The sequence below is a fragment of the Nomascus leucogenys genome, chromosome 17 (genome assembly GCF_006542625.1).
Source record: "Nomascus leucogenys isolate Asia chromosome 17, Asia_NLE_v1, whole genome shotgun sequence".
Taxonomy (NCBI): Eukaryota; Metazoa; Chordata; class Mammalia; order Primates; family Hylobatidae; genus Nomascus; species Nomascus leucogenys.
Window position 1 is genome coordinate 84667278 of NC_044397.1, and position 529032 is coordinate 85196309.

The 529032-nt window shown below is 52.9% G+C and overlaps 18 protein-coding genes, 1 long non-coding RNA gene and 2 pseudogenes across 49 annotated transcripts; 10 read left to right on the forward strand and 11 right to left on the reverse strand.

Annotated features, from left to right (window-relative positions):
• The first annotated feature begins 17605 nt into the window (after nucleotides 1-17605).
• LOC115830969 (carcinoembryonic antigen-related cell adhesion molecule 6) lies at nucleotides 17606-30599 on the forward strand. Of its 2 annotated transcripts, XM_030797143.1 has the most exons (6): nucleotides 17606-17778; nucleotides 18665-19024; nucleotides 23316-23594; nucleotides 24036-24290; nucleotides 28251-28367; nucleotides 29486-30599. In XM_030797143.1, exons 1-5 carry the CDS (start codon nucleotides 17715-17717, stop codon nucleotides 28325-28327), a joined length of 1035 nt encoding a protein of 344 aa, XP_030653003.1. In that variant the 5' UTR covers nucleotides 17606-17714; the 3' UTR covers nucleotides 28328-28367; nucleotides 29486-30599. The 2 variants fall into 2 exon arrangements, with proteins under 2 accessions (XP_030653003.1, XP_030653004.1); XM_030797144.1 differs by lacking the exon at nucleotides 29486-30599 and having other exon boundaries at nucleotides 17715-17778; nucleotides 24036-24302; nucleotides 28248-28327.
• A 13245-nt stretch (nucleotides 30600-43844) lies between these two features.
• Nucleotides 43845-48196, forward strand: LOC100582175 (annotated as a pseudogene).
• Nucleotides 48197-53930: 5734 nt separating this feature from the next.
• LYPD4 (LY6/PLAUR domain containing 4) lies at nucleotides 53931-61360 on the reverse strand. 2 transcript variants are annotated; one of them, XM_030797152.1, is made up of 5 exons: nucleotides 60308-60457; nucleotides 56132-56207; nucleotides 55804-56029; nucleotides 54795-55121; nucleotides 53931-54202 (listed from the first exon to the last, which is right to left on the reverse strand). In XM_030797152.1, the coding sequence occupies exons 3-5, from the start codon at nucleotides 55907-55909 to the stop codon at nucleotides 54000-54002; spliced, it is 636 nt and encodes a 211-aa protein (XP_030653012.1). In that variant the 5' UTR covers nucleotides 55910-56029; nucleotides 56132-56207; nucleotides 60308-60457; the 3' UTR covers nucleotides 53931-53999. The 2 variants fall into 2 exon arrangements, with proteins under 2 accessions (XP_030653012.1, XP_003270373.1); XM_003270325.4 differs by lacking the exon at nucleotides 56132-56207 and adding an exon at nucleotides 55505-55648 and having other exon boundaries at nucleotides 53933-54202; nucleotides 55843-56029; nucleotides 60308-61360.
• Nucleotides 61361-61718: 358 nt separating this feature from the next.
• DMRTC2 (DMRT like family C2) lies at nucleotides 61719-69302 on the forward strand. The gene is made up of 9 exons (XM_003270324.2): nucleotides 61719-61778; nucleotides 64407-64634; nucleotides 64718-64863; nucleotides 65438-65514; nucleotides 65781-65961; nucleotides 66116-66242; nucleotides 67295-67355; nucleotides 67509-67683; nucleotides 68568-69302. Exons 2-9 carry the CDS (start codon nucleotides 64411-64413, stop codon nucleotides 68678-68680), a joined length of 1104 nt encoding a protein of 367 aa, XP_003270372.1. The 5' UTR covers nucleotides 61719-61778; nucleotides 64407-64410; the 3' UTR covers nucleotides 68681-69302.
• A 7897-nt stretch (nucleotides 69303-77199) lies between these two features.
• Nucleotides 77200-88412, forward strand: RPS19 (ribosomal protein S19). The gene is made up of 6 exons (XM_030797158.1): nucleotides 77200-77571; nucleotides 78056-78126; nucleotides 78389-78489; nucleotides 86009-86192; nucleotides 86676-86730; nucleotides 88347-88412. The coding sequence occupies exons 2-6, from the start codon at nucleotides 78056-78058 to the stop codon at nucleotides 88371-88373; spliced, it is 438 nt and encodes a 145-aa protein (XP_030653018.1). The 5' UTR covers nucleotides 77200-77571; the 3' UTR covers nucleotides 88374-88412.
• Nucleotides 88413-94412: 6000 nt separating this feature from the next.
• CD79A (CD79a molecule) lies at nucleotides 94413-98725 on the forward strand. The gene is made up of 5 exons (XM_030797157.1): nucleotides 94413-94673; nucleotides 96365-96664; nucleotides 96901-97019; nucleotides 98027-98095; nucleotides 98224-98725. The coding sequence occupies exons 1-5, from the start codon at nucleotides 94595-94597 to the stop codon at nucleotides 98335-98337; spliced, it is 681 nt and encodes a 226-aa protein (XP_030653017.1). The 5' UTR covers nucleotides 94413-94594; the 3' UTR covers nucleotides 98338-98725.
• Nucleotides 98726-100463: 1738 nt separating this feature from the next.
• ARHGEF1 (Rho guanine nucleotide exchange factor 1) lies at nucleotides 100464-124292 on the forward strand. Of its 9 annotated transcripts, XM_030797074.1 has the most exons (30): nucleotides 101474-101752; nucleotides 105332-105374; nucleotides 105460-105546; nucleotides 106033-106146; nucleotides 109405-109503; nucleotides 109711-109753; nucleotides 109983-110229; nucleotides 110654-110683; nucleotides 111445-111544; nucleotides 111683-111779; nucleotides 111858-111893; nucleotides 112127-112264; nucleotides 113192-113297; nucleotides 114764-114931; nucleotides 115258-115403; nucleotides 118735-118881; nucleotides 119122-119204; nucleotides 119381-119506; nucleotides 119632-119746; nucleotides 120154-120254; nucleotides 120555-120632; nucleotides 120882-120957; nucleotides 121063-121230; nucleotides 121796-121883; nucleotides 122023-122109; nucleotides 122601-122668; nucleotides 122780-122866; nucleotides 123297-123460; nucleotides 123543-123643; nucleotides 123944-124292. In XM_030797074.1, exons 2-29 carry the CDS (start codon nucleotides 105351-105353, stop codon nucleotides 123624-123626), a joined length of 2907 nt encoding a protein of 968 aa, XP_030652934.1. In that variant the 5' UTR covers nucleotides 101474-101752; nucleotides 105332-105350; the 3' UTR covers nucleotides 123627-123643; nucleotides 123944-124292. The 9 variants fall into 9 exon arrangements, with proteins under 9 accessions (XP_030652929.1, XP_030652932.1, XP_030652935.1 ...); XM_030797069.1 differs by lacking the exons at nucleotides 101474-101752; nucleotides 123297-123460 and adding an exon at nucleotides 100464-100551; XM_030797075.1 differs by lacking the exons at nucleotides 101474-101752; nucleotides 114764-114931 and adding an exon at nucleotides 100470-100551.
• Nucleotides 124293-124320: 28 nt separating this feature from the next.
• On the reverse strand, nucleotides 124321-144939 carry ERFL (ETS repressor factor like). The gene is made up of 6 exons (XM_030797138.1): nucleotides 144259-144939; nucleotides 129747-129826; nucleotides 126729-126963; nucleotides 126142-126337; nucleotides 125926-126043; nucleotides 124321-125514 (listed from the first exon to the last, which is right to left on the reverse strand). Exons 2-6 carry the CDS (start codon nucleotides 129811-129813, stop codon nucleotides 125066-125068), a joined length of 1065 nt encoding a protein of 354 aa, XP_030652998.1. The 5' UTR covers nucleotides 129814-129826; nucleotides 144259-144939; the 3' UTR covers nucleotides 124321-125065.
• Nucleotides 144940-172224: 27285 nt separating this feature from the next.
• On the reverse strand, nucleotides 172225-174937 carry RABAC1 (Rab acceptor 1). Its single transcript, XM_003270320.4, has 5 exons — nucleotides 174782-174937; nucleotides 174287-174499; nucleotides 173821-173918; nucleotides 172560-172661; nucleotides 172225-172476 (listed from the first exon to the last, which is right to left on the reverse strand). Exons 1-5 carry the CDS (start codon nucleotides 174835-174837, stop codon nucleotides 172388-172390), a joined length of 558 nt encoding a protein of 185 aa, XP_003270368.1. The 5' UTR covers nucleotides 174838-174937; the 3' UTR covers nucleotides 172225-172387.
• Nucleotides 174938-182116: 7179 nt separating this feature from the next.
• ATP1A3 (ATPase Na+/K+ transporting subunit alpha 3) lies at nucleotides 182117-210746 on the reverse strand. 3 transcript variants are annotated; one of them, XM_030797080.1, is made up of 23 exons: nucleotides 210541-210746; nucleotides 205333-205419; nucleotides 205175-205234; nucleotides 204390-204593; nucleotides 202545-202658; nucleotides 202293-202427; nucleotides 201652-201769; nucleotides 201263-201531; nucleotides 197974-198172; nucleotides 197788-197897; nucleotides 197530-197664; nucleotides 194309-194501; nucleotides 193834-194009; nucleotides 193619-193755; nucleotides 192131-192281; nucleotides 191560-191728; nucleotides 186039-186193; nucleotides 185836-185959; nucleotides 185086-185231; nucleotides 184451-184581; nucleotides 183198-183299; nucleotides 182785-182876; nucleotides 182117-182501 (listed from the first exon to the last, which is right to left on the reverse strand). In XM_030797080.1, exons 1-23 carry the CDS (start codon nucleotides 210544-210546, stop codon nucleotides 182473-182475), a joined length of 3042 nt encoding a protein of 1013 aa, XP_030652940.1. In that variant the 5' UTR covers nucleotides 210547-210746; the 3' UTR covers nucleotides 182117-182472. The 3 variants fall into 3 exon arrangements, with proteins under 3 accessions (XP_030652940.1, XP_030652938.1, XP_030652939.1); XM_030797078.1 differs by having other exon boundaries at nucleotides 205333-205458; nucleotides 210541-210735; XM_030797079.1 differs by lacking the exon at nucleotides 210541-210746 and adding an exon at nucleotides 210368-210409.
• Nucleotides 210747-214787: 4041 nt separating this feature from the next.
• Nucleotides 214788-289026, reverse strand: GRIK5 (glutamate ionotropic receptor kainate type subunit 5). Of its 4 annotated transcripts, none has more exons than XM_030797083.1 (20): nucleotides 288050-289026; nucleotides 284572-284678; nucleotides 284066-284230; nucleotides 281294-281391; nucleotides 281024-281189; nucleotides 278194-278372; nucleotides 275811-275864; nucleotides 275547-275708; nucleotides 273200-273352; nucleotides 272705-272809; nucleotides 272483-272590; nucleotides 261440-261643; nucleotides 239860-239973; nucleotides 239566-239675; nucleotides 238912-239085; nucleotides 223150-223315; nucleotides 222231-222456; nucleotides 220046-220174; nucleotides 219824-219945; nucleotides 214788-215771 (listed from the first exon to the last, which is right to left on the reverse strand). In XM_030797083.1, coding segments are annotated over exons 3-20 (2700 nt in total). In that variant the 5' UTR covers nucleotides 284067-284230; nucleotides 284572-284678; nucleotides 288050-289026; the 3' UTR covers nucleotides 214788-215342. The 4 variants fall into 4 exon arrangements, with proteins under 4 accessions (XP_030652943.1, XP_030652942.1, XP_030652944.1 ...); XM_030797082.1 differs by having other exon boundaries at nucleotides 284550-284678; XM_030797084.1 differs by lacking the exons at nucleotides 281024-281189; nucleotides 281294-281391 and having other exon boundaries at nucleotides 284550-284678; nucleotides 288050-288610.
• A 141-nt stretch (nucleotides 289027-289167) lies between these two features.
• Nucleotides 289168-300211, forward strand: ZNF574 (zinc finger protein 574). 2 transcript variants are annotated; one of them, XM_030797086.1, is made up of 2 exons: nucleotides 289168-289850; nucleotides 297251-300211. In XM_030797086.1, exons 1-2 carry the CDS (start codon nucleotides 289844-289846, stop codon nucleotides 299959-299961), a joined length of 2718 nt encoding a protein of 905 aa, XP_030652946.1. In that variant the 5' UTR covers nucleotides 289168-289843; the 3' UTR covers nucleotides 299962-300211. The 2 variants fall into 2 exon arrangements, with proteins under 2 accessions (XP_030652946.1, XP_030652947.1); XM_030797087.1 differs by lacking the exon at nucleotides 289168-289850 and adding an exon at nucleotides 294779-294939.
• A 5559-nt stretch (nucleotides 300212-305770) lies between these two features.
• LOC115830970 lies at nucleotides 305771-309008 on the reverse strand (annotated as a pseudogene). The gene has a single exon (XR_004026515.1). The product of XR_004026515.1 is annotated as an uncharacterized LOC115830970 (transcript).
• A 390-nt stretch (nucleotides 309009-309398) lies between these two features.
• On the reverse strand, nucleotides 309399-397163 carry POU2F2 (POU class 2 homeobox 2). The gene is made up of 16 exons (XM_030797094.1): nucleotides 397098-397163; nucleotides 380415-380475; nucleotides 342035-342100; nucleotides 341869-341903; nucleotides 341652-341708; nucleotides 336772-336888; nucleotides 319652-319757; nucleotides 319463-319554; nucleotides 315709-315870; nucleotides 315415-315556; nucleotides 315172-315320; nucleotides 314913-315089; nucleotides 313451-313517; nucleotides 311693-311894; nucleotides 311491-311564; nucleotides 309399-311215 (listed from the first exon to the last, which is right to left on the reverse strand). Exons 3-16 carry the CDS (start codon nucleotides 342090-342092, stop codon nucleotides 310881-310883), a joined length of 1773 nt encoding a protein of 590 aa, XP_030652954.1. The 5' UTR covers nucleotides 342093-342100; nucleotides 380415-380475; nucleotides 397098-397163; the 3' UTR covers nucleotides 309399-310880.
• Nucleotides 352271-356708, forward strand: LOC100598320. Its single transcript, XR_179675.3, has 3 exons — nucleotides 352271-352403; nucleotides 352547-352670; nucleotides 356288-356708. It is a non-coding gene; the product is annotated as an uncharacterized LOC100598320 (long non-coding RNA).
• A 21961-nt stretch (nucleotides 397164-419124) lies between the features above and the next one.
• DEDD2 (death effector domain containing 2) lies at nucleotides 419125-440121 on the reverse strand. Its single transcript, XM_030797145.1, has 5 exons — nucleotides 439924-440121; nucleotides 438960-439325; nucleotides 437414-437533; nucleotides 430791-430931; nucleotides 419125-420355 (listed from the first exon to the last, which is right to left on the reverse strand). Exons 2-5 carry the CDS (start codon nucleotides 439285-439287, stop codon nucleotides 419964-419966), a joined length of 981 nt encoding a protein of 326 aa, XP_030653005.1. The 5' UTR covers nucleotides 439288-439325; nucleotides 439924-440121; the 3' UTR covers nucleotides 419125-419963.
• A 2429-nt stretch (nucleotides 440122-442550) lies between these two features.
• On the forward strand, nucleotides 442551-449023 carry ZNF526 (zinc finger protein 526). The gene is made up of 3 exons (XM_030797093.1): nucleotides 442551-442665; nucleotides 446180-446273; nucleotides 446355-449023. Exon 3 carries the CDS (start codon nucleotides 446372-446374, stop codon nucleotides 448382-448384), a length of 2013 nt encoding a protein of 670 aa, XP_030652953.1. The 5' UTR covers nucleotides 442551-442665; nucleotides 446180-446273; nucleotides 446355-446371; the 3' UTR covers nucleotides 448385-449023.
• A 3151-nt stretch (nucleotides 449024-452174) lies between these two features.
• Nucleotides 452175-465719, reverse strand: GSK3A (glycogen synthase kinase 3 alpha). The gene is made up of 11 exons (XM_030797121.1): nucleotides 464801-465719; nucleotides 462572-462759; nucleotides 459465-459548; nucleotides 459210-459320; nucleotides 456547-456677; nucleotides 456352-456458; nucleotides 455284-455381; nucleotides 455108-455203; nucleotides 454490-454676; nucleotides 454051-454143; nucleotides 452175-452856 (listed from the first exon to the last, which is right to left on the reverse strand). The coding sequence occupies exons 1-11, from the start codon at nucleotides 465081-465083 to the stop codon at nucleotides 452783-452785; spliced, it is 1452 nt and encodes a 483-aa protein (XP_030652981.1). The 5' UTR covers nucleotides 465084-465719; the 3' UTR covers nucleotides 452175-452782.
• Nucleotides 465720-470267: 4548 nt separating this feature from the next.
• On the reverse strand, nucleotides 470268-477870 carry ERF (ETS2 repressor factor). 3 transcript variants are annotated; one of them, XM_030797102.1, is made up of 4 exons: nucleotides 477670-477870; nucleotides 473010-473244; nucleotides 472508-472623; nucleotides 470268-472419 (listed from the first exon to the last, which is right to left on the reverse strand). In XM_030797102.1, exons 1-4 carry the CDS (start codon nucleotides 477689-477691, stop codon nucleotides 471146-471148), a joined length of 1647 nt encoding a protein of 548 aa, XP_030652962.1. In that variant the 5' UTR covers nucleotides 477692-477870; the 3' UTR covers nucleotides 470268-471145. The 3 variants fall into 3 exon arrangements, with proteins under 3 accessions (XP_030652962.1, XP_030652964.1, XP_030652963.1); XM_030797104.1 differs by having other exon boundaries at nucleotides 477796-477834; XM_030797103.1 differs by lacking the exon at nucleotides 477670-477870 and adding an exon at nucleotides 476542-476584.
• Nucleotides 477871-491865: 13995 nt separating this feature from the next.
• CIC (capicua transcriptional repressor) lies at nucleotides 491866-519149 on the forward strand. 8 transcript variants are annotated; one of them, XM_030797056.1, is made up of 21 exons: nucleotides 491866-491917; nucleotides 495117-497920; nucleotides 510124-510273; nucleotides 510359-510593; nucleotides 510673-510802; nucleotides 510898-511080; nucleotides 511163-511328; nucleotides 512252-512454; nucleotides 512543-512768; nucleotides 513202-513305; nucleotides 513587-514820; nucleotides 514912-515099; nucleotides 515439-515560; nucleotides 515654-515820; nucleotides 515920-516213; nucleotides 516310-516635; nucleotides 516946-517190; nucleotides 517288-517442; nucleotides 517526-517657; nucleotides 517957-518088; nucleotides 518177-519149. In XM_030797056.1, the coding sequence occupies exons 2-21, from the start codon at nucleotides 495127-495129 to the stop codon at nucleotides 518542-518544; spliced, it is 7554 nt and encodes a 2517-aa protein (XP_030652916.1). In that variant the 5' UTR covers nucleotides 491866-491917; nucleotides 495117-495126; the 3' UTR covers nucleotides 518545-519149. The 8 variants fall into 8 exon arrangements, with proteins under 8 accessions (XP_030652916.1, XP_030652915.1, XP_030652921.1 ...); XM_030797055.1 differs by lacking the exon at nucleotides 491866-491917 and adding an exon at nucleotides 492604-492704; XM_030797061.1 differs by lacking the exon at nucleotides 491866-491917 and adding an exon at nucleotides 492604-492704 and having other exon boundaries at nucleotides 517526-517651.
• A 1243-nt stretch (nucleotides 519150-520392) lies between these two features.
• Nucleotides 520393-526812, reverse strand: PAFAH1B3 (platelet activating factor acetylhydrolase 1b catalytic subunit 3). 5 transcript variants are annotated; one of them, XM_003280965.3, is made up of 6 exons: nucleotides 526711-526812; nucleotides 526244-526337; nucleotides 525952-526041; nucleotides 524175-524291; nucleotides 523974-524096; nucleotides 520393-520725 (listed from the first exon to the last, which is right to left on the reverse strand). In XM_003280965.3, exons 2-6 carry the CDS (start codon nucleotides 526319-526321, stop codon nucleotides 520438-520440), a joined length of 696 nt encoding a protein of 231 aa, XP_003281013.1. In that variant the 5' UTR covers nucleotides 526322-526337; nucleotides 526711-526812; the 3' UTR covers nucleotides 520393-520437. The 5 variants fall into 5 exon arrangements, with proteins under 5 accessions (XP_003281013.1, XP_012352169.1, XP_030653015.1 ...); XM_012496715.2 differs by having other exon boundaries at nucleotides 526449-526784; XM_030797155.1 differs by lacking the exon at nucleotides 526711-526812 and adding an exon at nucleotides 526534-526678.
• Between the last annotated feature and the right edge of the window lie 2220 nt (nucleotides 526813-529032).

The following is a 529032-nucleotide window of genomic DNA, read 5'->3' on the forward strand; positions in this document are numbered from 1 at the left end:
ATTGCAAGGATAGAAAACCAAACGCTGCATGTTCTCACTCATAGGTGGGAATTGAACAATGAGAACACTTGGACACAGGGTGGGGAACATCACACACTGGAGCCTGTCATGGGGTGGGGGTAGGAGGAAGGGATAGCATTAGGAGATATACCTAATGTAAATGACAAGTTAACGGGTGCAGCACACCAACATGGCACATGTATACATATGTAACAAACCTGCACGTTGTACACATGTACCCTAGAACTTAAAGAATAATTTTTAAAAAAGGAAAAAAAAAAGATGCCACCTGTGTTAATTAGCTTAGGAAAAAAATAGACACCAAGGTAACACAAAATGATAGATATTTACCTTAGGATTTTATGAGGAGATTTATTTTCTTTAGATAGGTCACCCTTGATTTAGGGTGTGTTTTCCAACTGGACCCCTGAGCTCAAGATGGAGCCCGGCAGGGCCAACAAAGTATTTGCAGTTTGCGGGGCCTAATAATTTAAATATGGGAAAAGCGGGCACAGTTGGAAAGCACAGCATTTAGATCTTTAAACATTAAGGATTCCACTGAACCCCAGGTTCCCCAAAAAAGGAAAATGCAAAAAGGACCATACTGTACAACCCTTCCACAGTGTACTTTGCTACAAAGGCATTTTTCTAATTGTTTAAACTGTGTCTTTCTTATCTGAACATGCAAAGAAATGAGTAGCCTTCTGAAGTAATAATTATTTATTGTAACCACTGTCAGTCATCTCCAAAACTGTAGCTCTCACCCCTGACACAGCAGCCATCACACACACAAGGCCGAGTATTTTTAGAGTACGGTGTAATCTCTGATGCCTCCAGAAGCCAAAAACATCAGATGACACAACAGAAAAGAGCAGAGTGTTAGACCTGAGAGAAATCTGGTCACTTAAAATTCCTGAGGCTTCGGCCGGGAGCGGTGGCTCACGCCTGTAATCCCAGCACTTTGGGAGGCCGAGGCGGGCGGATCACGAGGTCAGGAGATCGAGATCATCCTGGCTAACACGGTGAAACCCCGTGTCTACTAAAAAATACAAAAAAATTAGCCGGGCAAGGTGGCGGGCGCCTGTAGTCCCAGCTACGCGGGAGGCTGAGGCCGGAGAATGGCGTGAACCCCGGGGGACGGAGCCTGCAGTGAGCCGAGATCGCGCCACTGCACTCCAGCCTGGGTGAAAGAGCAAGACTCCTTCTAAAAAAAAAAAAAAAAAAAAAAAAAAAAATTCCTGAGGCTTCATGAGGGAAAACAGAAGTTTTTTTAAAAAAAAAAAATTCTTTTAGGTTTTTTTGTTTCTTTTTCTTGTTGTCAGATTTTAGCTGGGACAAACAACTGCTATTTCTGGTTTTTGAATTTTTTTTTAACCTAAGGTGCCCTCCCAATTAAAACTAATAAGGCTTAACCAGGGTTGTGACTTAACCAAGGATGTACAAGGCATATCCAAAGAGATGAATGAGCCAAGCGTGGTGGCTCACGCCTGTAATCCCAGCACTTTGGGAGGCCGAGGCAGGCAGATCACAAGGTCAGGAGATCAAGACCATCCTGACTAACACAGTGAAACCCCGTCTCTACTAAAAATACAAAAAATTAGCCAGGAGTGGTGGTGGGCACCTGTAGTCCCAGCTACTTGGGAGGCTGAGGTAGGAGAATGGCGTGAACCCGGGAAGCAGAGCTTGCAGTGAGCGGAGATCTTGCCACTGCACTCCAGCCTGGGCAACAGAGTGAGACTCCGCCTCAAAAAAAAAGAAAAAAAAAGAATGAGTACTCCCCCAAAAAAGTCAAAAATCACAGAAATATAAAACCAAAAGGGACTAGTTTCCTGACTAGAATTAAACCCAGGCTGCAGTAGTTAAAGCACAGAATCTTAACTATTAGAAGAGAAGGTGGAGTGCCTTTTATTCGTATTTTCTCAGGAAATCTATAGCAAGCAGTTTCAGCTTACAAAAGATTTTAACTTTGTTTTAGGTCAAATGTTTGTAATTTACTCTAGAGAATTTTTAAAGCTAGCCACAACACTATGATGTGTCTTTTTCTTTTAATTTTATCTTTCCATCACCTATTTAAAATAAAAGATCTCCAAAGTCTTTTTTTAATGTAGAAGTCCAATTTAAAGGATCCATCTTCTGGCCATTAGCAATTAGAAATTCCAATGGTGTACTGATCCCAATAATCACTCAATCCAGCAGTTTCTTCAGTGATGAAGCAATCCCAAAGATCTGTCCCCCCAACAAAATAAAATATTCACTCCCAGGAATAGAACAGGACAGCAAAAGACTTTTGTTTCCATAGCACTAACCAGGCAACAAGGGTTGGGACAACAAAAACCCCTTATAGATGGGACTTCTTATAACAAATCCTCCTGGGAGTTCAACTCATTCGGAACAAACAAAGCAAAACAAAAAAATCTCAGGTCCCAGTCATTCTCAGGCTGATCACCTGATGTGACTCAAAAATCACACCTCCCAGATGGTGGGGACCAAGAGCAAGTGCTCCCAGTTAGTCACAAATCAAGCCTTCAAGGACATAAAACAAGATGAGAGGGAATTTTATTTGGTACCCTTCTTTATAAACAACACAGAATGAAAGAGACAGAGGAAAAGACTATTTCTGGAAGGAAAGGGATTAAACAATATAAATATTCGTATGGAAAAATGCACCAAATACTACACCACAATCTCTGCACCCAGGCTAGTCATACACAAATCTTCTCCCATTAACCAAAATTTTGCAGAGAAAACTGATTTTTCCTGTCTGCTTGACCAGATTGCACAGGGAGAAGCCAGGAGCCTCGCTGATAATAAAGTCTACCCTTTTGGTGGTTGATCATTTTCCTGGATTCCTGCATGGCCAAAAACAGGTTATGGGGGTAAATCAGGTTTAAGTAGCAAGACAGGTTATGGGAGGGAGAAAGGAGGAAGTTTGGCTAACAAAGATGGTCTTGTTATATAGATGAAACCTCACAGCTAGCAGCCCTCAGAGAGAATAGATGGTAAATATTTCATTCAGGTCTTTAAGGTATCAGGCTCAGTTCATTTTTCCCAGATCCAGACAAGAGAAAGCCTCCCTATATTAATGGGGATTCTCTACAGATGCCAATTTTCCCATGGAAGACAGCTTTGCAGGGCCACTTCTGCCTGCTGGCCCTCTGACAGACATCTCAAAATATGTCAAAAAATATATTTTTGGGTACAATATTCTTATTTCCTTCAACTGACAGGTGATTCCTAGAGGTAGAACTTGATGTTCTGCAGTTGCAGGGGTTTTAGCCAATTTTGAGGCCAGCTAACCATAATGTAGAGCTCCTGCTGGATTTGACCAAGTTGGAAGGTGTTTTGGACACTAGACAGGGCCAAGAGTTGGACTAACTCAAAGGAAGAATGACAAAAACCAAAAACACAAAAACTGATTGCACTTTACATATTACATACTGTTGAACACTGTAAGCATGAGGAGAGATTAAAGCCAACTAGCAATAAACTTTAACCTGCAGCTACCACATTTTAAAACAAAACCACAACCCAGCTCTTTATCTGAGAGGGAACCAAGCTGAAGGCTGCTCTCCATTGTCACAGGAGAAGGAAACTCACCTTCCTTATAGGAAGTGAGCAAAGCTCCATGAGTAGCAAAGCTCCATGGAGTTCCATGGCAAAACAAAACTCGGATCTCAAACAAAAAATTGGGGGGGAGCAGGGACCTCAAGAGGGAGTAGGATCCAGTCCTTGGAAAGTCACACATTTGGTCAGAGCTAAAGCTCGATAGTTAGTACTTAGCGTAAACAGGAGAATTGCTGCAGGCCTAAGGGGCTAAGCTCCACTCAGAGGATCCCTTCACGGTCACCAAATGTTAACCAAAATGATTGACTGAGGCAAGCAAGTGTCTTAGTCCATTGAGGTTTACTGAGCCAGAGCTTGATGGTGCACTCTGGAAAAACATAAGTCATAGAAACCATCTGTGGCTTGTGTTGTCTTTGAAGAGGCTTTCAGGAGGCCTAGTACTTACACTTCTCCTTAAAGGGGGAAAGGCAGGTAGGAAGATACAAGTAGAGGAAAGAATGATTGGTCTCATCTTGTCTTTCTTCTTGGATAGACAAGCATTATCAGTGTGAAATCTTAGATTGCAAACCTAAAGTTACTATTGACATGTCCTTGTTTTGTGGAAGGATACACATCTTGAAAGGTTTCAAGGCCAGCAAAGAACAGTTTGTGAAGGCAGCCATCTAGGGATGCCTGAGGCCTTTTCACCTTCTTGTGGGGGTCTGGCTAACGTACAATGCTGTGACATAAGGTTGTGTAGTAACCGTTGTTCATCTGGAAAAAAGATGGTGGCATTATGTGACTCAGTCTCCAGACTGAGCTATCCCTTTGGTGTAATGAGTGTGACAGTCCCGAGATTTTTATTGTCCCTTACATAATTTTAGGAGCTGTACTTCCTTGATGCTGTCTGACTGAGGTCAAAGGGATGGGTGTGGAAGGCATCACACCTTTCTCCCATTTAGAAATCCATTGTCCCTTCCTTCTCCCCTATTGGGTTACATTCCTCTGTCCACAGATCATGTATTTACTGAGTTGTTTTCCAGGGGAAAAAAAATCTCAACTGACCTCTTTAAAGCCCCAAGCATTCAATTCAGTTCAAGAGTGTCTCTCGTTTTAGTGATGACCAGGCACAAATATTTTTAAAACGCTCTCCAAAAAATTGTGATAAGAGCCTCTGCACAACGCACAGTAGCTTTGGGGAGCACTGAGCTACAAAAGTGATGGGGAAGGAACCTGCTACGTGCTGGGACCTTTATATTTCCACCTTATCTAATGTCCCCAATGATGCTTTAAGTAGGTGCTATTATCCCCCTATCCCAAGACATCAATCTGAGTCCTTTACCTCAGAATTGGTCAAAGGTGGAATCAGGATTCCGACTCACATATTTCTGAATCTAAAGGTCATGTTTCACTGCAGGGCGATTGAGCCTACATGAATTCAAAGAAAGACAGATTCTTTTTTTTTTTTTTTTTTTGAGACGGAGTCTCGCTCTGTCGCCCAGGCTGGAGTGCAGTGGCACGCTCTCGGCTCACTGCAAGCTCCGCCTCCCGGGTTCATGCCATTCTCCTGCCTCAGCCTCTCCGAGTAGCTGGGACTACAGGCGCCCGCCACCATGCCCGGCTAATTTTTTTGTATTTTTAGTAGAGACGGGGTTTCACCGTGGTCTCGATCTCCTGACCTCGTGATCCGCCCGCCTCGGCCTCCCAAAGTGCTGGGATTACAAGCGTGAGCCACCGCGCCCAGCCGAAAGACAGATTCTAACAGAAATAACCACACAGGCTTCAATGAAGAGTCAGGGTCTGAAATGGGCCTTAGGACAAAGAACAGCTCGGGAGGCTGAGAAGACAGTTGAAGGTATTGTGGGAAGGAGTGAAAGAATTAGAATAAGTTCAGACATGAAAACATAAAATGTGGGTCAAGTCTTTCTACACAAACCAAGGGAGTAGACTGGGGCTGTGTTATGGGGCCTTTGAATGGCAGCCTAAGGAACTGGAACTTCATCCTATGGATGATAGGAGTCACTGGAAAGCTTTGAGAAGGTCAGAGGCATGACAAACAGCATTTCCAGGAAGATTACTCTGACAGTGTAACCAAAAAGCAGATTCGTTGCAGGCTGCATGTAGAGTCCCATTAACAAAAGCAAGGTCTGGGCTGGGCGAGGTGGCTCAGGCCTGTAATCCCAGCACTTTGGGAGGCCGAGGCGGGTGGATCATGAGGTCAGGAGATCGAGACCATCCTGGCTAACACGGTAAAAACCCGTCTCTACTAAAAAATACAAAAAATTAGCCAGGAGAGTTGGCGGGCACCTGTAGTCCCAGCTACTCGGGAGGCTGAGGCGGGAGAACGGCGTGAACCTAGGAGGTGGAGCTTGCAGTGAGCCGAGATCGCGCCACCGCACTCCAGCCTGGACGACAGAGCGAGGTTCCGTCTCAAAAAAAAAAAAAAAAAAAAAGCAAGGTCTGATACAAAAAAGTAACTTTATTCCAAAGCTAGCTTTGAGGAAGGGGCACAAAGCATTCTGCCTTTAAATGTGCTGCTTCACCTTTGAAGCAAAAAGCAGGTATTTTTATAAGGTAAGAGAGGAAATGAGCAAGAATGACCAACAAATGAGCAAAAGAGGAAATGAGAAGTAGATAACTGCCGGTCCTCCTGCTACCGGGCAGCTGTCTCCTGGGCAGCTGAGTTGGCACTTTCCTGGACAGAAGTAAGTTATAAAAACAGTCAACTGGATATGCTTCCGACGCGCCCTCCGAAAGTGTGTGAGTTCCGACGTGGCCCAGGATGGAAGTTCTAAGGCAATCCCCTAAAGATGAAAGGTCCATGGCAGGTATGCTATGGTCTGCTGATCAACTGTCAACTCTTGAGGAGAGGCCCGTCATGGGGCACCTATCTAGAAGAACTTGCCCCTTAGGGAGTGTCTGGTGATGGGGGAGGTGAAAGGTTATATGTACATTTCTGAAGGACTAAGTAGGAAATAGGGTGCTGGAAAAATGAGAAAAGAGACAGAGGGAAATAATTAAACCATCTCTAGGAAAATAGAGGTACTCAGTTACAATTTTCCACTGCCAAGCTTTATTTTATCTTTATGGGATATGGGTGGCACATATGTTCTGCCTACTTTTTGCTGAAAGGGGGCATAGTCATTGGACAGCAGAATGGAACCAATTTACTTGGAGTTAAAATATTTATAAGTATCCAGGCTTATAGATGATATGGGTTGGAGCATTATGATGTGAGGTCTAGAAGGTCTCTGGGAAAGCCTGCTTTATATTTTTATATAGAGGATGTAAAAGCAGGAAGCTCCAAAACAGAGGTATATGCCTATCCCTGCAAGCAGGGCCAATGTTCAAAGCAGCTTTTGCCACTAGGATGGTCCTGACCCAAATCAGGACACTACCCATTGGTGTAGCAGCAATGTGGGGCTATGAGAATTAAAACAATTATTTCTGTTAAAATAATTTTAAAAATTAGGCCACCTCTAGAAAAATAGGGGTACTCGGTTACAACAGTCTTAGGCAAGATAACGGAGAAGTGGTTCTGAACTCTGGCAACTTAGAATTATCTGGAAGCTTTCATCTTTTTTTTTCTTTTTTTAAATTTCTTATTTTGAAATAATTTCAGACTTTCAAAAATGTTCCAAAAATAGAGTCCCCATATATTTTTCACTCAACTTCCCCAAATACTGTTTTAGATAACCACAGTGCAAACATTAAAATCAATAAATAATCACTGACATTGTACAGTAAATAAATTGCAGACCTTATTCAAATCCCTTCTATCTTCCCAGTGATGTCCTCTTTCTAGACCAGGATCCAATCCAGGATCACACATTGCATCTCATTGTTCTGTCCTCTCAGTCTCCCTTAATCTGGGACTGTTCCTCAGAATTTCTTTTGCCTTCATGACCTTAACATTTATGGAAAGTATTGGAGTTATTTTGTAGCATGGCCCTCAGTTTGGGCTTTTCTAATATTTTCTCCTGATTAAACTCAGATTATGCACTTTAAGCAAGAATAGCATAGATGTGATGCTGCGCCTTCTCCATGCATCGTATTAAGATGCCCTAAGATGTCGATATCTCTGATTACTGGAGACGTTAAGTTTGAGCACTGGGCTAAAGTTCCTCCACAGTAAAATGGCTATTTTCTTTGGAAGCATTTTTAAGTGACCAATACCCCAGGCCACACTATGGACCAATCAAATCAGACACTCCTGGGAAAAGGCACAGGCATTGGTAGGTTTTAAATGCCCTACAGGTGACTCTAACCAGCATCCAGAATTGGAAACCCACAACTTAGACAGTGAAGATTAGAATCCTGGAAATCAGTCAGGAAGCCATTCCTTGGGCCTAACATCCAGTTCCGGACACAATATTTGGCATGAGCCCATGATAGGGGAATGGAAGGCCAAAAATCTCCTGATTGGGTAAATGATGGGTGAGTAGACTGCTGTCCGATAAAAAGAGAGGGCAGGGCCAGGTGTGGTGGTTTATGACTGTAATCCCAGCACTTTGAGAGATCAAGGCAGCCAGATAACTTGAGCTCAGGCATTCAAGACCAGCCTGGGCAACATGGTGAAACCCCATTTCTACAAAAAAAAAAAAAAATATATATATATATATATAGCCCAGGAATAGGTAGTACGTGCCTGTACTTTGGGAAGCTGGGGTGGGAAGATTGCTTGGGTCCAGGAGGTTGAGGCTGCAGTGAGCCATGATTGCACCACTGTGCTCCAGCCTGGGCAACAGAGCAAGACCCTGTCTCAAAAAAAAAAAAAAAAAAAAAGAGAGAGAGAGAGAGAAGGCAACATGCTAAGTAAGGTGTCCAGCCCTTCTGGAGTATTTTCTCTCCAGACTATAGAGAAACCTGTATTGTAGAGAAAGCACACACCATAAAATTTTACTATCATAAGCCTGATGTGAACTCCTAATTGCCACTAAGAAGAAGGAAATTATAAATCATATGATAGAAATATATGGCCACATATGCGGAGAGGCACACTTCCGGGTACAGTTGAATGAAAAATTCACAAAATCCACGTCAGAGGTACAAGACCTCCTCTAAACCACCCCGCCCTCCCCACTTGGTCCTTTGCTTAATCTCTTCTGAAGTAAGAGAACAAAGACTGTTGTAAATTTCACAAAATAGGAAAGTGTACAAATCTCCTGTCACCTGGCTGTTTAAGCAAGAGGACTCTGTGCTCAACTTCCCTAGAGTTATTATCTCGGGTTCTCCATAAAGGAATACCATCAATCCCCTCCTCAGAGGGACCGTCTAATAACATGCAAAAGGAAATGCCAATTTCACCAAAACCCAGAGGCAGGAAAGACCCTGACAAGTACAATCCCTAAGGTATTCACTTGCCTGCCAGGGTCTGGTGCAGCTGGTGCAGGAAGAACTGCTGCTGGCAATAGCTGAAAAAAAAAAAGGGACAGCAGCTCTAACACTCAGGGGGTAGTAAGAAAAGAACTCACTCAATTCACCTTCAATTCTCACACAGCCAACACCGTTCCAGCCTCCCTGTGGGGCCTCACTGGGAGGACTGGCACATAATTAAATGCCAATACATGGGTAAAATAATTTACAGAAGGGTGGGATCAACTGAGTCAGAAATGGTTGAAGATTTCACAAAACCAGAAGGATTTGGGTTAGGCCGTGAAAGACTCAGCCTTAAGAAAGCAGAGACAAAGAGAAACAGAAGCCTAAGAAAAGCATCTAGCCTTCCTGGCCAATTTTCTATTCAGACTTCAGAGAGGCCTTTATCATAGTGAAAGTAAATGTCATATAAATTTACTATCCTAAGCCTGAGATGAGCTCCTAATTGCACAGATGGGACAGAAATTATGAATCATATGATAGAAATACACAACGCATGCAAAGTTGCACACTTTGCACCACTCTAGATGCACAAAGATGCACACAGGCCCCACCAGAGATGCTAGTTTTGAAAAGGGTCCCAGGAAGAAGAGTGGGTTTACTCTTCTCAAACACCATATGGGGATATTTCACAAGGAAGATTCTCGTCTTCAGAAAGGGGAAGTAACTTCCCAAGGTTGTTGGTGGATGTGGGATTAGAACCTCAGTAAGTATAACACCGGAGCCCATGCCACCACCACTGCCACCGAGAGCCCTGAACAGGGTATGTGTAGGGAACAGGTAGGAGCAGAGAGAGTTAAAGCAGAAAGAAACCATTTTAAAACAGGGAAGTTAGGTAAGCTTGCTAAACGGGGATCATATGTTGCAGAGGCATGAACACTAGACAGACGGGTGAACTTGATCTTCTGATTACAGAAAAGACAAGACAAAAGAGGGTGTGAAAATGGGGCTCTGGGTTCCTAAGCTAAAGAGACGCTGCCAACAACAGTGAAGGAGCCATGAGATGCGTGGAGAAAGAATTGGATGGAGAAGCTGAAGCCCTGGGTTTAAATGCAAAAAGTCATAAAGTAAGGGCATGGCTATGGAGGGCAAGTTATATTCTCTCTCTGCAGTTTGGTCTCTCTTCATCTATAAATCACATGGAGTGAGAATTAATCTCTAAATGATCTTCAAGCCTTGCTACGCAAAGTGTGGCCCACCAACCAGCAGCAACAACATGTCCAAAAACTCCTTAGAAACGCAGAATCTCAGACCCCACCTGAAGGATCAGAAGCTGTATTTTAACAAGAACCTGGGGGGACCTGTGAGCACATTAAAGATTGTGAAGCAGTTCTCTGAAATGTCTTCCAGTTCTAAAATGCAATGATTTCACACCCATCTGAACTTTGTCACCTCACAGGAGAAAGAAGGAAAATGGCATTTACATTTTACCTCGTTCGTGACCTTTTCTTAATCCTAGCAGCCTCTTAGACTCGCCCACATCCGGGTAGCGGTTTTAGAAAACACCAGAGAGGCAGTGCTGCCACCTTGTGACTATCATCAGGAAATGCACTTAACTCTTAGCGGTCTCACCAGTTGTGGAGGGGATGGGGCTGGAGCCAGCAGAGTGTAGGAGGTGAAGTCCAAGTCACAGATGAGGTAAGAGAATCATAACGTCCTCTCTCCTATCGGAGCTCACCACGTCTGCACCTGCAGCAGCCAGGTGGCTGCACACTAATAGAAAATCCAGCAAGTCAGAAAACTTGATTTACTCCTGTAACTTTGAGGCCAGTGACCTTGTGACATTGAACTACTTCTATAACTTGCCTGCACTTTAATTTCCACGTCTGTAAAGTGGGGCAGGTGGATCCGGTCACCCTAGGTGCCACCGTATAGTGAGAGCTCCTCAGAGACAGCAGCACACCTGATCTCAGCATCCCCCATCTAGCAAATACCAGGCACACACTAGGCGCTCAAAGCCTCACTGAATGTGTGTGTGTGAATAAATGACTATATGAGAGCCATGTGGATCATGGACAAAGTCAACAAATATTTTTGAACGTCTACCAAGTACACTGTAGAATAGGGAAATAAGTAACCCAGGCAGGGTGGTGTTTTCTCCTAACTTCCCCTGACCTCCTTCCTGGGGGAGGGAGGGCCTCTGTACATCAGAGAGACTCTTGACACAAATAATGTTCTCGAGATGCGTTATAAGAAGTTGTCATGTTAACAAGAGGAAAGTCCATTTGTCTTGGGGATGTTTTAATCAATGGAACTGAGGGACCCGAAGCCCCCCCGATGAGACACAGGTTGCAACACCCACCCCAAGTGCATGGAGGGGAAACCAGATGGAGTGAACTGACAGGGAGCAGGACCTGGGAGAACAGGGGGGTAAAGAGACTGAGGCACCCAGAGGGAGGTCTGAGGAGGAGCTCCCGGCCCCTGCAGTGGCCTCGGTGTGGACTGATGCAGAACTCAGCAGCCTAAGTAAAGTGGCCGCACCAGGATCCATTTGTACATGGGATCATTTTTTCAGTAAGATTTTCTTTCTGCTAATGGGCTGCATTTTCGCACACTTTCTAATACATCAGGCCCAGTTAATGGGCTACAAAACCATCATTCCATTCAACAGTCATTTATAGAATACTCCCAAAGTGCCAGGCCCTGTGTGAATTCAGGCAATACAAAAATGAACACAAACAGCTCCTGTGCTCTAAGATCCCCATCCAATGAGCTCCAGGGGCACCTCTCCTACAACACGCTCCTGCTCTGCATGGCCCTCCTCTCTGCCCTCCACCAACCCAAATCCTCCTCCAACTCCAGCTCAAGTTCCACTCGATCAAGTCCCTCTCAGTCACCCTGCACTCCTGCCACTTTGAGAGATGACTGCACTCATACCTCTAGGCTTTATGAAGTGGATGTCATCTTCCTGGTTAGGCTTGAGCCTCCTGAAGGCAGAGACCATTTTTAGAATTTTCCAGAAAGAAGCCACATCAGTGATTTGCATCAGAACAATCTTAGGCCCACCCTGAGCCTTCAACTTGGACACAGGCTCCACTGCCTAGCACAGTCCCTGGCCCCTGCAGTGCTTTATAAATCCTGCAGTAGCAAAGTCCATAATCAGCTCTGCTTCAGTCGACAGGCTGGGATAAGTTGAAAACACAGAGAGAGAAGAACAGTCAAACAAAAATCAAAGGGCTTTGACTCATGCCTTGCCTCTTCCCTCTTTTCAGGGAAACAAAGTCACACTCCCTGCTCTCACTCCTGCCTGGAGGCTTCCAGGGAGGGCTCCCTTGTTAGCCTTCCCTTCAGCCGCCATGAATGTCACCCAGCATTCAAGTCCAGCCTCTCCTCTTCCTTCGAGCACATTTCCTAAAGTCTCAAATGAATGTCAAGTTTAATGAGTGCTGATATTCTATGCCCCTAATGTTAACTTCAAGTATTATTACCTTTCTTCTTTTGCCCGGGGCCATTTCCAAACAAGTGCTGGAGCCAGGCGCCCCAGCAGCTGGGCAAGCACACTTCAGGGCTCCTTCCCTCCTGTGGCTCCTGTTTCTCAAACCCTCTGAGACCTGCAGCTCTGGGGGTCTCTTCCCCCATCCCAGTTCCCTCCCCTTTAGACCAGAACAACTAAGCCATGGCCACCTTCCCGATGGACACACAAGGAGGCCTGGTGTCACCCACTGCTCCAGGGGCGGTGTTCTGGGCAGGGGAGCTGCCTCTTGTGCCTGGATCCTGCTCTGCTGCCACCTTACGTGGCTGCAGAATTGGAGGGAATTGTGAACAGAGAGAGGACAGGGCAACTTCCCAGGCAACAACACTACTATTGCCGATATTTTGCCAAGGATGGGAGCAGGAGCACAGAGGGGAAACAGACCTTGTCAACGTCTCCTCCACCAACACGTAACACCCATTTTCCTGCCAAATACTCAGATACAGAAGGTCACTGAAAGGTACAAGAAAATTCAAATGAGAAAAAAGACTTGAGGAAGAAACCATGAGGCATTAGGGTGTGGGAAGGCTGGAAGGAGTACAGGAGAGAACTGGCACGGCTGCCAAGTTATCAGTCACCTTCTTTTGTTCTTAAGAATGCTGAATTTCTTTTGTTTGACCAGTTTCACTTCCCAGATTCCAGTAAAGCACATGGTCTAATCTGTTACCTAACAGCAAGACAGCGTCACCTCACCTGTTCTTGCCCTCAGATAGGAACACTGCCCTGGGACTAAATCATAGACCGCCAGGCTGAGCCATCCCCAGAGGTCAGGAGCTTCCAACCGGGAACCTTTCATACACTCTTCAAGCGACGTACAGCTCCACCGACAGTCACAATAAAAATTCTAATCTCTTCCCTCCTCCTGTTGCTGCCACCAATGCTGATGTCCACGGTCTCTAGCAGCCCGAATCCAGGTAAAGAAGACGGTCTATGAAGGGGAAAACGGGGGGAGGAAATGGAGCAAAACAGGCCACAGGTGCATCAAAATGTAGCCCTTTCAGCTACAGGGATGGGGAGCAAGTGAGCCTTTTTCAGTGCCAGTTTCCTCATTTACTGAAAGGAGCAAACTGTACTTACACCCAGTGTTGTGAGGGTTAAATGAGATATTGTATGTGAAAGTGTCTGCAGCTACAGCTGGCAGATATATACATATGTACATACTGGTTTAACAAATATTTGCTCCCATGCCTTCACCCCTAAGCCTTTTCCAGAAGAGTAATGCATTTCCCCAGGATCAAACTTGGTGGCAGTAGTGGGAAGGTATTGAAGGCAACCATATATTCATAAAAGATAAGGAACTCTTTGCTTATATTCTTTTTTTTTTTTAAGACAGGATCTTACGCTGTCGCCCAAGCTTGGAGTACAATGGTGCAATCATAGCTCATTACAGCTCAAACTCCTGGGCTCAAGCAGTCTTCCTGCCTCAGTCTTCCAAGTAAGTAGGGCTAGAAGTGTGCACCAGTCTGCCTGCCTAGTTTTTCCTTTTTTTTTATTTTTTAGAGTCAAAGTCTCACTATGTTGCTTAGTCAGATCTCAAACTTTGCTTGTATTCTTTATATTCTTTAGAGTGCACCAAGCATGACATATTTTAATGCTATTCAGTGATAGCTAATAAACGCAAGAAAATCCTATCACCGGGTAGTGTCCATATTTGAAGCTTTAGCCACACCAAGCCCTGCTGCAACAGTGCACCATTTGGGTAGCAGACCTTTGGCTAAGGCTTTCTAATCTGCTCCAGTTTTCACTACAACCAAAGTGGCCAAGCCCTTTGCAAAGAAATCATGCAGAAGGCAGCTTAGCCCCGTGTATATTTCCACTTGGGAGCACCATCTCCCCAAGGGCCACTTCGAGGTGAAACAGCTTTGTTACATACTCAACATCAACTTGGTCCTAAAATCAGGAGATGTTCAGCCTTCTCCACTCCAATTTCCAATGTTCCTTGCTTTGTAGAGAGAGCACTCTGGAAGCTGCTGAGCCCCATAGCCCTGGGGCCTAAACCACCATTCAGGAAGGGAAGGTTTTTCCATCACTATGACAGACACCCAAGCTAGAGTCCTCAGCCTAGACTAAAAGCTCTAGCCCCAACCTCCGTTTCCAGTGCAACCCCCTCCACTCACTAAAAATTACTCTCTCTCCACCCAAACTAGACTGTTTGCCCTTCCCTGAACAGAGCTTGTGTTTTCCCACCAGTTCAACTTTGCTGATACACTCAACTCAAAAACCATCTTCCCACAGGCCAGGCAAGTGCTCAGCTCCTCCCACACCCAGACAATCGCTCTCCGTCCTGAGAGCTGGCTTAGCCCTACTGGACTCTGTCTTCTTGCACTTATCTGCTGCCTTATATTGAAGACCTTCCTGTGTCTCTCCTGCCTCCACCCACTGCCCTTCGAGGCTGCAGCCTCCTTGGCAGCACAGACTGGTGCACTGTTTCCATAACCCTCGTGCTATCCAGCTCAGCACTCAGCAAACATTAGCTAACCGCACGAATGCGTCCTCAGGTTTCTAAATCAAACCAGGGCTTCAGAGCAGCTCTACTGACATCTGGGCTGAACGATTCCTTGTGGTGGGGGCTGTTCTGTGCATTGTGAGATGTTCAGCGGCATCCACATGCCCTCTCTCCACTACATGCCAATAGCAGCCTTCCCCCTCCCCCAAGCACCCTCTTCCTTCATGAAAGCAAAAAATATTTCTAGATATTGCCAAATGTCTTCTTGAGGGAAAACACCCCCAGTCGACAACCATTGCTTTACACCAATAGTTCTCCACCTGGCCACACGTTTACACTCATCTAGGCATCTACCCTCAGCCTGGAAGTCAGGGGGGCCTAGATCCAAATCCTGGTTCTGTCACTCCCTTTGCAACTCTGGACAAGTTGCTTCACTTTTTTTAGCCTTTTTATCATCTTAAGATGAATAAATACCACTGTTCACACAGACTTGTTGTGAAGATTAGATGAACCGCAGTGTGTCCTAGAAAGGGTTCAATAAATGGACTAAGTGGAATTTCTCAAGTCGCTCCTAAAACACTAGGGTGAGGAACTGGGGGAAGCTCGCTGCGCCGCCAGGGGGCGCCATCACAAACCACCTCGGGGGTGGCGCTGGGCTCTAGCTTTGTTTCCCAGCCAAGTAAAGTTTGTAATGCGGGCCTGAGTCCGAGCTACTTAGTGGCTGGAAGAAATAACAGCTCCTCCCTTCCCAAAATAAATCTCAAAATCTAATCTTATTTTATATCCCTTTTTATTTTTTTTTTGAGATGGAGTCTTGCTCTGTTGCCCAGGCTAGAGTGCAGTGGCGCGATCTCGGCTCGCTGCAACCTCTGCCTCCTGGATTCAAGCTACTCTCCTGCCTCAGCCTCCCTAGTAGCTGGAACTATTGGTCCCTGCCACCACACCCAGCTAATTTTCATGTTTTTAATAGAGACGTAGTTTCGCCGTGTTGGCCAGGCTGGTCTCGATCTCCTGACCTCAAGTGATCCGCCCATCTCGGCCTGCCAAAGTGCCAAAGCGTAAACCACCGCCCCCAGTGGCTGGCACTATTTATTATGTCGCTGATATTGTCCAAAATTTGGCCATTGCGAGCTCCTTCTAGTTGGTTTCTGTGACTTTTGACACAACCCCATCATTTTTCAAGCAGTTCCTTACTTCTGGCCCCACAAAATGTTTACTTCTGGCCCCACAAGGCTCCTCTTGTGCTTTCTTGCCCAGCCCTGGATCAGCTATTTCTCCAGGGACCCCTGGTTCCTTTCATGGGAAAATGATGTTTGCAGACCGTGGGCGCCCATATGCCCATTGCTAGTAGGTGCCGGTGCTTCTATGCCCTCTAGTGGTCGGAGCTGGGAAATAACACACGCACACTAGTGTACTGTTACCCACATTTCACAAATTAGGTAAATGAGGCACAGAAAAGTTAGACAACTTGACCAATATCACAGAGAAAATAGGTAGTAGAACTGGGAAACAAAAACAGTGACAGATGCACAAGTCCTAAAAAGCGAAAGTAACTTCTTCACACATGCACGTCAGCAGAAAGCCACAAGCCCGATATTCCAGCAGACACTCTCTTTGGAAAATAACTAGAATTCCACAGCAATAACCACAATGATAACCATCATGTACTCAACACCTGCCTGGGCACTGGGCTCCCACAGCAGCTCACTTATTCCCAACAATTCTGGAGGGTGGATTTTACCATCCTCCTTTCACAAATCAGGGAATCAAGGATCATAGAAGCCAAGTGACTTGTCAAGTCAGCATAGTTAAGTGACAGAGCCAGTAGCTGAGCCCACGTCTATCTAGATATAAATTCCATGCTTATGCCACTATATATGTGTTTCCCAAGACTGATTTTAGGTGAAACATAAAGAAACTTTAAGTTTAACTGTGTTTATTTTAATGCATGATAGGAAAAAAATTAAGCACACATCAAATCTCTAATTTCATGGACAACATTGCATAAGACAAAAATATTTTGTCTTCAGCTGCTGGCCTCAAGCCATCCTCTCACCTCAACCTCTTGAGTAGCTGAGATCACAGGTGTGAGCCACCGAGCCCTGCTAAGACAAGGATGTTTTGTAAACTAAATTTAATTACAAAAAAGTATGAAGTAAATAATAATAAAGGTGGTAAAGCTGTAGAGAAAATCATGAAATTGGTCTAGAAGCGTCTGGGGCGTGGATGACATAACACTACAGCACCATGCAGCTTCATTCTCAGTTACTCCCAGGAAATTAGAGTCACACAGCGCTGCAGGAAGAACAACTCAGAATCTTAGACCCGGGCTTTAGCCCTAGATGTGTCCACTCCTAGGACCCCAAACATCTCTGTGACCTCCTTGCTAGGAGTAAATTCAACCTTCCCAGACATGTGAGAACACTAGAAACATCCTGCACACATAGAGGGGCTTCTCTGTCACGGAGAAAATAACACCAGGTTTGAGGACCCCAGGGACTCTCTGTGTGGTGCTGACAGACCCAAGGCCCAGACACAGCAGAGGTCCGTGCTGGGGAGGGCGGGTCATCCTGTTATGGAACGGGGGTCCAAACAAGCTTGCTTCTCAGAGTGTCTTCTGGGGAACTGAATATAAATGGAAGAGGAAGAAGAGGAGGGACAAAAGAGACAGAAAAGAGAGGGGAGGGGATAGAGGATTCCTGAACAGAGACCACACCCATGACCCATGTGACCCTGGGAAATGCTCCTGCCCTGAGAGGAGGCTCAGCACAGAAGGAGGAAGGACAGCGGAGCCAACAGTCACAGCAGCCCTGACTACAGCATTCCTGGAGCTCAAACTCCTCTACACAGAGGAAGACAGAGAAGACAGCAGAGACCATGGGGCTCCCCTCAGCCCCTCCCTGCAGAGTGCATATCCCCTGGAAGGAGGTCCTGCTCACAGGTGAGGGGAGGACTCCCTGGGAGTGGATGGGAGGAGGGAGCACAGAGACTGGCTAGGGTCTCCTGGGGAGAACAAGTCTCTGAGAGGGGACAGAGGGCTTCTGTTGAAGCCTGAGGAAACAGAACACCAGAGAGGGACAGGGGTCACAACAGGAAAGTCACACTAAACTATGATTGATAAAAGGGAGGAAAATCAATTGATCATGTTTTCCAAGTTAATCATCATTTGTCACTACAATTTGAAAAAAGAGAAAAATGATAGAAATCAGAACTGCATCAGGGTGACACTCCAAATAAAAATATAACGAGGGCACTAAACGCTGCCCTTACTCACCAATCAGAAGTTGAAAAATAACCACCAGGTACACTCATTAACTCATCCACAAGTATTTGCAATCAATTTTAGTCAATGGCATACAACAAGCATCAGACAAGTGTCAGTCATCACGGAGCTCATGCTGTCATGAAGAGGAAAACACACATGCAAAGAGATCTAGAATGTGAGGTCAGGTGTTGACAAGAGCCCTGGAAGGAACAGAGCAGGGAAAGGTCAGAAAGAAAAGACCCAGGGTCTCCAGAGGAGGTGTCAGGGGAGGGGTCTCCCTAAGGTGCCCTGATGTGAGCAGGACTTGAGGCCAGTGGGGAGGGAGCCATGCAGACCCCTGGGGAAGAGCATTCCACACAGGGGAATGCTAAGGTCGGAGGTGCTGAAGGAATGCGGGTGTCACATTGCTGACTTTGACCCAGTAGGACGGACACACACACACACACACACACACACGCTCCAAGGTGGAGGGGTGAAGAGACCTGCTCAGGACCCAGGGCCCCGTTTTTCCACCCTAATGCATAGGTCCCAATATTGACCGATACTCTCTCCTCTCTCCTAGCCTCACTTCTAACCTTCTGGAACCCGCCCACCACTGCCCAGCTCACTATTGAATCCACGCCGTTCAATGTTGCAGAGGGGAAGGAGGTTCTTCTACTCGCCCGCAATCTGCCCCAGAATCGTATTGGTTACAGCTGGTACAAAGGGGAAAGAGTGGATGGCAACCGTCTAATCGTAGCATATGCAATAGGAACTGCACAAGCTACCCCAGGGCCCGCATACAGTGGTCGAGAGACAATATACCCCAATGCATCCCTGCTGATCCAGAATGTCACCCAGAATGACACAGGATCCTACACCCTACAAGTCATAAAGTCAGATCTTGTGAATGAAGAAGCAACTGGACAGTTCCGTGTATACCGTGAGTACTTCCCCATGACCTCTGGGTGTTGGGGGTCAGTTGTACTTCCCACATATGGGATTGTCAGGCCTGGGCTGTACCTCTGGCCCTCTCTGCATTACACACTGTGCTAGGGTTTGGACATTTAGTGCAGGACACACATGGGGGAGACAAACTTCCACAGATCAGAATTCCTTTCCTGGATCCAGACCCTGTAGACACTCGCTGCAGAGGAAGGACAGTCTGATGGGGGGACTCAGCAGGCCGAGGTCAGTGTCAGACAAGCACCCCATTGTCTCCCCATGGACCTGACCCTGAGAAAGACCCTGGAGAACTGGGTCAGGGCCTGGCCTGTGAAGGGCCCCCTGGAATCCTCAGAGAGAAGCTCAACTCTTCCCAGAACTGAGCCCCTGTACAAAGCCCTGTCCCTGGTTCCTGATTCCAGGTGATCCTGGGGAGTCTGTGCCAGGGCTGTGTGGCGGCCTCTTGGGCAGGGCTGGCTGGGAGCAAGGATGTGAGCTATCCAAGGGCCGTGACTCCTGGAGTTGGTCACCAGCCAGGGCCGAGCACCCAGAGCGTCATCTAGCTGAGGATAGGGCCTCCTCCTTCACTTGAGGCTCAGCTTGGAAAGGACAGATGGAAAAAATTACTAGTGCGTGAGCCCACTGCCCTGGGAGACATAGGTTACTCCCTGGGAAGTTCAGAGTCCCCAAGGGGAGGAACAGAGAAGAGAGGATGCTCCTGGCAGCTCCATGTCCACCAGGGATCAGGCCCAGGACCCTCTGTCTTGGAAGCAAATAATCATAGATGCTGTTCATTTGAGCAGCTCCTCTGTGCAGAGTTGAGATCAAGTAATTGTAAATATTTTGAGGTTAACTCACAAACAACCTCACAGCCAAATAGCACTTATCCTACTTATTGAAAGGAAATTGAGGGACAGGGAGACAGTCACTAACAAGGGTCAAACAGGCCATAGGTGGCAGATTGAAGTCACATGAGGTCTGTCTGCAGCCACAGCCCCCTCCTCTCCTCAACTGGGGGTGGATGGGGCTGTTTGCTGTTAGGCCTCTGCAGACCTGAGACCAGTCATGGGTTCACTTCCTTTTGTCTTGTGCATCCGCAGCTCAGAAGTGGAGATTCTGGTCTGGAAAGTAAGAAGCAAACAGAGAATTAATCAGTTTTACTCTAGAACTAAATCACCTGCCTCAAATAACAGAGTCAGTGCTGGGATTGTCCAGGCCTCTCCCTTCGATCCACAGTCCCCTCACTGCACCTGAAATCCTGTGTTTCCCGATGTGTTGGTGTCACTCCCATGGGAGGATAAAGGAGAGGACTTTGCTTTCTCTCCCCACTCACACCCTGCACCAGCACAGGCGCAAAGTGAGACACACGCTCGCTCAGGAGTTCTCTCGTGAAGAAGGGAAGAAAGGAAGAAGGAATGAAAAAAGGATCCATAATCTCTTTAGAGACCAGCTCCTGGATGCAGAATCCTATGAGGTTTTGGCCACACCTGTTTCTTGTCCCTCAAGGACTGACACCCATGTTCCATCCCTCTCAACCCCTGTCCCTAAACCTACCCCATCTCATGTGACTCTGGGGTTCCTTGGTCATTAGAGGGTTTTCAGGTCTCCCTGGTCCTGGTCTGGGGCAGCCAAGAGGCTCCTGGGCCCTGAGGTCTCTGAGGTCACTGTAGCCCCCACTGCTCACTGCCATGGGTATCTCTGGCTCTTTCTGCTCCTCTATGTCCCTCATTTTCCTCCCCTTTCATTCTAGCTGGGATGCCCTGCCCTGCACAGCTTCCTCCACCCTTAGGGCTTCCCCAGAAAACCTCTCTAACAAGGCTGGCTGTCCTGTTCCCTTCCCGCTCACGCTGTGTACTGGCCCACCTCCCAGGTAACAGGGAAGGCACAGAAATCAGCCGAAGCAGCCGCCCCTGCCAGGCTCCATCACGAGCCAATGTCCCCAAGTCAACAGGAGAACGAGCTTCCACTGTGTCCCCATCCAGGGCTCTTTGTTCCAGTGAGGCCGACATGTGGAACAGGCCACGGGACAGGGACAAGCGACTCCTCCATACAGTTTCTACTGACTCACCAGGGAGTCAGAGGCAGGATGACAAGTCTGCTTTCCCCAAGGCCCAGAGGCTAATTTCACCCATTGACTTCCGTCCTCATCTTGGTGTGAGGCTCACATCCTCCAGTCATTCCCCAGGACCTTCCCCAGGTGGAGCTGGCCAGGCAGGTGCTGTCTGATGGGTTTGCTGCTCATTCCACATACACTACTGTGTCCTCATGATGATGCCATTGTCATAAGGTGGGGTCCCTTGGACTGAGAAGTGCACCAGCCACTGGAGTCTCACACAGACTCTGCCCAGTTTAGATGAACTTAAACTCTCACTGTGTTTTCTGAGGTTAACAGGAGAGGAAGAAAGCATTTCACATGACTGTTTTGGGCTCCTTCCCTATTTGCCTAACTGCACAGGAATTACGGGCAGGGAGCTCTTTCTAAATTTACTAACATAACACACGTTACTTCTAATTTGGCATCGTTCCTTCCTTTATGTAACTGACACACACCTAAGACTTCCTCTCCTACTGGTTCTATCCTCCTAAGAGGACTCATGTGCCTCTCTCTACTCAGGGAGCTGCTAATTTCAAACCAATTTCAGCATCTTCATTTGAGGACAATATGATCCTGCTGGAATTCACAGCACACCTAAACCTTAGTATGTTCTCAAGAAAAATACTACTTCCAGCCATTGATCTTCGATCTTTAGGCCATTAGTAACAATCTCCACTTACGGAAAAAATTAAATGTTTCCCCCAAATTTCTTTTATTTTGTACTATATTCAGAACATAACATGAGGTCTAAACTCCTGACAAATTTTTCAAAGCAAATTACAGCACTACAGGTCAAGCATCCCACATCCAATAATCCAAAATCTGAAATGCTCCCAAATCCAACACTTTTTGACCACTAAAGTGATGCTGAAAAGAAATGCTCACTGGAGCATTTTGGATTCTGGGTTTTCAGATTTAGGATGTTAAATGGGTAAGTCTACTGCAAATATTCAAAAATCCAAAAACAGTCAGAAATCCAAAACACTTTTGGTCCTAAGCCTTATGCGTAAGTAATACTCAATCCGTATGAACTATAGGTACTAAGCTGTACAGCAAATCTCTAGAACTTCATCCTGTGTAACTGAAAGTGCACACCCATTGACTAACTCCCCATTCTGCCTCTCCCAACCCCTGGCAACCATGGTTCTACTCTGATTCCATGAGTGTGACTACTCTAGGGACTTCATATAAGTGGAACCCTACAGTATCTGTCCTGTGAGTGACTTATTGCATTTAGCATAATGTCCAATGGGAGAAAATATTTGCAAAACTTCTTCTCAAATTTCTGTCTCATATCTGTCAAACACACGTGGTCCTTGAGAGTCAGATTTGCAGGATTTCATGCTCCCCTTTTCCACCACTCAGCTGTGCATTTGCAAACATCCACATGTATTTATAGAGAGAGCCACAGGGTCCTCACCTGCCCTCCGCAGAGGGAGAAGAAACAGTAAAGGCCAAAGAAAAGGAACATGGTTCCGCTGTTAAATTCAGGCAGCTTCTGCCTGTCCCCCTCACTGTCTTCTAGATCATTCTCTGAATTCTGCTCTATCTTTAGGGGTCACAGGCTCAAGTCAGTCATTATTAAACACCTGGGAAAAACTGCCCCACCTTGTGGTTCCACTGCCTGATGACTGGACTGACCTCCAGGCTTGCCCCTGGTGTCCCCTGTGTTATTTCTGCTGAAACATCCAATCCCAGGCCAGGCCGCACAGTATCCTTGGGGTTTAAGGACAATAAGAAGCCCCATCATCACCCATCTCTAGAATGTCCTCAGAAAAGGAAGCCACACAGAAAATACAGCCAGGGGGGCAAAGTAGGACTAAAGCTTGAAAAGACCCGGCACCTGAATGTTTCAGGTGAGGACCCCAAGGGAAGGCAGGCAGGCAGCTGGTCAGGGAGAAACCAGGAGAAGCACAAGGGGCTGTGACCCCGGGTTCTGTGTCTCTCCATGCCCCAATGCTGCTGCTCAGTTCACACTTGAGAAAGACTGTGCCTCTCCCACACAGAGCAGGTGGTCTCACACAATCTCAGCCCTCGGATCATCATGCATCTGTTGTGTGACACACACACCTGCCGTGGGCCTTTAAGGACTCAAGGGGGCTGAGAGATGAGAGATGCCAACTCTGATTGAAAGATTCCTGTGGAGGAATCAAAGGTGCCACACAGGGCAATCTTCTCTCTGTTTTCTGCACAGCGGAGCTGCCCAAGCCCTCCATCACCAGCAACAACTCCAAACCCGTGGAGGACAAGGATGTTGTAGCCTTCACCTGTGAACCTGAGGTTCAGGACACAACCTACCTGTGGTGGGTAAATGGTCAAAGCCTCCCGGTCAGTCCCAGGCTGCAGCTGTCCAATGGCAACAGGACCCTCACTCTACTCAGCGTCAAAAAGAATGATGCAGGATCCTATGAATGTGAAATACAGAACCCAGTGAGTGCCAACCGCAGTGACCCAGTCACCCTGAATGTCCTCTGTGAGTATCTTCTGTTCCTCTATGGCCCAGGCTGCCAGCCCAAATCCACACAGCCAGAGGCCAGGTCTCTCAGTCCCTCTCAGGTCTAAGGACTCAGACCCTCACCCAGGCTGGCCATGACTTCCTGCCCCAAGCAAACCTGGGCAGCCCAGGCCTTGACCAAGAATGGGAGGGGAGGGACTGTCTCCTGTGCTACTTCTGCTCAAACACCCATTCCCATCATCACTCATCTCCAGGATGTCCTTAAGGCTCGGGGTTCACATTTTCTGACGGGAGAAACAGGTGAATGTCTCAGACTTTGTCTCAGGGGACATAGCGGGGGTTTGGTTGAGACTTCAGGGTTGTGACATGGCTCAGGGGGACACTGTGGCCCTTCCACAGGCCAGGAACTTATGCTTCCCTCTGACAACATCACCTGTGGCTTTATTCTCTTTCCTCCAGATGGTCCGGATGCCCCCACCATTTCCCCCTCAAAGGCCAATTACCGTCCAGGGGAAAATCTGAACCTCTCCTGCCACGCAGCCTCTAACCCACCTGCACAGTACTCTTGGTTTATCAATGGGACGTTCCAGCAATCCACACAAGAGCTCTTTATCCCCAACATCACTGTGAATAATAGCGGATCCTATATATGCCAAGCCCATAACTCAGCCACTGGCCTCAATAGGACCACAGTCACGACGATCACAGTCTCTGGTAAGTGGATCCATGAAGCACTAGCATCACATTTTCAGGTGGAGTCTGGCTCTCAGAGAAGAGCCAGGAAGAAATTTTCTTTCCCAACCTGTGTCCAAGGGGCACAAGCAAATCTCAAATTCTCCCCTGAACCCTCCCAATTCACCTCTGCAGACTCTTTTCCCCTTGTTTTTTTGTTTTTTGTGTTTTTTGTTTTTTGATTTCTCATGTCTGACTTTGGGTCCATCCTGGAATGAGAGGAGGGGGCTCCCTCAGCCCTGAGCCCTGTGTAGTGAAAGGGGCTTCACAGAGAAAAAAGGAGGAAGGGTCCTCAGGGTCAAGTTGCTGCTCTCTGTCACCAACAATTCCCTTTCTGTCACTTCTTTGTGTTCTTTTACCTACTCCATAAGCTACAAGGGACAAGGAGGCTTTGAAATGAGCTCACACTTTTTCCTTAAATGAGAAGAGGAAGCCCCTTGGATGATGGAGGAGCAGCTCAGACTCTGCCCCCATCTCTGCTCCCAGCGCCCCCAGTGACTGACTGACCCTACCCTGAAGCCACCTAAGGTGGAACCGGGGCATATGGAGAAGGTGCCCAGGTGTCTGTCCTGAATCAGGCTAAATCAAGCTGCTAATTGACACCAAAGCCTCCCCTGGATCAGGCTGCAGGAAAATGGGAAGACGTGGAGCCTCAGGACAGACTGCTGAGCTGTGTCCTGGCTCTGAAGTCACTGACTATATAAGGCTGTGGGCACAGCACATGGGACACAAGACAGAGGACAGCAAGTGATGCACACTTGGAGACACAGGGAGATTCAGCCATGGGGACTCTGCATGGCAGGGAAGGGGCAGTGCCAAAAAGTGTGTATTTATAGAGAGGATAAGACTACCAGCCACTATATATCTAATATAGGACTTACCTTTTTAACCCTTCCACGTGTGCAAGTCCGTAGTATTAAACACATTCCCGTTGTTCTGCTACCATCACCGCCATCCACCCACAGAACTCTTTTCTTCCTCCCAAAATGAAACTCTGCTCCCATCAAACTCCTGGGCAGAGCTGCCCACCTGTGGCCCACAGCCTGACCCCTGAACTCACCTCTAGACTTGCTTCTGGTCTCCTGCTCAAACCCCCATCCCCATCGTCACCCATCTCCAGGATGTCCTTAAATAGCAAAGCCTCAGAAAAAAACACACCTTGGCTGGGTGGTGTGGGACTGTGCAGCTGAAAGAAATAGCACCTGCATGTTCCAGGTGAGTACCCCAAAAGACCAGGCAGTCAGCCAGTCAGGGAAGAAACAGGAGAGGTGCCAGAGGCTGTGGCTCTCAGTCCTGTATCTGCCCAAGACTCAATGCTTCTGTCTTATTCACATTTGAGAAAGTCCGTGCTTCCCCCACACAAAGCAGGTGGCCTCATGATCTCTGAGCCCTCAAATCCTCATGCATCCATCTTCTGACACACACACACCTGCCCTGGGATCTTAAGGACTTGGGTGGGCTGAGGGGTGGGAGATGCCAACTCTGATTGAACGATGCCTGCAGAGGAATCAAAAGTGCAACACAGGGCAATCTTCTCTCTGTTATCTGCACAGCGGAGCTGCCCAAGCCCTCCGTCACCAGCAACAACTCTAATCCTGTAGAGATTTCTACATATAAGTTTAAGTTATCTGTGAACAGAGATAATTTTACTTCTTTCCAATTTGGATGTTTGTTTGTTTGTTGCCTAATTTCTCCAGCTAGGACTTTAAATATTATGTTGAAAAGGAGTGGTGAAAGCAGGCATCCTTGTCTTATTCCTGGTCTTATGGGGAAAGCTTTCAGTCTTTCTCCATTGAGTATCCCTCTGTTATGTTGAGGTGGTTTCCTTCCATTCACAGAGTGTTTTTATTTATAAAAGAATGTTGAATTTTGTCAAATGCTTTTATTGGCTAAATCTGATTACTAATTATAGGTCTATTCAGATTTTTTTGTGTGTTCCAGGAATTTGTCCGTTTCATCTAGGTTGTCCAATTTGTTGGCATACAATTATTTACTGCACTCTTTTAATCTTTATTATTTCTGTAGAATTGGTAGCAATGTCATCAATTTTTTTGAGAGTAGGTCTCACTCTGTAACCCAACCCAAGCTGGAGTGCAGTGGCTTGATCATAGCTTACTTGCAGGCTCAACCCCCAGGGCTCATGTGATCCTCCTACCTCAGCCTCCTGAGTAGCTGGGACTACAGGCATGTGCCATCATGCCTGGCTAGCTTACAAAAAAAAAATTGTAGAGACTGTGTCGCCCTATGTTGCATAGGCTGGTCATGACCTTCTGACCTCAGGCAACCATCTTCCTTTGACCTACCAGGGTGCTGGAATTACAGGTGTGAGCCACCATGCCCCCATTTTCATTTCTGATTTTAGTAATTTGAATCTTCTCTTTTTTTCTTAGTCAACCTAGTAAATGATTGTCAATTTTGTTGATCCGTTTTGAAGAACCAACTTTTGGTTTCATTGACTCCCTTTATTGTTTTTCTAGCCTCCGTTTTACTTATTTCAATTATAACTCTTATTGTTTCCTTCATTCACTATATTTGGGTTGATTTTGTTCTTTTTCTATATCCTGAATTTGTAAAGTTAGGCTGTCGATTTGAGGTCTCTCTTTACTTTAATGTAAGTATTTACCACTATCAATTTCTTGTACAAGATTCTTAACTTCTCTGAGCCTTCAGTTCTTCAACTGAAAATTGCAATAATTCTCATCACTAAGAAATGGGTGGAAAAAATGAAAATTGAAATAACAGTGCCTGTTTCATAGTATTGTTTTGAAGATTTAATGTAACATTTGGTTAAGCCTTCAGCAAAATGCCACACACAAAGAAAAGCTTCACAAATATTAGCTATTATTATTACTACTGTTACCATTAACCCTGAAGTCAGGTAGTCCTAGGGTCCAATTCGAAATCCACTTGTCGCTAACCATGTGACTTTGGATAAGTTTTTTCATCACTCTACGCCTCTGTCTTTTCATCTGTAAAATGGAAATAATGTCTACCCAAGAGGGTTACTGTATAAACCAAATGAGATACAGGTAAAGTACGTAGCACAGGGCCTGGTAGCTAGGACGTGCCCCTCAACAGTAGCTAACATAGCATTAACCATCACACTGAGTTGACCGGTGAGGGCTAAGCACCAAATGGAAACCCACTAGGACATGGTTACTGGCTAAACATGGGAGAGAGGAAAAACAGTGCAAAGAATCAAGCCTGGTATGTTAGCTTTCATCCACCGAGATGCAGCCAAGATGGGATTAGAGGTGCAAGATAATTCACTGGGGAAAACAGCCATGAGGGAAAATGGAGCAGCAGTGAGAGGAGAGCCTAAGAGAGCCCTCAGACCACGATGCAGATCTGATTCCTGAGAAGGAGAAAGAGAAGGAGGGAAGTTTTAGATAGCAGTGCAGTTCTGAGTTTCCCCAAGACCGATGGGGAGTCCTTGAACCCCTCACCCATGAGAGTGAAGCAGGGTCTCACAGACCTGGGCTTGCTTTCTTTCCCGTGGTGGGAGCCCATGAGAAGTGAGTTCTCTGTGCAAAGAACATGGTAAATTCAGAATGCACTAGCCTGGGCCTTCTGTCAATCAAGTCCCCACCATAGAGATCCAACAGGCTCTTATTTATGGCTGCCACAACTGAGACACTGAGAAAAAGATGCAACCATAAAAGTATAGAAAGTTCTAATGACATGCAAAAATAGCAATCAGACTTTCTCAAATTTTCAAAGCCTTCAAAAATGTCTGAGTGCAGAAAGAACAGGATGAAATTGACAGAAGACTGATCACCAACCTACAAAGGTGGTAAGAGAGAAAAAAAATTGCAACTTTCCCACAAAACTAGTGTATTCCTTGAAGGAACAAGTCAAGACTGCTTCATATTGACAGCTAGTTCTTGGGGACCCCACTGTAGAATAACATCACCTTCATTCCTTCTCTTTTCTTCCCACAAGGAAGTGCCCCCGTCCTCTCAGCTGTGGCCACTGTCGGCATCATGATTGGAGTGCTGGCCAGGGTGGCTCTGATATAGCAGCCCTGGTGTATTTTTGGTATTTCAGGAAGACTGGCAGGTATGATGGCCTTTCCTCTTGTCATGTTTCCTGCAGGGCTGACCACCATGCTTGGGAGAGGGAAAAAACTTCTTCACTTATATCTGGGACTGGATCCCCTCCTTCTATCCCTAAACTCCTGCTTCTCAGCACTAATTCCTGCAGGTCTCTTTTTTCCTGGTCTTCATGCTCCCTGTACCCCACTGTCTCCTAGACATAATTATCCCCAGCCTCTGCTCATTTGTTTCCTAGAGTCAATACATTGTCAAAGCCTCTTAATCCTTTTTCAATATCTCTCACTTGTGTCAGTCTCTCCATTCCCATAAACCTCAATAATTGTTCAATATCCTGCTTGACTCCTTGTTGTAAGGTTGGAATCTTTCTGGCATATGACTGCCTCATTACCTTCCTAAAATCTAGTTCACTCACCTACTTAAGGAGCCAAAGAGGGCCAGGCACAGTGGCTCACGCCTGTAATCCCAGCCCTTTGGGAGGCCGAGGCGGGCGGATCACGAGGTCAAGAGATCGAGAATCGATCTCGGCTCACTGCAAGCTCCGCCTCCCGGGTTCACGCCATTCTCCTGCCTCAGCCTCCTGAGTAGCTGGGACTACAGGTGCCCGCCACCATGCCCGGCTAATTTTTTGTGTTTTTAGTAGAGACGGGGTTTCACTGTGTTAGCCAGGATGGTCTCGATCTCTTGACCCACCTGGGAGGTGGGTCTCTTCCACCTGGGAGGGGGAAGCTGCAGTGAGCTGCACTCCAGCCTGGGAGTGCATACATAGGCCTATATGTAGGCCTATACTCCTATTCAAGGAGAATCGCTTGAACCTGGGAGGCAGAGGTTGCAGTGAGCTGCACTCCAACCTGGGCAACAGGGCGAGACTCCGTCTCAAAAGGAAAAAAAAAAAAAAAAAGACTATGTGGTCAACTGCTACTCCTGTTGCACTTATATAAAGAATGAGGCCAAGTTTGATGAGACTAAACTTATTTGGAAAACAAATATGTCTTACCGGGATTATCTTTGGTAGAAATAGAAATGCCTATGAAGAGAAAAATTACGTTGAAAAAAACTATAGTACACCCGTTATGACACCACAGCTCTGCTTATTGTTTTTTAGTTTTCATTATCCACCTGTAGATTGGACCAGATCCTGAATTCTTCTAGCTCCTCCAATCCCATTTTATCCCATGGAACCACTAAAAACAAGGTCTGCTCTGTTCCAAGCCCTGTGTGCTGGAGATGGACAACTCAATGAAAATTTAAAGGGAAAACCCTCATGCCTGAGGTGTGTGCCACTCAGAGAATTCACCTAACTAGAGACAGTCAAACTGCAAACCATGGTGAGAAATTCACGGCTTCACACTATGGACAACTTTTCCCCAGATGTCAAAACAAGACTCCTCATCATGATAAGGCTCTTACCCGCTTTTAATTTGTCCTTGCTTATGCCTGACTCTTTCACTTGGCAGGATAATGCTGTCATTAGTATTTCACAAGAAGCAGCTTCAGAGGGTAACTTAACAGAGTGTCAGATCTATCTTGTCAATCCCAACATTTTACATAAAATAAGAGGACCTTTAGTCCACCCAATGGTTGACATTAGCAGCATCTTTAACACAACTGTGTTCAAATGTACAGTGGTCCTTTTCAGAGTTGGACTTCTAGACTCACCTGTTCTCACTACCTATTTTAATTTAACCCAGCCATGCAATGCCAAATAATAGAATTGCTCCCTACCAGCTGAACAGGGAGGAGTCCGTGCAGTTTCTGACACTTCTTGTTGAACATGGCTAAATACAATGGGTATCACTGAGACTAAGCTGTAGAAATTAACAAATGTGCTGCTTGGTTAAAATGGCTACACTCATCTGGCTCATTCTTTATTATATTTTAGTTGGTTTGCATCTTGCCTAAGGTGCATAGTCCAACTCTTGGTATTACCCTCCTAATAATCATACTAGTAGTCATACTCCCTGGTGTAGTGTATTCTCTAAAAGCTTTAAATGTTTGCATGCAGCCAGCCATCAAATAGTGCATGGTCTTTCTTTGGCTGGAATTACAAAACTCAGAGAAATGTGTCATCAGGAGAACATCATAACCTATGAAGGATAAAAGCCCCAAATGGTGGTAACTGATAATAGCACTAATGCTTTAAGATTTGGTCACACTCTCACCTAGGTGAGCGCATAGAGCCAGTGGTGCTAAATGCTACATACTCCAACTGAAATGTTAAGGAAGCAGATAGATCCAATTAAAAAAAAAATTAAAACCAATTAAAAAAAAAGAACACAAGAGATTCCAGTCTACTTGAGTTAGCATAATACAGAAGTCCCCTCTACTTTAACTTTTACAAAAAAGTAACCTGAAGTAATCTGATGTTAACCAAGGTATTTATTTCTGCGGTTCTGTTTCCTTGTTCCGATTTGACAAAACCCACTGTTCTTGTGTTGTATTGCCCAGGGGGAGCTATCACTGTACTTGTAGAGTGGAGCTGCTTTAATTCATAAATCACAAATAAAAGCCAATTAGATCTATGACTAAATTTGTTGTAATTCTGTCTCTTGATGTGGGTTCACAGCCAGCGACAGCCAGTGGAGTCTCTCAGGCTGCATCATTCTCACCCCGACCCTCCTGCCTTCCTCTTTCACTTACAAGGGCCCTTCTGATTACACTGAGCCTGCGCAGATTATCCAGAATAACCCCCCATCTCAAGATCCTTAACTTTATCTTATTTGCAAAGTCTTTTTGCCAAATAAAGTAACATGCGCATGTTCCAGGGATTAGGATGTGGACATTTTTAGGAGGTCATTATTCTGCCTAACACAAGTAACTTTCATAAATATCACCCACAACAAAAATTTGCTTTGCCTTCCTTCTGTCTGAATCACAGGCCAGAGCACAAACTTCAAGGTGAAACACACCAGCTCTGCTATGAACTGCCTGGATGATCCTGGACCACTCACTTCACCTCCCATGGTCTCTTCTCATTTGCAGCAAAAGGATGACACTTATTGCATCAGAAAATGACAGTGCAAGAGTAAATTAAGGTACTAGACACAGAGCCTGGTACCTGATGAGCCCTCAGTAAACATTCCTTTCAGTCTCTTCCTTTCAACATCCCGTTTCTTTCAAACTCACCCATCTGCCCTTTCATCTTCTTTCTCTTCAGCAACTTACACAGTCTACCCTACCAGTTAGCAAAGAAGCCAACTACCCATTCTCTCATGATTCTGCTGGAATGTTCTTGTGATGGAGTCTGCTATCTACTCAAGAAAGCCCACATTATTTATATGGAGAGGTCTGTTTAGAACAAGAGGTCCTTTTTATGTTCACATAAAATGTGTACATGTGGTTGGGCGCAATGGCTCACGCCTGTAATCCCAGCACTTTGGGAGGCCGAGGCGGGCAGACCACCTGAGGTCAGGAGTTCGAGAACAGCCTGGTCAACAGAGTAAAACCCCGTCTCTACTAAAAATACAAAAATTAGCCAGGCGTGGTGGCAGGTGCCTGTAATCCCAGCTACTTGGGAGGCTGAGACAGGAGAATTGCTTGAGCCCGGGAAGCAAAGGTTGCAGTGAGCCAAGATCACACCACTGCACTCCAGCCTGTGCAACAAAGAGTGAAATTCTGTCTCAAAAAAAAAAAAATTTATACATACGTCCCCTTAACTTACACATACCCGTCCCAATTCTGCCCTGTTAATTTATACGTGCACTTCCTTATTCATTCTTCTTTAGTCTTTCTCTTTATACCTTATAATCTAAGATAGCACAGAGACAAAACTAATGACCTAGGCCACAAGAAGGGATTTTTTTTTTAGCAAGATGAATGCTTTCCATTAAAAAATATCAATGCCTATTTTTGGCAAAAGGAATGCTAATTTGCAAGGCACCCCTGGAGCCTGTTTTTAGGCTTGGCTTTTGGAAAAACCATTTGAGCCTACAACACATTCTTAGATGCTCCCCAACCAGGAGACGATAATTACCACAGAAGCCACATTCACTCCGCATATTCCTGCTGTTGGATAAATGTATTTTCACAGAATGTTGAGCATGAGTTACTCCTCCCCAGTACTTTCACTCCTGGAAGTTAAACTTCCTCCTTAACCATCTTTATCACCAGATGGACTGCCAGGACTCTGGCTGGAAAATACCTCCCACGCTGGATGGCCAGGGTGGCACCTTTGCCTATTCCCATAATTATAATAGCTCACACTGATGCAGCACTCACTATGCACCAGGCACTATCCTAAGAGCTTTCCAGCTAGCTACAGTCCTCACAAAACATCCTGAGTGCCACCATCCCCATTTTTACAGATTTGTAAAACTGAGGCAGAGAAGTGAAGTAGTGTACCCAGTGTCACCCAACTCATTTAACCTCATCCTCCACTTTATCTGGGAAGAGGACACCCTAAGATTTCCAAGGTCTCCTGAATGACATCCACCTTCCAGAATGATTTTTGCCCCCTCTACTTTCAGGATTTGACAAACAGCCAGCATTTTGTTTTCTGCCTCACCCTTCACTTATGCACCTGTTCCCTAACACCACACTCACAACTGCTCAGACCTGCATAAAACCTGGCTTTTATGAAACTCAGTCTCTTTTGGAAGAAAACAGGGCCAGGTTCCCAATCACATAAAAAGTCATTTTTACTCAATTGTCAACTACTTACACAGCCATTCCCTGGCCACAAATGAGGTACGCTAGGGACAGAAAGTGTAATGAGAAGGAAGTAGGAGGAGGGTGACTTCCTGGAATGGTCCCAAAGAGGAGAAGATTTCAAATCCAGAAGCAGTCATGAAACACACCCAGAGTATGGCCTTTGAATAATGAGAGCCCCACCTGTCTCTTTCCATGCCTGGTGGCCTCTATCTTCCTTCTCAGCCTGCCCCTCCTGCCCTTGCTTTCTTAGATCAATACTAACCACCTGGGAGCTGGGGCCAGACCAGAGCACATAGCATTGAGTGGTCAGGGTGGAGGAGCTAAAAAGGGAGAAGAGTGTTTAACTTATGGGCGTCTGACTCACCTAGGTACACATCACCTGGGCAGAAAGTGGATTCGCGAAGACCTGTGCGGGACTCATGGTAATTAATCAAAATGAGTGACTGAGGCAAGGGTCTGAATCAATTGAGGTTTATTAAGCCAGAGCTTGAGGGCACTCCCTGGGAAAACATGAGTCCTAGAAAACCTCTGTGGCTTGCATTATCTCTGAAGTGGTTTTCAGGAGACCAGGTTTTTTTTTGTTTGGTTTTTTTTTTTTTGAGGTGGAGTCTCACTCTGTCTCTTAGGCTGGAGTGCAGTGGCATGATCTCGGCTCACTGCAAGCTCCAACTCCCAGGTTCAAGCAATTCTCCTGCCTCAGCCCCCCAAGTAGCTGGGATTACAGGCATGTGCCACAACACCTGACTAATTTTTGTATTTTTAGTAGAAACAGGGTTTCACCATGTCGGTCAGGCTGGTCTCGAACTCCTCACCTCAAGTGATCCACCCACTTTGGCCTCCCAAAGTGCTGGGATTACAAGCATGAGCCACTGTACCCGGCCGAGGCCAGGTGTTTATACATTTCCTTAAAGCGGGGAAGGCAGATAGGAAGAGGTGGGGTAGGCAGAAGAATGATTTATCTTGCCTTTGTTCTGTACCTGGAAAGATAAGCATTATCAGTCTGAAATATAACAGGCTTTATTCTTAGGAACTAGACTTAGATTGCAGAACTAAAGTTACAATCGACATTTTCTTGTTTTATGGGAGAATATACATCTTAAAAGGTTTTGAAGCTGGACGCGCTGGCTCACGCCTGTAATCCCAGCACTTTGGGAGGCTGAGGCATGCAGATCACAAGGTCAGGAGATCGAGACCATCCTGGCTAACATGGGAAACCCCATCTCTACTAAAAATACAAAAAAAAGGAAAAATAGCCAGGCATGGTGGCAGGGGCCTGTAGTCCCAGCTACTCAGGAGGCTGAGGCAGGAGAATGGTGTGAACCTGGGAGGCAGAGCTTGCAGTGAGCCAAGACCGCACCACTGCACTCCAGCCTGGACAACAGAGCGAGACTCCATCTCAAAAAAATAAAAAATAAAAAGGTTTTGAGGTCATCAAAGAACAATTTGTGAGGGCAGTTATCCACAGATGCCCGAGGCCTTTTCACCTTCCCATGGAGGTCTGACTAATGTACAATGCCTTGACACAAGGTCATGTAGTAATAGCTATTCATTTTAGGAAATGATCATGGTGTGGCATGACTCAGTCTCCAGGTTGAACTTCCCTTTGGCATAAAGAGTTTGGGAGTTCTGAGATTTTTTTTCCCTTTACATTTACCCCCCCCCCCCTTTTTTTTTTTTTGAGACAGAGTCTTGCTCTGTCACCCAGGCAGCTGAGCTGGAGTGCAGTGGCACAATCTCAGCTCACTGCAAACTCCACTTCCAAGGCTCAAGCAATCCTCCCACCTCAGCCTCCCAAGTAGCTGGGACTACAGGCACATGCCACCACACCTGGCTACATTTGTTGTTGTTGTTGTATTTTTTTGTGGAGACGAGGTTTCACCCTGTTGCCCAAGTTGGTCTTGAACTCCTGAGCTCAAGTAGTCAACCTGCCTTGGCATCCCAAAGTTCAAAGATTACAGGAATAAGCCACTGCACCTGGCCAGCACCTATTCTTCAAAATGAGTTTTTGGCTGTATGTTTCGTCTGATCCTACATCACTAGGAAGGTTCATTCTTAGGACATTGTGTTCCATAGAGAAGGGCATGAAGTTCATTAGAAAAAGACCAAAGTCAAGTTACAAGAACAAAGGGAAAGTAATCCTGGAACCCTACTGAAGCTACACAGCTGCCTCTTCAACTAACGCAATTCTTTAGGCAATCATCACTCTAACCCTTTCAGTTATATGTTGGCTCACTTGTAATATGTGGAGCAGACTATAGGCTAGTTTTTTGTTTGTTTGTTTTCTTTTTTTAGAGTCTCTGAAACATCTTCAAATTCCAGTGGCAGATTCCTCTGGATTGTAGTCTGAATCAGGTGTACAACGGAGCCTTTTCAGTAGTCCATACATCAGCAAGCATGAAGGTTGTTGATATATAATGCTGTGTTTTCTCCAGAAGTTTACTTAAATTGTCTAGCTTCAGGTTGCAGGGCTTTAGGAAAAAACACTGTTTTAATTTCTAATGATTCCAAGTCAGAAAAACGGAAGAAAATTTTGAAAATGTTAGTTTTGATACACAAAAATGTACCAAAAAGTACAGCGGAGTCACTACATCAAGACTAGTCCTACACAAATCTTCTCTGATTAACCAAAATTTTCCAGAGGAAATGGTGATTTTTATTGTCTACTTGACCAGATTGCACAGAGAAAGAGAAGCCAGGAGCCTCACTGGAAATAAATTCTTACGCTTTTGCTAGCTGATCATCTTCCTGGATTCCATCGTGGCCAAAAACAGGTTATGGTTTTACATCGGGTTTTAGTAGCAAGACAGGTTATGGGAGGGAGAAAGGAGGAGGCTCAGCTAACAAAGATGGTCTTGTTATGTAGATGAAACTTCACAGGTAGCAGCTCCCAGAGAGAGTAGATGGTAAATATTTATTTCGGATCCTTAAGGTATCAGGCTCAGTTCATTTTTCCTGGATCCAGACAAGAGAAAGGCTGCCTGTATTAATAGGGATTCTCTACAGATGCCAATTATCTCATGAAAGACAGCTTTGCAGGGCCACTTCTGCTTGCTGGCCCTCCGACAGACATCTCAAAATAGGTCAAAAAATATATTTTGGGTTAAACATCTTATTTCCTTCAGCTGACACATGTTTCTAGAGGTTTAACTTGGTGTTCTGCAGTTGCAGGGGTTTTAGACAATTTTGAGGACGGTTCACCATATGTAGAGCTTCTGCTGGATTTGACCAACTTGGAAGGTGTTTTGGACACTATGCAGGGTCAAGAGTTGGTCAAATCCAAAGGAAGAATGACAAAAATCAAAAACACAACAAGTGATTGCACAAATTACGTACTGTTGAAAACTCTAAGCATAAAGAGAGGTTAGAGCTGGCCGGGCACAGTGGCTCACGCCTGTAATCCCAGCACTTTGGGAGGCCGAGGCTGGCAGATCACGAGGTGAGGAGATCGAGACCATCCTGGCTAACACGGTGAAACTCCGTTTCTACTAAAAATACAAAAAATTAGCCAGGGGTGGTGGTGGGCGCCTGTAGTCCCAGCTACCCGGGAGGCTGAGGCAAGAGAATGGCATGAGCCCGGGAGGCAGAGGTTGCAGTGAGCCGAGATGGTGCCACTGCACTCCAACCTGGGCCACAGAGTGAGACTCCATCTCAAAGAAAAAAAGAAAAGAAAAAAAAATAGAGAGAAAGGTTAGAGCCAACTAGCAATAAACCTTAACCTGCAGCTATCAAATTCTAAAACAAAATCCCAACCCAGCTCCTTACCTGGGAGGGGACCGAGCTGAAGGCTGCTCTCCATTGGCACAGGAGAAGAAAACTCACCTTCCTTATGGGAAGTGAGCAAAGCTCCAAGTGTAAAGGAGTTTCATGGCAAAACAAAACTCAGATCTCAAACAATCAACTGGGGAGAGCAGGGACCTCAAGACGGAGTAGCATCTGATCCTCAGAAAGTCACAAAATCTCAAAGCTAAAGCTTGATAGTTGGTACCAAGCATAAACAGGAGTATCGCTGCAGGCCTAAAGGGCTAATTAGCTCCACTCAGAGGGTTCCTTCATGGTCACCAAAATGTTAACCAAAATGAGTGACTGGGGCAAGTGTCTGAGTCCATTTATTAAACCAGAGCTTGAGGGCACGCCCTGGAAAAACATAAGTCATAAAAACGCTCCATAGCTTGTCTCATCTTTGAAGAGGTTTTCAGGAGGCCTGATACTTATACATCTGCTTAAAGTGGAGAAGGGAGATAGGAAGAGACAAGTAGAGGGAAGAATAATTGGTCTCATCTAGTCTTTCTTCTGTACTTGGAAATATAAGCACTATCATTGTGAAATCTAACAGGCTTTAGTTTTAGAAGCTAGATTTAGCTTGCACACCTATTGTTACAATTGCTTTGTCCTTGTTGTTTTTTTTGTTTGTTTGTTTTTGTTCTTTGTTTTGAGACAGAGTCTCACTCAGTCGCCCAGGCTGGAGTGCAGTGCTGCGATCTCGGCTCACTGCAAGCTCCGTCTCCCAGGTTCACGCCATTCTCCTGCCTCAGCCTTCCGAGTAGCTGGGACTACAGGCGCCCACGACTATGCCCAGCTAATTTTTTTGTATTTTTTTAGTAGAGACGGGGTTTCACCATGTTAGCCAGGATGGTCTTGATCTTCTGACCTCGTGATACGCCCGTCTCAGCCTCCCAAAGTGCTGGGATTACAGGCATGAGCCACCGCATCCGGCCGCTTTGTCTTTGTTTTATGGAGGATATACATCTTGAAAAGTTCCAATGCCAGTAAAGAACAATTTGTGAGGATAGTCACCCAGAGATGTCCGAGGTCTTTTTGCCTTCCTGTGGGGGTTTGGCTAATGTACAATGCTTTGACACAGGTTGTGTAATAACAGTTGATCATCTGGGGAAAAGATGGTGGAGTCACATGACTCAGCCTCCAGACTGAGCTATCCCTTTGGTGTAATGAGTTTGACAGTCCTGAGATTTTTACTTTCCTTTACATAATTTTAAGAGTCAAGGGGCTGGGTGCGGTGGCTCACATCTGTAATCTCAGCACTTTGGGAGGCCAAGGCAGGTGGATCACGAGGTCAGGAGATCAAGACCATCCTGGCTAACACGGTGAAACCCCATCTCTATTAAAAATACAAAAAATTAGCCAGGCGTGGTGGCGGGTGCCTGTAGTCCCAGCTACTCGACAGGCTGAGGCAGGAGAATGGCGTGAACCCGAGAGGCAGAGCTTGCATGAGCCGAGATCACGCCACTGCACTCCAGCCTAGGCGACAGAGCGAGACTCCGTCTCAAAAAAAAAAGGGGCCATACTTCCTCGATGCTGTTCCACTGAGGTCAAAGGGATGGGTGTGGAAGGCATCACAGCTTTTTCCTATTTAGAAACCCACTGACCCTTCCTTCTCCCCTATTGGGTTACATTCCTCTGTCCATAGATCATGTATTTACAGAGTTGTTTTCCAGGGGAAAAAAAAATCTCACTTGAACTCCTTAAAGCCCCAAGCATTCAATTCAGTTCAAGAGTGTCTCTCATTTTAATGATAACCAGGAACAAATATTTTTTAAAGGCTCTCCAGAAAATTTTGATAAGAGCCTCTGCACAACCCACAGTAGCTTTGGGGAGCACTGAGCTACAAAAGTGATGGGGAAGGAACCTGCTACATGCTGGGACCTTTATATTTCCACCTTATCTAATGCCCCCAATGACGCTTTAAGTAGGCGCTATTATCCCCCTATCCCAAGACATCAATTAACTTGTCCTTTACCTCAGAATTGGTCAAAGGTGGAATCAGGATTCTGACTCACATATTTCTGAATCTAAAGGTCATGTTTCACTGCAGAGCGATTGAGCCTATATGAATTGAAAGAAAGACAGGATAACTGCTTCCAACAAAAAGAACCATACAGTCCTCAATGAAGAGTCAGGGTCTAAATAAGCCTTAGGACAAAGAACAGCTCAGGAGGCTGAGAAGACAGTTGAAGGTATTGTGGGAAGGAGTGAAAGAATTAGAATAAGTTCAGACATGAAAACATAAAATGGGGATCAAGTCTTTCTACACAAACCAAGGGAGTAGACTGGGGCTGTGTTATGGGGCCTTTGAATGGCAGCCTAAGGAATTGGAACTTCATCCTATGGATGATAGGAGTCACTGGAAAGCTTTGAGAAGCTCAGTAACATGACAAATAGCATTTCCAGGAAGATTACTCTGACAGTGTAACCAAAAACCAGTGTAACGAAAACCAGGTTAGTCGCATGCTGCATGTAGAGTCCCATCAACATGAGTGAGGTCCGATACAAAAAAAAAAAAGTGAATTTATTCTAAAGCTAGCTTGGAGGAAGGAGCACAAAGCATTCTGCCTTTAAATGTGCTGCTCCACCTTTGGAGCAGAAAGCAGGCATTTTTAGAAGGTAAAGGAGAAAATGAGCAAGAACAAGTGTCCCCCTGCTACTGGGCAGTTATCTACCGGGCAGTTGAGATGGTGCCTTCCTGGACAGAAGTAAGTTGTAAAAATGGCCAAGTGGGCATGCTTCTGACATGTCTCCCTAGTGGGTGTAAGTTCTGAGGTGACCCAGGATGGAAGCTCTGAGGCAACCCTCTGGAGGTGAAAGTTCCATGGCAGGTATTCTTTGGTCCACTAATGGACTGTCAACTCTTGAGAGATTCATCATGGAGCACATAGCTAGAGGAACTTGCCCTGTAGGGAATGTCTGGTGATGGGGGAGGTGGAAGGTTATATATGCATTTCTGAAGGGCTAAGTAGGAAACGGGTAGCCAGGGAAATGAGACAGCAGACAGAGGGAGGAAAAAAATAATTAAACCACCACTAGAAAAATGGGGGTAGTCAGTTACCATTTTCCACTGCCAAGCTTTATTTTTATCTTTATGGGATCTGGGTGCCATATTTGTTCTGAGTACTTTTTGCTGAAAGGGGGTATAGTCATTGAGCATCAGAACGAAACTGATCTACCTGGAGTTGGAAATATTTATGAGTACCCGGACTTATAGATTATATTGGTTGGAGCATTATGGTGTGAGGTCTAGAAGGTCTCTGGGAAAGCGTGCCTTGTATTTTTATACACAGGTTATAGTATCAGGAAGCTCCACACCAGAGGGACATACCTATCCCTGCAAGCAGGGCCAATGTTACAAGCAGCTTTTGCTCCTAGGATGGCCCTGACCCAAATCAGGACACTACCCATTGGTCAGTAACTGTGTGGGGTTAGGAGAAACGAAATCATTATTTCTGTTAAAACAATAAAAAATATTAAGCCACCTCTAGAAAAATAGGGGTACTTGGTTACAACAGTGTTAGGCAAGATAATTTAGACACACGGTTCTGAACTCTGATGACTTAACAGAATTATCTACAACCTTTTTTCTTTTTCTAAACTTTTCATTTTGAAACAATTTCACACTTCCAAAAATGTTCCAAAAGTGTTCCAAAAATGGAGTCCCCATATACTTTTCACTCAATTTCCCCAAATATTGTTTTAGATAACCACAGTGCAATCATTAAAATCAATAGATGGGCCGGGCACAGTAGTTCGCGTCTGTAATCTCGGCACTTTGGGAGGCCGAGGTGGGAAGATCACCTGAGGTGGGGAGTTCGAGACCAGCCTGACCAACATGGAGAAACCCCATGTCTACTAAAAATACAAAATTAGCCGGGTGTGGTGGCACATGCTTATAATCCCAGCTACTTGGGAGGTTGAGGCAGGAGAATCACTTGAACCCGGGAGGCAGAGGTTGTGATGAGCCGAGATCACGCCATTACACTCCAGCCTGGGCAACAAGATCAAAACTCTGTCTCAAAAAATAAATTAAATTGAATTAAAATTTAAAAAATAAAATAAATACATTAATCACTGACATTGTACAATGAATGAATCTGCAGACCTTATTGAAATCTCCTCTATCTCCCCACTAATGTCCTCTTTCTAGACCAGGATCCAATCCAAGATCACACATTGCATCTCATTTTTTATCCTCTCAGTCTCCTTTAAACTGGGACAGTTCCTCAGAATTTCTTTTGCCTTCATGACCTTAACATTTTTGAAGAGTATTGGAGTTATTTTGTAGAATGACCCTCAGTTTGGGCTCTTATTTTTTACTCATGATTAAACTTAGGTTGTACACGTTAGACAAGAACACCACAGAGGTGATGCTGCACCTTCTCCATCCATCATATTAGGATGTTCTAAGATGTCGGTATCTCTGATTACTGGAGACATTAACTTTGAGCACTGGGCTAAAGTTCCCCCACTGTAAAATGGCTATTTTCCTTGGAAGCATTTGTAAGTGACCAATACTTGGGCCACATGATGTACCAATCAGATCAGATTCTCTTAGGGGAACACACAGGCACTGGTAAGTTTTAAATGCCATATAGGTGACTCTAACCAGCATCTACAGCTTACACCATGAAGATTAGAATCCTGGAAATCAGCTAAGAAGCCATTCCTTGGGCCTAACATCCAGTTCCAGACACAATATTTGGCATGGACCCATGATAGGGGAATAGGAGGGCAAAAAAATCTCCTAACTGAGAAAATGATGGGTGAGTAGACTGCTATCCAATAAAAAGAGAAGGCAGGGCCAAGTGCGGTGGCTCATGCCTGTAATCCCCGCACTTTGGGAGGTCAAGGCAGGCAAATAACTTGAGCTCAGATGTTCAAGACCAGCCTGGGCAACATGGTGAAACCCCATCTTTACCAAAAAAAAAAAAAAAATTGGCCAAGCATGGTAGTACATGGCTGTAGTCCCAGTTACTTGGGAGGCTGGGGTGGGAGGATCATTCAAACCCAGGAGGTTGAGGCTGCAGTGAGCCAAGACTGCGCCACTGTGCTCCAGCCTGGGTGACAGAGAAAGACCCTGTCTCAAAAAAAAGAAAAGAGAGAGAGAGAGGCAGGACACCAAGAAAAGTGTCCAGCCCTTCTGGACTATTTTCTCTCCAGACCTCAGAGAAACCTGTATTGTAGTGAAAGCACACACCATATAATTTTTTTTTTTTTTTTGACACGGAGTCTCTCTGTGTCGCCCAGGCTGGAGTGCAGTGGTGCGATCTTGGCTCACTGCAAGCTCCGCCTACTGGGTTCACACCATTCTCCTGCCTCAGCCTCCCGAGTAGCTGGGACTACAGGCTCCAGCCACCATGCCTGGCCAATTTTTTGTATTTTTAGTAGAGACGGGGCTTCACCATGTTAGCCAGGATGGTCTCGATCTCCTGACCTCATGATCAGTGGGCCTCGGCCTCCCAAAGTGCTGGGATTACAGACATGAGCCAGGGCGCCTGGACCACACCATATAATTTTACTATCACAAGCCTGACATGAACTGATTGCCGCTGACGGGAAGGGAATTATGAATTATGTCATGGAAATATATGACCACATATGCCAAGATGCACACTTCCGGGTATAATTGAATGAAAAATTCACAAAATCCACATCGGAGATACATGACCTCCCCTAAACAACCCTGTCCTCCCCACTTGGTCCTTTGTCCTTAATTTCTTTTGAAGTAAGAGAATAAAGACTGTTATAAATTGCATAAAATAGGAAAATGTACACATCTCCTGTCACCCGGCTGTTTAAGCAAGAGGGTACTGTGCTTAACTTCCTTAGAGTTATCATCCTGAGGTTTTTATAAGGAGATATCACCAGTCCCCTCCTTAGAGGGGCCATCTGATAACATGCAAAAAAAAATGCCACTGTAACCAAAACCCAGAGGCAGGAAGGACCCTGACAAGAGCAATCCCTAAGGTATTCACATGCCTGCCATGGTCTGGTGCTGCTGGTGCAGGAGGAACTGCTGCTGGCAATAGCTGGAAAAAAAGAGAAGGCAGGGTCAAGTGCAGTGTCTCACGCCTATAATCCCAGCACTTTGGGAGGCTGAGGCAGGCGGATCATCTGAAGTCACAAGTTCAAGACCAGCCTGGTCAACATGGTGAAACCCCATCTCTACTAAAAATACAAAAATTAGCCGGGCGTGGTGGCAGGCACCTGTAATCCCAGCTACTTGGGAGGCTGAGGCAGGAGACTCACTTGAACCTGGGAGGCGGAGTTTGCAGTGAGCCAAGATCATGCCACTGCATTCCAGCCTGGGCAATAGAGTGAGACCCTGTCTCAAAAAAAAAAAAAAAAAAGAAAGCAGCTCTAACACTCAGGGAGTAGTAAGAAAAGAACTCACTCAACCTTCAATTCTCACACAGCCAGTACCCTTCCAGCCTCTCTATGGGGGTCTCACTGGGAGGGCTGGCACATAATTAAATGCCAATACATGGATGAAATAAGTTACAGAAGGGTGGAATCAACTGGGTCAAAAATGGTTGAAGATTTCACAAAACAGGAAGGATTTGGGTTAGGCCCTGAAAGATTCAGGCTTAGGAAAGCAGACACAAAGAGAAACAGAAGCCAAGGGAACCTAAGTAAAGCATTCAGCCCTCCTGGCCGATTTCCTCCTCAGACCTGAGAGGGACCTTTATTGTAGTGAAAACACATGCCATAGAATTTTACTATCCTAAGCCTGAGATGAGCTCCTAATTCCCACTGATGGGAAGGAAATTATGAATCATGTGATAGAAATACACAACACATGCAAAGATGCACACTTTGCACCACTCTAGATGCACAAAGATGCACACAGGCCCCAGTGGAGATGCTAGTTTTGAAGAGGGTCCCAGGAATAAGAGTGGGTTTGCAGATGTTATTTTATTTACTCTTCTCACACACGATATGGGGATATTTCACAAGGAGGATACTGATCCTCAGAAAGGGGAAGTAACTTGCCAAGGTTGTTGGTAGATATGGGATTAGAACCTCAGTGAGTCTAACACCGGAACCCATGCCACCACCACTACCACGGAGAGACCTGGACAGGGTATGTGTAGGGAACAGGAAGGAGCAGGGAGAGCTGAAGCAGAAAGAAACCATTTTAAAACAGGGAAGTTAGGTAAGCTTGCTAAACGGGGATCATATGTTGCAGAGAAATGAACACTAGACAGACGTTCAAACTTGATCTGATTACAGAAAAGCCACTGAAGGTTTTGAGAGGGCAGAAGCAGCCAAAGTGAAACCTTGAGCCAAGAACAAAGAAGGTGGTGAAAAGGGGAGTCTGGATTCCTAAGCTAGAGAGATGCTGCCAACAACAGTGACAGGACCACGCGATGCATGGAGCAAGAACTAGTCGGAGAGGCTAAAGCTGTGGGTTTAAATACAAGAAGTCATGCAGTAAGGGCATGGCAGGGTGAGGCAAGTTACATTCTTTCTGTGCAGTTCAGTCTCTCTTCATCTATAATCAGGTGCAGTGAGAATTAATGTCTAAATGACCCTCAACCCTTGCTACTCAAAGTGTGGCCCACCAACCAACAGCAACGACATGTCCAAAAGCTCCTTAGAAATGCAGAATCTCAGACCCCACCAGAAGGATCAGAATCTGTATTTAAACAAGATCTTTGGGGGATCTGTGAGCACATTAAAGGTTGTGAAGCAGTTTTCTGAAGTGTCTTCCAGTTCTAAAATGCAATGATTTCACAGTCATCCGAACTCCGTCACCTTACAGGAGAAAGAAGGAAAATAACATTTACCTTCGCCTCATTTGTGACCTTTTCTTAAAACAGCCTCTTAGACTCGCCCACATCCAGGTAGAGGATTTAGAAAACACCAGAAAGGCCGTGCTGCCACCTTGTGACCATCATCAGTAAATGCACTTAACTCTTAGCGGTCTCACCAGTCGTGGAGGGGATGGGGCTGGAGCGGGCAGGATGTAGGAGGTGAAGTCCAAGTCACAGATGAGGTAAGAGAACCATAACCTCCCACAAAGACTGGAAGTGACTGTCAGAGAGAGCTCAGCCTGCATCACAGAGCAATGACCCATTGCAAAAAACAGTTTTTATAACAATATGTGATCAGTGAGAAACGGTTCCAAGCCAAGTTCTGCCCTTGTAACCTTAAAAATCATTGTAATGGGTATTTTCTTTTCTTTCCTTTTCTCTTTTTTTTTTTTTTTTTCTGGAGACGGAGTCTCGTTCTGTCGCCCAGGCTGGAGTGCAGTGGCGCGATCTTGGCGTGATCTCGGCGTGATCTCTACTCACTGCAACTTCTGCCTCCTGGGTTTAAGCGATTCTCCTGCCTCAGCCACCCGAGTAGCTTGGATTACAGGCGCATTCCACCATGCCTGGCTAATTTTTGTAATTTTAGTAGAGACAGGGTTTCACCATGTTGGCCAGGCTGGTCTTGAACTCCTGACCTCAAATGATCCGCCGCCTCAGCCTTCCAAAATGCTGGGATTACAGGCGTGAGCCACCGCGCCAGGCCACTGTAATGGGTATTTTCAACATCAGCCTCAGCCTGAATTCTGCCAGTAAACGGGTAATCCCCCAAGGAAACTTACTTTACTGTGACAGTTCTTTCACATCCTGAGCCAAAATATGTGTGATTCGCACGCACCAATCCTTGTCCTGTGTCCTCCATAGGCTGAAATAAGTCTAACACTTCTTTGTACAACCCACCTTCAAATATTGGGTAAAAAAAAAAAAATATGTGCCGCCCATCCCAAATTCCCTTGGTGGTTTCCCACGTGGGGTCACGTGAAGTACCACACCCTCCGGTCCCTTTCCCACGGACGAGTGAAGTGCAGCAACCACAGCAGACTCTCCGAATCCTAGGGGTGTTCCCCAGAGCAACAGAGCCACAGGACCCCCATCCCCGTTCTGGCACCTCACCCCCATCTAGAAGCTGAACCTGCTATCAGCTGATCTGGGGACGCTGACTTTTCCTGCTTCTGCTGCTGCTCAGTCATCCCACACCTGTGCAGGTGTCTACTTTTTATTCAGTTTTATTTTGTAAGAAATATTTATCGGAGCCTGCTGTGTATTGTCACTGGAGAGACAAAGGTGAATCACACCCGGTCCCTGCCTCACAGAGCTCCAGGCTATGGATGAAACCCACTCAAAGTCAGACCATTACCATTCAGTGAGAAACACCGTGACAGATGTCAGCACAGGCTTCTCTGACCCATCTCACCAATGCCCTGTGAAAAATCTCCCACTCTTGGTTTTCTCACCAGGTTCCACGCATACATGGGATCATTTCTGAGCTGAGATTTCGTCATTTCAAGCTCAAAGTGAAAAAGACAATGCAAATGTCCCCCATGGTCCTTTGTGTGGTCACAGCTGAACCTGACATGTCCTCCTGGCTAATCCAGGGTGCTCAGGGCTCCCACTTCACTCTGAGCGTCCTCTCTCCTATCGGAGCTCACATGTCTGCACCTGCAGCAGCCAGGTGGCTGCACACTAACAGAAAATCCACGAAGTCAGGAAACTTGATTTATTCCGGTAACTTTGAGGCCAGTGACTTTGTGACATTGAACTAATCTTATAACTTCCCTGCACTTTAATTTCCATGTCTGTAAAGTGGAGCAGGTGGATTCGGTCACCCTAGGTGCCACCGTATATTGAGAGCTCCTGAGAGACAGCAGCACACCTGATCTCAGCATCCCCCATCTAGCAAATACCAGGCACACACTAGGCGCTCAAAGCCTCACTGAATGTGTGTGTGTGAATAAATGACTATATGAGAGCCATGTGGATCATGGACAAAGTCAACAAATATTTTTGAACGTCTACCAAGTACACTGTAGAATAGGGAAATAAGTAACCCAGGCAGGGTGGTGTTTTCTCCTAACTTCCTCTGACCTCCTTCCTGGGGGAGGGAGGGCCTCTGTACATCAGAGAGACTCTTGACACAGATAATGTTCTCAAGATGCATTATAAGAAGTTGTCATGTTAGCAAGAGGAAAGTCCATTTGTCTTGGGGATGTTTTAATCAATGGAACTGAGGGACCCGAAGCCCCCCCGATGAGACACAGGTTGCAACACCTACCCCAAGTGCATGGAGGGGAAACCAGATGGAGTGAACTGACAGGGAGCGGGACCTGAAAGAACAGGGGGTAAAGAGACCGAGGCACCCGGAGGGAGGTCTGAGGAGGAGCTCCCGGCCCCTGCGGTGGCCTCGGTGTGGACTGATGCAGAACTCAGCAGCCTAAGCACAGTGGCCGCACCAGGCTATATGCATACATGGGATCATTTTTCAGTAAGATTTTCTTTCTGCTAATGGGCTTCACTTTTGCACACTTTCTAACACATCAGGACAAGTTAACAGGTTACAAACCATCATTCCATTCAACAGTCATTTATAGAATACTCCCAAAGTGCCAGGCCCTGTGTGAGTTCAGGCAATACAAAAATGAACACAAACAGCTCCTGTCCTCTAAGATTCCCATCCAGTGAGCTCCAGGGGCACCTCTCCTACAACACACCCCTGCTCTGCATGGCCCTCCTCTCTGCCCTCCACCAACCCAAATCCTCCCCCACCTCCAGCTCAAGTTTCACCCGGCCAAGTCCCTCTCGGTCACCCTGCACTCCTGCCACTTCGAGAGATGACTGCACTCATATCTCTAGGTTTTACGAAGTGGATGTCATCTCCCTGGTTAGACTTGAGCCTCCTGAAGGCAGAGACCATTTTTAGAACAGTATGGAAAAATTGAAGTGACTGAAATCATGACTGACCGAGGCAGTGGCAAGAAAAGGGGCTTTGCCTTTGTAACCTTTGATCACCATGACTCCGTGGGTAAGATTATCATTCAGAAATACTATACAGTGAATGGCCAAAACTGTGAAATTAGGGAAGCCCTATCAAAGCAAGAGATGCCTAGTGCTTCATCCAGCCAAAGAGATCAAAGCAGTTCTGGAAATTTTGGTGGTGGTCATGGAGGTGGTTTTGGTGGGAATGACAACTTTGGTCATGGAGGAAACTTCAGTGGTGGTGGCTTTGGTGGCAGCCGTGTTGGTGGTGGATATGGTGGCATTGGGGATGGCTATAACGGATTTGGTAATGATGGAAGCAACTTTGGACGTAGTGGAAGCTACAATGATGTTGGCAATTACTACAATCAGTCTTCAAATTTTGGACCCATGAAGAAAGGAAACTTTGGAGGCAGAAGCTCTGGCCCCTATAGTGGTGGAGGCCAATATTTGCCAAACCACGAAATCAAGGTGGCTATGGCGGTTCCAGTAGCAGCAGTAGCTATGGCAGTGGCAGAAGATTTTAATTAGGAAACAAAGCTTAGCAGGAGAGGAGAGCCAGAGAAGTGACAGGGAAGCTACAAGTTACAACAGATTTGTGAACTCAGCCAAGCACAGTGGTGGCAGGGCCTAGCTGCTACAAAGAAGACACGTTTTAGACAAATACTCGTGTGTATGGGCAAAAAACTCGTGGACTGTATTTGCAACTAATTGTAAAACAGGTTATTTTAGTCTCTGTTCTATGGAAAATGTAAAGCATTCCAACAAAGAGTTTTAATGTAGATTTTTTTTTTGCATCAATGCTGTTGATTGCTAAATGTAATAGTCTGATCGTGATGCTGAATAAATGTCTTTTTAAAAAAAAAAAGAAAAAAGAAATCTATAAGTGGAAGGGGGTTTAAGGGAGCCTCTAGGGTGCTGGGAAGGTTTTGTTTCCTGATCTAGCTACTATTGAACATGGATGTGTTCAATTTTTGAAAAGGCATCAAACAATACGTTTATAATCTATGCACTTTTCTATATATAAGTAATGTATCAATTTTTTAAGTATTTTAAAGTATATATTACTTGCCATATTAAGAGAATAAAGGGAAAACTCATGACTATCTCAATAGATGCAGAAAAATCATGTAATAATATTTCCTGAGCTGGGTGTGGGGGCTAATGCCTGTAATTCCAGCATTTGGGGAGGCTGAGGCAGGAGGATTGCTTGAGGCCAAAAGTTTGAGACCAGCCTGGGCAACACAGCAAGACCCTGTCTCTACAAAAAAACTAATAATATTTGCCGTCCATTTCTTAAAAATATTACACTAGGATAGAAGAGAACTTCCTTACTCTGCTAAAGCACATCTATCCCCCAACCCCCAAAAGAGAAAGCAAAAAAACAGCAACCAAAAAAAAATCATTGTTAATAGGAAAATGGCAGCATTCCGCTGAAAATCAAGGGTAATCCAAGAGGGCCAAGCACAATGGTTCATGCCTGTAATCCCAACACTTTGGGAGGCTGAGGTGAGCGGATCACTTAAGGTCAGAAGTTCAAGACATGCCTGGCCAACATGGCGAAACCTCATCTCTACTAAAAATACAAAAGTTAAGGCTGGTTGTGATGGCTCACACCTGTAATCCCAGCACTTTGGGAGGCCAAGGTGGGCAGATCACTTGAGGTCAGGAGTTCAAGATCAGCCTGGCCAACATGGTGAAACCCCATCTTTACTAAAAACACAAAAATCAGCCAGGCATAGTGACACCTACCTGTAATCCCAGCTACTCGGGAGGCTGAGACACAAGAATTGCTAGAACCCAGGAGGCAGAGGCTGCAGTGAGCCAAGATTGTGCCACTGTGCTCCAGCCTGGGTGACTGAGTGAGACTCCATCTCAAATTAAAAAAAAAATAAACAAACAAACAGAAATTAGCCAGGTGTGGTGGCAGGTGCCTGTAGTCCCAGGTACTCAGGAGGCTGGGGCATGGGAATTGCTTGAACCCAGAAGGCAGAGGTTGCAGTGAGCTGAGATCACACCATTGCACTCCAGCCTGGGCAACAGAGAGACTGTCTCAAAAAAAAAGAAGAAGAATCCAAGGCGTGGGGCGGGGCAGGCACCTGTAATCTCAGTACTTTGGGAGGCGAAGGCAAGAGAATCACTTGAGGACAAGAGTTCAAGACCGGCCTGGGCAACATAGCAAGATACCAGCTCTACAAAATATATTTTTTAAAAAAGAATAATCCAAGGATGCCCAGCATTGTCAATATTGTACTGGGATGGCCTAGCCAACACAGATCAGCTGTCAGTATTTTTTTTTATTATTTTTAGAAACAGGGCCTTGCTCTGTCACCCATGCTGGAATGCACTGGCATGATCATAGCTCACTGTAGCCTTGAACTCCTAGGCTCATGTGATTCTCTCACCTCAGCCCCCCAAATAGCTGGGAGTACAGGCACACGCCACCACACTGAGTTAATTTTTATTTTTGTACAGGTGTAAGCCACCACCCCGGGCCAGCTGTTGTTATTAACAGGTTATTATTATCTGCCCAGAAAACCCAAAAAAGCCTACAAACAAATTATTGGAAGTTATAAAAGAGTCTAGAAAGATGCCTGGCTTTAAGATCAATATACTATACAAAAATCAATTGCGACCAGGCATGGTGGCTCACGCCTGTAATTCTAGCATTCTGGGAAGCCAAAGTGGGTGGATTACCTGAGCTCAGGAGTTCGAGACCAGCCTGGCCAACATGGTGAAACCCCGTCTCTACTAAAATGCAAAAAATTAGCCAGACATGGTGACTCGTGCCTGTAGTCCCAGCTACTCGGAAGGCTGAGGCACAAGAATCATTTGAAACCAGAAAGCAGAGGTTGCAGTGAGCCGAGATCACACCACTGCACTCCAGGCTAGGTGACAGAGTGAGACTCTGTCTAAAAATAAATAAATAAATAAATAAATAAATAAATAAATAAATAAATTTCATGTCTATAAGTTAGAAACAAATAGAAAATATAACTTTTAAGAGACACCATTTATAATAACAATAAATACTACAGATTATTTTAGACTAAATATAACAAAAGATGTGCCAAATCCTAATACAGAAAACTTTTTAACTTTATTGAAAAATATTAACGACCTTAAAAAATTGACAGGTCAGGCGCGGTGGCTCATGCCTGTAATCCCAGCACTTTGGGAGGCCGAGGTGGGCGGATCACCTGAGGTCGGGAGTTTGAGACCAGCCTGAACAACATGGAGAAACCCTGTGTCTACTAAAAATACAAAATTGCTGGGCGTGGTGGCGCATGCCTGTAATCCCAGCTACTCGGGAGGCTGAGGCAGGAGAATCACATGAACCCGGGAGGCAGAGGTTGCAGTGAGCCGAGACTGCGCCATTGCACTCCAGCCTGGGCAACAAGAGCGAAACTCTGTCTCAAAAAAAAAAAAATACCATAAGGAATGAAGACAAATAATCTAACAAAGAGTTAGTATATAATATATAAAATATAAAAGAAAGCTTACATATCAAGAAGAAAAAGATAACCCTATAGAACAACAGAACCCCCACCAAAGTGGTCATTTTACGAAAGCAGCACAGTCAATGCACATATGAAAAGAAGCTCAACCTACTTCGTAACCAGGAAAATACAAATTCACACCATAATGAGATATCATTTCATACCCAACAGAGTGGCAAAATTTTTTAAGAGTGAAAAGTTGAAGGGCATGTATATCAACAAAAATTCTTTACCTACTCACCAGTAATGTATAACTGCTACAACCATTTTGGAAAACAATTTGGCATTTACTCCCAAAGCTGAACAAACCCCACAGCCAGCAATTGTACCCCCGGGTGTATACCTATGAGAAATTCTTACACATATGTACAAGACATGTACAAGAGGACATGCATAAGAATATTCATAGCAGCAATAGCCAGAGTATCCAAAAACTGGGGAAGAAATCCACACATAATTGACAGAGAATAAACCAACTGTGATACAATAGCACAGTAGGATGTAGTACAACAGAGAAAATGGAAGAACAAAGTCCCACACGGGAACATGGGTGAATGTTAGAAACATAATGATGAGTTGTTTAAAAGCAAGTTCCAAGCCTGGGCAACATAGCAAGACCTTGTCTCTACTAAAAATTTAAAAAATTAGTGGAGTGTGGTGGCACATGCACGTAGTCCCAGCTACTCGGGAGGCTGAAATGAGAGGATCACTTGAGCCTGGGAGGTCAACGCTGCGGTGAGCCATGATCCTGTCACTAAGTTCCAGCCTGGGTGATACAGCAAGACCCTGTCTCTAAAAATAACAATAATAAAAATGAAAAGCAAGTTCCAGAAAACTACATATGATACCATTTTTACAGAGCTCAAAACCAGGCAAATCTAAACAATATTTATTGTTTAAATGTATAATACATACATGATCAAAGTATATAAAAATCCAATCCAAGCCAAACTAAATAAAATATTGCCTCCTCATGGGAGGAGGCAAAGGAGTGGATGGGGAAAAGAACACAGGTAAAAAGCAAGTTACTCCTGATGCTCCATTTCTTTGGCTAGGTGATGAGTCCATGGGGTTTGTTAAATCACACTCCACATCCAGTATTTTTGTTACATATAACCCTTTGTATGTAGTAAATATGTCCTGTCCCTGGTATCAGGATTAAGCCATCCATTTGCGACACCTAGGACACCATTTCCTTGTGACTTGTCAATTCCCTGTGAAGGTCATTGATGTCCTCAACCACCTTGGCTAGTGGGATGAAAACAATCTGTGGAAGTATGGCTTGGCCCACCCAGGCCTCAGCTCAGCCTTCTAAAACTAATAGCCCAGCTGGTCAGATGTTAGGAAGAGGTGGGTGAGGCCCACTGATAAAACTCATCTAATAAAACCTCCCTCTATGACCTAAAGCCTCTTGTCATAGGCTCGCTGGTCTCCACCCAGCCCTGTTCCACTTGCTGTGACTATTCTGGCTCCCCAACCACCCCTTCCAGAACCTAGATTGGTCATGGAGGTCACAGAGGTCCATGGTAACCGAAACCTCATGCCAGTCCCACTTCTGAAGCCAGGTGCAGGCACCTGTGCTTCAGACCCCACTTGCTCAAGCTACTAACAAAGGTGGGCTCCGTGGCCTTGAGGAGTTAAGCCTAGGTCCTCGCCTGTAAAATGCAAATACAGAAGTGACGACATCTATTTAATAAGGTTGTAGTAAGGATGAATGAGGTAACGCACAGAAAATACCTAACCCACAGTAAAGGTACCCTACGTTGCTGCCTCTAAACCTCACAAGATAGTGGAGAGAATTGAACTGACCTCCCACACATAAATGGCCTGACACAGAGACTCTCCATTCCCTACTTCCCACCCCTAAACACACAAACTCTCTGTCACACACACACACACACACACACACACTCACTCAACTTAAAAAGGCATGAAGTTACAAGGTGAGTATATCTGCTGCCCCCTTATGGCCAGAGAAAAGAATCACACTGTTCTCCTTTCCTAGGAACCCAGAACCAGAACTCCGGGTGAAAAACAACCACCCCAGCCCTGCTCTTTCCTCTCTCTTCCCTATTTGCCAACTTATCAAAAAAAAAAAAAAACTACTGAGCAGATAAAATAATCTCAGGTCTCCAAATCTCTCAATGAAATTCCCTCAGCAGGGACAGAAATCTGCAGGGGAGGTAAGGAAGACGCTACTTTGAGCAGGTTTTACCTCCTAGAGCTAGTTTCTTCTTTGCAAAATAGAGATAAAAGCTGCCTCACTAAGGTCTTGTGAGGATTAAGTGATACCCTGTATGTAAAACACTAGCACAGATACTAGCATAGTGTCTGGCATACATAGTAGATACTCAGTAAGTAATCCCAGATAATAATCACCCTGGTGGGCAAACGCAGTAGCTCCCACGTAAAATCCCAGCTACTGGGGAGGCTGAGGCAGGAGGATCACTTGAGGCCAAAGATTCGAGACCAGACCAGGCAACAAAGTGAGACAGACCCCCATCTCAAAAAAAGAAAAAAAAAAAAAAAAAGAATTGGCCTGAGGAGACTCTTCTCTAACTCATAAGACCCTTCCTTTTAAAGAGGAGAAAACTGAGGCCCATAAGAAGGGAGAGATTTGGCCAGGGTCTTGGAAATCAGACCCTGATCAGTAGCTGAACCCAGGCTGGAGCTCAAGCCTCCAGAGGAAGGGGAGGGAGAAAAGGAATATTTCAGCTCCCCCAGTTGCTGGACAGGACACTGTCACTTTGCCAGGCTCCTCTTCCTGGGTCCCCACTTCCCTGAACATGCTTGGCCTTCCTCACACCTTCCTCACCTCTGCACTCTCATGGACCACAGGACAACGCAGAAAGGGAACTCTGCTATTTTATTTGTTATGTGAAAGAGTCTGGGTGCTTGTCGGGTGCAGCTAGATGGTCAGTCCCTGAAGGCAAACAGGAGGCCTAAGAAGACACCCCAAGCAGGACCTTGCCTGGAGGATACTGCATCAACAATCTGAGACTTCTCTAAGATGTTGAGGACCTCAGTCACTTTGATGCTCCCAATATGATGAAAATCCGCTAAAAGCTGGTTATGTTCACGAGCACACCCCATGAGGAGGAAGGTGGTATTGAGAAACCCTGTAAGGAAGAGAGGGGGAAGTCAGGAACACTTTCAAGACTCAAGAGGCCTGCCTTCAGCCAGGCACAGTGGCTCACACCTGTAATCCCAGCACTTTGGGAGGCCGAGGCAGGTGGATCACTTGAGGACTTGAGGCCAGGAGTTCGAGACTAGCCTGGCCAACATGGCAAAACCCCATCTCCCTTAAAAATACAAAAATTAGCCAGGCATGGTGGCACATGCCTATAATCCCAGCTACTTAGGAGGCTGGGGTATGAGAATCACTTGAACCTGGGAGGCAGAGGTTGCAGTGAGCCGAGATCAGACCACTGCACTCCAGCCTGGGCAACAGAGCAAGACTCCATCTCAAAAAAAAAAAAAAAAAAGACCCCTGCCTTCTTCCCAGAGGCCCCTCACAAACCAGAACACCTGCTCTCCCATGAGAGACTTAGGCACCAGGCGCCTTCCCCTTCCTCCTTGGAATTCATGTGCCCTGTCCCTTGCAACCCCAATCCCATCTCTGGATCCCACCAGCTTCTCTGAGATGTGAAGGTGCTGGACAATGCCTGGCATAGAGTAGGCATTTGATAAACAAAATTCGTCTCTTCTCACCTGCCTGAAATTTTAAGGTGGAACTGTAACATGTAGAAGCAGCCAAGGGGCAAGAATTAGTGGTGACAAAATTTGGGAGGCAATCCTTCATGTGCTCGCCCACACAGGTCGGGCAGCTACGGGATGCAGATATGATAGACTTAGGAGCGCTGGCCTTGAGTTTCACAAAAGGCTCCAAATTGGTGAGGTTGTTGCAGAGATAAGACCGGCAGACGCGACTGTAGGAGGCAATGGACACTCCAGGTGGGGAGACAAGGTAGGAGATTTGCGCGGGGTAAGACGAAGATGAGCTGCAGCCTTTAAAGCCCACGACTCCCCTTGCAGTCCCTGAGGAACAGAGGATTGAGAGAGCTTGGATCAGTGTCACTGGCCTCACCCAGAGTCCTCCCTCCCCCCAGCTCTTTCTGCACCCACCCTGCCTGTCACAATCTTTGCCTCCCTCCCCAAGCCCTGTGTCCACTCAATGCAGCTGCACAGGGCTCAGATGCTGGGGTCTCCATCTGGATCTTCTCATTCTTCCACTGCAGGACACCCCCAGCCCCTTGCTCCTCTCTCCCTTGTGCCCTCCTCCAGGGATCTGTCCACCTCCATTCTACCCACTTATCCAGCCCACACCACAACCAGTGGGGCCCTGCCCCTCTACTGCCAGTGTCCTGACATTATCCAGAAGTGGAGGCAAAACGAAATGGATCAAACTTAGACTGCTTCACCTGTCTCAATGAACACTAGCGTCTCCTCGCAGCCCTCTTGCAGCTTACACACCATGTTCCTCATCAGAAGCCACTTCCAGTTATGGAAAGCAACAGCTCTGAATCTTGAGGCTGTTGCTTCATAGCATAAAAGAGCTCCAGCCCCTAAAAAGAGAATGCTCTCCCAGTCATTGACCCCTCACATCACCTTCTGAGCCCTTGAACTGCCAACCAAGATTTCAGCCCCCATAGGTCCTGTCCCCAGCGAAACCTAGATACCCAGTCCTTCTTCCACCAGTGACATGAATCCAGCCTCCCACCTTTCTGGGTCTTATAGCATCCAGCCCCACAGGACATACGAGGCAAAGTGGAGATGGCCCCTAGGAGGCAGAACAGCTGCACAAGTCTCAAATGCTGGGGTCCCATGGCCCTGTGTCTGGGTCCTGGGTGCTAGAGGTCAGTCTGGAATCAGTTTCAGTCTGGATCCCAAGCTCAGTTCCCGTCAGTCTCCAAATTCTTTGTCCACCTGTCTCTGGGTCACTGTTTCTGGAGCAGAAAGTTGATTGCGTCAGCTTCTAGGACATAGGCTCCCTCAGACCTTCTGGGTCACGGGTCTTCCCATCTCCACTCTCTGCCCTCCAGTCTAACCTGCACCACCCACCATGTTAGCTTCTCAAAGCAGGACTCTCTCTCTCCCACTTAGGTCCTCCCATTGGACAAGGTGCTGAGCAGAGAATCCTGACTTATTGATAGTGCAGGCTGTTCTCCAGCCAGAGGCAATGAGATCGGAGAAACAAATAGATGTTTCAAACTCGTGTGTGTGTGTCTGTGTGTGTGTGTGTGTGTGTGTGTTAACATATCACTAAATAACCCTTAGTTCAACATGGAAATTTAAAAGTATTTAAAACTGAGGTCAGGAGCAGTGGCTCACGCCTGTAATCCCATCAGTCTGGGAGGCTAAGGCAGGTGGATCACCTGAGGTCAGGAGTCCAAGACCAGCCTGCCAAAATAGTAAAACCCCATCTCTATTAAAAAATATAAATTAGCCAGGGGTGGTGGCACGAGCCTATAGTCCCAGCTACTCAGGAGGCTGAAGCACGAGAATCGCTTGAACCCAGGAGGCAGAGGTTGCAGTGAACTGAGATCGCGCCACTGCACTCCAGCCTGGGCAACAGTGTGAGACTCCATTTCAAAAAATAAAAGGTATTTAGAACTCAATAATAATAAACATACTACATAACACACACATTCACACACAGACATAGACACAGACAGACAGACACATACACACACACACACATATAAGTGCATGTAAAATCTGCTGAAAACTGAATAAGGTCTGAAGTCTAGGTAAGAGTACTGTACACCAGTCCAGGCATCACGACAAAATGCCATCTCTACAAAAAATACAAAAATTGGCCAGGCATGGTGGCATGCACCTGTGGTCCCAGCTACTTGGGAGGCTGAGGTGGGAGGACCATTTGAGCCCCAGGGATGGAGGTTGCAGTGAGCTATGACTGTACAAACAGTATTGTACAAATGTCAATTTCCTGCTCATATACTATGGTTATATAAGATGCCCCTACAGGGAAACTGGAGGAAGGATCCAAGGGACTCTATGTACCACTTTTGCAACTTCCTGTGAGCCAATAATCATTTCAAAATTATAGGGTTTTTAAAATATATACGGCCGGGCACAGTGGCTCACGCCTGTAATCCCAGCACTTTGGGAGGCCGAGGCAGGCGGATCATGAGGTCAGGAGATCAAGACCATCCTGGCTAACACGGTGAAACCCCATCTCTAAAAACACAAAAAATTAGCCAGGCATGGTCGCGGACGCCTGTAGTCCCAGCTACTCGGGAGGCTAAGGCAGGAGAATGGTGTGAACCCGGGAGGCGGAGCTTGCAGTGAGCCAAGATTGCAACACTGCACTCCAGCCTGGGCGACAGAGCGAAACTCCGTCTCAAAAAAATAAATAAATAAATAAAATAAAATATATACATCAAAATTTGAGACACAGTTAAAGCAGTATCTAGAAGTAAATGTATACTTTTAAATACATGTACCAGGAAATATGAAGCATTAAAAAATAAATATATTCATGAATTAGTTCAAGAAATCGTATAAGGAGCAACAAAGCAATTCTCTCTTACCCAAAAAAGAATGGAAATAAGGATGACAGCAGAAATCAATGAAATAATAAACAACAACAATTATTACAAAAAAGATCCATTCGGCCGGGCGCGGTGGCTCACGCCTGTAATCCCAGCTCTGAGGGAGGCAAGAGGCGGGAGGATAGCTTGAGCCCAGGAGTTCGAGACCTGCCTGGGCAATATAGCGAGACCCCGTTCTCCCGAAAAAGAAAAAAAAAAAAAAAGAGTAAAAGATCCATTCTATGAAAACATTTAGGTAGTTCGCTGGCAAATCTGATCAAAGGAGAAGATGCAGGCCGGCACAGTGGCTCATGCCTCTAATCCCAGTGCTTTGGGAGGCTGAGCCAGGAGGATCCCTTGAGGTCAGGAGTTCAAGACTAGCCTGGGCAACACAGTGGCTCATGCCGGTAATTCCAGTGCTTTGGGAGGCTGAGCCACAAGGACTGCTTGAGGTCAGCAATTTGAGACCAGCCTTGGCAACACCTTGTCTATACAAAAAAAAAAAAAGTTTAAAAATTAGCCAAGCATGGGAGTGCCTGTAGTCCCAGTTACTCAGGAGGCTAATGTTGAAGGATTGCTTTTGCCTCAAATCACAAGCTCAGGAGTTCGAGACCAGCCTGGCCAACAAGGTGAAACACTGTCTCTACTAAAAATACAAAAATTAGCCAGGCATGGTGGTGCATGCCTACAGTCCCAGCTACTAGGGAGCCTGAGGTGGGAGGATCGCTTGAACCCGGAAGCCAGAGGTTGCAGTGAGCCGAGATCACACCACTGCACTCCAGCCTGGGCAACAGAACAAGACCCTGTCTCAAATAAATAAATAAATAAATACAAACAGTGAAGAAATGCACAAACCCAGCAATAACCAGGGAAATACAATCTGTCAAATTGTACATCTATCAGACTGGTAAGGATCAGAAAGCTGGGAAAAGACAAGTGTTGGCGGGTATGTGGGGATAAAGTAACCCTTGGCCCCTGATGCTCATGGGGTTATTTGGAGGGTTGGGGAATAAAACACTATTTCTGGACTCTGAGAAACAGAGGAGTGGAGAGTTCTGACCAGGATCTCGGGCCCAAAGCAGCATTGCAGGGGTCTGACACTACATGGTCAAATTGGCTTTATGAATACCCATTTCTAGTATACCCTACATAGGTATAATAAAAATGTCCACCTTCATCTACAAAGGAACATGCACAATAATGCAGCATTTTTTTTTTCTGAGACAGGGTCTCGCTCTGTTGCCCAGGCTGGAGGGCATCTGTGCTTACTGCAGCCCCCACCTGCCAGGCTCAAGCAATCCTCTCACCTCGGCCACCCAAATAGCTGGGACTACAGGTGTGCGCCAACACACCCAGCTTTGTAGAGATGGGGTTTTTCCATGTTACCCCAGCTGTTATTAAACTCCTGGGCTCAAGCAATCCACCCACCTCAGCCTCCCAAAGTGCTGGGATTACAGGCATGAGCTCTCATGCCCAGCGAATGCAGCATTATTGTGGTGATGGTAGGTTGAGACAATGGGAGCTTCCCTCTCTGAGACCAAGTGAATGCAAAACATGCTGGGGATGTATGCTATGGAATGTCACGCAGGAGTTGGAAGCAGTTGATTAGATGCACACAGGATGTGAGGCAGGGTGCGGTGGCTCATGCCTGTAATCCCAGCACTTCGGGAGGCTGAGGCGGGCCAATCACCTGAGGTCAGGAGTTCAAGACCAAGCTGGTCAACATGGCAAAACCCTGACTCTACTAAAAATACAAAAATTAGTCGAGTGTGGTGGTGGGAGCCTGTAATTCCAGCTACTCAAGGTGCTGTGGCAGCAGGAGAATCGCTTGAACCCAGGAGGTGGAGGGTGCAGTACGCCAAGATCACACCATTGCACTCCAGCCTGGGCAATAAGAGTGAAACTCCGTCCAAACAACAACAACAACAACAAAATGTACACATGATGACAGAATGACAGAATGTGTACATGGATAGATTGTAAAATCACAGTGCTGATTATTGTAAATAGTATATAACATAATATCACTTGCATAAATTAAAAACTCAAACAGAGGTCAGGTGTGGTCACTCATGCCTGTGATCCCAGCACTTTGGGAGGCCAAGGCAGGCAGATCACTTCAGGCCAGGAGTTCCGGACCAGCCTGGCCAATATGGCAAAACCCCATCTCCAAAAAAAAAAAAAAAAAACTACACACATCCTGGGAGAACACATACACAAACCAAAAGATACGTATTAACCACCTTAGAATGAGAATTGCCTGTAAGAAGGTTAGGGAATGAAAGTGGGGAATTGGTGGAAAGTAACAGTGTAGGAGGGGGTACAAAGATCACTGACCTTGGCCTCAGAGACCCAGGTTGGAATCTTTACCCCTTCATTTACTAGCTGTCCAATTTGTTGAACTCAGAGCCTACTACCTTGTTTATAAAATGGAGTATAATACATCTCATAGGGTCATTGCGAAGATCAATGAAATTATTACCATAAGTATTAGGCAAATGCTAAGCTCTTTGTAATTGTTGGTTACCCCGTTCCTCCACCACCATCCCTCCCTCCCACACACACTTCCTCTCACTCTCTTTCCACTACCTAAAGGATCAAGTTCAACCTCTTTAGCTGGCCTTTAAGTCTCCCCCGACCACACCCCACCCCAGATAAGCGCCACCCAACCTTTCCAATTTTATCTAGGACAGCTCCCCTGCCCAGCAGTCCAGCTAGAGGTCACGTCGGCCACCCTTTTCTGCCTGCAATGCCTCAGACACACATGCTCTGTAACCCAGAAATCTGTGGCCAAGAAAGGTGCCAAGACCGGCAGAAAAGCTGGGACACAGGAAAGAGAAACGAAGGCTGACAACGGATCTCACGGGAGTGGAGGGGATTAGGCCAATCAAAGATGGCACACGCCAGCCTGAGATGCAGAACAACTGGACCCAACAAGCTGAGTACAAGTGGAGACGCAACCAGAAAAGATTGAAATGAAATCCTCAAGAAACCAAAAAAAAGGATGGAGCAGTAGTCAGAGGGGATGCCACCTCTACAAAAGACAAATTGATGGAATGGAACCTTGCAGGGAGACAGAGGACCAGCAGAGAGAGGCAGGCGTAGGAAAATGAGGAGTGGGGCACAAAGGCGGGGCTCTCAGGGAGAAGAGGAGTCGATTTTAGAGGGGGAAAGTAAAGGACACAGAGCTGGCTGCACAGAGAAAAGGGGCCAAGGCAGAGAAGACGGCGGGATGGCGTGAGACGGAGCTCATAGAGATACCCAGAGAAGGCGACGATTACACAGAGGAGCCCCCAGAGGGGTGAACTCTTGAGGAAGATGAACGCGGAGTGTGGAGCCAGCCGGAAATTCAGAAAAACTAGAGGCGTCCCGGATAGCGAAGGAAGCGGGGAAAGGGCCAGGCTATCGGCATGAAGCACGGGAGAAAATGGGTCCGAAGAGGGAGAGGGTCCGAGAGAAAGGGAAAATCAGAGATTAGGAAAATCACAACCGACACAAAGACAGGAAGAGACACAAGGAAAGGGGTACAATCTGAGGAAGGAGGGCCCGGTAAGCAACCCGGTAATCACAGGGCTGGGGGGGAACGCATAAAAGAAGGGTAGCTCAGGAGTTGTGGGGCACCGGAAGAGACATAATAGAAAACGCGGGCGTCCACGCAGCAAAAACAAGCCACTGGCGAAGTCGAGGTAAGGCCAGAAACCCGTGCGCAGACCGGGCTTGGTCAACGCCCCAGGGGCGGGGCCAGGAGGGCCGTTCCTGGAGGGCGGGGCCAGCCTCGGTCCAAGAAGGGGTACTCGACGCCCCATTGGCCACCTGCCTCGAAAGGGGAAAGACAGTCTGGGCAGGCAGGACACGCGGAGGGAGAGGCAGGGGTGGCGCGAGACTCAACTCGAAGCGCTATTGGCGGGACTGATAGTCTTGTGCGCCAAGAAGCTGGCAGAAGGGAAGGGGCGGGACATCAGTTCAGGATCTCAAACCGCATTGGTAGTCCGCCTCGACTGAGAGAGGCGATGCTTGAAGTTCATTGGTCCTTGTGAGACAGGGTAAGAAAAGCAGCGCGAGCTTGGCAGTTCCTCTGGCCACTTTCTCGCAGTGTCTTTGAACGTCTTCTTGACTGAATCTGACTCCATTGGAGGCTGTGGTAACCGTGAACTAGCTGCACGAACACAGCCCCTCCTGCCTTTCCGTCCTCCTCCCTCTTAGCCGGACTCCCTACCCCAGGCATCCCCTCGCCTCACCTTCGCACCCCTCCCGCCCTCGCGCCCCCTCTCCCCTTCCCTGCCTCGCGGGCCCCTTGGCGCGTTCCCGGTTCCCCACTCGCTCCCTGGGGCACGGGAAGGGGGGAGGGGGACCTGCATGAAATTAATTGTTGGTAGTGGGCACAGGAGCAGGAAGCGCTGGACACAGCGACTTCACGAGTTTACACAAAAACCTGAATAACGTGTGAGTGCAAGAGAGACATTAGTGCCCCGAGGAGGTTTTTGGCCCAGATCAGGACCTAGCACATGACAGGGGCTCAGTAACCATTTGTGGAATGAATGAAGGAGTGAAGGAAAGTAACTTGAAAGTGGGGCAGGTGGCGGGTGTGGTGGCTCATGCCTGTAATCCCAACACTTTGGGAGGCCGAAGCAGGCAGGTCACTTGAGGTCAGGAGTTCAAGACCAGCCTGGCCAACATGGTGAAACCCCATCTCTACTAAAAATACAAAAATTAGGTCGGGCACGGTGGCTCAAGCCTGTAATCCTAGCACTTTGGGAGGCCGAGGTGGGCGGATCACGAGGTCAGGAGTTCGAGACCATCCTGGCCAACATAGTGAAACCCTGTCTCTACTAAAAATACAAAAAAAAAAAATTAGCAGGGCGTGGTGGCGGGCGCCTGTAGTCCCAGCTACTCGGGAGGCTGAGGCAGGAGAATGGCGTGAACCCAGGAGGCGGAGCCTGCAGTGAGCCGAGATGGTGCCACTGCACTCCATCTTGGGGGACAGAGCCAGACTCTGTCTCAAAAAAAAAAAATACAAAAATTAGACGGGCGTGGTGGCACAGGCCTGTAATCCCAGATACTCGGGAGGCTGAGGCAGGAGAATTGCTTGAACCCAGGAGGTGGAGGTTGCAGTGAGCCGGGATTGCACCACTGCACTACAGCCTGGGCTACAGAGCGAGACTCCATCTCAAATCAAAAAAAAAGAAAGAAAGAAAGTGGGACAGGGGAGCCAAGCGCAGTGGCTCCAGCCTGTGGTCCCAGCTACTGGGGAGGCTGCAGCAGGAGGATTGCTTGAGCTCAGGAGGTGAAGGCTGCAGTGAGCCATGATCACGCCGCTGCACTCCAGCCTGGGCAACAGAGTGAGACCCTGTCAATAAAAAAAAAAAAGAAAGTGGAGCAGGGAATCCATGAGAATAAGGTAATTATTGGGAGTGCAAGAGAAGGTTCTGATTTAAAGGGGTACAAGAACAAAATAAGACTGAAGGAATGCAAGGAGGCAGTTGCTTTGCAGGGCATACATGAGACTAAGAATTGAAATTGAACTAAGAATTGAAAGGGGCATAAAACTACTGGTAGGCATTGGATAAATGTATGAGAGTGGGGTGAGCATTGTTGAAGAGGATGCCAGGAAACACTGTTGGGATGGAACAGGGTGCTTGTGAAAAGGGGGTGTAGGACTTGCTGAAGGGGTATGTGAGGACATGAGTAGGTTGGAACCTAGGATGTGTGTGTGGGTGGGAAGGTGTTTGGATTGAAAGAAAAGAATGTTTGAATTGAAAGAATACAGAATGCCAGGCTCAGCGGCTCATGCCTCTGATCCTAGCACTGTGGGAGGCCAAGGCAGGAGGATTTCTTGAGCCCAGGAGTTCGAGACCAGCCTGGGAAACATAATGAGACCTTGTCTCTATAAAAATAAAAATAAACAATTTAATTTTTTTTTTTTTTTTTGAGACAGAGTCTCGCTCTGTCACCCAGGCTAGAGTGCAGTGGTGCAATCACGGCTCACTGCCAGCTCCACCTCCCGGGTTCATGCCATCCTCCTGCCTCAGCCTCCCGAGTAGCTCGGACTACAGGCACCCGCCACCACACCCAGCTAATTTTTTGTATTTTTAGTAGAGACAGGGTTTCACCGTGTTAGCCAGGATGGTCTCGATCTCCTGACCTCGTGATCCACCCACCTTGGCCTCCCAAAGTGCTGGGATGATTACAGGCTTGAGCCACCGCGCCCAGCCTAAAAATTTTTAAATTTAAAAAAAGGGGGGATGGATGCAGTGGCTCATGGCTGTAATTCCAGCATTTTGGGAGGCCGAGACGGGCAGATCACTTGAGGCCAGGAGTTCGAGACCAGCCTGGCCAACATGGTGAAACCCCATCTCTCCTAAACATATATATAAAAAAAAAAAAAAGGCCAGGCATGGTGGCTCATGCCTGTAATCCCAGCTACTCAGGAGGCTGAGGTAGGGGAATCACTTGAACCCGGGAGGTAGAGGTTGCAGTGAGCCAAGATCATGCCACTGCACTCCAGCCTGGGAGACAGAGTGAGACTCTATCTCAAAAAAAAGAAAGAAAGAAAGAAAGAACACAGAAGAGGAAGAGGAGAGGGGTTTCTGAAGGAAGATACCTGAGAAAGGTGATGGGGTAAAAATGGGAGAAAGCTGGGGAAGAAGCCAGGATCAGGGTGGGGTCTAAAGAGGGGCAGGATGGAGACCTGCAGGTGTGGTCTCCAGGGTAGGAGAGTTGTTAGGGGTGGGCCCACCTGGCTATGCTCACCCTCCACTCCTGCCCCTAGATCCATGGAACTCAGTGACATGCCTGCTGGCTACAACTGCCCCTTAGACTCTGCCCCCCAGGATGAGACCAGAGACCCCCAGAGCACAGAGCTGATCCCCAGGAGAGCCATCAGCCGCTCTCCAACCTGCGCCCGCTGCCGCAACCACGGTGTCACCGCCCACGTCAAGGGCCACAAGCGCCTCTGCCTCTTCCAGGCTTGCGAGTGTCACAAATGTGTCCTCATCCTGTGAGTATGAGGTCTGGGAGGGGAGGGGGATGAGCCTCCTCCAAAGGGTGGCTGACCTTTGACTCGCAACTCCCCACTTTTAGGGAGCGCCGCAGGGTCATGGCTGCCCAGGTGGCCTTGCGTAGGCAGCAGGAGGCGCAGCTAAAGAAGGACCTGATGAGGAGAGGGGAAGCCTCTCCCAAAGCTCCCAACCACTTCAGAAAGGGAACCACTCAAGCACAGGTCCCCTGTGAGTGTCTGTGACCAGCGATGGGGCAGGAGTTTGGGTATAGGAGGCAGATATGGGAAAAAGAGGTCCATTCCTACTGCTGAATTGGTGTGCGACCTTGAACTAAGGGTTTCTACTCCCTCGGCCTCGGCTGTCCCAGTGTTGAGAGAATGCAGCAAGTTCTGTGGGTCAAAAATGGGCTAGAGGCTGGGCGCAGTGGCTCACACCTGTAATCCCAGCACTTTGGGAGGCTGAGGCAGGCAGACCATGAGGTCAAGAGATCGAAACCATCCTGGCCAACATGGTGAAACCCTGTCTCTACTAAAAATACAAAAATTAGCTGGGCTTGGTGGTGCGCGCCTGTAGTCCCAGCTACTCGGGAAGCTGAGACAGGAGAATCACTTGAACCCAGGAGGCAAAGGTTGTAGTGAGCCAAGATCGCGCCACTGCACTCCAGCCTGGGAGACAGAGGAAGACTCCATCTCGAAAAAAAAAAAAAAATGGGCTAGATAGGGGAGATGAGAACGGTCTGGGGTTGGGGTAGGATAGGAGTCAGGAGAAAGGGCTCATTAGAGCTCTCCCTGGTCCTTCACAGCTGGAAAGGAGAACATAGCACCCCGGCCTCAGACCCCCCGTGGGGCAGTCCTGCTGGCACCGACACCCCCTGGGAAGGTAAGGAGAGACTGGGGCCTGAGAAAGTGTCCCCCACCCTAGTTCCTACCCAGACCCTTTCTTCTGTGCCCTCAACACCTGGGTTCTGGCCCCAGCCCTGGTTTGCTATGTAATCTGGTCAAATCACTGCTCTTCTTTAGGCAAAATGAGGGGAAAACGAGGGCCTCCCGGCTCCAAAGTTTTGGGGTTCTGCTCGCATCCCAGAATACACTCAATCCTTCTCCAGCCTTGTGCCCAACTCCAGCCTGTGCCCTCTGCCCCTGCAGAACTCCTGTGGGCCTCTGCTGCTCAGCCGTCCCCCGGAAGCCTTGCCCTTGTCCTGGACTCCAGTGCCTCCTGGCCCTTGGGTCCCTGGACACTGGCTGCCTCCAGGCTTCTCCATGCCACCACCAGTGGTGTGCCGCCTGCTGTACCAAGAACCTGCTGTCTCTCTGCCTCCCTTCCCTGGTAAGATGATAATACAACATTCATTCAACAGATATTTAAGTGCCAATCTGCCACATATTGGAGAGGGAAGAGGAAGAAAGCACAGGTGGGGAGAGGGAGGAAAGAAACTATGACCTTGACCCCTATACATTTTGCATTCTTTTATTCTTATTAGGCTTTGACCCTAGCACCTCCCTCCAGCTGCCCACTCATGTGCCCTTCACCACCTGCCCGGGATCTCACCAAGTACTGACAGCTCCTCTTTCTGGAGAGCCCCAAGGGCCCCCTAGCCAGCCCCGCACGTGAGTAGGGAGAGAAGGATGTGTATCATGAGCCTAAGCCTGTGCTGTGTCCAACCACAGTGGATAATGAAGATGAAAAGGTCTCTGACTAATAGGCAAGGCAGAGCTCTCCTAGTACTGCCATTTCCTAGCTGTGACGCTTTGGACAATTATCTTTACCTCTCTGAGCCTGTTTTTCTATCAGTAAATTGGAGACACTATTACTTACCTCTCTGGTTGTTGTAAGAATTAACAATAATGTGTGGAATAGACCTAGCACAGACTCTTTAATGGTAGCTGTTATATCTGCTTAGACAGATTTGATGGGGTGAGATTGCCTGCTGATATGGGGGTGAGGCAGTGGTGGCGAGAGCCTCAGAGACCCAGGAGAGGGGCCAGAGACCATTAGGGAAAGCTTCCCAAAGGTGAGCCAAGCTCTCCTTCAAGTTCTATGGGGACTGGGGGACTGGGGGAATGGGACCCAAACTCTGATAGGGCAGGGACAGTAATCCCAGTCTTCTAGGTGTTTTTTTAAAAACTGACATCAGGTGGGGCCTGGTGGCTCACACCTGTAATTCCAACACTTTGGGAGGCTGAGGTGGGAGGATTGCTTGAGGCCAAGAGTTTGAGACCACCTGAGTAACTGAGCGAGACCTCGTCTCTACAAAAAAATTAAAACAGCCAGGAATGGTGGTGCACACCTGTTTTCCTGGTGACTTAGGAGGCTGAGGTGGGAAGATGGTGTAGGCCGAGGAGTTCAAGCTTATGGTGAGCTATGATCACACCACCACTGCACTCCAGCCTAGGTGACAGAGCAAGACCCTGTCTCAAAAAAAAAAAAAAAAAAAAAAAAAGAAGACACTAGTGATTTCCCATAATCCTCACAGTAGCCCTGGGAGGAAAAAGCTGGCAAGGATTTTTACTTTACTGAAAACAAAATAAGACACAGCTTAATGGCCCAGCAGGCTCTCAGATTCCCAGATCAAAACACGGCAAAATCCTGCCCCTCTTTCAATGTGTGCATGTCTGTTCATCTGTTTAACCACCCTGGCATCTTCTCTCCTTGTTTCTAGACACTCAACTCTGATACTTCAGCCCTGTGGCACCCCAGACCCTCTTCAACTACAGCCACAGGTCCTGGGAAAGAAGTGGGATCTAGGGCCCTGGGAGGAGGTTGAGCCTGGGGAAGGGAAAAGCAGGAAACTGAAGGAAGCAGGGGCTGAGGAACACTTAGAGGGTGGGCAGAAGCGGGGGTTCCCAGTCTGCTTGTCTCCCTTTCCCTTGCAGGCCTCTGGAGCCTCTCGCCTGGCCCAGACATCTGGCCCCTCAGAGCAGCAGCTGCAGCAAGAGGCAGCTGAAGCCCTCGTGGGGCTGAAAGATTCATCCCAGGCTCCTCGTGTGACCCCTTCTGTGCCCCCCAACCCTGCCTGGATCTCCCTGCTTCACCCTTGTGGCCCACCAGGTGGGCCATGAAAGGAGAGGTTGGGATAGGGATGGCTGGGAAATGGAGGTCACTGAAGTACACAGGGACTAACCAAGGAGATGAGGGGGTCGACAGGTTGAACATCTTCAGGCCCAGGACCCCAAGCTCCTCAGCCTGGTCCCTGGGATTGCAGTTGAGAGTTATTCAGTGAATCCATTTTATCAGTTTGGCACTCGACAGAAAATTTCTTGATATCAAGGAAAGTGGGGCACTGAGAAAGACAGGGACTTGCCCAAGGGTATATAGTGAGACAATGGCAGGGAACCCAATGCTCTATTTCTGGACCCAGGCTGCCTGCTGAAGTCTGAAGTGGGGTCTGGCCTGGGAGGAGGTCTGATAAGTGCCTTCAAGGAGCTTCCATTCTAGTTGGGGAACCTGGATGCCTTCACAAGGCTCAGTGACAAACCTGGAGAAGACTGGAGGAACCTTGAAGAGTGAGAAACACCTAGGGGGACAGACAGGGAAAGCTGCGAATTCTCTTGTCCAAACAGTGGATCGGGCAAACTGGCCTGGAGGAACTGCTAGAACAGAGGGAGAGGAGGCTAGAGAGGCTTCTGATGCTGGAGATCCGGCATGCCAGGCTTAGGTGTCTAGACCAGCAACTGTACGTGAAGGGAAGCCAGGGAACGTTTCTGAACTAAGCAAGGAAAAATTCAGAGACCCTGAGCTTTAGAAAGACAAATGGATGGCTTTGATGGAGGGTTTGGAGGAGGCAAGACTGGAGGTGGGAAAATTAACAAGGAGGTCTGTGAAATAATCCAGGAGAACAATGATGAGGCCTGGATTGGATTTGGTAAAAAGAGGGGGTTGCTAGAAGGAAAAACGGGTGTGACCTGATCCCATCCCTTCTTTCTTGCCTGTAGCTCCTGCTGGAGGAAGAGGATTCCAGCCTGTTGGCCCCTGTCTTCGACCCAGCCCAGCCCCCTCCGTTGCTCTGCATATTGGCCGTCTGGGGTCCATCTCCCTCCTGAGCTAGAAACCTGGAGATGGAGGCTGTCTTGCTGTGGCAGGGAGGTGACAGCCTGCTGACACTGTATGTTTAGTGTCTTACTTAGGGATTTATGCATGGAATTTAATGTAGTACAAGCTTCGGGCTTTTTTGTTTGTTTTTTTAAGCTTTCAGGGGCTTCATTAGCTTTCAGTTCCTTTGGTAGTGTGGGCATTTCCTTGGCTGACGGTGGATATTCTTGCACCCTTCTTGGGTCCTGGGATCTCTTGAAATCCCCAGTAAAGACAGAGTTGTGCTATTTAAGCTGACCGGTATCTATAAACGTGTTTGCATGAGTTTACATCCCAGGATTCCATGATTCTGTACATACCTATGCACTCATGTCTGTCTCCATGCATGTGAAAACAGGAGAGTGTTTTCATTTTGTGTCTAGGTTTGTGTGAGTAAGCAAGAAATAAACCTTTGTTGTTTTAAGCCACTGAGATTTGGGGATTGTTACCACAGCCTAACCTAGTCTATCCTACTGACAGAAAGGACTTGTTCAATTCACTTCTCAAAGTGAAAAATCAGTTATCCAATAGCTACCATAGATAAACACAAACTTGGATTTTTTTCTTTGTCCAAATAAGAAAAGAATGATGTAAAGAAATAGTGGGGGATTCACTGATTAATTGCCCGCTCTGTGCCAGGCATACAGTTTCCAGCTGTCTAGAGGGGCTACAAATCGAAATGCCTACAGGGCTGAGCAGATCAAATAAATGAGTAAAGAAGGCCAGATGGACCCTGGCAAACTGAGAATGGACGCCTTGCCTAAGGAGCAGCCTCCTTTTGGCCCTAGCAGATTACTGCCAGGCAGGAATGTGGACTCAGTGTTGCTCCATCTTCTGATTTTTTTGAGAGAAACTGGAAAACTAGATTTCCATGTAAAACATCTTAATTTTCAAAGGTTGGCTCACTTTTCTTCTTTAAATTCTATACGTGCCAAATAAAACATATTTTCAGGCTAGCTTTGGCCAATGGAATACCAATTTGATACATTTTCCAGATGGGGAAATTGAGGCTAACCAGAATAGAAAGAATCAAGTTAGTCTTTATCACAAGTTTTTCCTCAACTAGGGAGGTTCATGTGTCCAAGTTTCAAAGGATCCATTAAAGGTTAAGAAACAATTTGTTACCATTTATTGAGTGCCCACTCTATTTGATTCACATATCCTCACAGCAACCCTGGAAGTTATGCATGATGGTTCCCATTTTACAAGTGAAGAAATAAACTTAAAGAGGTAAAGTGACTTGTCCAAGTGTTTTAGGGGAAATTTCTAGGCAGATATCAGAGGAGGGTTTCTTCTCTTTGCCAGGCTCCAAATTAGTTAATAATGTTTATAAAGCACTGGGCCGGGTGTGGTAGCTCATACCTGTAATCCCAGCACTTTGGGAGGCCAAGGCAGGAGGATCGCTTGAGCCCAGGAGTTTGAGACCAGCCTGAGTAACACGGGGAGAACCTGTCTCTATAAAAATAAATAAATAAAAGCATAGAATGAAAGATGCACCACTCCTTTCCCCAATCAGGACTCCAGAAGACAGATACAAATAAAGAGTTTTTCAAACAAGTATTTTATTTTTCTCCTCAAGATATCATTAAGAATAAGATCTTACCTGCATTTGTTTCTCAGTCCTCTGGTGTCAAGTCCTTCTCCTTGAACCATTCGGTACATAGGAAAACCTGCTGAGCTATTCCAAAGACGTGAAGATCTGGAGACCCCCTTCCCATTCCCACCCTTAGAAGGGGCTCAAGGGATGTGCTTGATCACTCATTCTTTTTCCTGATGTTACCTACACTCCTTGTTTTACTCAAGATGATTGATGGTGATGACATCCAATTACAACTTGTTCTTTCTTGTTTGGGATTTTGAGAGGGTGGGTTTCTTCTCCTCCCTAACAGATTACAGAATAAGAAACCTGCAGCGCTTCTCAGGAGGTACTGAGATATCAGGAGACCAAAGTCGGCTTCACACTCTTCTTCCCTCCCCTTAGCTATAACTTAGATATATGATTGCTCCTTAATAGACCTGCCTAAGACTTGGTGTGCCATGCTTTCCTAATGACAGATGACCAAGGCCACAAAGTCACAGAGAAAGGAAGCACTGCAACATGCAACGTGGCTGAGACTGCTACTCAGCACTGACCAAGGGTCCTCTGTACACCAAGGTCACAGAGCTGAGAAGGGTAAAAGAGAAAGTATAATTTGGGGTTAAAGGATGGCATGAAAAGGGGAGGAAAAGAGGAAGTGATGGAGATTGGGGGAAGGAGTAGACTAGAAAGCAGACCCCTCTTTACAGGCCCTTCTCATTTCTCTGCAGCCCACCTCTCCTTCAGGACCCAGCCTGGGCAAGGCTTTTCACACCACTGGCCAGGCCAACTTTATCTTTCAACTCATTAGGGTCCCCTATTAATGCCTGAGGGAAAGGGCCAGAGCTTCTGCAGATGTCAGTCTTAGGGAAAAGCGCAGATTTAAGAGTTGCTCATGCTCCTAAGTTGTTGCCTGTTCAAGTGCAGCACTCTTCACCTGTGATTGTGGGGAGCCAGTAGGCTCCTGGCCTCTTCTCGGCTCTGAGAGATTACAGATAATAGATTGTGAGCACTGTTTCCTACACTGCCCCCTTTCCCACTTGCCAGTGACAGGTAGGGAAAGGTATTGCCATGATCCAATAAAGTACTAAGTAAATCATCTCCCTTCTAAACCTTCTTTGTGTACCCTCTTGGCAATCTGCAGACTTAACCAATGAAGTCCCAAATATGAAGCACCATCCCTGTTCCTCTCTCTCCTCACAAGACTCCTTCCCACAGCCACCCAGGTTTTATTTCAGGAGATTATTTCACGTTCTGCCCTTTGGGAATCCATGCTCCTTTCACTTCAGCCCTACGTTAACTTGCTCCCCTCCTGACCTCAATTCTAGTCCAACGTAGAACTGACGTCATACACTTATCCCCATCCAGCCTATACGCAGACCCTCATTGCTTGGTCCACATAGGCCTCATTCTGCACCCCTGTTCCATTGTGTAGCTGGCTTTGCAGCCCTAACACATTTGCATAAATACAGTCCTTTAACCCCTACCCTGCATGGGCCTTCACAAGATCCTGAACTCTTCACAAAAGCAAGGTTCATCCTTTTCATCCAACTCAAAATAATATGTTAAGCCTCTCAGGCAGAGTTCCCTATGTTCCCAAGGGGCCACTGGTCCCTACTTCATAGTCCCGATCACCCTGAGCTGTGCCTATCTATGTCCACCTATGTCTCCACCTCAGAGAATAAGCACTCTCAGAGCACAGGGCCTGCCTGCAGCTCCTCCCTGGGAGCTCAGAATAAATGACTGAGTAAAATACATTCTGATTCCTTAGGAATTATATTTTCCTACTGAGTTAACACACTACAATGCTGCCCCTCTCCTCATCAAAACATGAACTTTCTGACCTCAAACCATTTTTTCTAAGACAGTCTCTGTCACCCAAGCTGGAGTACAGTGGCACAGTCATGGCTCACTGCAGCCTCAACCTCCCAGGCTCAAGTGACCCTCCAGCCTCAGCCTCCTGAGTAGCTGGGACTACAGGCATACATCTCCATGTGAGGCTAATTTTTATTTTTTGTAGAGACAGTGTCTCACTATGTTGCCCAGGCTGGACTTGAATGTCTGAGCTCAAGCGATCCTCCTGCCTCAGCCTCCCAAAGTGCTGGGATTAGAGTTGTTTTGTTTGTGTGTGTGTATTTTTTTTATTATTATTATTTTGGGATTAGAGTTGTGAGCCACCGTACCCAGCAAAAAAAAAACTTCAGGGGCCAGATGCAGTGGCTTACACCTCTAATCCCAGAACTTTGGGAGGCCAAGGTGGGAGGATTGCTTGAGCTCAGAAGTTCGAGACCAGCCTGGGCAATGTGGCAAAACCCCCTTTCTGCAAAAAATACAAAATTTAGCCGGGCATGGTGGCGTGCACCTGTAGTCCCAGCTACTCAGGAGGCTGAGGTGGGAGAATAGCTTGAGCCCAGGAGGTCGAGGCTGCAGTGAGCCATGATTACACCACTGCACTCCAGCCTGGGTGACAGAGCAAGACTGTCTCATATATCTGTGTGTGTGTATGTATATATGCAACACACATATATACACACATATACATATACATATGAATACATATATATATTATATATGTTCATAGCAAAATTTAGTGGAAAGTACAGAATTCCCATATTCCCCATGCCGACACACAGGGATGGCCTGCCTTTCTATCAACATTCCACACCAGAGTGGTACCTTTGTTACAATCAAGGAACACAATATTATCACCCAAAGTCCGCAGTTTACATCAGTGTTCACTCTTGTTGTATGTTCTGCAAGTTTTGGCAAATGTGTAATGACACGTATCCACCATTACAGTTTCATAGAGAATAGTTTCATTGCCCTAAACAACACACGTTCATCCCTCCATCCTTCCAACCTGACAACCAATTATCATTTTATCATTTTATTGTCATCACAATTTTGCCCTTTTCCAGAATGTCATATAGTTGGAATCATACATTTGGATTGGCTTCTTTCAGTTAGTAAGGCATTTAAGGTTCCACCATATCTTTTTTTTGGCGGGGTGGAGGGGAGGGGGAGGCAGACAGGGTCCTGCTCTGGAGTGCAGTGGCGCTGGAGTGCAGTGCACTTGGCTCACTGCAACCTCCGCCTCCCAGGTTCAAGCGATTCTCGTGCCTCATCTTCCTGAGTAGCTGGGATTACAGGCATGCACCACCACACCCAGCTAATTTTTGTATTTTTTTAGTACAGATGGGATTTCATCATGTTGGCCAGGCTGGTCTCTAACTCCTGACCTCAAGTGATCCACCCACCTCGGCCTCCCAAATCCACCATAGTTTTCATGGCTTGATAGCTTCTTTTTTTTGAAACGGAGTCTCGCTCTGTCACCCAGGCTGGAGTGCCGTGGCGAGATCTCAGCTCACTGCAACTTCCACCTCCCGGGTTCAAGCGATTCTTCTGCCTCAGTTTCCGGAGTAGCTGGGACTACAGGCACACGCCGCCACTCTTGGCTAATTTTTTGTATTTTAGTAGAGAGGGGGTTTCACCGTGTTGCCCAGGCTGGTCAAGAACTCCTAAGCTCAGGCAATCCGCCCATCTCAGCCTCCCAAAGTGCTGAGATTACAGGCGTGAGCCACTGCTCCCAGCCAGCTCATTTCTTCTTAGTGATGAGTACTATCCCACTGTTTGTAGGTACTACAGCCTCAACCCATTGTTAAAACTGTGTTTAGGCCGGGCGCGGTGGCTCACGCCTGTAATCCCAGCACTTTGGGAGGCCGAGGCGGGTGGATCACGAGGTCAGGAGATCGAGACCATCCTGGCTGATACTGTGAAACCCCGTCTCTACTAAAAATACAAAAAAATAGCCGGGCGAGGTGGCGGGCGCCTGTAGTCCCAGCTACGCAGGAGGCTGAGGCAGGAGAATGGCGTGAACCCCGGGGGGCGGAGCCTGCAGTGAGCCGAGATCGCACCACTGCACTCCAGCCTGGGTGAAAGGGCGAGACTCCTTCTCAAAAAAAAAAAAAAAAAAAAAAAAAAAAAACTGTGTTTAAAGAGTTTATTGAGGCTGGGCACGGTGACTCACGCCTGTAATCCCAGCACTCCAGCGCCACTGCACTCCAGAGCAGGACCCTGTCTGCCTCCCCTTCCCCTCCACCCCGCCAAAAAAAAGATATGGTGGAACCTTAAATGCCTTACTAACTGAAAGAAGCCAATCCAAATGTATGATTCCAATTATATGACATTCTGGAAAAAGGCAAAATTGTGATAACAATAAAATGATAAAATGATAATTGGTTGTCGGGTTGGAGGGATGGAGGGATGAACGTGTGTTGTTTAGGGCAATGAAATTATTCTCCATGAAACTGTAATGGTGGATACGTGTCATTACACATTTGCCAAAACTTGCAGAACATACAACAAGAGTGAACACTGATGTAAACTGCGGACTTTGGGTGATAATATTGTGTTCCTTGATTGTAGCAAAGGTACCACTCTGGTGTGGAATGTTGATAGAAAGGGAGGCCATCTCCGTGTGTCGGCATGGGGAATATGGGAATTCTGTACTTTCCACTAAATTTACAGGCGTGAGCCTGTAATCCCAGCACTTTGGGAGTCCGAGGCGGGTGGATCACGAGGTCAGGAGATCAAGACCATCCTGGCTAACACGATGAAACCCCATCTCTACTAAAAATACAAAAAATTAGCCGGGCGTGGTGGTGGGCACCTGTAGTCCCAGCTACTCGACAGGCTGAGGTAGGAGAATGGCGTGAACCCGGGAGGCGGAGCTTGCATGAGCCGAGATCACACCACTGCACTCCAGCCTGGGTGACAGAACGAGACTCCGTCTCAAAAAAAAAAAAAAAAAAAAAAAAGTTTATTGCAAGAGCTTGAGTATCTTCAGTTGTGGCTTCAAATCCGAGCTCAGGCTTTAACCTTATGTGACCCTGGACAAATGACTTGACTCTAAGGCTCAGCTGACTGGTCTATAACCACCTCACAGAGTTGTCAATTATGAATCTGTAAAAACTAACATGTACAAAAATTAACAGCAGGGACACAGTGCTGAGAAACTGTGTTCTCTAAAATCACAGACTGCCAGAATTTTAAAAAATCTTTAAAATCGTAAGAATAGTGAAAATGGGACATCTCGTTCTTACCTGGAAAGTCTAAGTCACTTTGACACAGAGAAGCAGTCATGATCTCCAACTCAGGTGAGAGCTTCAGAGACGCAGTTTTTAGAGACAACATTGTACATTTATCTAAACTTTCTAATGTCCAAGGAAACAGAATCCTGCGTCTGCTCCTAGCCCAGGAATGATGTTAGCTCCATTGCATAAATACATGCCTGCTTTGCCTTATGTCCATCAAAACTCTGCTTTATATAAATTTCACCTAAGCTTCACTCTTCCCAAAATCCTATATTCACCCTGTCTCTTCCTTTGGTCAGGCACTCCAGAGTTCCTCTGGAGAGCTTTAAAAAAAAAAATTTAATTTAATGAAATGACTCAAATGAATTACGTGTAAATGATTCAGAACTGGTATTAGAAATTATTAAAAGTAGGGGCCAGGCACAGTGGCTCACACCTGTAATCCCAGCACTTTGGGAGGCCGACGCAGGTGGATCACCTGAGGTCAGGAGTTCAAGACCAGCCTGGCCAACATGGTGAAAACCCGTCACTATAAAAATACAAAAATTAGCCAGGTGTGGTGGCAGGCGCCTGTAATCCCAGCTACTTGGGAGCCTGAGGCCAGAGAATCGCTTGAACCCGGGAGGCGGAGGTTGCAGTGAACCAAGATCACATCATTGCACTCCAGCCTGGGCGACAGAGCGAGGCTCCAACTCAAAAAAAAAATTAAATAATAATTAATTAATTAAATTATAAAAAGTGAATATAAATTACCCAAGTACATGGAGATTTCCAGTTAGACATGCATATATTACCCACTTTGAGTACATATGGAAATATGTATGTGTTGGTTCTGGAAAAATAATTGAGATAATGAAAATATTTTCTCAAGTTTTAGAAACAGTATGAGATAGGTTTCAACAACATTCTACATGAATGTAAAACCTTGATTTAAATATATGATCTTATGCTAGAAGCATGGTTGGTTTTAACTTTTCTCACAGATACGAGTCTTGACTTATTAATAATTAACACATTTTGCAGCCACAGTATCAGTGTGGGGTAAAATTCTAATATTTGCTCTGATGTTTTAGATTCTCAGTCTTTCCAACATAAGAAAATAGCTACACACATTTCAGTGTTTCCTTTTTGCAACAAGTTAACATAATTTTATTGGACCACATGTTATTTAGTTGTTGGGCCTTGTAAGGATTAAATGAGATCATGCATGTAACACTACAGTAACAGCCACGATAAATGTCCAAATAATATTTACCTGTGCCTGGCACAAAGCAGGCACTCAAAAAATATTTTTTAGAGCATGTGACGCGCCATGAACCAGAGCAGCCACTTTAAATGGGCAACGGGGATCTCATTTTTTTTTTTTTTTTAATGGTGAGACAAGCCCTGAGAGGGCAAATGGACTGCCTAAACCTACACAGGTCAGCAGGGCAGGTAAATCTAAACTGGCAAAGTAAGGGCTGAGCGAACAGACTCCGACACTAGAACGCAGAGCTGAACTAACTTCTGCTAAGGTCCCGCCTCTGCCGTTTTGTCCCGCCTTCATCTCCTCCCCTCCTCCAGCGCCTCATTCCCTTTTCGCTGGCCCCGGCTGTGCTGAAGCAACTTCCGCCCTGAGAAGGGTGGGGCTTCCGTCTCCCGCTCTCGCGACTCCTGGCGGTGAAGGACGGAAGATGATAGCCACATTTCTTCCTCGCCCTTCCCCTAGGTTCCCTGTCACAGTTCCGCCCTTACTACTCCCACTTCCGGCCAGAAAACAGCCACTTCCACCCGGAAAAGGGGTTGTTTGGCCGGAGGGCGCCAGCTGTGGCCCACCCAACCTGCCCCGTACTTTCGCCATCATAGTCTTCTCCACCACTGTTCCTTCCAGCCACGAACGACGCAAACGAAGCCAAGTTCCCCCAGCTCCGAACAGGAGCTCTCTATCCTCTATTACACTCCGGGAGAAGGAAAGGCGGGAGGAAACCCAGGCCTCCACGCCCGACACCTTGGCCCTCCCCTTTACCTTTCCACCCCTCACTAGACATCCTCCCATCTAGGCGGGGACGAAGCCACTTTCGCCCTGAGAGAGGCGGAGCCTCAGCTTCTACCCTCGTTCTCGCGAGCTTTCGGAACTCTCGCGAGACCCGAAGCCCGACTTGTGCGCCCGGGAAACCCCGTCGCTCCCTTTCCCCTGGCTGGCAGCGCGGAGGCCGCACGGTAAGCGAGGGCTCCGAGTTGGACTGGGCGCGAGGCGGCAGGGCCGGACGCCGAAGCCTCAGAGCGCTTGCCTGAGGGCTCCGAGGCGCCCGGCGCGGGCCCGTCCCGCCCCCTGGAGCCGCGGCCACGTGCGAGCGGCAGGCCCGGACATGCCCGGTCAGCGCCGTCCGGGAAGCGAGCGTGGGCCCTGGGGGGCAGCGGTGGGGTGCGTGGGGCGTCCGGAGTCCCGGGGCTGGGGAGTGGGGTCGCGCAGGATCCTCACACGCGGGGGCCAGGCTGTATTAGTGCGATCCAGAGAGGCCGTGGGCGTCGGTGAGCTCCTTCGAACCCGCAGGAGCCGGAGCCCGGCGTTGAAGGGGCCGTGGGAAGTAACGGGTGTACCCCGGTTTAGGATGCGTTGGAGCGAAAGGATTGGGATGGGGTCCGTGCCCTTGGCAGTCGTCTCCGCCAGGCCTGTGTTCACTTGCTTGACTTTTTCCCGCAGATGCCTGGAGTTACTGTAAAAGACGTGAACCAGCAGGAGTTCGTCAGAGCTCTGGCAGCCTTCCTCAAAAAGTGAGTTTGGGGACTGAGGTTCAAAACGGGTGGAGGCTGTCGCCTTGGCCTGCCCGTCTGAGCCCCAGTGTTTGCCGGTCCCGGCAGGGGAGACTTGTTTGGGACCTCCGTGGCTCCTTTCAGCGTGAGGCCTGGCTTGTGTTCCGGTTCCAGCCTCTCTGTACTCTGGGCACATCATAGTTATGTTGAGGGGAGGGCATTTGGGATGTGGGGTAGTTTGTGGAGATGACTGGATCGTGCTTTTCCCATGTTTCGGTCTTAGGTCCGGGAAGCTGAAAGTCCCCGAATGGGTGGACACCGTCAAGCTGGCCAAGCACAAAGAGCTTGCTCCCTACGATGAGAACTGGTTCTACACGCGAGCTGGTGAGGAACTTAGGTCTTTGGCTGGAGAGTGGGGAGCTGGGTGACCCCGGCACAAACCATATTTCCGTGTCTCCTCTGAGCTTTTTCCTGCCCCAAGAGGGAGAGAAACCCTTGGTTGTGTCACAACTTGCCGTGTGTGATGTGACATTCAATAACTTGATACTCCAAGTTTTTATTACATTCTAAGAGCTTTGTGAGAGGAGGACCTGTGGCTTTGAGCTTCAGGGGAAACCAGAGACAGGTGAATGTTCATATTTTGCTTACAGATGGTTTAATCCTTTCTATATACATGGAGGCAGACTCCCTGGGTTTGGATCCATCTTTTACGTCTGGCTGTGTGACCTTTGGCAAGTTGGTTAACCTGCCTGTGCCTCCACTTTCTCATCCCCAAAATGGGACTAATTATTGTACCAGTACGAGAGTATTGCGAGGATTGAATGAATTTAAAGCAGAGTGTTTAGAACGTGTCTGTTGCGTAGTAGTTACTCAGGAAAAAGTCAGTTATTTTTACTATTGCTCAGATTATCAAGTTAGCCTTCTCCATGTCTCTGACAGGTTGTTTCTAACTAAATGGTTGGAGATCTAGCCAGGTCAGTCCCTGCTTTAAATCTCAATTTCCGACCTTATGGACACCTTGCAGTCTCGTGCCAGTCCCGTCTCTTTTCGATCTTCCAATGATAATTTAGGTACAGTCCCTGACTAGTGTTAGTTCTCATGTGTCTTGACATTTCAGTACTCACTAAATCTTCACTCTCAGGAAAACCTAACAGGGTGGGCGGTGGCAGTGCCGTGTTATGTCAAGGTGGCAGCTTTAGCACGGACCTTCACTAAGGGGCCTCGGCCTCTCCAATCTTAAACCTTATCTCTCTGTGAAGTGGGGGCTCCATCCTGACCACAGCTTGTCCCCAGATAAGAGGTAGGTGGGAAGCAGGGTTTGGAAATTGGCAAAACTCCTCAATGACCCTGAAAAGAGTTGGCCTTGGTACAGGTTGCTTGGCCCTTCAGAATATGAAGCATTTTGTAGATCTGTGGTACACTTGTGCCTCAAATGTCTATTGGGGCCCACTCTTTCAGGCCATGGAGTGAGCACAGAGGACCAGCATAATACTCAGCCACGGCCTCTGAGGACTGAAAGATGAACTTGCTGAGGTGGGTAGGGTTGCTGGCGTATCACCTACCCACCGTCTGTTTTAGACAGAAAATGGGGCGGATGAAGAGAAGCTGACTTCCCTGGGCACACATCAATGACAAGGCCTAGAATTTACATATCCTCTCCACCTGTCCCCCCATCTTGCTTTGGCAGTGCCTCAAGGGTCAGTAGGTCAGAGCAGCTTTGGATCTAGGATTAGGAAAAATAATCTTTCTCATTTGCTGGGGTGAAGACACATTCTGCACATACCAAATACCTCCAAAGTAGGAGTGTATGTGTCTTGTACTTTTTTTTTTTTTTTTTTGCATGGGGAGGGATTAACGAGATGGGATTAAGACCTTGGGTAATAAACCTAGTTGCATCTGCTGGTCATGGTAGAGTTGCTGTGGTCCCTTGCAGCTGACAGTGGCCCTGCCTGGAAACCTCAAGCAGGATGTGCATCTTCTGCCTGCCTACTGGTCTCTGTCACTTGGAGTACCCCAAAGGCCTCTTTTACACCTCACTTGCCCAGCTGCCCTAGCAGCCTAGGATGGTTGTGTGGTAGACCAGCGGCCTGTTGTGTATACTTTCGTTGGGATATAGCCACCCCCATGTATCTACATATACAAGGGCAGAGTTGTAGTTGTGGCAGAAGCTGTAGACTGCAAAGCCTGAAATATTTCCTACCTGACCCTTTATTATTTATTTTCACAGACAGGGTCTAGCCCTGTCACCCAGGTTGGAGTGCAGTGGCACAGTTATAGCTCACTGTAGCCTCCTGGGCTCAAGTGATCCTCCTGCCCCACCCTACTAAGTAGCTGGGACTACAGGTGCCTGTCAGCCACCATGCCTAGCTAATTTTTTTTATTTGTAGAGATGGAGTCTCACTATGTTGAACTCCCAAGCTCAAGCGGTCCTCCCGCCTCAGCCTCCCAAAGCACTGGGATTACAGGCAAAGTTTACCAGCCTCTATTCTAGAGTTTAACATGTTCCGCCCAGTTTCGCAGCCAGCTTATACTAGTCATGGGAGTGATCTGTTTTACCAAAGAGAAAGCTGTGGTGCAGACAGGCGAAGTGACTTGCTGCAAGTCACCCTGGGAGGGCTTTGGCAGGGTGGCTCTGTCCAAAACTAGGTTCCCTGCTATATTTCCTTTTTTTCTACTCATAAGAGTCTGGCCTATTTTGCCCCCTCAGATTTGAGGCTAAAGTGTGCTAAAGCTGAGGCCCTGCTGAGCAGGGCCAAATTGTGGAGACCTGTAGGAATGAGTGTGAAGTAGACAGGTCTTAATCCTGGGGTTTGGGGGTAAAGAGGCCCATGGCAGAAGATGGGGCCCTCCTGAGGGTGGTCTGGAAATGGAGCAGAGCTGTAGGAGTAACAGTCCCAAGGCAGTGGTGTAGGGGCAGGGCAAGGTAGAGGAAGAACCCGCAAAGACTTGCTCTCACTGGATGTTCAAGGGATGGCCGCCAGGGGTCTTTATGAAGGGGGTGGTGCAGGGTAGACCTAGACAGGCTTTTTTTTTTTTTTTTTTTTTTTTTTGAAGACAGAGTCTTGCTCTGTCACCAGGCTGGAGTACAGTGGTGCTGTCTCAGCTAACTGCAACCTCTGCCTCCCGGGTCAAGCAATTCTCCTGCCTCAGCCTCCCAAGTAGCTGGGACTACAGGCGCCTGCCACCACACCCAGCTAATTTTTGTATTTTTAGTAGAGACGGTTTCACCATGTTGGCTGGGATGCTCTTGATCTCTTGACCTCATGATCCGCCCGCCTCGGCCTCCCAAAGTCCTGGGATTACAGGCGTGAGCTCCCGCACCCGGCTGGACAAGCGTCTTGCTGTCTTAATTCTCTAAAGGACCTGCTGAAGATAGAGATGTGGGAGTCTAGTTTGGTGTCCTGGTGTGCGTCTGAAAGCAGCTGCTGAATTGGGATGTCTGGAAACACTTCTTGTAGGTTGGAGGCTGCTCCATCTCTGGCTCCTGCGTGGGGCTGGGCACCCACTTGTGCTGTGACAGTAGAAAGAATGAGACTGGGAGGTGTCACAGAAATGAGTTAAGGGATGAATCAAGGTCAGGAAAGTGGTTTCTTAACAAGTTTGGCAGAGAAGGGTCAGCTAGAGTGTGCTGGGGGAGTTCTTCCCTGCCTTTGACTCTAGGTCGGGATGGGACCACCAGTCTGGACTTCGCTGAGCTGCGATGACTCCTAAGAAGCCGTGCTTGGTTGGTCTGCCCCGTGCTCAAGTCCAGAGGGACCCTTCCTCTCGGTCTAGCAGGAACACAGCTGCTCTCCCTTGACCGTGAACTCACAGTAGAGTGGAGAGGGGTGGCCTCCTTTACAGTTCCAGGTAGGGGGTGATTCCTGGACAGGGGTTCCTGAGAGGAGTGGGTTGCCATCCCAAGAATGCACACAGCAGAGGAGCAGGCCTCTAGCATGGAAGAACTGGAGGAGAACCCATTTGTGACAGCAGCTTGCTCGCAATTGGCCTCATGAGGGCCAGATAGGGTGGCCTGGATTTGTGCAGCTCCACATCAAAAGCTGGGGCTGGAACCTGGGTCTCTAGGGGGTAAGGAAAAAGGTCAGTGTTTTAATAGAATAGAACGCGGTATTTCAACTCTTACATTTGTGAAGTTAATAACCCTTCCTTTCCCTTCTAGTGGGTCAGAAAAAAATAATTAGCATGAACTGGGATAGCAAGGGAGGAGCTTGTAGTGTCTGACCAAGGTTCTCCATGCCAAAAGGTTTTTATACAGCCTTAAGAAAAATGTAAGCCTCCGTTAAAGAACCGAATAGGCCTTTGGGAGGCAGAGGCAGGCAGATCACCTGAGGTCAGGAGTTTGAGACCATCCTGACCAATGTGGTGAAACCCTGTCTCTACTAAAAATACAAAAATTAGCTGGGCGTGGTGGCAGGCGCCTGTAGTCCCAGCTACTCGGGAGGCTGAGATAGAATTGCTTGAACCCCAGAGGCAGAGGTTGCAGTGAGCCTGAGATCGCACCACTGTACTCCAGCCTGTGCAACAGAGCGAGACTCTGTCTCAAAAAAAAAAAAAAAAAAAAAACCTAATAGGCTTTATGAGAGCTTGTTCTCTACCAGTCACTGTGCTCAAGGTTTAAGTAAAGTGTCTCCTTAAGTACCACAGCACAAACCACCTGGAGGATAGGTGGGTCCTGTGTCCCTTCTGAGGAGGAACGGTGTCGGGATTCAAGCCCCTGTCTGACCGCTCTGGGCGCTGGTCCCAACCCAACAAGACTGAGGCTGAGTGTCCCATTTCTGGTGCACAGCTGCTTTGGGCATTTCTGCGCTTAGGAGTGTGTGCCTTACTCTTAAAAAGCAAGATAACGGGCCGGGTGTGGTGGCTCATGCCTGTAATCCCAGCACTTTGGGAGGCCGAGGCAGGCGGATCACGAGGTCAGGAGATCGAGACCATCCTGGCTAACACGGTGAAACCCCGTCTCTACTAAAAATAAAAAAAAAATTAACCGGGCATGGTGGCGGGCGCCTGTAGTCCCACCTACTCGGGAGGCTGAGGTAGGAGAATGGCGTGAACCCGGGAGGCGAAGCTTGCAGTGAGCCCAGATGGTGCCACTGCACTCCAGCCTGGGCGACAGAGCAAGACTCCGTCTCAAAAAAAAATAAAGCAAGATAACAGGAAAAGCTGTCCTGCTTTCCCCAGTCCTGGGTACTGTAGTTCAAATGGGAGAGCAGGTCTCCACCCAGATCCCCAGGGCACAGCCAGCTACAGGGCCCAGAGGGATGGCAGCAGCTGCTGGGCATTTGAGCTGGTCTGAAAGGGTGGAGGTTTCCAGTGATGTCACTCTCTGGCAGAAAGATTGTGGGGGGGTGGCTTATACCAAGTGACTCTGTCTATTGGTCCTGGTTATGGGCACTTATTACCAGGCAGTGGCGTAGGGGGTAGGGCCTGGAGTGAGGTGGGGATTTTAAAGTGAGCAGATGCCAGAGGTAGTGAGACAACAGCGGGGCTGTGCTCTTGGCCCCCAGCGGAGCATGGTTGTACAGTATCAGCTGGGCATTGGTTCCAGGATGAACTCCAATACCCAAGTCCACAGATGCTCACCCTTATTATAAAATGGTGTAATGTCAGGGCCAGAGGCCGGGCACGGTGGCTCACGCCTGTAATCCCAGCACTTTGGGAGGCTGAGGCGGGCAGATCACGAGGTCAGGAGTTCGAGACCGTCCTGGCTAACACAGTGAAACCCCATCTCTACTAAAAATACAAAAAAATTAGACAGGCGTGGTGGCAGGCACCTGTAGTCCCAGCTACTTGGGAGGCTGAGGCAGGAGAATGGCATGAAGCCGGGAGGCAGAGCTTGCAGTGAGCCGAGATTGCGCCACTGCACTCCAGCCTGGGCAACAGAGCGAGACTCCGTCTCAAAAAAAAAAACATCGGGGCTGGCACAGTGGCACACACCTGTAATCCTAGCACTTTGGGAGGCCAGATGGGTGGATCACTTCACTCCAGGAGTTCAGCCAGAGCAACATGGCAAAACTGGGTCTCTTCAAAAATTAGCTGGGCATGGTGGCCTGCAATAGTAGTCCCAACTATTCAGGAGGTCAAAGCTGCAGTGAGCTGTTATCACTGCACTCCAGCCTGGGTGACAGAATGATGCCCTGTCTCAAAAAAAAAAAAAAAAAGGTATAATATTCGCATATATCCTATGTAGATGTTTTACTTTAGAGACAGAGTCTCACTCTGTCACACAGGCTGGAGTGCAGTGGTATGATCTTGGCGAACTGCATCCTCTGCCTCCCAGGCTCAAGTGATTCTCCTGCTTCAGCCTCCCAAGTAGCTGGGGTTACAGGGGTTGTGCCAACCACACCTGGCTGATTGTCTTGTAATTTCAGTAGAGATGGGGTTTCACCATGTTGGCCAGGCTGGTCTTGAACTCCTGACCTCAGGTGGTTCTCCCGCCTCAGCCTCCCAAAGTGCTGGGATTACAGGCATGAGCCACTGTGCCCGGCCTGATCCCATATATTTTAAATCATCTGTAGATTACTTATAGATTAATACAGGCCAGATATGGCACATACTTATAGTCCCAGCTGCTTAAGAGGCTGAGGCAAGAGGATTGCTTAAGCCCAGGAGTTAGAGGCTGCAGTGAGCTATGATCACACCACAGCACTCCAGCCTGGGTGACAGAATGAGGCCTTTTTTTGTTTTTTAAGAAAAAAAAAAGCACTAATACGGTGTAAGTAATTGTTACACTGTTTTGAATCGTCGTTTTTTTTCACCTGAATATTTTTGATCCACCCTTGGTTGAGTCTGTGGATATGGAGGGCTGGCTGTATCTGGACCTGATCTCAGGGCAGGAGGGGGCTGGGAACAAGCGGTATACAAGAACTGTTTCTGGGCAGAAGCAGCCCACCCCACACAGAATACTGCCTGGCACTTGGCAATTATGGAAGAACCCCCAATTTCCCCACTTGATCTTTAGAACTAGAGGAAAGAAGTCACTTGAGCAGACTCAGACCAACTTGCTGATCTCTGGGTCCCAGGAACAAACCAGACTCTGCTCTGAGCTCCAGAGCTAGGCGGGACCATGTGATGGCTGAAATCTGGGTGCTTCCTGCATGTGGGCCCCAGTGCCATCACAGTGCCAGGACAGGGCAGTGCCTTCAGAGCTGTGTGACATGGAGCCAGTGAGTACCTTCTGGCGCCTCGATTTCACTCTTTAAAGGAGAGCAGCACCTGACACACCCATTGAGTCCTCACAGTAACCTCCGGGCCCTCAGGTGAAGCGGGGTGGAGAGATTGAAAAGCACTTGGCACGGGGCCTGGCAGATGTGTTCTCCAGTTAATAGAAGCGTGCAAGCGTTTCTGGGGAGGCTGGTGTCTCGACTGAATTTTACGGACCTTTTTTTGCAGGCAAGGAGGCTGGCTGGGGTGGACCAGAGATTTGCCCAACCCAGCCTTCCCTGTGTCCGCAGAGGGGCTGGTACACATTCCAAGCGGGGGGCATCCACTGCACAGAGTGTCTGCCCTGCCCTTGCTATCCTGAGCTCTCCAGACTGAAGTGGCCCAGAGAGTGGCGATAGGTCTCTTCACTCCTGCTTCTCTGGGGCCCGTGGAGATGGTCACAGCTAGGCTCTACCCCTACATAACCTCAGGTTCAATTCAACAGCAGTGCTGCTGGGACAGTAACCACTAAATAAGTTGGCCCTGGATGGTGGGAGTGCCCACCCAGGGTGCACGGCTGCTTGTCGAGGAAGAGGTAGCCGGGGGGTGGGTGAGGAGAGGGGGCTGTCAGTTTCTGGGTGTTAGTGTGTGTTTTCAGTTTCCCTTCTGATAAAACAGTGAGAATTAGCTGTTTACACACAAGGAATTATTTACTTGAGACCTTGATCAAGACCCTTAAATCTCCCTCTCACACTACCCCCAGCTTCCACAGCGCGGCACCTGTACCTCCGGGGTGGCGCTGGGGTTGGCTCCATGACCAAGATCTATGGGGGACGTCAGAGAAACGGCGTCATGCCCAGCCACTTCAGCCGAGGCTCCAAGAGTGTGGCCCGCCGGGTCCTCCAAGCCCTGGAGGGGCTGAAAATGGTGGAAAAGGACCAAGATGGGTAAGCAGGGTAGGGAGGGCTGCATTGATGGAGCAGCCTTGGGGCCCGGTCATCACTTCCCCAACAAATGGTCCTGCATAGTCTGCCCAGCCCCTCAGGCCTCTCCTATCAGAGGCAGGCAGGAGGGGATTCTGCAGAAAAGCGAACAGCAAGGGGCCTCACCCCGACCTCTCTGGCTGACTAGCCCAGGCTCCAGGAAGGTAATTTAGCGACTGTCTGCTTTCATTAGCCTGCTTGTTAACTTTTCCCAATTGATTTTTCGGGGCTTTTGATCTAATGCTTGCACAAACGACACCCCGTCAGCTCCCAGGGGGGCTCCCACTACTGCCCCCAGCTCATTAGAATGCACCTGACTAGGGCCCTCACTGGGACTTGGCTGGCAGCAGGTGGCTTCTTGAGAAGCCTGGCTCACAACCGGGAGGGAAGGGGCTGAGAACAGGACCTGTGCTCACTGGGGCCTACACGACCCTTCCCTCCCCACAGGGGCCGCAAACTGACACCTCAGGGACAGAGAGATCTGGACAGAATCGCCGGACAGGTGAGGCCTGCGTTTGGGGCGGGGCTGGGTCGCTTAGTCACTGCCCAAGCATTTCCAAAGCCCATGCTTTGTCAGATTTTAGTCACTGCCCAAGCATTTCCAAAGCCCATGCTTTGTCAGATAGACTTCTTTCCTTCTCTGAAGGGCACAGCCCAGGGTGCTGGCGGGGTCAGAGGAGGGCTGCCCAGGGACAGGAGAAAGAACAGTTCTGACTGACTTTTCCTGCTGGGGCTGCTTAGAAATTTGGAGGCAGGCCGGCTGTGCTGTCTCACCCCTGTAATCCCAGCACTTTGGGAGGCCGAGGCAGGCGAATTATCTGAGGTCAGGAGTTCAAGACCATTCTGACCAACATGGAGAAACCCTGTCTCTACTAAAAATACAAAATTAGCTGGGCATGGTGGCGCATGCCTGTAATCACAGCTACTCGGGAGGCTGAGGCACAAGAATTGCTTGAACCCGGGAGGCGGAGGTTGCAGTGAGCCGAGATCACGCCATTGCACCCCAGCCTGGGCAACAAGAGCGAAACTCCGTCTCAAAAAAAAGAAAAAATTTGGAGGGAACTCCAGCCCAGGTGCCACTGGGCATCTATCCGTGGAGCACATAGCTGTACCCACAGATGACTCCCCCTCCCCAGGTCAGCCTGCGATATTTCCCCTTAGTCCTCATGCGTACTGAGCATCACATGGGCTGCTTGGGAGAGTTGGAGATAAGGGAGGGGGGCTGGTTCAGAACCCAGGTCTCCATTCAGATCCTGGCTGGCCGACAACCGGGGCAGAGTGGCCACAGCCCTGGTGCAACAGTCTCCTGTCTTGGCCTCCCTGTGGCCAAAATCTACCCTTGGCCACCTCAAGCATGGTAGTGAGGTGAGCTGTAGTACAGCAGGACCACCCAGGGCCTGGCATGAGCTCAATTCTGTATCACTGACTCAGGCCTCCTAGGAGCCTTGGAGCATTTAGTCAGTCTAGTGTCACAAAAGAATGGAAGGTGTCAGCCCTCTAGGAGTTGGGGGTGGCCTGGAAGGAGAAAGCTCTTCCAGGCAGAGTGGGGCCTGGCGCACACATCATTGCTGGTGGTTGGATGTTGGCCTTCTTACACGGCAGTGGGCGGAATTTGGACTCCACTCTGCCACTCCCTTCTCTTTTCTTTTTGAGACAGAGTCTTGCTGTCTCCCAGGCTGGAGTGCAGTGGCGCAATCTCGGCTCACTGCAACCTCTGCCACCCGGGTTCAAGCAATTCTCCTGTCTTCAGCCTCCCGAGTAGCTGGGACTACAGGCATACACCACCACACCTGGCTAGTTTTTATATTTTTAGTAGAGACAGGGTTTCGCCATATTGGTCAGGCTGGTCTCGAACTCTTGACCTCAGGTGATCCACCTGCCTCGGCTTTCCAGAGTGCTGGGATTAAAGGTGTGAGCCACTGTGCCGGGCCACTCCCTTGAGACCCAGTTTCCACGTCTATAAAATGGGAGAATACCCACAGTGAGAGTTAGATGAGATAGACGCATTTGAAACCACAAATCAGGGTGCCCACCTCTGGTGGGTAGTAGGTAGCTGTTAGAAAGTGCCCCAGCAGAGACCCCCTTGACCAACTTTTATTCTTCCATCTTTTCCCACAGGTGGCAGCTGCCAACAAGAAGCATTAGAACAAACCATGCTGGGTTAATAAATTGCCTCATTCGTAATCCTGGTCTGGGTCTCTTTTTTGAGTCTCGCTGTGTCACCCAGGCTGGAGTGCAGTGGCGCCATCTCGGCTCACTGCAATCTCCGCCTTCTGGGTTCAAGTGATTCTCCTGCCTCAGCCTCCCAAAGTGCTAGGATTGCGGGTGTGAGCCACTGCGCCTGGTCTGGTTTGGGTCTCTTGATTTTTCTTCAGGGGCATAAGGAAGAGGCGCTTCCTCCCTTCCCTTGGGTGAGGGGGCCCAGAGTGATTGGGTGGCTGTGTACCCAGCAGCCAGTAGGGCCTTCCCAGTTCAAACAGTTCCCATCTGGGTTTGGAGGAAGGACCCAGGGGCCCTTGTGTCTCACTCCCCCACATCCTGTCTTTGCAATTGTCAGAAAGTGAGAAACGAAAGGGTGGCTGTGTGAGCTGTGACCTCAGCTGGGCCTGGGCTGCAGAGGTGGCTTCCGCTGGAGTAAAGCAAGAGGGCCCAGGGTTCATGCTCTTCCCCGGAAGGTAGAAAAGGACAGACCACCAGGGAGCCTTCACAGCAAACTGACCTGTGCTGACTGCACACTAACTTTCCTGGGCCTGCACGTCCTGGATGGTCCTTGAGCCTTCACTCCGCATCTGAGCGGTCTTGGGCCCACAGAGTGGCAGTGGCAGGAAGCCAGTGGAAGCAGATCCCTGTGCAGAAGTTCAGTTGCCAGGGCGGGCACACAAGGGCTGTGTAACCTTGGCAGTCCTGCACGGTAAGTGGGATGTGGCCTCTGCCCATGATTGGGCACCTGGTCAGGCTGGGAGATCCAAATGGTGCCCAGTGGGCAGCTGTCTGACCCCTGGAGGGGCAAGCCAGGAAAGAACCTCTTAGAGCCCACTGTGACCAGATGTCCCTCCCAGTTGGGAAGACTAAACTGGTTTGGCCAATATCTCCCAGGATGCCCCTATCCAAATTATTCCTGGGATCTGACCCATTTCCTGGAAAGGGGCGAGCCTGGGTTTTGAAGTTCAAACTACTTGAGTTTAAGTCACAACTCTGCCCCTAATCCCATGTAACCCTGTGCACCTTACCCTCTGAGCCGTCGTCTCCTCGTGTGTAACCCTGCTAACTCCTGAGAGACTGGACAAGATGCCATGGAGAGCCTTGGCTCTGAGTAGCTCCGCTGCCGGACAGTTGGCAGTCCCCAAATGTAAGGCATAAGAGTTTAAGAAGTATCGGCCAGGCACAGTGGCTCACACCTGTAATCTCAGCACTTTGGGAGGCCGAGACAGGCTGATCACCTGAGGTTGGGAGCTTGAGAACAGCCTGACCAACATGGAGAAACCCCATCTCTACTAACAATACAAAATTAGTTGGGCGTGGTGCTACTCGGGAGGCTGAGGCAGGAGAATCGCTTGAACCCAGGAGGTGGAGGTTGCAGTGGGCTGAGATCAAGCAATTGCAATCCAGCCTGGGCGACAGGAGTGAAACTCCATCTCTAAATAAATAAATACAAAAAATAAGTTAGCTGGGCATAGATGCACGCCTGTAGTCCCGGCTACTCAAGAGGCTGAGGCAGGAGAATCGATTGAATCCGGGAGGTGGAAGTTGCAGTGAGCAGAGACCGCACCACTGCACTCCAGCCTGGGCAACAGAGCAAGACTCCATTTCAAAAAAAGAAACTAAATAAAAATGTTAAAAGCACCGTTGTTTACACTCAGCAACTCTTTGAAGTAAGTGCCGAAAAAGGCTTTGGAGGTAGTTAAAGTTAAGCCATAGGCTGGGTAGCTTGCCAGATGTCCCTCAGCTGGAGCCATCATTTGAACCCAAGCAACCCAGCTGCATCCTGGACCTAGCCACTCCAAGGGCTCTGTGCCTCAGAAAAGAGGCCCAAAGGGTTGCACTCTAGCTGCAGGCCAGTCACTCCCCATTCTGGGCTCTAGTTTCCTCTTTTGACCATTAAAGATGAAAACATTTCCCAGAGTTGACATGAGAACTCAATGCCAAGCGTCCGGTTTGCGCAGCAGCAGGCACTGTGCGTCCCAGGTAGGAAGCAAGGTGGAGGTGTACGGAGCAGGCCTGCAATCCCGCAGCCACGCCGCTCCAGCCACTGGGGGGCAGTAGAGGGCCGAGAAAGAGGCTCAGCCACCGAAGGCTCTTGAAGGTGAATTCCCAGGGCTTCCAGGTCTGGAGTCAGGCTTATTCCTGGGAGGGGGTCGTAACGGGGAGTTGAAGTGCAGAGGGGCTAGTGACCCCAGCAGAACACCTGGGGTCCTGGTCCCCAGGGCTACAGAACTGTCCTAGATACTGTGTCAAATGCACTGCAGAGTATTCTTACAGTCTTACCAAGTGGGGGGTTTGTACCCATGTTACAGGAGAAGAAACAGTTTCAGATGACCAGTCAGTTGGAAGGGCTGAGATGTAAAAGAATCCTGGGCTCTTGAGGCCCAGGCTCTTCTGCGTGGATGGCAATTGCACTTTTTTTTTTTTTGAGATGGAGTCTCGCTCTGTCACCCAGGCTGGAGTGCAGTGGCATGATCTTACTGCAAGCTCCGCCTCCCAGGTTCACGCCATTCTCCTGCCTCAGCCTCCCCAGCAGCTGGGACTACAGGCGCCCGCCACCACACCCAGCTAATTTTTGTATTTTTAGTAGAGACGGGGTTTCACTGTGTTAGCCAGGATGGTCTCAATCTCCTGACCTTGTGATCCTCCTGCCTCAGCCTCCCAAAGTGCTGGGATTACAGGCGTGAGCCACCACGCCAGGCTGGCAATTGCACTTTTTTAAAATTCTGCACTCTAGGAGGCAGAGATGGGCAGATCACTTGAGGTCAAGAGTTCGAGACCTTGGCCTGGAGCGGTGGCTCACACCTGTAATACCAACACTGGGAGAGGCCGAGGCAGGTGGATCGCCTGAGGTCAGAAGTTCAAGACCAGCCTGGCCAATATGGTGGAACCCTGTCTCTACTAAAAAATACAAAAATTAGCTGGACGTGGTGGCAGGTGCCTGTAATACCAGCTACTCAGGAGGCTGAGGCAGGAGAATCGCTTGAATGCAGGAGGTGGAGGTCACAGTGAGCCGAGATTGCACCATTGTACCCCAGTCTGGGCAACAAGAGTGAAACACCGTCTGAAAAAAAAAAAGTTCGAGACCAGCCTGGCCAACATGGTGAAACCCTGTGTCTATTAAAAATACAAAAAAAAAAAATTGGCTGGGCATGGTGGTGCACACCTGTAATTCCAGCTACTTGGGAGGCTGAGACAGGAGAGCAGCTTGAACCCAGGAGGCGGAGGTTGCAGTGAGCCAAGATTGTGCCACCACTGCACTTCAGCCTGGGCAAGAGAGCAAGACTCCATCTCAAAAAAAAAAAATCTGAAATACTTCAGGCATGCAAGTATTTAGCATTCAGTATTCATAATGTAAGAAAAACCTATGAAGCACAACCTAGTTTAAGTAACACAGGCAGGGCAGGGTGCAGTGCCTATAATCCCAGCACTTCAGGAGGCCAAGCCGGGAGAATCACTTGAGGTCAGGAGTTCCAGACCAGCCTGGGCAACACAGTGAGACCCCATCTTTATAAAAAATTTAAAAAATAGGCCGGGCGCAGTGGCTCATGCCTGTAATTCCAGCACTTTGGGAGGCCGAGGCGAGTGGATCATGAGGTCAGGAGATCGAGACCATCCTGGTTAACACGGTGAAACCCCGTCTCTACTAAAAAAATACAAAAAATTAGCCGGGCATGTTGGCATGTGCCTGTAGTCCCAGCTACTCGGGAGGCTGAGGCAGGAGAATCACTTGAACCTGGGAGGCTGAGGCAGGAGAATCACTTGAACCCGGGAGGCAGAGGTTGCAGTGAGCCGAGATCACACCATCGCACTCCAGCCTGGGCTACACAGTGAGACTCTCTCAAAAGAAAAAAAGAAATTAAAAATAGCCAGGCATGGTGGTGTGCACCTGTAATCCCAGCTACTTGGGAAGCTGAGGCAAGAGAATCACTTGAGTCCAGGAGTTTGAGGTTATGATCGTGCCACTGCACAGCAGCCTTGGCGACAGAGAGAGGCCCTATCTCAAAAGAAAAAAAGGCTGGGGGGAGGGGTGGGGGGCAGCCACGGTGGCTCCCGCCTGTAATCCCAGCACTTTGGGAGGCTGAGGTGGGTGGATTACCTGAGGTCAGGAGTGCGAGACCAGCCTGCCCAACATGGTGAAACCAGGTCTCTACTAAAAATACAAAAATATAGCCAGGCATGGTGGTGGCTGCCTGTAATCCCAGCTACTCGGGAGGCTGAGGCAGGAGAATCGCTTGAACCTGGGAGACGGAGGTTGCAATGAGCCAAGATCACACCACTGCACTTCAGCCTGGATAACAAAGCGAGACTCTGTCTCAAAAAAAAAAAGTAACACAGGAAATAAAACCAAGACAAGATGAACTCTCTGTGTGTTTGTGTGTCCCTCCCCAGACCCAACCCTGGCGTCCCCCAGAGGTAACCCCTCCCAGGAACTGGGCGTTTGCCACTCCCCTGCACGGGTCTACACCTCTGCTATAAACGTGTGTCCCTAAGCAGCGGATGCCTTTTGAAAACAAGTCAACTGTATCATGCTACGATATTTTTTCTGATGTTTGTGCTGTTTCTGAGATAGCCTTATGACACCTTCCCCTATTCTGTAGCATTCTGTCGGCTCACTTTGCCACAGTGTATGCACCCATTCTTCCATGAAGGGACTTTTCATTTGCTTCTCAATGTTTGCTACCAAAAATCTCCCTGCAATAAATTTATTTTATAGATCCCCTTGTATATGTGTGTGAGGGTCCCCTAACTGCTCACAAATATCTCAGCAACTCCACCCTCCCCACTCAGACTTCATTTCCCTCCTACCAGACATGCTCAAAGGAAACTGGGAGCAACACAAAGACGACTTTGAATCTCTGTCCACCACCCCTAGACTGTATGACACCAGCAAGTGACAACCTCCCCTCTCTGGCCTTGGTCTCCCCCTCTGTAAAATGGGGGATGGCCTACCTTGCTAGTCATGGCAGGTCAATATAAAACAACTTCTGGCTGTGCGCAGTGGCACATGCCTGTAATCCCAGCACTTTGGGAAGCCGAGGCAGGAAGATTGCTTGAGGCCAGGAGTTCAAGACCAGCCTGGGCAATATAGCAAGATCCCATCCCTCTAAAAAAAAAAAGAAGAAGAAAAATATATGTTATTATTATTATTATTATTAGAGACAGAGTTTCGCTCTTGTCACCCAGGCTGGAGTATAATGGTGTGATCTCGGCTCACTGCAACCTCCACCTCCTGGATTCAACTGATTGTCCTGCCTCAGCCTCCTGAGTAGCTGGGATAATAGGCATGTGCCACAACATCTGGCTAATTTTGTATTTTTAGTAGAGATGCGGTTTCACCATGTTGGCCAGGCTGGTCTCAAACTCTTGACCTCAGGTGATTCTCCTGCCTCAGCCTCCCAAAGTGCTGGGATTACAGGCGTAAGCCACCATAGCTGGCCTGTTTTTTTAAAAAAGTATTCCAATAAAGAGCTGATCGTGGCTCTAACTCCTTGAATACCAGGAAGACCATCTCGTGTCACATAATGAGACAGGGAGACATTCTGGTCCTCATCTCACAGATGAAAAATGTCAAGCTTCAAAGGATCAAAGTGCCCATCTAGTCACACGGGTAGTCAGCCACAGGTCAGCCTGCCTTATTTATTCTTCATGAGCATTTATAGTGACTAACATTTACTGAGCGCCTACTAGGGGCCATTTCTGTGCATGCAACAACCCCTTTAAGTCCTTGTTTCTAATCTCAAGAAGCAAGGAAATGGGGTCAGGGAAGGGACAAGGTTTGCCCAAGTCCAGGCAGGGGGAGAGGTCACGCTCAGAACCATCACCTGCCCATGACACATGCCCAGGACTCAGGTTCCCTAGGCTTCCTTCCGAAGGCTCAGCAGTGACGAGCCAGCCCTTGAACCAGCCTCTTCCCCCACCCGAGCAGCCACCTCTCAGGGGAATTGCGGCTACCACAGGTGCAGGGAGCAGTTCCTCTCCACTCACAGCCTGAAGCGTACCCGGCAGGGGCTGTCCCCAGACCCAACAAGCAAAGGGCCCAGTATCGAGGGCCACTGGAGCCCATCTCCGGGGGGCTGGGCAGGAAGTAGGGTGGGGTTTGGGGTAGGGATCTGGTACCCTGGGACTGCTGCAACTCAAACTAACCAACCCACTGGGAGAAGATGCCTGGGGGTCCAGGAGTCCTCCAAGCTCTGCCTGCCACCATCTTCCTCCTCTTTCTGCTGTCTGCTGCCTACCTGGGTATGTGGCCAAAGGGCAGGAACTGGCGGGAGGTGGGGAAAGCTGTGGAGGCTGCAGAGAGGGCACAGGCAGAGGGAAGACGGCTCAGGGAAAGGGGAATAGGAGGCGAGGATAGGGGAGCCAGGGAAGATGCCTATAGAAATCATATCTGTGTCAAGATGGGTCAAGGTGGGGCTGGAGGGAGCCCAGCGAAGGAGAAGGGGTGTCCACAGCCTCACGGAGGGAGGCAGGAGCAAGAGTCACCTCCCCCACCTCCTGCTCCCCTCAGGCCAAAATAAGGAACTAAAGTTGCTCTTGACTGAGCACCAGGAAGGGGACTTAGGGGTAGCAGCATTCAGCGTCTGTCAAGGGGAGAAAAAGCTTTCTCTGCCTTAAACCTCAGGTGCCTCTCTGTGTTGGGAGTCCCTTCTCAGCACTGGGGGAATGGGTGTCTCATGGACTCCCCCTCACCTGCTCAAGGACAGCTGGCCGGGGCTGTGGTCATGATAACCCAGGAGTTCAGAGAAAAAGGTTCCCCACCCAAGGGGACACGGGGAGCAAGGATTGGAGTTCACGTTTGAGTCTTAAGCCCGTGACGATGAGGGTGCTTGGCCCCTCTCCCCACCTCTTCCTCCTTCTCTCTTCCTCACTTCCCTCCTCTGCCTACCTCCAGAAGAGGGGGCGGGCCATGTGGGAGGCCTGGCTGAGAGCTGGGGCTTCCCAGAGGAGCCCGGATTGGACACTGCAGCCAGCCTGAGCCGCCTAGTCGCACTCAGAGACACCCCTAGTCTCCACCCCGCTCTGAGCCCCTTCGCTCACCAGCAGCCCAGCCCAAGGACTGAACTCACCCCTGACCCCTAGGTTGACACATACAACTTACAGAGAATGAGGGCCGGGCACAGGGTCACAGGCCAGGGCAGGCCACAGACTGGCTCCTCAGCCCAGGCAGGGAGAGGCCAGGGAGCCAAGAGTTTCAACCCAGTGCCACTCCTGACTGCCTGGTGATGCTGGCAACCCACCTGCCCTCCCAGGGCCTCAGCCATCCGTCCTGTAAAATGGGGCTAAGGAGAGAACCTACTTCTAGGGTTCTTGAATGATTACACAAGAAAAAGCGCCAGGTGCAGGGCCTGGCTGAGGCTGGGGTGCAAAAATGGACCGGGAAGGCTGCGGGAGGAGGGGACGCCTGCACTGCCTCTGGAAGGAGCTGTCTGGACAGCGGTCCTCCAGTGCCTGGAACAAACATCCAAAATCCAGAGAGTTCACAGGGCCAGAGTACAAAGTGGGTATGCAGGAGGGGGGCAAGAGATGGCACTGCGGAGGTGAGAAGGGCCTCCCAGGGGTCTTACCATCCCAGGGAGTCTCATTCTCCTCCCCCAGGGTGTCCTCACCCACCCCAACCAAGTATGTCCTTTCTCCTTCCCAGGGGCTTCTTCACTTTCGCGCATCCCCCCTCTCCCCAGGATGCATCAGCCCCTGTCAGGGGCTCTCCCTCTCCCTCCCCACCCAGGAGAGTCCTCACCCTCCTCCCCTCCCCACCCACGTGTGTCCTCACCCTCTTCCCCTCCCCACCCAGGTGTGTCCTCACCCTCTTCCCCTCCCCACCCAGGTGTGTCCTCACCCTTTTCCCAGGAGTGCTGGAGCTGCAGGGGCCAGGGCTGGGGGAATGTGTCGCCATCCCCAGTCCCTGACCCACCCACCCTGTCTCTCCACAGGCCCTGGGTGCCAGGCCCTGTGGGTGCACGGGGGCCCAACATCATTGATGGTGAGCCTGGGGGAAGACGCCCACTTCCAATGCTTGCACAATGGCAGCAAGAACGCCAACGTCACCTGGTGGCGCGTCCTCCATGGCAACTACACGTGGCCCCCTGAGTTCTTGGGCCCGGGCGAGGACCTCAATGGTACGCTGATCATCCAGAATGTGAACAAGAGCCATGGGGGCATATACGTGTGCCGGGTCCAGGAGGGCAACAAGACATACCGGCAGTCCTGCGGCACCTACCTCCGCGTGCGCCGTGAGTGGCCCAGCCCTGGCCCCTACTCCCACTCTCCCGCTGGGGGCACTCGGTTTATCTTTGAAGTGGGGATAGAGCCAGTACCTTCATTGTGGGTTTCAAACCGGCTTGGACAGAGGGACGGACATTCTCCTCTGCAGAGTGGGGGGTCTGGGGCCTTGCAGGAGGTGGGCGGGGCCAGGAGGCTAGGGAGGGCAAGAGGGGCCAGGGCTCTGAGCCATACCACCTCCTTGCAGAGCCGCCCCCCAGGCCCTTCCTGGACATGGGGGAGGGCACCAAGAACCGAATCATCACAGCCGAGGGGATCATCCTCCTGTTCTGCGCGGTGGTGCCTGGGACGCTGCTGCTGTTCAGGGTGAGCCCCATCAGACCCCCGAGTCAGCTGGGCGAGGGCCTGGGCCGAGGGACCCCCAATGCCTAGGTAGCCCTCTAGAGCCTGAGGTTCCCCATCCAAAACCTGGGAGAATGAAAGCACCCACCACATAGGGGCTGTGGAAGTTAAATGAATGAATATAAAGAAGGGACTTGAACTGGCACTGGGCCCAGGGGGTGTCTTCAATTTAGTTTCCCCTTCTGGGCTGTCCTCACATCCACCTCCCCCTAAAAAGAGTCTCATTCTTCTCCCTAAGAGTGTCCTCACTCCCTTTCTGCCCTCACCCAGGAGTGTGGTTACCCTCCAGGTGTAGCCAAGACCAGGGAAGGTGGGGCCTGGGGTCCTCCCAGAATCTCTGATCTGTACCAGCCTCTCCTTAGGCACTACAGAAAGTGTGACTGTTATTGTTACTATTCATGGAGAATAGTAAGGGAGTGGAGAGTCAAGAAGACGCTAGCTTGGGAGGCCGAGGCAAGAGGATCACTTGAGGCCACAAGTTTGAGACCAGCCTGGGCAACACAGCAAGACCCTATTTCTACACACACACACACAAAAACAGTCTTAAAAAAAAATTAGCCAGGCATGGTGGTGCACACCTAGTCCCAGCTACTCAGGAGGCTGAGGTGGGAGGATTGCTTGAGCCCAGGAGTTCAAGGCTGCAGTGAAATATGATGTTGCCACAGCATGCCAGCCTGGGCAACTGAGGGAGAAGAAAGAAAGAGAGAGAGAGGGAGAAGGAGAGAGGGAGAGAAGGAGGGAGGGAAGGAAGGGAAGGAAGGGAAGGAAGGAAGGAAGGAAGGAAGGAAGGAAGGAAGGAAGGAAGGAAGGACGGACACTGGTTGTAGACTCAGAACTGCTATGTAACCAGTATGTGGCCTTGGGGACATCTCCTACCCTTCCTGGAAAAGTACTTCCTGGCATCCAGGAGGGTCTGAAAGATATTCACCTCCCCCTGCTCACTGAGGCACCCACCCCACCCACCCCTACAGAAACGATGGCAGAACGAGAAGCTCGGGTTGGATGCCGGGGATGAATATGAAGATGAAAACCTCTATGAAGTGAGTGAAGGGTGGGGATGGGGTAGGGGCAGTTGTATTAGGGGTGGGGGTGTTCCCTCTGGGGGTGGCTGGGGACAGGGATCCCAGGTGTCAGGGTGCTGATGTTCGCTGCCTCATTTCCACCCCAGGGCCTGAACCTGGACGACTGTTCCATGTATGAGGACATCTCCCGGGGCCTCCAGGGCACCTACCAGGATGTGGGCAGCCTCAACATAGGAGATGTCCAGCTGGAGAAGCCGTGACACCCCTACTCCTGCCAGGCTGCCCCCGCCTGCTGTGCACCCGGCTCCAGTGTCTCAGCTCACTTCCCTGGGACATTCTCCCTTCAGCCCTCCTGGCGGCTTCCTTAGTCATATTCCCCAGTGGGGGGTGGGAGGGTAACCTCACTCTTCTCCAGGCCAGGCCTCCTTGGACTCCCCCAGGGCTGTCCCACTCTTCTTCCCTCTAAACTGCCCGACCTCCTAACCTAATCCCCCCCTGCTGCCTTTCCCAGGCTCCCCTCACCCCAGCGGGTAATGAGCCCTTAATCGCTGCCTCTAGGGGAGCTGATTGTAGCAGCCTCATTAGTGTCACCCCCTCCTCCCTGATCTGTCAGGGCCACTTAGTGATAATAAATTCTTCCCAACTGCAGACCTTGGCAGGAGTCGTGGATCTTATGGGAACCGCCTCTCCCACATGTCCCTCAGACCCAGGTGTCCCAGCCCAAGCCACTCCCTGCTCACTCCCCACACCTGGGACCAGGTAGCCAGTCTGGGCTGCCCTCCTGGGAGAACAAGATGTCTCTTGGGAAGGTCACCAGACCAACTGAAGGACTGGTTTGGCCCTCTTTGCACGGCCTCACCTCTGCCTCCTCAGTTCAAGCAATTCTCCTGCCCTAGCCTCCCAAGTAGCTGGGATTACAGGCGCCTGCCACCACGCCCAGCTAATTTTTGTATTTTTAGTAGAGGCAGGGTTTCACCATGTTGGCCAGGCTGGTCTTGAACCCCTGACCTCAGGTGATCCACCCGCCTTGGCCTCCCAAAGTGCTGGGATTGCAGGCGCCTGCCACCATGCCTGGCCGCTTTTTTTTTTTTTTTTTTAGGCAGGATCTGACTCTGTCTCCCAGGCTGGAGTGCAGTGGCGCAATCTCAGCCCACTTCAACCTCCACCTCAAGCGATTCTTGTACCTCAGGCTCCTGAGTAGCTGGGATGACAGGCATGTGCCACCACGCCCAGCTAATTTTTGTTTTAGTAGAGACAGGGTTTCGCCATGTTGGCCGGGCTGGTCTCGAACTCCTGACCTCAAGTGATCCACCATGCTTCGGCCTCCCAAAGTGCTGGGATTACAGGCGTGAGCCACTTTATGCATATTTGAGCCTTGGAAACACAGGGACTATCTTGTGGGTTGGGGCTAGTACAGAATTCAGACTGCAGCCTTTTCCCGATGGGTTGACTTACAGAAGGGGCATTTTGGAGGGTCTGTGGTCCTAACCTGGGGATAGCAGGGAGATCCAGGGGCAATGACAGAGAGGCACAGAGACACGGATATCCTGAGAAAGGGAGAGAGGCTGAGACCCAAGGATCATGACTGGGACGAGCAAGTTAAGGAAGAGATGATGAGTCCCTGGGAATCCGGGAGAGAGACAGGGACGTGGAGAGAAAGAGGGACAGAGACAGAGCGAGAAGGAAAGGAAGAGACAGAAGGGAGAAGGGGCAACTGAAAATGGGCACGAAGAGGCCCAGGCACAGCAACAGCTGGGGAAATGACAGAGACTGAGACGGAGATGCAGAAAGATACAGAGAGAGCTGGAGAGGGTAGAGAAGGGCTTTCGGGGAGAAAGTGATGGAGGGACAGAGAGGAGAGGTGGAGGCCAAGGAGGGAAAGACCCCAGTAGAGAAAGACAGAGGGACAGAGAAGGGGACGCAGACGCAGGCGGGAGCACACCCACAGAGGCGAAGGAAGGGCGCAAGACCAAGAGAACCACAGACGCGGAAAGCCGGGGAGGTCGTGGCTCGGTCTAGGGCGCAAGGGGAGCAGGGCTTGCCCCCAGAACCTCCGAGGAGGTGACCCCAACCGGGAGATGCGAGCCCCGCGGGGCCCGCGCCCCCAGAACCTCCGAGGAGGTGACCCCAACCGGGAGATGCGAGCCCCGCGGGGCCCGCGCCCGGCGGACGGACCGATGGACAAAGCCGGGGAGAGCTCTGGCGCGGCCGGGGCGGGGCCGGTGCCCGCTGGGACCCGGGCGCAGCGGGGAAACGAGGGGCGGGCAAGCGGCGAGAAGGGGAAGGAAGCGGAGGTGCCGGGCGGGCGCGGGGCGCGGGCAGGAAGCGGGGAGGGGCGGCGGGGCGGGGGCCTCCGGAAAAACGCCCCGACTTCCTGCCCCGCCAGAGCCAGGAAGCGGGAGCCGGGACCCAGGGCCCGGGATCGCCGAGCCCGACCTCGGGCGCCCCGCCGGTCACCTCCGCGCGGACACCAGGTACTCGGTCCCCGGCCCCGCCCGGCCTCCTCCCCTCGGCTGCTGGGGGAAGTGGGGAGGAGGAGGGAGGGGCTGGGGCGCTGCCGGCAGCGGAGGGGCGCTCTTCGGACCCCACGGAACCAGCGGCCGCCCCTCCTCGGGCCTCAGTTTTCCCATCTGTCAAAGGGCGCAAAGAGGGGAGAACTCACACTTGACGAGTGCCCCATAGGTGGGGACGAACGGTGTGAGGCCGGGGCCGAGGCCTCCCACCTGCTCAGTGGAGGACGGACGATCACTCCCATTGTACGGGTGGGGAAACTGAGGCCCGGGGAGCCAAACCGACTCGTCCCCGGGAAAGCACATCGTGAGACAATGTGGAGTTGGGATTTGAACTCGCACGTGCTTTCCGCAAAGCGCCATCCTCCAACCCCCGCATGCTTTAGGGCCACCTAAAGAAGGAAAACAACAATAACAACAACGACGAGGGCCGCTGTGAAGCTGAAAGTTGCAGAGTGCATTTGAGTTTTCGGAAAGCTCTTTTCTAGGTCATTAATTATACCGTGGGAGACAGGTGTAGGGAGAGAGCTGGAGGCCTTCTCCCATTGTACAGATGGGAAGACTGAGGCCTGCAGACAAGTCATTACTTTTTGCAGATTACACTGCATGTCAGACGGAAAGTTGTGCTGGAACTCAAGACTATTGCTTTTCCAGTTCCAAAGGAAGGGGGGTGGGGGTGGGGGACGGAGGGGATTGATGTACGAGCGTTGGAAATTCAGCGGGTCCCCTAAGTGGGGAGACTAATAGGACGGGGAGACCCAGTCCGCGGTCCGAGTGCTCAGCGCCGGGGTGACTAGGAGATATCGGATCGAACTCGGGAGGAGTGGGACCCATCTGCACCTCCGGGCGCGGGGCGGGGCCCGGGGAGTGACGGGGGCAGTCGAGATACGGAAACGCCGGCCCTCCAAGACAGGCCAGAGCGGCCCTGTCTGGCTTGCGTGGCGCAGTGCAGCGCTAGAGCGGCCGGCGGGAGGAGTAGAGTCGTCGGGGCCGGAGCCCGGCAGGAGCCGGGCTAGAGCGGCTGGCAGGAGGAGTGGAGCTGGCCGCAAAGGTGGACTCAGGGCGGCTAGAGCGACGCGGCGGCAGGGGTGGGGAGAGTGCGGAGCCAGCGCGCGGAGGCTTCGGTTCCGGTAGCGGCGGTGGCTTCTCTTTCCACCTGGAGCAGGTGAGGGACGCGGTCCCCAGTGGGTATCAGACCCTGACTCTGCACGTCCTCCCTGGCATCCCTGGCCGTGCACACTGCCACGTCCCCCGTAGGATTTAGGGCCCGCGTAAGACCCGCCACGTCCATGTAAGATTTGGGTCTCGTGTAGACCCGCCACATTCCGTATAGATTATAAAGTCTTACAGACGCTCCAGGTTCCTGCCAGCCCCCCATGGAGAACTGGCTTCTTATAGACGTGGGGTCCTCATAGATCAGTGGCATCCCCTAGAAACCGGGGCTCTATAGACCATGGGTCTCGGGATCCACCACGCACCCCTATGGAATTCTGAGCCCCTTTTAGGTCTCCAGAGGTTCCACAGACTGGCAGCTGTCCCTATAGAATCATGATCCTGTGTGATCCCTGGATTCTTTAGACCCACTGTGTGTCAAATAGAATCTGGGGAGTTACACATTACAAGGACTCTTTTAGGTTCTTTAAGGCTCCCAGAAGTTCTTGGAGACCCTGAGTCACCTGCTGAACACCTTATAGACCCTGAGCCCTCCATAGAACTCAACACCCATGTAGCCCCCCAACCCATGGACCTTCTAAACCAGCCGTAACCCCCCAGCGCCCCATGCACGCAGTGCTCCCTCTGCTGGACCCCCCAGGCCTTGTCAGTTGCCTATAGATTCATCTATTCTCTGACAGCTTCACCTATAATTCTCCAGCCTTTGTGGGACTCGCCCAAACCCCTCCTCCTAAACAGGCGACACTCCTCGCCTCCATCATCTCCAACCCCCAGGCATCTGTGGAGCAGCCGTATCCAACATGCACTCCTGCCTAGGCCATAGTGACCACATCCCCGTGACTTTTCCAGGCATCCATAAGAAGACGTGATGTGTCTCAGAGCTTTGGTTCAGATTTTAGTTTCCGAAGGGTAGGGTGGGGGCTCCCCATGCTCTGAAAGCAATGCTCTCTGTTTTATTTTGTCTTATTTATTTATTTATTTATTTTTGAGGCGAAGTTTCACTTCTGTCACCAGGCTGGAGTGCAGTGGCGCGATCTCAGCTCACTGCAACCTCCACCTCTCGGATTCAAGGGATTCTCCTGCCTCAGCCTCCCGAGTAGCTGGGACTACAGGCTCGTGCCACCACGTCCAGCTAATTTTGGTATTTTTAGTACAGACAGGTTTTCACTATGTTGGCCAGGATGGTGTCGATCTCTTGACTTCGTGATCCGCCCGCCTTGGTCTCCCAAAGTGCTGGGATTACAGGCGAGAGCCACCGCGCCTGACCTATTTTATTTTAAGACAAGGTCTCACTCTGTCGCCCAGGCTGGAGGGCAGTGGCACAATCTTGGCTCACCGCAACCTCTGCCTCCTGGGCTCAAGCGATCCTCTCATCTTAGCCTCCCAAGTAGCTGGGACTACAGGCATGAACCACCACACCTGGCTATCTTTTGTAGAGATGGGGGTTTCACCATGTTAGCCAGGCTGGTCTCGAACTCCTGAGCTCAAGTGATCCACCTGCCTTGGTCTCCCAAGGTGCTGGGATTACAGGTGTGAGCCACTGCATCCACCAAATGCAGTTTATTTTAAATGCATAAACTCTGTAGCCCGACTGCCTAGGTCCGAGTCCTGGTTCTGCCTCTTCTGAGCTGTGCCTCAGTTTCCTTCTTTGTTAAATGGAGATGAGAATAATAATGATCTCTTGGAGTCACCGAGAGGATTAAATGAGTTATTACCTGTAAACCAGCGATGCCATGCCTGGCACATACTAAGTGTCTCTTATGTGTCAGCTGTTATTTCACTATTATTGTGATAAGGAATAAGGAGATAAGAACTTGGCAAGTGCACAGTTCCAGACCTGGCACCAAGCACTTGCAGAGATAATGAGTATCCTCTCTTTGCCTTTTTAAAATCTCCCTGCCTCAGTTGAGCATTTCCACCTCTGAGTGGGATGAGCATGGACCCTCCACATCCGTGGTCATGTTTCATAGTGAGACAGGGTCTCACTGTGTTGCCCAGGCTGGTCTCAAACTCCTGAGCTCAAGCGATCTTCCCACCTTGGCCTCCCAAAGTGCTGGGATTATAGGCATGAACCACCTCGCCTGGCCAGTTTGCAAATTTATTAAAGTGAATGTTTAACAGTACTTGAATCTTGAATTGCCCAAGCTTAGATATTGGACAAATACACTTTGTGGGAAATAATAAAAATGATGCCTTCCCCAGGTGGGCCCACAGGGTGGCATTTGGACACTCCAGAAAGCATCATTGTTTAATCATCAAAATCCTGGTTACCATCTACTGGGGAGCTAGGGAGGAGGCCCATAAAGCAGGAGAAGGGCGGGTCTCTGCTGGCTTGGGTTATAAATAGCTTTGGGCTGTGGGGAGCCCCGCCACTGGTCCACCCCACCCCTCTTTCCACAGCTCCTTCCCGCCTGACACGGGCTCCGTGGCATTAGTCAGACTAATTAAGGACACAGAAGATGTCGGTGGAAAGACTCAGAGAGAAGTGGAGACTCAAGGAGAGACAAAGATGGGAAAGACAGCAAGAGATGGGGGAGAAAAAGGGATGGAGAGAGATGAGAGACAGCACATGAGATCGTGATTCAGAGAGGTGTGAGGATGGTGGCTGCAGAAACCAGATGTGGGAGGACAGACACACAGAGACAGGGACAGGACAGACGGAGCTACAGAGGCAGAAAGGGGGTGTCACCGCTGAGAGGGAGAGATGGAGGGAGGGGAGGCAGGGATAGTGGGGAAAATGAGACAGTTCTGGAGGAAGGGAAAGAGAAAAATCAGGAAACGGTGAAAAGAGACCAAGACATGAGACAGATTCAAGGGACAGACAGCCAAGGAGAGCTGGCTGCGGACAGACCAAGCCGCATGTAGGGTGGAGGGGACAGACACACCTTGGAGATGGGCTGTCTGAGGCCCCATCACTTGTTTTCCGGGACTGGAAGCCTGGGAAGAGATGAGGTCCCTGGGGGAAAGAAGAACTTGCTGGGTTTGGGGACTCCCGGTCCCTGAGGGAGGAGGGTTCTGAGTTTTGTTTTCTTATGTAGAGAGTTGGGGGTTGGGGGTTTGCCATTGTGACTTCCTGTCACAGGAAGTGGGGCTGGTGGGTTCCAAGGCCACATCCTGCCCCAGGCCTGTCACAGACCAGAGGAGACCCCTGCACCCCACTTCTCTCCCACCTCTCCTCTAACCCTCCCATCCCCGCTTGCCTCTAGGCTGTGCCCTCAGGAATTAGCCCCCAGGCCCCTAGTCCCTCCAACCTGGGAGTCCAGGCCCCCAGCCCCCTCTTCCATTAGGGCATTAGGGACCCCAGATTGCAGGCTGTCAGACTCAGCCTTCCCATGGACCCAGGCTCCTGAGCCTCCAATGCCTGCCCCCGCAGGCTCCCGTCCCTGGGCTCCCGCCCCCTGGCGGGTCTCTGAAGGGCTCTTTGTGGCCACACAGAGGCCCCATTGAGCTGCGGAGGCTGGGATGGGGGAGGCTGTTTACTCACCTTCACACCTGGGCCAGGAATCTGTGAGTAACCACCCTGGGCTGCCTCCTCCCACCCTCCTAACCGCGGCCCCTCCTCTTCCCCCAGCCCTGCAGAGCCCAGGGAGATGGAAGACGTGGCCCGAGGGGCGGTGAGTGGACAGAGCAAGGGGTGAGGGGACTCTGGGGCTGTGGGTAGGGAGTCCTGTGGACTGAAGCCGCCCTCCCCTTCCACAGGCCTCCCCCGGGCCCTCCCGGCCTGGCCTGGTTCCCGTCAGCATCATCGGGGCTGAGGATGAGGATTTTGAGAACGAGCTGGAGACGGTGAGTGGGAGATAAGGTGGAAAAGCTCTGTCCCAGGCTCAGTGTCCTGCCCCGGGTCCCCTCCCACCCGCAGATGCTGTCTTCTTGGCCTCTTCCAACGGTCTGTCTCATCCTCTCATCTCTCTGATACCTCCTTCCTCACCTCGCCGACCCCATACTCAGAGCCCACACAGCAGCATAGATGCCCACCCTTCTTACTCTTAACCCCATTTCTTATCGTTGCTCTCTCCTCCCCCAGCATGGACCCCAATTTCTTCTCTCCTAATTTCTGTCCTCATCATCTACCATTATAATATTAAGTCTCATCCATTCTCCCTGACCACCTGCCCTTGCTGTCAGCATTATTTTGTGGACACTGTCACCACTCCCCACTTCCCAGGAGCTAACCCTGGCTTGGATCCCTTGTGAAGTGCCAGGAATGGGTAGGGTCAACCCTAAGGCCCCTCCTCTTCTCCCCATTGTACTCACCCCTGCCTGCACCCCCAGAACTCAGAAGAGCAAAACAGCCAGTTCCAGAGCCTGGAGCAGGTGAAGCGGCGCCCAGCCCACCTCATGGCCCTCCTGCAGCACGTGGCCCTGCAGTTTGAGCCAGGACCCCTGGTGAGGGCAGGGCTGGGTGGGCACAGGGAGGGGTGGGGCTGGGACAGGCACAGCTTTTGGCGAATTAAACCAGCGAGCAAGGCCGGGCGCGGTGGCTCACGCTTGTAATCCCAGCACTTTGGGAGGCCGAGGCGGGCGGATCATGAGGTCAGGAGATCGAGACCACGGTGAAACCCCGTCTCTAATAAAAATACAAAAAATTAGCCGGACGTGGTGGCGGGCACCTGTAGTCCCAGCTACTCGGAGAGGCTGAGGCAGGAGAATGGCGTGAACCCGGGAGGCGAAGCTTGCAGTGAGCCGAGATTGCGCCACTGCACTCCAGCCTGGGCGACAGAGCGAGACTCCGTCTCAAAAAATAAAAATAAAAAAATAAAAAAATAAACCAGCGAGCTAGTGCCAGGAGGGTCTGGAAAAGCAGATCTAGACCACAGAGTGCTAGATCTAGAAAGAGAGAATGCCTTAGACAAGAGCCAGAAAGCACGCCACGTGACCTCAACAGGCTTACAGGTACCCAGGGTAGATCTCAGTGTGCAGCGGGCAGGGTACACACGGCAGGACCCCGCAGAGCCACAGAGTCCAGCAGCCTGGCAGAAACCACATCCCATCCCACTCTGTGCCTGTATCAGCGCTCCCCATCAGCCTGTGGCAGCGCCCTTCTGTGGACTCTAGGGGACCGAATCCTTCTCTCTAAAGCCTTCTCGGCAGATGCCAGCACGCAGTCATTCAGGGTTGATGCTTGGGAGAAAGAAGCTGTTAGCCATCCCAGGTCTAGGGTGCACAGCAGGCGCTGATCTGGAAACAAGAAAACCACCACACACAGCTCACAAGGGAGACCAAACGGTTGTGGATCCAGAAGCCTCCGGATGAGGCAGAAGATACCTGGGAGATGTGGATGGACAACCATGCCATCCAGACACACCCGCAGAGTCTAGAAAACCCAGCAGGTGATTTAGAAAGGGAGAGGCCACAGTGCTGGCTGGCAGGGGATCTGTAGACAAGGGTCTCATCCCAAGAAGACCCAGTCCAGCCCAGCACAGGATAGGAGTTGGGGACAGCCAGGGCCCTGTACCATATGGACATGCATAGTGGATCCCTCCAGAAAACGAGGAAATCCGTAGAAAGAGTGGGGAGAAGTGCCCAAGGCATGCGGAAAGAAGAACATGTCAGCTGCAAGACCAGAGGCTGGTCATCCTGACGCCAAAGCATCAGATATGCAGAAAATTAGGAAATTTCAGTCTTTCCCCCATCTACATTCTCTTTCCGGAAGAGTGGCTCCCCCCACAAGCACGTGCATGGAGACTCTGGCCCTCTGAGCAAGGGGGTCCCCCATTCAAGCCTTGGGGTTTCTAGAACACCAGATCGTGGACAATCAGCCCAGGGATCGTGCTGACTACCATGGTCTTTTACAGATGTGGCAACTGAGGCCTAGAGAGGGTCAGGGACTTGCCTGAGGTGACCCCAGCGGCCTCTGGGCATTTTGAAGTTTATCCTCGCATAGCTCCCTCACCTCATCAGCTTGTGGGGAGCCGATCAGAGATAGCTGTGGTCCCCTGGGCTGCTTCCTGTTGGCCTCTCTTAGAATTTTGCTGTATTTGGGGGGTGTGGAGAGTCGATATAGATTTGTTAAAACTGTTGAAAGTGGAGAAGGAGGACCGGGCCTGGTGGTTCATGACTGTAGTCCCAACGCTTTGGGAGGCTGACGCAGGAGGATAGCTTGAGCCCAGGAGGTCGAGGCTACAGTGATTGCACCACTGCACTCCAGCCTGGGCGACAGAGTGAGACCCTGTCTTGGAAAAAAAAAAAAAAGGTGGGGCTGGGCACAGTGGCTCACACCTATAATCCCAGAACTTTGGGAGGCTGAGGTGGGTAGATCACTTGAGATCAGGAGTTCGAGACCAGCCTGGCCAACATGGTAAAACCCCGTCTCTACTGAAAATATGAAAATTGGCCAGGCGCGGTGGCTCATGCCTATAATCCCAGCACTTTGGGAGGCTAAGGCAGGTGGATCACCTGACGTCAGGAGTTCAAGACCAGCCTGGCCAACATGGTGAAATCCCATCTCTACTACAATACGACAATTAGCCGGGCACAGTGGTACACGCCTGTGATCCCAGCTACTCGGGAGGCTGAAGCAGGAGAATCACTTGAACTTGGGAAGTGGAGGTTGCAATGAGCCGAGATTGCACCACTGCACTCCAGCCTAGGCGAAAAAAAAAAAAATTAGCCAGGCATGGTGATAGGCACCTGTAATCCAAGCTACTCCAGAGGCTGAGGCAGGAGAATCGCTTGAACCCAGGAGGAGGTTGCAGTGAGCTGAGATCGCGCCACTGCACTCCAGCCTGGGTGACAGAGCGAGACTCCATCTCAAAAAAGAAAAAGGAGAAAAAGTCCCACTCCCATTGGAGTGAGTTCATTTCCCAGATGAGAGCCCCCAGGAGCCAGGACAGGTTGGAGTCCCCACTGTCACCCAGCACAGGGGCTGGCACTCAGGAAATGCTTGACGGATGACAGAGTTAGCCCCACTTGTCCATCTGTTCTTTCCAAGCCCTCAGTATGCACAAGGCACCATCTGGGACACAGATGGATCAACCTACAACACCCCTCAACACACATAAACCCTTAAGCTGCTCACAGTCTTTCCAGGAAGTGGAGTGTAGTGGAGACAGGCTGCCTGGATTCGAATCCTAACTTTGCCACTTAGTAGCTGTGTGATTTTGGGTTTTATTTATTTATGAAACAGTCTCACTCTATGTCAACCAGATTGGAGTGCAGTGGCACAGTCTCCACTCACTGCAGCCTCCATCTCCTGGGTTCAAGCAGTTCTCCCTGCCTCAACCTCCCAAGTAGCTGGGATTACAGGTGCCCACCACCACACTCGGCTAATTTTTTTTTTTTTTTGAAACAGAGTCTGGCTCTGTTGCCCAGGCTGGAGTGCAGTGGCGCGATCTCGGCTCACTGCAAGCTCCGCCTCCCGGGTTCACGCCATTCTCCTGCCTCAGCCTCCCGAGTAGCTGGGATTACAGGCACCTGCCAACACGCCCGGCTAATTTTTTGTATTTTTAGTAGAGACGGGGTTTCACTGTGTTAGCCAGGATGGTCTCGATCTCCTGACCTCGTGATCCGCCCGCCTCGGCCTCCCAAAGTGCTGGGATTACAGGTGTGAGCCACCGCGCCCGGCCGGAAAGGCCCTTTTCAAAGGGAGAGTGTGGTTTGAGGCAGGGTGAGGGAGCGGAGAGTCATGCTGTGTGTCTCCCCCAGCTTTGCTGTCTGCATGCTGACATGCTGGGCTCACTGGGCCCCAAGGAGGCCAAGAAGGCCTTCCTGGACTTCTACCACAGCTTCCTGGAGAAGACAGCGGTGAGAGACCTTCAAGCTGCCCCAACCCCGCAATCCCTGTTTGGGCCTGCAGAGTCACCATGCGGTCCCCAACCTCTGCCCTGAGGGCAGCTGCTGACTCAGGCCTTCCCCAGCACCCTCGCTTAGACCAGGGTTCCTGGCAGTCCTCCCGGCCTGCATCTCAGCACACCAAGTCCTCCTCTTCACCCCATTCTCTCTCTTGAGCAGGTTCTGCGGGTGCCGGTCCCTTCCAACGTCGCCTTTGAACTTGGTAAGGAGAAGGATGGGATGAGGAAGAGTTGTCTAGCGGGGACCACACCTCCCAGGAGGCCAAGGGGAGGGAGGCCGCACTCCCATGCTCTGCTCGGACAGCCGAGATTCATTCATTCCTTCTTGGCAGCGGCCTCAGGAAGTGTGGCTATCGGAGTCCGAGGGTGGGTGGGGACCGTGATCCAAATCACCAGGGAGCTGGACCCTGGCCCCCATGTGTGTCCCTACAGACCGCACTAGGGCTGACCTCATCTCCGAGGATGTCCAGCGGCGGTTCGTGCAGGAGGTGGTGCAAAGCCAGCAGGCAGCCGTGGGCCGGCAGCTGGAGGACTTCCGCTCCAAGCGGCTCATGGGCATGACGCCCTGGGAGCAGGAGCTGGCCCAGCTGGAGGCTTGGGTTGGGCGGGACCGAGCCAGCTACGAGGCCCGGGAGCGGCACGTGGCGGAGCGGCTGCTCATGCACCTGGAGGAGATGCAGTGAGTGGGCCAGCCCTGGGGGGAGCGTCGCCCCTCCCCAGCCCCAGGGCACCCGTGCTACCTCTGGCATGTTCCATCCTGTTTGCAGGTTCCCTCTTCAGGGTCAGAGTTCATTTCTTGGCACTGGGGGTCTTCCTCTGCCCTAGCGTTTTAACTCACCTTGAATCCAAGTCTTCCCTTTCCAGCTTTGGGGTTCCCTTGTCATTTCTGGGTCTTGTCCATGATCGGGCACTTGGATCCCGTCCTCCTGGATGAGAGACCTCCCTCCCTCTTGTGACGGTCCTTCCCCATCCCTTCTGCAGTGTCCCCTCTCTGTCTCTCTTCCCCCTGCCTATCCCAAGACAGCAACCCTGAGATGTATCCTGGGTAGGTGGGGACCCCAGGCCTAGCAAATATGTCACAAACATCTCTCTTCCTCCTACAGACATACCATCTCTACCGACGAAGAAAAGAGGTGAGGGGGGCAGGGAGGGCGGCAGGGAGAGGCGTGCAGCCTCCTGAGTTTGAGGGAGGAGGGGCCTGGGGGCCTGGATTCCTGGGTCTGAGGGAGGAGGAGGCTGGGGCCCTGGACGCCTGGGTCTGAGGGAGGAAGAGGCTGGGGCCCTGGACACCTGGGTCTGAGGGAGGAGGAGGCTGGGGGCCTGGACACCTGGGTCTGAGGGAGGAGGAGGCTGGGGCCCTGGACACCTGGGTCTGAGGGAGGAGGAGGCTGGGGGCCTGGACACCTGGGTCTGAGGGAGGAGGAGGCTGGGGCCCTGGACACCTGGGTCTGAGGGGGGAGGAGGCTGAGGGCCTGGACTCCTGAGTCTCAGGGAGGAGGAGGCTGGGGACCTGGACGCCTGGGTCTGAGGGAGGAGGAGGCTGGGGCCTGGACGCCTGGGTCTGAGGGAGGAGGAGGCTGGGGGCCTGGACGCCTGGGTCTGAGGGAGGAGGAGGCTGGGGACCTGGACGCCTGGGTCTGAGGGAGGAGGAGGCTGGGGGCCTGGACGCCTGGGTCTGAGGGAGGAGGAGGCTGGGGGCCTGGACACCTGGGTCCTGGGCATTGGGTAACAGCCCTTGTCCCTGTCCTTTTGAACCCTCTCATCTCTCCTCAGAGTCTCACAGGAAGTAGTTGTGGGGTCAGGATGGGAAGGCCGGGCCTCTGCCTCTAGGGACTGTGTGTGTGTGTGTGTGTGTCTTTGTGTGTGTGGAGCCCTCACTGTCCCCTCCCTATAGTGCTGCCGTGGTCAACGCCATTGGCCTGTACATGCGCCACCTTGGGGTGCGGACCAAGAGTGGAGACAAGAAGTCGGGGAGGAACTTCTTCCGGAAAAAGGTGCTTCCCTCAGTGCCCCGTCCTGACCCTTTCCTCTCCAGAGACGCCCTGGGAGCCTCATGACTCTGGACACCCAGCGTCAAATTCTGCTTTGTTGTCATCTCAGAGATGCTCAGCCTGGTCTTCCTCCCCTCGCAGGTGATGGGGAACCGGCGGTCGGACGAGCCTGCCAAGACCAAGAAGGGGCTGAGCAGCATCCTGGATGCCGCCCGCTGGAACCGGGGAGAGCCGCAGGGTAAGGCGGCTCTGGCCTGTGCCCTCCCCTGTCTTCTCCAGCTGTTCCCACTCACTGTCTCATTCTCTCTCGTTTCAGTTCCAGATTTTCGACACCTCAAAGCAGAGGTTGATGGTAATGGACCTGTAGCCAGAGCATCCATACTGGAGGCCTGTGTGGGAGAGGGCTGGGGACCTGGATTCCTGGGTCTGAGGGAGGAAGGGATGGGGGCTCCTGGGTCTGAGGGAGGAAGGGGCTCCTTGTCATGGTGGGGAAGGGCCTGAGCACAGCCTCTTGCATCCCCCAGCAGTTGTGGATTTGAATTACTGTTCTCTTATCTCCCTCTTTCTCCCTCACTGTCTCCCCAGCCGAGAAGCCAGGTCCTACAGACCGGAAGGGAGGCCTGGGGATGCCCTCTCGGGACCGGAATGTCGGGGCTCCTGGGCAGGACACCCCTGGAGTCTCTCTGCACCCTCTGTCCCTAGACAGCCCAGACCGGGAACCAGGTGAGAGTTTCCTGGACCAGGGCTCCATGAGGCCCGGGGATCCAGGGTGGGGGTGCTGCCTGCCCCCTTGGCACCCCCAGATAGAAGCCATTCCCCAGCAACACCTCCCCTTTGCTCTCAGCGTCCACTCCTCCCTGCTCCTGGTCACCACTGTCATTCATAACTTCCCCCTTCCCTCAGTTTACCCTTTCCACAGCTTTCCTCCCAGGCTCTGACCTCTCTGCTGGTGCTGTGTCTCCCACCCCCTTGGACTACGTTTTCCATCAGCCCTTCATTTTCCAGAACCTTCCCTGAGTACATGATCAGTCCACCCTCTGAGCTGCATTGCTGGCCCCCTAGGTGGGGAGCCCGCCAGCCCCATGAGCTTCATCCCTCACCATCCTTACACCTCTGTGGCCTCAGGCCCTTGGATCTCGTCCTTACACCGGTGTGGCCTCACACCCTTGGATCTCTGCATGGCCAGGCCAGGGCTCACGCACCGGCTCTGCTGACTGCTTCTGTTTATTTAGTGTCTTGGATATGACTCCCCTTTCTTGGCTTCTGTTTCTTTTTCTCTAAAGGGGTATGAGAGGGTGGGGAGGATGAATGGACGTGGAGGCAGCATGGAATCCAGGGCCCTCCCAACCTCAGGAGGCTGCAGTCTGGTTGGGTGGGAGAGTTGTTTGTGACCTATTTGCTAGGCCTGGGGTCCCCATCCACCCAGGACGCACAGGGGCACCCACTTCTGTTGCATCTTCATGCTCCTGCCCCTAGTGGCCGTGTTCTCAGAGGTCTTAACATCTGTCTGTCCTGTGCTGAAGTACAGAGCAGCCGTGTGGTGTCTGCCAGGCACTGGGCAGCTTTAGCCCCCACATTTCCAGGCCCCCAGAGTGTGCGTCTCGTGGCCTCAGAGGCCTTCCAGCCAGCCCTGCTCCCTCCACCCCACAGGTGCCGACGCCCCCCTGGAGCTGGGGGACTCATCCCCGCAGGGCCCAATGAGCCTGGAGGCCCTGGCGCCCCCAGAGAGTACCGATGAGGGGGCCGAAACCGAGAGGTGCCCAGACTGGGGTGCAGGGGCGGGGGGCGTGGCTTACTGGGCGCTGGTGGGTGGGTGCAGGGTCGCCGCTGCCATCTGCGCCTGCCTGTCCCAGGCTGTCGCTCCCCCTGCTCCTCTGCTGCTCTCTGGGTCTCGCCATTCCTCTCCCTTCTTCTTCTTTCCTTTTGTCATCTCCCTCCTGCTTCCTCATTGCCCCCCTTTCCTTTTATCCTTCCTTTTTCCTCTCCTCCCTCTCCTTCCTTTTTTCACTAATCTTTCTCCTCCTCCCTTCCTCTCCACCACTCCTTCCATCTCCTTTATTTCCCCCTCCTCTCTCACCTCCCCTCCCCACCTCCTCTCTCACCTCCCCCTCCTCTCTCACCTCCCCCCTCCCCCTCCCTCTTACCTCCCCCCTCCTCTCTCACCTGGGTTTTCTTTCCCCACCTTCCATCCCCCTCCGATCTCCCTGCCACTTTTCATTTTTTCAGCCCTTCCTCCCCTTCTCTTTCAAGCCCCCCTGCCCCCCACCCCCCGCCTCGCTCCTGCCTCCTGGTGCCGGTCCCTCAACCCCCCACCCCTCTGCTCTGTGCCCTGGGGGCCCTGTCCCCCTTACAGCTGGGGGGCAGGCTCTGCCTCCTGCCCGTCCTTGTGCCGCTGCTTTGGGGACCCTTTGGTGGGTGCGGGGAGGTGGGTCGGGTTCCATCTGGGCCCACCTCTGACCCTGTGCCCCTCTCTCCCCAGAAGGTGGAAGAGGTGGGTGCCTGGGCCCTGGGCAGGGGAAGGGCTAGCCCCTCCCCCATTTCTCCCAGCCCCTCCCCTCTCCCCATGGCCACTCCCTCCCCTTCACTCCCTGTGAGGGGTGGGTGGGGACATCACCCTCCCAGTTGAAGAGCTAAGTATGGAAATCCTCCCCACCCCATAAACACCCCCTCTGTTGCCATCCCCCTGCCTCAGGGAAGGGAGGGGGTCAGTCCTATGTTCCATCCTGGGTTCCCCATTCCTTCCCTCATCAAATTTCAGTATCCACCCTCCCCCGACACCCCCACTACCCCAGTGCCCCTAAAATCCCACCACTCCTCTGACTCTCTCCTCTCTCTTCTGTTGCATGTTTGATCCCTGTCCTGGTCACCCCTGCCCCGGTCCTGGTCTCTCCCCGTCTCTGTCCCTGTCCTGGTCTCTCCCCGTCTCTGTCCCTGTCCTGGTCTCTCCCCGTCTCTGTCCTGTCCTGGTCTCTCCCTGTCTCTGTCCCTGTCCTGGTCTCTCCCTGTCTCTGTCCCTGTCCTGGTCTCTCCCCGTCTCTGTCCCTGTCCTGGTCTCTCCCATCTCTGTCCCTGTCCTCTTCTCTCCCCAATCTCTGTCCCTGCCCTGGTCTCTCCCCGTCTCTGTCCCTGTCCTGGTTTCTCTTTGTCTCTGTTCTTGTCTTGGTCTCTCCTTGTCTCTGTCCCCGGCCTCTGCCTGACTCTGTCCTTGGCCTCGGGGTCCAGGCTATCAGGGCGTCTGGGGCGCTCAGAGAGCCTGCGGGTGAGTGACCGCCGCCGGCCTTCCCGGGGCAGCCTCGGGGCTAAGGGCCGGGGTGGGGGCCGCTCCCGGAGCGACGTGGACATGGACCCCAGTTCCGCCACGGCAGTGCTTGGCCCTGCCCGACGAGCCACGTATGTCAACCCTCTCCCTTCCCCCATCCACTAAGGCAGCCTGGAGAATCAGGGAGGGATTGTTGTCAGAGTCACAGAGGAATGGGCGTTGGAGGCAGGTCATTGAGGCCAACTGTGGTCACAGACCTTGGAGGAGGAGGGGGTAGAATGCTTCTAGAGATCTGGGGACTGTAGTGTGGTCTCATCTAGAGACCTGGTCTGCTGCACGGGCCACCCTGGGGGCATCGAATGCCAAGGCCACTGACCAGGGTTGAATGCTCTAAGAGGTTGAAGGCTGCTTCTTGGGATGGCCCAAGCTGGGGCCCTAACAAGGCCTCTGTCCACAGCCCCGAGCCTGGAGATGAGGGGGAGCCGGGGCGGTCGGGACTGGAGCTTGAACCAGAAGAGCCTCCCGGCTGGCGGGAACTCGTCCCCCCAGACACCCTGCACAGCCTGCCCAAGAGCCAGGTGAAGCGGCAGGAGGTCATCAGCGGTGAGTACTGCCCCCGTCACCCCACTGTGGCCAAGGACACCATCCAGCTCTGGCAAAGGCAAAGACAGGCGCCGAGAGATGTTCATCTTGGTGTTATTTACCATAGGGAGAACTTGAAGGCAGCTTCAAATTCCCTCTTGTTCCAAGTTCAGATTGTTTCAACACAGAGCATTTTGATGGAATGTGAATGCCACTGCGGAAGGGACATTTCCAAAACTTTCTAGCAGTGCAAGACAGTGTTGATGCTAAGAACACTGCATTTCTGGTGTAAGCCTTTATTTCCTCGCTTGTGAAATGTGGGCATTAATAGTTCCTACCTCAGATATTGTCATGAAGACGGGATGATTTGTGTGAAATGTTTAGCATAGTGCTGGGCACAGAGGAAGAGCATTTTATTTTATTTTATTTTTTTATTTTTATTTGAGGCAGAGTCTCAGTCGGTCTCCCAGGCTGGAGTGCAGTGGCACAATCATGGCTCACTGCAGCCTTACCCTCCCAGGCTCAACTGATCCTCCCACCTCAGCCTCCCAAGTAGCTGGGACCACAGGCATGCACCACCATGCCTGGCTAATTTTTGTATTCTTTGTAGAGATGGGGTTTCGCCATGTTGGCCAGGCTGGTTTTGAACTCTTGGGCTCAAGTGATCCTCCTACCTCAGCCTCCCAAAGTCCTGGGATTACAAGTGTGAGCCACCAGGCCCAGTCAAGGAAGAGCATTTTAATGAGATTGTTGTTACTAGTTTGATCTTAATTGCTTAGGGGAGAAAAGATCCCCCACACGGGAAAGTTTGGCAGAATGATGAGTATATTAGCAGTGCTTGCTTCTGCATGGAGACGTGATGGGTGTATCATTTTTGTCTTTTTCCTTTTTTCCTGTGCTAATTGTGTGGTGGCTGGGAAGGTTGGTGGCAAAAAGAAAGCTTTTTTTTTTTTTTTTTTAAGACAGAGTTTTGCTCTTTTTGCCCAGGCTGGAGTGCAATGGCATGATCTCGGCTCACCACAACCTCCGCCTCCCGGGTTCAAGTGATTCTCCTGCCTCAGCCTCCTGAGTAGCTGGGATTACAGGCATGTGCCACCACGCCCAGCTAATTTTGTATTTTTAGTAGAGACGGGGTTTCTCCATGTTGGTCAGGCTGGTCTCGAACTCCCGACCTCAGGTGATCCCCCCACCTCAGCCTCCCAAAGTGCTGGGATTACAGGCGTGAGCCACTGTGCCTGGCCCAAGAGAAAGTTTTTGGACTTGATTGAAAGCTTATTTACAGATGACTTCATCGTAAAAAAGATACTTATTCAAAAATTTTAGGGTAGTTGAGTACTTTTTGGGTCACAGATCCTTCTAAGGATATGATAAAAAATTAAAAAAAAAAAATGAACATGTGCTATCCATTAGGACTTTCTGGAAGATGGAAATGTGCTTTATTTGTACTGCTCACCATGGGGACCACCAGCCACCTATGGCTGGTGAGCACTTGAAATGCACTAGGCCGGGCACAGTGGCTCACGCCTGTGATCTCAGCACTTTGGGAAGCCGAGGTGGGCAGATCACTTGAGGTCAGGAGTTCGAGACCACCCTGGCCAACATGGTGAAACCCCGTCTCTACTAAACATACAAAAATTAGCCGAACATGGTGGTGCATGCCTGTAATCCCAGATACTCGGGAGGGTAAGCCAGGAGAATTGCTTGAACCCAGGAGGCAGGAGGTGGAGGTTGTAATGAACCCAGATCAGTCCACCACACTCCAATCTAGGTGACAGAGCAAGACTCTGTCTCAAAAAAAAAAGCACTAAATACAACTGAGCACTGACTTAAAATTTCATTTCAATTAACGAAAATGTAAAGAGTTGTATGTGGCTGGTGACTGTCACGTTCGACAGGATAGCAATTTCTTTCCCCAGAAAGAATATGCATAATATACAAAATCATGCTTTTAGTCTCAGGGGACTCCTAGGGCCCCTGAAACTCACACATATGCCCTCTGGGGATGTGGGGGTCCCTGGATCTAAGGCTGTCAACCACTGTATAATGTGGCTTGATGGTTAGACACTAAACACAGCTGCAAGCTTGCTGGCGGGTGGGATGGCTAGCTTGTCCCCATTTGCTCAGGATATTCACAGTTTTATCACTGAAAGCCCAGGCAGGCAAATGGGGACCATTGGTCACTCTGGCCGGCTGCCACAGCAAAAAGGGAAAGGCAGTGGGTTGAGGAATCCTCACTGGCTTTTTTTTTTTTTTTTTTTTTTTTGAGATGATCTCACTCTGTCGCCTAGGCTGGAGTGCAGTGGTGCGATCATGGCTCACTGCAACCTCCGCCTCCCAGGTTCAAGCGATTGTCCTGCCTCAGCCTCCCGAGTAGCTGGAACTACAGGTGCCCGCCACCACTCCCGGCTAATTTTTGTATTTTTAGTAGAGATGGGGTTTCACCATGTTGGCCAGGATGGTCTCGATCTCTTGACCTCAAGTGATCTGCCCACCTCAGCCTCCCAAAGTGCTGGGATTACAGGCGTGAGCCACTGCACCCGGTCCCTCAGTGGCTATGTAAGAGGGCAAAGGACTCCACCCGGAGAGGTTTTTTTTTTTATTTGTTTGTTTTGTTTTGTTTTTTTGAGACGGAGTCTCACTCTGTCACCAGGCTGGAGTGCAGTGGTGTGATCTCGGCTCACTGCAACCTCCGCCTCCCAGGTCCAAGCGATTTTCCTGCCTCAGCCTCCTGAGTAGCTGGGACTACAAGAGCCCGCCCCCACACCTGGCTAATTTTTTTTTTTTTTTTTTTTTTTTTAGTGGAGATGGGGTTTCACCATGTTGGCCAGGCTGGTCTCGAACTCCTGACCTTGTGATCCACCTGCCTCGGCCTCCCAAAATGCTGGGATTATAGGCGTGAGCCACTGTGCCCAGGTGTTTTGTTTTTAGACAAGGTCTCGCTCTGTTGCCTGAGCTGGGGTGCAGTAATGCCATCATAGCTCACTGCAGCCTCAACCTCCTGGAATCAAGGTATTCTCCCACTTGAGCCTCCCAAGTAGCTGGGACTACAGGCACACACCAACACGCCTGGGCTAATTTTTTTTCTTTTTTAAATTTTTGGTAGAAACAGGGTTTCACCATGTTGCCCAGGCTGATCTCGGACTCCTGGGTTCAAGCATTCCTCCTGCCTCGGCCTCCCAAAGTGCTGGGATTACAAGTGTGAACCACCATGGCTAGCCAGAGAGAGTTTTTTCCCACCAACTTCTAGGAAGCTTTCCTCCCTGCTCTGCCTCATTCCTCTAGCCTGCCCATGAGGTCATGCCCTCTAGTCTGCACCCTCCCCAACGTGCTTCCTGCTTTGGTGGCCCTGCAGAGCTGCTGGTGACAGAGGCGGCCCACGTGCGCATGCTGCGGGTGCTGCACGACCTCTTCTTCCAGCCCATGGCGGAATGCCTCTTCTTCTCCTTGGAGGAGCTGCAGAACATCTTCCCCAGCCTGGATGAGCTCATCGAGGTGCATTGTGAGTACAGAGCCAGGGTCCCTCTGTGTACCCCACTGCCCCATGGGCAGCTCTGTTCTAGCCCTGGGTTCAACCTGCTCGGGAACCCCAGCGTTCACATGGGGTGGGGGCAGATACGCCATCTGGTCCCGAGGATCAGACACAGACACACCTGCAGCCCTACCCCCACCACACCGCAGCAGGCCCCACACAGCATCTTCCAGGCCCTGGTGGAGCACCCCTTTCCTCCTACCCCCACAGCCCTGTTCCTCGATCGCCTGATGAAGCGGAGGCAAGAGAGTGGCTACCTCATCGAGGAGATCGGGGATGTGCTGCTGGCCCGGGTGAGATGCCCAGCCCTCCCACTCCTCCCAGCTAGACACCTGGAATCCAGGCCCAGGGCGGGTCCTGAGCCCACCCTACTCCAGTCCCAGGGTCTGGGCTTCCAGCCTGTCGTACTTTAGTCCCTGTTCTTGCCCATCCCCACTGAGACACCTGCCTGGCCTGAATCTCACTGTAGTTTGATGGTGCTGAGGGCTCCTGGTTCCAGAAAATCTCCTCCCGCTTCTGCAGCCGCCAGTCGTTTGCCTTAGAGCAGCTCAAAGCCAAGCAACGCAAGGACCCTCGGTTCTGTGCCTTCGTGCAGGTGAGGTGGGGTCTGGACTCCAGCTTCCCAGGGAGGAGGGGCCTGGAGACCCAGACTCCTAGGTGCCTGCGCCCTGGGGTGAGCCCAAAGCCTGGGCCATCGCAACACCAGCACGTTTCCCGCAGGAAGCTGAGAGCCGCCCGCGGTGCCGCCGCCTGCAGCTGAAGGACATGATCCCTACGGAGATGCAGCGGCTGACCAAGTACCCCCTGCTCCTGCAGAGCATCGGGCAGAACACAGGTACTGCAGGCCCAGCTCTCTGGGCCTCAGCTCTCCTCTTTTTCTTTTTACATTTTTTTCCTCACTCATTTTCATCAGTGATACCATCACAGTTCACTGCAGCCTCAACCTCCCAGGATCTAGCCATCCTCCCACGTCAGCTCCCCGAGTAGCTGGGACCCCAGGGGCACACCACCATGCCCAGCTAATTTTTTTAGTTTTTTTTAGAGACGAGGTCTCGCCATATTGCCCAGGCTGGCTTTGAACTCCTGGTCTCAAGCGATCCTCCCACCTCAGCCTCCCAAAGTGCTTGGATTACAGGCATGAGCCACCATGCCCGGCCAGCTGTCCTTTGTCTAACCTTGGCTGCCCAATCTGGAGCCTCCAGGGCAGGGGTTCACCAGAGCTGCTCTCTCCCTTGCCTGCAGAAGAGCCCACGGAACGGGAGAAAGTGGAGCTGGCAGCCGAGTGCTGCCGGGAAATTCTACACCATGTCAACCAAGCCGTGCGTGACATGGAGGACCTGCTGGTGAGCCTGGGCTGGCGCCATACCCGGGACAGTGGGTGGTGTGAGAGCAGGGGGCGGACCCTACCTCAGCCTATCCAGAAGTCACACCCCACCCCTTGGCTTGTCTCCCTCAAGGGTCAGTGTGTGTCCAGGGGTTGGCTTGGCCCTCAGCACCTCCCTCTCAGGGTCATTGGAGGTCAGACCCAACCCTCAGCTTGCCCCCATCAGAAGTTGGTCTTGGCTCTCATCTTGCCAATGTGGGTCACTGCAGGTCAGCCCCAGCACTTAGCTTGTCCCATAACGCTCCCGTCTCTGCCCCAGAGGCTCAAGGACTATCAGCGGCGCCTGGACTTGTCCCACCTTCGGCAGAGCAGCGACCCCATGCTGAGCGAGTTCAAGGTGTGACCGTACCCTCCTGCCTCCCCCGACCCCCTACTCCTTGGCCCAGGGGATTCTGTGATACAGCCCCCAGCCTGCCCTGCCCATCCCATGATACACCCAGGAAGCGAGAGCTCTGGCCCCCACCTCATGCCAATCCCATGATCCCCAGCCTGTGGTCATCCCGGTCACTGCCCTGCCCTTCCCCTCCCCACCAACCCCAATCACCCCCTGCCAACCTGCACGAACCATCACCCCCTCCTGCCCCAGAACCTGGACATCACCAAGAAGAAATTGGTCCACGAGGGCCCACTGACGTGGCGGGTGACTAAGGACAAGGCTGTGGGTGAGTGCCAGCGCAGCTGCCTAGTGCAGGGTGTGGGGGCAGTGAGCCAGGGGCGGGGAGGGGGTTGCATGGGGGCACGCCGTGTGAGCACCGCTCACCCCGTAGAGGTGCATGTGCTGCTGCTGGACGACCTGCTGCTGCTGCTCCAGCGCCAGGACGAGCGGCTGCTGCTCAAGTCCCATAGCCGGACACTGACGCCCACGCCCGACGGCAAGACCATGCTGCGGCCCGTGCTGCGGCTCACCTCCGCCATGACCCGCGAGGTGGCCACCGGTGAGCGTAGCCACTGCATGGCACCGGCCAGAGGGTGTCTCTTTTGGGCAGAGCTGCCTGTGGAGTGGGGAGCAGAACCCTCTAGAGAGCCAGGGAGCCAGCATTCTAGCAAAGAGGTTGAGAAGTGGGTGGAGGTGGGCAGGGCGGGGCCAGGCTCAGTGGGTTTATAAGTGAGGTAGGAACTGCTGCAGGCGTTTGCACAGAGGCGTGTCTTGTGTAAACAACGAGAAGAAAGGCCAGGAGCCCAGTTAGGAGGGATTTGTAAACACACTGCTAGGAAGTTTCACCAGGGCCACAAACACTGGAAGCGGCTGAAGGGTGGGAGTGGCTGGAGGGGTTTTGTTAGGTAAGCCAGGGTACTTGCCCGATTCCATAAGGAGGTGTGAGAGGTGGGGCTCGGGAGGACACATCGGGCCCTGGATATTAGCAGACAGTGGGTGGCAAGTTGAGCCATGGGAGCCCTGAGAGCGCCACCACTGTGGGTGACTTCTCCAGCTTGTGCTCAGGGAGAGGCAGGCACTGGGGGGACCTGGGCTCTGAGCCCCATCTCCCCCTCTCCCTGCAGATCACAAAGCCTTCTACGTCCTTTTTACCTGGGACCAGGAGGCCCAGATATACGAGCTGGTGGCACAGACTGTGTCGGAGCGGAAAAAGTGAGGGGGGGGTCTGAGTTCTGAGTGTGGGTTGAGGACACCCAGGTCTCTGGGTTCCCGGGGACAGGAGGGCTGTGGGGAGGCCCCGGCATAGGGTCTGGGGGCTCTGACTGCCCGGGGGTTTGGCCTTTCTCCCCAGCTGGTGTGCCCTCATCACTGAGACTGCCGGATCCCTGAAAGTCCCTGCCCCTGCCTCTCGCCCTAAGCCCCGGCCCAGCCCGAGCAGGTGAGGGGGGGCCATGGAGAGAGCTGGAGGTTCAGGGAGTGGGGCCGGAAGGCGGGGCAGGCTTCCCTCTACAACTCCAGAACCGGCTCTGTGTGAGCATGCACATGTGTGAATGCATGTGTGTGCATACATGTGTGTCTACGCAAGTATGTGACTGCGTGCATGTATAGTGTGTGTATATGCATGCATGTGTGTGTGTGCGTGTGTGCGTATATGGTGTGTGTATGCATGTGTGTGCATGTGTGACAGCGTGTGCATGCATGTGTGTGTGTGTGCGCGTGTGCCGACCCCACCACTGCCCCGTCTGTCTCCTGTCTCCAGGCCTCTGTGTCTTCCATTGTCTGGGCCTCTCTGTCTCCCTGTCTCCCGGCCTCGACCTCTGTCTCTGTCTCCGGACCTCCCTGCCTCCCCACCTCCAGTTCTCTGTCTCCCTGCCCCTGCGGCCCCCCAGGGCCAGGGGTGTGGGGTCACCCAGCACTTCCTCCCCTCAGCACCCGAGAACCCCTCCTCAGCAGCTCTGAGAATGGCAATGGTGGCCGAGAGACGTCTCCGGCTGATGGTGAGACCAGAGGGATGCTGGGTGAGGGGCCGGGTTGGGGCTGCCGGGTGAAGAGAGGCATCCACAGGAGGCCCGGCAGGATGTGAGCTCCCTCCCTGTTCCCCCACCCAGCCCGGACCGAGAGAATCCTCAGTGACCTCCTGCCCTTCTGCAGACCAGGCCCCGAGGGCCAGCTCGCTGCCACGGCCCTTCGGAAAGGTAGCCCAGCCCTGCCCCTCCAGGGTGGCCACCAGCCCAAACAGTGCCTCTGTTCCAACTAGAACAAGGCTCTCCCCGTCAAAAATTTCCTTACGCCCAGCTGCCAGAAAACAAATGCTCCAAACCCACCCGGCTTGCACCACTGTCCTGGGTGCCCACGTCCCTCTTCTGCAGCCACCATCCCTTCCTTGACTCTATATTCAGCCTCTTCCTGAACACATCTCTGTCTTCAGTACCTTCCTGCCCTGTCCCAACCCTAAACCCAGCCTCACTTCTTCACCTCCCTTTGGATGCCCAAACCCCATCTGCTCAGCCTTGCCTGGCACCCACTCTCACCTCCAGCCCCTACACATCCCCTTCGGAATCCCCCATCCCAGATCCCAGCCCAGCCCCCTGGTCTCCTGACTCCGCCCCCCTTGCCCCTGGCCAGTGCTGTCCCTGAAGCAGCTTCTGTTTCCGGCGGAGGAAGACAGTGGGGCGGGGCCTCCTCGAGATGGGGATGGGGTCCCAGGGGGCGGCCCCCTGAGCCCAGCACGGACCCAGGAAATCCAGGAGAACCTGCTCAGCTTGGAGGAGACCATGAAGCAGCTGGAGGTGGGGCGGGGCGGGCCAGGGGTGCCCTGAGTGGGCCGGGGAAGGAAGGGGCCCCCCTCATCCATGACCCCCACCCCACCAGGAGTTGGAGGAGGAATTTTGCCGCCTGAGACCCCTCCTGTCTCAGCTTGGGGGGAACTCTGTCCCCCAGCCTGGCTGCACTTGAGGTTCCCACCCAGGAAGGTGAGTGGGGGACCTGGGGGCCAGGGCGCTGTCCTGAAAGGAGGGTCCCCCTCCAGAGCTCGCATCCCTACAGCCCCTTCTGTCCATCTCCCTCTTTGTCTTTTCTGAATCTCCCTACTCCACCTGTGTTTCTCATCTCTGTGTCTCTGTTTCTGATAATCTGTTTCTCTGTCTCTGTGCCCACCTGCCTCTCTCCACCTTCCCTTCTCTCTCTACTCTACCTGTCTTGTCTCTGTGTCTGTCTCTCCCTGTCTCTCCCTCCATCTCTCCCTGTCTCCCCTCTTCTCCTACATCCCCCAGGCCTTTTGCAAGAAGGAGAGGAATGGGGGAGAGGACGTGAGGGACCACCCCCACCCACACAGCTGCCGCAGCATCTCACACCCCGAGGGCCTGAGGAGAGGGAGCTGTGGGCCACACCTGGAAGGGGCCCAGCTGGGGTTACTGGCCCCGCATGAGCCTCGGCCATCTCTCCCTCCTGCCCTCTGCTTGGGGGACTCAGGGCTTCATTCCGGAGGGAACCACGGTGACCCGGGCCATCTCAGTATTGCCTGTGGGGGCCACCCCTCCACCCCCCACCCCCAAGTGCCTTCGCTCTGTTTTTATACCCTGAATTGGAGGTTTATTTTTTAATATATATTATCTAAGAAGAGATCTGTGTGTGATGGCGGGGTGGGGCCTGGCGTGGCGTCTGGAACTCTCTGTGACTGTCTGGCGTTGACTTCCTGGGTCTGTGCCTCCGCACCTCCCTCCAGTTGTTCATTCATTCGTTCATTCATTCATTTCTTTGTTTGAACCGTTACTCCCCAGGCACTCTGCACACACACTGGGTATGAGGCGTCTCCCTGACACCACCCTCCAGCTCCCACCCCCGATCCGCCATGCTCAGCACTGGGCACCCCGAGTCTCACTCTCTGTTCTTTTATTTCTGTAGTAAAACTCTCTGGAGGTGACTGTCGGGATCATGGGGAGCTGGTGGGGAGGGGGCCCCTCCTGGGTGGGGGCTGGGGGCGGGGTTATTGCTCTGAGCTCCCTGTCCCCAGGGGGGCCTATGTGGGGGGTGTCAGGACTGGGGCCAGCACAGGGGGTTTGGAGACACGGCCACACAAACACTCGGGGCATAGCACAGGGGTGGGCGGGCGGGGAAGGCTGGGCGCCATATTGCACTTTGGGAGTGGGGCCAGGCGGGGACCCCCCTCAAACTGGAGCCTGGGGAGGAGGCTGGAGGCCATCACATTCCCTTTGTCCTCTGTGGAGGGGGAAGTGAGACCCCCCACTCTGGGGCTGGGGAAGGAGACTGGGGCAGCAACGTGCCCAGACCCGGGAGGTGCTGAGGGCTGGTCCTGGGCCTTGGGCCAGGCATCAAGGGCAGACGGGCAGCCGCCCTGGTCCCTGCCTCAGCAGAATCTATTGCCCCCTGCCGGCTCAGCTGCCGGCCCCCCCTTTGCCCGCCTTTGCCTTGGGGGGCGCCGGGAGACCCTCATCGCCCTCGCTGTCAGAGCTGCAGCCGCTGACGTCGGTGATCTCCAGCTCCGAGTCGCTGTCCTCCTTCCCACCAAGGGCAGCCTCTGGACCCCCAGTCCCCGGCAGCGCCAGGCGAGGGGCCGCTGCCAGGCCCGAGGGGCGCTCGGGGCCCAGGCCCTCCCCTGTCGAGGCCAGCAGGGGCACGGCTGTGGGGCCTCCCCCTGCCCCTGCCGAGGGCAGGTGGCCCAGGGAACTGGCCAGAGGGTTGGGGTAGAAGTGCGGGGGGTAGAGAGAGGGAGGCAGCTTGGGGAAGGGGCCCGTGAGGTACGGGTTAAAGTTCCAGGGGTACTCAGGGAAGGCGCGGCCATAAGGACCCAGCAGGCCAGGGGGCTTGGAATAGCTGGGGGCACCTGGGGGGCACAGGGGTAGGTCAGGCTGGGGCGCCTGCCTGCCTGGGGACCAGTAAAGGGGGCTGCCTTCCTGCCATATCCCACCCCATCTCCCCACATCACTCCTACATGGCATCTTACCCCCTCACACAGCTTCCCCCAACTCCATCTCCTCCCACTCCCCCACTTGTCTTCCCATTCCTTAGGCACCCCTGAAAGCCCTTGTCCCCCTCATTTCCCCTCCCTCATGTCACATCCTTTTCTGGGTTTTACACACACACACACACACACACACACACACACACACACACACACACACACCCTACAGCCTGGCCCTGGGCCCCCTTCCCCGTCTCTTTTCTCATCCTCTTCCCTCAAGCCTGCAGCTTCTCCCACCATGCCCCCAGCACCCCAGAACCTCCAGGCTCTTACCAGAGCTCAGGAACGGGAAAGGGCTGTCCAGACGCAGTTTATCTGTCTCGGAGGTGAACAGGGGTGTCCGGGCCCCTGGCTCTCCCAGGCGTGGGGCAGAGAACAGGGTTTGCAGGGTCTGGAGAGGGAGTGGGGGAAGCCGCCCTGCTCAGACTGTCCCCTCCCCAGAGTGGGCACCAAGTGCCTCGGTTCCAGGACCCCAGTACCCAGACTCACCTCAGGGGTGAGGGGAGGAGCATCTGGCCCTGGGGCCCCCCCAAAGGGACTGGGGGTCAGCAAGAGTGGGGAGCCAGTGGCAGCTGCCGCCATGTCCAGCAGCGGGTAATTGACAAGCACGACTTTGCTGAAGTTGAACTTGTAGGTGAACCTCTTCCCTTTGGTCTTGTGGAGAATCCGCTTGTTGTAGTAGTAACTGTGGGGAGAGCGGTGGTGTTGGGGAGGTGCAGGGGGAGCCCTGGGGCAGGATCTGGGGTATCTTAATGCGTATGCTGTCCCAGGCATGGTGCACAGAGCACTAGAACTTGGGGAAACTGAGGCTCACAGAAGTCCCTTAACGGGGATCACAGGGCAAGGAAGGGATGAGGCAGGAGCGGGGACCCTGCCCTGCGAGACTCCAAAGCCCAGGTTTAGGGGTCCTTCCTCCTTGCCTCCCTTCCACTCAGAAGTAGCGATGGTGGCTATTCACGCACAGCCCTGTGCCTTGTGGGATCCAGCAGGAACCTGCCCCGGGATGCAGAGGGGGCACCAGAGGGACAGTGAGGGGCAAAGGACAAGGTGGGATCCAGCCCCGAGCCCTTCCTCACCGCAGGGCCCGGCTCAGCTTGTCGTAATTCATGTGGGGCTTGCATTTGCGAATACCCCACAGCCGGGCCACCTCATCGGGGTCTTTGATGACGAATTCCCCGTAGTCCCCCTGCCAGGCGATGACGCCCTGGTACTCTTCCTTCTGCAGCAGCTCCAGGATAAAGTGCCACAGCTGGATCTGCCTTGAGCCAGGGGATGACTCTGGCTTGTAGGCCCAATCCGGGAAGGCAAACCCTGGGGATGGGAGGCAGGGAGTGGGCTGGGGTCAGGATGCCATGTCCAGGGCTCTGGGTCTTACTGGACTCAGTAACCTGGGAGGCATCTAGTTCTCCTCCAACCTCAGGCATCTTTAGGGACCTGGTTCCCACTCTCCAAACCTCCTCCCCTGGTGTCTGGTCCCCAAATTATCCAAATAAGGGCAAGAACCCAGTCATCCAGGGACTGTGGGTTGGTACCAGTCTGATCCCCTACCTTGGCATAGCTCCCCCAGGCTCAGCATTCAGAGGTGGAGTTGGGAGGGACTGGCTTCCTGCACCCATGACAGTGAGGAGGAATGGGAGGGAGGGGCACCCGCCTCCAATAGCGTTAGTCCTCTCACTGCCCCCAGCTAGCCAGGAGGTCTCTGGTCTCTTGTACCCTGCAGTGCCCCCAGCTCTTGCTGTCTCTGTTCCCCATTCCCTGTCCCCTGCTCCACCTTTCGACATTCCCCAGAGTCCCCCACTGACCCATCCTGGCATATCCAGGCTGGGGCTCTGTGTATGTCTACCTGCCTGTGTATTTGTACCTTTCCCGTCCCTGTGTCCCCTCCACCCCATATCCATGCCCATGTCCATCCAAGAGCAGTCCAGAACAGGGTGTGTGTGTGTGCGCGTGGACACACACATGCCCACGGAAGACATGTCACACAGACATCAGTTCACTTGCCTGAGACACACAGCCACACTGGGACACAGGGACACCGGAGTGCCACACTCATGCTGGGGGCCACCAAGGCTGACATGGCAGACACAGGCTGCACAAGACTCAAGGTCACGTCATCTCAACAACCCCACAGTGCACACCCATCACAACACACAATTACACATCTCAAGACTAGGACTTACTAACAACACAAATGCATGACAAGACACACACAGGACCCCAAATGCCCAAAGAACACACTGTACGATGGAGATGGTGAACACAGCACCAAGATATCCATGTCCCCAGACACACAGGGTGGCAGCATGTCAGTAGAGCAACTACCCAAACCCGCACACAGAGGCACCCACTTGTCAGCACTGACACCCCCGACTCACTCAGCATCACGTCTCGCATGCAGAGGGGGTACTCCACTGTCCACATACCCCCAGGAGCTGGGCACCCTGAAATCTCACCTCCCATGCAGAAGGCCCCAAGCCCTGGGTCCAATTTCTGTGTTCACTCCTATGCCATATCCTCTGTCCCCTTCCCCCTCCTCAGAGACCCCAGACCCAGGCATGAAAATAGAAGGCAGAGTGAGTCCATAAAAAGCTGGCAGCAGTGCGGGAGAGAGGAGACTCCTGTGCGCCTGGGCAGGGGAGACCAGCATCGCCGTGTCCACTTGCTGTGTGATTACGGGCAGGCCCTTACGCTCTCTGGTTTAGAACTTCAGAGGTGGAAGGCAAGGGGGTGCAGGGTCCCACCCAGGCTGCCTGGTATAGAAAAGTGGGTGCTTGTGCCTCCCGGCCTGAAGGCCGGGGAGCTCCAGGCAGTCTCCTTGAGGGAGAATTTGTATCTCAATTCATTTTGGGCTCTTTCTCACCTCCCATGACAGGGCTGGATCCAGACGCCAGCTCTGACCTATTCCACACCCAGAACACATCCTACTGGGGAGGCAACTGTATCACAGACACACCCACAGGACCCCAAGGTGACAGTGGGACACCCAGCCTCGATACTCCATCTGTCCTCGAATGCACACCCTCATATATGTCGTACCTATGAGGCACAGGCACAGCTAGAGAGAGGACCCCCAAACTCAGTAGGCAGACACACACACGTGATAGAAAAACCCCCAGAATTCACTCATGTGCACATGGACCCTACGCTGAAAACCAGACACAGCCCCCAACACAGAGGCCCAGGGATGCATCCCCCCCACAGCCCCAAATGCACCAAGACATCCATTCGGAACGCCATACACCACGAGACAGACCACAAGAAACAGGCAAAGGCTCCTCACCCCACTCAGGCAGAGGCACAGTCGGCGAGCCGGCAGACACCCCCATCCCAAAATGCAGACACGCCTAGCCCAGAGACACTCAAGTAGCCTCAGATGTGCACGTACAAGCAAATACACAAGCTCACACAAAGACAGGCTGTGCAGACACATTCTTCCAGTGTGACCCCTTCTAGAAACACTGAAGTGTGACACAGGGACACACTCTGAAATGAGACCCCAAATAACCAAGGACAGAGTCTCTGTCTCTGTCTCTCTCTCACACACACACACCCACACCCCTCCCGCTGCACATCAGCATGGGGTCTGACCAGCTTCACCGTCCACCACCCCCAGTTCCAAGCCTCCACTCTGAGCAAGCTGTCCTCTCTCCTGGGTCTCGGTCTGGCCGGGTTGTGCCTGCACGTCCCCCTGACTGGGCAGTGCCGTCTGTCTATCTGTCCATCCATGCCTGGCCTAGTGCCCCCTGCAGCCCAGTCCCTGCTCTTTCCCCACAGGTCCTGCACGGGAGCAGGCTGAGACGTGCGCGGCAGGGATGCCTGGGCCTCGGGCCCCTCTGTCCTCACCCCTCACTCACCTCCGTACCCTTCCAGAAGACCCACATATCCCAGCAGGCAGGGGGCAGGGGAATCTGGCTGCGAAGTTTTTAGCCAAGTTTCTCAGAAGCGGTTTGATTTGGGGCACTCTGACCAAGACTGAGAGAGAAGGACCCACGGACTAGAGTGAGACACGTGGAGACACGGAGAGAAGGGGGATGCGGCTCACTGGGGAGGCCTGAAGGGTGAGGGAAGGGGTGGGGGAGGTCCGGGCCAGTTACCGGGGGTCCAGAGAGCCGGCAGAGCGGGCGGGGCGAAGAGAAGGTCGGAGACGCAGCTACAGTCCATGGCGGAGCCGGCCCTGCAGAGGCCGGGAGGGACACACGGGGACGGGGTGGGCAGGAGAGACAGACACAGGTCAGCCAGCGGGGCGCTGCCCGGGGCCTTCCCCTCTCCCAGGTCCCCACCCCAGCCTGACACCCTCTCCCCGCAATCCCTCCTGCCCACTCCCTCCCGCAGGCACCGCTCTGTCCTCAGCCGCTGCCGGCCCGAGACCCCGTTCCTTCCCTCCCAGCCTCTCCTCCCGCAGCCTCCTCCTCACTCGGTGCCTCCATCACTAACTACGCCGCTCCCAGCCTCCCTCCCCACTCCCCGCCACTCGCTCACGCTCTCACACTCGCTGGCTCTCACACCCGCCCGCCCGCCGCTCGCGCCCCGCACCGTCTCTGCTGCCGTCTCCCGTCCCCGCTCTCCCGCCTGACCTCCCGGGTCGGTCGGTCCCTGCGTCTCTGAGTCTCCCTCTGTCTCTCTCTCTGGCTGCCCCAGATTTATCTTGTTCTATAACTTGCCCCCACGCCCACCCCACCCGGACAACCCCCAGGCGGGCTTTTCCAGCCCAGGCGCAGCCCTGACCCGCAGCGGCCCAGGAGGGGCTGCAGGGGTGCAGGCCCAGCACCCCCTCCTCCAGTCCTCTGTCCCACAGGGCAGCCCCCAGCGCCCTGCAAGAGGCGTCCACAGACCCCAGACCTGCTGCTCACCCTGAAGACCCCTGCCACCTGGATCTGCCTCCCTCCTCAGACACCCCTTCCCCTCACATCTGCCTCCCCTGTCAGACCCCCTCCCTCAGACACTCCCTCTCCTTAGATATCTTACGCCCCTAAGATACTCCATCCCCTCCTCACTCCAGTCTCCCCGCACCTTTCCCCCTCTTACGGCGCCTCCCCTCCACACACACACCCTTGGAATCCACTCCCTCTCACACCCCTCCGCAGACACACGCTGCCCTGGCGCTCCTCCCCTCAGGCACTTCAGCCCCTCACTGCCACCCTCAGACCCCACCTCTAGAGCATCTTCTTCCTGGAGCCCCCCCAGATGCTCTCAAAAACCCACTCCTCTTAGACACCCTGATACTCCGCACTGCTCCCGTGTGCCCCCCACCCCGCCCCGCCAGAAACCCCTCAGACCCTGGTAGCCCACACTGTGTTCCCCTGTGAGCCCCGCCTACCCCCTGGACACTGGACAAGACTTTTCAGACACCCTATGTCCCCTCAGACTCGCCCGGTCTCCCCACAGAGGCCCCAACCCCAAATGCCCCCACCTCCCATCTGCCTCCTGGAGCCTCCCCTGTCCCAGGCCCCCTCTGTTCCCACACCTGTCTCTCCATCTTTCTCCATCTGCCCCATCTCGGTATCTCTCCCTCTCCATCTCTGTCTCTCCCCGTCACTTGGTCTCTTCTCCCTTCCGTCTCCCCCCACCATCTCCCTTCCATTTCTGTCTCTCTCCTCCACCAAGGGGGTCTCTCTCCCCACCTCACTGCCCTCTCCCTCTCTCTCCATCTCCTCCTCCACCCCTCAGTCTCTTTCCTGTTTCTCCATCTCCCACCCCTGCTTCTTTTCCGTCTGTCTCTCCATCTTCCCAGTGTGTCCATCTCTGTCTCCCTATGACTTTCTCCCCATCTCTGCTATCCGTCTTTCCTTCCCTTTCCACCATCTCTGTCTCTCCCTCCCTTTCCACCATCTCTGTCTCTGTCTATCCCTCCCCTTCCACCATCTCTGTCTCTCCCTCCCTTTCCACCATCTCTGTCTCTCCCTCCCTTTCCACCGTCTCTGTCTCTCTCTCCCTTTCCACCATCTCTGTCTCTCCCTCCCCCTCTACCATCTCTGTCTCTGTCCCTCCCTTTCCACCATCTCTGTCTCTGTCTCTGTCCCTCCCTCCCCTTCCACTCTCTCTGTCTCTGTCTCTCCCTCCCCCTCCACCATGTCTGTCTCTGTCTCTCCCTCCCCTTCCACTATCTCTGTCTCTGTCTCTCCCTCCCCCTCCACCATCTCTGTTGCTTCTGTCTCTGCCCCCACCCTTTCCCTGTCCCGCCTCTCTCCAGCAGCCCCGCTCCCCCACACCTCTCCCCCACCCATCACTCTCCCACCTCCCGCTTTCTCTGCCTCTCAGGGTCCCCCTCCTTCCTCCCCCCGCCCCCACCCCCTATTGGCCCCTCTCATTTCCGTGTTGGTTTTGATTTCTCTTCCCGACGCTTTCAACTCCCCGCCGCCTCCTCCGGACACGTTATAACGAGGAGCCGTGGGATCGGCGCTCCGGGCCCTTCTCCCACACTCCCCCCGCCATGTCTCACACTGGTCTCTGCCATCTCGCGGTCTCTGTGGCCACTTCTCCTCGTCTCTGTGCCCAGCCTTGGTCCTGTGTCAGGCCCCGCGGGGACCTGGACCCCTTGCCCTTGCCCATCGCCTCTGCCACCCTATCTCGATCCGTCTGTCTCTCCCGTCTCTGGGTCTCCACGCCTCCCTGTCTCTTGGTTCCCACGTCGTCTCCACTTCTGTGTCCCCATGTCTCTGTGTCCCCACGTCTCTGGGTCTCCGCATGGCTCTGTTTTGATGTCTGGGGTCTCCACACCCCTGTCTCTGTCTCCACGTCTCCATATCTCCTCCTTCTCAAGTCCCTGTCCTGTCCCCATGTCCCCCATCTCTGTCTCATCTGTCTCTGTCCCATGTCCCCCATCTCTGTCTCATCTGTCTCTGTCTCCATGCCCCATCTCCCTGTCTCTGTGTCTCTGTCTCCATGTCTCCATCTCCATGTCTCTGTCTCTGTTTCTGTCCCGGTGTCTGTCTCTTGGGGTCCCTTTGATCTCACCCTGCCCCTGGCGCCCCCCTGGCCCCATTGATCGCTGATCGACTGATGGAGGGAGCGCGGCCTGCGGGGCCTGGGGCTGCAGGGCCGAACAGGGCCTGGCAGGACAGCCGGACAGATGGACAAACGGCTCCAGCCCCAGTGGCTGTGGAGGGGGAGTAGCCACAACCCCCCGCCCCTCCCCGCCGGCCGGCGTGGTGCGGATGGGGACTCCAGGCAAGCTTTAATTTTTAATTTTATTTTGCTTCCTCCACCCCCCCTCCGCCCCCCATCTCTACCGCCCGCAGCCATGGCACCGAATGTGTGTGCGCATGTGAGCGAAGCGGTGTGCAGAGGCGCTGGGCAGGCGAAGGCCCTCCTCCCTTCTCTCCCTGCCAAGCACAACCGCACAGACCCACACACCAACCCAGGCACGCACACCACCACGTCCCACACAGCACACATCGCACAGATGCACACACCAGCACAGCCACACACACACCATCACACACCACACACTGCATGAGCCCGCGTCAACAAAGTCACACACGGCACCACGTCCCACACATCACAGACACACACCAACAAAGCAATGCATACCACTGCTGCCACACACAACCCACATCACACAGATGCACGTGTCAGTAAAGTCACACACCAACGCTGTCACACAGTCACACACACACATCAGCATAGTCACAGACGCACAGAAACAGACACACAATTTTACGCAAATACACACACCAATTCAATTTCACACAGAAACGACACACAATCACAAATCCTAGACACACTGTGTAGACACATAATCACACACTGAGGCTCGCAATCAAATACAGAAACCCAGATTCCCAAGCACACAGCACACACTGAGACAACAGCACACAGAAACAGACACAGTCACACAACCAAGCACCACCGAGCCTCGAGTGCATACATATGCACTTGGTCACTCATGGAGCCGTAGAGATAAACACACCAGCACCAACCCAGACAGCCAACACACACGGCCACACACACACCCATTCGCAGACACAGTCACAATCACACACACACACCAAGATCACGGACCCATAGGACCCACACAGCGGCCCCTGCAGAGGTACACACAAACACACCCAGACACACTGGGTAGGGGTGGGCACTCGGAGATGACCCCAACCCAAGGCCCCTGCCACTCCTGCTCCCACCATCCCCATCTGTCTGCCTGTCCCTCCGTCTGTGAACTTCCTGAGTGTGTCTCTGCATAGGTGCGTGTGTGTGTGTGTGCGCACATATGTGACACGTGCCCTTGTCTCAGACCTGCTTCTGTGACTGTCTCTTGAGACACAGGTCTCTTGGTCTCTCTCAGCCCCTTCGGGTGTCGGTGCGTCTTTCTGTCTGTCTCTGTCACTGAGGGTCTTTGCTGCTCATATTGGCCTGCCTGTCTTTCTAAATATCTCCATCTCTGAGTGTGTCTGTTTCCCCCATCTCTCTCTCTGGGTGTCTCTCTCTGTCTCTGTCCCTCTCTGTCTCCGGGCTCTCTGTCATCTCTCTCTGCCTCTGTCTCCTAACACCCCATCACCCCGCCCCCCCTCCCGGGGCTGGGGTTTAACCAGTTGTTTTGATTTCTCTAAGCTGCGCCAGCGGCCTCGGGAGCCGCCTCGGGCCTCGCACCCCGCCACCAGCCCCTTCATCCCTCACCCAGGCCCCCCCATCCCCACCTCCCCTTAACACAATCTGCACAAGTGGAATGAAAATTGATTTTTTTTTTAAATTTCATATCTTCTCCGGGGCTCTGTCTAAAGAGGAGAGAGACGCGGCCCAAGACCCTTCTCCCACCGCCGCCCCCGCATGCACACGCTGTGCCCCAAAGCACACGCGCGCATGCACACACACACCCCGACTGCACCCACCCATGGCCACACGTTCAGGCACAATCTGGGGACATATCCCTCCTTACGCCACACGCCCATGTAGGACACATCTGTGCACACAGTAGAGACCCACAGTGACGCCCACTAGTAGGCACACACACACACCATGCACAGCCCCAGCCATGGGCCAGCTGCCAGCCCCACCCATCTGTCGCCACACAAACGAGCCCCCAACACCCTGTCCCATCTAGGTGCACGAAGCCGGCTCCCTGTGGTCACACACTGTGTATGTGCTCACACACCTGTCCGTCCAGACTACGGCCACGTCCATGTGTACACAGGGCAGGCTCAGGGGACGGCCCTCGACAGGCACCAGCAGACCCTGTGCCTGACTTGGAGAGGAGAGGGTTCAGGGGTGATGTGGGGTTTCCTGCATGGGCGTGCCCCCCCTCATCCCGGACGCCACCCCCATTCCCACACTGCCCACATGAAATGCTCTGGCCTGACCCTGGTTGGGGGTGCCTTTGTGCCTGGGGTGTACACATACCCCACACGTATACACCACACATATACCACACATACCACATACGCACACCACAAACACACCATACATACACACCCCCACCACACACACACCTAGCCCCACACACCACATACACACACACAGTACACACCATATACACCATATCACACACACCACGCACACCACACATACACCACATACACCATATCACACACACCACACACATCACATCACACACACACATAAATACACCACACACGCACCACACACACCACATACACCACACACGCTACACTACCCATCAGACACACCACACACTGCATACACACCACACACACACACCACATCACTCTCACATACACCACACACGCTACGCTACCCATCAGACACACCACACACTGCATATCCACCACACACACCACATACACTACCCATTACACACACACACAACACACACATCATACACACCACATACACTAACCATACACACCACATGCACACCACACACCACACACACACACCATACACACACACTGCATACGCACCACACACATCACATACACACCATACCACAGACACTATACATCACACCACATACACAACACTTCATACACACACCCACACACATTACACACCACATGCCACACACAACACACATACCACACACCACACTTACACACCACTCGCAGCTTACTACTTCTCTCAGTACCACACCTTGTAATCTCCACAGGGACACACACAAAATCACAGTCACCCTTAACACACAGACCCACAGAAAACACACAGAAGCACACAGGGTGACACCAGAAACACAGCTTCACACACAGACTTTGGCACAAGTTCACACAAGTTGCACACACATGCGCCATCCAACAGCCACACATAAACATGCAACCACACAAACATACACAATCAAACATACACAAGCAGTCATCAGTGCTCTTTAGGGCTGGACACACAATATCCCTCACTCAATTGTTATGAACCAACACTCAAACTGGTACAATCAGCTCCTACAAATTACCATGCACGTGCGTGCGCACGCACACACACACACACACACACACACACGTCCACATCTGAACCCAGACTCAGACACAAGCCCACAAGCTCAGAGACACAACAGCAACCCCTGAACACCAACACAGTGCCACACAAATACACAGCTGGTCTGTGACACACAAGATTTTGGGGGCTCTTCCTCAGCTGTGTCCCTCACACCCACACTGACCAGCCCAGCTGCCGGGGTCCTCTCAGGGTCGCACTCACTCGTCCTTCTACCCTGTTTCCCTGGGACTGAGCCTCCTCATCTTGCCCTCAGAGATAAGAGCTGCCCCAGGTCCCTGAGGCCCACCCTACACAGCCACACCATGTGAAAACACCAGACACGGCACAACTCCAGAGCTTTGGACGGTCGCACCAGACGCAGCTGAGCACCACACACGTCACACAGACATGACACGCTCACAGACATGACACACTCACAGACATGACACGCTCACAGACATGACGCGCTCACAGACATGACGTGCTCACAGACGTGACACACTCACAGACGTGACACGCTCACAGACATGACACGCTCACAGACATGACACGCCCAGATGTGACGCACTCACAGACATGACGCACTCACAGACATGCGCTCACAGACATGACACACCTGGATGTGACGCACTCAGACGTGACGTGCTCACAGATGTGATGCACAGACACAACACGCTCACAGACATGACACGCCCAGATGTGACGCACTCACAGACATGACACACCCAGACGCGACGCACTCACAGACATGACACGCCCAGACATGACGCACTCACAGACATGACACGTCCAGACATGACGCACTCACAGACATGACACGTCCAGCCAGACGTGACGCACTCACAGACATGACATGCTCACAGACATGATGCACTCACAGGACATGCCCAGATGTGATGCACTCACAGATGTGACACGCTCAGAATGACACGCTCACAGACATGACACACCTGGATGTGACGCGCTCAGATGTGACACACAGACATGACACGCTCACAGACATGACACACTCACAGACATGATGCACTCACAGACAGGACACACCCAGATGTTACGCACTCACAGACGTGACGCGCTCACAGACAGGACATGTGTGGCTCCACTCAGCACCCATACTTAGTCACCTGTGCCCAGGAACACGCATGTCTAACAGGTCACATTCACAGACACTGTGACACAAGTCACACAGTCATGTGCACGTGCGCACACACACGCACGGTCTTCTGCCTCGACTGCACTGTGCAGGACACACACAGGGACAGAATGGCAGACAGACAGGGCACTGGCTTCCCAGGCTGGGGAAGGTGTGTCTGCTACCCTCGCTTGAGAGGTGGGGAGGCTCCAGGCCAGAGACAGAGAGGCCTGCGGGTGAGGGCAGGGGTGGAGACCCACATTCCTCTCCCTCTGTCTCTCCCTCTCTGTCTCTGTCTCTGCCTCGGGCCCTGTGTGTCTCTGCATCTCTGTCTCTCTCCCTGAGTCTCAGTTTCTGCACGATGTCCCTGGGGCTGCGGACAGCGCTCCGAATGGTGTCAGTTGAGGGGTGGCGAGGGAGCGTCCCCCGGGAGGTGGGAGCCGCAGTGCCACGCACCCCGCCTACCAAACAGCTCTGGGGGAGGGGAGAGGGAGGGCGGAGGCGCCACCTCGAGGCGGAGGGCGATCTGGCTGCTCCCCGACCTCACTCGTGGACCCCGCCTCCCCTCAGAGACCCAGAGAGATGGAGGAGCTGGAGGCTGAGGTCGGGGACACAGACAAGGGGAGACATGCAGGGAGGAAGAGAGACCGAGGGGGTGGAGAACTGGAGAACTGAGAGGAAACAGGAGTGAGACACAGAGGGAGATGGAGGGGGATAGGCGAGGACCCCACGGGGGAAGGCACAGAGGCAGAAAGAGACACAGAGGACAAGGATGGGTCCCACAGAAACAGGAAGCGGACTGGTAGCCACATGCACACGCAGAGAGAAGACAGAGACAGAGATAGAGAGACAGGCGGGGGGAGATCCGAGGTGGGGAAACATGGCAGAAGGAGTGAACCAGAGAGGCTGAGACAAAGTAGATTAGAAAGCTGTAGGTCACGGGAGAGCGAGGGCCGCACTGGAGACCCTGGGTTGGGAGGAAGGAGAGGAGGGGGCAGAGATGCGGAAAATTGAGGGATTAGGGCAGAGGCAGGAGAGGGATGCAGGCAAGCCCGGCCCTGGAGGTGGGAGCGGAAGGCTCAGGTGTGGGCCCGGTGGCGGGCAGATCTAAGGTGTGGATTCCTCGTCCTCCGCCCCACCCCGCCCTTCTTCGGTCCTAGGAGGTTGGTGTCCCCTGGGAGTCTGACCCACCCCAACTTCAAAGCCCACCCTACCCCTCCTCCTCCTCACCTCCACCAGGCCCCACCCCACCCAGACCCCAGCTCCATCCTCTACCTCTCCTCCTGGTCCTCATCCCCAACTCCCGCCCCTTCCCCACCTTTGCCTTCATTCTACCTCCACCCCCAGCCTCACTCCACACTGGGCCCCACCCCTCTATCAGAGTGACAGACAGTAGGGAAATGACTGTTATTTGGTGATGCTGGAGGGGTGGGGGCAGCGAGCTGAAGCGGGGTGTGGTGTACACCAGAACCAGCTACTCAGGGAGCCCAGAGACCCAGAGTCCTTCTAGACGGCAACCACCAAGAGCCAGGGCTCAGGCATCCCGACAGAGCCCCGGGGCTTGGCACCAAGAGCGTACTGAGGAAATGACGTTGAGGTGGAATCCAGATTAAATTGTGCTCAGCAGGGAATCAGAGAGACAGAGATAGCAGATCAAAGGGACAGAAAGCAGGAGATCAAGGGACAGAAATGAGGAGGGCAAAGAGACAGGGTCAGAGGGCTGGGGAAATAGGGATGGAGCCGAGAGCTAGAGGGGCAGATGGATGGGACTGAGAAGTGGGAGCAGACAGGGACAGGGAATCAGATGACAAGGAACTGAGGACAAAAATGGGGAGAAGTGGGTGATCCAGGGTCAGAGAAAAGGAGGAACACAGAAATGGGGTCAAAGATCCAGGAGGGCAAACATGACGGGCAGAGAACTGGGAACCGGAGAGAGACTCCGAGGGACGAGGGACTGGAGGCAGTGGGGCAGGCCTGAGGGCTAGGGCGAGGGGCGGGGCCTGGGCAGGCTGAGGCTGGAGCTGGGTGCCGGGCCACCAGGGATCCCACAAGGGCCGGGGTCCAGCCGGGCTGGGGGGGCACTCAGGGCTCCAGGGGCATCAGGCGCGGTGCTAATTCAGCGCCATCGATCAGACGGGATGAGAGCAATAAATTATTGTGACAAGATGCAATCCTGGCCCGCGCACTGCCGCCGAGGCGGATCGATCCCTGTCCCCAGCCCCACACCGGGTCCCATGCCCAGGCCTGGGCTGGCTGGCAGGGATGCCTCTGCCCATCTCTCCCTCCATTCTCCACCCTGCACACACTCACTCCCACTGACAGCCAGGTGAAGGGAATGTGAGGGGCAGCCTAGGGAAGCGGCGGGAGGGGGCTGGGGGAACCCACAGAGGGAAGTTCAGCGCCCCCTCTGACCCAGGCCTTTTGCTTCCCTCAGCACCCCATCCTCACCACCACCTGTGAGGTAGGAACTGCCATGATGGATGCCCATTTCACAGATGTGGAAACTGAGGTTCTGACAGGAAAAGTAACTTGGCCAAAGTCCCACACGGGTGAGGTGAGCCTGGACTTGAATGCAGGTCAGTATGACTCCAGGCCCCCAATATTTGTACTGTCAGAGGACAGAGCAAGGGCCAGAGACAGAAAAGGAGGAAAGAGATGAGACAAGGAGACAGATACAGAGTCCAGGATATGGAGAAACTGATAGAGAGTCAGAGAGCTGTAAAGACCCTGTATGGAGAGAAACAGACACAAAGACAACCAGAGAAATACAGAGAACAAAGAGAGACTGGGAGACAGACAGACAGAGACAAAAAGACAGGGCGGGACAGAGGAGTGGAGAGGCCAGAAACCAAGAGAGACAGAGAGACTCAGAATCAGACAGGCAGACATGGACAGGGACAAGGAGATAGGGGCAGGTGGTGGCAAAGGTGGAAATGGAGAAAGGAAATGAAAGTGAGGGTGGGAGGAAAGGAAAGGCCAGCATGCAGGGAGGGGTGGTGTGGGAGGCAGGGGTGTGCTGGGAGGGGGCTGTGCTGGGGGGGTGTCTGGGGAGGCAGGGGTGTGCTGGGAGGGGGCTGTGCTGGAGGGGTGTCTGGGGAGGTGGGGGTGTGTGGGAGGGGGCTGTGCTGGGGGTGTGTCTGGGGAGGTGGCGGTGCCCTGGGAGGGGGCTGTGCTGGCCCCAAACAGCTTGTGGGGGAGGTGGGGGTGAGCATGTGGAATGACAGCCTTAGCCCCAGGAGTCAATGGAGGGTGAGAAAGTGAGCCTGGAGTGTAGGGGAGGTGGGGTTGGGAGGTAATGGAGAAGCAAGTGTCACCAAAGTCCCTAGGTGGATAGGTGTGTCTGTGGAGGGAGGAGGTCACCTGAGGGGCAGATGGGGGAGGCAAGGACACCTGAATGGCTAGGAGGGCAGTCTCTGAAGTCAGACAGCCTTGATTTGACTCAAATCTCTAACATCTACCTGTTTCTGGGACCTCAAAGAAACTCTCTGGACTCAGTTTCCTTCTCTGTAAAATGGGGACAAGAGGCAAGTGCCTGACTCATGAGGGTCCTGTGAGGACAAATGAGACAATGGGTGTGAAGAATTTAGTGTCTGTCACAGAGATGGATGGTGGCCTTAGTAATCGGGAGCTGCCGTCACCATCACCCTCACCCTCATTCTCATTCTTGTCGTCGCCATCAGTATATATGGGGAGGGCAGGTGTTATGTGGTAGAACAGGTGGGGCACACATTACAAGCACCTGCTACTCAGAGAGCGATACCTGGACCAGGTGTTTCTGATGCACACTGAAGTCAGAGAACCTCGGATTTAAGATGCTGTGCAGTGCGGGGAGCAGGTGTGGGGGTGGCTGGGAACAGGTGACACGTGTCTAACACATGCTACAGGTGTTATGCATGCGGAGGAAGGCGCTCCTCGAGGAGACAGCTGGTCAGAGACATGTGCTAGGAAAGGGGACCGGTGTTTCTGGAGAGAAGCAGGTTGGAGACAGGTGTGAGAGATCTGAAGGTTTCTTCCTAAAGGTGTGGGGGTGACAGGCTGCAGGGACAGGTAGGGAAAGTGAACATAGCAGAGAATGGGGCAGAGGTGTGCAGTGGGTTCACAATGCTTGCAAAAGGTGCAAAGGGACTCCGGTCACATGGATGTTTGTGGGGAGGAAAAGGAGAGAGGTGGCTGGAGTGTGGGGAACCAGGTGCATGTCTGTGGGACAGGGCTGTTTCCAGGAGAAGGTGTCCCCTAGATGCAGCTGAAGAGATGTGAAGCAAAGAGAGATTAAGTGGGGGTATGCGTAGGGGGTGTTGAAGCCTTGGTACTTGTTTGCTGAGGAAATGATTGAATGTGTTACCAGGGCAGAGGATTCTCCGGGATAAACAGGTGAGGAACGGCAGGTGTAGGGGGTTACTTGTGTGACCTCGTGCAGCAAAAGAGAGAGAGAAACATGGGAAATTAGGTATATGTGAAAGAAGAGAGGTGGATAGAGAGTACCTGAGGGACAGGTGTGGGAAAACAGGTATACAGGTGACACAGATACCTGTGGCCAAGGACAGACTCCTGCCCCAAACGTGTGTGTGTAAAGTAATGTTGTGTAAAGTGAGAGACAGTGAGAGACCAGGAGAGGCAAAGACAGTGCAAGAAGGAGTGAGACACAGGTGAGCAAGTGTGCAGGTGGGACAGGGAAACTCTGAGGGGACAAGGGCTTGGAGGAAGGCATGATGGCAGGGAAGGCCATGAGGAGGGTACCAGTGTGTGGGTTGGTGATCAGGTGGTGCTTGGGGTTAGGAAACAGGTGGGGAAGGTGCTTCTGTTGTCTGTGATGAGTAACCCGAAATGACAAGTAGGAAAGACAGGCACGGGAGAATCCTCGGAAGTCAGTGTACCTTGGAAGTCAGGTACAGGTAGAGAGGGGTGTGAGCGGCAGGTGTGCTCTTAGGTGACCTGTGTGTGGCCAGCTCTTCTGGAGGGGCAGGTGTTGGGGTGGTTAAGGAGGTGCAACACTATCACAGAGGCGGATGGGTGAGGGCCAGGAGGCTGGGGACTGGCGGGGGCAGGCCTTACCTGAGGGGACAGGTTAGCAGGTTGCACGTGTGAGTGCTTGTGTGCAAAGGAAGGAATGTGTGTGTGAGTGTGTGCACGTGTGGTGCTGCTTGAGAGGAGGAAGAGGTGAAGAAATATGAATGTGTGACGAACAGGTGAGTTTGGAGCTTTAGGGGACAGGTGGGATGGCTCATGGACAGGTAGGAAGGGGCCAGTGTGGCATGAAATAAGATAAAATGCAGGGATTCCAGTGGAAGGGGCAGATTTTAGAGAACAGGTGTTACCTGGAGGGGCAGGTAAGAGGGGACATATGCTCCCTGAGAGATCAGACATCTTAAGGGCAGGTGTGAGGGGGACGAGTGTTACCTGAAGGTGCAGGTGAGAGGAAATAGGTGTTACCTCCAGGGCAGATGAAGGGAACAGGTATGGAGGACAGGTGTTGTGTGCAGGCAGGTATGAGGAGATAGATGTTACCTGGAAGTCCAGATTTGGGGAGTTGAAGGGGGAACATGGATGTGACAGGTGCATTGATAGGTGTGAGTGAAAGGTTAGTTACCTGAGGCCACAGGTGGGTACAGTGTGACTCTGCCAGATGGTCTGCCGCCTCGATTTCTTTCGCTCCCCTGTCCTCCCCTCCCTGGGGAGCAAGTTCTGGCTCTCGGGTCCCTCCCATGGCTCTGGCCCTGGGCGGGGCACAGAGTTAGCCCAGCTGCCGGCCTGCCGGGCAGCCAGGGCTCCTGAGGCTGCTTGGCGATGCGGAGCGCGTCTGGGCCTCGGCGGGCCGGCCGGGCGGAGGGAGCGGGCGGGGGGGCCGTTTAGCCGTGATAGATCCGCGCGCCGCTTGTCTCTTAATCTCCGGAGCGACCGATCGATTCGCTATTTCCCTTTGTTGCCAGAAAATTCGATCCTGGGCCTGGAATTAGGTCCCCGGCTTAATCTGAGCGGAAACCAGCGAGGGGGAGACAGAGACAGAGATGCTGGGAGAGACAGAGACGGAGAGACAGTAAGAGACAGAGAGAGGCAGAGAGAGATAGAAAGACAGAGATGTTGAGAGAGGAAGAGACACAGGGAAAGATAAGCACAGAGATTTAGAGAGAGTCTAAGAGTTGGACCCAAAAAGGAAGAGAGAGATGCTGCGAGAGACAGAGATAGAGAGACAGATCCTGGGAGAGTTAGGGGTGGACACAGAGATGCTGTGAGAGACAGAGACAGAGAGACAGTGAGGAGAGACCCAGCCAGGGGAGAGATAACAGAAGTAGCCCAGCAGGGCCCTGCGACAGTGGTGGAATGATAGATAGAAAGGGTGTCCCAGAGAGCCCCGGCCCCACGAAGGTCAGGGCCAGGCCTGTACTCCATGCCCCGAAGTGTGCAGACCCCAGAATTGGCCCAAATGTCCTTCCCACAGACCCTGTGACCCCTCATACCAAATATAAGACCCCAGATATCCAGATCCAAATTAGCAGACCCTTAGCTTTGAACTCCAACTCCAAATCCAGACTTCTGGCCCCCTCAAGTTCAAACTCCTATGCTGACCCCCAGTCCCAGATATCCACACCCCCAGTCCTGACTCCCAGCCCCAGTCAGCTCCCAACCTCAGATATCTAGATCTTCCGCCCCAAGTTTCCAGTCTCTTGGCTTTGAGCCCCTAGGTCCCAAATATTCAAGCCCTCAGCCCTGACCTCTAAACCCCACTCAGAATCTAGCCCCAAATATCCAGACTCCTCAGCCCCAAACATCCAAATCCACCTTCAGGTCGGCCACCAATCCCCGTTCCCAGATTTTTCAGTCCAGTCTCTTGCAGACCCCATCTCCGTGGCTCTCACTCGCTCTCCCTCCCCGCCCCCAAATCTCGCACCCCTGTCCCGAGGCCGCACCTCTAGCGCTACCCACCTCCCACCTTCCCAGAGTTGGGCGCTGCCCCACCTGCCCCCTACAGCCGGGGCGGATGACCCCATCCGCCTACCCCTCCACGGGCTCGGAGGCCCAGCTTCTCAGGCCTCCCGGGACCACCCCCGCGCCCGCCCCCTCCTCGGGCGGGAATCCCCGCCCCCTCCCCGCCCCTGCGCCGTCCCGCGGCGCTCACTCACTTTCTGGGCTTTGCGCATCCGCTCCGGTCCGGGGAGAAGTGTTTAAAGTTCGGATCCCGCAGCCATGGCCCCCGCGGCGTCCTGGGGAGGGGGCACCGGGGCGAGGGGCGGGGTGGGGGGAGATGCCCGGAGCCCCAGGAAGGCAGAGACCCAGAGGACGAGGAGAGGGAGTCTCTGAGACGCCGGGACAGGAGAGACTCAGAGACGGAGAGACAGCCAGGGAGACAGAGACGGGGAGACGAGCAGAGACGGGGAGATGCAGAGAGGGAGGGAGACAGCGAGATAGAGGCGCAAAGAGAGCAGAGACGCGGAGAGCTGAGGACGGAGCCCCGGGCGGGAGCTCAGCGCAGCGAGCGCGGGCTGGCGCGCGCCCGGACAGCCTGGCCGGCTGGGGGCGCGGAGCGGCCCTGCCTCCTGCGCCTTCTCCTCTTCCTCCTCTTCCTCCTGCTCCTCCTCCTCCTCGTTCTCCTCCTCCTCCCTCCACTCCTCTGCGCGCCGCGCGCCTCCCGCCCTCGCGGCCGCCCGGCTGGGCTCGACTCGCAGATATATGGAGGCGGCGGCGGCGGCGCGGGGGAGGGGGCGGGGGCGCGATCGATGGAATATAATTTTCCTCAAACTCGGAAAATAAAGTTCAGAGCTGATCAAATTTGAAAACAGATGTCGAATCGCGACTCTAAATAAGGTTCGATCCCGGGACTGAGGGAGTGGGGGTGGGGCGGGGGTGGGTGGAGAGGTGGAGAGACCCCCCTCCTCTCCCCTTCCCTTCCCCTCCGCCGCGCTCCTCCCCAGGAGGACGCGCGGACAAACGGACAGGCGCGAGGTGGAGGTAGCGACGATGCGGCCAGGACCCCTGCTGGACACGCAAACCTGGACCGGGACTGGAACACGGACCCGCACACACGCAGCCTGGATAGGAGACACACGGACAGAGGGACATATGGATACAATAAGACAGTGCAAACACACACTCAGGGACACACAACCCTACAGAGAGACAGAGACACACATACACAGACCTGCCATCTGTATACGCAGCACACACATGCGTAGGGTAATACAGGAAGTGGAAACACAACCCGCACACGGAGCCATTCAGGCACACATAGAGAAACATATGCACAAACACAGCCTGCACACCACACCTTCCCCAACCCACAGCCACTCCCTGATCCACTGACCCACAAACTGGACACAAAGACACCCAGATGCACAGTGACACACAGCCACACTCCACTCCCAACACACAGCCTGGACACACAAGCCCTCACTGACACATAGGCAGAACCCAGGGCTGGCACACTGACACTCCCTTTCACACACCCACAAGGTCACAGGCACACACACGCACACCTGCAGTGACAGGGAAGGGCCCCGCCCAGCCGGATCTGCTCCCATTGAAATAACAAGTCAATATCGACCAGCCTCAGGGCAGGTCAGACCCACAGTTCAACTCCCGGCTGGACCTGCTGGCCCAACCTGACCCTCACCCTCACTGTCTACCCTCCTATCCCCTCCCCTGCCCCTTGCCCCTCGCCCCTTGCCCCTCACCCTGCCCTCTCTCCCGCTTCCACTCCCCAACCCCCCGACATTTATCTCCCATTCCCAGGTCAGGCTCCACCCCGCCAAGCCCCACACCACCTTCTCTGGGGAAAGGCAGCTCTCACCTGGGCAGCCCCTGGAGGCTCCTACTCCCAGAGGGGAAAATAGGCCTCACGGCAAGACAGCAGTCCCCAGGTGGATATATGGGGGCCAGGACAGCTCTGTGGGATCTCACCAACCCCACCAGCGCCCAGGTGCTGAGACGGAGGTGCTGAGAGGCTAGAGGAGAACTTCAGCCCTGCCTGACAGGGTTCAGCCTCACTCCCGCTCACCACTCACTCAGGCAAGTCGCTAAACATCCGGAGCCTCAAGTTTGCTCATCTGCAAAATGGGACAATAATGACCTCCCTCCTAGAGTGGTTGGGAGGGTTAAACCGCAGGGCACGTGGAGCACAGCTGGTACCGCACCAAGTACCAAGTAAACACGCATTTGCTGTGAGCTTGCTGCTTCCGAATAATCTCATTAAAAATATTAAGAATTTTGCCAGAAAACAAGAATTCCTTCACTTGCCTGTACCTTCACTTGTCTGAAAGGAAACATTCTTTCAAGGAGCCAACAGGCTTCACTGGGCTCCATTTACGACCTTTCCCCCAGAGCCATGGTCCTCTGGGTGTCCATAACAGCCCCGGGACTGTCCACAGCCTACTTGAACACAGGTCACCAGCTACAGTGTGCATATGTTTCTGTGCGTGTGCCTGAATGTCTCCATGTACGGGTCGTGTGTTCCCACTTCCTGTATTACGGTATGCACGTGTGTGCCGCGTGTATAGATGGCAGGTCTGTGTATGTGTATCTGTGTCTATCTCTGAGTGTATCTGTAACAGCCAGCACACTACAGAGAGCATCCCCCCTCTACCTGCCCAGTGCCTGGCTCTGAAAGCCAAGGAGGAGGTTCCGGAACACCCTCTGTAGGGCAGGACTCCTCCCACACAGGACACCCTTTGGGAGAAAGGTGACACCCTCTGGGTAGATACGACTCCTTGGCTACACCCTTCAAGAGAGCTGGGACACCATCAAGGCTTCAAGTACACCAACTGGAATGCATTTCATGACCATTAAACCCCTGTGAAGAGGGACAGAACACCTTCTAAGCCGAAAGAGCTCAATTGACTGTAGATAACACCCTTCAGTAAGGTAGGACATCCTCTGGAGAGATACAGTTTATCACACCATACATGACACCCTACTGGAAAATAGAACATCTTTGGAATGTGAGGGACACCCTTAAGATAGTAAAGACCATCAGTCAATGGGGCTTTAAGACTTTATCTCTAAACCACGCCCCTCTGGGAGACAGGAAAACGTCCCCAGGTGTCAGAAACACCCGGACTGTAATGTTAACACCTTTGAGGGGCTTGCAATGCCCAATCAGAGGGTGGGGAGGATCCCCCCAAGGAGAGCTCTGATGCTCTTGGGGCTGGGATAGGGGGGCCAGGATCCATTGCCCTGTGCATCCCACACACTGGTAGGAATGGGAACAGCACCCGTCTGACTGTTTAGAACACCCTCGGCACCTCCCACCCCCAGAAGACACCGTCTTGATTTCTGGAACAACTTTGGGGGCTGTGCATTTTGGGGTAATTTATGCTCCCTCTCTGAGTCCTAGGGTTCGAGAGGATTTGTGAGAAGGAGACCAGAGCGTGCAGTGCTGTGTAAAGCACATAGTAGGTGCTCAGTGAAAGAGACCCCTCACTGCACAGCACCCCCACGGCCGGCAGGGGCACACGTCCCCTCGTTAGCAGTGTTGCCAACGCTGCCTACTTGGCTGAAGGAAGCATCTCACAGGAGGGGGATCATTAAGCTGTACTTAACATCCCCAGGGAGGCTGCAGCAGCAGAAGACTGTAGTTAATACCCTACTGAGAGAGGACGCCCTCAGGGTGTTTAATGCCCCCTAGGAGAGGGGGAGACAGAGAGAGAGGGAGCAGGAGAACACCCTCACCAGCCTCTAACACCCAGTGGACTGAATTTATTACCCATGAAGGAGAGAGCATACCTCTGGGGTCTATAATATCCGCTAGACTCTTGAAACCCCCAAGAGCAAGAGGACCCCTCCGTGAGGGCTGTCGGCTCTCTCGAGATTGCTTTTAACAAAGATGCCTCCTGGTGCAGCTGAAAGCACTAAAGGTGACAGAGGGTGAAACCAGGAGCCCCCCACCCCAAGATTCCATCTCCTTAACTCCCTCCCCACCATTGCAGCCCTCCCGGAACCACAAGAGCAAAAGGGGAGGTAGGGGTGGTGTGGGTGGGGGAGGTTGAATGGGGCCCAAATCCCAGCATGTCAATAGTCATGACAAGGACCATTTAATGGGATTTGCCTGGTGCCCGGCACTGGCCTGAACTCTATACACAGATTAATTCAAGCAAGTCTCATGGCACAACTCTAAAAGGTAGATGCTGTTATAAGCGTCACCCCCACTTTACTGATGAGGAAACTGAGGCACAGGATCACTTGCTGACTGTCACACAGCTAGTTAGTATTGAAGGGGACCTGGAGCCAAGCAGCCTGGCCGAGGGGTCTGTGTTCTTAACCACCAGGCCGCCCTGCCCTCCCCCCTGCCTCCGTATTAGACTAGGAGCTTTCGCAGACAAGTGCCCTGCCTACACGGCTCTGCGTCCTCCCAGAGCAGGGCCCACCCTACCACTGTGTCTTCTGGCTCAGTGTGACTGCCCACCATCCCCGATCCCTCGGGGCTTGAGGCTCCCTGTGGGCAGGGCCTGTGCCTGATTCATCTCTGGGTCCCTGCTGAGGGCAAAGCCTAGCCCACAGGGCCTGGGGAGGAGGCAGGGAGGGAGGGAGGGGGAGGAGGGAGGCAGGGAGAGGACGTTAAAGAAAGGAGGGAGGGAGGTGAGGAGAAACCAGGCAGAGAGGGGCTAGGGAGAAAGACGGGGAGTCCCGGGGGAGCCGGGGCTGGAGCTGGGCCAAGCCACGCTGCTGTGGATGTTGGGGAGAGCAGAGGGAATGGGGGAGTCCAGTCAGCTGGGAGAGGGGTGCAAACAAACAGCATGACCACCCCTCCCTCACCCCACCCCCTATCCCGGGTGGGAGAAGATAGACTGAGAGGGGCCTGGAAGGTAGAAGGATGAAGGCCTGGGACGAACAAGGTGCAAGGAGGGCAGATGGACAGACACAGGACAGATGGGAGCCAGGAGAGCTGGGGGAGGCAGCCAGCCAGGGCGTGTGCCTGGGGGCGGGAATTCAGACAGACAGACAAGGGTGAGGGAAAGGATGGGCGAGGGTGTTGGAAGACTGGGGACAGATGTGGGGGCTGGTCCAAGAAAAGGACAGACAGACTTAGGGCTTGGGGCTGGGGCAGGAGGGACAGACAGACAGAAGGGGAGAGTGGCCAGGAAGGAGGGGAGGACGGACACAGGGCGTCTGCAGAATTGGTGAGCAGATGGACGGAGGGACGGCCGTGCAGTGCGGCCGGCGGGGCCAGGGCCAGGCCGAGGGCGCGCAGTGGCGGCCGGCCCGGGGAGGCGGAGGCTGAGCGAGCGGTGGTGTTTGTGGAGCTGTCGGCTGCGGTGGAATTATGAAAAATAGCAGGCATCGGAGCCGGCCTTCAGCTTCGATTAGGGGAGATGGGACATGACAGGTGCGATCAATACGCAGCCGTTCTATAAAGTGTCAAGTAATGAATCAATTTCGACTAAATTTTCCATTTTTCAGAGGCCGTTCTCCGAGAGAAGAATATCCTCTTTTGTAAAGATATTATTATCGATTTCGGCGGCAATTTGACATCAGGGGTAGTTAATTCCACTCAGAATAAAATTGAAAACACTTGAGAGAGAAAAGAGAGGCGAAGAGTGAGACAGAGAGGGAGAGAGGGGGAGGGAGGGAGGGGCCGGGAGAGAGAGAGATGGATGGACAGAGAGACAGAGACAGGGAGACAGAGAGAAACAGTGAGAGATGGGAGAGAGAAGAGAGATGCAGAGATGCAGAGACATGGAGAGAAACTTGGAGACTGCAAAGCCTAGAGTTATAGAGAGACACAGGGACTGACAGAGACATTCAGAGAGACTCAGAGAGCAGAGACACCCTAAGAGGGCTACAGAGAGAAAAATTGAGAGTGGCTCAGAGAGAAAACCCCAGATGTTACTAACTGGCTACAGAGGAGCAAAGAAATGGACAAAGACAATTCAGAGAAAAAGACGGATGGAGGACTGGGCAGCAGAAACTGATGACAGACAGACAGACACACAGAAGTGAGAGGCTGAGAAACAGGAACTTAGGGAATTGGGGAGAGGGGCTGGAGGGTGTGGGGAGCACGAGCAACAGAGAAAAGCGAGCCTGGCAGAGGAGAGGCCAGAGAGGCAGAGTGGAGGGGTGGGGGGCAGAGGGTAGGAGAGGGGCCAAGAGGCTGAGAACCTGCCAGGAAGTGGGGAGGAAGGGGCAAGGGTGCCAGGAGAAGGGCAGAGGCTGAGGGGTTGGGGCTGAGGGCAGATCTGGAGATGAGAGTTTGGGGAGACCCTCCTGTCCTACCTATGCTGTCCCCAAAGTCAGTTGCCCTGAATGGGGAGAAGCTCAGTGTGTGTGTGTGTGTGTGTGAGTGTGTGTGTGTGTGTGTGTGAGAGTGTGAGTGTGTGTGTGTGTGTGTGTGTCCCTGAGTTCTGGTGTGCATGCGTGCTGGCTGGTGTCTGTGTGTGTCCTTGCATGTTGACTGAATCCCATATCCCATTACATTTGTGTTTCCTGGACACACACACACACACACACACACACACACACACGATCTGTTTGTGTCCCTGTCCATGTGCCTGCACATGCTATGGGTACCTGGTCTCCCAGCCCCTTGGGTCTCAGCAGCAGGCAATGGTGACAACATTTCTGGTTAGTGCCTGTCAGTCCCCAGCTGAAATCTCCATTTATCCCTGAGCAGGTCACAGGCTGCCTGGGAGGAAGAGAGAGGAGGCGGGTAGAGGATGGGACCCCTGGGTTCTGAGAGAGAAGATGACCCAGGACCTGTACTCCTGGGTCTGAGGGAGGATGGTGTCAGATCCTGGGCTCCTGGGTCTGAGGGAGGAGGGGCTGGGGCCCTGGATTCCTGGGTCTGAGGGAGGAGGGGGTGGGGCTGGGACACCCCATGGACAGGATGGTCAGCAGACAAGTAAGTAACAGGGCTGGCTGGGAAGCCCCTGAGCCATCGCCAGCCTCCCCTCCAGAAAAGCCTGCGCCTGCTGCCCCCTAGTGGACATGGAGATTAGGCCAGACCAGGGACAGGGAACTGACAGGTCAAGGAGGGAAGCCAGAGGCACTGACCCAAGTGGGAGCAGAGACAGGGGAGAGGGAGAGGGAGAGGGAGAGAGAGAGGAGGGAAGAGAGAAGGAGGAGATGGGTGGACAGACAGGCAGACACAGACAGGGACAAAGATGAATAGAGAAGTGGGCTGGGGTCAGGCCAACAGGATTGAGGACTCAGACCTTGGTGGAGAAGAGAGAGAGAGACCGGGGAGTGAGTTCAGGGCTAGAACTGGAGATGGACTGGAGGACACAGGGGGTCTGCAGCAGACGGCAGGCAGAGGGTGAGGGTGACAGAGAGACTCTTGGACAGACAGAGGCTGGGCTGGCGAGACCTGGGTACAGACAGTAGAAGAGACAGGACGGGAGCCATATGGACAGATGGACAGTGACAGAGGGATGGGGGCTAGGTCTAAAGGAGGGAGAAAACCCAGAGAACAGGCAGCGAAGAGGACAGGTGGACAGGGACAAGGGCAGGCACTCATGGAGAGACAGACGGACATCGGAGGGAACAGCAGACACACCCAGAAGAAAGAGGTGGACAGGGAGAAAAAGAGAGAGAGGTGGTCACACACAGAGAGACAGAGGGATGCGGAGAAATCAGGGCTCCCCAAGCCAAGTGGACACCCGGAGATGAAGCAGAGAGCGGTATGTGGGGGGAGCCTGGAGCCCGGCGGGGATTCCAGGCTGAGGGGCTCCATGTGGCAAAGCCTAGGAGAGGTGCTGGGGAACAGGCTCCCCTGGCCGGGGTCTCTGCCTGCCACCCCCTCCCAGCCTCCCCCCCCCCCACCCGGCGGGCTGCCCGGCGGAGGCGACAGATTGAGCGATGAGACGCATTACGCACTTAATCCGCCTGATTGAATGTTTTGCTTTCGCCCAAATTGAAACATTAAACAACACGGGACGAGAAGAGGCGGCCGCAAATCACTCATGAAAGATTCATCTTCTCCCAGGCAGCCGCCACCGCCCGCCTCCGATGCTGCCCGCCCCAGCCGGGAAGCCTCAGGGTGGGGGTGGGGGTGGGGCAGCACCCCTGCTCACTCTGGGGAGCCCCAGCCCTAGTGGTCTGGGGAAGTTATTCCCACTGTCTCGCCTCAATCCTACAGGTGGTCTCAGAGACTAGAACCCTGGATCCCTGGGCCTTCCCTGGACAGCATGACCTTGGCCCTGGCCCTGTCCCTCTCTGGCTGGGGAATCCTTGCCTTCTCTGGGGTCCATCTCTCCAGCTACCTTCCTGAACCAGCCTGGACCTTTGGGACATGGAAGGGGCTGCTCAGATTTGGGGGATGAGGTCTAGGAGCCTCCTCCCCATGCAGCGGGGCTTTCTGGGTTCTTGATCCAAGAGTGGGGGTGGTGTCTGGGGGCTGAGTCAGAGGGAGGTGGCCATTGTGTCAGGATCAGTGCAAATGGGCAGACAGGGAGTGTGTTCCCTGCCATTCGGGAGCTCAGTGTGTCTCTGTGTCTGCCTGCATATATGACTGTGTATCTTCTGTCTCACTCTGCCCATGGTGTAACTTGCTTTGCGATTGTCCCTGTGTCACTACACTCAGGTCTCAGTGACCCTGCATGTGACGGTAACTCTGTGGGCCTCTGGGTATCTGTCTGCCTGCCTGTCTGTCTGGCACTATCTGTATGTGCATCCTGTGGGCAGCATTTTTGTGTGGTGTGTGTGTGTATCAGTGTGACTTTTGGGGTGTGGCTGTGGATGACTGTGTGCTGTGTCTGTCTGTCTGTCTGTGTGTTGCCTGCTCTGGGTCTGTCTGCAGGTCTGTGTTGAACTATTTCTGTGTCTGGGTCTCTTTTCTGCATCTGCATGTCCCTGTGTCTCTCTCAGCCTCTGTCTCTGTCTCTGCCTGAGGGGGCACCTGCTGGGGCCACTAGAGGAAGGCCTGGGTGTGGAGAAGCTGGGGAGAGAGGAGGCAAGAAAGACAGAGAGACAGGACAGCGGTGACGCCTGAGAACCAGGGAGCAGGGAGCAAGCACGAGGGAGCTGGGGGGGCCGTCGTGGGCGCCACGGCCGGAGCGGGTGATCAATATTCGATTTAGGTTTTAATTCCGGGGCTTTTGGAGCCTGTCAGCCCTGATATATGAGCTCACACTGGGGCCGCCCAGCCAGCCACCCCACCAGTGCCCATGGCCTGGTGGCCTGTCCTGGCCTGGGCTCCCTGGCCCTGCCGGCAGTGGACTATAGGAGAGGGGGGAAGGGGAGAGGGGCCCAGTGAACTTGAGCTTGGTCCCTTGCCCACCCAGTGCACCTACGGCCCCTGGTCCTGCCTGGCCTGCCAAGCAAGGGGCCCCTAGAGGTCCTCAAACACTATCTGAGGGACACCGGGTCGGGTCCCACAGCCTGCCTGTGTGCATGGACCACATGTTCAGACACATATACAGCTCTGGGCTCATACATGCCTGTGCCCATGCAAACTCTTAACACATACACCCCGGGTTCAAACACACATGTGCACACACAAGCCACCATGCATCTCCTCTGACATACATGTGTGTCCACATACAAACTCTGACACATATACGTGGTCCACACACATAACCCCAACGCATAGACACATAAAAGCACCACATGAACCGGAGGTGGAAACCCTGGGGACGCAGCATTCTGGCAAGAGACAGAGACACAGAAACTCAGAGACAGGCTGACAGTGAGAGATGGGAGAGACAGACCAGTGAAGAGCTCAGAGAAGAGCTTGAGAGTGGGGACAGATGTGGAGAGCCCCCAGGGGAGGTTGGAGGCCACAGGGCGGAGCAGTGGACAGGGCTCAGCAGTGAGGGGGATGGGAGCCCCCCCAAACCCTGTCTCTTTCTCAGGAAGATGGATCCACCGCCCTCCCTGATGACAATGCTGTCTGCGCAAACTTTAATTAACACTTTGAGTTAATTAGTTCGAGATCATTTAGGAGTAAAATGTTTTTATTAGGGAGGCTGCGAGCCTGTTGATGGATGGGGCGCGATTCGCTCTTCCGCCTGCGGGGACAGCCAGTAAACAGAAATCAATCAGGGGCCTCCCAACCCAGCCCCCCAGAGCCAAGCTCCCGGCCTAGAGCCCAGGAGTGGAGGCTCCCAGCCTCCTCCTTCCCCCAGGCCCCAGATTCCAGGCCCCAGCCCCTCCTCCCTCAGACCCAGGAGTCTAAAACCCCAGCTTCCTCTTCCCCCAAGACCTAGTCCAGGCTCCCAGCCCCTCCTCCATTAGGCCCAGGAATCCAGGCCCCAGCAGTCTCTTCCCTCAGACCCAGTTGTCCAGGCCCCCAGCCCCTCCTCCCTCAGACCCAGAAGTCCAGGCCCCCAGCCCCTCCTCCCTCAGACCCAGGAGTCCAGGCCCCTAGACCTTCCTCTCCCAGACCCAGGGGTCCAGGCCCCCAGCCCCTCTTCCCTCAGACCCAGGAGTCCAGGCCCCCAGCCCCTCCTCCCTCAGACCCAGGAGTCCAGGCCCCCAGCCCCTCCTCCCTCAGACCCAGGAGTCCAGGCCCCCAGCCCTCCTCCCTCAGACCCAGGCCCCCCCCCCCTCCCTCAGACCCAGGAATCCTGGCCTCCCGCCCCTCCCTCCTCCGTCAGACCCAGGAGTCCAGGCCACCCCACAGCTTCCTCCCTCAGACCCCTGAGTCCAGGTCCCCGCCCCTCCTGGTCCCAGCTTGGTCGGGAGTCCACTTCTGTCGCAGGACCCGGCTTCCGGGCCCCCACCTCTAACCTCCCTCGGATGCCTGAAAACCCTGCCTGGTCCTTCGGGGCAGCCGCCCCCCTCTCCCACCCGCGCCGGACTCTTGGACACAGCACTAGGGTTGGATTCACAGTTGGGAGCTTCCTCGGCTGCGGGTCAGACCCACCCCTCCACTCCGTCTCGAGGACCCTGACTCCGCGGCCCCGGAACTTTCTCCTCGCCGCCCCTCGGCGTCTCTGCGCGCCTGTCTCGTCGGGTCTCGGCCGAGAGACATCGCGGGCGCCCCCTTCCCCCGCGGTGACGGCTTCATCAGGTGTCCGCGCGGGCGGGGGCGGGGCGAGGCCTGGCGCGCGCGGGGAGCCCGGGGGCGGAGGGCCGGGGGTTCCGGGGCCGATAAATCTTCATCAGGCGGCGGCGGGGGGGCCATTAGGCGCTAATGGGAAGATGGAGGGGCCTGTCGGCCGCGCGGGCCGGGCCTCATTTGTCCTGCTTCCCGCTCCATTGGCCGCCGCCCCCGCCCCGCCCCTCCCCCGCCGCCGCGCGCCCCATTTCCGCTTAAAACCTTTGGAGGGGACGTGGGGGGGATCCCGGGGGCTGCTGAGAAAAGGCGACTGGAAGGCAGGGACAGATTCAGGAAAGGGGAGGGGGCTCAGGGAATGGAGGGGAATGGGGTTCGGTCGCAGAGCCAGTTTAGAACGTGGGTGGCTCAGCTAGAAAGCAGGCGGAGTGGGCAGGAGAATGCGGCGGGGAGGGCTCGGAACGCGGAGAACGTGAATAGAAGTCCCCGAAGGAAAAGAGAAAGCGGGAGGGGGCCGTCGGGGACGCGAGAGGGGACCTGGAAGATGGGAGTGGCGGGGACTGGAACAAGGCGGGAGTGGCCGGGAGAGGGTGCAGGATTGGAATTAGGGGAGGGGGTCGGATCGCCGGCCCCGGCCTCCAAGGGCGTGGATTCGGGAAGGCGAGGGGGCGGCGTCCCCCGAGGCAGAGAGCACGGCTCCCGCCCGTCGCCGCCGCCGCCGCCGGCTCCCGGACTCGCGCCCCCCGCGCGTCCACTCTGATTTCTCGGCCCATTTTTCTTCCTCTCCTGTCACTCCGGCGCTCGCCCTCCCGCCGCCGGCTGCCCCGCCGCGCTCCGCTTCCCGCGGGAACCCCCGCTGCAGCCAGCCCCGGGGGCTCAGCCGGCTCCGCGCAGCAGCGCCCCCACCCCCACCACGCCTAGCCCCGATCAGTCCCCACCAGGACCACCTATTCCCCCAAGTCGGTCACCCACAAATGGACTGCCTCCCCGAACACCCCCAGGAGAGGCCTAGCCTTAGGGGGTAGCACTGGGGTTGGCTCCCCCAGCCCCTGGGACTAGATCCCTAGGACCTCAGGACCCTAGTCTGAGATTCCCTAAAGGAGGCATCTAGATACCCACAAACCAGGACTTGGAACCCCTACCCTCCCTCTGAAGCCCTCACATGGACTGAAGACCCCTGGGATCAGAGCTAGACATGGGCCTGGATCACCCCAGGCTGAGTGAATGGCTACCTGGACCCACAAACACAGAAGGTGATAACCCAGCCTAGCCCCAGACACCCCAAAATGAGGATTCTGGGGCCCAGCTCCATTCACCCCCAAACAAGTCCTCCAGCCCAAGACAGAGAATAAGGGAAATGGACCTTAGCTCAGTCACCCCAAAATAAGCATCAGTAACCACAAGCCCCCCCAAACTAGGCATTTATTCCCCCATACTGTCACCCCCAAATTAGACGTTGGGGCCCCACATTTAGCACACCTAAACTAGACTTTCCTCATTGAACCTCATCAGGACCCCAAGATACACCACCCACGATCTACAAAAATAGGCCCCAGCTGCTATCACCCACTCAGCATGTGACCCCATTCTCAACACATACAAACTAGAAAATGGGACTGAAATTCAGACACTCTTAAACTGGGCAACCCCAAACGTGACAACTGGATCCTCAGACTCAAGTCAAAATGAGGATCTGGGCCTCACCAACCCTAAGGCTCCCCCAAACTAGACATCTGGCTCCCCAGACTCAGTTTCCACTAAACCAAGGAACCTCAGAAATGCCCCAGCAAGTCACCTTAACACTAGTCATGTAGGTCTCTACGTAGCATCACCCCTAAACCTTGTGTCCAGACTCAATCATTGGTCACCCTAACCTATGCATGTGGACCAACCACCTTTTTTTTTTTTGAGACGGAGTCTCCCTGTCGCCCAGGCTGTAATGCAGTGGCACCATCTCAGCTCACTGCAATCTCCGCCTCCTGGGTTCACGCTATTGTCCTGCCTCAGCCTCCTGAGCAGCTGGGACTACAGGTGCCCACCACCACGCCTGGCTATTTATTTATTTATATATTTATTTTTGAGACAGAGTCTCGCTCTGTAGCCCAGGCTGGAGTGCAGTGGCATGATCTCGGCTCACTGCAAGCTCTGCCTTCCGGGTTCACGCCATTCTCCTGCCTCAGCCTCCCGAATAGCTGGGACTACAGGTGCCCACCACCACACCTGGCTAATTTTTTTGTATTTTTAGTAGAGACAGGGTTTCACTGTGTTAGCCAGGATGGTCTCGATCTCCTGACTTCATGATCTGCCTGCCTCAGCCTCCCGAAATGCTGGGATCACAGATGTGAGCCACCGCGACACCTGGCTATTTTTTTGTATTTTTAGTAGAGATGGGGTTTCACCATGTTAGCCATGATGGTCTCGATCTCCTGACCTGGTGATCTGCCCGCCTCGGCCTCCCAAAGTGCTGGGATTACAGGCGTAAGCCACTGCGCCTGGCCTTTTTTTTTTTTTTTTTTTTTTTTTAAGACAGGGTCTTGCTCTCTTGCCCAGGCTGGAGCTGGAGTGGCATGATCTCAGCTTACTGTAGCCTCAACCTCTCAGGCTCAAGTGATCCTCCTGCCTCAGCCTCCCAAGTAACTGGGACAACAGGTATGAGCCACCACTCCCGGTCAACAAGCAGCTTTAGAAGCCCCCCAACTTGGCACCTGGAATTCCAGCATCACCTGCCCTTACAATACACATCTGAGCTTTCACCCCCACTCATAAGAGTTAGAGACCCCTCTAAGTTACCCCACGAACTCAGCATCTAGCCTCCCAACCTCAGACACCCCCAAAGTTAGGAGGACTCTGTGGCACTGAAGCTCAGATCTCCAAACTACCCCTCTTGTCCCCAAACTTCCGTCATCCTACACTAAGCACGCCATAGGCTGTTACCCCCAGAAGTAGGCAAGTCAAGAACCCCCAAATCAGGTATGTGGAGCTGACCCTCAAGGTCAGTCTTCCTAATCCAAACACCGAGAAGCTCATAATCAGAGAGACCTGAATTTGGGATTTAGAGTACCTGCCTCAAACACCCTCATAGTAGGTTGGATGGTGGCGCCCCAAAAAGTATGTCCACATCCTAACCCCAGAACCTGCTAATGTGACCTTACAGGAAGAGTCTATTCAGATGCAATTAAATGAAGGATCTTGAGATGGGATTGTCCTGAGTTGCTGGGGTGGGCCCTCAATCTATGTTAAGGGACCTGGTAACAGACAAGAATAGGCTGGACACGGTGGTTTACACCTGTAATCCCAGCACTTTGGGAGGCCAAGGCAGGAGGATCCCTTGAGCCCAGGAGTTGGAGGCCAGCCTGAGTAGCATACCGAGACCTCATCTCTACAAAAAATAAAATTAGCTAGGCATGGTAGTGCACGGCTTAATCCCAGCTACTCAGGAGGCTGAAGCGGGAGGATCGCTTGAGTTTGGGAGATCAAGGCTGTAGTGAGCTATGATGATACCACTGCACTCCAGTCTGGGCGACAGTGAGACCTCTTCCCAAAAAAAAAAAAAAAAAAAAAAGGGTGGGGGGCCAGGCAAAGTGGCTCACACCTGTAATCCTAGCACTTTGGGAGGCCGAGGCATGCGGATCACGAGGTCAGGAGATTGAGACCATCCTGGTTAACACGGTGAAACCCTGTCTCTACTAAAAATACAAAAAAAAAAAAAAAAAAATTAGCCAGGCGTGATGGCAGGCGCCTGTAATCCCAGCTACTCGGAAGGTTGAGGCAGGAGAATGGCGTGAACCCGGGAGGTGGAGCTTGCTATGAGCCGAGATCGCGCCACTGCACTCCAGCCTGGGCGACAGAGTGAGCGAGACTCTGTCAAAAAAAAAAAAAAAAAAAAAAAAAAAACAATTTAAGCCACTCCTAATTCAGGCATTGAGCCTCCCCGAGGATCTGAGTCTCTGTGTCAGTCACCCCTAACTAGGTATCTGGGTGATTATCCTCAGACATTCCCACACTAAGGAACAACACCCCGGGCCGGACACGGTGGCTCACGCCTGTAATCCCAGCACTTTGGGAGGCCAGGTGGGCGGATCACCTGAGGTCAGGAGTTCAAGACCAGCCTGGCCAACATGGCGAAACCCTGTCTCTACTAAAAATACAAAAATTAGTTGGGCATTGTGGTGGGTGCCTGTAATCCCAGCTACTCAGGAGGCTGAGGCATGAGAATGGCTTGAACCTGGGAGGCAGAGGTTGCAGTGAGCCGAGATCACACCACTGCACTCTAGCCTGGGTGACAGAGCAAGACTCTGTCTCAAAAAAAAAAAAGGAACAACACCCCAAATTCCATCACCCCAAACTAGGTACAAAGAACCACAAACCCTGGCAACTAGGTCTTGAGACTCAGTGAGCCTTAAATTGTATATAAATGTTAGGAACTCATAACTAGTAGCCCTCAAACCAGACATCTGATTGCCTTCTCTTAACCTCCCAAAGATGGGCTTCTCATACACGAGAGTGACACCCCCAGAAGGCATCTGATGACACAACCCCAGCTTGGCACTGGATCTGCTGAGGGACATCTGGGCCCCAGCTGTCACCCCAGATTGATGTTCAGGCTCTCAGATGGTCATCCCAACCTCAACATCTGGGCAGCCGGGATTATACACCCCTACACTAGACATCTGAATGTTTTGCCACAACTACCCACAATCTAAGGCATTTTGGATTTGAGCCCCAAACTTGGGCTCTGAACCACACCCCCAGCCTCGGAACCCCCTAACTGAACATCATGCTAAGTCACCTCTATTTTAGATTTAGGGTCCCAGCCTTAATTTGTTCCCAGATTAGAATACAGGCCCACAGGCCGGGCATGGTGGCCCACGCCTGTAATCCTAGCACTTTGGGAGGCCAAGGCGGGCAGATTGCCTAAGCTCAAGAGTTTGAGACCAGCCTGGGCAACACGGTGAAACCCCGTCTCTACTAAAATACAAAAAAATTAGCTGGGCTTAGCAGCATGCGCCTGTAGTCCCAGCTACTTGGGAGGCTGAGGCAGGAGAATTGTTTGAACCGAGGAGGCAGAGGTTGCAGTGAGCCAAGATCGCAGCCTGGGGGACAGAGTGAGACTCCATTTCCAAAAAAAAAAAAAAGAATACAGGCCCATAGTTTCACTCACCCCTAAATTAACCTTCAGGGCCTCAAGGTCAGCAAAACCACAACAAGTCACTCTCAAAATAGGCATCCGAGCTCCACAGCCACCCACCCACACACTTTGCATATGGCCTCCCAGTCTCAGACGTCCCCAAAACTAGGGCCTGGGGCACCCAGGCTCAGTAACCCCCAAACTAGGCAAGTGAGCTCCAAACTTCAGTCAGCCCTAAGGTAATCAGTAGGACCCCCAAATCAACATGTGGGCTGCCAACCTCGGTCACCGCTAAACCTCAAAACCAGTCACCCTAGACTTGACACCTGAGTCTCCGAACTGACTCGCCCCAAACATGACAGGTGAAATGCCGCAGGAAGTCACTTCTAATCTAGACAGTAGGCCCCCACTGTTGTCACTAATGTGGGCGTCAGTAGCTCCCGTCCCTGGCCTCAGTGACGAAGCCACACAACTGCAGACATCTAGAGCCGGGCGTTGGGTGTCCCAAAACAGGAACAAGGGCTCACACGCGCCCAGAACTGGGCAGGAGGAATTCTAGGCACCCCAAATTCAGGATCTTGAGCCCCAGCATCCATCTTCTCAAAGTGAAAATCTGAGTCCTCAGTGTTAGTCACCCATAAACAATGCATCTTGACTACCACAACCAACCATTTGCCCCCAAACTAGGGTTGTTTTTTTTTTTTTGAGATAGGGTCTTGCTCTGTCACCCAGGCTGGAGTGCAATCATGATGCAATCATGGCTCACTGCAGCCTCAAACTCCTGGGATCAAGAGGTCCTCCCTGAGCCTCCTGAATAGCTGGGACTGCGGGCAGTTGCCACCTGCCCAGCTAATTTTTTTGTTTTTTGTTGTAGAGCTGGGGTCTCACTATGTTGCCCAGGCTAGTCTTGAACTCCTGCCCTCAAGGGATCCTCCTGCCTTGGCGGGACTAGCTGGGACTACAGCCCAGCTAGTTTATTTTTATTTATTTTATTTTATTTTATTTTTTTTGGAGATGGAGTCTCGCTCTGTTGCCCAGGCTGGAGTGCAGTGGTGCAATGTTGGTTCACTGCAACCTCCACCTCCCAGGTTCAAGCGAATCTCCTGCCTCAGCCTCCCAAGTAGCTGGGATTGCAGGCGCACACCACACCCCAGCTAATTTTTGTATTTTTAGTAGAGACGGGGTTTCACCACGTTGGCCAGGCTGGTCTCAAACTCCTGACCTCCGGCGATCTACCTGCCTCAGCCTCCCAAAGTGCTGGGATTACAAGCGTGAGCCACCGCACCCGGCCCAGACTAGGCTTTAGACCCACAGGATCCTCTTGTGTTCAGTAAAGGGCAGTGGGTCTCCAGGGCCAGAAATCCCAAGGTTACCTGTGCCCCAGCCACAGCGGCCCCTAGGCCAGCCATTAGAGCCCCAGTCTCCATCTTCCCCCAGGGGTCTCTATCACTGCCACCCACAGGTGTGGAGGTGCTTTGAAAACACTGGCCCTCCATGTCATAGACATGAAGCACTCCTCAAGTGGGTCCTGAGTCCTGGGGCCCTGACCTCTTGACACCTCCATTCCAAATACCCAGACTCCCAGCTTCAGTGACCTTCACACAAAGCTCCACACCGCTGGCCACACTCACTCAGAGACCCCACACCTGAGTACAGGAAACCCTTGACTCAGTTGTCCCAGGAACATTCAGGCATCAGCACTCTCAGGCTCAGCCATGTTTAGAAGGGACCAGCACCCTGGACTCTGCGCCCCAGGCTAGAGGACTGAAATGACAGCTCCTGCCGCCCCAAGCCAAAACAGGCACCCCTCAGCCTCATCCCTCCAGCTGCACAACTAAGCCCCGAGTCTCTGTCCCTCAAACGAGGCAGTCTCTGCCACCCTGAACTGGGAAACTGTATCTCCATCTCTATTACCCCGAGGCAGGGCCTTGACTTCTGGTCTTATCACCCCAAACTAGACCACTGATCCCAGTCTCTGCCTCCCCTAAATGGACAACTGAGCCCCAATCACTGTCAGCTCAATTTTGTCAGCTCAAAATGGACAAAAGGACCCCAGTCACTGTCACCCCAAACTAGAAAGCAAGACCAGTAGTGTCTGTCACCCCAAACATGACATGGATGAGTAATGTCTGGCACATCAAGATAAGACAAGACCTAAACTGTCACCACAAATTGGCAAGTGGATGAGCCCAGGGAGTTTGAGATCAGCCTAGGCAACATAGTGGGACCCTGTCTCTATCACAACGACACAAAACAAAATAAATTAGCTGGGCATGGTGGCACGTGCCTGTAGTCCCAGGAGGCCTAGGTGGGACTTGAGCCCGGGGAGGTCAAGGCCACAGTGAGCCATGATCGTGCTACCTCACTCCAGCTTGGGCAACAGAGTAAGACCCTGTCTCAAAAATGAAATAAAATAAAATAGGCCAGGCGTGGTGGCTCAGGCCTGTAGTCCCAGCACTTTGGGAGGCCGAGGCAGGCAGGTCACTTGAGGTCAGAAGTCTGAGACCAGCCTGATCAACATGGTGAAACCTCGTCTCTGCTAAAAGTACAAAATTAGCCGGGTGTTGTGGCGGGTGCCTGTAATTCCAGCTACTTGAGAAGCTGAAGCAGGAGAATCGCTTGAACCCAGGAGGGTGGAGGTTGCAGTGACCTGAGATCACACCACTGCACTCCAGCCTGGGTGATAGAGTGAGACTCTGTCAAAAAAATAAAATAAGGCCAGGCACGGTGGCTCACACCTGTAATCCCAGCACTTTGGGAGGCCAAGGCAGGCGGATCACGAGGTCAGAAGATTGACTCCATCCTGGCCAACATGGTGAAACCCCATCTCTACTAAAAATACAAAAAATTAGCCGGGTGTGGTGGTGCACGCCTGTAGTCCCAGCTACCCAGGAGGCTGAGGCAGGAAAATTGCTTGAACCCCGGAGGCAGAGGTTGCAGTGAGCCGAGATCGCGCCACTGCACTCCAGCCTGTTGACAGAACGAGACTCCATCTCAAAAAAATAAATAAAAAAAAATTAAATTAAATTAGCAAGCTAGTCTGTCACCCCACAAATGTACTGGGACAATGATCTCTGTATAATAACCTATACAACCAGACCCCATTTCTGTTACCCAAAATACATGCAGGGGCCCCAGTCCGTCTCCCAAAAGCAGACAACCAGATCCCCAGTCTCTGTCACCCACATATACTCTGGGACCCATCTCTGTCCTGTAAAACTAGACAACCTAGCCCTAGTTTCTTTGCCCCAAATACTGCTTGGCACCCCCAGTTTCTGTCACTCAACACTAGACAACCAGACCCCAGTCTCTGTCACCCCAAATATACCCAGGGATCCTAACCTCTGTCCCACAAAACTAGGCAACTGGACCTCCAGAGTCTATGAGGTCACATGTTCCCTGGTCTCTGTTTCTTCCCCATAAAACTATAAAACGAAATGCTCCATCTCTGTTACCCTGAATACATCGCCCTGGGACCCAGTCTCTGTCTCACAGTCCTAGACAACCAACCCCCAGACACTGCCACCCCAAACGGCACAATTGTACTTCTAGGCTTCTAGGCTCTGTCACTCCACGTTGAGCAACACGTTGCATAAAATGTGACCTCAGACTACAGACCTGGGCCCACAGTCCCATCTTCTTCATCTGGTCGACCAGGCTCCATCCGGTCTGTCTCCTAAACTAGACGACCAGACCCCTCGTCCCACTCATGCCAAATGAGACAAGCTAACATCCATTCTATGCCACCCTAAACTAGACCCTGGAACCCCCTATCATTTCCTCCCACCCTGGACAACTGATCCCTAATATCTGTCATTACAAACTAGGCAGCTAACCTCCTAGCCCCTGTCACCCCGAATTCAACTTCCCAGTCTCTGTGCCCCAGGCTAGGTCCTGGGATCCCAGTCTTAATCCCACAAAATTAGAAACCAGAACCCCCTGATTCTGCCACCCCAATCTAGGCAAAGAAACCCCCACTTCTGTTTATTTTTTATTTTTTTTTTCTTTTTCAAGACAAGAGTCTCATTCTTTTACCCAGGCTGGAGTGCAGTGGTGCAATCATAACCCACTGCAGCCTGGACCTCCTGGGCTCACGTGATCCTCCCACCTCAGCTTCCCCAAGTAGCTGGGACTACAGGCACGCACCACCAGGCCTGGTTGATTTATTTTTATTTTTTATTGAGACAGGGTCTTGCTGTTTCCCAGGCTAACCCCCACTTCTGTTGTCCCAAACTGGACATCTGGAACCCCGATCTCCAGCATTCCATACTATCCAACCAGATCCCCGTCTGTTACCCCAACTAGGCAACCAGACCTATAATGGCTGCAGCCTCAAACTAGCCAAGTGGTCACCCCAGGTCTTCCACCCCAAGCCAAGGCCCTGACCCCCCCAACTGGTCACCCCAGGTCTTCCACTCCAAGCCAAGGCCCTGACCCCCAGGGCTTTGGTCTTCAGCCAAAATTAGTTGGCCAGTCTTTTGGCCTCTGTAACTCCACCCAGGTAATTGGACTGGTGGCCTCTGGCACCAAAGTGAGATAACCAGACCTCCAGTATCAGATACCACAGTGGAGTTCACCAGATCCCGTTACTGTTGTTCTAAACTGGTCATCAAACCCTCAGTCTGGTACCCCAAACCTTAAATTTCAGTCTCAACCCAGTGTCACCTCAAAAGAGCCAAGACTCTATATCCAATACGCCTAAGGAGGTGCCAGAAGTCCCAGTATTGGTCAAGAGAAACTAGACAATCAGAACCCAGTCTATCACCCCAAAACAGACCTTAGAATCTCAGCCCCCATCGCCCCAACCTAGACAGGAACATTAGTCTCTGCCACCTCCAACAACTGGTTCCTGTCACCCCAACCAGAGGCAAGTCCCTAATCTGTCACTTATAGAGAACTGGGCTGGAGGTGGTTCATGCCTGTAATCCCAGCACTTTGGGAGACCGAGGCAGGCAGATCATGAGGTCAGGAGATTGAGACCATCCTGGCTAACATGGTGAAACCCCATCTCTACTAAAAATACAAAAAATTAGCTGGGCATGGTGGTGGGCGCCTGTAGTCCCAGCTACTCGGGAGGCTGAGGCAGGAGAATGGCGTGAAACCAGGAGGCGGAGGTTGCAGTGAGCGGAGATCGCGCTACTGCAATCCAGCCTGGGCGACAGAGCGAGACTCTGTTTCCAAAAAAAAAATTGAGAACTGAACCCATTTTCTTTTTTAAAGACAGGGTTTCCCAGGCTGGAGCGCAGCGTATGATCCTAGCTCACTGCAGCGTCAAACTCTTGGGCTCAAGTGACCCTCCTGTCTCAGCCTCCCAAGTAGCTGGGACCACAGGCATGCACCACCATGCCCAGCTAATTTTTTCATTTTTTTTTTTTTTTGTAGAGACGGGACCTCATTTTTTTACCCAAGCTGCTTTCAAACTCCTGGCTTCAAGCAATCCTCCCACCTCAGCCTCCCAAACAGATCTCCAATTACTGTTACCCCAAATCAGAAACTGGACCCCAGGCTATACCACCAAACAAAACAACCAGATTCCCAATCTGTCACTTTCAACCAGCCAGCTGGATCCCAGACTGTCACCAAAATAGACAAGACCTTTGGGCTCTGTCCCCTTGATGAGACAGCAAGCCCTCCAATTTCTCCTACCCAAACCAAACCTCGAATCTCAAGGTTGTTCAGGAGAGACAGAGAAATGGTACTCTAGTTTTTTTGTTTCTATTTTTATTTATTTATTTATTTTTTTCTCGAGACAGAGTCTTGCTCTTTCGCCCAGGCTGGAGTGCAATGGCGCGAACGCGGATGACTGCAACCTCCACCTCCTGGGTTCAAGCCATTCTCCTGCCTCAGCCTCCCGAGTAGCTGGGATTACAAGCATGCGCCACCACGCCCGGATAATTTTTTTTTTTTTTTTAGTAGAGACAGGTTTCATCATGTTGGCCAGGCTGGTCTCAAACTCCTAACCTCGTGATCCGCCTGCCTCAACCTCCCAACTTGCCGGGTTTTCATTTTTTTGATGGAGTCTCACTATGTTGCCCAGGCTGATCTTGAACTCCTGGGCTCAAGCGTCTTGGCCTTCCAAAGTGCTGGAATTACAGGCATGAACCACCACCTCTGGCCCTGGGACCCTAGTCTTGATCACCCCAGATGGAAGCTTCTGGTCTCAGCATCTCAATAACTCAACACCAGAATTTGAGACCTGTAGCCAGTTGCCTTCAGAATAGGCCTTTGGCCTGAGTACCAACCTCCCCGACCCGCAGCTCTAGCCTGCTGCCTCAGTGATCTCAGAACTGAGTGCTTGGGTCTTTGGCATCAGTAGCCTCCAAGCAAAGCATCTCGACCATATTCACTGCAAACCCAGCAATGTAGACTGGACCTAGTGTCCACCCACCGACATGGGCACGGACACTCAGTCTCCCCTGGGGAATACTGGCATTGCGGTCAACAAACACCCTCTGCTACTCCAAAATTGGGATTGGAACCCTGGCCCCTGGCCTCTGAGTAGGCTCAGGTGACCTGGCTTGGCCAGGGGCACCACAGGTCCCCAACCTCCCTGGTCCCCCAGGATGAGTCCATCTGTAGCTCCCTCTCTGGCGGAAGCACTTGTCCGCCCTCTGGTGGCAGATTCTGGAAGTGCACTCCTGTGTGTCTTCAAGACACCCAGGCTCCCACCTCCCACTCCGGTATTCCCATCTTGTGGGAAGCCTGAAGCTGGGGGTCTTCTTGCTTCCTCCCACTCACCTCTCACGCAAGTCAGCCACCAAGACCTGTCCTTCGTCCTTCAACCTCCTGAATCTCTCTTCCCTCTCCCACCTCTTCACCCCACTTCCCTGCCCCATCTTCCCCAGCTAGGATCATCCTCCCTGGTCTCACTACCTCCAGCCCATCCGCCAGACAACCTCAGAGGGATAACCCTCTCCTCCCCACCCTTCCCCTCCCCTCCCTTCCCTTCCCCTCCCCTTCCCTCCCCTCCTTTTCTTTAATTTTCCCTTCTCTTTTCCCCTCTCCTCTCTTTTCCTTTTCTCTTTTTCTTTTTTCTTTTTGTTTTTTTTGAGACAGGGTCTCACTCTGGTTGCCCAGGCTGGAGTGCAGTGGCATGATCTCTGCCCACTGAAGTCTCTGCCTTCTGTGCTCAGGTGATTCTCCCACCTCAGCCTCCTGAGTAGCTGGGACCACAGGTGTGTGCCACCACGCCCGGCTAATTTTTGTATTTTTAGTAAAGACGGGGTTTCGCCATGTTACTCAGGCTGGTCTCAAACTCATGGGCTCAAGCGATCCTCCCACCTCAGCCTCCCAAAGTGCTGGGATTACAGGTGTGAGCCACCGTGCCCGGCCTCCAGAGGGATATTTCTAACAGTCACACCTGACCCTGCCTCTTCCCTGTTCAATGCCCTTATATAGTTTCACATTTTAAGGCAAAATCCGAAGACCTTACCACAGGTCCTGTGTGATCTGGCCCCCAGTATCCTCCCCAGCATGGTCTCTGGGGCTGACCAGGAGCACTGCCCTGTTATTGAGCAGATCTGACCTCAGGGCCTCTGCACTTGCTGTTCCCTCTGGCTCCAACACTCTTCCCTGAGACCTGCACCAAGGGGCAAGTGGCCCCTCAGTCCCCAGCAAGGCCCTGCCCACTGAGCAGCTCTCCAGTTTGTTTGGCTCTGGAGCGTTTACCCCTTTCTGAGTGTCCTGATTGTTGGTGGTTCTATTTGTGTTTCCTGCACATCTACGGAATGTGAGCTCCCAGATGGCAGGGCCTTGTCTGTTTCCAGCACTGCCATTTCCCCAGCATCTAAGTCAGTGTGTCCAATAAAACACAATATAAGCCACAGAGGTGACTTGCAATTTTCTTTCTTTTTTCTTTTTTTGTTTTTTGAGAGGGAGTCTCCCTGTTGCCCAGATTGGAGTGCAGTGGTGCGACCTTGGATCACTGCAACTTCCATCCCCCCAGGTTCAAGCGATTCTCCTGCCTCAGCCTCCCAAGTAGCTGGGATTACAGGCACGTGCCACCATGCCGGGCTAATTTTTGTATTTTTAGTAGAGATGGGGTTTCGCCATGTTGGCCAGGCTGGTCTCAATCTCCTGACCTCAGGTGATCCGCCCGCCTCGGCCTCCCAAAGTACTAGGATTACAGGCATGAGCCATCGTGCCCGGGCTAACTTGCAATTTTCTATTTAATCTGTGCACCCCCCACCCCCATCTTTTTTTTGAGACAGGGTCTCAGTCTGTCACCCAGGCTGGAGTGCAGTGGTGGTGTAATCTTGGCCCACTGCAGCCTTGACCTCCTGGGCTCAAGCAATCCTCCCACCTCTGCCTCCCAAGTAGCTGGGACCACAGGCATGTGCCCCCACACCTGGCTAATCTTTGTATTTTTTGTACAGACAGGGTGTTGCCATGTTGCCCAGGCTGGTCTCGAAGTTTTGAGCTCATGCAGCTGGGATTATAGGCATGAGCCACCACACCCAGCAACTCTTTTTTTTTTTTTTTTTTTTAAAAGAGATGGGGTCTCTCTGTGTTGCCCAGGCTGAATGCAGTGGCAAAGTGATGGCTCACTGTAGCATTGAACTCCTGGGCTCAAGTGATCCTCCCACCTCAGCCTCTCAAGTAGCTGGGACTACAGGCCCACACTACCATGCCCAAATAACTGTTTAACTTTTTTGCAGAGATGGGGGTCTTGTTGTGTTATCCAGGCTGGTCTCAAACTCTTGGGCTCATGCAATCCTCCCACCTTGGCTTCCCAAGGTGTTAGGATTATACAGGCATGAGCCATGGTGCCCAGCCTTAATCATGTTTTTTGTTTTTTTTGTTTTTTTTCCCTTTTTTTGAGATGGAGTCTCGCTCTGTCGCCCAGGCTGGAGTGCAGTGGTGTGACCTCGGCTCACTGCAAGCTCCACCTCCCAGGTTCACGCCATTCTCCCGCCGAGTAGCTGCGACTACAGACGCCCGCCACCACGCCCGGCTAATTTTTTGTATTTTTAGTAGAGACGGGGTTTCACTGTGTTAGCCAGGATGGTCTCGATCTCCCGACCTCGTGATCCGCCCACCTCGGCCTCCCAAAGTGCTGCTATTACAGGCGTGAGCCACCGCGCCCGGCCTCTTAATCATGTTTTTAAAAGTAAAAAACAAAAGGTGAAATGAATAATAATTTAATCTAGTATATCAATAAATTATCCTTCCAATACACATAATCAACATAAAAATTATTATTATTTTTGAGACAGAGTCTTTCTCTGTTACCCAGGCTGGAGTGCAGTGGCACAATCTTGGCTCACTGCAACCTCTGCCTCCCGGGTTCAAACAATTCTCCTGCCTTAACCTCCCAAGTAGCTGGGATTACAGGTGTGTGCCACCACGCCCGGTTAATTTTTGTACTTTTTTTTTTTTTTTCTGAGATGGAGTCTTGCTCTGTTGCCTAGGCTGGAGTGCAGTGGTGCAATCTCGGCTCACTGCAACCTCTGCCCCCTGGGTTCAAGCAATTCTCTGCCTCAGCCTCCCAAGCAGCTGGGATTACAGTCGACCGTCACCATGCCTGGCCAATTTTTTTGTATTTTTAGTAGAGACGGGGTTTCACTGTGTTGCCCAGTCTGGTCTCGAACTCCCGACCTCAGGTGATCCACCTGTCTTGGCCTCCCAAAGTGCTGGGATTACATGTGTGAGCCACCGCGCCCAGCCAATTACTTTAGATAGGGGTGGTCTGGGAGGGCTCTCTGAGGAGACACAAGAAGAGCTGTGGGTGGAGTTTCCCAAGGAGAGGGACAGCGAGTGCCAAGGCCTCAGGGATGCAGCCCCCGAGCCTCTCCAACCTCCTGTCTCCTCAGCAAAACTCACCCACTCATCGTTGATGCAGCAGGTGCTCACCCAGAGCCCACTGATGCCCAATGTTGTTCTGGAATTCTCCTGTCAGATATGGTGGCCAGCCACATATGGCTGCCTCAAACACGGCTGGTCCAAACTGAGACATGCTATGAGTGTGAAAGGCACACCAGACTTCGAAGATTTAGTATGAAAACGGAGTAAAATATCTCATTAATAATTTTTATAGGCTGGGCATGGTGGCTCACACCTGTAATCCCAGCACATTTGGGAGGCTGAGGCAGGCAGATCACTTGAGGCCAGAAGAATCACTTGAACCCGGGAGGCGGAGGTTGCAGTGAGCCGAGATCACGCCATTGCACTCCAGCATGGGCAACAAGAGCGAAACTCTGTCTCAAAAAAATTAAAAAATAAAACTAAAAATACAAAAATTAGGCGTGTTGGTGGGCACCTGTAATCCCAGCTACTTAGGAGGCTGAGGCAGGAGAGTAGCTTGAATCTGGGAAGTGGAGGTTACAGTGAGCCGAGATCGCACCATTGCACTCCAGCATGGGTGACAGAGAGAGATTCCATCTCAAAAAAATAAACAAATAAATAAAAATAAAAAATCAAGTCACTTCTTAGGCCCTCTCGGCCACCTCCCTTGTCTTCATCTGTCTGGCACTTTCCCTCCCAAGTGTGTTTCTCTTTTGTTACTGCTACCACGTGGCAGTCTCCACCTCATGATGAAAGGCAAACTGGACCTGGCACGGTGGCTCATGCCTGTAATCCCAGAACTTTGAGAGGCTGAGGCAGGAGGATTGCTTCAGCCCAGGAGTTTGAAACCAGGCCAGGCAACATAGTGAGACCCTGTCTAATGAAAAGTTAAAAAAAAATTAGCTGGGTGTGGTGGCGTGCACCTGTGGTCCCAGCTGCTCAGGAGGCTGAGGTGGGAGGATCACTTGAGCCCAAGAGGTAGATGCTGCAGTAAGCAGTGGCCACGCCACTGCACCCCAGCCTGGGCCATAAAGTGAGACCCTGTCTCAAAAAAGAAAAGGCAAGAAGCAAACTGGGCTGGATACACCAGTAGTCCCAGCACTTTGGGAGGCTGCAGGGGGAGAATCGCTTGAGCCCAGGAATTTGAGACCAGCCTGGGAAACAAAGCAAAACCCATCTCACAAAAGCAAACTTTCATCTCAAGCAGAGTAAAACCCAAAGCCCTCACCGTGGCCCACAAGGCTCCCTGGCCTCCCCCACTGTCCCCCTCGATTATCTGCCCCAGCTATGCCCGCCTCCTGGCTGCCCTCGAGCCTCCTGGCTGCTGCCATCTCTCGGGCTATGCCCCTGTGGCTTCCTCTGCCCCAATTATTCTTCCTCCAAAGGATCTTGGCTGCTCCCTCTCTCAGTTTAGGTCTTTGGTAAATGTCACATCAGGGAGGCCTTTTCTGGTCACCCTCTTTAACCCACAACTCACTCCCGAACTTTCTCTGTGCAGAAAAGAGTTGACCTAGAAGGCTCCACCCCAGACTGCTGTCCTTAGACAGGCCTGGGTGCACAGTTGGTCCTTGGCTGGGAACTTGGGTGTCAGTGGGGGGTGTCTTATCACTTCCTGATAGAGTGGCTCGCTGCATCTATCTAGGCTGTTTGTGCAGGCACAGGCCTTCTTTCTGGGAGCCTGGCATTTTGGTATGTGTTGGAGAGAAGGTGCTCTTGTAGCCACCCCCATGAAACCGAGGGCACTGAGGCTAGGATCAGAGTGTCTCTGGCTGGCATTTCACACATGTCGCCATGATCCAGTGCTGGAGGAATGAGATGTGGCGTCTGGAAGTGCATGCCTGGTTTCTAAGTTCACTCCATGCACCTTTTCTTTTGGCTGACTTGGCTCCATATCCTTTGAGAGCAAATCATACTTTTGTGTGCAATTGCATACTGAGTCCCGACTCCTACAGAACCATCAAACCTGGGGTGCTCTCTGATTCCCAGGTTCTAGAGAACCATCAAACCTGGGGTGCTCTCTGATTCCCGAGTCCTAGAGAACCATCAAATCTGGGGGTAGTCTCAGGGACCCCCGGCACACTGTCCTTCTCAACTCTTTTCTCCTCAACACTCACCACCATTGGGCATCCCATAATATTTTATCTGTTTATCTTGTTTATCACCTTGCCCACACTCCAGGTTCCATCCCAACCCTGGTCTGTGCAGTATTCCCAGCTCCACTCATAGAGACCCACAGAAGATGCTGGGGGAATATTTCCTGAATGACACCCGTAACAGCTTTATTTTCAAAGGTGGGCTCCCTCCCTGGGCTTGTGATGGGACGGCGCTGTGGGCCCGAGCAGCAGGGCGGTGCAGGACAGGAGTAGACAGGGGTGGGGAAGCTGGCCCGGGAGGCCGGCAGGTCCCAGAAGACACCTCACACGGGTTCCATCTGCAGCTCCTCCCCGTCCACAGCCTCAATCTGGTGGAAGGCAGCGTGGGAGCCGATGACCACCAGGGTGGCTCCTGCAGGAAAGCCGGCAGCTCAGGGCCACGCTCCTGCGCCTGGACCCCACCATCCACCCCAGCTGCTCAGACCCTGTACTCACCCAGCACCCAGAAGACAGCTGAGCCCGCACCAGCCAGCCAGAAGAAGGGGAAGGAGATGCCTCCAGCCAGAGCGTACTGATGTGCTGGGCTCACCTCTCGGCCTGGGGGCAGATGGCATTGGGACGCTGTTCTGACCCTCCATGCCCTCTCCCAGAGTAACCCCTGCTGCCCCCCAACAATCCGTACAAGCTCCAGGTCTGCGGGATCGAATCCAAACTCCTCATGCCAAGGCCCTCCAGGTCCTGGGGTCACCCTGTTCCCCTGCTGTCCTCACTGCCCTCCAGAACACAGCACACCATCCTCGCCTGCCTCAGCCCCACCCTCTGCTCTCTGCCCCACATCCTCCAGGAAGGTCCTGGGATCCCGGCTTCCTGCTCCCTAGACTAGGGCTCTCCTGCTGCAACCCTCGCGCAGACCAGGGGTCTCAAACTGGTGGCCCGAGGGCCAAATCTGACCTGTGGATGTGTTTTTTGAGATGTTTTGCAAGGATGTGATTTGTGGCTGGCAAAGTGAACGATTTCACATAAAAATACCAACTTCTGGTTTCTCATAGAAGTCTCAGGGATGGGGTCTGCATGCTCTGGTGACGGTGATCAGCTGAAGCCAAGTCGTGTCTGTGTTTCAGGCGCTCCCTCCACCCCAGCCTGTCAAGCACATAACTTGCAGGCCCCTGAAGAGCCTGGCCTTCAGGTCTACCTGACTGTCCAATCCCAACTCCCTGACCCCACTCCAAACCTTGATTTTCCCCTGGGGGGAATTTCCCCTGGCTTTTGTTTTCCCAGTGGTCCTTGGTACTAGTCTGGGAACCACATGAAACATACTCCTCGGCTTCCCTCTCTAAGTTCCAAGTTCTTTCTGGTCACATCCCAGAAAGCAGGAAAAGAAACGGCAACAGATCTAGGCCAGTGTAAGGTCGCCACCTGCTGTCCAGTGTGGGCACCTGCAGCTGATGCTGGCCGCAGAGAGCGGCAAGGGGAGGAGAGAGAGGGGAGGAGTCATGTGGTTTGAAGAGGAGTAGGTTTAAGGCACAGCAGCCAGGTGGAGCCTGGGTTTGAGGAATAGCAATTTGAGGGGGCTGAGAATCGATGGAAGGATCGGTTGTGTCTGAGATTTTAAGGGATCAGGTTTGGGGGATCTAGTGTACATCTAGGCTTGGGCGGACTTGGGTTTTGAAGGACTTGGATTTGGGGTCTGAGGTCTGCATTCCAAAAGACCAAGATTTGAGGGACCAAGGATTCATCTGGGCAGGGGGTTTCTCACCAAAGAGCACAAGCTTGGACTGCAAGGTGCGAAGATAGAGAATGTAACAGGCGCCGAAAAAGACAGCCAGGGCCACCAGCAACATAGGGGACGTCACCCTGGAGGAGGGGTGCAGGGAGGCAGCGGTTAGGCAGCTGGGGCTGGGCCAGCCAGGCGGCCCTGGCCTTCTCCACCGGCGGCAAGCTACATCCTGGAGACCAGGGAGGGCCAGGTGACATTTAGTCACACTGCATCCTAGCCAGGGTGATGGTGGGGTAGGGGTCTTGGCCCTTTGGTGACAAGGTAGTCTAGCAGAGCCAATCTTTGGGGGCGGGGCCTGGCCGGTGAGAGGAGGGGCCTGAGCGGTAGGAGCGGGGCCCGGGCGGTGAGAGGAGGGACCGGGGGCTGAAGGGCGGGACCTGAGCGGTGAGAGGAGGGGTCCAGCCGGTCGGAGCTAGTGCGGGTGCGGGGCCCAGAAGGCACTCACACGCAGTACAGGATGAGGCCCAGGAACACGAACACATAGTTGCTCTGGTAGTACTCCACGTTGCGTACGAGGCGCTGGCACAGCTCGCCCAGGTTGCGGGGCCGTGAGAAGCGCTGCTGGTCCACGAAGGTGCTCCAGGGCCGGATGGTCGCGCGGCGCCGCTCCAGCCACTCCCGGCCTGCACCAGAGGGAATCAGCTTCGGCAGCAGGGTCCTGCGGGGGGGTAGGGCCGGGTCAGTGGTGGACCGGGATGGAGCCCCAGACTCCCGCAAAAGAAGGGGACTAAGGGGGCCTGGACTCCCTCCCGGGACCCCAGATTTCTGGACCGCAGGCAGGGAGGGGGCTAGGGGCCCAGACTCCAGGGTCCCATTAGAGGAGACCGGGGCCAACACTTCTGCGTCTCGGGGCTGGGACTCCAGGCTCTCGAGGGAGGAGAGGGCCGGGGGCCCGGACTCCGGGGTCTCGGGTCCGAGGGCCTAGAACCAGCTCGCTCACGTGGCGCTCAGCCCTTCCGCCTCGGCATCTTTCTGCTGGTCCTTCTGGGCTGCCATGTCTGCGTCGTGAAGGGTAGAGCTGCTGTAACCAGCCGGGTACCCTGAAGACCCCGCCAGCCCCGCCCGAGGCCGGCCCCACCCAGCGGAGTCGACGTGGCTCAGCTCGGGAGCAGCTGGGGACTCTAGTTCTGCCGCCGAGTATTGTGGGAGTTGTAGTCCTGACGGTGACTAAGAGGATGGGCGCCATGATGGCGGCCTGACTCGCAAGACACCTTGGGAGATATAATCCCAGAACGTGACGGCGCGCGCCTCTGGGTATTATGGGAGTTGTAGTTTCAGGAGGGTGCAGGTGGGCTGTCAGGAGCGAGGGCGTTATGGGAACTCTAACGGCAGAAGCGGGCGTTGTGTACTCTCCCAGGGAGGGCACAATGGGGACCGTGCAGAGCTGTCGTTCTGACTCTGGAGGGCATTAAAAAAACACCTGGAGGGCTTGCTAAAACAGATTCCTGGGCCCTAGCCCAGATGTTTTCATTCAGCAAGTCTGGGCTGGAGCCCATAATTTCCATTTCTGAGTTCCCAGGTGATGCTGCTGCCCCTGGTCCATGGACTACATTTTGAGTAGAAAGATTTAGATAATTTGTGGGAATTGATTCCTTCCTCAAGAGATTGAGGCTAGTGAGGGGGCCATGGTTGCTGGAGGGGTATCTGAGGTTGCCCCCTGCCCCACCTTGTGGAGTCCCAAAGATGAATGAGTTGGGGCTAGGGACACCTCCGACCCCCGCCACACACACCTTTGGACAGGAGGGAGTGAAGTTGGGAAAGAGAAAAGGTTGACAAGTTTTGTGGGCTTTTTTGAAATGGAGTCTCGCTCTTGTTGCCCAGGCTGGAGTGCAATGGCGCAATCTTGGCTCACTGCAACCTCTGCCTCCTGGGTTCAAGCGATTTTCCTGCTTCAGCCTCCAGAGTAGCTGGGATTACAGGCGCCCGCCACCACGCCCCGCTAATTTTTTTTTTTTTTTTTTTTTTTTGAGACGGAGTCTTGCTCTGTCGCCCAGGCTGGAGTGTAGTGGCGCAATCTTGGCTCACTCGCCTCCCGGGTTCACGCCATTCTCCTGCCTCAGCCTCTCTGAGTAGCAGGGACTACAGGCGCCCGCCACCACGCCCGGCTAATTTTTTGTATTTTTTAGTAGAGACGGGGTTTCACCGTGGTCTCGATCTCCTGACCTCGTGATCCGCCCGCCTCGGCCTCCCAAAGTGCTGGGATTACAAGCGTGAGCCACCGCGCCCGGCCGCGCCCAGCTAATTTTTGTATTTTTTTAGTAGAGACGGGGTTTCACCATGTTGGCCAGGCTGGTCTTGTACTCCTGACCTTGTGATCTTCCTGTCTCGGCCTCTCAAAGTGCTGGGATTACAGGCGTGAGCCATTGTGCCTGGCCCACAGGGCTGGAATTCTAATTGAATTCTAATGGAGTGAACCAGAACACGGCCTCAAGAAATGTGTGTGGAAGTATAGGGAAGCCTGGGCTCCCTTAAGCAGACTGAGCTCCTAATTTTCCAAAGCAGCTAGGTGGGGCTGGAAGGAGAATATCTATATGGGATAACCAGGTGACCTTTTTTTTTTTGAATTTTTTTTTTAAGTAGATAAGGGATTTTGCTGTGTTGGCCCAGTAGGTCTCAAACTCGTGGACTCAAGCGATCCTTCTGCCTTGGCCTTCTCAAGTGTTGGGATTACAGGTGTGAGCCACCATGCCCAGGTTCAAGTGACTCTTTTTTTTTTTTTTGAGACGGAGTCTCACTCTGTCGCCAGGGCTGGAGTGCAGTGGCACAATCTTGGCTCACTGCAACCTCCGCCTCCTCCTGGATTCAAGCGATTCTCCTGCCTCAGCCTCCCGAGTAGCTGGGATTACAGGCGCCTGCCACTATGCCCAGCTAATTTTTTGTATTTTTAGTAAAGATGGGGTTTCACCACGTTGGCCAGGCTAGTCTCGAACTCCTGACTTTGTGATTCGCCCGCCTCGGCCTCCCAAAGTGCTGGGATTACAGGCGTGAGCCACCGTGCCTGGCCCCAAGTTACTCTTTTAGGCCCAGCTCTTGTCTTCCAAGATTTACAGCACTTTAGGGTTTGTGCTTTGAGGCCTGCTGGAAGGCGTTCTCAGGAGGTGGGAGGAAGATGGCCCTGTCCAAGGGGCTGGTGGCGCAATAGGCAGGGAAGCCCTTTGCAAGGGCTCCACACTGAAGATGGAAGAGTTACACTTTGAAGATCAGATTGGCTAGTTACTGTTTATTTCCTCTTTGTCACCCCCAGGCTTTTACTGGAATCAGGTTTTCTTTTCATTTTTTTTTTTTTTTTTTTTTTGAGATGGAGTTTCACTCTCTTGCTCAGGCTGGAGTGCAGTGGCACAATGTCTGCTCACTGCAACCTCCGCCTCCCGGGTTCAAGCGATTCTCCGGCCTCAGCCTCCTGAGTAGCTGGGATTACAGGTGTGCACCACCACGCCCGGCTAATTTTTGTATTTTTAGTAGAGACGGGGTTTCACCATGTTGGTCAGGCTGGTCTCAAACTCTGACCTTGTGATCTGCCCACCTCAGCCTCCCAAAGTGCTGGGATTACAGGCGTGACCCATTGCACCTGGCCTGGAATCAGGTTTTCTAACTAGGATTCAAACTTGAAAATCAAAGGACTGTGGGGCTGGGCATGGTGGCTCACGCTTGTAATCCCAGCACTTAGGGGAGGCCCAGGAGGGTGGATCACTTGAGGTCAGGAGTTCAACACCAGCCTGGCCAACAAAGGCAAAAGCCCATCTCTACTAAAAAAAAATACACGTGCCTGTAATCCCAGCTACTCGGGAGACTGAGGCAGGAGAATCGCTTGAACCCAAGAGGCGGAGGTTGTAGTGAGCCAAGAGCGTGCCATTGCACTCCAGCCTGGGCGACAGAGCGAGACCCTGTCTCAGAAAAAAACAAAACCAAACAAAACACCAAAGGAGGAGTGCAATTGCACAATTAGCTCCGAGCAGGAATAGGGGAGCAGCATCTGAATTCAAAGGGCCAGAGCAGCAGAGGTAGCCCTTGGAAGAACCTCCACGGAAAGACAGAGCTTGGAGAATAGAATTGGGACAGAGCTCCAGCTGCCTCTTCCATGGCTGGCTGTGGGAGATCCAGGATGGACTTTTGTTACGAGAGCTGTTGGGTTTCCTTATAGGAACTGAATGAAAGCAATTTCATTCCAAAACCCACTGGTCTTTGTTCTGAGCAGAGAACATAGAGGCAGAGGCCTGGAGGTGTCGAACAGTGTGGGCCATGGTGAGAGACGGGGAGGGGGACAGTGGAGCCTGAGGGGCAAGGACATTGCAGGAGGGGCCCTAGGAGTGGGATGGTGGGGCGCACTTTGAATAAGGGAATTTCAGGAGATGGGGCCTGGACACAGGGGCAATGTGGGAGAGGAGGGCCTGAGGCAGAGACATCATGAGATGGTGAGAAATGGGGTCCCTGAGAGAAGGGGCCTTTGGCAGGTAGGCCCTGAATTAGGGGGTCGGGGGTTGGTGTGCTGGGAGATGAGGGGGCATCTGAGAAGATTGTGAGTCCCAGGCCAAGTGTGGCTCACGCCTGTAACCTCAGCACTTTGGGAGGCCAAGGTGGACGGATCACTTAAGGCCAGGAGTTTGAGACCAGCCGGCTGCCAACATGGTGAAACCCCATCTTTACTAAACATACAACAACAACAAAAAAATATTAGCTCGGTGCGATGGTGCATGTCTGTAATCCCAGCTACTCGGGAAGCTGAGTCAAAAGAATCGCTTGAACCCAGGAGGCAGAGGTTGCAGTGAGCTGAGATTGTGCCACTGTACTCCAGCCTGGGCGATAGAACGAGACCCTATCTAAAAAAAAAAAAATGGGTCCCTCCAGCCTGAGGCCTCCTCCCTCCCTCCTGGGATCCCCAAGGAAGTGGTGCTGGGAAAGCAGGAAGACCTTAGCACATTCAGCCAGAAATGTGGGTCACTGTTCCTGCTGTGTGACCTCAAGGAAGGCCCTCCCATCTCTGGGCCTCAGTCTGCCCACCTGTCTATGGGATCGTCTCTTCCCCTGCACCAGAAAAATAATACAGTATGTGTGGGTTTCCTAGGAGCGGTCTGGGCTCATGTAGCCCCTACGAGGACCAGGCTGTACCCTGGGGTCACCAGGGATGTCCAGCGCACATGGCCCCTGCCCTTCAACTGCCTTTCCCCCTCAGATTGGGGAGTTTCTCCCTCAGCCATTGTCTTGTGCAGTGGGTGTGTACATGCACTTGCACACTCACCCACTCACACTCGCTCTCAGCATCCTGGCCACTGAGACACTGGCATTGGGAGGGGCGGGCAGGCCCAGGCCTGGCCCCAGCCCCTCCTCTGACTTGCCTCCCTGAGCTGTGATAGGAAGGCTGCCTCGAGGGAAATGGATTCACTGCCCCACCAAGGTGGCAAAAATGAAAAGGACTGACAATTCCCAGTGGAGGGGGATGTGGAGCAGCTGCTGCTTCCTTACACTGTTGGATGCAGTATGGCACGCGAACTTTGGAAAGGGTCTGGCAACATCCATGAAAGCTAAACATGGTCTATCCCACGAACCAGCAATTCCGCTCCCAGGCACGCGCGTACCCAACAGAGTGCACATCTGTCATTAAAAGACACAACTAGAGGGCTGGGCACGGTGGCTCAGGCCTGTAATCCCAGCATTTTGGGAGGCTGAGGCGGGCGGATCACGAGGTCAGGAGTTCGAGACCAGCCTGACCAACATGGTGAAACCCCGTCTCTACTAAAAGCACAAAAATTAGCTGGGCTTGGTGGTGCATGCCTGTAGTCCCAGCTACTCGGGAGGCTGAGGCAGGGGAATCACTTGAACCCTGGAGGCAGAGATTGCAGTGAGCCGAGATTGTGCCACTGCACTCTAGCCTGGTGACGCAGCGAGACTCCGTCTTAAAAAAAAAAAAAAAAGATATAACTAGAGGGCCAGGCACAGTGGCTCGTGCCTGTAATCTCAGCACTTTAGGAGGCTGAGGTGGGTGGATCACTTTTTTTTTTTTTTTTGAGACGGAGTTTCACTCTTGTTGCCCAGGCTGGAGTGCAAAGGCGCGATCTCAGCTCACTGGAACCTCCCCCTTCCGGGTTCAAGCAATTCTCCTGCCCTAGCCTCCAAAGTAGCTGGGATTAGAGGAGTGTGCCACCACGCCCGGCTGATTTTGCATTTTTAGTAGAGACAGGGTTTCTCCATGTTGGTCAGGCTGGTCTCGAACTCCCGACCTCAGGTGATCTGCCTGCCTCAGCCTCCCAAAGTGCTGGGATTACAGGCGTGAGCTACCATGCCTGCCTGTTTTTTGTTTGTCTTTTTAGATGGGGTCTCACTCTGTCACCCAGGCTGAAGTGCAGTGGCATGACCTTGGCTCACTGCAACCTCCACCTCCCAGGTTCCAGTGATTCTCCTGCCTCAGCCCTGTGAGTAGCTGGAATTAAAAGCACATGCCACCACGCCCAGCTAGTTTTTGTATTTTTAGTAGAGACGGCGTTTCACCATGTTGGTGGGTGGATCACTTGAGGTCAGGAGTTTGAGACCAGCCTGGCCAACATGGCAAAACCCAGTCTCTAATAAAAATACAAAAACTAGCTGGGCGTGGTGGCAGGTGCCTGTAATCCCAGCTACTTGGGAGGCTGAGGCAGGAGAATTGCTTGAACCCGGGAGGTGAAGGTTGCAGTGAGCTGAGATGGTGCCACTGCACTCTAGCCTGGGCAACAAAGCAAGACTCCATTTCCAAAAAAAAAAAAAAGACATGATAGAATGTTCCTGTCCCTAGCAGCACCAATTGTAATAGCCCCAAACTGGAAACCCCTAAGTCTCCCAACAGGAGAATAGACAAATTGTGTTATAGTCCCACAATGGAATGCAAAGGAAGGGGCCACAGATACAGGTGACAATATGGATGACTCCTATAGACATAATGCTGAGAACAAGGAGCCAGACACAGAGATCACACGCTGTAAGATTTCATTTGTATGAAGCTCAAGAACAGGCACAACTGATGTGTGGTGACAGAAACCAGATCAGCTCTTGCCTCTGGAGGGGAGGCGACTGGAGGGTTCCAGTGAACTTTCTGGGTGGAGGGAGAGGTTCTATGCCTTGATGTGGGTGGTAGCTTTGCAGATGCAACTTTTTTTTTTTTGTGATGGAGTCTCACTGTCGCCCAGGCTGGAGTGCAGTGGCATGATCTCGGATCACTGCAACCTCTGCCTCCGGGTTCAAGCAATTCTCCTGCTTCAGCCTCCCGAGTAGCTGGGATTACAGGCATGCACCATCATGCCCAGCTGATTTTTTTTTTTTTTTTTTTTTTGAGGCGATGTCTCACTTTGTCACCCAGGCCGGAGTGCAGTAGTGGGATCTTGGCTCACTGCAAGCTCTGCCTCCTGGGTTCACGCCATTCTCCTGCCTCAGCCTCCCAAGTAGCTGGGATTACAGGTGAGTACCGCCATGCCCGGCTAATTTTTATGAATTTTTAGTGGAGACGGGGTTTCACTGTGTTAGTCAGGATAGTCTTGATCTCCTGACCTTGTGATCTGCCCGTCTCGACCTCCCAAAGTGCTGGGATTACAGGCGTGAGCCACTGCGCCCAGCTTTTTTTTTTTTTGTATTTTTAGTAGAGATGGGGTTTCGCCATGTTGGCCAGGCTGGTCTCGTACTCCTGACCTCAAGTGACCTGCCCGCCTGGGCCTCCCAAACTGCTGGGATTACAGGCAGGAGCCACCGCGCTTGGCCTGCACATGCAATTTTTAAAATCATTGAGCTGTACCCTTAAGATGTGTGCACTTCACTGTATGAAAGTTTATCTCAATAAAAAGAATAGCGTAGTGACCTAGAACCTTGGACAGCCTTGGTTCAAATCCCAGACTTGTCTCTTCTTAGCTGTGTGCAAATCACTTCTCTGTGCACATTTAATGCACACCTTGTGCAGAGTGCTTAGAAGGGGGCAGAGCACATAGCGGGCACTCAGTGAATCACTGTCATCACCATCATCATCGTCATTGTGTCCCGAGTCCTACTCCTATAGGAGAGGCTCCCAGTCACCATCCCACGTCTGCTTCCCTCCCTCTCCCTGTTCTGATTCCACAATGCCATCGCCTGGTGAATTCAAGCTGCTCTGACTTTCATGGAGTTGAAAACTCCGTGATTAGATGGTTCTGAGATTCCGTGACTTCCAAGCCAGTGCCAGGCTTAAGTTCCTGGGGTTTTGAGAATCTCCTGGCAGCGCGCCCCAGCAGAAGGAACACTGTCCCAGCCGCAGTCCAGAAAGCAGGCACAACACACACACCGCTTCTCTCTCCCCACTGATATATTTGATAATTGTCCAGAACCAGAGATGGCATCAGCCGGGGGGCTGAAGGGGAGTAAAAAAGAGCCCAGGGAGGTGTGGCTGGGGCCGGAGGAATGGATAGAGGGGTGAGGAGAGGGAGAGAAACTGACACAGAAAAGAGAGAGGAGAGAGGCTTGGGGCAGGGGAGAGAAGCCAGCCAGAGTGGGGCAGCAGGAGATAGTGGAGGGGGTGGGGGCCAAGGTGGGGCCACGGGGAGAGAGGGCTCCTCCCCCCAGAATACAAAATTGGGGGGACTGGCAGGGGTGATCCTGGGCCTGGGGGACGGGGAAGAGATGGGCGATGTGGTGGGGCTGAGGTCAGTAGTAGGTTTCCTTCTCCACCCAACCTGGAGAGACAAAGAAGGAAAGAAAGAGACAGAGTAAGAGATGGAGAGAGACAGGCAAGGCGAGCCGCCCAGTAGAGAGAGGGACAGAGAGGGAGAGAGACAAGGAAACCACACAGACAGAGACCCGTGAGAAGACAGATCGGGGGCCTGGAGAGATGGGAAGAGACAGAAGAGTGGGAACCAGGTGGCAGAGCCATCCAGCAGGGCGAGGGGAGCCTGGGACCAGCTTCCTGAGACCCTGCTGCCCCCCGCCCTCCTCGGCTGCCTTGCCGAGCCCCCTCACCCCCTGGGTTCCTGCGCAGGATGAGTTTGCGGATTTCATCGTAGACGAAGATGAGGAAACTGTAGGGGAAGGCACAGAACCACCAGCTGGGCCTGCGGAGGGGAGAGCAGGAGGGCTTGAGTGCGGGGCCCTAACGAGAGGCAGAGCTTCAGGGGACAGGAGGGGACGCAGTGGGGCAGTCTCCCAAGATCCTTCGTGCTCACAGGTGGAGGGTGCCCTGGGCGGGGCTGGGGCCTGGGGTCTGCGGAGTAACCTGTGGTGGGAGCAGCCCATGGGGGAGGCTCGGGGGCATCAGAATGGGGACTGCAGTGGGGACACCAGGGGAGGTGGGGCCTGAGGTTCAGGCTGAGTCTAAGGGAAGGCTCCGTGGCAGGCGCTGGCGTGGGCAGGGCTGGGGGCAGCGGGGCACTCACTTGAGAGGGTACATGCGCAGGGCCACGTCCATGCCGGGGCAGTAGGACAGGAAGGCAGCCAGGGCCGTCTCCTCAAACAGCCCAAAGATCAGGATCTTGTTCCTGGAGGCACAGAAGGGCAGGGCTGGGCCCAGAGAGCACCCACCCTGCACCTGCCACCCCACAGAGACGGGGAGGCACAGTGCAGACACCCAGAGACAGCAGCACAGACACAGAGACAGAGAGGCAGAGACATAGGGAGAGACAGAGATGGAGAGACATGCCCCAACAGAGAGAGACAAAGATAGAGGCAGAGTGATGGTGACACAGAAAGAGACAAAATACAGGGACAGACACAGAGAGGGACAGACATAGAGACAGGGACAGACACAAAGACAGACACAGGGACAGACACAGAGACGGGGACAGACACAGACAGGGACAGAAACAGACACAGACATAGGGACAGAGACAGGGACAGACACAAAGACAGACACAAAGACAGACACAGAGAGGGACAGACACAGAGACAGGGATGGAAACAGACACAGAGACAGGGACAGACACAGAGAGGCACTGGTATAAAAAGAAAAGGCCAGGGGCACCTCTACCACACACACAGAGGCTGAGAGAGAATCTAGGACACACAGGACCCCTTGAGAGAAAATCAGTGCAGTGGCAAAACCCAAAACGGGCTGGGCATGGTGGCTCACACCTGTAATCCTAGCACTCTGGGAGGCTGAGGCAGGAGGATTGCCTGAGCTCAGGAGTTTGAGACCAGCCTGGGCAACATGGCAAAACTCTACTAAAAATACAAAAAATTAGCCGAGCCCAGTGGTGCACACCTGTAATCCCAGCTATTTGGGAGGCTGAGGCACGAGAATCGCTTGAACCCGGGAGGCGGAGGTTGCAGTGAGCCGAGATTGTGCCACTGCACTCCAGCCTGGGCAACAGAGCAAGACTCTGTCTCCAAATAAATAAATAAATAAATAAATAAATAAATAAATATTAGCCATATATGATGGTGCACGCCGGTAGTCTCAGCTACTCAGGAGGCTGAGGTGGGAGGGTCACTTGGGCCCAGGAGGTCGAGGCTGCAGTGAGCTATGATTACACCACTGAACTCCAGTCTGGGTGACAGAGTGAGACCCTGCCTCAACAAAGCCACAAAAAACCAAAGCAAGGACACAAGAGGAAGTACACAGACAGACAGACAGACAGACACTTGGACAGGACAGATGGCTGTACAGTCACCATGTGCCCCTGGCCCTCACTTCATGCCCTGCTGGAAGACCGAGTTCCTCCGGGTCTTGCAGATGATCAGATCGGCCCACTGGACGACTACGATGCTCACAAAGAAGGCCGTGTGGCAGGTGAACTCCACCACCTTCCTCTGCTCGTATGTCTGCAGGAGCGGTGACCAGGGCACGGGACGTCAGTTGGTGGCACTGCAGCCCTAGCCGCCACACCGACATTCCGGTGCTCTTTGCCCCACCCCATCCTGCATGAGGTCCCCAGGGCCTCAGGTGTGTCTTCCTTCTGCGGGCTCATAGTCCCGAGGGAGGAGTCAGGAGATGTACAAGGAAGGAGAAAGGTTAATGGTGATCTCACCGTCCACCAGGGGCCAGGGAGGAGGATAAGGACCCTGTGGGCCTCCCAAGGAGGACAGACAGCAGCTGAGCTTTGAAGGGACAGACAGAGGTGGGGAAGAAGGCCTGGCAGGTAGTGGGACACAAGGCTCCAGACGGGCTGGGCCAAGGGCATCCAGGAAGCCCCAGGTGCCCAGCAAAGGCCTTGACGCTGCCATGGGAGACTGAGGGGCCATCATAGGAAGTGGCCGTGCATGGCTGGAACAGCTCGCCCCGGGGATCTTATGGTGGGCAGGGACACAGCACCCTGCCCCACTCACCCACTGCTGCCCGTAACTGTCCTCCAGGTCATTGACTGTGCGGTCATCCCAGTTCAGCCGGATGCCCACCAGGTTGCCAGGCAAGAAGCCATTTTCTGCCAGGATCACAAAGTAAGAGAAGAAGCCACCAAGAGCCTGGATCATTCCTGGAAGGAGGAGAGAGGATGCAGAGGAGAGGCTCAGGTTGGGGCCGGCAGCCAGCCCAGGGCACCTCAGAGGGCCCAGAGGCCCCCTTGGAGAGGGGAGTGTGCCCTCCTGGCCCTGTTATCTGGACACTGGTTCCCAGAGGGTGACCTGAGGTCTCACTTGGTGGTGAGGCCCTGAGATGGGTGGGCCACCTGGGACAGGGGCTTTGGAGAGGGGGCTCTCCCAGAGGGATAATCCGGAGCCCCTCTCCCACCTGACCCAGGCCACCTAAACATCATGAATTCTTGGGGGATCCGCCGCTTGAGCTCCCTATGCAGGAATGACCTCCCTGGGCCTGGGACCACCGCCATGAAGTCTCTGCTTGCTGGGACAGCCCCCAAGCGTGGCTGCTCCACTCCTCTGGGGCTCTGCACACATCAGCAGCAGAGAGGAGGAGGTGGAGAAGGATGGGGTGCAGACCCTGCCCTCAGATAGCTCACTGGTTGGTCCTGTCCACGTCTGCTCCCCTGAGTCAACGCCAGGGTCCCAAGCACCCACGGTGGGCCAGGCACTGCTCTAGGCCCGGCACTGGGCAGTAAGGAGATGGAGTCCCCAGTGCCTCACCGATCTGCCCATAGGCCATGCTGATGAGTCTCTCATTGACCAACTTGTCCGTCCGCGGGTTCCTGGGCTGTCTCTTCATGATGTCGCTTTCGGCAGCCTCGTACGCCAGTGAGATGGCAGGGACCTGGGCAGAGGAGGCCAGGTGAGCCGGGGAGGGGAGGACTCCACCCTCCTGGGCCCCAAGGGTGGCTGCCAGGGCTCACCATGTCAGTGCCCAGATCGATGCAGAGGATGGTGATGGTGCCCAGGGGCAGCGGGATGTTGGCCATGATGAACAGCAGGAAGGGCGTGATCTCCGGAATGTTGCTGGTCAGGGTGTAGGCGATGGACTTCTTTAGGTTGTCAAAGATCAGGCGGCCTGTGGCACGGGCAGGCTCAGAGCAGGCGCCCATGCCAGGGAGCCCCACTCCCTCTGCCCCTCCTCTGCCCCCATCCAGTGTCTTTTTTTTTTTTTTTGAGACGGAGTCTCACTCTGTCACCCAGGCTGGAGTGCAGTGGCGCCATCTCGACTCACTGCAAGCTCCACCTTCCAGGTTCACGACATTCTCCTGCCTCAGCCTCCCGAGTAGCTGGGACTACAGGCGCCCGCCACCATGAGCGGCTAATTTTTTTGTATTTTTAGTAGAGACGGGGTTTCACTGTGTTAGACAGCATGGTCTCAATCTCCTGACCTCGTGATCCGCCCTCCTCAGCCTCCCGAAGTGCTGGGATTACAGGCGTGAGCCACCACACCCAGCCTGTCCAGTGTCCTCTTCTACCCCCCCAGCCCACCCACTATTTTTTTTTCTTTTTGGGACAGGGTCTCACTCTGTTGCCTAGGCTGCAGTGCAGTGGCATGATCACAGCTCACTGCAACCTCGACTCCCAGGCTCAAGTGATCCTCCTGCCTCAGCCTCCCATGTAGCTGAGACTACAGGCACGCACCACCACGTCCAGCTAATTTTTGTATTTTTAGTAGAGACAGAGTCTCACCACTTTTCCTAGGCTTGTCTCTAATTTCTGGGCTGTGATTCCATCTCGGCCTCCCAAAGTGCTGGGATTACAGGCCTAAGTCTCCACACCTGGCCCCTCACCCACCTACCTTTCCACATAAACATCCAACCACATCGCCTTTGTCGAAACATTCTTGAAATAACCACTTTGGAAGATGGTTTCGGAGTTTCTATCAAACATCCCCCACCCCATCGACCGAGTAATCTGACTCCTAGGTTTTATACCCAAAAGAGAGGAGGACTGTTTATGCCCAGCAAAAAGCAAGTATGGGAATGTTCACCGTAGCGCCACTCATCAGAGCCAAAAGCCAGAGTCAACCCCATGTCCACAACAGGTGAGGGATGAATAAACCACGGTACATCCACGCAGTCAAATACTACACAGCAAGAAGGGGCGAGCTATGGACACAACTCCGCAGCTGGACCTTGGATCCCGTGCTGAGTGACACGAGCCAGACACAAAAGCATTCTTAGCATCCAACTCCAACTGGAGCAGGCTCAGCACCCGTCTCTGGGCTAAGAGTCAGGATAACGGTTATGTCTAGGAGGAGGGATATAGACTGGAAGGGGAGCAGACAAAACCTAAATAGGGGGCTGGAACGGTTCTCTATCTTGACTGGGGTCTGGTGGTTGCATGGCTGTGTACATGTGTAAAAATTTATACACCCTGTCTGGTTGAATATTTTATTGAGATATAATATGCCCAACTCACTGTATGCATGCCATATCTCAATAAATATTCAACCAGTACAGGGTGTCTAAAGTAAACAAAATAAAGATTAACCCAGGCCAGGTGCTGTGACTCGTGCCTGTAATCCCAACATTTTGGGAGGCTGAAGCAGGAGGATTGCCTGAGATCAAGAGTTCGCGACCAGCCTGGCCAACATGGTGAAACCCTGTCTCTACTAAAAATACAAAAATTAGCTGGGCGTGGTGGTGGGCACCTGTAACCCCAGCTACTTGGGAGGCTGAGGCAGGAGAATCATTTGAACCTGGGAGGCAGACGTTGCAGTGAGCCACGATTGTGCCATTGCACTCCAGCCTGGGCAACAGAGCAAGACTCCATCTCAAAAAAATAAAATAAAATAAAATAAACATTAGCCAGGCACGGTGGCTCAAGCCTGTGGTCACAGCTGCTTGGGAGGCTGAGGTGGGAGGATCACTTGAGGAGGTCAAGGTTGCAGTGACTGATGATTGCAGCACTGCGCTCCAGCCTGGGCAACAGAGTGAGACCTTGTCTCTAAATAAATATATAAGTAAAAAGATTAGTCCATGAACAATGAGGTCAATCGTTAAGAAAGAACAGGCCGGCACGGTGGCTCACACGTGTAATCCCAGCACTTTGGGAGGCCAAGATGGGTGGATCACGAGGTCAGGAGATCGAGACCATCCTGGCCAACATGGTGAAACCCCGTCTCTACTAAAACACAAAAAATTAGCTGGGTGTGGTGGTGCGTGCCTGTAGTTCCAGCTATGTGGGAGGCTGAGGCAGAAGAATCACTTGAAGCTGGGAGGTGAAGGTTGCAGTGAGCCAACATCACGCCACTGCACTCCAGCCTGGCAACAGAGCAAGACTCCATCAAAAAAAGGGAAGGGAGGGGATGGGAGGGGAGGGGGAACAAAGGAAGGGGAAGGAAGGAAGGGAGGAAGGAAGGAAGGGAGGAAGGGAGGGAAGAAGGGAGAGAGGGAGGGAGGAAGGGAGGGAGGGAGGGAGGGAGGAAGGAAGGGAGGAAGGAAGGAAGGGAGGAAGGGAGGGAAGAAGGGAGAGAGGGAGGGAGGAAGGGAGGGAGGGAGGGAGGAAGGAAGGGAGGAAGGAAGGAAGGGAGGAAGGGAGGGAAGAAGGGAGAGAGGGAGGGAGGAAGGGAGGGAGGGAGGAGGAAGGGAGGAAGGAGGAAGGGAGGAAGGGAGGGAAGGGAGGAGGGAGGGAGGGAGGAAGGAAGGAAGGGAGGGAGGGAAGGGAAGGAGAAGCAGGCTGCCTGTGGTGTGGCTGCTTTGATTGCTTTGATGGCTCTTGCATAGCAATAAGAGCCTGGGCCGCTCCCACCTGATATTCTCATTCCCTGCATTGTGCTCTTCTCCACAAACTAGGGGTTTCTCATCCTAAAATATTTATGGATGAAATGATGACTTACATGTGCATCAGCATAATCCAGTGTGTGTTCCAGGGGGTGGGGAAGAAACAAGGTGTGCGGTGCACCGATTGCCGCTGCAGCTGGGATGGAGGCGCAGGGGCCCACTGTGCCCTTGCTCTACTTTTGGGTATATCTGGAATGCCCCCTGATGGAAGTTATTTTGTTTGTTTGTTTGTTTGTTTGAGACAGGGTCTCAGATCTTGCTCTATCTCCCAGGCTGGAGTGCAGTGGTGCCATCATAGCTCACGGCAGCCTCGACCACCCAGGCTCAAGTGATCCTCCTGCCTTAGCCTCCCGAGTCGTTGAGACCACAGGTGTGTGCCACCACGCCCTGCTAATTTTTAAAATTTTTTTATCTTTGAGGTCTTAATTTGTTGTACAGGTGGGTCTTGAACTCCTGGGCTCAAGCGATCCTCCCACCTTGGTCTCCCAAGGTGCTGGGATTATAGGCGTGAGCCCCCATGCCTGGCCCCTGACAGAAGTTAGATTATTTCTTCCCTCACTTCAGAGAGGCCTTCCCTGTCCACCCCATCTGGGCAGGACCCTCACTATGATCTATCACAGTGGCCTGCTTTCCTGCTTTCTTCGGGGCATATATCACAATTTGTAATTACGTATCTGTTAACTTGTTTAAGGCTGTCTCTCCAGCCCCAGGAGAACAGGGATGGTGTCTGCTCTGCTCACAGCTGCCTCCCAAGCTTCCAGCATGATGCACAAGATTCAGAAGGAGCGGACGGCTGTATCTGAGACAGTGTGTGTACTGTGTATGCATAGATGTCTTGGGGAGGCCAGGCATGGTGGCTCATGCCTGTAATCCCAGCAAATTGGGAGGCCAAGGTGGGAGGATTGCCTGAGCCCAGGAGTTGAAGACCTGGCTGGGCGAGGTGGCTCACCCCTGCAATCCCAGCACTTTGGGAGGCCGAGGTGCGGGGATCACTTCAGGTCAGGAGATCAAGACCAGCCTGGCTAACATAGTGAAACCCCATCTGTACTAAAAATACAAAAATTAGCCTGGTGTGGTGGCATGCACCTGTAATTCTAGCTACTCAGGAGGCTGAAGCAGGAGAATCGCTTGAACCCAGGAGGTGAAGGTTACAGTGAGCCGAGATTGCGTGCCCGTACTCCAGCCTGGGTGACAGAGCAAGACTCTGTCTCAAAAAAAAAAAAAAAAACTAGCCTGGGCAACATGGCAAAACCCCATCTGTACAAAATCTTAAAAATCAACCAGGTGTGGTGATGTATACCTGTAGTCACAGCTACTTAGGGGCCTGAGGCAGGAGGATCGATTAAGTCCAGGAGGTAGAGGCTGCAGTGAGCCATGATTGTGCCACTGCACTCCATCCTAGGCAACAGATTGAGACCCTATCCCCGCCCCCTCCCCCCCCAAAAAAGATGTCTCTTGGGGGGATAAGAAGGTGTTAACCATGGTTTCCTCCGGGATATAGGAGACAAGGGCTGAGGACATTTAATCTGTTACTCTGGGCTCAGCTTTGCTGTTTGAATTCTCTTTTACCATGAACTACTTTTTACACCAGAGACATTTCAAATAGGAGAGAGAAATTGGAAGAAAATCCACCAAGGCATGAACCATGATTATTTCTGGATGGCGAGGTTATGGGTGATTCCACTTTTTTCTTGAATGCTTTTCTGCATTTGTCTATAACTATCATGAATTAATTTGATGATCAGAATAAATCTGAATGTGAACCAGCCCTTCTGTGGCCTCGTCCAGACCTGTCAGGAGGTGGTGCCTGTCGGCTCTGCGGCCCCCACCTCAGCAGCAACACCAGCCTCAGACCCAGCCCCTCACACCGCCTTGCCTGTGTGCCAGTTCCTCTGCCTGAGACTCCCTGGCACTAGTCTATGTGGACGTCACAGCATGGCCCCTGACTTGGCTCAGCCATCCCTGTCCACTCTGGGAAGCTCCCTTGACCCCCAGCCCAGGCTGGCAGAGGGGCCCCCTGAGGGGGCCCACCTGTCTCCCCCAGGGTCCCTGGCTTCCCCCTGGTTGGGCTTGAGAATTTTTTTTTTTTTTTTTTTTTTAGACAGAGTCTCGCTCTGTCCCCCAGGCTGGAGTACAGTGGCGTGATCTCGGCTCACTGCAAGCTCCACCTCCTGGGTTCACTCCATTCTCCTGCCTTAGCCTCCCGAGTAGCTGGGACTACAGGCACCCGCCACAATGCCCGGCTAATTTTTTGTATTTTTAGTAGATGGGGTTTCACCGTGTTAGCCAGGAGGGTCTCGATCTCCTGACCTCATGATCCGCCTGCCTCGGCCTCCCAAAGTGCTGGGATTACAGGTGTGAGCCACCACGCCTGGCTAAGAATATCTTTAAAAAGCCTCCAAGTCAGCTTCACCCACCAGATGGGGCCTGGGCTGGATGATGCAGGGACCCTGAAGTGTATCAGCTCAGTCCTGCCCAGGGGAGCTCCCGACCCCATAAGAGAAGAAGACAGAAAAGGACAAGCTCAAGCTCCTCCAGGGCCAGGAGATCTGTGGTCTCTGCTACACATCCCTCTGCAGCCCTGGCCAGTTCCCCTTGCTGGTCTCAGGCCTCCGGTAGTGACCGTGGTCTCCAGGGCCACCCCTGGCCAACTCACCCTCCTCCACCCCTGTGACGATGGAGGCAAAGTTGTCGTCCAGCAGGATCATGTCGGCTGCCTGCTTGGAGACGTCAGAGCCAGCGATGCCCATGGCTACCCCAATGTCGGCCTTCTTCAGAGCGGGGGAGTCGTTCACGCCATCCCCGGTCACAGCCACAATTGCACCCTGGAGGGAGAGAGGGTAAGGATGACACCCAGAGGCCAGGCCCCAGAGTCCCCTCCCTCAGATCCAGAAGCCCAAGACCCCAGCCCCCTCCTCCTTCAGACCTAGAAGTTCAGGTCCCCAACCTCCTCTTCCCCTCAGACCTAGGAGTTCAGGCCCCCAGACCTTCCTCCCTCAGACCCAGGGGTCCAGACCCCCAGACTCTCCTCCTTCAGACCCAGGGGTCCAGGCCCCCAGACCCTCCTCCCTCAGACCCAGGACTCCAGGCCCCCAGCCCCTCCTCCCTCAGACCCAAGGGTCCAGGCCCCCAGCCACCCCCCTTCAGACCCAAGAATCCAGCCCCTGGCCTCAGTGAGGACCCAGGAGTCAAGGCCCCATCCCCTCCTCTGCAGGAGCACAGCCCACCTGTCTCTGACAGCCCTCCACAATGATGAGCTTCTGCTGGGGGGACGTGCGGGCGAAGACGATCTCGGTGTGATTCTGCAGGATCTCGTCGATTTGCTCGGAAGTGAAGTCCTTGAGGTCGGTGCCGTGGATCACGCAGGCCTTGGCATCCCTGGGAAGAGCAGAGAGGGCGATGGCTGAGGTCAGGGTGTGTGAGGAGTGGCAAAGTGATCCCTGAAGGACAGAGAAACAGAGGGGCCAGCTCCACAACCAGGAGAGCCAGAGGATCAGGGGCTGGGGGAGGAGGCCTCTGGGGGAAGCAGGGGAGAAGGGGGCTACTGCAGCAGGGCATGCGGACAGACGTGCGGAAGGACTTCGGGGCAGTGGATTTATTTATTTATTTATTTTTGAGATGGAGTCTCGCTCTGTCACCCAGGCTGGAGTGCAGTGGCGTGATCTCGGCTCACTGTAATCTCTGCTTCCTGGGTTCAAGCGATTCTCCTGTCTCAGCCTCCCTAGTAGCTAGGATTACAGGCGCCCACCACCATGCCTGGGTAATTTTTTAAAATTTTTAGTGGAGATGGGGCTTTGCCATGTTGGCCAGGCTGCTCTCGAACTCCTGACCTCAAGTGATCCACCCGCCTCGGCCTCCCAAAGCGCTGGGATTACAAGTGTGAGCCACTGCGCCCGGCCAAGGGGCAGTGGATTCAGAGGAACGGAGATACCGTGGACAAGCAGAAGGGAGGCAGAGTCAGAGATAGGCATGAGGTTGGGAAAGTCAAAGAAGTCAGAAAAACAGAACAGAAAAGAGACAAAGACAGACAGACAGGAAAAAAGAGAGACAGACACAGAAGGACTGGATTCTACTGAATCCTCCGAGATAGGAATTATTAGTATCCCATTTTAGAGGTGGGCAAACTGAAGTTCATGGATGCTAAAGGACTTGCCCAATGTCACACAGCTTGTGAGCAGTAAAAGCTGGGATGCAGGCCGGGCGCGGTGGCTCACGCCTGTAATCCCAGCACTTTGGGAGGCCGAGGCAGGTGGATCACCTGAGGTCAGGAGTTCGAGATCAGCCTGGCCAACATAGTGAAACCCCTTCTCTACTAAAAATACAAAAAAAAAACATTAGCGGGGCATGGTGGAAGGCCCCTGTAATCCCAGCTACTCAAGAGGCTGAGGCAGATAATTGCTTGAACCCGGGAGGCGGAGGCTGCAGTGAGCTGAGATTGCCCCACTCCACACCAGCCTGGGTGACAGCAAGACTCCATCTCAAAAATAAAGAAAGAAAGAAAAGAAAATAAAGGCTGGGATGCAAACCTATGCCTGGCTACCTCTGTGGCTGCAATGTCCCCACACCAGAGGGAGGGCCAGATCCAGGGCTTGGTCCATGGAAGAGTCCCAGAAAGAATGGGACGGGCAGTGCAGAGGGAGGTTGGGGGGAAGCGGTCCCCCTGTATCAACACCCTAGAGGGACGTCCAGGGCCCTGGCTGGGATGGGTGGCTCACCGGGGGTTAACCTGGCTGACGGGAATGTTGAGCCGGGCGGCGATGTCCTCCACAGTCTCGTTGCCCTCAGAGATGATGCCCACGCCCTTGGCAATGGCCTTGGCCGTGATGGGGTGATCGCCGGTGACCATGATGACCTGCAGGCATTGTTTTTTAGGGATGGCCTCTCCCGCCCCACACCTGGCCTCGCCTCCCCCAGCCACCCCAAGCCACACCTTGATGCCTGCACTGCGACACTTGCCCACCGCGTCAGGGACGGCTGCCCGGGGCGGGTCAATCATGGACATGAGGCCCACGAAGCAGAGGTTGTCTGTGGTGAAGTTCACGTCATCACAGTCGAAGGCAAAGCCCTTGGGGAACTGCTCCTCGGGCAGGTAATAATGGCAGAAACCTGGTGGCAGGGAAGGGTTGGGATGTGAGGGTTCCAGCCTGGGAACCTCCGCCCCACGCCCCTAGATGTCTGCATCGCCCGCATTCCATCTCCCCATCAGCAAGACGGCCGGTCAGCATTCATTTCCTAGGATGCCTTCCCCTCTCATCCATCCATCCATTCATTCATTCATTCATTCATTCACTCATTCATTCATTTACAGTGCATTCTGGGAGGCCCTGGGCTGAGCCAGGCTTTGGGCAGCATCACAACCCTCCTTGCCCTCTAGGGACCCAAGAGCCTGCCCGGCAGCCTCGCACCAAGCACGCGCTCGCCCAGGCCGCCGAGCTCGAGGTAGGCGTTCTGGAAGGCCTCCTTCATCTCCTCGTCCAGAGGCTGCTCCTTGCCCTGTAGCAGGATGGTGGAGCAGCGGTCCAGGATGCGCTCGGGGGCACCCTTCATCACCAGCAGGTATCGGTTGTCATTGGGGTCCTCGGTCTCATGGATGGAGAGCTGGGGACCGAGCAGAGGGTGGCGTGCCTGAGCCACACAGACACCAGAAAGCTCCCTGCCCCATCCTGTCCCCCATCCAGAGCCACGGGTGCCAGGATAGACCCACACCAGGGCTCCCCCAGAGGGGACACTCTCTCACAGAGACCCCTGCTCATTCCTGTCTGCTTCTGTCTATCTCATGGATATTTCTTTTTCTTTTCTTTTCTTTTCTTTTCTTTTTTTTTTTTTGAGACTGAGTCTCACTCTGTCGCCCAGGCTGGAGTGCAGTGGCGTGATCTCAGCTCACTGCAACCTCCACCTCCTGGATTCAAGCGAGTCTCCTGCCTCAGCCTCCAGAGTAGCTTGGGATTACAGGCACCACTACCAAACTCAGCTAACTTTTGTATTTTTTTTTTTAAATTTTTATTATTTTTTTTTTTTTTGAGACAGAGTCTTGCTCTGTCTCCCAGACTGGAGTGCGGTGGCACGATCTCGGCTCACTGCAAGCTCCGCCTCCTGGGTTGGTGCCATTCTCTTGCCTCAGCCTCTCCGAGTAGCTGGGACTACAGGCACCCGCCACCACACCCGGCTAATTTTTTGTTTTGTATTTTTAGTAGAGACGGGGTTTCACCGTGGTCTGGATCTCCTGACCTCGTGATCCGCCCTCCTCGGCCTCCCAAAGTGCTGGGATTACAAGTGTGAGCCACCGCACCCGGCCTCTTTTGTATTTTTAGTAGAGACGGGATTTTTGCCATGTTGGCCAGGCTGATCTTGAACTCCTGGCCTCCTGGCCTCGAGTGATCTGCCCTCCTCAGCCTCTCAGTGCTGGGATAACAGGCGTAAGCCACCGCGCCTGTGCTCCCCTCCCCCCCACCCTGTTTTTTTTTAAGACAGGGTCTCACCCTCTCACCCAGGCTGGAGAACAGTGGCGAGATCACAGCTCACTGCAGCCTTGACCTCCCAGGCTCATGCAATCCTCCCACTTCAGTCTCCCACGTAGCTGGGACCACAGGTCCACACCACCATGCCTGGCTAATTTTTTATAAAGACGTGCTCTCCCTATGTTGCCCACGCTGGTCTCAATCTCCTGAGTTCAAGCAATCCTCCTGCCTTGGTCTCCCAAAGTGCTGGGATTACAGGCATGAGCCACCACGCCCAGCTGTATGCTTCCATTTTTATGAAATGTCCAGAATAGGCAAATCCATATGGACAGAAAGTAGGTTAGTGGTTGCTTAGGGCTGGGAGTGTGGGGGAGGAGGGGGCGGGTGACAGCTGAGAGATGCGGGGTTTCTTTTTGGAGGTGATGAAAATGCTCTAAAATTGACTATGTGGACGGCTGCCTATATCTGCGAATATACTAAAACTATTATACACTTAGAGGGACGAGCTATGGTATGTTAATTATATCTTAATAAAGTTATTTTAAAATCTCTGAGTCAACTCCTGTCTCTCTTTGGCTCAGAGCCCCCTGGAGGCTTGTGTGCTCCTCAGAGTCACAGCCAAGTCCTCTCCATGCCCATGGGGCCTGACAGGATCTGGCCAGCACCCACCACTCCCACCACGCTCCCTGGCTCCCAGCCCCTCCGCACTGGCTGGCTGGCTGGTGTTCAGATGCATCAGCACACTCCCGCCTCTGGGCCTTTGCACAGGCTATGCCAGCTACCAGAGCGTTCTTCCCCCAGACACCTGCAGGGCTCCCTCCCTCAGCACCACAACCACTACGATTACCTCCTCATGCCTTTGTTATTGTCTGTCTTCTAGAACCAGAGCGTAAGTCTCAGAGAGGGGGGACTTCACCATGTCACTCACTACTGTGTGTACACACAGCACCCAAAACAGGGCCTAACATGTGGTGGCTGCTCAAAAAATGTATACTGAATGGGCCGGGCATGATGGCTTATGCCTGTAATCCCAGCACTTTGGGAGGCCGAGGTGGGTGGATCACTTGAGGTCAGGAGTTCAAGACCAGCCTGGCCAACATGGTGAAACCCTATCAATACTAAAAATACAAAAACTAGCTGGGCGTGGTGGTGCACGCCTCTAATTCCAGCTACTCGGGAGGCTGAGATACAAGAATCACTTGAACCCAGAGGCAGAGGTTGCAGTGAGCCAAGATCACACCACTGCCTTCCAGCCTGGGCAACAGAGCGAGACTCCATCTCAAAAAAAAGTTTACTGAGGCCAGGCGCGGTGGCTCATGCCTGTAATCCCAGAACTTTGGGAGGCTGAGGCAGGCAGCTCAGGAGGTCAGGAGATCGAGACCATCCTGGCTAACACGGTGAAACCCCGTCTCTACTAAAAATACAAAAAATTAGCTGGGCGTGGTGGCGGGTGCCTGTAGTCCCAGCTACTCTGGAGGCTGAGGCAGGAGAATGGTGTGAACCTGGGAGGCGGAGCTTGCAGTGAGCTGAGATTGCGCCACTTCACTCCAGCCTGAGTGACAGAGCGAAACTGTCTCAAAAAAAAAAAAAAAAGTTTGCTGAATAATTTAAAGTTGCTGCTCTGCCCCAAGAGGTCTCCTGCTTGTTCCCACTCTCTGCTGTAGGAAAACTTTTTTTTTTTTGAGTCAGGGTCTTGCTCTGTCACCCAGGCTGGAGTGCAGTGTGTGATGTAGGCTCTCTGCAGCCCCAACCTCCCCAGCTCAGGCAATCCTCCTGCCTCAGACTCCCAAATCGCTGAGACCACAGGCACATACCACCACACCTGGCTAATTAAAAAAAAAATTTCGTACAGATGGGGTTTTGCCATCTTGCCCAGGCTGGTCTCGAACTCCTGGCCTCAAGTGATCCTCCCACCTCAGCCTCCCAAAGTTCTGGTGTTAGAGGCGTGAGCCACCATGCCTGGCCTGCAGGAAGATCTTTACTCCTCAGCGTCTCACTCCAACAGACATCTGGCTCCCTCTCTCAAGCTTTCCCTGTTCCTCTCCCCACCAGGCGGGTATTATCATTCCCATTTTACAGATGGGAAAATCAAGGCTCTATGACACCTCTTTACAGGCATCATAAGGAACCTGAGGTCCAGGCTGGCTCTCCTGGAAAGCCCAGAGTACCTGGTATTTGTTGGTGGAATTGAAGGGAATCTCAGCCACTTTCTTGTTGCGTTCACGCATCAGCTTCACGGAGCCAGAGGACAGCTCGATGCACTTGAGCAGGGCAGACTCAGAGGCATCCCCGGCCACATCCCTCTGCAGGGAGAAAGAGTTGTCAGACCAGGGGCAGCTGAGGGGAGGACACAGGCATGGCCGAGGTGAGGCCAGCTGAGGCGAGGACACAGGCATGGCCGAGGTGAGGCCAGCAGCTGAACCCACCTTGAGCACAGGGATGTTGTCCTGACCGCCCTTGAAGACAGCGCGATTGCAGAGCCCGGCGATGTGAGACAGGGCCACCCAGGTGTGTGAACTCTTGTCAAATGAGGTCCCTGGGGGAAGCACATGTGAGGGCCAGGGACTCCTGGAGCCAGGCCCTCATGGTCCTCACCTGGGGCCTGCGCTCACCTGACTGGTCCTCAGTGGTGTCAGCCTCGTGGATCTGGTTGTCAAACCACATGTGGGCGACCGTCATGCGGTTCTGAGTGAGGGTCCCTGTCTTGTCTGAGCAGATGGTGGACGTGGAGCCCAGGGTTTCTACAGCCTCCAGGTTCTTCACCAGGCAGTTCTTCCGGGCCATGCGCTTGGCAGTCAACGTCAGGCACACCTGGAGGACGAGCAAGGGCAGGCAAGTTACAGGGACAAGCCCAGCGGCAGGGTTGGATGAGTGACACGAGGGCCACAGCCCAGCTGCCCATCCCCCAGAGAATCCTGAGGGCCTGGAAAAGAATGAGGCAGAACCCAGCAATGCCACCCCCAAGTTCAGACCAACAGAAACAGGGCAGAGACACCCAAAGACAGGGACTCAAATGCTCATAGCAGCCACACGCATAATAGTGCAAAACGGCTCACGCCTGTAATCCCAGCACTTTGGGAGGCCAAGGCGCAAGGATTGCGTGAGCCCAGGAGTTTGAGACTAGCCTGGGCAACACAGTGAGACTTCATCTCTAGAGATTTTTTTTTTTTTTTCAATTAGCCAGGCATGATGTTACGAACCTGTAGTCTTAGCTACTTGGGAAGCCGAGGCAGGAGGATCGCTTGAGCCCGGGAATTCAAGGCTGCAGTGAGCTACAATGGCACCACTGCACTCCAGCCCGGGCAACAGAGCGACACTCTGTCTTAAAATATTGTCCAGGCCAGACGCGGTGGCTCACGCCTGTAATCCCAGCACTTTGGGAAGCCGAGGTAGGCGCATCACTTGAGATCAGGAGTTCGAGACCAGCCTGGCTAACATGGTGAAACCCCACCCTACTAAAAATACAAAAATTAGCAGGGCATGGTGGTACATGCCTGTAATTCCAGCTACTTGGGAAGCTGAGGCACGAGAATCCCTTGAACCCAGGAGGCAGAGGTTGCAGTGATCTGAAATCGTGACACTGCACTCCAGTCTGGGCAACAGAGTGAGACTCTGACTCAAAAAAAAAAAAATTGTCCAAAACTGCAAACTACTCAGATGTCCACTAACAGCAGAAAAGATAAATTGTGGACAATGGAATACTAACATTGATAAAAACAAATACATTACTGCTGCCTGCACCTGCATGGGTGAATGTCAAAAACATGTTCAGCCAAAAAGAGCCAGAAATTAGTTCATACTGAATTATTCCATTAATACGAAGTTTGAACACAGCCAAAGTTAATCTATGCTGTTAGCAGCCAGATTAGGGGTTACCCTTGGGTTGGGGGGCAGGGGCTAAATAAGGTCTTGAGGGGGCTTCAGGGAGACGCAGTCTCGTTGCAGCTGACGTAATTGTGTTCAGTTTGCCCCAAATCATCAGACTATATGTTCACAATATGCTTAATCCTTTGCGTATGAAAATCCATTTGACATAGGGTAGCATTCAACATAGCTAATATGGAAAACAGTAAACTTTTTTTTTTTTTTTTTTTGAGACACAGTCTTGCTCTGTCGCCCAGGCTGGAGTGCAGTGGCTTGATCTCAGCTCACTGCAACCTCCACCTCCCAGGTTCAAGCAGTTCTCGTGCCTCAGCCTCCTGAGTAGCTGGGATTACAGGTGCCCACCATCATGCCTGGCTAATTTTTGTATTTTTAGTAGAGACGGGGTTTTGCCGTGTTTGCCAGGCTGGTCTTGAACTCCTGACCTCAAGTGATCCACCCACCTCGGATTCCCAAAGTGCTGGGATTACAGGCGTGAGCCACCCTGCCCGGCCCTAATATGGAAAACTTCGCATAAAACATTAGGTCAAAGAATGAAAGAGGAGAATCGTATTTCTAGGATAGTCTCTGCCATGCACCTTGAAGACAGCATTTAGTCAATATGCTCACAGCTGTCAAGGGGAACCTCACAGAGAATGGACTTCTGGGGTGAAGCTAGCAGCAAAGCAGCCAGAGGAAAACTTTTTTTAAAAAAATAATAATAATAATTATTATTATTATTATTTTCTGGAGATGTAGTCTCCCTCTGTCACACAGGCTAGAGTGCAGTGGTGCAATCATGGCTCACTACAGCCTCAACCTCCCGGGTCAGCCTCCCGAGTAGCTGGAACTACAGACATGTACCACCACCCTGGCTAATTTTTAAATTTTTTTTTTTTTTTTTAAGACAGAATCTCGCTCTTGTCGCCCAGGCTGGAGTGCAGTGGCACGATCTCGGCTCACTACAACCTCTGCCTCCTGGGTTCAAGCTATTCTCCCGTCTCAGCCTCCTGAGTAGCTGGGATTACAGGCACCTGCCACCACGCCTGGCTAATTTTTGTACTTTTAGTAGAGACGGGGTTTTGCCATGTTGGCCAGTCTGGTCTCGAACTCCTGACCTCAGGTGATCTGCCCACCTCAGCCTCCCAAAGTCTTGGGACTACAGGCGTGAGCCACTGCACCTGGCCTTTACATTTTTTGTAGAGATGGGGTCTCACTATGTTGTCCAGGCTGGTCTCAAACTCCTGACCTCAAGTAGTCCTCCTGCCTCAGCCTCCCAAACTGTTGGGATTAAAGGCATGAGCCACTGCACCAGGCTTATTATTTTATTTTATTTATTTATTATTTATTTATTTATTTATTTTTGAGACGGAGTTTCACTCTTGTTGCCCAGGCTGGAGTGCAATGGCGCGATCTTGGCTCCCGGGTTCAAGTGATTCTCCTGCCTCAGCCTCCTGAGTAGCTGGGATTACAGGCATGCGCCACCATGCCCCACTAATTTTGTATTTTCAGTAGAGACAGGGTTTCACTATGTTGGCCAGGCTGGTGTTGAACTCCTGACCTCAGGTGATCTGCCCACCTTGGCCTCCCAAAGTGCTGGGATTACAGTGTGAGCCACTGCGCCCAGCCTCATTATTTTATTTTTTAACTTGATGTACTCTTCGACTTTTCATCATGAGCGTGCACTTCTTAATTTTGTAATTAAACTTAACAAGCAATAAGATTGTTGGCTCTTTACAGCTTGCCAGTGTTTCTCAAGATTTTCGTTTGTTTCTTTCTTTGATTGTTTGCTTTGTTAATGAGGCCCTCTGAGTCAGGCCCAAGTTGTCTTTCACAAGAACACTGTGATCCAGGCCCCCAGCCCCTTCTCCGACCCCAGGGGTCCAGACCCCAGCCCCTCATCCCCCAGACACACGAGTCCAGGCCTCCAGCCCCTCCTCCCTCGGACTCAGGGGTCCAGGACCCCAGCCCCTCCTCCCTCAGACCCAGGAGCCCAGACCCGCAGGCCCTCCCCGCCCAGACCCAGGAGCCTGGCCTTACAGTGACAGTGGCCAGCAGACCCTCTGGGACATTGGCCACGATGATGCCGATGAGGAAGATGACAGCCTCAAGCCAGGTGTATCCGAGAATGAGGGAGAGGATGAAGAAGGAGACACCCAGGAAGACAGCCACGCCGGTGATGAGCTGGATGAAGTGCTCAATCTCGATGGCGATGGGCGTCTTGCCCACCTCCAGCCCTGATGCCAGGGTGGCGATGCGGCCCATGACAGTGCGGTCGCCCGTGGCCACGACCACGCCCCGAGCCGTGCCTGCAGGCCAGAGGGGTTAGGCTGAGGTGGGGTGGCTCAGGGAGGTTCTGGAGGCCCTGACCTCCTGGGACACGTCCCTGTGTCTGCCCCAGCTGTGTGTCTTCTCTGCACCCCCCTCACCTTCCACACAGTTGGTGGAAAAGAAGGTGATGTTCCGAGTCTCCAAGGGGTTGTCATGCGTGCAGTCGGGAGAGCGAGTCTGGGGCTCGGATTCACCAGTCAGGGAGGAGTTGTCCACCTGGGGGTAGGTGCAGCAGAGAGAGGGTTCAGTCCAGGGCCTGGGACAGGAGGGTATTTGTGCAGAGGGCTTGGGGCTGAAGCCTGTGTGCCTGGAGATCACAGCTAGAAGCCTGGATGCCCAGTGGACGAGTGGTGTGTGGGAGGCCAGAGTCTGGGATCTTGAAGGTGGGGAAGGCACAGGGCTGCTGGCCAAGGTCTAGGATCCCTAAGGATCTCCAAAAGGTGAGGGCTGGGCCTGGACTCCTGACTGTTGGGTGAGGAGGGGGCCCAAGATCTAAACTCCTGGGTCTGAGGGAGGAGGGCCTGGGGGCCTGGACTCCTGGGTCTGAGGGAGGAGGGGTTGGGGCCTGGACTCTTGGGTCTGAGGGAGGAGGGGCTGGGACCTGGACTCCTGAGTCTGTGGGAGGAAGGGCTGGGTCTGGACCCCTGGGTCTGAGAGAGGAGGGGCTGGGGCTGGGCCTGGGCTCCTGGGCAGCCCGAGGGAGGGTAAAGCCGGGCCTCAGGCCCAGGCCCAGGCCCACCTTGCAGCCATGGGCTGAGATGATCCGCAGGTCAGCTGGCACTCGGTCTCCACCCTTGATCTCCACCAGGTCCCCGACCACCACCTCCTCAGCATTCACCTGCATCTTCTCACCTTCCCGGATCACCAGGGCTTGCTGAGGTGGGATGGAGTAATGTCACCTCCCAGACTCCCTCTGCCTGGGGGTCATTGGGCCCGGCCCCTAGCCCATACACTAACACCCCCATATGGCCCCTTGCCGGGCACCCTTCACCTGTGGCACCATGTTCTTGAAGGACTCCATGATCTTGGAGCTCTTGGCCTCCTGGTAGTAGGAGAAGCAGCCAGTGATGATCACCACGGCCGCCAGCACGATGCCTAGATACAGCTGGTGGGGAGATGTGGGGATGTTGATCAGGAGCCGCCCAAGCCACTCCCCACCAATCCCTGCTCACCTGGAGTCTGGGAAGGGAGCTTTGTGTCAATGGGAGTCTGTATTTGTGTGTCTGACCCCAGGTTGGTTATGAGGGTTGGTGTGTCTGAGTCTCTCCTGTTTGTGCTTCAGTCCCTCTTTCTGTAATGGTTGTGTTTGAATCTAAGGGTCTGTCGATTTTTTTTTTTTTTTTTTTGAGACAATGTCTCACTCTGTCGCCCAGGCTAGAGTGCAATGGCATGATCTCGGCTCACTGCGATCTCCGCCTCCTGGTTCAAGCGATCCTCCTGCCTCAGCCTCCTGAGTAGCTGGGACTACAGGCGCGTGCCACCACACCCGGCTAACTTTGTGTATTTTTAGTAGAGATGGGGTTTCACCATGTTGGCTAGGATGGTCTTGATCTCCTGACCTTGTGATCCGCCGCCTTGGCCTCCCAAAGTGCTGGGATTACAGGCGTGAGCCACCATTCCTAGCCCTTTTTTTTTTTTTTTTTTTTTTTTTTTTGAGACAGGGTCTCGCTCTGCTGCCTAGGCTGGAGTACAGTGGCGCAATCTCAGCTCACTGTAGCCTCAACCTCCCAGATACAAGCAATCCTCCCACCTCAGCCTCCGGAGTAGCTAGGACTACAGGTGTGCGCCACTAGGCCCGGCTATTTTTTGTATTTTTTTAGAGACTGGGTCTGTCTGGGTATGTTACTCAGGCTTCTGGAACTCCTGGTCTCAAGTTACCCTCCTGCCTTGGCCTCCCAAGGTGCTGGGATGACAGGCGTGAGCCACCATGCCCAATCTGGCCATCTATTTTGTGTGTGTATCTGTCCTCCTGCACGTGTTGAGTCTGGGATGCGGCTGTCTGTCGCTGTGTCTCTCTGACTGGCTGCATGCCTGACTTCACGTTCTACAAGGCAGCTTCTTTGGTTCTCTGTGTGGATCTCTGTCTCTATGTCTCCAGCTCTGCCTCTCTGTGAGAGCTTATGTCTGAGACTGTTTAGATTTGAATATCTGAGGACACTCTCTGTGCCTGACTCTCATGTCTCTGTCACCAGGTTATGCCTGCATTGCTGTGTGTGTGTGTGTGTGTGTGTGTGCGTCAGTGTGTGTGTGTGTGTTTCTCTGTCAGTGTACGTCTGAGTCTGTGTCTGTTTCTGAATTAGGTGGCCATGTTTGAATCCACATCCTGGTGTGGCATCTGCATTGACCCTCCATGCACATGCACGTGTGTGCACACACACCTACCCAGGTGAGCATCTCTGTGTGACCAGTGTGTGGGTCTGTGTTACGCACATGGGATCTGAGGCTCTATCTCGAATGTGTCCCTGTGTTATGGGGATGGGCCCTGATGTATCAGCAGCGGGGTGTGCCTGGGTCTCTATGTGACACTCACTCTGGGTATCTGTCAAGCCATGACCACCTGCTGGTGTCTGTTCTCAAGGCCGCTGAGGTCACACAGCCTTGGGACAGAGCCCCGGCTCACACGTCCTGCTGTGGGGACTTGGACAAGTTACCTGGCTTTTCTGAGCCTCAGTTTGCCTTGTATTTGATCTGGTTCTCTTGCTGGGTGATTGTGAGTTAGATGGGAAAAAGGGGGAGAGTGGGCTGTGAAAAGCCTGGAGGGATGGGAAGAAGTTGGGGTGCAGTGTCCATAAATAAATGTGCAGGGCCTTGCGCAGGGCAGGGTCCAGGCACTCACATTGTCACCAGAAGGGTCATCCTCGGTGCCCGCCTGGATGCCGTAGGCCAGGAAGCAGAGGATGGCCCCGATCCACAGCAGGATGGAGAAGCCCCCGAAGAGCTGCCGGCAAAACTTGACCCACTCTGGTGTGGTAGGCGGTGGCGTGAGCGCATTAGGCCCATCCCGGGCCAGGATCTCCTGAGCTTTGCTGTGGGTCAAACCCTGAGGGACAGAGGACTCACACAGAACCCTCCCTGCGCAACTGTGGCACCCCAGGCCTTCACCAGACCCCCAGAACTTAAGACACCAGCCCCAGCCCCTCCTCCCTCAGGCTCAGGAGTCCAGGCCCCCAGCCACTCCTCCCTCAGGCCCAGGAATCCAGGCCCCCAGCCCCTCCTCCCTCAGACCCAGGAATCTAGGCCCCAGCCCCTCCTCCCTCAGACCCAGGGGTCCAGGCCCCCAGCCCCTCCTCCTTCAGACTCAGGAGTCCAGGCCCCCAGCCCCTCCTCCCTCAGTTCCAGGGGTCCAGGCCTCAGCCACTCCTCCCTCAGGCCCAGGAATCCAGGCCCCCAGCCCCTCCTCCCTCAGACCCAGGGGTCCAGGCCCCCAGCCCCTCCTCCTTCAGACCCAGGAATCCAGGCCCCCAGCCCCTCCTCCCTCAGTTCCAGGGGTCCGGGCCCCAGTCCCTCCTCCCTCAGTTCCAGGGGTCCAGACCCCAGCCCCTCCTCCCTCAGATCCAGGAGTCCTAGCCCCCAGCTCCTCCTCCCTAGTTCCCAGGGTCCCAGCCCACAGCCCAGCCGCACCTGCACACAGTCTGTGTTGTATTTCCGGCAGACCTCTTCCACTGACATCTTGTGCTCTGTCTGAGGAACAGGAGTTTGGGGGAGACGGTGAGTGCCTAGGCCAGCCAGGAACTGGCGAGGTTCTCTGGGAGGGTGTGCGGGCAGAGGACGGGGCTTACCATAGCCACCTCCTTCTTGAGGTCATCCAGGTCCCGGCGCTCCTTGCCCTTGTTCTTCTTAGGCGAGCCCTTGTCATCTTTCTTGTCCTGCGAGGTGGCGATACGATAGCTGTCAGAGCCACCAGACTGCGGGCGAGAAGGGGTTCCAGGGGGACACCGGCCCTCCGTGCCCCGGCTATCCTCCTGGCCGGTGCCCCTGCATCTCTGGGTGGGGGTCTCTGTCTGCCTCTCGGGGTCTCCCTGTGTCTCCCAGCGCCTCTGGGTGACTTCACCTCCCTTTTGCCTCTGGTGACTCTCAGGCCTCGTGAGTCTCATCTGCTCTGATTGGCTTCCCTGTCTCTGGTTCTGTGTGTCTCTGAGTCTCTGTCCCTGAAGGTCCCTGTCTGGCTTCTGCCTGTGTTTCTGTCTCTCTCTGTTTCTGTGGCCATCTTTGTGAGTATCTCCCCTTCTGTGTTCTGTGTCTATGTGACTTTGTTTTCGTTTTTTGAAACAATATCTTGCTCTGATGCCCAGGCTGGAGTGCGGCGATCACAGCTCACTGCAGCCTCGACTTCTGAGGCTCAGGTGATCCTCCCACCTCTGCCTCCTGTGTAGCCGGGACTACAGGTGTGTGCCACCATGCCTGGCTAATTTTTAATTTTTTTCTAGAGATGGGGTCTCACTATACTGCCCAGGCTGGTCTGTAACTCTTGGACTCAAGTGATCCTCCTGCTTTAGCCTCCCAAACTGTTGGGATTACAGGAATGAGCCACCATGCCCCACCTCTATGTGACGTTTTAACTCTGCTTCTGTCTCTTCTTCCCTCTCCCTGGCCCTGTCCAACCTTCCTACGTATCTGTCTTTTTTTTTTTTTTTTTGAGATGGAGTCTCGCTTAGTCGCCCAGGCTGGAGTGCAGTGGCATGATCTCAGCTCACTGCAAGCTCCGCCTCCCGGGTTCACGCCATTCGCCTGCCTCAGCCTCCCGAGTAGCTGGGACTACAGGCGCCCGCCACCACGCGCAGCTAATTTTTTTGTATTTTTAGTAGAGACAGGGTTTCACTGTGTTAGCCAGGATGGTTGAGATCTGACCTCGTGATCCGCCTGTCTCAGCCTCCCAAGGTGCTGGGATTACAGGCGTGAGCCACTGCGCCCAGCCTCGTATCTGTCTTTTCTATGTCTCCATCTGTATCTCTATCTCTTTCTCCTCTGTCTGTCTCCCTTGATGTGTATCTCCAGGTCTGTTTGTGGCTCTTGGTCTTATTGCTTTGTTTCATCATCTCCCTGTCTCCTGTCTCTATCTCTCCATCTCTGTATCTCTGTCTTTGCAAGGCTGTTTCTCTCTCTTGATAGCTCTCTCTGTCTCTCTGTCTATCGCTCTGATCTCTTTATGTTGTCTCTGTCATTCTCTATCCTGACCCCAGTCTCTGGGTCTCTCTGCATGTGTCTTTCTATGATTTTGTCTCTCTCTGATCTCTGGTTCTTTCTGTCTCTCTGTCTTGCATGATGTCTGTCTCCATCTCTTGGCTGTGTCTCCCCAGGTCTGGCTGAGTTTCTGTCTCTCTGGGTTCTTATTTCCCTCTGAGTTGGCGTCTCAAGGATCAGTACTTTCTGTCTCTTTTTCCATCTTTCAGTCTGTCTCTCTCTGTCATTGTGTCTCTATCTTCATCTCTCAAGCTGTCTCCTCTGGGATGCTCACATCTCTCCCTACCTGTCTCTTTTCCTGTTTTCAACCTCTCTCTGTCTCTCTCTCTGTCTCTCTAATATCTCTCTCTAGGATCTGCCTATCTCTGTCTCTCTCTCTCTGGGATCTCCTCTCTATCTCTGAATCTCTCTTTCTCTCTCACTGTCACTAAGATCTCCTCTCTCTCTCTCCCTGTCTCTCTCGAATCTTCTGTCCCCCTCCTTCCCCATATATCTCTCATTCTCTTTCTCTCTCTCACTGCCTCATCCTGGAATTTTCCTCTCTATCTCTGTCTCTTTCTCCCACTGTCTATCTCTGGGCTCTCCTCAATCTCTCTCTTTCTCCATATATATATATGTGTGTGTGTGTATATATATATATATATATATATATATATATATATATCTGTCTCTTTTTGTAGGATCTTCCTCTCTCTCTCTGTCTCTTTCTCTCACTTTCTCTCTGGGATCTTATTCTCTATTTCTGTCTCTCTGAGATCTCCTCTCTCTGTCTCTGGAATCTGCCTCTCTCTGTCTCTGTCTCTCTCACTGTCTCCCTCTGGTACCTTCCTCTATCTCTGTCTCTGTCTCCCTGTCTCTGTCTCTCTCTGGGATCTCCCATGTGTGGGGCCCATGGAGTGTCCTTAACAGAGGCTGGCTATGGCCAGGTTCCTGGAGGACAGAGCAGGAGAGTGAGAGGCAGAAGCCCTAGTCCTGGCTTGAGCTGCGCGTGGTGCGAGTGCCTGAAGTTCCAGTTTGGGAGCCTGGGCGGGTGGGGAGGGCAGTGTCCGAGGCTGGTGGGAGGGGTGGGGCGAGGCTGGGTGCTGCAAGGGCCGCTGACAGGTCCTGCAGGCCCAGGGCCAAGCTGGGATCGGAGGCTCAGCGCGGCTCAGCGCTAATCTCCTCGTGACCTTGTAGAGGGCCTGAGCTGCCTGCTGTCTGCCCCCAGACCCAGAGGCTGAGTCGGAGGGTGGGGGTGTGCAGGGAGGGGCAGCAGCCTGGAAATCTGGGAGCCTCAAGAAGGGGTGCAGGGGGTGGGAAGGAGGCTTGGCCCCACGCCAGCCCTGCAGCAGCACTGCGTCTCAGACGCGGAGGCACAGAGGCTTGGGGGACGGGGAGACCATCTTTCATACTCCCCTGCAGTGCCGGGGGGGGCCTCAGCTTTGCCTGATGGGGTAGACCCAGGACGGAGAGACATAGAGAGATGGAGAGATGTGGAGCTACAAAGGCCTGGGGTCAAGTCCTGTGCAGGAGGCCAGGAGAGGGGTGAGATGGGGGTCAGGAGAGAGAGAGGGAGAAAATCAGCTGCCCACCCAGAAACCTTAGTTGAAGGCTGGGAGCTGATGCTCGGGGCTCCATAAAAGCTAAGGGCTGGGCCGGACTCTCAGATCCTGAGGGAGGCTGGGGTCCTGGACCCCTGGGTCTGAGGGAGGAGGGGCAGGGGTCTGGACTCCTGGGTCTGAGGGAGGAAGGGCTGGGGGCCTGGAATCCTGGGTCTGAGGGAGGAGGGGCTGGGCCTGGAATCCTGGGTCTGAGGGAGGAGGGGCTGGGCCTGGACCCTTGGGTCTGAGGGAGGAGGGGCTGGGGCCTGGACTCCTGGATCTGAGGGAGGAGGGGCTGGGGCCTGGACTCCTGGTCTGAGGGAGGAGGGACCGGGAGCCTGGGACTCCTGGCTCACCCTGGCCCTGGCCCTGGCCTTGGCTCCTGCTTGCCCTTGCCATAACCAGACCCCCTTGGGGGGCGGGCTCCCATCTGTTGGAGTGCAGAGCTGAGGCTTTCCCAGTCAAGGCAGGAGGCCCAGATGGGCGCGCTGCGGGGCGGGAGCACCTCCAAGGGTGGGGGCCACGCCTGTCTCGCTGTGGCCGCCTCTGCAGCTCCTTGCCATTTTCCATGCTGTCCGCCTCTCCCTGATCTGGCGCCAGCTCCCGCAGCCTCTGCGCCTGGGCCGGGCTCCCCTCCCCCTTGCAGGGGACCTGGCCCACATCTCTGGCCGTCCCTCCCTTGACCTCCCCCTTTGCCCTCTGCCTCCTCTTCCTGTCCCTCAGGCTGACTGTGGTTGCTGCTAGATAGGAAATATCTGTTCTTGTGTCTCTTCCTCTGAGCCTCAGTTTCTCATTTTCTCTCTCAATGTCTCTCCATGTGTCTCAGCCATGTCTCTCTGCTTGTCTCTGTCTCTTTGTCTCTACGTCCATGTCTCTTTCTCTGTCTCTTTCAGAGCATCTCTGTCTTTCCATGTGTCTCTGTCTTTCCTTCCCATGTCTAAGCTGCCTTCATTTCTCCTCTTGTCCCCACTCCTTTTCCTAAGACCACCTCCCTCTAACTTCCTTCTCTAGGGCTTTTAGCATCAGTCTTCTCCCAATCCATCCACAGCTTCTCTCCCACCATCCCACTTACCTGACAGCTATCACTGACTACCCCTTTCTCCCTTCTGTCCCCTAGTCCTGCCCCAACCCTATCCTCCTTCCCAGCCCGCCGGCCCACCCTGCCCCACCCCACAGATCTGCAGCCCCATCCCCCACCTCCATCCCTGGGCCCATCAGCCTTTATCCGCCATCTTTCTCCCCAGCCCTTCTATTCTCCCTCCACTGGACTCTCCCGCCCTCTTCATCCCACCTACCCCCACCCACCCCCTCCTCTCCTGATTCCCCCTCCCTTCAGCCCCGCCCCAGACACACAGGGAGGAATCCAGGGCTGCAGCAAGGGTCAGGTGGTCAGCCAGGGAGGGAGGCGGCATCTGCTGGAGAGACTCACAGACAGACAAGGACACACGGACACAGAGGCAAGGACACAGCCAGGCATGCACGCTCCCCACTACACAGTTGCACACGCACACCCTCAGCTGTGCACTCAGTCTCCCCACCGTGGCTCTCCTGTTCCTCTCCTCCTCCCAGCTTCCCACGCCTGCTCCCCTACATGAGGGGCTGCACACACACACACACTGCAGCCCCAGGCTGCGACACTGCGGAGCCTACACGCACACGCACACACACACACACACACACACACTGCGGAGCCCCTCCATCCAGGCCTGGAAGGAGAAAGAGAGGTCATCTGGTGTCCATCCCATAGCCTGGACCTATCCGCACCCTGCCAGGGAAGCAGGGGGGCCTCAATAACCCCAGACGCACTAACACCAGCTCTCACAGACACACCCAGACGCGATCGCAGACTTTCAGACACCACGGGGCCCACACACTGGCTGCCAGGGCCTGACAGTGCCAGCAGCTCTCATACGCACATGCAACCGTGCACATGCAACCGCACAAGGTCAGGCGGAGATGCTGAGGGCTGGCTCACAACCTCGCGGATCCCCGCACACAAAGCCATGCCAACGTGCGCCACAGACCCCCCGCCGCCCCCTGCGGCCCCGCGCACACATTCGTAGCAGCCGCACGACCACATGGATTGGCCGGGTCAGCGGCTCCCGGGGTCTCGCAGGCCTGGCTCCGGAGCGCAGGGGTCCCGGTGCCCCCGCCCCCCGCGCACACCCAATGTCACCGGCCCCACAATGTCACACGGAAGTGGCGCCCAGCCGGCCCAGCACCTACCCCCATCTTGGCGGCTCCGCGGGGAGAGAGCCGGGCGGACGGGGCGGGGACCTCGGGGCGGGCTCAGGCGCAGGCTTGGGCTGGGGGCCTCTGCAGCGCCCGCGCCTCGGTCGGTACGCGCGTCCGTCCGTCCGTCCGTCGGTCCCACCGCACAGAGGCTGCGGCGGCCGCCGCCTCCGCCTCCTCATATGCCCGCGTCCGCGGGAGGGGGGAGGCGCTGGCCAATCAGGGGCGCCGCCGTGCTGACGGACGGCCCGCGGCCCCGCCCCTGGTACTGCAGCTGTCCTCCCCCTGGGCTCCGCAAAGTGGCGGCGCGGCCGCGAAGGGGGAGCGCTGCGGGGATGGGGGTATTCCCAGAGACCCCCGCAATAGGGGACTTGGAGACCCCCCTCAATATGGAGTAGGGCCTCCAAGGAGGGGCGCTCAGGGAAAGAGAACCCCGGAAATCCTCTCATTTTGGGGGTGTGCCACCACCGAGAAGGGTACGCTGGGGGAGGGGGGGCGGGTAGTGACACGGGGTGGGAGGAAAGCCCGGTGAATCACTGCAGTGTGGCACCAGGGCCCCTGGAGACGGTGGGGGGTAGTGCTGTTCAGGGAGAGGGCCCTGTAGGAGGGGAAGTTGGAGGGGAACACGAGAGCAAGAAAGGCCCTGCAATTGAGGAGGGGTGCTGGGGGGAGGAGCCCTGAGATTCCCTCACTGTGGGTGCCCCCCCACTACGCCTGAGCTATCCAATGAGCCACAACCACACAGGGTACACGGGAGACACAACACGGTGGAGGACGGCCCCAGGAGGCCCAGAAAATGCCCAGCGTCACAGTTACACAGGACCATCACACTGACAGCCCAGATGCTGGGGACACGCACACACCACAGGGTTGCACTCATATTCCACCAGACGCCAGCATGTACCCTCACACACACACCACCACCCCATCACACACAGAGTCTCAAACATATAGGAGTGAAACACACATAGGGCACACACCTTACACACCCATCACACCACAAGAGAATCACAATCACAGCCACAAAGTGCTGTGCAGACTAACACGGACACTCAGAAAAATCACAGACTCACATATCACACACTCTACCACACCTGACCTCCCACCATCTCACATGGAAACCCACATCGTGCAACCCATAAACCAACACACACCTGCACTCAGCACCATCACACACGCACAGGCCACACTGCCTCCAGACACACTACATCAGCCTTTGTGGACATAGTTGCATGATCCCACAGTGTCGCACACATCCTCACACACACTGCTCCCCAGTGTGTCTGGGCATGAGCAACGGCCCACGGTGCAAAGTTGCCAGTGCTGTGAATGACAGACAAAAAGGTGCACACACTTACACATAGCACAATAATTCAAACACAAGTCACGCGGCACCCACACACCTCCCACACATACACACATCACGTTATTGCAGCGCTATCGCAGACATCTTTGTTGCACCTCCAAACATACCCCAATGCCCTCACCCACATGACACACAGACCTCGTCACAGTATATCTACACACACAGACACACAGCCGGCACCCACACCCCAGGCCTGCTGCCAACACACAACACCCCATCAGCCACCCCACTGGAACCCCAAGAAGTTGAGGTCTCCCCACTCACTCCAACACCACTTTATTCTATGAGGAACACCCCAGACTGTCCCTAGGGATGGTAGCAGTGGAAGAGAGAGAGAGAGACAGACAGCATTTGACCTTGTAGCTTTCTCAGAATGTGGGTATCCTCTCCACCTGTGGGATAGGAGATGTGGGGGACACAGGCAAGGGACAGGGAGTGAGCTTGGTGTATGAGGGTGGGTGGGTGAAGGTCGAGGACCTGGTGCAGGGAAATGTGTGAAAGGCTGAAGGCCAGAGAGAGGCACAGAAACACAGAGATTCAGAGCCACAGCATATGGGAAGAGACAGGGCCAGAGAGTGAATGGAGGCTTTCCCCAGTGCCCAGAGCCCCATCCCAATCCTGTCCTCTGACCCGTCCCCATCTTTCTCGCTGTCCTCTGTTGCCATGGTAACAGGGAGGCTGCTTCTGCAGCAAAGGAGGTTGGGCCTGCAGACTGGGCTGTTGCCATGGAGACTGGGAAAGGGGGAGGAGCCACGGTCTTTTAACCCAGATGCCTTGCCCCCAGATGCCCCCTCCCCAACTCTGCCCTCTTCCTGGGGGAGGAAGAACCTATCAACATATCCTCCTTTCCTTCTCTTGACACCTTGGCCTAGAGGCATGGGCCTGGACCATAGAGAATGGGATTGGGGAGATGGAGAAGCCTGGGGAGGTGGGGGAGGCCTGGATTCCAGGAGATTCTAGGCTCTGTCTGCTCTTGCTCTCCAGCTGGGCCGGGGGAGGCCTCGAACCCTTCCCATCCCACCTCAGACACAAGCTCACCTCCCCTCTCATGCACTCTCTCCTCAGGCACGAGCCTGATGAGACTGATGACTGTGCATCGTGCTCCCGGTGAGGCTTTGCAGAAGTAGGGGGGGCGGTGAGAGGGAAAGACCTGGGAAGGTCACAGGGATAAAGGGGGATAGGGGAGCTAGATGTGAGAGGCGGAAGGAGAGACACAGGGGGAAAAACAGACAGGCAGCCCAGAACCAGAGAGAGGCAGATACAGACAGATTGAAAAAGACAGAGAGAGAGATTGGCAGACGCAGAGATGAGAACACGGAGACAGAGCAACGGAAGAGTTCAGTGAAGGTGACAGAGACAGAGGGATGTAGACAGCCAGGCAGAGACAGGCTTGGTAAACTAGGGAGACTCAGAGATAAAGGCCAGGGGAAGACTCTGAGCAGAAACCTGGTAGGGGACCGGGGACTCAGAAATGGGGAAGACCCCAGAGGGAATTGGCCTCGAGGCATTGGGACAGAGAAGGGGGAGAAACCAGAAATGTCTGTAATCATGTTCTAGTCACCTCGACAGAGAGTCCAGCCCAAGGGCAGAGACATTGATTGGAGTAAGAGACGTGGAGACAGAGATGCAAGACAACAGAGAGAGGCTGGTGCCCGCCCCCACACCTGTCCGAGGGGCACTCAACCAGGGTCTGAGACGCAGAAGGGGACGGGTGGCGACGGGGCTCGCTGTGTGCGGGGAGGGGTCTCCCAGGGTGTGGCCAGCCTGCCGGGACTACGCAGGGCAGGCGGGCCCTGGAGGGAAGTCGGGCGCGCTGGGCTCAGGCTGGCCAACTGGGTGCTGAACGGACAGCTCCCAAGCCCTGGGCCGCCGCCCAGGGACAGGCCCAGCCTCGCTCTCTCTAGGACCCTTCCAGTCAGGCTTTGCTCTCCGTTCCAGCCCCCTCCAAGCTCCATTTAGTTTTTTATGGCTTCCTGTCTCTCACCCCAACTCCGGGTGTCTCTTACCCTCCCACTTCACCTCTGGTCTCAGCCCTCTATTCTTTCTCCAGTCTTCTCTCACCTCACCCAGCCTCTCTCCCTGTCTCGCCGGCTCTGTGTCCTCTAGCTCTCTCTTCCCATCCTCCTCCCGCCCACTCTGCCCCCTTCGTTGTCTCTCCCCATCTCTGTCTCTCGCCATCCCTCCATCTCTCCCTTTCTGCTCGGCCTCGTTTTGGCTCTTGCTGTGTGACCTTCACTCGTCCTTCCTCAGCTGCAGTTTCCACAGAAACCTCCAGCGGGGCGAGGGAGGGCGGGGACAGAAGGCGGACCCACCTTTCTCCTGCGCCATCAGCCCTTCAGCCTCTCCCACCCCTGCCCGCCCGCCCACCCCCAGTCTACTAGGATTCCTCACTTCCTCTCTTGGGGACTGGGGAGGTACATTTTCAACAGAAACACGGGGTCACAGTCATAGACAATTGAAGATGGCCTCGCGGATGCGTGCACACACGATCACAACGTCACTGAAACACCCCGGCCCAGGCACACACTCGCCACCCCAGGCACGGCCACACTCAACAGCTCACTGGCCCTCCCCTCCCCCACCCCCATCTGCTTTCTGTCTTTCTGTGTCTCCGCTTCCGGTGTCTCCGCATCTCCAGATCCCTGCATCTCTCCATCTGTCTCAGGGTCTCTGTTGCAGCCTCCCTCTGTCCCGAGAGAAGGTCAGTGGAGAAGGGCCAGCTGCTGGGACCCGGGCTGGCCTGCAGCCTGTGGGCAGGGCTGAGGGTGGAGAGAACACGGAAGTAACCATCGAGGCTCACTCTGGTTCTCAGCAGGTGCCCCGGGGACCCAAGCCTCCAAAGCCCTCACACCCCCAGGAAATGAGAGACGGTATCCCCAGTTCTGGGGTTTTGTTCTTTTTTTTATTCCAACAGGGGCTGAGATGTGGCAAGGGGAGGGATGAGGGCCCAACTGACCCCCTCCCTGGGGGAGGTCTCATAGAAATTCCGAGGTTTCTCCCCCCAAAAAAGAGAGGAAGAGAAGAGTGGAGGGGCACCAGGGGACACCCATCTGTCCAGAGGCCCTCCCCACCTCCAGAAGCGTGGGGGGCTGCGTCAAGCCTTGGGGAGCCTGAGCAGTCCCAGAATGGGGTCCTCTCCGCTGACTGCTTTCCGCTTCCCAGAGCGGCCCCCGAAGTCCCCAGCCCCTGGAGTCCTCGGTTCCTGCGCCCTTCTCGCCCGCAGCACCCTCTCGCGAGTCCACTGGGGGGCGCAGGCGGGCTCCAGAGCCGGGCCTCGGACTTCACCGGGAACCAAAGGCAAAATCGCTGCGTCCGGGGCGCCGGCGCACAAGTCCTGTCCCGCGCCCGCTGCGGGAGCGGAGACTGCTGGGGCCTGGGGCGGGCCCCGTCCCTGCGGTCAGTCCGGGCGCCCGCACAGCCCCGCCCGTGGTCACTCGTGCTCCGCCAGCTCCCGGGGGCCGGCGGGGCCAGGCCGCGGCCGGGGCGGGCTGGTGGCTTCGGCGGGGGCGCCCAGGCCACGAGGAGGCGCGCCGGCCCCCGAGGCCCGCAGCGCCTGGATGCGCCGGCACTCCTGGCAGACGCGCACGTGGGTGCAGGGGGTGGGGGCGGCGGGTCGGGCTCCGCTGGGGGGCCCCGGGTCGTCCAGGAGGCGCTGCGGGCCCCCGTGCGCGCCGCCCGCATCCCCGCCCGCGCCGGCCGAGTAGAGCTTGCCGTTGCTGAGGCGCATCTCGCGGACCGCGCGCAGTGACAGCAGGGCCCGGCTCGGGCCGCCCGGGCGTCGGCGCCGGCGGGAACGCGACGTCTTGCGGCAAGAAACGGCGTGGCGCAGCTCCTGCAGCATCTCCTGGCACACCGACACCTGGGGGCGGCGCGGGCGGTCACCGTCCCGGCACAGTCCGCCTCCCGCCTCCCCCAGCCCCTCTCCACATCCCACTCCTCCTCCTCCTCTCCTCGCCCGGGTCTTTCTTCCTTCTGCCCTCGCTTCCCTTCCCACTTCTCTTCCCTTTATCTTCCCCGTGTTTTCTGCCTCCCCTCTCCACCTCTCCCCACTTATCTTCAATGTCTCCATTCTTCTCTGCATTTGTTCCTCAATCTGCCCTTCACCTTCCACCTAAGCTCCTCTCTTTCCTCTGGTCTTTTTACTGTCTCTAAATTTTCTCCAGTTCTTCCCTCCTGATTTCCCATCCTCTGCCCTTCATCTATGCGTTCATTATTGCAAGGCATATTTACCTGTGGCCTGCTGTGTGCCCGGAACTGTTCTGGGCACTGGGGATATGGCAGAGAAGGAAACAGACAGAAGTCCCAGCCCTCGTGGAGGTTATGCTCAAGTGTGCAGAGACAGAAGATAACAGACATGTATGTAGTGTGTTAGGCGTGGTGAGTGCTTTGGAAAGAAAGAAAATCGGGAAGAGGCCTAAGGTGTATGGGTAGGGAGTGACAATGAATTCTGAGACAGGACAGTCAAGGAAGACCTCACTGAGAGAAGGATCCTTAAATAAAGACAGGGTGAGCCACGCGGAGACCTGGGAGGCCAGCGTGCTGGACAGATAACCGGGCAGGGCCGAAGTGCCCAGGTGGGAGTGACTTGGCACGTCTGAGGCACTGCAAGCAGGTCAGCGTGGCTGGAGTGTGGCGTGCACAGGGAAGACAGGGAAATGAGGTCAAAGGAGCAGTGGCGGCCAGCTCTGGTAAGGCCCATAAACCACTGGAAGGATTTTTGGCTTTCATTTTGAAAATCAGAATGGAAGAGTCAGACGGGAATCATTGGAGAGCTGTAGGTAGAGGAGTGCTGTGTTTTCATAGGATCGCTCTGGAGCTGTGTTGAGAACAGATTGTAGGGAAGCCAAAGCAAGAGCAGGGAGCCCATGGAGGAAGCTATGACAATAACCCAGCAGGAGATGGGGGTGGCTGGACCAGAGTGACCTGAGAAGGGGCTGGATTCTGGACATATTCTGAAGGTGCAGCCAATAGGATCTGCTAAGAGATCAGATACGGGGCATGGAAGAGAGAGAATAGTGAAAGAAAACTCCAATATTTTGGCCTGAGCAACTGGAAGGACCAAATTGCCTCACAGGTGGACAGAAGCCCAATGTTGGACACATTGCATCACGTGCACACCTATCAGATATCCAAGTGGAGATACCAAGTGTGGAGCTGAAGTTGCAGACCTTGGCTTCAGGGGAGGCACATATTTGTGGGTTAAGGCAGGCAGCCTTCAAGATCCCACCTCCCGCATCCATGCCCCTATGTAATCCCCTCTGACACTGTATCAGAGCTGGTCTGTGTGACCAACAGAATAAGGCTCGGCCATTGCACATTCTGCTTCCGCCTTGCTCTCTCTGATCACTTGCCCTGGGGGGATCTCAGCTGCCACGGTGTGAGGACACTCAAGCAGTCCTTGGAGAGGTCCTTGTTTGAGGAACTGAGGCCTCCTGCCAACTGCCATGTGAGTGTATTCATCATGTTTTTTATTTTCTGTGTCTTAGGATGTTTTGACACTTTAAACATCTTGCAAGCTGGGGAGAGACTACCCCTCTCAGAACTAGCCAAGCCTTAGAGATAGCAGAGGGCTCAGCTGCCTTTCATGTGCAAACCAACCAATCCCGAGTCTATACCCCCAACCTTCCCCTTTACCTAACTCTCACATACCAAGCCAATATTCTTCCTTGCCTAAATCAACCCAGGGCCAGGTACCAGATAAGTAGCGACAGCCCCTATAGCCCAGAGTCCACTGACATTATCCAAACTGGTCAATCGTAAGCTGTCTCCCCTTCTCCTGGGAAATGTTAAGGAATAAAAATCATTTTTCTTTCTGTTTCTTTTTGAGACAGTCTTACTCTGTCACCCAGGCTGGAGGGCAGTGGTGCAATCTTGGCTCACTGCAACCTCCACCTCCCGGATTCAAGTAATTCTCCTGTCTCAGCCTCCTGAGTAGTTGGGACTACAGATGTGCACCACCACGGCTGGCTAATTTTTGTGTTTTCAGTAGAGACAGGGTTTCACCATGTTGGCCATACTGGTCTTGAACTCCTGGCCTCACGTGATCTGCCCTCCTCAGCCTCCCAAAGTGCTTGGATTACAGGCGTGAGCCACCACACCTGGGCAAAAATCATCTTTCAATGAAATTGGTCTCTCCATGTTGTCACTTGGCCACCTCCAGAAACTAAAATCCCATGGGGACATTTGGGACAGTGAGCCATCTTAGAACAGAACCCTCCACCCTTTGTTGAGCCTTCAGACCACAGCAGTCTCGCCAAAAGACATGACTATGACCTCATCAGAGACCCATGGCAGCCAGAAACATCCAGCTAAGCTGCTCCCAGGCTCTGGACCCACAGAAACTGTGAACCAATGGAAGCTGGCTTTTTAAAAGCTGTTAAGGTCATTTGTTGTGATAGCATAGATAACTAACACAAGAGTCACCAGCACATAGGGGGTCTTAAGAGCCATTTGGCTGGTGGGATCACTGTAGGAGTGGAGAAAGACTGAGAAGAGAAGCAGTCTAAGGACCGAGCCCTGGAGCCCCACAACAAACAGAGCCTGGGGAGAAAGAGGAACCCAACGAGGGAGCCTGGGAAGGAGTGACCGGAGAGGTGGGAGAAGGGGAAGAAGAGGCTTTGAGGATTGAGAGTGACTGGCTGTGCCAAAGCCCATTGCTACCTCATATAGATGAGGCCTGAGACCGGGGATTTCAGACATGGAAGTTGCTGGTGACAAGAGTGGCTTTGGTGGAGTGGCAGGGACAGATGCCAGACTAGAGTGGGGGCAAGAGGAAATGGGAGGAAAGAAGAAACTGGAAGCATCAGGGAGACCCTCCACCACTGCCAAGGCTGTAAAGAGAAGGGGAGAAAGTGGGCGGTGGCTGGGAGGGAAAGTGAGGTCAGGAGAGGGTTTCTTTAAGACTGGAGAAACGACAACATATTTGTATGCTGGTGGCCTGAATCCAATAAAGAGAGGACAACTGATGCTGCAGGAGGAAAGGACAGACTTGCTGGAGGGATGTCCTTGGGAAGGCAACCTGGGCACAGGTGGAGGGCACCTTTACTAGCAGCATGGATGGCTCCTTCAGAGGAGTCCTCGGGCCAAGTGCAGAACACTGGCAGGCAGCTGGATGCAGAGCCGAGGTCTGGGGAGTAGATGTAAGGTCAGCCACTGGATGTGAGGAGGGGGAGGAAGGGCTGGAGGCTGACAGAGAGAGGGGAAGCAGGGAACCAGCAGTCCAGGGGTGCAAGAGCACGAATGGGTCTGGAAATGCAGGGGTGTGGCTGGGCGGCCCCCAGGCACACAGAAGCAGCCCTCCTGAACACAGTGTGGGACCAGTCCAGGGCTGTGTCCTCTTCCGGTGCCCTCTGTCACCCAGGCTGGAGTGCAGTGGTGCGATCTCAGCTTACTGCAATCTCCACCTCCCGAGTTCAAGCTATCCTCCCATCTCAGCCTCCCGAGTAGCTGGGATTACAGGCGTGCACCACCACGCCCGGCTAATTTTTGTATTTTTAGTAAAGATGGGGTTTCACCATGTTGGCCAGGCTGATCTTGAACTCCTGACCTCAGGTGATCCGCCCACCTTGGCCTCCCAAAGTGCTGGGATTACAGGTGTGAGCCACTGCACTTGGCCCTGTTTCTCTTCTTATTTCTTCTTGCTTTTCTGCCTCTGTGGCTCCCCACATCCTGTCCCTCACCTCCTCTCCCTGCATCCTCATCGCTCCCTGTGCCTACTTTCCCTCCTGTTCTTCCTCACACGCTGATTCTCTGGCCCCATCAGCTCTCTTACTTCCCCACCTCCTGCATTCCTCCGCCCCCTTCTCGCGATACCCACCACCCTCCAGGTATGGCTCCCAATGCCACAATCTTCACGCACCTCAGCCCCTGGGGGTCCCTGTTCCTGCCCACCCCCGCCCCCAGCCTCCTCACCTCCTCGGACTCTGCTGACCTCCGTGTGGACCATATGAATTCCATGACCGCCACGAAGACAGCAATGATGAGGCCACAGATGAGCACGACAAAAATGCCACCAATGTTCTCCATGCCCAAACCTGGGGGGCGAAGTGAGTTGGGGAGCCACGGAGTCGGGGTTGTGTGGGAGGGGGGCTGGGAGGGGGCTGTGGGAAGGGGACACCACACGCGGGAGCTGACCTTTAGCTCGATGGTCCTCCTCCTTGGGGCACCGGCTCCCCTCCCACCACTTGCGCTTCAGGATCTCCAGCCGGTTGTTCTCCTGAAGCTGCAGGATGGCCAGTGTGATCTCATCCCGGAACGGGGAGCCTGGGTGGGCACACAAGGGGCTGGACCAGCCATCGGGGCCCTGCAGCCCTGCCCGCCCCAAACCCCAAACTGTGCCCTCACCACGGCCTTCCCCCACCTCTACCATGTGCCCGGGGTCTTCCCTGCGGCCTCTCCTCACCCCCCGCCCAGTCTCCTCTCAACACAGCAGCCAGAGAGAGTGTTAGGAAGAGTCAGAGGCCATGCCTTTCCTGTGCTCAGGACTCTCCGTGGCTTCCTGTTGCAAGCTCCTACCCTCGGCCACTCTCAGACACCCTCACCCCCACGGCTCTCAGCTCCAGCCCCATCAGCCTCCTGGCTGCTCCCCGAATCCATCACACACAGTCCCGTCTTAGGACCTTTGTCTCTGCCTGGAATGTCCCTCTCCGCACTTCATCCAGGTCTCTGTGCACATGCTGGCTCCCCAGGGAGTCTATTCTGATGATTTTATTTAAAATGGCACCAAGTGCCCCACTCCCTGTCAGTGTCTTCCCTTTAATTTACTTTGGAGCAGCTGTCACCACCTAACACTGTATTATATGGCTATGTGTTTATCATCTGTCGTCTGCAGCCCCGCCAGGGTATCCTAGCATCCAATGCGGGACTTGGCATGCAGTAGGACACCAGACGAATCCCCATCCACACCTCTCCCTGGACCACCTCTCCTCCCCATCCTCAGGTCCTGCCCTTAAGCCATCCTTGGGCTTCAACACCCCACACACCCTATTCTATACTTATTTCTTCATTTACTAAGATACTTCCTGACCAACTACCACAGAACCAGAGACACGGGCAGGTGAAAGTGGTTAATATCTACCAGGCACCAACTGTGTGCCACACCCTGGGTTTATTCAGGTCTTATGATGATCCTGTGGGGCAGGTATCCCACCTGAGGCAATGTTTCTGAATAACGAAAGTGATACACTTGCTTAAGGCTGTGCACTGAGTCAGGGAGGAAACTGAGATTTCTTTCTTTCTTTCTTTCTTTTGACAGAATCTCACTTGGTTACCCAGGCTGGCATATAGTGGCATGATCATTGTTCACTGCTACCTCCACTTCCTGGGCTCAAGCGATCCTCCTACTTCAGCCTGTAGCTGAGACTACAGGTGCATACCACACCTGGCTAATTTTTAAATTTTTTGTAGAGACAGGGTTTTGCTATATTGCCCAAGCTGGTCTCAAACTCTTAGGTTCAAGTGATCCTTCCGGCTTGGCCTCTCAAAGCACTGGGATTATAGGCATAAGCCACAGTGGCCAGCTGGAACTGGGATTTGAATCCAGGTCGGTGTGACTCCTGAGCCTGTCCTCCAAGCACCAAGCTACACTGCTTCCCTGGCACCAACTCACCTACAAAGCTGCTAAGATCTGGGGCAATTTGCTATGCAGTAATAGATAACTAATACAGGTGTCATCAGTACATAGATGATTTTAAAAGCCAAAATGCCAAAATTTGGTGACAATTTGGTCGTGAGTTCCAGCACTGAGTCCTGGAAAAACATGTCCTGGGCCATGCGAGGTGGCTCATACCTGTAATCCCAACACTTTGGGAGGCCAAGGCGGGCGACAGAGCAAGACTCCGTCTCAAAAAAAAAAAAACCAAACGTGTCCTGAAATATAAATAGGCACATACAAGTCTCCCTACCAGATCCTTCCATCCTTCCCATCCATCTTACAAGCATTTTTCAAGCACCTGCTCTGAGCCAGGCTATAGGTTTTATGCAAGAAATAGGAAACAAATAAGACCAGGTCCTCACCCCCACAGGGCCCTTGGGAGAAGACAGCAAGCCCCACCACCCACATATACTGAATTGTACACACAGTTTCACTGAATTCTCCCAACAGCTCTGGGAGGGCTGGATTGCTTCTAGGCCTGGTTTTGCAGGTTGGGGGTGTAGAGGCTCAAGATGGTGATGTTGCCTGCCCAAGACCATACAGCCAGGAGGCCACATGCAACACACCCAGCCTGCCTCGGGGGTGCCTGGCCCGGTCCTGGGCCTGCTCACAGGTGGTTTCGGATGCCCGTGGCCCTGCTGTGTTCCACACTGCGCTGTGCCATACCCAGCGGCATGCCGATGCCGTAGCCCTTGGTGTCGAGGAGTCCCCCGATCTGGGTGAGGTTGCAGTTGAGGCGCCGGTGGTACTCGTTCATGGTGGACTCGAGCAGGAAGGCGTAGCGGGAGTTGAGGACGCGGGCAATGCCCTCTTCTGTGCTCTTGACGAACACGCTGGGCTGCTTTGACTGCATGTAGTTCCACATGCGCTGGTACGTTTGGTACCGTGAATTCTGGGCAGGGGGAGCACAAGGGGAAGACGGGAGGGTCTTTCCAGCCACTTCCTTTCCCCGAGCCCTTCCCATCCTCCAGGAAGTCTCCCTCAATCCAGGAGAATGCAAGGTGATCAAAGGAAGACAGAAAGAGCCATAGGCAGAGGAGAGAGATGAGACGGACAAACTGTCCAGGCCAGGTCCAAGTCATCCCCACAGCTGCTGCACCCACCACCCACCTGGGGGCCCGGTGAGTGCCCCTCCACCTCCTCCCCCTTAACCCTCTAGCCAGTGGCCCCTGCCCAACTCAGGCCTCGTTTAGACCACTAGGACCTCCCTGCCAAGCTTGCTTTCCTTTTCTTTCCTTCCCACCACCCCAAAATACAAAAGATCACGCACTTTTCACCTTGAAGGGCCTTCCCTTCTCTCTGTCAGCCCATATTCCTGGTCCCGACCCTTCCGGCAGCCTCCTTGATCCCATTTGGCCCATATGACATTTGATACCACATATGCCTCCCTGCCCTCATTCCCCAGTTCCCTAGCCAGCCAGCTGCGAGCCCCATGACAGCGCAAGTGTGTTTTCTGCTCCCCAGCCTCCAGGCTGTCACTGACAATCAGTCCCTGTGACCCAGGAGACCCTGCCCAGACCCATCCTGAGCTGCTTTGCATGGCAGGGATCCCAACACCACAACTGAGAGGTTCTGGTGGTCCCACCTGGAAGAAGGTCATGGTGGAGCCGGCGTGGATGGTGCCATACTCGATGTTGGTCTGATCTGCCAGGTCATCGGCCGACTCCACAGGCACCTCCATGCGCTGCACGGTGAGGAAGGCGGCCAGGTTGGCCGTGTAGGAGGAGATGATGATCAAGGTGAAGGCCCACCTGAAGGGTGGGAGGGGTGAGCCACGGGCTGGAGTCACCCCTGCTGACCGGCCCCCGTGGCCATGCCCCCCATTGGTGCTGCCCCTCCCAAGTGACCCCAGCATCCGGAAGGCTCAGTGACTGCTGGGTGCAGAAGCGGGGAGTGTGAATTCTGAAGCCAGACTTCCTGGTTGTAAATATTGCATCCGGAGACTTCTACTTCCAGATATAAAAGAGTAAGATGGTCTGGAAATACCCTCCCACCATAAACAGCTAAAGAGCTGGACAGAATACAGGAAACTTTTTTCTTTTTTTTTTGAGACACATCTTGCTCTGTCGGCCAGGATGGAGTGCAGTGGCACGATCTCAGCTCACTGCAACCTCTACCTTTGGGGTTCAAGTGATTCTCCTGCCTCAGCCTCCCGAGTAGCTGAGATTACAGGTGCCTGCCATCACGCCCAGCTAATTTTTGTATTTTTAGCAGAGACGGGGTTTCGCCATGTTGGCCAGGCTGGTCTCGAACTCCTGACCTCAGTTGATCCACTTGCCTCAGCCTCCCAAAGTGCTGGGATTACAGGTGTGAGTGACCACGCCCGGCCAGGAAACTATTTAAAGACATAGGACAACAGACATCATAGAACTGTGATCCCTGAGAAGAGAAACAAAATGATTCTTATCATTGTCCAGGCTGCTTGGCTGGATTTAATTTACAGGAAGGGAAGCCCAAACAGCCCAGCAATCCTGCTGAGTTGCAGAGACAGAGACTGGTGATCAGGCAGGACAAGATGGCTGGAATTTGGGGGATAGAGTGCCTGAGAGGAGGGAGCTGCAAAGAGATAGAGGGTTCAGAAACCGGTGGTCCCCTTGAGTCTTTGGCTGAATATCAATCTATGCATGCATGGGGTGAAACTCTGTGGGGCTGGACAAGAGCAACTTTCAAGGAGAGAACAATTCTTAGAGTTCACACAGGGCTGAGAGTCTTTTGAGCTCCCTGCAGCCAGAGTAGAAAGATTTCATTGAATACATGAGACATTCAGTAGAGACTCAAAAGTGTAACATACTAGAAATAGGATTAAGTTAGCCCTAGAATAAAGGCAATGCTAAAGCTGCACTAAAAGAGCTTAAAAACAGGCCTAGAAGTATCAAAGTAATTCACAAGTAACTTATCTAGATTCCAGAAAAAGTCTCTAATACTCTTTAAAGAAATACATTCAGCAATGTAAACAATGTCTGTTATGTAATTTTTTTTTTTTTTTTGAGACAGAGTCTCACTCTGTCACCCAGGCTGGAGTGCAGTGGTGTGATCTTGGCCACTCCCAGCTTCAAGTGATTCTCCCGCCTTAGCTTCCTGAGTAGTTGGGATTACAGGCACCTGCCAGCACGCCTGACTAATGTTTGTATTTTTAGTAGAGATGGGGTTTCACCACGTTGGCAGGTTGGCCTTGAACTCCTGACCTCAGGTGATCTGCCCACCTCGCCCACCCAAGGTGCTGGGATTACAGGCATGAGCCACTGTGCCCAGCCTATTACATAATTTTTTTTAAAAAGACAAGGTTGGGCACGGTGGCTCACACCTGTAATCCCAGCATTTTAGGAGGCTGAGGTGGGCGGATTGCTTGAGGCCAGGAGTTCAAGGGCAACCTGGCCAACATGGCAATACCCCATCTCTACTAAAAATACAGAAATTAGCTGGGTGTGATAGCACACGCCTGTGATCCCAGCTACTTGGGAGGCTGAGGCACGAGAATCGCTGGAATCCAGGAGGTGGAGGTTGCAGTGAACCGAGATCACCACTGCACTCTGGCCTGGGCAACAAAGCAAGACTCTTGTCTCAAAAAAAAAAAAAAAAAAAAAAAAGGACCAGGTAAACAAAGGTGCAGGAAAATGTGACCTATAACCAAGAGAAAAATCACTCAATTGCAACAGACCCAGAATTGACATAGATGATGATGGAATTAGCAGACAAGGACATGAAAACAGCTATCATAAATATATTCAGAATGCTCAAGAGTATAAAGAAAAACATGAACGTAATGAAAGGAACAGAAGACATAAAAAAGAAGTGAACAGAACTTTTAGAGAATGATATACACACATCTGAAAGAAAAATTTTACTGAAACAGATTACACAGATTAGACACTGGCAGCAGAAAAGATGAGGGAATTTGGGCCAGGCATAGTAGCTCATGCCTGTAATCCTAGCACACTGGGAGGCCGAGGTGGGAGGATCAGTTGAGGCTGGGACTTTGAGATAAGCCTGGTCAACATAGCCAGACCCTGTCTCTACAGAAAAATAAAAAAATTAGACGGGTGTGGTGGTGCCTGCCTATAGTCCCAGCAACTTGAGAGGCTGAGGTGGGAGGATCACTTGAGGCCAGGAGTTTAAGGCTACAGTGAGCCTGGTTGTCACTGCACTCTAGTCTGAACGACTAAGTGAGACCTTATCTTTATTTTTAAATTTTATTTATTTCTTTCTTTATTTTTTTGAGATGGAGTCTCGCTCTGTCCCAAGCTGAAGCTGGAGTGCAATGGTGCGATCTCGGCTCACTGCAACCTCCGCCTCCCGGGTTCAACTGATTCTCCTGCCTCAGCCTCCTGAATAGCTGGGATTACAGGCACCCGCCACCATGCCCAGCTAATTTTTGTGTTTTTCATAGAGACGGGGTTTCGCCATGTTGGCCAGGCTGAGACCTTATCTTTAAAAAAAAAAAAAAGGCTGGGCGCGGTGGCTCACGCCTGTAATCCCAGCACTTTGGGAGGCCAAGGAGGGAGGATAACCTGAGTTCAGGAGTTTGCGATCAGCCTGACTAACATGGCGAAAACCCGTCTCTACTAGAAATACAAAAATTAGCCAAGTGTGGTGGTGCATGCCTGTAATCCCAGTTACTCAGGAGGCTGAGGCAGCAGAATTGCCTGAACCTGGGAGGCCGAAGTTGCAGTGAGCTCAGATTGTGCCACCGCACTCCAGCCTGGGCAACAGAGTAAGACTTTGTCTCAAAAAAAAAAAAAAAAAAAAAAAAAGCCAGGCATGGTGGCTCACGCCTGTAATTCTAGCACTTTGGGAGGCCGACGTGGGCGGATTGCCTGAGCTCAGGGGTTCTAGACCAGTCTGACCAACGTGGAGAAATCCCGTCTCTACTAAAAATACAAAATTAGCCAAGCGTGGTGGCGCATGCCTGTAATCCCAGCTACTTGGGAGGCTGAGGCAGGAGAACTGCCTGAACCCAGGAGGTGGAGGTTGCTGTGAGCTGAGATCACGCCACTGCACTCCAGCCTGGGCAACAAGAGTGGAACTCCATCTCAAAAAAAAAAAAAAAAAAAAAAAGATTAGAGAATTTGAAGACTGCAATAGAATCTATCCAAAATAAAGCACAGAAAGGAAAAAGTGATGAAAATGAGCACAGAGCCTCAATGGCCTGAGAAATAAGTGGCTTTACCTATGCGACTGGAGTTCCAGAAAGAGAGGAGAGAAAGGGATAACCGAAAAAAAGTCTGATGAAGTAATGGCTTACAACTTTTCAAATTTGATGAAAACCATAAACTTGCAGATGTAAGCTCCATAAACCCCAGGTAGGCTAAACACACATATTTATAAAACGCACCAAGACACATTATAATCAATTGCTGAAAACCAGCAATAAACAGAAAACATCTTAAAAGCAGCTAGAAGGGGGGAAACATATTACATTCAGAGAATCAAAGATAACAGTGCCAGTCGACTTCTTGTCAGAGAGTGTGCAAGCCCAAAGACGATGCAACATGCTGAAAGAAAAATCAAAACAAACTGTCAACCTAGAATTCCACAGCAGGCAAAAATATCCCTCAAAGAAGACACACTAACACATTTTTCATACAAAACCAAAGCTGGAAGAATTAATTGCCAGCAGACCGCACAGCAAGAAATATTAAAGGAAGTTCTGCAGGTAAAAGAAACACAACACCAGATAGAAACGTGGATGTACCGGAAGGGGTGAAGGGCACTCTCTTCAAATGGTAGATTTGTGGGTAAATATAAAAGATATATTCCTCACTTTCAAATTTCCTTACGAAGCATTTAGTGGTTTTGTTTTGTTTTTGAGACAGGGTCTTGCTCTGGGGTGGAGGGGCGTGAACACAGCTCACTGCAGCCTCAACCTCCTGGAACCAAACAGTTCTCCCACCTCAGCCTCCCACGTAGCTGGGACCACAGGCATGCATCACCATGCCTGGCTAATGTTTCTCAGTTTTTGTAGAGATGAGGTGTCGCTATGTTGCCCAGGCTGGTGTTGGACTCCTGGGTTCAAGGAATCCTCCTGCCTCGGCCTTCCAAAGTGTTGGGATTACAGGCTTGAGCCACCACACCCAGCTGCATTTACTAACACACACACACACACACACACACACCCCTAATGTATTGTGGGGTTCATAAGATATGCAGAGCTCAAAGGACGGGAGGGTGAGAGGAACATATCATGTTGTCAAGGTCTTATATCTTATGTGAAATGGTATAATGTTACTTGAAAGTATCTTGTGGCTGGGCGCGGTGGCTCACGCCTGTAATCCCAGCACTTTGGGAGGCCGAGGCAGGTGGATCACGAGGTCAGGAGATCAAGACCATCCTGGCTAACATGGTGAAACCCCGTCTCTACTAAAGATACAAAAAAATTAGCCAGGCATTGTGGCGGGCGCCTGTAGTCCCAGCTACTTGGGAGGCTGAGGCAGAAGAATGGCATGAACCCAGGAGGCGGAGCTTACAGTGAGCCGAGATCACGCCACTGCACTCCAGCCTGGGCGACAGAGCGAGACTCCGTCTCAAAAAAAAAAAGTATTTTGTAATAAATTAAAGATCCATATTGCAAACCCAGAAAACCACTAAGAAAAATAAAACAAAGAAGTATAGCTAACAAGTCAAGAGTAGAGATAAGCAGAATCTTAAAAATCCCAACAGGCCAGGCACAGTGGCTCACGCTGTAATTCCATCACTTTGGGAGGCCAAGGTGGGCAAATTGCTTGAGCTCAGGAGTTTGAGACCAGCCTGGGCAATGAAGTGAGATCCCGTCTCTACAAAACATTTTAAAAATTAGCTGGGCATGGTAGAGCACACCTATGATCCTAGCTACACAGGAGGCTGAGGCAGGAGGATGGCTTGAGCCCAGGAGTCGTGTTCGTGCCACTGCACTCCAGCGTGGGTGACAGAGTGAGACCCTGTTTCAAAAAGAAAAGAAAAGTCCCAGTAAACCCCCTAAAGGTAGAAAAAGAGGAAAAGGGGAACAAAGAACAGATGGGACAAATAGCAGGTTGGTAGATTTAAACCTAACCATATCAGTAATTACATTAAGGGTAAGTGGTTTGAACCAGCGGCTGGCTAACTATGGCCCACAGGCCAAATCTGGCCTGCTGTCTATTTTTGTACAGCCCCATAAGCTAAGAATGGTTTTTACATATACATATATGTATATGTATATAAACATGTATGTATATGTGTATATACACGTGTGTATGTATGTGTATACACGTGTGTATATATGTGTATATACATGTATGTATATGTATATATGTGTATATACATGTATGTGTTTATTTATTTATTTATTTATTTAGAGACAAGGTCTCTCTCTGTTGCCCAGGCTGGAGTGCAGTGGCACGATCTCAGCTCACTGCAACCTCTGCCTCCCAGGTTCAAGCAATTCTCCTGCCTCAGCCTCCCAAGTAGCTGGGACTACAGGTGCACACAGCCACGCCTGGCTAATTTTTTGTATTTTGGTAGAGAAGGGGTTTCATCTTGTTGCCCAGGCAGGTCTAGAACCCCTGAGCTCAGGCAATCTGCCCGCATTGGCCTCCCAAAGTGCTAGGATTACAGACGTGAGCCACCACACCTGGCTGGTTTTCACATTTTTAAATGGTTAAGATGAAATCAGAAGAACAGGCTGGGCGCAGTGGCTCACACATATAATCCGAGCACTTTGGGAGGCCAAGGTTGGGCCCAGGAATTGAGACCAGCCTGGGCAACATGGCGAAACCCTATCTCTACAAAAAGCCAGATTTGGTGGCACGTGCCTGTAGTTCCAGCTACTCAAGAGGCTGAGGTGGGAGGATTCCTTAAGCCTGGGAGGTTGAGGCTGCAGTGAGCCAAGATTGTACCACTATACTCCAGCCTGGGCAACAGAGTGAGATACTGCCTCAAAAAAAAAAAAAAAAAAGGAATATTTTATGACACATGACTTATATAAAATTCAAATTTCAGTGTCAGTATCCATAAATAAAGTTTTATTGGAACACAGCCACACTCATTCATTTAATGTATCATCTACAACGGCTTCTATACTACAATGGAAGATTGACTAGCTGGAATAAAGACCATATGACCAACAAAGTCCAAAATATTTACTTAGGGCCAGAGCAGTGGCTCATGCCTGTAATCCCAGCACTTTGGGAGACTGAGGCAGGAAGATCGCTTGAGGCCAGGAGTTCAAGACCAGCCTGGGCAACAAAGTAAGAACTTTCTACAAAAAAAAAAAATGAAAATAATAAAAAATTAGCCAGGCATGTAGTCCTAGCTATTCAGTAGGCTGAGGCAGGAAGATCCCTTGAGCCCAGGAGTTTGAGGCTGTAGGGAGCTATAAACACACAGCACTCCAGCCTAGAGACAAAGCAAGACCCTCTCTAAAAAAATAAGAATAAAGATAAAGATTTAAAAACGTCTTTGCTTAGAGAAAATATAAATGTTTGAGGTGATGGATTTCCCAATTACCGTGATCCCAGCATTTCAGGATGCTGAGGTGGGAGGACTGCTTGAGCCCAAGAGTTTGAGACCAGCCTGGGCAACACAGTGAGACTTCATCTCTACCAAAAATAAAAAAATTTAGCTGGGTGTGGTGGCGCACGCCTGTGATCCCAGATACACAGGAGGCTAAAGTGGGAGGATCACTTGAGCCTGGGAGGTTGAGGCTGCAGTGACCCGTGATCACACTACTGCACTCCAGTCTGAGTGACAGAGCAAGGCTCCATCTCAAAAAAAAAAAAAATCACCTGTACTCCCAAAAATATGTACAACTATTACATATAAATAAAATTTAAAAGAAAAATTACTGGCCAGACATGGTGGCTCACACCTGTAATCCCAGCACTTTGGGAGGCCGAGGCGGGTGGATTGCCTGAGCTCCAGAGTTCAAGATCAGCCTGGGCAACATGGTGAAACCCCGTCTCTACTAAAATACAAAAAATTAGCCAGGCGTGCTGGCGTGCGCTTGTAGTCCCAGCTACTTGGGAGGCTGGGGCAGGAGAATTGCTTGAACCCAGGAGGCAGAGGTTGCAGTGAGCCGAGATTGTGCCATTGCACCACTGCACTGTAGCCTAGGCAATAGGTCAAAACTCCATCTCAAAAAAAAAAAAAAATTTACTATTTGGCCCAATGCAGAAAAAGTTGGCCAAACCTTGCTCCAAGTCCTAAGTATATACTGTTTATAACAAACACACTTGGGGATGGACATGGTGGCTCATGCCTGTAATCCCGGCACTTTGGGAGGCAGAGGCAGGTGGATTACTTGAGGTCAGGAGTTCGAGACCAGCCTCGCCAACATGGTGAAACCCTGCCTCTACTAAAAATATAAAAATTAGCTGGGTATGGTGGCATGAACCTGTAGTCTCAGCTACTTGGGAGGCTGAGGCAGGAGAATCACCTGAACCCAGGAGGTGGAGGTTGCAGTGAGCTGAGATCACACCATTGCACTCCCCAATACTCACCACACACTCGGTCAGGTGTGGTGGCTCATAGCTGTAATCCCAGCACTCTGGGAGGCCAAGATGGGAGGATCACTTGAGCCCAGGAGTTCAAGACCTGCCTGGGCAACAAAATGAGACCCTATCTCTATTTAAAAGAAAAGAAAAGGAATGCTCTTTAAATATAATCATCTAGATGGGTCGAGAGTAAAAGAATGGGGAAAAGATATGCTATGCAAACATTAAGCATAAGAAAGCCAGAGTGCCTATATTAGTATCAAATAAAGTTAACTTCAGAACAAGGAATGTTACCAGGAATAAGGAGAGACATTATATAATGACACGGGTCAATTCACCTAGAGGACATAACGTCCTAAACATTTGTGTGCCTAATTACAAAGCTTCAACATGCATGAGGCAAAAATGGATAGAATCGAAGAGAAACGGATAAATTTCCTGCAATTACAGGGTGAGATTTCAAAACTCCTCTCAATAATTGATGGAACAAGTAGAAAATCAGTAAGGATAGAGAAGACTTGAATAACATGATCAACCTACTGGCCCCAATTAACCCCTATAGAACACTGCACCCACCAACAGCAGAAACACATTCAGTGCAACTCCACATAGAACATTTACCAGGACAGACCATATGCTGAGCTCTAAAGCAAGTCTCAATAAATTTAAAAGGATTGAAGTCCTCTAGAGAATGTTCTCTGACCACGATGAAGCTAAATTAGAAATCAATCATAGAAAGATCTCTGGAAAATCCCCAAATCCTGTCTTCTCCATCACTGCCTTGCTGTGTGACCTTGGAATTGTGCTGCAGTTTCCTCACCTGTGAAGTTAGTAAAATTGTAGGCCCTTCCTCACTGGGTTTTGTGAAGAGTGACTGAGTTCATCTGGCACACAGCAAGTGCTATGCAAGTGTTTGCTCTCATTGTCTTGTGACACAGGACCGACCTGGGAGAATAGACTCCCACCAGCCTGGCTGCAGGACCCCGGAGCAACCGCTTGTCTTACCGTGGCCCCCTCTGTCCTCCCTCCTGGCAAGTAAGAATGGCCAGGGTCCCTGTAGACCATATAGATCTGAGGGGCCTGAAGGCAGAGGAGATGCTGAAAAAGGCCTCCCAGACCTCCCACCCTCATATTCACAGCATGTAATAATGAAAACAGCAGCTGTCCTCTGCAGAACACATGTGCAAAGCTATGCTAGGCACTGGGATGGGGATGGAGTGAGGGCTTGATAGACAGAGATGAATTAAACAGCCTCCTGCAAAATAAAACCAAAACCCCAAGACACAAAGACCCAGGGTCTGACTCAACCTCTCCAGAAACCAACTCTCTCCAAACCCATCTTACAGGTCAATGCTGCCATTCATGCAAAACAAAATTATTTGGCCAGGCACAGTGGCTCACCCCTGTATCCCAGCACTTTGGAAGGCCAAGGTGGGTGGATCATCTGAGGTCAGGAGTTCAAGACCAGCCTGGCCAACATGATGAAACCCCGTCTCTACTAAAACTACAAAAAGTTAGCCAGACGTGGTGGCTGGCACCTGTAATCCCAGCTACTCGGGAGGCTGAGCCAGGAGAATCGCTTGAACCCGGAAGGTGGAGGTTGCAGTGAGCTGAGATCGTGCCACTGCACTCTAGCCTGGGCAACAAGAGCAAAACTCCGTCTCAAAAATAAAAAAATAAAAACAAAACAACAACAACAACAAAAATTACTCAGTGTGGTGGTGATGGGGCCACTAAGGCAGCAGAGGGAACACAGACTGGGAGTCAGATTTGGGAGTAAAGACATGAGCTCTGTTTTGCACAAGGTGAGTTTGGAGATGCCTGTTGGGCTCCCAAGAGGAGCAATCCCAGGGGGCTGGACACATGGAGGGGTCTTGAGATGACTTCGGAAGTGTTAGTATGCGCATAGCATGGGAAGTCCAGCAGCAGATGAGATGGCCCCTGACAAGGTGTATGGAACAGTGGTCTCTGGCGGGGAGGGCACCCTGGGAGGTGTTTGGTAAAGTGTGGGCCGCTGGTGGTTAGAGTAGGACAGCCGGATAATTCGAGGCCTGGTCTGAACAACGGGGAATACCTGTTCTGTGATTATCTGAGCCTAACTCCTTGGTACATTAAAAACCCAAGTATTTTTTTTTTGCATGATTATAATATAAACCAAAATCTCCAGAAATGCACCTCTTGTTTTAATCGAGGGATGACTGGATGCTGTTTTGTTTGGAACTTTGCTGAGAGCTGCTCACTGTTGGAGGAAATCATCTATCTCTGACAGCAACTCCACTCGAATTCGAGACCCAAGTCAAGACCCTTGCACCAGCTGCATTAGCAAATCATCACGTTCACAGTGACTTGTATTTACACAAACATACTCATTTGTCAACTATTTTGATGTGTCGGATATCAAGTGGCAACATAATTCTGTTAAATGATCTTACTTCTCATCATGCCACTTACTCATTCTAAGCAGGCGCCGACTGTCACATTCTGTCTTCTGGTGTAGCCACACCCAGGCATTTGTGTATTGCCAGAATATTATTTTATTAGCAGTCACTTCCCTGCTTTTTCTCCTTCATATTGCAATTAGGGCATTATATTGATTTTTTACAAATTATGTGTGTAGGAAGATATATTACCCTTGAATTTCAGCTCAGTGTGGAAAAGGACGTATTAAAAAATATTTGTTATAAAAAGAGAGTGTCGGGTCTGCAAGCACTGAAAACTCACTGGTGTAAGTGAGAAGCCCCATTTGAGGGGTGGCAAAGGCAAAAGGAACCCACAGCAAATGAAACAGGACCAGAGAGGTTGGAGGAAACCAGGAGGACACAGAGCCTAGAAGCAAGAAGAGAGTTTCTAGAAGGGTGGCTAACTGGGCGAATGCTGCCTGGAGGTAAGACAGAGACTGGAGGCATGGATAAGGGGTCGCATGTGCCCCTGGTGCAGCTGGGGTTGGGGGAAGGCAGGCAAAGCCAAGCTACTGGCTAGATCTGAGGTTTTGTGGTTTTCTGGCCAAGAGGGCGTGAGGAAAGGAGGACCTGGGGAAAAGTTGAGGACAATGGCTGCAGAGACAGCCTAGGAACCATTGACTCCCGGCCAGGCGTGGTGGCTCACGCCTGTAATCCCTGCACTCTGGGAGGCCAAGGCGGGTGGATCACGAAGTCAGGAGATCGAGACCACCCTGGCTAACATGGTGAAACCCCGTCTTTACTAAAAATACAAAAAAAAAAAAATTAGCCGGGCATGGTGGCAGGCACCTGTAGTCCCAGCTACTCGGGAGGCTGAGGCAGGAGAATGGCGTGGACCCGGGAGGCGGAGCTTGCAGTGGGCCGAGATCGCACCACCGCACTCCACACTGGGCGACAGAGTGAGACTCTGTCTCAGAAAAAAAAGAAAAGAAAACAAATAAAGAAATGTTGATTCTCAGCCAGGTGCCGTGGCTCACACCTGTAATCCCAGCACTTTGGGAGGCCGACCTAAGTGAGTGGATCACTTGAGGTCAGGAGTTAGAGATCATCCTGGCCAACATGGCAACACCCCATCTTTACTAAAAATACAAAAATTAGTGAAGCAAGGTGGTGCACACCTGTAATCCCAGCTACTTGGGAGGCTGTGGCAAGAGAATCACTTGAACTCGGGAGGCGGAGGTTGCAGTGAGCCGAGATCATGCCACAGCACTCCAGCCTGAGTGACAGAGCAAGACCCTGTCTCAAAAAAAAGGGGGGGGAAGAAAAGAAACATTAACTCCTGAGGCAGAGCTGTCCTGAATAGTGACAAGCCCTCAGGTGTGGCTGCATGATGCTGTGGGCTGAGGGGGCCCTGGAGAGGAGGGGCCCAGGTAGTGGGCTCTGACCAGGCTGCTGCAGGTCAGCTACCAGCCAAGTCCTCGAGGGTGATGGCACCAAATCCCACCCCTACACTGGACCCTGAGCCCCATGAGGGCGGGGACTGGCCTGCTGAGTCATGGTGCTACGTCACATCTGAAGATTCTCAAACATCTGCTGAATGAGTGAATGTGTGGGAGGACTTTGGGTGCAGAAGAGAGTGGGCCCCAGGGCCAAAGGCTCCGATGAGGGAGGAAACATGAGTGGGGGCTGTCCGGGTGACAGCGACAGCGATGGGAAGGGGCAGAAAACAGCTGGCTAGAGAGTGTGACCCTCAGGAAGAGGGCCCCTGGCCGGGCGGCAGAAGCCGTGGCTGGCAGAGACAAGGCCACTGGTCTCCCCCAACCCTCCTGTGAGGACGCCACTAGATTTGTCACAGCAGGTCTCCTGGGCGCCCTCTCAGCACCTCACACACCTGGCCCTCTCCCTCTGTCTAAAATGCTCCTCCCTCTCCTTGGCATGGACGACTCTGTGTCTGCCTTTAGGACTCAGCCCAGTTCACCTCCTCAGGGGACCCTTCTCTGACTGCTCCCATGCTCTACTGTTCTGTTACTGTATCCTGTTTGGTTCCTCAATAGCACATTTTATGTGCATCTGCAAAATCATTATATGGAAAACATTAGTACATTTCACTTGGACTGTGTGGCCGGCAGAATAGGCCCCGTCCACCAGCACCAAAGAAGTCTCTATCCTAATCCCCAGAACATGTGAAGATGTGACCTTATTCAGCAAAAGGGACTTTGCAGCTGTGATTAAGTTAAGGATCTGGATATGGGGGGATTACTCTGGATTATCCAGGAAGGCCCAAAGGAATCACAAGGGTCCTTACGAGTGGAAGAAGGAAGTTAGAGAGAGAGATTTGTGGATCCTATGCTGCTGGATCTGAAGATGGAGGAAGGGGCCACAAACCAAGGAATGCAAGTGGCTTCTAAACGCTGGAAAAGGTAAGGAAACAGATTCTCCCCCTGGAGCCTCCAGAAGGAACTAGCCCTGCCAGGAACTTGATTTTACCCCATTGAGATCTATTTCAGACTTCTGACCTCCAGAACTATAGGAGAATAAATGTGTATTGTTTTAAGCCACCAAATTGGTGGTAATTTTTTGCAGTAGCAATAGGAAACAAATAGGGCTTTCATTGGGTTTTTTAGGGTTTTGTTCTTTTTTTTTTTTTCTTTTTTTTCATTTGAGACGGTCTCACTCTGTCATCCAGGCTGGAGTGCCATGGCACGATCACAGCTCACTGTAGCCTCAACATCCCGGGCTCAAGCAATCCTCTACAGGGGTATCATTTGAAATGATGCCCATCCAAAACCGTTTTAAAAAGCCATCAAGACTAGCAAGTGTCCAAGTCAGTGGACCAAGTGAATTGCTAATGCCTGCCATACCGCAGTTAGTTCCACTTAGTTAGGAGAAGGAAAAACCTGCCACCTATGAAGGTTACTCTTGAATTGAAAAAGGCACAAATAAATAATATCTTTGGGACCTATTCTTTGAATAAAATAGGATGTCCAGTGTTGATTTATCTGTTTATTTGTTTATTCTCAGCTCCTCTGCCTCTCCAGGGCAGGAATGGGGCTGATTCCTCATCTGAGTGCCTGGCACATGGACAGGCTCAACAGGCATCTGTGAAATTGTTAGAGGCGTGTGAACCAGAGCAACTCCATCTTGAATAGGAGCTGGGTAAAATGAGGCTGAAACCTACTGGGCTGCATTCCCAGACGGTTAAGGCATTCTAAGTCACAGGATGAGATAGGAGGTTGGCACAAGATACAGGTCATAAAAACCTTGCTGATAAAAGGGGTTGCGGTAAAGAAGCCAACTAAAACCCACCAAAACTAAGATGGCCACGAGAGTGACCTCCAGTCGTCCTCACTGCTACACTCCCACCAGCGCCATGACAGTTTACAAATGCCATGGCAACATCAGGAAGTTACCCTATATGGTCTAAAAGGGGGAAGCATGAATAATCCACCCCTTGTTTAGCATGTCATCGAGAAATAACCATAAAAATGGGCAAACAGCAGCCCTCAAGGCTGCTCTGTCTTTGGAGTAGTCATTCTTTTATTTATTTATTTATCGAGACAGAGTCTTGCTCTGTTGCCCAGGCTGGAGTGCAGTGGGGAGATCTCAGCTCACCACAACCTCTGCCTCCTGAGTTCACGCAATTGGAGTAGCCATTCTTTTATTCCTTTACTTTTTTAATTAACACGCTTTCACTTTATGGACTTGCCCTGAATTTTTGCTTGTGGGAGATCCAAGACCCCTCTCTTGGGGTCTGGATCAAGACTCTTTTCCTGTAAAAGAATGACCATGGGTGAGTGAATCCTGTGGTTGGGAGGTGAGGAAGAAGTGTTCCTCAAGAAGGCCAGATACCTGGGGTTGCCCTGGAGAGGCTCCCAAGGGCCTTGAGGGCTAGGCTGAGCTTGGACAGTGCTGAGGGCCCACTGGCATGGGGGAAGGAGCCTGGTCCTGGCCCCAGCCCGGCCCTGCCTCTAACTGACTACACAGTCTTTAGCAAGCTACTCCTTCTCTCTGGGTCTCAGTCTCCTAATCCATAAACAGGGAGCATATTCCCTGTTGCAAGCATTCTCCTTGGCTCTCCATGGTTCTCGTGAGGAACAGGAGGTGAGAAGAACTGCAGGAACAGCAACCAAGTCCAGCTGCTATTTAAAGCCCAAGGTAGCAAATGTGGATGCTTACGGAGGCCAGGCCAGCAGGCGACTGCAGTGGGCAGTGGGAATGGGGATGGATGGGAGCAGACTGTGACACCAGGCAGGAATGCCAGCCAAGCACTGCCAGATCTCCCCGAGTTTCAAGGAAAGCAAGAAATCTAAATTTGTGAGTGAATTTGCTCCAAGTGTTGGCATCCAATTCCCAGTTTCTTAAAACTGTGGGCCAAGGCTGGGCACAGTAGCTCACACCTGTGATCCCCAGCACTTTGGGAGGCCGAGGCGGGCAGATCACTTGATGTCAGGAGTTCAAGACCAGCCTGGCCAACATGGTGAAACCCTGTCTCTACTAAAAATACAAAAGTTAGCCAGGTGTGCCGGGCGCGGTGGCTCATGCCTATAATTCCAGCACTTTGGGAGGCCAAGGCAGGTGGATCACGAGGTCAGGAGTTCGAGACCATCCTGGCCAACATGGTGAAATCCTGTCTCTACTAAAATACAAAAAGCTAGCCGGGTGTGGTAGTGCGTGCCTGTAGTCCCAGCTACTTAGGAGGCTGAGGCAGGGGAATCGCTTGAACCCGGGAAGCAGAAGTTGCAGCGAGCCAAGATCATGCCATTGCACTCCAACCTGGCAAGAGAGCGAGACTCTGTCTCAAAAAAAAAAAAAAAAAAAAAAGGGCAGGAGAATCGCTTGAGCCTGCGAAGTGGAGGCTTCAGTGAGCTGAGATGGTGCCACCGCACTCCAGCCTGGGTGACAGAGGGAGACTCTCTCAAAATAACAACAAAAGCAACAACAGTAACAAACCTGTGGGCCAGACACCACAAGCTATGGGTGTCTGCCGTCTGACATGTAGTTTCTTGGGGCTTGGGACAGGGGCAAAGAAGTTCTGTCTGAGATACTGGGTCCCTGTGGGACTTTGAGAAAACATCTAGGCAGTGAAGGCTGTCCTGGTGCGGAGATTCTATGTCCCTGTGATGACCAGGGCAATGTCCAAGACAGTGACACTGATCCTGTTACGATTGTACCCCCCCGCCCACACAAGGCTGTCGGGCTCACAGAGCGCTCTTCCATAGCAGCCTCACTGAATCCTCACAACCCTGAGATGTGGGCATCTTTCTCCCCATCTTTCAGGGAAGGTCACTGAGGCAAAGGGAGGGGTGCGGTCTGGCCAAGCTCACACAGCCAGTGAGCGGCAGAGCTGGAGCTCAGCTCTCCCCACCCCATTCCTCGTCACATAGCTCTGCAAGGGAAAACAGGGAATCAAATCTGCCAGGAGATGCCACAGCCCCAACCCCATCCAGGCCTCAGATGGGTCCCTCCCCCGCCCCGGGCAGAGGCAAATAGAAAGCTTCTCACCAGACTCCGCTGACACAGCGCGTGGACAGTGCCCGGGGCATGATCTCCGAGCCCTGCTGCATGAAGCCCCCCACGGGAAACCACAGGCTGTTGCCCAGCGTGTACTGGTTCTCCAGGATGTGGGGGCGTGCCCGCAGGCACGGGTGCGGGTTATACCACTCGTAGGGGCTCAGCCTGTGGAGAGACGTGCAGCGGGTGGATGGGGCCCAGAGCCCAGGTGGGGAGGAAAAGGAGAGAAGCAAAGGAAAAAGGTAAAGTCACGGTGATCAGAAGAAAGGGGGAGAGATGGAAAAAGGAGCGAGATGGACAGAAGCACACAGAGAAAAGGTAGACAGAGATGCACAGAGATGGAGACAGAAGAGGCAGAGAGAGACACAGAGATGCACAGAGAGAAATAGAGAAGGGAGGAGGCAAAAAAGGGAGAGGCGGGAAGGGGAGAGACCTGAACAGAGAACCACAGAGCACAGTCAGAGCCACAAGGGGAAGAATGAGACTCAGACACAGGGTACAAAATTGAGAACAGAGAGTGCAGGGAATCCGAGGCCCCAAAGGGAAGGCCAAGGACAGTTCCGAGAGAGAAGAGGCAGGTCGGTCCCAGAGGCCTCGGCTCGTGCCTCCTCCAGCCCCTTCCTTCCCAGTAGGCAGTGGACTCACCTGGCAGCCAGAAACAGGACGCAGCTGACAGCCAGGTAGGCAAGAAGCATGAAGAGCCACACAGCAGGGGAGAAGGGGTCCAGGAAGGAGAAGTAGCCAGGCTTGCGGCCCTGTGGGGAGAGGGAGTGAAACCCGGACCCACCCCTGGCCTAAGCCTCACACCCAGCCCCTGCCCTACCAGGGACTTGGAAGCCTGACCGGCCCATCTGAGGTCCTGGGGGAGTCTGGCTCCCACTCGCAGCCCCCGAGCCTCCATGCCAGGCAAGCAGCCCATGGTCTCCAGGGGAACCATACCATGTGCACTCGGTAGAGGATGCTGATCCCCAAGGTCATAAAGGGCTTGGAAAAGTCGATGACCTTCTCCCGCTCAGCTGTGATGGTGAAGGCGGCCACAGCCAGGTCTGCCTTCTGCTGGAGGGGAAGCCAGGCGGGGGCGGAGGGGGGCACAGGGGAAGACAGAAGTGGACAGTTAGAGATAAATGCACAGACAGTGAGCAACTGAGGGAGGCGAGAGAGAGAGAGGTAGGGAGGGGAAGGGGCCAGGAGCATGGACTGACTCCAGGAGCCCACCTTGGGCCTGAAACTGGACCCTCATCGCATGTCCATCCTCATCATCTCACGTCTCCAGGCACACTGACTCCGTCCCCTAGGCCTCAACTGCGCCCCAGCATCAAGGGCTGGAGATGGAGGGGTTCCCCAAACTCCAATTCAAGCAGCAACTTCTCCCTAGGGCCATAAAAGAGCCAAGGTCCTGAAGGGGCTGAGACTGACAGCACTCGAGATAATACAGGCCCGGACAGAACACAGAGCAGGGAGAGAGGATGTAGGGCCTAGAAATGACCCCAGGTGGGGAGGAAGGGTGCAGGTCGGCATGTGTCCACAGCCAGTGGAGACATAACCCAGGCCCCAGCCCAGTGTATAGTCAGGGAGATAGGGCACAAGCCCCAAACAGCATCCTGGTCAGGAGATGACACTGGTACCAAAGCACAACCCTGGATGAAGGAGAGATGGTCCAGGCCCAAAACTTCACCTGGAGTCAGAAATAGATGGCACAGGACCCAGATACAAACCCAAGGTTGGTGAGAGATGGCACAGGCACAAATGATAACCACGAGGTAGGTAGAGGTGGCACAGGCTGAAAACAAAATCCACGGTCAAAGACACAGCAGACAGGCCCACTGTGAAATCCAGGGTCAGGGAGAAAGGACACAGACCCCAGAGATGACCCCAAGCAGAGAGGGAGATGGCACAGGCTAAACAGCTAAAGCCAGGTACAGGAGAGATGGCACCAGCCTCAATATAACTGAGGAGCAGAGTGAGACAGCACAGCCCTGAAGCATCATCCAGAGGCGGCGATGTGGCAGGGGCCCAGAATGTGGATTCGGAGAATCTCTCTGGGAATTCCTGGGTGTTGAGCATAGGGAGCTTCTATCCCCTTTGTTGTACACTTGCCACTTTTATGACTAATACGTGAATTGTCGTGGGAATCATCACAGCTAATACAGGACTCCAGTTATTTTAAGCACCCACTGGGGGTCTGTCCTAGCAAGGTCCTGCATGGTGGCCACATCCTCATTTCAGAGAGGAGGAAGCAATGGCCTTCCAGGTGGGCTCCGATCCTGGGGCCAGGTGCTCAAGACCCCACTTCCTCCTGAAAGCCTAAGGGCCCCCCATCCTTTGTTCCCACACTGGCCTTCTCCTCACTCATTCCTGGGGCCATGCCTCGGGCCAAACACCTGCCTCTTGCTGGGCCGGGCAAGGACAGTGGCTCTGCTCCTGAAACACTCCTCAGATCTGTCCATTTCTCTACAACTCCACCACCCGGGCCTGGGCCACTGGTATCTCACTCCTGACTACAGCACTGGCCGCCTCATCAGTGCCCCCTACCGCCACTCATAACCTCCCAGTCCATTCCTCACATATAAGCCAAGAGGACAGTCTCCTGTTTAAAACCTGCCATGGCTTCCCCCGGCACCTAAGACAAAACCTTCTCATGGCCAAGAGGCCCTGGCGACCTAGGGCTCAGCTGCTCTGCCAGCCTCCCCTCATATCTTCTGTCTTGCCAGCTCTGCTCCAGCCATGATGGCCTGGTTTTTCCTCAATGCAGCAGGCTCACACCCACCTCAGGGCCTTTGCACATGCTCTCCCCCAAGCTCTTCTTCCCCATTCCAGGCTCCCATCACACCCAGCCCTTCAGCCCTCCCCAAAGCAGCCTCCAGACCCCACCTCACTCCCACCCTAGGATCCTCTCTCACATTCCCCATGGCCCCCCCTCTTTTTTTTTTTTTTTTTTTTTTTTGAGACGGAGTCTCACTCTGTCACCCAGGCTGAAGTGCAGTGGCACAATCTCAGGTTACTGCAATTTCTGCCTCCTGGGTTTAAGCGCTTCTCCTGCCTCAGCCTCCCGAGTAGCTGGGATTACAGGGGCATGCCACCATGCCCGGCTAATTTTTGTATTTTTTGTAGAGATGGGGTTTTACCGTATTGGTCAGGCTGGTCTCGAACTCCTGACCTCAGGTGACCTGCCCACCTCAGCCTTCCAAAGTGTTGGGATTACAGGCGTGAACCACCGCGCCTGGCCCCATCGCCCTGTTCTTAGCACGACTGGAGATGGCCTTGCTCAGGTGCTTGGTAATAGGCTGTCTTCACTCCATTACAGGTTCCTTGCCTGTCTGGCTCAGTGAGGCAGCCTGGAGCCCACAGAGAGCAGGTTCCCAACAGATCCTGCTCGGGTTTGACTGAGTACAGCCTCTCTGACTGGCATTCCAGGCAGCCGACAGCTCCCCCACCGCGTTCCTGGGCCACTTGCCACCCCTCTCTCATGCTAGCTTCTTTCTGGCTATGCCTGAGGCGCCTGTCCACTCTGTAGAGCTGGATCCCATCCATCCTTCCAGGGCTCCTCACACCTTCACTCCTCTGGGAAGCCATTCATGGACCCCCACTCCCTAGACACCACTTGATCTCAACAACTCGCTCAATTTGGAAAATATCTGTCTCTTCTCTGCCTCTGCTGCTAAACCACAGGCGTTTCAGCAGCAAGGCCAGCTGGACATGTCATGTGTTTCTGGCACTGCTCAGGGGCCAGCTTAGAGCAGGATCTGCTGTGTCTCATGTCCCATCCTCCTCCGCTGAAACCCAGGAATGTTGCTGCTTCCTCTGGGGCCCTCCCAGATGCAGAGACCTCTCCTTCTCTGGTGCCACAATGAAACCTCACGCAATCAGACACTTGCACGCACACAGCACTTACCCCGTGCAGCCACTGTCCCAGCGTTTTCCCCAGAGTAGCCTGTTTGGTCCCCAGAGCAACCCAATGCAGAGGGACCTCCATTTCTACCATTCTACGCATGAGGAAACTGAGGCACAGAAACTAAGCCTCTTGCCACAGTTGACCCCTGGATTCGGAACCACTCCCCTCCTAGGGGCTTTATCTGCCTGCTGCCCTGGTCCCTCCACGGCTGGGGGTGTCTGAGGTCAGGCCCAGGTGAGTGACTCCTCCCTGGATCCCAGGGAGTTCAAGAAATGAGGGCTGACTGATGGGAGGAATCAATGAGTCCTTGAACCTCTGGCCAATATGGCGGCAGCAGCAGCCTCCACCTCTCCCTGACACTGCTCCACATCCAATCTTCTAACCAGCACCATCCCAGGCAGAAGCATGGGGATTGTCCTGTACACAGCCTCTCCCTCACCCCTCACTGCACCCATCCTCAAGCCCCCTGATTTTGACCCCTAAACACCTCTGGAATGGAGTCACTGCCCTCTGCCTCCACCGCCCACACCCGCCCAGGCTACCATCTCTGACTGAATAGCTCGTCTCTGCCTCCCAGGACACACAGCCTGCAGCCCCAGAGATCCCAACATATGACAGTCTGGTCACAGTATTCCCCTGCTTAGATTCTGCAATGGGCTGGGCACAGTGGCTCATGCCTGTTAACCCAGCACTTTGGGAGGCCGTCAGGAGGATTGCTTGAGCCAAGAGTTCAAGATCAGCCAGGGTAATGTAGCAAGACCCCATCTCTACTAAAACTAAAAATAAATAAATTCTGCAATGACTCTGCCTCTTTGTATTTTTATTTTTAGGGACAGTATCTTGCTTTGTTAACTAGGCTGGAACGCAGTGGTGCAATCATAAGTCACTGCAAACTCCTCGGGTGATCCTCCCACATCAGCCTCCTGAGTAGCTGGGACCACAGGTGCGAGCCACTATGCCTGACTAATTTTATTTATTTCTTAGAAAGACCAGGGTCTGGCTATGTTCCCCAGGCTGGTCTCGAAATGCTGGGCTCAAGTGATCCTCCTGCCTCAGCCTCCCAAAGTGCTTGGATTACAGGCATGAGACACGGCACCTTGTTCTTTTTATTATTACTATTTTTTTTTTTTTTTGAGACCAAGTCTTGCTCTGTAGCCCAACCTCTGCCTCCTGGGTTTCAGCGATTCTCCTGCCTCAGTCTCCCGAGTAGCTGGGACTACAGGCAGATGCCACCACACCCGGCTAATATTTTATTTTTAGTAGAGATGGGGTTTCACCATGTTGGCCAGGTTGGTCTCGAACTCCTGACCTCAGGTAACCGGCCTGCCTCAGCCTCCCAAAGTGCTGGGATTACAGGCATGAGCCACCACACCCGGCCCTATTTATTATTATTATTATTATTTTTGGAGACGGAGTCTCACTTGTCACCCAGGCTGGAGTGCAGTGGTGCAATCATGGCTCAGTGCAACCTCCACCTCCTGGGCTCAAGCAATTATCCTGCCTCAGCCTCCCGAGTAGCTAGGATTACAGGTGAATGCCACCATGCCCGGCTAATTTTTGTATTTTAGTAGAGATGGGGTTTCACCATGTTGCCCAGGCTGGTCTTGAACTCCTGACCTCAGGTGATCCACCTGCCTCAGCCTCCCAAAGTGCTGGGATTACAGGCATGAGCCACCGCATCCGGCCACCTTGTTCTTAAACTGTCATCCAAACGCCTCACCCGGCCCAATGAGGCCCTGACCACACCTATCACCCCAATAAGACTATGTGCCACACCTGTTCCCCTTATGAGACCCTGTCTTACACCTGGCCCCAAAACATCCCACACCATCCAACCCCCACAGCCTCACCCCCTACCATCTTGCCCTGTGTCCCACATTGCAGGCACACTGCCCTTTCCATTTGTTAATTATTTCATTTATTTACCTGCCTGACAAATATTTGCAGAGTGCCCTCCACTAGCCCAGCACAATTCTAGCTTTGGGGATATGGTAGTGAATAGAAACATACAATGTCAGGTAGTGACAAGTGCTGTGATGAAAAATCAAGCAGGCAGCAAGATAGAGACTGGAGGGAGATGCTGTTTTGGATCTGCTCCCCACTGTTGCAATGGGGGTCTTATTTGAATAGCAACACGAAGGAAGTGCAGAAAAGGCAGGAGAAGACCTAGGGGGGAAGGTTCCAGGCTGAGGTATCAGTGGGTTCAGTCCCTAGGGTGGGAAGAGACTTGCAGCATCCAGCAAGGCTGGAGCAGAATAGGAGGGGCAGGAAAGGCAGCAGAGTGGGGCCCACAGCCTGGCAGGGCCTTGCGGGCCACAGTAAGGTAACTGGATTCTGCACCTTGGGCAATAGAGGACATTGCATGAGGATGTCATATAGGAAGGTGTGAACAGAGGGTGACATTATCAGACCACAGGCACAAGAGTGGATGTGGGAACCAGGGAGCCAACTGCAGATGCCCATCACGGTGCTGGGGGCAGGACTGAGTGGCAGCACTGGTGGTGGAGAGACACAGTGAGATTTGGGTCTCATCTGAAGGTGGGATGGAAGGATCCTAAATGCTGCAAGTTCCTCCTAGGCTCCTCCCAGAGCCTTTGGAGCCCCCTTCCCTCCTCCTACTCACTTTTCATTTCTAAAAGAAAGGCTTATTTATTTGTTTTTGTTTTTGAGACAGGGTTTTGCTCTGTCACCCAGGCTGGAGTGCAGTGGTGTGAAAATGGCTCACTGCAGCCTCAAACTCTTGGGCTCAAACGATTCTCCTACACCTCAACCTCCTGAGTAGCTGGGACTACAGGTGTATGCCACCTCGCCTGGCTAATTTTTTCATTTTTTGTAGAGATGGGGGTCTCACTATGTTGCCCAGGCTGGTCTTGAACTCCTTGGCTCAAGCAATCCTCCCACTTCGGCTTCCCAAAGAGCTAGGATTACAGGCGTGAGCCACCATGTATGGTAAAAGACCTATTTCTTAGAGATGACTTCCCCACCCTGACATATACCCTCTAGCCCCTAGCCTGATGGGCTCCCTCACAGTTATTTAATCTCCGAAATGAATTCAGGAAGAATTTGAATGATAAGTCACCTGTAATGATGGGGGGGGGTGTCATCTAAATGCCCAAAGCCAATCAAAGCACTTGTGATAGTCCCTCAGCTCCCAACCCATCCTGTATACCCTGTTCTGTGCAAACTATATTCCTGCTTTGCCTGCTGCGCCCTGCCAGGCTCTGCCAGTAAGGGGCGCTAGAGGGAGGTTGCCAGACTGAGGAGGGAGGAGAGATTGCTCCTTCCTGTCTCCTCTCCCACACCAGCCACCGTCCGCCCCCTCTGGCAGCATCGTTTCTTCTCCTGGCAGCAGATGAATCTGGTGTGCAGCTTCCCAACATCTACAAACCCATCTCATCCAGCCTCTCTCCAGAACCCAGTGCCAGTTGCAGGCACCTCTCCCCAGGGTCTGACTTTCAGCTCCACAGAGCCCTTCCTCTAAGTTTCCAAGAGTTTCAGCTCTTCCCTTTCTTCCTTCAGAACTAGGGATGTGGCCACTTTCTGCCATGATACCTCCATGACACTTGAGAGTGAGAGGTGGGAAAGCTATGGCCCTTGGGCCAAGTCCAGCCCATCTGCCTGCCTTTGTACATCAAGTTTTATTGGAACACAGCCACGCCCACTGTATTGTCCATGACTACTTTCCACACAACAGAAGAGCTAAGGAGTTGTGACAGTAAGGCCTCAAAGCTGAAAATACTTACACTCTGGCCAGAAAAAGCTGGCTAGGTCAGTGCAGTGGCCCATGCCTATAACCTCAGCACTTTGAGAAGCCAAAGAAAGAGGATTGCTTGAGCCCAGGAATTCGAGACTAGCCTGGGCAACACAGTGAGACTCTGTCTCTACAAAATTTTTTTTTTTCTGAGACAGAGTCTTGCTCTGTAGCTGGCCTAGAGTGCAGTGGCACGATCTCAGCTCACTGCAACCTCTGCCTCCTGGGTTCAAGCAATTCTCCTGCCTCAGCCTTCCAAGTAGCTGGGACTACAGGTGTGTGCCACCATGCCCAGCTAATTTTTGTATTTTTAGTAGAGATGGCGTTTCACCACGTTGGCCAGGATGGTCTCAATCTCCTGACCTCGTGATCCGCCCTCCTCAGCCTCCTACAGTGCTGGGATTACAGGCGTGAGCCACTGAGCCTGGCTGCTACAAAAACTTTTAAGAATTAACTGAGCATAGGCATTTGAGAACAGCCTAGCCAACATGGTGAAACCCCGTCTCTACTAAAAATACAAAAATTAGCCAGGCCTGGTGGCAGGCGCCTGTGTAATCCCAGCTACTTGGGAGGCTGAGGTTGCAGTGAGCCGAGATCACGCTACTGCACTCCAGCCTGGAGGACAAGAGTGAGACTTCGTCTCAAAACAAACAAAAAAACCCTAGAGGTCTGCACCATGAGCTAGCCACTGGTGCTTGCCCAAGGCTCCATACAGCATTCCTATTTGCCATCAATACTTTGCGAATGAATCTCCCAATCTGCTGGTTACATCTGGCCCAGGTGGCAGGCAGATCAGCTCACATGCAGCCTGGACTGGCTGCAGAGTCTTTGACGCTCTGGACCTCACTCCAAATGAAAAGCCTTATGGGGTGTATGGAAAGTAAATGGATTGAAGTAGCACATCCCAATGTGGTATGAGTTGCCACCAAAATCCAAAAAGTCCACCAAATGTCACAGCATCAACCAAACAGCACCCCCTCCTCAGCAGTCTAAGTCTCAGCTCTGTGGGGCCCCACCTCTAAGCTTCTAAGTTTTCATCTTTCAAACTCTACTCCTTGTCCCTTAAGGACTAAGGGTGGTAGCTGCTTTCTGCCATTGCTACTGCCATGACCTCTTAGTTTTCTTTTTACCCCTTAAGTTAGCTGGTTGACAATTTTACATTTAGTTAACAATTCTTTATACTAAATACTCTCTGTTCAAATACCTGATATGATTCTATTCAAGTAAATGGAGCTGGATTTTGTTTTGTTTTTGGTTTTGGCTTTTTTTGAGACAGAGTCTCGCTGTCGCCCAGGCTGGAGTGCAGTGGCACGATCTCGGCTCACTGCAACCTCTGCCTCCTGGGTTCAAGCGATTCTTGTGCCTCAGCTTCCTGAGTAGCTGGGATTACAGGTGCGTGCCGCTGTGTCTGGCTAATTTTTGTATTTTTACTAGAGATGGGGTTTCACTGTGTTGGCCAGGTGATCCACCCACCTCAGCCTCCCAAAGTGCTGGTATTACAGGTGTGAGCCACTGTGCCCAGCCCGGGTTTTGTTTTTGTTTTTGAGGCAGGGTCTTGCCCTCTCGCCCAGGCTGGAGTCCAGCAGCATGATCATAGCTCACCGTAGTCTCGAACTCCCAGGCTAAAGTGATCCTCCCACCTCAGCCTTCCAAGTAGCTGTGACTATAGGTATGCACCATGCCCAGCTAATTTTTTTTTTTTTAACGTTTAGTAGAAACAAGGTCCTGCTATGTTGCCAAGGCTGGTCTTGAACTCCTGAGCTCAAGCAATCCTCCTGCCTCAGCCTTCCAAAGTGCTAGGATTACAGGCATGAGCCACTGTGTCTGGCAACCGGTGCTGTTTTGTATCCAGACTGGACCCTGTCAGACTGCCATCCGCCAGGTTTAATGCCAACCGCACTTACTTAACTACTTCCTGCTCATCAGATCTGATCAGCATAATGTTGCCAATGTAGGGGAGTAGTGTGAGGCTATGTGGACTGTAGAGTTCAAGTTCTTTGCAGCCTAAATCAGGTCAGAAAGTGGGAAAGTTGATGTCACACTGAGCAAGACTGTGAAGATGTGAACCTTGCCTTCTGGTAGCCCTTGGAAATTGGTATGGAGAAAAAAGCATCTGCTAGGTTAGTAGCTCACACCAGCTGCCAAGGGCTGTGCTGACTTGCTCCAGTAGAGAAACTTCATTTGGGACAGCAACTGCAATTGGAGTCACCCCTGATCACGTTGACAATAATCCAAAGTCATTCTTCCAAAATCCATCTGCCTTCTGTACAGGCCAAACAGGCCAGCTGAATGTAGATGGGATCACTACCCCTGCTTCTTCCAAGCTGTTAATGGTGACACTAATCTCCACAATTTCCACAAAGGATAGAGAATTGCCTTTGAATTACTATTCTGGGAAAGACAGGGAGTTCTAGGAGCTTCCACATGGCTCTTTCTACCATAATGGCCCAGATTCCATGGGTCAGTGCGCCAACGTGGGATTCTGCCAGCTACCATGTGTGTCTATTCCAGTTATACAGCCAGGAACTGGGAAAACACAGGGTGGGGCCATGGCCCCATCAGGCCCCTTCTGAGTTAACCTGGGCTCAGATTCCATCAATCACTTGACCACATAAGTCCCACTGTGTGGTCTACCAGTCAAAGCAGGAAAAATCAAAATGATGCGCCATCCATGAAAATGACAGGGAGTTGTCTAAATAGCTAAAAGCCGATAAAAACACTCAATGCTGAGAAGGAGCCTATATAGAAACTGTTGTAGTCTTTCTGGAAAATAATTCAACAAAATATCACAAAAGCCACAAAAAGGGTCTTCTTCCACCCAGTTACTCTGTTCAGAGAACCAATCCTAACAAAATAGGCTGCAATGCAGGCAAACCTTTTGTGCATAAAGATGCTTGTTGGCCAGGTGCAATGACCCATGCCTGTAATCCTAACACTTTGGGAGGCCAAAATGGATGAACCACTTGAGCCCAGGAACTCAAGACCAGCCTGGGCAACAAAATACAAAACAATTAGCCAGGCATGGTGGTGCACACCTGTAGTCCCAGCTACTCAGGAGGCTGAGGTGGAAGGAGCGCCTGAGCCTGGGGAGGTTGAGGCTGCAGTGAGCTGTGATGGCACCACAGCACTCAAGCCTGGGCAACTGAGTGAGACATCAATCTCAAAAATAGAAAAAGATGTTTGTTAATGGTTATTTATAAGAGCACAAACAATAAAAACACCTGGAAACAACTAGTTATGAAAAATGGCTAAATAAATTATGGTACATCCACATGGAATTACTAGTATGCGGCCAAGTAACATTCTGTTTAGGTTAAAACAATGATATTATATTTGGCCTTTGAGATGGGCAAAGATTTTATTTTAAAGACTGATAACACTGACTGTTGGCAAGAGTATGGGAAATTTCACATTCTCATGCACTTTTGGTAGGAATATAAATTGGTGAAGCCTTTTTGAACAGCCATTTGGCAGTATACACTTAGAAAAAATTCATACCCTTTGACCCAGCACTTTCACTTCTTGGAATGTATCCCTCAGGAACACTCCCACAAATCCACGGGCCAAGTTTATCGTGACACTGGCTATGCTAGCAAAACTGGAAGCCATCCAAATAGCCATCAATAGGGGATATGGTAAATAATTCATGCTGAGCCACACAATGGAATCCTTAAATCCTCACTTGAATTTTAAGCAGGCATCTCAAATGATCCGTGCCCAGGGAAAACTCTTGTTTCCCGGCCCCAGCAAACTGCTCCTCCCACGTCCTCCTTATAGTGGAAACTGGCCTCGCCATTCGCCAGCTGCCCTGGCCAAACCCCATAGTCACCCCGATTCCTCTCTTCCTCTTATGCACATCCAAGCTGGCTGCACGCCTGACACAGCTGCCACTTAAACCAAGGCAACATCTTCTCTCATCCACACCCTCCAACCGTCTCCTAAATGGACCATTCAGTTTCTACTCTTGTCCCACTAAGGTGGTCCTCAAGACAGCAGCCAATGCAATCATTTTTAAATGATTTAAAAATTAGATCCTGCTGGTCTATGCATACAATGGAATATTATTCAGCCATAAAAACGAATGCAGGCCAGGCGCAGTGGCTCATGCCTGTAATCCCAGCACTCTGGGAGGGTGAGGGGGGTGGATCATGCGGTCAGGAGATCGAGACCATCCTGGCCAACATGGTGAAAGCCTGTCTCTACTAAAAATACAAAAATTTGCCGGGTGTCGTGGCGTGTGCCCGTAGTCCCAGTTACTCAGAAGGCTGAGGCAGGAGAACTGCTTGAACTCAGGAGGTGGAGGCTGCAGTGAACCAAGATCATGCCACTGCACTCCAGCCTGGGTGAGAGAGCGAGACTCCGTCTCAAAAAAAAAAAAAAAAAAAAAGGGAATGCAGTACTGGTATATGCCATGATGTGGATGAACTTTGAAAAGTTGGAAACATCATGTCAAGTGAAAGAAGCCATACACAAAGACTGCATATTGGATGATTCCATTTATGTGAAATATCTGCAATAGGTAAACCCATGGAGACAGAAAGATGGGTGGTTGCCAGGGGTTGGGGTGGCAGGGAGGGAATGGGGAGCGACTGCTTAATGGGTATGAGTTTTCTGGGAGGTTATGAAAATGTTTTGGAGCTAGAGAGCAGTAGTGATTACACAACACTGTGAATGTACTAAATGCCACTGAATTGCACTCCTTAAAGTGGTTATTTTTATGTGACATAAATTTCACCTCGATAAAAAGGAGAAAAAAAATTGATCAGGCTGGGCACGGTGGCTAATGCTTGTAATCCCAGCACTTTGGGGGGGCCAAGGGAGATGGATCATTTGGGGCAAGGAGTTCAAGACCAGCATGGAAACAAGGCAAAACACCGTCTCTATTAAAAATATAAAAATTAGCCAGGCATGGTGGTGTGCGTCTGTAATCCCAGCTACTTGGGTGGCTGAGGCACAGGAATTGTTTGAACCCAGGAGGTGGAGGTCGCAGTGAGCTGTGGTCGTGCCACTGCACTCCAGCCTGGGCTACACAGTGAGACTCTGTCTCAAAATAAAATAAATAAAATAAAATATCATGGCACATTCCTTGCTTAAAACTTTCCAGTGGCTCTGCAGCACAATAAAAATAACAGCCAAGGCCAGGCATGGTGGCTTACACCTGTAATCTCAGCACTTCCGGAGGTCGAGGCAGGTAGATTGCTTGAGCCGAGGAGTTCAAGACCAGCCTGGCCAACATGGCAAAACCCTGCCTCTACAAAAATAAAAAAATTAGCCAGGCGTGGGGGAGCGTGCCTGTAATCCCAGCTACTGGGAAAGCTGAGGTGGGAGGATTGCTTGAGCCTGGGAGGCTGACGTTGCAGTGAGCCAAGATGGCACCACTGCATTGCACCACTGCACTCCAGCCTGGGTGACAGAGCAAGACCCTGTTTCAAAAACTAAAAAATAATAAAAAAAATTACAGCCACACTCCTTAGCAGTGACTGTGAGGCCCTGTGATGTGGGCCCTGCTCTCGGATCTCTCTGCCCCTCACTTTTTCCCCTCAACCACACTTTTCCCCTGAAGTCTTTATACATATGGGCTCTCTACTTGGAAAACACTCTTCCCCAGATCCATCCTTTCACTCGGCAATTATTTACTGCGCACCAGCTGGGTGTCAGATGGTTCTAGGCGCTGGGGATGCAGAAGTGAGGAAAATAGTCAAACTTCTGCCCTCATGAAACCCTCCCTGGTGGGTCTTCTCAGGACTGTATTCCCCAACCCTTTCAGGTCTCTTCTCAAACGTTATCCAACCACCTTGTCTAAAACAGCATCCACGCACCAGACACTTTTATCTCCTTACCTTGCTTCACCTAACATGATATTAATATATCCGCTGTCAGTTTCCCCCACTAGAACATCAGCAGTGGGGGCGGGTGGGGGGAAGGAGGGGACAAGGAGCACATCTGCTCATTACACTGCTGCCCCCTAGTGGCCGGGAGGGAGTGGGAGCAGAATAGTTGCTCAATAGCTGTTCAGTAAGTGAATGACTAAATGTAGCTGGTTTGGTTTTGTTTTTGTTTCGCTCTTGTTGCCCAGGCTGGAGTGCAATGGCACCATCTGGGCTCACCGCAACCTCTGCCTCCCAGGTTCAAGCAATTCTCCTGCCTCAGCCCCCTGAGTAGCTGGGATTACAGGCATGCGCCACCACATCCAGCTAATTTTTTGTATTTTCAGTAGAGATGGGGTTTCTCCATGTTGGTCAGGCTGGTCTCGAATTCCCAACCTCAGGTGATCCCCCCGCCTCGGCCTCCCAAAGTGCTGGGATTATAGGCGTGAGTCACTGTGCCTGGCCTAAATGTAGCTGTTTTTAAAGATGAGGCAGATCTATGTGTACTAACATGGGAAGATGGCCAAGTTATAAGTAAAAAAAGCAAACTACACAGCAGCAAGTATAGCAGGATATCATTTTTGCAAAAATAAAAATTTAAGAAATTTAGGCCGGGCATGGTGGCTCACGCCTGTAATCCCAGCACCCTGGGAGGCCAAGGCGAGCAAATCACCTGAGGTCAGGAGTCGAGACCAGCCCGGCCAACATGGTGAAACCCCCGTCTCTACTAAACAATACAAAAAAATTAGCCGGGCATGGTGGCAGGTGCCTGTAATCCCACCTACTTGGGAGACTGAGGCAGAAGAATTACTTGAACCTGGGAGGTGGAGGTTGCAGTGAGCCAAGATCGTGCCACTGCACTCCAGCCTGGGCAACAGAGCCAGACTCTGTCTCAAAAAAATTAAGAAATTTAAAGATGTACCTGTATTAATGAATTTGCAGAAAATGAGTTGGATGAGTATGGTCTCTGAAGTGTGAGACCATCATGTATATCCAGTGTTTCTGTTATTTGTACCATTTGATATTTTATCATTTAGTATTACATATATAAACAGAAAATAAAGGAGTTCCTTCTCAAATAATTGCTTATGAAAATTTCTGATGGTATGCAAAAATGCTTTTTAATGCATATATACTTGCTATTGTTGTGCAAAATAGGATTATACTTAATACAAATATGTTTTATAACCGGAAACACAGTATAATGTAAAATTTTTTTAATGAAATGGACTTTATTTATTTATTTATTTTCATTTTCGAGACAGAGTCTCACTCTTGTCGCCCAGGCTGGAATGCAGTGGCACAATCTCAGCTCACTCAACCTCAGCTCAACTCAGCCTCAACCTCACCTCAGTTCAACCTCAGCTCAACCTCACCTCAACCTCACTCAGCTCAGCTCAACCTCCGCCTCCCGGGTTCAAGCGATTCTCCTGCCTCAGCCTCCTGAGTAGCTGGGATTACAGGTGCACACCACTATGCTTGGCTAATTTTTTTGTACTTTTAGTAGAGATGGGGTTTCACCATGTTGGCCAGGCTGGTCTCGAACCCCTGACCTCGGGTGATCTGCTCACCTTGGCCTCCCAAAGTGCTGGGATTACAGATGTGAGCCACCGTGCCCAGCCTATTTTTTTAAAACAGGGTCTCACTCTGTCGCCCAGGCTGGAGTGCAGTGGTGCAATCATGGCTCACTGCAGCCTCAACCTCCCAGACTCAGGTGATCCTCCCACCTCCCAGCCTCCTGAGTAGCTGGGACTACAGGCACATGCCACCACACTTGGCTAATTTTTTTCAATTTTTGTAGAGATAGGGTTTCACCATGTTGCCAAGGTTGGTCTTGAATTCCTGGGCTCAAGCGATCCTCCCACTTCGGCCTCCCAAAGTGCTGAGCCACTGCATCTGACCTGTTTATAATTTTTTGATGCAAATATACCCACTATTTTTGTGCAAAATGGGATTATACTTAGTATAAACAGTGTTTTATAACCTGAAACACAACATATGTAAAATTTCCAAATAACAAATAAGCATAAAAACAGGTATTCTGCAGTATTTTCCTTCTCTGTACCAACCTATGTTTTGTTTTGTTTTGTTCTGTTTTAGAAATGGGGTCTCACTCTGTTACCCAGGTTGGAATGCAGTGGCACAATCATAGCTCACTGTAGCCTTGAACTCCTGGGCTCAAGCAATCCTCTCATCTCAAGCCTCCTCCCAAGTAGCTGGGAATACAGGTGTGTGCCACTATGCTAATTTTTTAAATTTTTTGTAGAGATGGGGTTTCACCATGTTGCCCAGGCTGGTCTCAAACTCCTGGCCTCAAGTGACCCTCCTGCCTCAGCTTCCCAAAGCACTAGAACTACAGGTGTGAGCCACCATGCCTGGATGTGTGTTTTTCACAATGAGTAAACATTTTAGAATTGGAAGACAAATACTACATGTCACTTGAAAATGCAATCTAGAGGACTTGATGCAACCCCCCAGGAGACAGGGTCGGGTAAGAAATGTAAGCAGGAGGACGGGCGCAGTGGCTCACGCTTGTAATCCCAGCACTTTGGGAGGCCGAGGTGGGCTGATCACAAGGTCAGGAGATCGAGACCACGGTGAAACCCCGTCTCTACTAAAAATACAAAAAAATTAGCCGGGCGTGGTGGCGGGCGCCTGTAGTCCCAGCTACTCGGAGAGGCTGAGGCAGGAGAATGGCGTGAACCCGGGAGGCGGAGCTTGCAGTGAGCCAAGATTGCGCCACTGCAGTCCAGCCCTGGGCGACAGAGCAAGACTCCGTCTCAAAAAAAAAAAAAAAAAAAGAAAGAAAGAAATGTAAGCAGGAAAGTTGAAATCCACCACTATGTGCTCAGCTGAAGAAAAACTGCTGGGTGTGTGTGTGTGTGTGCATCTTCTTTCTTTAATTCTTTTTTTTTTTTTTTTTTTTTTTTTTTGAGGCTGAGTCTAGCTCTGTCGCCCAGGCTGAAGTGCAGTGGTGTGATCTCGGCTCACTGCAACCTCTGCCTCCCGGGTTCAAGCGATTCTCCTGCCTCAGCCTCCTGAGTAGCTGGGATTACAGGCACGCACCATCATGCCCAGCTAATTTTTGTATTTTTAGTAGAGATGGAGTGTCACCATGTTGGCCAGGCTGGCCTCGAACTCCTGACCTCAAGTGATCTGCCCACCTCAGTCTCCCAAAGTACTGGGATTACAGGCGTGAGCCACCATGCCCGATGTGTGTGTGCATCTTCTATCAGATGAAGAGAACTGAGGACGACATTTCTAAAGACTCCTTGATAGAATCAGTCAATTGCCCATTCAACACTAATTTACTGGAAAACTGCCGTTTGTCAGGCCCTGAGCTGGGGACATAGCTAAGTAGACAAGGCTCCCATCCCCAGGGTGTGGAGGCCACAGGTGAGGTGGGTGGGTATCGTCTTGGTCATGACAGCATCTATGACCTGTGCTGATCTCATCTGTCCCCTGTGATACCCCTCCAAGTTAGGGGGTCACCACTCCCCATTTGAAGGGACACTGAGGCTCAGAGGGGGCAGCCACCTGCCTGCAGGTCACAAAGCCAGTAAGGAGTAAGTCCAGATTTGAATCCAGGGTTAGCCGACTCCAAAGCCCATGCTTCTAACCACACTCACATACAGACCGCCTCAAGAAAGGTATGTAGTAGCAGTGACCACATGTGAGCCAGGCATGTGCCAGGCTCTGTGCAAATGTGCTCTCATTTAATCACCTCAAAACTCACTGGCTGGGTGCAGTAGCTCATGCCTGTAATCCTAGCACTTTGGGAGGCCAAGGCGGACAGATCACTTGAGGTCAGGAGTTCGAGACCAGCCCAACATGGCGAAACCCCGTCTCCACTAAAAATACAAAAATAGCCGGGCATTGTGGTGCGTGCCTATAATCCCAGCTACTTAGGAGGCTGAGGCGGGAAAATCGCTTGAACCCTGGAGGCAGAGGTTGCAGTGAGCCAAGATCACGCCACTGCACTCCAGCCTGGGTGACAGAGTGAGACTCTGTTTCAAAAACAAACAAACAAAAACCCTCTGTGAGGGAGGTAACATTAGCCCCTTTTCAAGAGGAGTGACTGACCTTCAGAGATAAGTGGCTTTCCAGGGATCATGTGGGAGCACTGGGGACCTGAAGCTGGCTCCCTCTGGCTCCTAACCAGTGCACTGCTATAGTGGACTCCACGGTGGCTACCCAGACTCTGTTTCAGGAATGGGGCACTCATTGCCTCAGCTGCCCAGGGTGTAGGTGGCTGATGGCTCTCAGCTCTGTCAGTGGAAGAGCGTCCCCTCGCCCAAAGTCCTGACTCTCCCCAAGAGCAGCCCACGTCCAGTGACGTATCAGTGGCTGCTTAAAGGCCTGGCATCTTACCACAGGGGGAGGTCCTTGACAGCCAGCTCAGCTCCAGAGCTGCCTGTGGGATGGCTAAGGCCCAGTTGTGACTGCAGCGCAGCTCAACTCCTCTGCCCAAGCCTGCTTCCTTCCCTCCGGCACAGGGCAGGTTTCCAGGGGCGCGCCATCACACCTCCTGCCTCTACATTTCCGTCTCAGAGTCAGCTTCCTGGGACCCTGACCTAAGATCTTCTTTGCCCTTGAAGGCTAAGCTTTATCCTGAGGGCCTCAGGGGCTTCAGTTAAAGCATACAAGTGACAGATCAGACTCACACTGTAGAAAGGTTCTACCGGAGGACAAGCTGGGAAGTGGAGAGACTCGAAGCCAGGAGGCCAGTAAGGAGGCTGATGAAAGGGGTGGGACCTGAATTCACACCATGGCAGTGATGGCAGGGAGAAGGCCAATGTCAGCCATGGCCACTGGGTGGAAAAAATGGTGCCCCAGGCTGTCTTCCATCTGGAAGTCACTCACTCTGATGGGGTGCCACCTTGGCTCTCCCGGTCACTAGCCGTGTGGCCTGGACATGAAACCTTGGTGCCTCACTGTACATTTGAGAAAACGGGGCTAATACCAGTCCCTCCCTCATTGGGTGGCCATGAGGAGTCAAGGATGGAGACCAGTCAGAAAGCTCAGACAAGGGCCTGGCACAGCGTGCCACTCCATCAGTGTACTCTGAGCTTCCCAAGTTCCTGGCTGGAGGGCTGGAAAGGGCACGAGCCTTAAGTCAGACACACCTGGCTACGGCCCTGTGCATCGGGGACTCCAGATCTCACACTGGGCAGTGATCCTCAGGCCATGAAGGACTGCTATGAGAATTATGTTAAGTAACACTTGAAAAGTTCCTTGCACATGGTGTGAAATCAACAAATGACAGCTGCTGCTGTTGTGATGATGGTGGTGACTATTCCTGTGCAGCTCGGCACACTCAGCTATCCCACAGCAGGGCAAGGCCAAGCCCCGCCTATCCTTCATGCTCCAGCTCCTCCTCCAGTGTTCTCCTTGTAAATGTCATTGCCATCACCCAGATGCCCAAGCCAGACACAGGAGGAATGCTCTCCCTCCTGTCCTCTCCTGCATCCCCCACCCTAGGCAGTCACCAAGCCCTGGTGCTCTTTATCCCTTCCCCTAGTCTCTAGCTCTGACGTTCTCCTGCCTGAGGCCCGCTAGCTCATTCCTTATCTCTTCACTGGTCTTCCTGTTACCACTGCTTCCCCCAACCCCGGGGCCAATTCACTTGAGCCAGATCGAAACCCTTCAAGGGTGGCCGGGCATGGTGGCTCACGCCTGTAATCCCAGCACTCTGGAAGGCTGAGGTGGGTGGATCACCTGAGTTCAGGAGTTTGAGACCAGTCTGGCCAATGTGGCGAAACCTATCTCTACTAAAAATACAAAAATTAGCCAGGTGTGGTGGCATGCGCCTGTAGTCCCAGCTACTCAGGAGGCTGAGGCAGGAGAATCATTTGAACCCAGGAGGCAGAGGTTGCAGTGAGCCAAGATCACCCCACGGCACTCCAGCCTGCCTGGGCAGCAGAGCGAGAGTCCATCTCAAAACAAAAACAGAAACAAATAAAACTCTTCAAGGGCGTCCCATGGGCTTTCTGCTGAGGCCCAAACCCTTTAGCCCACTCAGTAAGAACACATCGGGCTTGTTCACCATGGTATCCCCAGGGTATAGCACAGGGCTTGGTATACAGTAGGCACTCAACAAATACTGGCTGAATGGAAAATGGATGAACACACAAATCTATGTATGTGCTGGCCATGCTGGTATGAATAATAACAATAATAAAAATAGTATAATCCCAGCACTTTGGAAGGCTGAGGTGGGAGGATTGCTTAAGCCCAGGAGTTCAAGACCAGCCTAGACAACAGGGCCAGACCCCATCTCTACAAAAAACACAAAAATTACCTGGGCATTGTGGCATATGCCTATAGTCCCAACAACTCAGGAGGCTGAGGTGGGAGGATCGCTTGAGCCCAGGAGGTTGAGGCTGCAGTGAGCTGTGACTGCACTACTGCGCTCCAGTCTGGGCGACAGAGAGAGACCCAGTCTCAAAGGAAAAAAAAAGGACACATGCATACAGCACCCACTATGCGCCAGGCCCTGTTCTAAGTTCTTCATTGCATGTTGTTCTTCAAAACAACCCTATGTGCTAAACGGCTGTTATTCCCCAATTTTACAGTTGAACAAACTACAACCTAAAGAAATGTTAAGCACTTGCCCAAAGCCACACAACCAGTGCACAGCAGAGCTAAGATTCAAACAGCCAACCACAGACGCGCTCAGCTGCCACACTTTGCTGGCCCCAGGCCCCAAACCCTCTCACCCACCCTACTGAGTAGGCCCTGAGACAGAAAGGGCAGACAGCTGTAAATAAGGACTGTTCCAGACTTCTCTGTTGGTGAGAAAAGGGCATCCAGTTTAGAGTGACTTCAGGTGCAGGGCTACTCCCTTGGAGCCTGCTTATTTCTGAGATACCAGACGAAAGAATATGTCTGAGCCTACGTGACTAAAGACCAGGCTGTGGAAACAGGTCACAAGGAAGCCTGCGCCCTCAGGTGGGCATAGAGCTGTCAGCTCTGGGGCTTCTCATCTCCTGTCTCACCTGGGGCCTCTTTGGGCTTCAGGCTTTAAAATTCACCCTGGGCTGGGTGCTGTGTCTCATATTTGTAATCCTAGCACTTGGGAGGTGAGGTGGGCAGATCACTTGAGGCCAGGAGTTCAAGACCAGCCTGGCCAGCATGACGAAACCCTGTTGTTCCAAAAAATACAAAAATCAGCCAGGCATGGTGGCGCACCTGTAATCCCAGCTACTCGGGAGGCCAGGCAGGAGAATCGCTTGAACCCAGGAGGTGGAGGTTGCAGGGAGGCAGAGATTGCTGTGAGCATAGATCGTGCCGTTGCACTCCAGCCTGGGCAACAGAGGAGACTCTGTCTCCAAAATAAATAAATAAACAAATAAATAATAATAAAATTCACCCTGACCTTAAAATTCACCCTGGGGCAGAAGTTTTCAAACCAGCTGGCAGCTTTATGGGGCAGCACCTCGGGGCCTGCCTGTGGGGTGGGGTGGGAGGCCCCCCCATCTCTGCCTTCACCAGAGCAGCTCTGCTCTTGCCCAGGGTTCTGAGAGAGTTTGCAATCGGAAAAAAAGTTCTGCTGTCAAAATAACTTTTGAAAGTCAGTGCCCTAAGGGATAAACGTCCTTGTTAAGCAAAGTGGCCCTCTCTTGTCTTCCCTGGTGATGTTCAGGGGGTTGGATGCTGTAAATTCTGGCATGAGAGAGAGGAGGGTGAGAATCTCTGATGAGCTCAGTCAAGTCTAACGTCAAGGCCGTCCTGGCCATCTCTGGCCACAGCCCCTTGGTCTGCACACCAGCTCTGGGAGTGTCCTAATCAGGGGCCTACTTATCTCCCAGGGCACAGTCCTGCCTCTGGGCAGTTGCGCCCATAGTTTCTCCCATCTGTAATAAAAAGAGGAACTACATTTCAGTCCCCCAGTATCTGCCAAGCAATGTGTGAGGTACTTGTCCCCATGTCCCGTAGCCCTCACTATAGACCTGCAAGGTATTGTTATCCCCATCTTAGGGAGGGGAAAACTGAGGTTCAGAGAAGAGAAATGACACTTAAGGATTCAAATCTAGGATTGTCTGACACCCAAAGATTCTTTCCACTGCACCCTTGCCTGCCACCTCCCATGGCCCTGCCTTCCATCCCTCCTCAGCTGCAACTAAATTCTGCCCACACTCAGGCCCCGCTGGTTCCTCCAGTGCACCCCACTCCCTGGTATCACCCCATCTTTGTAGATGCTATTTCCCCTGCTCCAAATATGCTCCCCTTCTCCCACACTCCCTTCACCTTGCTAACTCCTTCATGACCTTTGGGAATCAGTTTGGGTATCATCTCTTCTGGGAAGCCCTCCTGGGATGCCTGCCTGGGTCAGGAACCTCCTCTGGGCCCCTCCTCTGAGCTCCCCCATCACAGCCCAGATGGCTCTGTGCTGTGGTCATTCACTGTCTTGCACCCCAAAGAGACTTTAAGCTCTTGGGGGCAGGGTCCAGATCCACTGTGCTCACAGTGGGATCCCATGCCCAGCAAGAGGCAAGGCACATAGTAGGTGCTCAATAAACACCCACTGAATAGATGAATCTATGAGTTCTACATGCAGCCCTCCAGGTCCATGATGTGCCAGGCCCTCCCTAGCAGGTGCTGGGCATAGCACACAGGTGAGGTGTGCTCCCTGCTCACAGCCCTGCCTCCTGCAGGAAGACTTTGACCTCCTCTGACCTTTTCCTGCTCCCCACTCCATGTCGCTTTCACTCACTTAACAAATCTTTGCACACCGACTAATCCAAGGTGGCATGAAAGGGGCATTTGGCAAAGCAGGACACAGGTGGTGATGCCTGTACCACCTCTCCTCCTCTGTCCCATCCCATGGCACCCACCAGGCACAGGCATACAGCGTAACATCAGTGAGGTGGTGTGAGGGGCCCTTCATGGCTCTTTCCTCTTCTGCCACCGGCCAGGCTGCTTCTAAGGTTCGACTGGCTGCCCAGCTGCCCGCCCTCCCTCACTTGCCGGGTCCATGCCTCTTCCCCAGCCCCAGCCCAGCCGTACCCGGTTGATGAGCTCGCCAACCATGCCTGTCCAGGAGCCGTTGGGCTCGGGCGCCCCATACAGCCCATCCTCCACCAACCGCAGGCGGTAGCGGAAGCGCAGCAGCTCGGCCAGCTCCCGCAGCATGTCCACACAGAAGCCCTCGAAGCGTTCGTTCCCCGACAGGGCCTGGAAGTTGGGCCGGCGCATGACGTATGGGTTCTCCTGGGTGGGCAGAAGAAAGCAGGGGTCAGAGGCTGGGTGTCTAGGGGCTGGGTTGCAGATCCTGGAGCCCGGACCAGGTAGGTAGAGCAGGAATCTGCTTACTGAGCAGGGATGATTTATTCATAGTACACATTTCTCACTTACAAATGCTCAGAGTGGGGAATAGACCTGAAAGCCAGGGAAAAACACATGGGCACTGCCAGTCCCTAGCAGATTGCAGGGAGCCATTTTAATCTCCAGCAGCCAACCTGACGCTCATTGGTCCCAAGCTCAAATGCGTACGAGGGAGGAGGTAACTTTAGAGTGAGTCAGACTGGGTAGAGCTTGTGCCAAAGTGGATCAGGGGCTTTCAGATTTCTTATTACAATTCACAGTAAAAGATACATTTTACCCTGCAACCCAAGTCACCCACACATGTATACACATAACTAGACTTAATTCCACAAAACAGTCCTTGCCCTAGTAACTATGGGCAATACACTGATGTTTTCTATTCTGCTATACTTCATCTTTCCACATGGCCGGTAATGACTAACCAAACCAACTTCATGAGCCACGAATGGGTTAAAGAGGGTATTCCCTCACCAGGGTTTAGCTCCAGCCCAATTCCCCATGAGGGAGGCAGGCTGAAGATGACAGATGGTGCAATTTTTTTTTTTTTTTGAGACAGAGTCTCCCTCTGTCACCCAGGCTAGAGTGCAGTGGTGCAATCTCAACTCACTGCAACCTCTACCTCCTGGGTTTAAGCGATTCTTCTGCCTCACCCACCCCAAGTAGCTTGGATTACAGGTGCCTGCCACCACGCCCACCCAATTTTGTTTTTGTATTTTTAGTAGAGACGGGGTTTCACCATGTTGGCCAGGCTGGTCTTGAACTCCTGACCTCAAGTGATCCGCCCACCTCGGCCTCCCAAAGTGCTGGGATTACAGATGTGAGCCACCGCGCCTGGCCCAGATGGTGCAATGTTGAGAGAATTTGGAAACCTAAGATTGTTTTGTAAAATCTCCTGGTTATAAATGTTAGCAACTCTCATGCCTGAAATCCCACTGCTTTGGAAGGCTGAGGTGGGAGGATTGCTTGAGCCTGAGTTTGAGGCTGCAGTGAGCTATGACTATACCACTGCACTCCAGCCTGGGCAGCTGAGCAACTCTGTCTCTAAAATAAAATAAAATAAAATACATGTTAGTACCTGATATGGTTAGGCTTTGTGTCCCCACCCAAATCTCACCTTGAATTGTAATCCCCATAATCCCTATGTGTCAAGGGAGAGACCAGTTGGAGGTAACTGAATCAGGGGGCGGTTTCCCCCATGCTCTTCTAGTGATAGTGAGTTCTCACAAGATCTGATGGTTTTATAATGGGCTCTTCCCCCTTCACTTGGCACATCTCTCTCCTGCTGCCTTGTGAAGAAGGTGCCTTGCTTCCCCTTCGCCTTCCACTGTGATTGTAAATTTCCCAAGGCCTCCCCAGCAATGCTGAACCTGTGAGTCAATTAAACCTCTTTCCTTTATAAATTACCGAGTCTCGGGCAGTTCTTTACAGCAGTGTGAAAACGAACTAATACAGCAACCAATTCAAATTCTAATACCAATTATTATTAAATGTTCTGCAGGCCAAAACAAACACAGTTTCTAGTTTGCAATCTCTGACCTACAGTCAGTTTGCCACATTGACACTTATTTCTGAGGGGTTTGAGCAAACTTTACTGACCCCATTGTGCCAAAGAAACACAAAAGCAGAAAGAATGGTCCAAATGCTAGGAAAACAAGGCATGTGATGATGGTAACAAATGGGAAACTTACCTGGACACAGTTATTGTCTAAATGGCTGTTTGTACAATGTCACTTTGGAATAATGAACAAAAGGACTTAGGACTTAGGGAAGAGCCAGGAAAGAGCTTTGGTTAAAATATACACAATGAGCCAGGTGTAGTACCTCAAGCCTGTAATTCTAACACTTTGGGAGGCCAAGGCAAGTGGATGGCTTGAGCCCAGGAGTTCAAGACCAGCCTAGGCAACATGGCAAAACCCCGTCTCTATGAAAAATACAAAAATTAGCCGGGCGTGCTGGTGTGCACCTGTAGTCTCAGCTACTCGGGAGACTGAGGTAGAGTCCCAGAGGCTCAGGTTGCAGTGAGCCGAGATTGTGCCACTGCAGGCCAGCCTGGGAGATGGAGCGAGACTCTCTCAAAAATAAAATATCCACAATGGTTATTGTGTATTTAGAACCCGTGCTGTGCATTCTCTCGATGACATCATTTTAATGCCTCATGGTGACCTTACACTGAAATGGGCATAAGTAGATTCCTTTTACACATGTGGACACGGAGGCTCAAAGTGGTCAAGTGACCTCTGTCACCTCTCATTCATTCAACACACAATTACTGAGCCCCATGGTAGATGTGGCCACAATATTGTGCTGCTTCTTCCAGCAACAGATGGGGTCCATTTCTCCCTGGGTTCAGACTTCTTGGTCTGAGCTGACCTTATGACTTGTTTTGGCCAACTGGATGTGGCAGAAGTGATGCTGTGTGAATTCCAGAGTCTCAGCCTTCAGAGCAGCCCCCATTTACGGAAGCCCAGGCTGGCCTGCTGGAGGGTGAGTGAACCAAGGTATGCCAGCCAACAGCCAGCATCCACAGCCATTGTGCACTTCCCAGTCCAATCTGGACACCAGCTGAATGCTGCCACAGTGTGCCCAAGTGAGACCAGCCAAAGAACCACTGAGTTGACCCACGGAATCATGCAAAATAATCAACTGCTATTGTTTCAGTTTCTGGGTTCTGGGTGGTTTGTCACACAGTAATAGGATCTCCTACTATGTGGCCAGGTCATAGGCTCTGGACTCCAGGACCCCAAAAGCCCTACAGCTACAGGGTGATGGAATGGAGGGCAATCAGTGATTCTCTATTAAACTGCCTTTCCAGAACCAAAATTGTGGAACTGGGAACAAGAATGTGAGATAATACTAATAATAGCGGCAGCAGCCAGCATTTCTTGTGGGCTTGCTGTGTGACAGCAATTCTGTCAGCGTGGGATGGCGGTATTATTACGTCTCTTTTAGAGATGAGGACGCTGAGGTCCAGAGAAGTGAAGTAGTAAGTGGCTGAGAAGGACAAGTTGGTTTGATTCCAAAGCTCCACTCTTAAGCCCTGTGCTAGACTGAGCTCAAGTGGACAGAATCAGACAGTGGATACGGGAGAAGTCAGAGAGAGATGAGGGATCCAGGTTGGGTATCAAAGCTGGAGAATCAGAAATTGAGAATCCTAGAGACAAGGGCCTGGCTCCCATACAGCCCCCTTGACATATAGAGGATAGAACCAAGGCTCAGAGAGGTAAAGCATCTAGCCCAAGGCCACCCAGCTGAAGCAGGGCAGTGGGAAGGGAGATGGGGCAGAGCCGGACTTCACAAACCAGTCACTGTGTACTCTGAACCCTGTTCCTTCCACTATGCCAAGTTGATCTCTAAACCCAAGACTGAGGAACTTAGGTTCAGGGTCTCAGGACTGGGGTCTGGGCTTAGAGAGACAAAAAGAGACTGGGGCCTGTGAATAGAACTCAAAATTAGATAACCGTAATCTAGGACTCAACTTAGAGCCACAGACTATCAGAACAGAAGGGTCCTCAAGGAGCCTCAAATCCAGGGTCTTCAGACTTCAAAAAGAATCTTATGCAGAAGCCCAACACTGCAGCCAGACAATGAGATACTGCTAAGTCCACTTCTAAGAATGTACCCTACAAATGGCTGTGCATCAAAAACACAGGTCCAAGAAAGTCAGTGCAGCATTGCTTGTAGTGAGAACAAAGACTGAAACAACCTAATTTGGGCCAAGTTAAAAAGATTATCAATGTCATAAAAGAATCCCAGGCAACCACTAAAATAGCAAGGTCTACAAGATATATTAGGAGGAAAAAAACAAGCTACAGAACAACGTGTACAATATGCTACTCTTTGTTAAAGAAGAGCAAGGATGTGCTTGTATATGCATAGACATTTCTGGGAGGATAGTGGCCTCTGAAAAAAGAAAATGAGAGACCCAGGGAAGGAAGGAAACTGATTTTTCACTCCTCACCTACCTTATACTCTTTGAATTCTATTTTATGTAGGTTTGTATTAACTTCTGTCCCTTCCCCAATTTTATTTACTTATTTTTGAGACAGAGTCTTGCTCTGTCACCCAAGCTGGAGTGTAGTGGTGCGATCTCGGCTCACTAGAACCTCCGCCTCCTGGGCTCAAGTGATTCTCCCACCTCAGCCTCCGGAGTAGCTGGGACCACAGGTGCATGCCACTAAGCCTGGCTAATTTTTGTATTTTTGTAGAGACAGGGTTTCATCATATCACCCAGGCTGGTCTCGAACTCCTGAGCTCAAGTGATCTGCCCACCCCAGCCTCCCAAAGTGCTGGGATTACAGGCATGAGCCACCACGCTCAGCCCCCTTCCCCAATGTAACAATTTTTTTTTAAATTGAAGTATGATATTTAAGTGTGTATGAACATGCATGGTTGGCTGGGCTTGGTGGTTCACGCCTGTAGTCCCAGCACTTTGAGAGGCCAAGGAGGGAGGATCACTTGAGCCCAGGAGTTCAAGACCAGCCTGGGCAATATAGGAAGACCCCGTCTCAATAAAAATGACTTATAAAAAATAAAAAGAAATGCAAAAAGTCAAGAAGAACCAAAGTAATCCTAAAGAAGAAAAGCAAAACTGGGGGTTTACCCTGTCAAATATTAACACTTAATTTAAAGCTATGGTATTTAAGACACTGCAGTACTAGAACAAAGATAGACAAATAGACAATAGAATGGAGTGTTTGGAAACCCACATATAAATGGATATTGACTTGTGACAAAGGTAAAACTGTCCTGAAGGGGGAAGAATTATTGTTATAATACATGGTGCTGCTGAATTAAATATCCATGTGGAAAAAAATGTATTCTAGCCAAGTGTGGTGGCTCATGCCTGTAATCCTAGCACTCTGGGAGGCTGAGGCAGGTGGATCACTTGAGGTCAGGAGTTCAAGACCAGCCTGGCCAATATGGTGAAACCCCTATCTCTACTAAAAATACAAAAATCAGCCAGGCGTGGTGGCGGTCGCCTGTAGTCCCAGCTACTTGGGAGGCTGAGGCAGGAGAATGGCGTGAACCGGGGAGGCAGAGCTTGCAGTGAGCCGAGATTGCGCCACTGCCCTCCAGCCTGGGTGACAGAGTGAGACTCTGTCTCAAAAAATAAATAAATAAATAAATAATTTTAAAAAAACTCACAAATCAATAAAAAGGTCATATATCCCATTTTTTTAAAAATAGAAAAAGACATGAATAGGAACCTTGCAAATGAGGATTTCCAAATAGCCAATAAAGGGCCAAGTGTGGTGGCTCATGCCTGTAATCCCAGCACTGTAGGAGGCCAAGGTGGGTGGATCCCTTGAGCCCAGGAGTCCAAGACCAGGCTGGGCAACATGGTAAAACCCTGTCAATTAAAAAAAAATTGTTTTTAATTAGCTGGGTGTGGTGGTGCATGACTGTGGTCCCAGCTACTCAGGAGGCTGAGAAAGGAGAAGCGCTTGAGCCTGGAGGTCGAAGCTGCAGTGAGCTATGACTGGGCCACTGCACTCCAGCCTAGGTAACACAGCAAGACCCTCTCTCAAAAAACAAAAACAAAGAAAAATCAAATAGCCAATAAACACAAAAAGGTGTTCTCCCTCCCTGATCATCAGGGAAATGCAAATGAAAACCACCATATATGGTTGGTACCTTTACACACTCACCACTGACAAAAAGAGGAGCAAGTGGAATTTTCATTCATTAGCTGCCGCTGGGAATGAAAGTGAAAGTGGTTCAACCACTTTGGAAGACACTTTTACAATACCTGCTAAAGCTGGAACAAACACCTTGCCACCCAGCAACTGGAAGACACTCAACAGAAAGACCAGTACATGTTCACCAAAAGGCATGGAAGAGAACCTTCCTAGCAGTTCCTAACAGCAAAAAGCCAGAAACAAACATCCATCTAGATTTGATGAATCAGGAAATTGCAGTACATTCAACATACAATGAGACTACACTACTTGCAATGACACAGATGAAACTCATAATGTTGCCAGACGAAGCCAGTCTCAAGAGAGAACACACAGTAGGATGCCATTTGTATGAGGTTCAAGGGCAGGCAAAGCTGATCTGTGGTGACGGAAGCTGAGATGGGGGTTAGCCTTGGAGGATTAGTGATTGGAAGGGCATGGGGAGGCTTTGGGTTGGGGACAGCTGGTTGATTACACAGGTGTGTTCAGTTTTTGAAACTTCAGTGAGAAGTAACACTATTTGTGCATGTTTCTGTATGTGTGTTATGCTTCAATGAAAATCTCTGGAAAGTAAAAACAAAAAATTGAAGTAGGGTAGGTTCTAGAACATTCCTTACAAGCTGATTGCTTGGACCCTTTCATGAACCTGGGATCCAAATCCTTGTCCAGGATTTCCTGGAGTATAGTTTAAACAACACTGATCCAGTCCAACCTCCTCACTCTGCTATGAATATTTTATTTACGTATTTATTTATTATTATTATTATTATTTTTAGACAGGGTCTTACTCTGTCGCCCTGGCAGTGGTATGATCTGGGCTCACTGCAGCCTCAACCTCCCGGGTTCAAGTAATCCTCCTGCCTCAGCCTCCCAAGTAGCTGGGATTAAAGGCACGCACCACCACGCCCAGCTAGTTTTTATATTTTTAGTAGAGATGGGGTTTCGCCATGTTGCCCAGGCTGGTCTTGAACTCATGGGCCCAAGTGATCCTCCTGCCTCCATCTCCCAAAGTGCTGGGGTTACAGGTGTGAACCACCATGCCCAGACTGCTAGGAATACTTTAATCCCCTCACTTTAAAGGAGGAAACTGAGGCTAGAGAGACCTGCTAGGGGCACACAGTGTGTAGATGGCATTGCCAGGCTCAGGACACAGCCCTGAGGGCTCAGAAAGAAGTAGAAATAATAGAGGCAATGTGGCCTGGCACGGTGGCTCACCCCTGTAATCCCAGCACTTTGGGAGGCCGAGACGGGTGGATCACGAGGTCATCGAGACCATCCTGGCTAACACAGTGAAACCCTATCTCTACTAAAAATACAAAAAAATAGCCGGGCGTGGTGATGGGCGCCTGTAGTCCCAGCTACTCGTGAGGCTGAGGCAGGAGAATGGTGTGAACCTGGGAGGCGGAGCTTGCAGTGAGCTGAGATCGTGCCACTGCACTCCAGCCTGGGTGACAGAGCAAGACTCTGTCTCAAAAAAAATTATTAAAAAATAATAGAGGCAACGTGGTGCAAAAGACAGGCATGTGGGCTCTGCTGCCTTCTAGCTGGGTGACCTCGGGCACGTCATGTAACCCTCCTATGCCTGAGTTTCTTCATCTGAAAATCAGGGCTTCTGTGAAGATTGGGTCACATGAGCACAGGGCTTGGCACAACGCTCAAAGCCATGAACCACAAGCTCAGGAGAGGGACGGAGGGAGGAAGGTGCTCTCATGCGTACCTTGGGCACTGCAAGGGCCTTCTTAGCTCATGTGATCCTCCCACTGCCCCTCAAGGTGAGACGCAGACCCGTTTTACAGATAAAGCAATGGAGACTGGAGTTAAGTGACTTGAACTAATAAAAGCGGAGGATCTGCAGCAGAAAGACTACTCTTAACTGCCACACTAGTCACCAACGGGCAGAATGAGGCATCTCAGCTCAATGAAGGGAATCCTCAGGACCGCCTGGGTGCCCTGAGAAATTCTCCAAGACCAGGGCGAGACCAGGGGCTGAGGAGGGCAGGCCTATGCACAGCCTCAACTCTGTGGGACTTCTGCACCCCCAGCTTCCCCATGGGGCCTCTCTCCATCTCAGCGCCAGCCCATCCTGTCTCAGCACGAGATCCCTGAGCCTGCCCCAGGGGCAGCGCCAGCCTGCACCCCATCACCAGAGGCCCTTGCTCCCACACCTGGACCACCTCTAATCCCTAGCAGCATCCCTCACGGGCCAACAAGGAGCTTTCCTGACCCCAGATCTGGCCCCGCCCCTTCCTGCTCAACACTCTCTCTCCAAGGTAAAGCACAGGACAACTGAGTCCTTCAGAGCCCCTTCCCCACCTGCTGCCCCGCAGCCCCTAGGCTGCCTCTGTCCCATCACTCACCACAACCCTCTGTACTTGCTGGTATCAGTCACAGCTCTAGGCCCTGGGAATAGAGCAGCGAATGAGACAAGTTCTAACCCACATCTTGCCCTAGGCACCCAGTTTGAGTCACATCTGAATCTCCAAGTGCCTGACACAGATCTTGCCCAGAAACCCATGTCAGGCAATACCAGCAAATGAATGGGGCTTGTCTGGCTGTGTACACAGAGGCTGTTGCCTCCCTGTTCAATCCGACAAACACCTCCCAAAACCCCGGCTCCTGCCCTTCCTGCCGCTTCTGCTGCCTGGGATATTTTCTGGGCACCCAACTCCTATGCAACCCCATCTAACGCCACCTCTGCCAGGAAGCCTTCCTCCAGCCTCCTAAAGCTGACTCAGTCCCTCCTTTCTTTGGGAGTCCCTCATTGTGGGAATGACTGTGTCCAGGTCTATCTCCTCCGTCAGACTGGGACCGCCTCCCAATGCCACCCAAGAGCACCTGACTCATATCTGTGCTTCTAGAATGTAAGGGGCAGCACCATATAGCTTTGGTAAATATTTATGGAATGAATAAGTGAATCAACCCATCAAGAGATGGGTGAACATCAGGAAGGGAAGAAAAATACAAGCTCCCAGGCCTTGAGGAGAAGCAGGGAGGACAGTGAAGAAGACACTTGAAGCTCCCAGGGTCATGGCTCAGCTCTCCTCACCTCCCCTCCCTGACCTCTGCACCCTGTTCCCCACCAAGGCCCTCAACTCTTCTGCCTCCAGGAGGCTTTAGGGATTGACCGCACACCACAGCACAGAGGGTCTGACTGCTCCTAGCCAAGCCCCCAGGGCCCCCTGGGGAGGCTGTTAGGAGGTGTCTGGTTTCCTGTCTGCAGGCCATCTGTCCCTCCACAACAGGATCACTGGCCCTGCTCCAGAGGGACTCGAGGTCCATTTTAGATCAGGAGTTCCCTAGGGACCGAGGGAACCGATCTGCGACTCACTGCTTTAGGTGGCCCTCTAACATCCTGCAAAACCCTCTTGTAGCCGGGCGCGGTGGCTCAAGCCTGTAATCCCAGCACTTTGGGAGGCCGAGGCGGGCGGATCACAAGGTCAGGAGATCGAGACCATCCTGGCTAACACAGTGAAACCCCGTCTCTACTAAAAAATACAAAAAATTAGCCGGGCGCGGTGGCGGGGGCCTGTAGTCCCAGCTACTCTGGAGGCTGAGGCAGGAGAATGGCATGAACCTGGGAGGTGGAGCTTGCAGTGAGCCGAGATCGTGCCACTGCATTCCAGCCTGGGTGACAGAGCGAGACTCCGTCTCAAAAAAAACAAAAACAAAAACAAAAAAAAACCCTCTTGTAACCCTCTCTGAATGTCAGCATCCACAGCTAATAGCTGACACAGCTCAGAGTTACTGAGTGGCTCCCTCAGTAACAATGAGTGCTGACAGGCCGCAGACTTGGCCACTGTGAAGAGCATGGCTGCCTGTCATGTCCAGCCTCCAGGCCAGCTGCTTGGGGAAGCCTCCTGCTCACCAGGCCCTGTGCATCACCCCCTCCCTGACCTTCTAAGGCACTGGAAGCCCACTGTGCCTGGCAGGAGGCAGCATGGTGCAGCAGAGAGGGCACCAGCTCCGAGCCTGACACTCAGCTCTGCTGGGGACTCACCGTGTGACCTGCTTCCTTACCCTCAAAAGGGGGAAATAAGACGAAGCTCACAAGGGTAGCCATGAGGTCTAAAGAATGATGCTTGGAGGCCAGGCGCGGTGGCTCACGCTTGTAATCCCAGCACTTTGGGAGGCCAAGGCGGGCGGATCACGAGGTCAGGAGATCAAGACCACGGTGAAACCCCGTCTCTACTAAAAATACAAAAAAATTAGCCGGGCGTGGTGGCGGGAGCCTGTAGTCCCAGCTACTCGGAGAGGCTGAGGCAGGAGAATGGCGTGAACCTGGGAGGCGGAGCTTGCAGTGAGCCGAGATCAAGCCACTGCACTCCAGCCTGGGTGACAGAGCGAGACTCCGTCTCAAAAAAAAAAAAAAGAATGATGCTTGGAAAGGGCCTAGCACAGTGTCGGGTGCAGAACAGGTGCTCAATAAATAGTTGACATACAAAGGCCCCTCTGCCTCTGATTTAGTGAAATGCAGGAGTGGCACACCCAGGGCTACAGGACAACGTCCCTGTCTGGTGCTTGGGTACTGAGAGGTCTGGAGCTTCAGAACACAGAGGTCAAGACTCAGGCTCTGAAGGATTAGAGACATAGCTTCTAGTCCTGGCTGTGCTGGGTACTTGCTGTGTGACCCTGGGCAAGTCTCCTCCCCTCTCTGAGCCTTAGTTTCCACAACTTCAAGATGGACACTGAGTTGGCACTGTTGGTACATGTTGTTGGCAAGGGTGGCAAAACAACTGTTCTGGCAATCATGATTCATCAGGATTGACCAGGGCCAGATACTGTGCAAAGAGCTGGGTTAAATCTGGCCCTGAGGGCAGTCTGCTCCCTCCCTGCTCTGGCAGTGTTTAGGATGGTAGCGCCTTGTTCACAACCTGGAGTTGCTGGGTGCAGGAATCCCAGCCCCCACTGGCCTGTGTGCTGTGCCAGCCAATGCATCTCTCCACCTCATGGTGGGAGCTAGGACTGGGCTCAGGGCAGCGCCAGGGAAGGCCCAGCATTCAGGCCCCTTCACTTACCACTCCCAGGCCCCCCGTCTAGGGCCACTCACCAGGATGGTTGTGACCACCAGGGTCTTGTTGGCCAGTGTCTGCGATAGGTTGATGTCCAGGGTGGTGGCATTCATGGCCAGGGTGCGGTTAGAGTACCACACCCCAATCTAGGGGGCAGAGAGGGTGCTGTCAGCTCAGGCCCTTCCCGAGGTCATGGCAGCCTCTGGGCCCGCCCCCACCCTCACCCCAGCAGTGCTCTGGCGTCGCCCTGGGTCGCTCACCTCACGGTGGCCCTGCCGGGACTTTTCTAGGATGCGCAGGGTGTAGTTGGTTCTCTGCCCTTTGCTGTTGAACTCGACCCGCCCGGTCAGCCCATCATACTCTACCTGGCAGGGTGGGGAGGCGGGGCAAAGGGAGGGTGCAGGGGCCCAGAGATGGGCAGGGAAGGCCCAGCGTGGTGAGACATCCACAGAGAAAGGCACAGACAGACCGGGGTGGAGGGGACAAGAGAGAGAAGAGGAAGATCACAGTCAAAAGAGCAAGATAACATGCAAGGAAGCAAGGGGAGATGGGACAAAACGCATAAAGAGGGCAAGACTCAGAAAGAGAGAGAGAGAGCAACCCAGATAGGCAGCAACAGCCAGGAGTGGACAGGGGAGGTAGTGGGTACGGTGGGAAGAGCGGGGAGGGCAGAGGGCCACAGGGTGGACACAGTGAGTGCTCCCACCTGAGGTGGTCGTGCCCTGCCTCCTCCACTCACCCCCGCTCGGGCTCACCATGCGCAAGTAGTTCATGAGGCTGGTCCCGTGGGGCCAAATGTTGGCCGACGTACAGGCCAGCGGCTTCACGCCGATCTCCTGGCTGCGGTTCAGCTCTCGGACAGCGCTCACCACCACGTGCACGGCGTCAAACATCAGGGCAGCTGACAGCTGCGGTGGGACAGAGGTGGGGGTGGGATGAATAAGAGACTGCTTAGCCAGGGGATCCCCAAAGGTCCCTGAGCTGCCACCCTCAAGCCCTCAAATAACTTCCCTCTCCCCAGGAATGGGAAACTGGGTGGGTCAGGAGTGAGGAAGTGGCTCTGGTGTCTTTCTTGGGAAGTGGAATTGACAGCGGTGTGTGTGCTTCCCGTGTCTTGGTGGGCGTAGGTCTCCCAGACTGTGTGTGGCCATGTGTCTCTCAGAGGGTGCCTGGATAGCCAGCTGTGTCACCTGCATGGGCAGGTATGTCTGGGAATCTGGGTGATGCAGGCCGGGGAAGATGGCCATAGTTCCTGTCTGAGTGTGTCTGGGGCACGTTTACATGAGTGGGGCTGGATGACCATGCCCATTCATCTATACGCAGCGTGGGTGTGGTGTCAGAGAGACAGGAGCGTATAATGGTTGGTCTCGGGCCTGGGAGGCAGGTGGCTCAGAGCTAGAGGCCCGGCTCTGCTATTTTCTCATTCTGTGACAGGGCTAAGTCCTCATTCCTCCCTGAACCTCAGTTTCCTTCTCTGTAAAATGAGGATAATAGTAATCTCTACTTTCATGTGCTGTTATGGGGATCCAGTGACATAACGCCTGTAAAGCACTCAGAACAGTGCCTGGCACACAGTTAGCGTCCCATACACTCTGGTCCCCAATCTGTGACACAACCACGGTGTCTGTGTGTGCTTGTTAGGGTGTGCCCCAGCTATGTTACTGTGAAGGTCTGAGTATCTGTGTTATGTAGATGTGCACAGGGGTACACACAAATGTGCCTCTGTGTTGGGGTGTGTGATGTCCCCGTGTGGACCCATCTGACTGGACAGCTTGGTGTCCACGTGCACTCTGCGCATAGAAGTGTCTTGGTGTCTTGGTATCTGAGTAGATGTCTGCAAACAAATACACATAAATATGCATCTTTTGTATGCTGGTATTTATTCAACATCTATTATCAGACACCTGTTATGAGCTAGGCTGTTTTAAGTGCTGGGGATACAATGGTGAACAAAATAAACAGAACCCCCTGCCCTCATGGAACTTACAGTCCTCAAATCCATATCTCTACGTAAGTCTAATATACAGTAAGCCACATCGTGATGAAATAAGCAAATATAAGTGCTATGGAAAAAGACAAGGCAGGGAGAGGTGAAAAAGTAGGTAGTTTACCTTTTTTTTTTTTCTTTTGAGACAGAGTCTTGCTCTGTCACCCAGGCTGGAGTGCAGTGGCACAATCTTGGCTCACTGCAACCTCTTCTATCTCCCAGGTTCAAGCGTCTCTTGTGCCTCAGCCACCCAAGTAGCTGGGATTACAGGCACGCGCCACCACACCCAGTTAACATTTGTATTTTTAGTAGAGACAGGATTTCGCCATGTTGGCCAGGCTGATCTCGAACTCCTGGACTAAAGTGATCCTCCTGCCTCAGCCTCCCAAAGTGCTGGGATTACAAGTATAAGCCACCATGCCTGGCCAATTTACCTTTTTTTTTTTTTTTTTTGAGACGCAGTCTTGCTCTCTCTCTCTCAGGCTGGAGTGCAATGGCACAATCTCAGCTCACTGCAACCTCCGCCTCCCAGGTTCAAGTGATTCTTCCGCCTCAGCCTCCCAAGTAGCTGGATTACAGGCATCCGCCATCATGCCCAGCTAATTTTTGTACTTTTGTAGAGATGGGGTTTCACCATGTTGGCCAGGCTGGTCTTGAATTCCTGACCTCAGGTGATTCGCCTGCCTCGGCCCCCCAAAGTGCTGGGATTACAGGTGTGAGCCACCGCACTGGGTCAAGTTTACCATTTTTTAAACAGGAGGAGGAAGGAAAAATCTTATACCTGAGGGGACACTGGAGCAATGTCCTAGTGATGGGGAACAAGCCGCTGCTTCTCTCGGAAAGTGCAGGGGAAGCAGGGGGAAGAGGGTGTGCAGAGGCCCTGAGGTGCACCTGCTTGGGGCATCAGAGGCACCTCAAGGAGCTGGTGTGGCCAGAATGGTGTGGGAGGTAGAGAGAGAGGAGGACATGGGTCCAATGTGTCACAAGGCCACACCACGAGGCCTCAGGGAGGGCGAGAGGGTTCTGAGCATGATCTGAGTGCGGTCTGAAAGGGCGACCCAGAAGTATCTGTGCACAGAGTGTCTCTGGGTGTGACTGGGTATCTGTGTGCTCACCGCAGGGCCCGGGTAGGTGCTGGCTTCACAGTTCTCCCTCCAGGACATGTTGAGGCTTCGGACAAACTCAGGGTAGAAGGGGTGGGACGTGTTGAACATGGAGAAGCCCAGGATGTTGGAGGAGTCCTCCACAATACCGTCCAGATGCAGGATGGGGAAGTCCTGGGACCAAGAAGAGGTGGTGAGGCCTGGGGCCGAGCCCTAAGTGGGACAGCTGTGATGGGAGAGCAGCAGGGGCAGAGAGGGGCCAGACGGCATACGCACCATGGTGGTGAGGATGTACTTGTAAAACGCTGAGGTCATTCCCAGTTCCGAGGCCTGGAAAACACAGGAGGCAAAGAGGCAGAGTGAGAGACAGAGACCCACAGGCAGAGATGGGGAGGACTCAAGAGAGGAAGAGAGATTTAGAGACAGGCCTGGTGAGAAGACACCTCATGGGAAACACAGTAAAGTAAGAAATGCTCAGAGATAGACAGACAGGGAGGAGGAGACAAGTGGGGGCAGAGGGAGGCCTTAGTCCCTGGTGTCCCGCCATGCTGACTGCTGTCCCAGGTGGGACGGAGATTTTGCTAGAGGAGAGAATAGGACCCCCAAATGCCCCATCTCTCATGAAGGCACTTAGAAGATTTCCTTCTGGAGATAGGCAAGAAGAAGCCTCAGAAATAGGGCAGGAAGAGGAATTATCTTTTTTTTTTTTTAAAGACAGGATCTTGCTCTGTTACTCAGGCTGGAGTGCAGTGGTGGGATCATAGCTCACTGAAGCCTTGACCTCTCAGGCTCAAGTGATCCTCCCACCTCAGCTCCTGAGTACCTGGAATCATAGGCATGCACCACAATACCCAGCTAATTTTTTAAAAATTGGTTTTCTGTAGAGATGGGGTCTTGCCATGGTCCCAAGCTCCTGGCCTCAAGCAATCCTCCTGCCTTGGCTTCCCATGGTGCTGGGATTACAGGTGTGAGCCACCAGGCCCAGCAGAGAGGAAAGCCTTAATTTTAAGCCCTACACTCTCCAAAAGCCAAGGTTGGGCTGCTAATGTGTAGGGCTCAGCCCAGGTATAAGGTCAGAAAATCGATTCCCTGCAATCTTTAAAAGTGCTTTGCAATAATAGCAGCCAGTTTGAATGTCAAGATTCATTCTTGAGACCCTTTTCTCATAGTCCTCAAGGAAAACAAAGCTAGAAAAATTCTTCCTGCCAGAAGCACCCAAGTCTGTCCCCCCACGAGAATTATAACATTAAAGGGCACCAGCTTGCATTTCCTGTGTGGCAGGAGTTGGGCTCTCATCACGTGGGTGTCAGGGAAGGGCAGGCTTGGAGAGGGAAGAGACAACTGTTCACACGGCTGGCACGGGAGAGGCCGGGATCCTAGCCCAGGCCTGCCTGGCTCCCAAACCTGAAACCTCCTCCTTAAGCCATCCTGTCTCAAGAACCCAGTGGATTCTGTTCACATTTCCTGTGGGCTACAGTCAGCAGTGATAAATGGGTTTGCTTGTTTGTTTGTTTTTGAGATGGGGTCTTCCTCTGTCACCCAGGCTGGAGTCCAGTGGTGCAATCTCAGCTCACTGCAAGCTCCACCTCCCGGGTTCAAGCGATTCTCCTGCCTCAGCCTCCCGAGTAGCTAGGACTACAGGTGCCCGCCACCAAGCCCGGCTAATTCTTTTGTATTTTTAGTAGAGATGGGGTTTCACCATGTTACCCAGGGTGGTCTCGATCTTCTGACCTCATGATCCGCCCACCTTGGACTCCCAAAGTGCTGGGATTACAGGCATGAGCCACTGCGCCTGGCTGACATATGGTTTTAATTAAAAAAAAAAAAAAATAGAGAAAAATAAACAATACAAATTTGGTTACTGGCCGGGTGCGGTGGCTCACGCCTGTAACTCTAGCACTTTGGGAGGCTGAGGCAGGCAGATCACGAGGTTAGGAGTTCAAAACCATCCTGGCCAATATGGTGAAACCCCGTCTCTACTAAAAATACAAAAATTAGCCGAGTGTGGTGGCAGGTGCCTATAGTCCCAGCTACTTGGGAGGCTGACACAGGAGAATCGCTTGAACCTGAGAAATGGAAGTTGCAGTGAGCCAAGATTGCACCACTGCTCTCCAGCCTCGGCGACAGAGCAAGACTCCATCTCAAAAAAAAAAAAAAAAGAAAAAAAATACAAGCAAAAACACCTTAACACAGAGCTCAATAAAAATGTTTAAAAATCCTTCAGAGCTACGATGTAACCAGATCTGACTCTGGGCCAGGCACTGCCCTGCGTACTTTACCTGTCCCTGCCCACAGCCCCTCCTCTCCCCATCACTCACTCTCTGGGCTTGAGCCACGCCATCTCCTTGCTGTTCTGCACACACCAGAGTCTTGCTCCTGTCCTTCACCCTTAACACTGGCTGTTCCCTTGGCCTCATTCATTAACCCTCACAACCCACCGAGCAGGGACTATTCACAGGGAGTTGGAGTGACTGCCCAGGACCACACAACCAGGAAGCAGGCAGGCTAAGAGACAAACTTTACAATTATCATCTTCATGGAAGAAGAAGGTCTTGAAGCCCCCTTTTGACTCCTGAGGCCCATGGGCATTGGGTGACTTGCTCAGTCACCCCAAGTTTCTGGCCCCAGTTCTTTGGGAAATCAGAGGTAGGGGCCTCACCTTACGGAGGATGAGGTGGGAGATGGAGGCGTTGGCGTCGATGATGATGGTGGACACCTTGTCATCACGGATCTCCTTGAGCAGTGGCGTGGGGTCCCGGCTGTCATCCAACATCCTCACTGACAGCGTCTCCTTGGAGATGAGGAAGCCACGCACTAGTTCCTCCAATCGCAGCAGGCCTGAGGGAGGGGTGGGGCCTTGGGTTGGAGCCCTTCCGGGTACCCAGGCATGGCGTAGACACTCCTTCCTCCTCAACATGGGGCAGCTGGGCAGAGGACTGGAGTGTGTGCAAGGACATGGGGCAGCTGGGTCCCATGGGGTAGTGGGCTTGGGGACCTGAAGCCTGGGCCCTCCCCAATTAAAATCCCAACCTAGACTTCTGCCTAGAACTCCAGATTCCTGTCTCTGTCACCTTCCTGACCCCTCACTGGGGTGTCTGACAGGCATCTCATGCTTAATCTCCTTGCTCAACCACCACGGCTTCCCCATGTTGGTGAACAGCATCTCCAGTGTGCCAGTCGCTCAGGCCAAAACTCTGGCTTCCTCTCTTTCACACCCAATCCATCAAGGCCCTCCCTTCCAAACACAGTAGATCCCCTCACCCCGTGCCACTGTCACCACCCTGCCCTGAGCCACCACCAACTCCTGCCCACTGCAATCCCCAAGCCTGCCCCTCAGTCTGTTCCCTACACAGCAGCCAGAATGATGTGGGTCAGATGTGCTCCTCCTCCGCCCCAAACCCTCAAATGGCTTCCCAGTTCAGTCAGAGTCCTAGAGGCCGAAGTCCTCACAGCCTCCAAAGCCCCACACAATCTGTCCACCTCACCCCCTTGTTACTGCCCAGACTGTGGGAGTTCAAGACCAGCCTGGCCAATATAGTGAGACACCATCTCTTTAAAAAAAAAACGTACTTGTTGAGCATGTGCTCTGTGCCAGGCTCTGCTCTTGGTATTGGGGGTCAGCCATGACAGAAGTAGACCAGGTACAGGATGAGGAGATGAGTTGTACAACAAACACCACAAATAAGTGCATTACATGGTTAGAAGTAATGAGTTCTATGTTAAAGCAGAAATGAGTTATGAAGACTGGGAGTCTAGTGTGGGTGTGCAGTGCGACTTTAAATGAAATGGTGGGCGGGGGCCTCACTGAGACACTAGAGTAGAGACCGATCCCTAATAGCCTAATATCAAGAGCTAGGCCTGGCACATAGCAGCTGCTCAATAAATTCCTTTTTTTTTTTAACCACCCAGCCCACAGCACCTCCTCTCCCCATCACTCACTCTCTGGGCTTGAGCCACACCACCTCCTTGCTGTTCTGCACACACCACAGTCTTGTTCCTGTCCTGCGGCCTTCACGCTGGCTGTTCCCTTGGCCTGGAACCCTCTTCTCTCACATCCTTACACGGCTCCCTCCTTCCCCTCCTCCAGGTCTCTACTCCAACGTCACCTTCTCAATGAGGCCCTCGCCCACCATTTCATTTAAAGTTGCACCCCACGCCCACACCACACCATTCTTCATAAGTCATTTCTACTTTTCCATAGAACTCACTACTTCTAACCACGTAATGCACTTATTTGCAGTGTTTTTTGCCCAAGTACTCTCATCAGAATGTACTTGGACTACTTCACCCACAGCTGACCCCTAATACCAAAAGCAGAGCCTGGCACAGAGCAGGTGCTCAATAAATACCTTTTTTTTAAGAGATGGGGTCTCGCCATGTTGCCCAGACTGGTCTTGAACTCCTGGCCTCAAGCCATCCTCCCACCTTGGTCTCGCAAAGTGCTGGGATTATAGGCATGGGCCACCACACCTGGCCCAATAAATACTTCTTGAAGGAGGAATTCCTTCTAGAGGCTATGGAGCACAGTCCCTCCTTGCCTCAAGCTCCATACCCACAAATCCACCAGCCTACCAGACATCTCACATGAATGTCTCAAAGACACACCATGCCCAACGTGTGCCCCTGATGGATCGTGTTCCTCCTCGGCAGAGGCCTCGCACCATCCCTAGCCCCACCCTCTTCTTTCCCTCACTGCCTCTCACATCACCCTGGCCCCCTCATTCCAACTGCCACCACCTGGGCCCAGACCAGTGTCGCCTCTCCCCTGCCTTTTGCTTGTCTCCTTGCCACCCCTCTTGTCACTCTCCAGCCTGTGCTCTACATTGCAGCCAAAGGGCTCTTCCTAGAACACGAATCTGACCCTGTCCCCTCACCCTGCCCTGTGTGGGGACTTCCCATGGCTCCCATCATCTCTTGCTTCGTTGTTCCCACATTTCAGCCACTGGGAGTATCTGCAAGCCTCTTGAAAGGCTGCGCTCCCTGGGCCCTCTACCTCTGCCCCTGCCACACTCTCTGCTTAGAACCTGTTCCCTCTTTCTTCCCATACCCTTCAGGTTCAGCTTGGATGTCTCCTTCTTATAGACACAGGCTCTGAACCTCCCAGATGGATTAGGATCCCTCCTATGTGATACCAGAGGCTCCGTGTGCCTCCTCACAGCACAAGTACCACTCTGTATCACAACAGCTCAATGACCAATGACCTCCACTAGAACCGGAGTTCCAAGCACCCAGCGACCATGCCCAGGGCCTAGCAGAGGGCCTTGACATGGCAGGTGCTTAGTCACCATCTGGGGACTAAATGGATCTCTTTGGGGAGAGAAGGGGTCTGTGGAACCAGAGGCCTTGGTTTCTGAAGATGGGAGAAGAGCCTGGTGCCTGGGTGCCCCAGGGTTCTAGCTAGGGGGCAGTGAACCACTATGTGGGACACCAGATCTCTTGGGAAGGGGTGTCTGGGGGAACAGAAAACAAAACATCCAGTTCTCCCTCACACTCAGCCTTGGCGCAGATAAGGCTGGCCGAAGGGTAGTTGAAGGACTTGAGGATTCGGGAGACCGCCAAGCTGACGTCCTCGTTACTGGGGTACAGGCTGACAGATGCGAAGCGAAGGTACTGAAGGCGGGGTGTCTCCTCGGGACCCACCTTGATGTGGGGGATCTGGACAGAGAGGAAACTTTGGCCTCCATCCTGCTTCTCCGCCCAGCCCTCGCCTCCCAGGGACCCGCTCCCCACAAAGCCCCGGCCCACGCTCCCCACCTCACCTCCTTCTCTCCACAGATATGGCTCACGGTGGAGGCAGATGCTGGGCTGGAGGAGGGCCCGAGCACAGACACAACCCCTTTGGGTAAGATCTGACACACTGCGTGAGAAGGGGAAGAGACCGCAGAGTCAGGGACCCCCTGCCTCCTCTCCTTGCCCATCCCTCAGGGAGCCGCCATGGCCCAGGAGAGGATCAGACACTGGCAACTGCCTGATCCTCTTGTGCCATCCGGGACCCAGAAGGCCAGTCTCTGACCCCACCCAACAAGTGAACATGAGGGGGCATGAGACGGAGAGAGATGAGGACACAGCAACAGAGGGACAGGTCAGGCCAAGGGAGATCAAAGGAAGGGATGAAGAGAAAGAGACACCAGGGGCCTCCTCTGCCTACAAAGCCTGTGCCTAGTCCCTCACCCGCTGTTGTTCTCAACCTTTTCAGCCATGCCACAACCCACAGTGCACTCACCACCTCCTCCCCTGACCCCACAGCCCAGATCCCCTGGAGCCTTCCCATACTCCAAACACCACTCTCCCGCCGCACTTACTTCCAAGTCTTTCTTCTGCTCTCTTCCTCCCTGGACACATGTGTGTCTCAAGACTGGGAGGTGGAAAGCTGCTGTTTTTCCTTGTCCAGTGCCTGTTCTCATGGCAGAACCCTAACTTCTCCTGGGGGAACTATCCCCACCCTTCAGTCCAGGGTTCCCAGGATTGACTGGCACCTGATGCAGGCCTTGGGGAGTCACAGAACTCCATTCTTCTAGCCATGGCAACTGGTTCAGAGATACATACGGGTACAAATCAGACCATGGAGCACCTTCCCCAGGTCTTTTGCTACAATTATCGCCGGGTTTGCTAAACTGGTGAGATGTAAGCTTGGCGCTGCTGGGGCCATCTCACCATCAGTTGAGAGAGCATTTCTGAAAATGAAGCCAACTCAGAGGAAAGCAGGCCTCAGAGGTAAAGACATAGAGAGATTCCCAGGATGTCATCTGAATGCCTGAATCCAGCCATGCCTGAAACAATCCTAGGCCATCATTTGAACACCTGGATTCAGCCATGCCTGAAATTTGTCCTTAGGTCTTTTAGTGACATGAGCTAATAAGTTCTCTTTTTTCCTTAAACCAGGCTGAGTTTGGTTTCTGCCACCTCTAACTAAAGGCATCATAACTGAACACCTCATTTCCTCCAAACTGCCTCCTTTTGGACCTTCCACACTGGCGAGGGCCCCACCATTCACACAGAACAGATGCCTGGAAATGGTCCTTGCCTTCAATCTCTCTCCTGACAGCCAGTTAGTCACCACGTCCTGTCTCTTCTTTGTCCTCAGACTTCTCACATCTATCCCCTTCTCTTCAACCCCTTGGCCCCTGCCCTAGTTTAGGACTCTCAACTCAGACATATACCAGACTCCTCACTCATCACCCAAATCCAGGCTCCAGATTCTCTTTCCAGAAGCCTCACTCCTTGGTATAGACCTATCAATGGCTTCTCAGTGCCTGTGGGTGAAGGCGGCATCTTTCACCCTGGCACTGTAGCCTCCTTGAGCCAGCCTGACAATCTGCACAGCCTCTCTTCCTACTGCCCTGTCACACTTAGCTCTGAAGTCTCTCACAATCTCTCCAAATATGTCCTGAATCCAGGTGGATTCAGGATGGGCTCAACCCCACACCCTCCCATTCCTTGGCTCCAAATACTTCCCTCTGCTCCCACCCCGATCCCCACCCCATCTCCAGACTCAAGGCACATGCCTGGAATGCCATCTGCCTCCTCACCCTCCATCCCAGCTTCTCCCAAGTTGTACTCTGTGCCACATCAGCCAAAAAGGCCTGTGAAACGCCATACCCCATTCTCCCTCTTAGTGATCTGAAACATACACGAACACCATAAAGCCTCTGATAAGGCCTGCAAGAAAGAAACCTGTCTAAAACATGCTTTTAAGGCAGCATCTCCCAAAGGTCTAACTCCAGCACATCTGTTCAAGTGACACCTTTGAATATTCAGCCCATCAGTATTCCATAGACACTTCCACACCCCAGTGATGTGGCCGGCCGTGCTTGCAGCCACGCCACTCTTTCTACATCCTGTTCACCTTTCAGAGCCCAGCTCCAGACTAGCCTTCTCCAGAATGCCTTTGCTGACCCTCACCCAAGCCTCCTGCCCTCAATGCCTGCGGCTTGTTATTAAGCTCTGGGGGCTAACAAGCATCCCCAGCCAGCTGGGATGATAGGGCTTATCTTTTTTTTTTTTTTTTTTTTTTTGAGACGGAGTCTCGCTATGTCGCCCAGGCTGGAGTGCAGTGGCGCAATCTTGGCTCACTGCAAGCTCCGCCTCCCGGGTTCACGCCATTCTCCTGCCTCAGCCTCTCCGAGTAGCTGGGACTACAGGCGCCCGCCACCACGCCCGGCTAATTTTTTTGTATTTTTAGTAGAGACGGGGTTTCACTGTGGTCTCGATCTCCTGACCTCGTGATCCGCCCGCCTCAGCCTCCCAAAGTGCTGGGATTACAAGCGTGAGCCACCGCGCCCGGCCAGGGCTTATCCTTTCAACGCCGCCCCGCGCTCCTCCAGAGCAGAACTGGGGCTTATGCTCTCCCTCCTCTCCAACCCCCAGGCCCAGCAGCAGCCATGTCTGGGAAGAAGGCAGATACCAACACAAAGGAAGGAGGAAGATGAAGCTAGAAGAGGACAAGGCCAGGCCAGAGGCCGGGGTAGAGGGATGGACTGAGGGCCACCAACCTGCCCTGCCTCACCCCACGCCCCCATGGCCCCGCTCACTGGTGTCCGTGGTCTCGTACTGGCTGTCCCGCTGCAGCTCAAAGATGTCTACTTCCACTCGGGCCTTGGCTGGGACCTCGATGATCCCGTTGATCTGCTCCCGGGCCAGGGCCAAGGCCAGACGCTCACCGCGGCCACACACTGTCTGATCATCCAGGATTGCAGCTGAGGGGACACAGGGGTTGGGGACCAGACTCCTGAGTCCTGAGGAGGGAGGGGGCTGTGGTCTTGGACTCCAGGGCTCTAGGGTGAGGTGGGTATAGGGACCAGGGGTCTAGACACCTGGATCTGAGGTTGGTGGGAGCTAGGGGTCTGGACTCCTGGGTCCTGGGGGAAGGAGGAACTGGAGGCTGGGACTCCTTGCTGCTGAAGAGAGCTGAGACCTGGGTCCTGAGGGACTGGCATGCCTGGGTCCCCAGAGGAGCCCCAGGGCCTGACAGGAGGGTCTCTGGGGACGCAGGGGCAGGGTGCGGGAGGGCCTCACCCATGCGCAGTGATGAGAGCACCTGGCAGCTGGGACTGGCGAAGGCAACAATCAGCAGCAGCAGCAGCTCAGCCGGCATCTTCCTCCCCTCCTCATGGGGACGCAGCTGCCGCGGCCCCCACTTGCCACCTGCAGGGAGACCCCCCAGCCCAGGGGGAGATTACTATGTGGTGGGATGGAACCCCTTGGAGGCCTGCTAGATGGGGTGGTCACGGAAGCTTTGGGGACATTGTTGGCAAGCAGTTCACAGCTCTGCAGAGCCCTGCTCTGTTTAGAAGCTGGCAATACTGAGGGCATTGCGAGAAAGGAAGCTCAGCTCAGAGGGGCACTACCAGAGCGGAGGTCACAGTGCTCAGGCACTGAGTGGGACAGGCTGCAAGAGAGAGGATGGGCAGGTTCTCAGGTAGGAGTGAATTCCTGGGACCAGCCCCACCCTAATAGGAAACCAGGAAGTGCCACCCCCCCACCCAGTCCCGCCCCTGTCTCTGGGCAGGCAGCCGTTACTAGGCAACAGAAACCGGCTGGAGAGGATGCGGTGGTTGCTAGGCAACCCCATCCCAGGCCTCACTTGCCACTTTCCTGATGTCCCCGGTTCCCACAATCCCATGGGGAGAGAGGCCTGGACATCTGAGGTCTGGAGGGGAGAGTATCTGGGAGTTAGGAAACTTCGGGGGAGATGGAGAGATGGAGAAAAACAGAGAGAGGCACATACAGAACCCCACAGATGAATGGATCCAGAGCAGTAAAAGGGCAAAAAAAAAAAAAAAAAAAAGCAAAGAGAGAGAAGGGAGGAAACAGAGAAAGAGAGGCTTAGAGAAGGGAAAGACAGAGAGACTCAGAAAGGGAGAAAGGACAAAATAGATAGAAATACAAGGGAAGAGAAGGACAAGACAATAGGAAAATGGGGGTAGAAATGGAGAGAAAAGAGGAGAGTTACAGAGAGGTAGGGAGAGGACTAGGAGGGAGAAAGAGGGAAGAGACAGGAGGATGAGGAGGCAAGATAAAGAAAGGACAGAGCAGGGAGCGGAAGAAAGAGGGGCAGGCTGGAGAGGGGGAAACCAAGGCACAGGCAAGACACAGGAAGAGAGAGACAGAGGATGGAGAAAAGATAGGAACCGACTCAGATACAAGCAGGAAGAGCTGGAAGGGAGGAGTTAGTAAGGCAGGGAGTGAGCTGCCTGCCAGAAGTGGGTGCCATACCGTTGCCCCCCACTAAAGGGGGAGATGGTGCATCTTTGCTCTTCACAACTCTCCACCCCTAAGGAGTCAGGGATTCCTCTAGGCACCCCGACTTTCTGCAGGGCAACCACTGGGCAAGGAGTTTGGCCAGATGCACAGCTCCGCTCCCCCTGGCCGAGGGCTGTGCCCCAAGGGAAGGGATGCTTGGGTTTCCATGGAGTAGGGTTACTGTGGGGGGCCCACAATGCTTTGAAGTGGGCCTGGACACTGAACCCCACTCAGTCCCCATGGAAGGACAGCTTGAGCTGGTGAAACTGTGGAATGAGAATTTCCAGGGAAAGATAGAGGCACAAGTCCTTCTCACTATCTCAAGTGGCCTGGAAAACCTAGGCCAGGGATCAGTCCCAGCTCTGCCCCCAACTCACTGCGTGATCTTGAGCAAGTCACTGCCCTCTAGGCCTCTGAGAAGGAAAGAGTGCTGGGTGGGAGGGCATGCTGGACAGGCTGGGGACTGCAAACTATAATGTGGATTAAGGTGAAGGCTTGTCAAGGATGGAGGCGCAAGGGATGCTGGGAGACCTGGAAGGAGCACTCACAGTGGGAAGAGTGTGAAGGGCGGGGCTAGGAGAGAGGCAGGAGTGGAGTGGGTCATTCTGAAATGCCAGGGACTCCTGGGGCAAATAAGGGAGCAGAGGACAAAGCACAGAAAAACCGAGGGAGAGATGGGGCAGAAGGACAGGGACCCACAGGTGGCAGCCAAAGGTGGGAGCAGACAGAGAAAGACAGGGTTGAGGGGCAGCAGGTGGACACAGAGATACACATAGAAAGACAGCCCAAGAAGTAGGAACTGAGGCTAAGTGAGAGAGCAAGAGACAGACACAGCCTAGAAGCGAGACACCAAAGGAGATAGAGACAGGGCAGGTAGGGTATTGGCAGGCCCAGGACTCATAGCCCCAGGGACTGGGCAAAGCCAGATAAAGGTCAAAACCCAGCAGAGAGCTGAGCAACAGTGGGCACAGGAGAGACATCAGCAAAGGTGAGAGGCAAGGAGGGCCAGCGAAGGCACACAGGGTGAGGGAGAAGGCAAAGGGAGATAAAGAAATAGCAGCAGGTACAAGACTTGGGAGAAGGAGAGAAATGGCCAAACTCTACAAAGAGAGAGGGCCAGTCGGAAAGAGAGACAGTATGTCAGAGCTGCATGGCAGGCCCATAGAAGAGGAAGGGGCAAGGGGGAAAAGCACCTGGGAGAGAGAAAGGGGGAGTCACGGAGGGAAACTGAGGTGGGGAGATGGAGTGAGTGCACTAGAAGGGCACAGGCAGGGACAGGGCAATCGCCTGCAGGAGAAGCCAGACCCACAGAGGCATAGCCACCCCAAGACACTCAGGAATGCCATGTGGGGGAGCAGGAGATCCTGGGGCCCGAAAGCCCCCAGACATGGAGAGGAATGGCAGCAGAAAGGCCACGGGAAGTAACACAGAAGTGGGGAGAGAGAATGGGAGTGGAAAGAGCCAGACCAGCCAGGAGAAGTCAGCATGGACCATGGAGCAGTGGGGCAGCAGCTGAGGAGGGAGGGACGGAGGAGCCGGGCACCCAGAGTGGATATGGGGGAAGGAGGTGGAAAAGTGACAGAGGGAAGACAGCCTCCAAGCTCAGAGGCAGAGAGAGGGAGGAGGACAGGTGAGCGGAGGCACAGAATGGAAAGAGAAGTGGAAAGAGACCTGCCGAGGGAGACTTGGAAAGAGGGAAGCCAGGGTGGAGGAGTTCTGACAGAGAGAGGGATCTAAACAGAGACATGCAGACAGCAACCTGGGCTAACAGCAAAGAGAGAAGTTGGGCAGAGTCAGAGAGGGGCCCAAGAGACACAGGAAATGGGGGCTCAAAAGCAGAAAGACATCTCCAGGAGATAGAGACTGGATGGGATGGGGACAGGGCCAGGGCCCACCGCAGGCAGAGGATGAGGCTCAGAGGAACAGAAAGAGCCAGTCTGGGACCAGGACGGAGGCTTGGAGACAACAGGGGCATGGATATGCCAGGGGCCCGGGGTAAGTGAGAGCCCGAGTAAGAGCAGTCAGCCCCGTAGCACCCCAGAAAGCTGGAGGGCCGGGGGCGGCAGTGAGCTCTGTACCTAGAAGAAGGGGTGAGAAGAGGTCGAGGTGAATGGACGCTGAGGAGATGGAGGGCGCAGAGCAGGCCCCTAGTGGGGGAAGGTACTTGCCAGTCTGGAGAACTGGGAGAATGTGGTGCCCCCCTGCCAGGCGGCACCAAGCCTAGCCTTCCAGGACCCAGAACCCAGCCCAATCCCCGCCCTGCAGACACTCACGGATCCTGGTGGGACGGAGGGCTGGGCTCCCTCGAGGCCCGAGGACCGACAGCGGGAGGTGCTCTGGCGCTGGGTGGCGGTGGGGCTGGGGCTGGGCGGGGGGAGAGGGCAGTCCACAGGGCCCCCTCCCCCGCCGCCGGCGGTGGCCCCCAACTAATCCAAAACGGTGGCTCCACAGGAGCAGGGAGGAAGGACAGGTGGAAGAGGAGAGGGCGGGCCGGGGAGGGGAGGAAGGGGAAAGGAGAAAATGGAGGAGAGAAGGGGAGAGAGGAGAGGGGGAAGGAGCAAATGGAGGGGAAGGAGGGAAGAAAGGAGGAAAGGAAGGTGAAAACAGAAGGGGGGGCCACAGGCAAAGCCGGGGGAGGGGGAAGCTGGCCCGGGAAAGGGCCCCCGCCCCCTCCCCTAGCCGGGCCGGCCTGGGGGGGCCACAGGGGGCGAGGACTGGGTGGAGAAAAGGAAGCCGGCCATCAGGAGAAGTGGGGGAGGGGAGGGCCTGCTGGGGGAGGGGGCCGCCCCCTTTCCCCCTCCCCCCTGGAGCCTGGACCCTGCCCTGGTTGAGGCAAGGGCCCTGGAGTCCTCAAGCCCTCAGCCCCCACGGGAAAAGCATGCTGGGGGCAGGGAGAGCCCGGGAGTGGAGGGCTGGGGAGGATGGAGAGCTGGGAGACCCGGGGAGGCCGAGAAGGAGCAAATGAGGTGGAGAGATAGGGAGGAGGGAGAGGAGGATGGAGAGGAGCAGGTGGAAGAGAAAGGCGGAGGAGGGTGGGGTGTCCCAGGGGCTCCCGGTGCTGGGCCTCAGTGGAAGGGCCTGGCCACAGACTCCTGGTCTCCTGTGAGAAGAAGCTGCCGCCGGCTCCAGTCCCTGGCTGGGCCTGCCTCCCTGCCGCTGGCTGCCGCCACTGCTGCCGCCACCGCTCAGTCTCCCCTCCGAGGCCGCCGCCTGCCTGCCCGCCTGCCGCCTGAGCTGGGTCCTGGAGCGCGGGGGGGGGGGGGGGGGGGGGGGGGAGGGAGGGGGGGAGTGGTTGGGGTAGAGAGAAGAGGGAGGGAGGGAGGCAGGGAGGAGGGCGGGCAGGAGGAAGGGAGGGAGGCAGGCAGAGAGCAAGTAGGGAGGAGAGTCGGGGGAGGGGGAGCCTGTATTGGTTGGGACTGGGGGCCCCCCTGCAAGGAGAATGCTGATGAGAAGAAGGAGCTGCACTGGATGGAGGGCCCACCCCCGAGCCACCCCCTCTACCACACCATGCCACCGCCCTGCCCAGGCAGCCCTGGGCACAGGAGCCCACAGAGATGAGAGGCAAGGAGACCCGGGGAGAGGGCTACAGAGACGAAGAGAAATGAAGAGAAGAGAGACAGCCGTCAAGACTGTCCAGAGAAGTGGGCCGAGGCCCACAAACCCCACAAGGACAAGGACAGGAAAAGCCCAGGGATAAGAAAGAAAGGCCTATGGAGACAAGGGAGCAGCCTACAGAGACAAGCAAAAGGACCTCGGAGACAAGGGGCAGTAATGTGGACATAGAGACCTCCTGCGAAGGAAAACAGGGGAGAAGCCAGAGACATAAGAGACAGGCCCCTGGAAACAGACAGCACTCCTCAGATATGGGGAGCGGTCCATAGGGCAGGGAGAGAGCCAAGGAGAGCCAAAGAAGGTCACAGAAACAAGGGAGGCCTACAGACACCAGGGGACCAAAAAGACAAGTATGTGGCTGATAGACACAAGAGAGCCACTGAGGCAGGAGCTGCCAGCCTGGAGATGCAGGGCAAGCCTCACCCAATATAAATAGCTCCTATAGAGGTGAAGGGATGGGTGGTGAGTATGGGAATTCCCTGTAGTGCACAGAGAAATCCTTGGGACCCACAGAGATGAGTGGGTGGAGAGAAGGGGCCCTCATTCTCTAGTCGCAGGAGAAGAGAGGCAGTGGGAAAGGTGGATGGGACAAGGACAGGGAGCTGGAAGGCAGAGCCAGAAGTGGAAGACTCCTTCCCAGGGAACACTCTGCAGCCTCTCAGAAGGAGCTGAGCAGGGCAGGGGGATGGAAGAGAGAAGCGACACAGATCTTGGAGTGGGGGTGGGTGGTGCATGGCTGGGTGGGGGGTGAAATTTGGGGGGAAGAAACATGACAGTTGGCGCTGAAGGCTGAGCCCGTGACTCACCACCACCCCCGATGCTCGTGATGGGGAGGAGACACTGACACACTCACGTGCGGCCCACTGCACATGTGACCACATGCCTCGAACACACAGCTGGCACATGGCAACTCCTGGACCACATGCCAGCCTAGCACAGGAAGCCCTCTGCAAGCTGGCATGTGGGGCATCCTGGACACACATCTGACACATATATCTGACACTGAAGGACCACCAACTTTGCACACACCTCCTTACCCCACTTGGTCAACATCTACACCCGCCCGTCAAACACCCACACTCAACTCCAGCCAGGCCTAAAAGCCCAGATTCACACCTGCCTCTGGGACTTTGCTTATGAAGGACCTCAACACAGAACACCATCCTTTCGACCAGGGCAGTGACTCATTCCTGTAATCCCAGCACTTTGGAAGGCCGAAGCAGGTGGACCACCTGAGGTTGGGAGATCAAGACCAGCCTGGCCAACATGGCAAACCCCGGCACTACTAAAAATACAAAAATTAGCCAGGCCCGGTGGCACACTCCTTTAGTCCCAGCTACTTGGGAGGCTGAGGCACGAGAATTGCTTAAACCTAGGAGACAGAGGTTGCTGTGAGCTATGATCATGCCACTGCACTCCAGCATGGGAGACAGAGCGAGACTCCATCTCCAAAAAAAAAAAAAAAAAAACCACCATCCCCTCTAAATTCAACCTGTCCCGGAAATCCTAGCCAGTCCTGTGCTACCACCTCCAGAAAGACTAGTCCAGGCCTCAGCTTATTCCTATATGATCTGGAGAAGAGAGACCCGCACAACCCAAATCAAGTTGAGAAGTCCAAGCAAAAGGCCTGAGAAGTTACCTGGAACCTCAGATTTTTTTTTTTTTTTTTTGAGATGGAGTCTCGCTCTGTTGCCCAGACTGGAGTGTAGTGGCATGATCTCGGCTCACTGCAAGCTCCGCCTACCAGGTTCACACCATTCTCCTGCCTCAGGCTCCCGAGTAGCTGGTACTACAGGCACCCGCCACCACACCTCGCTAATTTTTTTTGTATTTTTAGTAGAGACGAGGTTTCCCCATGTTAGCCAGGATGGTCTCGATCTCCTGACTTCGTGATCTGCCTGCCTCGGCCTCCCAAAGTGCTGGGATTACAGGCGTGAGCCACCGTGCCCGGCCAGTACTTTTCTTTTCTTTTTTCTTTCTTTCTTTTCTTTTTTTTTTTTTTTTTGAGATGGAGTTTCGCTCTTGTTGCCCAGGTTGGAGTGCAATGGCACAATCCTGGCTCACTGCAACCTCCACCTCCGGGGTTCAAGTGATTCTCTAGCCCCAGCCTCCCGAGTAGCTGGGATTACAGGCATGCACCACCATGCCCAACTAATTTTGTATTTTTAGTAAAGATGGAGTTTCTCCATGTTGGTCAGGCTGGTCTTGAACTCCTGACATCAGGTGATCAGCCTGCCTCGGTCTCCCAAAGTGTTGGGATTACAGGCGTGACCCACCGCACCCAGCCTGATCCTCAGATTTTCAAGTGGGGAAAAGGAGGTTTCAGCAGGAGCAAGAATCTGCCCAAGGTCACACAGCCTGTCAAAAACTGAGCATGGCTTCCACTTCTCCAGCACCTACCCCAGGTGATTTTGCCCTAAGGGCAAACCCAGACTGCTTCAGAGCAGGCCGAGCCTAGCTTTAGCTCACTAATTTCCACCAACTCTTTCCTCCACTTCTTACATTCATCCCTTCAACATGCAACCACTTGAACTTCCTGCCTGCCAGGCAGGTGAGCCTGGGGGCCAAGAATGGAGACCTTAAGGTCAACTCCTGGGTTGGAATCCTGACTCTTTCTAACTATGGGAACTACGACTAGTTACTTCTCTGGGCCTCGATGTTTTGTAGAGTCAGCATGACAGTTTCTCTCTCATGGTGTTGTTGAGAGGATTAAACTGAGTAATGCATGTAAGCATTGAGCATAATACCTAGCACGTCATAATACACTCAAGAGATGTTAGTTATTATTATTAGGTTCCTGGAGATACTAATAAAAATAACAACTGGCCAGACACAGTGGCTCACACATGTAATCCCACCATTTTGGGAGGCCAAGGCAGGACGATGGCTTGAGCCCAGGAGTTCTGAGACCAGCCTGGGCAACATAGTGAGACCCTATCTCTACAAAAACAAAACAAAATAAAACAAAACAAAAAACCCGGGCTTGGTGGCTCATGCCTATAATCCCAGCACTTTGGGAGGTCGAGGTAGACGGATCAACTTGAGGCCAAGAGTTCGAGACCAGCCTGGCCAATGTGGCAAAAACCCATCTCTACCAAAAACTATGAAAAATTAGCCGGGCATGGCGATGTATGCCTGTAATCCCAGCTACTCAGGAGGCTGAAAATTGCTTGAGCCTGGGAGGCAGAGGTTGCAGTTAGCTGAGATCACACTACTGCACTCCAGCCTGGGTGACAGAGCTAGACTGTCTCAAAAAAAAAAAAAAAAAAAAAAAATTAGGGGCTGGGTGCAGTGGCTCAAGCCTGTAATCCCAACACTTAGAGAGGCCAAGGCCGGGGGGGTGGATCATCTGAGGTCAGGAGCTCGAGACCAGCCTGGCCAACATGGCAAAACCCCGTCTCTACGCTACTCGGGAAGCTTAGACAGGAGAATCACTTGAACCCAGGAGGCGGAGGTTGCAGTGAGCTGAGATCGTGTCACTGTACTCCAGCCTCGACGGTGGGCGACAGAGACTCCCTCTCAAAAAAAAATTAAAAATTAAATTAAATTTAAAAAAATAGGCCAGGTGCAGTGGCTCACACCTGTAATTCCAGCACTTTGGGAAGCCAAGGCAGGTGGATCACGAGGTCAGGAGATTGAGACCATCCTGGCCAACACGGTGAAACCCCATCTCTACTCAAAATACAAAAATTAGCCAGGCGTGGTGGCGAGCGCCTGTAGTCACTGGTACTCAAGAGGCTGATGCAGGAGAATCGCTTGAACCTGGGAGGCGGAGGTTGCAGTGAGCCGAGATCGCGCCACTGCACTCCAGCCTGGGCGACAGAGCAAGACTCTGTCTCATAAATAAAATAAAATAAAATAAAATAAAATAACTCCTAGATGTCTTTTACTCTGTGCCTCACATGAGATGGGCTGTTATTAGCTCCATTTCACAGATTAGAAACTTGGGCTCAGGACAGTTGACTTGCCCTAGAACCAGGATTCCAATCCGGGAATCTGTTTTAACTACACATGCCTGGTGTTAGTGAATTTAATATAGTGGCTTTTGGCATCAGGTAGGTAAATAAACAATACAATTCTGAGAGTCAGTTTCCTCATCCGAGAAATTGAAACTCCTCTGTGCTTGGGTTCAAGGAGTAGGTCTGGAAACGTTTCTTTTTTTCTTTTAGATGGAGTCTTGCTCTGTCGCCCAGGCTGGAGTGCAGTGGCGTGATCTCGGCTCACTGCATCCTCGGCCTCCTGGGTGCAATCAAATCTCATGCCTCAGCCTCCCAAGTTGCTGGGGTTACAGGGACGAGCCACCACGCCCAGCTAATTTTTTGTATTTTTAGTAAAGATGGTAGTTTCACCAGGTTGGCCAGGTGGGTCTCGAATGCCTGACTTCAAGTGATGAACCCGCCTCAGCCTCCCAAAATGTTGGGATTACAGGCGTGAGCCACCACGCCCAGCCTGGAAACGTTTCTAATAGTACTGGGGCAACTCCCTCCCAAGGCCCTGAGGGGCGCAGGAACCAGGTGAGCAGGAATGGCCAGAGCCCCTTGGACACATGGGACCCCACTCTCGAGGTGTAAGGGTCAGAGTCACCCCGGAAGGAGGTGAAGTGGAGTCCGCCCGCTACCGGCTCACTTCCTTCAGGCTCTCACCCCGATTGTCCTTCAGGTCCTCTACCCACCACATTCCCTATTTCTTCCAATGAAATTGTCTGTCCCTGCTTCTTTTTCTCCATATCCTCGCTCTTTGCTTCCCCTCTGACATTTCTCCTCTCTCCACCTCCCAAAAGTCCCCTCGGTCTCCCTGTTTCTTCCTGTTGCCTTCATTCCCCTCCTTTTAATAAAGTGGGTCTGGAGCCTTGGTTTCCCTTTTCTCTCTCCATGTGACTGGTGCTGCATGCAGTTTGCCCTCTCCCCATCGCGCTAAGTGGTTTCACTTTCTCCCTCTGACCCTCGGGGAAACCACAAAGGTTCCTGTGCCTCCATTCCCCCGCTCCAGCCCTCAAGGTGCCGCGTGCCTCAATTTCCCAGACTCTTCTCCCTCTCCCTGTCCCCAACGCTGACTCCCTCACGGCGTCCCCAAGATGGCGCCTGCGGCCGCGCTCCGCCGCCTGACGTCATCGCGCTGCCTTCCGCTCAGAGTTCCCCTCCGGAGCCGTCGGAGGCGGAGTCGAGGAGGAGGAGGAGCATCCTCTAGGGAGGATTAAAGGGGCGGGCACTATCCACCCGAGGGCTGACCGGTGAGGGAACGTCGCTAAAGGATTGGTTGGGCGCTGCGGGGAATCTCGACGCTCCTCACTATTGGCCCAAGCCTCAGAGACATGAACGTCCATTGGCCGAACAGCAGGGCCCGAGCGGGCGATGATTGGTTGCGTCCGGCCGTCCGTGCGGCGGCCGAGGAGGAAGGTGGGAGGGGCGTTGCTGAGGGTAGCTGGGGGCGAGAGCGAGGCTACGGAGCAGGCGAGAGTCGACGGCGAGAGCTAGAGCGGGCGCAGCGTTAAGAGTGGCCGTGCAAGGGGAGCCGTGGCCCGGGCCCGGGGCGTGCGAGACGGCGGAAGCAGGTGAGCGCGAGCGGGCGCGCGGAGGCCGGCCGGGCTGCGCTCCCTGCCGCCGCGGCCTCCACTCGCCAGGCCGCCTGCGCACTGAGGGCCTGAGGGGGTGCGCGCCGGGCAGTTAGGGCGGAGCGGCACCAACGGCCGACCGGGCGCGCTGGCAGCCAGGCGGGGGCCGGGCTGGAGCGGCGGGTGGGGAAGGGTCCTGGAGTCGCGTGCGGGGCTGAGTGAGGAGGGGCGGGGCTTTGGCGGGGCACCTGGGCGGGAAGGGGAGGCCTCACAGCTGTCCCAGGAGGGCTTCGCGGCTCCCCAGGGTTTGGGGTAAAGGACTTGGTGGTGTGGCAAGTCCAGGACGAAGGGGTTGGGCCGGTTAGACGACACTTGGGTGCCCAGTGAGGGGCTTAGGGCGTGAGAAAGATAATTAAGTTAATGGAGGGGGAAAACATCTAGTTGTTCTGGAAAGAATTGGGGCGGTGAGAGGGGTTTTGGTGTGAAAAGATATTAGGAAATCGATATCCCCAAGGGAGCGGTTTAGAGCTAAGGAGGGGGGTCCAGTTGTAATGGATGAGGTTAAATTAATGTGAAGAGGCCTTAAACCAATGTGTCAGGAGGTTGGGTACCCTTGGAATGCGTGGAGAGGGGTCTTTGTACAAAGAAGGGTTAGGTGTATTTTAAAAGGGTGTCTGGGTGTCCCTGGAATGAGCTGGGGAAGGTAGTCTTTTTTAAGTACAGGCAATTAGGCCAAGGTGAAGATGGGATTTGGTTATTGGAAGGGGAGGAAGTAGGATGGGAGAGATCTGTGTGCTAAAGTGAGGGGTGCCTGGGAATTCCTGGAATGAGACTGAGAGGTTGCTAAGACGTTGGGGGGTCTGAGTACCCCCAGAGTAGGAGGCTGGTGAGAGGGGCTTGAGTGTGAGGAAGAGGGGTCTGTGCTGGATTAGGGTGGTGATGGGGGTTCTGTATGAGAATAGGAGGTCCGGGTATCCCTAAAGGGGGTTTGGGCAGCAGGAGGGGTGTGTGTAAAAGGAGCTTAAGCCATTGTGAAAGATGGTCTGGATATCCCTGGAATGGGTTAGTGTGTGTGTGGATCTTTACACAAAGAAGAGGAGTTATGTTGCTACGAAGAGGAGGATCTGAGCATCGCTAGAATAGGTTAGGATGGGTTGGGTCTTTTAGCAAATTAAAAAAGATTAGGTTAATAATGTGGAGGAGGATCTGGATATTCCTGAGATGGATTTGAGGGGGGGTCTGTTTGCAAGAGAGGCATAGGTTGATATGAAATGAGGGTATGGGCGTCCCTGAATGAGTGGCTGTGTATGAACAGGAAGGGTTTAAATCAATGGGAAGAGGGGATCTGGGTATCTCAGAGGGGATTAGAATCGTGGATTTGGTCTTGGTACAAAGAAGAGGTGATGAATGTAAAGTGTGGATAGATACCCTGGAGACAGGAGTTCGGGTGGTGGAAGGGCCTAGGTCCGAAGCAAGGAGGTGTAGGCTTTTGTGAAAATGGGTTTGGGTATTTTGGATAGGGGGTTAGGGTTGTAGGAGAGGCCCTTGATATGTAGAGGAGGTTAAGTAATTAAACAGGGCTGGGTATCATGAAGTGATTAAGGTGGGCAAAGTCTGGGTGTGGAGATGGGTTAGGCCAGTGTGAGAAAATTTGGGGGGAAGGGATATAGTTTGACATGAGGAATCTGGGCACCCGAGGAAGAGTTGGTGGGTAGCAGGGATTGCGTGTAAAGGGGAGGGGTGGCACCGTGTACAGTGCTGAAAGTGGAGTGGTAAGACATTGGGCAGTTTGAGTGGTCTGAGTGTAAAAAGTCTGAGAACCTGGGAGAAGGAGCAGAGGCCATGGGAGGGGTGTGGCTGGGAGAAGCAGGTGGGGAAGGCCTATATGGGGTTTCAGTTGGGTACCTTGGAGAGGAATGGGGTGAGGTGAGTTGCTAAGAAAAGGAGTCAGTGGAAAGAGGTCTGAGTGGAAGTTCCCATGTGTTGGGCGGAACTGTGGGGCCTGCTGTGAGGTGTGGGAGATGAAGGGACTGGACAGGTTACCAGGATCTGGTGGGTGGAGTTTGATGCAAGTTGATACAGAGGTGAGACTGTGGGTAAATTCCTGGGGAAGGGACTGCCTGGGAGATTTGTGTTTGGTGTTTGTTATGCTGAAGGGAGGAAGGATTATTGGGAGGGAGGCAGAATTTTAAAAATCGAAGAAAGAACTTAAGGGGGCATAGATCTAAGGTATTAGGAGTGGAGAGTGATAAAGGGAAGAGCTGAGGAATCGGTGACCTAACTGGTTTGTCCCCACTGTCCCCTCTTCTAGCCCAGGGCCTTGCTGCCGCCATGACTGAGGAATCAGAGGAGACAGTCCTGTACATTGAGCACCGCTATGTCTGCTCTGAGTGCAACCAGCTCTATGGATCCCTGGAAGAGGTGCTCATGCACCAAAACTCCCACGTGCCCCAGCAGCACTTTGAGCTGGTGGGCGTGGCTGACCCCGGAGTCACTGTGGCCACAGACACAGGTTTAGGCACGGGCCTCTATCAGACCCTTGTGCAGGAGAGCCAGTACCAGTGTCTGGAGTGCGGTCAACTGCTGATGTCACCTAGCCAGCTCCTGGAGCACCAGGAGTTGCACCTGAAGATGATGGCACCCCAGGAGGCAGTGCCAGCTGAGCCACCACCTAAGGCACCACCCCTGAGCTCCAGCACCATCCATTATGAGTGTGTGGATTGCAAGGCTCTCTTTGCCAGCCAGGAGCTCTGGCTGAACCACCGGCAGACGCACCTCCGAGCCACACCCACCAAGGCTCCTGCCCCTGTTGTCCTGGGGTCCCCAGTTGTTCTAGGGCCTCCCGTAGGCCAGGCCCGAGTGGCTGTGGAGCACTTATACCGAAAGGCAGAAGAGGGTGGGGAAGGGGCGACTGTCCCATCTGCCGCTGCCACCACCACTGAGGTGGTGACTGAGGTGGAGCTGCTCCTCTACAAGTGCTCTGAGTGCTCCCAGCTCTTCCAGCTGCCGGCGGATTTCCTGGAGCACCAGGCCACTCACTTCCCTGCTCCTGTCCCCGAGTCTCAGGAGCCTGCCTTACAGCAGGAGGTGCAGGCCTCATCACCTGCAGAGGTGCCTGTGTCTCAGCCTGACCCCTTGCCAGCTTCTGACCACAGTTACGAGCTGCGCAATGGTGAAGCCATTGGGCGGGATCGCCGGGGGCGCAGGGCCCGGAGGAACAACAGTGGAGAAGCAGGCGGGGCAGCCACACAGGAGCTCTTCTGCTCAGCCTGTGACCAGCTCTTTCTCTCACCCCACCAGCTACAGCAGCACCTGCGGAGTCACCGGGAGGGTGTCTTTAAGTGCCCCCTGTGCAGTCGTGTCTTCCCCAGCCCTTCCAGTCTGGACCAGCACCTTGGAGACCACAGCAGCGAGTCACACTTCCTGTGTGTAGACTGTGGCCTGGCCTTTGGCACAGAGGCCCTCCTTCTGGCCCACCGGCGAGCCCACACCCCGAATCCTCTGCATTCATGTCCGTGTGGAAAGACCTTTGTCAACCTTACCAAGTTCCTTTATCATCGGCGTACTCATGGCGTAGGGGGTGTCCCTCTGCCCACAACACCAGTCCCACCAGAGGAACCTGTCATTGGTTTCCCTGAGCCAGCCCCAGCAGAGACTGGAGAGCCAGAGGCCCCTGAGCCCCCTGTGTCTGAGGAGACCTCAGCAGGGCCCGCTGTCCCAGGCACCTACCGCTGCCTCCTGTGCAGCCGTGAATTTGGAAAGGCCTTGCAGCTGACCCGGCACCAACGTTTTGTGCACCGGCTGGAGCGGCGCCATAAATGCAGCATTTGTGGCAAGATGTTCAAGAAGAAGTCTCACGTGCGTAACCACCTGCGCACGCACACAGGGGAGCGGCCCTTCCCCTGCCCTGACTGCTCCAAGCCCTTCAACTCACCTGCCAACCTGGCCCGCCACCGGCTCACACACACAGGAGAGCGGCCCTACCGGTGTGGGGACTGTGGCAAGGCTTTCACGCAAAGCTCCACGCTGAGGCAGCATCGCTTGGTGCATGCCCAGCACTTTCCCTACCGCTGCCAGGAATGTGGGGTGCGTTTTCACCGTCCTTACCGCCTGCTCATGCACCGCTACCATCACACAGGTGAATACCCCTACAAATGTCGCGAGTGCCCCCGCTCCTTCTTGCTGCGCCGGCTGCTGGAGGTGCATCAGCTCGTGGTCCATGCCGGGCGCCAGCCCCACCGCTGCCCATCCTGTGGGGCTGCCTTCCCCTCCTCACTGCGGCTCCGGGAACACCGCTGTGCAGCCGCTGCTGCCCAGGCCCCACGGCGCTTTGAGTGTGGTACTTGTGGCAAGAAAGTGGGCTCAGCTGCTCGACTGCAGGCACACGAGGCAGCCCATGCAGCTGCTGGGCCTGGAGAGGTCCTGGCTAAGGAGCCCCCTGCCCCTCGAGCCCCACGGGCCACTCGTGCACCAGTTGCTTCTCCAGCAGCCCTTGGAGGCACTGCTACAGCATCCCCTGCGGCCCCTGCCCGCCGCCGGGGTCTAGAGTGCAGCGAGTGCAAGAAGCTGTTCAGCACAGAGACGTCACTGCAGGTGCACCGGCGCATCCACACAGGTGAGCGGCCATACCCATGTCCAGACTGTGGCAAAGCATTCCGTCAGAGTACCCACCTGAAAGACCACCGGCGCCTGCACACAGGTGAACGGCCCTTTGCCTGTGAAGTGTGTGGCAAGGCCTTTGCCATCTCCATGCGCCTGGCAGAACATCGCCGCATCCACACAGGCGAACGACCCTACTCCTGCCCTGACTGTGGCAAGAGCTACCGCTCCTTCTCCAACCTCTGGAAGCACCGCAAGACCCATCAGCAGCAGCATCAGGCAGCTGTGCGGCAGCAGCTGGCAGAGGCGGAGGCTGCCGTTGGCCTGGCCGTGATGGAGACTGCTGTGGAGGCGCTGCCCCTGGTGGAAGCCATTGAGATCTACCCTCTGGCCGAGGCTGAGGGGGTCCAGATCAGTGGCTGACTCTGCCCGACTTCCTCTTTGGCACCTCCATGCCCTGTTGCTGAAGGCCCTCCAGCATCCCCTTTAGCGTCTGTACATACTGTGTCCCTTCCTCTTCCCATCCCCACCACCTTGTAAGTTCTAAATTGGATTTATTCTCTCGTGAGGGGGGTGCTGTGGGGTCTTTGACACACATAAAGGTGCCCCACCTTCCACCTCAGCACTGGTGACCCCAAAAATGAAACCGTCAATAAAGACTGAGTTGCCAGCAGTGTATAGAGTGGAATTTGGGAATCATGGGTCTTACCTCATGGCTGCGTCACCAACACCCAGAAGTGGGCCTGGCAGGTAGTAGGGGTAGTAGGAGCTCAGTAAACATTTGCTGGGCTGAAGAGAATGACCTGGTGTTCATGGGCATGGCTCTCGGAGCAGGGCCTTCACTTTACTGCTAGATGGAGGTAGCTTGGCTCTCTTGCCACTAGAGGCCCCATGGCTCTGTGGAAAAGCTCAAGAGTGTTTGTACTGGTGGCAGGAACTTTCAGAGAAATCAGATTCTTACACCCCTGTCCCTGACTCCTGGCCTGATGTGGACCTTGTCTCCCAAGGCCATCTGATTTTCTCATTGATCCCCAAGAGCAAATGCAGGTAGGCATGATCTCTAGAGCTGTGGAATTAAAGGAGATTCTGAATATGTGTCTGGACATAGGAAGCTTCATGAGAGGTGGTGACTTGAATTCCCCTGGAGTTGGACTTTGGCTCAGCCAACAGATTTTTATTGTGGGAGACGGATTGTTGGGATGGCTAGCCAATGTTTGAACATCTAGTTAGTCTCAAGTACTATATAACTGAATAATATTCACACTGATTACCTGAGAACATTTTGCAGGGAAGGAATCTCCAGTCAAAAGCATTGAGATGACTTGCCCAAGGTCAGATTCAATCTAGGCAGGGCAGAGCTTGAATTTAAGCCTGATTGCATTTCATTTGGTTTAATCACCCATATGCCTTTCTCTCCACTCTGTTGCCTTCTGCATACTTTGGGGAGGGTGGTGGAGACAAGATGGGAGTATGTGACTGGTGGGATGCTAGGCTGCTGTGCTAGCCTTGCTTCTGAGACCCCCCTCTCCCCAAAGATTATTCCAGATCCTTCTGTTGAACTCTTTTTCTTTTTTGAAATGGAGTCTTTGCCGCGCAGGCTGGAGTGCAGTGGTGTGATCTCGGCTCACTGCAACCTCCACCTCCCAGGTTCAAGCGTTTCTCCTGCCTCAGCCTCCCGAGTAGCTGGGATTACAGGTGCGTGCCACCACACCCGGCTAAATTTTTGTATTTTCAGTAGAGACGGGGTTTCACCATGTTGGCCAGGCTGGTCTCGAACTCCTGACCTCAGGTGATCCACCCACCTCAGCCTCCCAAAGTGCTGTAATTACAGGCATGAGCCACTGTGCCCGGCCTGAAAGAACTCTTTTTTTTTTTTAAGACAGGGTCTCACTGTCGTCCAGGCTGGAGTGCAATGGCACAATCTTGGCTCACTGCAACCTCCACCTCCTGGGTTCAAGCAATTCTGCCTCACCCTCCCAGGTAGCTGGGATTAGAGGTGCGCACCACCATGCCAGGCTAGTTTTTTGTATTTTTAGTAGAGATGGGGTGTCACCATGTTGGTTGGGCTGGTCTTGAACTCCTGACCTCAGGTGATCCATCCGCCTCAGCCTCCCAGAGTGCTGGGATTACAGGCATGAGCCACCATGTCTGGCCTAAAACAAATTCTAATAATTGTTCTTGTAAAATAAATGACATAACATTTGAAAAGTTAATGTATTAGTTAGGGTTCTGTTTATACAAAAAAAATACATAATCAGTAGGTTATGTGCATGTGTGTGTATGTGTGTATCCTACCTGTTATATGTATATAAATTACACAATAGATACAGTAAATAATATACATATATGTATATATAAAGATTTTTTTATAGTTTGTTTTACTCTATAGACATAAACATACATTTTAATGTTTACGTACATATATATAGTTCCAAATCCTAGGATTTGGAGTATTCTTTTTTTTTTAAATTACGTTCTGGGGTACATGTGCAGAACATGCAGGTTTGTTACATAGGTATACACATGCCATGGTAGTTTGCTGTACCCATCAACCTGTCATCTGCATTATGTATTTCTCCTAATGCTATCCCTCCCTAGCCCTCCACCCTCTGACAGGCCCTGGTGTGTGATGCTCCCCTCCCTGTGTCCACATGTTCTCATTGTTCAGCTTCCACTTAAGAGTGAGAACATGTGGTGTTTGGTTTTCTCTTCTTGTGTTAGGTTTTATTTTTATCTTTTTATTAAAAAGGGGGTCTTGCTGTGTTGGCCAGGCTGGTCTCAAAGTCCTGGCCTCTAGGGATCATCCCATTTCGGCCTCCCAAAGTGCTGGGATTAGAGGCATGAGGCACCACACCTGGTCTGTTTTTTTCTGTTTTTCAGAGTCTCGCTCTGTCACCCAGGCTGGAATGCAGTTGCACAATCACGGCTCACTGCAGCCTCAACCTCCTAGGCTGAAGTGATCCTCCTGCCTCAGCCTCCCAAGTAGCTGGAAGGACAGGCGAGCATCACCACGTCTGGCTAATTTATTTTGTAGAGATGGGGTCTTGGGTTCTGTTTGGTTCTGACTGTGCCACCTTGAAGATGGGCCTGAACCAAATGATCTTCCTCCATGTACTATTCTTATGCCCCATCCCTACTGACTTGTTTTGAGAGTTGAGGCGCTTTGCTTTCTTTGTCTTGCCAAAACACTGCAATGCTGACACTTTTTGTCTTACTAAATATGAAACCTATCTTTCACTCTATTCCTTTTTCCTGTGCCTCGATTCCCCCAACCCTCACTATCAACTTTGCAGGATCCCAGCACCTGTGTGCCAGGCATACATTAGAGGATGGAACAGTGCTGAGGAAACGCAACAGCTTTTTTTTTCCCTGAGATGGAGTCTCGCTCTGTCACCCAGGCTGGAGTGCAGTGGCATGATCTCAGCTCACTGCAACCTCTACCTCCCAGCTTCAAGTGATTCTTGTGCCTCAGCTGCCCAAGTAGCTGGGATTACAGGTGTGCACTACCATGCCCAGCTAATTTTTGTTTTTTTATTTTTATTTTTATTTATTTTTTTTTTTTGAGAAGGAGTCTCGCTCTTTCACCTGGGCTGGAGTGCAGTGGTGCGATCTCGGCTCACTGCAGGCTCTGCCCCCCGGGGTTCACGCCATTCTCCTGCCTCAGCCTCCGCGTGGCTGGGACTACAGGCGCCCGCCACCACGCCCAGCTAATTTTTTGTATTTTTAGTAGAGACGGGGTTTCACGGTGTTAGCTAGGATGGTCTCCATCTCCTGACCTCGTGATCCGCCCACCTCCACCTCCCAAAGTGCTGGGATTACAGGCGTGAGCCACCGCGCCCGGCCAATTTTTGTATCTTTAGTAGAATGGGGCTTCACCATGTTGGCCAGGCTAGTCTTGAACTCCTGGCCTCAAGTGATTCGCCGGCCTGGGCCTCCCAAAGTGCTGGGATTATAGGCATGAGCCACCACGTCCAGCCTTCCAGTGCATTTTCATTAATACCACTTATGCTTTTCAGTGGTGAGGTCTTAGGGATCAGTCCATGGCCTGACGGCCTGTGGAAGCTGTTGCTACTGCCGAATAACAGATGGCACAATAATTTGAGTAAGAGTTAATGTTGCTCTAAAAAGGAAGGGGGTTGGTGTGTACATTGTACCACCAGAAAACTTCAAAATCAACTCTGGTTGGTTGGTTTGAGACAGGGTCTCGCTCTGTCACCACCCAGGCTGGAGTGTAGTGGTGCGATCATAGCTCACTGCAGCCTTGGCCTCCTGGGCTCAAGAGATGCACCTCAGCCTTCCAAGTAGCTGGGACCACAGATGCACACCATCATGCCCAGTTAATTGTGTTCTTTTTTTTTTTTTTTTTTTTTTTTTTTGAGACAGAGTCTCGCTCTGTCACCCAGGCTGGAGTGCAGTGGCACAATCTTGGCTCACTGCAACCTCCACCTCCCAGGTTCAAGTGATTCTTGTGCCTCAGCCTCCCAAGCAGCTGGGACTACAGGCGCACACCACCATGCCCGGCTAATTTTTGTATTTTTAGTACAGACAGGGTTCACCATATTGGCCAGGCTGATCGCGAAGTCCTGACCTAATGATCCACCCGCCTCGGCCTCCCAAAGTGCTGGGATTCCAGGCGTGAGCCACCACACCTGGCCCAATTTTGTTCAATTTTTGTAGGGATGGGGTCTCACTGTGTTGCCCAGGCTGGTGTCAAACTCCTGGGCTCAAGGTTTCTTCCTGCCTTGGCCTCCTAAATTCTAGGGTTACAGGCATGAGCCACCACACATAGCCTGGTTTTTTTGGGTTTTTTTGTTTGTTTTTGAGACGGAGTCTCACTCTGTCGCGCAGGCTGGAGTGCAGTGGCACAATCTCAGCTCACTGCAAGCTCTGACTCCGGGTTCACGCCATTGTCCTGCCTCAGCTTCCTGAGTAGCTGGGACCACAGGCGCCTGCCACCATGGCCGGCTAATTTTTTGTATTTTTAGTAGAGACAGGGTTTCACCGTGTTAGCCAGGATGGTCTCAATCTCCTGACCTCGTGATCCACCCACCTCGGCCTCCCAAAGTGCTGGGATTACAGGCGTGAGCCACTGCACCCGGCTATTTTTTTTTTTTTTTTTGAGATGGAGTCTCGCTCTGTCGCCTGGTCTGGAGTGCAGTGACACGATCTCGGCTCACTGCAACTTCCACCTCCCGGATTCAAGCTATTCTCCAGCCTCAGCCTCCTGAGTAGCTGGGATTACAGGCGTGCGCCACTGTGTCCGGCTAATTTTTGTATTTTTAGTAGAGACGGAGTTTCACCATGTTGGCCAGGTTGATCTTGAACTCCTGACTTCAGGTGATCCGCCAGCCTTGGCCTCCCAAAGTGTTGGGATTACAGGCGTGAGCCACCGCACCCGGCGTTTTTTTTGTTTGTTTTTGGGGTTTTTTTTTTGCATTTTTTTGGTGATGTGAAAAAATGACGTATAACTCTTCTGTTAATTTATTTGACTATTTGTGAGGTTGAAACTTTTTAATGTGTTAATTGAAACTCTGGTTTTAAAGAGTCTCTTTAGTCCTCTGGGGAAGCATCCAGGGATGGAAATGGAGAGGTATTTGCTGGTTTCCTGGCGTTCTCATAGTTCTCATTTATTGAAGACAGTGTGCTGGAGCTCAATCCTAAGCACTTTACTTAGACCATCATCCTACAACCTTGTGAGGTCAGTATTGTCCCTTATTTACAGATGAGGACACAGAAGCTCACATATTGAAGGTCATATATTTATAAAATGGCAGAACTGAGATTTGAATTCAGAAATAGGAATTCATCCTAAATTCAAAGACTTGGTTCTTTGGCAAGAATGTTTGTGCAGGTTTTACTTCCAAACATTCACTGTTTTTTAAAATTTAATTTTGTTTTTGTTTTTGTTTTTTAGACAAGGTCTCTCTCTGTTACCCAGACTAGAGTGCAGTGGCACGATCACAGTTCATTGCGGCCTCAACATCCTGGGCTCAAGCAATCCTCCCACCTCAGTCTCCCAAGTAGCTAGGACTAGACAACAAGCACACGCCACCATGCCCAGTTGAGTTTTTGGGGCTGTTTTAGAGAAGAGTTCTATGTTGCCCAGACTGAACATTCACTATTGGAACAGAAGTAAAACCCTCGCCTCCCCAGCATACAGATCTCCAACCCCACACCCTGATTTCTTCACCACTCTTCCCAGGACAGAGAGGAGACCAAGGGAGAGCAGGCATCATTTCTCTCTGTACAGTTTTTAATTTTTTATTTTTTGATGTTTGTTGTTCCGATGAATGACACACTCAAGTTACAAAAATGGGGCCTTAAAAGAAGCACATTGTACAATGAACAAGCAGATTGGAGTTAAGAACACTGAAACGCTAACCCGCTACCACGAGAAGAGACAGGGTGGGGGTACAGGAAGGGAAGGAAGGGGCTACCAACACAGGGGTCAGACGGAACTGAAAGGGAGGCTAACTTGGTGAGGATGGAGGAAAGGCAGGTCTACTCCAGGGCTGATTTCTGGATGCCGGTTCTTGGGCACCCTTGCCTTGTACTTGCCACCCCCGCCAACTTCACCCACCCGCACTCCAACCTGGTCATTCTGGGTGGTGAAAGACACCCACACCAGAACGGGCTGGGCCAATCAGGTCTTTACGAAGTAGGGTGGTCACCTTGCCCTAGTGCAGCCCTGGATTTGGAAGGTGATGGTGGCAGCAGTGGGACAAGAGGCCAGAAAGGAGTTGAAAGTTTGGGCCCCTGTTCTTCCCAAAGACTTCTCGCCCTTTCCCCACCCTGCCATTATCCAAAGGCCCTCTACGAGTTGCTGAGAGAGGCCCCCAGTCACCCTGCAATTATATAAATAAATAAATACTGAGCCCCTGGGTTTGGGGGACGTGTTGGGGGAGGGGCAGCAAGGTTAGAGGACAGGAAAGAGAGGAAGGGGAGGGTGGCAGAAGGGAGGGGTCACAGACATAGTAAATAGTTGTCTCCGTCCCAGCAACACTTCTCTCTGGATTTTTCTCTCCTTTTGTTTGTTTAACAAGGAGCTAACAATTCAAGGACAAATACTTAAAAATATACATTATTTTTTCTTTGTTTCCGCCTTTGTCATCGTCGTCTTGCTTTGGAGACTGCTGAGGTCAAAGTTTAAACCGCATGAAGGACCTGCGGCTTAGAGTTTTTGTGTTTTTTTTTAATTTTTATTTTTAAATTTTTTTCACTTTTTTTTCCAACATATAAAAAGGTAGCGGAGTTGTCTGTGGGTTTTTTTTTTTTTAATGGTTAAATCTTTGGTTTGTTTCTTTTTTCTCTTGGAGGCCTTTATCTCTCGCACTTGCCTTTCCCACTCAGAGACCAGTGGGGGCCCGTGTGTCTCAATCTTGCTGTCTGTCTCACTCTCTCACTCAGGTCCCCCTACCCTGGGCTAGAGGAAGAGAGAGGCACCCTGGTATTCGGGTGGGTTAGAAAAACTAGTCAGGTCAACAGGTCACCCTGACTTGGCTAGTCCCTTGCCAGATCTCCCCAGGGCTTGGAGAGCCCGTCATGGCCTTCTCCAGGGAGATGGATGGAAAACTCATATCCTTCCCCTCCTCCTGATCTCAGCCCCAACTCCTATTGGGGCTTGGGTTCCCCATCCCTACCCACCCCCACACATACACCCACCCCACCCCCCAGAAGAGAACAGAGAGAGGTGGTTTAGTTACTGGCATCAATTTTTTTTTTTTTGGCACAATGAAAAGGCCCACCATTAGGATAGACCCAGTCTCTGTCCCTCCCTTAAGTAGGATGTCAGGGTTGGGGAGAAGAGAAATTCAGAGGGCTCCCCACTGCTCCAACCCACTCATCTCTCTTTCTAGCCCAGGCCCTTGGCCCCCAACCTTGGACATCTAACCTAGCCCATAGCCTAGCCTGGGGTTTCCCTGCCCATCCCCCACATAAAGCTCCCCAGCCCTCCAACTCTCTCGCTCACACACAGACACACGGACACAGGCTCTGTACAGACCACAAAATAAAAACGATGAGATAGTTTTGTTTCCCGGAGTCGAGACAGGGGACCAGAGTGGAAGGGGCAGATGGGGGTGGGGGGCATGAATTCCCCCATCACCTTCCCAACCTTGGCTCCCTCCAGCCCCCAGCCCCTTGCCCTGGCTGGCCCCCAGCCAACGATATTTGGTTTCCTTTTTTTAACATTAAAGTTCTATGAGGTATTTGGTGCCTTATCTCGAGTCCTCGGGGGAGGGGGGCCCAGCGGGGAGACCTGGGGCTCACCTGCCCCTCCCTCCCTCCTACCCCCTTCCCAATATTTGGTTTCACAGCTGTAGTTAAAGCTTGGGATTTGGTTATTTTTCCCCCTCCCAGGAATTTTCTTTTTTCTTGTTTTTCTTTTCCTAGGCGTGAGGGTTGGATGGGGAGGGTCCCCAGCACCCCCGGCTGCACAGGGGTCCCTCCACCAACATCAGGGCATCTGCCCCATGCTCCTCCTCTCCTCTTTACCCCACTCCCACATACTGGGGTGGGGAGAGGTCCCAGGTGGTGGGACTTGATGGGGAGGAAGCAGGATGAAGTGGGTGGTGGTGAGTCCTGGATTTTCTTTCCTTTTTTTTTTTCCTTTTTGGTCTAGAATCATAGTTTTTGTTTGAGTCATCTCCACCATGCCTTCCATGCTGCCTGTCTTCTCGGAGGGGGTTTTTGGTTGTAATTCCTTTCATTTTGCTCTGCTCAAATGTCCTTCCTATTTGGTCAGGAGCCCTTGGCCCCCTCTCCACCCTTGGGCTGGGGCCCAAGCCCTCTTGCCAGTCCCTTCTCTCTTCAGGAAATAAACATGGACAAACTCAGAGGTAGGGTAAGGGCAGGGAGTCGTTCAGCAGAGATGCTTACATTCCGGCGAGGATGGGTAGACGAGGTGCCAGGCCCCATCGTGCCAGGGGTGGGAGGGGCGGCTACTTCACCACTGCCCGGACAAGGCACCCAGAGGCCCCTGCAATGGCCGAGTCTCTGCTGCCTCCGTCGCCCAGCCCAACAGTTTCATTTCCCAGGTGGGAGAAGGGAGACAAGGAAAAAAGAGAACGCTGAGGCCTGGAGCTCCATCTGCCTCTCCTCAGAGTGTCCGGCAGAAAGTGGAAGCTGCCCAGGCCAAAGCCCTGCGGTCTCAGGGCTCTCCCCTCTCTCTGCTCCTGCCCAACGAGGGGCGGGGGCCACACTACGGCTATCAGGCCCCACCCTGATTTCAATGGCTCGTGTCCTTCACTGCAACACTTTGGTTTGAGGAGAGACCCAGAAAGAACAAGATTGAGAGAGGAGAGAGGAGAGCAAAGGTAGAGAGAGGAGATAGGAAGGAGGAGAGGAGAGAGGAAGGGGGGGAGGAGAGAGGTCAGACAAAAGAGAACCGAAAAAGAAATCAAAGGAGGAATCAAACCACCCAAAAGTTGTTAAGTTTTCCTTCATCTGTTCTTTTTGCTTTCTTACTCCTTTTTTTCCTGTCTTTTTTTAAAGCTTTTTCAGTTGATTTGGGAGGGGAGTTTGGGGCTCTTCACCCCTGTCCCTGACACCCTCTCTCAGCCCCGCCCACCCGCTTCCATCTGCCCTGGCCGAGGGACAGGCCCTGCCCCAGCCGCCCCCTCCGGCTTTCCCAAAGACGACGTCCATGAGGTATTTGTGAAGAGAAAGAAGCATCCGTCCTTCCGTCCGCCTTGGGAAACAAGGGCCTGGACCGCCGGTGCAGGGGCTTGGCTCCGCCTCGCGGTTCCGTCTTATTCTTGAAGAGTCCTCATCTTCTTTCCCTTTTATATATATATATATATATGTATATATATATATAAATTCTTTTTTTCTAGTTTAAATTTATTGTTTGTTTGTTTCTGTTTTTTTGGTTTTTGGTTCAAAACTTTGTTGGCCTCCACAACAGCAGGAGGGCAGGGTGGCTCCCAGTGGTGTCTCTCCTCTGTCCGTCGTCAGTGGAGACGTGTCCGGGGCTGGTCAAACACAGGGTCCAGCCAAGACTTGTAGAGGTCTCCTGGGGGTGGTGGCCACCACCACGCCCTCTCAGATGGGGACCACAGGCTGTGGCACTGTCCCCACCACATGGACCCTGATGGGGATGCCATCTTGAGGAACCCCACCACTGGGGTGTGTGCGTGTGTGCATGTGGGGGGAGGGAGAGGCATTCGCCAGTACCAGAGGGGCACGGGGTGGGAAAAGCGAGGTGAGTTCTCTTTTTGGTTTCTGGTTAATGTCAAAGAACGTGAAGGATCCCACGGATAGGCACTGGAATATGAATTTTTTTTTTTTTTCAGGGAAACAGACAGGATGGAAAAAGACAACTGAATGCCCTCAACTGAATGTCTTCATCCCCTCTTGCCTGAAACTTCCACCTTCCCATAGGCTGGGGAGGGAGTCTATTCCAGAGCAGAGGAGGGTGACAGGGTTGAGGAGGGACTTGTGAGAGCTAGAACTTGGCAAAATGGCCTAGCCTACCCTTCAAAGGGGAAAAGAGGGAGGAACAGGGGATGAAAAGTTGTCCGCAGGCCTTCCCTTGAACTCTCCCCTGGCTGGGGGGAGGGAGGAGGTTAAAGCAAGACCCCCTGCCCAGGTGGGGAGAGCTGGGGGCCAGGGGAGAAGGGGACACATGGTAGGGACACATTCTGTTGAGTACAATGCTAAAAATTCTGTACATCCTTTGGATGAAGCTACTGAATATTTGGTGTAAGGTTGTTCAGGCCCTTTCTCTTTCACCTTCTGGAAAAGAACATTTGGTGGGTGGTGCTAAGCCCCAGCCCATCTGCACAGGCTGTGCCCTGTCTTCCCTGGCCCAGGGCTGGGGGCCGGAACTAGGAAGCTGGCATCTTCTCTTTTTCCTTCTGTAGCCCCCACGGGGGAGGCAGGGTTGGGGGTTGGTCCCACAGCCAGGGCTCGGTGGCATGAGGTCTGACCTGCTGGAGGCTTCTCCGCCCCTGGCTGGGGTTTTTATTTGGCGTCGTAGCAGTGAGGGTGAGCACGCTGAGGTCTGGCTCGCGACTGGTTTTTTGGTTTGTTTGATTTTGTGGGTTTTTTTTTTTTTTTTTGGTTTGGTTTTGGTTTTTTTTTGTTTGTTTTTCACCTCTGGTTCCTTTGGGGCAGCTGGTTTCTGTTGTGATTATTTTTGGTTTTCTCTTTTGTTGGTTAGTTTCTTTCTTTTTTTTTTTTTTTTTTTTTTTTTTTGGTTGGTTGGTTTTTTTGGTCTTTCCTCCCTTGTCACTCCTGCTCCGAGGACCCTCTGTGTCCCCACCACTGGCCTCCTCGCCCTCTTCCCAGGCAAGGGACCAAGGCAGGGGTCAGAGGAATGGGAGGGGAGGCATGGCTGGCCCTCACTCAGGTTTGGACCCTGCCTCGGGCCCCCCGGGACCTCCAGGGGTCTGTGCTGCCGTGTCGCTGCAAGTGGAGGAGGAGGAGGATGAGGATGAAGAGGATGAGGAGGAGAGGCCAGGAGACTTGCTGGAGATGGAGGCTGCCACGGCCGCAGCCGCTGCTGAGACCAGGCCCACACCAGGTGGGGTGCTGAGCAGGGGCAGCCCAGCATGGTTCAAGAAGAGCGGCGAGGTCACCAGGCCGGGGCTCCCCGGGGCTGCGCCGGCTGCCCCCAGCACCAGATTCCCGCTGCCATCAAGGCTGGTAAGGGGCAGGGTTCCACCAGAGGCCAGGGCTGGCAGGGAGAGAGAGAGGCTGGGCTGGGGGCACGCCGGGCCAGGGGAGACTTTTGCCTTCCAGCGTCCTGCCCAGAGTGCCCCCCATCTCCCCATCGGTCCCACTGACCCCCATCAGCACCCCTCACACCTTCCCCAAAGGTGAGATGGGTATGAAGAGGCGAGCAATGCAGTGAGCAGGGGCGGGATGGCATGGCTGGAGCAGCAATGGCAGGGCTCAAGGCCCCAGAGGATAGGGCTGGTGACGATGGGTGTGACATGAGGCAGCACGCACCTTGGATAGTGGCCAAAGGGTTGTTGCTCATGAGGGCTGGACTCAGCCCGGAGCTCAACCCCACCATTGTGCTTCTGCAAGAGGCAAAGCAGAGGCATTAGCAGGGGCAGGGACCTGCCAACATAAGTGGGGTGCAGCTCCCCACCCTAGAAGCAGCAGCAACCCTGCTTCTCCCCACAGCTTCCCACCTACACCCACTTACCCCGTGCTGGGGTTCAGGCCTGACAAGCCGATAGCCGAGTGGCTGCCTTGAGGGCTGGGGTTTGTGCTGTTGGTGGTGGCCGGGGGTGGGGGAGTGACAGAGGGGATGGAATTGAGGGGGGGCGCAGCCCCGCCCCCGCCCCCACCCCCTCCAGCTGTCCGGCTGGGGTGGAGCGTCCCCACAGCTGAGGATAAGGTAGTAACTGCCAGAGAGAGACAGAAAGATGGGGTCTTCAGCTTCCACTCATCCCCCACTGAGGAACCTGGGGTCAGCTCCTACTTGTCCTCCCGCCCAGCTCACGCAGCATCTCCTCAGTCAGAACAGCCTTAGACCTCCCTGCCCTCTCTTCCCAGAGTCATTTCCCTGTGCCTCTGCCATGGTGACCCCTGTTATAACAATGGAAGTCAGAGCAGCTGCTTCCTGCTGAGCCCTGGCACTCTACACTCCCTGCCACGAACCACTTTTTTACCGACTAGAAACGGGGGCGCCCAGGAGACAAAGCCCTATGGCTCCCTCTAGGGGCTGGGGAGGGGCGAAGGGTGCCAGGCACACTGCCACAGCCGAAGGATGGGCAACCTGGCAGGGGCTGAGGGCCCAGACTCAGCCAGACTGCTGGGGTAGAAACTCGTGGCTCTGTCTCATCCCAGCAGTGCCCTTGGGTGAGCGCCTTAACCTCTCTGACCTTCAGATCCCTTGTCTGGAAAATGGGGATAATAATAGAACCTATCTCATAAAATGAGTTTGAGAATTAAGTCAGTCAATGCAGTTTAGAAAGAGCTTAGTACAGTGCCAGGCAAGCACTTACTACTTTATAAATCTCCACTTACTATTTTCTAGCCTGGGGAGGGGCAATATGTTGTTTTATGTGTATATATATATTATGTGTATATATATTATGTATATATATATATTATGTGTGTGTGTGTGTGTGTGTGTATATATATATATATTTTTTTTTTGAGATGGAATCTCACTCTGTCACCAGGCTAGAGTGCAGTGGTGTGATCTCAGTTCACTGCAACCTCCTCCTTCCGGATTCAAGTGATTCTCCTGCCTCAGCCTCCCAAGTAGCTGGGATTACAGACACACGCCACCACGCCCAGATAATTTTTGTATTTTTAGTAGAGACAGGGCTTCCCATGTTGGCCAGGCTAGTCTTGAACTCCTGATCTCAGGTGATCTGCCTGCCTTGGCCTCCCAAAGAGCTGGGATTATAGGCATGAGCCACTACACCCAGCCAATTTTATATTATTATTATATATATGGTGTATAACCACACATATAAACCTGCTGTGTCGCAGGAAGAGGGAGGGGAACTCTGGGTACAAGACTATGTATGTATGCATGTATGTGTGTATGTGTACATACACATACACTCTTACATACATGTATTTATATCTTTTTATGTATTACACATTCATAATAATTTTATAAAAACTGAGGCTTAGAAGGATAAAGTAAGCACTGGAATTCACAGAGCTTAAAAATGACAGAGGCCACGCACAAAACTCAAGTGCCTCACCTTTTACCAGGCCCATGCTTTTCTCATATGAAATCGTAAAGCAAATTAAAGCTGAGTTGCTCCTGCAGAGGAGGGGTGAGTCCTGCCCTCTTCCCACTGTCTCTCCCATTCCCCCACCCACACTCCCCGGGCCCAGTCTTGAGGCCCATGGACACCCAGAGCCACTTGGGAACCTCAGGCTCCAGCCTGTGCCACATCCTCCCAGTCCCCCCTCACCATTTTCTGCCCTCCCTGACCTGTTGTGCTCAGACTGCTGGAAGCTTGGGACAACGGTAAGGTCCCCACGCCCCCTTGGGGTGTGACCTGAGGAGAGAAGAAAGGAGGTATGGTTAGCCACTGTCTGCCAGCAGCCCCTGTGATGCTTCCTGCAGGACCCCACTCCTCTGTCCCAGGATGGGGGCAGGGGGCTTTGGCACAAGGCTGCATTTGTATTATTCCATGTGCTTTCTTCACACTTGCCCTAGCTGATCCTGAGCCACAAGCAGGAAGGGCTAATTCTCCATTGAGAACACTCCCCACCTCTCTTCTGACACCGCCCCATCTGGCTAGTCTCTGCAGGGTTGCGTCTTGTCCGAAGTGACTGCACTGGAAGAGTGGCTGCTCTACATGCTCCAGCTATTGTTGGTTCAGCAAAACTAAAACTCTTTTCCCTGGACAAGCAAACACCACCCTTTTACCAGTGGGGTTGGCAAGCAATGCAGGAGAGACTGTTGAAAGTGACCCAGGCAGGGAAAGAGCGGATCTAAAGTGCGAGGCTAAATGGATGCATATCTTTGCATCAGGGTGTTGAGATGTCATATTACTTGATTTTCTGGGACCATCCACCAGCTTCCTTCTTGGCCACCCCACCTCCAGTCTCACCTTTGCATCAGCCCCAGAAACCTCACTAAATGTAACTCTCTCCTTCCCCAGCTCAAAACCACTCCTTACCTCCTCACTGCCCATGGTTCAAGTTCCAGCTCTTCACTGTAAAACTTGGGGTACATGCCCCCATTCCTTCCGCAACCTCATTCATATAAACTGCAGCACCAACCACACTAAATTGCACTGGAGTTTCTCAAATTGGGCTGGGCACACCCTGGCTTCTAGGCCTTAGTACACACTGGTCCAGGAAGGCTCTTTGCCTTCTTGTGGCTGGCTAACTCTCCCTTGTCCTTTAGAACTCAGTTCAGACAGTGCCTCCTTCACACCAGTGGGGGTGGGGGCTCCTCTCTGGAGCATCACAGCTCTTTCCAGAAATGGAAATAAAGGGATGGGATAAAGGATGTCCCAGCTGTGTCTGATATCAAGTGGGCCTGTATATAGCTATGGACCTCAGAGTACGCCCATGGGTGTGACAATTTCCCTGAATGGCAAATAAGTGCCTCTCCCTGCCTCCGTGTGGTTGTGAGCCTGTGTGTTCTAACCTGGACCACGTCCCAGGACATATATATCCCTTCCTGTGTAGCTATGGCACTGTGACAACTCTGTGTCTGGCTATGTCGGTGTGTATCTAGGTGTGCTTGTATCCCCCACCTAAGACCACAGTTCCCTGGAAACTGTCCCTGTGTGACTGTGCCCATCTACATGATGGCCTGTCTCCAAGAGTGACTCTTCTTGCCTCTGTTCTAGGCTCTGTGGACAACCAGGCAGGGTGGGCTTCACACAGGTGCCTGCGGAGCTCTGTGGTCTCCCACCCCCCAGGCGGGCTCTTGGTACCATATGGGGGCTGTAGCTGGCCGGCTTCCCCGGGCTGGGCAGCATGGGGGCTGCACTGCAGGGGTTGATGCGTTTCTCCTTCTGGCGCCGGTTGCAGAACCAGACGCGGATCACTTCCTTCTCCATGTGCAGCTGCTCGGCGATCAGCAGGATCTCCTCTGAGGTAGGCTTCTGGTTCTGCAGGCAGAGGGCTTGTTAGCCCAGGGCCCACCACCCGCCACCCCTCAGGTGAGGGCCACCCAGGAGAGGGGGGCCTCACCGCTAGAAAACTCTTCTCTAAGGCGAAGCGGACGTTTGTCTCGATGCTGGTCCTCTTCTTGCGTCTCCGGCCGGGCAGCCCGTCGAAACCCAGGCTGGGGCTGCTCAGCTGGTTGGGGCTGGGCAGGCTTGAGTCCACAGACATAGTCTCTGTACGCCGGGGGAGACATGAGCATGAGAAGGCGCCTCCCGCGGCCACCGGCCACTGCCCGCCCCCTACGCGGGAACCCCAGCCTAGTCCCACCTGCGTCGTTGAGCCACTTCTCCAGGAGGGGCTTGAGTTTGCACATGTTCTTGAAGCTCAGGTTGAGGGCCTCGAAGCGGGAAATGGTCGTCTGGCTGAAGTCGTTGCCGTAGAGCTTGCCCATGGCCAGGCCTACATCACCCTGGGCCAGTGGGGCGGGGAAGGGGCGGAGGTCAGGGTGGGGCCTTCCGGCACTGGGCCCACTCCGCCCACCCACTGGCCACGCCCCTCGCGGCCTCCATCAACTGGCCACGCCCCCACGCCCACCGCCCAGCCTGCAAGGTGCCTCCAGACCTGCGTGAAGCCCAGCTTGATGCGGCGTTGCTTGAAGGTGCGGGCGAATTGCTCCAGCTCCTCCAGATCACTGGGCTCTTCGGGGTGGGATGGTGGCTCCAAGCATTTAGGGGGCTGCGGGTGCGAGAGGTGCGGGTCGGGCAGCGTAGGGCGGGTCACGGCCTGGTGGGGTGGGCAGGTGGGTGGGATGCAGGGCGGAGGACCAGGATGGGGCTCAGCGATGGGTGCACAGTCCTCCTCCCGCCCTCTTCGCCCCTGCGTTCCATCCGCCGCCTGCAGACTCCCCCCGCCTTCCTCCACAAGCACTGTCAATCCCTTTAAAGGTCCCTCCACATGCACTGTTAATCCCTTTAAAGGTCCGACTCTGCTGCCCTACATGGGTTTCCTCATTGCCTGGGATTCTCTGCACTGTCCCTTCACGCCTGCGAACTCCCAGAAGGAGCAGCCAGCTTTTGGTGCCAGGGCTGTTTCCCTGGAGCCGGAGGCAGTGGTTCATCCTCATCTCAACCTGGGAATCAAGGACTGGCCCTGCCACCAAATCACTGCTTAGCCTAGGCCTCACTTTCCCCCTCTGCAGGATGGGAATAATCACTGCTGTTCTGTCTACCCAATGGGGCTGTTGAGAGAATCGGGTTAAAAATGAGTAGGTCGTGCAGACCCATGGACTGTACAATGCCAAGAGTGAATCCTAATGTCAACTATGAACTTTGGGTAATAGTGATGTGTCAATGTAGGTTCATCAGCTGTTACACTTGTACCACTCTGGTTGGGGATGTAGATAATGCGGGAAGCTGTGCATGTGTGGGGCAGAGATAGATGGGATATCTCTATATCTTCCACTCAGTTTTGCTGTGAATCTAAAACATCTCTTAAGAAATTAAGTCCTAAGCAATGAGTAGATTGCAAATAAAGTAAAAGTTAAAAAAAAAAAAAAAAAAAGGACTGGGAGGGCAATTAGGGAGATTTACAAAAAAGCAACAGCTCTATCTGGGATTCTTCATTGCCCTAAAAATAAAGGATATGACCCAGGTGGTGGGTACAGGGATGTTTGTCACTCAGGTCCTTGATCCATTATTCTCCAAAATGCTGGGGCAGATGTTTAGGAATTTTTTTTTTTTTTTTTTTTTTTTTTTTTTGAGATGGAGTTTCACCCTTGTTGCCTAGGCTGGAATGCAATGGTGTGATCTTGGCTCATCATAACCTCTGCCTCCTGGGTTCAAGTGATTCTCCTGCCTCAGCCTCCCAAGTAGCTGGGATTATAGGCATACACCACCACACCTGGCTAATTTTGTATTTTTAGTAGAGATGGGGTTTCTTCATGTTGGTCAGGCTGGTCTTGAACTCCTGACCTCAGGTGATCCACCCGCTTGGGACTCCCAAAGTGCTGGGATTACAGGGGTGACCACTGTGCCCCACCTTTTTTTTTTTGTATAAATTTAAGGACAGCCAGGGGCAATAGCTCACACCTGTAATCCCAATACTTTAGGAAGCCAAAGTGGGAGGATCGCTTGAGCACAGGAATTTGAGACTAGCCTGGGCAACATGGTGAAACCCTATCTCTACAAAAATTTTAAAAATTAACCAAGCATGTGGGGTGTGACTGCAGTATCAGCTACTCAGGAGGGATGGGGACTACTTCACTTGAGCCCAGGAGGCTGAGGCTGCAGTAAGCTGTGATCACACCACTGCACTCCAGCCTGGGTGACAGAGTAAGACCCTGTCTCAAACAAAAAACAAAATGTTAAGAGGTACAAGTGCAATTTTGTTACACAAATGTATTGGGCAGTGATGAAGCGTAGGCTTTTAGTGTATCCATCACCCAAACAGTGTACATTGTACCCATTAAGTAATTTCTTTTTTGTTGTTGTTTTTTGCTTTTTGTTTTTTTTTGAGACGGAGTCTGGCTCTGTCACCCAGGCTGGAGTGCAGTGGTGCGATCTCGACTCACTGCAAGCTCCGCCTCCCGGGTTCACACCATTCTCCTGCCTCAGCCTCTCCGAGTAGCTGGGACTACAGGCGCCCGCCACCACACCCGGCTAATTTTTTGTATTTTTAGTAGAGACGGGGTTTCACCATGGTCTCGATCTCCTGACCTCGTGATCCGCCTGCCTCGGCCTCCCAAAATGCTGGGATTACAAGCGTGAGCCACCACACCCAGCCTCCATTAAGTAATTTCTCATCATCCACCTATTCTCACCCCTCTCAGGTTTTGTTGTTGTTTTAGAGACCAGTCTCGCTATGTTGCCCAGGCTGGCCTCAAACTCCCAGGCTCAAGTGATCCTCTTGCCTCAGGTTCACAAGGAGCTGAGAATATAGGCATGCACCACCGTGCCTGTTTCAGTTTTCAGAAAACCTACATAGGCAGCCAGGCACAGTGACTCATGCCTGTAATCCCAGCACTTTAGGAGTCCGAGGCAGGTGGATCGCCTGAAGTCAGGAGTTCAAGACCAGCCTGGCCAACATGGTGAAACCCCATCTCTACTAAAAATACAAAAATTAGCTGGGTGTGGTGGTGCATGCCTGTAATCCCAGCTACTTGGGAGGCTGAGGCAGGAGAATCGCTTGAACCCGGGAGGCAGAGGGTGCAGTGAACTGATATTGAGCCACTGCACTCCAGCCTGGGCAACACAGCAAGACTCCATCTCAAAAAAAAAAAAAAACAACCAGAAAAAAAGAAAGCCTACATAGGATGTATATCATAGATAATGTGGCCTGCCCGCCCCCCACCAGGGTCAAGGATATTACTCCATAATCAGATACAGTAACAGTTTTGCAGCAGCAAAAATGCCATACCAAGAGGGACAAAGAAAAGTCATACACTGGCTTATATCATGGCAGGGCAGGTTTTGCAGTCAAACGAGTTCTCATGCCAGTGGTGCAAGAACAACTTGACTTTCTGAGCATTTGGGATTTCAGAACTGCAGTTAAGACCTGTATTAGTCTCTAATCTCTTCAGTCAGTCCTGAAATAGTTCACATATATTTTTTTAAAGGGCTATAAAAAATGGGTAGAAAAAAACTTTGAAATTCATTAAAAGGTAGTGAAAATTATCATTAAAGTCTAGAACTCAGGCAGCAAACTGAAAGAAAGGCCTTGGGGTCCAGGTGCCAAGGTGGCCTGGAGAGCTGGCACCCTAAGGGGCCTCTGCTCCTTCCAGTGGCCAAGCCAACTGCTCACTGCGCCAAGCCACCACATAGACACAGTTACAGCCCTACCAGATTTTCTGGTTTATCAAGAGGAGCTGGAAATGTGGTGCTTTCTGGGAATTTAGTTGACAACGGCCAAATAAAAGACACCTGTGGGCCTTGTTTTCGGTCTCCAGTCTGGGAAGTGGATGTGAAATAATTACCTAACGAATGCCTTGTTCAGAGAATCCTCCATTGCAGTGCTGGAAGAGGCCCGAGGCATTTGTAACCTAAAGGCTCACAACCCCCTGCAATTTTGTGTGTTTTTACACACAAGCATTTTGGGGGAATGGGGATCAGATCTAAATCTTTCATCATATTCTCAAAGGAGCCCATGTGCTTGAAAGGGTTAAGAACCATTTGTCTGGGCCAGCTCCCGTCATTCTATAGAGGAAGAGGCTGACCCAAACAGGGAGATGGGCTTGCCTGAGGTCTCACAGCAAATCACTGGCAGAGTGTGGCTGGGTCAAATGGAAAGGAGACTCTCACTCACCCCCCGCCCCCGTTTACCCAGCTTTCAGCAGGCCTTGCTGCTGGCCTGGCCTGGTGCACTCAATGGACAGTCTCACCTGTGTGGGAAGCCCGGCCCGGGGCTGGGAGGTCAGAAGAGCTCCCTGGGTTTGCTGAGGTAGCTGGAATAGATTTGGTGTCGGTAGCAGGCCTGGAGAGACAAGGGGAAACACACAGGGTGAGGGGGAGGGGAAGGTGAGGAAGTTCTGTGGAGGCATCAGAGAGGCCATCTGGGGTGGGGGCCTTACCTGGCTGGCTCTGCTGGGCCTGCGGTAGCAGGAACTGGGCAGGTGGCTGGAGGTGGTGGCCTGGCACAAGCACCAGCTGCTGGAGCTGGAGGAGCTGCTGTATGTCCTGGCAGGGAGCGGGGTGGACAGAAAGACAGCCTGAGTCCTGGCTGGGTTTCATCCTCTCTGCATCACCTGAACCCTGAGGGGCTGAAACCAGGAAGCTGCTCCACATGGCGATTTGGCACTGGGCAGTGAGGGATCGTCCACTCGGACTCTGAATGGCATCCCTGAGCTAAGGGCACCCAGAGGCTTCTACCATGGGGTACCAGAGAGTCCCAACTGGGCAGTCCTGGGAGGGCTCACTCTTTATTTACCCTTTCTTTCTTTCTTTTTCTTTTTTTTTTTTTTTGAGACAGAGTCTCGCTCTGTTGCCCAGGCTGGAGTGCAGTGGCGTGATCTCAGCTCACTACAAGCTCCGCCTCCCGGGTTCACGCCATTCTCCTGCATCAGCCTCCCGAGTAGCTGGGACTACAGGTGCCCGCCACCACTCCTGGCTAATTTTTTGTATTTTTAGTAGAGACGGTTTCACCATGATAGCCAGGATGGTCTCAATCTCCTGACCTCGTGATCTGCCCGCCTCGGCCTCCCAAAGTTCTGGGATTACAGGCGTGAGCCACCGCGCCCGGCTACCCTTTCTTTCTTGATGAAATATTTGCCTTGTTTTAACATTTCCGCAGAACAAATAGAATCATTTAAAAATATAAGCCAGGCCGGGTGTGGTGACTCATGCCTGTAATCCCAGCAATTTGGGAGGCTGAGGCAGGCGGACACACCTGAGGCCAGGCGTTTAAGACCAGCCTGGCCAACATGGCAAAATCCCATCTCTACTAAAAATACAAAATTAGCCTGGCTTGGTGGTACACGCCTGTAGTCCCAGCTACTCCAGAGGCTGATGCAGGAGAATTGCTTGAACCCGGGAGGCATAAGTTGCAGTGAGCTGAGATCACGCCCCTTCACTCCAACCTGGGTGACAGAGCGAGACTCTGTCTCAAAAATAAATAAATAAATAAATAATAAAATTGTAAACCAGACCAGGTCTTTCCTCCTTTAAAAATACTCCTGGCCGGGCACGGTGGCTCACACCTGTAATCCCAGCAATTTGGGAGGCCGAGGCGGGCAGATCACGAGGTCAGGAGATCGAGACCATCCTGGCTAACACAGTGAAACCCTGTCTCTACTAAAAATACAATTAGCCAGGCATGGTGGCACACACTTGTAGTCCCAGCTACTAGGGAGGCTGAGGCAGGAGAATCGCTTGAACCCGGAGGCGGAGATTGCAATGGGCCGAGATCATGCCACTGTGTCTCTGCACTCCAGCCTGGGTGACAGAGCAAGACTCTGTCTCAAGAAACAAAACAAACAAACAAAAAACCCTCCCAAGGCAAATGATTTCACATCTGGAATTAGCTTTAAAATACTCCAGCAAGTAGTGTAAATTAGTACAACCACTTCAGGAAGCTCTTTAGCACTGTTATAGGTTGCAGTGTCTCCCCCAACTCCCTGCCACCCCCCAAAAAGATATGTTGGAATCCTAACCCCCAGAACCTCAGAGATTAACCTTATTTGGAGATAGGGTCTTTGGCAGATGATCAAGTTAAAATGAGGTCATTAGGGTGGGCTCTAATCCTATATGACTTGTGTCCTTATAAAAAGGGCAAATTTGGACATAGACATGGATAACAGGAAGATGATGTGAAGAGACACAGGGAAAAGACAGCCACTTGCAAGCCAAGGAGAGAGGCCTAAACAGATCTCTCCCTCACAGCCCTCAGAAGGGACAGATCCTTCCCTCACAACCCTGCTGACAGCTTGATTTCTGACTTCCACCCTCCAGAACTGTCAGGCAATATATTTCTCTCAAGTCACCCAGTTTGTGGTTCTTTGTTTTGACAGCCCTAGCAAACTAATATAGGCGCTATCTAAGAAAGCTGGCCAGGCTTGGTGGCTCATGCCTGTAATCCCAGCACTTTGGGAGGCCGAGGCGGGAGGATCACGAGGTCAGGAGTTTGAGACCAGCATGGCCAACATAGTGGAGCCCCATCTCTACTAAAAATACAAAAAATTAGCTGGGCGTGGTGGTGGGCGCCTGTAATCCCAGCTGCTTGGGAGGCTGAGGCAGGAGAATCGCTTGAAGCCGGGAGGCGGAGGTTGCAGTGAGTTCAGATTGCTCCACTGCACTCCAGCTCGGGCAACAGTGCGAGACTCCATCTTAAAAAAAAAAAAAAAAAAAGAAAGCTAAACATACACCACCCTTATGACCCAGCAACTCCACTCCTGCATGTAACCCACCATACATGTGTATGTGTTTACCACAAGACGTGTACTACAATGTTCACGTGGACCATCTGAAATAGGCAGGACTTGAAGATAGCCCAAGCGCGCACGACAGTAGAATGGGTAAGAAACTGTTTCAGTGGAAGCTACAGCAACGAGAATGAGCAGTCCACAAGTCACGGTTACATGCCACAACATAGACTTCCCAAACATAATCAGTGAGAGAGCTGGTCATGACAGAGAACATCCTGTACGATTCTAATGGTTGAAGTTTGGGGAGTAAAGACTGAAAGGGACACCAGGGGCTTCTGGGAGCTGGCCACATTATTTCTAGATCTGGGTACCAGTTCCATGGGAGTGCTCATAGCTGTATACCTATGATTTGTGCACCTTTACATATGCATTATATTTTAATACAAGTATTTTTTAAGACAGGGCCAGGCACAGTGGTATGTGCTTGTAATCCCAGCACCTTGGGTGGTTGAGGCAGGAGGACTGCTTGAGGCCAGGAGTTCAAGACCAGCCTGGGCAACATAGTGAGACCCCCATCTCAAAAGAAAAAACAATCTTGTTTGTATAATGGTGAGTAAAAAATAAAGTAAAATAAAGGGAAAAAAGGGGGGATGAGGTAGGGAAAGAGGGAGAGGAAAAAAAATCCAATCCTCCACCCACCAAAAAAAGTGAGGAGTTTAGATGAAATCCTATTTGCCAATAGGACTGGCAAAATGTTGACATCTATTGAGCTTGGTGAAGAGTATGACATAATTCTCTACTTTTACGTTTAAACATTTCTGAAAGAAAAAGCAAAACCGCCTTACACACACAATCCAATGGCTTCAACAATGCAAACAAAACCCCTCACCTGCCTACAAGTCCCTTTATACTGAGGCCTGTGCTCATCTCCCTGCTCATCTCCCACCGCCCTCTCCCTCCTTGGCTGTGCTCCAGCCATTTAGCCCTTTTCTGTTTTTTTTTCCAAATGCACCAAGCATGTTCCTGCCTCAGGGCCTTTACACATGCTGTTCCCTCTACTGGGCAGTTCTACTTCTGACACTAATGCCTGGGTCCTAACACAAAGTCACCCTCTCAGAGGTGCCCTCTGACCACCCAGTCTACACCAGCCCCCGGCCCGGCCTCCCCTTATCACCCCATTTCATCTCCCTCAGAAGGCTTATCACCATCTCCAGGCATCGCTCCTCCTGTTTACTTATTCATGACATGCCCCTCTCACTGGAACGTCAGCTCCATGAGAGCATGATCTTGACTGTTTCAGTCATCGCTGTATCCTCAGTGCCTAGAACAGCACCTGGCACCCAGTAGGTGTTCCACATAGATATGTTAATGAACCAAGACTGATGCTTCATCATTTACTTGGCAAATTTTATGTAGAGTTGAAAGCTATAACATGTCACTTACAATTTTTTTCCTTCTGGGAAATTGTGGGGGTTGGCACATGCCCCTCAATTCTTCCCAATGCTATTATTCTAAAGACCAATTTGATGTGCCAGGAAGTGAACAAACTGGGAAAATATATAAGCAATTCAACAGAAGGGGCTCATTTCTTTCTTTTTTTTTTTGAGATGGAGTCTCGCTCTGTTGCCCAGTCTGGAGTGCAGTGGCACCATCTCGGCTCACTGCAAGCTCCGCCTCCTGGGTTCATGCCATTCTCCTGCCTCAGCCTCCCAAGTAGCTGGGACTACAGGCGCCTGCCACCACGCCTGGCTAATTTTTTTGTATTTTTAGTAGAGACAGGGTTTCACCATGTTAGCCAAGATGGTCTCGATCTCCTGACCTTGTGATCCGCCCACTTAGTCCTCCCAAAGTGCTGGGATTACAGGCGTGAGCCACCCCGCCCAGCCCAGAAGGGGCTCATTTCTTTAATATACAAAGAGTGATTTTGCAAATAACTCTATATAATTAAAAAAGAAGAAGAAAAAAATAGTGATTACAAATCCATAAGTAAAAAACTGACAACCCAGTAGTAATGTGGCTGACAGACAGGTCTGGAGAGTGCCCAGTGAAATAAATGTGAACAGCTCTGGATGGAAATAGATTCACTCGCAATAAGATAAACACGACTGCAATTGCACTGAGATATCATTTTTCTCTCAGATCACCAAATATAAAAATAGTGTGTAATACTAAATTGGGGAGTGTGGGGAAAAACACATTCTTATACATGCTGGTGAGAGGGTGATTTGGCAATGTCTGTCAAAATTACAACTGCACACAGCCTTCAACTCAGCCATTCCACTGCTAGAAATTTATCTATTCTCACTCTAGAAGGCTGGGAATAGCCTTCTAGAGAGGTGAAAAATTACCTCTCTAGAAGGCTATTCCTAGCAGCAAGTGGCATTCTGGCAAAAGAGTAGAAGGTAGCTGAGCATGCAGCAAGACAGGACGGGTTGGATGAATGAGAGTAGAGCTCTACAGTGGAATACTATGCAGTCATCAACAAGAATGAGGAGTTTCTTTGTGTCCTGATATGGAACAATCTGCAGGATGTCCTGTTGAGTGGAAAGCTCAAGAGGCAGAACAGAGGGTATGAGGTGGTACTGATTGTGTCACACACACAAAAAAAGAATATATCTGGATATTTGCTTGGGTATGCATAGCTGATGTCTGGAAAACCATACCATCCATACCTCTGGGATTTGAAACACGTACCTGGCCTGAGTAAATAAATATCCCAGTGTCTCACCCACACTCCCCCCAAACAGTCACTGCTGATCAACATCCCTGCTTTTCAACAGCTCAGCGCTATTCCCTGACCCCCTGGGGGTGCCTCTGCTTATTCCGCGTATGGCAGTGGGCTGGGTACTCCTGTGCTCCTGACCTCTCCCACTCTTGCTGCTAATCATCTCAGAATCTAGCTTAAGGGTTCTGAAGTCCTAGCATTCTATCCTGTGAAACAATGTCCACCCTACCTTCCCTTTCCTAGCTACCCCAGCCCAGTAACACCTCCATGGTCACCTCCCTCCAGATGTGGATCAACTGTGAAGCCCTAGCATGACTCTCAGTGAAAATTCCCCTTTCCTCCAGAAGCCTAGGGAGGTGTCTGTGGGTTTCATTCTGAATCACCAGAGAGAGGAAAGAATGGGGAAAGTGCATCCCAGTTTGCAGAAGGTCTCATGGTGAGAAGTTCAGATGGGAAACATTTAACCACATCCCTGTCTAGTTTCTCAGACCAGAGACTTAGGGGTCAGCCTTAATCCCTCCTTCTCTTCCTCTCCCCATCCATCCAATCCATCTGCAAGTCCTCCCAGTTCCCTCTACATCTCTTCCTGTCCACAGTGACTGTCCTGGTCCAAACCACCATCCTTCTACCCCAGACCATCCATTCGCCCCCAGGCAGGCAGAGAGGGGTCTAAAACAATAGAGTTCTAAACATTTTTGTGCCCTGAATTCTTCAGCATCCGAAAAAAAATAAAAACCCATTGCCCTCTTCTCAGAATTAAAAACACATAACATATGATATATAGGATCTTTCTTTCTTTCTTTCTTTTTCTTTCTTTCTTTCTTTTTCTTTCTTTCTTTCTTTCTTTTTCTTTCTTTTCTTTCTTTCCCTTCTCACTCTCTGTTTCTTTCTTTTTTTGAGACGAGATGGAGTCTCCCTCTGTCACCCTGGCTGGAGTACAGTGGCTCCATCTTGGCTCACTGCAACCTCTGCCTCCCGGGTTCAAGCAATTATCCTGCCTCAGACTTCCAAGTAGCTGAGGCTACAGGGCACCCACCATGCCCATGCCCAGGTAATTTTTGTATTTTTAGTAGAGAAGGGGTTTCACCATGTTGGCCAGGCTGGTCTCTAACTCCCAACCTCAGATGATCCACCCACCTCGTCCTCTCAAAATGCTGGGGTCACAGGTGTGAGCCACCATGCCCAGCCAAATATATAGAATTTCAAATGAAATCAATCACATAGAATTATAGTCATCATCACTAGGGACTCCAAAGGGAGGGAGGAGGGCAAGGGCTGAAAAACTTCCTACCGGGTACTATGTTCACTATCTGGGTGACAGGAAAAATTATACCCCAAACCTCAGCATCCATGCAATATAACCCTTGTAACATACCTACACATGTATCCCTGAATCTAAAATAAAAACTGGCTGGACACAGTGGTTCATGCCTATAATTCCAGCACTTTGGGAGGCTTGATGTGAGAATCTTTTGAGCCCAGGAGTTTGAGACCAGCCTAGGCAAGATGGCAAGACCCTGTCTCTACAAAAAAAAAAAAAAGAAGAAGAAGAAGGAGGAGGAGGAGGAGGGGGGGAGGGGGAGGAGGGGGAGGAGGGGGAGGAGGGGGGGAGGAAGAGGAGGAAAAGGAGAAGAAGGAGAAGGAAAATTAGCCAGGCATGGTGGTGCATGCCTGTGGTCCCAGCTACTCGGGATGCTGAGGTGGGAGGATCCCTTGAACCCAAGAGTTTGAGGTGGCAGTATGCTATGATCACACCATGGCACTGAAGCCTAGGCAACAAAGAGAGACACCCGTCTCCAAAAAACAAAATAAAATAAAATAAATTAATTAAAATTTGGCTGGGTGCGATGGCTAATGCCTGTAATCCCAGCATTTTGGGAGGCCAAGGCGGGCGAATCACTTGAGGTCAGGAGTTCGAGACCAGCCTGGCCAACATGGTGAAATCCCATCTCTACCAAAAAATACAGAAAAAAATTAGCCAGGTGTGGTGGCGGGCACCTGTAGTTGCAGCTACACAGGAGGCTGAGGAAGGAGAATCACTTGAACCCAGGAGGCAGAGGTTGCAGTGAGCTGAGATCACGCCACTGCATTCCAGCTGAGCAACAGAGTGAGACTCCGTCTCAAAAAAAAATTAATTAAAATTTTAAAAAATATAGTCATGAAACATATTTTGAGTGGTCATATAATCATTTATGGGTTTCTTTATTAGCACATTAAGTAACAAGATCCAGCAATAGATCTGATGACTACTGTAATTTCAAAGCAATCATGAGTGAAAACAGTATTTTGAGAGATCTGCAACAACTATAAGAGAATTTGAAAATCTGCGTGCATTCTCTTGGTGGCAAAGTCTGAGTACAGCTAATACTACTGTTGTCTGTTGTCTATATTCATGATAGAGGGACATGCTATGGTTTGGTCAGAAGATAGTAAAAATTGAGATGTAATTTTTTTCCCATCCAAGTTCATGGACTCTGAATTCTATGCACAGACTCTTCTAGGGGTGGTCTGTGGAGTCCAAGTCCCTGTTCTAAAATATAAACTAAGCCATAAGGCCTCTACTGATTTTCATCACATTTGTGGTATAATCCAGATCCAGGCCATGGCCCTGCATGGCCTGCCCACCACCCCCGCTTGCCTCTCCTTCCTTGCCTCACACGACTCTAACTCCCTAACTCTGATCCAGCCCCACTGGTCTCCTTCCTGTTACTGAACCCACAAAGAAGTCCCCACCTCAGTACCTTTGCTATACCCTTTCTAGAGCTACACAGAGGTGGTCCCTCCTCATCATTTAAGTCTCCATCAAACGCCCCCTCCTCAGAGAGGCCTTCTCTGGCCACATGCTCTTATGAAGTCTTCCTTTTCCTCCAACACTCTCTATTACGCTCTTTTCTTTCCTTCATAGCAATTATCTGCTTCCTGCCTATCTCCCCACCTACAGCGGGTGTCAGCTCCAAGAGGGCACAGACTTATCTACCTCATTCCCTGCTATATCCTCCCCCAGAAAGGCACTTGGGCATGGTGATATTCTCTAAATATTTGCCAGCTAAAGGAATGAAAGAAGGGGAGAAAGATGGTGGGGCATGATGGCTCACACCTATGGTTCCAGCACTTTGGGAGGCTGAGACAGGTGGAATGCTTGAGCCCAGGAGTTCCAGACCAGCCTGGGCAACATGACAGGGTCTCTAAAAAAAATCCGGGCATGGTGGCACGTGCCTGTAGTCCCAGCTACTCGGGAGACTGAGGTGAGAGGATGGCCTGACCCTGGGCGGTCGAGGCTGCAGTGAGCCATGATCACGCCACTGCACTCCAGCCTGGGTGACACAGCGAGACTCTGTCTCAAAATAAAACAAAGAAAAAAAAAAAAAAGAAAGAAAGGAGAGAAGATAAGATTCTGGGTGAACAGGAACAGTAAGTTGGCTCAGGACTAGGGTAAGCCGGCAGGAGGCGCCATTTCTCCACAATCCAGCAGCAGCATGGCCATCTGAAGCCACTTGAGGGAGTGTTACGTCCGAGTCAGAGCACACGGGTCAGAGCACACAAGTCAGAGGGTGGAGAAGTTATAGTAAATGGAGACAGGCCAGAGAAGAGACCTTGGCTGGCATATTTCGTGGATCAGCTGCTCTGTCCCTAAGCTTTAAGGAAACCTAGCACAAGAGCTAGCATGCCTGTGAAAGCTGAGAAGGGACGGTACCGATTCTTGCTCATTGCTGTATTTTGATCACCTATACTGGAGCCTCATAGGTGATCAATACATTTTCAATGAATGAATGAGGTGAAACCTCAGGACAGACTGGCAGTACTTTGCCATAGCTGGGACTTTGGCTATGACTGGGGGCAGAAAGATCGATATGTGGATTACAGGATACATGGGTGAATTGCCCACTTTCCCACCAGGGCTCAGTTCCACCTGGGGGGGAAGAGAAAGCCATGACAGTGAACTTGAGAAGGCTGGGCCCCAGAGCCGGCCGGCTGCAACGGCCCAGGTGCTGCACCTCACTCCAGTGCACAGGCCAGACGGCCCACCCCCCACGGCCTCTCGCACCCCCATTAGGGGCCTCCACACAAGCTCTGGCAGCCACCATGACTGGAACGGTGTTGGCACATGAGTTGACATTACTTTGCCATCCCTGATATGGCAAATTGTGACCAGTTCTGGATCTTCCCTTTCTAAGACAAGTTAAGTCCAGAGTAGGGGAGAACAGGAAGGAGTGGGGTCTGGGAACTATGTAAACTATATCGTGATAGATTGTGTTCAAAATGAGGAGGGGAGGATGGATGGGGAAAGGGAAGGCGGACAATGGACACAGAGTTTCAGTGAGATAACAGGAATACATTCTGGTGTTCTACTGCACAGTGTCTACTGCTAATAATGTACTGTATATTTCAAAATATCAAAGAGAGAGTTTCAGTTTTAGTTTTTGTTTTTGTTTTTTAAGAGACAGGGTCTTGCTCTGTTACCCAGGCTGGAGTGCAGTGCGTGATTATAGCTCACTGCAGCCTTGAACTCCTGGGCTCAGGCCATCCTCCCGCTTCAGACTCCCAAGTAGCTGGGATTACACTGCGCCACTGTGTCTGGCAAGAAGAGTACTTTAAATGTTTTCACCACGAAGAAATGATAAATATTTGAGGTGATAGGTATGCTAATTAGCCTGATTTGATCATTCCACAATATATACCTGTATCAAAACATCATATTGTACCCCATAAATATATACAATGATTATTTGCTACTTAAAAATAAAATAAAACTCAGCTGGATGCAGTGACTCATGCTTATAATCCCTGCACTTTGGGAGGCTGAGGTGGGAGGATCACTTGAGGCCAGAAGTTCAAGACCAGCTGGGCAACATAGTGAAACCCCATCTCCACAAACTTTCTTTTTTTTTACTTATCCAGATATGATGGCGCGTGCCTGTAGTCTCAGCTGCTCAGGAGGCTGAGGTGGGAGGAATGCTTCGGCCAGGAGGTCGAGGTTGCAGTGAGTTATGATGGCGCCACTGCACCTCACTGCAGTGAGTTATGATGGCGATAGAGCAAGACCTCGTCTCTAAAAAAATGAATAACTACATAAATAAAATAAAACTTAAAATTAAAATGAGGTCAGGCTTTCTGACACTCTGAGTAATCTCAGTCTGTCTGGTGGTGGGACGCACTGCCTGGGAAGGGAGTGGGTGCCTGCCATGGAAGCCACCTGAGTGAAAATCCCCACCTGGCAACAACAGTGACATGGAAACGCCTAACCTAGGGGAAGGTTAGACTAGTGGGGTGCAAGGGTCCCTTCCAGCTTGGAAACTTGGGGGTTTGAGCCTTAGCCCTCTCACCTGCTTCTTGCTGTGTGCCTGGGGGAAGCCACTTTCCCTCTGGGCCTCAGCCTCCTTAACTGTACAGGATCACGATGCAAGTTGTTATGGAGAGACCTGGGCCTTGGAGCCCAGAATCCTGACTGCCCCTCACACACCTCAGGCCGTTCCTTACCCTCTTTAAGCCTCAGTTTCCTCAGGTGACACCACAATAAGTCTTACTTCATGGAGCTGTTAAAGGAATTAAATGAGACAATATGTGTAGAATGGTTTAGCCTGATTCCTCTTCACTTAATTGGTCCTTCATAAATGGCAGTCATTATGACTGAGTCATTTCTCTCTCAGGGCCTCAGTTTTCTTATCTGTAAAATGGGGATAATAATGTCTAATTCTTCACTGGGTTGTTCTGAGGCCTGAGTAATATTATCTAGAAAGCATTTTGGAAATTACAACATATTCCTCAAAATGAGCATTTGCTACCATTGCCCACCTCATGTCACCACACTTGAATGTGAGCTCTTGAGGGTGGGAACCCAATCTGGCTGAGTCCTTCCTTCCTTCTGTCTGTCCACCTATCCTTCCTTCCTTTTCTTTCTTTCTCTCTTTCTTTGGAGACAGGGTCTTACTCTATCTCCCAGGCTGGAGTGTCATGGTGCAATCATAGCTCACTGCCATCTTGACCTCCCATGCTCAAGCGATCCTCCTGCCTCAGCCTCTCAAGTAGCTTGGGGGCTATGGGCATGCATCACCACACCTGGTTAATATATATATATATATATTTTTTTTTTTTTTTTTTTTGAGACAGAGTCTCGCTCTGTCGCCCAGGCTGGAGTGCAGTGGCGCGATCTCGGCTCACTGCAAGCTCCGCCTAATATATATTTTTTTAAGATATGGGGTCTCTCTATGTTGCCCAGGCTAGTCTTGAACTCCCCTCAAGCCATCCTCCTGCTTTGGCCTCCTAAAGTGTTGGGATTATAGGCATACGCCACTGTGCCTGGCCAAATTTATTCTCTTCCTGACAACTAACAACTTCCAGCTCCTGCCCACATACTCTGCTGAGCTTCAGCCTCAAATATGCATCTACTTAGTTGGTGTTCCCATGTGGATGATTAATAGACTCTTCAAACCCTAACATGTCCAAAATGAAACTGCTGGCTCTCTACCCCAGCCTTCCAAAACATCCCATTCCTCCCATCTTCCCTAACTCAGGAAACCACGTCATTACCACCCAGCTGCTGAAGCCAAAATCCTAGGAGTCATCCTTGACCTATCCAATCAATACAAAATAGCAACCAGGACCCCCATCCTCACCCTCCTGGCTCAAGCCACCCTCATGTCCCATCTGTATGCCTTCAAGGACTTCCTACTGGGCTCTCGTTTCTACTCCTATCCCCTGCAGTCCATTCTACGATTAGTACAGTCACTCCACCAGGGCAAGTTCTAAAGATGGGAGTAGGGGCAGAGGAGTGGCCATTCTCCAGTGTGGGTTCTTCTCTGGACCCCCAGCAGTTGGCCCTGTGACATGGAACCCAGGAAGTTGTGGAGATCAGGGCAGAACACCACAAACAGAGAACGATTCAACAGGGAGAAAAAAATACCTACATATGGACTGCATGTTACATCACATGCTACCTTATGCTAAAATTCCAGGACAGACAGGCAACAGCAGATCCCAACCCAGGAACCAGTGGGAACAACTGGCATGCCTGGGCCAGGCTCCTGGACTCCAAGGCTCTGTGGATGAACTGACCACACACCTCCAGGTGGGCAGTTTTGACTGGCCTGGTACCCACTGCCCCTTCTTCAATTTATTCAAGCAGCAGAACCCATCTCTTTCAGGGGTTACACTTTCCCATCCTCAAGTCACGAGGTCCTGGTAGGGCTGACCTTGCCTTCTCTGGGGTCGAGGGCAAGGACACAAATCTAGCCAGGGGACGTGTTTTTGTTTGTTTTATTGAGACAGAGTCTCACTCTGTTGCCCAGGCTGGAGTGCAATGGCACAATCTTGGCCCATTGCAGCCTCCACCTTCTGGGTTCAAGCAATTCTCTTGCCTCAGCCACCCGAGTAGCTAGGATTACACGCGCATGCCACCATGGCCGGCTAATTTTTGTATTTTTAGTAGAGACGGGGTTTTACCATGTTGGCCAGAATGGTCTTGAACTCCTGACCTCAAGTGATCCACCCACCTCGGCCTCCCAGAGTGCTGGAATTACAGGCCTGAGCCACCCCGCCTGGCCCAGGGGACATATTTTATCTCCCTGGGCAGGATAGCTACAAGTCTGGAAATGCTGACACCCATTTTACCTGCCCTACAATGAAACAGGGAGACAGACCCCTGGAGCTGGGCCTGATATTCCAGACCAGGCCTTTTCAGTGATCTGAGCCAAATATTCCTGAGTGTTCTTCAGCCACCTGGACCTGGGCTTTGGCTCCTCCCTCCCAGCTCATCCATCCCTATTTGTGCCACTACGGCCTGCCCTGTTTTCTCACTTTGCACTTGCCATTCCCACAGCCTGGAAGCCCCTTCCCAGCAAACTCCTTCCCATTCCCCTGAGTTCAGATCCCACCTCCTCCTGAAAGCCTGGACAGATGTGGGTCCTGATTCCATCAGACACACATTACATTTCTCTTCCCCCATTCCCATCACACTCAGTTGGTTTCTTTGGGAAACTTTCACTTGCTAGGTCCTAGCAGCCTAAAAGATTTTGTCAAGCTTTATTGCCATGGTCCTATTAGGAAAATAGGAACTTTTCCCCCCTCTTCTCCAATACAAAATGATGTTTTAACTGTTAACGTTAAGTTTTCAATCAACGCCTGCAACCCCAGACATTCTGAAATACTTCCTTGGAGAGATATCTTTCCTATCCTTGATTGAAAATCTGCCGCAAAACATCCCTCATTGATTCGGTAAATATCCACACAGCCCCCTCGGTAGAAGGCATCACACTGAGTAATGGACAGACAAATTATAAAACTGTACTATAATTGCCCCTTCGTCTGTACAAGCTAGGAGATTACAGGGAAGGATCCTACCAAACTGTTTAACCAGCATTACTTTGGAAGCTGACATCAGAGGGCTGGAAAGGGGGCTTTTCCTTGGTACTTTATATAATTTCAAAGGGATAGCATTTATGAGTGTTTTTTACTCTCTTTCCTGGGCTTCTTAGTATCTTTCAAGTGAAACATTTCTTAGTGGCTCACTGATGTGCTTGCTCTACTGCAGGACGGGGAGCCCCTCAGGGGCAAGGATGGCTGTGACTCACTCCTAAGTCTTCAGCTTCCTGCCATGGCCTGACACACAGGAGGCCAGGAAATGTTTGTGGAATGACTGCAGGATCAGAGCTTAGCAGGCATGAGAAGTGGACTGGGGGGTGGAGGGCATGAGATGCGGCCCGGGAGAGCCATCCAAGCCTAGGAGCCAGGGAAGGCTGGAGCAGTGGGTAGGTAAGTCAGGAAGAGCTGGTCCCTCTGCAGCCTGGGCCCAGCATGGTGCCCGTAAGAGGTGCTGTTGTAGAAATAACGTCAAAGGGCAAGTCAGTTTGTGAGAAAGAATTCCCAGAAAACAAACTTGGCCCAGCTTTGCACTTGTTGAGGACAGAAAGGGAAAGATCAGAGCTGAGGGAAGCTGGGGAAGGAGGAGTGAGAGAAAAGGAGGAGGGGTTTAAGGAGACCTTGACAATCAGGGCCTAGGCTGGACGGCAGGTGGTAGAGGCTTAGCTTGCTGCTGCTGGGTCCCTGGGGAGCTGGGAGAGGTGGCTGTAGGAGTACATAGGCAAGAATGCCTGCTGCTCACAGAGGTGGTGGCCTGGCTGGGTCTGCGCTAGGCTGCCCTGTTCCGCCTTCTATCCTCTAGTCTTTGTTCCTTCAACTGATATTTCCTCGGTCAGATTCAGGCACAGCTGGAGGGAGGGAAGTCATCATGACTTCCTAGAGGTGTGGACTCCTGGGCTGGGGCTTAGATAAAGAGGAACTGTCCAGGTAAAGGAAGGGAGCAGACTTCCCAGGAAAAGAGAGAACAAGAGCAGGGCCACTGAGATGCAAAAGAGCCCAGCCCCAGTGAAGAGCCCCAAGCCCTTGGCGTTGCTCAGTAAAGGGCTGTCTATGCTACAAGGCAAATGGAACACCTGCTGCTGGAGTCTCTGGTGGCCGGGGTGGGAGGGGCTAGAAACCATGTTCCGTGAAGGACAGCTAAAAGCAGCAGCCGCGGATCATGTGGTTAGAGCTCTGGACTTCCAGGCCGGCTCTGCCACTCTTGCTTACAGAATAATCTGGGGCAGGTCACTTTACCCCTTGGAGCCTCAGCTTTGGGGAGGATTCATGGGAGCAAAGAGGCCATCACTGGCATGGTGCCTGGAACAAAGGTGGCACCCAACAGACTAAGTTACTGTTACTTGGAGAACCAGGTATTGAAAGGCTACGTCTGGGCCGGACACCGTGGCTCATGCCTATAATCCCACACTTTGAGAAGCCAAGGCGGGCAGATCGCTTGAGCTCAGGAGTTCAAGACCAGCCTGGGCAACATGGCAAAACCCGTCTCTACAAAAAATATGTATATATAAAAAAATTGGCTGGGTGTGGTGGCATGCACTCGTAGTCCCAACTACTCAGGAGGCTGAGGTGGGAGGATTACTTGAGCCCAAAGAGGTTGAGGCTGCAATGAGCCATAATCACGCCACTGCACTCCAGCCTGGGCAACAAAGCAAGACCTCAAATCAAAAAAAAAAAAAAAAAAAAAAAAACAAGGCTACATCTACAAGAGCCATCACAGAGCCGTGGGCCCAGTTTACAGAGTGTCTCCACAGAACCAGGCCCAGTGGAAGAAAGTTCTAAGAAGGCAGGTTAACAGCTCAGTGTTAAGGAAAGTCCCAAATGGGAGCATTGGTCAATAATGGAATGGGCCATTATTGGGGTGAACTCTATCAAGGGAACAGCCTCACCAGGGCTGGACAGCTCCCTGCATGGACAGCATCTGTATCTAGGGTTCTGTGGAAGTGGTTGGACAGAGTGAGAGAAAAGCCTTTTGTGGAGCAGTCACTGAGGGAAACACTAGGCTAAGGGAAGTTAAACAGGTGGCTTTGCTGTAGGGCTTCCCACGACCTTCACTGCCCTGAAACTTGGCCACAGCTCTAAGGCTTATGAAAACCAGACAGACAACATGAATGGGTGACGTGGGAAAGGGGTGGACAGGAGTGGGCTGGAGACAGCTGCCCTTCGGAAGAGGAAGCCTACTCAGCTCCCACTCTGCTCCCCTGGCTGTCCTTATGGGAACTCTATTGGCCACTGTTAGGGGTTAAATTGTGTCCCCAAAAAGGTATGTGGAAGACCTCACTCCTGGTACCTGTAAATGTGACCTTATTTGGAAGTAGGGTTGCAGATGTAATCAAGTTAAAATGAGGTCATTGGGGTGGGCCCTAAACTAATGACTAGTGTCCCTACAAGAAAGAAAAATTTGAATACACAGACAGGTGCACAGAGAGAAGATGGCCATATGACGACAGAGGAGGCAGAGATCGGAGTGAGCCATCTACTAAGCTATGGAACACCAAGGATTGACAGCACCATCGGAAGCCAGAAGAGGCAAGGACAGATTCTCCCTGGGAGCCTTCAGAGAGAGCACAGCCCTGCCGACACCTTGAGTTTGGACTTGTGGTTGGAGACAATATGTTTCTGTTGCCTTAAGCCACCCAGTTTATGGTATTACGTTATGACAGCCCTAGGAAACTGAGACAGCCACTAATTCATGATTAACTATGGAAGAGCAAAAGCTCCAGGGTCAGGGAAGTGATGCAGAACCTCCCAACTCATAGATCACGGGCCCCTTTTTTGGAAGAGCATCTTGTTGGATGCGCCAGGGGACACAATGAGGGTAGGGCACTCATTCTTATTATCAACCTTTTGTTTTGTACCCACATGGTACCATTCACGGGAGTGACTCCTGGTTTCCTTACCTGTAAGTTGAGGACAACAATCTCAACCTCCCAGGAGGCTGTGAACTCCCAGCAAGATGCATAGGAAGCACTGCCCCCGACACACCACCAGAGGGAGGATTATGATGTGGGATATTCCTCCCTATGAGCCTCACTTTACCCCTCTGTAAGATGGGACAGCAACATCTCCCAAAGCTTCCTAGGGTTGCTAGGAACTGCCTGGAATGTGGCTGGTGGTCAGAACAGTCCATGTGGACCAGTCAGCCCCTTCCCACACACTCACTGTTTCTGCATGTCCTTCACTGCAGGGAGCCTGGTCCCCAGTGGCTGCCCTTACCTGTGCTGTAAGCTGGATGGGTTGGGACAAGGTGAGCTGTGGGGTCCCAGGGGGCTGGCTGGCAGGCTGTGGTGGTGGCAGGTCACCCCCCCCAGAGGAGGCTGGGGGCTGTGAGGTCGAGGAGGAGGCAGAGGAGGAGGAGGAGGAGGAAGTAGAGGAGGAGGCGGAGGCGGCGGCGGCGGCAGCGGCGTTAGCGGCAGCGGCGGCACTGGACTGCTGCACGGCGGCGGCCAGGAGCTGGGCCTGGGCTTGCTGCAGGAGGAGCTGCTGCTGAGCTGGCATCAGTGCCGTGAGCTGTGGGGTGTCGGGGACAGCAGGAATCGGAGCAGGGGGTTGAAGAGGAGCAGAGAAGGCAGAGAGGGGTTAGTGCCTAAGCCAAGCAAGTAAGGGGACAAGACCTCCTGGAGGACAGAAGAGGGCAAGAGGCAGGTGTGAAAGAGTGGCCATGGCCTTGGTGGAACAGTTCATCCACTAGCCCTATAACAGATGAGGGGTGGCTGGTTTGTCTCCTCGTCCCCATCCTTCCCTGAGTACTTACCCCAGCTAGCTGGCTGCCCGTCAACATGAGTTGGGCCTGGGGCAGATGAGGCTGGGCCGGCTGGGGGGGCAGGGGTGCTGCTGGGGCTGAATCGCCACTGGGGTCTTCAGCCTTGATCTGGGGGGGAGAGAGGCAGGGTCCGGGACCCCAGAATGTTAAGTGGAGGCCAGAGAGAATGCCCACCTGTGAACCAAAGAGAGGGCACGTGTGTGGCAATGGCAATCAGGCTGGCACAGGAGGGGCAGACGGGGGTGTGGACATGAGGGTGCAGCCTGTGGTCCTGCACTGACCGCTGGGAGCTTCAAACCACTCCTCTGGCCTCAGTTTCCTCATCAATCAGATAGGGCAAACACAACACCTGCACCCAAACTCCCTACAGGAGAAGTCCCCTTTGCAGAGCGCTTTTCCCCTCCTGAGAGTCAGTTTCCCTGACTGTAAAATGGAAAATGGTGGCTGGGCACGGTGGCTCATACCTGTAACCCTAGCATTTTGGGAGGTCGAGGCAGGCAGATCACTTGAGGTCAGGAGTTCGAAACCAGCCTGGCCAACATGGTGAAACCCCATTTCTAAAAAAAAAAAAAAAAGGGAAAATACACCCACTGGGCACCTGGGAGGTCAAATAAGCAGGTTCTGGGTCCCACACCCTTCATCTGTATCACGTAGAGGTGCATCTCTCTTGCTTTTTTTTTTCTTTTTGTTTTTGAGACAAGGTCTCGCTCTGTTGCCCAAGCTGAAGTGCAGTGGCATGATCACAGCTCACTGCAGCTTCTACCTCCCAGGCTCAAGCAATCCTCCCACCTCAGCCTCCCGAGCAGCTGAAACTACAGGTGCCCGCCACCACACCTGGCTAATTTTTAAATTTTTCTGTAGAGACAGGGTATCACTATGTTGCCCAGGCTGGTCTTGAACTCCTAGGCTCAAGCAATCCTCCTGCCTTGGCCTCCCAAAATGCTAGAATTACAGGCACAAGCCACTGCACCTAGCCAGGTGCATCTTTTATTTGTCCAATGAAGTAAGACTTTGTTGGAAGAAAAGGTTTTCAGGTACTAAGAAAAACCACCACCTTGGAACTGGGGCTACAAACTCAGATGCTCACAGAAATGGGCACAAATGAATGATAGGAGTAGGGGTGGATGGAGGTGGGCTGGAGAGAGCGCCTGCCTAAGTGGAAGTCTTATCTGGCTCCTACTCGGCTCCTGCTGGCCATTCTTTTCAAAATCTAGAACAAAAATACTGGCAGAATAAGCAAAGCACAGCATTTGTCCTGCACTGTGGACAAGCCAGATGTGGCCCAGGAAATGCCAGGCTTCAGCCTCCACCCCTGAAGTCTGCCAAGCCTCTCCATGTCTCTCTGAATATGATATGGACACATCTTTCACCATACACACAGAACAGACCAGCATAGAACCACCCTGGCCTCCTCTGCTCCTAGGTAAAAAGCCAAACAACAGCAGTTGTTGGCTGAAAGGCCTGTTGGCTAAAGCACACACAGTGGTGGGAGAAGGCATGGCCTGATGGATCACACACCCTCAGGCCTAAAGTGGACAGTGATATCATCCTTCAGCCTGACAGCCCAACACCATTTTGTAAAAGGAAGTCCAGAGAGGGAAAGCAACTTGGGCAAAATGACTCAGTGTGTTGGCAGGGGGGTGATATTTGAAATGTGGACAGAGACAAACAGAGGCCAAGGAAAGGCCACACAATAGATAGTGAATGGCATGTCCCAAATTATGGAATATAAGTATTAGAAAGTTTAAGAGCTACAGACGCCAAGTGTGGTGGCTCATGACTGTAATCCTAGCATTTTGGGAGGCTGAGGCAGGAGGATTGCTTGAGGCCAGGAGTTTGAGACTAGCCTGGGCAACAGAGTGAGACACCGTCTCTAAAAAAAAAAAAAAAAAAGAGAGAGAGAGAGGTTAAAAAAAAGCGCTGCAGAGATGCAGCATGACATGACACTGGGTATGAGAAGTCAGGGTAGCGGCTATCCCTGGTAGGGACATTAAGGGCCTCTGGAAGGCTGGTCGTGCTCTGCTTCTTGATCTGGTGCTAGTGACATGGGTGTGCTAAGTTTCTGAAAGTTCACAGAGTCATACATTGAAGATCTGTGTGTGTTTTTAATGTGTATCATATTTTAATACAAAGTTTTTTTAAAAATAGGCTGAGCGTGGTGGCTCACCCCTTAATCCCAGCACTTTGGGAGCCGAGGCGGGAGGATCACTTGAGGTCAGGAGTTCGAGACCAGCCTGGCCAACATGGTGAAACCCCATCTCTACTAAAATACAAAAATTAGCCAGGCATGGTGGCACACATCTGCAATCCCAGCTAATTGGGAGGCTAAGGCAAGAGAATCACTTGAACCTGGGAGGCAGAGGTGCAGTGAGCCGAGATGGCGCCACCGCACTCCAGCCTGGGCGACAGAGTGAGACTCCGCCTCAAAAATCGCTTGAACCCGGGAGGTGGAGGTTGCAGTGAGCCGAGATCATGCCATTGCACTCCGGCCCGGGTGACAGTGTGAGACTCTGTCTCAAAAAAATAAAAAATAAAAGTTTAAAAAAAATGTTGAATGCCATGGTGAGCACACTATTCCCTTTTCAGTGCTTTTTCATTGTTTCTGGCTATCTTAAAGTCTCTGATTGGTGCTTGAATGTCTTTACCATCTCTCCAATACTAGCTAGTCTCCACTTTTATTTTAATTTAATTTTATTTTTTTGAGACAGGGTCTTGCTCTGTCACCCAAGCTGGAGTGCAGTGGCGCCATCAGGACTCACTGTAGCCTCAACTTCCCAGACTCAAGTGATCCTCCTGCCTCTGTCTCAAGTAGCTGAGACTACAGGCGTGCATACCCAGCTAATTTTTGTATTTTCTATAGAGACAGGGTCTCACTATGTTGCCCAGGCTGGTCTTGAACTCCCGGGCTCAAGCGATCTACCCACCTTGGCCTCCCAAAGTGTTAGGACTACAGGCTTGAGCCACTGCATCTGGCTTAATCTCCTTTTTTTTTTTTTTTTGAGCTGGAGTCTTGCTCTGTTGCCCAGGCTGGAGTGCAGTGGTACAATCTCGGCTCACTGCAACCTCTACCTCCTGGGCACAAGCAATTCTCCACAATGCCTCAGCCTCCCAAGTAGCTGGGATTACAGGCGCTCACCACCATGCCCAGCTAATTTTTGTATTTTTAGTAGAGTCGAAGTTTCACCGTGTTGGCCAGGCTGGTCTCAAGCTCCTGACCTCAGGTGATCTGCCCTCTTTGTCTCCCAAACTGTTGGGAATACAGGTGTGAGCCACCATGCCGAGCCCTAATCTCCTTTTTTAATAAGCAGAGAACAGGCCTCTGAGGTTAGGACCCTTCGGCACACAAGAGACTCTGGGTAAATTTTAATAATCATCGTATTTATTTCCGTGGCAAGTGATTCTGGTTTTCCATTTGTGAAATTTCCATTTAAAAAACATTTATTTAAAAAGCTGTTGAAAAGCAAGCCAGTTCATGAGTTGGTAATTGTTGAAGCTGATTGATGGGTATCTAGGGGGTTTATTTTCATTATACCCTTCTATTTCTGTATCCACTTCACATTTTCCATAATAAGGTGTTTTTTTAAAAAAAAAATTGAGCCAATTAACAAAATTATTATGTAAATAGTTGCACACAGTGGTCTTATGCCTGAGACCGTGATAGGAGCACATGAATCACTTCAGTTAGGGAAAGACTGACACAGAAGAGATGGAGAGAAGTTGAGAGGCAAAGTCCAGAGAAACAGGGCGTACAGGGCAAGTTGTGAACAGAGCCCGAGGCCAGGAAGGGGAGGGAGAAACCTTCATTCCCTTCGTCCCACTGGCATCCCCAAAAGAAGGAAGCCTGCTGCCAGTTTGAGAACAGACTGCAAATATCTGATTCAACTGAGGACAGGGTGGGGAGCAATGGATACACGCTGTGCTCTGAGGGCTAAGGCAATAGCCAAACCTGCCATCAGAGGGTCAAGGAGGTCAAGATCGAGAGCCTGTCTCCCCTAGACCCCCGTTCAAAGCGCTCAGCACAGAAGCAGGACACCTGCTCACAAAGCACTTTTGTCCTCTCCTCTCATGGTGGCATGGGGGTACACCAGACATGGAGGCAACCACAGAGGCCATCCCATCCGACTGCCCCCTCCCCCCGACCAATGATACTGAAGAGGAAACTGAGAGGCCCAGAGAGGGGAAGTGACTTTCCCATGGTCACAGAGCAAAGCTGTAGCAGGGTGGGGAGCAGTTCCCAGCCTCCCACCCCATCCCTCAGCCACCGCTGGTCAGGGTCTGGAGTCCTGCTCACACCTTCTCTGCCCCCACCTCCAGTGCTACCTTCAAGCCTCTGGACCTGCCTGCTACCCCTGGACCAAGCTGGAGGGTGGAGATTGGAGCCCAGGCAACCCCAAGAAGCCCAGGGTGCCCGGCACAGGGCCCCATCTGGATGTGGAATTTGCACTGCCTGGCTGCTTCCAGCTTCCCTGTCATTCTCTCCTGCGTTCCTACAGTTATCCTCAACTGGTGCCAGCCCCCCCACCCCCGCCTCAGCTGGCCGCTAAATGTGTATATTGGGGGACAGGCGGTGGTGCAGGCCCCTGTTGGGTCAGGGAAGTTGGGATGGGGGCGGGCCTTTGGCTTCCTGTTGTTCATCGCCCTGGGGCTCTGGGGGGGATTTCCCTGGCCACCCCCACCCCCTAGGGAAGGGGAAGGAGCCTGCGTGAGTCACAGGCCTGGGGTGGGAGCCCAAGAGTGAGAAGGGGCGGGAGGAACCTCGTTACTAAGGTACCAAGCCTCAGTGCTCTCTCAGCCCTTGGACTGAGGCAGGCCTCCTGAGGACCCTCTTCCAAGCGCTGCCCGCTTCCCTGGCTGTTCCGACAGGTGCTTACCTTTGTGCTGGGGCCAGTTGGGGACACGGAGAATGGGGAGGTCTTATTTTGGGGGTTCTGCAAAGAGAAAGTAGGAACAAGGGGATGGGAATAGTGAGTGAAGTAGCTTCTGACCACCCCCGCTCCCTGCCCTCCTACCACAGGCGGCACAGAGCCCCCTCTGAATCCCTCTCCCCATTCCTTCCCACCTCCTCCCACTTATCCACTCCCCCCTAACCTGATGATTAGTGTCTGGTCCATTTCTTTCGGTGTCTGCAAAGAGAGGGAAAGGATGTGTTGTCATCAGCCACCCCTACCACACCTGTCCCCTCCCAGCTCTCTTCCCATCTGCCCCACTTCCCCTGCCCACAGTGACCCCTGCCCCCTGCTCCCTGCCTACCCACCTGTGTGCTCTGATGGGGAGTCCAGACCTTGCTTCTCGGCCTCCAGGGGCTTAGACATTCTTATTTCTGGGGACAGAGGAGGAATGGAAGTGGGGTGAAGGAGGGGAAGCCAGGAGGGCTCTCGGGTCCCCATTCCACCACACTCCCCAAGCCTTTCCCCCAAATTCCCCCCTTACCCCCAGCCACCTTGGAAGTGTCTCTTCCCAAGAGACATGTCCTCCATTCCGGGCCTCTGCCCTCCTCTGGCAAGATGAGACACGGCCCTCAGGCCTTGGGGGATCTTGCCTTATCCTTTTACCCCTCCAGAAAGTGACACAGGGGTGTTACCCACAGTGCAGCAAAGGGCAGGGCAGGAGGTGGAAGGTGGTCATGAGAAGGTATCAGCTGCCCAGGAGGAAGCTGGTGACGTCCCAAAGGAGGGAGAGCAGGCTTGGGCCTCCTCCTGGGGCGGGCCGCCCAGGCTCCCGTCCTGCCCTACCAGGTTTCGGGTGAGACATGTTTTCCACTCTGAGTGGGGCCTCGGAGATGTTATGGGGCTGCAGCATCCCCAAAGGAGGCAGTTGTCAGATCTCTGAGTGTGTGTGATTCAGCCGCCCTCTGGCCCTCTTCCCACCCCACCACTTTCCCCATCCACATCTCACTCCCACCTGGACTTTGTTCCTATGTTTAGCACACCGGCCTAGCAGACCCAACCTGATCCTCTGTAACCCCAGCTCCATCTGGCTCTACGCCTGAGCTTGTCCTCCAATCTAAACCTGATCTGGGACTTCACGCTTGAACCCCAGCTGCAGTCTCCAGTCCACCCCTGTAATACAACCCCATTCTATAGCTCCCTAGACCCAGGAAATGAAAGGAGGCGGCCAAGGGAGGGTGGCAGGCAGCAAGCACATAAACCCACGGAGACAAATGCCCGTCCTCAAAGCACTCTGATACTTTTCACAGAAAGGCGAGTGCTCACCAGTGCCAAGCACAGAGCTAGATATGACTCACAACTCACATTAGCGGTTAGTGCTAATATTACCCCATTTTACAGAGGAGGAAACTGAGGCTCCAAGAAGGGATGTCACCTCCCCAAAAGCACAGCAAGACAGTAGATGTGCCCTGATTGGACCCCTGGTCTTCATGACTCCAGGGCTCCTACTTCTAATCGGATCCACTCTAGTCTAATGTCCCCCAGTCCTGACTTCCAGCCATCTCATCTCCAACAGTTCCCTCGCCGAAGCTCATCCTGAAACTGAATCCAACCCTTCCTGGTCCTAGACCCCAGGACAAATCTGGGCTTCAGCCTGACCCATCCTTAGTCCACTTACCTTGAATCCCAAGTTGTGCCCAGATGGTTCAAGTCCTTCATCTGACCTTGACTCCCAACTGTTCTGCGACCCTGTCCCTGATCCAAACTCTTCCCACAACTCACTCCAAAATCCCTACCTAAACCATGACCCCACTCCTACTAAAGGAGCTGTCCAACTCTAGTGTGCTCTGCACCAAGATACTTAAAGAAGACAGCTAGGCCAGGCACAGTGGTTCACGCCTGCAATCCCAGCACTTTGAGAGACTGACGCAGCCAGATCTCTTGAACCCAGGAGTTCAAGACCAGCCTAGGCAACATGGAGAAACCCCATGTCTACTAAAGACACAAAAATTAGCTGGGCACGATGGCATGCACCTGTAGTCCCAGCTATTGGGGAGGCTGAGGCAGGAGAATCGCTTGAATCCAGGAGGTCAAGGCTACAGTGAGCTGCGACTGCACCACTGCACTCTGGCCCGGGTGACAGAGTGAGACCCTGTCTCAAAAAAAAAAAAATGGAGCTAAAGTAAGGGATAGGAAATAGGAAGAACTCAGTAACTGCAAAAAAAAAAAAAAAAAAAAAAAAAAAAAAAGTCTAGAAATCTTGCAATTGAGGATTATTCAATGTGAAATGCTGCTTGAGTTTTAAATTCCTAATTAAAAAGACAGGTCGTGCATTGCTGGTGGGAGTGTAAATTGATACAAGCACCATTCAGAAAAGCAGAAAAGATGCCCTCCCCCTAAGATGCAGCACGTCCACTCCTGGGCATCTGCCCAAAAGAAACATGTGTCCCGCCCATCAAAGGACATGGGCATAATTCTTCTGCAGTCTTTTCATAATGGCCCCAAACTGGAAACAGCCTAAGGGGCCATCAACGGGTGAATGGATAAATAAAATGTGGTATGTCCATACAATGAAATACGCCACAGTAATGAAAAAGAACAAACTAAAAAAAAAAAAAAAAAAAGAACAAACTCCTGCTTCATACACATGGCCGAAGCTTGGAGACAAGAGGCTGAATGAAAGATGCCAAACACAAAGGCAGACATAATTTATGATTCCAATTACAGGAAATTCAAAAACAGGCAAGCTGATAGCAGATGATCACGATCAGATGAGTGAGCACCTTGGGGGTACTGACTGGGAAAGGGCATGAGGAAGCCTGCAGCAAGTGAGAAAGGATCTTGTTTGGTGGTTACAGGGTCCTTACATATGCAAAAATTCATCAAGCTATACACTTAAAATTTGAGCACTTTACTGTATATACATTATGTTATATACACAAGCAAGAAAACATTTAAAAGCTAAAAAGCAAAAAGCCAGCACACAGTCCCATTAAGATGCACACTGCACCGAGGCAAGTAGATCACCTGAGGCCAGGAGTTTGAGACCAGCCTGGGCAACATAGTGAAATCCTCGTCTCTCCAAAAAATAAAAAAGTTGGCCGGGCATGATGGTGGTGGGCACCTACAGTCCCAGCTACTCAGTAGGCTGAGATGGGAAGGTCGCTTGAGCCCAGGAGGTTGAGGCTACAGTGAGCCGTGACTGCACCACTGCACTTCAGCTTGGATTACAAAGCAAGACTCTGTCTCAAAAAAAAAAAAAAAAGATGTAGACTGTTGAGGGTGGGGGTGGAGACTGGGTGCCCAGGATGCTACCAGAGTTCAGGTCCTGTTTCCTGGCCCTGGGGACAGGGCATTAAATGGCTACTGATACAAGATATAAGAAGGACAAGAAGGGAGCTGGGCGGCAAGTGTGTCCTGACTTTGGAGCAGTAAAAGCAGGAATCCTGTCTGATCCTAGCTCTAATTCACCCAGACCTTAGCCCTACTTCAGGCAACCACTAACTCTAACCTGGTCCTAAATCCCACCCCTCCTAGCATCCCTAAAACTGCAGCCTCAGCCTCCTCTGGCCCCCTTCCCTCCAGCAGAGCTCCACATTGCCTCAGGGCAATCCTTTCCTGGCTCCTCCCTATCTCCTGGAGAAATAAACAACCAGGCTGAGGGGCCTGGCCTCCAGGGGCTGGCCCACCACCCTGTACCACTCTTCTCTTGCAGCTCATGCACAGTGCTCTTCACCACGTGGAGCATCTCCCCCTGCTTGGGGGTCTGCTTGACAGCAGGCTGTGCAGGTTCTACACTCCCACCTAGCTGGGCATCCCTCTCCCGCCCACAGATCAGGGCAGCCTCAGACCCCATTGCCAGCCCAGGAAGTCCACACGCATCCTTAGCCTCTGCTATGGGCTAAGTTGCATCTCCCAAAATTCATACACTGAAGTCCTAATTCCTGGTACCTCAAAATGTAATTGTATTTGGAGATAGGGTCTTTAAAGACGTAATTAAGGTAAAATAAGGTCATTAGGGTGGACATTACTGCAATCTGACTGGCATCCTTATAAGAAGAGGGGGCCGGGCGCGGTGGCTCATGCCTGTAATCCCAGCACTTTGGGAGGCCGAGGTGGGCAGATCACCAGTTCAGGAGTTCGAGATCAGCCTAACCAACAATGTGAAATCCTACCTCTACTAAAAATACAAAAATCAGCCAGGCGTGGTGGTGTGTGCCTGTAATGCCAGCTACTCAGGAGGCTGAGGTAGGAGAATCGCTTGAACCCAGGAGGCAGAGGTTGCAGGCAGCCGAGATCGCGCCACTGCACTACAGCCTGAGTGACAGAGCAAGTCTCCGTCTCAAAAAAAAAAAAAAAAAGAAGAAGAAGAAGAAAAAGAGGGAATTAGGTCACAGATGGGAACAGAGGGAAGACCATATGAAGACCCAGGAGAAGACCAGCCGACCACAAGCCAAGGGGAGGCCTTGGAAGAGACCAACCCTGCTGACATCCTCGTCTCTAACTTACAGCCTCCATAATTGTGAGAATGAATTTCTCTTATTTCAGCCACCTAGTCTGTGGTACTTTGCTGTGGAAGCCCTAGCAAACTAAGACAGCCTGTCACAGCCCCTGCCCTCCTGCTGTCCCATCCCTGAGCCCCCAGTTGTGGCTGTCTGTGTCCAGGTCCCTTCCCCACAAGACCAATGTGACAGGCCTGGTCTGACTCATCACTGGGTCCCCAGCATCACAAGCCCAGAACAGGTTGTAACTGCTGACTGTCCCTCTCTGCAGCAGTCTCTGTTTCCTACTACTTCCCACCCCTGTCCTACTGTCTCCCTGCTATTTATTTTATTTTATTTATTTTTTGAGACAAGAGTCTTGCTCTGTCGGCCAGGGTGGAATGCAGTGGCACAATCATGGCTCACTGTAGCCTCGACCTCTTGGGGTCAAGCTATCCTCCCGTCCCAGCCTCCTGAGTAGCTGGGACTACAGGTGTGCACCACCACATCCAGCTAATAAAAAGAAAAAAAACATTGTTTTTATAGAGACGGGTCTCCTTAAAAAAAAACGGGTCCAGGCTGATCTCAGACTTGTGGGCTCAAATGGGTCCAGGCTGGTCTCAGACAGGTCCAGGCTGGTCTCAGACAGGTCCAGGCTGGTCTCAGACTCGTGGGCTCAAATGATCCTCATGCCTTGGCCTCCCAAAGTTCTGGGATTACAGACATGAGCCACCACGCCTGCACTCTGCCATTTAAAACATTTCCTGAGGCCTTGGCATGGGCTGTTCCCTCTGCCTGGAACACTGCTCCCCAATCTGTCCACCTGGCGACCCCCGACTCATCCTTCAGAACCCAGCATAAGCTCTGTTTTCTTTTCTTTTTCTTTTTTTTTGAGATGGAGTCTCGCTATGTTGCCCAGGCTGGAGTGCAGTGGTGGGATCTCGGCTCACTGCAAGCTCCGGAGGTCTCCCGGGTTCAAGCAATTCCCTGCCTCAGGCTCCCAAATAGCTGGGATCACAGGTGCACGCCACAACGACTGGCTAATCTTTGTATATTTGGTAGAGAAGGGGTTTCACTGTGTTAGCCAGGATGGTCTCAATCTCCTGACCTCATGATCTGCCCACCTCAGCCTCCCAAAGTGCTGGGATTACAGGCGTGAGCCACCACGCCCGGCCATAAGCTCTGTTTTCTATGAAACCACCATCTTGATGCCCCCAGCTCCCAGCCAGGTCTCTCTTCAGCTCCCCATACCCTAGCACCTTCCCTTGTCACTGTCTTAGAGGCTGACTGTAGCTAACCGGGCCCCAGTATGTCTCCCCTATCAGACTAGGAATTTTTCAAGGGCAGGTCTGATCTCAGGTTCCTAAACACTGCCCAGCAGAAGACATGTGGATCAGTGGCCCCAAGGTCCTGATCTTCCTCCCCCAGGCCTTTGCCTGTGCTCGTCTCCCACTTGGGTGACGCTTTCCTTCTCTACTGGCAAACTCTTGCTCCTCTTTAAGGTCCAGCTCAAATGTCACCTCCTCTGTGAAGTACTCCCTGATTCCCCAGATGGTCAGGTCTCTCTCCTCTGGGCTTCACTGCCCCTGTACTGTTCTCCATCACATCCTGATCATCCCGGGCAGAGACCTCCACCCCAACTGTGGGCTCCTCAGGAGCCCAGGCTGGAGTCATTGCTGCACAGGCCTAGGAGTATGTCTTTGGAATGAATGAATGCATTAAAGAATCCCCTAACTGACCAGGGCCCAATCCTGTCTAAAACAAACCCCTATCTCTACTGTCACCCAACATCCCCAAGAAACCCTAACTTAAATCTTTAAGGTAAGATTTCCTCTGCAGGGACCATGGCTGGAAAGACAAGAGTGGTTTGAGGGAAAATGTTCACCATTCTGTTACCCTTATTCTCCCTAAATTCTCCCAACCACTCCTACATATCCCTGCATACTCCCTGCCCCACACTTGGCTGGGCCACAACAAAATGGCCAACTGCTGCCCTTTGTCCTTTCTCTTTTCACCTCCCCTATCAGAGCTCAATCTGAGAGAAGGGTCAGATCATTTCTACCAGGAATGAACAGGGAGCTCCATTTCCACCGTGGACTAAAAGCCAAATGACGCCTTAACAGGGACTCCAGGGCACCGGCAATCATGGACTTGGAGGGTCCATCAAATGGCTCAGCCTCAGCCTCAGCCTCAGCCCAGGCAGAGATGCCCACCGCCTGTCACTCAGCTCTACAGAAATATTGATGCCTGTTCCCACCCTAGACTCTCTGATTTCAGTGGTACAGGGTATGACTTGGTTGGGCATCCAGATATTTAAAAGCCCCTCCAGGTGATTCTTTTTTTTTTTTTTAGACAGAGTCTCACTCTGTCACCCAGGCTGGAGTGCAATGGTATGATCTCAGCTCACTGCAACCTTTGCCTCCTGGGTTCAAGCGATTCTCCTGCCTCAGCCTCCCGAGTAGCTGCAATTACAGGCATGCATCATCATGCCCAGCTAATTTTTGTATTTTTATTAGAGACAGGGTTTTGCCATGTTGGGCAGGCTGGTCTCGAACTCCTGACCTCAAGTGATCCGCCCACCTCGGCCTCCCAAAGTGCTGGGATTACAGGCATGAGCCACTGCACCTAGCCCCCTCCCGGTGGTTCTAATGTGCTCCATCCCCTGGCACCTTCAGAAGCCCCTCTCAAAGCCTCATTCACACACAAAAAATTGGTTGGTTATGTATGGCTATTCCTACCCCTCATCATAGGTAATGTGTAATATTTTAGGGGAACTGAAAGAGAAAAAGCAATGCATAGCCCTACCAGGCCCCTTGGAGCCATGTTGCCCCTTGAATCCCACCTTCCTCAGGTCAGAGCCCCCTCAATCAGGGCTGCCCAGCCCTGAGCTCACACTCGCTTGCCCGACTGCCCCAGGCCTGGGACTCTGGGTCCTGTCCGCCCTCCCACTCCTCCCTCCCCGGACTTTCACTTCTCCTCTGCATTTCCCCCCGCCAGTTTTAGCAGACTTAGGCCAGCTTCTCGTTAGCACTTACCGAAAATGGGGCTAAATATAGAGGGCCCAAGGACTGCCCCTCACCCCTCCTGGCCCCACTTGTCCTGTCCCCTGGGTCCCCTGCCTCCGCAGCCTGCTTCAATTAGGGGTATGGCCTGGGAGCCCCTGTGGGCAGGTTGGTGCTGCCGGGAACCTCTGTGGGCCCAGCTGGCCGAGCCCCCGTCCTCCCCAGAAGCAGCACCTCACCCCTCCCCACCCCACAGCTGTCCCTGGGTGGCCTCAAGGGAGTGAACATTTCTGAGCTGTCAGGAGGGAGGGATGGAGATACGGGCAGCAGACACAACAAGAGAGGTGGCCCCACAGCTGCACTGACAGCAGGCAAGAGCTGCCAACAGTACACACCCCATGGCCACAGCCAGGCAAAGCCCCAGCCAACACACTACAAGAAACAGAGGTGCACAGATTCCAGACAGGAATGTGAACAGGTTTGCAGATACGACACATGCCCAGATATGATGCCATGGGTATATATGCAAAACACACACCCAGACGTGTGTACACACATGCACCTACACACACTCTCACACTGAGTGACACACAGCCAGCCAGACACACACAAGAAGTACACAAACTCACACACCCGGAGTTGAACACAGATAGACACACACCCTCCCCCTACATACTACACCCAGTCACTCACAGACTCAGACATGTGTACGCACACATGTACTTACGTTCTCACACCAAGTCACATCAGTCCAGCCAGAGGTACACACCCAGACATGCACATGCTCACACAGAGTCACACACACACGCACAAGTGCACACACATACACCCAGAGTCACCTCATCCTGGAAGATGGCCAGGGCTGACCTCTGAATCCAGTTCACAGGTGTGGAGTCTGAGATCAGGCAGGGTGAGTGATCTGCCCACAGCCACACAGTGTATTAATTCATGTCCAGGCAGGGAAAATTCACTCCAGTCTTCCCAGACTGGGCTGTTCCGTGAGAAATCCCAAGTAAAGGGTTTAGCCTACTGCCCAGCACCTCTGAGGTCCCCATTTAACCCCAGAGAGGAATGAGTAGTGGGAGCAGACACCTTGGATCTCTGTGTCTATACTGTATGGACACACATACATATACACAGTTGCATACACAGTCACCTCAACAAATAAACACGTCACCCTGCAAATAGTATTCCCTTCATCCCACCCCTCTCCTCACCACCTTTGCTTGCCCACACCCACTCATTCTTCGTATCCCTGCTCAGACACCCGCTTCCTCCAGGAAGCCCTCCTTGATACTCTACCAACTAAATCACATGTTTTCAGGGCTCCTACAATCCCCTAATACCTCCCCCTCCTGGCCCAACCCCTCTACCTATGTCCCCCTATCCTGGCCCTGACCCCTCTGCCTGGGCCTCCCCATCCCAGCCCCAACCCCTCTACCTATGTCCCCCCATCCCAGCCCTGACCCCTCTGCCTGGGCCTCCCTCATCCCAGCCCTGACCCCTCTGCCTGGACCTCCCTCATTCCAGCCCTGACCCCTCTGCCTGTGCGCCCCCATCCCACCCCGACTCCTCTGCCTGTGCCCCACCCCTAGCCCTGACCCTTCTGCCTGGGCCTCCCCCATCCCAGCCCTGACCCCTCTGCCTGGGTGTCCCCCATCCCAGCCCTGATCCCTCTAACTGGACTTCCCTCATCCCAGCCCTGACCTGTCTGTGCTGTCATTGGTGACAGGTCTGTCTTCTCCAATAAACCGGGAGCTCCAGGAGGACAGACCTGAGCTACCCTTTCCACTGTACTTCCAACACCCAACACAGAACTACTCAATAGATACATGTTGGTGGAGGACACAGGGGTGCCCGCACACAATGGCGCATATAGGACAGCACACACCACCAAACCAAGACTCATGCCCATGGTCATGCCCACACGGCCACAAATGAAACAGGCATGAAGGGCCGAGTGCTTGCCATGTTCCAGGCACTGTGCTAAGCATGCTACATGTATTACCTCATTTAAGACTCCCATCAACACTGCTGAGTGATAGCCATCACCATACAGACATGTACACATTCTACTAAATGAGCCAACAGCTATAAATCACCTTGTACAGTGCCTGGCGCGCAATGTTCACTCAGCCAACTGACATTTGGTGGAGAAGGCATTTAATAAGCACACAAACAAACACATAACGAAATTCCCAGCAGTGATAAGTGCCGTGAAGAAAAGATAAAGCAGGGTGAGGGGACTGAGAGTGACAGGATCGGTGCCAGTTTAGATGGGGAGGTCGGGGAAGGCTGCCCCAAAGAGGTGACATCTGAGGTGAATGAAGTGAAGAAGTGAGCCAGGCAATCATCACCCCACAGTGCCACACACAACAGCCCCCTACACTCACAAGCACACAGCAGTCCCACTCAGAGCACTCAGAACTACTGCACACACACATGCACATGCACACCTGTACCAGATGTGCGCACACACACTCAAAAGGGAATGACATCCTCCAAGTCCAGCAACTTGGCATTCCAACCCCTTTGCAGCCCTTATCCAAGGATCGCCCATGTCACCCACCCCACTGGTTCTCCACATGAGGGCCGGCTACCAACACCCAGCTCCCTCCCTCCCATCCCCAGACCCTTCGGAACAGGGCAACAGAGAAGAGAATGGGTTGGAAGTTCCGGTGCCTGATGTGGAAAGGGAGGGCAAAGAGGAGCTGTGGGGGTTGGGGGGACCCGGCATGGGAGAGAGGGAGTTGCTAGAGTACAGAGGAGAAGGACAATGGAGACAGCTGAGGAGGAGGGGCAGGGAGGGCCCGCAGAGCAAACCTAAATGTGCTGCCTGTCCTCTGAGCAGTGGCGCAGGCACCAGCCCCCTTACCTGGAGCCCCCATGCTGGAGTGAACCATGCTGCCCGCCCCGCCAGGGCTGGGGGAACAACTGTGTCATCTCCCCACCCTCTCTGGGGGCCGAGCCCTCCCTGCCGGAAGTCACTCAGGGAGGAAACCACAGGGCCGGTCCGCCCCCTTGAGAAGGGAAAATACCCTGGCCCACAGACCCGCCCCGGCAGCCCAGCCCACCCCAAATCATGTGTGTGTGTTGGGGGTGTGGGGGCTAGTGGGGCAGAGGATAAGCAGGCTAGAAGAGCCGACTCCTACAGCTGCGATCCAAGAGGTGCCTGCAACAGTTGCCCCCCGACTTCTATCGCCCCCATGGAGGCAAACAAATCTGGGACAGGGAATGGGGGTCTGGGAGAGAAGGTGGGTCCACAACAGTAACAACAATAAAACACTAGCCAGCAGCTTATTGGAGAGAGGGCTTTGTCGATGCCTGACGCTGTGCCTCACTCTTGACAGGTGCCATCTCCAATGTGGTGGTCACTTTTACTTGCCCCATTTTACAGATGAAAAGACTGAGGATCAGAGAGGTGAGCAGTAGCTTTTCCAAGGGCCCAGAGCCAAGAAGCGTTGAAGCTTAAAAGCACGCCGCGGCAGGGAAGATCAAACAAGCCCTGCGCCTATCTGCAGGTGAGCTGTTGGGTGCCACCATTGAGAGGAAGTGGTGCCCGTGGGCAGTGGTAGTGGGGACGGTGGGTCGGGGACTTGGCCTGGGGCTACAATAAGTCGCCGGTCAAATGCGGGCGCCCGAGGCGGCTCCGGTGGAGGGGAGCACCAGGTCCCCGGGCTGCCGGCTGGCTTTTCGCGCTGCGGCGCTCCCAGTTCAGCGCTTCCTTCCGCGCCCGCCAGAGGGCGGCAGCGCCCAGCCAATGGGCCGGAGGGCGGGGCCGGCCGCGGAGGAGGGAGCCCCTCCCTCCGCTCTCCTCCCCAACACCCTCCCAACACCCCCGCGCGCACACCTGCGAGGGTCACACAAAGGCGCAGGACTCCCGGCGCACCGCAGCTCAGACAAAGGCGCGCCTGAGTCCGCTGCCCTCTTCCTCTTGGTGCCCGAGGTCTGAGGCTGTGGGGCTGCCTGGCGTCTCCAGACACCCCACATGCCCGCCTGGGCCCCGCAGGACATCCTGCGCCCCATGGCTGGGAGGCCCCCTAAACCACAGGTGCATGCACAGACGCCTGGACTCACCCTCACACACACAAGTATTTCTACAGATGGACGCCAGCACTTCACACACACACACGTGTGCACATATAGACGTGCATGAACACATCTATGTGCACGGGCCCCAACACCAGCCATCCCTGCTGACGATAGTCACTCCCATATACTGATACCTCCTCTACTCCCTCACATGGACCCATGGGCACAAGGGCACTTCTACACATATGGGCCCAAGCATACTTCCTGGCCACTCGCACCCACTCACACACGGGCACACTCAGAAAGGGCATACTACAGGCAGAACTACAGGAGTGCCTTCCCCTGACTGCACACGTGCCCTGTGCACCCAGACACGCCCAGGCAGGCAGGTGGGCACAACAGGAAGGACTGGCAGTTCTCATATATGCACACGAGAGGGGACCGTTGCCCGGCATCTACACTCCACAGCATCCCGTATTGTAAAGGCCATTTCACAGAGGAGATCCACAGACCACACAGCAACTGGCCACAGGATTTCTATACATGAGGGTCTTCCCAACAGCAGCCTGGTGGCGGTGGATACTGGAGCCTTGTCTCAAAGCGACATTTACGCAGTAAGCTTTGTTTTCAGTTAGGATTTGTTTTGTGGGGCTTGGAAATGGGGCTATAGGACAGTATGGGGGGGTGCAAAACCTCACCAGCCACACTTATGCTCCACTCTGGACAGATTCAACATTATCCATGTCAGGAGCACGCTTTTGGATGTGACCCCATTCCAGCCCCCTAGAGCCAGCAGAGAAGGACCACCCACTTCCAGTGTGGCCAGGTCTGCAGTTCAGTCCTGCAGCCAGGGAAGGCTGTATACGCTCCCTGAAAGATGAAACGACCCCACACCTCTCGCCTCCGGTGCTGGCTCCATTCTCAGTGCCTCAGACCAGAGCTGGGCCTGGTGAAGGGATCTTGAAGGAGGATGGGCCTGCCTGAGAGAGGATAGAGGGGCAGAGTTTGAACAAACTGGCAGCTGGAACGGGGAGGCTCAGGCAGGGGGAGATGGTGGCCTCGCTGCCACAGAAGAGTCCTTGAGCCATGCTGAGCGAGGCAGGTAGGGCATGGGAGCTGGGGAGCAGTGGGGGCCACTTGAGGTGCAGGGAGCTGGGAGGGAGGCAGCACAGGGGAGGCCAGGCTGGGCTCAGGGCTGAGCGGTAATTAAAGGAGACGTAGGGGGCTCCCCAGGGCCAGCGGGGCTGGTAACTGACACGCGGGCCCCATTGCTCCGCTCATATTTCTCGCCGGATCGATACGTTTGACTCCCGACAAGACAATAATCGCTTGTACGCGGCCGGCGAGTCGATCAAATACATTATTAGAGCGAGGTCCCCCGGGGGCCCGGCGGGGAGTGGTGAGGGGGAGCAGCCAGCCCACCGGGGACAGTAGAGCGAGATTCTTCACCCCTCAGGGCCCCCCAGCCATGGCCTCTTCCTCTTGGCCACCCCTGGGGACCCTCTCTGTGGCTCAGTTCCCCAGCCTGTCTCTGAATGCCTGCTGCTTTGGCGATCTCTCTACTCAGCCCCCAGCATCATCCTTGCTCTGTGAGGGAACCCAAGGGTTCTTTCCCCATAGGCACTGCCCTCATCTGTAGGGCTGTAGCATGTGGGAGCTCAGAGAGGCCCCTCAGACCCCTAGTTTGGCAGGAGACAGGGAGACCAAGCCTCAGGCCATACTCTGAGCCCATGGCTGGGCCAGGAGATGAACTTGGGCCCAAGACTCAATGATACCCACCTCCCTCTGCCCAGTCTCCTTGCTGCATCTAAGCACACAGGGCTTCAGCAGCACCCGGGCCAGGGGCAGCCTCTGGGGGGTTAGGGAGAGCTAACTTAGGGACCCAAAGAAGCAGGAAAACAGGATGATAGGGGTGGCAGACAAACACATACACAAAGAGATGTGTGTCTGCTCCTGCTGCAGGGCCATGTGGTTCCCCAGTGGGCCTCAGAGACCCTCAAACCATGCCCAGCCTCAGCTCTGGCCCACCCTAGATACTGCTTGCCACTCTTGCCCACTTTCCTGGCTTCTAGGCTCAAGCCTATTTCCCCTTTTTAAAAAAATTAAATTAAGCTTTAGCTTTATTTTTAAAGTCCAGGCTCTTTTTTTTTTTCTTTGAGACAGTCTCACTCTGTCGCTCAGGCTGGAGTGCAATGGCACAATCCTGGCTCACTGCAACCTCTGCCTCCTGGGTTCAAGCGCATCTCATGCCTCCTCAGCCTCCCGAGTAGCCGGGATTACAGGTGCACACCACCAGGCCAGGCTAATTTTTGTATTTTTAGGAGAGACGGGGTTTCACCATGTTGGCCAAACTCCTGAGATCATGTGATCCACCCACCTCAGCCTCCCAAAGTGCTGGGATTACAGACATGACCTCAAGCCTATTTCCTGTTTACACACCTGCTTTGCCCTCTAGACCCAAAGTGCCCCTTTGCTTCTCCAGCAGCCCTAAGTCAAAGTCAAGTTCTGTTTAGGAGTATCCAGCGTTCAGGGACTTAAAATATATCTTCCTCTTTGTCTTCATTATCAGCAGCAGCCACCACAGCATTGCTGTCTATGCTTTCCTTTTTTTTTTTTTTTTTTTTTTTTTTTTTTTTTTTGAGACTGTCTGGCTCTGTCACTCAGGCTGGAGTGCAGTGGCACGATCTTGGCTCACTGCAAACTCTGCCTCCCAGGCTCATGCCATCCTCCCACCTCAGCCTCCCAGATAGCTGGGACCACAGGTGTGCACCACCACACCCAGCTAGTTTTGCATTTTTAGTAGAGACATGCTTTTTGCCATGTTGCCCAGGCTGGTCTCAGAACTCCTGGGCTCAAAGCCATCCACCCGCTTCAGCCTCCCAAAGTGCTGAGATTACAATCGTGAGCCACTGCGCCCGGCCTACTCTGTGCTATTTGAACCAATACATTATTGCTAAGTCCTCATGACAGTCTGAGGAGGTAAAGGTCTGCTATCATCCTCATTTTACTAACAAATTGAGCCTCAGAAAGGTGAAGTCTCCTGCCCCAAGTCACACAGCATGAGTGGTGGAGTCAGGATTTAAGCCCAAGTCTGTACCCCTGACAGCTTGATCTCTCTGTACTGAGCCATGGAGCTCCTTCTTGGAGGCATGAAATGCTCCCCATCCTTCAGGAGACAACAGCCAGCCACTCCTTGTCCAGTCAGCAACGCTGGAATACCTCTGCAGCTCACAGCCCAACGCCCACAGCCTTCGAGTCAGTTCTTGATATTCGGCAATGCACTGGACTCCTGATCCCATCAGCTCCTGGCTGAAGGTGGGCCAACCCTTCTCCATTTCCTTCAATTCAAACATTTCCTCATGTCCCTCAGTGCCAAGCCCTGTGCCAGGAGCTGAGGACCCAGAGGTGAGCTAGATCTAAAATCTGACCTCAAGGAGCCAATAGTCTGAGAGGAAGACTAGAGTGGATAAAAATACCTTGGTAATTTATCACTCAATAAATATCCAATAAATGCTATTATATGCCAAGCCATTGCTAAGCTCAGAGAATACAGTGGTTAAAAGCAACCCATAGAGCTTATAGTCTTTTGGGGAGAAATAATTTTTAAAAGTTATCAACTAGCAGGGTGTGGTGGCATACCCCTGTAGTCCCAGCTCCTCTGGAGGGTAAAGCAGGAGGATCACTTGAGCCCAGGAGTTCAAGGCTGCAATGAGCTATGATGGCGCCACTGCACTCCAGCCTGAGTGACAGAGCAAGATTCAATCTCTAAAATAAATAAATAAAATAAAAAATAAAAAGCCATCAAATAAATATGTAATTCTAAGTTAGGAAAAGTGATTTCAAGAATAGGTAGAGGAGGGGCTGGGCATGGTGGCTCACACCTGTAATCCTGGCACTCTGAGAGGCTGAGGTGGGAGAGTCGCTTGACACCAGGAGTTTGAGAACAGTCTGGACAACATATCGAGACCCCATCTCTACAAAAAAAATTGTTTTAACTTAGCTGGGTGTGGTGGTGTGCATCTGTAGTCCCAGCTACTCGAGAGGCTGAGGCGGGAAGATTGCTTGAGGTCGAGGCTGCAGTGAGCTACGATCATGCCACTGCACTCCAGCCTGGGTGACAGAGAGAGACCCTGACTCTTAAAAAAGTAGAAGGAGGATACCGGATGTAAACAAAGGATGGCATGTTGCAGAAAACTGTCCCAAGGAAGTGACATTTACATAGCAATTAGACACAGTATTCTCGAGGCAAAGAATGTGAAGGAAGACACTCCAGGCAATGGGAACAGAGGAGGCAATGGCCCCATGGCAGCAAACAGTGTGGCAATTCCAGGATCGGAAAGGAGGCCTATAGAGCTGGAGCAGAGTGAACAAAGAAGAGAAGATAGGAGACGAGGTGTGAGGTGGAGAGGCGGCCAGGGCCAGACCGCACAGGGCCTTGCAGGCCAAGGTAAGAATTTGGGACTTCAAGAACAGTGGGACACCTGAGAAGGTTTCAAGCAGGGGAGTGGCGTGGTTCTATGAACACTTTTGTGACAATCCTGGCTGCTTTGAAGGCCGCAGTGAAGAACCAGAGGATGGGGTGTGGGGGTCAGCATGAGGAAGCTGATAAGTTTCACATCACTATCAGGTGATGATGACAGGAAGCAATAATTGGTGATTGGCTGAATGTGGGGCATGGGAGTCATGGAGAAGTCAAGAATGAGGTCCAGGTACGTTAAAGTATCTTTCCTGCCACAGAAGATTGGGGCAGGTGGAAGAGCTTAAGCTCGGGTAAGAAAGATCAGGGTAGGACCTGAGGTCCTGAAGGATGAGAGGAAGGGCAGGAGGTGGGAAACAACATTCAAGGGAGTTGCCAAGGTTGAAGACCCCAAGGTGGGGACAAACTCGGCTTTCCCAAGTTTGTTCTCAAGTTCCTTTGAGGTTGGATTTGAAGTTGCAGGTGGAAGGCTTCTGCACAGAAGCATTCTGTGTAAGGAAGTTCTACTGGGGACAAATTCGGGGACAAGCTGGTAGCATGGAATCTGGAGACAGGATGACCAGTGGGGAGGTTGGGACACTGGTTCAAGGCAACAGGGGAGAAAGGAGCCATGAGGATTAGGATGAGGATACATATTTAAGCTGGAGTCTACAGGAACAGGATATGAGAAGCGGGTGCTGGGTGGATGCGAAGCCATCACTGAAAGACAATGAGAAGGGATGCAGAGGGAAGACACCTGGGTCAGTTCCAGGGGGAAAGTCAGGAAGCAGCATCTTCCAAGAAGTAAGGTCTGTGGACCAGGAAGTCAGCAGATGCTTAACAAATTCACATGGACACAAACATTCCTCATCATATCTCCCCACCACAGCCACTTTTCCACATCCACCAGAATTCCCAGTTCGCCTCATGTAAGAAAAGAAGCACTGTGATGTGGCTCAAAGAAGATAAAAGAAGACTAACTGGCCAGGTGTGGTGGCTCATACCTGTAATCCCAGCACTTTGCGAGGTCGATGAGGGTGGATCACCTGAGGTCAGGAGTTCAAGACCAGCCTGGCTAACATATAGTGAAACCCCATCTCTACTAAAAAATACAAAAATTAGCTGGGCATGATGGCGCATGCCTGTAGTCCCAGCTACTTGAGAAACTGAGGCAGGAAAATAGCTTGAACCCAGGAGGCGGAGATTGCAGTGAGCCGAGATCACACCACTCTACTTCAGCCTGGGTGACAGAGCGAGACTCTGTCTCTCAAAAACAAACAAACAAATAAAAGAAGACCAACCAGTCCCTGTTCTGAAATTTGCCCTCTAGTGACCTAGGGCCAGCCCCTTGAACTCCCTGGACCTCAGTTTCCCCAGATATATGTCTGAGATGGGCTGGAGAAGCACTCTAAGACTTCTTCCAGCTTGAACATTCTTTTATTTTATTTTTTTGGCTCACTGCAACCTCCACCTCCTGGGTTCAAGTGATTCTCTTGCCTCAGCCTCCTGAGTAGCTGGGACTACAACCATGCGCCACCGTGCCCAGCTAATTTTTGTATTTTTAGTAGAGATAGGGTTTCACCACGTTGGCCAGGCTGATCTCAAACTCCTGACCTCAAGTGATCCACCCACCTCAGCCTCCCAAAGTGCTGGAATTACAGGCATGAGCCACCGTGGCCCAGCCCCAGCTCTAATATTCTATAGCTTGAAAGAAACAAGAACAGGTGAGATAGACTGACGGCTCAACTGGCCACTGACAAATAGGGAGGTAAAGCATGGCCAACCTACTCTAAGGAGGCCCTGGCTGGGTATACTCAGCAACTCACTTACTCCTCACTGTCATCTTATGAGGGAGAGACCATTACCATCCTCACTTTAAAGATGAGGACGCTGAGGCCCACAGTCACACAATGAGGCTGGGGTGAACCCAGAGGCTTGTTGACCCCAAAGCTTGTGCTTCAGCTGTTTTGTTGAGCTCACTGCTTCTCAACCTGGCTTGTGTGAGTCTCACTCAGACTGCAGATCCCCCGGGAACAGGATCCCTTGGCATCCACTGCCATGTGCTCACCACGGTCTCTGAATGACCTGTGGGAGCAGGCGCCTGGCCCTGGGTCTTCCTCAATGAGGCTCCGCCCTTGACCGAGGAGCCCCTAGCCCCCTGCTGCTGCCCCCAGGCTTTCCACAGCCCACATGTGCACTTCCTGTTCTCTAGCTCCCACTGGTGCAGCACCAACTCTGCAGGCTCAGAGGCCGCTGCTGTCACCCCAGCGCAGGGAGCTGTCCAAAGGCTGAAAAGCAAGAGCCCATGGCCTTGGTCCAGAGCCCTCCAGTCCTGCTGCCCCCAGGACAAACCCAGTACCCTTACTGTGGCCTCCAGGGCCCTACAGGACTTCCCCACTGGCCACGGGAGTACCATACCCCAGCCACACTGGAGGAAGCTAATTTGTCCCCAGTATGGGGCCTTCAACCTTGCCAGCCCCTTTGAATGCTGTTCCCCACCTCCTCCCCTTCCTCTCATCCTTCAAGACTCTGCTCAAAGGCCAATCCTCAGAGAAACCCTCCCTAGTCACGCTCCGCTCCATTCCCAGTTTTATTTCCTTCAGAGCACTCTGAAATTCAATTGCCGCCTATTTGCTTTACTGTCTCTTTCATCCTCTAAAATGTAAGCTTTCTGAAGACAGGTGTCCTTTTCTGTCTTGTTCACTGTGGTATTCTTGGTGCTTTAACAGTGCCTGACATATAGTTGATGCTTGAACCTTACTTGTTGAATCAATAACTCCTTCCAGGCACCCATGGTCCACAGAATAAAATCCAAGGCTGGCTCTCCAAACCCAAGTGGATATGGTGCCTCTCAACCTCCTCAGCTATCTCACCCTCAGAGCTCACCCTTCTCCTCTGTTCAGTAACTTGGGCTCCTCTATGTGTCCCATCCCTCAGGCCTGCTTTGTCTGCCACAAATTCTGTACACACCAGCCTCTGCTCAAATCTCCTCTCTCTGGAAACCTTCCCTGACCTCAGTCTTCCCACAGCTCCAGGCAGTATCCCTGGGCTTTAGCACTAATTGTACTGCACTGAATCACTTCCCAATGAGGCTGTCCCTACAGACTCTGAGCTCCTTGAGAAGAGGGCTCAGTTTGACATGTTCTTGTAGACTCAGCGCCTAGCACTGGGCCTGCATTTAGCCGAGGCTCCAGGAATGTTTGTTGGGTGAGGACAACTGCCCTGCAGATGGTTAACCATCTATACAGGTGCACATAATGACTAGTTTGGGAGTCAATCAGATGAGGGTTTGGAATCTGGTTCCTCCATTCATTTGCTGTGTGACCCTGGGCAGGTGACTTCCCTCTCTAAGCCTCAGGCTCCTCATCTGTGAAATGGGGGCAGTAACATTGGCTGACAGGAACTTAATTAACCTTTTTTTTTTTTTTTGAGACAGAGTCTTGCTCTTGTTGCTCAGGCTGGAGTGCAATGGCACAATCTCGGCTCACTGCAATCTCTGCCTCCTGAGTTCAAGCGATTCTCCTGCCTCAGCCTCCCGAGTAGCTGGGATTACAGGCATGTGCCACCACGCCCAGCTAATTTTGTATTTTTAGTAGAGATGGGGTTTCTCCATGTTGGTCAGGCTGGTCTCAAACTCCCAACCTCAAGTGATCCGCCTGCCTTGGCCTCCCAAAGTGCTGGGATTACAGGCAAGAGCCACCACGCCTGGCCAGGAACTTAATTAATCTTAAATATAATACTTGCCACCATGCCCTAAGAACAAACATGTTCACTAACTACATCAAGATTTGAGGTTGAGAAAAATAAGAAACAGTCTAGATGCCACTGATAGGACAGTGACTAAGTAAATTATAATACATTCATACTCAGGAATACTATGCAGTTATGAAAGAGAATGAGACTGATCTATGGACGCAGACATGAAAAGTTCTCCAAGACACTGCTGAGTGAAAAAGCAAGTTGCAGAACAATTTATACAATTTGATATCATTGATGTAAAACATATACATCTATTTTTAAAAACTATATCTTTTCTATGGGTGCACAAGTATTAAGCAAATGCAGAAAAAAATGGTCTGGAAGGTAATTAATTATAAACTCTTTTGTAATAACTTCAGTTTTGGCTTGTTTGTTTGTTTTGAGACAGAGTCTCACTCTGTCACCCAGGCTGGAGTGCAGTGGCATGATCTTGGCTCACTGCAACTTCTGCCTCCTGGGTTCAAGGGATTCTCCTGCCTCAGCCTCCCGAGTAGCTGGGATTACAGGCACATGCCACCACACCAGGCTAATTTTTTGTATTTTCAGTAGAGATGGGGTTTCACTGTGTTAGCCAGGATAGTCTCAATCTCCTGACCTCGTGATCCTCCTGCCTCAGCCTCCCAAAGTGCTGGGATTACAGGCATGAGCCACCGTGCCCGGCCATCACTTTAGTTTTAATAATGAGACTGTACTTGTTTTTTGGTGGGGGTTTGGGGTTTGGGGGGTTTTTTGTTTGTTTTTGTTTTTGTTTTTGAGACAGGGTTGTCTCACTCTGTTGACCAGGCTGGAGTGCAGTGGTGCAATCTCAGCTTACTGCAACCGCCACCTCCCAGCAAGCAATCCTCCTACCTCAGCCTCCTGAGTAGCTGGGACCACAGGCACATGCTACCACACCTGGCTAATTTTTGTACTTTTTGGTAGAGACAGGATTTCAACATGTTGCATGGGCTGGTCTTGAACTCCTGGGCTCAAGTGATCCTCCCTCCTCAGTCTCCCTACGTGCTGGGGTTATAGGCATGAGCCACTGTGCCTGGCCTGTACTCATTTTTTTAATTAAAATTAGAACATATTAAATGATACACATGTAGAAAATCAAATAAATGGTTATCTCAAAAGTGAGAATTGTAGTTACCTCCAGCAGAGAGGAAGGAGTATGTTTGGAAAGGGACACACGGGGTGGGGTTTCTGGGTGCCTTTGACATCTCCACCCAAGTGATGAATGCACAGATGTTCGCTCAATCAAGATTCATTAAACTGGCTAGGTGTGGTGGTTCATGCCTGTAATCTCAGCACTTTGGGAGACTGAGGCTGGATCACTTGAGGCCAGGAGTTTGAGACCAGCCTGGCCAACATGGTGAAATCCTGTCTCTGCTAAAAATACAAAAAAATTAGCTGGGTGTGGTAGTGCATGCTTGTAATCCCAGCTACTCAGGAGGCTGAGGCTTGAACCTGGGGGGTGGAGGTTGCAGTGAGCCGAGATCACACTGCTGCACTCCACCCTGGGCAAAAGAGCAAGATGCTGCCTCAAAAAAAAGAAAAAATTCATTAAACTGTACATTAACGTCTTGTCCAATGACTGTGCGCTTCCTGTGGGCAGCGGCCAATCATTGCGATATCATCTGTTTCCCTATCCCCATTTCACTGCCCAGAAACAGACTTAATATAAGTTGTGTGTTCAGTAGGGAGCGCCCATCACGGCAAGCGCTCGGGAGGGCCAAGGCCGCTGTCCAGGGTACTAACGACCCAAGCCTGGGAGGCCACAGAGAAGGCCAGCGAAGCGAGCCAGCTTCAAGATGCTTCATTCTGAAGGGCCCCTGCCTGCCTCAACTCCTCTCTCCCCACCCCCTTCACTCACTTCCTCCAAGCTGTCTGCCTTTCTGTTCTTGCAATCCACGCCCGCGCTTCTTCTTGTCTCAGGACTTTTGCTCTTGCCTTTCCTCCTGCCCGGTGCAGTCCTTCCCCAGGTGTTCCTAAGGCTCGTCCCCTTATTTATTCCAGAATTACACTTAAACACCCCCTCCACAGAGAGGCCTTTTGACATCCTGCCTCACATGGCACTTCTCATCACTATGTCCTCTACCAGGTTGCACTTTCTTCTAGCACTTTTTGCTGTCTCACCTTCAAGCCTCGTGTCACGTGCTTGTTTATTACCTCTTTTCCCCCAAACTGAACATCTATGCCAGCACAAGGAGCATGTGCGTCTCATCCTGTCTTTTAGAAGGATCCCAGGTGCACAAAATTGGATTAATCATAATCCTTAGTTCACGGCATACTCCCATCACTGGGCTGGACAGAGCCCTCTTTCTCTATCCATTCACTTATTGTTTTACTTATTTTTAACAATGAGTTAATGTGAACCCACATTCACCATTCAGATTAGAACCATGATAATAATCATACTAGCCTGTGTCTGTCCTGTTCACTGCTGTGTCTCCAGCACCTGCAACCCAGGAGGTGCTTGGTATTGATTTATTGAAGAAGAAGCTGACAAAGGGGCAATGGCCTCCACACCCTGCAAAAGGGAGCTAATGGGAGCACCCACCTGGCCTCACAAGGCGGGAGAAGAAGGCAAAGGCCAGGCCCTCCACTCAGCTCCCCTGTCCTTCCCTGGTGCTCCACTCCTGCTTAGCCTGGGCAAGAGCCTCTTCCACACGATTCAGTTCCACATCTTCAGGGAGGGCCCACTGTGCCAGACCTTGTGCCAGGAGCTGGGGACACAGGGTGGCTCAGCTTGGCCATGCTCCTGAGGAGCTCTCAAGCCTCAATTTCCCAGGCCCCTAGACTATCCCACTATTCTACTAAGTAACAAGAGCAGCTACATGGCACCTGCTCTGTGCAGGCATATGTTACATGCATTCCTTGCATCATCTTTTGGCATCTTCCCAACAATCCACTAAAGCAGGGGCTGTTATTATCCACCCCCTTTTCAGAGGAGCACCCCCAGGTGGGTCAGAGAGGGCAAGGACTTGCCCAGAGTCAGTCGTGGGCAGGCCGATTCCAGAGCCCAGCTCCCCTTGCCCCAGGCCTTGCTGTTACACTGATCACATGCACATTTCTCTTCCTCCAAAGTCTGTGAGATCCTGGGCCTCTTGTATTTCTGCAAAAGCAACTGAGGATGGCTGAAAAGGTGTCAACTTTGGAGTCACATAAATAGGTAGTTAGGTCCCAGCTGCAGGGCTAGGTGTGGCCTATGTGTCACTTGGCCCATGTGTCACATTCCTGAGGGGATGAAATTAAAACAAGATGTGTATTTTCTACTTTATAGTTGAATGACACTGCCAGACCACACCACCTGTAAGATACTATGAATTTTGTTTTAATAAATCCTGAAATGACCTTATAAATATCAGTTAATGTGGTATTTTATTGTTGTCATTGCTAAAAGCACAGGTCTGTAAATCCATTTCAGTATTCCTTCGTTCTTAGTACACTAGGAGGCTCAAGAATTAGAAGTGGCCTTGGCCTCTCTCAGCCTCTGCAAAGACTGCTGAGTCCTAGCTGTGTGAATTTGAGCAAGCCACTCAACCTCTCTGTGCCTCTCTCAGGACTGTGCAGACCCTGAGCAGCATCCACAGAGGGCCCTGCCTACAGAAGGTGCTCTACATTGATTCAGAGGAGTTTAACTTAACAGAACTGTATTGGCCCAGATCACATGAGACACAGTGCCTGTCATCGTTAAAGCAAACTCCGAGCTCTGGACATTTGAAGGAAAGTGAGGGATCAAGGAAGAAGTCTAGGTTGTTGTTGTGACAACCATTTACTGAGATGGACACAAGCTCCTGGAAAAGCTTGGGAAAGGGAATCAAGAGTTCTGCTTTAGGCCGGGCGCAGTGGCTCATGCCTGTAATCCCAGCACTCTGGGAGGCCAAGGTGGGTGGATTGCTTGAGGTCAGGAGTTCGAGACCAGCCTGACCAACATAGTGAAACCTGTCTCTACTAAAAATACCAAAATTAGCTGGGCATGGTGGCACACACCTGTAATCCCAGCTACTCGGGAGGCTGAGGCAGGAGAATCACTTAAACCCGGGAGGCAGAAGTTGCAGTGAGCTAAGATTGCACCATTGCACTCCAGCCTGGGTGACAAAGCGAGACTCTGTCTCAGAAAAAAAGAGTTCTGCTTCCCAGGAGGTGGAGCTTGCAATGAGCCGAGATTGCGCCACTGCACTGCAGCCTGGGCGACAGAGTGAGACTCCATCTCAAAAAAAAAAAAAAAAGAAAAAAGAAAAAAAGAGTTCTGCTTTAGACACGTTAAAGAGAGGCCCTCCAACTACTATTAATATTTAGAAGCATTTTCTCACTGAATCTTCTCAATACTCTACAAAAAGGCATTGTTAACATCCCCATTTTACAGAGGAAAACACTGATGCGCAGCAAAGTTAAATCATTTGGCTGGAGACACAGATGGAACCAGGATTGGCACGCAGGCAGCTGGACTCCAAAGTCCACATTGCCATCCACTGTTCTCTTCCTCTCCCTCAAACCCTTGCCCACCTTGTCCCATTGGATCAGCTGAAACACTGGCCCTGGACCTGGGCTTTGCTGTCTGAGACATCCATGTATCTCCCATCCCTGTCCCCAGTTATGGCCTTCTGCCAATATGAACCATTCACTGAGTGCCTTCACATCACCTGCCCACCTTGAGTCACAACAACTCTGGGATGCAGATTGCACAATGCTCCCCAACTCCACTTTGTGGGGCCCTAGCAGATTCTCCAAGCTCATACACAAAGACCAGCTTTGAGGGGAGCCAACACCTTCAAATCTACTCGCTCCCTACACCACCTTACTCAGTGCTCACCTCCTCCGTGGAGTCTCCTAAGGGAAGGCCCCTCATTCACATCTGTGCAAGATCCCATTCTGGCAACAAACTTCTCAGTGCCAACCAGGCACTTTAGGGTTCACATGGAGAACATTAAATAGAAGCAACCCAGGCACCTGCCTCATGGAGGCTTCCCGCAGCCTCCTAGGGAAAAAGTAGCACCTGACCTGGCAAGAAGAAAAGCTCAGGTTTGGAAGGGTCAGACTCTCACTCTCTGCTCTCCACTTCTTTGAGCCTTGATATTGTCACCAATTCCAAAAGTGCTCTCTGGTTCCTCCACTCCTCCCACTGCAGTCCAGGCCACCACCACCTCTGGCCTGAGTGACTTCAGTGGTCTCCTCCCCGAAGGTGTCCCTTCCTCCATGCCTGTCTCAGATAGTCTCGTCTCCCCCTGGCCCCCATAGAGGGTCTTTCTAAAACGTAACCAGGTGGTCTCACGCCCTTGCTTAAGATTCTCCAGGGGCTTCCCATGCATTTGGGAATAAAACTCAATCGCCTTGACCCAACCTATAAAGTCCTATGTCATCTCACCCCTGCTGACACCTCTCACCTCTTCCCCCATCACTCTCTTCTTTGCCTACCCTGCTCCAAGCCATGCTGTCTCCTCTCTGTTCTTTAAACCATGCTCTTTGCAACCGCAGGCCCTTTGCATGTGCCATTACCTCTGCCTGGAACACTGTTCCTGTGCTTTTTGCCCCATTAAATCCTACTCATCTTTTAAGGTTTGGCTTAAATACCTTGCCCTCTCTCCTGGCTCCCTATTCTAGTCTATTCTTTGGGATGGACTTATCAGTTTCTGATTTTGTATTTGATTGACGTTTACACTTAAAGATCTGCATCTTCTCTAGTTGTCAACTCCATGAAAGTACGCTGTGCTGGTTCTGCTGCCTGCTACATCTTTAGTGCCCAACAAACGCTGGGCACATAGTGGGTGCTCGACAGAGAGGTGGAATGAATGACTTAAATGGATCCTGCATAGGGACAAGCACCTGAGGCAGAGTACTTAAGTCTTCAAAGCCTCAGTTTCCACTTCTGTAAACTCAAGATAATAATTCCTCCTTTACAAGGTAGTGGTGAGGATCCAAATAGTCAATGAATATTGACAGTGCGTTGGGAAAAATTCCTCTACAAATATAAAAGCTTAAAAGACCTGGAACCTAGAGGATGGGCAGGAGTCAGAGAGGAGAAGAGCAACAGGAAAGGGCATGGCCATTTGTCAGGTGACACTGAGTTTTGTATTTCCCCTTTTCCTGACCCCTATGAGGTAGTAGTTATGACCCAGAGGAGGAAATAAGGCTCAGACAGGAGGAGCCCCCTTCCCAGGGTGTCATGGTGAGTCCATGGAAGAGCCGGGATTTGTACCCCTCATACCGAGGCAGGCAAGTTTCCCGAGCATCTCCAACAGAGCTTGACCCCTAGCAGTGGGCTCTTGACAAACATGAATGGAACCAATTCTGAGGGCCAGCCAGAATCACAGTCCTGTCTCTGCCTCTCACTGGCTACAGACCTTGGGCAAGTCACTTCCCTTCTCTGAGCCTCAATGTCCCCATCTGCAAAGTGGGAATAATGAAAATGCCTACAGCCTAGGGTGGTCGGAGGTCAGCAGGAACACAGGTTGAGGTCCTGACACACAGAAGGCAGTCCATAAGCAGCTGCCAGAATGGTTCCGCTTCCAGTGAGGGAACAGCATGAGCGAAGGATGATAAGAGGCTAGCGGTCAGTCAGAGAGGACTCACAGAAGGGGCAGCCGGAGCCAGATGGAAAGGGACTCCCAAATCTGTGCCCAATTGCCTTCTCAAGGCAGGCAGTGGGAAACCTGGATATGTTCTGAACTCCAAAGAGCAGCCCCTGTCCAGGGGCCCTTCCTCAGGCAGCCAGGGAGGTGGCGAAATGGTCATTGCAGAAGCATCCCCTGATCTCTTGCCCCCTCTTCATCCTTCACCCCCAAAGCCCTCACCTCTTTCCAGGTTTCTTGGCCTTGGCCTGAATCTCATACTCCTCAGCTGATCCTGCCAACCTCATCTCCATCCCAAGACCCACCCAGCCCTGCCCCAGCTGACGCCTGGTTCTTGTGTTCACACCCTGGCCTTTCCCACATGGCCCAGAGGGACCTTTCTGTCTTCTATTAGGAAGGCCTTGTACTAATCGGAAAACTTTTGTTTGACGGTAATGCCAAAAAATTCATAACTGGTGAAAAGTAAGCACTGTTTCAGGCATAAGCAAGCATATAGCATGTGGGTAAATACGTGGGTCTGTACACGACTTTGAAACACAAATGCCGTCTTCCCACATCAGAGGGATCTCTCTAACACAGAGATCCTCACTCCCCTCCTCAAACCAGGTAGCTGTGAGGCCAGAGGTGGGGAACTGTGAAAGCTGCACTAATGTAGAGCTTGTTGGTGTCGGGTGGAGGTGACTGGTCCTCGGTGAAGGAGAGAGGCTTGGAAAGGACACCCAGGGTCATCCTGAGATCCTCCTCCTCCTCCAAATGCCCCTATCTGTCAACTTCCCCTCAATTCAACCCAAAGATGTCTGAATCCCTCTGCTCCTCCAGCTGTGCCTCCCACTCAGGACTTGCTCCTCACCAACCCACCACGCCCCAACCTCTACTGTTGCACGGGTTCTTCCTCACTTGCTCCACAAATGTCCCTTGAACCCCATCTGTGTGGCAAGCAATGAACCAGGGACCAGTGATGTCACGGCCCCTGCTCTGGGGAGCTGACAATGGACATGGACCCAGGCGTCTTGAATCCACACTCCATATTCCTTAAAGCATGACCCTGGTCGGGCTTCGCTCCCACCTAGACCAAGAGGAAAAATCTTGGCACCCTAGACCTGCCCACATCTGCAGCTTCACCTTCCCAAACCACCATGAGAAGGTGAGAGGAGGGGCAACCATGTTCCCCAGCCTGAAGATCCTGCCCTCAACTCCCTCCCTAGAAGACAGAGGACCCTGGGCTTTCAAGGCAACATAATCCACAGGGGAGGCCGTAAACACCCTTGGAGAAGCTTGCTTTTCAGGGGAAAGCAAGGCTCAGGGCCAGCATGACTTGAGCAAAGCCACACAGCGCGTCTGTGGCAGACAGACAGGCCCCACCCCTCAGTTCCCAGCTCCATCTCTGTGAGTGTAGACTTGTTTGAACTCCCCTAGACACTGACACTGCCAAGAGAAGGAAGAGGGGCTTAAGACCCTTTTTCTGCGTGTTCTGCTGATGTTCCAAGGACCCAAGCCTCCGCTTCTCTCTATGGCTGTGGGAGGGGAGATGAACCAAGAGAGATGGGGCTAGACAAGGGATGTGGGGCGCAGGCAAGGTAGAAAAAGATAGAGTGAAAAGCATGCAGCAGGGCAGAGAAAAGAGGGGTGTAGGTAAAGAGTAACTGGGGACTATCAAGGTAGAACAGAGAAGTGTATGGAGGTTTTTAAATCCCTGGAGGGAGAGGCAGCAATAAAGGAAAGAGAGTCAGAGTCAAACAGAGAGACAGAGACAGGAAGATGCAGATAAAGAGGCAGAGACAGAGAACAGCAGAAAGAGAGACAAAGAAAACAGGAGAGAAAAGAAAGAGGGAGGGAGGGGGAAGAGCAAGCAGAGGTGGGGCCACAAGGGCCGTCTGTAAATTGCTTCCCAACACCCTCTCCTCTGCCCCTCACACCAGCAGTCCGGCAGGGTGTGTGGTGTCATCCCCATCCCTGAAGGGGCTGCTCTGGGCAGAGCTGAGACTGACGCATGGGAAGGTGTCCAGCTCCCGGCCCTCTCTCTTTTCCTGCACCCAGCTGCCTCCCAAAGAGAAGGGCCAAGTTCAGTGTGGAAGGGGCAGAGACAGGCCCTGGGGGACCGAGAGCTGAAGTGCTGTAACCAGGGGCAGAGGGGCTGCAGTCTGTCTCCCCTCTCCAGTGCCTGGTCCCCAGACACCCTACCTGTTCTTGTCCCCTGAGGGGGACTGCTGAGGGACAGGCTTTGGCTATCCTGACTTTGGCCAATGCCTCCCTCAACCTGTGGCCATCATTTTGCTGCCTGGTGACCCCAACACCCTCCTGTACCTCCTCCTACCCATCCCTGTGCCCCCCAAGACTACCCATCCCATGGCCACCTTTCTGCTCCTCTGCAGGTTTGGGGTTAGGGAAGGGAGCACAGAGGCTTAGATGGGGGGTGGAGGGCTTGGTGGATTATTGAAGATGTGCGGGCACTGCAGCTGACATGGATGAGGAGGAAGAGGAGGGCGTCTTGGTGATGGACGATGCTGATCCTGTGGTGGGGGAAATGGCAGGGGAGGGGGTGGAGAGGGCTGGGGGAGGGGTGGTGAGGAAGCAGGTTGTGGGGGGAGCAGGGCCAGGCTCACATTTGGCATTCAGGGCAGCTGACAATAAAAATGCTTTATTGCCAAGAAACTGGATCGATCGGGGCTGGAGGGGGCCGGCAGGGGGGACGCGGAGGGCTCAGCGCAGAGGCCGGCGGCCGGCCTTCGCAGCGACCAGGGCCCGAGCCGCCCTCCCCCCTGCACCCCCCTCCCTGCCTCCTGCCCTTTCTCTCTCCTGCAGCCACTGCTTAGTTCTTATTATATTTTTTCTTATATATTTTTCCCCCAGCTTCTCCTGCTCCTGTTTTTTTTTTCTTTTAATTTTTTTTAAAACTCACTGCACTCCCAATGCCGCAGGCCGGGTGGGGGCGGGGTGGGGGCATCTGCCTGGGCCAGGCCCCTATCCAAAGGGTGCCCAGAACTGCTGGCTCTGGGATGAGCCCCACTTTGCTTCTGTATCCCCCAATCCAACCAGGCTCCTCCTAGAGCCTGTCCTCTGTGGGTGCCCATCTCCCCTTGCCACCCCTCCAAGGGGCCCCCTTCTAACCTCAGAGCACCCACACACACATCCGTGGTGGGCTGAGGGCCCTGGCCGGGCCTTCCTCCCCTCCCCCCTACCTGGCCCCCTGTTCACTCCCGGAGCCATTTGGCTGATGGTCAGAACTGTCCGTCAAGGGGGCTCTGAGCCCCTGGGGACCCAGATGGGAGGAGGGAGGGGGAGAGGTCGGGGGTCAGGCCACGTCCCCTCAGCTTGTCTCTTTCCCCTCCCCCTTCCTAACAAAGGGAGCATCGGCCAGCGGGGTGGCCTGGTACTCAGGGAAGCGGGGAGGAGAGGGGCTGTGGGGATGGCCATGGGCAGAAGGCAGGGTGGGGGCCGCCTGCCCCTCCTCTGCCCTCCCCTTCGGGTCAAGGCTAAGGTGATTCCTCAACCTCTCGGAGGCTGGGCTGGGATGAGAGGAGGATCTGGACAGACAAAGAACTGGAGCCCTGGGGAGTTGGGGGCTGGGGGGACGCACCTGGGACCCGGGCAGTCCTGGCTGAGGGAGGGGCAAGAGGCACCCCTCTGCCCTGCTCTCACCCTCAGGATGGCCCTGCCTCCCATCTGTACCAATCCCTACGGATCCCAGAGCCATACAGACCTTCCAGCTTGGGCAGGGTCAGATGGGGTGGGGGGAAACTGAGGCCCGGAGAGGGGAGACAGCCCAGGCCCAGGGTTCTCAGCGCTGTCTCAGAGTCTCTCCCCTCACTTCTCTTCCTACTAAGGGAAGACATCTTCCTTTCCTGCCCTTCCCCACCCAGGTCAGGGGAGGTTTGGTGGGGGCAGATGGTAGAGGGTTCTATGGAGAGGGAAGAGGAGGCTGAGGAAAAAGTGAGACTAAGCGTTCTCTTCTCTTAAGCCAGTGGGCAGGGGAGGAAGTCAGAAGAGAAAAAGTCTAAATGTGACCTTGAGCACTGGCCTGGCACAGCTGTGGGAGGAAACTTAACATCCGTCAGAAAGGGCAGGAAACCAACGTAGACAGGGTGCTCCTGAGTACCTGGCTAGCAGTGGCTGGGGAAGAGGCCTTCAGACAGTTTTCCCCTTTTGCCCATGGCCACAGTGAAGGAGGAGGATTCACACTCTGGTTGGTCACAATCCACCTATGACACTGCGTCAGGGCCTCCCATCCACCCAGCCCGACTGTGGGGCGCAAAGTGTAGCTGAGGCAATGAACAGCTGTGAGCCCCCATGCCCACAGGAATAAGGAGGCTCCAAAGAGACAGAAGGAAACAGGCAGATCTTCTGTGCTTAAATTCTCCTATGAAGGCTGAGGTGGCTCTCGGGGAGAGGGCCGCAGCCAAGAGGAAGAGGGGGAGAATAAGGCGGGCCTCTTTTGGAGGGGGTGGGATGGGCTCACACATGCCCCCACAGCCTGCCAAGAAGGCCCCAGATGGGCCAAGGACTACAGGGGTCCCGGCTGCCCTCCCCCAAACCTCCCCTCCCTTCTCTCCCTCTCTCTTTCTCGGCTGGCTATCGACCGGGGCTGTGACATGGTGGATCAATACGGCAGGGATATAAAGCCGGCTGGCTGGCTGCCTGCCTCTGCCTCTCTCTCTCTCCCTTGCTTGCCTTGCTTCCTTTTCCCGGAGCCGCACCCAGGTCCCCCACCATCATGTACCCCTTACCCAGGCCTCTGAGGGGCCGGGCACCCCCCACCACTCCCCTACAACAGGAGAGCTTAGGGAGGCTGAGAGCTTGGACAGCCGGGAGAGGGGGTGAGTATGGGAGTGGGCAAGGAAGCAGATGGGGATGGGGGCCACAGTTTCAGGTAAGGGGGCTGGGATAAATTGAGGGACAAGCCCCCTGGGAGAAAGCAGGCATCCCCTCAATTGGGAGCAGCTCAGGAAGATGGGGCCCTTTGAAGGTGTGTGACGGACAGAGCTCTGGGAGGTGGGCAGGGGGCACCTGTGGGTCCAGAGAGACACTGTCCTGAGCCCATGAGGCAGTGGAAGGTCTGGGGGGGGGTGCTGGAGTAGGCTACGGTGAATGGACACAAAGAACAGTGGGGCGAACCCTCAGGCCAGCCTGCGCCCACCCCCAGAGCTGCCGGCTGCCCCGCCTTTGGGTCCCTGTGGGTAGAAATTGCCTTGGCCTCACCCCAGGGTCTGGCCTGCACATGTGTGGTAGGGGTGGGAGGCTTGTGCGGTTTTGGACAGGAGGTTCCAGCGAGAGGTCTGTGGTGTGCGAGCTGCCATGGACGCAGGTGTGCATGTGTCCTCAGGCTCTGCTGGGGGACTCTGGGACTGCACATACCCGAGCGTCTTGGCCCCTGAGTCATGTCTGTGTGTGAACATGAGTTCATGGATGTGTCCCCAGGAGCACTGGGTGGCTGTGTATGCACTTCCATGAGTGTTTCCCTGACCCTGGGTATCCCTAAGTCTCTGTCTGTCCCTTGGGGATGTATCCCAGGAGCACCTCAGGAATCTCCTCTGTCCCCAGTTAATGGGGTAGCTATGTGTTCCCATGTGCTCTGGGAAGCCTGTGCATGTTGGCATGTGCGTGCCCCTGCCAGAGTGTGTCTGAGCACAGATGCTGCTGTGCGTGAGCCTCCATGGGTCCCGTGTGGATCTGTGCCTGTGCCTGTGGGCAGCTGCGTGTGCTTCAGGGATCTGCACGGTGGTCTCTGTGTGTACTGGAAGCACGTTCTCCTCATGAGTGTCGGAGAGTCCATGCAGTTTCTCTGTGTGTCTATGTGATGCTGTGTGTCCCTGTGTGCCGATGGTCGAGTGTGTTTCCACAAGTGGGCTGGAGGCTCTGGGTGTGTCCCTGTGTGTGTCATGGTGACTCAGTGTACACGGCACGATGTGTGTGTGTAGAGGCTACAACCCCGAGTCTCTGAGTGGGGGAGGATGGCGAGGCAGCAGGGGCTGCCACGGAGACACTGGCTAGCCCGTTTTATCACTACATCATCTCCAAATCCCAATGTCAGGGCCTGCCTGACTTCTTTCCCTTCCCTGCCAGAGACCCCAGACCCCTGCCAGGATGGGCCCAGGCCCCTGCCCCCCCAGCACCTTGGGCAGGCTGCACCTCTGCTCCTCAACACCCCTGCTTTGGTGGATGCCACCTCAACTCCACCAAGCGACCTCCGTCCCTCCCAACCCCCCCAGCGCCACCCGCTCCCCCCACCCTCCCCCCACCACAAGTCCAGTCCAACCCAGACAAAAGCAATTACTCCAGAGGTAAGATGTGAGTGTGGGTGTTAGAAACAGGAAAAAAAGGGGGGGCCAGGGATGGGGAGTGAGAGAGACACACACAGAGGCAGGGATGGACAGCCAGAGACCCCGAGAGACGACAAGAGAAAGAGAACGGCAGAGTGAGAGACAGAGGGACACGCAGAGAGATGCACAGAGAAGCAGAGACAGAAGATGAAAGAGACCAGAAGGGACACAGACACCAAAATCAGGAGGCAAAGGCAGAGAAAAAGAGCAGAGGAAGGGCAAATGCAGAGAGCATGACAGAGACACAGAGACAGAGACCGGAGAGACAGAGAGAGAAAAACAGAGAAAGAGCACACAACAGAGCAGAAAACCCAGTGATGGAGCCACACAGAGAGAAGACGCAGATAAAGAGAGAACGGGGGCCAGAGGCAGGGAGAACTAGAAAGGGGGCAATGCACAGAGAGGAACAGAAAGGCTGAGTGAGAGTGAGAGACAGAAAGGAGACCAGAGAGATAAAAGGCAGACGGCAGATAGTGGTGGAGGGGAGTTGGTAACGCACTAGAGACTCTGAGATGGCAAAGCTAGAGAGAAACTGAAAGGGGATCACATCCAAAGTGATCTCTCTCTCTCTCTCTCTCTCACACACACACACACACACACACACACACACACACACACACACCTTTCTCCCCATTCCCCAGGCCAGAAGTCAGGGATGCTCAAGCCTTTTCCACGTTCCTCTGGGCCCCTGTGAGCCAGGGTGGGGAAGGGACAGGATGAATGGACAGGGATGATCTCAGGTAGTTTCAGGGACCAGCCAGAGCCGACTGGGACCTGATCACAGGGGCAGGGAGAGCAGTACATCCCTCCTTACCACACACCGCCACCTCACCCTCCACACACAGTCCACACACACCAGGGCCGTTGCCAATTTCCTCGTACTCTGCCAGGCATGGCCAGCCTGGGGGGTGGGGGGCCAGCTGTGAGGTCCTTCCTTCCTGCCCCACAGTCCTGCCCACCTGCCTCAGCTGCAGCTGCCCCGCACTGTTTTTTCTTTCTCATTGTCCCCTGCCTTCAGCCCGGCTGCCTTCATCTTTCTCTGATGCACTCTCACGCGCTCAGCTCGCATGCACGCGCCCTCTCTTTCTCTCTGTTCCTTTCTGTCTCTGAGTCCCTCACTCTGCTTTCCTGCCTCTGACTTTTCTGCTGTTCCCTCTTCCTCTTTGCTCCTCTCTGTTGCTCCGTTCCCCTCTCTGTGTTTCTCTGTGATGAGATGCTTGCTCTCTGGGTCTCCCTCCCCCTCCACTCCCATCTGGTATATTCTGGATTCCCCTTTCTTAGACAATCCCTCTGGCCCTCCTATCCACCTCGTCCCCAAGAAAAGCAAGGTTGGGCACAAGGCCTGTAGTCCCAGCTACATGAGAGGCTGAGGCAGGAGGATTGCTTGAAAGTTTGAGAAAAGCAAGGGTGGATCACTGTGTAAAGGACCTCAGAAGCTGTCCTGGAGTGCCAGGAGCGGGTGAATACTTCCTTTCTTGTTTTTCCCTCGATCACCTTTTATCCTCCTCTCTTTCCTCCCCCGCCTCGCACCCACACCAGGCCAGATCTCTGGATCTCCCCAATCTCCATATCTCAGTGTGGCTCTCTCTGGAGACAAAAGCTAAGACTCAACCCACAGGCAACACTCAACACAGAGATCCAGCTCAGAAAAAAAGGAGGTGACCAGCAAGGAATGGAGAGGCCAAGACACATAATGAAGACCAAGAAAAGGAAGAAAGACGATGCTGGGGCTGGAGCCAAAGGGAGAGGAAGAGGAAAGGAAGGAAAGCCAGGAGCAGAGACCCGGCAGGGCAGCGTGAGCCCAACAACTGTGGGGTGGGGGTGGGGCGCGCATCAAGATTTCCAAACAAGCGCAGCTAAAAACACCCAGGGTCGTTCTCTGAGGCCTTCTCTCTGCCTACCAGCCCTCACCACTGCTTCGAAGAGCCCTGAGGAATGTCTCTCTATTTGAAGTCAGAGCCAAGTGCCTGCTCTCAGCACCTGGGGCTCCATGCTTACTAGGATGGTGGGTAGTTGACCTTCATTTGCTGTGGGATTGTCAGGGATTCCAGGGACCCACTGGTCCCCGAACTAGCTCAGAGATGCAAGCCATTTTTACCTCCTACACATCTATAATCCCCACCCCATGGCTGACAAATATTCCCAGTCCACAGCTGTTTCCAGCCACCCAGTGACAGAGCACAGGCAGCCAAAAGGATCAAGCAATCTCTTGCCACCTCCCAGCACCCCCGAATAGTAAACAGACCCTCACATCTGGACTCCACATCCAGCAAGTAGTGCCCTTGCCCGCCACCCAGATCACACAGCTGCAATTTACAGACCACCCTATGGGTCCCACTCCACAGCCATAGCCCACCAGCATCCCAGAGCTGCCTCTACACTAAAGCTGTCCCAGCCCAGCCATCCTTCAAGCTGCATCTGGAACAGCACACACCCTATTCCCCTAGCCAAAGCCCCCAGGGGTGCAATTCAGAAGGAGGCAGACTGGGCCTGGGGCATGTGGACAAGTCCCTGACACTGCGCCCTGGCTTTTCTTGCTTGTCTGCAGAACCTGAACTGCCCTTAAGGCCTGCGCCTCCGATCCCAGGGCAGCCCCCTGCCACACCTACACTCTTGGCCATGGGAGAATGTCCTCATGTGCAGCTAAACACCCTCCTCATGCAGCCTTGAATTCTGTTCCTTCCACATCACCTCACCAGACCCAAGATGAAATCCGCTCACCTAGAGCGAAGCTTCTGCTTCCGAGGCATTCAGGACTCCCCTCAGGGTGTGCGAGCACCCTGGGGCACATCCCTGCTGCTTATGTCTGTGTTATCTCTGTGACCCTGGGACCGCTCCACATTGAAGGCCGTTGTGTCTTTTTGTGGAAGGATGGAAGGACAGAAGGGAAGGAGAGACAAAGTGGTACCACAGCCCTGCTCCTGCCCTGGCACTTGGAGGGCACCAGATACCCAGGGGACTGTAGCTGGCTGTAAGGACTCTGAGGCCAGGCCAGCATCCACAGTCCCCAATAGTGAGTAGGAGCCCAGTCAGTCCACACCCCTTCCCATCCACCCGAAACGTAACTTAGCCCTCGGCTTCTCCTTACCTTTCAGGAGTTCTTTCCTTACCCCCAAAGACTTCCTGAGGCCCCCCTAGGCCGGCCAATGTATCCCTCTCTCCCCTAACCCGGCATCCTGCAGTCCCCTGGTTCAGGTTGGTGGTGTCTGTGCCTGAGCCCCCACCAGCCTGAAAGCCCCTCAAAGGCCACATGGGTCTCCCACCTCTCTGCATCTCCATATGGTGGCACGAGGCCTAGCACACAAGGAATCCCAGAAAATGTTGGCTGAAGGAATAAATGGATGGATCTGGGTTTATGTGTCTGTTTGCTCACTTATTTATTCATTCAACTCATGCTTGCTGAGCACTTACACTGTGCCAGGGACTGAGTGTAGACAGACGTGTTAGACAAACAGAGAGGTCCCCTCGCCCAGAGGCTTCTGAGGGCAGACATTAACCATATAGAATATAATCAGATATGGTGATAGTGCTCAGGAGGGAAAAGGAGGCATCATCCAGCCCAGGGGTCAAGAAAGGCCCTCAGAGTTGAGGAGCCTTAGATGGGGAGCTGAGGAGGTAGAGAAGTGAAGCCAACCCAGAGTGGAGAGAAGGCCCTGGCATGGGTGGGAGGAGATTTGGAGGAAGGGCCAGAAGGGAGAGGAGGAGGGGGAGTCACATGGGACCATGGGCAGCAGAGGCGACCATGACCCCAGGGCTGGGAGGGGGTCTCTCGCTCATCCTGGGGCTCCAGCTCCCACGCAGAGCATTGAGGAGGCCTCCAGACATGTTTGGGGCATCACTCACCTTCCAAATGTGGCTATAAAGGAAAGACAGAGCAGGTGGGGGTGATGTTTATTGTAGTAGTTGTTTCATAACAAAACTATACACCTTAAAGAGTATGGCTTCCTTCAAAGATGTCTCCTCAGGAGGCTGAACTTTTTCTTGAACCATCTGATATTTTGACAACAGCCTTCAAGGCCAGTTTACAAACTCTATCAGCAAAGCGTCTCTCTAGTGTATAATCGTCTCTAGTTTCTATTGAAAAACCATCAAGTGGCCCCAATATTATCATTGCTAAATTCATCAGAGCTGCCGCTAAATCAGACTTCAGGTGGTCTCCGAAATCAAATTCACTCCCAAAGTGCAAAACTTTGCCACACTGTGGAGATACCAAAAACAATGGTGGGTTTTGGTGAGGTAAAAGAATGGGAGCTTTAAGGTCAGGCAAACCCAGGTTCAAATTCTAAATCTACTGCTTACATGTTGGGCGGCCTTAGGCAAGTTGCCTTCATGCTGTGTGCCTCAGTTCCTTTCTCTTGTAACAGGTGCCAACACCCACTTCACAGGGTTGCAGTGAGGATTAAAAGCAAAGTGCCCAGAACAGGCCCTCGCACAAAGGTGGCCCCTAATAAATATCAGTTTCCTCACTGGAATGTACCAGCCCTGTTACGTGTTACCAAGTCAGTCACCCATATGTCCATGAAATCATGGATATTTGAAGGCAAATAACTGAAATCATAGACCTAACTGTGACCTCTGCCAACTGGAAACATAATTAAAACCCTCTGTTACTTCAGCCCAACTTTCAGACATTCCTCAAAGTCAGTCTCTAGCTCCCAAACTAATTCTGCAACCTGGAAACTCCTTGACTCTCTTTTCGAGGATGTGAGGATTCCTGGAAAAGCTGTAACTTCGGTTCCCTGGAGAAAGCACTCTAGAGAAATGACACATCCTGGAACGAATACTCTCAGCGATAATAGGGGTCCATGAATGAACTTCAGGGGGTCTGTGATCATCCCAAAGGGTAGCACAACCGGGTAAATGTAGGTATGTGTTTTCCTGGGAGAAGCTCTATACTGTCCTGAAACTAGGTATCTATGGGCCAAAGGTTGCCTGAAATATGTGGTTTGGACCACGAGGAGATTTTGGAAGTTTTGCATTGGTTGCCAACATTTAAAGATTGGAAGACTTCACACACAAGTCTGGGTTTCTGGCTTCTCTTGAAAAATCAGAAACCCTGGCAAGTCAGGGTTGCATCTGTGCATGAGAACAGTCAGTGGAGCTAAAAAGCAGTCCCCCACCCCATGCATTTTTCAGTCCATCACAGTCCCTACAATGCTGGGTTGCAAACCCTGGGCTACAGCTTCCATCTGCTTCTTAAAATGAGTCTGTGATTCCTGGTACAGCAAAGGATTCCTACCCAGGAGTCCTACAAGGGCACCCAGACGCCTCCCCGGGGTCCTGAGACCTGTGGGTTAAGCTTCTCTGGTGGGAATAGGGGTGGCAGTAGAGGGCTGTCCCACCCCAGAAGCCCTGTCCACCCTCCTCCCTAGATGCTCATTGCCAGGGGCTCACCAAGCAAGCTGGAGCAAACACCAGGGCAAATGGCCAGAGCCCCTGCTTCCCACAGAGGTAAGCAACAGGAGAACTAAGGCTTCTACCTGGGAGTCTCAGTGGGCTTCAGGGAGGGGCTTCATAAAACCTTCTTTGTTCAGGGGAACGCTTCCAGCCATATTTTGAGCTCCCACTTCCTGCAGCTACACGATTTCAAGGAATAAGTACTTTCATCTTCACGCCACCTCCGTGTGGTAAATGCTATTAATTACCCTCCTTTGACAGATGGGGAAACTGAGCCATGCCCAGGATCACTCAGCCACCTGTCTCTTCTTCCTCTATCTCCTCTTGCTCTCAGGATGGCACTTAAGGTGGGTTCTATTAGTATTCCCATTTACAGACAAGGAAATGGAAGCTCCAACTTTCCCAAGTCCCTGGAAGTCAGGAAAAGAGATTCGAACATAGGCGTGCTTGACCCCAAAGCTGTGATCTGAGCCACCGAGTTACCCCCATCTCTCTCCTACTGAGCCCTAAGACTCATCAGCAGAAACACTCACAGTCACCAACACCAAGAACCACTGGTTTGGCCCGAAAGCCACAGGATGCATGGAGGGTGAAAACAAAGCAGTCAGATTCTAACCTCTGGGTGGGCAGAGTGGAGAAGGGCAGCAACACACCCAGGGTGAGGCCAGAGACGAGGATGGGAAAGCAGAGACTTCTGTGAGAAAACAGAAGGTGCATCAATAAGCAAAACTCTAAGGCCGTGGTCCTTACCTCTTGGGCAGACGCAGTGAAGCTAATACATTCAGGCCACCAACCCGGTCCAGTCGAGAACCTGGAGAGAGAGGAGAATGCTGTCAACATCCCGGAGAATTCGTCCCATCGTCATGCAGGATGACGCACTCCTCCAGTGGAGGAACCCTCCTCCTGTCACATCATCAGGAGCTGCAGTTGGTGAACTGTGGAGTCAGGTACCTGGGACTCAGGTCCAGTAAGCCACTTGTTGCCTTCAGTGGTCACTTCTGGCCTCTGAGCCTCAGTGTCTCCATCTCATAAATGGGCATACCAGTGCCCATACCACTGTGGAACATCTGTTTTTCCCGTCAGACTGGAAGCTTCTTAAATTGCAGGGACTGTAACTGTGTCTTGCAGGTTTTGTGTTTGGCAGAGGGCCTGGCAAATTTGAGATGCTCAATTAGTGCATAACGGATGACGGAGTGAATGGATGGGTGGACGGAGGAATCAAGTGATTAAACAGTGTATCTCAAAGGACTGCTAGGAGGATCAAATGAGAAAGAAATTTGAAAAGGTTACTCATTATTAAGTTCCTATGTGCTGTGGAGAGATTAAAAATAAAAGTCATAATGATATTTCTGACTTGTACATTTGTCCATTCATTTGTGCATTTAGTTCATCAACAAATATTGAGATTTCTCTGGCTCTGAATCAAGTGTGGCAGGGGACAGAGATGAATTAGACAAGGTCTCTGTTCTATTACGGGGCTCACAGGCAAGTTGAGGAGACAGAAGGAAGAGCCAATGCCAACATGCTGGGGTAAGCAGAGGGTGCTGCAGGCATCCTGGGTGAGATCACAGAAGACTTACGGAGGAAACAACACCCAAGCCAAACCTGGAAGACAAATTTTAGTCAGAGAAAGAACCAGGTGCAAGGAACGAGAATGCCAGGACTTTGCCTGTCCAGGGTTCGGTAAGAGAAATGCGGAAAGACGAGACTTCCAGATTGCAGGGGCTGCTCCCTGCAGGGCGTCAAGTGCCTGGTCCAAGCAGCCAGGGCTTCGTCAGACAGGGAGAGGGATACAATCCAGTTTGCCTTTGGAAAGGTCCTTCTACCTCCTGTGTACAAGATGGAGAGAACAGAGAAGTAGGCAAGACGTCAGGAGGCCCATCCCCAAAGAGGGTTTGCTGAGCCTCTCCACAGCCCTGCAGAAAGGAGGAGTGAGGAATTAAGGGAGACACCGAGTTCAAGAGGAGGAGGAGGAGAAAGAAAAAGACAGACTGAGAAGGAGGGGGAGAGAGAAAGAGAAGAGATGCGGAGACATAGACAGAGAGGAATGAAGGGAGCAGGGGCAGAGAGACCAGGGAAAAGCCCAAGCAAGAAGCAAAAGGGGGGTAAAAAGGGCCAAGGGTCTCCCCACTTGCTCCTCCATCTGTCCTGTCTCTCCCTGGGCCTTCATCTTCAGGGGCAGAAGGGGACCAGAACCCCTGGTCCCTGAGGGGAGGGAGGAGCTGGGGTTGCTCCCCGCTGAGGGGCTGCTTCCCCCCAGCCCCCGCCCTGGAGCTAATCAGCGGCTGTCATCTCCACAGTGAGGTCTTGGTTAAGGAGATTTAGGGCCGGGATCAATAGGAAATTTAAAAATCGATGCAGCGCGCAGGGCAAAATCGATGGCGTTTAATCGCCTTGCCGATTCCCAGTCAAAACAATTAGCCGCGCTGAGTGTTGAACACGGTGGCGACATGGCATTAACCGTCAATATTGGTGTAAGTGATGGTGGGGCGGGTGAGGGAATCCCCAGGTCTCGGGGGGGCCAGAGTCAGACAGCGCCTTAGGGCTGGGGTCTTCCCCTAGGCAGTGCCCCCACCTTGGGCTTCCCTCCAGTAGGGCCCACACTTCAGTCTCCCTGCCCTCTGCTACCTGGGGCTGTGGTGCCCATAGGCAGCACCATCCCTGGCATATCTGCTTCCAACTCTCATCCTATCTCCCGGGTTCCCAAACCCCAATATGCCCTCCGACAGAGGGGAGAGGATCCCTCTCCCAAGCAGACGACACCTCCAAGTAGAGAGACAGTCCATGGGATCTGGGAGCTGTATTCCCAGCAGTGCCTTAAGACTGGGAGCTATTTAGAAGATGTCTTCTCCCATTGTACAGATGGGGACTCTGAGGAACAGAGAGGGGCAGCAGCTGGCCCACAGTTACCAGGCACAGGAAGAGCGGGAGCCAGAATTTGAACCTGATGTGTCTGACTCCAAAGCCTACATTTCCTGCAGCTGTGCACATAAAGGGTAGATTCCAGTGTTCACAGAGAGAAAGCGAGCTCAGGGTTTGGTCCTAGCCCCTCAAGTCTCCTCACAGCCGGTGTATATAATGGTTTGCTGTGTCCTGGGGCCAGTTTGCCATGTACATGGCAGACTGTGAGCTCCCTGAGGGCAGGGCAGGGCCTGGCTCCTTTGCGGATCCGAAGCATTGCCCAGCACAGGGAATGACCCCAAGCCAGGGCTTGGGACAGGCCTAAGAATGATGATGGCACTTGCCCCCACAGACACAGAATGCCCATAAACAACCCCACCGATGGACAAATGGAAACACTGGCACTCACAGACACATCAGTACTGGTATTTCCTGAGTGCTGGTCATGCACCAGGGGTGGGTCATTGCTCTGCAGGTGTGATCTCTCAGCATCTCACATTTGTTCGGCGAGTGTCATCCCATGACACTGCTGCGGAAAATGGAGGCTCAGAGAGGTAAAGTCACTTGCTCAAGGTCACTCAGCCAAGTGGGGGCAGCTCTATCTGATTGGACTCTGAGGGGCAGGGGACATACAGCAAACAAGATCTAATGACTATGAGCAAGAGAGGTGGATGCAAGGAGAAGGTACAGGAACTGGGCATCTAAAGAGAGGACCAGGAATGGCCCACAAAGGGCCATGGGGCTTCCGGTTCTGGGGTGCTGTGTTGGGAGAGCAGAGGCTTCTGTGGCCACCTGTTCCCTGGAGCAGAAGAACAGGAGGGAGTGTGTGGGCAGGGGAGGAGGCCCACGAGATGAGCCAGGGATTGATCTGACAAGGTCCTAATCAAATGGTCAATATCGCTGACCTGACCACTTAACCTATTGATAAGCTGGCAAGGATGGAGCAGGCGGGAGTGGGCTCAGGGAGGGGGGCAGCAGAAGGGATGAGGGAAGCCTGAGTGGGCAGGACTTAGGCTAGCATCATGCCTGGCTCTGGGGCCTGGAAGAGGGTGGTCTCCTCCTCAAGGGCCCCCGCTGACACGGCATATGTCTTATGTCTTGGGGCCTTCCTCTACCCAGGCTTCTCTCTCCTCTCAGGGTCCCTCAGTCCCTCCCTGAGGGAGGCCAGGGACTGTTGCTGGCACCCAAGTGGTCCCCGGCTCCCCTCTGACTGTGCCTTAGCTTTTCACACATGAGACTTCATATCCGAGCCTCAATGTCTTCATTTGTTAACTGGGGATAATTATAATAGGGGAAATCAAAAACCAACCTAGATATCCTATGAGTGGGGACTGGTATAATAAATGATAGTATAGTGGCCATACAAAGAAGGACTGTAGAGTTCTTGAAAACATGCTTGAAATAAATTTTTTTTTACACTTCTCTCAGCTCATACCATGAAATAAAATCATTGACAAGGAAACCGTGTTCATAATCTGTTGTTAGGAAGAAGAAAAGGCAAGTTATAAACAAGTATGTAGCATATCATCCCGTTTTTACAAAATATACATCCAGATGGTTCCCCCCACCAAAAATAAATAAATTTGGAACAGAAATCAGAATTCTGAGTTTGGACCAGTCTGGCCAACATGGTGAAACTCCATCTCTACTAAAAATACAAAAATTAGCCGGGTGTGGTGGTGCGCCCGTTTTCCCAGCTACTCAGGAGGCTGAGGCAAGAGAATCTCTTGAACCCAGGAGGCAGAGGTTGCAGTAAGCTGAGATCGCGCCACTGCATTCCAGCCTGGATGACAGAGTGACAGTCTGTCTCAAAAAAAAGGCCAGGCACAGTGGCTCATGCCTGTAATCCCAACACTTTGGGAGGCCAATGCAGGCAGATCACCTGAGGTCAGGAGTTTGAAACCCCATCTCTACTAAAAATACAAAAAATTAGCTAGGCGTGGCAGCAGACACCTGTTATCCCAGCTACTCGGGAGGCTGAGGCAGGAGAATCACTTGAACCTGGGAGGCAGAGGTTGCAGTGAGCCGAGATCATGTCATTGCACTTCAGCTCAGGTGACAGTGCGAGACTCTGTCTCAAAAAAAAAAAAAAAATCTGAGTTTGGGTCCCAGGTATCTAAATTTTAATAAATTATTTGGGTAAACTCATAGGTATAGTCTCCTTTGGAGAGAAAAAAAAAAAGCTAAGACAGACAGTCAGGGTGCTCACCATCTGTAATCCCAGCACTTTGGGAGGCCGAGGTGGGCGGATCCCTTGAGCCCAGGAGTTCAAGACCAGCCTGGGCAACATAGCAAGACTCTGTCTCTACAAAAAATACAAAAATTAGCTGGGTGTGGTGGTGCATACCTATAGTCTCAGCTACTCGGGAGGCTAAGATGGGAGGATCACTTAAGCCTCAGAGGTAGAGGCTGCAGTGAGCTGAGATCTCTCCACTGCACTCCAGCCTGGGTGACAGGCTATCTCAAAAAAAAAAAAAAAAGATAGCAAAAGGTAATGTCCTTTTTGTTGTTCGTCTAACTAGATTGTCATGGTCATTTTCTTCTCATCTCATTGAATTTCTGTGTTTTCTGTTATTTCTACAATGAACATGTGTCACATCATTTGTCTGTAATTGACAAACTGTGGCTAGGTACTCAGTGGAGGCACCACGAGTGCTGTTTCTCTGCTCCCCTCTTCCTTTCCCAGCCAGGCTTGCCTTATGTCTTCCCTTATGTCCAAACCCAGCAGAGTTCAGTGCCCTCAAGAATGTGAATGAATTTGAAGTCTGCTGAATGGAGAAGAGCTCGCTCCTCTGGCTTCTGCTCTCAATAGAGTGGGCGGGGTAGTACCAAGCCAAATACAGTCCCCTGTCCCCTCTTCAGGAAACCAGCTGAGGGCTTACAGACAGAAAGAACTGCTGGAGGGAAAACGAAGACTCAGAGGGAGGAAAGGGATTTTCCCAGAGCTACTCAACTGGTCATGACACAGCTGGGACCAGAAGCTGGGGCTCTGGGCTCCTGGATCAGGGTAGTGCCACCCAACTACTGGGAGGGGGACAAGTGCAAGAACAAGTGTGCATGCAGACTCCTGAGATAATGTGCGCTTCTGTGGGGCAGAAGAGCACAGTGGGTAAACATGGGGTCGGCCACTTCCTCACTGTGTGGCCCTGGGCAAGTCACTTCACCTCTCTGAGCCTCAGTTTGCTCAAACATAGCATGAAGATAATAATAACAGCTGCCTCATTTTGCTGGTGTGAGAAGCCAACAAGCCCACGCTTATAGGGAACTCAGCAAAAGGCCTGACACACAAAAAAGGGGCAATGAGTGGGAGAAATTAATACTATTACCATCAGCAGCCACAAATGCTGTGAGTAGTAAGTGAAGGTGGTGGGTAGGGAAGGGAGAAGGTATGTCTTGGTAACCTGAGCAAATGAACAAATGCAATGAAGACACTCAGCTAAATATATTCCTTTGTTCATTCATTCATTCATTCAGTAAGCACTTCCTGAGGCCAATTCTAGGCCAGATCCCATGCTGGGCCCTGCAATCCAGATATGAACAATGAGAGCTCTCATTACGTTGGTAAAGGGGAATAAAGGATGGCTGGGGATGGCCCCTTATCTCTGAGAGTTGCTGCTGCAATTGCCCCCAAACTATCTCTTGGGGCTTCTGCAGAAAAGCATCGAGTACAGGAGCACAAGCTCCCCATAACGTGACTGGTGTGACACTTTGGGTATGTGTGTGCACACACTGGAATAGTAAGCTCTGTGCAGATGGACTATGTTCACTTTTGTCATTCACAGCACTGGGCACCAGGTCTCATGCTCTGGGGACACTCTATGCTCAGAGTTTTTTTTTTTCCTCCATTTTTTAAAATGAACAACAAAAAAAAAGTTCAAAGCACCTCGCACAATGCCTAACACCTGGCAGGTACTCAATAAATAGCAGCTATTATTAGCGTCATCATCACACGTGCCACTGCTCTTCATCCCGACAAAAACCTTATTTTGCCGACAAGGAAACTCGAGGCTTGAAAGGAGTGATGTGACTCAAAGCCAGGTGTGTCTGACTCCACAGTCTGTGGTCTCCCCTCCTTTGTGTCTGAGGGCGGGGGCCATCAGAGTGTATGCTGGAGGTGAAGGAGGGGAAGGGCAGCAGCATGCATCGGGGGGTGAGCAGATCTGACAATGGGAGTAAGGAGGAGTTGGTTGGAGTGAAGGGAGTGTCATGAGGGAGATGAGGGTGCAGGATGGGAGCATACAGGCCCAGGATGATGACGGTTTTGGAGTCTGGCTGCTCTGAGGCTCAGGTAGGAGGTAGACTCACTTGCCAATGTACCCCTCCAGCACTGGTAAGTGCAGCCCCCTGAAAGTGAGCTCTGCCACCCTTGTCTGACACAGCAGACGTCTACCTCCATTATATTGGGCAAGTAGGCGATATATTGGGCAAGTAGGTGACAGGGGATCCGGCTTCAGTTCATTTGACAAAGCATTCAATGAGCACTTATCGTGTTCTGGGCACTGTGCTACACACTAGGGATACAACTATGAACAACACAAAGTCCCTGCCGTCGTGGAATCCACCTTCTAGTGGAGGAAGAGATATGACAGACAAGAAAATATATTTAAGAGCTAAGAAGGAAAATATAGCAGGGAGAAAGTGGCTTACAAGATGCTGCTATTGGCCAGGCACAGTGGCTCATGCCTGTAATCCCAGCACTTTCGGAGGCCGTGGTGGGCAGATCACCTGAAGTCAGGAGTTCGAGACCAGCCTGGCCAACATGATGAAACCCCGTCTCTACAAAAATACAAAAATTAGGTGAGCATGGTGGCGCATGCCTGTAGTCCCAGCTACTCAAGAGGCTGAGGCACGAGAATCGCTTGAACCTGGGAGGCAGAGGTTGCAGTGGGCTGAGATCGCACCATTGCACTCCAGCCTGGACAACAGAGCAAGACTCTGTCCCCCCACCAACCCCCCCAAAAAAAGCTGCTATTTTAAACATAAAGGAAAGGCCTATCAGAGAAGATAGATTTTGAGAGCTTTCCTGGCAAAGGGAATGCAAGTGCAAAGGCCCTGGGTCAGGAACAAGGTTTAAGGAACAGCAAGAAGGCCAGAATGGCTTGAGCTTCCAGAGCCAGGAGGGAGGGAGTAAAAGCTGAATAGACAGACAGGTGCTAGCTCATGCAGGGTTTGCAGGCCAAGAAAGATGTTCTAAGTGTGATGGGAGAAATGACAGGCTCTCTCTGTGGCCGGTGAGGGTTGGTCTCACCCTCACAAAACCAGGCTCCATCCTCACCCATTGCCCATATTGCCTATGGGGCCTTCTGACCCATTCATTCTCCAAGAACAAGCCCAAGAAGCCCTTAGTAAGCCCTCGGAGTCCCTTGACAGGGCTTTGTCAGGGTCAACCTCCCCAGACTGAGGACTACTCTAGAACATGGAAAGATCTGCCTCATCTGGGTGACCGGGCATGCAGCTCAGGCCTGGCCACAGGAGGCTCAGAAATCAATAGAATGTCAGTAGAAACTAACGGGGACTATAGCTCCTGACCCCCATTCCCTAGCAAATCTCCATTTGGGGGCAAGTCATAGCAGTGGCCAAGATATGGGGCTGGGAGCAAGCGGAAGGTAGTTCTGTACCACCTCCCTCACCAGGCCTTGACCAGGGTTCCCAAACTGGACAGGTAGAGCAGAAGTCCTTGTGACTGGTGGCCTGCTCACTGGATCCCTTCCTCCAGGGGCTACCCATCCTGTCCTGCCCCCACACGAGGCTCAGAGAGATCAGACTTGGTACCTGGCTCACACGCCCCGTCTAGTCCCTTCTCAAAACTGTTTTGTGGTTATGTGGCGCGCCCTGAATAAATCCCAAGCCTCACAGCACTTCCCAGTCATGTAAAGTCTCCTCTCAGTCCTCCTGAAGGTCCTGTGACCCTGGGCCTCACAGGATTGCTGAGAACAGTCTAGGCTTGTTCACATGTCCATGCCCTTGCCCAGGCAAGCACCTCCATTTAGACAGTCTTCTGCCTTCCTTCTTCTCTGCACCTTATCACCCTCTCCACATCTCCTCCTTGGTGAATCCTCCTGGGCTCCCTTCTCAGCACTGCCCCAGAATGTTTTGTGCACCTCATCCAGAGCCCAGAATCTGGGCCCCAGGCGAAGGGATCCCATTTCCCACCTAGAGACGTGCCGGAGGAGTTTTCTAGAGGGAAAAGTGCAGCATACTGGGGTAAGGGTAGGGACATCTGAGTGCTGCATTATTTATGCCTGTGTGGCCTCTGTGAGTTTCAGGAGGGATATGTGTACACATTTAGAATCTGTGTGTTGTGCCTGATGTCAAGCTTAAATGTCACTTCCTCAGAGATGTTACACCTAGCCCACCAATCTAAACCAGGTTCTTCCATGATGCCCTCCTATAGCCCCTTTTTCCTCTCCTTACCAGATGTATTTATAACTAACTATACACTGAGGTCTGATCAGTGCCGGTCCTGTTGGCTTGGAGCTCTTAGAGAGCAAGGCCCAGGTCTATCTTGTAAACCACTGTTTCCTCAGCTTCTAAGGCAGGGCCTGACTCCTATAGAGGCTCAGTACCTATGTAATGAGTTAATTAATTCCATTCCCATTTTCATACTTGAACATCTACCTATTTTGTTTCGCTTTAAGGGGATGAGGCTAGCCTGGGGGGTGTTTGTGTACTATAACTCAGGGCATGGCCCTTTCGGTCACCACGTGTGGCCTCCCTGTGGGATTTCTGAACGTGGCCTGTGTGCACCCACAGGCATATAGGCTGGGATGCTGCCATGTTTTAGTATTTCTATTCGTACATTTTCTATGGAAAAACGAATCTCCACACGAGGAGCACCCTGGTGTTTTGGTGTTTGTCTTGCTCTGAGAGGTCTCAGCACCTACGTGCCTGCACAGACATCTGGGTTTTCATACCTGTGTCTAAGTATGTGTTTATCCCTGTTTTCAAACCTGGTGTGTCCATTTTGGCATCTCTGTGGACAAATATACAAATGTCTAAGTGCATCTGCAGGGTTTAGCATCTACGAATTTTCTTAGCGAATCTCTGACCAAAAGTATGGGTACCTGGGTCCCAGGACCCAAGGGTGCACATGGCTACCATGTGTTTCAGAATCTGTGTATGTCTCTTGCAGGATCATTGCATGTGTCTGCATGCTTATGTATTTCAGTATTTGCCTTGCGCATCTGTTCAAGACATGTGGCCTCTCTAGTTTGGCGAGTGAGTGCGTGTGTGTGTGTGTGTGTGTGTGTGTCAGGGGTGATACAAACACATGTGCATGTGTACCTGTGTGTCTTTCTTCCCCTAGCTGCTGCTGCCTTCTCAGTCTGGATGAGTACCTTTTCTCTATCTCTCTCTCTCACACACACACCCTTGCTCATATGTGCCTTGCAGATGGGGAGGGGGCCGGGGTGTCAGCGAGCTCCTGTGTCACAAGGTTAATTTCTCCACAGCCAGGCAGGCTGGGCCCTGAGGGGAGTGGTGGGGGAGGGGCTGGTCCCCACAGCCCCTCTGATAAATATGTATTTGGGGCTGCTGTGCTCAAAGGTCATGGGGGGAAAAGGAGGAGGAGGGGTGGTCTGCACTGTGCCGTGCTGCTTGGTCCCAGCCGGGCTCAGCATGGGTTGTGTGACCCCCTCCAGAGGTCTGATGAGATTCAGGGAGATGTCCCCCTCATCCTGGTCTGGCCCACTCCACCCACATCCATGCTCAGAGGGAGATGCTGCTGTGGACACACAGATATTCAAACTCTGAAACAGGCAAGCACACAAGCTCACACCCGCCAACACCTAGACAGAGGCTCAAACAGATGCACAAAGACAGCCTCATGGGCCACCAGATGCATGGAAAGCTCAGAGTGCAGAGCCAGACCCATCGCTTCTTCCCCACCCCAACCTTCAACCCAACACCAAAAAAAAAAAAAAAAAAAAATGCTCAAGAGTGCATAGCGTTTCACAGTAAGAAAGGTTTCTACACATTCAATAGATGCAAACACACACACAGACCCAAAAATGCAGAGTCCAACAAGAAAGGTCCCTGAACACTTTGTGGGTGGGCATGTACACATATACGCACAAGCAAACACACACACAAAGGCACATACATAGATGCACACCAAGAGTCCCAAAGACACAAAGTTCTACGAAGGTAGGCACATGCTGACAACTGCAGATAAATGTATGAACACACATGCACACAAACATGCACACATACAAAGACCCCAAGACACACACGGCAGGCAGGATGCATGGTGGAGCCAGGCTGGGAAACCCACTCTGCTGCAACAGAGCCCGATCTGGCCCTTTCCCCGCTGAGGTGAGAATGGCTGCCTGGTCTCTGGTCATGGGCCCCCCAGCCACCTTCAGCCAAATGCGCCATCATTTGTCCAGCTCTGAGTCACATCAATTGTCGAGCCTCCCCTCCTCGCTGACCAGCCATCTCGGCCATCAGCGGCCTCGGCCATTAGTCGGCTCCTTCCTCTGGCCTGCATTTGTTGAATCTCCCTTACCTGGCAGAACCGTCCGGACCAATGGAACCCTTTTGGGGTCGGCCTGACCTTTTCCTCAGGGATTCCGATGTACCCTGTTGTATGACCCTCAGCCCATGCCTCAGGGTGACCCTCCCCTCAGCACGCTGCTCAGGCTGTCATTCTTCAATGACCGCTGGCCACAGTGGTTCTGGTGGATTGTGAGGCTGTGTGTTTGAGTATGTGTGGAAGTCCGCTTGTAGGTATATGTGTGTGGGTGGTGGGATAGCTATAGCTGTGCTTTAAGTCAAAACGAGTGTGCGTGTGTATGTGTGTGTGTCTGTGTCTGTGTGTGAATAAGGGGATAGGAAGTCAGCAGCTGTGCTTAAAGTCAGAGTGCCTGAGTATATGGTTGTACATGTGGGGAGATGGAATGTCAGGGGCTGCGCTTCGTGTGTGTGTGTGTGTGTGTGCGCACTTTAATGCAGGAGTGACTTGGTGTATTGGCCTGGGCTTGGCGTGGGGGGCCATGAGGGGCCATGTCTGTTTTGGGCATGGGGGGCAGTGCAGTACAGGCGTCTGTTTCTCAAGCAGTTGTGAGCAAGTGGAATGTGCCTCTCTCAGACTCCGTTGCCTGTGTTTGTGAAAGTGACAGATGCTGCCTCCCTGGCCTCACTGCGGCGGATTAAGTCTGTGAATGCCACATGAGTCTGCACCCCGGGTGGGGGAGGGTCCCCAGTCTGCTGTTATACTTGTGTGTGTGGGCCACAGCCCTGTACATTATAGGATCCTGAGAGTGTGGACTAAAGTAGCCCCCCAACCTTGTTGGTTTCTGTGAGGGAGACCCTGAATGGATGCCAGAATAAAGGTCCTTGTGTGTGTGTGCACAAGCACACTCATGCTCACAGACAAGTCCGTATTGTCCAAAGTACGTTGTCACGAGATGCACGTGTATATGTGTATGTGTGTGTGATTGCAGGCATGATGGCTCCCCACTGCCAGCCAGATCAAGTTCCAACTTCTTAAGAGCAGCAGCTGAGCCTCCACAGACAGGGCCTTGCAATATTGTGCCAACCTCTACTCTTAGACTACACCTCCAACCTGGGCTGCTTTCTCCCTCTGCCATCTTTATGCCCTCCCACCAGCCTGCTTTTCTCAGTGTCTGAGCATCCTCAAAGACTCACCTCCCTGTCTAAACCCACACCATCCTCATTCTCTAGATTCCTAATGACCTGGAAACTCCCTTTGTGCTCATAGTCCAGGCGCCCAGAATCCTGTCTAAGGCTGGGATTTGTTCTGCTTCAGAGTCTAGGCCTGTGTTGGCCCATGGTCAGTGCCTAGCGATCATTTTCAGGTTAAGGAGTGATCATACCACCGTTGCCCGATTACCTCAGGGAACTCACTGGACTTTATTTGTTCAGTGATTCACACCACTCAATAAATACCTATTGAATGCAGGGACCTTGTCTGTGGAGCCACCACCTTCAGCCTCCTTCCGAATGCGTCAGAACTGGGAAAGCTGCCTGTCCCGAGGATCTAATGAAGTTGGGGTGGTGACTGAGTGAGGGAAAATGCACCTGCCTCCCAAGGCCACCATGTGGATTTGAAAAGGTGACACAGGGCTCACCAAAAGGGGTAGGGGGGACCATAAGCTCATGCAAATCCCTGTCTTTGAACAGGCCCAGCCCCAAACCATCACTGACGGAATGAGCTCAACCATGCTCATTTGCTGGCTCTCCCTTCAGGATATAAAGTGAGACCCAGGTCCTTACAGCCCTCACTGAACCACATAAGGCATCCATCCACCCGACAGGTCCTGGGTGACAGGTCTGTGGATGGACATCTCAGGGGGCAGGGAGGAAGTGGGGGAAGAGGCAGAGCCAGTGAAATGAAATGGCGCTGGGACAGCTAATGGGATAGGGCAGACCTATAAGGACAGACAAGGCTCAGTATGAGGAGGACCTTGGTTCTAGCGCCAGCATGGTTGCTGACAGGCTGAGCAAATGATGTGGGCCTCAGAATTCTCATTTGTGAGAGGGATACCATTGGGGCTGCTGTGAGAGCGAAGTGGGTATAAGGGACATCATTGTCATTATCATTATTAGATCAGGAGGTGTTGAGCCCAAGGGAAAAATGATGAGTGACATATATTTAGAAGGAGGAATAGACATCAGTCTGAGGAGTCCTTACACCCACTCTGTCTTCTAACAACTCTTCACACTTGGGTTTCTCAACCACCTCCATCCTGAAATATCTTGGAAATTAACCAGCACATGCCAGAGATGGAAACTTCTCCCTTGCTGTCATCGATGTCCAAGTAGCCCCTGGTGTGGCCATCTGTCCCTGCTCCCCTCATTGCAAGTTATGCCTCTACACATTATGATTATGCACCAGGGCTATGAAAAGCTCTACCCAGTGGGGTGCTAAGGTTGGGGGCCTTACTTGGCTGTCACATTGGTGGAGGAAGAACTTCTGGCCTATGGGCCCTGCATACAAGAAGGGAGTGTATATGAACTAGAATGGAGGTGGCCTGGAGTGGCCACTGATGGACTTGCTGGGGAAAAAAAAAAAAAAAAAAAAAAACCTGGCCAGCATGCTGTCTAGGACATATAGGCTAACAACCTCTACACACACAGCATGGGTACAGGTGTGTGCATACCCACACACTGTGACTGAGTTCTTTCCCTACTATGGCCCTGACACAGACACCTTCCATTTTCCCTGCAAAGACTAGCAGAGGGAAGTGAGGGCAACCAAGACCCCCAAAGATGACATTGCAACCTGCCACAGGGTTCACCAGCATATGCCAGCACAGCCTCAGGGAAATGGGGGTCTGGACCTCTCTAACGGCAAGGATGGGCCTCTGTCCAGCATTACCCATAAATCAGGAAGTAGATGTGGAATCACATTATCAGCAACTGGAGATGCTGCCTATGGCCCTGATCTGCTTTACTCCTGGCCTGCCTGTCACCCCCTGACATGGGACACTCTGTTACTACAGAAGGTCCAGGGAAGGTTTTCATGGGCTGATAGACTGCGGGGAGAGGGGATCTTTTCTTGTTTTGTTTTCTTGAACCCAGCTTCAAGGTTGCAGTGCAAGCATGCTGTCAAACTCAGCCATACGCCGGCAACCTCTGTGCACTCACACATCTCTCATCACTCTACCCAGACCCTGCTTCACAAACCCACCCTCCCTCTTCCCCAGGACACACAGAGACCCCGAGCAATAACAATATCTCCATGCAGAAATGGTACTTTCACATATGTGACACTTTTTGATGTGCACCCTTGTGTGCACACACTATGTTCAGACCTAGTACCCATATACAGAGCCTCCACTCCAAGCATGCTGCACATACAAAGTGTCACGTGTCCACTGCTGAAGCCAGACTCGGCACACGGGCCTGCACACGCGTGGACGGCTTCCACGCACAGAGCCAAAGAGGGCCTCCTGAATGCACACATAGCGAGTGGTACATAAACATCAAGACAAGGGAGAGATCAGTACAAATACACACTGACTCCCTTCTGCACATATGTCACCCATGATGGGGACCCCCAGTACCCGAACCCCCACTGAAAACGCATGTCACGATTCTACACCTTTGGCTCCTCACTCTGCCAAGGCTTCCAGGCCCAGCACACAGTTAGTCCTTCCTGAACACATCTCGCCACGCAAGCAGGCCTTATACACATGCATGCTGCCATCATGGTCTGACTCTGTACACACCAGCCCCCCACTGCGCACTGACTCTATACCTTCCCCTTATATCCTGGGGGGTGGAAGGACAAATCCACCTGACCAGATGGCAAGAGACTAAAAGCTACTGAGCGAAGCGGCTGATTGGGTCTTTCTCTAAATCCAGGACCTACTCCCCAACTCCACAGGCCCCAGGAAGGAGGCAGAAAGTGGGGAGTGGTCATCAGGCCAAAGGCTTTCTCTCAGGATCTTTTACCTGGACTCTCTCAGATGGACCTCCGCCCCAATTTCCTCCCGTTTTCACTTCCCGCTAGGCATCCATGTCATTTTCTTCTCTGTCCACACCCTTCTCAGTGGGGCTGAGTCCACAGCCATGAGCCCTCACTTAAGATCTTCCCCTCCCCCTCCCAGAGCCCCAGTGAGCATCCACCAGGACTTCAGGAGACCACAAGGAAGTAGGGGGTGGCGCTAGAACCCAGGGGACAGACCCAAACCCCCGCTCAGGGTAAAAAAGAGGGTAGAAATACATGGGGTTTCAGAACAGGGGTTAGGCTCTGGTAGGAAGTTGGGGATTCCTGCCTTTGCATGGAGCCCCTTTCCCTGGCACCCTGTTGAAGGCCAGAGCAGCAAGAGTGATGAATAAATGAAACTGAGGGAGGGGGTAGAAAGAGCTGGCAACAGGGGAAATGAGTGGCAGGAAGGGAAGAATAAAAGAAAGGGGGAAGGGGGAAGGGAAAAAAGGGAGAAAAAAGAAGGGAAGGAGGTGGAGATAAGGGAGGTAGAAAAAGAAACACTAAGGGGTGGGGAGGAAGAGAAAGAGCTTTTATTGAGAGGAGGAAGAGACAGAGAAACTGGAAAACAGTGAGAAAGAAAAAACAGTAAAGGAGATGGAAATAAAGGAGCTGAGAAAGGACATGAAAAGAGAAAGAGAGCAAAGAGGCAGCAGGCAGTCGAAGGGGTTCCCCAAGTTACAGACTTTGTCCAGAGAGCTGAGGGGTGCACCACGGCTCCCCAACCTCACTCTGGGGCCCTGGAGCTCCGTTTTCCACCTCTCCTCCTGCCTGAGATGCCACCGCCTCTGAGTGCCCTATCCCGGCTGCTTTTTCCTATTTCTCACCGTTTCTGCTGTCCAAGGCACCCCGTTCCTTTCTCTCACCCCTCATTCCCACCCCCCAGCCCTTTCTCGTTCCCTGTGCCCTCTTACCTCTCCCCCCCATGCACCCTGCTTGCTTCAGAGCTTCAGACAGCATCACCGACCAATATCCTCACCATCATCATACTAAACCGGCCCCCACACCCCCAGGAAAGGAGAGAGAGGAGAAAAAAAAAAAAAAAAAACAGGCGGAACCGCCACCAGCCCTGACCCCCTCTCGCCTCATTTTCTCCACAGTCGCCCTTTCCTCAAATGCAGGGTCAAAATGGGGGTCCCGCCCAGCCCGGGGAGCCTCTCCGAAGCGCCGCAGCCAGCCGGGAGCAGATGCCACCTCGCCTCTCTTCTCTGTCCTCGCTCCTTTTTGTGTTCAGTGGCCCTGGTTGCGATGTGTTTTATTTTCATCGTCTTTTTATTGGTATTTTTTTTCTTTTTCTTTTTCTTTATTTTTTGGCCTGGGGGCAGCAGCGGCGAAGCGCCCACTGCCTGCCTCTTTCCTCAGCTCTGCGGCCGTCAGCCTCTTTCTCTAGTCTGCGATCTTGCCTCCCTCCTTTCTCCTCTGCCTCGGCTCTCGCTCCTCCGCTCCTCCGTCCTTTCAGCTCCGTCCTCAGCCGTCTCCCCTCTCCTCTCTCTACTGCTTCCCCCTCCACGCCTCTCCTTTTCCCATCCTTCTTGCCCCTTCTCCCTTTTTCCTCTCCCTCTTCACCTCCTCTCCGTCCCCATTTCTTCCCATCCCTTCCCCCCGCCCCCACGTACACCTCTCCTTTGGTTCCCTCACTGCCACCGAGAGCAAGCTGACCCCCCCATCCCCAAATAATAAAAATACCCAGCCAGGGGGCAAAGCCCCGGCGCCGGGCGCCGAGAGGGAGGCAAGAGGGCCGGGGCCGCGGCGGCGGCTGGCAGCCGGAGCGCGGTGCGGAGTGAGCGGCGCCCGCCCGGCTCCCGCCCGGAGAGCTCTCTGCAATAGGCCGAGCCGGCTGCATTAAGCTTCTTGCAATCAATAAAGCGCGGGTCAGATTATGCAAAGCGCAGATATTAATATGCAAAGTTTTAAAGATTTTTAAATGGAAGGGCGAGCGCGGCGCGGGCGGGCGGGCGGGCAGGGGCTGCGAGGGGAGAGGGAGGAAGGGAGGGCGGGCGGGCGCGCAGGCGAGCTGGGGAGAGGAGGAGGCTGCCCGCCGCCCGCCCGCCCGGCTGCGCCGCGCCGCCTTGCCTTACCGCTGCTCCCATCGGTAGGCGCCGCTGTCTTCGCCATGCGCGTCAGCTGCACGGCTCCGAGGGGATGGCCGAGGAGGAGCCGCCGCCGCCAACGCTACCCCCGCTCCCGCTCCCGCTCCCGCGCCCGCTCGCTGCCTGCTGCTGGCGCTGCTCTGGCCGCTGCTCCTCGCCTGAGCTGCCGGCGCGAGCCCAGGCGCGCGCCATCCCCGGCTCCCACCTTGTCCCCATGGCAACCCCGGGCCCAAGGATGCTCAGAGAGAGAGCGCGAGCCAGAGAGCGAGGGGGGAGAGAGGGAGAGGGAGAGGGCGGGGAGCGCAGGGGACACGGAGGCAGGGAGAGGCCCGAGACCCACAGAGACACAGAGAGACACAGAGACGGAGAGATGCAGACATATGCAGAAACAGAGACACAGAGATAGAGGAGTGGGGTAGGAATAGAAGGGGACACCGAGACAAGGAGAATCCTTGAGACCGACAGAGACCCACAGAGATACTGAGAGACACAGAGACACACGGACACACAGTAAGAGACAGAGGGGTAAGGGCGAGGGGCAGGGAGCAGAGAGGGATTCAAAGGTATGGGGAGACCCTGAGGTCCAGAGACTAACAGAGATACTCAGAGACACAGAGACACCCAGAGATAGAGAAAAAAGCGAGAGGAGACAGGACAGGAAGCACAGAAGATGCAGAGGCAGAGAAAGACTCCTAGAGGCAGAGAGATGCTCAGAGACACAGAGAGACACAGAGACATACAGAAACAAATAGACACAGGGACACATAGAGAGAAAAGAGACAGAGAAGGGTGGGGAGCACAGGGGACTCAAAGGCAGGGAGAGGCCCTAAAAGCCAGAGACTCAAAGAGACACCCAGAGACAAAGAGGAAAAGGAGAAGGGAGAGGGCAGGAAGTATAGGGGACATGGAGGCAAAGAGAGAGACTCGTAGAGGCAGAGAGATGTCCAGAGACACACAGAAATATAGAGACACAGGGACAGAGTGGGGGGAGAGGAGGGAGGAGGGAGCAGATGGGGACACAAAGGGGCACCAAGAACCACAGAGACACCCAGAGACAAAGAGATAAGGAGAAAGGTCCATGCAGAGAGAGAGAGATGCAGAGTCAGAAAGATAGCCACAGAGTAGACACACAGAGACAGGGAGATAGTGAAAAAATATATATGGGGAGAGAAAGAGACTAATTCACAAAGAGAGAGACACAGAAATAAGAGAGACAGATATGCACAAATCAGAGAAAGGAGAAAGCTACATGCAAAGAGAGACAAATGAAGATGTAAGGCAGTGTTGCAGAGATACAGAGATAGGAAGACATAGAGACAGAGGCAGACACACACAGAGGTAAGAGAGGTAGACCTTCGAAAACAGAGATTAAGAAAGAGCCGTTGAAAGAGACAGAGAAACAGAGATGGAGAGATGCAAAGTCAGAAAGACAGACACTGACAGAGACCAAAAGATACAGAGACTGAGACTGGGACAGAGAAAAAGGCACAGAGAGAGTCAAACAAGGAGACAGAGTCAAACAAGAAGATGTAGACAGAAACACAGAGAAATACACATAGGGATTCTGAGAGAGAACCTAAGAAACAGAGACAGAAAGAAATGTGCAAAGAGAGAAACAGAGATCAAGACATAAAAAGAGATGAAAAGAAATACAGAGATGGTGAGAGAAAGAAAGCAAAGACAGAGACCCAGAGAGTCAAAGTGAGGCAGAGAAATGCAGAGACATGGACAGAGACTGCAAGAAAGTGACAGGAACAGAGAAACCTCAGGAGACACACACAGAGAGACACAGTGAGATGGAGAAAGGCACTGGAAGAGGCTTTCAGTTGGACAGAGATCCACAGAGAGATGCGAGACAGAGACAAGAAGAGACAAATGGAGAGTCAGAAATAGAGAATGGGATCTGGTAGACGAGGTTGGGGATGGGGGGCAAAGAGACAGAGTCCAGGTAAAGGAGGAAGGGACAGGCTGGGGTGAGAGCAGAAAGTAGGAAGGTGACAAGAGGGTCCAGGGAAGCACCAAGGGGGAAAGGGCAGACAGGAGGGGAGGGAAGAACTGCAGAAAGGAGAGGAGTAGGGAAGGGAGAGGAGGGGAGGAAAGAGAGGAGGGCAGTGCCCGGTCACCAAGCACCTCCCCTGTGCCAGGCACATTATGGCTTGGAGACAGGGGGGAAGGAAAGGAAGGCCAAGGGTGAAGGGGCTCCGACCAGGGGAAGGTGGGCACAGGGTCTTGGGAGGGTGCATGGCTCCCGCCCCCTGCTGGCGGTGGCGCAGTGGTGCAAAGAGGAGGATAGGGTTGCAAGTGGTACCCAGACCTGGGAGGGGGTGTGAGAGGGAGGGAACAGGAGGGGGAAGGCAGGGAGGGAAAGGGAGGAGGAGGAGGAGGAGGACGCAGGCACGCGCTGCGCGGTCTTGGCTTAGCAGCTGCAGCCGCCCTTCGCTTTGTTACCAGCAAGGCTACCCCGTGCGTACTGAGTGGACACGCGGGACCCTCGTGTGTGTGAGAAACACGAGAATCACCAACTGCCCACGTGTACGGAGAATGCTCCCGAGACCTACACTGGAAGTGCGTAACATAAATAAATACAGGAAACACCTACCCCGTGGGCGTACAAAGTAAGTACCCAGGACCTGTGCAGCGTGTGCATAATAGACACAGAACTACCTACTACTCCCTGTACGGAGCAGCCTCCTGGGACCCGCACTGTGTGCACAACACAAATAAATGCAAGGAATACTACCCTCTGTCCATACAAAGTAGGTATATGGGTCTTATGCAGCAGATGCATAATGGATATGGGACCACTTAATACCCCCATACAGAGCAGACTCCTGGGATCCACACAGTGTGTTCACAACACAAATAAATACAGGAAACGCCCACTCCAACTGCACACAAACTAGGCGCATGGGCCTACAGGGCATGAACATAGTGGACACGGAACCACCCCATAGCCACCTACCAAGCAGCCTCCCTGGGACCCATACTGTGTGGGCACAACACAAATGAATGCAGGAAGTACCCCATCCCCCATGCCTACAAAGCTGGCACACCAACTATATAGACTTAGCTAGTGTGAACATAAGAGACACGCATGAGCAGGTTCTGGTGACCCACAAAGGCACATAACAAAACTGAACATAAGAAACACCCACTCCGCTTGCATACAAAGGCACATGGGGTCCCAATAGTGAGGAGAGAACTCAAAAAAGGATGTATATAATGACAACCCACACATTATCCATTCTGGAGGGAGCAATAAGGAATACTGGACCCTGCAATGAATCTACCCAGCAGACTCCCAGGTCCCTCCGTCTGTACGTGTACAATAGACCCAAGAGGAGCTATGGACAGCCTGAGTACCTACTAGAAGGGAAGCAGGGACAGGGCAGAGACCAAGGATGTCCTGTTCTCTGCCTTGGCCCTGGCACCTACAAGGACCAGTACATGGGTGGGGTGCGGGGGTCATCCTTCCTAAGGATGACCAAGTACATAATAATTGTGTATACAGTGAGTATACACTAAGCACACAGCACCAATGTTTGTTTGTTTGTTTGTTTGGAGACAGGGTCTCCCTCTGTCACCCAGGCTGGAGTGCAGCAGCGTGATCATGGCTCACTGCAGCCTCAAACTCCTGGGCTCAAGCAATCCCTTCTTGCCTCAGCCTCCCAAGTAGCTGGGACTACAGGCATGCACCACCACACCCATCTATTTTTTTTTTTTTTTTTTTTTTTAGCAGAGATGAGGTCTCCATATGTTCCCCAGGCTAAAGCACCAATTTTAAGGATCCAAAAAACTTGGTTTGATATGTGCTAAGTCCATATCATATGCTTACTTGCCAGTATGTTAAGAGTCTGTGGTCCACAACCTATGCATGATTGGTACCTTAACTATCCAGAATATCCATATTAAGCAGAAGCTGACATCCCTCACGGACTTACAAAAGTCAGATCCAATAGGAGACTCAAGCAATCCACACGTGCACGTTGTCCTAACTGATTTCTAGGGCTCCGCCCAGCCCCGAGTCATGATTCCACAAAGGCTGATGCAGCACATGTATACACACCAGGCACATGCAAAGATGTACACCATACACTGCACACAACACAGCAAAAACATGTGTGCTCTCTCTGCTTCCAAAATAGCCTAATTCCAGAAGTACCAAATTCCTCTGAGGAATGTGTATGTGTGCATGTCTGAGTGAGGGCCATCTCTGGGTACAGGTGTGCATGTACCTGGCTCTTCCTGTATGAATGAGCTCAGCTCTTATTCCCTCCTCATTCTGCCTGTTCATCTTTCAGAAACATGTATACAAATAATAGTATCTGATGTATACTAAGTACAAAACATTGCAAGCTATGGATGCCCTTAATTGCGTGCGTGCGTCTGAACATACATTTATTTATTTATTTATTTATTTAGAGACAGAGCCTTGCTTTGTCACTCAGTCTGGACTGCAGTGACACAATCTCGGCTCTCTGCAACCTCTGCCTCCCGGGTTCAAGCTATTCTCCCGCCTCAGCCTCCTGAGTAGCTGGGATTACAGGCTCACGCCACCATGCCCAGCTAATTTTTGTATGTTTTCATAGAGACGGGGTTTCACCATGTTGGTCAAACTCCTGACCTGGTGGTCCACCCACTTCGGCCTCCCAAAGTGCTGGGATTACAGGCGTGAGCCAACACTCCCAGCCTTGAACATACCTTTAGATAGATGCATTTGCTCATTAATGAAACATTTGTTCACGCATCTGTGGCCATGTGTGTGCGTGTGTGTACATCTTGGTGTCTTGGTTACAAGTCTTGGGGCTCCCTTACAATCTCTGAGGATAAAGAGTGTAAGATAAGGGAAACGAAGGCACACAAAGCAGGAAGGGAAGAAACTGGGGAGAAGGAAAAAAGTGGTGCAAGGAGAAGGGGCGAAAAGAAGAGACCTCTTATTCAGGAGGCTGAGGCACAAGAATCACTTGAACCAGGGAGGCAGAGGTTGCAGTAAGCCAAGATTGTGCCACTGCACTGCCCTGGGTGATAGAGCAAGACTCTGTCTCAAAAAAGAGAGAGAGAGAGACAGAGAGACCTGGAACTGGAACTGGATGTATGGAAGGAAGGGAGGAGGCCCTGAGGACACAGGCAGAGGGAAATGTGGTGGGGGAGGAAGGAAGAGAACAAGGACAGGAGGAGAATTGGTGTGAGAGAAAAGAGGAAGCTAGAAGGAGGAAGGGAGGTGAATGGTAAGCAGAGCAGAGTGAGGGTATCAGGAAGAGTGAAGGGGACTGGGAAGAGGAGAAAGGAGATAGGAGAAGAAGATAAAGACCCAAGGGAAAGAAATAAGAAACAGACAGAGGCTTTTCTGGTCTGAATGAAATTTAGAGGTTGCCCCAGTGGCCTCCTATGGTAAGGTGTTTGAATCAGAGGATGAAGGTGAAGCAAAAGAGAGAAAGGAAGAGGAATCACAACCTAGCTCCCTAGGATGGGGCAGCCAGCTGTCTCCATCATCCTAGAAGGGGCCCAGAGAGAGGGACCCGGAGGCAGAGAGAGAGAGGTATGCAGAGCTGGACTGAGATGTGGAGTCATCCGAAGTGGGTAGGGTCCTGGGACAGGCAGGAGGAGGAGTGGAGAGACTCGCAGGCTCAGAGAGGCCAGGGCTCGGTGGTGTGGAGACTTCCAAAGACCAAGAGGAGGCTGCAGCAGGCAATAGAGCAGGGCCCTGAGACCACAAGCGGGGAATTGAAGACCAGGTGAAGGGAAGCAGGTTAGAGAAGGGCAGACAAATGAGGGCCTGCTGAGCAGAACCAGCCAAAGTAAATGGAGGAGCAGCCGGAGTGGGATGAAAAGGCCATGAGGCATTTTGCAGATGGGTCCTGCCTTATGCACACCCGGGTTCAGAAGCTCTCCCAGGCTGACTCTCCCCAAGCATTCAGTTTGGTTCCATTTAAGACATGCGTACTGAATACTATCATGAACTAGCACTATGCTGTAAGCTGAAGAAACAAATGCAAATGAGACACAACTCTGCCCTCATAGAGACCCTCATCTGAAGTTGCTGGGGCGGGAGGGAATGAACAATAAATACACAGTTACTGATACACACAGCAACACAGAAGTACCTCAAAACCAAAGTGAGAGATGCAGAAGACCACACACTGTAGGATTCCATTTACACGAAATTCTAGACAGCAAAACTACTGTGACAGAAAAGCAAATGAGTGGTTGAAAAGGGCTGGAGTGGAAGGAGGAGACTGACAGCAAAGGCGCCGGAGGGAACTTTTTGGGGTAATGGAAATGTTTTGTAACATGATTGTGGTGGTGGTTACACAACTGCGTGTGTGTGTAAACTCATTAAACTGTACATTTACAACTGGTGAATTTTATTGCATGCAAATTATATCACAATAAAGCTGATTGCAAATAAATAAATAAATTATTACCAGCCAGAATATTCAAGACTCAAGATAGGGCTCTATGGGAGCCAAGAGGAGGTGGATGGGGCAGTGAGGGAAGGCTTGTGAGAAGAGGTGATGCCTAAGACCTGAAGGATAAACAGGAGGCAGGATGGAGAAAGCGTTCCCATGGAAGAAGAGCTTTCACATGGAAGCAGGTGAGAACTGAAAAAAGTTCACTATGTTTTGAACACAGAATGCAGAGTAAGACTATCAAGAAGTGAGAGCAAGGAAAATCAGGGCTCAAAATACAAACCCATGGCTATTCGAAGTACCGTGTTGAATACAACCCACCTGCACCTGAAAAAGCCCAGAGAGAAGGAAACTACAAGACACGACTGGGGATTTTTTTTTTTCTTTTTTGAGACAGGGTCTCCTCCATCTGTCATCCAGGCTGGAGTGCAGTGGCACAATCACAACTCACTGCCACCTCGACCTTCTCCTGCCTCAACCTCCTGAGTAGCTGGGATGACAGGCGTGCACCACCACACCATGCTAATTTTTGTATTTTGTGGTAGAGACAGGTTTTTGCCATGCTGCACGGCCTGGTCTCGAACTCCTCAGCTTAAGTGATCTACTGGCATTGATCTCTCAAAGTGCCAAGATTACAGGCATGAGCCACCGCTCTGGGCCAAGACTGGGGATTTCTAATTGGCCTCCTATCTGCCCCACAGAAAGGTCTCCTTCCCGCCGCCCTTCCCAGAACTTCCTCCCTGCTCTTTTCTTTTTTTTTTCTTTTCTTTTTTTTTTTTTTTTTTTTTTGAGACGGAGTCTTGCTTTGTCACCCAGGTTGGAGTGCAGTGGCGCGATCTCGGCTCACTGCAAGCTCCGCCTCCCAGGTTCACGCCATTCTCCTGCCTCAGCCTCTCGAAGTAGCTGGGACTACAGGCGCCCGCCACACGCCCGGCTAATTTTTTTTTTTTTTTTTTTTTTTTTTTGTATTTTTAGTTGAGACGGGGTTTCACCGTGGTCTCGATCTCCTGATCTCGTGATCCGCCCGCCTCGGCCTCCCAAAGTGCTGGGATTACAAGCGTGAGCCACCGTGCCCGGCCCCTGCTCTTTTCACATGGGGTTATCTCTCTCCATTAGGAAACGGCCTCTGCTCTGGACCTGTCCCCCAACCCTGCCCACATCTCCGAGAGTTTGTGGGCCCCAGTGAATCCCTCCAACCTGGATTCCATGTGGCCACTGCCCCCTGGTGGCTGAAGTGATGAATTACTAAGGATGAAGGGACACTTCCAAGTCCAGGCCCAGCCTGCCCTTCCAGAGGCCAGTCCAAGCCACTCCCACTACTGCCCCCCAAGACACACCCCTGTCCCTGACAGTCTCCTCCTTGCTAAATCCAACGAGCACTTTCCAGTCCTATCTGACTCTCCTCTGCAGCATGCAGCCACAAATATCTTTTCAAAATCCTCTTGGCATCTAAGAAACCTCACTCTCTTGGTTCTCCAGCTCTGTCTGGGCTGCTCTCCCAGGGTGAATCATCCCCTCCCACAACTGCTTTCTCTATGCTGGTAATCCCTAAATTTGTCTCCAGTTTAGCCCTCTCTCCTAAGCTTCACATCAGGATACCCAGCCACCTCCTAGAGGTTCCAAAAATACCTCAAAATCAACATGTCTAATCTAATCATGTCATCTTCTCTACCATGCCCCTAGACCTTGGTTCCCACTCCCCATGGTGATACTCCATCCAATCTAGGATTCAAGTCAGAAAAATTGTCCCTGTCCTTGACACCTTCCTCTTCCTCATATTCACATCCAATCAGGCTTGAAATCCCATCCAGTTCATTTACTTCATTAATATTAAAATTTTAAACCATATGAAATTGACAATATCACCCAGCTTTTTCTTACAAAACGGGAATTTCATAGAGTTCAACCGAGTATTTCTCAAATCCATCTCCTCCTCTCTTCCCTGTTCCCAGTGTCCTAGTTTAGACCTCCACATCTCCTGCTTGGCCCATGAATCTCCTTACTACCTGGCCTCCCAGTCTCCCCTCTTGCCTCCTTTCTAGTCTATCCTCCACACTGGCTACTGGGGTAATGTTTCTACAATATGGCTCTGATCAAATCACTCCCCTGCTTCAAACTCTTACTTCCTGTTGCACACAGGACAAAAGCCAAACTCCTTAGTCAGCTTTTCAGACCCTTCACAGTAACTGGCTCCCCTCCCTCTCCAGGGAGCACCACTATGCATCCTATACTCCAACCACACCAAACCACTTCCACTTCCTTGAATCTGCCTCCCTTAACCTCCTGGCCTTTGTACTTGCAGTTCCCTCTAACTGGAATGCCTTTCTCACTCTTGTCCCCCTGGCTAACTTCTATTTGACTCCAAGAACCAACTTATAAATCATACGTTAATGTAAACCTCCAGTTCATCCGTCCATCCATCCAATACACATGGCTTGAGTACCTATACTTGTATGATCCCCATAGAAGGTACTGGGGACGCAAAGGGGAATAGGACGCAATTCCTGCCATCAAGAAAGCTCACGGTCCAGTAAGAGACACAAATGCATATATAAATCACAACACTATAGTGTGCTAGGACACAAAACTAGAGTGGGAAAATTGAATTTTACTTATTTTTGAGATGATGTTTCACTCTGTTGCCCAGGTTGGAGTGCAGTGGCACTATTATGGCTCACTGCACACTTGAACTCCTGGGCTCATGTTATCCTCCTGCCTCGGCCGCCCCAGTAGCTGGGACTGTAGGTGCGCACAACTACACCCAGCATTTTCTTGAATTTTAAAGGGGACTGGGAGGCCAAGGCGGATGGATCATGAGGTCAGGAGATTGAGACCATCCTGGCTAACATGGTGAAACCCTGTCTCTACTAAAAATACAAAAAAAAAATTAGCTGGGCGTGGTGGCGGGTGTCTATAGTCCCAGCTACTTGGGAGGCTGAAGCAGGAGAATGGTGTGAACCCAGGAGGCAGCAGTGAACCGAGATCGCGCCACTGCACTCCAGCCTGGGTGACAGAGCGAGACTCCATCTCAAACAAAAACAAAAACAAAAACAAAAACAAAAAAAAGAATTTTAAAGGGGAAATAGTCCTTCTGAAGGGGTCATTAAAATTGGAGGGAAGCATGAACAAGAGCACACAGGTGAGGAAGAGTAGGTTGTGTGCAGGGAGGCAGTTGTGATTGCTAAAGCATAAACCATAAGAGAAAAATACTGCTGGAAAGGCTAGATGGGGACCAATCGTTAAGTATCTTTTGATCTAGGAGGCCATGGGGAGCCGCTGACGGGTTTTCATCAAGAGCAGCTTTGCATTTTTGAGAATATGAATCTGAGAGGACAAGAATGAAAGCAGGAAAAACCAGGAAGCTATTGCAATAGCCTAGGCAAGAGATGCTAATGGCCAGTATTGACATTGGTATCAGGGACATGAAGGAGGCAACAGGTTTAAAAAACCCGGAGGTAACTCAAGTCAGCAGGGCTTTATGTTTGGATATGAGCGTCAGGGAGAGGGTGGTGCCAAGGATGATGCCCACATTTCTCACTTGGATGCCTGGATGGATGGAGGTGCCATTCATTTAGACAGGAGAAAATAGGAGGAGGCACAGAACTTATTCAACAAAGTTCTTTCTTGAACCTCTTATATCTGAGGTGCCTACGGGACATGTCCTGGATCCAGCAAAGAGTTATATTAGTTCTTCAGTCTATATTGGGATACAGTTGTGTGTAGTGTCATGGAGAGAGGTCTCTGGGCTGAAGATTTGGACATCATTAGCATAGAGTTGATAGCTGAAATCACGAGTCGATGATGTCCCTCAGGAAGAATACGCTGAATGTGAAGAGCTCTAAGCCCAGAAAAGAGCCCAGGAGAAGTGCCACATTTCAAAGCTGGGCAGAGGTCAGGTGCGGTGGTTCACGCCTGTAATCCTAGCATTTTGGGAGGCCGAGGTGGGCGGCTCACCTGAGGTCAGGAGTTCAAGACCAGCCTGGCCAACATGGCAAAACCCCATCTCTACTAAAAATACAAAAAATTAGTTGCGCGTGGTGGAGGGTGCCTGTAATCCCAGTTACTCGGGAAGCTGAAACAGGAGAATCACTTGAACCCAGGAGGTGGAGGCTACAGTGGGCTGAGATTGTGCCATTGCACTCCAGCCTAGGTGAGACTCCTCTGTCTCAAAAAAAAAAAAAAAAACACAAAAACAAAAAAAACAGGCCAGGTGAGGTGGCTCAAGCCTGTAATCCTAGCACTTTGGGAGGCCAAGGTGGGCAGATCACCTGAGATCAGGAGTTTGAGATCAGCCTGGCAAACATGGTGAAACCCCATCTCTACTAAAACTACAAAAATTAGCTGGGCATGGTGGTGGGCACCTGTAATCCAAGCTACTTGGGAGGCTGAGGTAGGGAGAATAGCTTGAACCCAGAGGTGGAGGTTGCAGTGAGCCGAGATCATGCCATTGCATTCCCATCTGGATGACAGAGCAAGACTCCATCACAAAAAAAAAAAAAAAAAAAAACAGGTGGGCAGAGAACTGGAGTCCCTAAATGGACCACAGAAGAAGCTGTCAAGGAGAAGAGAAGAGAACCGTGAGCCTGCTTCATTATGCAGGCTGTGGTAGGCCGCCCCTAGGAGGTCCCAGTGACCCCTGCCTCCTGATACTCATGCTCTTGTGTGGTGCCCTCTGCTTAAACGTGGGCTGAACCTTTTGACACACTTATTTTTTTAAATCATTCTATATTTCATTTCAAAAGTGACTCACTTCTCATGAATAGAATGTGGCAAAAGTGATGGGATATTACTTCTGAGATTAGGTTATAAAAGACTATGGCCTGGTACAGTGGCTCATGCCTATAATCCCGGCACTTTCGGAGACCAAGGCAGACAGATTGCTTGAGCTCAGGAGTTCAAGACCAGCCTGGGCAACATGGTGAAACCCTGTCTCTATCAAAAATACAAAAAATTAGCCAGGCGTGGTGGTGCATGCCTGTGGTCCCAGCCACTCAGGAGGCTGAGGTGGGAGGATCACCTAAGTCTGGGAGGCAGAGGTTGCAGTGAGCTGAAATGGTGCCACTGCACTCCAACCTCGGTGACAGAGTGAGACCCTGTCTCAAAAAAAAAAAAAAAAAAAAGGGCCGGGTGTGGTGGCCTGTAATCCCAGCACTTTGGGAGGCCGAGGCGGGTGGATCACCTGAGGTCAAGAGTTCAAGACCAGTCTGGCCAACATGGTGAAATCCCATCTCTACTAAAAATACAAAAATTAGCCGGGCATGGTGGCAGGCGCCTGTAATCCCAGCTACTCGGGAGGCTGAGGCAGGAGAATTGCTTGAACCCGGGAGGCAAAGGTTGCAGTGAGCCGAGATTGTGCCATTGCATTCCAGCCTGGGGTACAAGAGAGAGATATCATCTCAAAAAAAAAAAAAAGAAAAGAAAGAAAATGAAAGAAAGACAGAGAGGGAGAGAGTGAGGGAAAAAGGAAGGACGGGAGGGAGGAAGGCAGGAAGGAAGGGAGGGAGGGAGGAAGGATGGAAGGAAGGGAGGGAAAGAGAGAGAGAAAGAAAGGAAAGAAAGAGAAAGAAAAAGAAAAAGAGAGACGAAGAAAAAAAGAAAGGGAGGGAGAGAGAGAAAGAAAGAAAGAAAGAAAGAAAGAAAGAAAGAAAGAAAGAAAGAGAAAGAAAGAAGGAAAGAAAGAGAGAGAGAAAGAAAGAAAGAGGGAGAGAGGAAGGAAGGGTGGGAGAGAGGAGAGAAGAGAGAAGGAAGGAAGGAAGGAAGTGAGTTTTGGGTTGATTTAATATGCAGAAGCCAAGGGAGGAAAGATTTCTAAAAGAGAGGTACTGGTCGATGGAGTTAAAGCTTTAGATAAAGATGAAAAATATCCTTGGATTTGGCAAGAGAAAGTCCTTAACAAGCTCAATGCGAGTGGTTTTACTGAGTTGTGACTCAAATGCGAGGTGAAGGCCAGGGCTGGTAAGCAGGAATGGATACCAATGTTTCTGCCCACCCAGCATCCATTTCGCCATCCTCTGTAATAGCTCCCTGACTTTTCACTGAGTAACCATTACCCACGTCCTACTGGATATGCTTCCATGAGACTGTCAGGGCACTCAGCTGTCCACAGGCCAAGGGGAGACATGGGAGGCCACATGACTCAAGCTGCACCAGTCAGAAGTTCTCCCTGGAATTTGAATCATGAGCTTATGTGACAGGAGGCCCAAATCTGATTGCAGCTGATCTATGCTGTACCCAGGGCCCTGAGGAAGCTGCCATTCCTTCCTGTTACTTCAATCCCTGCTACTGCCCTGGTTCTAGTCTTTTCTGAAGGCTGCTTCTTCAGTCTCTCCCTCTGTTGTGAGTGCCATCTTAATCTCCTTCTAATAAATATCTATCTTGCTTTAAGTTAGTAAGAGTCAGTCTCTGTTGTTGCAGCCAAAGAACCCTAACTCATACTTGTCCTTTCAAGAATTTGGGATGAGATGAGGAGGACAATGAAGGACAAGCACGAGGGGAGCATAGCCTGGAGGAAGGTAGAGGTTTTTTTGAGTGGGGAGTTGGGGGAAGTTTGTTTTGTTTCTTTGTTTTTGAGATAGGGTCTCACTCTGCCACCCAGGCTGGAGTACAGTGGTGGGATCATGGCTCACTGTAGCCTCAATCTCCCAGGCTCCAGCAATCCTCCTCCCTCAGCCTCCTGAGTAGCTGGGACCACAACAGGTGCACACCACCACACTTGGCTAATTTTTTTATTTTTAGCAGAGACAGGGTCTCACTATGTTACCCATTCTGGTCTCGAACTCTTGGTTCAAGCAATCCTCCTGCCTCGGCCTCTCAAAGTGCTGGGATTACAGGCATGAGCCACTGCACCTAGTGAGTTTTTTTCTTTTAGTTAGTTTCTAAGGTGGTAGAAACGTGGATGTATCTACAGGTTAAGAAGGAGGACAGAGAAGAGGGAAGGTGTAGAAACAGGGAAGGGAAGAAAGACGGAGTAAGAGTCATGCTGGGAGTCATGCTGGGATGAGCAATACATAGATGGAGAGGGGACCAGAACAGAGCCTGGAGAAGTGAAATAAATATGGGTGTGGCTACATGAAGGGTTGTTTCATTTGTTTAAAAAAAATCTTTATATATATGTGTGTATATAGACGCATAAAAACCTACATATAGGTTTGATAACAAGCTGAAGGAAATCATGGTCCATTTGCCTCAATTTTATTTGTTGAGACTGAAAGGGTAGGGTTGTAGGGATGCTCAAGGGAGAAGGGTAAGTGAGAGAGGGGGCTGGATAAGAAGTTTGAGTGACACCTATATGTGCTCTCTGCCACCATTTTTCCCTGAGCCAAGTTCTACCACCTGGACCACAGTTAGGGATATGCTGGCAGATGAGGCAGAAGGCTGGGGGTATAAGGGGCTGGGCATGATGGCTCACACCTGTAATCTCAGCACTTTGTAAGGCCGAGGCAGGCTGATCACTTGAGGTCAGGAATTCGAGACCAGCCTGGCCAAGATGGTGAAACCCCGACTCTGTTAAAAATACAAAAATTATAAAGATTATTAGTATGAATGCTGTTAGTGAGATAACTGAGCCTACGGATGAGACAATATTTCATGTGGTATATGCATCAGGATAGTCAGAGTAACGTCGAGGCATACCAGGTAGGCCAAGGAAGTTCTGTGGGAAAAAGGTTAAATTAACACCTATAGATATAACGGTGAAGTGGATTTTAGCATAGGTCTGGTTAAGTGTGTAACCTAAAAAATGGGGAATCAGTGGACACCTGTGATCCCAGCTACTTGGAAGGCTGAGGCACAAGAATCACGTGAACCCAAGAGGTGGAGGTTGTGGTGAGCTGAGATGGCGCCACTGCACTCTACACTCCAGCCTGGGTGACAGGGCGAGACTCAGTTTCAAAAAAAAAAAAAAAAAAAGAAGGCTAGGGTTGTAGGATTATAAGGGAATTGACAGCATATGCTGGTCATTTTCCATTTGCCCCCCAGGTCCACCCTCCATCCTTCTCTACCCATATGGGTGGCATCATTGGACCCCCCTTGCTCTGTAATTAGGTTCCTCCCTAAGAGAAGCACCAGCAGGGCATCAGAGAACAGAAAAAGAAAGCATTCTGGATACTACTTCTCCAACTCCCAGCTCTGTGTCAGCACCTTGGTTCTGGCAGTGGCTGTGCCCCTCCACAACTCCAGCTCCTCTCAGGCATGTTCCATGACTCTCACGGCACTCCAGTAATACCATTCCTTTCCTCACTCCTTCAGACCTAAGGGTGGTCACAGCTTCCTGCTGCCTTCACCTCCCTTGTTGGTTACCTCAACCCTGCCCACACCTCTGCAAAGAGTCCCTTCATTAAATTATCTTCAAAATCCCAGCTGTGGTGCCTTCTGTTTCCTGCTGGGACCTTGACTATTAGAGAGCTCAGATGGTCCAATATGAGACTCTGGCTGGGCAAGGAAGGGAGAGAAGCCAGGAGGGGTCTGGCAGACTGGCAGAAAACAGAGGGATCAAGGAAGTAGAGCTCTCTTTGAGTTGACGCCACAAGTGTGATGGCAGTGAGGGGCTGTCAGACCTGAAAGGCAGGTGCTGGGATCAGAGAGCAGGATGCTGGATTTTGAACTGGGTTGTGGTTAAAATCAGGGATTTTTTATTTGGAACTCAGAAAGTCACGTGTTAGAATCCCGACTCTGCCATTTTACTAAATGTGTTACCCAGGCAAGTGACTTCACCTTCCTGAGTGTATATCCTCATCTGTAAAACGAGGATACCAACACCAGCCTTCCAGGTTTGTGTCAGGGGTAAACACATGTAAAGCATTTGGCAAAGTGCCTGGCATGTGGTATAAGTGCTCTGTAAATGTTCGCTATGTATGTTACACTTCCGGGTAATGACTAAATCCAAGGTGTGGTCATGGGAGTGGATGACTAAAGTGGGATGAAGGTCACCAGAGATGAAGTGGAAAGAGACTGTGAGGCTAGATCATTACGAGGATGGATTATCAGGGACAGTTAAATATCCCAGCAGGAGAGCATGGGTTGGGGTGGAGAGGAAGTCTGTGAGCAGGTGCTAGTCTTCAGGAACGAGGTGAAGTGACCAGGGAGTCAACGGATGTCAATAGGGAAGTGGGACAGAGGGTGGTGGAACCTGAGGACATAAGCCTCAAGGAAATCTGGGTCCTGTGAAGCCAGGTTAGAGTTGGTGTCTTCCTCATCTGACTGCCACAGTCCCTCTTACATCCCTTTGAGATGTCCCCAGTGATCATGTTCCCTACTAAGCCAGAGTTTATCAAGGGTGGGGTTGGATCTAACTCATCTTGTAGTACCTAGGACAGGTGTTTAAGTTAGTAAATGTTTGTTGAATGACTTGGTGTTTGAGGGAAACAGAAAAGTCTACCTCTGCATCTTATTTACCCTTGGTAACAATAATTCTCTTTACTTTAAGTAACCTAATGCTTCTTTTAAACCTCTTATTCAATTTAAACAAATATTTCCTGAGACCTCCATACACCCTATTGCATCTACCTGGAATACCCTCAACCACTCTATACACTCAAAGACCTCCTACTCCTCATTCAAGAAAGAGCTGAATTTAATTATTAGGAAGAAGAAAAGTAAACCACAATGATAAACCGCTACACATCCATCAGATCAGCAAAATTAAAGCATCTGACAACACATAGTATTGGTGACAATGTGAAGCAAAGAGAGCTCTCATTTCAGTGCTGGTGGGAGAGTAAACTGGTACTGACACTTCAGAAAAATTGCTGGAGGGTGTAGTGTGCAGAAAAATTTCCTGCAAAAGCCGGGCACGGTGGCTCACGCCTGTAATCCCAGCACTTTGGGAGGCCGAGGCGGGCGGATCACGAGGTCAGGAGATCAAGACTATCCTGGCTAACACGGTGAAACCCCGTCTCTACTAAAAATACAAAAAAAATAGCCGGGCGTGGTGGCGGGCGCCTGTAGTTCCAGCTACTCAGGAGGCTGAGGCAGGAGAATAGCAGGAGGCAGAGCTTGCAGTGAGCCAAGATTGTGCCACTGCACTGCAACCTGGGCAACAGAGCAAGACTCCGTCTCAAAAAAAAAAAAAAAAGAAAAGAAAAATTTCCTGCAAAAGAAGTCCAGACTGAAGCTCTGGAACCTGTGAATGTTACCTTAAATGGCAAAAAGGACTTTGCAGATGTAATTAAAGATTGTGAAATGAAGAGATTATCCTGGATTATTTGGGTGGGCCCTTAAAGCAATCATATATACCCTTCTAAGAGGGAGGCAGAGGAAGATTTGACACAGACAGAAAAGGAGAAGGCATCACAGAAGCAGAGACTGGAGTGATGCTGCCACAAGCCAAGGGATGGTGGTAGCTACCAGAAGCTGGGATAGGCAAGGAACACATTCTCCCCTAAGCCTCAGGAGGGAGTGCAGTCCTGCTGGCACCTTGATTTCAGTCTAGTGGAACTGGTTTTAGATTTCTGGCTTCCTGAGCTGTGAGAAAATACATTTATATTGTGTTAAGCCAGCATGTTTATGGTAATTTGTTATAGCAGTTACAAGAAACAGTATAGACAGCCAAATCCATGCATGCCCATACCTATGTCCAGCAATTCTATTTCCAGGTATATCCCTATAGAAACATAAGCCAGGCGCAGTGGCTCACGCTTGTAATCCCAGCACTTTGGGAGGCTGAGGCGGGCGGATCACGAGGTCAGGAGATCAAGACCATGGTGAAACCCTGTCTCTACTAAAAAATACAAAAAAAAAATCAGCCGGGCGTGGTGGTGGGCACCTGTAGTCCCAGCTACTTGGAGAGGCTGAGGCAGGAGAATGGCGTGAACCCGGGAGGCGGAGCTTGCAGTGAGCCGAGATTGTGCCAATGCACTCCAGCCTGGGTGACAGAGCGAGATTCTGTCTCAAAAAAAAAAAAAAAAGAAACATAAGCATTTGTTCACCAAAAACCATGCACAAGAATGTTCATAGCAGCATTATTCATAATAGCCTCAAACTGGAACTGGAAACAACCCAAATGTCCATCAACAGTTCAATGCATGAACTCAGTGTGTACATTCATACAATGGAGTACCATGATACACCAATAAGAATGAGTCAACTACAGATAAGCAGAACATAGAAGAATCTCACAAACACAACACTGGGTAAAGGAAACCAGACACAACAGCAAACATATGGTATGATTCCATTTATATTATGTTCAAGAAGAGATAAAATTAACTCTATCACTGAGTGATGAAAAACTAGAAAATTGAAGAAAAGCAAGGCGGTGGCTCATGTCTGTAATCCCAGCACTTTAGGAGGCTGAGGCGGATCGCTTGAGCCCAGGAGTTCAAGACCAGCCTGGGCAACATAGTGAGACCCTGTCTCTACAAAACAGAAAAAAATTAGCCAGGTGTGGTGGTGCATGCCTGTAGTCCCAGCTACTCAAGAGGCTGAGGTGAATCGCTTGAGCCCAGGAGTTTGAGGTTACAGTGAGTTGTGATCGTGCCACTGCACTCCATTCTAGGTGACAGAGCAAGACCCTGCTGAAAGAAGCAAAAGAAAAAGACAAAGAGGAAGAAAGAAATGAAGGAAGAAAGTGAGAGAGAGAGGAAGGAAGGAAGGAAGAAAGGGAGGAAGAAAGAAAGGAAGAGGTTGGGTGCTGCGGCTCATGCCTGTAATCCCAGCACTTTGGGAGGCCAAGGCTGGCGGATCACCTGAGGTCAGGAGTTCGAGACCAGCCTGGCCAACGTGGTGAAACCCCGTCTCTACTAAAAATATAAAAATTAGCCAGGCGTGGTGGCACATGCCTGCAATCCCAACTACCAGGGAGTCTGAAGCAGAAGGATCTCTTGAACCTGGGAGGCGGAGGTTGCAGTGAGCCGAGATCACGCCATTGAAGCCCAGCCTGGGCAACAGAGTGAGACCCTGTCTCAAAAAAAAAAAAGACAGGAAGGAGAGGGAGGGAGGAAGAAAGGCAGAAAGAGAGAAAGGGAGGAAGGGAGGGAGGGAGTGAAGGTGGAAAGAAGGAAGGAAGGAAGAAAGGGAGGGAGGGAAGGAGGAAGGAAGGGAAGGAGGGAAGAAAGGAAGGGGAAGGAAATGAAGGAAGGAGGGAGGGAGGAAGGAAGGGAGGGAGGGAAGAAGGGAGGGAGGGAGGACCGAAGGGAGGGAGGACGAAGGGAGGGAGGGAGGGGGGATGGAGGAAGGGAGGGAGGAGAGCATGACAGAGAGGTGGGCAGGTGGCTCCCTGATGTCCCCCAGCGTCCCTGCTGTTAATGTATTTCTTGGCATGGGTAGCACAGGAAAGGAGGGAGGCTCCCTCCTTCATTTCCTTCCCTTCCTTCCCTCCCTCCTTTTTTTTTTTTTTTTTTTTTTTGAGACGGAGTCTCGCTCTGTCACCCAGGCTGGAGTGCAGTGGTGTGATCTCAGCTCACTGCAAGCTCCGCCTCCCGGGTTCATGCCATTCTCCTGCCTTAGCCTCCCCAGTACCTGGGACTACAGGCGCCCGCCACCACACCAGGCTAATTTTTTGTATTTTTAATAGAGACGGAGTTTCCCAGTATTACCTAGGATGGTCTTGATCTCCTGACCGCGTGATCTGCCCCTCCTCGGGCTCCCAAAGTGCTGGGATTACACGCATGAGCCACTGTGCCTGGCCCCCTCCCTCCCATTCTTCCCTCCCTCCCTTCCTCCTTCCCTCCCTCCCTTCCTTCCTTCGTTCCTTTTTTCCTTCCTTCCTTCGTTCCTTTTTTCCTTCCTTCCACCTTCCCTCCCTCCCTTCCTCCCTTTCTCCCTTTCTGCCTTTCTTCTTCCCTCCCTCCCCTTCCTTTTTTTTTTTTTTTTTTTTGAGACAGGGTCTCACTCTGTTGCCCAGGCTGGACTTCAGTGGCGCGATCTCGCCTCACTGCAACCTCTGCCTCCCAGGTTCAAGAGATCCTTCTGCTTCAGACTCCCTGGCAGTTGGGATTACAGGCATGTGCCACCACACTCGGCTAATTTTTGTATTTTTAGTAGAGACAGGGTTTCACCATGTTGGCCAGGCTGGTCTCAATCTCCTGACCTCACGTAATATGAACTGTTCGTTTCTGTCCTGCGCTTTTCAGAATGTTATTTCACAACTAAACATATTTGGGCAGTAGCGGTGGTAAGCACCATTCTAAGCACCACCGGTGCCCTCAGCGTCCTCTGGGCTCCAACCTGCTGTGTCTGCATCATGCAGGCGCCCTCCAGAGCCAGCACCCAGGCCACAGTCCCCTCAAGGACCTGTGGGCCATTTGCTGGGCCTGTCTCACATGACCTCCTTGTGTGTAACTGTCAGGTTCCGGGTCTGTGTCCCCACCTGTGCCTGCTCCCCAAGCAGAAAAACGTGGGGACGATGGCTGCTGACCCTCGAATGGGTGGCGGTGGCACGTTTCCACTTACCTTTGACTCTGTCCGTCTGACTACATCCCATTCAGGCACGTCCCAAGGCCTTCGCAAGGGCCGAAAAATCCCAGCAAAGGATGTCCCCTGCCCGAAATGCCCCGTCACTCTGTTGAACTCCTCAGCCCGCATGGGCCAACCCAAGGTTCTGCTCCTCCGTGGGGCCACGCCGGCCTCCCACATCTCCCATGGGCTCCGATCTCCTGTGGCCACACACCCTGTCCCCACACGATCCTGTTTCTCTACCCCCGAAGCTCCCTGGGTTGTCCTCCGGGCTCGGATCTGACCCACTTCTGGGCCCCGAGGGTCTGTCTCTCACCCCCCGCGCCTCGCCCGCACTCTTGACTAGCTCAGGGGAGCCCCATGGCGCATGCGCTCAGGGAGGCTCTGGAGGCGCGAGCCTCTGCCTCACGGTTCCCGCCAAGTGCACTGCGCCAGCGCAGATCCCTTCAGCCTCGAGGTTGGCCCTCCTGACTTCTGGCAGGCACATGCTGGCCAGAGGGCGTCTGGGGCTGAACAGGGTTGGGGGGAGGTGACCCAGAGAATGGGGCGGGGCCAATAACATGGAACGGAAGCAGGGGCAGAGCCCGAAATGTGTCCAGCCTTGAGGTGGGACCTGTATTCAAATGAGGTCAAGAGAGAAGCCAGGGGCTAGGGGCTCAAAGGAATGGCAGGTCCTAGAATTTAGCCCAGTAATTGGGAGCCCAAACACAGGTAACCCCACCTAGAGGACAGCCTCAGCCTTAGGTCATGAAAATGGAAGGGTCAGGGCAAGGGAGTGCAATCCCCACCTCATTCCCCGCCTAACTGCTGTCACTAAGGTACTCTCCATTTCAATGCTCCCACCCCTCAGGTAAATCACCTGCCCCCTCTCAGTCCATTTCACATCAAACATGGGTTTAAAATCCCACAGGGTGGCTGGGTGCTAAATAGATCTTGAGTAGGTGTCCAGTGGAACTCAGCTTCCTCCCGGAGAGGCTCAAAGCAGAACCTGGGATCACACAGCAGCTGGCACGACCAGGCCTTGGCTCCTGGATAGGACTCACGACTAGACTTTGCCATTCCCCTCCCACACATCAAGACGGGTCAAAGTTCCAGGACAGCCTCCAAGGTGTGGGCAGGGGCAACCCTCCCTGCAAGAAAGGCAGCCTTGGAAATCCCAGCCACCCTACCCCCAACTCCCCACCCCTGAGGAAGGAAAACCCTGAGTGTTGAGTACGAGAAACTTGAGTTCCTGAGCCCTTACATGAGGGGTGGGGGAAGGGCAGGAGGCCACAACCTCAGCTGGAGCCACAGAACAGCAGGAGGAAGTGTTTGGCCTCAGAAAGAAGAACAGAGACCCAGGTGAAGAGAATGTGAATGTCCAGAAGATGTGACCAGTGGGGAGCCACTTGGAGACAAATTCCAGGCAGAGAACCCCTGGCTGCCTATCTTTTCAATTTCCAAAGCTTAGGCGCTCCATCAGCCTTGGGTGTAGCTGGCCCACCTCACTGAACAAATTAAAAATCCTAGGAGTGGCCAGGGGCAGTAGCTCACGCCTGTAATCCCAGCACTTTGGGAGGCTGAGGCGGGCGGATCACGAGGTCAGGAGATCGAGACCATCCTGGCTAACACGGTGAAACCCCGTCTCTACTAAAAATACACAAAATCAGCCGGGCGTGGTGGCGGGCGCCTGTAGTCCCAGCTACTCGGGAGGCTGAGGCAGGAGAATGGCGTGAACCCGGGAGGCACAGCTTGCAGTGAGCTGAGATCACACCACTGCACTCCAGCCTGGGCAAAAGAGTGAGACTCCGCCTCAAAAAAAAAAAAAAAAAAAAAAATCCTGGGGGTCCCCAAGGACACACAGGAGCAAAGCATGTGTGAACATGGTTGGAAGAGTTTCTGACTCTGAAGCAGTATTCTATTTCTTCCTTTGACAGAGGACAAGACTGACGCCCAGAGGGGAAGACAAGCATGTGTTTATCAGCTGGCATATGGTCCAGCATCCTGCCCACGCTCCAGCCCCTGACACTGGGCCAGGAACACTCCTTCTCCCAGCCCACTGAGGTCCAAAAGCTGGGCATGGTGACGGGCACCTGTAGTACCAGCTACTTGGGAGGCTGAGGCAGGAGGATCGCTTGAGCCCAGGAATTTGAGGCTGGCCTGGACAACATAGCAAGACCCTCAACTCTAAAAATTTAAATTAAATAATAAATAAAGAGTCCTAGAGAAGCCGATGCCCACCTATGCCCTTTCCAGGGCAGTTTAATTGGTATCATTTGTAAAAGGTCTTTTCCATCACCCCCAAAGCCTTTGCATTCCCTTTCTAAGAAGGCGGCTGTTTATTGGTTTTGGCCCCATGTGCAATAGTAGGCCTTGGTCTGATGCTGCCACACTCCCATGTGACACCCCAGGTGAGAGTCCAAGTGCAAGTCTATGTTCAGCTCTGGGCAGCAGGGGGAAGGTGAGGAGAGTCAGGTCTGTAAATTGAAGCTGGGCAGGGCCCTGGCTGGCTGGAGATGTGTGGGCAAGGTGAGCAGGCCCCATGTGCACCCCAGCTCCAGTGCCCACTGGTGTGTGGCTGAAGCCCAGGTTGGGTGTGGTCAAATTAGAGGTCCTGAGAGAGAAGCCCTTAGGCCAAAGAAGTGTGTGCTGGGAAGCAGGCCAGGGCAGAGAGAGGCCCAGGGAAGATCTCAGCAGGGGCAGTGTGAGCATGAGCGAGTGGGTGCACCTGTGAGAGTGCAGATAGCCCAAGATCAGAGATACAATGTGCAGGGGGGCCTTTGGTGAATGTGTGGCTGTGCCCCTCCCTTCTGAGATACAGGCCCAGCCCCTGCCTCCAGAGGCTGAGTGAGCACACCTGGGGGTAGGAGGAGTTTGGGAAGGAAACAGCTGGAAATGGTTTAGGCCTCAGAGCCCACATCCTGTGGCAGGGGCTGTCAAGGGGCCTGCTGTCCTGGTCCTGTCGCAGTCCTCAAAGATGCTAGTGACAGTCCTCTAGGGGTAGAGATGGTCGTCCTCCCAGGAGAAGGTGGCCCGGAGACTCGGAGGTGGGATCAATCCTGCCAGTCCTGGATCAGGAGGCCTCTGTCGGGCGCCGCCCCCCTTCCTCCTCCATCAGCAATAGGCGGCGCCGGCCAGCCTCATAGTCAGCCTCATCCACACTGACCAGCAGGCGAACGGCCTCCCGGCCCACAGCCTCTCGCAGGGCCTCAGTCAGGAACACGCCCCGCAGGGCCTGCAGCAGGGCGCCACTCAGGTAATCGCCCCAGAAGGCGTCCAGATAGGAGAGCTCTGAGAACTTGATGTCACAAACCACGGAGCCCAGGTCCCTTGAGCGCAGCACTGCGGTGGCCTGCCCAAACACGTCCAGCTGCCGCGCCAGCGCCTGGGGCCGCCGGGATGCCACGCCCTGCTCCAAGGCTGGCCCATGCTCACAGTACTCTGCTCGAACCCGGAGCCGGATGTCTGCAGGGGAAGGAGGGATTTGTCAGGGAGGGAGCCAACACTAGACACACTGCTTATGGGGAACGTCACCCTTCCTCCCTCCAGCCTTCTCCGTCCCTCCACCCCCTTCCGGTAGCCACACCCTAGTCCTGACACAGCCTCCCCGACTCTGTGGGGTTCCCTGACCAAGTACATCCTCCTCTTCTCCAGCCCCACCACCTCCTCACTGCTCCAACAAGCCTCTCCCCCACCAGGGGTGCTCTTTCCCTGGATCTGCACAACACTTGCTCCCTCTCTTCCTGCAGGTCTTTGCTCAAAAGCCACCTTGCCAACAAGGCCCACCTAGGCCAACCTATTTACAACTGTAACCACCCACCCAGCCCTCTCTGCAGCACACCAGGTCCCACACCCTGCTCCATTTTTGTTCAAGGCACTTATCACCTTCTAACCTCCTCTGTCAGTTACTATCTGCTCATCATCTGTCTCTACACTCAGTGTGGAGTGACAGATGACAGGAAGGAAGGGGTTTTTGTGTTTTGTTCACTTGTGTAACAAAAACACATAGTAGGTGCTCAATAAGTATTTGTGAAGAACTAATGCATGAACTAATGGACTTGCCTTTAGGCAACCAGCCTCATACCCTGCCCCCAAACAATGAGATTCACATGGTGCCAACCACATCCCCATCCCTCCCATCCACCTGAGCTAGCACTGCGGAGGCGCAGGGTCCTGACCAGGCCCGGGAGGCTTGCGGCTGGACCTGTGCTGGCTCTACTGGGAGTCAGGTACTCTCTTGCCACAGAGCTGCTAAGATGATGGGTTGGAAGCCCAGAGCTGCTGGGGGCCACTGTGCCAAGAGGAGAGAAGGAAGCCTACACAGGGCCAGCCCCAGAGAGAAGATTCCTGAGGTCATCACATGAGCCCACGATCGTAGCTGAATTTTCAGCTACACTCAACTCCCCTTTTTGCTGAAGCCAGTTTGAGTTGGTTTCTGTCACAACTCTCCCCACATCTGCCCAAATGAGGTGGCAGCTGTGTAAAGGGGACAGGACACTGGACTTCTGAGGCTATCCTGTAATCATGAACTTCGCATACCACCTCTCTTCCAGGATTTCTGAATTCCTACCCATCACTTGGGCTAGTGACAGTACCCCCTCTCTCTACACACCCAATGAGGCTGTCCTGAGGATGAGCTGTGAGCCAGAAATAGCAGAAGCCAACACTTACAGAGTGCCGACTATCTGCCGGGCGCTACACCAAGTGCTTGAATCACAGAAACTCATTTAACCTATAAATGACCCTGTGGGACAGGTCCTATTATCACCCCCAACTTACAGATGAATAAATGGAGGCCAAGAGAAGTGAAGTGACTCACCTAAGGTCACACGGCCGACAATGGCAGTGCCTGACAGAGGTCATTTAACCTCCTATGTCCCTGAGAGTAGGCTCCTCAATCAATGAAGTGGATTCCCACACAGGAGCCTTCAGCAGTGTGACCTGTGACAAGTCACAACCTCTCTGAGCATGGGTTCCTGCCTAAACAAGGGGACAATTCTTACTGAGGAGCCATTAAGAGGATTAAAAAGAGAGCAATGGATAGAAAGGAACAAGCTAGCACTGCACAGTGTACAAGGGGTGCTCCAAGAATGGCAGCCACTAACCCTCTGATAGGCCAATTGCCTGACCCTTGGGGATGCAGTAGAATCAGCCCTGTGGGGCAGGGGCCACCTTCAGCCCACTTGACAGATGAGGAAACAAGGCTCTGGGAGGGAATGTCTCATGCTGTGGCTCCCTTCAACTTTCAAAGACCATGTCAGCCACAGAGCAGAAAGGAGAATGCAGGGCCCCTGCTCCCCAAGACAACTTCGCAGCCCTGCCCACTTCCTCCTCCCACCCCAAACCCTTCCTCTTTCTGGCTCTAGGGGAACCCCATCCTCTCCACTCAACGCCCAGGGAAGCCTGCCCAACCTCAGCCCCCGGGCCCTCCCACAGCATTCAGGCCCAGCTGTCTCTATCCAGAGGACTAGATCCTTGACTGCATCCTTGACTCCAGTAAGCAACTGGCCATGACCTCAATCAATGTGGGTGGGAGAGCAGGGGGCTGGGAGGAGCAGCACCTGTTCCAGGCCACCCAGGAGTGGTTGGCCACAGAGGCAGGGCCAGGTGGCGGAGTCCAACAGACCTTGAGGTGAGTCCCAGCTCTGCCACTCTCTAAGCTGTGGGGCCTTGGGCATGTGACCTTACCTCTCTGAGCCTGTTTCCCCATCTGAAACACAAACAAACAAGAGGTCCCTGGTGCACATTGAAGTCACAAGGATTAAATGAGGCAACTCATAAAATGCTTGCTCACAGCCCTACGACAAAGAAGGCTCCCAGAAACAGGAACTGTAATTTCGACACCCAACTCCCTACCCCCCCATGGCCCTCACCCAGGCCTTCACCTCTCTCTCACGGGTCCCTAAGCCAACCTCCTCCCTGGACTCCTCCAATCCCTGCCATGTCCCCCCATACCCTGCACTCCAGTCACAAGAAAATGTTCCCAACAAGAGCCTTACTTACAAAATGACCTGTCCACCTCCTCCATCCAGAACACTTGCCAAGGCTCAGCTCATGGGACCCCCACATCCTGCCCAGTTGAATCCTCTCTCAGCTCGTCCTTCTCCCCAGCATGGACCTCTGGTGTAAATTCTCAATCCACCCAGAGCCCACACCATGTCAGAGTGGACAGGGGACAGGGACAATGCCAGAGCAGATCTCCGTGCCCCCATTCAATCTCTTATTCAACAGATATTTTATGAATGCCAGGCATGCTAGGGTGACACGAGGGCCTTGCCACAAGTGGGACGGGGAGACATGTAACCCACAGTTAGGAAGCACTCCTCGCAAGCCAGGCTCTACTCAAGGGCTTTCCTCTCTCAGCCCACCTAATCCTCAGAGCACTTTCACCAGCCTCATTTACAGATGAGCAAATCCTTCAGCAGACCACACTCCCACCTCTGAGCTGGAAAACATGATCACGGTGCACAGGGAAAAGACAGGGAGGTGCCACCAGGCAACAGGAGAAGGCGAGGTTTCTCCGAGCCTCTGCTCTACCCTTAGCACCCAATCACATGCTTTACCCCTCCCCAAAATAATCACAACAGGTGACACCTGCATATAGCTTTTACTATGGGCTGGCACGGTACTACATACTTCACATCTGCTGACCCCTTTGATTGTCCCCACAACCTTATGAGGTGATGCTGTTCTTATCCCTTTTCTGCAGATGGGGAAATTGAGGCACACAGGTTGAGTCACCTGCCTAAGGCCACCAGACAGGAAATGGCAGAGCTGGAATTTTACCTCAAGTGTATGGCTCCAGCGCCCGAGCTCTTAACTACCTCTATCCTGTCTGCTACCTCACACAGAACCATACACATCAAATACACAACTAAAAGACATCCTGAGGGCCAGCAGAGAAAATTAGACAGGGCGAGTAATAGTTTAGATTGAAAGGATCAGAGAGGATCTCTCTAGGAAATGACATCTGAAGTAAACGTGAAGGAGGACAAGTAGGTTTAGAAAGAAAAACAGGAGAGAAAAAAAGAATGGCATTCTCAGGAGAGATGAGCATTCACGAAGTCCAGAGAGAAAATGAACTTCAGGCCTGCACAGGCTGAGGGGCCGGTGTGGCAGGAATGTGGCGGGGAGAAGGGCACTAAGGGAGAACGGGCAGCCAGGTCAGGGAGGCTGATCTCAATCCCAATCGCCAGCAGACTCAAGATTCTAGGGCCTCTGGAAGTGACCACACCTCTCTGAACCTTGGTGGCCTCCTGTGTAAAACAAGGCTCCCCCAACACCTGCCCACGTGGGGCTACTGTGAGAATTCAAGGCTCAATGAAAGGAAAGAGGGGAGGCCAGGAAGGCCAGGCATGCAGAGAGGACAGGAGGCAGGACCTGCCAACTTAGGGGCGACTCCAGCTGTGCTGTGAAGTGGCAGGTGGGTAGAAACAGGGCCAGGGCAGCAGGCGGGGGAAGGGTCACAAGCGGCTGTCCGCGATGGGAGCAGTAGACATGGAGAGAAGTGGAGGAACTGTCCAGTGTGGCCCTGAGGTGGTAGGCGGGAAGAGCACCCAGCACCATGTGCGCTGGACCGGGAGCTGGCTGCATCTTTTCCATTTTGGCAGCTGTGGGGAAAAGTGCCCTGTCCCTGGGAGGGCAGGGGGCAGGTGCCATGCCTTCCCAGAGAGAAGAGCTGCTCCTGCTTCCTGCACTCAGGTGGGCCCAGCACCCTCTTGTCCCCCATCCCCACCTCACCAGTCTCTTTTCTGGGGCAAATAGGACATCAAGTGAAATGGGCTTCTCAGTGGGGGACCAGGGCCCTGGGCTGGGTGTGTCTGGGAGCCCAGAGATGAACCTCACTCAAGTCTTCCCTCTGCCGGGCGCAGTGGCTGATGCTTGTAATCCCAGCACTTTGGGAGGCTGAGGCAGGCGGATCACGAGGTCAGGAGATCGAGACCACGGTGAAACCCCGTCTCCACTAAAAATACAAAAAATTAGCCGGGTGTGGTGGCGGGCGCCTGTAGTCCCAGCTACTCGGAGAGGCTGAGGCAGAATGGCGTGAACCTGGGAGGCGGAGCTCGCAGCGAGCCGAGATTGCGCCACTGCACTCCAGCCTGGGTGACAGAGCGAGACTCCGTCTCAAAAAAAAAAAAAAGTCTTCCCTCTAAGAGTTCCTAGTTGGGTGGTGATAAGGTTTGGATGTGTGTTCTCTCCAAATCTCATGTTGAAATGTGACTCCAACATTGTAGGTGGGACCTCGTGGAAGGTGTTGGATCATGGGGCTGGGTCCCTCATGAATCCCTTGGTGATGAGTGAGTTCTTGCTCTGATATTTCCCGTGAGAGCTGGTTAAGAGTGTGGCAGCTCCCCCACCCCCCACCTCTCGCCATGTGACAAGCCTGCTCCCCTTGGCCTTCCACCATGAGTGGAAGCTTCCAGTGGTCCTCAACAGAAGCAGATGCTGGCACCATGCTTCTTGTACAGCCTGCAGAACCGTTGAGCCAAGTAAATCTCTTTTCTTTACAAATTACACAGTCTCAGGTATTTCTTTATAGCAACACAAAAATGAACTAACACAGATGGGCTGGGGAAAAAGAGGACCTGTGCTCCCACAATACTGGGAGATGCTTCCAGCCTTGCTGGAGAGAGGCAGCCAATGTGCTTTAGTGGAGAGACCCCACCCCTGCCCCGCCACCACACCAGGACCAGCACCAGCCCCCTCTGGACAATGGTGGGAACCCTCCCAGCATCTTGGCTTGCCTCCCTCGTCTCTTCTCCACAACAAAGCCAGCATCATCATGTCAAATGGAAAGTTTTTCAACTCCTACTGAGTTCAACTCCTACTGAATTGAGGCAGTGAGGAGAAGCTGCCTCCAACTCCAGGGATAAGCAGCCATCACCTGCTTCCTGATGGAGAGGCACAACACACCCTCAGAAGTGGGACTGAGGAAAACAAAACATCAAACCAGAATCTGATCAAGCCTCTCCAGACCCCACTACCCATCTTCAGGAAATACAAAAGACGGGGTAGAACAAACTGAATCAACCCTACTGCAGGATACAGTCAGCAAAATCCAGTCTTCGGGAAATGCTACAGGACAACTGCTTTAGAAAAATACAAAGCAAGGCAGAGAAAGAGAGATGGTAGGGGAAAGGAGAGACTTCAGAGAACCTACATTTATGAGACAACTGAAAATCTGAGCACTGATCAGATACTTGATAGTAAGGAGTTACTAATCTTTTTTGGTGTGAAACCCTATTTTTATCTTTGGCCAGCCACAGTGGCTCACACCTGTAATCCCAACACTTTGGGAGGCCCAGGTGGGTGGATCACCTGAGGTCAGGAGTTCCAGACCAGCCTGACCAACACGGAGAAACCCTATCTACTAAAAATACAAAATTAGCTGGGTGTGGTAGCACATGCCTGTAATCCTAGCTACTCGGGAGGCTGAGGCAGGAGAATCGCTTCAACCTGGGAGGCAGAGGTTGCGGTGAGCTGAGATCGCGTCATTGCACTCCAGCCTGGGCAACAACAGCAAAACTCCATCTCAAAAAAAAAAAAAAATCTCTTTTCAAGATTCACAGTGAAACATCTACAGATGAGATCATAGGGCAACCAGAATTGACTCCAAAATTCCTAATTATCCTAAGATGAGATCAGCCATGAGTTGACAATGGCTGAAGCTAGTCCATCCACTTTGGTATATTTTCCATAGAAAAAATCGCAGGGGCCAGGCGGTGGCTCATGCCTGTAATCCCAGCACTTTGGGAGGCCAAGGCAGGTGAATTGCTTTGAGCTCAGGAGTTCGAGACTAGCCTGGGCAACAGGGCAAGACCCTGCCTCTAAAAAAACACACAGAAATTAGCCAGGCATGCTGGGTCACGCTTGTAGTTCCAGCTACTCAGGAGGCTGAGGCTGGAGAATCACTTGACCTGGGAAGCGGAGGCTGTAGTGAGCTGAGACTGCGCCACTGTGCTCCAGCCTGGGTGATGGAGACCGTCTCCTAATTAAAAAAAAAAAAAAAAAAAAAAAAAAATTGCAGGGGAGAAGCAAAGCTGATCCTGTCATTCAAATCCCCCAACTGCTTTCCACAATTAAAAAAAAAAAAGCAAAGCCCAGGCCCTGCAGGATCTGCCCTGGTTCCCTCTCCTGCCCTCACTTCCTAGGGGTCTCCACCCTACTCCTCCATTCCTGCCAGTTTCCTTGCCATCCTCCACGCTGCCCTTGAGCACTGGCACATCCCACTTGGACTGTGCTCCCGCTGTCCTCTCCATCGGGAACACCCTTCCCCTGACATCTGAAATCTCTCTCTTGGCTTTCTCCCGCCACAACACAAGCTCAATGAGGGCAGGGTCTCCCATCCCTGCTGACCTAGCATATAGTAAATACCCTATAAATACATATGAAATAAACAAACCCAAGTTTCAGCCACGCTTTGCCCCCTGCCACTCAGACTAGTGACCGCCTTTCCCTGGGCATACCTTTCTTTGCAAGATGTCATTCCACCTCAATGGCTGTCTTGAGAATTCAGGGCCAAGTGAGTAGTGCCCACCACAGACCCTGAGAGGCACATGGTTGCTCAGATGTCCTGTGTCCAAGCCTAGGACTACCAAGGTGCCCTTCCTCACTGTCTCAGGCAGTCGGGAGTTTGTCTAGTTCTATCCCTCAATGGAGGGAAGCTGGCTGGGGGTCACAGGTATCACAGGTGAGGAGGGGTCAAGAATAGCAGGCCTCTTCTTCAATCAGGCCTCCTTCCACCTCTGACATTCGGCCTCTCTAAAAGTAAGCCATCCCATTTTTCAGAGGGAAAAACAGGAGCCCAGATGGGGAGAGCCTCACTCCAGCCCCACCCTGCCTGGTGAGTCAGCAGTCAGACCTGCTCACCCATCTCCCATCAAGACCTAGCCAAGCCCTGGTTAACAACCTCCTTGCCTCAGGAAAGAGACCTGAAGCCTCCCTTGGCCTGTTCCTGTCTTCCTTGAGGCAATGACTCCCTCACCTGCCCAGCCAGCCTGGTGGCTCTGGGAATTACTGGCTGATTCGAGGGGGAGTCACCACCAGGCAACCACCCCCTCAAACCCTGCCCCGCAAGCTCACATAGCTGCCTGAGGACCCAGGGCTGGCTCTCTAGGTCTGTTCCTTCTGACAGCACCCAGCACAGGTATCTGCTGCCTCATCTACAAAGCGGGCATGATACCCACTCCCTGGAGGGCCATCATGGGCACGAGGAGGGGGCAGGTGTGTGTGCTTTGTGGGCTGGAGAAAGCTCTGCAGATGGCGGAAGGAAGCACCCCCAGGCCAAGGTCTCCTGGAAGATGGGACACACCAGCATCTCACCAGCTCCAACTTGGTCTTCTGACCTCCAGCTTCCACATTGGCCTCCTCCACTGAACCCTTCCGCTCCCCCCAGGTGCCTCCTCTCCTCTCTCAGCAGCCTCAGCCCTTTGCAGGGGCTCAGCACCACCCCCGGCCTCACGTTTCATTAGGGCACTTGTCACTAGCTGATGCCATCTGCTACGCTGGCTTATTTTCAAGTTATCTGTCTTGCCCACTATAAAGTAAACTCCTGGAGGCTCAGGACTTTCTTCATCTGGTCCAATTCTGTGCCCTCCGTGCCTGGAACAGTGCTTGGCATAGAGATGATGCTCACTAATAAAAACTGGATGAAGGAATTAACAAACCCTTCCATGGCTCTCCCACCCACCACCCCCTGGAATAAAATCCAAACCTTCAAGGCCCCCCGCCTGCCTCATCTCCCCCTGCTCCCACCTACAAAGCCTCTGCTCCAGACAGACTCAGCCCTGACCACATCCAACTGGGGACACTGCACACATGAGTCACTCTGCCAGGATCACCCTTCCCAGCTCCTCTTCCAGCTTCCTTGAGCTTGTTCTAGACATGGCACCTCCACAAGGAAACTGGAGCTGGCCAGGAGACTCCCTGCACACCCCAGAGCCCCTGCACTCACAATACCCATGCCACCTGTCACACCAGCCTGGCTGCCACTTCCCTCATCTGTCTTCCCTGCAGCCTGAGAGCTTGAAGACCATATTTGATCCCTTCTGTGTTTCCCAAGCTTGCCCAACTACAGAAAGGAGTACTACAGTTGAGGGGGTGCTCATGGCTGTGTCCTCGCCACAGGACCAAGTGGAATTTCTCAAGGGCAAGGTCAAAGTAGTCTCATATCAGAGCCTCCAACCCACCATGTCTACAGTCAGCCCTATGGCCAGTGCCCTTATTTCCTAGGTCACTTCTCCCCACCCTCTCCAACACGACCCCCAGGCCAGACCTCTGCCCAGTCCTTCTCCACAGACCTCACAGCCTCTTCAAGCGATTAATTTAATCTACTTAACACACGCCTAGCAGAGCACCTACTAGAAGCCCAGTGCATCCTAAACACTTTGAAAACCCTACCTTGCTTCTTTTTTTTTTTTGAGACGGAGTCTCGCTCTGTCACCCAGGCTGGAGTGCAGTGGCGCAATCTCGGCTCACTGCAAGCTCCGCCTCCCGGGTTCACGCCATTCTCCTGCCTCAGCCTCTCCGAGTAGCTGGGACTACAGGCGTCTGCCACCACGCCCGGCTAATTTTTTGTATTTTTAGTAGAGACGGAGTTTCACCGTGGTCTCGATCTCCTGACCTCGTGATCCGCCCGCCTCGGCCTCCCAAAGTGCTGGGATTACAAGCGTGAGCCACCGCGCCCGGCCTACCTTGCTTCTTAACTGATTTTCCAGATGGAGTTAGAGTTCCTTGAAGAGGTATCACATCACGTCACCCTCCTGCTCAAAACCCATTGACAGTGCCTGGTGCATGGAATAAAATCCAAACTTTCATCCCTGCCATGGCCCACCAGGCCCAGCTGCTCCGGCCCCAGCCTGGCTCCTCCACCTGCTCCCACCCTTTCTTGGTGGCACTTATCATTGTCTAAAATGATCTTCAGTTTCACTGGTCACCTGACTAGGTCAGCTCCACAAGAGCAGGGAACCTCGCTGCAGCACTCCTGCCCCAGGCACACTACACAGCAACAGTGAGAACAATAAACCCTCGTACAGCGTGTGCCGGGTTGGGTACTGCTCCAGGCATACTGTGGGTAAATTTGTTTTCTCACAACAATCCAAAGAGGGAGGCGATTATCAGCCTCACTTTACAGATGTGGAAACTGAGGTGGATGGCTGGGTGCGGTGGCTCACGCCTGTAATTCCAGAACTTTGGAAGGCTGAGGCGGGTGGATCACTTGAGGTCAGGAGTTCAAGACCAGCCTGGCCAACATGGTGAAACCCATCTCTACTAACTAAAAATACAAAAATTAGCTGGGCGTGGCAGTGAGTGCCAGTAATCCCAGCTACTTGGGAGGCTGAGGCAAGAGAACTGCTTGAACCTGGGAGGCGGAGGTTGCAGTAAGCCAAGATCACACCGCTGTACTCCAGCCTAGGAGACAGAGGGAGATGGCGTCTCAAAAAAAAAAAAAGAAAAGACAAAAAAAGAAACTGAGGAAGAGAGGGTCAATTACTGGCCTGAGGTCGGACAACTTATTTAAGTGCCAAGACCATGATGTAAATCAGGCAGCCTGATCCAGGATCGGTGTTTTTTTACCCTGTGATATGCTGCCACTGCACAAGAAATGTCTGAGTAAGTAAACCCCGGCAGATGTTTGCTGAATACACAAATGAAACTAGGGTAGGGGGTTGTCAGGAAAGGCTTCCTGAAGGAGGTGGCACAAGATCTGATCCTTCAACGATGGACCGGATGTAGACAGGCAAGATGGCAAGAGAAAGGACAAGAATTCCACTGTGGTGAACGAGAGCTGACACCCATCTGCCAAGTGTGTCACATCCCCCAGAAAAATGCTCATTTCTCCCACCCTCTGCAGCCCGCCCGGGGCACTCTACATGTATTGCCAAGGCCTACAGACACCTACCACAGGTCACTTTGCCTTCGGAGGAAGGTCTGGTGGGCTCTGGCTGCTGCTGGGGTGCGGCTGGGGCCCCTCTCCGCCGCCGTCTGGCACCACCACTGGGCCGGCCCCGACTCCGCCGCTGCCGCTTGGTTGGTGGGGAGCCTGAGGAGAAAAAAATGGGGCAAGTTGAGGACCAGGATGACAGCTAGAGTGCCCAGGTGTATGACTGGAAAAGAACTCAAGGTGTTCTCGGTGCTGAGCCCCTGAGTGAGCCACTCTGCCTCCGTTCTTCAGTGACCGTGTCTAAAGGATGAAGAGTACCATCTAGCATCATCCAGAAGGGCAGATGAGTACACCCCACCACGCTGCAGCAGGCCCACTCCAGGTGTGATGTGACCCTAGAGAAATCCCTGCACACTTACACCAGGAGACAAACACAACAACCGCCACCAGGGCATTGTTTATCATGATGAAAACCTGAGAACAACACATCTGGCAAGAAGAAACAGGAATATAGGGAGATCTCCAGGATAGACTGTTGAAGGAAATAAAGCAAGATACAAAATAAGTGTCTACAGTGTGCTGTACTTTGCATAAGGAGGGAAATTAAGATTATATATATTTGCAAAATGAAACACTAGAAGCACAGACTAGAAATGAATGAATTGGGGGTGAGGGGTGCCCAACAGTAGAAATGACATGTCTAAAAACACTTTTCATACTTTTTTTTCTTTTTTTTTGAGACCGAGTTTCGCTCTTGTTGCCCAGGCTGGAGTGCAGTGGCGCAATCTTGGCTTGAATCTCCTGGGTTCAAGCAATTCTCCTGCCTGAGGTTCCCAAGTAGCTGGGATTACAGGTGCCTGCCATGACAACCGGCTAATTTTTTTTTTTTTTTTTTTGAGACGGAGTCTCGCTCTGTCGCCCAGGCTGGAGTGCAGTGGCGCGATCTTGGCTCACTGCAAGCTCCACCTCCCGGGTTCACGCCATTCTCCTGCCTCAGCCTCTCCGAGTAGCTGGGACTACAGGCGCCCGCCACCACGCCCAGCTAATTTTTTTGTATTTTTAGTAGAGGCGGGGTTTCACCGTGGTCTCAATCTCCTGACCTCGTGATCCGCCGGCCTCGGCCTCCCAAAGTGCTGGGATTACAAGCGTGAGCCACCGCGCCTGGCATAATTTTTTGTATTTTAAGTAGAGATGGGTTTCACCATGTTGGCCAGGCTGGTCTCGAACTCCTGACCTCAAGTGATCCACCCGCCTCAGCGTCACAAAGTACTGGCATTATGGGCACTGAGTCACCAAGCCCGGCCCCATACTTTAGTTTTGACTTTTGATTCATGTAACTGATTTACACATTTAAAAAGTTAAAAAGAAATAAACCATAAAATTAACACAAATAGGCCAGGCACTGGGTGGCTCCCGCCTACAATCCCAGCACTTTTGGAAGGCCGAGATGGGTAGATCACTTGAGATCAGGAGTTCGAGACCAGTTTGACCAACATGGTGAAACCCCATCTCTACTAAAAATACAAAAATCAGCTGGGCGTGGTGGTGCCTACCTGTAATCCCAGCTACTGGGGAAGCTGAGGCAGGAGAATCGCTTGAACCCAGGAGCTGGAGGCTGCAGTGAGCCGAGATTATGCCACTGCACTACAGCCTGGGTGACAGTGTGAGACCCTGTCTCAAAAAAAAAAAAAAAAAAAAAAAAAAAAAAAATTAAACACAAACAGAAGAAAATGAACCTGGTCGGATGTTGTGGTTCATGTGTGTAATCCCAGCCTACAGCCCAGGAGTTCAAGACCAACCTAGAACCCAGGCAACATGGAAAAACCCGTCTCTATTAAAAAAAAAAAAAAAAAAATTAGCTGGGTGTGGTGGCACGTGCCTGTAGTCCCAGCTACTTGGGAGGCTGAGGTGGGAGGACTGCTTGAGCCCAGGAGATCTAGGCTGCAGAAAGCAGTGTTTGCGCCACTGGACTCCAGCCTGGGAAACAGAGCTAGACCCTCGAAGGGAGAAGGGAGAAGAAAAGGAAGGAAGGAAGGAAGGAAGGAAGGAAGGAAGGAAGAGGGAGGGAGGGAGGGAGGGGGGGGATTGTATACATAATTGGTAATACGAATACTCAGATGAAAGAATTATTCAAGTAACTTGAAGAACATTCTGACTGTAAAATCTTCAATGGGATATGCTCAGAGAACAAGAAACACAAATAAAATCTATGTTTCATTCACTAGATACAATCAGCAGTTGTACTGACTTTGTTATTTTGATGCTATTTAATTACTATTGTAAAATAAATCAAACAAATCCACATCTCAATGTTATTAAGAGGAAAGACTTTTAGTATAAAAAAGACTGGCTGGGCCGGGCGCAGTGGCTCACGCTTGTAATCCCAGCACTTTGGGAGGCCGAGGCGGGCGGATCACCTGAAGTCGGGAGTTCAAGACCAGCCTGACCAACATGGAGAAACCCTGTCTCCACTAAAAATACAAAATTAGTCGGGCGTGGTGGCACATGCCTGTAATCCCAGCTACTCAGGAGGCTGAGGCAGGAGAATCGTTTGAACCCGGGAGGCGGAGGTTGCGGTGAGCCGAGATTGTGCCATTGCACTCCAGCCTGGGCAACAAAAGTGAAACTCTTTCTCAAAAATAATAATAATAAATAAAAAATTAAAAAGTTTGGCTGGGAGCAGTGGCTCATACCTATAATCCCAGCACTTTGGGAGGCTCAGGCAAGCAGGTCACCTGAGGTCAGGAGTTGGAGACTAGCCTGGCCAACATGGTGAAACTGCGTCCCTACTAAAAATACAAAAATTAGCTGGGTATGGTGGTGTCTGCCTGTAGTCCCGGCTACTCGGGAGGCTGAGGCAGGAGGTTCGCTTGAACCTGGGAGGCAGAGGTTGCAGTGAGCTGAGATGGCGCCACTGTACTCCAGCCTGGGTGACAGAGCGAGACTCCATCTCAAAAAAAAGTCTTTGTAATGTTTTTCTTTGTTTAGAGTTGGGGTCTCGTTCTGTTGCCCAGGCTGGAGTCCAGTGGCATGCCACCACACCTGGCTCTTTTTTTTTTTTCTCTGAGACAGGGTCTTGCTCTGCCATCCAGACTGGAGTGCAGTGGCGTGATCTCAGCTCACTGCAACCTCCACCTCCCCGACTCAAGCAATCCTCCTACCTCAGCCTCCTGAATAGCTGAGACTACACGCGCGCATCACCATGCCAGGCTAATTTTTATTTTGTATTTTTTATAGAGACAAGGTTTTGCCATGTTGCCCAGGCTGGTCTCAAACGCCTGGGCTGAAGCAGTCCACCCGCCTTAGCCTCCCAAACTGCTGGGGCTACAGGTGTGAGCCACTGCACCCGGCCAGGTTTTTTATCTTTTTAGATACAGGGTCTCACTATATTGCCCAGGCTGATCTCGAACTCCTGGCCTCAGGCAATCCTCCTGCTTCAGCCACACAAAGCACTAAGATTACAGGCATGAGCCACCAAACATGGCTATAATGTTAATCTTAAATTTAAAACACTAACAGAAACTTTTCGAAAAGTCAAGTCTCTAACACTGTTCACTGAAAGAACCTAGAAACAATATACACACTCAGCACCCATGTTTTGGTCTCTAAATAGCACAGCTTCCTTGAAAAACAGCTGATTCTAGGGTATGGAAGGGAAAGTTCAAAGTGAGCCCAGGACATCTTGCAGTGCCACAAAGCAGGAAGCACACAAAGAATAATACAAACACATGAAGAAGACACAAGAGGCTAGCCAATTGAAACCGCAGGAAGACTGACTGACTGTAACAAGTCAGTAAATAGTGTATGGGTCTATAGTGACACTCAAACTCAAAGGGGCATTGGGGGAATACCTCTTGAAAGAGAAAGAAGAAAGAAAAAGAATTAGAAAAATCACCATTTTGCAAACACCAATGTGATTAACTGGTTCAGGCAAAGCTCATAGATGTGAAACCCACTAAGTAAATGGCTATTAGGGAACAGGACATGCCAAAGTATCACCCCATAGACTGTTTACTAACCATGAGAACTAAATGTCCCTTCACAATGGACAAACATGGCAGATATCCCCTTAACCAAGTGACCAAACTTTCCCACGTCGGAAAAGACAGGCCGTACATGCCTGGGGATGTACTCCAATATGAACTAAATGGCAGCAACTAAGGATTATTCCTGCTAAAAACGTATAAACTGAATCTAACCAAGCCTCAGACACAATTCCCATTTAACAAGAAATGTAAGGGAAGGCCAGGCGCGGTGGCTCACGCTTGTAATCCCAGCACTTTGGGAGGCCGAGGCGGGCGGATCACGAGGTCAGGAGATCGAGACCATGGTGAAACCCCATCTCTACTAAAAATACAAAAAATTAGCCGGGCGTGGTGGCGGGCGCCTGTAGTCCCAGCTACTCGGAGAGGCTGAGGCAGGAGAATGGCGTGAACCCGGGAGGCGGAGCTTGCAGTGAGCCGAGATTGCGCCACTGCACTCCAGCCTGGGGGATAGAGCGAGACTCCGTCTCAAAAAAAAAAAAAAAAAAAAAAAAGAAATGTAAGGGAAAGAGGGACGAGTTAAATGACTCCATCAGGAAAAAAACAGACAGATAAACAATCAGGACATTCTACAAAACAACCGGCCTGCTAGGGTGAATAAATCAATGTTACAGGAAAAAGAAAAAGGTATGGGGTGTAGGGGCAGTTTCTGTGCTATGGCAGGAGACTAGGGAGACATAACAACTGAATGCATACCAACTCAACTATGAATAGATTCTGAATGGTGCCACAATCTGGGGATTTTTGAAAATGGACCATTAGAATACCAGAGAATTCGTGTTTATTTTCTTAGGTATAATAGTCTTAAAGTGGTACAGGAGAATATCCTCATTCTCCATGGATGCCTAATTTAGGGGTAAAGCATCCTGATGTCTGTAATTTACTTTCAAAGGGTTCAACAAAAAATCCAGAATTACGTATACACATAAAGCAAAAGTAGCAAAATCTTAACAATTACTGAACCTAAGTGGAAGATGTTAACTGTACTAATTTTTCAACTTCTATGTTTGAAATTTCACATAATAAAAAAAAAAGAGGGGTGGCCAGGGCACAGTGGCTCACACCTGTAATCCCAACACTTTGGGAGGCCCAGGTGGACGGATCTCTTGAGGCCACGAGTTCGAGACCAGCTTGGGCAACATGGTGAAACCTCATCTCTACTAAAAATACAAAAAAAATGAGCCTGTAGTTCCAGCTACTTGGGAGGCTGAGGCAGGAGAATTGCTTGAATCTGGGTGGCAGAGGTTGCAGTGAGCCAAGATTGCACCACTGCACCCCAGCCTGAGTGACAGAGTGAGATTCTGCCTCAAAACAACAACAACTAGAAGTGGCTGGGCATGATGGCTCATGTCTGTAATCCAGCACTTTGGGAGGCTGAGGTGGGAGGACTGCTTAAGGCTAGGAGTTCAAGACCAGCCTGGACAACAAAAGGGAGACCTCACCTCTATAAAGGATGAAAAAATTGGCCGGGCGCGGTGGCTCACGCCTGTAATCCCAGCACTTTGGGAGGCCAAGACGGGCGGATCACGAGGTCAGGAGATCGAGACCATCTTGGCTAACACGGTGAAACCCCATTTCTACTAAAAATACAAAAAATTAGCTGGGCGTGTTGGCAGGCGCCTGTAGTCCCAGCTACTCGGGAGGCTGAGGCAGGAGAATGGCGTGAACCCAGGAGGCGGAGCTTGCAGTGAGCTGAGATCGCGCCACTGCACTCCAACCTGGGGGACACAGCGAGACTCCGTCTCAAAAAAAAAAAAAAAAAAGCCGGGCGCGGTGGCTCACGCTTGTAATCCCAGCACTTTGGGAGGCCGAGGCGGGCGGATCACGAGGTCAGGAGATCGAGACCACGGTGAAACCCCGTCTCTACTAAAAATACAAAAAATTTGCCGGGCGTGGTGGCAGGCGCCTGTAGTCCCAGCTACTTGGAGAGGCTGAGGCAGGAGAATGGCGTGAACCCAGGAGGCGGAGTTTGCAGCGAGCCGAGATCACTCCACTGCACTCCAGCCTGGGTGAGAGAGCGAGACTCCGTTTCAAAAAAAAAAAAAAAAAAAAAAAAAAAAAAAAAAAGGATGAAAAAATTAGCCAGGCATGGTGGCATGCCCCTGTAGTTCTAGCTACTTGAGAGGCTGAGGTGGGAGGATAGCTTAAGCCCAGGAGTTCAAGGCCGCACAGAGCTATGATTTCGCCACTGCACTCCAGCCTGGGTGACAGACCAAGCCCCTATCTTGAAAAAACCAAACAGAAAAAAACAAAAACTGGGGGTGGTGAGAATAAATAAGTTAACTGGAGCATGGCAATTAAAATAAAACAATTAGAGACACTCAGCATGAATAAATCTCAGACACATCTAGCAAAGACAGCCAGTGCAGAGTAATACCCACCATGTAATACCATTTAAACGAAACACGAAACTATGTGCAACAATTCCGTATGTTGCTTCAGAACAGAGTATCTGTAGCAATGAAAACACACACATACATATCTACACACACACACACAGCGAAAATGACAGAATAACCCCTCAGGCCCCTTCCTTGATGGGCACAGTTCATAAGGAAAGGAGGGATGCTGCCATTACACCCACCCAGCTGGGCTCACCTGTCTCCCACTGACCCTGCTGAGAATTTGCAGAACTGCTTGACTGCCGACGGCGACGGCAGCTACCCTCTGTCCTCTTTGAAGAGCTGGAGGTGCCATAGCTATAGCGTTCTGGAGACACTAGAGGAAGAGAAGAATGGGAAGAAGTATTCAGCCTCCTGACCCTAATTCCCACCCCTGGAAGAATGCCTGCACCACGAGGTGCCTAAGTTCCCCAGAAGTCAGAGCCCAAATACCCACTCATTCTCAAACACCTCCTGCAGAGGTTGCTCAGATGCCTCCTAAGAGAGAGAACTCATCACGACTTGGGGCAATCTAACCCACGTCTATGGCAGCTCAAATTGTCAAGGTTATTCTGTTGATAGTCATGGTAAGGGTCCCTGTAATGGCCCTTTGCCCTGGCATCAACTGCCCCCAGCTCTCCCCAAGGAGTAAGCAGGCCTCTGTGCAGGCTCCCCAAAACCTTCTCTTCTAGAGCGTGATCTTCAGACATAGATATCGAAAAATGCTGTCAGCTCTTCCCTAGAGCTGTCCTCCTGCTTATCTAAATCCTGTGGGCTTACTCTGGGCCAGGGAAAGCCATAATCCCCCTTCCCCAAACTAGCCACTGCCGCTTTAGTAACCCAGACAAAGGCTTGGTCTATGCATGCACAGGGCTACTGGCAGCCTGAACCCCTCCCAGCTTCTCACCTCAAGACTGCTATCCTCCAGGGGCACTTCCTTCACAAGGATTCAGGGCATCAACTCTGGGGACAAGTTGGCTGGGTTTGAATCCTGGCTCCCACACTTCCCAGCTACGTTCTCTGCAAGCCCCTTCATGACATAACTTCCTACCTCCCTCTCTTCCCTAGCTTGGGTCCCTTCTGCTCCTGCCACACTGGCCTCTGATGATGCCAAACTCATTCCCACCTCAGGCCTTGGATGCTCCCTGGGATTTTCTCCCCTGGGGTCTATGCATGGCTGGCAGTGCAGCCTCAGGGCAAAGCCTCCCTTCACCTTGCTGCTCTCCTGACTCTCTCTATTCCATTACTTTTAGTCTTCCTACAACAGCATCTAAAAATAAGTTCTCTGTCTTATTATCTGATTGCCCCACTAAACTTAAACTTCATGGAACAAACACCTTGTGAGCTCCATCATCCTGTATCCCCTAGGCCCAGCAAACAGGAGTGTTATTATACATGCAAACTGCTTAACTTCTCTGAACTTGTTATTTTCCCGGTTACGGTGAAGACAGTAACAGAACTTCCTTGTGGGATTACTGGGAGACTATAAGGCACTAGTTCATATGAAGGGCTGACAGCTGTGCCTGGCATGAAACAAGCCCTCCGTAAACAGTGGCCAAAATCATCATCACTGATGTGGCCAAATTCCCAAAGCCATGCTTTCTTCCTTTTATGTTGCTCATTGATATTGTGGGAAGAGAGGGTAGTAGAATGGGACATAAGCTGCCTGATATGGCACTGTCCGTATCAGGGCACCAGGGAGGCCCAGCGGGAGCCAGGCCCTTTCCTCCCAGGAAGTGTGACACCCTCCCATTCAACCGTACCTGGCCGGCGCCGCTTGCGCGCCAGGTGCGGCAGCAGGTCGTGGCGGGCCAGCACGCGCAGGAGTTGCCCCAGCAGCCGCAGGTTGCTCTCGTCGCACTGCCCGCGGCGCTCCAGCTCCAGCAGGAGCTCTAGGCCGCTGCGGGCCCGTGCTAAGCCTCCGGCGGCGCCAGGAGCTTCATCCAGCAGAAAGGCCAGGAGCTCCAACTCGCACTCGGTCAGTTGCCCGCCCACCACCTCGAACATACGGTGAAGCGACAGCATCCCGTAGTAGTCCAGGCACTCATCCTCCTCCCAGCACGGGGCCGGGGTCGACCCGGATAGCGCCATTCCCGGGGGAGGGAGGCGGAACAAGCTCAGAACCCGGCCTAGAACCCACACAGCGGGGAGGGGGCAGTGGTCAGCGACGCGGAGGCCGGAACCCCACACCGCCAGCGCGTTTCCCCTGCCCAGTCGCGCCGGGCGGGGCCGCTCCCGCACCCCCAACCGCCTCGGCCTCCCCCTCCCCCGGGAAGGAATGGTCCCGCCCGAGGTCCCCTAAGAACAGGTCGGGACGCCGGAGCCCGCTCGGCTTCTGCCCCCTCCCCGCCACCGTGCTACGTTCGGAGCTCGCCTCCGGACCTGACCAAACGATGCGGCCCAAACAAGCCTCGGGGCCCACCCCGGGGCTCCCTGCTGACTGACTGCCCCTGACTCTGGGTAGGACTGCCCAGACGAGCCCCTTTGCTCCGTCCAGTGGTACCGTCTGATGAGTCCCCCGGCTCTATGCAAGTGGTACCGCCCGAAAGTGACCCTCTGCCCCCTACACAGAGGAGCGACCCAGGCAGCCCCTTCGCTCCACACAGGTGGTACCGTCCGAACCCGACCCCCGCCTCGCCCTGCAAGGGCGGCCCCGCCCGCTCCCCAGAGCCCAGGTGGTTCTGTCTACCCGCCACCAGTCACCATTAGGCCTCTCTGGATCCTCACCAGATTCTGGCGTCCGGTGACTCCTGGGCGACGGCCGCAGCCACTTGTTTTGGATCTTTCTGGCACCTTCTCTATTATTACGCCTGCGTCACCTCGCCCCTCCTCCTTCCCCCAACTCGCGCAGGTGCGACCGCCACGCCCCTTCGGCGCATGCGCAGAACGAGGCCTCCAAGCCCCGCCCTTCATGGGCTGCTAGACCTGCCCCCAACCGAAGCGACTTGGTTCGTGAGTGCTGCGCTTGCGCAGAGCGAGAGCACGCCGCAGCTGGGGCTGTATCTGGTACCCGGTTCCAGGTCTCTACTTCCCGCCCGTGACTCAAGCCACCGGGGCCATGTAGCGCCACGTCACGAGTAGTTGTAACTACTCATCTCATAAACTACAGCCCCCTCCTGATCACGAGCTAGACGCCCACGTCACCACTGCCCCTAGTTGCCCGTGGCAAAGTAACACAATCACTACTTTTCCGTCTCCCAGTAACTCCCAGGCCTTATATGATCTGGTCCTGGGCACTCCTCCATTAGATTGTCCCTCACTTCTAATGACAACCAGGGATCTACATCTCAACTGTGCTGTCTCATGATCCCAAATGGAAATCCCGCCCCCCCCAGCCCCGCAGTCTGTAAGTTCCTTCCCCTGATCAAAACCAGAATTCCCTCATCTCACGTTCAGAACGGATACCTCCTTCCAAGCGGCAACAGAACCCTCCATTCCGACTGTGTACATCTCGATGGCGTCCATCACGACCCCCATCACAGACGTCTCCACCCAGAGCCAAAACGGCCCCTCCGTAACCCCTTCCAATCTCTGTCCTCCAGGGTCGCCCAGATACCCACTCCCTAACTTGCAACAACTAGAGAGGGTCTGTCAGGGAGTCTAGGCTGCGGTGTATGCGTGTCCCCTTACCGCGGGGCCTTGGGTGTGACGGTCGCCACGCCCCCCACTTAGGTGACTCAAGGTCAGGGCCTGCATGTGCTTGAGACAAGTCCCCTCCCTGGACGTGTTCCCATCCCTGCAATTAACTCCTCTTGGAAGTCGGGAGACCTGGGTCCTGCCTAGCACTGGCCCAGTACTGGCTCTGCCTGAGCTGTAGCAGTGAATTCAAAAGAATCGCTGGGCGCGGTAGCTCACATCTGTAATCCCAGCACTTTGGGAGGCCGAGGTGGGCGTATCACACGAGACCAGGAGTTCGAGACCAGCCTGGCCAACATGGTGAAACCCTGTCTGTTCTTAGCCGGGCGTGGTGGCACACGCCTGAAATCCCAACTACTTGGGAGGCTGAGGCAAGAGAATCGCTTGAACCAGGGAGCAGTGAGCAGAGATAGTGCCACTGCACTCCAGCCTGGGCCACAGGGCGATACTTTGTCTCAAGAAACAAACACCGGGTGCGGTGGTTCACGCCTGTAATCCCAGGACTTTGGGAGGCCGAGGCGGGCGGATCACCTGAGGTCGGGAGTTCGAGACCAGTCTGACCAACATGGAAAAACCCCATCTCTACTAAAAATACAAAATTAGCCGGGCGTGGTGACTGACGCATGCCTGTAATCCCCGCTACTCGGGAGGCTGACGCAGGAGAATCGCTTGAACCCTGGAGGTGGAGGTTGCCGTGAGCCGAGATCGCACCATTGCACTCCAGTCTGGGCAACAAGAGCAAAACTCTGTCTCAAACAAACAAACAAGACTGGACGCGGTGGTTCACGCCTGTAATCTCAGCAATTTGGGAGGCCGAGGCAGGTGGATCACCTGAGATCAGGAGTTCGAGAGCAGCTTGACCAACATGGCAAAACCCCGTCTCTACTAAAAATACAAACATTAGCCGGGCGTGGTGGTGGGCACCTGTAATCCCAACTACTCGGGAGGCTGAGGCAGGAGAATCGGTTGAACCCGGGAGGCGGAGGTTGCGGGGAGCCAAGATCGTGCCACTGCACTCCAGTCTGGGCGACAGAGCGAGACTCCGTCTCAAATAAACAAACAACCCCCCCAAGAAATCCCTTCCCCTCTCTGGGCCTCAGTTTCCCTACTTGTGAAACAAATGGATGGCAATGGTAAGCTACGGAAGCATAGTCCTGGGCTAAACTCACAGGGGCGCCTGGTAAGTGACTATCATTAAATCAAACGAAGAGTAGGAAGAATAGGAAAGCAATTTAACAAACTGAAGGATTCTGTCTTGCTAAGTGGGTTGTAGTGGGCGCCTACAGTATATGAGCGCTGTGCATGTGTGATATCATCCAATCCCCTAAACAACCTTTGAGGTGGCTGTGACTCAAGCTCATTTCACACCAGTAAAACAGAGGCCCGGAGAGGAGAGTAACTCCAAGTGTGTCGGGCTCTAAAGCTGTACTCTCAGAAATGCTCCGTTTCTTCAGCTTTTAAATGATATCTCTGTCAAGGTCTCCCGCCGCCCAGTTCACTCCATGGGCCCAACGCTCACCAAAGGTTGCCGGCATTTCTCTACAGAACTTTCCGAAGCTTAGCCCGGGAGTGACCCGGAGAACTGCGCAGGCGCGTCTCCTCGCCCTGAGCCCCGCCCACAGGGCGCAGATGTGTGCGTGGATAACTCCCGGAGCCCCGCCTGAGTGGCAACACGCAGGCGCAAGGTCGCGTGCCCTGCGCTGCGGGCTCTGATTGGCCGCTACGGGTAAGGGCACCGCCCAATGGGAGGTGTGGATAGTGAGGGGTCCCACACGCCTGAAGCCGAGGGTCTGTGTCAAGAGCGGCAGGGGCTGCAGGAGATAAGAGAAACGGGTGAGGGCGCCGCGCGGGGCGGGACGGGGAAGAGAGCGTTGGGCGGACGGAGAGGGCGGAAGGAAAACTAAGGGGTCTGCAGGGATCGGAGAGCCTTGGGGCCTGCGCTAGGGCGGGAGCGGCGCGGGCTGGAAGGAGAGTGCTCCTTCCTGTGTGCCCTGGGGCTCCTTTAGTGTGCGGGAGCCTAAGCTGGAACTCGCCCACCACCCACTGCTGCGAGCTCTCACCCTGCCGAGGAGATGAGTCTGGTAGGAGAAAAGCGTTGTAAAGCGGGAAAGTTGAATTTCCAGGGCCCTAGTGGGTTCCTTCCTGGAAAGACTTACTGATAATCTGTGTGAAAAACCCCCCATACCTTCCCTGAGTAGTTCACAATTCAAGAGTGGGAGAAAGAATAGTAGACGAGAAAAGGGCAAATTTCGAGTCTTCCGGGCCACCTCGTAGACATTTATTGGGTACCTGCTTTGTGCAAGCTTTGCAGTAGGCACTGGGCCTCGCCCTAGGGGAGTTCTCTGTTGGAAATGGGGCTGTAATCAAGGAAAAATGGAACTCTCGGGTCCCTGGTTGCCTACTTCCAGGAAGGTCCTTTATGGAATGGCTGTTGTGTGCAGGGGCCTGGCAACTCAAAAATTAGGAAGGGGATTGGAATAGTAGATAAGGAAAGCTTAGCTCCAGGTCCTTTAGTGAATAATTTACTCAAGGAGTATTTATTGGGCATTAACTGAAAGCAGGGCCCTGTACTGGGCTGTGTATTTTGGGAATTCACAGTCTAATGGGAAAGTTGGTCTGGTAGAAATGGACTGTGCACAGGGACAGTTAAACTCAGGGTCGGCCAGGCAGTGGCTCACACCTGTAATTCCAGCGCTTTGGGAGGCCTAGGTGGGAGGATTGCTTGAGCTCAGTAGTTTGAGACCAGCCTGGGCAACATAGGGAGACCTTCTCTCTACAAATAATTTAAAAATTAGCCAGGGGCCAGGTGCGGTGGCTCACGCCTGTAATCCCAGCACTTTGGGAGACCATGGTGGGTGGATCTTTTGAGGTCAGGAGTTGAAGACCAGCCTGGGCAACATGATGAAACCCCATCTCTACTAAAAATACAAAAATTATCCAGGCGTGGTGGTGAATGCCTGTAGTTCCAGCTACTCGGGAGACCGAGGCTGGAGAATCGCTTGGACCCAAGAGGCGGAGGTTGCAGTGAGCCGAGATCGTGCCACTGCACTCCAGCCTGAGCAAAAAGAGAGAAACTCTGTCTCAAAAAAAAGTAAAATAAAATAAATAAAAATAAAAATTTGCCAGGCATGGTGGCAGATACTTGTGGTCCCAGCTACTCAAGAGGCTGTGGCAGGAGGATCACCTGAGTCCAGGAGGTGGAGGCCTCAGTGAGCCAAGATTGCACCACTGCACTGCAGCTTGGGCAACAGAGTGAGAACCTGTCTCAAAAAGAGAAAAAAAAAAAAAAAAAAACCTCCCAAGGTCTCACTTCCCAAGGGAGGCTCACTGCAGCCTCGACCTCCTGGGTTCAAGTGATCAAACCACCTCAGCCTCCCAAAGCGCTAGGATTGCAGATGTGCAGATGTGAGCCACCACACCTGGCCTGGGAGCATTTCTCAGTCACTAAATAAGCACTGTGTGCTAGACATTGTTCTTGGTACTGGACATGCTTCAGTAATGTACAGGCTAAACTGCTACCGTCTAGGTGCTTAATATGAGCAACTTTTTTTTTTTTTTTTTTTTTTTTCCTCCTTGAGACAGAGTCTAACTCTGTCTCCAGGCTGGAGTGCAGTGGCGCAATCTCGGCTCACTACAACCTCCACCTCCCGGGTTCAAGCCATTCTCCTGCCTCAGCCTCCCAAGTAGCTGGGATTACAGGCATGCACCACCACGCCCAGCTAATTTTTTTTTTTTTTTTAGTAGAGACGGGGTTTCACCATGTTGGCCAGCGTGGTCTAGATCTCTTGACCTTGTGATTGCCTGTCTTGGCCTCCCAAAGTGCTGGGATTACAGGCATGAGCCACTGCGCTCAGCAATATGAGCAACTTCTATATGCAAGGCTGTAAACTAGACTCCACCTGCCCTCTGGCACTAATAGATTAGGTGAAAAAGAGGTAAAGAAGGTGGGTTTGAATTCATAAGATTAGCTGCTAGGCCTGGGAGGGAGGCAGTCATTTGCTGAGTGTACTCTGAGACCCTGCTGTGTGAAGGGGCCTGGGTGGGGTTGAGCCCACATACGTGGAAGGGAAGATGGGGCATATAGAGGGAAGTTTGAAAGTTAAAATTCCTGTCCCTGCTCAGAGGTTTTGTTGCTGACTGGAGCCTCCACAATGAATCAGACGCACAAACTCTCAGTCCAGTGAGGAACAATGAGATGCCACCCCAAACTCATGATATTTGCCATGATAGAGGTGGCACAGGATACCATAGGAAACCTGAGGATGTAGAGATGTCAGAGAATGCTTCACAAAAGGTGCTGAGTAAGATTTTGTCAGACAAAAAGAGGAGAGAAGTTTCTTGGCAGAGGGAATAGCAACATCAAAGACTTAGGGTCCAAAAACAATCTTTCTGGAGAACTACACAGGGTTACAGCTGACCTTTACAAGTACCAGGGACTTTGTGTCAGTACTACTTTTAGCCCCATTTTACAGGTAAGAAGACAATCTCAGAGGAAGTAAGTGGTAGAGCTCAGATTCAAGCCAAGGGCAGTCTGGTTCCAGGGCCTGTGTTTTTAAACACTTGGGTGTATCTGTGTGTGTATATGTAAGAGGCAGAGGAAAAGTGTTGCACAAAGAGGAAGCCGCACGCAGGCAAAGGCTATGGTATTCTCAGAAAAGGTATGCCTGGCCCTCTCAATAAAGAGGCCAGGCTGGCTGGGCCGGGCGCAGTGGCTCACGCCTGCAATCCCAGCACTTTGGGAGGCCAAGGCAGGCGGATCACGAGGTCAAGAGATCAAGACCATCCTGGCCAACATGGTGAAACCCCCGTCTCTACTAAAAATACAAAAATTAGCTGGGCATGGTGGCGCACACCTGTAGTCCCAGCTACTCGGGAGGCTGAGACAGGAAAATCACTTGAACCTGGGAGGTGGAGGTTGTAGTGAGCCAAGATTGCGCCACTGTTCTCTACCCTGGCAACAGAGCAAGACTCCATCTCAAAAAAAAAAAGAAGAGGCCGGGCTGTTGGCCAGGGTGGTGGCTCACACCTGTAATCCCAGCACTTTGGGAGGCCAAGGCGGGTGGATCACCTGAGGTCAGGAGTTCGAGACCAGCCTGGCCAACATGGTGAAACCTTGTCTCTACTAAAAAAAATAAAATAAAAAAATTAGCCAGGCATGGTGGCACTCCCCTGTAGTCCCGGCCACTCAAGAGGCTGAGGCACGAGAATAGCTTGAACCCAGCAGCGAGAGGTTGCAGTGAGCCAAGATTGTGCCACTGCGCTCCAGCTTGGGTGACAAACCAAGTCTCTGTCTCAGAAAAAAAAAAAAAAAAAAGAGGCTGGGCTGAGTTCTGTTTGTCTCCTGCAGGCTGCCATGGGGTGTGTGTAGGCTTCAGAGACATGGGATCATGGACGACTGAGGCAGAAACATTGGATTAAGACTTCCTGAGCAATAGAGGCTGGTGAGTAGTGGGATGGGCAAGAGAACTCCACCTCCCCTCGGTTTCCTGCTGTCTCACTGGCTCCTGCCCCTCTTTCTCCAGGCACTGCCTTCCCCACAATGGCAGAGGTGGTGGCTGAGGTGGCCGAGATGCCAACACAGATGTCACCAGGGACAGTGGAGATGTCAACACCTATGTTGGGGGAGATGATGGAGATGTCAACAGAAGTGACTGAGATGACACCAGGGGAGGCTCTTGCCTCATCCCTCTTCTTCCAGCATCACCAGTTCATGTGCTCTGAGTGTGGCAGCCTCTATAACACACTGGAGGAAGTCCTCTCACACCAGGAGCAGCACATGCTTGCTGTCTCAGAGGAGGAGGCACTGACCACACAGAATGTTGGCCTGGAGCCAGAGCTGGTGCCAGGCGCTGAGGGGCCCTTCCAGTGTGGTGAATGCAGCCAGCTCATCCTCTCCCCTGGTGAGCTCCTGGCCCACCAGGATGCCCACCTCCGGGAGTCTGCAAACCAGATCCAATACCAGTGCTGGGATTGCCAGGAGCTGTTCCCCTCGCCCGAGCTGTGGGTGGCTCATCGAAAGGCCCAACACCTTTCTGCCCCGGTAGCTGAGCCACCAGTGCCACCTCCTTTGCCTCCCCCAACACCACTGCCTCCACCTTCTCCCCCATCTGAAGTCAAGATGGAGCCCTATGAGTGTCCTGAGTGTTCTACCCTCTGCGCCACCCCTGAGGAGTTCTTGGAGCATCAGGGCACCCACTTTGACTCCCTAGAGAAAGAAGAACGCAATGGGTTGGAGGAGGAGGAGGAGGAGGACGAGGAGGATGAAGAAGATGATGAAGAGACAGAGGATGAGGAGGCCATGGCAGAGGTCGGTGATGATGCTGTGGGAGGTGATGAGTCCACAGCTGGCTGGGCTCAGGGCTGCGGGGACTGTCCCCAGCACCAGCCCTCAGCAGGGGCTCGCCGGCAACACCGGCAAACGTCTCACAGCCCGGCATCTGCCACCCACCCCTTCCACTGCAGCCAGTGTCAGCGCAGTTTCAGCTCCGCCAACCGGCTGCAGGCTCATGGGCGGGCCCATGTTGGTGGCACACACGAGTGTACGACCTGTTCCAAGGTCTTCAAGAAAGCAGCGTCGCTCGAGCAGCACTTGCGGCTGCACCGCGGGGAAGCCCGCTACCTCTGTGTAGACTGTGGCCGCGGCTTCGGCACAGAACTCACATTGGTGGCCCACCGGCGGGCCCACACTGCCAACCCATTGCATCGCTGTCGTTGTGGCAAGACATTCAGCAACATGACCAAGTTCCTCTACCACCGGCGCACTCACGCGGGCAAAAGCGGGGCACCTCCCACAGGAGCAACAGCTCCCCCAGCTCCAGCGGAGCCCACCCCTCCACCACCACCCCCTGCCCCACCTGCCCAGCTGCCCTGCCCACAGTGCTCCAAGTCTTTTGCCTCAGCTTCCCGGCTGTCACGGCACCGGCGTGCAGTACACGGGCCCCCTGAACGGCGTCACCGCTGTGGGGTTTGTGGCAAGGGCTTCAAGAAGCTGATCCACGTGCGCAACCACCTGCGGACACACACGGGCGAGAGGCCCTTCCAGTGCCACTCATGTGGCAAGACCTTTGCTTCTTTGGCCAACCTCAGCCGCCACCAGCTGACCCACACGGGCGCACGTCCCTACCAATGCCTGGACTGTGGCAAGCGCTTCACACAGAGCTCCAACCTGCAGCAGCACCGGCGGTTGCACTTGCGGCCAGTCGCCTTTGCCCGCGCCCCCCGCCTCCCCATCACTGGTCTCTACAACAAGAGTCCCTACTACTGCGGGACTTGTGGCCGCTGGTTCCGCGCCATGGCAGGCTTGCGACTGCATCAGCGGGTCCATGCCCGAGCTCGGACTTTGACGTTACAGCCTCCCAGATCACCACCTCCTGCCCCACCCCCACCCCCCGAGCCTCAACAGACTATCATGTGCACAGAGCTGGGGGAGACGATTGCCATCATTGAGACATCCCAGCCGCTGGCTCTTGAGGACACCCTGCAGCTGTGCCAGGCTGCACTGGGGGCCAGTGAAGCAGGCGGGCTCTTGCAGTTGGACACGGCCTTCGTGTGACGCTGCTGAAAAGCAATAACAAAAGGGTTTGGTTGCAACAGCCAGTGTGGGTACCTCTGGGGAGAGAGGACCTCCTCTGGCAAACTGGTCTGATACCCACCGTGTGCCAGGATCCACCCTGGCCTCTTTTACCCACTGACTCCCCAGAACTACCCTTCCAGGCTTCTCTTGTCATCTTTCTCTGCCTGAGGGGAAACTGAAGCTCTGAGATGCGATGTGATCTGTACCAGGTCACCCAGCTACGCTGCAAAGTGGGTTGGCCAAGGCCCTTTGCACTGCATCACCCTGGTGCCCAGCAACATCAGGTAACCTTCACTGAGCACCAAGCTTGTGCCAGGTCTGTGCTGGCCACTCTCATATACCTCTTCAGATCCTCTGCTTGTACCCCTAGCCCTTGCCTTCCCTGGATTTTGGGCACCCAGGACTTTGCTCTGCCTGGTGGAGGAGGGTACTTGATTTCCCTGGGCTTCCTTCATCTCAATTCTGACAGTGTGGAAGGAAATCTGTAGGTACCCAGGTCCTCAGCTCCAGACTGGGTGATGCTGGAGACCCAGGAGCAAGTCAGCACAGGCTCTGCCCACAGGAGGCGTGCACAGTCTGGTAGGAGAAACACACAAGTACAGATAGCTTGCTCTCTGAGTATGTCTCATTGATTCATTCAGCCTGTGTGTCCTAAGGCCTCCCTCCTCCCATACTGGGTGATGCTGGAGGCAGAGATGAGTCAGGCCTAAGGCTTCTCAGGGCTGTGATGGGGATATGTAGGGACAGTGGGATCCCAGGAAACAGACCTCCATGGTGGGAGATCAGGAGTTAAGGATTTCCTAGAGAAGGTAGTCCCTGAAGGAAAAGTAGGAATCTGGTAGTGAAAGAGGAAAAGAACATTCCAGGCAGACAGCACTGCAAGAGGGTGAGCTCTTGGTGTATTTGGAGACCATCCAGTTATCTGACTGCCTAGCCGAGGCAAGCGCCACACTTACCACTGTATGTGTACTATGATCCCAACAGGCTTGTGACATAGATTTCATATTATCCCTGTTGTATAGATTTTTAAAACTGGTGGCTGGGCACGGTGGCTCATGCCTGTAATCCCAGCACTTTGGGAGGCCGAGGCGGGCAGATAACGAGGTCAGGAGATCGAGACCATCCTGGGTAACATGGTGAAACCCCGTCTCTACTAAAAATACGAAAAATTAGCCGGGAGTGGTGGCGGGCGCCTGTGGTGGCCAGCTGCTCGGGAGGCTGAGGCAGGAGAATGGCGTGAACCCGGGAGGCGGAGCTTGCAGTGAGCCGAGATCGCGCCACTGCACTCCAGCCTGGGGCACAGAGCAAGACTCCGTCTCAAAAATAAATAAATAAATAAATAAATACATAAATAAATAAAAATAAACTGGCCAGGTGCAGTGGTTCACGCTTGCAATCCCAGTGCTTCGGGAGACTGAAGCAGGAGGATCACTTAAGGCCAGGAGTTCGAGACCAGCCTGGGCAATAGCAAGACCTCATCTCTACAAAAATTAAAAGTTAGCCAGGCCTGGTGGCACATGCCTGTAATCCGAGTGCTTTGGGAGGCTAAGGCAGGAGGATCACTTGAGCTCAAGAGTTCAAGACCTGGGCAAGAGAGAGAGAGACTTTGTCTCTATTAAAAATAAAAATGATTGGCCGAGCATGGTGGTGCACACCAGTATTCCCAGCTACTCTGGAGGCTGAGGCAGAGGCAGGATTGCTTGATATGGGGGAGATTGAGGCTGCAGTGAGCTGTGTTCACACCACTGCACTCCAGCCTGGGCAACAGTGCAAGACCCTGTCACTTAAAAAAAAAAAAAGGAAAAAAAAAACTAAGGACAGAGATTTGCCCAAGGTTTCACAGCTAGGCAGAGACATTGTGAGATTTGAGTACGGGAGGCCCCTTCGGCCCACATTTGTAACCCATACTATTCTGAGTGATTAAGACTTGAAACTTGTGCAGGGGTAGGGGATCAGAGGAAGATTCATTCTAACTAGAGGAAAAGTAAACCAGTGTCAGAGCTGTTGGGATTTGAGGGGGCCTCAAAACATCAAAGGTCTTGGGAGCAGGAAGATTCCCACCTTGTTCAGAGGTTACCTAGGATAATAGTCTTTCTCTCCATTGATTGATTGATTGATTGAGATGAAGTCTTGCTCTGTCGCCCAGGCTGGAGCACAGTGGTGCAGTCCCAGCTCACTGCAACCTCCACCTTCCAGGCTCAAGCGATTCTCCTGCCTCAGTTTCCCTAATAGCTGGGATTACAGGCGCCCACCACTGCACCCAGCTAATTTTTGTATTTTAGTAGAGGCGGGGTTTCGCCATGTTGGCCAGGCTGGTCTCAAACTCCTAACCTCAGGTGATCTGCCCGCCTTGGCCTCCCTAAGTGCTAGGATTACAGGTGTGTGCCACCGAGCCCGGCCATAATAGTCTTTCTCTCCCTAAGCAGATGCAGGTGATTCCTGATAGGCTCCTCCCAGGCCCCTGCAGCCCAGGGTGCTCAGGCAGGGGAGGCAGAATGCAGTTGAGGATGAGATTGTCCAGGAGGGAGGCCTAGACTTTGGAAGGCCTTGAAAGCTGGGCTGAGTAGTTGCGAGTTGGAGGAGGGTTGTAATTGGGTGTTAGATCTGGGCTCAAAGTGGGGTGAGTGGGAAGCTAAAGATGGCCCAGCAGAAGACAGGGCCAGACCTGGGAAGGGGTCATGGGGTGGTAGGAGGGTGAGGGACACCTCAGTGACTTCATGGCTGACCACGTGAGTAGCAGGGAGGAAGGTGTCCCCAGGATCCCAAGGTCTGCCCCTCACCCAGAACGGCCATCCTCCCCCTTATCAATTGGCTTGCTCTGTATATTCATTCATTCATACTACAAACCAGGCGAAATCCGGGTGGTGTTGAGCAAGGAAGGGGCAGGGTCTGTCCTATCCCAGGCAGTGTAAAGATGCGCCTGGAGTGGGGTGAGCAAACTGGAGAGCCCAGACCCCACAGGAACAGTCCCTTCACTCCATCTGGGACATTTGAAACTCCTCCCTTTTTGTTCACCAGTGGAATCCAGTAGGGGGCATACCCATTGCTCCTCCCCAGGCCCTCTTCCACCTCTGGGGTGTCCTGGTCACACTCACTGCTTGGTGCCATGTGGAGGAGATAACATTTCCTTCAGCCCATGCCCCACTATCTGGCCCAGCATGTTTTAAGTGAGGATAAAAGTCAAGTTCTCTGCCCCCACCCTTACAGGGTTGTCACTTCCCAACATCCCTAAGAGGGGGGCCAGGTAGGTGTCCTGTTTAAGACTTGGAAATGAAGGCTTGGAATCTTCTAGGGTTCCGCCTCCAGCCATGGCCACCCAACAAAGAATCTACAAGCAGGCTAAGTTTTGGCCTGAGTGACTCCTCATCATCTCATGTGCCCCCAGACCCTAGAGCAGCAGGCAGCTTGGACTAAGACAGACAGCCCATTGTTCAAGTCCTGACTCTGTCACTTAAGCTCCATGGCCTTCCCCTCTCTGATCCCCAATTGGCTCACCAGTTACTGGGAGGTTAATCCCTCCCTCTCTAAGCAGAAGCAGATGATTTATGCTGGGTCATGGAGCAGGCTCCTCCTAGGCCTCTACAGCAGATAACCCAGATGGAGCTCATCACCACACGTGCAGAGAAAGCCACGGTGCGAGAAGGTTGAGCACCTGAGCCAGGGCCTTCGGACAGCCCTCTGCCTGAGATGCAGCTCACTCCTGTCCCAGAACAGTCCCCCCCGCAGGAGCCCCCACCACCTCAGTGGAAACAGGCAGCCAGACAGAAAGCAGGTTTTCATGCCAATAATTTATTGAACGGAGGTCTGTACACAGGCAAACCTTACTGTGGAAACTAAGACATCAGGAGCTCTCTCCACTCCCCTGGCCCTCCAGGGTGGGGTGAGGAGGGAGTAGACCTTGGGGGCAGAGGACAGGAGGGGAGTTACAGCTGTAGGAGGGGCGGGGCCAGGTTGGACGGTGCGAATCGACGTTTTCTTTAAGAAAAAAATTATAACAATCTATTTACACCCAGGGGCCAGGGAAGGGAAGAGGAGACGGGCTGGGCTGGTTCTATTTACAAGGGACACAGGAGGGGAGGGGGTTTGGAGGAGGTGGAGGTCTGGGGGTGGGGAGGGGGCCAAGGGGGTAGGAGGTCCTCATCCCCCCAACACCCTGTCCTTCTCTTCCCTCCCCACAACCAGTTAAAATCCTCTTAAAAAGCCCACCACAGGGGTGAGGCTGGTTAGGGAGGGACTGGAGGTGGGGACAGGGACTCATTTACCTCTGCCCTCTAGTCTAGGGGCCCAGCCAGGGCAGGAGCTTGATGGGCTATGGCCCCCCTTCCCAGCCCCTCTTGGGGCTCCCAGATGGAAGTGGAAGGGTGGTTGGTGGGGCCCTCAGGAGGAGTTAGTGAGGGTAGGTGTGGCATCGGTCGACTGCCAGTCTGAGCTGGTTGGAGTCTCAGTTAAAGCTGGAGGGAGGGAGGGAAGGAGCAGAGTTAAGCCTTTGCCTTTCAAACACCCCTTCGCCCAACCCAAAAGTAGGAATTCTCTTGTCATAGATGCTACATTAAAAGTTACAAGCTGTTACTTTAGGTGAAGGGTTGCAAACTCAAGTGCTAAAGGGCCAGGATAGTAACTGAGTAACACACCAGAGTGCCGGGCTCCATATAAGGGGGTGGCTGGGCTGGGCACAGCGGCTCATGCCTGTAATCCCAGCACTTTGGGAGGCCAAGGTGGGCAGATCACAAGGTCAGCAGTTCGAGACCAGCCTGGCCAACATGGTGAAACTCCATCTCTACTCAAAATACAAAAATAAGCCAGGCATGGTGGTATGCACGTGTAATCTCAGGTACTTGGGAGGCTGAGGCAGGAGAATCACTTGAACCCAGGAGGCAGAAGTTGCAGTGAGCCAAGATTGTGCCACTACACTCCAGCCTGGGCGACAGAGCAAGACTCCGTCTAAAAAATATAAAGGGCGCCGACTGTCTACTGTCAGTAGGATGGGTGGGCTCATTGCTGCCCAATCTGATTTTCTTCCCCAAGAGAAACAGGAAATCTGAATTTTTACACAAAATAGCCCCATTTTTAAACGTGGGCAACATGGCCAGGTGCAGTGGCTCATGCCTGTTAATCCCAGCACTTTAGGAGGCCAAGCGGGAAAATCACCTAAGTTCAAGATCAGTCTGGCCAACATGGTGAAACCTCATCTCTAGTAAAAATACAAAAATTAGCCAGGCATAGTGGTGTGCGTCTGTAATCCCAGCTACTCAGAGACCTGAGGCAGGAGAATCGCCTGAGCCCAGGAGGTAGAGATTGCAGTGAGCCGAGATCAAGCCACTGCACTGCAGCCTAGGTAGCGAGTGAAACTCTACCACAAAAAAAAAAAAAAAAAAAAAAACTTGGGCAACGAATTCAACTTTTTGTTTGTGTTCAGGCCAAATGTTATTTCTCTGGCTTTCCCATTGGCATTAAACACATTTAAACATTTGTATGCAAGAATGCCCTCTAAAGGTGGTCATTCACATGTTGTAAGATGTGCTTCCTATGCCATCAAAATGTCAACGATTTAAAAATACATTCAGGAAACCAAGCCACTGAGCGAACAGCCCCACCCTCCCCAGGCTGAGAGATACTTTAACCCCCAGCAGATGGTCCCCACTTACCTTGTGAGGACTGGGTGAGGGTGGTAGTGCCCGCTGGGGACCTCAAGTGAGGAGGGATGAGAATGGCGTTGAGAGACGGTTGGATGGAGAGTTCTAGAAACAGGAATTGACATGCCAGTCAGGGTAGACTACAGCAGGGTTATGATGGGCACCAAATGGGAACCCAGCTATTGGGAAGGCCAGTTGTTTGTGGACACTTTCAGCCACAGACCTCTCTCAATGAAAAACCAGAAAAAGCTTAGCACGAGGCAGATCACAGTAAAGCACAACTGAAGCAGGTTCGATTCCCCCTGAATCTGAGAGTCATCTTTCCTGAGCCCCAGGCCTGCCTTGTACTCTGCCCTTAGCTCCCTACTCCTGCTTCAACACCAAGCTCTTCACAATCTTTCAATGCCCGCCCACCCCGCCCTACTCCCCAGATCCCGGGCTATGCCCTCACCACCAGCACTGAAGTTGAAGAGAGGGGGAAGTGGGCGGTTGTTAGGGAGCTGGGTTCCCAGACATCGCAGTTCATCAAAGAAGCTGTGCGCACAGGCCTCTAGTGGGGAGAGCCTTGAGGACGGGGTGTACTCCAGCAGGCTAGAGCAGAGCGCGATGGCCTCTGGCGGCGTTCGAGATTTGAACACCTGAGGGATGGGTGCAGGGGTCATGAGGGTGAGATGCCCTGGACACTGGCGTACTCCTGTTATCTCACTGCCACAGTGCCTGCGGCAAGTTATGACTGGCTGCTTCCCACACCCCCACCTTCCAAATGAAGAAACTAAGGCCCAACCACTAAGGAGAGGTCAGTTTGTATCGGGTAAGCAGCCAGCCCAGGTCTGGGACTATATGAGCCCTGCTGACCCGCCATAAAAATTGGAATCTCGAATTTACTTGTGGGTTCTCAACTTTTAAAATGCCATAAACTTTGAAAGCGGATGGAAGTTATTGATCCCTGGATAACTTCAAATCCTCCCAAGCCATGATTCTGAGGCTAGGTCCACAGAACAGTTGACCTCCGAGGGGGACCAGCTCCAGCTCTCAGCCATACTGCCCTGAGCCCCTAGCCCTGCCCCACCTTCGTCCAGGGGTGAGCTTTAATCTGAGGGAACTTGAACTCCGTGTAGTTGGGGTTCATCTCTCGGATTTGTTCCCGGGTTGGTGTTCCCAGCACCTGTAAAGAGAGGAAGGGGTCTGAGACAAGGGCCCCATCCCTCAGCCCCACCCCCTACCCACCCCAGCCGCGCCCCTCACCTTGATGATCTCCACCAGCTGGTCCACCCCACTGTCCCCAGGGAAGATGGGCTGGCCCAGGAGGAGCTCCGCCAGTACACAGCCAGCTGACCAAACATCTGAGGGGAAATGGAGGGAGCGTCAGGGCTAGGTGAGTAGGGCCACCAACCTCCCAGTGCTTTTATTCCTCATGGCCATCCTAAGAGTGTCAGGAGCCCCGTTTTCTCAAAGACAAAGCACCTGGCCCAAGGTCACATGCAGCTTAGAAACATGGGCCTGACCTTGACCCTGCCTTTGCTGCACTCTCTCGTCTAGGTGTGTTTCCAGCCCTCAGTTCCTCTCTCTGCTAAGAACCCCAATGAGCTCCTTCTCTCCCGCTAGCCTTGGACGACAGACCAAATTAGGCCCAAACCTGCCAAAAGGCACCCATGTTCTTTGGGCCACAGGAAGGTACAGCCTTAAATCCTGGACTGCCTTCCTCTTGTTCCAACCTCTATCCTGCCCATGAGAAGAGCTGCAGCCTGGCAGTCTCACCCCTCCCTGCTTTGTACCTTGACCCCCACAGCATGAGTTCATACCTAAGAACTCCACAGTTCGTCATGCTGCTGTGGAAGGTGCCCTTTCAAACTCTCATGCCCATTCCCTCAATTCAGCCTTCCCCTCATGCCTGGAAAATGGCAGTTGTCCCCACAAACAGGGAAGGACACAGAGGCCCTGGGAGCAAGTTGCACCTTCATGGTGGCAAAGCCTTGATTCCCGGTTCCCCCAAGGTCTCCGGCAGCCCTTCCCCCTAGCTGAGAACAGAGGGCTGACAGGGAGGTTCCAGAGCTGGTATGGACTCTGGAGTCAGGTCAGCTTTCAAATCCCAGCCCTGCCCAGTCCCAGTGGTGCCAGTGCGGGCAGGCGGCCTCACAGCTCTAAGCTCATCTGTAAAACGAGCATTCAACAGCATCAGCCTCCTAAGTTTGTGAGGACTGGATACAAGAACAGAAGTTAAGCTTTCATCACCAAGCTTGGCATACAGCACACAGAAAACTCCAAAACTTCCCAGATTGCCACTCCCCCCTGCCACCCTCCCATAACTCTGACCGATGGATGAGGTGTAATCAGTGGCTCCAAAGATGAGCTCTGGGGCCCGGTAGTAGCGAGAACAGATGTAGGAGACATTGGGCTCCCCTCGGACCAACTGCTTTGCACTGTGGGAAGAGATGGGCAGGGGTACACATGAGGCAAGGGTTGGGGTCCCCCCTGCCTCTTCAGCCACCCAATATGCCCCAGGCCCACCTGCCAAAATCGCAGAGCTTGAGGACAGCAGTGTCAGGGTCCACCAGCAGGTTCTGGGGCTTGATGTCACGGTGACACACGCCCTGGGAGTGGATGTAGGCCAAGCTGCGGAAGAGCTGGTACATGTACACCTGGGGCAGGCACAGGATAGCAGAACTTTAGCCCAGCTTTCCCCATACAGCACCACTACCCCACCAGCTTGGCCTGAAGAGCCCTTCCAGGCCCACTCTCCCTGCTGCCCCCACAGCTTTGGGCAAACCCATTTGAGACCCTTGGTTCTCTTTTTTTTTTTTTTTTTTTTTTTTTGAGACGGAGTCTCGCTCTGTCGCCCAGGCTGGAGTGCAGTGGCGCAATCTCGGCTCACTGCAAGCTCCGCCTCCTGGGTTCACGCCATTCTCCTGCCTCAGCCTCTCCGAGTAGCTGGGACTACAGGCGCCCGCCACCACGCCCGGCTAATTTTTTGTATTTTTAGTAGAGACGGGGTTTCACCGTGGTCTCGATCTCCTGACCTCGTGATCCGCCCACCTCGGCCTCCCAAAGTGCTGGGATTACAAGCGTGAGCCACCGTGCCCGGCCATCCTTGGTTCTCTTAATGTGCACCACAATCACTTGGAGGACTTGTTAAAACAGGGACTACTAGCTGGGCGTGGTGGGTCACGCCTGTAATCCCAGTATTTTGGGAGGCCAAGAGCAGCCTCGCCAACATGTTGAGATCCTGTCTCTACTAAAAATACAAAAATTGGCTGGGCGCGGTGGCTCACACCTGTAATCCCAGCACTTTGGGAGGCCGAGGCGGGCAGATCACGAGGTCAGGAGATCGAGACCATCCTGGCTAACACAGTGAAACCCCGTCTCTACTAAAAATACAAAAAATTAGCCGGGCGAGGTGGCGGGCGCCTGTAGTCCCAGCTACTCCGGAGGCTGAGGCAGGAGAATGGCATGAACCCTTGGGGGCAGAGCCTGCAGTGAGCCGAGATCGCGCCATTGCACTCCAGCCTGGGCGACAGCGAGACTCTGTCTCAAAAAAAAAAAAAAAATTAGCCGGTTGTGGTGGTGTGCACCTGTAATCCCAGCTACTCGGGAGGCCGAGGCAGGAGAATCACTTGAACTCAGGAGGCAGAGGTTGCAGTGAGCCGAGATTGCACCACTGCACTCCAGCCTGGGTGACAGAGTGAGACCCTGTCTCAAAAAAAAAACAAAAAAACAGGGACTCTTGGGCCCCACTCTCAGAGTTTCTGATCAGTGGGTTCTGAATGAGGCATTCACAACAAGCTCTCCAGCACTGATGCTGGTCCCCGGACCACACTCTGAGAACCACTGCTTTAATCACAACCCATGGCAGAAGCCTGATGAGTAAGATACGTCGGGAGGTTGTCATAAAACAGGCTAGGGAGCGAGGCACTCAGCTTCCCCCTCACCAAAACCACTGGCTCCTGAATCCAACAATCAAAACCACCCCTGAGCCTGCCCCCTCTCCAGCTCCATTTTCCTGCCACTCTCCCTCCCACTGACTAGAACAGAAGTAGCAGGAGAGCAGGATTTTGAGTTTCAGTCACTGCTGCATCCCCCAGGGCCTAGACAGACCAGGTCCTGACACGGCTGCTTCCTAGGCTCCCTTCCTTTTATTCCAGCTCCCCTCGGCCAAAGATGCCACTTCCTTGCCCTGTGCTTGGTCTCCTCCAGGAAGCCTTCCTTGATCCTTCTCACCCACAAACCAGGCTGGGTGCTTCCTCCATTTCCAGAATTCCCTGTGCTCCTTCTGGTATGGCAGCAGCTAGTTCATTTAATAGTTTTCTGTGATGATGTCTTTCTACCCTACCAAACTGAGAGCTCTTCAAGGGCAAGGCCTGGGTGGCAGTCAGTGGTGCCTCTGGAATTCCTCAGCCCTGGGCCCCGTATGCAGGCAGCCACAGGACAGATTCACCAAACCAGAGAGCTCCCTCCTGGGAAGTGAGGTCCAACAGCCACAACCACTGGTAGAGCCCACATCGGCTCACGCGCACTTGGGTACGTAAAGCCAGCAGGAGCAGCAGCTGGGTCCCAAGTGACCTCCAGCAAACAAACCCACCCACCTCCTACCAATGCAGTAGGCTGCTCCAGCCTGTTCGCCACATCATCCCTGGGCTGCAATCATTCATTCATTCAAACACCTCCTGAAGGTCTGTAACACCCAGGGCACGATGCCAGGCACTGGGGAAGGAGCCTGCACAGACGATGGACGGAGATGCATTCCTGGCTCTGTGGATGCTAACCTTCCTCCGACCCTAACTCCTTCCCACCTACCTCCAGCCAAGGCTCTAAAGGCCCGAACTCTGGCCTCAGCAGCTGTCTCTGTGCAGTCCTGGTCCCCACCGCCCCCTTATCCTGAGCTAACTCCCATATCTCTGGTGCCACTGGATTCCCTGTATGGACCTGAGCAAGTATCTGGCAGCCTCTGCAGCCCCAGGTCAGGCTGCCTTCCTGATTCAGTCAGGCCTTGCCTGCCTTGGCCCTCCCGTGTTAGGCCAGCTCCATCTCTGGGGGTTATGGGAACAACAGCAGGGGACATGGGGCGTCCAAAAACCAACATAAACTTGGCAGATGAGGGATCCCATAAAAGGCGGGAGGCTCCAGAGCCCCTGGCTTTGTGGGCCTGGGTCCCAGCAGCCCACCTGCCAGCCTACCTTGACATAGAGGATAGGGATGGTCAACTTGGCCTTGGTGAAGTGGCGGGCCACCCGGTACACTGTCTCGGGCACATATTCCAGCACCAGATTTAGGTAAAGCTCGTCTTTCTGCAGGGAGCAAAGGAGACGTGTGAGGCACTGTGAGAAGAGTGAGGAGGGGGAAGGAAGGTGTGCAGGGAGCAGTGGGGGAAAGGCAGGCAGGCAGGAAAATGGCTGGAGCAACCCACCACCACCACCACCTCGAGGTCTCACCTTCTCGCCACTGGAGTAGAAAAAGTATCTCAGCCTCACAATATTGCAGTGGTCCAGCTTACGCATGATCTGCAGCTCTCGGTTCTTGAGGGCAAAGGGAGAGTCTCAGAATACGACCAACTCTCTCGGCTGCCCCTCCCTACTCACACTCACTCCCAACAACAGCCAGGCAGCTACTCCCTGTGTCCCAGCTCCAAGGTCCCCTAGAGTATCCCCCAATTCCTTGTCTCCAGACTATTCCCCTCCCACATGAGCTGGAAGCCTACAGGTTAAACCCAGGCCACAGATGTGTTTTCTTCACCCCATTTTTTTTTTTTTTTTTTTTTTTTTTTTTTTGAGACAGAATCTTGCTCTGTTGCCAGGCTGGCATGCAGTGGCTCGATATCGGCTCACTGCAACCTCTGCCTCCCTGGTTCAAGCGATTCTCCTGCCTTAGCCTTCCAAGTAGCTGGGATTACAGGCATGCACCACCACGCCCAGCTTAATTTTTATATTTGTAGTAGAGATGGGGTTTCACCACGTTAGCCAGGATGGTCTCAATCTCCTGACCTCGTGATCCACCCGCCTCGGCCTCCCTGATGTCATGATCCACAGGCCTCAAACTCCCAAGGTGCTGGGATTACAGGCATGAGGCACCGCGCCCAGCCACCCCACTTTAAAAAAAAAAAAAATTTTCAACTTATTGCTGACATGTAAAAATCAAATGGCACCTTCTGATTTTTTTTTCCAAAATAAAGTTTTAAAAAGGATAGGCCGGGACCAGGCACGGTGGCTCACGTCTGTAATCTCAGCACTTTGGGAGGCTGAGGTGGGCGTATCACGGGGTCAGGAGATTGAGACCATCCTGGTTAACATGGTGAAACCCTGTCTCTACTACAAATACAAAAAAAATTAGCCGGGCATGGTGGCAGGCGCCTATAGTCCCAGCTACTCGGGAGGCTGAGGCAGGAGAATGGCGAGAACCCAGGAGGCAGAGCTTGCAGTGAGCTGAGATCGCGCCACTGCACTCCAGCCTGGGTGACAGACTCCGTCTCAAAAAATAATAATAATAAATAAATAAATAAAATAAAAAAGATAATATAAAATTTATTTTTTTTTTTTTTTAAAAAAAAAGAACCTGGCTGTGTTGGTGAGGTTGGTTTTGAACTCCTAGTCTCAAGCAATCCTCCTGGCTCGGGCTCTCAAAGTTCAAGGATTATAGGCGTGAGCTACCATACCCAGCCTTAAAATAAAAATAAAATAAAAAACAGCTGGGCATGGTGGCTCACACTTGTAATCCCAGCACTTTGGGAGGCCAAGGCAGGGAAATCACTTGAGGCCAGGAGTTCGAGACCAGCCTGGCCAACATGGCAAAACCCCATCTCTACTAAAAATACAAAAAAATTAGCTGGGCATGGTGGTGCACGCCTGTGATTCCAACTACTCAGGTGGATGAGCTACAAGAATTGCTTGAACCCAGGAGGCAGAGGTTGCAGTGAGCCGAGATCACACCACTGCACTCCAGCCTTGGTGACAGAACGAGATTCTGTCTTAAAAAAAAAAAAAAAAAATAGAGACCATCCTGGCTAACACGGTGAAACCCCATCCCTACTAGAAATACAAAAAATTAGCCGAGAGTGGTGGCACACACCTGTAGTCCTAGCTACTAGGGAGGCTGAGGCAGAAGAATCACTTGAACCCAGGAGGCGGAAGTTGCAGTGACCCGAGATCGCGCCACCGCACTCCAGCCTGGGCGACAGCATGAGATTCCGTCTCAAAAAAAAAAAAAAAGATTTCACATCTAAATCCAGTTTTCAGTTTGTCTTGAAAAATCAGGGCTGGGTATGCTGGCTCATGCCTGTAATACCAGCACTTTGGGAGGTCGAGGCAGGGGCGGATTACTTGAGGTCAGGAGTTCGAGACCAGCCTGGCCAACATGGCAAAACCCTGTCTCTACTAAAAATACAAAAAAGAAAAAATTAGCCGGGCATAGTGGCCTACGCCTGCAATCCCAGCTACTCAGGTGGTTGAGGCACGAAAATCGCTTGAAGCCGGGAGGCAGAGGTTGCAGCAGGCCAAGATTGTGCCACTGCACTCCAGCCTGGGTGACAGAGTAAGACTCTATCCCAAAAAAAAAAAAAAGAAAAAAAAATCAGGTGTGGGCACGTGAGGCTTGCCCCCCTACCTGGCACAAGCAACAACAGACAGGTAGTGGCCATCCAGCTCACTCTGGTCCCATGGAAGCATCTGGGTCCTTGAACTCTATCTAGGATCCTGAGTCCCAGACTCCAGGCATCGGACTCTTCCCAGAATGCGGTCTCAGCATTCTTCCCTATTCTCTATTCCTCAGTGAGGCCTAGGAACTCCCTGCCCCTACATCCCTCTTACTTCTGGAACTCAACTCCAATCAAATTCTGACACCCTGGAGCTCCTCCTGCCCAAGGGCCCTCCCTGCCAAGACCCAGGCCCTGGTCTGGTTCCTTTCCAGTCTAGGCTCAGTTCTCCTACATCCAGACTAGCCTAAGTTCCAAATGCCAGGCCCTTAAACATCAATTATTCCTCAACTTCCACTTCCTCCATCTCCTTCTAGTTCCCTGAGCCTCTCCTAGCTCACAGGGCACCTCCATTCCATCCTGCACTGGCCAAACACCTGGGAAGAGCGTGACCTTCAGAACCACCTGCGCTAGCCCTGCTAGGTCCCCTTCTCTCCTGGGAAGAAGTGTAACCAAATGGTTAAGGTAGAGGGTTTGGAAATCAGATTCCAGCCTTGACTGGGGCACTTGCTCTATGGCCTCAGGCAATCCTCTTATCTGAGTTTGTTTCCCTGCTTTTAAACTTAGCTTACACTTAGAATGGGTATAACCACAGTACCTACCCTCAGAGAATCTTTATGTAAATTAAACAAGAATTTGCTTATTAAGCACTTACATTGAGCAAATGCCCAGTAAAAGCTCTGGGCTCTCCTGGGATCCACATTTCCCATCTTCCACAGTTCTCATTTCCTCTTTTCCCCCCTTTCTCTTCTGGCCCATGGCTCTGAAACCCAAGCCTCCAGCTCTCTGGCTGGGGTTCTCCCACCAGTCACACCCAGTCCCCAAACCTCCCTGTCCCCATCCCGCCCAAGCTACCTTGAACCTCTTGTCCTGGAGAACCTTCTTGATGGCGACCAGTTCCCTGGTCTCTGCCAGCCGTGCCTGGTACACGACCCCAAATGAGCCATTGCCAATCACTTTGATGTCCGTGTAAGCCACCTCTTGGGAGCGCTCTGGGCCTTGGCCTAGAGTGGCTACCACTGTGGTCACCTTCCCGCTGTCACCTGGAGAACAAAGGGGATACACGATCCACTGACCCATCCTGTCTGCGCATCACCCCATCCTGGGGCTGTGGGAGGAAGAGAAATCTCTGCAGGAAGCTCGTTGGGGACCTCTTTGTCCCATCCTCCTCTTTGAGGAAAGGTGGATGCTGGGACCTTCCCAGTGACTTTTCCCCTCTTCCTTTCTGGGAACCTTAAGTCCTGCTCCCCTCCACATGGGAGGATATTGATACTTAAATCTCTCTGCTTCAAGGGTTGGCAACCCCAAATTTCTACTTATAGGAAGCAACAGATCACTGGTCCATCTTGGTACTGGGAGACATCAGATGTTGACTCCATCTACTCTGGATCTACTGCCCTCTGGCTGCTCCTATTTGGAGAAAGCTTGACCGAGCCTCTTCCACTTCAGGGAGCAGTAACCCTGAGGTACTCCTACTTTAGGAAAGCACTAACCTCTCTCACAGCCTAGAGGATACTGACCTCTAAGTCCTCCCCTGTAGAGCCGGTAACTTCACTGGTTCTTGGTGACAGAAATGAATGTCCTCTCCTGCTATATGTACCAGTGCCCTGACCCTCACTTTTTGGTACTTTGAGGTTAGAAAGAAAACACTGACCTGACCTCTTCATCTGAGTGGTCCAGAGACCCAGACCCCTCCCTATATGTGGGTGGTCCCTAATGGACAAGCACCAAGTTATGAGAATGATGAACCTGACCTTTATTATCAAGGGGCTATTCCAGCCTCAGTCCTTTGAAGGAAAGCTATAATTCCCAATTCCCATTATTTGAATGGTAGCAAACCTTGGTGCCATTAGAGGATAGTGACCCCTTTGAGTAACTGATGAACCAAACCCATTTTTTTTTTTTTTTTTGAGACATAGTTTCACTCTCGCCCGGCTGGAGTGCAGTGGCACAATCTCGGCTCACTGCAACCTCCGCCTGCTGGGTTCAAGCGATTCTCCTGCCTCAGCCTCCCGAGTAGCTGGGATTACAGGCGCCCGCCACCACGCCCAGCTAATTTTTTGTATTTTTAGTAGAGACAGGGTTCCACCAGTTGGCCAGGCTGGTCTGGAACTCCTGACCTCAGGTGATCCGCCCGCCTCAGCCTCCCGAAGTGCTGGGATTACAGGCGTGTGCCACCACGCCCGGCCACCAAATCCATTTTGAGGGGCCAAGTGACATGTTCTTTCAGAGGGAGATAACCCTACATCACTTTTTTTTTTTTTTTCAGAGCCAATGATACCATACCTTAGAACAATTATTAAACAAGTATAACCTTAGATCCATATTCTACAGGCAACTGTGACCTACCCTGCTCCATTCCATTTTTGTTAAAGGAGACACACGAAGCCATGTATTTTAAAACACGGACTATGGACTTGGTTTGAAGGATATGCTCACTCCCAATGTCTTTATATCTAAGAAGCAGTAACTATTAATTCTCACCATTGGGGGTACAGCTCAACAAGATTTAGGGTGGGTAATGATGCCAGGTCTTCGTTTTAATGGGGAAGATGATCTGAGTACCAGGTTTGGAAAGCCTGGCCCTATTCTTTGGGGACACAACACAGTAACCTCAAAGCCCTGCTTCTAAGTGATATTCGCTCCAAATCCCCATCTTCTGAAGGACAGCAAATGCAGATCCCTCTTTTTCGGGGTTGGTCTTATTCTTGTTCTCTTGGGAGAAAATAACCCCAGATCCCCATTTGCAAGCGACTGTGACCTCTGATCCAATATTATAATAAATAGCAACGTCAGATACCTGTTCTTAAGGCTCAAGGACCCAAGACCTCAATAATGGAAGAACAGGGACTTGTAACCCCTGTTTCTTTGAGTGTTAGTAATTCTGATCCAAGAGTAATTCTGATCTCCAAGAGATGGTAACCCGAAGACCCCTTTTCCTGGGAGGAAGAGGGCTCAGATCCCCGGTATGGGGAGACACAGTGACCTCGAGCTCCTATCTAAGCATATGAAAGGATCTGATGGATGTCTGAGGAGCTTTGGGAACCCTGATCACCACCCTACACGGGCGCCACTAGTACTCACGGCCCAGCTTCACCCCGGGCGGCGGGAAGCTAGTGCCTGCGCCGGGGCCTCCGCTGCCTCCTCCGCCGCTGCCGCCGGGTCCACCCCCGGAACTCGAGGCCCCGACGCCCCCACCCATGGCCCCGACAGATGCCTTTCCGCCGCCGGTGCCGCCTGGGCCGGAGGCCGAGCCTCCGGGGCCGCCGCCGCCGCCTCCGCCTCCGCCGCCTGGCTCCGCGAACGAGCTGGTCCGCGCCCTGCCCGAGCCCCCAGGGCCGCCTCCCGAAGGCCCGCCGCCGCTCATGGCGCCGAGCACAGGCCCAGGCCGCGGGGCTCGGGCTGCCCGGGCTGCCCCAGCCGCCGCCGCTGCCGCCGCCTCCCCCGGGCTCTGGCCTCTTCCAGGCCGCGCCGCTCGGGCTTGGGCTCCGGCTCCGGCCCAGCGCCCGCCGCGGGGCACGCCGGGAGATGCAGTCCGGCTGTCGTCCGCGCCGCCGTCACCGCCCTCGGCCCGCACGGAGAGCCGCGTGGCACGCCGGGAAATGAAGTCCACAAAAGCCTCAGAGTAGACCGCGGGAATGACGGGCAGGAATGACGGGTCGCGCTGTACGTCGGGAAATGGAGTTCAGGGTAATCTGTCAGCCGACTGTACGACGGGGAGCCCTGAAGCACTTTGGGAAGCAGAGAGCCTGATGCACGCTGGGAAACGGAGTCCACTCACTCAGTCTATTGGCTGTGTATGCGTCCCAGAGCCCGGTGCGCTCTGGGAAATTGAGTCGCCGCGCGTGAACCTGCGGATCTCGGGCCGTGAGGCAAGCCGGGAAATGGAGTCGTCGCCACGCCCTCACCGCATTGCAGGTGTAAAGCGATTTTTAAAGCACGCCGGGAAATGGAGTCGCAGGTGGTTTTTAAGCCCCAAGTGGATACTGCAGTTCCGGAGATGGGCGAGTAAATGGAGCAGGTTTCGCGGTCCTCTTCCCAGGTACGCTAGGCCGCAGTCCCTGCTGGGAAGTGTAGTCAGCACCAAGGCTTCAGTGCAGTTGCCACAGCGAGCCTTGGTGTGTTCTGGGAAATGGAGTTCGAGGCATCCTCCCCATTGACTGAGGGGGCGGGATCGCCCATGAGCTCCAAGCATGCTGGGGAATAGTCCAGACCTGACCCTTTGTGAGGCCAGTCTGCGGAGGCTTGCCGGGAAGCGGAGTCCAATGGCCACCATCAGGGGCGTGTGAACGAAAGGTTAGAGACTGCGGCAGTTCCCTGGAGAGACTTAAAAGTGTTTCAGCGCCTCCTTCCTCGCCCCCAGGTCCTTCTTTAAGAAAGAGCCGAGGTCGATCAAGGACTGCTGGAAAATGGAGCCAAGCACCTTTAAGTTCCAGGTGACCATAGATCAGGAAAGAAAAAATGTCCCCTCTCTAACCGCAACTCTGCAAAGATTCGGGAAACAAAGTTCCCGGCGGTTTCTCAGAACACTAACTAGTCTTCGGATACAGTCTAGCTTTTCCTAGCAATGTGGTTCGCACCAGGAAGCTGAACGGAGCATTAAAAAGACGGAAATATAATTTCTGTGCCGGGCGCTGTGGCTCAGGCTGGGCGCCGGTAGCTCACGCCTGTAATCTCAGCACTTTGGGAGGCCGAGGCTGGCGGATCATCCGAGGTCAGAAGTTTGAGACCAGCCTGGCCAACATAGCGAAACCCCGTCTCTACTAAAAGTACAAAAATTAGCCGGGCGTGGTGGCGGGCGCCTGAAATACCAGCTACTCAGGAGGCTGAAGCAGGAGAATCGCTTGAACCCGGGAGGCGTAGGTTGCAGTGAGCCGAGATCGCGCCACTGCACTCCAGCCTGGGCAACAAGAGTGAGACTCCTTGTCAAAAAAAAAAAAAAATCTGTCTTGAACCCCCATTCAGTTTTCAGTTTTTGGTTTGTTTGAGACAGGGTCTCGCTCTGTCGCCCAGACCGGCGGGCAGTGGCGCAATCATAGGTCACTGCAGCCTCGAACTCCCAGGCTCAAGCAATCCCCCCACCTAAGCCTCCCATGTAGGTGGGACTACAGGCGTGCAGCATCACGCCCGGCTAATTTGGTTTGGTTTGGTTTTTGGGGTGGTGGGGGGTCGAGGGGGGGGCTTCGCCATGTTGCCCAGGCTGGTCTCCAACTCCTGGGCTCAAGCGATTCTACCTTAGCCTCCAACGTGCTGGTATTTCAGGTTTGAGCCAAGGCACCGGGCCTCCCACTCTGTGTTTAGCGTCCTCCGCTTCGTAAATTACAGGATCCCGGAAAGCCAAAAATAAGGAAGCTGCAAAGAGTAGCCTCAGGTTTTGTGTACTCAGTGAGTCGTCCTATTTATCGATTAATACCCGAAGGAGAGTAGCCCCCAAAGGGCGCTGGGAAACAGAGTTCGTGTGTGTGTGTGTGTGTGTGTGTGTGTGTGTGTGTGTGTGTCTCTTCCTCCCCCGGAAATACTTAGAATGAAAGCGGTGTGTGTGTGTGTGTGTGTGTGTGTGTGTGTGTGTGTGTGTGTGTCTCTTCCTCCCCCGGAAATACTTAGAATGAAAGCGTTCTCAGCCCCTCGCCTCCTGGAATGGTGGGAAATGGAGTCTCTGGACTTCAAGTTAATCCGAGCTTGTGTTTATACTAACTGTCCCGTCCTTTCTGAAACCAGAAGAAAGTTCTGTCCACTCAGTTTTTTCCTGACTGCAATTCCCCGCGGACACAACTGCGGGGGACGGTAGCGCCAAAGCCTGAGACTACATTACCCAGAAGGCAAAGTGCGGACACACTTCCGCTTCCTTCACAAAGCAGGTGGCTGTACCACGCGCGGCTCGGCGCGGGCGTTTCTGGGAGTTGCAGTTTCCCAGCCAAATGGTGCCTGCTGCCCTCTGATGGCAGCTCTGAGTCAAAAAGTAAAAATTTCAGTCAAGCCCCTTGGCCTAGGGATTCCAACTCAGGACCAAGACGGCTCAAAAGGGCGGCGACATGGGGCAGGATAGCGAGGGTTACTTAACCGCCAGAACCCGTGGGGCATGCGCCGCTGCATGTGGGCAACCGCCACAAGGGGATTGGGGTCCGTGGGAGTTTGAGGGTGACGGTCTGAAATCTATCAGGATGTTTGTAGAGGGTGAGAATGTTCATAGAGGGATGCCAGGAAGGGTTGTAAACGTCTCAGAGAGGCCTATGGGTGTCTAGAAGGGCTAAGTGGAGCAGTGAAGGGGTCTTTGATGAGCTTAGTGACTGAGGATAATTACTGGGGACCAGTGGAGAAGCCTGAGGGGACTTAGGGTGTCTGCTAAAAGTTCTATGGGTGGGTGGACGCGATGGCTTACGCTTGTAATCCCAGCACTTTGTGAGGTCAAGGCCGTGGATCACTTGAGGTCAGTCAGAAGTTCGAGACCCGCCTGGCCAACATGGAGGAAACCCCATCTCTACTAAAAACACACAAAAAAATTAGCCGGGCGTGCTGGCCCACGCCTGTAATCCCAGCTACTCGGGAAGCTGAGGCACAAGAATCACTTGAACCTGGGAGGCTGAGGTTGCAGTGGGCTGAGATTGCACCACTGCACTCCACCCTGGGCAACAGAGTGAGACTCTGTTTTGAAAAAAAGAAAAAAAAAAGGTCTATGGAAGACAGAAATTACTGGTGACCAAGGGGATCTCTGAGCGACCTGAAGGGGTGAGGGATGGTTGAGAAGCATCGGGAAGGGGGTTGAGGGTCTGTGGAGGTACTGGGGCTACAGGCACAAAGCAGGGAGGTCTCTGATGGGATTAATTAATATGTGAAGTGCCTTGAGAGCATCTGTAAAGGGCTTTCTACTTGGAAGCAAGGATCCCAGAGGATATGGATGTGACCAAGGGTGTCTTCTTGCAGCAACATTTCGAGCCAGCTAATAGATGTAGGTGGGCGATTAAAGGTTAGAGGAGCCGCTGGAGTTTTCAAGACCAAATGCCACCTGTGACATCCTACACAGCCAGAATCTGGGGCAACTAGTCTGGTAGGGCTGTGGTCTGACCTGGACAGCAGTTAGGGAGCTGAGCTGAGCACTTATGATTCCATATTAGATGTGGTTAGAGGTGCTTTGAAGACACTGGGTTCAGGGGCTGAGGCCAGTAGTTAGGGTCCTCTCCTCCCGAGTGACAACATCCCCTTCTCCATCACCCCACCACCACCAACTCAGCTGCAACTATGTTGCCAGGAGACATGTCTCATCCCAGCTTCCAGAAATAGCCCAGTGGCCCCCACCCCAGGGAATGACTTACATCACCCAGGAGAGGGAGCAGTTTCCCGCAGGCTGCCTCAGGAGCCTCGGTTTCCTGCCAGTATCCTAGCCCTGGATCCTCTCTTCCCTGCCAACCGACATCATTTGGGACCACCCACCCTGGCTGGCATGAAATGAAGTGCGAGTGGGTAGCAGTTGCCAGTCAACGTTCCTTCCCCCTCAGGGTTGCACAGGGTGGAGTTTCATGGCGAAGCCAGTCCAACAAGCCCTCAATTGCCACTCCATCTCTTAGCAGCTGTGGCCTTGGGGAAACCCCTTCCCCTTTCTGGGCCTCAGGCACCTCACCTGCATGAAAGAGACAGGACTTGTCTCTAAGGGTACTTCCAGCCTGGATTATTCCTCCTAATTCTTTCATCCCTGATTCAAGATCTCCAATCTCAGCTTCTAGCTTTATGAGCTCATCTCATATCCTCTGATCCTGAAAGCCTGATCTAGATCCAACTATCTTGGTGTTTGTTAGGAAGGAAAAGTCAGGAGTTGTTGAAAGAACGTGGGCTTTGAAGTCCTGGCTCAGCCATAGGGCCCTGGGCAAGTCACTTAGCAGCACTGGTTGCCCCTACCTTACTGGATACTGAAAGAGCTGCAACACTGCAGCTCTTAAGTATTGGACACACAGTAGGTCAACAGCATCGATGACTAGTGAGCCAGTCCCTTGGCTGCATGCTGGCTGGGGGTGTTCCCATAGCTGGACCTGAAGATCACCAAGTTACCTTGCAAGGTCTACATTTCAGGAGACACCACAGGCTGTTCTCCAAAGGACTCCCAGCTGAACTCAGAGCAACAAGAGGGATGTGGGCAGGGTGCGAGGGGCAGTGCAAAAGGGAGCTCCTGGTCTTCACTGGGGACCTGGGGTGTGGGAAGAATTCCTAGCCACAAGTGGGAGGGCATCCAGGCAATCAGAAGAGCAAGGGCAGTGGGGCTGCAGCAAAAAACAGTGGGAAGAGCTTTCAAGGACAAGGTCCCCATGGAACAGAGGAGCAGTCAGATGAAGCCGGGTCATGCCCGAGACCACTATCATCAAGTTCTGGGGCTCATGTGCCTCTGAGGTCAGGGGACGGTTTCCCAGGCCTGGATTTGGCCCATTCTGATTAGGGTTAGGCCCTCTATACTGATCTGGCCACAGACCCACTAGCAGCCAGGCTGGGGCCCCTCCTTCAGAATCAAGAAAAAGCTGTGGCCCTCAGGGGGCTGCACCCAGCACCTAGGACATTGATCACCGCATCCAAAGGTCCAAAGTTTTATTGTTTTGAATACATTCTCCAGTGGCCCCTCTACTCCCCCCACCCTCAGTCCCCAATACAGAATAAGGCTTGACCACAGCCCCCCACCCCACCCCAGAGGCCCCAGCTGGGAGGCAGAGGGGGCTTCCAGTTTGGTTTCCCATCCCCCCACCCACCTGCCCATGGGCCAATCCTAGGAGCAGCTGGGGATGAAGGGGTTGGACCGGTGCTGGGGTGGGGAGTGGGAGAGGGATAGCAGGCACTTGTAGAGATTTGTGGCCCATGGGAGGCACCCCTCACCCTCCTCCGCCCCCCACCCCCCAACACGTGGAATTTTTGGTTCATCATAAAATTGTCCCTCCCTCCCCTGCTGTGACCTTGTGGGGTATGAGAAACCTAGGCACTCATGGCCCCCTGGAGGGGCAGGGCAGGCAGGGCTGGGGCTGAGGGCTGGGAGTGGGGCAGAGCGGGTGGGTCAGAGGGGTACAAGAGGCAGAGAACAGGGAGGGAGACAAGGCTTTACTTCCTAAGCGATTGTAATAAAAAAAGTTCCTGGGTGTTAAGGCCAAAGCCTCAATTCAAATATAAATTCCCCAGAATGGAGGCGGCCCCCTTAACTTCCCCCTCCCTCCCCCTACCACCACTTTGCCCAGAGCTCAGAAACCCACAGAGACAGGGAACAGCCCCTAGCCCTGGGCACCCACCCACCCCCACCATTTAAAAAAAAGAAATTAAAGTTTTATACAAAATGTGGGGAGGGAAAAGGGAGGAGGCAGGGAAGAGACAAGAGAGCTGCCCTCACCTCCAGGGCACAGGGGGCTTAAGGCAGCAAAAGAAGCATGGGGGGTGGGGGGCACACAGGTCCCCTGCCCACAGCCCTCAGGAGTCTCGGTGCTCCAGGGAGAGCTGGGCCGTGGCATGCTGGAGGTCAGAGCTCACCCGCCTTGGGGTGAGGGGCCCCCCAGCCTCCCCAGGCCCCTCCCCACGCACCTTCTTGTCCTCGCCCTCATCCTCAAAGCCCCCAGCGGGGCCCCCACCCCCTTCCAGGCGACAGTCTTCACTCCAGCGCCGCTTAAAGCGTAGCTTGAGGGGCATGCACTGGGATGCCCCGGGTGCCTCGCCGGGCTCAGGCTTGGGGGGTGCAGGTGGGGCACGGGGTGTCTTGAACACCTCCCCATCTTCCTCATCCTCATCACTGATGTCAGTCACCTCCACCTCCTCCGACTCGCCTTCCGAGATGGGCTCCACCTTGATCTGTGGTGGCGGGGGCGGTGGGGCTAGTGCCCCTGCCCCCTCGGCCAGCCCGCCTGCACCGCCACCACTCTTGTCAGCACCAGCTGGGGCCTTCTCCCCAGCTGCCCGCTGCCGGCGTCCGAGTGGGGGCGGCTGGAGTTTAAACTTGAATGGGGAGGAAGAAGAAGAAGAGGATGACGAGGCCGAGGAGGGGACTGGTGGGGTCTCGGGTGCCATGGGCGGCAGCGGGCACTTGTCAGGGCGCTGGGGCTGGGGCACCACCAGCCCGGGGTAGTGCAGGAAGGCGCGGGGACTGAGGTGGTAGTTGTAAACGCTTTGGGTGTGGGCCTGCAGGTACCGTTTCATGTCCTCAGGGCTGAAGGAGAAGTGGGAGCCTCCCCCTGAGCCACTGGGCCCCCCACCACCACTGGGGTACATCGGGCTCAGCGTGGGCGAGGGAGTGTAGGCCAGGTGTGTGGGCGTCATGGGCAGAGCTGGGGAGAGCTGAGGGGGCAGCAGGGATCCAGGCCCGGCCAGAGGCGACACAGGGAAGGGGCTGAGGGGTTCAGGGCCACCCCGAGGCCGGGGATAGACACGGAAGACACCAGGGTCATGGGGCAGGCGGGCCAGCGGGGGCCCTCGGAAGGCACCCAGATCCGGAGGGCCGGGTGGTCGGGCCCGGGGATCCTCTCCCAGCGGTTCCTCCAGCTCTGACGTGCCATCGCTACAGTCACTGACTGAGCCTCGGCCCAGGCGGCGGGCCACCACAGCCGAGAAGAGGGAAGATGAAGATGAAGAGCAGGCCGGTGGTGAGCGGGGGTCCTCGGTGGGGGACAGCACCTCGGAGGGCGTTGAGGGAGGGAAGCGGAAGTGGCTACCGCCTGACGGCACTGGCGGGGCACTCTGGGGCACCGCACCCCCTGGCAGAAGGGAGACAGTGTCAAGGCCCCTGGCCTAGCCTGAAGGAGCATGTAGACCCTCTCCACACTAACCATCCCTGGTACTCACCAGCCAACCCCACATCAATGAAAGGGTAATTGACCAGCACCAGTTTGTTGAAATTGAACTTGTAGGTGAACCGTTTCCCCTTGGTCTTGTGCAGAATGCGCTTGTTATAGTAATAACTGTGGGTACAGAAATGCCATTGGGAAAGTCAGGTACGTGGGATCCAGGTCTAGACTCCACACCTTAACACACACTTAGGTGTGGTTCCCAAAGGCCAACTGAGGAACGTGGGCCACAGAAGACAAATCAAGTGCCCAGAGGGTGGGTACCAGCTTTCTCCTCACGTCTAAGGCAGGACTAGAGGATCCACTGGTGACTGTATTCTCTCCTCAGGATATGTCTGTGTTACCAAGGGGCTCAGGGAAGGGCTGGGAGTGGCCCAAGGTCACACAGCTAGGATTTGGCAAAGCCAGGGGTCAGACCCAATGCTTGTCCCACAGGCAAGGGGCTATGCAACCAGTGAGGGCAGTCCACATGTGCTCAGGGGTCCCCAGCCTGTCCTCACCGCAGGGCCCGGCTCAGCTTGTCGTAATTCATCTGGGGCTTGCACTTTCGGACGCCCCACAGCCGGGCCACCTCATCAGGGTCTTTGATGACGAATTCCCCGTAGTCCCCCTGCCAGGCAATGACGCCCTGGTACTCCTCCTTCCGCAGCAGCTCCAGGATAAAGTGCCACAGCTGGATCTGCCTCGAGCCAGGGGACGACTCTGGCTTGTAGGCCCAATCTGGGAAGGCAAACCCTGGGGACGGGAGGCAGGGAGTGGCCTGGGGTCAGGATGCCAAGTCCAGGGCTCTCGGTCCCATCCCAGGGTCCACCTCTGCCCTGCCTTCAACATGGGGAAATCTGTATCACCTCAGCCAAGTCAAGATCTGATTTAAGAGAAGACAGTGTGTGTCTGTCTGTCTGCATGTGAGGGGCTAGACAGGAGCTGGGGAGAGGGGAAGCTGGAGCCTGCTCCGGCGACACCGGGAGAAACAGGAAACCGTCGGCGGTGGGTCCCGGGGCCAGTGCCAGGGGGCCAGGCACCAAGCCAGGCTGGCGGGCAGGGCTGCCAGTGGGGGAGGGGCAGGAAGGGGCACACGTGGCCAGCCGGGTTGGGGTGCAGCCCCCCAGCTTACCCCCACTCCCATTCAGAGCCAGCTGCACCACCCCAGCTCCTCCGACGTCCTCCTTAGAAACATGCACTGTCTCCTCCAAAGATCCAACAGAGCCCCTACTCCCACCCTAAGACCTGAGAGGAAGATTTTTTTTTTTTTTTTTTTTTTCTTAAAAGGACCAGGAGGGGTGGGGTGACTGGTTGCCGATGAGGTCAGCGCTTGCACACACAGAGGCTTCTGTCTTCCCTGGAGAGTGAAACCCAGACTGTCTGAGAGGCCCCCCCAAGCCCTGGACCCTCTGAGCTACACTGCCCTCCCCAGACCCAGGCATCCAGGCCCCACCTGGCTGGAGGGCCCAGCCCAGGCCTGGAGCTTGAGCAGGCACCCTGGAGCTGTCACCCTCTTCCCACTTCTGCCTTCTCATCTTCAGCTCCTTCCCTGCCCACCTGCCTGCCCACCCCCAGCATTAACCTTGGGTAGAGGTTGGTGGTGGGCTGGCTGGTCTCTGGAGGGGGTGGGCAGCCTGGGGTGGGGGGTGGGGGGGCTGTGGTTGTTGTCATTTCCCAAACCCCCGGGTAATCAGGGGCCATCAATAATTCAGCACCAGGCAGCCGGTAATGGAGGGGTGGGAGGAGGGAAAGGGGAGGAAAGGAAGGAGGGGGGAGGCAGGGCAGGGGCTCTGGTGCCACTAGAGAGAGAAGGCCAAGGTGGCCGGCTAAAGATGGGCGGCTCCCAAATCCAGTCAGGCTGGAGGGCTCAATCCGCCTCCCTTGGCCCCAGCTCAAGCAGGTACCAACAAGGCCTCCGGGCAACACATCCACCCTCAAAGACTCCACCCAAGTCTGGAATCCAACAGGGGATCCTTCCCCTTGGGGACCCAGGGAATCAGTAGTTCCTGCTCCCACAGGGACCACCCCCTACAAATCCAGAGCTCACTGTCTCCCACAGGTACCCAGGCCCCCAACTCCTGCCCAGACTGGGCTGCAGTACCGCATAACCCCCGGAGTCCCTGCCCCATTCAGATATAGCCCAGCCTTCCACCAGCCCCTCAGGGTGCCAGGGATATGACCTCCGGCTGTTCACAGACCAGCACCCAGCCCCTGCTCCATTTAAAAGTGACAGCCTTTGACAACCCCTTCCAGAGACCCCAGAGCCCCATCGCTCTCTTGGGAATCTAGGTGTTCACCCCATTATCCTCACCCTTCTAGAGAATCCAGATCACAAGGTCTCCTGCAAGGCCCAGGGTCCTTTGGAACCTAGGTGACCCAGCCACCAGCTTCATGGACCCTCACATCCCCTCCAAAAAGCTCCCGGTCCCTCTCAGGGAACCAAGCTCCATGCTACTTCCACCTCAGCCCCAATCTGGCTCTAGACCTAGAAGGGGGGCTGAAGCCCCTGAGACATCAATCTGGGGGTGGGGGATGCACTGACTTCCACCCTCCCCCCAAAATTAAAGCCACCCTTCCCAGCCCACCCGCCCCAGCCTCCGTGTCCCGGTAACCAGGCAACGTGTGTGCAGCGACAGTCCTGGGAGCGGGGGAGCAGGAGGCTAAAAATAAACTTTGCAGAAGAGAGGGAGTGAGAGAGACTACATGCAACACAAAGGGAACTCGGAAAGGAGGTGGGGGGGCTCTGGAAAGGCCTCAAGCCGCATTCTGGGAGCTATCCCAGACCCCCTTGTTAAACCCCTTCCCTGAGCAACCCCTCCTCCAGGGCCTGGACCCTGGCTCCCACTTCTGGCAGGGACCCTTCCCCACTCCCAGGCCCACCCCAACGGCGGCTTTCCTCATCGGACACAGCATACATGAGGGCCTGTTCCCAGCTTTGGGGGGGGGAATGAAGAGGGGGTGACGTCAGGGTGTCTCAATGGGGCTCTGTTCCCCAGGCCTTGGAGCCAGGAGCCAGGCACGGGCAAGGGGAGCATGTGTGAGTGTGCTGTGTATGTGTCCACGTGCTTAAAACAGGGAAACACCAGACCTGCACGGAGGAAGCTTGGGGGTGCGGGACCTCGGGAACATGGGGGCCAGTGAGGCAGGGACAGAGCAGGCACATGGAGAGAGGGGTTCAGGAGACTGCGAGACAGAGTGCAGAAGTGGCAGCAGACAGACAGCAAGGACTGGAATGGCGAGGTCCCAGAAGCACACCTGGGTCCCATAGAGGCAGGGTAGGGATTCTCCCAGACAGACTATGCAAGCCTGGGGGGACAAAACTCCTGGGCACCCCCTAACCTCACGTGACGACCCAAACTTTTTTTAAGGGAGTATGAGGGTCGGAAGGGAGGAGTGGTGGTAGAGGAAGAACACGCCGGCCTCCTGGGGGGGCCCCACCACCTCCCCCACTCCAGGCGGCCCTCTATGGCGCCAGAGCCGGGAAGAAAACAGGAAGTGGGAAACAGCCACGGCAGAGAGAGGGGCCGGGATGGAGGACTGGATGGAGAGGTGCGGAGCGGCAGGCCAGGAGGCAGACGGGAAAGATGCACCGATCGGAGGCCATTCTAGTCCTCCCGCCCCTCCCCTCCCCCAGCCGGAGAACCCACACACTGTTCGACCCCTCGACAGGGTTGGGGAAGCGACCCGCGGATCCTATCAGGCCAAGGCCGGTAGCAGGGAGGGAAGATGAAGCGAGGTTGTCTGGGCGCCTCGGCCTCCTCCTTGGGCGAGGGTAGGCTCCTGCTGCCCCCAGGGCCCAGCCGCCCGGGAGCGAGTGGAAGCCGGGGGAGTGTGTGGGACGCACGTGACTGACCCTACCGCACTCTGCACCCCGGCCCCACCCCCAAGGCCCCTCCTCGGTCCCGGTCCCAATCCCCTGGCGCCGGAGCCCAGCTCGGAGCCCTTTAAGATTAAGCCGCCCCCACCCGGCGGGCAGGGGGATGGGGATGGGAATGGGGTGGGAATGGGGTGGGAATGGGGTGCGGTGGGTGGGCCGGTCGGGGCACACACCCGCACACAGGAGCCCGAGCCGCCGCCGCCGCCGCCGGGGGAAGGAAACAAGTTTGAACAGCGGCGCCCGGCCCCCTTCCCCCTCCCCCGTCCCCGCCCCGGGCCGGATTCCGACGGGGTAGACGGGCAGGGGGCGGCTGGGACCCCTCCCCCTGCGCGCTCGGGCGCAAAGTCCAGCCCGCGCGAGCCCGGGGGCGGCGGGGGAGGGGAGAGGGAAAAGTCCGAGTGGGAGGGGGGTTAATCCCGCTGCCCCCCGCCCGCCGACCGAGGGGGAGGGTAACCTTGGCCCCTTAAGGAGGAGCAAGTTGGCGGGGAAGAGAGGGGCGGAGGGAAGAGACGGCCCGCTGAAAGAGAAGAGGTGGATCCGGGAGGGGGGGCGAGGGGGGAGCCTCTGCGTCTCCCCCCACCTTCCCCACACTCCTCAACTCCTGGCCCCTGGTGGCGCGGGAGGAGGGTACCCAGGTCTCCCCGGAGCCACCTTAAAGCCGCGCGTTCTAAGGTCGGAAACAAAAAGTTCCTTTTTCGAACGTTCGGGCTGCGCTTTGGAACTTTGCGACTCGGCGAGGGCGGGGGAGCGAGGAGCCGACAGAGGCGGGCGGGGGAGGGGCGGCGCAGCCAGGACCCTGAGTCCCGGGGTCCCCACTCACGCCCTCCTCCTAGAGGCCATCCCGTATCCCCCGCTAACCTGGTGCAGGGCACGCGCCGCCGTGAAGGTCACCAGCCGGACCGCGCAGCGCAGAACCAGGGATAGCGGGCCCGGTGGACGAGCCCCCCCCGCCCCGCACACGTCCCGGCCCCCAGAGTGCAACGTGACAAGAGCGGAGGGGAAGGACCCCGCCACCCCCGTGATCCCGGGAGTGGGGGAGAGCCCGGCCTGCGGGGTCCCGGTAGGGATACAGGACCAAGACCCGCAGCACCCACACCACTCCGCCCGGAGCCAGGAATTGGGGGTCCCAGGCAGCAACCCCGCTCGCGCCACGAGAAGCAACAGGTCTCCAGTGCTTGAGGGGTCCCCCAGAACTGGGGATCACTCGGGCTCCCCCGGACCCCTTCGGCCCCCCCAAAGTTTCTCCGTTCGGTTTCCCGGGGCAACAAGTCTCCCCCCACACGTGCTGCCCCCGCCCCCACCTGTGTCCGCCGGAGTCTTCATGCTGGGGGGCCCGGGGCGAAGCGCCCCGACTCCGGGCCGCGGCTCCCGGCGCCCGCGCTGCCCCGTCCCGTCCCGCGCCCGTCGGGCCGCCCTCGCCGCCTCACCCGGCCTCGCCTCTCAGAGCCTCTCCCCTCCCCGCCGCCGCCTCCCGGGTTAATATCGCACTCCGGGGCCGGGACGCCCACGCCCCCCGGCCGGCGACGTCACCGCCGCGTCGCCATGGAGACACTGCGCCCGCCCCCTCCCCGCGCACTCACACACACGCTCGTCGGCGCGCAGCCACTGAGGACCGGCCGGCTCTGGGCTTAAAGGGGCCGCGCGGCGGGGGAGGGAGGAAGGAGGGGGTGGGGGTGGGATGGGGTCCCGCGGGTCATGACCCTAGTCAGAGGCTCCGAGTCTGCAGCTAACTTAAGTCCTCGGCACTCGCTACCTGCTGCCCCTCCTCCTCTCCTGCCCACTGCGGGCTCCAGAGTTTCTTTTGGAGCCTGTATGGGAAAACGGGGGGCCCTTCCGAGAAAGCGGGGGTCAGAAACTTTTGTGGGGAGGGTGCAGAATCTTCTCTGCAGAGGGGCGGGGTCAGGACCTTAGAGGATGATGAAGACCACAGCATTTCCCAGCTTGGTTGTACCCAACCCCCCAACCCTGAGCCTGAATGGGGGCAGCTGTCCAGGGGTGGGGTGGAATGGGTGGGATGCATTTCCCAGCATCGGAAATGGGGAGGCGGCTGTGCCCTCCGCTCCTGTGGGGATGGGGTCCTGGCTTTCCTGATAGCCCCAGTCCAGCTGGGGAGGAAGTGACCAGAGAAAATGCGTTTGGAAGCCCCCACCACCACCGTCCGCAGGCTGCAGCTGTCCCGGGGATAGGGCTGGCGCCGGAGGTCCCCCCACCTCCACTACCAGGACCGGGGGTTCCGGAGGCGGGGCCAGGATACGAGGGGGCGACCAAAGTCTGAACAAATGTGCTCCCAAGGGGCACTGAGGGTCGCCAGGAGAGAGGAAGACAGGGCTTAAGATCGAAAGCCAGAGCGTAGAGAAGTGTTAAGTCTCCGTTCTCTGCCTCAGCCGGGAGGGAAGGATGAAGCCTGAGGCTCTGGGAAACAGGAAATCACAGTGCAGATCTGATGGAGCCCAGCAGCCGGCAGCAGGGTAGAGGCCAAATAGAAGCAATATTCACAGGCATAGTCTGGAAACAGGGTCACAAAAAAGACTCTGAGGTTCCAAAGGAGGGGCGTATGGGTGGCGGGCGGGAGTTGGGGGGGCTGGGTGGGGGACGAATCCAGAAGATGGGCGGGGAGACACAGAAAAGTCACAGACAGGGAAGGCCTGCGGAGCTCAGGCTCCCGGTACCCAGGGCTTCAATCCCAGCCTCCTCGCTTGCGGGGTACCTAGTCCGCCTTAGACAGGCTCCTCACCAGTGCCTCAAAAAAAAAGTCTCAGGCCTCCTCCTTGGGGAGACCAAGGGCTCCAGGGAAGCTTTCCCCCACAACCCTCGGGAATTATGTAACCTTGCCTACGGACAGTACAGCTCCCCCACGGATATTGTAACCCTCTGGGAGCGGTGTGGTCCAGCAATAATAATCATCATCATTGTTCGAATAACAGCTCCCGAATTCCGAGTGTTCATGATGTGCCAGGCACCGGGCCAAGCATTGTCAGGGGCTTCTTCTCATTTAATCCTCACAAAATCCCAACGAGGGGAATTACTGCTGTTATCCCCATTTACAGATAAAGTGATGCTCTCTGAGGGAAAATCAGTCCACTAAATCTTACAGCCAGGAAGTATTGGAACTAAGATTCGAACCCAGATCTAACCAATTCCAAACCACCACGTTTACCATTTACCATTATTTATTATCTCTTTTACTACCCGCTCCAAAAAAAAATGCAGATTTTCAAAGATATTACATCAGGGCCCGGCCTAGTGGCACACGCCTGTAATCCTAGCACTTTGGGAGCTGAGGCGGGAAATCACTTCAGGTCAGAAGTTCCAGACCAGCATGGCCAATATGGTGAAACCCCATCTCTACTAAAAATATAGAAATTTGGCCGGGCGCGGTGGCTCACGCTTGTAATCCCAGCACTTTGGGAGGCCGAGGCGGGCGGATCACGAGGTCAGGAGATCGAGACCACGGTGAAACCCTGTCTCTACTAAAAATACAAAAAATTAGCCGGGCGTGATGGCGGGCGCCTGTAGTCCCAGCTACTCGGAGAGGCTGAGGCAGGAGAATGGCGTGAACGCGGGAGGTGGAGCTTGCAGTGAGCCGAGATCGCGCCACTGCACGCCAGCCTGGGTGACAGAGGGAGACTCCGTCTCAAAAAAAAAAAAAAAAAAACACAGAAATTTGCCAGGCGTGGTGGCACGCCTGCAATCCCGGCTACTCAGGAGGCTGAGGCAGGAGAATCGCTTGAACCCAGGAGGATCGCTTGAATCCAGGAGGCGGGGGCTGTAATAAGCCGAGATCGCTCCGCTGCACTCCACCTTGGGTAACAGCAAAACTCCGTCTAAAAATAAATAAATAAAAAGGCCAGGCGCGGTGGCTCACGCCTGTAATCCCAGCGCTTTGGGAGGCCGAGGCGGATGGATCACCTGGGGTCGGTAGTTCGAGACCAGCCTGACCAACATGGATAAACCCTGTCTCTACTAAAAATACAAAAAATTAGCTGGGCTTGGTGGCGCATGTCTGTAATCCTAGCTACTCGGGAGGCTAAGGTAGAATCGCTTGAACCCGGGAGGCGGGGGTTGCGGTGAGCCGAGATCGCGCCATTGCACTCCAGCCTGGGCAACAAAAGCGACACTCAGTTTCAAAACAAACAAACAAAAAAAAAGATAACACATCAGTAACAAACCCAGTGACCCCTACCCTCCCACCAGCAAGACAGAGATCTGAGTTACACCCAACCTTTTTTTTTTTTTTTTTTTTTTTTTTTTTTTTTTTTTTGAGACGGAGTCTCGCTCTGTCGCCCAGGCTGGAGTGCAGTGGCGTAATCTCGGCTCACTGCAACCTCTGCCTCCCGGGTTCACGCCATTCTCCTGCCTCAGCCTCCCGAGTAGCTGGGACTACAGGCGCCCGCCACTGCGCCCAGCTAATTTTTTGTATTTTTAGTAGAGACGGGGTTTCACCGTGGTCTCGATCTCCTGACCTCGTGATCCGCCCGCCTCGGCCTCCCAAAGTGCTGGGATTACAAGCGTGAGCCACCGCGCCCGGCCACACCCAACTTTTTTTTTTTTTTTTTTTTTTTTTTTTTTTTGCGACGGAGTCTCACTCTGTCGCCCAGGCTGGAGTGTGCAGTGGCGCGATTTCGGCTCACTGCAAGCTCCGCCTCCCGGGTTCACGCCATTCTGCTGCCTCAGCCTCCCAAGTAGCTGAGACTACTGGCACCTGCCACCATGCCCGGCTAATCTTTTGTATTTTTAGTACAGGCAGGGTTTCACCCGGTTAGCCAGGATGGTCTCAATCTCCTGACCTCATGATCCGCCCACCTCGGCCTCCCAAACTGTGGGGATTACAGGCGTGAGCCACCACACCTGGCCGTTACACCCAACCTTTGCTACTTCTTGTCTCTGACAATGCAAGTGAACTCAGTTCACCTCTTTTTTTTTTTTTTTTTTTTGAGATGGGGGGTCTCACTGTGTTGCCCAGGCTGGATTGCAGTGGCACAATAATGGCTCACTACAGCCTCGACTTCCCTGCCTCAAGCAGTTCTCCCACTTAAGCCTCCTGAGTAGCTGGGACTACAGACACATGCCACCATGCCCAGTTACTTTTTTTTTTTTTGAGATGGAATTTTGCTCTTGTCACCTAGGCTGTAAGTGCAATGGCACCATCTTGGCTCACTGCAACCTCTGCCTCCCTGGTTCAAGCGATTTTCCTGTCTCAGCCTCCTGAGTAGTTGGAATTACAAGCGCCCACCACCATGCCCAGCTATTTTTTTTTTTTATTTGAGAGACGGAGTTTTGCTCTCGTTGCCCAGGCTGGAATGCAATGGCACCATCTTGGCACATCGCAACCTCTGTCTCCCGGGTTCAAGCGATTCTCCTGCCTCAGCCTCCCGAGTAGCTAGGATTACAGGCATGCGCCATCACGCCCAGCTAATTTGTATTTTTAGTAGAGATGGGGTTTTTCCATGTTGGTCAGGCTGGTCTCGAACTCCTGACCTCAGATGATCCACCCGCCTCAGCATCCCAAAGTGCTGGGATTACAGGCGTGAGCCACCGTGCCCAGACAATCAGCTAATTTTTTTTATTTTTTGTGGAGTTGGGGTCTCTCTGTGTTGACCAGGATAGGCTCCAACTCCTGGGCTCAAACGATCTGCCCACCTTGGCCTCCCAGAGTGCTGGAATTACAGGTGTGAGTCACCCTGCCTAGCCAAGTTCACCTCTTTTTTTTTTTTTTTTTTTTTTTTTGAGATGCAGTCTGGCTCTTTCGCCCAGGCCAGACTGCAGTGGCGCTATCTCGGCTCACTGCAAGCTCCGCCTCCCAGGTTCACGCCATTCTCCTGCCTCAGCTTCCCGAGTAGCTGGGATTACAGGTGCCCGCCATCGCACCCAACTAATTTTCTGTATTTTTAGTAGAGACAGAGTTTCACCGTGTTAGCCAGGATGGTCTCGATCTCCTGACCTCGTGATTCGCCCACCTCAGCCTCCCAAAGTGCTGGGATTACAGGTGTGAGCCACCGCGCCCGGCCAAGTTCACCTCTTTGAGCCTCAATTTTCCTCATCTGTAAAATGGAGGTGTTAATAGATCCTACATGATCAAGTTACTGTGAAAAATCAGAGATGTGGCCAGGCGAGGTGGCTCACGCCTGTAATCCCAGCACTTTGAGAGACCGAGGCAGGTGGATCACCTGAGGTCAGGAGTTCCAGACCAGCCTGGCCAACATGGTGAAACCCCGTCTCTATTAAAAACACAAAAATTAGCTGGGCGTGGCGGCTGGCACCTGTAATCCCAGCTACTCAGGAGGCTAAGGCAGGAGAATCATTTGAACCAGGGAGGCGGAGGTTGCAGTGAGCCGAGATCATGCCATTGCACTCCAGCCTGAGTGACAGGGCGATACTCCGTCTTAAAAAAAAAAAAAAAGAAAAAAAGAAAAATCAGAGATGCGAAGTAAGTATGCAATAAATACTGTTAATAATTATTAGCAGAATGAACTCTATGCCCCGTGGATAACAAGAGCACTCTACCCTACAGACTCCAACTGTAACAACAGTTAGAGTGAACAGCAATAAACAGGCTGGCTGTAGTTTGTGTCCGACACATGTAATCCCAGCACTTTGGGAGGCCGAAGCAGGAGAATTTCATGAGGCCAGGAGTTCAAGACCAGCCTGGGCAACACAGTGAGACTCTCTCTACAAAAAATTTATTTATTATTTATTTATTTATTTATTCGAGATGGAGTCTCCGTCTGTCACCCAGGATGGAGTGCAGTGGCAGGATCTCAGCTCACTGCAACCTCTCCCTCCCGGGTTCAAGCAATTCTGCCTCAGCCTCCCGAGTAGCCTGGATTACAAGCATGTGCCACCACGCCTGGCTAATTTTGTGTTTTTAGTAGAGATGGGGTTTCTCCATGTTGGCCAGGCTGGTCTCGAACTCCTGACCTCAGGTGATCCGCCCACCTCGGCCTCCCAAAGAGCTGGGATTACAGGCACGAGCCTCCAAGCCTGGCCGGGAGGATGGTTCTTATTGGCAGATCTGTGTCCGTGGTGTCCAAAGGGCAGCCCAGGCTTATGTTTTCTTTTTCTTCTTTTTTTTTTTAATTTTTATTTTAAGTTCTGGGATACCTGTGCAGGACGTGCAGGTTACATAGGTAAACGTGCATCATGGTGGTTTACTGCACCTATCAACCCATCACCCAGGTGTTAAGGGACCTTTTCTCTTAAAAATAAAATTTAAAAAAATAAAGCATACAGCACTGACAGTGTGAAATTGTGTATTAATGTCATAATCCCACTCTGACCCAGATGGATGGCTCAAACTCACTGTTTCTATGAAACACGATCACGGATGATCGGCATCCCTCATGGGAGAATCTGAACGATCCGCAGAGAGTGAAAGTCCCTCGTGAAAATGTCGCCTGGGCCTCATAAGTTTGGTGGTTTGTGCAAACGTGTCCATGGATATTGTAACCTTTCAGTGGCCTATGTGACTCCAATTGCTTTATCAACACTGATAGCCACCCCCAGAGATGGCAGAGATGGTGAAATATTGGCCAGATGCGGTGGCTCATGCCTGTAATCCCAGCACTTTGGGAGGCTGAGGTGGGCGGGTGGATCACCTGAGGTCAGGAGTTCAAGTCCAGCCTGGCCAACATGGTGAAACCCCCGTCTCTACTAAAACTACAAAAATTAGCTGGACGTGGTGTCGGGTGCCTGTAACCCCAGCTACTCGGAAGGCTGAGGCAGGAGAATCGCTTGAACCCAGGAGGCAGATGTTGCAGTGAGCTGAGATTGGGTTCAAGTGATTCTCCTGCCTCAGACTCCCGAGTAGCTAGGATTACAGGGGCCCACCACCACGCCCGGCTAATTTGTTTTTGTATTTTTAGTAGAGGCAGGGTTTCACCATGTTGCCAGGCTGGTCTCAAACTCCTGACCTCAGGTAACCACCCTCTTTGGCCTCCTGAAGTGCTGAGATTACAGGCCTGAGCCACCACACCCAGATTTTTCATTTTTTATTTATTTATTTATTTATTATTTATTTTTTGAGGTGGAATTTCGCTCTTGTCGCCCAGGCTGGAGTGCGGTGGCACGATCTCGGCTCACTGCCACCTCCGCCTCTTGGGTTCAAGGAGTTCTGCTCCCTCAGCCTTCCAAGTAGCTGGGATTACAAGTACCCGCCACCACGCCCGGCTGAAAACCCTGTTGTTTTTTTTCCCCCGAGACAGAGTCTTGCTCTATCGCCCAGGCTGGAGTGCACTGGCGCAATCTTGGCTCACTGCAACCACCGCCTCCCGGGTTCAAGCTATTCTTCTGCCTCAGCCTCCTGAATAGCTGGGATTACAGGTGCCCGCCACTGCGCCAGGCTAAATTTTGTATTCTTAGTAGAGACGGGGTTTCACCCTGTTAGACAGGCTGGTCTTGAACTCCTGACCTCGTGATCCGCCCGCCTCAGCCTCCCAAAGTGCTGGGATTACAGGCGTGAGCCACCACGCCCGGCCAAAACCCTGTTTCTTTTTTTTTTTTTTTTTTTTTTTGAGACGCAGTCTTTCTCTGTCCCCCAGGCTGGAGTGCAGTGGCGTGATCTCGGCTCACTGCAAGCTCCGCCTCCTGGGTTCACGCCATTCTCCTGCCTCAGCCTCCCAAGTAGCTGGGACTACAGGCGCCCGCCAACACGCCCGGCTAATTTTTTGTATTTTTAGTAGAGACGGGGTTTCACTGTGTTAGCCAGGATGGTCTCGATCTCCTGACCTCGTGATCCGCCCGCCTCGGCCTCCCAAAGTGCTGGGATTACAGGCTTGAGCCACCGCACCCAGCCTAACCTTGTTTCTTAAGAAAAAAAAATAGTGTGATGCGGGGGATTGAGTCCAATCTCTCCCCCTCTGCAAAACCCTGTTGCAGTGTTCTCTATCAAAACAAAACAAAAATTTAAAAAATGAATAGTATGACTCATCTCATATGGTATAGCCACCATAAACAGTGTGACCACCTCTAAACAGAATGTCACCCCCTTAGAGTATCACTCTTTTTCTTCTCCCTGACCGAAGATGCTGAAGGCACCAGGGCTCAGATCCCTCTTTTCTCCTGTCTAGACTCGTTCCCTCGATAACCTCCACCAGTCCCATGGTGGATATGCCATCTCTACGCTGATTACACCCACACTTATTTGTTTATTTATTGGTTTGTTTATCTGTCTCTTCTCTCCTTCTCTCTCTCTCTCATCTCCGATCTCTCTCTCTTTCTCTCTTTCCTCTTTTTCCTTCTTGACAGGGTCTCATTCTGTTGTCCGGCTGGAGTGCAGTGGTGCGATCACAGCTCACAGCAGCCTTGACATCCTTAGGCTCAGGTGATCCTCCCACCTCAGCCACCTGAGTAGCTGAGACTACAGCTGTGCACCACCACACCTGGCTAATTTTTGTATCTTTTTGGAGAGATGGGGATCTTACTATGTTGGCCAGACTGGTCTTGAACTCCTGGGCTCAAGTGATGCTCCCACCTCAGCCTCCCAATAGTGTTGGGATTACAGCTGTGAACCACCGCGCCCAGCCTCCACCCACATTTCTATCTCGATCTCAACTCTCCCCTGGACTCCAATCTGGCACATCCAACTACCTCACCAGCGTGTCTATTTGGATTTCTCAAGCTTGCCAAATCAAAAATGGTCTTCCTGAACTCCCCCAAACTGCTGCCCCCACAAGCTTCCCCATCTCAGGAAATTGCAATTCCATTTTGCTGGCTGTTCAGGCTGAATACCTTGGAGTCATCCTTGCCCCCTTTCTCTCATCCGATATCCAATCTGAAGGGAATTTCCACCAGCTCTACCTTTGACTATTCTAGAATCAGCTACTTTTTTCTTTCTTTTTTTGAGATAGGGTTTGGCTCTGTTGCCCAGGGTGGAGTGCAGTGACGCCATCTCCGCTCACTGCAACCTCCGCCTGCCAGGCTCAAGCCATCTTCCTACCTCAGCCTCCCAAGTAACTGGGACCAAGTCACATGCCACCACTCCTGGCTAATTTTTTTTTTTTTTTTTGAGACGTAGTCTCGCTCTGTCGCCAGGCTGCAGTGCAATGGCGCTATCTCAGCTCACTGCAACCTCTGCCTCCCGGATTCAAGGGATTCTCCTGCCTCAGCCTCCTGAGTAGCTGGGACTACAGGCGCCCGCCACCATGCCCGACTAATTTTTGTAATTTTAGTAGAGGCGGGGTTCCACCATATTGGCCAGGCTGGTCTCAAACTCCTGACCTTGTGATCTGCCCACCTCGGCCTCCCAAAGTGCTGGGATTACAGGCATGAGTCACCATGCCCGGCCACTCCTGGCTAATTTTTTTTTGTATTTTTTTGTTGAGACGGGGTTTCACTATGTTGCTCAGTCTGGTCTCAAACTCCTAGACTCAAGTGATCCTCCCGCCTTAGCCTCCCAAAGTGCTGGGATTACAAGCAGGAGGCATTGTATCCAGCTTATTTTATGTTTGTATTTATTTATTTATTATTTATTTATTTATTTATTTATTTATATTTTTCTGAGACAGAGTTTCGTTCTTGTTGTGTTGCCCAGGCTGGAGTGCAGTGGAGCGATCTTGGTTCACTGCAACCTCTGCCTCCCGGGTTCAAGCAATTCTCCCGCCTCAGCCTCCTGAGTAGCTGGGATTACAGGTCAGGCTGGTCTCAAACTCCGGACCTCAAGTGATCCACCTGCCTTGTCCTCCCAAAGTGTTGGAATTACAGGCCTGAGCCACTGAGCCAAGCTGGATTCAGTCTGTATTTTTCACTGCCTTGTCACCAGCGCCTAGACCAGTGAGTGTCATAGAATAGGTTTGTAATACTGGCTGGGCACGGTGGCTCATGTCTATAATCTCAGCACTTTGGGAGGCCGAGGCGGGCGGATCTTGAGGTCCCGAGATGGAGACCATCCTGGCTAACACAGTGAAACCCCATCTCTACTAAAAATACAAAAAATTAGCCGGGCATGGTGGCATGCACCTGTAGTCCCAGCTACTCGGGAGGTTAAGGCAGGAGAATTGATTGATCCCAGGAGACAGACATTGCAGTGGACCGAGATCATGCCACTGCATTCCAGTCTGGGCAACAGAGCAAGACTCTGTCTCAAAAAAAAAAAAAAAAAAAAAAAAAAAGAGAATAGGCTGATAATATGTATTTGCTGAAGTAAGTGAACTGAGTGCACGTTCACCTGGTCCAACCCACAAAAAATATGAACCCATACAAATGGTGCAATGTCCATAACTAATAAACCCCCACATACAGTGCGAGCCCCAATGTAGAAAGTGAGACCCTCAAATGCATTGTGAGTCTCTCACATAGATGGCGAGATAGCATATAAATAATTTGTGGGTCATGCGCAGTGGCTTATGCCTGTAATCCCAGCACTTTGGGAGGCTGAGGTGACTGGATCACTTAAGGTCAGGAGTTTGAGACCAGCCTCGCCAACATGGTGAAACCCTGTCTCTACTAAAAATACAAAAAAATTAGCCGGGTGTGGTGACGTGCGCCTGTAATCTCAACTACTTGGGAAGCTGAGGCATGAGAATCGCTTAAACCCGGGAGGCGGAGGCTGCAGTGAGGTGAGATATTACCACTGCTGGCCAACAGAGCAACACTGTCTCAAAACAAACAAACTAACTAACAAACAAAAAACCAATTTGTGCCCCCACACAATCTGCTTGTGCGTGTTATCGAGGCAGTATAATTTCTTTTTTTTTTTTGAGGCAGAGTCTCGCTTTGTCGCACGATCTTGGCTCACTGCAACCACCACCTTCCAGGTTCAAGCGATTCTCCCGCCTCAGCCTCCCAAGTAGCTGGGATTATAGGCGCTTGCCACCACGCCTGGCTAATTTTTGTATTTTTAGTAGAGATGGGGTTTCTCCATGTTGGCCAGGCTGGTCTCAAACTCCTGACCTCAGGTGATTCACCCGCCTCGGCCTCCCAAAGTGCCAGGATTACAGGCGTGAGCCACCGCACCCGGCCATTTCTTCTTTTTTTTGAGACGGAGTCTCACTCTGTTGCCCACTACAGGCGCATGCCACCACACCTGGCTAATTTTTTTGTATTTTTAATAGAGACGGGGTTTCACCGTGTTAGCCAGGATGGTCTCGATCTCCTGACCTCGTGATCCGCCCGCCTTGGCCTCCCAAAACGCTGGGAGTACAGGCATGAGCCACCGCGCCTAGCCCGTATTTTTATTTTTTGGAGACACAGTCTTGTTCTGTTGCTCAGGCTGGAGTGCAACGGCGCAATCTCAGCTCACTGCCACCTCTGTCTCCTGGGCTCAAGCGATTCTCTTGCCTCTGCCTCCCGAGTAGTTGGGATTACAGGCATCCATCACCAGGCCTGGCTAATTTTTGTGGTATTTTTAGTAGAGACAGGGTTTTACCATATTGGCCAGGCTGGTCTCAAACTCCTGATCTCAGGTGATCCACCCACCTCGGCCTCCCAAAGTGCTGGGAGTACAGGCATGAGCCATCACACCCAGTCGAATTTTTGTATTTTTAGTAGAGATGGGGTTTCACCATGTTGGCCAGGCTGGTCTTGAACTCCTGACCTCAAGTGATCTGCCTTCTCAGCATCCCAACATGGTATAACTCTTGTAAGCAGGGGGGATCCCTACATGGACATTATAAATTTACTACAGCCAGAGAACATCCTAAACTGACAGTCGAGACCTCCTTTCACTGCAGCAGGCTCCCTAGGCCAAGTGAGTTCCCTCATGCAGAGTACACACCTCTCTGCTAAAAGTCTAATTCTCCCTCACTCCTGATGCAAAAGGACTGTGGAACACGAAACCCTACCCTAATCAATAAAAATCTCCCCCAAACATAATGTAAGCTCCCACGGGCAATGTGAACCTCTGTCCCTTATAGGCCTCCCCACAGACAGTGTAATCTCTTTCGTTATTGATGACAAAGTTAACACAGACAGGGCACATCTCCATGCATGGAGAACTTTCTGTGGCTGCTGTGAACCCCTTTTGTGATACCATGAACCACTCCCCATGGGGCTACCTACAAAGGCAGTGTGCACTCTCTTGAGTGTAAATTTCCCCCAGATTCAGCATCTACCCAATGTGCACAATATAAACTGCTTTGTCAAACCTCCCTCAACTCCAGGTCCACCCAATATGGAAGGATGAATTGTCTTTTAGGATTACATTAAAGGCTAGATGCAGTGGCTTATGCTTATAATCCCAGCACTTTGGGAGGCCAAGATGGAAGGATGGCTTGAGGCTAGAAATTGGAGACCAGCCTGGACAACATAGTGAGACTCCATCTCTACAAAAAAAAAAAAAAAATAGCAGGGCATGGTGGTGCATGCCTGTGGTCCCAGCTACTCAGGAGGCTGAGGCAGGAGGATCGCTTGAGCCCAGGCATTCAAGGTTGCAGTGAGCTATGATGCTGCCACTGCACTCCAGCCTGGGCGACAGAGTAAGACCCTGTCTGAAAAAAATAAAAAATAAAATAAAAATAAATAAAATTAGGCCAGGTGCAGTGGCTCATGCCTGTAATCCCAGCACTTTGGGAGGCCGAGGTGGGCGGGTCATGAGGTCAGGAGTTCGAGACCAGCCTGACCAAAATGGTGAAACCCCGTCTCTACTAAAAATACAAAAATTAACCAGGAATGGTTGCATGTGCCTGTAATCCCAGCTACTCAGGAAGCTAAGGCAGGAGAATCGCTTGAACCCACGAGGCACAGGTTGCAGTGAGCCGAGATCGCGCCACTGCACTCCAGCCTGGGTGATAAAGCAAGACTCCGTCTCAAAAAAAAAATAAATTTAATTAAAAATAAATAAATAGGCCGGGCGCGGTGGCTCATGCCTGTAATCCCAGCAGTCGGGGAGGCCGAGGCGTGCAGATCACGAGGTCAGGAGATCGAGACCATCCTGGCTAACACAGTGAAACCCTGTCTCTACTAAAAATACAAAAAATTAGCCGGGTGCAGTGGCGGGCGCCCGTAGTCCCAGCTACTCAGGAGGCTGAGGCGTGAACCCGGGAGGCGGAGTGTGCAGTGAGCCGAGATCGCGCCACTGCACTCTGGCCTGGGCGACAGAGCGAGGCTCTGTCTCAAATAAATAAATAAATAAATAAATAAATAAAATTCTATTACAGTAGTACCAGTAGTATGATAGTTTAAGATTGTATAAATAATATAACAGGGCTGGGCACGGTGGCTCACGCCTGTAATCCCAGTACTTTGGGAGGCCAAGGTGGGCGGATCACGAGGTCAGGAGTTCAAGACCATCCTGACTAACATGGTGAAACCCCGTGTCTACTAAAAATACAAAAATTAGCCGGGTGTGGTGTTGTGTGCCTGTAATCCCAGCTACTCAGGAGGCTTAGACAGGAGAAACACTTGAACCCAGGAGGCAGAGGTTGCAGTGAGCCGAGGTTGCGACATTGCACTCAAGTCTGGGCGACAGAGCAAGACTCTGTCTCGGGGAAAAAAAAACAATAATAAAAATATAACAGTGTAGGTTATAAGATTCCTTCCAAGTCTGAACTCCTTGTGGACAGTGAATTTCCCCCAATCTCAAGACAAATAATTTGTGAACAGTGGGACTTTCTCATAGATGTGAATATCCTTCATATTCCATGAACCCCATTGGACAACTAATATTTCTTCTATGCTATGAACCAGCTCTATGCCCTAGCACATTCTTTCACACGTAGTTCGAGTGTTTCATGGACAGGATGACTTGCAATAGACTGGATGCAGTTTCCTCACAAGTGGTGTGAATTCCAGTGTGGAATTTGAACCTGTCACAGGCAAAAGAAAGCCTCCCTGCGGCCAGCATACCCATATTGCTTCCCATTAGCCTCGGACCAGGGTGAATACGAAGTGGAGGGCATAGATGCATTGCAGACAGGTTCACACCTGATTGTAAACCCGTATCTGGACAGCAGGCATCTACTACAAACAGGGCATCTCCCTGTCCTCCTCCACTCCAGTGTGATAATCCCCTACCCCTGGGATCTTTAAAACTCTGCCTCCGCCAGGGGCGTACACCCACAAAGTGTAGCTCTCCACGTAATGCAGTGCGAAGCCCCAAGAAGCGCTGCATTTCCTCATCTCGGCCCCCTGCCCCAAAGCCTAGTGGGCTGTCAAATTGCGCTGTCCTAAATGTCAAACTCTTGGAGGAGGTGACCTGTCCCCCGGGCCCCAGGCCGCGCGCGTTGCCCATACTGCAGCGCGCGACACCCCACAAGCGCGCGTTCTCTCCCCGCCCGGTGGCAACAGAGCTTTCCGCGGGGCCGCGCCAGACTTTCCGAGACCGTCAATTGGTCGTAGTCCCTGCCACCCGGCAGCCAATCAAGAAGGGGAAAGGTGACATCACTGGTTCTCCTCCCCTCCCCCAACCAAAACTTCCCTACTCCGTCTACCGGCAGCAACAACCACGTGGGGGAGGGGTAAGAGAGTAGAACCGGTGAGGTCATTGCACCGCCCCGGCCGCTGCTGATTGGCTGCGGGGCTCACGGGTGGCGGTTGGCTGCTCCTTGCACCTCCCCCTCGTGCCGCTACCGCTGCCACTGAGAGGAGCCACCGGCGACGCCAGAGCCAGGAATACGGGTGAGTCGGGGCCCTGGGTCTAAGATACTCCTGGCGTCCAGTGAGACTCACGACGAACTGCCCTTTTCGACTTTTTCTCCTCGCCGGGTTTCTTTAGTGCTCCAGGCACTCTGTCACATGGGAGTTGTAGTCTGCCTTGTACTGTCGGCTATGGGCCGAAGACGTGAGAAGACTACGATTCCCAGCAGGAATTGCGACTAGCCGGTCAACAAACGTTCGGGCCACGCCTTCTGCCTCCGCTCATTGGACGACGTGTCTCTTAGCCCCTCCTCGTTTCATTTCATTGGCTACTGTCCCTCACAGAGGCTGGGTTCCGGCCTAGGCTGCATGGCGACTGGGTACTGTATTTGTCATTTGGAACTAAGACGGCCTGCAATTGGACACGGCTGGTGTCCTTCACTTGTTGTAGGGTAGGGCCCTAGGCAGATCCGGCAGTCGTAGGCTCAGGATGGTGTCGGTCCCGGAGGGAGGCCGGTCTTGGACTTTGGCTCCGCCCCCTAGCGCTGCCCGATGGGTCCAATTGGTCGTCGCGAGCGTCGCTCGTCGTCGAGAGGCGGAGCCGACCAGTCTGCGGATATCTATTGGTCTAGGCTGGCGCCGGTCAGCGGGGTTGTGATCGCTGATTGGCTGGCTGCTCCAGCTGTTGCAGGTCCATTCACCATTTTGTGTGTTGGAGTAAAAAAAAAAGGGAGAATCGAGAGGGAGAGCCGGAGGGGGGGCGGGGAGGGACCGGACCGGACCGAGCCGGGGCCACGGCCCCCCGCCCCGAAACCCTGCCGAGCCCAAGGTGAGGGGCGGGGCCAGGGCTGACACAGGAAAGGGGGGTCCGGGGGGCTGGGGGCCGAGAAGGGACAGGTGGCAGGGACGGGGAGGGGGTACAGGGGGAAAGGGGTGGGCGGAATGGTGGGAAGGGAGGAGGGAGTGGAGGAAGTGGTGGGGGTTTGACAGAAAAAGGGTAACTGGGGGAGGGGGTGGTGGGCAAAGAAGGGTAACAGGAATGGAGGGGTGACAGGACTTGATCAGGGTGACAGGGAGAGGGAGGGGACAGAGTTGGAGAGTGTGACAAGGAGAGGTGATGGGGAGAGAAGGTGACAGGTCCAGAGATGGCTGACAGGAGAGTGACTGGGAGGAATAGGTGACAGAGATAAATGGGGGTGACAAGGAGGGGGTGACAGGAGGGGGCCTAGGGCATTTTAACAGAGAGGTAGAAATAGAGGTAGTGACAGGATGGGAGAGAGAGTGTCAGAGAAGCTGGTGCCAGGAGGGCTAATGGGAACAGAGGGTATGAGACCCCAAAGAGCCAGGGTCTGGGCTGGCCTGGGCTCCGGGAGTTACTACTCAGATCTGAGGAAGGTGAGGGCCCCGGGGCTTGGGTGGGAGTTATTCAGACAGGGTGGACAGGAAGAGAGTAGGCCCTAGGGGAAAGAAAGCAGCTCTGGGGTGAAGAGAGGCTGGGCCAGGCAGCAAGGTCTAGGGGGGCCAGGCGGTATGATTGTAGGCCCTGGGTGGTGTATGCAAAGGTTTGTGTTTAGAAAAAACTGGAGCCAGATCTCAGTCCCCAACATATTGTAGTCTAGTGGGTCAGTGGGTATTAGGTGGTGATGGCTGCCCAACTTCTGGGCATTTGGGTGCCAACCCCGGGGCGCCCTCCAGGCTCTGCCTGTGAGGACCCCAGGATTGGCCCAAGAAAGGGCAGGCCTGGGACTCCAGGGTCCACAGGAGGAGCAGGCCCCTAGTGAGAGAGCATGAGGTCAAGGGTCCCCCAGTAGCCGGAAGACTGAGTAGGGGTTGCCTCTCACTGTGTTTGGCTTATGGTTCTGGGCCCCCCAACCCTCCTAGAGGCCTCTGTTTTGGCCTCTCAGGTTCTCTTAGTCACTTCAGAGTAAAGTTTTTTCCCCTTTTCTTTTCTCAGGGCAGCTTGAAAGGGGGCGGGCAGTAATGACTGTTCAGGAAGTGGGTGAGGTTGGCCTGTTGGGCTTGTCCTGCTTTCTTTGACCTTATCCCACCTATCCCCACTTGGAGTTGGAGGGCATATTTGGGGGCCTGTGGGGGGCTAGCCGACTCAGCCACCCTGCCAGAGCCAGCCCAGCCAGGGCGGAGATGCATGCAGGCAAGAAGAGGGGGGCTGGGCTTGCGGGTATCACGCTGGGTGCTGTGGGGGGAGGAGCAGGCTCCCATCCAGTGGGACAGAGAAACCCTGGGGTGTAGCTCTGTGTCCCACTGTGTGATGACGTGTGCGTGCTTCTGTGCGTGTGTGTGCGTGTGTGTGTGTTTGTGCGCGTGCGTGTGCTCATGCACGGCCCCGTGGCAGTGCTGGGTATGAGCTCTTGCCCCAGACATGCCCCTGCCTGCTCCCTGCCAGGATCTGGGGAGATGGCTGTACCTGGCAGCCCTGGGGTGCAGAGCAGAGTGGGCAGCCGTCCCTCGGGACTCTCAGCTGCCCACTTCTTCCCACAATGCCTGGCCATGCCAGGCTGCCCAGAGGGGCGGAGGGAGGGTGGGGGGGTGGAGAGAGGCTCATATCACAGCTCAGTCACCACCCTTTTTGTGACTTGGTGCTTGTGCATGTGTGTGTGTGTCTGAGTGCATGTACTCTCTGCATGGTGACAGTGCGAGTAAATGTGCCCTCTGGATCATGTGACAGGCAGCACACTGAAATGGTCAGGAGCACGGACTCTGGAGCCAGAGAGCCTGGGTTCAGACCCTAGCGCTGCTGTTTCCCACCTGGATGATCTTGGACAAGTTGCCTTATCTTTTTGTGGCTCGGTTTCCTCAGGTGTGAAATGAGGCCGATAGTAGCACCTGCTTTAGGGCTGTTGTGAGGATGAAACGGGTTAATAAAGGCAAGCTTAGCATGGAGTTCAGGACACAGGGAGTGCTCCATAGGTGTGAACCATTAGTGCTTTTGATGTCCCCTTGGGGCGTTCAAAGCATGTGCTCTGTGTCCTCTGCAGAGCCAGCAGGTGTCTGTGAATGTTCTCCAAGGAGCCAGCGTGTGTATACTCAGGGGACTCAGGTGCTCACCTGTGCCTGGTGCTGACTGGGGTATCACATGAGTTGAGGGCAGCCAGAGAGGAGGCCTTGGGGATGGTGGGATGGAGACAGTAGACTCAGCAAGTGGGAAATCTTAGGGTACACTGGCTCTGGGGGGGTTCCTGAGTTGCTCTGCGTAATCCCCGTGTGCTCTCCCACCCTGCAGGTGGACAAAAATGAAGCCAATGAAGAAGGCATGCACTGGCCTTTCAGGTCCTGGCAGTGGCAGCAAGTCCCCCCCAGCCACCAGGGCCAAGGCTCTGAGGCGGCGAGGGGCTGGGGAGGGTGACAAGCCAGAGGAGGAGGACGACGAGGCACAGCAGCCGCAACCGCAGCCGGGGCCCGAAGAGGCTGAGGAAGGAGAGGAGGAGGAGGCTGAGCGGGGCCCTGGGGCTGAAGGTCCTCCACTGGAGCTGCACCCTGGCGACCCGGCTCCAGGCCCAGCAGAGGACCCCAAAGGGGATGGGGAGGCAGGCCGCTGGGAGCCCTCACTCAGCCGCAAGACAGCCACGTTCAAGTCTCGAGCGCCCAAGAAGAAATATGTGGAGGAGCACGGAGCTGGCAGCAGTGGGGTGGCTGGGGCCCCTGAAGAGCGAGTGCGGACCCCTGAGGAGGCCAGTGGCCTGGGGGTGCCTCCACGGCCACCCACCTCCACTCGTTCCTCCTCCACTGACACAGCCAGCGAGCACTCGGCGGACCTGGAGGATGAGCCGGCTGAGGCTTGTGGTCCAGGCCCCTGGCCCCCTGGCAGCACCAGTGGCAGCTATGACCTGCGGCAGCTGCGGTCCCAGCGGGTGCTGGCTCGGCGTGGTGACGGCCTCTTCCTGCCGGCTGTGGTGCGCCAGGTGCGCCGAAGCCAAGACCTGGGCGTGCAGTTCCCTGGTGACCGAGCCCTGACTTTCTATGAGGGGGTGCCAGGCGCTGGTGTGGATGTAGTTTTGGATGCCACACCCCCACCAGGTGCCCTGGTGGTGGGCACAGCTGTGTGTACCTGTGTGGAGCCCGGCGTGGCTGCCTACCGGGAAGGCGTGGTGGTAGAGGTGGCCACCAAGCCAGCTGCCTACAAGGTCCGTCTCAGCCCTGGCCCCAGCTCCCAGCCAGGCCCACCAGGCAGCCTCCCGCAGCCCCCACAGCCACTGCACCGTGAGCCAGAGGAGGCCGTGTGGGTAGCCCGCTCCAGCCTACGCCTGCTGCGCCCCCCCTGGGAACCTGAGACCATGCTGAGGAAGCCCCCTACAGGCCCTGAGGAAGAGCAGGCGGAGCCTGGGGCCACCCTGCCACCCTGCCCCGCTGCCCTGGACCCCAAACAGCCTGAGGACGCTGAGGTCTCTAAGATCAGCTTTGGTGGCAACCTGGGTACTCACTGTGAGGAGGGCGAGGAGAAGCACCCCCCAGCCCTGGGTACCCCAGCCCTGCTCCCACTGCCCCCACCCCAGCTCCTGTCGCCGCCACCCAAGTCTCCAGCCTTTGTGGGCCCTGGCCGCCCGGGCGAGCAGCCCTCACCCTGCCAGGAGGGGAGCCAGGGCGGCAGCCGCAGCAGCAGCGTGGCCTCCCTGGAAAAGGGGACAGCACCGGCAGCCCGGGCCCGCACACCACTGACAGCCGCCCAACAGAAGTACAAGAAGGGCGATGTGGTCTGCACACCCAGCGGAATACGAAAGAAGTTCAACGGCAAGCAGTGGCGCCGGCTGTGCTCGCGAGATGGCTGCATGAAGGAGTCACAGCGGCGAGGCTACTGCTCACGCCACCTGTCCATGCGAACCAAAGAGATGGAGGGCCTGGCAGACAGTGGGCCTGGGGGGGCGGGCCGGCCCGCAGCCGTGGCAGCCCGTGAGGGCAGCACGGAGTTTGACTGGGGTGATGAGACGTCGAGGGACAGTGAGGCCAGCAGTGTGGCGGCTCGTGGAGACTCACGGCCACGCCTGGTGGCCCCTGCTGACTTGTCACGCTTTGAGTTCGACGAGTGTGAGGCGGCCGTGATGCTGGTGTCGCTGGGCAGCTCGCGATCAGGCACACCCTCCTTCTCACCTGTCTCCACTCAATCGCCCTTCTCGCCAGCCCCGTCACCCTCACCCTCGCCACTCTTCGGCTTCCGCCCTGCCAACTTCAGCCCCATCAATGCCTCGCCAGTCATCCAGCGCACTGCAGTTCGCAGTCGCCACCTGAGTGCCAGCACCCCTAAGGCAGGTGTGCTGACGCCACCAGACCTGGGCCCCCATCCACCGCCACCTGCCCCCCGAGAGCGCCACTCCTCTGGAATCCTACCCACCTTCCAGACCAACCTGACCTTCACCGTGCCCATCAGCCCTGGGCGACGGAAGACAGAGCTGTTGCCGCACCCAGGGGCCTTGGGGGCCCCTGGCGCAGGGGGTGGAGGAGCCGCCCCAGACTTTCCCAAGAGTGACAGCTTAGACTCTGGTGTGGACTCAGTGTCCCACACACCTACACCCTCCACGCCGGCTGGCTTCCGGGCTGTGTCCCCTGCTGTGCCCTTCTCTCGCTCCCGCCAGCCCTCACCATTGCTGCTGTTGCCCCCACCTGCCGGCCTGACCTCGGATCCAGGGCCCTCTGTGCGCAGGGTGCCTGCCGTGCAGCGGGACTCACCTGTTATTGTCCGCAATCCTGATGTGCCACTGCCCTCCAAATTCCCTGGGGAGGTGGGCACTGCTGGTGAGGTGCGGGCTGGGGGACCTGGGCGGGGCTGCCGTGAGACCCCAGTGCCCCCTGGGGTGGCCAGTGGGAAGCCTGGCCTGCCCCCACCTCTGCCAGCCCCCGTGCCCATCACCGTGCCTCCAGCTGCACCAACTGCCGTGGCCCAGCCGATGCCCACCTTTGGCCTGGCTTCTTCACCCTTTCAGCCTGTGGCCTTCCACCCCTCACCTGCTGCCCTGTTGCCCGTTTTGGTGCCCAGCAGCTATACCAGCCACCCTGCCCCCAAGAAGGAAGTCATCATGGGCCGGCCTGGAACAGGTAAGAGGTGGAAGTGGATGGGCTGCGCCAGGCTCACCTCGTAGAGGGCCTCTTGCAAGCCGAACTCTCGAGCGGTGAGCTCCTCACCTTGGGAGGGCTTCAAGGGGAGGCCGGCCTCCTCTCTGCACAGATGTTGCAGTTGGAATTCACATGTCAGGAAAGGGATTGGACTTTTAAGGCTCAAGGCACCGTTTCCAGAGGTCTCCTGTCAGTGAATGTGGTCTCAAGAGGTCTATCAGTCAGCAAACCTTTATTGGGTGCAGACTGAGTCAGGTCTCCATGGAGCTGATGGGATAAGAGAATGATAATTGTGGCAACAGCTTCCATGTCTTGGGGGACTGGGCGAGGGCATTGCCATGGTAAGCACTGCATGTAGGTGAGCTTGCCAAATTTTCACATCCACCTCATAGAGTGCTTACCACGTACCCCCTGTTCTAAAGATCCTTTTCAAATATTAGCTCATTTTATCTTCACAACCACCCTAATGGGAAAGTGCTATGATTATGCTTCTTTAGAGGAGACTAAGGCCAGGGTCATAATTTGCCCAGGGTTACATGGCTAGTAAATCCTGGAGCAGCCCCCAAACCCAGGCAGGCTGGCCCGTGACCACGTGGTCATAGTGCTGGATTACAGATGGGCAGATGGAGGCTCTAACAGGTCCTTCCCAGGAGGTGGCAGGACCAGGACTGGAGCCCTCATCTTTACCACTGTGTCCACTAAACATCACAGGCACGGCCATGGAAGGCAGCAGGGGTGTGCTGGGCACTCCTCCAGGTGTGAGTCTAGCCTGGCTGCCCTGAGGACAGGGCGTGTAAGCTAGGAGTTGAAGGATGAGTGGGAACCTGCAGCCGTGGGGCGGAAGAGCCTCCTGGGAGGAGGGCGATGGGACGGCCCTGAGGCCGGAAGGAGCACAGCCTAGGAGGGGAGAGGGAAGGCCAGGGTGGCTGGAGAGCTGAGGCTGGGGGTGGGAGAGTGGCATTTCTGAGATGGTGCTGGACAGCCACGGACCTAGGCCAGGCTGGGCCTTGTAGGAGCAACACAGAGAGGGTGACAGACCTGTCAGAAGCTCCTTCCTAGCATTTCTTTCTTATTTGTTTATTTATGTATGTATTTTTTTATTTTTATAGAGATGGGGTCTCGCTATATTGCCCAGGTTGGTCTCGAATTCCTGGGCTCAAGCAATCTTCCTGTCTTGGCCTCCCAAAATGCTGGGATTACAGGTGTGAGCCACTGCACCCGGCCTTATTTATTTTTATTTATTTATTAATCTACTGTTGATTCAGGGCCTGGCCCTGTGCCGGGCCTGGCCTTGTACTGGATGGTGCTGAGGACAAGCCCTACTTACACAGGGCTCACAGCCTCTGGAAAAGACAGACCCCTCCCTAGACAGTAACAGTCTGGGGTGGTCAGGGATGGGGTGGAGGAAGCCAGGAGGCTGTGGGAGCCCAGAGAAGATGCCTGTCCAGCCTGAGAAGTCATGGCTCTGCTTCTTGGAAGAAGGGCCAGATACCTATGAACTGAAACCTGAAGGGTGTGCAGATGTGAGCTCAGCAGTGTAGGCAGGAAGGATCTTCAGGCAGAGGAAAGAGTTTGTGCAAAGGCCTTAAGGCAAAAGCAGATATTTGTAAGATGTTGAATCTGCAAAGTCAAAGGCTCTAGATGGCGGGTGAGTGTTGGGGATGTGTGGCTGGATTGGTGAGCAAGGGTCAGATGAGAGAGGACTCTTAAGTAAGATCATTATGAACTGTATCCTGAGGGTACTAGGGAGCCATGGAAGGTTTTGAGCAGATTCAACCACTGCTGCACCATAGAGGGTGTGTTTGAGTCTCTGAGGCCAGAAGCAGGGAGACCAGGGAGGAAGGAGGCTGGGTGTGGATGTGGGTAGGAGCCGCTGTGGCTTGGGCTGGGGCAGGAGCCCTTTCAGGAAGGAGCACTGGCCTGGCCCTGCCCTTTTGGGGCTCCAGCCCAGGCCAGTCCCTAGGGACAGGGCACAGGGACACGGGCTATGCCTGCCCTTCATGCTGATATACAGAACTGAGGCTGTGAGCTGTGTGTTTCACCCTGACGCCAACATTTTTTACATTTGTTGTTACAGGTGATACAAGCAAAATTTCACAGCAGGGATTTCTGTCCTTAGGCAATGAAGAAACTAAATCAGAGGGTCTCTAACCACTCCCCTACCCTTCACCCCTCCATATGCCCACAACCCCCAACATGGCCCCTACAGCATTGTCTCATGTGGCCACTCCTGCTGTGTCGGGAGGAATGGCTCTGGTGCAGGGGATGCTGAGGCTTACCAGAGTAGGCCCAGCAGGGCTCTTGCTACCATTTTCCAGATGAGGAAAAGTGAGGCCTGACAAATGGAGAGTCTTGATTGAGGCCAGCCAGCCAGTGAGGGGCAGGATGAGAGCCTTAAGTCATCTCCCAACCTCTGGACTGTGGGACTCTCACTACCAAAAGTGGCAGTAATAATAACTCACCGAGCAGCATTGGTGATGCACGTGCCTGGCACACTTCAATGAGTCCTGCTGAGCCTTTACTCCCTGAATCCTCACAATGCCCCAGGCTGGTACCGTGATTATTAGTTCCATTGGACAGAGGAGGAAACCATAGCCTGAGAGGCTAAGTGACTTGCCCAGGGTCCCCCAGCTAGGAAGAGAGAGAGCCAGGATTCTGAGACAGAGTCTGGCTCTGTCGCCCAGGCTGCAGTGCAGTAGCAAAATCCTGGCTCATTGCAACCTCCGCCTCCTGGGTTCAAGTGATTCTCCCGCCTCAGCCTCCCGAGTAGCTGGGATTACAGGAGTGCGCCACCATGCCCGGCTAATTTTTGTATTTTTAGTAGAGCTGAGGTTTCACCATGTTGGCCAGGCTGGTCTTCAACTCCTGACCTCAGGTGATCCTCTTACCTTGGCCTCCCAAAGTGCTGGGATTATAGGCATGAGTCACCGCACCCAGCTGTCGAGAGCCGAGATTTGAACTCAGACTGTCTGGCTCCAGATCCCAGGCCCTTAAGCACTTTCAATAATAACAATGATAACAATAATACCTACTCTACTGAGCGAAGACTGTGTGCCTAACCCCGGGCTTGGGGCCGTTTCATCAGCTCCGCCTGATGCTGTGAAGCAGATTGCCAGGCCTGTTGTGCAGGGGTAGACTGAGGATCAGAGAAGGGAGGCCCCTTGCTGGGGGCCACCTGGTTGTCATAACTTGTCCAGTGCCTATCCTGGCAGTTCTGAGGAGCGCCTCCCTAACAACACCCATGCTGAGGTATCCAGGCTGCCTTCAGGTTCCTGAACAGCCGGCCCTTTCATTCTTCTCCCAGAGGCCTCCCTAAGCCCTTGGGAGGTAGGCAGCTTGGAGCCTTCTCCCCACGGGGCCCAGATAGGGCAGATCGTGTTCAGTGGTATAGTGAGGTTGCAGGCTTGGTCCCTTCTGCTGGCCCGTGCCAGGGCCTGACCCTCCATCAGAGGGCAGCAGGTGTGAGGGGGCGGCCCAGGGCAGCCTGCCTGCTCCTGCCCCCAGCCAGGCATTTGCTTCCGCTGGGGGACTTGCTGGGGCAGGCGGCTGGCATTCTCCACATTCTGCGCATGGCATGGCCAGCCAGCTGCCGTTGCCACCTCCCTCTGAATCTTCCCGCCTGCTCCCCAGGAGAGGATCCCGCCCCAGGGCCTGCAGCCCCAGTCCGGGAGGCCAGATGTCTCAGCCCCATTCCTGGTATGGCCTCCCTCCCAGCTCCCAGCTTCCTGCCTGGCTTCCCCTTGTTGATAGGCGTTGCTCCTTCTCCTGGGCCTCTGTCTGGCGGTCTGGCTCTGTCTGTTTGTCTTATCCTTGGCTTCCTATATCTCTCTCTGGTCTCTTATTTCTAAGTCTATACGTGTGTCTCTCTTTGGACTTCTGTCTGTCTGACTCTTCTTTGAGTCTGGGGGCTCCCTATGTCTTCCTGGGTTTGTCCCTCTCTGGACTTCAGTCCTTGTCTGAGCTTTCAGCCCACCCTCTTTCTGTTGTGGCTGCAATTCTTGGCATCCTGTGTCTCTGGGCCAGCCTTGGCCTCTCTTTGGCCCTCCTACTCCCACTCTTTAGATGGACTTGCTGCCCTCATGCCAGCCTTCCAGCCCCACCCTGTGCATATCAGGTGTTCTGTTCTTTTAAGACAGTGGACAGTTGCCAAGCACCAGGTCTCCTACTTCCTTCTTGGGGAGTGTTGGGAGGTTGTCCAGGCCAGGGAGCCCCCCATGCTCTTTGACAAATTAACTGCCTACTACTGTCCCTGAAATCTGCTGAGATGTGCTGACATCCATCCTGCAGACCCATCCACCATCCAAGCACCTGTTCCCAAGACAGGCAGGAAAGCGGGGGCTGTGTGGACCAAGCTAGGAGATCCGGCTGTAGGGGGCGGCAGGAAAGAAGCTTCTGTGCCCACCCACCTGCCAGAGGGCATGACCCAGGTCATCCTATCTCCCCCGTTACCCCTTGCCTTTCATTTGATGCCAGCTTCATTGAAACGAGTCCCAGATATAGTGCATCCCAATGTGTAGGGCCTCAGAGACCAGGCAGTACCTACCAACTATGCTTGGGCAGGTGGGGAAAAAGAGGGGCCAAAGGGGTTAACCCTGGGTCTCCTGACTCCCCAGATCCAGGTAGTGCCTACCATAATTTCCATTTTGTCTCAAACAGTGAACCCTATCTCCACCAGCAGGAGCCAGCTCCCTCCTCATCCCTCTGCCAGGCCCAGGGCTGAGCAGTCCTGGGGCAAGTGGGTGAGGAAGGCAGATGTGGATGCAGGCACCGGCAAGGATGAGCCCAGGGAGGTACTGAGTCTGGGGAAGCCAGGGGGCAGGGACAACTCAGTGGTTCATGGGGGCTGATAAGGGAGGATCAGGTAGGTTTCTCATTGGAGGTGACATTTGAGCTGAAGTATGAGGAATGAGTAGGTTTCAGAGTAGTCAAAGAAAGGAAAAGGCAATTCCACCTGAAACAGCTGCATGAGCAAAGACCAGGAGGAGTGAACGTGCATGAACTCCGAGTGGCTAGTTGAGGCTGGAGCTGACACCAGAGTCCAGGCTTAGCAGAAGGGTGCCGTGGACGACAGGCCCAGCCTGAATGCCAGGCTGAGAAGCTGGGGCTCTACGCGGGCCAGTAAAGAACCAAGAAGGCATTTAGAGCAGGGGAGGGAAAATGTTGGATCTAGGTGTCAGAGACCCCTGGCGACCGCCCTGGAAAGGCAGGAGTTGGGAAGAAGATGGCTTGGGGAAAAGGAGGAGAGGAGGAAGAGCTTGTGAAGTTGCTGGAGTCTTGGTGACTTTGTAGAAGAGACCCCAGCTCCCCCAGCTTAGCAGCCCCCAGCACCAGGAGCTGCGAGGCCTCAGGCTGCCTCCTGGCGGCAGGCGGCGGCAGGACAGCAGGCGCGCGCATGCGCGGTAGAGGGGGTTGGGGGGGTACGTCCCGGAGCCCCCGGCGCCCGGGTATTAATGGCTCCATTAGTGGCCGGGAGGGAGGCGCATTAGCGGCGGCGACGGCGTCTGGCTCCCATTACCACCGGCGGCAGCGGCTGCACCGCAGGCGGCTGGACCCTAGCCCGCCGCGCCGCCTCCTCCACCCCCACCCTATCCCCTGTTCCCGCTCCCCACGAGGGCCCGGGCAGGGAACTCCCGTCCCCCTATTTCGGCGGAAAAGCTGATTGTGAAGCCAGATAGATTTGGGTTCAAATCCCGGCTGTGCCACCTCGCGGCTGCAAGATGCTATCCCCCCTATGAGCCTGTTTCTTGCGAAGTAGTCAGGGAAACCGGGTGCTTCGGGGGCTGTGTAGAAGCGGACTGGCACCCAGCGAGGGCCGCGCCCAGCCCCCGCTGGCACCCAGGGGTGTGGGTTCCCGCGCGCCCCTGGGTGCAGGCCTCCTGTGTCGGGCCTCCGTCCTTCCCATTGGCTGCCGTCTCGCCCGTTGACCGCTGATTGGCCGAGACCTGCTTCTCCGCCCCTGAGCGATTAACCCCTACGCGGCCGCGTCCTCGAGCTGGGTGGGGGACCCTCCCTCCCACCGCAGACAGCTCGGGTGCCAGCTGGCCGGCGCCCCGCCGCGGCCCGCGTGGGTGTCAGGCCGGCCGGCCACCCGCCCGCCCTCCCTGCACAAAGCAGCTTTGTGGGGCCTGCCGGGGGTTGGCTGGGGGCCAGCCGGCGAGTGGAAAATCTCGTGAGCGCGGGGAGGGGAGGGAACGCAGGGCGGCGCCCCCTCCTCTGCTCGGGCCTTGGCGCCTCCCTCAGCCCGCGCCGACCAACCCTCCCAGCCCCAGCGCCTGTACACCCCTTTCCCGCCCCCGCACCTTCCCTTCCCCAAACCCGCGTCTCTCAATCCCCCCACTCCCGCATGCCACCCATCTCCCAATCCCTGGGGACCATCCCCCACACACTCTCCCCAGTCTCTCTTTTCCTCCTGGTCCCCCTGCCCACCCCAGCCCCACTCACACTGACTCACCCTAGCGCTATTTTTAGCCCCCCATCCTTGCCGAGCCGCGCCAGCCCAATCCTGGGCTCGTTCCCCAGGCAACCCTGGCCGTCGCCGACGCCGCCCGGGGTGGGTGGGTGGGTGTGTATGTGGAAAGCGGGTGAGGGGAGCTGGGGACACCGGGGTGGTGAGCTGAGGCGGGGACCCGGGCCTGGAGAGCAGGGTGGGGAGCCGCAGGCGGCCGGCAGGGGTGCGGTGCCTAGCGGGCTCAATAAATGGGCCCCGTGAGTTTAGAGTGCGCGTCTGCCTGTCCCTCAGTCTGTCAGCATCCCTGGCTGCTGGCCCCGGGCCTCTGGGCAGGCCTCAGCCTGTACCGCCCGCCCGGGTGGCTGTTGATGTCTTCGTCTGGGTTCCCTGTCCCCAGGCCTGGGTGTGGTGGCACCGTGGGGGCTGTTTAGGGGCAGTCCTTCTGTGGAGTTGGTTAGGGGTTGGTGCAGGGGGGTGGCTGCCATCACAGTCGTGCTCAGTACCTTTTTCCAACTAGGGAGACCCCAGTTAGGGTTGGGGATGGCAAAAGAGAGGGAGCTGTCTAGGGATAGGACCTGCTCCCTCCCCTCTGCTCCTAATCCACCCCCACCCAGGGTTCCTCCACCCTGAACAATAGAAGCTAAGTATAGGGCTGGCCCAGCGCCCAGGGCAGGGGGGCCCTTCCCGCCCGGATTCCCGCCCCTCCCTGCCAGGCTAGGCCCCCACTTGGTTGTACCCTGCCCCGAAAGGGGCCTCTTCCCATCTCTCCTCCGTGGGCACTGTGTCTTCTACCAGATGTGCACCCCTCCCAGATGTGTGGGGCCCTCTTTCCCTCCTGTGCCATGCCTGGCTCTTTTTCTCAACCAACAGAAGTGGGGGATCTGCGGGGCAGAGCTCCTCTGAGCTCTGTCCTTGGACTGTATTGCAGTAGAGAAGGGGTTAACTTGCCAGTAGGTGACTCACTCACCGGTGGGGAGAGGAGGGGGCAGTGGTGGGGGCAGTGGTGGGGAGATAGCGGGCCACATTGATTTCAGCCTCAATTCGTGCCTCACATTGCAGTCCCTGGGGCAGTGAGGTAATGGAGGGTCTGAGTCTGGGGCTGCATAGGAAGGAGGGGGCAGTCACCTAATAGTCCCTCTGGTTGCCCCTCCAGGCTCACAGCCAAGTGTCTGGCCCTGCAGTCTCTGGAGGTCAGAGGGCTACAGACCTTCCCTTCCCTTTTGGGCTCAGGTTACCCAGTTTTTGCTCCCTCTCCATTCCTTCAGCTCTGTCAGTGGATGAGGCAGGTTGGGGAAAGGGCTCGTCTGCTCCTGTCGACCATCCAACCTGTGTAAGAGCCCAGTCTTGGTCCATCTGAGCCTGTGCAACCTTTACGTGCCCAAGTGTGTGACCCCAGTCCTGTGCCTTTACTGGGTATGGCCCCAGGGCCCCTCTTGGGTGATCCAGGGCCTCTGGGTCTCTGCCAGATGGGCTCCACATCCTTGCCTGTGTCTTCGTGTGAGCCCCCTCACCTTTCTGTGGTCCACGTGGCTCTGTATCATTGTCTAACTATATTCCCCAGGCTCTGTTTGGAGTTCCCTCCCTGGGTCCACCCTGAGGTTAAGCCTTGAGTAATGGAAACAGCACTTGAGTTGGAGCTCTGGGCTGGTACATCTTGACTGCATGATCATGCCACAATTTATTCAATCTCTGAGGCTCATTTTCTCACCTGAACAATGGGTGTAATAAAGCATACCTCCCTAGGTGGCTGTGAGGATTCAATGAACCAGATAATACATACAAGCTCCCAGCACACAGCAGCCCCAGTAAGTGTTAGTTTCCTTTCTTCCTGGCCCTTTTATTCTGGGGGGGTGGGGGTTAGTGGGTGGCTGGCAGAGTAATGTGGTGGGGCCATCCATGGTGTGCTCTGTGGTTCACTGCCTTATGCTGCTAGATAGATGGTCCAGAGTGGCCAATGAGTGTCAGGGTGGGTGGCTGAATGATGGCAGTGGCCACTGAGCTCTGTATACCTGATGGGCCTGCGTACTGAAGCAGGTAGCGCCCATTAGGGTAGGATTATATAGAGGGTGGGGTCGGTATGATGGTGTCTGTGAGAGCTGAGAGTGCACTGGGGATAGGAGGCGCTTTGTGAGTGCTAGGAAGGCTGTGTGTGTGACGGAGGAGTGTGTGGTTGTGTGGGAGGGGTGTGGAGTGTGTGTAGTGGACAAGCAGGGCTATGCTGAGTTCCTCCTGTTTGACATGTTGTCTGTTTGCATGACTCATGTGGGCTGGTGGGGGTGTGATGAGGATGCGGGTTGGCGAGGCATGTGTGACAGGGCATGGATGAGATGGGTGATGTGAACAGGACGGGTGAATGCACGATGGTGGGTGGGGAGCGATGGACCGTGAGCATGTGAGGTTGTACTTCTGTGTGAGCAGGTATGTGAGGTGTGACAGTGTGGGTGTAAGACAGAGGGCATATGTGCCCGTGGGGTGTGTAGGAGATAATGGGTGTGGCACGAAAGTGTGTCTGTGTATGTCTATGAGGAGTGTGAGTGTGAGTAGGTGAGGGCTCAGGATGCCTCGCCCAGCCCTACGCGCAGTTTGTCTGCCCAGCGGGGCCAGGCGCGCCCAGGCGGGTGTGCGGGAGGCGGGCCGAGCCGCGCGTGAGCGTGTTCCTCGCGTGGACTGGACACACAACAGCACCACGCACAACCCCGGGACCTCCGCAGCGCGGCGCCCCGAACCGCCCCCCTGGCTCGGTGCCTTTACTGCAGTGCGCCCTCCCTGCCACCCTCCTACCGCGGCCCCGCCCCCGGCCGGCTCGGGGCCAACAGGAGCCCGCCCCGCCCTGCCCTTATTTGCATATGACTGACGTTCCCCCGGGGCGGCCAATGGGGGCGGGCGCGGCGGGGCCTGACCCGCGCGCGGCGGCGGCAGCCAATGGGCTCACGCGCGGGGGGCCGGGCTTGCGCGGAAGGCCGCGGGGGAAGCGGGGAAGGGGCGGGGGGAGGCGCGGCGGGGGGAGGGGAGCGCGTAGTAGTGGCGGGGCGGGGAGGCGGCGGTGGTTCGGCGCGGGGCTCGCTCGGAGCGCACGGACGCACGCACGCTGGTCCGTCTGCCCGCCCGGGGCCGGAGGTCGACCCGGCGCTGAGCCTCGGGCCCGGGGCCCGGAAAGGCGGGGCGGCGGCGCCGGCAGCCGGGGCGCGCGGGGCCAGAGCCGTTACCCGCCGGAGCTGCGAGGGAGGGAGGGAGCGAGCGAGCGAGCCAGCGAGCGGGGAAGGGAGGGGGCCGCCCCCGCGCACGCGCGCCGCGCCCCGCCCCGCCTGCCCCGCCTGCCCCGCCCGCCGGACTCCGCGAGGGAGGAGGGAGAGGGAGGGGGCGGCGCCGATGGCCCCCGTGCCGCGCGCCCCGTGACGGCCCCCGCGCGCGCCGGGGGGCGGGGCGGGACCGGTGCGCGCTGACCTCCCCCGCCCCCCGGGCGGCGGGAGGCAGGCGGCGCTGTGCGCAGGCGCGCCCGGCGGAGACCCCCGCGTGGGGCGGCCGGAGGGGGGCGGCGGGGGGGGGCATGCGGCGACGGCCTCCCGCTCCCCCCGGGCCCAAGCGGCGACGGCCGAGGAGCGGGCTGCGGGCGGAGCGGCGTCGGCCGCTGAGGAGGTGCGAGCCCCTGCCGGGTCCCCCCTGCGCCGGACCATGTATTCCGCCCACAGGCCCCTGATGCCCGCGTCCAGCGCGGCCTCCCGTGGCCTCGGCATGTTCGGTCAGTAGCGCCTGGGCCCTGGGACTGCAGGGGTCAAGGTGTCGGGGTGCTAAGTGCGGAGTAACGGTGATGGGGGTATAGTAGGGGAGAGAATAGTAGAGGCAGAGTAAAGGGATGACGGGGAAAGTTACGGAGCTCGGCCGGGCCGAGTGGTTAGTGATGGCAGGTGGGAGTGTAGCGGAGTGGGGCGTATCTGGGGACAGCTGTGATGTTAAAGTGATGGGATGGCACAGGTCGGCTGTAATAGAAAGGTGAGGGGTGCAGAGTAATTGGCTCTGGAGCATGGGGTAGAATAGGAACAGCACGAGACCTGCTGGTCCTAGGGGAGGAGGCTTGGATTGGGTAGTGGGGCTCAGGACAGGGCTCAGGAAGCGAGTGAGGCACTGTTCGCTGAGATCAGAGTGACGGGCTGCAGTGTGTGTGGTGTAGTTTGCAGAGAGCTCGACACCTAAGAACCTGGAGGGTTGTGCACTGGGGAGGGGTTCAGGAGGGAGCAGGACCAAAGGACTGCCCTCCATTGTCTGCTGGGTCCCTTTTCCCCACCCCCCAGAAAGGAGGAGGCCCTGATGGGAAAGATCTTTGCAAAGAGAGACACAGATCTAAGTCCCTGGAGGCTTTTATATGGGGTTGGAGGGCCCAGCGGGTTTTCAGGGGTAAGGGACAGGGTCATCGTAGTCTTGAGTGCTCTTCAGTGCTGTCTTCGTGATTCCAGTCCCTTGTTTCCTGAGGTCTACTTTTTCCTTTGTCAGCCCCTCACAGAATCAGGTCTCGAGGCCAGTGCCTTTCACAGAGCTACCCCCTGTCCAGGCTTCTGAAGGCATGGGGAGGTCACCTCAGGTCAGGTTGATCTGGATCAAGGGAAGGCCTGGAATGATGGAGAGCAGGGCTAGGGCGGTTCCCTCCTCCCTTCTTCATCTTCCCCGAGCAGGGGCCTCTCTCCTCTGCTGGTTCCACTTCCCCCAGGGAGCCAGGCAGTGCGAGGGGAAGCCCACTCGTATCCTAGGCCCGCCCCAAAAGTCCAGCCAGGGGTAGGTCCCAGCCTAGGGCTTGCTCTTCCACCACCCACCTCTTGGGGCTGAAGGTTGGACCCCTGGGACCAGCCTCTTGGTGAGGAAGCATCTTCCTGTGCATATCCTCAAGGAAACACCTGGCACTTGTGCCCTCTCTGGGTAGAGACTTGTTACAATTCTGTCTTCTGGCCCATTGTCCGTGGTTTTTCTTCCAAGGAGTTTACCACACCCTCCCCTGTTTTGGGCAAGGGGGCTGGACCCTGGACTACAGATAAGCCGAGGGGCTGATGGCGAGGGAGGCTGGGAGGCCGATTTGTGGATGGTGCATTGTCTTTGTGGGTGCAAAGGAGAGAGCTGCTGGAGCCACCTGTGCCCAGCCAGGAAGGGCAGGTCTGGCACTCTGTTTGTGGTGGGGGAGGAAGGCAAGGAGCAGGACCTCTCCCACACCACAGTTGTAAGAGACCCCACAGCCTGTGGGTAGTGAACGGAGAGTTGGAGGGGAGGGGACGTGGGGCCGTAAGCCTCAGGAAAGGGAAAGAGAGCATGAGGCCAAGGTGAGAGGCTGTGTTGGGTGGCGACTGGGCTGCTGGGAATGTGGCATGACGGAGGTGGGGGGTCCCAGCCCGTAGAGGTCTGGGGCCTTGGGAGTGTGGGATGGCAGCCAAGCATGACCTGGTTTGTGACAGGAGCAAATCGTTCCTCTGGCCTGGTCCCTGGTGGCAGGGCTGGTGTAGATTGGTGGGGGGAGGAGTGGGGCGTGAGTACTATTTCCCTTCCCCGCTTCTGTTTTCTTTTTTATAAATCTAGAAACCTTTCTGGGAGGAGTTTTTCCTGAGTGACGTTGCATGGACGAGTCCAAGAGGCTCTGGTGTTGGGGGTGGGGGGTAGACAAAAGGGGTGGGGCTAGCTCATCTAGGGTGGGGAAGAGCTTGAGTTGGGGTTGGGGCCAGGCCCTCCTGCTGCACATTCACCTGGCTCCTTTCCACAGTGTGGACGAATGTGGAACCTCGCTCTGTGGCTGTGTTCCCCTGGCACTCCTTAGTCCCCTTCCTGGCACCCAGCCAGCCTGACCCCTCCGTGCAGCCGAGCGAGGCCCAGCAACCTGCCAGCCACCCAGTGGCCTCCAACCAGAGCAAAGGTGAGGGCTAGGGGGGACTGGGGGCAGGCAAGGGTGTGGGGTCCAGGTGGCCTAGGAGCCCTCTGATCTACCTCTGTGTCCCTAGAACCTGCTGAGTCGGCAGCTGTTGCTCATGAACGGCCACCAGGTGGAACAGGGAGTGCTGACCCTGGGCGGCCCCCTGGAGCCACATGCCCTGAGAGCCCAGGACCTGGACCCCCACACCCTTTGGGGGTGGTGGAACCTGGTAAGGGTCCGCCTCCCACCACGGAGGAGGAGGCCCCCGGCCCCCCAGGAGAGCCCCGGCTGGACAGTGAGACAGAGAGTGACCATGATGATGCGTGAGTTACCTGAGGCCTGGGACTTGAGGGTGGGATGGCCAGAGACATGGCCCTCACTGTCCCTGCTGCCCTGCCGCAGCTTCCTCTCCATCATGTCTCCTGAGATCCAGTTGCCTCTACCGCCCGGAAAACGTCGGACCCAGTCCCTCAGTGCCCTACCCAAGGAACGGGACTCATCTTCTGAGAAGGATGGGCGCAGCCCCAACAAGGTACTTTATCCCTGCCTGTCCCGTGCTCACCCTGTGGCCACCCACACCTGTCTCCCTGGTCCTAACTGTCCCGCTCTGGGCTGTGTTTAATGCAGCGGGAGAAGGACCACATCCGGCGGCCCATGAATGCCTTCATGATCTTCAGCAAGCGGCACCGGGCCCTGGTCCACCAGCGTCATCCCAACCAGGACAACCGGACCGTCAGCAAGATCCTGGGCGAGTGGTGGTACGCCCTGGGGCCCAAGGAGAAGCAGAAGTACCACGACCTGGCCTTCCAGGTAATGCAGCTGCCTCTTGGCTCCTCCCAGCTTCTTCTGGTGGGGTGGGTGAGTGAAGGGTTGCCCTGCCCTCTCCTGCCAGGTGAAGGAGGCCCACTTCAAGGCCCACCCAGATTGGAAGTGGTGCAACAAGGACCGAAAGAAGTCCAGCTCAGAGGCCAAGCCCACGAGCCTGGGGCTGGCAGGAGGGCACAAGGAGACGCGGGAGCGGAGCATGTCGGAGACGGGCACTGCTGCTGCCCCTGGGGGTTAGTCAGCCCCTTGGCTCTCCCACCCTGCCACCTTCCTCCCCGAGAGCCACCAGCTACCCCCTTGCTTGCTCCTCCCCTGCCCCAGCAGCTCCTCTCTGCTGTATCGCTTTTATTTGGCTACCCTTATCCGTAAAGGAACCGGCAGTTGATTCATGTGAAGGAGCCAGGGAGATCCAGACAGATACTAAGATTCCCAAACAGCAATCTCATTATCAGCTGCTGTTTAATGAGTGTTTACTATGTGCCGGGCACTACAGGGAGTATAAGCTCTAGTCTACAAAACCCCATTCTATTTCTAGAAGAAAAAACTGAGGTTCAGAGAGGCAAAATCACTTGCTTAAAGTCATAAACAAGCAAGTGACAGAGCCAGAATGTAAACCCCAGTTTGGCTGGCCCCCAACACCATAGTTGGAGCCACTGCAGCTCACAAACACCCCTGATGGGCTGCTTCCACTGACTGAGGGTGTCTGGTGTGCCTGGCGGTGTTCTGGGGCACATTTTTGGAGTGAGCCTATGGGTATGGCAGTTCTGTGAGGACAGATGGATAGTTCCTATGGATATGCACTTCTATGAGAGTGGGGACACTAGTTACTTCCTCTTTGAGATGAGGGAACCGAGGTTCAGGCCAGCAGTTGGCTAGCCAGCACCACGTGAACCTCTCTCCAGGCCTCCTTACTTTCAGGAGCGCTGTCCCCCAGGGAATGGGCCTGCTGCAACCCCAGAGGGCAGGAATCAGCAGGAAGGAGATGCTGGACTGGTGGTGGGTGGTGTTTTTTTTTTTTTTTTTTTTTTTCACCAAGTGGCCCAGAAATTCCAGCCTGCTTCTGCCTAGTACCTAGAAATATCTATGGGTTGTTGGGCCAGTCTAGGTGCTGGTGACATGCTTACTGACTGTCATAGCTCCCTCCTCCACTTTACAGTGTCCTCTGAGCTCCTGTCCGTTGCAGCCCAGACACTCCTGAGCTCAGACACCAAGGCTCCGGGGAGCAGCTCCTGTGGAGCAGAACGGCTACACACAGTTGGGGGACCTGGCTCAGCCCGGCCCCGAGCTTTCTCCCACAGTGGGGTACACAGCCTGGACGGCGGAGAAGTAGACAGTCAGGCGCTACAGGAACTGACGCAGGTCTGGGGTGCAGGCCCCCTGGGGGGTGGGCAGGGAGCCTGTCCAAGGCAGCAGCCCCGCTGAACCCTCCCTGCCACCTATCCTGCAGATGGTGTCTGGCCCTGCATCGTACTCTGGCCCAAAGCCTTCTACCCAGTATGGAGCTCCAGGACCCTTTGCAGCCCCTGGTGAGGGAGGTGCCTTGGCGGCCACCGGGCGGCCCCCGCTGCTGCCCACCCGAGCTTCTCGTTCTCAGCGTGCGGCCAGTGAGGACATGACAAGTGATGAGGAGCGCATGGTCATCTGTGAGGAGGAAGGGGATGATGATGTCATTGGTGAGCATTGCAGGGCCCAGAATCTTGCCCAGGACCCAGCAAGCCAAGGCTCAGAGGGTGGGCAGAACTTGGATCCAGGCCCCTAGGCCCCTTTGGTTTCTTTTCCACTTGGTTTATGGTTGCATGTGGCCAGTTCAGGCCCTGCTGAGTAAACCCAGCCCTGCCCTCAGGAAGCCCCCAGCCCTGCAGGAAATCTGGAGGACAAGGGCGTGACCAGATCTTCAGGTGCAGTATTAGGGGCTCTTTCCTGCAGGCTCATAGGCTCCCGCACTGGGCACTGGGCATGTGGGCACAGCCCTGGGCTGAGGAGTAGCCTTCCTGGACAGCACTCTCTGCCGGTTTGGAGCAGAGCTGAGATCCAGGCTCCAGACTGTTCCTCCTGGGTCCCCTTGCATCTAGCCCCTTCCCCATACTGTTCCTTCCACTCCCTCAGCTGACGATGGCTTCGGCACCACCGACATTGATCTCAAGTGCAAGGAGCGGGTGACCGACAGCGAGAGTGGGGACAGCTCTGGGGAGGACCCAGAGGGCAACAAGGTGAGGGCTTGGGTCACGGTGCTGTCCCATCACACTCCCTCCTAAGCCACGGGAATGTCTGTTTCTCCCGGGTGCTTGAGAGGGGGAGATTAAGGTCCAGAGAGGGCAAGCTGCTTGCCCCGTGGGGAGTTGGGTCACAGCCAGGATGAATTGAGGCCTTCAGCTGGCAGGGATGCAGCCCTAGGCTGGCCTGGCTGACAGGCTGGATGGGCATGGCTAGGGGGCTGCTATTGAGGTGTCGGAGTGTCCTGAGCTGGGGTGTCTCCCTTCCTTTCATGCAGGGCTTTGGTCGGAAGGTGTTTTCACCTGTGATCCGTTCCTCCTTTACCCACTGCCGCCCCCCACTGGACCCTGAGCCCCCAGGGCCCCCGGATCCTCCTGTAGCCTTTGGCAAAGGCTATGGTTCCGCCCCATCCTCCTCTGCGTCCTCGCCTGCTTCCTCCTCAGCCTCGGCAGCCACCTCCTTCTCACTGGGCTCAGGAACTTTCAAGGCCCAGGAGTCTGGTCAGGGCAGCACAGCGGGCCCCCTACGGCCCCCACCCCCTGGGGCTGGGGGTCCAGCGACACCTTCCAAGGCGACCCGGTTCCTCCCAACGGATCCTGCCACCTTCCGGCGCAAGAGACCTGAAAGTGTGGGTGGCCTGGAGCCACCAGGCCCCTCGGTCATCGCGGCCCCTCCCAGCGGAGGAGGAAACATTCTGCAGACACTGGTGCTGCCTCCAAACAAGGAGGAGCAAGAGGGCGGCGGAGCCAGAGTGCCCTCCACCCCCGCCCCATCACTGGCCTACGGGGCCCCAGCAGCTCCCCTGTCCCGTCCTGCTGCCACCATGGTCACCAACGTGGTGCGGCCTGTCAGCAGCACACCTGTGCCCATCGCCTCTAAGCCCTTCCCTGCCTCTGGCCGGGCTGAGGCGTCTCCAAATGACACAGCAGGTGCCAGGACTGAAATGGGCACTGGGTCTCGGGTGCCTGGGGGCTCCCCGCTGGGTGTCAGCTTAGTGTATTCGGACAAGAAGTCGGCAGCAGCCACCTCACCAGCCCCACACTTGGTGGCTGGACCCCTGCTGGGCACTGTGGGGAAGGCGCCTGCCACTGTCACTAACCTACTGGTGGGCACCCCGGGGTATGGGGCCCCTGCACCCCCTGCTGTCCAGTTCATCGCCCAGGGGGCCCCTGGCGGTGGGACCACTGCGGGCTCAGGAGCAGGTGCTGGGAGTGGCCCCAATGGGCCAGTACCCCTGGGCATCCTGCAACCAGGTGCCCTGGGCAAGGCTGGGGGAATCACCCAGGTACAGTACATCCTGCCCACGCTGCCCCAGCAGCTTCAGGTGGCACCTGCCCCAGCACCAGCCCCTGGGACCAAGGCAGCGGCTCCCAGCGGCCCTGCACCCACCACCAGCATCCGTTTCACCCTCCCACCGGGCACTTCCACCAACGGCAAAGTCCTGGCTGCCACTGCACCCACTCCTGGCATCCCCATCCTGCAGTCTGTACCCTCCGCCCCACCCCCCAAAGGTGAGACCTGGGCCGGGCAGCACTAGGAGAGGGGCCATAGTCCTGTTTGGCTCCCTTGTAACCTTTTCCTTTCTTGCCTCTTAACTTCCAGCCCAGTCAGTTTCTCCCGTGCAGGCCCCGCCCCCGGGTGGCTCAGCCCAGCTGCTACCTGGGAAGGTCTTAGTGCCCCTGGCCGCCCCTAGCATGTCAGTGCGGGGTGGAGGGGCCGGCCAGCCGCTGCCACTGGTGAGCCCGCCCTTCTCAGTGCCTGTGCAGAATGGTGCCCAGCCCCCCAGCAAGGTGAGGGCCTGCCTTTCTCTCCACCTGCTGGGTGTTGGCCCCTGTACCCCATCATTTCTTTGTCTTTCTTTCAGTCTTTTCTGCTTTTCTGTGTCTCTGGTTCTCTGTCTTGCCATCTTCCGTGATGTCTCTGTGCATCCTGACTCTCTCAAGTCCTCAGTGTCTGTACCCTACTTCTTCTGTGTGTCCCCACCTCTCACTGTCATCTTGCCCATCCTGTTCTCACCCCAAGTTCTGTGTTCCTTGCTCTTGCTTAGAGTCCCACTTGAGGTCTTGGTCTTCCCCTGCCCCAGTCTGGGGCCACAGCTCACCCTGCCCTATGGGTGCCCTTCCCCACAGATCATCCAGCTGACCCCGGTGCCTGTGAGCACACCCAGCAGCCTGGTGCCGCCCCTGAGCCCAGCCACACTCCCTGGACCCACCTCGCAGCCTCAGAAGGTCCTGCTGCCCTCCTCCACCAGGTAATTGCAGCTGAGCCCACACTCAGAGGCCAGGGAAGGGGTGGGGCGGGGCCGGCTTACCTCACTCCTCCCCATTTCCTCTCCCTGCGGCAGAATCACCTATGTGCAGTCAGCGGGCGGGCACGCGCTGCCCCTGGGTACCAGCCCTGCGTCCAGCCAGGCTGGAACAGTCACCTCGTACGGGCCCACGAGCTCTGTAGCTCTAGGCTTCACCTCGCTGGGGCCCAGCGGCCCCGCCTTCGTGCAGCCCCTGCTCTCAGGTGAGGGGCGGCCTGGCAGGCAGTGCTGGGGACCCAGGGTGGGGCTGAGGCAGTCCAGGCCCTAACTTGGTCTCCTGCTTCTCCTTCTCTGTCTCTCAGCAGGCCAAGCCCCACTGCTAGCTCCTGGTCAGGTGGGCGTGTCGCCTGTGCCCAGTCCCCAGCTGCCGCCTGCCTGTGCAGCCCCTGGAGGTCCTGTCATAACGGCGTTTTACTCTGGCAGCCCTGCACCCACCTCCTCAGCACCCCTGGCCCAGCCATCCCAGGCCCCCCCAAGCCTGGTCTACACTGTGGCCACCAGCACAACCCCACCTGCAGCCACCATTCTGCCCAAGGGCCCGTCAGCCCCTGCCACGGCCACCCCAGCCCCGACTAGCCCTTTCCCCAGTGCCACAGGTAGGTGTCAGATCAACCCAGAGCAGAGTGAGTTGGGGGACCCAGGGGATGGGCTCCAGTCAGGCCTGGCTCAGCAAACACTTTTCTCCCCACTAGCAGGTTCCATGACCTACAGCTTAGTGGCCCCCAAGGCCCAGCGGCCCAGCCCGAAAGCCCCCCAGAAAGTGAAGGCAGCCATCGCCAGCATTCCCGTGGGGTCCTTTGAGGCAGGTGCCTCTGGGCGGCCTGGCCCTGCACCCCGGCAGCCTCTGGAGCCTGGCCCAGTCCGAGAGCCAACTGCCCCAGAGTCTGAGCTTGAGGGGCAGCCCACACCACCAGCCCCTCCACCCCTGCCAGAGACCTGGACTCCCACGGCCCGGAGCAGCCCCCCACTGCCCCCACCTGCTGAGGAGCGGACCAGCGCCAAGGGTCCTGAGACCATGGTGAGCGCCTGCAGGCTGTGGGGCTCCCACTGCCACTCGGTTGTGCCCCTCCGTTGACGTCTCTGCTTTTCTGTCCTACTCTTCCCTCCATGCCTGTGTGTGTCTCAGGTTAAAGGGTCCCGTCTGTCCCTTCTGCCTGCCTGTGTTGTCTCCCCTCCCATCTGAGGCCCCTGTCTTGGCCTTCCTGAGGCTGTGTGACGGCCTTCTCAAGGGGTCTGCTGGGCGGGCTCAGATCCAACTCTTTGTTTCTGGCCTTTGCCCCAGAGTCTGAGCTCAGTGTTCTCCATCTCCCTGCCCATCTCCACCCCAGGCCAGCAAATTCCCCAGCTCATCTTCAGACTGGCGCGTCCCTGGGCAGGGCCTGGAGAATCGTGGGGAGCCTCCCACTCCTCCCAGCCCAGCCCCAGCTCCAGCCGTAGCCCCTGGTGGCAGCAGCGAGAGCAGCAGTGGGCGGGCAGCCGGGGACACCCCCGAGCGCAAGGAGGCGGCTGGTACTGGCAAGAAGGTGAAGGTGCGGCCCCCGCCCCTGAAGAAGACCTTTGACTCTGTGGACAAGTGAGCATGGGCTGGGGCCTTGGTGGAGCGTGTAGGGTGGCGGGAGTGGGAGCAGCTGCAGGCTGAGGCGGGGGAGGTGACCCTGCCGGCCCTCCAGCAGGGTCCTGTCAGAAGTGGACTTCGAAGAGCGCTTTGCTGAGCTGCCTGAGTTTCGGCCTGAGGAGGTGCTGCCCTCCCCCACCCTGCAGTCTCTGGCCACCTCACCCCGGGCCATCCTGGGCTCTTACCGCAAGAAGAGGAAGAACTCCACGGGTAGGCGAGCATCGGGCACCCAGGGTCCTTAGGTGGAGGGCAGACTGGGGCCACCTGCACTGAGTCTGCTTCTGTTTGGCCAGACCTGGATTCAGCACCCGAGGACCCCACCTCGCCCAAGCGCAAGATGAGAAGACGCTCCAGCTGCAGCTCGGAGCCCAACACCCCCAAGAGTGCCAAGTGCGAGGGGGACATCTTCACCTTTGACCGTACAGGTGCCGTGGTGGGCAGAACCGTGGGGGCCTGGGGGCTTGCAAGAGGAGTGGGTCTCTGGAAGGTGGTTAGAGAGTGGGAGAGGTAGGGTGGGTCCATCCAGGCTGGGAGGAAGCACAGCCCGTCAGGGGTGGGTTCTGGAGTCTGGTAGGCCCCTAATTTGCCCTGTGACTGTGGGCGGGACCCCTCTCTGACTCCCCTGTGAAATAGAATGCAGTGAGGGCTCGGGTGGGCACTCAGACGGTGGCAGGAAGGCCCTGCCGCTGCTGCAGCCTTGCCATGCTGCCTGTGCCCTGCACAGGTACAGAAGCCGAGGATGTGCTCGGGGAGCTAGAGTATGAGAAGGTGCCGTACTCCTCCCTGCGGCGCACCCTGGACCAGCGCCGGGCCCTGGTCATGCAGCTCTTCCAGGACCACGGCTTCTTCCCGTCAGGTGAGCCTGTCTCTGAGTCTTGGGGTCACTCGGGTGGGACTTACCTGCACATCTCATCCTGTGCTCCCCACCGTTTTTCTGTCTCCAGCCCAGGCCACAGCCGCCTTCCAGGCCCGCTATGCAGACATCTTCCCCTCCAAGGTTTGTCTGCAGTTGAAGATCCGTGAGGTGCGCCAGAAGATCATGCAGGCTGCCACTCCCACAGAGCAGCCCCCTGGAGCTGAGGCTCCTCTCCCTGTACCGCCCCCCACTGGCACCGCTGCTGCCCCTGCCCCCACTCCCAGCCCCGCGGGGGGGCCTGACCCCACCTCACCCAGCTCGGACTCTGGCACGGCCCAGTCTGCCCCGCCACTGCCTCCACCCCCAGAGTCGGGGCCTGGACAGCCTGGCTGGGAGGGGGCTCCCCAGCCCTCCCCCCCACCCCCAGGTCCCTCCACAGCTGCCACAGGCAGGTGAGGGACCCTTGAGAAGATCCCAGGACTTATGGTACCCCCTCAGGACATGGACAGTATGTGGGGGCAGGAAGGTTATCTCCTCCCGGGTAAAGCCATTTCGTCCTCTCCAGTTTGGGGCGGAATGAGGCCTGCTCCTCTTGTAAATACCCCCTTCCCTCGAAGCTCCCTCCCGGTGCCGGGGGGCAGCTGAGGGGCTGCAGGGGCAGTCTCCCTCCTCCAAGCCCCTGTACATAACCTGGAGCGTGTGACCTTCAGAGCTTTTCACTTTATGCAAAATGGCTCCTGTGAGGGCTGCAAGCTGGAGGGTGGTGCGGGCCTTGGGCCACAGGGAGGCGCCTGTGGAATAGGGGGAGTTCATGTACCCCTTTTTTCCCCAGAGGGGCTGGACTCAGGTTAGTTTGGGGGTGGGGGCTCCTGCACTTTGCCACAGGCATGGGGAGGGTTTTCTCCTCACCCCCTCTGCCCTCCCAACTTGGGTTGTACTTTCTAAGAAGGTGATTCCCCCTGCCCTTGCCCCCTTCCCCAGAACAAAACATGTTGATCATGTGCAATATTTCTTACTGTGCCGAGAAGCCGCAATGAGCGAGATTAAAGCTGTTTAACACACCTGTGTGGCTGCAGGCTCTTAACAGGGTGGGCTGTTGGTTGTACCAGTACTGTCCTCAGTTGTCATGGAGTGGTAGGCTTTCCATGAGGCGGGGGCAACAATTCCAGTACCACTGCCCCCAGCTTCAGAGGAACCACACAGGCCAGGTCCCTGACTTGCTGTGGACCAGATGGCCCCTCTCCAGTTTAGGAGCCTGTGTGCTCAGGGAGCCTCAGTGCCTGCCAGCCCTGTTCTTAGCCATTGGACTGTGTGAGTTTCAGGAAGGCCTGAGGCAAGATGCCACTGGGATGGTTTACCCTCACTGGCTCTGGGGTCATTTGTACTCAGGAAACAGGCCCCAAGAGTAGTCCTAGCCCAGAGGTAGCAGTGGGTGGGAGGGAGCCTAGTCTACCTGGAGTACCCTTGGTCCTCAGTGTGATCCCTGCTGCCCCCATGTGGCCCGGGCCTGCACTGCAAGCAGGCTTGAAGGAACTCCCCTGGGTGACACCCCTCCCGCTCAGCATGGGGACACAGTGCCCACCTGAGGTGACAAGATACCTACACCCTGTGTGGAGGGATGACAGCTAGGAGCGGGAGGGTCAGGACACCTCCACAGAAGTGGCATCTAAGCTAGAGATGGAGCACCAGGAAGTTCCAGCCAGGGCAACAGCATATGCACTGGGTCACTATGTTCCCATTATTCTTGCTTGACCTTGGTCCTGTAGGATAGTGCTGGCAAGCTGGTCTTACCTAGTGTTTACTGACTGGTAACGCCTGCCTGAAGCACACTATTGTGATAGTGGAAATTAACCTAACCACAAGAATCACAGTGCCTTAATGGATCAGTGATGCCTGCCCTGGGCAGAAATAGAACCATGGCCAGGCATGGTGGCTCATGTCTGTAATGCCAGCACCCTGGGAGGCCGAGGCAGGTGGATTGCTTGAGCTCAGGAGTCAGACCAGCCTGGGCAACATGGCAAAACCACTTCTCTACAAAAAATACAATAAGCTGGACGTAGTGGCACATGCTTGTAGTCCCAGCTATTCAGGAGGCTGAGGGTGGGTGGATCACTTGAGCCTGGGAGGTTGAAGTTGCAGTGGGCTGTGGTCTCACCACTGTACTCTATCTAGCCTGGGTGACGGAAAGAGACCCTGTCTCCCACAAAAAACACCTTGCAGAACTGCAGGGTCACAGATCAGGATAAGGACTAGTGGTGGTATCCAGATACCCAGACAGGTTCGACCACAAAGCAGGAAACAGCACACTGAGGAAGGAGAGTTTAATGTTGTGGGAAGGCAGCAGAATGCTTAGGGTGCGGGCTCCAGGAGGGGAGCACCTTGGCCCTGGTCTTGGGCCAGCAGACGCAGAAGCAGGGAGTGCAGAGCCCGGCAAACAGGTGTGTAGCCCAGGCGGCTCAGATGCAGGTAATCATACATGTCATGGTGGCTGATGGTGCCATCTGAGTGCACAAAGCCAGGGTCGGCATCTAGGAAGTGGGCCCGAGGGTGGCCAGCCAGTGCCGCCCGTACCAACTCGTTCACCCGTCGGTTCTTCTCCCGAAGTGGGTTGGGATGCTGGCCTCGCGGAAGCAGGCCCTGAGTAGGAACACGAGGCGTAGTAAGGAAACAAGCATTTGAGTATCTTGTTCTCTGTGCCAACCTGTCCTCCACCCACCACCATGAAGTTTCCAGCTGCAGAAAACACTAGGGATGGGCAAGTGGGGAGGGTGGGAGGGTAGTTCCTAAATATCACATCCTAGCCCTCATTTAGCAAGAGACTTCTGGGTTTTAGCCTCTTTCCTTTTTTCTTTTTTTTTTTTTTTTGAGACAGAGTCTTGCTCTGTCGCCCAGAATGGAGTGCAGTGGCGCAATCTCGACTCACTGCAAGCTCCGCCTCCTGGGTTCACACCATTCTCCTGCCTCAGCCTCCCAAGTAGCTGGGACTACAGGCACCTGCCACCATGCCCGGCTAATTTTTTGTATTTTTTTTTTTTTTTTTTTTTTTGAGACGGAGTCTTGCTCTGTCCCCCAGGCTGGAGTGCAGTGGCGCGATCTTGGCTCACTGCAAGCTCCGCCTCCCAGGGTTCACGCCATTCTCCTGCCTCAGCCTCCCGAGTAGCTGGGACTACAGGCGCCCGCCAACACGCCCGGCTAATTTTTTGTATTTTTATTAGAGACGGGGTTTCACCGTATTAGCCAGGATGGTCTCGATCTCCTGACTTTGTGATCTGCCCGCCTCAGCCTCCCAAAGTGCTGGGATTACAGGCGTGAGCCACCGCGCCCAGCCTAGCCTCTTTCCAAGTATCACTTAGAAAAATGTTGACATTGGCCAGGTCCAGTGGCTCACGCCTGTAATCCCAGCACGATGGGAGGCAGAGCTGGATGGGTTGCTTGAGCCCAGGAGTTCGAGACCAACCTGGGCAACATGGTGAAACCCCATCTCTAACAAACATACACAAAAATTAGCCGGACATGATGGCGTGTGCCTGTAGTCCCAGCTATTCGGGAGGCTGACTTGGGAGAACCACTTGAGCCCTGGAAGCAGAGGTTGCAGTGAGCTGAGATCATGCCACCGCACTCCAGCCTGGGCAACAGAGCCAGATCCTGTCTCAAAAAATAAATAGGCCAAAAGCGGTTGCTCACGCCTGTAATCCCAGCACTTTGGGAGGCTGAGGTGGGTGGATCACTTGAGGTCAGGAGTTTGAGACTAGCCCGGCCAACATGGTGAAACCCCATCTCTACTAAAAATACAAAAATTAGCCAGGCATGGTGGCACGTGCCTGCAGTCCCAGCTGCTGTGGAGGCTGAGGCAGGAGAATCACTTGAACCCAGGAGGAGGAGGCTGCAGTGAGCCCAGACTGCATCACTGCACTCTGGCCTGGGCAACAGAGCAAGACTGTCTCAAAAAAATAAATAAATAAATAAAAGATACCAACATCATGGCTCATGCCAAGGGATCAATCCCCTTTCAGAAGAGGAAATGTCCTAGCTACCTACAAGTGATGGAGCCTGGATTTACCCCAGGAATGCCTGATAACTTTTGGCCTATTCAAGGTTTTTTGAGAGTTTTTCTTTTGTTTTCTGGTGAGACAGGGTCTCTGTCACCCAGGCTGGAGTGCGGTAGCATGATCACAGCTCACTGTTACCTTGAATTCCTGGGCTCAAGTGATCCTTCCCCTTTAACCTCCCAAGTAGCTGGGGTTACAGGTTTTGCGCACCATCATACCCAGCTAATTTTTTTTTTTTTTTTTTTGAGATGGAGTCTCACTCTGTTGCCCGGCTGGAGTGCAATAGCGCAATCTCAGTTCACTGCAAGCTCCGCCTCCCGGGTTCTTGCCATTCTCCTGCCTCAGCCTCCCGAGTAGCTGGGACTACAGACACCTGCCACCACACCCGGCTAATTTTTTGTATTTTTAGTAGAGATGGGGTTTCACCATGTTAGCCAGGATGGTCTCGATCTCCTGACCTCGTGATCCTACCTCTTCAGCCTCCCAAAGTGCTGGGATTACAGGTTTACAGGCGTGAGCCACCGCACCCGGCTTTTTTTTTTTTTTTTGAGACAGAGTTTCGCTCTTGTTGCCCCGGATGGAGTGCAATGGTGCCATCTTGGCTCACCCCAACCTCCGCCTCCTGGGTTCAAGCGATTCTCCTGCCTTAGCCTCCCAAGGAGCTGGGATTACAGGCATGTGCCACCACGCCCAGCTAATTTTGTATTTTTAGTAGAGATGGGGTTTCTCCACGTGTGGTCAGGCTTAAACTCCCAACCTCAGGTCATCTGCTCGCCTTGGCCTCCCAAAGTGCTGGGATTATAGGCATGAGCCACTGCGCCCAGCCCATGCCCAACTAATTTTTTTTTTTTTTTTTTGAGACGGAGTTTCCCTCTGTCGCCCAGGCTGGAGTGCAATAGCACAATATCAGCTCACTGCAAGCTCCGCCTCCTGGGTTCACGCCATTCTCCTGCCTCAGCCTCCCGAGTTAGCTGGGACTACAGGCGCCTGCCATCACGCCCGGCTAATTCTTTTTGTATTTTTAGTAGAAATGGGGTTTCACCGTGTTAGCCAGGATGGTCTTGATCTCCTGACCTCGTGATCCACCCGCCTCAGTCTCCCAAAGTGCTGGGATTACAGGTGTGAGCCACCGCGCCCAGACATGCCCAGGTAATTTTTAACAGTTTTTAGTAGAGACGATGTCTTGCTATATCCCAGGCTGGTCTTGAACTCCTGGGCTCAAGCAATCCTCCCAGCTCGGCTTCTCAAAGTGCTGGGATTACAGGCATGAGCCACCATGCCCAATCATTTTTGAGTTTTTCTTTTTTTTTTCTGAGACAGAGTTTCGCTGTGTCGCCCAGGCTAGAGTACAGTGGCGCGATCTCCGCTCACTGCAAGCTCTGCCTCCCAGGTTCATGCCATTCTTCTGCCTCAGCCTCCCAAGTAGCTGGGACTACAGGCGCCCGCCACCATGCCTGGCTAATTTTTTGTATTTTTAGTAGAGATGGGGTTTCACTGTGTTAGCCAGGATGGTCTCGATCTCCTGACCTGGTGATCCACCTGCCTCAGCCTCCCAAAGTGCTGGGAGTACAGGCATGAGCCACTGTGCCTGGCCCGTTTTTTAGTTTTTCAATACCCCCAAAGTCTCAAGCCATCCCTGGGCAAAAAAGGCTAATTGGTCTCTGAGCACATTCTCAACCACAGCCACTCTGAAGGGTGTAGCAAGCTCCAACGTGAGATTCTGCCTGAAAGCCACTGCTCTATGTCAAGCTGCCTAGAACCGTGCCAACTGTGGCTATATCTGAGGGGGTCCCAGACCACTGCCATTCTTCCTTTCCCACCCTCCCAGCCTCTCACCAGCACCACAACCCGGGCCTGGGGCTGTCGCTCATTCACCAGTTGCACAATGGCCTTGATGCCACCAGTCACCTGCTCTGCTGTGTGTCCGTGGTTGTTGGTGCCCACCCAGACCACCACAATCTGTGGAAAAAGAGACATGAAGCAGCGGTGAGGGGGCAGCCAAAAGATGTTTTAGAGCCCCACCCAAGCTCCGCTCACCTTGGGCCGGATGTGTTCCAGCTCCCCATTCTCCAGCCGCCACAGTACATGCTGTGTGCCGTCACCACCGATGCCAAAGTTAAGTGCATGCAGAGGAGAGAAGAGCTCCCGCCAGATCTGTGGGCAAGAAGTGGTATGGGCACAAGGGCACTGTCCACATGGACCATCCCCCTCTGTCCAAGTGTTAACCAAATGCCATTATGGAAGAACCTTACTTCATGGAAGCAGTCTTAAAATTTCACCTGCAGCAAACTCCAGCATGGCTGAACCTCATTTTATAGAAATCTATTAGAGTCTCTCACTTATTTTATTTTACTTTATTTTATTTTATTTTATTTTATATTTTTGAGACAGAGTTATTTTATTTTTGAGACAGAGTCTCACTCTGTCATCCAGGCTGGAATGCAGCGGCACTATCTCGGCTCACTGCAACCTCCACCTCCCTAGTTCAAGTGATTCTCATGTCTCAGCCTCCCGAGTAGCTGGGACTACAGGCATATGCCACCACGTCCAGCTAATTTTTTGTATTTTTAGTAGAGATGGGGTTTTACCATGTGGGCCAGGCTTGTCTCGAACTCCTGACCTCAGGTGATCCACCCGCCTCAGCCTCCCAAAGTGTTGGGATTACAGGCGTGAGCCCATGGTGCCCGGCCTATTTATTTTTTGAGACAGAGTTTCGCTCTTGTTGCCCAGGCTGGAGTGTGGTAGTGCGATCTCGGCTCATTGCAATCTCTGCTTCCCAGGTTCTGGCGATTCTCCTGCCTCAGCCTCCCAAGTAGCTGGGACTATAGGCATGTGCCACCATGCCCAGCTAATTTTTGTATTTTTAGTAGAGACAGGGTTTCACCATGTTGGCCAGGCTGGTCTCGAACTCCTGACCTCAGGTCATCCGCCTGCCTTGGCCTCCCAAAGTGCTGGGATTACAGGCGTAAGCCACTACACCCTGCCTAGAGTCTCTCACTTAAACCAAGCCCCAGGCTCTGTGGCTCATGCTGAGGTGGGCGGACTGCTTGAGCCCAGGAGTTCAAGACCAACCTGCGCAACAGGGCAAAACCCCATCTCTACAAAAATTACAGAAATTAGCCAGGTGCATGGTGATGTGCACCTGTAGTCCCAGCTACTTGGGAGGCTGAGGTGGGAGGATCGCTTGAGCCCAGGAGGCAGAGGTTGCAGTGAACAGGGATCATACCACTGCACGCCAGCCTGGGTGACAGAGCAAGACCCTGTCTCAAAAACCAACCAACCAACCAACCAACAAAACAAACCAAGTCCCATAGAAGCAAGACTGACTTTATGAAAATCCAGTCTGCTTGAGCCATGTATTGAACCAATGGCATTACAGCTGAAACTTATTTTGATGAAAGCCATTAGTTGGACATGCTTTGTGGAAAGATATTATTATGATTGAGTCCTCTTTGTGGAGTGCCATTAGAGTTGACCTTCACTTCCTGTAAAGTGACTACAGCTTTGTGTAAACCCAACAGGGCTGCGCACTACTTAAAGCAAACAAGAAAGAGCCTCACTTTAGGCAAGCCTATGGCAGGAAAGCCTCATTTTAGGTCTTAGTACATTATACACAAATCCCATCTGATAAAACCAAGGCATACATTTCTTTCTCAATAGAATGTTGCACCTTACACCAAGATTCTCAGAGCCTCGGGCTGCCTCAGGCCAATCTGGGTACTCCCATAATACCCCACCTGGCCTGGGTTCTGGTCCAGATGTGTCAGCATGGGCACAGGGCTGGATGGGGCAGGGGGAGAGGGATTGCCCTCACCTCGCACTGGTGCATGAGCTGGACCAAGGAGTCCCCGATGAAGACGACTTCGGGTTCCTTATCTTTGCTGTCAGCTACGAACCGATGGTGCTGCGAGAGCGCGCGAAAGGGAGTCAATGGCACGCACGCTCCAGGGCCCGCCCCGCCCTGCTCCCTTAGGCAGCGCCTCCTCAACGGCATGCCCTCAGTTTCCCAATCAGGTAGTGAGAGTGCCACAAACCAGCCGTTCTCCTGAGCCACCCCCTGCCCCCCGCACCCTGGACTCCTCAATATCCCAGGTGGGAACGCTCACCAGGGACATCCAGCGCCCGTCGCCCTGTACGTCCTGCACCGGCGTGGGCTTGCTGGCTGGGTTCTCCTCTCCACTCATCTTGGCGCCGCAGCTCCTGCAGGATGAGCGTGTCGGGTCGGCCCGGGAGTGTTCCGGACGGAGCTGGCTCCGCCACGCCCACTCCTAACCCTCGCGGCAACAAAGGACCGTCCCAACGCTAGCACACCCGCGGAGGACGAAGGCCGATACAGGGCGTCGCCTCCTCTCCAGGGACGGAAACCTTCACTTAGGAGGGAGGTGGAATCAGGAACCTTCGCTTCCCCCACGACGGCCGCACAGTGGGCTCGCCCGGCGCTTCCCGCTCGGGCCGCTGACTCCCAGGCCGCGCACCCAGCACGGGGTTGGGGGAAGGAGAGGCGAGACCATCCAGCTCCCGAGGCAGGGAGGAGGGAGAAACCACCCACCGGTCACGGGGAGGGGCGAACTACCTGAAGAGTCGAGAGTGGGCGGGGAAAATCTAGCCCTCTGTCTAGCAAATGGGAAGAAACCATTTGCTGTACAGAGTGAAATGTGCGGAAGGGACCACCTACTGTTGCGGGGGCGGGGGGTGGGTGGCCCATTCACGTGGTGGGGGGAGGGGAGCGAGTGGACGAGTCCATTCTTGTATTCCCTTGAAGGGGTGGCTCGAATGCACCTGGCTGGGGCGGACGCTCCTATTTTCTACTGATGTGGAGGACAGAAAAGGAAGATGACAAAATGTAAAAATTCGAGGCTCCGTTCTAAAGAGCCACTCTAAGGCCGCGCCAGGGCTTTAGTGGGCCTATCTGCTCGTGGGCTTCCCCTACTCAAAACACCATGCGTGTGTGTGTGTGTGTGTGTGTGTTTGTGTGTGTGTGGAAATCTAAAGTACATATCTTTGTATTCAAGACATCACAGCACCCCTACTCAAAACACCGTGTGTGTGTGTGCGCGCGCGTGGCATAACATATAAACTACGTATCTTTGCATTCAAGACACCATAGGACCTGCGTGGAGGGTAGAAGAAGGTGCAGAAAGAGAAAGGAAATTAGAGACGCCTCCAGGGCTCAGGTCCAGTCTGGCGTCCCTCCGGGAGATCATCTTGCAGATCTGCAGCCTCTACACCCTCTCTAAACCCACAGGCCAACTGGGTGTGTCTGAGCTCTGAAACCTACATCCACAGCCAAGGCCACCTAGGGTCGCGCCTCTCCCCCAACGCTGCCCCAAATTATTCTCAGACCTCAGTGTTTTCTCATCTCCCTCTTTTCTGGGACCAGGTAGGGGGCTTACTCCCCGCTAAACGTCCTGGTCATGTTCTTGTAGCCCCACTCCAGGTGGGACCTTCCCATGTATTCATTCCTTTGAGGTGGATTGATACCGAAACAGAGATGAGTGTTATTCATTGTGTTTATTTATTTATTTCTTTATTTTTTGAGATGGAGTCTTTCTCTGCCCCCCAGGCTGGAGTGCAGTGGTGCGATCTCGGCTCACCGCAACCTCCACCTCCTGGGTTCACGCCATTCTACTGCCTCAGCTTCCCGAGTAGCTGGGACTACAGGCGCCCGCCAACACGCCCGGCTAATTTTTTGTATTTTTAGTAGAGACGGGGTTTCACCGTGTTAGCCAGGATGGTCTCGATCTCCTGACCTTGTGATCCGCCCGCCTCGGCCTCCCAAAGTGCTGGGATTACAGGCTTGAGCCACCGCGCCTGGCCGTTTATGTTCTTTTTCAATCCACTTTCCTGGAACGGGGCCGGGCACACAGTGGTTATTCCACAAGAACTTGCTGAATGAGTAGTAAATGAGTGGGTCAGCTCCTGACCTTGTCCCAATGTGTTTAGGGAGACAGATCCAGACACAGAGGTGTAGGGGTGTCAAAGTTGTGTTTGAGGGAGAGACAGGGACCTCTGGGGAGGAAGAGGAGAAGGACTCTGAGGACTATGGGTTTCCTAGGAGTAGTAACTCAGCTGGGTCTGAAAGATAATGAAGAATGGGCAAGCAAAAAGAAAAGACACAGGTAATCACTTTCTTATTAGGCATGGAGAATATCGTGGAATAGCTTGATTTTAAAGTCTGAGGGAGGCCAGCATGGAGGCTCATGCCTGTAATCCCAGCACTTTGGGAGGCTGACATGGGCGGATCACTTGAGGTCAAGCAGCCTGGCCAACATGGCAAAAACGTGTGTCTACTAAATATACAAAAAAAAAAAAAAGAAAAATTAGCTAGGCATGGTGGCACACGCCTGTAGTCCCAGCTACTTGGGAGGCTGAGGCAGGAGAATTGCTTGAGTCTGGGAGGCGGAGGTTGCAGTGAGCTGAGATAGCGCCACTGCAGCCCAGCCTGGGCGACAGCGGCCCAGCTTGGGTGACACAGCGAGACTCTGTCTTAATTACAAAAATAAACAAACAAATAAAGTCTGAGGGAGTAAGACGCAGTGATGCATGCCTGTAGTCTCAGCTACTGTGGAGGCTGAGGTGCGAGGATCGCTTGAGCTCAGAAGTTTGAGACCAGCCTGGGTGACATAGTGAGACCCTGTCAAAAAAAAAAAAAAAAAAAAGGCCGGGCGTGGTGGCTCACGCCTGTAATCCCAGCACTTTGGGAGGCTGAGGTGGGCAGATCACGTCAGGAGATTGAGACCATCCTGGCTAACACAGTGAAACCCCATCTCTACTAAAAATACAAAAAATTAGCTGGGTGTGGTGGCAGGCGCCTGTAGTCCCAGCTACTCCGGAGGCTGAGGCAGGAGAATAGCGTGAACCCAAGAGGCGGAGCTTGCAGTGAGCCAAGATGGCA

Bases quoted from the DNA above. Each gene is read 5' to 3' on its own strand.
- LOC115830969 (XM_030797144.1), top strand. From the start codon at position 17,715: ATGGGGCTCCCCTCAGCCCCTCCCTGCAGAGTGCATATCCCCTGGAAG. The intron at 19,025-23,315 runs GTGAGTACTTCC...TTTTCTGCACAG, and splicing joins TGGACAGTTCCGTGTATACC to CGGAGCTGCCCAAGCCCTCC. The intron at 24,303-28,247 runs ATGAAGCACTAG...TTTTCTTCCCAC, and splicing joins AGTCTCTGGTAAGTGGATCC to AAGGAAGTGCCCCCGTCCTC.
- LYPD4 (XM_003270325.4), bottom strand. From the start codon at position 55,909: ATGGGACCCCAGCATTTGAGACTTGTGCAGCTGTTCTGCCTCCTAGGG. The intron at 55,649-55,842 runs GTATGTCCTGTG...TTCTCTTTTTAG, and splicing joins GGCCATCTCCACTTTGCCTC to GGGCTGGAGCTCTTTTATGC. The intron at 55,122-55,504 runs GTGAAGCAGTCT...TCTGTTCCTCAG, and splicing joins GCTAGTGTTCATTGAGACAG to GGACTGCAAGGGGAGTCGTG.
- DMRTC2 (XM_003270324.2), top strand. From the start codon at position 64,411: ATGGAACTCAGTGACATGCCTGCTGGCTACAACTGCCCCTTAGACTCT. The intron at 64,635-64,717 runs GTGAGTATGAGG...CCCCACTTTTAG, and splicing joins CACAAATGTGTCCTCATCCT to GGAGCGCCGCAGGGTCATGG. The intron at 65,515-65,780 runs GTAAGGAGAGAC...CTGCCCCTGCAG, and splicing joins CACCGACACCCCCTGGGAAG to AACTCCTGTGGGCCTCTGCT.
- RPS19 (XM_030797158.1), top strand. From the start codon at position 78,056: ATGCCTGGAGTTACTGTAAAAGACGTGAACCAGCAGGAGTTCGTCAGA. The intron at 86,193-86,675 runs GTAAGCAGGGTA...CCCTCCCCACAG, and splicing joins GTGGAAAAGGACCAAGATGG to GGGCCGCAAACTGACACCTC. The intron at 86,731-88,346 runs GTGAGGCCTGCG...CTTTTCCCACAG, and splicing joins TGGACAGAATCGCCGGACAG to GTGGCAGCTGCCAACAAGAA.
- CD79A (XM_030797157.1), top strand. From the start codon at position 94,595: ATGCCTGGGGGTCCAGGAGTCCTCCAAGCTCTGCCTGCCACCATCTTC. The intron at 96,665-96,900 runs GTGAGTGGCCCA...ACCTCCTTGCAG, and splicing joins CACCTACCTCCGCGTGCGCC to AGCCGCCCCCCAGGCCCTTC. The intron at 97,020-98,026 runs GTGAGCCCCATC...CCACCCCTACAG, and splicing joins GGACGCTGCTGCTGTTCAGG to AAACGATGGCAGAACGAGAA.
- ARHGEF1 (XM_030797069.1), top strand. From the start codon at position 105,351: ATGGAAGACGTGGCCCGAGGGGCG. The intron at 112,265-113,191 runs GTGAGAGTTTCC...TCCACCCCACAG, and splicing joins CAGCCCAGACCGGGAACCAG to GTGCCGACGCCCCCCTGGAG. The intron at 119,205-119,380 runs GTGAGATGCCCA...ATCTCACTGTAG, and splicing joins GGGATGTGCTGCTGGCCCGG to TTTGATGGTGCTGAGGGCTC.
- ERFL (XM_030797138.1), bottom strand. From the start codon at position 129,813: ATGGACTGTAGCTGCGTCTCCGACCTTCTCTTCGCCCCGCCCGCTCTG. The intron at 126,044-126,141 runs GTGAGTCTGGGT...CTCCCTCTCCAG, and splicing joins CTCCTCCCCTCACCCCTGAG to ACCCTGCAAACCCTGTTCTC. The intron at 125,515-125,925 runs GTAAGAGCCTGG...TGTGCCCCCCAG, and splicing joins TTTCCCGTTCCTGAGCTCTG to GTGCCCCCAGCTATTCCAAG.
- RABAC1 (XM_003270320.4), bottom strand. From the start codon at position 174,837: ATGGCAGCCCAGAAGGACCAGCAGAAAGATGCCGAGGCGGAAGGGCTG. The intron at 174,500-174,781 runs GTGAGCGAGCTG...ACCCCCCCGCAG, and splicing joins GCGGAAGGGCTGAGCGCCAC to GACCCTGCTGCCGAAGCTGA. The intron at 173,919-174,286 runs GTGAGTGCCTTC...CCCCTCCTCCAG, and splicing joins GGCCTCATCCTGTACTGCGT to GGTGACGTCCCCTATGTTGC.
- ATP1A3 (XM_030797078.1), bottom strand. The intron at 202,659-204,389 runs GTGAGTGCCTGG...TCTCCCCACCAG, and splicing joins ATGACCCTTCTGGTGACAAT to CTGTATCTAGGCATCGTGCT. The intron at 197,898-197,973 runs GTGAGCGCAGGC...TGCTTCCCCCAG, and splicing joins CACCACTGAGGACCAGTCAG to GGACCTCATTTGACAAGAGT.
- GRIK5 (XM_030797082.1), bottom strand. From the start codon at position 284,628: ATGCCGGCTGAGCTGCTGCTGCTGCTGATTGTTGCCTTCGCCAGTCCC. The intron at 281,392-284,065 runs GTGAGCGGGGCC...CTTCTCACGCAG, and splicing joins GTACGAGACCACGGACACCA to TGTGTCAGATCTTACCCAAA. The intron at 239,676-239,859 runs GTATGGTTCCCC...CTCTCCCCACAG, and splicing joins TCCTCTACCGAGTGCACATG to GGCCGCAAGCCTGGCTACTT.
- POU2F2 (XM_030797094.1), bottom strand. From the start codon at position 342,092: ATGTCTAAGCCCCTGGAGGCCGAGAAGCAAGGTCTGGACTCCCCATCA. The intron at 341,709-341,868 runs GTTAGGGGGGAG...TTCTCTTTGCAG, and splicing joins GACCAGACACTAATCATCAG to AACCCCCAAAATAAGACCTC. The intron at 315,321-315,414 runs GTGGGACTAGGC...CCCGGCGTACAG, and splicing joins GAAGTGGCTCAACGACGCAG to AGACTATGTCTGTGGACTCA.
- DEDD2 (XM_030797145.1), bottom strand. From the start codon at position 439,287: ATGGCGCTATCCGGGTCGACCCCGGCCCCGTGCTGGGAGGAGGATGAG. The intron at 437,534-438,959 runs GTACGGTTGAAT...CTCTTCCTCTAG, and splicing joins GCGCAAGCGGCGCCGGCCAG to TGTCTCCAGAACGCTATAGC. The intron at 420,356-430,790 runs GTAGGTGTCTGT...CTTCCCCTGCAG, and splicing joins CGAAGGCAAAGTGACCTGTG to ACATCCGGCTCCGGGTTCGA.
- ZNF526 (XM_030797093.1), top strand. From the start codon at position 446,372: ATGGCAGAGGTGGTGGCTGAGGTGGCCGAGATGCCAACACAGATGTCA.
- GSK3A (XM_030797121.1), bottom strand. From the start codon at position 465,083: ATGAGCGGCGGCGGGCCTTCGGGAGGCGGCCCTGGGGGCTCGGGCAGG. The intron at 462,760-464,800 runs GTGAGTACTAGT...TTTGTTCTCCAG, and splicing joins GCCCGGGGTGAAGCTGGGCC to GTGACAGCGGGAAGGTGACC. The intron at 455,382-456,351 runs GTCAGAGTTATG...ATTTCCCCTCAG, and splicing joins TGATTACACCTCATCCATCG to ATGTTTGGTCAGCTGGCTGT.
- ERF (XM_030797102.1), bottom strand. From the start codon at position 477,691: ATGAAGACTCCGGCGGACACAG. The intron at 472,624-473,009 runs GTGAGGACAGGC...CTGTACCCACAG, and splicing joins AAGCTGAGCCGGGCCCTGCG to TTATTACTATAACAAGCGCA. The intron at 472,420-472,507 runs GTGAGTACCAGG...CCCTTCTGCCAG, and splicing joins CATTGATGTGGGGTTGGCTG to GGGGTGCGGTGCCCCAGAGT.
- CIC (XM_030797056.1), top strand. From the start codon at position 495,127: ATGAAGCCAATGAAGAAGGCATGCACTGGCCTTTCAGGTCCTGGCAGT. The intron at 516,636-516,945 runs GTGAGCGCCTGC...TCTCCACCCCAG, and splicing joins CCAAGGGTCCTGAGACCATG to GCCAGCAAATTCCCCAGCTC. The intron at 517,658-517,956 runs GTGCCGTGGTGG...TGCCCTGCACAG, and splicing joins CTTCACCTTTGACCGTACAG to GTACAGAAGCCGAGGATGTG.
- PAFAH1B3 (XM_003280965.3), bottom strand. From the start codon at position 526,321: ATGAGTGGAGAGGAGAACCCAGCCAGCAAGCCCACGCCGGTGCAGGAC. The intron at 526,042-526,243 runs GTGAGCGTTCCC...GCGCTCTCGCAG, and splicing joins ACGGGCGCTGGATGTCCCTG to CACCATCGGTTCGTAGCTGA. The intron at 524,292-525,951 runs GTGAGGGCAATC...TCTTGCCCACAG, and splicing joins AGCTCATGCACCAGTGCGAG to ATCTGGCGGGAGCTCTTCTC.